General features: G+C 36.8%; 3 protein-coding genes and 1 pseudogene across 8 annotated transcripts; 1 reads left to right on the plus strand and 3 right to left on the minus strand.

Annotated features, from left to right (window-relative positions):
• Positions 1–12,514: 12,514 nt before the first annotated feature.
• Positions 12,515–13,029, minus strand: LOC118705412 (60S ribosomal protein L23a-like). Its single transcript, XM_036414180.2, has one exon. It carries the CDS (start codon positions 13,027–13,029, stop codon positions 12,553–12,555), a length of 477 nt encoding a protein of 158 aa, XP_036270073.1. The 3' UTR covers positions 12,515–12,552.
• Positions 13,030–23,298: 10,269 nt separating this feature from the next.
• On the plus strand, positions 23,299–476,772 carry LAMA2 (laminin subunit alpha 2). Of its 6 annotated transcripts, none has more exons than XM_036413664.2 (66): positions 23,299–23,528; positions 127,700–127,870; positions 134,526–134,638; positions 152,900–153,142; positions 189,065–189,244; positions 192,052–192,141; positions 194,340–194,457; positions 198,490–198,668; positions 200,108–200,207; positions 204,502–204,662; positions 212,921–213,061; positions 215,401–215,571; positions 260,440–260,538; positions 262,023–262,234; positions 271,629–271,740; positions 277,017–277,070; positions 277,264–277,377; positions 282,441–282,568; positions 290,874–290,960; positions 296,746–296,957; positions 301,116–301,222; positions 307,781–307,961; positions 310,857–310,993; positions 315,975–316,211; positions 318,749–318,892; positions 319,559–319,738; positions 319,847–320,035; positions 320,117–320,250; positions 323,526–323,643; positions 329,797–329,931; positions 336,953–337,077; positions 342,643–342,729; positions 346,354–346,547; positions 356,187–356,329; positions 359,582–359,680; positions 368,656–368,767; positions 372,291–372,453; positions 374,007–374,217; positions 382,418–382,534; positions 383,261–383,424; positions 384,683–384,821; positions 395,611–395,713; positions 405,822–405,938; positions 407,188–407,370; positions 409,194–409,199; positions 411,891–412,045; positions 418,812–418,955; positions 419,894–420,027; positions 422,197–422,356; positions 426,267–426,391; positions 431,342–431,504; positions 432,177–432,321; positions 440,212–440,350; positions 442,009–442,020; positions 444,732–444,852; positions 446,877–447,044; positions 451,730–451,878; positions 457,012–457,188; positions 457,489–457,657; positions 465,134–465,246; positions 465,559–465,748; positions 468,044–468,199; positions 469,531–469,684; positions 470,558–470,688; positions 474,489–474,711; positions 476,399–476,772. In XM_036413664.2, exons 1-66 carry the CDS (start codon positions 23,423–23,425, stop codon positions 476,551–476,553), a joined length of 9,399 nt encoding a protein of 3,132 aa, XP_036269557.1. In that variant the 5' UTR covers positions 23,299–23,422; the 3' UTR covers positions 476,554–476,772. The 6 variants fall into 6 exon arrangements, with proteins under 6 accessions (XP_036269557.1, XP_045429258.1, XP_036269558.1 ...); XM_045573302.1 differs by having other exon boundaries at positions 346,354–346,409; XM_036413665.2 differs by lacking the exon at positions 442,009–442,020.
• Positions 49,109–50,086, minus strand: LOC118705214 (annotated as a pseudogene).
• Positions 145,181–145,968, minus strand: LOC118705215 (enhancer of rudimentary homolog). The gene has a single exon (XM_036413670.2). It carries the CDS (start codon positions 145,879–145,881, stop codon positions 145,567–145,569), a length of 315 nt encoding a protein of 104 aa, XP_036269563.1. The 5' UTR covers positions 145,882–145,968; the 3' UTR covers positions 145,181–145,566.
• Positions 476,773–508,104: the final 31,332 nt, after the last annotated feature.

The following is a 508,104-nucleotide window of genomic DNA, read 5'->3' on the forward strand; positions in this document are numbered from 1 at the left end:
TTGACCAAATTATTGAGGTTCTATACCTCAACTTCTTTGGCTATAAAATGAGGAATAATAAAAGTATCAGCCCGCAAAAAATATTATGAAGAATACATTAAACTGAATTGCTAATTAGCAACCAATTAAAATCTTAACATTATTATTGTTATCAGTAGTAGCACATATAGCTCATATTATAGACATTTAAAGTAAATAATGACAATATTGAGGTTTGTATAATTTAATATTATGAATCACAATATAATATACAACATTCTTACACTTTTGAATATGGCATGCTTATATAATTCAGTGTATGATATTCCTAAGAATAATAGTAAATTAGATATTTTAAAGAATTATAATTTCTTTTTAAATAATTGGTCTCTTAAAATAATTTATTATTGATAACTTTTGATAAATAAGTTTTTAATATTAAGCAGTCCATTTCTTTTTTTAAAAATATATTTTATTGTTTTTGTACAGAGAGGAAGGGAGAGAGATAGAGAGCTAGAACACATAGATGAGAGAGAGTCATTGATCAGCTGCCTCTTGCACCCCCCCCACTGGGGATATGCCCTCAACCAAGGTACATGCCCTTGACCGGAATCGAACCCGGGTCCCTTCAGTCCCGAAGCCGACGCTCTATCCATTGAGCCAAACTGGTTTCAGCAGCAGTCCATTTCTTTATTGCAACACATAATATCTTAGTAGTTTGGGTGAGATTTTGGAGAAATAATATCCCTAAACATTTGGAGTTGTGTCTAGTAAAATTCTAAGATATTCTAACTTTTCCATCTGTTTTATCTTTCATTAGTGAAGCAGGTGGTATATTTAATCTCCAAGGTAAAGCAAAAGTCATGTGGTTTTCGACAACTCTGATATAAGTTTAAAATATAGTATTATCATTTCCATTTATGGAAATATTTCAAAAATTAAAGATTAAATAATTAGAGTAAATATATATGTATATAATAAAATAGCCATATATATATATATATATATATATATATATCTATAATAGAGTATATATAGATAAATATAATAAAATAGCCTTAACCCTCTGCCATTTTTATGAGATATATATATATCTCATAAAAATGGCAGAGGGTTAAGGCTATTTTAACCTAATACCATATTTTAAAATTAGAAGCTTCAGAGAAAGAAATGTCTAGAGATCAGAACTCCATATCTATAGCGAATATGCCTTGGCTTGTCTACTACACTATACTATATTTTTTTTATGTTGCAGATAACAAAAACAATCTGAGTGAAAGTGGCCTAACCTTTAAAGAGGACTTATTGGATTTCATAAATATATAAATATGGAAGCATGCTTAGTTCATTTTGATTCAGCAGCTTAATCATCTTTAAAAACCCAAATTTTCATTGTTCCTTCCATGGTCAAGATCATTTTAGAGATTTTTCTCATACTGTCCAAACAGCAGCAGCAATTCCAGTCTTGGTAACCACATATCATCCAGAATTAAGAACGTTTCTTTCTCAGAGTTCTAAGCAATAGTCTTAAAATTTACTTATTGAAAATCAATTTCTGGTTGGATAAGCAAAGGTCATATCCATGTGCACAATCACACATAGAAATGTGCCCAGAGGCTTGGGTCAACTGGATGCTATTCTCTCAAACTTAACTTTCCCCAAAGACATAGGCTGCAAGGTGAGATTATAGATACCCAAACTGAAATTAAAGTAATACCACTGAAAGGAAGAAGCAGCCAGTAGGTGCTGACTGGGTGACCAACAAATCCTCTGCAGGCACTTTTATCAAAGTCAGCAAAAGAATCTCAAAAATCCTGGAAACTAGTCCTGGGGAGTTTGTAAAAATAACTATACAACCTAAATTACAAATACAAATAAATAACAGCGCACCTAAAAACCATATATCCAGATATTACAGTAATTGCTGGACTTTTTCCTCAAATAAAACCTCTATTCCCAAAGGTTTTATCTCTTTTCCTCTACAGATTTTATTGAAGTTTATGGATCTGAAATCCAAGAGTTATAAACGACTATGGCTTTGTATATTGCATAACGTGTCCCAAACAAAAAACATTATTCATTATAAAAAATGGACATTTGTTTTAAAAACATACCTCTTCCTAACTTAGCTCTTTTAAAATTTCATGTTATTATTTATTTATTTATATATTTATTTTTATTGAATTTATGGGGGTGACATTGGTCAATAAAATTGGTAATTTATCTCTTAATAGCATCTTATCTTATGGTTTCATCTTGTTTATTTCAGACACCTTCTTACCTGGAAGAATAAAAAATAGTGCATTTTTAGACCTCATTAAATGCTGAGAGATTTAAGAATGCTAGAGTACAGTATATATAACAGTTGTAGATGGTTTTATCTCTCTCATTTCTGTGATTCTAGCAATAACCACACTTTGTTATTGCAAAGAAACTTCTAGAACTGACAACTGTGTCTGAAGAGAGAAAGAAGAATTAATGTTTCTCTTCTATCTGTTGGTTTTAGCAAATCACTGTGGGTAAGCTGAGGCCCAACTCCAGTTAGAATGAGCTTGAGAAAACTAGGCCAGTATTACAATATAAGCTCAGGATTGTTTGTGTTAAAAATTGGCAAATAGTTTAAGTTCTTTAGGGACTGAAAAGGCAATTCTATCTGCAGTTCAAATGCATAGATATAAGAATTTGTTCCAAACTACTTAAAGTCTTAGAGTCAAAATTTATCATTTTTGTATACATTTTTATTCACATGTAACAACTATACAGAATAAACATGGATTTGTATATGATTTTCTTGGAGAAAAATATTAGAAGGATCAGGAATATGGTAAACATTATGTAGCCTACAAAAGAATTCCAGAGTACCTCTGTGATGTACATATTTTTAGGCCAAACCACATTATATATATATATATATATATATATATATATATATATATATATATATGTGTGTGTGTGTGTGTGTGTGTGTGTGTGTGTGTGTGTGTCTGTGTGTGTGTATATATATATATATATATATATATATATATATATATATATATTCTACTGGACTAGGGTGGGGGCTTAATTCAATGACGGGTGACCTTGTCAGGCAAAGCAGAAAAGAATCCTCCCCTCCAGACATCAGAGTATAGCCCTGAAAAAACAATTTCCCTCAAAAGATTATGGTTCCAGTATTTCTTAAAATTCTCCGGAAGAGCATGCTCTGCCAACAACTCAATAGTCAAGGTACTGTATCCTATATGTTAAAAGAGTTACTACTTAGGCCATTCATTACTTTCTTTACATGAAGTAGAGAGGACACGGAGGTGGTTGTGTCTGGTTGCAGTGGGAATGTGGATAGGTGCAGAGAGAAATCTATGGATTCTTTTCATAAAGGTCTTTGTGAGATGAGTGGGCTTCATCAATGTCATTTCACTGATCTGGTTTAAAATGTGACACAGAGAGAGATACATTCCACTTGCTTATTTTTTATGAGCAGCACATCAAGAGGGAGACATAGTGAAGACTAAAGGCAATCGGTGTCATTTTGTACTCTACAAGTTTGTAACTTTTAAGCAACAGAAGCTACCCTTCTCCTGAAATTATATTTTCATAGAAGGCACAGACAGCAGGAGCAGTGTGAGGGGCCACATTCAGAGAGCCTAGGTAGATAGAAAAGTTCAGGCAAATGTTGAGCTAAACCAGAAAATTGTCCTTGAGCATCTATGGGATGAATAACAGGGTGTGGGGTGCTGAATGTTTTTCAGACATAAGGAATCATAACCCAGTGATAGTTGAAGTATTGCTAATAAAAAATTTCATATTCGTAAGTGTTGCAGACAATAGCTCATGTATTAGCTCTGTGATCTTAAAAAATGAAACAAACTAAAAGAAATAATCAAAAAAGATGATTAATAATTAAGAATGCTATTCCACAAATGCTTTGTCTTAAGAGCCATTTCCCTTACGGATTTTCTCTTTCTAGAATGACCTTAATTGCATTGCCTGAAAAACTCCCATTCCTACAAAGCCAAATTCACCTTGGCTGGTAGCTTTTCTAGTGAATGTTCTTGGTGTTTTGCCCACATCCCCTTGGTTTTGCTATTTATTTCTATGCCCGATGGCCTGATTTGCAAGGGTCTAATGGCAGCCCTTGGGCTTTGAACCCATTTTGTCATCCTGCTACTGAATCTACTTCACAAAAAAAAGAGTTGGGATGAAGAGATGAAGCACAGAGATACTTGGCAATTGACATCGCTCTGGCTGCGGGTCTTATTTACTAAGTATCACATTAATGCCGTGCAGTGCTGGTATGTTTTTCTGGGATAATTCTGAGGCATGTGTTTTGCTTTGTTTCATGGAGTTTATTTTTTCCCCATCTAGGGTGATATCCTAACAATGTACCCTTTAATGGCTCTTTTTCCTTCCCTTAAAAACTCCTTCATATGTTTTTCCATAGTACTTTATACATGTTCTATGATTTTGTTATAGAACATTTATTAGTTTTTGTCTGTTCTGCCACCTCTTCTGGACTCTGAGATGCTCAAATCAAGCCATATCTCATTTATCTTTGTACTTTCATGACCTTGGGCTGGATTTCACCCATGATGGCCCTTCAATAAATCCTTGGCTACTGAAACAAACAGAGATTATCTTTTGTGTCATCAAATTCCTTAGTCCCTCTTTTTAGTCTACTGGCTCCTCTAGGATCATGGAGTGTTTGACCTTGCTGCTATCTTACGTTCACTTCAGAGAATGGAATCTGGTTCCTTGTAACCCAAACTTACAGCTTTGACTTCCATTTGACACCAATTTTTTTTTTTTTTTCTGGTTTTGCTTTCCTGAAGAAAAAGAAAGGAAGAATGAAGGAGGAAGAGGGGAAGGGAGTGAGAAAGAGGAAATGAAAGAGAGACTGAAGAAACAAAAGAAGAGAGGAGGAGGAGAAATTGAAATAGAAAAGGATGAATGTTGACAATTTATGTTATATATCTGTCCTTCCTCCTTTTAATAAACTTGAAGAGGAAATCAACTACTGAGATAAAGGATCAAGAAAATGCAGGATTGAGTGAGTAGAAAAGAGTCTTGGGAAACCTGATAAGAATAGGATAGCTAGAGGATCAGTAATGAGTCAATGTATTGACATTCCTTTAATTGATGAACAATGAGAGCACTTATTTTGTTTCATGTCTCTTACTGGGCAGGAATGAGGCCATTATATCTGACAAATAATACAAATCTATTACCTTATATTTGCCTTTTTATTCTAATTATTTTTTACTAAGCTACCTTAAAAGCATATAAACAATATTATTAACCTAAAATATAAAAATACTCATAAACAGAAAAAAAATATGTGAAATAAATTATTTAAACCTTGCAAATAGGCATTTCTCCCTAACATAGCTGCTACCAATGTCAGAAATTATTTTGCTATTTTATTGTCCAGTGAAGAGAAAAGTAACCTCTGGCAATATCACTTTCTTTATTATCTTTGCCAGTGTTATCCAGAAAGCAGGATATTGAGTCATTGTCCCAAAGCAGAAAAATGCCTGCCGAGGTCTGCACAGAGGTTTACAATATATTCTGAAGTAGAATTTTATAACTGGAACCTTCTGACCCAATTTTACAATCCTGAGATTTTAAGCCTATGGCAAAAGCCTTAATCTAAAGAGTCAGGTTTTAAGTTCAGCCACAATTTTACATTCAACTAAAAATTCTTGACTTAAATATACAGAAGCTTAAATGACAAGTATTCATGATGCTTACATATGTGGCTTCCCTGGGGTTGGGATTGGATACCACATGCATGTAGCCAACACTTGATTTGGAACTATGAGATAATGATGCAATATGTGTATATATGTGAATCTGTCTGGGGTAAGACAGAGATAATTGTAGTAGCAACAATCACCTTCCAGGGGCAGCAGTAGCAGCAGTCCTGACAGTGACGTCCAGAATTGTAGCAGTGCTTCTTGTGGCTTTCATTCAGCAGTAGCAACAAAAGCCTAAGGAGTTGCAAGTTTGTTGAGTATAATTTGGCTTCTGCTCTGGTTGTGTGGTCTCTGAGTCTGGTTGGTCAGCCCCCCTTGGAATTTCTTTTAAAACATTATTTTATTTGGACTCAGCCAGTGTCAGTGTTTGTTTCTTTCAGTGAAGATCTGGGACTAATGTAAAATTAGACCAGGAATGTTTGCAACCAACAAACCTATGGGAAAACGGAGTCTGAAGAGAGCAGGTAAATACGCACATGTTGAGAAATCTGGGGTTGTTAAATGGCCTAAAGGCATAAAATTCTTGCAAAAATTAAAGGCTAGATCTTTGGTAGCCAATGGCATGCGGTACCTGAGCCATTCATTAAATTACCTCCTGAGGTCATCAACTGTACAATAACAATTCAAAGCAAGGCTATGGGGGACCAGTGGTTAGTTTCAGTGGCATAAGGAGGGCAATTCAATGAATATGAGAGGTTCTTTTCTTTTTCTAAATGCGTGGGCATCTTAAAAAATAAAAATAAAAAGAAGAATGCTTTGCTCAAATTCTAATTCTTGGTTTAAGGCACAGGCTGTAAATGAGATAGATAATATCTATGTTCACATTTTTTTAAAACTATATTTTGCTGCACAGAGCTAGGATGCTGAAAGTCTGTGCATTGCTAAATTATGTTGGGTGAATTCATTGCTTCATTGATCTTCCTAGATGAAAACTAGAGTACTTATTAGCAAATAAGTACCCATGATTGAAATTGAAATACATGACAACTTCAGAGAAGCCTGCATTTCCAGTGCTTTCTGAACCTCCTTTGCCTCCAGAAAGGTGCTGCTTGTCCCTTTGGGTGAGATTGCCCATCTTGCTTGGCCCACCTAAGAGAGTTATTTGGAGGAAGCCAATTCTAACCATGCTTTATTCCTATAGTTTCCTCATCTCCAAGCCAATAGGAAGCTAGATTACAGCATGCTTTAGGGGCACAATTACAAACTCAAACATGGTAAAGTACATGCACTCACACACACACATACACACACACACACACGAGTTCCAAGAACTTACAAATTTATATGAGTAAAAATCTGAAAAATATATGTAGGATTGTTTTTTGAGGGACTATATCCAGGGTGGCCTTTGGACAAAATCTGCTCAACTTACTGTTTATCACAAAATTTTATTGGAACACAACTCTGCTCAATAGATTACAATTATTTATGACTGCTTTATCATTACCATGACAAAGTTTAATTGTTATTGTCCCACATGCAAAGCCAAAAGTATTTACTATCAGATGTTTACAGAAGTCTACTGCCCCCAGACTAGGCCAGGGAGGAAGGACTGAAGGTTTGAATCAGTTTAAACTTACCCATTTGATTTGAGCACACCAGCAATTCCGGAGCCCAGGTGCTGTTTGAGCTGGTGAAAATGATTGGAATTTCTCATTTTTACTTTGTATTAGATTAAGTATTGTCACTACATTAATTAAGGTGCAAGAAATTCCTCAGTAAGATACGGAAGAAAAAAATGTCAGTATAGAAGTTAGACATTTTGGAGTGGATGTATACGAAGCACTGGTTTCCCTTCTTAATTTGTCACATCCTTCACTCCTTAATCGATAGAGTATTTCATTTTCAGAGGTAAAATAGGGTGGTTACCATAAAAGTATTAGGGCTATCTTGGAAATTATATGCTCATACACAGTGGTGTTTTGGTGGTGTTATTGTTGTTTTTCAGTGGCTAATTGACCATAGAATTTCTAGCATTTAAAGAGATAGATTATCCTTTAAGGCCCTACTTTATTAATACTATACACCAAAAACTATGGGTCTGAAGAACAGAGGCCTGGCTTGAACTCTAAGACCTCAGTCTCTTCCCAGGTCCTCAGCCCCTGGATTAAAGGTGGCTAGACCCCAGAAAGAAAGACTTCTCAGAAAAAGTACAAATACACAGTGTACCTTTAATCAGGATAAATGTACCATGTGAAAAGAGAAATTCCCTTGTGAATTATCAGGAATGATTGGACAGTAGCCTGAATGAGCACTGGTTTCAAGGGAGTAAGTATGATGATGAGCCCCTGGTAAGAGCTAAGACTTAAGGAGGTTAGGTGATAAATAGAATTCTCACCCATGTGAGGCTCCCATAAGGCCCAGATGAGCCCATCTGTATTCATTAGGATTATATTAATATATGCCTACCAGGGATAGAAAATCCAACTAGTGTGGTTTAAATAAGCAAGAATTCTTGTTGCATCTATGCCAAGAGGTGTGGAAGTAAGCAACTGTCAAGGAGTTCAACTGCTCTGCAGGGTCAGAGCTATGTTCTGTTTCTCTCTGCCATTCCTTCATGTTAAATGATGGTCATTACAATTCCTGTCTCTACATTCCTGTTCAAGATAGGGTCAAGGTAAAGAAAAAAGGCTAAATCTGCTGCCTATCTCTCTTTTTACAAAGCAATAACTTAAATATATATATATATATATATATATATATATATATATATATATATATAATTTTTTTTTTAAAGAGATGAAGGGTAAGGGATAGAAAGTTAGGAATATCAGTGAGAAGGAAACATCAATCAGCTGCCTCCTGCACACCCCCTAATGGGGATGTGCCTGCAACCAAGGTACATGCCCTTGACTGGAATCAAACCTGGGACACTTCAGTCTGCAGGCTGATGCTCTATCCACTGAACCAAATGGGCTAGGATACAAAACAATACTTTCATAAGAAATAACATCAAACTGACACATTCTACTAAGATATCATTGCTAGAATTTTGTCATATGTGTCCACCCTGATAATAAGAAATTATAGGAAGACAAGGCAGGTTTGTCATGATACATTCACTTGGGCTGGGCACATTGCTCTCCTGAATTAAAGTGAGAATATTAGCAAGGATGGAGTGGGGAATAATCTTTGTCAATCAATAAGGTCTGCCATATCATCTCAGGTTTATCCTACCAGATCTTGAGTGTATGATTAGAATGCATATATTACCAAATACATATGTTTAGTACTAGCAACAGATGCTATTTACTCATCTGAACCACAAATATAGGATACTATGATAAGGCCAAATGAAAGAGGGGGACGACTCCTTTCCTGGCAAGAATACCAAAAAGCTCACCACTGTGCTTCCTTTTTTAATGTTGGAGGTATAAGATGCAATGTCTATCCAATGACCTTCCAATATCCTTGGATTTTCTAGTATGTTGCAGACAAATGACCTCTAAATTTGACTCATATAGTAGGCCACTGAATTTTCATAGTTTATTTTCCCTCTTCTGGAGCTTATTTGTCATACAAGGTTTCCGATGTAGTTGTAGCTTATTTCCTTTGTGGCCTCTTTGGCATGATGCCATCAATAGAGAGGGGAACATTATGCTGTTCTGTGGAATGTCCAGATGCTCCAGATCCCCTCGAGCTATATTGTAATAGACTGTATGTGAGAGAATTACTATAGATGAGGGGCATGCTTGTAAATGTACATGCTAAGAATTAGACCAGTGTCCTTAACTAATGCTCTTTAGATCTGAAAACTGAATGAGTCTTGACACTGTGTGTGTGTAAAGACAATTCCATAAGAAAACAGATTTATTTTTAACAATTCATTTATAATTTTTTTTTGGATTTTTTAACAAATTTGAGAGAAATTAAATAAAATGAATGTTAAGTTTGATTATAAAATTTAAAATTTAATAATAGGTAAATACCTTAAAATTTAGAGCAAAATAAGTATTTGTTTTTTTCATCCAAAGCTTGATATTTTACAACAGCATCCTTATTCTACCATTTTCTAGGAATGTGAACTGGATAACTGTCTTGAATGCCTTCATCTTTAATTTCCTAAATTATATAATAGAGATAAGTGTATATACTTAGTGGTTATAAAAAATATGTGTAAGACATTTAAAAGATTTAGGAGAGTGACTGGAGGCTAGTAAGCTCACAATATAAATTTGTAATAATTGTTATTGCCTATATTGAAATCATCAATTCTATAACTACTTGTTTTACCACTGAAAATGTGAGTAAATAATTTATAAGACTACAAAAAGAAGTAATGAAGAAAAATTAGGACATCGAGAATACTTTAAAGTCAAAACACAAAAAGGGAAACAGATGGGCAATATCCAGAAAGAAAATTTTGCTCAGTATTTCCCATCTGTTACTCTTTGCCTGCACGCTTTGCAGTAATATAAAATTTCAACCAGCCAAGCAATATAATATCCAATCTCGTTTAATTTGTATCTGCACCTCATTGGCTGCTGGCAAGGGAATGGTTAGATTCAGATTTGATGATAAAACCCCACGGTCCTCGTGTTTATCCCATGAGAAGCAAAGTTGTACAAAAGATTAAAATTAGTGGGAAGCAATTATTCTCATTAATAAATTCCAGACATATTTGGCAGTGTTTCTCCTGCAACAGAAGTACAATTCAAATAAAAGTGGTAGAGACGGTTTTTAATAGTGTTTCAGTTGAAAGCATTGAGCTCTTTGTAGTAGGCCATAATCTTCTTTGCCTAAGAAAGTGTTAAGATTAGTGTTTCCATTTAAAAATGACATAGTTTTCTAAAAACACCATCATTCTTCATTCTCATAATTCAAAATATGCTTGTTCACAGTAAAAAGAAATAGAAGCTTCTTTGATTCAGAATCAGAGAATAATGCATTTTTCTCCTAGTGGGAAAAAGTGAGTATTATTTTGTTTTCTTTTAATAAATGGTCATTCACATAAATCCAGATCAGATATCAAATGGTTGTTTTTAAAAAAAGGCAAGTTTCTATATTTAGTATGCAATTACCAGTTTTTAAGAAAGAAAAAAAATGGTAAGGGATTCAGTCTAGAGATTACTATTGTAAATGTGATGATCATTTTTCTGTTTTAGTCAATTCAAACACTTAGTAATAATTATTAAAAAGTGTTTTCTTTCTTACATTGTTTTTTTTAGACTTACTTTAATATGGAGGAGGAAAGTAGACCAGAGGCTTTTTTTTCTCCTTTCTTTTGGGATTCCCGATTATTTGTAAGGATAGGTATTCCCTGATGCAATCAGCAGCAACTTCAATCTCTCAAAACCATGGTCTGCAAACGAGCCACATGCGGCTCTTTGGCCCTTTAAGTGTGGCCCTTCCACAAAATACCACGGCCTGGGCAAGTCTATTTTGAAGAAGTGGTATTAGAAGAAGTTTTAAGTTTAAAAAATTTGGCTCTCAAAAGAAATTTCAGTCAAAACCGGTTTGGCTCAGTGGATAGAGCGTCGGCCTGTAGACTGAAGGGTCCCAGGTTCGATCCTGGTCAAGGGCATGTACCTTGGTTGCAGACATGTCCCCAGTGGGAGATGTGCAGGAGGCAGCTTCCAACTGATGATTCTCTCTCATCGATGTTTCTAACTCTATCCCTCTCTCTTCCTATCTGAAAAAATCAATTATATATATATATATGAAATTTCAATTGTTGTACTGTTGTGGTAATATTTGGCTCTGTTGACTAAAGAGTTTGCCAACCACTGAGACTCAAGATATTATTACACAATGTTTATATCTTACCTACATTATGTATCATTGGAAGAACCAGGCCTGCGAGTGCTCCACATTGGGCTGCCAGTTGCGAGTGTTCCCCTCCACATCCCACATGGTTCATGGTTTGGGCTCTGGAGGAGGCCGCACACAAATGAAAGACACTACACAAGAAAATATTAATTTGGGAATTGGAGACCAGGCAGAAGCCCAAGAGAGGACTAAGCCTTACTCTGTCCTTGCCATGCCTTTTATTTAGGTCTGGGGTACACCCATAGCCCTTTGGCAGGCAATTCCAATAATAGCTCAATGATAAGCCATCAGCAAGGATTTACATAAGACTAAAAGGTGGAAGTTGCTTCAGTTCCCTTTGTCTCAACTAAACAATGGGTGTATGGCTCTGACCTTTACCGGCGCCTCAAGGTTGACCAGCTTTCCAGACTCCTTGTCCACCTCTTTCTGCAAGTGAAGAAAATGGGCAGCTTCCAACACAGGCCCACAGTATCGAATTCTCTGGAATATCGTTAGTCCTTATGACAGAGTGGGGGGGAAAGCAAGGTGAAGCACACAGAATGACAAATATCAAATATTGCATTTCTTGTTTTACTGGCTAAAGTAACTCACGGGGCAACCCTCCATTCAATACAGTGGGGAGGTAATTCGCCCACTGGTAGGGCCTGCATCTGAAATGTGCTAGGAGTGAAGATTTTTAGTTAAGTTGTTTGTTTCTCTAGTGTGGGAACAGGGAGGAAATATCAAATAAGTAAAAAAGTTAAAGTTGAGGCTTTTCCTGCGTACTACTGCTAGCCATCCCCCAAATTAGTCCAGTTAGAGTGTTCTGAGATGTGTGTTCTGATAAGAACAGGGTGTTTGAATTATGTAAGGGCATTTTGCTCACTAACTGCAAATTAAGAGAGTCTGTCGAATCATTTTTCATCACTATCTCTTTTGATGTAAGGGCTCCTTCAGTTGAAAATTTCCATAGTACTACACTAGTTACATAATGAATCTACAAATACTTGGTCATTCTTCTTTTTTTTTTTCAGTGTAAAATTTTTATATTTAGAATTAGGCAGCTGGACTCCGTTTAGATAATTCCAATTTTGTTGGCAACATCCAAAGCATCATAGTCAGGAGCCAGTCGAACATATGCCTTCTTCTCGCCATCAGGCCTGATCAGGGTGTTGACCTTGGCCACATCCATGTCACAGGGCTTCTTCACAGCCTGTTTGATCTGGTGCTTGTTGGCCTTGACATCCACAATGAACACAAGTGTATTATTGTCTTCTATCTTCTTCATGGCCGACTCGGTAGTCAGGGGGAACTTGATGATGGCATAGTGGTCAAGCTTGTTTCTCCTGGGTGCACTCTTCTGAGGATATTTAGGCTGCCTCCGGAGCCTTAGTGTCTTTGGCCGTCGGAAGGTGGGTGACATGCGGATCTTCTTTTTTTTGTGGCTGTGGACGCCTTTCAGCACTGCTTTCTTTGCCTTCAAAGCCTTTCCTTTGGCTTCAGCTTTGGGAGGGGCAGGGGCTTCCTTCTTCGTTTTCGGTGCCATCTTCATCCTTGGTCATTCTTTATATATTCCCTTTTATAATTTTTGCCTTTGTGTAGATCACGGCAACATTTTGATCTATAAATTATGATATGATATATGATATGAAGAAAATAGATTGGTGGAATATTTGGATTCTATAGAACACTATTTGGCACGTAATATAAATTTCAACCCTGGTTTTCTCCTTCAGAAGAGTGCTGATTGGGGAAGATTCTATATCCTTAAAACTCTAACTCAAGGTTAATGATGCATTTTATGTTTCATATAAGGGCTTTAAGTTTATCTACTGTAGAAATTATGTAAAATAATCTGAAAGGAACAAATTTTCTTTAAAGGGGTAGAAACTGTCTTATCGTATGCTTTATAATTTATATTAATAACTGCAAGTTAATTGTTCTTTGAAATTTTGTTATCTCTTCTGTGGTAGACTGACCCTGAAGGCTTTTAAATATCCAGTTTTTTGTCTTCTTGTCTTCTTAGTGTAAGAAGGAGGGGTGGGCCTCCTCCTTTCTCTTATCTTCTTGTTCCCATATGAGGGACATGGTAACACTCCTGCCTCTCTCTCTCTCCTCCCTGGGAGGAGGAGTGAATTATCTGGGTGATAATTTGTGGAGGATGAATTGGAGGTGATAATTTGGAGGTGTATGAAGCTAAGGCTTTTTTCTATTTTAGTTATTTGCCTGTTGCTCGGGTTCTCCATCCCCCATAAGTAATTTAATTGGGTGGGCTCTGTGAGGATGCTTCCACTTGTAGTTCCTCCAAGTTGACTGTAAGTAGGGGGATAAATATTTAACTTTGGGGTTGGGAACTAAGAGATTCCCATGGATACACCAGTATGTAGTAACTAGAGGCCCAAGGCCCAAAATTCCTGCAAGAATAGGCCTTCCTTCCCCTGTTGCCAGCTTCTCTCTGGAACCTGGGGCCCAGGCTTCCTGTGCAGCCCCAGCTTCATCCAGAAGGCCATCCAGAAGGACATCTGAAAGGATGTCCAGTCTAATTAGCATATTGCACTTTTATTATTATAGTTAGGTGATATTCTCCAACAATACTATCAGACAAGCCAGTCTTCATTTAATGTTGTTGATAGGTTCTGGAAACAAGATGCAACAAATCAAATTTTACAGGATAAGTGCATAAACAAAGTTAAGTTTCTATGGCATCTCATCAATGTTATAATGAAATGACGTTGGACAAAATGACGTTATTTGAGGACCTGCCGTGTCTCCTCTACCTGACTTCTTTGTCTATCTTTAAATGATTCTGAACAGAGACAAGGAAAATAATGCTCTTCTTCCAACGTTAGCCATATCTCTCTCTCACCCTCCCACCCCAACACACCCCATGCTCACTGCCACTGGTTAATCACCCTTCACTACCGTGTTATTCTATCCTACTTTTCTGTTTTCCTCATCAGATTGAGAAAATGATCTGACCCCAACCTGTCTCTTACCACGTTGCCTAGTTCTTCCTCTTTCTGTCACTGTCTTCAAGTATGCATTGGCCTCAGTTTATACACTCCCCACATCTGTGCACATGCTCTGCTTTCTAACCAGAGAAGTGGCTTGCTCTGTCCTGTAGGCCTGAAGCCAGCTGGGTTATGGCTTTGACAGCTGCTTCTGCTTAAGATTGGAGTTTCCACTGTATCTGCTGCTCCTGACCCCTCTTTAATGTTTGGGTGCAACCTCCCTCTTGCCTCCTGGTTTGAGGTTCCATGTTACCACCGACCTTCAAGATATGGGCACAGCTCTCTATTTTACTAAGCACCTGCACATGTGTACCTTGGAAGTGTGAGGGGCTAGTTCCTAAATGGCAAACATTGACTAAAAGGGATGGGAATGAAGGGGTAAGTTCTTTTTCTTTTTTCTTTTTTCTTTTTCTTCCTTTTGGAGGCAGAGTAGCTTCGTGTGATCTCTCTGAAACTGTCTTGCATGATTTTTGACAACAAGCTGTGTCCAGCTCGAAAACACTCTGCCCCTGCTTTACTCCATTTTCCCAGTGTTCCTGTTTCCCTGGGATTGGACTTCCCAATAAAATGTTAGCAAAAACATGTGTTCTTCAGAGTCTGTTTTTTTAGAGACACAGGGATAAGACAGATCTCACTTTAATTCTTATTTTAAATCTTTATTGTTGAAAGTTTTACCTATGTCCCTTTCCCCCCATTGACATCTTCTAGCCCACCAAGCACACCCCACCCCAAGCCTTCACCACCCTATTGTCTGTGTCCATGGGTTATGCATATATGCATGCAAGTTCTTTGGTTGATCTCTTCCCTTCCATCTTCCCTCTCCAATCAAATCTCACTTTATATGTCACATTTTCACAGAGGGTTACCCTAGGCGCCCACTTCCAGCCCCAACCCTATATCTCTTGGGCACTGCATTTATTATTGCATCTATTATCTAACATATAATTTATTATTCATTATGGTTATTATTTTTGTCTTTTATCCTTCCCCATTATAAAAGTTTGAAACCTATAGAGAAACAGATCTTTGCTCGTTTTGTTGATAGCTGTATCTTCAGCTCTCAGAACAATGCTGAGCACATAGTAGGCCCTCAATAAATATCAGCCTAAAAAATGAAAGACTGAGTGTTTGTACAAATTTATGGTGAAATGAGGATATTAGTTTGTATACTTCCACTTGTTTCTAGGCTAGCTATGTCTTCTTCTTATTTCTTTTAGGCCTATTCCTCAATAGTGAAATCTATTTTCTTGACTCTAGTTTGTTCATGAGATGATTGATATGCATGCCTTCAAAAGAACTAGAAATAACCAGCTAAACATCTCCCATGGCTATTACCTCAACATATCTAACTCAGACCTGGCGGTCATCCTGTATTTCCTATCTCAGTTATTAATACTGCCAGACTGCCAGTTGATCTAACCTGAAACTTTAGAATAATCCTTAAATCCCCATATCCGGTTGGTTAGCAAGTCTCATTAATTCACTCTCTCAAGGATCTCCAAAATATTTTCTCTCCTCTGTATGACCCTGCATTCATGGGAGTCCTGTGCTCTGTCATATCTCAGCTTAAGTGTCACCTCCTCAGACAGAGTTTCCTGACACCCTATTTATAGAGCCTTCACCTTGCAATTACTGTTATATCACCTTGTTCGTCCCCTTCATAAGTGTTATAACCATTTCTAATGACTCACTTAACATTTTATTACTTTATTATTTGTTTCTCCACTGGAATGTAAGTGCTATGAAGCAAGACTTTGTCTACTTTGTTTTTTTATAGTAGCCACAGTGTCTAGTTTCTAGCTCATAGTAGGCACTCTGTCATGAGCTGAATGAATAAATGACACAATACTCTTTTACTAGGTTCATTTGATTCTACTTTCCTTACTCATCTTTTCCAGTCAACCCTTTATAGTGATAGTATTGTTATAAAAAACAGAGAACTGACTATATTACTGCTCATTGTAAAAATTTTCAGTGTCTTAAGTATATAATTACATCAATTCCCTCAACAACAACAAAAAATTGTAGAACTAATTTCAATACACTTTAAATGAGTTTTTGAGTAGAATTGAATGTATAATATTAGGTCAAAAATCTTAAATTTTATATTTGGTCTTAAATTCTGCATGGATAAAACAATTCTCTTTAGAGATAGAGTTTAAAAAACCCATAATTTTTCTACATTATTTTTATTATTCATAGATTATTTTAATTCCCTTTTCCCATATAAATTTTATATTTTTACTTTCAATATTTCTTTTGTTTTATTTTACATTCTAATCTTTAATTTTTACACATTTTAAAATATTAACAGTTAAAAATTACCTTTTTCTAGATAGAGTTATAGAAATTTCACTTAAAATAATTATATTTTGTGATTAGCCTGTGGGGTTGATATCTCATGTCATTTACTCTTCCAAAGATTCTATGTTTTTGTATGAAAGTACTCAGGAACTTACATTTTAATATATTTTTCTCACTAAATAAAAAGTAATTTAAAAATGACACATAATTGACTTTAAAATTATGTATTGACCATGTAAGTCATTTTTTAACAGATTTTTATAATATATGTATTATATAATACATTGGAAGTTTTTTTTTTTAAACTAGTACATTTTTATAAAGTTTAATAATATAATGTAATTATTTTCTCATAAGGTAAAATATAAAACAATGCTTCAAAGTTTTTGCTCTTTTTGCAATAAGCCAGTTTTTTAAATTACATACATTTTTTATATAAAGACAGGCACTCTTTTTTGGGGGATTTTCTACCTTTGTAAATAAAATTTTTAATTTTCTAGTCTTTAATAATATTTTTAAATAAAAATTTACATGTTTATTGCCAAACTAAAATTTTGTGATTAATTATTTACAGAATGTATTTTAGTAAATATGTCTCTTTTTTATTAAGTAGTGCTATGACATTATCATTATTAAAAATGTCAATAATAACTTAATCTGACATAATTTTATAGGTTTGTAAGAACTATTAATTGGATTAACAAAAATTATTATTCCTGTTCTTGATCTCATATTTCCTGAAAGTACCAACTTGTGAGGACTTATTAAAATATAAAATATAATTGGAAAATTATTTTAAACACTGTAATCCATTTCAAAGGTGACATTATTAATGTGAAGAATAATGGAATATTTTAAGCCCATGATTCTCAAAACTGCTCTAGCTTATTACAGCTCTTAAATCATTAAGATAAATTATCACCATATCTGTATCTAGTGTTTTTTATTATTACTTAAAGTGTATAATTTTGAAACTTTTACTCCAAGCCATGAAGAACTAATTGGCACTGGTTTTTTTTATGTAAACTATTAGAACACTGCAAAAACATATAAAAATGCTGTTTTAAGATATTGGATAATAGTACAAGTTTGTTTAAAAAAATCTAAAACATTAGATTAGTCCAGAGATTTATCCAACTTTCTGCCTGGAGACAGCTTATAAACTCAGTGCAAGGGGAAAAATCCCAAGCAGAATATAGCAGTTCTTATTAGCTGCAGAGGTGGAGATGGGTTTGGGAGGCAACTTAAATTTATGCAGGATGATATGGGAGGAGGGTAGTTATGATGGACAAAGCTCCAGGAATCTATGTGGGGGTCCCCATGAAGCTTTATGAAACCATGTCAAAATAAATATATAAATAAAGGAAATTGAAGTTGAATGAAAGGACTGGGAGATATGTCATTTCCAACCAGCTGCAGTGAAAAGATATTATTATTATTATTATTATTATTATTCTATTGATACAATCCTGGAGGAGTCATTAATTATGTAAGTCATCCTTAATAGGAGAATTAAACTAGACCCAGAGTAAAAGCTACTCTAGTTATACACTAACAGAGTTTAAACTAACATTGAAAGGATCATGCTAATCCAAAAAACATGATCATCATTCTTGAAAGGAGGATAACAGATAACTCAACACATAAAATTTATAATATTTAATACTCAGTAAATAATTGCTAGATACATAAAGGAGTAGAAAAATGTGACCACTATTCAGAATAAAATGTCAATAGAAACAGACCCAGAGATGACAAAATGTTTGAATAATCAGGTAAGAACTTCAAAACATTTAACTATTGTAAAAGAGTTATGGATAAAGTTGAATATGAGAAGGGAAAAGGACACCATAAAAATTAAAAGTAATAGAATTTCTAGACTAAGAAAATGAAGTATAAAAAATTTACTGAATGGGCTTGAAGTCAGATTAGACAGTACAGAAGGAAAGATATATACGCATAGTGGTACACACTAAATGTTTATGCTGCTCACCCCACCCCCCAAATTCATATGTTAAAGGTCCACCTCCAGGTACCCTAAGGCAATGGTACTTAGAGGTGGGACCTTTGGGAGGTGCTTCGGGCAAAGCCCTCATGAATGGGATCAGTGCCCATACAAAAGTGACCTTGGAGGGCTCGTGCCTTTCCATCGTGCAAGGGCACAGTGAGAGAAAGGCAATCTGTGCTTGAGGAAGTGAATTCCCAGTGGCCATTGAATCTGCCAGTACCTGAATTTAGCCTCCAGAACTGTGATAAGTAAGTTTTCATTGTTTACCTGTACATGAATTCGTGCATCAGTGGGGTCCCTTGGCTTGGCTTGCGGGATCAAGTGGAAACTGACTCTCCAACATTCCCTGAGGGGTCCTGGATTGCCAGAGGGCACAGCCCAGGCTGAAGAACTCCATTGGAGCTGGGAAAGGACACAGGAGGTTGGCTAGCCAGGGAGGGACTGTGAGAGGGCTCCAGGGCATGTCCAGCCCATCCTGATCAGCCTGATCCCAGCAGCAAGCTAACCTACCAATTGGAGTGTGCGCCCTGGTGGTCAGTGCATGCCACAGCAAGCAGTTGAGTGGCCTTAGCATATCATTAGCATATTATTTGATTGGTTGAACTGATGATTGGACAACCAGATACTTAGCATATTAGGCTTTTATTAAATAGGACTAGAAGCCTGGTACATGAAATTTGTGCACGGGGGTGGGGGGGGGGGTGTCCCTCAGCCCAGCCTGCACCCTCTGGGATCCTCTCATATCCCTCTCACAATCCAGGCTTACCTGCCTGGCTTCCTGATTGCCCTAACCACTTCTGCCTACCAGCCTGATCACCCCCTAACCACTCCCCTGCCAGCCTGATTGATGCTTAACTGCTCCCCTGCCAGCCTGGTCACTCCTAACTGCCCTCCCCTGCAGGCCTGGTCACCCCCAATTGCTCTCTCCTGCAGGCCTGGGTCCCTCCCAACTGCCCTTCCCTGCAAGCCTGGTTGCCCCCAACTTCCCTCCTCTGCCAGCCTGATCATCCCTAACTGCCCTCCCCTGCAGGTTTGATTACCCCCAAACTGCCTTCCCTTGCAGGCCTGGTCACTCCCAAATGCCCTCCCCTCCTGGCCATCTTGTGGTGGACATCTTGTGTCCACATGGGGGCAGCCATTTTTGACCACATGGGGGCAGCCATCTTGTGTGTTGGAGTGATGGTCAATATTCATATTACTCTTATTAAATAGGATTAGCCATCTAGTTTATGGTAATTTGTTGTAGCAGCCCAAATGAACTAATAAACATACATATATCAATGAAAACTAAATAGACTAAAGCACAGAGAGAAATTTAAAAAATGAACAGAATAAGAACTGATCATAGCCCTGTACATGGAGGAGAGACTAGAGAAAAAATCAGACAACTCTGTTTTGGTAGATGGCAGATTTAATAAGCAAGGACACTTATCTAACAGGCTTGTCATGTGTGGCCACAGGACAAGTAAATCTCTGTACCTGCCCATACAGAGAATCTTAAGTTTATATCAATGCCTTCACTGGGCTCTGTCACAAATACTGTGCAGATGATTTCAACAACACACTGTTCTCTCAAGGCTGTGTCCCGGAAGTAGCTTCTAGTCCAGGAAGGACTAGAGAGAGCGTGGGGAGGGGTCTGGCTCACAGGTCAACCTGCCATGAGGTCCTCTCCATGACCTCCTCCAACAGCTGTTGAGGAACTGAGGACTGAAACCCCAAACTGAGAATATGCACTGTATAATATTCTTTATAATAGGTATATTTAAATTCCAACTTACAACAAATAAAACAAATAGAAAAATGAGCAAAATATCTGAGCACATAGTTAGTTCACAAACCAAGTAATAGACATGCCCAATAAGCCTATGAAAACATTTTCAGCATCTTTGGACAAATGCAAATTACAATACCAGTGAGATACCATTATGCGAGTTGCTAAAATTAAATCATGTTCAGTGTTGGTAAAAATGTGAAGCATCTGGAATTCTCATATTACTGAGGGAATTTAAAATGATAGCCACATTGAAAAACAGTTCCTGATAATTATATGTCCACCAAATAACCCCATATCATTCTTAGGAACTAAGGGCTATACATATATGTCCACACACACTGTATTCAAATACTCATAGTAGCTTTATTCTTAATAGCTCAAAACTGGAACAATACAAATGTACTTCACTAGGTAAATGTATAAACAAATTGTGATATATCCACACTATTCAGCAGTGAAAAGGATTAAGCTACTGATATAAAGCAACAACTTGGCTATACCTTCAAAGCATTGAGCTGGAGTGAAAGAAACCAGGCACAAAAATGATTATTTTATTATTCCACTTATATGAAATGTATGAATATCTAAAATCTATAGTGACAGAAATCAGAACAGTAGTTGCCTGTTTTAAGGAGCGGAGTTTGAGGGAATTACTACAAAGAAACTTTGGAAGAATGATAGAAATAGATTATTATGATTTTTTTTTTTATTGATTTCAGAAAGGGAGAGGGAGATAGAAATAGAAACATCAATGATAAAAGAGAATCAAGCCGCATCCTGCACGTCCCCTACTGGGGATTGAGCCTGCAACCCGGCATGTAACCTTGACCAGAATTGAACCTGGGACCTTTCATTCTGAAGCCAAGGCTCTATCCACTGAGCCAAACGGGCTAGTGATAGATTATCTATTAATTGGGGATAGTTATCAAATGGAAGTTTACATTTTTTAAACTCATCAAATGGGTGCATTTGTTTTGTGTCTATTGTGCCTCCATTAGGTTTATCTGAAAAATAAATATAGCTTTGATAATACTTATTCTGTATCTTACTTTTGGTTAAATAATTTTGTGATTTTCCCCTGTGTTGAACCTGATAAGTAGAGTTGACAGTAGAGATTATAGTCTTAGTCTTGAGTCCTGGGCCAGATTTTGTTTGGCAATTTCCACAATAAAGGAGGAAAATGATTATAAATTTTCCTAGTACTAGCATTAACAGAAGTAAGGAACATAAATACTATTGCGGTATATTTAATCACTTCAGCAGCATCTTGCCAGTGGTTCTCAATCAATCTCATAATGAATTTCCTTTCAATAAAATAAAGGCGGCATTTTAGATAATTACCGAACTTCAATATAATATTTTAAAAAATCAATATGATGTATTCAGTATAAATAAAAAAGGAAATAAATCACCTATACAAAACAATTTGTATTTCAATATGTAAATACTTGTGCAACATGACCTTAGTAGGTGAAATGAAATAGAAGCCCAAACCTATTCCCAGAGTCACCGTTAATGTGACAGATGGGGTATTAATTGTGTCCTGGAGACAATGCCATGGACAGAGTTGTTATTAGTGATGTGATTTTCTGAAATGATAAACAAAACTAGGTAATGTTAAAAAACAAGTACTAGTGTATTATTTCCTCAATGTATATAGTAGGTGCATCCTAGAAAGTAAAATCCATGCAAAAATCTTTACGTGCAAAATAGACTTAAATTATGCTTGATGAAATATAATGCATGTTTTAGTGTTTGTTTGTTTGTTGTTGTTGTTGTTTTTAATAAATGAATGCTCAAGGACCCATTCAGAAGTCTCTACAGGACAATTTGTGGTGTGGAATTGTCCTACCCATTGTGACACAACTAGCACTCTGCCCTCACAGCACACTAATGCCAGTGGTCCTGTCAATCACAGAATAAAATGAAAAGACAGCCTGCCTGCAAGTCTCATAAAAACCCAGTAAGGCACATTTTCAAACCCTCTGTGAATCACAGGCACAACAAACAAATGACCACACATCTAGGAAGGAGTGTCAGCTGCTCCTGGAGTGACAAAACATATTTGCAAAAATTACATTGACTAAAGGGAAGAAATCGGGCTTGGAAGAGATAAATTTTTTAGTCTGAAAGGAAACACGTGCAAAGATCCCTTTATTTTCTTTAAATAACTGGAGATTGAGCTGAACGCCTTAATCTTAACCTGTACGTTGGCCATGAGAACTGCAGTGGAGCCAGGGACTCTGTTTTGTCCCCCCTTTGCTGCTCGGCCAGCATTCTGCGAAGCAGTAGTCCCCTGGCCTGATTTGCAGGGAACCAGGGACTACCTGGGGCCCTCAGGTAAGAGGCCATCTGCTCTTTGTCACCTGGACACAGAGCGCCTGCCAGGCGTTTCCCAGGAGCCACATCCACCAGGCCTCGGTCAAGTTCCCAGCTGTGCAGACTTTGCACAAAGCACGCCTTGCATGCGCAGAGATTGCACAGATCACGAAGTTCTTCCACATCAATGCCTTTCTTTACCCTAGAAGTTCAGCCAGCAGAGCCGGAAAGGAAGGATTCCCTTCTCAGTGGGCCAGACCACAGCATAGGAAAGACCTTTGCACCGGGGACCCTTTAAGTGCCTGCGCCGGCCCCTCTGCGGGGCGAGGGCGCGCGGGGGGGGGGGGGGGGAGTGCGGGGGGAGGGGGGGGAGTGTCCTCCCCCCTCTCCGCGCGGGGCTGGGCCCGGCCAGTGGGGCTGTCTCCTCCTCCCCAGCAGCTGCAGCGCCCTGGGCTCACACGCCGGGCAGGGGACCGAGCAGCAGGGACTCCTCCGGCTCCCAGAAGTGGATCCGCTCGGGGCCACCGCGATGCCAGGAGCCGCCGGGGTCCTGCTGGCCCTGCTGCTCAGCGGGGGCCTCGGGGGCGGCCAGGCGCAGCGGCGGCAGCGGCTGCCACAGGCGCACCAGCAAAAAGGTACAGTCGAGGCACGGGCTGGGGGTTCCATCCTTTGTGGGGCCGGGCCAAAGGCTCCTCACGGGTCCCAGAAAGTTGCTGGCCTGGGACCGCTTTCTCCCTCTGCCACGGGGAGCGCGCTTTGGGGCGAGAGGGGCCAAGTTTGGAGCAAGTTCACTCTGCGCGCCCGCCCGGAGTTGGGGAGAGGGGTTTGCCTGCCTCCCCTGCCAGAAAAAGGACGTGCTTTTCATTGTTCCTTCCTTTCGGAGAGACCTTGCCAGCACTGGACATCCTGCAAATTGAATCCCAAAATCTCCCCAAGAGGCAAACTTTTCACCAATTGACAAAAGTTTCTTCAAATCAGACTCCTTCCCTGCAGAGAAACGTTTCTCAAGCAGTGAGTGGCTCATCCTGGAACTTGGTGGAAGGCAGCTGATATAAATATATACAAAGTCCCTTTAAATATATAGTATATTTAAAGGGACTTTGTATCTATTTGAGCAGGGCTTGTAAAGTAGTGAAGTGTATGGATTTTTTTTCTTTCTTGGCAATGGCCCCTCCAGCCTCATATTTTCTTTACCCACACCCTATCTCAGGTAATTTATTATGTAGTGGGATTTCCTTTTGCTTAAAATGCAGGGGAGACTCCTGTGTCGCCCTGTTTTAATTAAGACCACAATGGCCAGACTTATGCTTCAGGGGACTTTGGAAAACAGTTGTATTTTAATGCAACTCAAGCTATTCTCTTCAGAGAGCCTTAATGTTTATATGCATATCATTTCTGAAACTCTGGGGAGGCTTTGAAGAGTTACTTTATGATCATGAATTTTAAAAGAAGCTCAGAATGCAGTATTTTAAAAGACAATTTACAGTACATTCTTTCAGCAAACATTTCTGTAAGTTGGAAACTATGTATCAAAGTAAAATAATTAAGAAAAAATTAAGGTTTGGTCTCAGATATCAAAGTATTTATCCAGATGCACAAAAGCTGGAGGTTAGCAGCTTTTGAAAATGTTGATGAGGCTGAACCTACCAAATGTTTGTAATGTCCTGTTTCCTCTTTGAGTTAACTGTAAGTTAACTGTAAGACATAAAGATATGTCTAATAGTTCTGATAGTTTTTCCTCTGATAATATAATGGTATTTCTAGCAGTGCTACTTTATTTAAAAAGGAATAAAAAATACCCTATGCCTCTTGCTACAATAATAACTCCTTGATTAAAATGCCGAGAATAAAAATGACCTAAGTTCACTATATGATTTTTTTTCTTCTTCTATTTTTGCATTTCCTTCTCTGAGAGGTAAAATGAGGTCAGTGTGGCTTAATTAATAGAATGCATAAGACAATGCTTTTGAGAATATCTCTGACAACGATTTATAAACATGTGACTTTTCAGTATTATCTGCTCAGTTATATGATATATTTTAATAACACACAATACTTAAGACTGTTAGGCATCTGGGCGTGAAGAGAGGCCAGAAGTACCATTCCTTCTGTTTCCTACAAAGGGGCAGAAGCTCAAAGCATGCAGAACAGGGACCAAGTGGGTTCATGAGGATTGTCCCTCTCCCCTTTCTCTCTTATTTTCCACCACCCTCTGACCCCCTCTCACCTCTCCTCTCCCCCTTCCCCATCCCTAGAAAACTTGGACACTATATACCTAAGAGATTCTATGCAAAATAACTATAGCACTGAGAGTACTAAGGGACTGTTATATTCTTCATTCTAGAATATATTGTGTATTTCATAGCTCATATATAGTATTTACAGGATTCATTCAAGGATAAATGCTTAAAATCTACTAATATTAAAATATGTAAAATTTGTTTCATACTATCATAAATTTGTATAATGCTTCATGATGTAAAAATGCCTTACATACATGAGCTTATTTAACCTTCAGCTGTAGTTATTCCTACTGAACAAACCTGAGTCTTGGAGGAGCTGTGACTTAAGTTGATGCAATTGACAATAGCCTAATTTTTAACAACGGAAATAATTTAGTTTTGTGTATGCTATGCTAACATTCTCTGTTTATGGTACCAAGATTTCTTTCCATTTATTTTTTGAGGCCTGTGTTCTTTCCAATGTTATAGGCTAAATCAAGCTCCCAGTAAAAGTCATTGGCTGAGTTCAACACAAGTATTTTCTTGGTTATCTGACCTTTCTGGCCAAGTGCTAATTATTTAGAATGAGTTCCTGTTTCCTCTTTTAGTACAGTGCCAATTTATTAAGAATGTTAACATAAAGTAATAATTTTTAAATGTTGCATTGAGTTAGAACCTTAACCAGATATTTTATTTGTTTTTTAAATCTTGTGTAGTTTCTATAGTATGCAGAATTGAAGTCTGAATAATGCTGATTCAGAAAGAAGGATATTCAAAAAAAACCCTTTAACTAGTTTTAAGATTGACAAAATAGGAGAATGTTAGTTAAAATGGTTTTGGAATTCAATAAGGCCATACATATAATCATTCCCTGACATGCTTGTGAATAGTATGTGGAAATGGAATGTGATGGTAGGTAAATCACAACTGATTACAAGTAGCTACCAAGGGATATTGCAGAGTGGATCAAGGTTAATCTGGGAAGATGTCTTTAGAAGTGTGAGAGAGTTTTCTTTATGTTCGTTTGATTCGGTAATGGCTTGATAGAAAGCATAAAATCCAAGATTATCAGAACTGCATGTGGTCCAAAATTGATTTGGGTAGCTAAGCTGGTAAAAACAGATTCAGGAACTTCAAAGGACTCTGTAGCATAGACCATGAACTGGACATACTGAAGTTGCTTTTATTATTTGTATCTAGATGTTAAATAATTTCATATACCCTATTCTGGAAATTCGTTTTTTATTTTATTTTATATAAATATATTAGGGGCTCAGTGCACAAATTCATGCACCTTAAAAGGAACTGTGGGCTATGAGGCTGTGGTGGGCACAGAGGCAGTTCTCAGCCCATCCTCCATGCCCCCACTGGCAGCCCTGCTCCGGCCACTACCGCTCCCATGTGCTGATGGCACAGAGTGATTGGGGCCTACACCACCAGCAGAGGTTGCTACCTTGGTCACCACTCAGGAGCAGGGGGAGGTGGAGAGCCCCTCAGGGCTGATTGGGCTAATGTCAGACACCAGCAGTGGGTGCAAGTGAAGGCTTTGGTGCTGGCAGTGGGTACAAGCACCAAGCGGGATCACAGTGAGCAGGAGCAAAAATTTTTTAGTAACTACCAGAGGCTTGCCCCAAGGACAGTGACCAGGGCCTTGCCTTGGTCTGGCACCCCCGCTCACCTGCTTCAGCATCCCTCCACAGCCAACGCCTGCCATGTTCCACACATGCCCCCTGGTGGTCAGCGCATGTCATAGCAACCAGTTGTTCCATTGTCTGATTAGTCCACTGTTTGGCCTATTTGCATATTAGGGTTTTATATATAAAGATAGGAATGACACAAAAACAGGAATAGCAAAGACAAATCTGAATTGCAGTAAGTTAAAAATGAATAGATAGTGTGACTTGGGGAAATCTGAACTGACTTACTTTTATTAAAACTCATAGAAGCAGAAGGGTCTGGTTGTTAAAACACAAGTGCTTCATTGACAAATGGATGTAAATTCAGAGGAGGTGGAGTACACTTAGTTAGCGATCTGAAAATATTGTTAGAGGAGGGCTATTCCAAGAAGAGTCTGTAAGTTTAGAGAAAGACTTAGGAAATCATAACAGATATTCTCAGGGTTTTGTGATGATTGTTGTATGGAAAAGAGGCTAAATGCCTTTCCTAAAGCCTGAACTTAAGTAGAAGTATTTGGCTATGAGGAATGTCTAGATTCAATAAAATGGGAGAAAACATGCTCCCTCTCCCCATCCTGAGCTGCGTTGAATTGGAGCACCTGGCTTATGGAAGTGTCCATACAGTGAGTAGAGATACAGGGGTGATTTGGTCTGAAATGCCTCCACAGAGAAGTTAGAACTCATCAAGTCTCTAATCTTTTTCCAAGTCCAATATTCTAGGATAGCATTCTATTATTTTTTGGAGTTCTAACTTGCATTTAAACTTTTGAATTCTTAAAAATGTCAAGAAAATATTAAATGTATATAAGTGTGTTTTTAGATGCCTTTTGGGATTTAAAATAAAGACATATTTGAGACAATCTTCACATAATTTTGGCACACATGTTTAAAATGTAATGTGGAATTTCCACTTTGCCATCAATTGCAGTTCTAAAACATCCTGTGCTATAAAATGTGAAAACACTTTATAAATTACCTGAGAACATTTCAGGGATTTACTATGGCTGTAAACCTGAAATGAATTTTTGGGGGTGTCTTCTTTTGCTTCATGTGTAACTTGTTGGTTTGTTCACTACACACTGATCTAATAGTTTAGTAAAAATTCTTCATAACATATAAATGTATGGCTGAGAATAAAAATTTCAACATTGATTAAAATGTTATAGGTGTAGTAGAACTTTTTAAATGACATATTTTATATATAATATTTATTCTTACACATCATTGTATACAAATTGCTGCTATATCTCATTTCTAGAACTTTTCTCTGCTAGGATTTCATGCAAAGTAATGAACTCAAAAGTTGTTAGGGATTATGTACATGTTCTACCAATTATTCTATAATTCACTTCAGTTGCTGAAGCTCCTAAAATATGGAATAATTGTCACCTACACTAATAACTATAATGTTTACCTCCTTTATATGTAATTATATAAAAACTCAAATAGGTATCCCAAGAGTTATTCCTAGGTATCCACACTAATAAAAGAAAAATGTGAAAATTGACCATGCCTCCACAATGCCCACCAGCCAATCAGGAGTGAGTATGCAAATTAACCCAATAAAGATGGTGGGTTAATTTGCATTTGCAGGTGCTGAGCTGCCAGCAGGGTGGGATGCCTGCTATGATAGGGGAGGATTGGGGTTGGAGGGAGCTGGTGCTCAGGCTGGAGTGGAGAAGACTGAAGGCTCCAACCAGAGCAAAGACAAGGCAGCGGCCAGAGTGAAGGCTTGGGTCCTGGGTGCCAAAGGAAAACCTGTGCCAGCAGCCAGGGGAAGGAAGGCCTGTTGCACGAGGCTTTGTGCAATGGGCTCTGGTTGTGGTATAAGAGGGCATGAGTCTATATTTTATAGGAGGGATTTAGTTAAATAGGGAGAATTTCTGAAGTAATAAGGATTTGTAATTCTTATAACTTTCAATTATATTGCAAAGGTATGACTCAAAAAAGTTTACTTTTTGCTAGATTTTACTTTATAGTATTTCCTCAGTCTCTATTTATATAAAGCAGATAATTGTCAGTTTTTTATTCATACATTTATTAAATACTGATTATTCATTGACAATGACTAATGTGCTAGACATTTCTACTTGGACCTCAAAGACTAAATCATTGTGCTTTATTTCAATTCAAATAGATTTGGCAATGAACCATAAGAAAAAATTCACTTGAACTTTATATAATATCTCACATCTCCTTTCATAATCTGCTTTACAGTTATGGGGCCACAATTTAGACCACAATGGAAGAGGAAGAATTGGGACCCAGTGGGCACCAGAATAGAGAAAATTAACTTTAACCCAGCCTATACATACATGGCATGATCAATGGGATGACTAGCTGTCTAAATTACAAGGTCCAAAGGATGTATGGACTGTAAGGTTATTTCTAGTCAACATAACTCTCCAGTGGGATTGTACTATGTGGGCACAGCATGGCTGGAAGAATTTCCAAGCAGGGTAATAATAATAATAATAATTATTATTATTCTAAAGAATGGCAACCCCAGGTCATCTGTCTGGTTTGCAATAGGTCCTTATTTAGCAACTGGAGACTGAAAAAAAAAAATGAGAAAGAAAGTGTTGTCAATGGCCAAATTATTTAGCTTGTAAAACAAGATTGAGATTTAGGATTTGTTTTCCAATCACAACTTTAAACTGGGAAGTTAAGCAGGAACTTAGGTAGAAGCCCAGTTGTAGTGAATGAGAAGATAATGGAGAGGTTAGAGAAAGGCAGAACTCAATTGGTTCTCAAGACTAATTCCAGGCTCAGTATATACTAGGCAGACAGAAAGGATGCTAATTCTGGGCTGAACCACTTAGTAAGACTCAGTTCAAAGGTCAGAATTCATGCAGGAAATTGATGGGGTTGGGCCTATGTGTATTGAAATGTGGTTAATGAATGATTGTGTTCAATGAGTAAAACAGAACAAAGAAGTCCCTGCTCTTGTGGAGTTTACATTCTAGTTAAGGAGACAAAAAATACGATGGATCTATAATGAATCAGTAATGTAACGAATACCTATATTCCATATAATGTACTTATATGGAATATAGACCATGAGATTCCTGGATAATCAAGAATAGCAGGAATGAAGAGTCAGGAGTTCTAAGAGTGGAGGGAGGTTGGCTGCTATTTTCAATAGCGTGATAAAAGTTGACCTCATTGAGAAGGTCACATTTGAGCAAACACTTGAAGGTGATGGGGGAGTGATTCACACAGATAGCAGGTGGAAGATAAGTACTCTCACATGGAGAACAGGCTGATACAGGTCTAAGGCTGACACATAGTGAGAAGGTCAGAGAAATAAAGGAGAACGGGAAGAGCTGGGTCATTGAAAAGATTTTGCCTTTCAGTATGAGGGAGATGGGTGGTATTGGAGAGTGTTGAGCAGAGTTAATGAATGAATAAAACACTACTTAATATTTATTTTTTTTCAAGCAGACTCTAATCCATTGGACTATACCAATAGATCAAATGTAGGGTTATTTTAGATTTATCTCCTGGCCCAAACCTCTCATTCATAGACCATATTTCAGTAATTGCATTCCAGAATATTCTACCTCAACTGTCTTATCATTGGAAAGCTCAGTTGCATCTTTGTAAAACCTTTCTTTTCTTTCTTTCTTTCTTTAAACTTTACTTTTGGTATCTCAATTATATTCCACAAATAAAAGATCACCAATACCTGAAAACAACTCAGGGCACTGCTACATATCCTTTTATATTTCCTCATTGTTCTTAGGAAAATGCCATAGGTTTCTTTGAGAAATTTAAAAAAATGTGCATATTAAAAAAATAAACTATTCATAATTCCATATGAATAGTTCATTTCATTATCAAAGCTAAAGTTTAAATACTGTTCATTTTAAATACTGTGTTGAAAATGACACAATGATGTATTAATCTGATTACTTCTTTTATGAAATAAACTTTGAAAGGTTACCTATTTTAAAAAAATATATATTTTATTGATTTTTTACAGAGAGGAAAGGAGAGGGTTAGAGAGTTAGAAACATTGATGAGAGATAATCATCGATCAGCTGCCTCCTACCCCCCCCCCCCCCACTGAGCATGTGCCCGCAACCCAGGTACATGCCCTTGACTGGAATCGAACCCAGGACCTTTCAGTCCACAGGCTGACCCTCTATCCACTGAGCCAAACTGGTTTCAGCAAAAGGTTACCTATTTTTACAATCAGAACTTAATCTGTGCTCTGTTTCAATTTTTATAACTTCTTTAAAGATAACTGTAAGTCTTTCAGTAACCTTTGGAGTAAGGTAATGCAATTTTGGCCTGACTAAATTCTATTATTTAAAAAGTAATTTTAGGTGAAGAAGATTGCAGTGCCTCTCTCTCTCTCTCTCTCTCTCTCTCTCTCTCTCTCTCTCTCTCTCTCTCTCTCTCTCTCTCTCTCTCTTTCTCCTGGCATATAGAGTGTGCACACTAAATAGTGAATGATAGAATGACAGAAGGAGGAGAGCTAACTTTTAGGAAAATGCATATACTTTTAAGTGTTGAAAAGTATGGACAAAGTTAAGAGCATGATGCTATCCAACTCAGGCAGTTAAAATCTCTACTCACCTACCAAAAAAAGAAAGCCAAAGATAGAATTAGCCAGGACATGAAGAAAAGGTATAAGATCTTGGAATGCTAAAACATGATGTTCCCACTGAATGTTTCAGTATAAGTGATGTTTCCAGGAGACCACCAGCTGTCATAGAAATAAATATATCATACTGTATTTCCCCGAAAATAAGACATCCTCCGAAAATAAGATCTACTTACAGGTTTCCTTCTGAGTGAAATATAAGGCATCCCCCAAAAATAAGGCCCCTCTAGGCTAAACATGAGAGATTTGGTCCACTGATTCTGAAAGAAATGGAGACACAAGAAATTCACCAGGAAATTCAGGAATTGGATTGTTATGATAATGTTCCAGAAGATGATGACATGATTGTCATTGAATAAATGAGTAAATTCTTGATACTGTAGGATTCACAGTTTGTCTGGTTTGTGTTGACAACTACCGTACTACCGTCCCATATACAGGTAATAAATTTCCTTTATTTTCATTTAACAATAAATGTGTACCGTATTCTTCTTCATGGAAAAATAAGACATTCCCTGAAAATAAGACCTAGCGCATCTTTGGGAGCAAAAATTAATATAAGACGCTGTCTTATTTTCAGGGAAACAGGGTAGAAGCTAATATTCAAGACTCCCCACCAGTTTTCTTCCTCCTGCTCCATACAATTCAGGCTTATAATGTGGAAAGGATTCCCACATTATTAACTAATACAACTTTCAAATAGAGCAGAGTCTATAAACTAAATGTGTAAATTTAAATTATTATATAACAGTTATCTTGATTTCCATGGAGAGAGAAAATCAAGTCCTATCTGATAGTCTAAATTACAGCCTCTTTTTTTTCACCATGCTGCTATCATATGTTTTACATTTGTGTAACATCTGGCATTCTAGGAAGTTTTATTGCCTTTACCACCATTTCCATTCCTCTATGCAAAGTTTGTTTATTTATTTATTTATTTATTTATTTATTTTTCATGAAGCACTACAGGATACTCCTGCTTTTGGAGTAATGGGTATCCCCTGAGTGGCTTAGCCTGATAAAAATAGGAAGTGATAAAATAGAATCCTGGGTTGTCTAAACCCAGACATGTATTCTAGTTTTACATAAATTATCGCAAATATGGAAAGTAGCAATTTTTATTTAGAAAAGGAAAGCTAATATGAAAATCACAGTATTATAACAATATGTAGGGATGGTAGGGTTATAGTTGAAATTAGAACTGTAGGTTATGTAACATGGTTTTTTATTTAGTAAAAAAAAAAAATAATAATAATAATAATAAATGATGATTTCTCATGTTTTCCAGAGGGAAACATCCATTTATTTTTTAGTATGTTTCAGTTAATTCTTGCTTCTTTCTCCACTTAATTGAAGTGTATAATTAATTTTCTATTCTACTCATAATTAAGACTAGACACAACTTAGAATTTGCATGTGTGTTTTATATTAATAGCACAGCTATTTTCTTTTTTTCCTTTTTTTTCTTTTTAAATGTATTTTATTGCTTTTTTTACAGAGAGGAGGAGAGAGGGATAGAGAGTCAGAAACATCGATGAGAGAGAATCATCGATTAGCTGTCTCTTGCACACCCCGTACTGGGGATGTGCCCGCAACCACGGTACATGCCCTTGACCAGAATCGAACCTGGGACCCTTCGGTCCACAGGCCGACGCTCTATCTATTGAGCCAAACTGGTTTCGGCTAGCACATCTATTTTCAATCTTTTAGATTTTATATGCTTTTATCTATTAGGGACTAAAAATTTAATTTATTATAATACAGTAATTCAAGTATTGCTGTTAAAATCTAGTGTTATTTTGAATACTCCGTTTAAAGAATCTGGGAGACTTACAATGAAATTCTCATTTCACCAAGATTTCTTTCTAATAAGACATTCACCATTACTGGAATTATATTTTGCGCATTCCATTCCATTGATGTAATTTCAAACTTCCATTATACTTCACTATAAATGGAATTTCATTTTATCCAACTCCATTCAAAGTGGTTTACAGTACTGTTGACATTTACAGATCTTAGTGTCTTGGCATACTCTGCATTATAATGCATTATGTGTGCCTTTAATTCTATTCTAGAGAAAGTACTATTGATTTACATAGTTGTGCAGAAGAGTTTTGTTAAACTCCATTGCTTGATTTCATGGTGGCTTTTCCCCCTCTCTGATATCATTTGAAAATATGTCTCAATGCATTTTGTCCAATAGTTATTGGATAAAAATGAGAGAAAACTTATGGATTATAAATATGTTTTTGTGAGTTTTCTCTAACTCTTTATAAAGCCTATGTGGATCTTAAGTGGTAATTGTAGCTTTCTCTTACAACTGTCTTTTATTCTGTTTTTATTGTGAAGCTCTTGTAGAAAATTACTTTAAATAGTGCTTAGGACACCTTTCTCTTTATAATAGTGAAATTAATGGGACTACATCAAACTGAAAAACTTCGGCACAACAAAAGAAACCATCAACAAAATGAAAGGGGAACCCACTATCAAGGAGAACATATTTGGCAATGATACATCTGATAAGGGGTTAATTTCTAAAATATATAAAGAACTTAAACAACTCAATACCAGGAAGTAAAACAATCCAATTCAAACATGGGCAAAGGACCTGAATAGACACTTCTTCAGAGAGGACATGCAGATAGATAGATAGCCTATGGCATATGAAAAAGCGCTCAATGTCATTCATCATCGATATAAATTAAAATCACAATGAGATATCACCTCATACCTTCCAGAAAGTCTACTGTCAATAAGTTAACAAGTGCTGGCAAGGATGTGGAGAAAAGGGATCCCTGATGCATTGTTGGTGGGAATGCAGATTGGTGCAGCCACTGTGAAAAACAGGGTGGAGTTTCCTCAAAATATTTAAAATGAAACTGCCTTTTTGACTTAGCAATCCCACTTCTGGAAATATATCCTAAGAATACTGAAACACCAATTAGAAAGAATGTATCCACCCATATGTTCATAGCAGCATTATTTACAATAGCCAAAATCTTGGGAGACAGCCCAAGTGCCCATCAGTAGATGACTGGATAAAATAGATTGGTACATTTATATAGTGGAATACTACATGGCCATAAAAAAGAAGGTGCTCTTACCTTTTGGGACAGCCTGGATGGACCTAGTGATTATTATGCTAAGTGAAACAAGCCAGTCAGAGAAAGACATATACCGTATGATGTCACTTACATGGGGAATCTAATGTACAAAATAAACTGACAAACAGAATAGAAAAAGAAGCCTGGCTACATGGAATAGACTGACAACTGTTAGAGGGAAAGCATGTTGGGGACTGAATGAAAGAAGGTGAAGAGATTAACAAAAGAATATGTATGCATAAAGCCCATATACACAGACAACTGTGTGGTGGTGGCCAGAGGGATGGGGGCTTGGGGACATCTGTAATAGTGCCAACAATAAAAATAAAGTCAAGCCGAAACCGGTTCGGCTCAATGGATAGAGCGTCGGCTTGGGGACTGAAGGGTCCCGGGTTCAGTTCCGGTCAAGTGCATGTACCTTGGTTGCGGGCATATCCCCAGTAGGGGGTGTGCAAGAGGCAGCTGATCGATGACTCTCCCTCATCGATGTTTCTAACTCTCTATCTTTCTCCCTTCCTCTCTGTACAAAATCAATAAAATATATTTAAAAAAAAATAAAGTCAAAAAAAGAAAAAAGAAAGAAATGCCCTTTGCAGCAGTTTTAATAAGCATTTTTAATTCAACAATAAAGTTTTGTGGACCTAATTTTTTGTTTGTTTCTCTACCCCAAGATAAGAGTATCTGGAGGCTAGATTTCCTGCTAAGTTCCTTAGCATTATTGCCAGGTCAGAACCCAGGCATATTAACATGAAACATGTTGTTCAGCATCTGGAAAGCAGAATACAATGAGCATTGTTAATTTAGTTGAAGAAAAAGACAGCTGTGTAAGATTAGTTTTCTTGTGTGTGTGTGTGGGAGTTAACAGAATAATGTCTCTTTCCAAAGATGTGTTTTGTTTTTTTTTTGCTTATATGCAAATTTTAATTAATGAAGGAATTCATCAGCTAAATGAAACAATAAATTGTTTTATTGTTTAGATAGAAATTGGTTGACAAGTTGTCTTCTGAGTAATGATATAAAGTTCTAGAAACTAGATAACTTCCAAAATCTCTCTAGGCCAGGAATTTTCAACCTGCATGCTGTGACTCACTGGTGTGGCAAAGAATTTACAAAGCGTGCAATATCTAACTATTTAATTTAATCAGGGGCACTGACCTCTTTTCCCTTAGATTTTACAGGAAAAAAAACAAAAAACAAAACAAAAAAACAAAAACAAAACAAAACAGCCAACACAATAGCAGTCTGGTGTGAACGAATCAAAATTCAACCCTGTTATTGTCAGATTGGCAAAATATAGCATATAATTTTTTGTTGTGTCACAAAATTTTAGCAATCTATTTGTTTGTGCCATGAGGCAAAAGAAGCTTGAAAATCACTGTTCTAGACTATGCACTATATTCTGGGTCATAGTTTCCTGTAGAACAACTCTTATTTTCAAAATCAACCTTTATGGTAACCATTATTTCGAGCCCTGGCTGAACTGATGTCTTACAACTAAACTGCCATGGTTCTTCAATATGTATTTCTATCATTCTCTAGGTTACCCACGTTTATGTAGATGTGTGTAATAAGATTCCTTTGGAAAACATAGAGTATGTACATTGAATTTAAACCTCTTATTTTTATTTAGCAATTATTTAGCTTTAACTGATTTTGTGTTCTTTTGCAAAAGGGGTACCAAGTCTATGTGAGACATTTATTCATTTTGTTTCTACTTTTCCTGAGACCTCTGAGGACTGATACTATCATGGCTGCCATTCTATAGCTGAGGAAGTGAAGCTCCTCCTGGACTGTAAGATATTTACAGCATGCCATATAGGCAACATTTCTTTTTTTAAACAATTTTTTGAATTATAACTTCCATACAATAAAGTTAACATATAAGTATACATCTAGATGACATTTAACAAACATATGTACCCCTGTAAGTTCCACCACAATCAAGTAAAAAAACCCCAAACATTTCCACTTTACCCGAGAGTCCCCCACCCCCCTTGTTCTTTGCAGTCTCTTTTCATGCCCCACCCCTGATCTGATTAGTTTCATCTGTTCTAGAATTTCCTTTATACGAGTCACCAACTATGTACTTTTGAATTTCTGCCCTTTTATGCTCAGCCTAATGTTTTTAGAAACCATCCTTGTTTTTGTGTTTATCTATGTTTTGCTCCTTTTAATTGTCAGGAGTTTCCAACCTATGACTGTATCTCAGTTTTTAATTTAACACCTGTTGATGACATTCAGACAGTACCCAGTTTTTAGCTATTATGAATAAATTTGCCATATTGCCATATAAAAGTCATGTACAAGTCTTTCTATGGAATGTTTTCATTTCTCATATTTACCCAGGTGTAGAATTCGTGGATTGTATGGAAAATACTCTCCATGTAATAGTATAATAAATGGGGGAAATTGTTTTCCAAAGTGGTTTTTTCATTTTATTTGCCCAAAACAAAGGTATCATATGATCTTAATCTAGTGATTTCTTCTAGCAACATAATTTTTTGACAAGCTAACTTTTGGGATAAACAGTAATGACATAATTGGTCATTTTCTCTCTCTAATCCTTCTTTTTTCTGTGTCTCTCTTTTAGAGAAGTAAAAAATTAATAATAAAAGCTTGTTTTATATGGGATGATTTTTAAAATATATTTTTTAATGATTTCAGAGAGGAAGAGAGAAGGAGAGAGAGAGACAGAAATATCAATGATGAGAGAGAATCATTGATAGGCTAAGAAGCTTTCTGGCCAATTTTCTATTAAAATTTTACATATACATACAAAACAGAAGAAATAGACTGTTCAACTTTTAGAGCAGAGTTTTAGTCATTTTTTAGAGAATTGTTCTGTTGTAGTACTAACATCATGGCTTAATAAAGCAACCATAATAATAATGGGAAAAGAAAAGACTCAATTTATTCATCAGACAAGAATGTGTTGAATACATACTATGAGTAAGAAAGGGTTTTCTATACTGTATTTACAAAAAAAAACATGACATTTTTTTTTTTGTCTGAGCAAGAATTGAATAAATGTAGAATAAAGTAATGCATATATAAAATGAAATCAATGTAGGCAGTCTGTATGTGGAAAGAGAGTTTTACTCTGTACAGGCTTCTTGTTATAACTTTTCATATTGGAGAAACATCTACATGAACTTAAGTCATATCTGTACTTTAGTTGTTTGGCAACACTAATAATTTTGTTTTACTTATTATTAACTAGATGTATTTAATGCAAAATTTTAAAATTTCTTTTAAAATTCTGTACTTGTGGCTTGTTGCAACATAGTAACTAAAACTACTATGCTTCTACATCTGGAATCTGATTTGCAGGCATTGTCTACAGGATATTTTATAACTACAGTAATAAAGCAATCAGAGTTAAGCTCTCAGAGCAGATTAGATGTGCTTATTAGCAATAAAATATAGTTAAAATATGCCAGGCATACACATATTTTTAGGTAATGGAATTGCTTCCGCACATAGTCAATCCAAATTAAATGAGTTTTTAATTGAGGTTTATGTGCAAGAAAAAAGAAAATTTATCTGTTATGTACACTATATATGCTTTTAATATCATAGCTGTCTTAAGAGATCTTCTGATAGTGAGTGTGAGTATCATTAAATGCAGCTGTTCTCTTCTGCTGTGGGTACAAATATATGGCAAAATTAGACCAACATTAGGAAAATCAGAAAGGGATTGTGGGCAAGTGGCAGAGAAAAACAGTACAAGAGGAAAGCTAACTTCCTCAGCCTTTCTTTTCTCAAGGCTGTTAACCAAGATAGTTTCTAGCCCTAATAGTGACGGAAACATGGGAAGGGATTTTATTTCTATTTTAAAAATAGCTTGATATGGCTCAAGGTTTCCTTTGTTGTTTAGCTGTCACGACTCCCCAAAGCCACATGTTTTAGGATGTTATGTTAATTTGATACTTTAAACCAAGGCTTGTGCTCTGTGGCTTTCTGGTGTACCTAGGGAGACAAACGCTGCTTAAATAGCATTTAGGTACATTTAATTTTGCTCTTTAGAGAATACATGTTTATTACAGAAGGGAATGTTGAAAATAGGAAACAAAATGTGAAATAAGAGAAGGAAGGGGAGGGGATAACAGGGGAGGGGAAACATGGATTGATTGCCTCCTTAATACACCACAATGGGAGATGGATCCTGCAATCTAGGAATGTGCCTTGACTGGGAATTGAACCCTCAACCTTTTAGTGTATGGGATGGTCCTCCAACCAAGGGAGCCATCCATCCAGGGCAACCTATATTTACCTTTATCAAAAGACTTTATAAACATTCTGCCTAGATGAATGAATAAGACAGAAAAGATGATGGAAAAAACATTTGCTTTCCTTTCAAAAAAACCACACACACACACACACACACACACACACACACACACACACACAATTCTTTATGCAAACATACCTACCTACACACTCACATATTTCCCCCCTTTGGATGGCTAATCTGTTTTTTAGATTAGTCTGTGGTTGCGTTGTGGAAGTGCAGGGTTAAGAGCTAAGGAAGGAATTCCACCCAGAGCATTTCTAGTTTCCTCAGTATTGTGTGGAATGGCATGAGAGATCTCTTCTAATTGTGTAGGATAAATACAGCCCACTGAACTGCTTAACAGGAGTTTACCACAAGCCAGTGATAATGTCAAAGACATCGGAACATTTTCTTCTATATTTGAATAATGATAAACACCTTCGCACTCTGTGAGAACTACTGAAGTGTGCTTCTCTGCAGGTAAGCTTGGCAGTATCTTACAGAACTCCACTCAGAGCATCTCTTAAACAGTGTGAAACACATTGTCTGACAAGAATTGCATCGCAATTTGGAATGATGTGTATGCAAGTGGATAGCCTGCCAGTTATTTGTAGTGTAAAAAATAGACCTCTGAGGCCACAATAGAAAACCTTCATCTTTATTTGGATATTTGCAGTGAAAACCATAATTGTTCCTTGTGGGAAAGTAAAGTAAATTCAATCATTTGGCCATAGTCCATCAAATATGTATGGTGAGAGACATCTTGCTTACTCTTTATTTCTAAAATAAGATGTATAATGCAATATCTCACCATTATTAAATATAATTTTCATCGAAATTGAAATACTTGATTGCATGTGTATCTAATGCTTAATTAAGTCCTTTTTTTTGGCTATTGTTATTTATTATCTAATGATTGTGCTATTATTATTTGCTGCTACTTTGTCACCATCAATCACCCTTGGTAATGATAGTTTTTCTTGTCATGGAAAATGGCAGTAATGGGTTCATGGTCCTAGCTGGTGAGCAAAATAGCCAGGTAACCAAAGAGCCTATTTGGCTAAATGGGGATATGAAAATGGTGGCCAAACATGTCAAAGTCCTTGGCAAATTTTTGAAAGACTCCAATTCTGTCGATTCATGTTCTCAGTGAGTCTGTAGGCACTCTAGAATAAGTGCTGTAATCGGAGCGAACACTAGGTATAGGTACCGATTTTAGCAATTGAGCAATTGGTATTTGAATCACTGAGTTTCTGATATGTGAATACTCACTGGTTATATGACTCCATTTGAATTGGAGTATGCAATGCTCTTTAATTTTATTTTTTGAGTTACACTTTTTATTGACTGTGTTAAAAGAGGTTTAGTCAAAAGAACAAAGCCCTTGTCATCATCAGATTCCTCTTTCTTTGCTTCTGCTTTCTTCTCAGCTGGCGCAGCAGCGGTGAAGGGGGCAGGACCTCCTGCAGGGGCCACACCAGCTGCTGGGGCAAGAGCACCAGCCTCGCCTCTGTATTGTAGATGAGGTTCCCAATACTGACACTGGCCAGAGCCTTTGCAAAAAGGCCTGGCTAGAAAGGGCCAATACTTACCCCAGCTGCTGTCTTATCCTCTGTCATGGTCACTGCATCTTCATGCAGGATAAGGGCCCAGTAGATGCAGGCAACCTCCTAGACCAAGGCCATGGTGTGGGCAAGTGCTAGGCAAGCACTGCTGCTGCTGGAGCCCTGCTAGTTGCTAGGTGAAGTGAGGGCTTGACCCCCAAGCATCCTTAGCTTCTTTGGAAGGACCGAGCACCTTAGGGACATCTAGGGAAAGGGGTGAGCATGCAATGCTCTTATAATTGTGCTTGGCAAATGCTGAAACCTGAAAAACCTCAACACTCTGGTAATCTTTCCATAAAGAAACTAGCCGTTCAAGTCTATCTTCCCTTGTGAATTATTTTTCTTTTATCCAACAATTGCTTTTAAAGTTAGAGTCTGGATGCATACAACTTTAACATCCTTCGCAAGAAGGGTGGGGTTTCTCAAAAGTGTGGACCTAGAGAAGTCTAGGAGGCATCAACTTAGAGAAGCTGTTGTGTTCTGTCAACAGTGGCTTTGATGTCAGCCCGTGACTTCGAGAGGTTATCCATAGCCTTTCCACGCAACTTTTTTTGTTGTTGTGGTTTGTTTTTGTTTTTGTTTTTTTATCTGAGCAGTCCTGGAAAGTTGGACACCCATTGGTCTTCAAACTGGATTTTTTTCTCTGTTTTAATAGGAACGACATAGATAAGTTATGATGCGAATGGTAAGGTAGGATCTGATAAGGTGGAGTTTGGGGGAGGTAGAACCTCTAAAACAGTTTTAAGAGAAAGAGTTTTGACTATTCCCTTCCCAGAATTATCTTTACATTTATGTTTATTATCCCCCTTCTTTATTTCAAACCACCTATTCTTGTTTTTTCCTTTCCTCAATCTCTTTGGTTGCACTTTTTAAATTTATCCTATCTCATGATTTCTACTCTATCTCAGTGCCTTTCCTTGTTTCTCCTCTTCCACAAATAGAATATGAAATTGAAGCCCTCCCCCTTTAAAAAAGCTTGATAATAGAAGCAGTATATGCTAATTACTTTCTCATTACAATTAAAAACTACATGGAAGCAAAATCAAAGTGAAAAGTTATATCATTTAACAGCAGATGTTGACTGAGCATCTTGGAGAATTGTAATTACATATAGAACAATTTATATTACCTTATTTTTCTTAGCTACTGAAGAGTTTGGTCTATGCTCCCAATTTTAAAAAGCCATTTTTTAAAATTTTACTTACTACTTTATCCCTTTTTCCATGCCACATAGGAGAAATTTTATTTGCTTTATGTATGGACTGTTAACCTCAGTAGAGAAAGAGGTTTCCCTGACCTCCTTTAGAATTTATGTGTTAAAATATTTAGTTATAAAGGTAAGAACTCAGTATTACTTATTCTAAAGGGAATTTTCAACCCACCACAACTTCTTTATTGATTGTATATGTTGAGTGTTATTTAATTTTCGTACAGCTATTTTCTTTTACTTTATCTCTCTATATCTGTTTTCCTTTATTTTTATCTCAATATTCTTCAATTTTCCCCTTTATTCATTTTTCTCTTAACTTTATTTTTATAGGTGTGGGTCAACTTGGAGTGATAGAAATGTTAGTTTTGTCATTTTCTGCTGAGTGAAGGTTTGCAAGAAGTAAACGTAATTATTTTCCCCAACTTGATGTTGTTTGCTAAAAAAACAAACAAACACTGGTATTTATTGTTGTAAAATTTCTAAATTTTCAACTCAATTTAGTAAGGTAGAAATCCTGGACTTGGTGTTAGACATATTGGAAACATACACTCAAAAATCTAAGTAAACTTGCTTGAGTAAATGTACACACATTTGCTGCAGTAATAGTTTCATTTATCTGAAAATTTAATAAATTAAAAAAAATCATGAAAATCTACATAATGCTGAATTATCTAAAGAAAGGTTGGAATTGATAAAAAGAAATTAAAGAATGTTGGAAGTTAGAATTTACACATTTATTGTCTTCTACTTTTCTTCAAACTCTTCTTCTCCAATAAATATTTAGAAAAGCACTCTCAGCCCAGTGTCCAACTAGAAACCAACAGTCATCCTAGTCTATATTTTATTTATTTTCTTTGTTCCTCCCAACATTCCCTTTTGTAAGAGGCGTAATATTCCAGTGTTATGAATTCTTCCAGGGACCCTCTCACCTCTGCCAATTCTTCTGTCATCAGTGGTCCAGGGGCTGGTCTAGTCTAGGAGTTGGTGATGGTGGATTGTGGAGGAACTAATTCAGTGACAAGCACATTCCATTTTCTTTCAAATACCCCGATGGATTCTTAACTGAATTCTGACCTTCTGGTTTCAGAAACCATAGATTTCAGATCTTTATTTGTTGTTCTCTTCCTCCCCTGCCTCCACTCTCTGATTCCTTACAATAAAAGGATACCCTCCTAGTCTAAGATTCAACCAGTACTGGTCACATGAGAAAAACATAACTCATAAATATTTCAAATTATTAATTTGTCTATCACACACTAAAGTCTAGTTAATCCTATTTCATGCAAACCTATTAGTGGAACCTTTTGAAATGGTTTGTAGGTTAAAAATGTTGAGCATCAGCAATTTCATATAGTTCAGCCTAATATTACTTCATCAATTTTCTTACAGATTCACAATTATCACAGTGATTCAGGCCACCATTGTCTCACATGTAAGAGTCATCACAGTCTTAATGGATCTTCCTGCTTTCCACTCCACCATTTGATTATTTGTTTATTATACTTCAGCTGCTAGAGCAAGCTCATTAAATGCAATAGTATTGAGCCACTCTTCTCTATAAAATTTGTAATGATCTTAGTATTTGTGGTTTAAAAGTAATGTGGCCACAGTTACTCTCTTATAGCCATGGTTTATACCTGCTGCCCCCACCTAATTATTAAAAGTGCCCCTTTTTATTCTCATAAGTGGCCTGGCTGGTAGATGAATTTTATTTATAAGGTACTTCCTGACCTGGCCTTTGTATTTCTCTCTGGCCTCATCTCTCACATTTTAAATTGCAATCTGAGCTCTAGCTATTCTGAACTCCCTTGGATTTATGGAACATGTCATGCATTCTCTCAGTTTTGAGCTTGGCCCCATGATGGTGTCACTGCCTGCAACACCCTCTGTTAACCTGAGTTTCTGCCAATTTGTCATGATGGCACTATGTACTTCCTGCAAGAAATACTTTCTGATCACCAGACCAGCTTGGATCTCCCTGTTTCTGTGCTCATGTTTGTTCTGTATTTCCCCAATCAAATCCTCTTCCAGCTGAACATGTTTGTATAGATGTCCTATGCTTTCTTTTAGAACATCAGTTCTGGTAAGACAGGACTTAGTTTACTCACTACCAATGCTTATTAATAAGCATTTACTACCTCATTGGTGTTACTAAAAATATACATATGTATTAAATGAATTTGTGAGACAAAATTAATTTTAGTGTGATGTGGTACTTTGACATCTTCTCCTGACTTTTTATACTGCAAGAGGAAAGTTAAGAGAGTATAAAGCACTATAATGAGGGAGAAAAAGGGGCCAGAGAAGAACAAATGGGGAAAACATGAAGAGGCTTTGAACTGACAGTTTGGGTGGACACCTACATTCCGTTTCTATCATCTGATTCTGTCCGCACTGCTGCTCCCACTTATCCTACCAGGCGCACTTAGAAAGCCCGAAAACCATTATATTTTGCCTGCAGTGTGCAAACTTATTAGAGTATTTTACATAGTAACATAATTTTCAGTAAGTGCAGAAAGTAATTATCTTTGAATTTGAGCAAGTATTAGACTAAGATAATCTCTCCATTTTAAAGTTGGCAACAGTTATATTAAATAAGAACAAAATAATTTCTGAAATGGTGTCCCAAAGAAAGGGCTATTTCAATCCAATTTATAGCATTTACTTCCAGAAAGTGAAAAATGAAAAGCTGTTTGCAAGCTATCGTTGTGGGTTGAATTGTGTCCTCCAAAAAGATATGTTGAAATCCTAACCTCAGTATCAATGAATGCAATTTTGGAAACTAGTGGCCTGGTGCACAAATTTGTCCACATTAAAAGGAAATTAATTGTAAGAAATATTTTAATATCACTGTTCGCCCTTTCTCTATAATATAAGTGTCAACCAAATTCATGATCGACAATAACGGATCAAAACACACATGTGCAATTGGCGCCAGCGAGAGGTTTATATGTATTACACATGCATGAGTCAACTTAGCCTTTTATAGATACAGAATAAACTTGCTTAATTAGATCTGCTTTCTGATTCCTGCCCAGTGAAGCACCCCAACTTCTCTTTCAGGTAATTGTTAGCAACATAGCGGTAAATATTAACATGAAGCAGGTCATTATTGTAGGTCACTCAGGGAGAACAAAGGGTAAAATATTTAACTGCAGTAGTGTTTGACTATATTCTGTGCAATAAGAAAACCTGAAGTCATTTCCAAGGTCCACCATTTCTTACTTTTTTTTCAGTCTTCTTTTCTAAGCTTTCTACATTTCAGTTTTCTGGTTAACAAAAAGAAAACAGGATTCCACCGAGTCTCCTATCTACCCACTCCAGAACTTCTGCTAGGATCAAATGAGCTGAGGCACAGGGAAACGCTTCACAGACAACTGGTTAAAGTGTGAAATGTTTCCACCTGGCTATAAAGCAAGTTGTGTTCCTGGGCTGAAGAAACTGCAGGAAGGCTAGTCGTCGCTAGGGAGAGGAAGCTGGGCATTGCTACATGATGTCATTACTGGGCACCCACAGCCACTGCTTCTGGGCTAGGCTGTGGGCTGCATTTTGTACCATGGGGTCTTGGCAGCATCAGCTGCGATTTAGTGAGGTGTAGCTCCTGGGTGGTGATGGGGCCTATGTCCCACTGAGGGAAAGCCGAGTGTTGCTTTGTGGGAGCCTGGTCTGTGGTGCTGTGTCTCTGTAAATGTCCAGTGTGTGTCATGGCAGCTCCTGCATTGAACATCTGCCCCTGGTGGTCAGTGTGCATCATAGCAACTGGTCGGACGATCGGACGGTCGGACACTTAGCATATTAGCTATATATATATATATATATATATATATATATATATATATATATATGGATTCGGTCTTTGCAGATATAATTAAGTTAAAATGAGATCATACTGTGTTGGAGTGTGTCTTAACTCAGAACCATTGGTATCTTTATAAGAAAAGGATAGAGACAGAATCAAGGAGAAGGCAATAAAAAAATGGAGGTAGAAATTGGAGCGATGTCTCTACAAGTGAAGCAATGTCAAACATTGCTTTCTACCATCAGCCGATCTTTCCTCACAGTGCCTAGAAGAAACAACTCTTCTGAGACCCTGATTTTGAACTAGCCTCCAATATATGAAATGATGCAGCAGCTATAAAAAACACACACAATTTGTCAGTTTCTCAAAACATTAAAAGTAGAATTATTATATCATCAGCAATTCTTATTCTGGGAGAATACCCCAAAGAATTGAAATCAGAGTCTGGAAGAGGTACTTGTACACTCATGTTCATAGTAGCATTATTCAGAGAAGATAAAAGGTGGAAGCAACCCAAATGCCTACATATGGATGAAAGGATAAACAAAATGTGGTATATACAGAAAATGGGATTTTATTTGGCTGTACAAAAGGATAGTCTGACACATGCAACAACATGGACGGATCATTGTGTTAAATGAAATAAGCCAGTCAGGAAAGACAGATACTGTGTGATACCTGAAGTTAAATTTGCAGAGATAGAAAATAGAATGGTGGTTGCCCAGGGCAGGGGCAGTTATTGTTCACTGTGTTCAGAGTTTCAGATTTTTAGTTGAAAGAGTTCTGGGGATGAATGGTGGTCATAGTTTAATAGCAATGTGACTGTGTTTCATACTGTTCAAAGTGGTTAAGATGGTACAATTTAAACATAACATCCTCACTTCTACTATTCTACCCAGAGTAAGTCTCTTTTCTTATATGTTTACATAAACACACATTTTCATATGGCAGATCAACAAATGGTTTATTTTTTGATGCGTTTTTCATATAAATACTATCTGACTGTGCATCTTATTCTGCATGTGCAACCGTGTTAGTTATGAGAGTTGGAGGCAGAAAACATCCTGGGCTCCAACAGAAGTGGCCTTTCATTCCCTTCTCTGCCTCATTCTTTTTAGTCTTGATTCCTTTGCACTGAGACTTTCCATCAATCCTTCACTAATGAGCCATTCTTGAGGAGTTTGTAATTGTCCAGCAGATCTAGGATTTCTACCGACCCCTCATCCACTTCCATGTAGCTTCTAAAATTCCCTGTTCTACTCTGTCTGGATATGAGTGCAGTGTTGGACTTCAAAGGTAAAGTCACAGCTTTCCACACACAGCTCTTCAAAGTGTATTAGCTTTGAGTCTGTTTGGAATGTCTTTAAAAATCCTTTTTTTGTGGTGGTGGGAATGTGGGGTTCGGGGTGTAAAAATATTAACTCCTCTAGGTCCCCAATCTTTAGATATGAGAAGTTTATAGTTTTTAGAATCAGCATATATTGTATCCCAAATTTATAATCCCCAGAGGTTGCTCAGATACTTCTGTGATACTTCAATAATATGATTTGTTCTCAATATTTAGGGTGAAACAATGATGAAGAATTGGAAAGAAAAGTTTTGAAACTCAAATGCTTTAATAGGCTTCCAAACTACTGACAGCTTAAATCTTGTTTCAACATAGAAAGATCTAAATTAACAATGTGATATTTTATATCTAAATAGTGTTTTATAGTGGTATTGTGTCTTGATTAGTAATTATTATAGGCCATAGTTAGAATATTTACACTCCTTTTTTAAAAATGGTAATTGTTTCAAGCTTATAATTCTATTGAAACCTATATAATTTTATTGACCAATGCCACCCCAATAAATTCAATAAAAATTTAAAAAGTAAATGAATAACTGAAGAGGAAAAAATGTTAAACCTCAACAGGACCTGATATTTGTGATGATAGATGTCCTTATAATGTAAAGTGATGTGGTCCTTTCTGTGCTCACTCCCTCCTTTTGTTCAAATAAAATCTTGTCAAATGCTTTGGGGGTAGGGGGAGTGGTAATTATTTTCTGAGATAATTCACAGAATCTGACCTATTTTCTAAGCCCCTTTCTTTGTCTGAAGCAGATAAGACTACTTTACCAATTAGAACTATTTAGTATCATAGTAAAGCTCAGAGCTGATAAAATGGTTTAGTATTCAACAGATGTAATGTTGTAGTATTATTGGTAAGACTGTGAGACATATCCCCATACACTTAAGCTCCGCTAACAAAGAGGAAATGGAGCATTAAGTGTGTATATGCTGAATCTGATTAAGGCTGACATCCAGTTTGAATACATTCATTCTCTAAGGTGCAGTTTTGGGTATAAGCCATCAACCAAGCACAAAACGGTAAGGTTGAAAGCAGTGGGACTCAAAGACGTGGTGGGTTTTAAGGGACTGAGAACATTCTGTAGCTATTGAAATGAGATTCATAGCTGATAATTTGTCTTTAACTTCTAAAATGACTAAAGCATTCCCTGGTTAACACACCAGTCTCCCTCCTTTCTCCTCACTCTAGCTTTCAAACTCTTCTCTTGGTAAGTCACATACAGGGTGGGGCAAAGGTAGGTTTACAGTTGTGGGTACACAAAACATGGGGTTTACCATTAATGTGTTATTATTTAGTAAATATTGTATTTTTTTATATGAACAACTGTGGCCCTGCTTTTACCCAACCCTGCATTCAATTGTTACCAGTTTTTTTCTCCAACCTACACACACACAATATGCACACAAATGATAATGTCATAAAATATCTTCAAACAATACTTAGACTTATTGCATTCAGTGCATTTTTGTATTTCTATTCTATATTCTTAATTTTCAATACTAGTTTTTTGATTTTCTAAGTTGATTTCAGTATCTATTTTCAGACTGTAATACTTTGAAAAATCCTCTCCAGAGGATCTTACTTTTACATATTTAACTGCATTTTGAGAATAATTGAAAGTGTGTTGACTAGAGCCAAGCCTGACAAGATCAATGATTTTCTTGTTTCATTGCTGTTTCCTTATGGTGGTACCCAGTAGCTATTCAATAAATAATGTAGAACGAAAGCATGAATCTATTTATAACATCCTGTTCTTCAAGTGACTTTGAGTTTTATAAGGGTTGTAATTCCTTTGTCATTAGCAGAGTCTCTGATACGCATTACACAACTTAAATATATGAATAAGCAAGGAATTAAATGCATGAATATTTTTGAGGGAGGCAGAAAGAAGATTTCAATATTGAAGAAGTCCACCCAGAGATGAGGAAGCAGGGGAGTACTATATTTACACATCCAAAGTGTAGCTTATAATCAAGAGCAGAGAGGAGCAGAAAGATCAGCAAGAAGGAAATGATATAACGGTTTCAGTCAGAGACTTGAATACCCATTCCTCCATTACCTTATTAACTAATGCCTACTCTTCAGGAGACAATTACCATAAGCATTGTCTTCTAGAAACAAGTGTTTCTCCTGTGCAGACTGAGTGGTCCTTCCTGGTTTTCCCTGAACACTCTGAACACTCTAATCTGTTCTCTTCACAGCAATCAGAGATGTTTGTCACTCTCTACTTTAGAGTTTATAGTGATCTACCTTTGTTTCTATAATAAAGACCAAACAAGTCTCCATCATTCTTGTCCATTGTAGGTTTTGCCACTATAGTTCAAGTTATCTTTTGTCTATACTGATTCTTCTTTTTTTCTTAATATGTTTATTGTCTCTGAAAAATCATAGAAAATTGTGATTTGGTTATTAGCTCTCAGCAGCCCATTCCTGAGCTCTGAGGAAGCTTCTTCTGAGCTACCTGATCTTTCTTCTGGGCAAGAGACATTTTGGGACGGTCCTACCTCTTCTTTTTAACTTCTTTCTTAGGCTTCTTTTCATAGACTGGATTCTCTCATATAGCAGTATGAGCTTTCTTATCCATCTCCTCCATCATGTCTGGAGTTACTTTGTTCTTTATATATTGAGAGAACTGTTTCTTGTAAGCATCTTCATCTTCTTCCATTAGATAACGCATATAAATCTGCAACATTCTGACCCATGATGTGCTTCCGATGTACTTCCGCATTGAATTCCTTGCTTTCTGAATCCTAACCAGGGAATCGTTTGGTACTGTGAGGGATAGATAGGCCTCCATCCACAGCTCCCTTCAGGGCCCCAAAAACTTTATTTCCAGTAGTAGTTCTGGCAAGCCCTGCATCCAAATAGCAGGTGAAGGCACCAGGTTGACCATCGATGCTTTCCACGTTGTATTCATCTCCAGTCACCTCCACCTGGCCTTCATAGATCTTATCCAAGCCAAACCTATTGAGAAGCCTGCGGGCTAGCAGCAGGCCAGTACAATATGCTGCAGCATAATTTGTCAGGCCAACCTTCACACCATACTTTGGGAGTTCATGAGCATAAGCTGCACAAACTATCATATCTCCTATACGGGCGTAAGTGATCTGACAGATGATATCTCTGTTGGTTACGCGAACTATCATCCTGTATTTAGGTGTGTTGTACTTATTTTTATCCTGGATTACCAAGCGTTTCCGGGCATAGTAATCAGTTTTACCCTCTCGCCATCTCCTGAATTTCACTTGGTATTGCTTGAAGTAGGCCTTGTTCTTGACGACTTTCACAAACCCCATCCTGCGGAGGAGAGCCCCACGGCTGCGCCTTGCCACAGACCTCTATACTGATTCTTTTTGATTTCTTGAATGTGTTCTCTTCGCTCCACTGCGTTAAAAAGCCCTTATCTCTGATCCTTTTTTATTACTTTATAAGATCATTCCCATCTAGCCTACACTAATAGTGGATTATAATTGTTGAATTTTTGAACAAGTTGATTAGTATTCCCTCTTTCTCTATTCTAAGCACCACAAGGGAAATGTATTTCTGTTTTCCTTATATTCCCTCTCTCTCTCTCTCTCTCTCTCTCTCTCTCTCTCTCTCTCTCTCTCTCTCTCTCTGTCATGCTTAGCACATTATTTGGCACTGGTTGACATCCAAAAATATTTGTTGTAATGAATGAACTTTGAGTGTGGGAATACATGGATAATGCAGTCAAGAATGAATAAAGAATGAATAATGAATAAACAAAAATGTGGTTAATATTTTGTTTACTTCCATGGCTAAAACTAAGTGTTATATCATAAAATATGACATGAAAGCCAAGGAACCAAAAGGCATTTCTTATAATGCAGAATGTTATTTTTAATACTAATTAGAGATACTTAGTATTTACAGGGGTACAGAACCATATATTGTATTAAGGAAGAAGCCAAGAGAAATGACATAGAATAAGCATGAGATTTTTAAAATAAATATCCTGAGCAGAAGGTTTTCTTTGGTCAGTGTTGAAAATTAAGGCTTACTAGGGTAGAGCACGTGAATGGAAAGCCTTCAGAATCAGGAAGGACAATTTAGACAAAATTGATTTATCTCAAACTTTCAACAAATACTAACTTAATATCTACTAATTACGAGCCATATAATATTAGGTGCTAGGGAAATTAAGGTACAATGAGGAGGGAGAGATTTATTATGATCTATTGAAAAGTAAAGAACGTAATGCTGAAACCAGTTTGGCTCAGTGGATAGAGCATAAGACTGCAGACTGAAAGGTCCTAGGTTTGATTCCGGTCAAGGGCATGTACCTTGGTTGCGGGCACATCCCCGGTAGGGGGTGTGCATGAGGCACCTGGTCGATATTTCTCTCTCATCGATGTTTCTAGCTCTCTATCCCTCTCCCTTCCTCTCTGTAAAAAATCAATAGAATATATTTAAAGAAAAAGAAAAAGAAAAGTAAAGAACATAAGCAAAGTTTGTGTTAAGAAGATTAATCTGAAAGCTTTGGAAAGATGGATCAGAAATAGGGAGGAGGTATATTGAATGAATGAATGAATCAATCAATCAATCAAAGAAATAAACCAGCTATGTTTTTTGTGACTATTCTGTGCATTCCTCATTTAATTTGATTCTCTTGACTGTGAGATTTGACTTTACATTTTACTGTTTATTTGGTTCTCTTACATTGAGTTAAAGAGATTAAAAAATATTTTTCAAAATTCAGAAATAAAAAATAACATGCTAGATAAACAAATGAGCTTAGAACTAACAAAAAACAAAGATGGTAAAAATATGTGAGAATCATGATAATGAGTTTCATTACTAATTTACACTATTGAAAGCAAACATCATCTCATGTGGTGAATGATAGTTTTATTCTCTGCTCAGTGTGCTATAATCTACTGATGATGATTTTTGAATATCCCATAGCAAAGGGTCATCACATAGCCCACATGCACCTTTGCCGCTGAGAAGTTCAGAGGTAGAAGAGGAAAGGGGACAAGGCCAGCCTCCATTCATCTGAGTCTGAAAAGAGCGTCTCTGGAGAACCCTCTGAAAATTGCAGTATGGTTAAAGTGCTCCACCACAGAAGAACAGCAAAAAACACTCTCATTGTAATAAGCCCAGAAAACAATCCCAAGATATACGATTAAAAGCAGACCAAACAACTGAAGCACAAGTAGTGTGACCTTCTCTTGACTTCTACGTTCACAGCTCTACTTATCCGAGTTCTGTTTTGAACATTAAGCACTGTTCATAGCCATAACTCTGGTGCTTATTTGCCCATCCCATCTATTATTTTCCCTTTCTATTTTTATTGAATTCTTTTAGGAGAAACTTGAAAAAATCTTTATCCACAAAGGTTTCCACTCAAGTGCTTTTAAAAATATGATTGCATGTTAAATACAGTAGCATTTAAAAGCATCTATTCTATTGTCATTCAGGTTACTGTTTATGGAAATGTCATTGAAGACTAGTGCAATCCTTTCCTTCCTGTTCAGTTTAAAATGAAAAAAAAAAAAAAAAAAGATGGCCAGCAGCCAGAAACATTGAGCAAATTATCCTTTTTATTAAATTTTCAGAACTATTAATTGACTCATTTAAATAGATGTTAAAAGTTTGCATATATGTGTCTGAACACTGTTGTCATGGAGATTAAAACTTTTTTTATACTGGGAATGGCAGATTTTTCTAGTTGATGCTTCTGGGAATAAAAAAAAAAGAGTTTCTGTAAAATTCTGTGGAATAAATCCTTTTATAGAACAAAGTTTAGTTAAGAAAGATATGTCTTAATGGGCTTATTAATAGGCAGTGTTATTTTGGGTAACAATTTTAAAATTCTATATATAGTTTTATGTACATAAATATATGTATATATGTATATATTTGCCTGTGTATGATATTGAACAATTATTAATTCTATTGGTAACTGCCTTGTCTGCAGGTAAGCCAAGTACTTACCCAAGGGTGTGGGAGCTGAGGGACCGTCCTGGTGATCTGTGGACAGGGTGCTGGCTGATTGTAGACTGGACCAGGAGTCCACCTCCACCAGTTTTCCCCAGATAAGCTCTATAGGACCCTCATTGTCAAGCCTTTATACATATTCAGATCATTTTTCCCTTAAAAAACAAAACAAAACACACTATTTTTTTTAAGTCCCATAGTTTTATTTCTGTTTGATCAGAGAATATGTCTTAAGCAATTTTTGCTTTTCTAGAAATAACTATTATTTTCTATGTGGACTTGTATATAATACATTTTTCCAAATGACCAGATAACAAGGAGAATTTCATACATTTTTTCCCTACTTCCTAGTTTATCAGAGAAAATGGCGTAAATAACATCTTTAAAAAATTACTATTCATGAATAATGTAGAAGAAAGTGGTGTGATTATATGGCAAAGGTAAAGAAGAAAAGGAGAAAAATTCCTGGTTTGTGAGAGTACCCCTCTAGGTCAAGTGAGAGGCTCTGGGTTAGAGGCACCTTGAAAGACTGAGCCACTGACATTTAGAAAGATTTACAGAGACCACTTATAAAATATATCTGATGGGAGTTTTTTGTTTTTTTTTAATATACAAACATGTATGACAAAAATCAAGATTTCAAAAGATTTTTATAGGTTAGAGTGCTACATCTGTTCTGATGTAATTTAACAGTGATAAGTAAAAGCTCTTGATTTGTTACCCCAAATCTGATAGTCTGGGAACTTATATGTGTAATCTCAAGGGTTTAGTGAGCAGGAAGTTCACTAGGTGTCAGTCTTCTGATAGGATTTCAAAGTAGCTAATGGGATCTTAATAATTTTAATAGACATGGCTGCTCAAACAGTAGTCCATGGCTCACTAGAGTCTAAATCACCAAGGGTGTTGAACATTTATTTGTGAGAGTAAATAAATTACTCAGACTAAATAAATTAATCAGAATCTGTGGATTAGGGTCTAGAAATTTGCATTTTTATAAAAATACTGACCAGTACCCCAGAGTTGGCAAACTATTGACCTAAAATAAGAAAGGTGATAGCCCTATTATAAGTTCTATTTGCAAAGTTAAATCTGGAAAAATGTGTACTTCAGGTGCCATAGTTTAGATGAATATAGGAAAGCAGGTTAATTTTTGAGGAAAAGAGTGAATGTGACATTGAAGGTTTGTGGGATAATGGCAAACATTTATCATATATTAGAGCAGGCTCAGAAAAGATATACCATTTGTCTTCAAGCACTCGAGAAAATATCAGTAAGAAAATTATTTATAAATGTGCCTTATTTACCCTAAATCTTTAATAGATTTATTTGTGCTTTTTTTCCTCTAGTGACCATCTGTTATAATCTTGAAACCTTAACATGTGAGGAAAAAATTATGTCAGTAAGGCACATTTGTTACAGTAAATTTCTCACTTCTGAAGTTTTTAATCAGCATAGCTGCCATCAGACTGACCAACCAGTTGCCTGATAATCCATCTGATCCGTGTCATACTAATCCAACAGCCAGTGGAGAACAGCTGCTGTTCTTATTTTATTCGCCTCCTTGCTTTCCTAACATCTCAGTGCCAATAACTTGGTAGGCATTGTACCAAAAGCAGTTGTTCCAACAGCTTGAATTTAAATCCCAACTAATTTCCCACAAAATAAAGATAAAGTTGAGTGTAAATTTCAATAGTGGCATATAGATGAGATATTTGGAATTGGTAATTACTTTTAAACCATGCAAATTTATTTTCTCACTTCTGAAGGCCAAATTTTAAGCGTATCATGGGTCACCAATGGTTATGCTCATTTCTGAAAATTCTGTGGATAAATCCACTTCCAAATTCATTCAGGTTGTAGAATTGTTTTATATGTTTGTAGAACTGAGGTCCAAATTCCATGCTGATTGTTGGTCAGGGGTCCTTCTCATCTGTTAGAAGCTACTGTAAACTTTGGCTCCATCTTTAAGTCACTAAGTTTGTACTAATTTATTACACAGTAATGAAAACAAAATACTTTTAAAAAAATAATACCATCAGCTAACAATCCATTTCTCAAACATTTAACTTTTTCTCTCTAGTACATATAACTTCTATTTATATGATATATGATTATTTATTTAAAAGAGATTCGGATGAAAACATAATAAAAAAGTTTGATTTTATATATATATTAAATTCTCAGGTTGAGGTTTACTTGTTGATAATTCTCTAGTAACATTTTATGAGTGTGTTTGTCATTGAATACCAAGATTAAATTATTTAAGAAGTTTGGAAGACATACTTTTTAGCCATAAAATGATGAGTCATGGAAATTAACTAATCATTTAATGGTCTGCACTTTTTATGGCTGGTTAAGTTGTTTGACATGTAGCTGGAAAAGTCAAGTGTCTTGTCACAGATAGCTTTTCAAATGATAAGCTATCGATTTCGTTTATTCATTTATTCATCAGTCATCTTATCCTGCGCTAGATGTGGGAATACAAAGATAAATAAGATCCCTGACCTACATAGAACCTTTTAGTGTAATGTTGAGGAGAGAAACATAAGTGAATGTACCAAAGTATTTTAGCTACTGTACTAGGTTTGCACATTTTTTCTTTATGCTTTTTATTTTCTGAGTCTTCACTGGTCCCCATTTTTGTGTAAGATCAAGAGTTAATTCTTTCATTAAGATTATTGTTTCTGCCTGGCCACTGTGCCTCAGTCGTTGAGCATCAATCTATGCACCAGGAGGACATGCTTCGATTCCTGGTCAGGGCTTTTTCTTGAATTACCAGCTTGATCTCCAAAGAGGCAGCTAATCAATCATTCTCTCTCATCATTGATGTTTCTATTTCTCTCTCTCTTTCTCTCTCTCTCTCTCTCTCTCTCTCTCTCTCTCTCTCTTTCTCGATTTGATTACAAGGTTAATAGGTTTTATCCTTGATGAAATTATGGATGATTTTTAAAAATAATATTTTCCTGTATATAATACTATTATAATAAAAATAAATTAAAAAAATGAATTTAAAGTGAGAAAATAATACCATGTTCTTACGCTTTTTTTTTTTTTTTTTCTTGATTATGATGGGGAGAGATTGTAAGAGACAGAGGGAGAAGTTGACCTGAGGAAGTTATAATATTATGAAAGAAAATGCTTAAATATTATTATAGTACTAGATGCCTGGTGCACGAATTCGTGCACCTGTGGGATCCCTTGGCTTGGCCTGCAGGATCAGGCCAAAACCGGGTCTCCGACATCCCTCAAGGAGTCCTGGATTATGAGAGGATGCAGACCAGGCCACCCCCACCAGTACATAATTGGGGCTGGGGAGGTACTGTAGGAGGGCTTCAGGGTGTGTCTGGCCTGTCTCACTCAGTCCTGATAGGCCGAACCCCAGCAGCAAGCTAACCTACAGGTCAGAGCATCTGCCCCTTGGTGATTAGTGTGAGTCATAGCAACTGGTAATTCCACTGTTCGGTTGATTTGCATATTAGCCTTTTGTTAAATAAGAAGATGACCTGAGCTTTCTCCACCAGTGAACTTGAGTGCAAAGAAAGGAAGTGAGGCCCTGTAGCCAGGGGAGAAGCTTTGGGATTGACACTCCAGGAGGCACATGTACAAAGCAGCTGGGGAAAGGGCATTATTGATCAGTCAAGAAAAACAATGCTCTAGGAAAGACCATCGTTTCTAAAGTAATTCATCCTGAAGGAGCCAGGAAAGGAGCATATGGGATGGAAGATGGATGAGGAGCCAGGCAGAGCAGTGCCTCCATGGAGGCTGTAGGTGGAACCTGATTATTCGAATGTTCCTCCATCTAATTGTGAGAACAAACAAGTAATCTTTTCTGTCAAAGAATAGTTTAGGCAGCTCCCCTATGGGCCACCATCTTGAAACAGCAAAGGTCAACCCCTTCCTTTGAATTAAGACCCGCGGGCCAAATCCATCCCGCCAGGCCTTGCAATGTGGCCCGCACCGCGCTGTCATCACTGTACTCCGCTGCGTTTCCATCACAATGACAGTTTATGACTGTTCAGTAAACCATTCGGCCCACGATTTAGGCTGGATTTTAGATTTTGGCCCCTTCTCTGATTGAGTTCGACACCCCTAATTATTAGCCAATTGCAAAAGACTGTGAGCCTGAGCTCCAATCAAGAGGAAGGGACAGGTCACCTGTGTCAGGATTAAAAAGCCGAGCAGAACGTCTGCTCAGTGTGCCTGTGCTCCCAGGCCATGTGCTGCACACCCTCCTGCAGGAGTACAGAAATTTGCCTTGCTGCTTGGCTCCTGAGTGTGCTTTTTGTTCTACCCCTAAATTTGGGGTCTCGCCTTATTTCTAACATAAAAATCTAGTAGCACTAGGATTATTATAAATCCTTCAGATATTTCATTCATTTAACTTCTAGTGGAAAGTTTTTAGCTTTCCAAATATTGCCCAGTACTTGGGCAAATAGTGACCTGTGGAGCCACGATTGGGATTGAGGCGGGCTCAGGAGCCACCTTACCTGGGGTTGAATCCCCATTTCCCACAGAGTAGTTCTGTGACTTCAGGCAACTTGCATAACCTGTCTGTACCCTGTCTGTAAATCGGGGTAATAACAGTGCCTACCTCATAGAGCATAGTGAGGATTATATCCACATATATATCGCATACATGTAGATTTATAGATATATACATATAAGGTGATTAGCAGAGTCCCTGGCTCCAAGCAAGCACTGAATTAAATATTAGATGTTACCATTTGGCTCACCTGGAACATTCAAATGGTATGGCACTAAAGGCATGCAAAAATAACATAAAGCCCAACTATTGAAATGATACCAGATTTGTAGGTAACTATGATGGAGGAAGGGAGTAGGAATCTAGTAGCACAGTATTTGAGATTTACCAAACTTTTTCAACAATAATGTGACTACATTTTGTTATCTGTGTGAAATTTCACTGATAGTCATTTCTATCGAGTCAATAAAAAGCATCAACTTTGGAGTCAGTCAGGTATGAGTCAGAACTATTAGTTTTTCCATCTTCCAGCCATTTGACCTTGTGCAAGTGCCTTTAACTCTCTCTGTTTTTTAAAATCTATATAATAGAGACTCTTTCCTTGTGAGGTTGTCAAGAGGATTAGACATGATAACAGGTATAAGTGCCTAGCAAGTGACTGGCACAGATAAATCCTCAATGAATGGGAGCTGTTCTTAGGAGGAAGATATTAGAGGAGATAAAGCATCATTTCCAAATAAAAATCCTGGTTAAATCTTCTGAGGAAAATCCTTTATAAGAAATCTCCTTCCAGCATGATATCTAAAATTAAAAGTATTCATTTGTAATGCATAATAAAGGAATTATTTTAAATGAGGTCACTGACATATCAAGCAAATCCACCAAGGTAGAACTTAAAGTCTGAATTACAAAGTAATTTACTGTGATTCTAGGGAGTGCTGCAAACCCCAAGGCAATGGTTGTAGGATAAATTCTACTGGTGTTCTCAATCTAGTGTCATCAAAGTTGGTTCTCCTATACAGAGGGAAAATCTTATTTCCCCAAAGTTGTTGAGATTGAATTGTAACTCAGCATGCCCCAGAAATGCTGTTTATCCATTTTGGCTTTTTCATTTAAAAAATATTTCATCCGTTTTCATTTTTAAAAATTCCTGTATTTCATAAACAACCCTAAACCACAAACCCAGTTAAAAACCATTTCAAATCCTGAAAATTTAATTTTCTGAGATGGAATAAAAACATTTCTTTAAATATATGGAAAAGTTAATGTCTTTCCCATAGTGCATTATATTATATCCGATCTTGAAAATTTACTTACTAGTAAGTAATCTAGTGCTTGTGGTTATCTGGATATTAGCTTGCAGGAGTAGAAATTAATTTCATACACTATCAATAACAAATAATGTTTAAACATCTACCATAAAGAAAGCACTGTATTAGATGCTCAAGATATAAATATTGTTGAGATATAATTTCAACCCTTTGGGATCTCAATTTATTGAGAAAAATAGGCTATTGTTGAATTTAACAAAATTATCCAGAAAGCAATTGCATCTATGTTTGTCAGATGTTTATAGATGCTGAGTTTTACAGTGCAAAATCTGAGCACACTTCTTATAGAAGTAAATGGAGCACCCTCTTGTATTAATACTCATTACTAGAGGCCCAGTGTTTTGGCCCTCACAGCCCCGGCTGGCTTCGTCCAGAAGGTTCCCCAGACAGTCGTTCGCTGTTCTGCCGTTCCTTCGATTTGCATATTACACTTATTAATATACATAATTATTAACATTGTTGTATATCTTTTATGTACTGGTCTAGACACTTATTCCTCTATGATTTAGGTAGTTTTTCTTAGTCTTCAATAGCAAGTGACAAAAATCCAAGTTTAGCCTCACTTGACTCCTCTGTTAATTTGTCCAGAGAGTGCAAAGAGACTGATAGCTATTAGATGGGAGGGGTGTTGAGGGGCTGGGTGAAAAAGGTTAAGGGATTAAGCAACAAAACAAAACAAAACACAACAAAACAAAACAAAATAGCAGTATGATGATTACCAGCGTTTTAGGAAGGTGGGAGCGGGGAAGGCAGAAGAGGGTAAGGGGGATAAATGGTGATGGAAGGAGTCTTGAGTTTGGGTGGTGAACACACAATACAATATACAAATGATGTATTGCAGACCTGAAACTTACATAATTTTATTAACCAATGTCACCCCAAAAAATTCTATAAAATTATTTTTTAAAAGACCTTACTTAGTCACCCGTGACCAGGAGCTGCAGTCCCTTAATCAGGACTCTCCCCAACTTCCTTTCATTTCCCCCCTTTGTTGTCTTTAATTTCACTTGGGCTTTGTCCACCAGGTCTCTAAAGGGGGACATTAGAAGTTATAGGGTTAGATGGTCCTCAGCGTTTTAAATCTCCTCTCCCAGAGAAAGACCTCCTCTTCCAGGATTGCCATTAATCTCCCATGGCCCTGAATGGATCATGTATCCAACTATGTGTTCCCAGGGGCCCAGACATCCTGGCCAGCTTAGGTCACATTTTTCTGAGGATTTGAGAGGAGAAGTTGCCTGATATGTATTCCACAACTGGTAGATGACAGGAGGATTGGAATCCAGGCTCCTTTCAAACAATCCCTCTGCCTTTACTTGTACTTTTCTATTGAAATTGCTTCCTGGTTGTTTCTTTAATTTGCTGTGAAAAACCTATTATCCTCACTTTTAAGTAAAAGCAATAAAACAAAAAGGCCTTGTAATATTTTTTCCCCCTCCAAAGAAACTAGCTTTTACATAGAGTGCGTTTTCTTAGTAGATATAATCTTTAAGGAAGAAAAATGGAGTTGTATAAAATAGTAGAGTATCTTGTATTACTTAATGTCTTCTACACCCTTATGAAAACAAAACAAATGAAATACACCACAAACCTGTGCCTGTAGAGTGTTTGCATACAGAATGCGTATGCATATGTTGTGTGAATGTATCAGTATATCTGTATGAGTGTGTAGTGTGTGTATGTGAGAGGCAAGGAGAGAAAAAGAGTAAAATGTTAGCTTATTGAGGCACTCTGATAATTTGGTTAATGTTTCTTTTTGACTCTTCCAGACTAATAAAAGTATACTTTTCAATGTGATGTTTAAAATCCCCCCACCCCCTGCTTTTTCTGAGGGTGATTTTAAAAGAAGCTCAATTTTTCAGATGTTTCTAGTCAAAATGACAAACCTGCAGAGTACATTTGCATAATTCTAGGTATGTTTTATTGGCTCTATCCTTTAAATCTTGAATCCCAGTTGATTTTTCTTGTTGATCTTTAAAAAGTTCAGAGACAAAATATATCCTGCAGGTCTTTTTGTCATTGTGCAAAATTTCGGGTCTCATCTCTCCACTTCAGTGGTACAGGGCTGTTAGATGGAGCTTGTTTGAAGGTAGACTTGAGTCCTGAAGTTTGTCTCCTTGACCATGGGTGATTTTCTAATTTTGAAAACATGTAGCGTACACATTTAAGAAGATGTTTATTTTGAGTATCAGTGTGTTGTCACTGTTAGTAGCAGAACACATTCTTCAAAGAAAATATATGAACTTCATAATGATGCCTTATATAATAATATTACTTTTGAATGTGGCTCTCTTTTTAGCTGTTATAAAACAGAAGAAACATCGCAGAGCATTAAAATATAATATCTATAGTCTTCATAGCATACCATTAAACAAAATGAATAGAAGAATATTTTAATTAGGATTTGTTTTTTATGCTATATTATTTCAGGAAGAAATTGCAAGCTCTGGAAAGTCTTTGTATTGTAGTGAAAAAAGATTCTGTGTGTGTGTGGGTGTGTGTATGTGTGTGTGTTTTAGTAGCTCTTTAAAAGGATTATCTGCATCAGCAGAAGAATGCTAACAATCATTGCATTTAATTTTATTTAATATTTCTTAAACACATACTGGTTGTTTTTATGAAGGGGGTTGCTGTCATTTTACTTTACTGGTTCACTGATTTAATTTTTATTTTCAGTGCTGACTTGTCATATTCGATAAATCTACAGAACAGCATAACTGTTGTGTTCAACCTTATAGCTAGATATAACAAATTTAAATTTAAAAAATTAGAAAATCACAGAAGAGCGGTTTACTTAAAAACTTTAAAAATAATCCTTTGTTTTAAGGAAAAAAGTATTCTACTATCAAACACAGGATTGCATAAGATGAGTCTCTGTGTGTTCCAACTTAATTTTCTTTATCATTCGTAGTACTTGCCACATGAATTTAAATCCAATATTAATGAGCATTCTTCAGAATATTATCATGAACTAGATAAAACTATAAGGCATAAGTATAAACAAGGAAAGTATTAAGAATAAGAACCATCTTCTCAAGGAAGTACTAAATTAAAAAATTATTTCACAATGTATTATCTATTATCTATGGGACTCTTGTTTGTATAGAACCTCTAAATTTTTATCTTTTCTCTAATATTTTTTTTTCTTTTTAGTCTGTTTCTTCCCCTGGGAGACTTTCTCAACTTTATCTTACAATTTATTATATCGCTATGATTTTATTTTTTAAAAATAATAAATATATCATTCTCTACTTATTTCATACATGCCATACATTTTTCGAGTTCTCTGAAGGTACTGAAGATTTTTTAAAGTTTTTATCTTATCTTTTTTTTATTTTCTGGGTTTCTGTGCATTTCTCTGTTTTGTTTTCTATCTTTAGTGGTACATGAAAAATGTCTGAAGAAATTTAGCTATCTAATCATATTTATCCAATACACTTTAATCATTAACTCTGTGGGTGTCAAAAAATCTTAACTTATGAGAGTATTATCCAGCTGTTCTATCATTGGGAGATTCCAAAATACCTTCTCCATAGACTGTTATCATGGACAGGTATTTTCCAATCATTTGTCTGTTCAGCCTTTCTGTTGGGAATGAAATAAGGATTAGAATAAACACAATCACACTATTCAGTAGGACACATTTTGCTTTTCTGTTTTCAATACTGCATCCTACCCTCCCCCTACATTTTGCTTCATAAGAATGGAGATTTTCTGTTTAATTTCTCTGAAGATTAAACCTCTGACTCCTTCCAGGTATTCATTGGGTAGTAGTAGAGTTAATAGCATTGGTGAGGGCATCCGGTGATCTAACTTTTCTTTAAAGACAGATATGGAGCCTCAATCCTTACTCTTGCCTTTTAAATTATTTGATGCCTCAAATTTTAGAGACTTTCTGGGGCTCAGTAGCTCACACTGTCCTTCAGGCTATAGTTTCCTCCTCCCTCTTGCAGACACATGCTCACTCAACTTTCTCTGCTCTTGGGTAATACACTCACTCTGTTTTCTCTCTTCTATGAGGTAGTTGACATTTCTGCTGTCATCTTGTGGCTAGTTAGCTAGAGATTATATATCTTTATATTACTTAACTCTAACTTTAGAAGATTCTGTAGGTTAAATAGGATTAAATGTGAATGTTTGTGGCCATCTTTAACCAAAAACCTTGATATGGGTACTTTAATGTGAAATATAAACAGAATATATTGCTTCCATTCATATTATTTTTGAGAATCTATGTTTGTAATCAGATTACATACTAATAGTGTTGATTTGTTTGTTCAACTCTATGTGCATTACATTAATACAAAGAAGTATATTGTGGATTAATAGATATTTCAATTTTATGACCATTGTGTGGAGGAGCCTTTTGAGTGATTCTTCTTCTGCACAGTTACAAGGACAATGAAAATTTAGTATAACTATGTTGAGTTTTGTTGAAAGTTAGGTAGTGCTTTTTAATCACTAAACAATAAAATTTATCTTTAGCATCTCATATAATAAAAGGCTAATATGCAAATTGACCAAACGGCAAAACAACCAGTTGCTATGATGCACACTGATCACCAGGGGGCAGATGTGAAACACAGAAACTGCCCCCTGGTAGTCAATGTGCTCCCACAAGGGGAGCACTGCTCAGCCAGAAGTCAGGCTCTCAGTTGGTGAGCACAGCAGCGGTGGGAGGACCCTCCCACCTTTACAGCAGCACTAAGGATGTCCAACTGATGACTTAGGCCCCCTCCCCCAGGGAGTGTCAGTCATACATCCCCTGAGGGGTCCTGGACTGCGAGAGGGTGCAGGCTGGGCTGAAGGACCCTCCCCCCCAATGCACAAATTTCATGAACCAGGCTTCCAGTATGTTTATAAAACCACAGGATCCTGAGTGACTTAGTCCAAGACTTCACCATTCATGTGATATGAACCTCTGGGTCCTATGTCTATAAATCTATATCATACCCAGAGTTAACTTTTAAGTTTTTATTTATTTAATTAATTTATTTAGATGATGGCAGAGGTAGAATTGATTAAAAATTAGTTCAGGTTTAATAGTTTTATTTCTCTTTACTTGAAAGCACAATCTTCAGTACTGGCAAAGAGAGTTTGTTATTAATGAAAGGTCAACAAATACCCACATTTCCCTTCTTCCTGAATAAAATTAAATGACAGGAGATTAAGCTAATTATTTTAGTGTCTTTGTTGTCTTTCAAATTGTCATTATTACTTTTTTTTGAAAAAAAAATACATGGTTGTTTTAGGAGAAGAATATTGACCCAAGAAATGGCCACTAATTGGTGGATTTCTGAAGTATGATCACAGATTACTATAGGACTAGGTCATCTTCAAAGTCCCCTTCTTCCTGTTTTCCCTCTCCTTCTGTGTGTGTTTTTGCCTTTCTTTGCTTCTTTATAACAAGACATGACTCTTGTTCTCAACTGATTCACATACTAAGAACGAAAATGTTGGTGCACATTGTTGACAAACATTCAAATAATAATACCATATGATCATATTACTACTATAGAAAAGTACATACATAATGTTGGGGAAATGTGGACTATTTTAACAGTCTTATTTTTTTACCTAGTAGACAATTAACATTTCCAGTCATGGAAATGGTATTGAAACAGTGTCTCGCATGCTAGAGATCTTGCACATTTGGCTATCTTTAGACCCTATGTTATATGAAATTCACAGAGTATTTTTCACTAAGTTCTTTGTTTGATCTCATACAATTTTAAATGAAAAGGTTACATCAAAGGAGAACTTTTATCAAAAGAACCTAAATGAAGCCTCAAAACAATCAAACACTCCACTCATTGGTTTAAATCATTAGCAAAGACATAACTGTTATCCCAGCTTATAAGCTGATTACACTCCTCCTTTTGGCCCATTCATATATGCTTATCCCATGGCCAACATTCTGCAAATTACCAATAAACACTGGCAAGGAGAGAGGTTAAAATAGGCAGGCTATTGCATTTTAACTGACAAAACATTTATTGAAATGCTATCTGTGGGAAGCCCTGGGAAATTCATCATCTGAATGTAATCCACTTGGGGGCCTTACCTTCAACATTCTTCTAAGTTAATTTAAACCAACATGTGATGCTTTGCATGTGTAGATTACGTTTTTATTTTGAACTTTAAATATGCTGGGACTTGTATGCATGCATATAAGCATAACCAATGGACACAGACACCAGGAGGTAAGAGCATAAGTGGGGCTGTGTGTGAGGGGGCAATAGGGGGATAAGGGCACATATGTACTACCTTAATCAATAAAGAAAAAAAATTGAAATAATACTGATCACCTTTCATAAATAGTGCTATTCAATGCTCTTTAAAAAAAAAAATCTGTTTCTTTGGCCGAGGGCAAGAGAAATCATTAAAAACTGGAGTGTAGAACCATTACTAATTCAAAAGATGACAAGTGAGTTGAATATTTTATATTTTTAAAGTGGAAGTGATCTCTGTTGTGACTAAAACAATCTGCATTTTATGCGATACCTGACATGGGAAAGGAATGCTTGATGAGTGGCCAGTGATGTTGAACTTGCTGTATTTTCCAACTGACTTGTTTTTCTAACGAAGGCGGCATTTTAGTGAAATTGCGTTTGTTTTTCTTCCTGATAGGTCCTAATTGAAGTTTGAAGGTTCATTACACAATGCCTGGGAATATGTTGTCAAATACAATTCGCCTCTCCCATAGTTAGCATAATTTTATAGGACAGGAGCTCCAGAGTGCTCAGCTGTCATCGTATTTGGCTCCAATTTCATTCATCATGGACAGAATTTCTAAAGTGTTTTGAATCTCTACTTTCTATGTCAGTACACTGAAGCCACTATTAAATACATTTGAATCTAAGTAGGTGAACATTGGCATTCAAACAATGTGTTATAGGATAGGTCTTATGTCTCTTTCAATTATGCTAAAAAATACAACCTTAAATATTTTACAGATGTGTTACCTGAAATCCAAAATTCATGCTACTTCATCAAAATTCATGCTACTTCATCAAACTCATCTTCATTGAAGTTTAATAAGAAAAATCAAAATCAAAACTGTTTGCTGTTATTACAAATACACACACTTCTCATTTCTAATTTTTGGAAAATCAAATATATCTTGTGTAGGTATGGGCTACTTTGTTGATATGTCTACTTCAGTGTGAGAACTGTTTTTTATTAACAGATTTTATATACTATTCAATAGCTTGGTAGTTTTCAGCTCTGTGGCAAGAACAATTTATCATAATAAACCTGTAACATAAATGTAGAGGATACACTCTTATTTCAAGGGTCTATAAGAGGAGTCCCCTCATGAACAATTTATATGAGAGGGTCATAAAATGAACGTCAGCAGTGGCACAAACAACTGCAATGAATGGTGTGTTGTTAATATCCTTTAACTGTTGAAAAAAATACTTTCAAGGATTTATTCATCTTATTCCAAATATAATATTTTTTATTAATGACCATTGGGAGGAAGGGTTTATATTTTCTAGGAGTACAGAGCTGACCATATATTAGAAAACAAAGTAAAGGAGGGCAGTGATCTTTGTTCTGAGTGAAATATTTTGTTCAGTTTGAAATTTGGATGCAATGATGGCTGAACCTGTATCATTTTTTTTTTCTTGTGAAAGATTGATAAAATGCATTACAAATTAATTTGCATTTTGGGAAACACAAATCATGTTATATTACATCTATAATAATAAAAATGTAATATGCTAATTAGACCAGACGACCTTCTGGATGAAGCCTGGGCTGGGAGGGAAGCCTGGGTCCTAGTGCCTGTCAGCAGCTAGAGGGAAGCCCAGGTCTTGGTTGCTGGAGGAAACATGTTCTGGGTGTCTGAGGGAAGCTGATGCTGACAGCCGGGAGAAGGAATGCTCGAATTTCATGCATTGGGCCTCTAGTTTAGAATAAAATTGGCCTGAGTATATGAATTAGCATTGATAGCATGGTCATCAGTTGTACTATGCTATTTATTTAATAATTTGAAATTGGTACCTCTGTGAAAGAAAATTGGGATTTATAAATTTTTATCTTACTATCATATTGTTTCTTGTTTATTTGAATCCATTAATTCTTCTTTCAGCCCAGAGGGGCTAATATTGCAAAAGCAAATGAGAAGTCATTTAAAGTGTATGAGATTTTTGAGTGTGGGTGTTTGTAAATAAACAATATCAGTGTCATTATTTATGGAACCTTAAAAATCTGTTTAAACAGTTTAAAAAGTCTGTTATAGTGAGTTACATGTATTGTATAATGTTTAAAAAAGAATCTTTGAAATGACTTCCAGTATTACTCCTTGAGATAGCAATATTTGATTGTATCCAAAGTTATCTTTTATTCTACTTTTCCCCTTTTTAAATTTAGAGGCAACAAATTAATATGAAAAGGCCTACACTTCTAGTCCCATCGTTTTTCTTTTTTGTTGAAATATAGCTAGATAGCTTGTTCTTTGGAAGATTAATATGTAAACCAGCTTTGTTTTGTTTTTATGTTTAGGACAGTCTATTGTATAAATTCTTTGTAGGATATTTATTGTCAGTAAGGAATGTTGAGTTATTTTTGACATTTAATAGTAGTAGATCAGAGATAGATTAAAAAAACAAAATGAGTTGGATTTCACACTGGGTTCAACCTGGTATCTGAAATGGAAATGCTTTGATTTGCTTTTTTGTTGAACAGTAGTCTGTGAAATTGGCCAATTTTAAAGTGTAACTGCCTTTATGTTCTGCTTTATATTCTGTGTTAGTATACCGTTAGAGGTTAGGAACTTATTTAAGAGCAATTGAATATCTGAGTTAAATCATTCTTAGGAAATACAAGTTTGCACTGTAATTTTTACCTCCTACCCTGTTTCCCCGAAAATAAGACAGTGTCTTATATTAATTTTTGCTCCCAAAGATGCACTAGGTCTTATTTTCAGGGAATGTCTTATTTTTCCATGAAGAAGAATATGGTACACATTTATTGTTAAATGAAAATAAAGGAAATTTATTACCTGTATACGGTATGGTAGTATGGTAGTTGTCAACACAAACCAGACAAACTGTGAATCCTACAGTATCAAGAATTTACTCATTTATTCAATGACAATCATGTCATCATCTTCTGGAACATTATCATAACAATCCAATTCCTGAATTTCCTGGTGAATTTCTTGTGACTCCATTTCTTTCAGAATCAGTGGACCAAATCTCTCATGTTTAGCAATAGCATTCTGAGACAGAGCCTAGGGGTGAGGGCCTTATTTTCGGGGGATGCCTTATATTTCAGTCAGAAGGAAACCTGTAAGTAGGTCTTATTTTCGGAGAATGTCGTATTTTCAGGGAAACACGATATGGACAAGTTCTTGAGGTCTCTTCTTTTGTTCTTGTCTTCACACAGGCCCTTCAATAAAAAAAAAAAAAATAAACTAAAACAATACATAAGAACAAAAACTGAAACAAAAGAAAAATAATTTGAACTCAGGGTCTTGGGCAAGGCCTCAGTGAATGTGCAAGCTCTTTGTTTTTTTTGTTTTTGTTTTGTTTTTTTTTTAAAGAAAGGCATTGTCTTTTAAGGGCACATTTAACTGAATAGATTGAAAGTCATTATTTTGATTAGTGTTTCCATTGTTATCTCAATGCCAAATCCTCATAAAAAATATCTATTCACTCACATTTTAAAGTGAGGTGAATGAAAGAAAAATAGGTCAATGTGCTGGGAAATGGGCATTTCTTTATCTAACAGTTAATTCTGTATTCCATAAGAAGAGCAAGGATCTGCTCAGAAATTAAGATACTTGTGATAATGAAAGTACAGCGCCCAGAAGAACTTCCCTTTTGTTTTTAATCTAGAATTGATGGACTGAATTTCATTGCCGATGCATTGCATAAAGCACATTTCAAGGTAAAACTCTACCTCACTGCACACTAGCGAAGGTCCAAACTTCAATGACTCACTCAAGTGTAGGTGGGAAAATGTGCTCACAAACTTTATGCAGATTATTAGAAAAACTCACTTAGGATCCTTGGGAATACAGAGCAGAACAGGATGTGCCCAGGTATCAACAGCCTCTATCCATTCTTGTTTCCGCAAGCGTTCAGGCCCAGATGCTGCACGGAGAACAAAAGAGGCATCAGGGAAGTTTCATTACCGCTATGTCTCCTGCGGCTTGTCTTACCGGCTGCTAAAAAACACATCAATGCACGCTCTCTACCTTTCCCCCAAATACAGAATAAAACACTCATAAGAAGAGAAGTATTAATGAAATCCATTTTTAAAAATATATATTTTATTAAATTTGTACAGATAGGAAGAAAGAGGGATAGAGAGTTAGAAACATCATGAGAGAGAATCATTGATCAACTGCCTCTTGCACACCTCCTACTGGGAATGTGCCCACAACCAAGATACATGCTCTTGACCATAATCAAACCTGGTACCCTTCAGTCTGCAGGGCGACGCTTTGTCTACTGAGCCAAACCGGTTTCGGCTGAAATCCATTTTAAAAGAAAACATAGAAATGTTATTAAAGGTACCAAAGAAAAACATAATATCGATTATTTTATTATGTATGTATTGAGTAAAATATCTACCTGGACACTGCTAGATTAACCTCATGGCTTTGTCTGGACACCCACTTGCTATATAGGAGGCTCTGACTCACAACCCTGACCACTCTTCATGCTTCTCTGATTCCTGTCTGATCTTGTACTAAAGAGACCACCAGAATCTGTATTGACCAATGCCTGAGGGGTGTATTTGCCAGATTTTTCAAAACTATCTGCCCAGGAGTGTAGCAGAATCCCTGCCAATCAGGGGCAAGTTTGCATGGCTCCATGGAGGGAGACCCCATTCTCTCACTAGGGAAGCATATAATTTAGTGCTCAGTGGATGATGAAAACTTGAGTCTGAGCTTTGCATCTCAGGTTATTTCTCAATTGCTCAATCTCTAAAGATTTTAAGACTTACATAGTGGAGTTTGAGTTTAAAACAGCCCCAGGTCCACTGTTGCTCCAGGATAGATCCCAGACCACATGCCTGCATTAGTTTCCTCCAGCCCAGACTGTACTCCTTAAGGATTGGCATTAAACAAATAATTCATCCTGTTTTCTTTCCCCAGATGAAACTAGGTTTATTCAACCCAATGAAAGGAAATCAATATGAGGCAACTGCTTAAGGGCTTTCTCTCCAGCCTGGCGAGCAGCTGCTGTGCTGGCTGTTGTGAGAGATCTTTACATAACCAAAATGAAGTTGCAGCAACACTGACCCAGGATATCACTGTCTGTTCTGGGGGAATATGGCTTTAGTAAACATATTGGGGTCTAAAGCATATTTATTCCTTTTTCTTCATTCATTCATTCATTCATTCATTCAACAAATACTTCTGAGCTTCTCTTATGTGCCAGTCACTGCCCTAAGCAGTGGGAAGACCAGAGTGGACAAGTCTCTGTTCTTGAGATGTCTTCATTTTAGAAGGGAGATGCATCCAGGAAAAAAAAAAAAATGAACAAGGAAAAAAATTAACAAATAATTTTACATAGCAATGAGGAGTCAGAGGAAAAGAAAACAGGTGTTATAAATGGCAAATAGCTAGCATTATTGGAATTACAAGTTACCAAGTTTAATTTTTATTAAAATGGAAATAATCATCTGAATGCTATTTTATAGTTTAACTATGTCTTTGTTTGCTTTGTTTAATAATCCATTCTTGAAAGAATGAAACTTACAGTGACTGTTATTATGCTGTTAGGTATTTTTAAACATTTCTGTTTGAATAAAATATAGTGGAGTTTGAATTTAAAACATAAAAGTAGAAACTAAAATGGGAAGATCCTTCAAATACTCTGTCACTTTTAATAGTTCTCTTCTATATTACATAACCTACTAATGTTTAGCGTCCGCAAGTTTTTTTGCAGCTGAATTTGTGTTTATCAAACCATATCACTACACTTAAGAAGATGACTTATTTGGAGGTTTGCAATTTAAATTACATAAAGTTCAACAGTTATAAAAACATTTAATTAAGAATAAATAATTCATATTTAAATCGCTCAAGCAAAATCTCTTTAAAATTCATCACTTAAGGTGAACAAGTAAACTTGCATCAGAAAATAGTGAATTAGGTTGCTGGAAATGGTATTCTGTTTTATTCTGGTAACTTGATTCTCTTAACTTGTCATGATGTTCTGTCTTAAAATGTATTGTATGATCAGTGATAAAATTATCATCACTAAGTCGATTATTCCTTATTGGGTTGTCTACAGTGGCTGTCTTTGGTGAAATGAACTAAGCCGTCATTTGGAATGACTGTGGCCTTTACCCATTAATGCTGTTAGCTAAATGTGCCTCTAGTGAGAGGTGCTAGTCTCCTTCTGTGTGTCTCTCAAAGCAGGATTCATTTGCCATAGGACTGGTTTACTGATGGCCACATGGGAACATGATAATAGACTCCCAGCTGCTCCTGGCATGTGGTATCCTCTTTTCCTGCTCTGCACCAGTCTTTCATTTGACTGCAGAAGGATTAAGTGCCCATGGCTTTCTCAATCAGAAAGAGCCCATCTTGGTTGCCCTCCTGGGCTGGGCACTGAAATGGCACAGTGTAGACTGGAGGAACAAAGACATAAGTTCTTACCAAGAGGAAGTGTTTTCAAAGCACCTGTATTTATAATTTAACACGGCACTTATACTGGTAACTTAAACCCCAATGTATTATTTTTGCAGGTGATTATTAATATTTTGTGTACTTGGTGTTGTTATAGATATAAATGAAGTAGAACAACTTCCCCCAGAAAAGTCTATAATCTTATTACAAATAGAAATAAAAAATGAATGTTTCCATAGGAAAAAAAAAATCTGCAGCAGCTGAGGTGGGAGTGCTCAGGCCTGGTGAAGAGTTCTGGGCACAGCACCAACCGAATTTCTTGCACAGGGGAAATAAATGTTGGGAGCATAGAAAGTTAGGTGTGAGAGACGAGACCAGCTTGCTGGGCGGTATTCATTAATGCAGATTTGTCAAGGCTCCTAATTGGTAATACTTTATTAACCATTAGACACTGCTCCTTTATGGGTGTTGAATCAAGGACACTTTTAAAAAACCTGGCTTTGTAAAAGATCCACCTTATTCCTTTCCTTACATATAGGACAGTATATTGATTAAAAACACTTGATATGGTGTCAGACAAATCTGACCTTAGATCCTGGCTTTGCACCTTGCTGTTTAAGTGGTTTTGTGAGTTATTATATTATTCACAACCTCAGATTCCATCTGTCATATGTGAATAATCATATCTGCCTCATGCTTGCAGTGAGTATTAAATTCAGTAATTCATGCGAAGCATTCAGCACAGTGCCTGGTGCACAGTAAATGTTCAATGAAGGGTATTTATTACTTCATTCCATATGAGGAAGACTTTTACTCTTTCAATACAGAGTATTTGGGAGAATTAGTATTTGTTGATTCTTTTTGGGGATTTATTGATGGGGCTGGGACGCAGGTGAGGGGAATGTGATGCCTTGGGCACACTTTCATTTGCTTGACCTGAGCCTGAGTACATTCTTCAATGTTGTGCCCTAGGATACCTCCTTCACCTCATCATTGCAAAGTAAGTCTTTATACTGAATTAGAAAATATGATATTGGAAAGGATGTTTATTGATACATTGACCATCAATAAAATTTATTACAATAAGATATATTAGTAACAAAATTATTTTAGTAATACCCCAAGAACACCTCTAATTCCAAGTGATTTTCATGTCTCTTGTCATGGTTTTCCAATATTCTATAAAAAGTATTAGCATCATTTTAGTTATGATATTGGTATTTCAATTTAGTTTTAATAACCTTTTAATCTTAATGTGCAAGAGTTGAAAATACATAGGAAAACAACAAATTAGAAATCTATCAACTTACTTATTAATTTAAAAGCAAGTTACTATTTGCAATGAATAAAAAAAATTTTCTAAGAATGATAATTTAACAATTGCTGTCCTAATAGATGAAGTCATTTTTATGTGGGACAATCCTAAATCAAAACCAATGTAAGAGGCTACAGATCTCTTAATAGCTTGACTCAGATGCTAACGAGCTCAGGACATTAGAGCTCATTTGAGGGAGGATTTGTGATTCTTACCACTGGCTTTGGCTCAATGACATAGCCGCACACAGAGCACCACACTGATAATAACAGACTTTAACATGCTTTATAATTTTTCTTCTGCCCATATTACATTATAATACTTGTATCAAAAGGAACAAAGAAATTATTATTATTATTATTATTATTATTTTAAAAAATATATTTTATTGATTTTCCACAGAGAGAAAGGAAGAGGGATAGAGAGCTAGAAACGTCAATGAGAGAGAAACATCGACCAGCTGCCTCCTGCACACCCTGTGCCTGCAACCAATGTACATGCCCTTGACTGGAATCGAACCTGGGACCTCCTCTCAGTCCGCAGACCGACACTACCATTGAGCCAAACCGGTTTCGGCAGAAATTATTTAAAAAATAGAAACTTGATTTGAAATATATTGTTTTGTGCCTTTTTATTATTTTCCTCAGAGCACTTTTTAAAATGACATTGATAAAATATTGAATTTACAACAGTATTTATGGCATGCTTTTAAAAATACTTCTTTAAACGATTTACTTCTCTTGCTCTATGGCTTATATTTTATTTAATTACCTTTAGGTAATATTAATTATAGGAGTTTGTCAGGTTTCTTTGTGGGCGTTTTGAGGATAAAGGAGTGAGAGAAAAAGAAGTGGTGGAGGAAGAAGAGAAACTGATTTTTTAATCAGCTGAAGGGGCTTTAGATTGCCAGAAGGCTGAAAATTAGTCACAGAGATAAGACTAATCACTTACAGAGTTAACCCTGTTGCTTTATCTGTCCCATGAATACATAACGGAGATAACACTTCAGATGGTCAGCCACCATAGGAGTGGATGGGGTTCTTGCTTTGTGGTGACCATGCTGTGACACCTTGTAGCCTGTGTCTCCTCCTATAAACAAGCCTGGGACTTTCTTTCTAGCACAAATGCAGGTGCACATCTATAATAATGAAAGCATAGTATGCAAATTGACCAAACAGCTGAACAACGGTCTGGACGATCACCTCAGGTCAGCCAAGGTGGGTGCAATGTGATTGGTTGGAGGCCCAACCATTGCTTCATGATCTCCCTGTAGAGGGAGGTCCAGGCCACTGGCCAGTGGGGTGATCAATCCAGAATAATAAAGGATGACTACCATGTGTTACCAAATAAGAGACAATCCCTATTTGTCTACCTTCTCCTCTTTGAGTGTACTCATAGGTGGCCTTTATTCTGATGATATCTGTGATGGATATCTTTTCTGGCCTGTAGCCTTTTTCTCTATGATCACCTTTGGTTAGAAAGAATGTCACACGGCTACATGAACAACATGCAGCCTCTCCTCTCAATGTTCTTCTTTTCTTTTGAAAGAGCGATTCTTAAACTGTATGAACTAAATTGTACTTATGCCGGTTACATGCTGGTTCATTAGCTTCAATGCTGCTGTCAGCCTCTGCTACTTCAGAGGAGTGGTTATATATATATATATATTTTGCATTTCACCTGAATTAGGTTTCTGTTGAAACGAGTATTTTCTGACTATGTCTTCACTTCACAAAATTAATTTATTTTCAACCTCTATCTAGTTTTACCACTGCTTTGATAAATAGTTTTATAGTAGAGGAAAGCATTTGAAACAATTTCAAGACTTTTTAAATTTTCTCTCTTTTTTTGCCTCAGAGAATATGGTTGATTTATTTTTCTCCTTAGATTGAAAATACTGCAAAACCAATGTATTACTTTAAAAAGAATCGAAAATGTATACATTCTAGCTATATTAGTACCTTCAGCTATGTTAGTTGAATTTCTTTTAAACTTGTTTTTATTAAAAACAACAACAACAACAACATTGCAAAATCATTTTTCTGAGTTTCTCTAAAAGAGAAGAGGAATATGGAGCACCAAGCCTGCAATAAAATAAGTATCCAGGGTGCCCACCTGATTTACAGACTGACTAGCTGACTCAGATATTAGCCACACAATTTTGAGATTCAAAGCAGAGCCTGAAGAGAATTACCAGTGCATATTTGTAATGAATTTTGGGAGCTTCTAGTGAATAGTTGAAAATTCAAATTTAAGTCTCCATATGCCAAGAATCCAATTATCATTTCAGCATTTTTTCCTGACCATCTATTCTATGCCTTAGGCACAGACACTGGACAAATACAGACCTGTGCTGTCCTTAAAGACACTTGCAGTCTATGAGGAAACAGACTTTAATCAAATAATCAAATCACCAAGCTAACTTAAGTCTAATTCATCATGAGGGTAGGTAAGGCACGGGCTTCTTGGTAGTGTGTCATCAAGGAACACAATTTTTGGAACAGAGCAGTCAAGAGACACTTCTCTGAGACACTGACACTTGGAAGGTTGAGTAGGAGCTAGGCTGGTAAACTGAGGTGGGGCAGAGAGTTGGGGAAAGTGTTTAGAGAGAGAGATCCACATAAACATAGTCCTTCTCCTGGAGAAAGCATTGGCCCTCAGAGCCCGTGTCATTGTGAGCACAAAGGCGAGGGAAGAAAGTTGGCATTGAGGAATGGGCCAGATCATGCAAGGCTTTAAAGGTTATATGAAGGACTTGGTGCATTATAGAAATGAAATAATAGTGACTATTTACTTCAGGAGTTGAAAAACTTATTTTGTAAAGGACCAGAGAGTAAACATATTGTTGCAGCTCTTCAACCCTATGTTGTAAGGAAGAAGCAGCCAGAGATAACATGCATGTGAGTGGGTGTGGCGGTTTCAATAAAACTTTATTTATAGAGACAAGTCAAGGGCAGTCTCTTGCATCAATCCTAAAGTTTCTGCCTTATTTCCAAATTTCTCCACATGAACTAGTATAAGAATATTTGGGGACTCTAAAAGTGCATAGTCAGCAAGCAAAAATTGGGTTAAGAAAAAAGTTGGATCCTTTGATTTTTTTTTCCTTTTGAAGTCATGTCACAAGAAAAGCAGCAGGCTGGTTCATCTGCCAAGAGAAAGAGCATATAAGACAAAATGAAATGCCAGGAACTGGGTTACTGAAGGAAATGGGAGCTAAGAAAATGTTAAAAAGGTTTCTTATAAAGCAAGGATCACCTGGGAGGTGAACTTGTTCAAAGCATGCATTAACTTGCCTCTTGCAGAACAAACTATTACATGGTTGTGCTACAGCCCGCCTGATAAAGCACCTGTGGTCTCTGTAGACAAGAGATTCTATATTGGAAAAGTATTGAGCCCAGTGCTCATGCTGCAGAGGATGATGTACTGTCATAAAAGTGTTCGGATGGAATCTGGAAAAGCTAAAGGGACTTTTAAAAGTGGATTAGGCTGCACTTTATGATCATAGCATTAACTTATTTGAGTAATTTAAATTTTTTTATGCTGAAGTGACCTGTTTGTCAAAATCACGCAGTGTATTGGAAGTATTTGGGGATTATAACACTGGACACAATTTGAAGAAGACATTCAAGATGGGCTAGGAGGTTATGCTGTAATAGTGAGCAATCCCAAATACCAGGAGTTGTAAACAACCAACACTTTTTTCACTCACAAGTGGTCATCAGTCAGCAGGGGCTCTATGAATTGTAGGCACTGGTGGAGCAGTCATCACAAGGTTGGTGGTGGCCATCTGAGAAGGAAAGAGATAGCTTTGAAGCAATTAATTGCTTGGCCTGAGAATGACATATATTCATTTTCTCACAAAGCATTAGCCAGAACTAGTCATAGGCAATGGCCTCCATTCACCCATAGAGGGCCAGGATATCCAGCCTCACCAGCCATGTGCTCAGAAAGTAGAAATCTGGGGATACTTGGCAAACAGGCAGTTTTATATTTGCATGTATAATTGTTTTATTAATGCTTACTAGTACTTCGTCAATTTGATGGGGAGAAACATAGAGCATGAACTGTGATTGTTTTGGTTCAGCTTTCTCCACTCAGTGCCCAAAACATTGCCTGGCTCCATGAGAGACTCAAATAAGTATTTGTTAAGCGGATGAAGCTTTCTAATTTAGCTCTCTGACGATAGGCCCTGCAATATAGTGTGCACTTTCTTGTGATCAAGATCTTTAGGAATGTGAGTTCTATATAATATTACTTTTAAAAATATATAGTTTATTGATTTTTTACAGAGAGGAAGAGAGAGGGATAGAGAGTTAGGAACTTCGATGATAGAGAGACATCGATCAGCTGCCTCTTGCATACCCCTCACTGGTGATGTGCCCGCAACCAAGGTACATGCCCTTGACTGGAATCAAACCCGGGACCCTTCAGTCCACAGGCCAACGCTCTATTCACTGAGCCAAACCAGTTTCGGCTATAATATTACTTTTGAAGTTATGTAAAATCACTAGTGACAATTACAACCCCCCAAATTTCTCTTTGAAACAGATACAGTTCAGAAGGAGCTGAGGCTAATTTTTTTGTTTTGTTTGTTTAATGGCCACCTTTTCCCCACTGTAACGGGAGAGAGTGTTGAGGAGCTACACACTTGACTTGGTGATACCCTGTTGGTTCATGCTGTCAGAAACAGCCTCCCACAAACCTGGTGGCTTCATACGATGAGGAGTTATCTCTCTCACATTACTTGCCCAGCATGGATTGGTATGGAGACAGAAAAAGGACCCTGCTCTAAACAGCCACATTAGGGCTGGACCTAAAGGGTGCTTTGGAAAAATTGCCGGTCACATTGACTGTGGTATAGACACCTAGAGGCCCCCCTGTATCCTTTCGTGCTTTGGCCTGGATGACATATGCCAGTGCTACTTAAAGGTCATTGGCCAGCACCCATCACACAGCCTCATTTAGTAAAAGGTATATGAGTGATAGGAAGAGCAGATGGGATGTTTGGAGGGCACCGCTTTTCCTATCGCACAGATAATCTGAACCGAGATCATTGAAAGGCCTAAATATTTCTATATAGATAATGTAGGAGTGCCTCTTTGCAACGGTGGGTGTTTCCTGAATATGGATTTTACTAGAAAGCAAAGAATGTTGAGACCATGTGGGATAGCTCAGTCATGGTTTGAAAAATCTACCAATGTAACTGAGATGATGATAAAATAGTAGGAAAGAGTATCAGAGAAGAGACATATTGGAATTTTAGCCTCTAGATCCAATAACTTCAGGCTGTTTCTGCTTTTATAGTGCAACACAGTGAAAGGTTTATCTACTATTACAATAGGAGAAACATTTCATGAATTGATGTCAAATGCCATTTCTGGTATCAAATATTAGAACAGTGCAAGAGAAAAATGGTCATTTCACCTTTTCTACACTGATATTGTACACACTCTAATTTGATGTATATTTAAAAAATTTTTACTGGTTGTCCTGTAATACTTTACACAAATGAATACCCTGGTGACCATAAGCCATCAGGGTCTAGATTTTCATATAAATTGTCTTAGCACAGTGGTCGGCAAACTGCAGCTCGTGAGTCACATGCGGCTCGTGAGCCAGGGTTTGCTGCTCTGTTGACTAATGAGTTTGCCAACCACTGACCTAGACTCTTGATTCCAATAATTACAGGCTGTTGTTGTTGTTCCTTGTGATTAAGCTCCTATGCAGAATGTCTAGGCTCAGTTTTTGTAGGGTATGCATGTTAACACTCACAGGAAGCAAGAGGTTCTCTTTAAAAGTTAATTTTTCAAGGGGCATTTCTCACTGGGTCATATTAGGTGAAGTTTAGGAAAGTTGTGTTCATTGAACTGTCCAGATGCCTATTAAAGGAATCTCACATTTATAAATAAATAGACTTAATTTTCCATGGTGCCAGAGATAATGAGACCTTTACATAAAAATATTTCTACTAGCTGAAATATCATGCATAATTGTTATTCTAATATTTCATCCCACAAATACTTAGAAAACTGTGTGTCTGTTTTAAAAAAGTTGGAATAGATATTTTAATTTTTTTCTTGCTCCCTGAGAACTACTTTCAACAACTGCAAAATAGATTTGATTTTGATGAGTGTATCTAAAGATATTTTTGGACCAATACTAATAAAATGAAAACATATTTGGAATATCAATCATTTCACAAATGTAGGCTTTTCAAATGTAATTTAAACTTAAGTCAGTGTAAAAAACAGTGTTCAGAAAGTTTTAGTACTTATCTCTCCAGTTACATTGAGATTGTCACTGGCTCCGAACTGCTTATTCTTTCCCATTTTTTTCTATTTTTTTTTCTAATTATGTAGATGGCTAAGACAGAAGCCCAGAGTCATCTTTTCATGTTTTCTGTTCCTCACAATCACATGTAATGAGTCCTGTAGTTTTCAGTCCTCAAATACTTCCTGATTCTTTTTTCTCTGTTTTATTGTTTCTCCCCTAATTCAAGCCATCATCTCTTTTCTACTAGCCTACTGCAAGATCAAGGCACTTGGTCTCCCTGCAGTGTTCATTCTATAATTCACACCTGGTAATATTTGCCTAATTGCAAGTCTCATGGCTTCTCATCACCCAGGATAAAGTTCAAACTCCTAAGAATTGTATATACTTCTTTTCAGGATCTTACTCTTGCCCATCTTTCTAGGTTCATCTCTCCCTAGTCTAACCTCTGAACCTAAGACATTAAACGTGACTTCTAGTTCCTGGAAAATAGCATGATGTCTCTTGCTGGCTTGCTTTGTAAAGACTATTCTTAATGTGTTCAACACAGAAACACAACCCTCAGCCCCCAGTTCACTGTCCTCTACTCATTTTTAATTACCAGTGACTCCAGTGGTCAATTAGCCAACCTCTCTGCTCTCACCGCAGTCTATTCCTCTAACATAGCACTAGTCATACATTATCAGAATTGTTGCTTTACTTACTTGTTCTATTCAAGGCATTTCTCCTTGAGAATAGTAACTGTTACTCATTTTATTTTACTGAGAATAACTTTAAAATACGGGAGGGGGGGGGAGATAAATACCCAAATTCCTCTCTTAGCATAACTTTCAATGTGTCATGTTTTATCTTTCTTACTATTAACTTCTATTAACTTTATCTCTATCCTAAGTCCTACTCTTCTGACTCTTTTATAGGAAACTGCCATCATGGGTTTGTTATCATGTTCCTTTCCATTAAAAATGCTTTTGTATACATATTATGTATCTATAACCAATATTGTTTATGTTGTATATCTATATTTTTTCCAGTTTCTAAAATAGTTTTATACCCTCCGTAAGGTACTATACATTTTATGTCAATATCTATATATATAAAAGCCTAAGAGACTGTCTGATTGGTAGCTATGATGCACACTGACCACCAGGGGACAGACGCTCAACACAGGAGTTGCTGAGCTGTGGTAACTTGGCAATTGTAGTTCTAGGGTGAAGCACCTGGAATCTGAGAGGAGGGAGCTCAATTCTGAACTGTCCTCTTGCAATCTGGGACTCCTTGGGGGGGATATTGAAGAACCGGTTTCAGCCAAATCTTTGTAGGCCAGGTCAAGGGCACAAATCTGTGCACCGGGCCTCCAATGTATAGATAAAAAGAACATAATATTGAGTGAATATGTCAAGAGGTAGAATATTATATGAACTTTAATTTTTGTCAATTTTATGAGTAAAAATGGTAAGTTGTTGCCTTTATTTACCTTTTTTTTTAAAAAAAATAATAGTGCTATAGAACTTCTGGAGGGGAGGAAAGAAGGGGATGAATTTTCTGTAAATTCATCCCACCCTTGCCCCCCTCCAGAGAATGAAAGAGTGAATGCCCAAAGGCTTGAGGAAATGGAGTATATTCTTTTTTAAAAAATATATTTTATTGATTTTGTATAGAGGGAAAGGGAGAGGGATAGAGAGTTAGAAACATTGATGAGAGAGAGTCATTAATCAGCTGCCTCTTGCACACCCCCTACTGGGGATATGCCCGCAACCAAGGTACATGCCCTTGACCGGAATTGAACCCGGGACCTTTCAGTCCCCAAGCCGACACTCTATCCACTGAGCCAAACTGGTTTTGGTGAAAATGGAGTATATTCTAAGATTCATGGCATGCAGTGTGATTAGTACCCATTTTATTGTGAAAGAGTGGTAGAAGCATAGGATGGAGAGGAAAATGGAAGAACACAAAGCTAAGAAGCTTGGATGTTATCCTCTGGTGATGGAAACTTATTGATGGGCTCTAACTAGGAAGCAATTGCTTCAGAGCTGAGTTTTAAAGAATCAGCTTGTGAAGGATGCTGAGGAGGTCAGGGCAGTAGAGAGGAGAAGATTTGAGAAGGGAAATGATTCAGAAAAATACTATAGTAGCCAGACAAAAATAGTAATGGTTGGAAATGAGCAGGGAGGGTGGAGATGAAAAGTGGCTGCATTTGCCATTTATTTGGGAAATTGAATTTCAATGATTTGGACTGGATCAAGGACAGAGTTAGGTATTTTATCCACATAATGTAAATGTTAATGATGACATTTATTTAATATATACTGCTGATATTAGTTATTTTTCCTTCATTAGACTGAAAATTAAAGCTAACTGATCTAATTAAACATTGTTTTCTGTTAGCCGTTGTATAACCAGTGCTAACGCCTAAAAAGTGTATAATGAATAAATACAATAGACACCTTTATATGACTGCCTGCATTTGGTGCAGTGTGGTCATTCTTGCAAATCCCACCCTAACCCTTTTTATCTTTCAGTCATTCTCATTTTCCCATGCCCCAGATATGATTTAACCACCTTAGCTTTTTGTTTCCTGCCGTGATACTGCAGTTCAGAACTATTAACAAATTCTCCTCTTTAGTTTGATGTGATGTTTTCCTGCTTATCAGTGACTGATGTTCTTGCTGTGCTGTAGTCACTTATGTATAACCGAGTTGATTAATGCCTCTTCATTCATGGTAGATTTTTGAAAACTTAACTCTCCTTGAGGGCCCATTCAGATGTATTTAAACATGAAGATCATTAGAGACAGGTATCCTGAAGTGAACTCTCCTTATCTCTAAATCTCTCATTGTCACTGTTCAAAACTATGTCCTGTCTAACTTTCTGGACACCTCCAAAGCAAACAAAAGGCTGTGATTTACAAATTCTGCAGGATTGAATTATAGATGACTCATGCTAAAAGGCATTTTCCATCATAGCTGGTTTGGCTCAGTGGATAGAGTGTCAGCCTGCAGACTGAATGGTCCTGGGTTTGATTTCAGTATGGGGCATGCAAGAGGCAGCCAATCAGTGATTCTCATCATTGATATTTCTATCTCTCTCCCTCTCCCTTTCTCTCTGAAATCAATAACAGTTTAAAAAAATTTTTTGAAAGGCATTTTTCTATGGAAGAAACAATATTTCTTTGTAGAGATGATAATTTTAAAATATATATTTCTATTGATTTTTAAAGAGAGAAACATCATTGTGAGAGTGGAACATTGATTGGCTTCCTCCTGCACACCCCCTACCAGGGACTGAGCCCATAATCTAGGCATGCGCCCTGACTGGGAATCAAACCAGGAACCTCTGGTGCATAGGATGATGCCAACCAACTGAGCCTCACCAGCCAGAGCAGTAGAGATGAGAATTTAAAGGCAGTTTTTTTGCAATGGGAAAGGAAGATAGTGCTCATGAATCTTACTGGTTTTCATCTGAATTGCACTATAACTTGGTCTTGGTTAGTCACTTTGGATGGTTACAGACACATGGTTTAGTTAAATTTTATTACATGTCTAGTTTTTCTGAGGGAGTATACCTGCAGCCATGTTTGTATTCCAAATCAACATAAGTTGCCTGTACACACCTTGGGAATCACTTGACTGCATTGAATCAGGATAGAAAGTAAAATAAAGATTCATGAATATTTTAGTTTGCTAGAACTCTCAGTTTCTTACCCTTCTGTGTAGATCTGCAAATTAATTAATCGGTAAGTGTGCAATGTATGACTTTATTATGTATTCAAAGACTGTATTGCTTTTTATTCCTTCGATATAAATTGTAATATAGTTTCTTATAAGAAGAGCTAATAATAATAATAAAAAAAACCCCTCTTGCACATAGCCTGCTCATTCTTTTTAGATTGATGTCTATGATGTGCGTAGTCCTGAATGAGGAATGGGTTTCTATGAAGCAAAGTGGGTCAGAGGGTTGCTGCGCAGATTGAAGAGAAACTGGTAGCTTCCTGGGCTCTTTGGAAGGACACTGTTTAACATACAGATAGGTCAGGATTTATGGTGCTGCTGCCATCCTGTAAATTACCACCACGTAATTTCAAACGATTCAATGCTTTTGGCAAAACTCCGGTCTTTTGATATTGCGGCTAGAGGAGGCATTTTATTGGAAAGAGAGGCAAAAAAAGAGACACAACATTGGATGGTGTTTTTGAAGGTGTGGACTTTCCTTCCACTAGAAGTTTGTACTCCTTTAAGGTCTAGCAATGTCAAACAAAATGGGAAAAACAAATTCAGGTTAGAGTCCACTTATGATTAATCCTCCAGTATTTAAAAAAATTATTATGGAAAATTTCAAACTTATATAAAACAGACTATAGTATAAAGAACCCATCGAGTACACATTAGTTTCTTCAATAATTTCTAACCATTGCCTAGTTTTTTCACCTGTAGTCCTACTGACTCCTTTCTTTCCTCATTAGATTCTTTTGAACCAAATCTAAGGTATCATATCAAATAATCTGTAATATGCAAGTATACATCTCTAAAAAAAATAATTCTTATTAAATAGATAACCTCTAAATCAGTATACATTAGAAAATGAACAAAATTATTTCATATCACCAAATACTCAGTAATGATCTAATATTTTCTTTTTACTTATTAGCTTGTATACTTACATAAATAAAAGCTTTCCATCATTAACTGTTATTTACCCCCAGGCACAATTCACACAGGAAAGCAGAATAAATATTTGTTATTCTGCCTTTATTTCCCAGGTTTTTGAACAAAATGAAGTGGTTCACTGGTATCTTTTAATGATACTCGATTTATTTTGGTATCTTTTTGAACTCATGGATATTTAGCATATTTGATATGCTTCATTTCATTGCAGTTATTATTCTTTTCATTGCTCAAATTCTCCCATCTTTGTCTGATGGGAGTGCCTGCAACTTAGTTTCTTAGTCTTTTTGACTCATTGTTCCTTCATATTGTCTGTGTTTTCTGGTATATAAAGATGTTGCAGAATTTGCCTTGCATTTATCCTACCTTAGTTTTAGAAACAGTCATTTCACTGAGTAACTCTGGTTCCTTGGAGTGGAAAGTGAGGGGAAACCACCTCTCAGCCTGCAGTGCTACTCACTGTTAATAGGGGATGTTTCTTACTGGCTAATCATATTAGGATTAAAATTATTTGGGTATCTAGTCATCAGCCTATATCCAATGATGAATTCTGGTACCACTTCTAAAGGATAAACATTCATGTGTGAACAATAATTATTATAATAGTTGATATATTGCATTCAAGCCAATATGCCTAGCACTTTACCTGCATTAATAATTACATAATTATAATGATAGAAAAAACTATGACATAAGCATTTTTACATGCTCTTTATCAGATAAGTAAACTAAGGTAAGAAAGGCTTAGTAACTGCCCAGGATTATATAGCTACCATGGTTAAGTGAATATTTGGAATGGGCAGTCTGCAAGCATGTGTGTGTGCGTGTGTGCTTGAGTGTTTGGGTTGGAGTCAAAACAAGTTCAGTGCTTTATAGATAGTTTGAACTATCTATTCTCATATGCCCAGGTTTCCCTTGCTATCCTATATAATTGCTGGTAGCACCAACTTTCATTTGAGGAAGTCACCCTGCTTGTGGGTAAAAGAAAGCTATAACCTGTAGGCAATTAATGAAGTGATTTAATGTTATTGGTGTTCAGTGTTTAATGGGAACATCTTCTTTTCTCAATTAAAGAATGATCATTGAAAACAACACTCTCCTGGTGTGTGGTCTGCCAAATTCTTTATGGTAGCGAGGGACTGCGCTAGCCTGTAGTTGTGGTAAATACCTCCTAGAGCTTCAGTATGTGGTGGGGCTCAGTCTGGGGCTGCTCTGATTCCCTGCATTTTAACCATCCGTATGTTTGCAGGGCCAGAAGAGTGCCTGGCACTAACTGGTCACTTATTATTTTCCAGATGAGGGAATACCCCCTGATTGGTCTATTGCCACTGTGGCGGAGTAAATAAAATTAGCTTAACTAGAGGACTCACCTGAGTTGAGTACTCAGCTAAACATTTGTGTTCATATTATTTTACCCTTTTCTTTTTGAGAAAAATATCACAGACTTGAACTGGGAACTTCTTTTTCAAATCATATCAGTGTTTTCTTGTGTGTGTGTGTGTGTGTTTTGAGTGAAATCAGGGACCCTGGGTAAATGGTCTATGGACCTAAGTCATATCTTGGTTTTATTTTATTTATTTATTTTTGATTTATGCACATGCTGCTGAGCATTTAATCTGATAATCAGCACCTGAGATCTTCGTCCAGATAGCACACCATGGGGGCACAAATTTTAAGAGTTGATAAGGCCAGTACAAATTTACTGGGGAGGGAATGCCCTCTTGACATTAACAAAATAGGCATGCTAATGTCAAAACAACACAAAGGCTATGAATATGGGCAAGTAGCATTTTACTTTTTCTAGCCAGAGTTTTTCAGTGAAAATAAAACATATTAGGTAAAAAAAAAAAATACTTGTGGACAAATGTTCCAAGGGAGTTTTAGTTATTAAAACCTGCTGAGCCTGTAAAAGACGAAGGTATTAGAATAACATGAAGCACAAATGCTACTGTGCATGAGGAAGGTTCAGCGGGCAGGGAGCCCAATCCTGGGTAAGCATTTCCTAGACAATTCAATGGTCTACTTATTGGGATTCATAAATTCTTAGAATTTAGACTAAATTAGGAATATTTTTTCTTTAATTCTTTGATATAACAGGACTGAAAAAAAGTTTTGTTCTTTACATATATTTTCTGTGCTCAGAGTTTCATCTGAGATGGACCAAATAAATTAAAGCTGAAGCATTTGATTTAGAAAACTTGGGTATTTCTTCAGGCTAAGATTTTTCATTTAAACAAGTCTATTAGATTCAATTCAAATTAATAGGATACGGAATAAAAGTGAAATTATCTTCTCTCAGACAATTAAAGAAAGGAGGACAAAATTATTTTATAAAGTAATACATTGAGTTCCTAGAACAGCAAAAGATTATTTGTCCTCATTAAAATGCATGATAAAGAATGGCTCTGGTTGAGGTATGTGGATGTAAGTTGCTTAAAAATGATTATCTACAAGATGTTTTGATTATGTTTGAGTTCAGCGATATTTAGTTGAATAGACTTATTGATACTTTAGTTAAAAATTATTAAAAGTGACTGAAAAGAGAGTTACATTTTTCAAAGTTCTAACAATTGAATTGTAGTAAAGAATATGCAGGTGAAACATTTGCTCTTATGTTTTAAAAATTATGGCCTGGCCAGGTGTTTCAGTTGGTTAGAGCATCATCCCATACAATGAAAGGTTGTGGTTCAATCCTTGGGTGGGGCACATATGAGATGCAACCAACTGATGTTTCTCTCTTGTATTGATGTTTCTCTCTCTCTCTAAAAATCAATAAAAACATATCTTCAGGTGAGGCTTAAATTTTTTAAAAAATTATAATGGTCAAATCTATATATATAAAAGCCTAACATGCAAATAGACTGAACAGTAGAACAACCGAACAACCAAACAACCAAGCAACCAGTTGCTATGAATGTGCTGACCATCTGGGGTGTGTGTGGAACATGGCAGGCATTAACAGGAGGCGTTGGCAGCAAGTGTCCAACTTGGCAGGATGGTGGAACAGGTGAGTCGGTGCGCCAGACCAAGGCAGTGTGCCAGTCTGGGTTTATAAAACATTAATTTACAAAATAGCATTGGAATAGCCTGTGTAAGCATCAGGCTTTGAATTTGTGATGAAATTCTTGATGTACATTTTCTACTGGAAATCAAGACACTTTCCTCTTGTGCCTCAGGTGCTCTATCTACATCTCTGCCTGCAGAGCTGCCGTAGTGATGAGAGAGAACGCATAGAAAGGGCCTGGCACATAGTAAGTGCTCATAAACTGTAATTTACTATTTTCCATTTCATCAGGCTTCATTGACATTTATAAAACCCATTTTTCTAGATAATTTGCTGAATAGAACTAAGGTTAGCTATAAACATATGTTATTTTAAAACGCTTACTATTTATTAGGGCCGCTGTTAAGACAGAGCAAACATAAAGCTCCAGAACCAGTTAGGATAGCTCTCATAGCTTTGTTCAGGAGGAATCTTTATCAGGCTTTGGCTTCCGCAGCATGAAACATGTGGTTAGCTTTTTCAGTTAGTCAGGATCCTGGCCTGCGCTATTTCAAAAAAATATTATTATTTTCTTTATTTCCTATTCATTCTCTGAAGGAAGCAATTGTTTTAATTATTGATTATTTATGGGGGCCGTTTTATTCCAACTCATAGAAATAAAACAAAAATAAATGGGATGCGTGTGAAACATCTCATTATTGTGTATCTAACAAAGAACACATACATCTTCAAACATGAATATGCATTTAGAGAGAGCCTGGCTTGCTAGCCAAGATCCTAATAAGTTGTTCTGTGCTTCAACGTCCTATTAGAATAGATTCCACAAATGGAAGCTCTGAGCCCACAGTGAGAGGTAGCAGCACTCTATAGCGTTTTGTGCCTGGGGTGAGGTGGACTTTTTTCTGGGAAGGTGATTAAATATTCATCAGTTTCCCTTAAGCCAAGTACATGGTGAAAGACTAGTTTGTATTTTTGTTTTGTTTTGTTTTCAAGGAGGCCACTTTGACTCTTCCCTTGCCTTAATCAGATAATTCATTGTTTGTTGAAAAGCTTTCATCTGAAATAACTTTTCATTGTGCTATGCTTATTGACTAAAACAGATGAGCTAAAAATATTATTTTTAATCAACTTCAAGTCAGTACACACGTCAGTTCATACTTCATACAGTAGTGTATATTTCCCTATATGCATAAAGGTGGTATTTTAATCATTAGGTGACCCTATATTTAAAGGTTGAAAGAACTACTCTACAGAGCTAAGGATGCAGGTATTAAATGTTTTCATTATTATAAATGGGATAATTTCATTGTTATTTTTTTATTGTTGGATAGAAGATTGTGATGCAATCAATTTAAACAAATATAAATATAGAGATGATCTTTTGCATTGAATTTTGATTCAAAGAGTGCATTCTTGGGATTTGGAGTATTGCACAATCTGTTCCGTTCAAGGGGAAAATCACCTTCTTGTGATTTTGTTTATTTATTTTTTTTCCCCTGTGAGAAAGATGTCCTGTTGGGAAACTTATTTCATTCTCCTAGATTTGCTTCTTTCTATTATTTCCCCCTGACGATGATGACTGATTTACGAATAGAAATTTGTACAATCTCTCACAGTCCTTTTCCCTTCTATGCTGATCTCAGAACTGCTCTGTGGTCATGAAATCTGAAACACTATTGCTGTTTTTTGGTACAGCTAGTTTCCCAAAATGTAAATGGTTGAAAGTACTACAATCTATTATGGAAGCAAAAACATCTTTATAATTGCTTTACAATTTTTTGAAAGTAAAATGCAGTTATGTTTGTAACTGCGAAAAACTCATTTTTGAATTACTTACAATAAATTGAAGAAGATAAAGCAATCTGCCTCTCACTAAACAGTGAAGTAAAAGGAATGATTTTTAAAGAACTAGTCCTGTTTTGTTAGGAAAGAAGACCATGATAGTTGCTCCTTTAAGAAACTTTTTAGGTGAAACTTATGGTTGGCTATTAAATCAATTTGAGGACAAAACGAAATTATATAGAATTATGTATTTAATTAAATGATGAGATATTTGGGGACACTGGCCATTTGAGTTAAATTTTCAGGGGTATTTCCTATGTACACCTGATGTCTCTACATGTGATAAATTTCCAATGAATTAGAAATCCAGTAGCAGTCTTGTTTGAGTATTAACTTAGGAGATATAATCGTAGCTTAGTAATTTTCTTTTATGTCTATCTTATTTTAAATCAGAGCACAGAATTGCCTCTGGTTTTATGGCCAGAGCATATTTATTCATTCATTCATTCATTCATTCATTCATTCATATTAAACTCTTGTTATATTATATCATACAAGAGGCCTGGTGCATAAATTCGTGAATGGATTTTGTTTTGTTTTCAAGGAGGCCACTTTGACTCTTCCCCTTGTCGAACTCCTAGGTGAGGGGATAATTTGCATATTAGCCTTTTATTATATAGGATAGTATAAGACAATGGATATGAGCCACAATTTAAAATTATAATATAATCATAGAGCCTTGGCATTCATAGATTTAGTATTTACAGTTAAACCTTTTTTGGTTTCAGACATTTATGAGAACTCATAGGTGTGTGATACAGTTTGAAATTTGTAAGGACAGAAACTTGGACTCTGATTCTAGTTGTAAGCAGCCAGTAAGTGAGCCCAGCTGACTACCCAGTACCAGCATCCTAATGTGGTGGTCTATTAATTGGTGCTTTATATTAACTTTTATGAAGTGCTAAAACTTTATTTTATAGCAGGAACTGGTGCCTAAAATGAATTTCAACTGTGAATCCTTTAGGGTTTTTAATGTATTTGGAGATGTTTAGTCTCAAGATATATCCCTTGAGAATGTCATTGTTTTACTGAAGTTAAAGACATTTCTTATTTCGTGGTCAGATTACTTTAGTAGTTAAGATGTAGTCTCCCATGAAATGAGAACTGTTGCAAATTAGAATAGTTTGTAATTAACATAGCAATAAAATAATTGTCATTTTTGGTAAAAAAAAAAATATATATATATATATTTTTTCAATTCAGGTCACTGAGTATGGGACCAGAAATCAGAATTTAAAAATTACACACATACACACACACACACACACACACACACCATGTTTTCACTTTTAAATTTAAATACATGTCTATATTCTATAGCAGAGGTGGGGACACATAAGGCCTACAAAATCATTTGATCTGGCCCTACAAAGGCATTAAGAGTGAGTTAATTAAATGTTTGACCAAATGTAGCAGGCTAATTCTTAAGTTGAGAAAGTTGTATGGCCTGAGAATGATATTATAAATATCCAAATGGCCCTTGGCATGAAAAAGGTTCTCCACCCCTGCTCTGTAGTATCTAATGTTCACTGTATAGTGGGGAGGGAGGAATGAATAGTTGGATTCTTAATTAGTTAGGTGTCAAGCTAGGAGGAGACCAACTGGATATTCACTTTGTGCAATGACATTTCCCTGTCCCACATAGTTTTGTCCTTTTGATTTGCACTTCTTATTGGTGGTTTTGTTGTAGATACTTTATGTATGTCATCTCATTGAATTAATCTACTGGTTTGAAGATGAAACGATAAAGTTGGGACAATGTCAGTGTAGGGTCCAATTCTCAGTTATGTACAGGGTTATTAAAATTAAGAATGAAAAATTTATTTATGATAGCTAAATCTTTTGTTTTGAGTAAAAATATTTAGAGTATCCTATGACAGATACATCACTGGTGCTATTTAATTTCTCTACGTGTCAGTAAAACTATCCCTGAGATATATTGCAAAATATTTCTGTGGATGAAGTCACTTAACCCTAACAGTGAGTGCTATATATTGGATTTATTTTAAATGACAACAACTACAATTCTATGTCCATACAATTTTAAATGACAACAACTACAATATATATTGATCATGCCCAAAACATTCTGAGTGGAAAACTGAAAAGAAAAAAAAGGAGCACTCTCTTTTTTCATATGAAAACATTACTAACCACAGAATTACTAATCTAAGAATTTAGATATAGCCTGGCTGGTGTGGCTCAGTGGTTGAGTATCGACCTATGAACTGGAGGTTTTGCAGTTTGATTCCTGGTCAGGGCACAAGTGGGCTCCATCCCCAGTGTGAGGGGTGCAGGAGGCAGCTGATTGATGATTCTCTCTCATCATTGATGTTTCTATCTCCCTCTCCATCTCCCTTCCTCTCTGAAATCAATAAAAAGTATTTTTTAAAAAGAGTTTAGATATAATGTAGATAGGTACTGACTTAACAAGGAATGAGCAGTTACTTCCTGCAAATTTTAGTAACAGTATCTTGACAGTGATTCCTGGTGCCTCTGTGTTGCTAGGCAACTCAAAAGGGGATGGAAAATTTACACTCAATTTTACTTATATGTTAGATTTTATACATATTATATTGAGAATGTCTTCCACACATTGTTACAGTCTAGTTGTACATTCCTATTCTGTCTTTTGTGTGAGCTTCTCAGGATATATGAAAGACTCCGTCTGCATCCTTGCTTCTTTTTTTTCCTGAAAATTAATATAGCCCTAAGATATGTATTATTATGGTTGACTGTTGTAGGTACATGAAAGAAAATATGTAGCCTTTTTGACACAGAAAGAATGATTGTTTTAAAAAATATATAAGCTCTCTGAGTATGAGTGTGTGTGAGAGTGAGCGAGCAGAAGAGAAAACATTGTAATGCTTATATATTATTTAAAACACTCGTTCTTTCTGCATCAAAAAAGACTGCATACTGTGTGTGTGTGTGTGTGTGTGTGTGTGTGTGTGTGTGTGTGTGAGAGAGAGAGAGAGAGAGAGAGAGAGAGAGAGAGAGAGAGAGAGAGAGAGAGACTTTCTAAAAGAAAAAATCTGAAAAAATGGAATAGTCTTTTAGTACTACTTGGTTCTTCTCATTTAATTACTATAATTAACAGATACAGAAGAAAAATTAATTGGATACTTAAATCCAGTGAGATATTAAAGGTCCAAACTGTGGATATTTGAATTAAAGACTAATCAACTTGGGCTTTGAACAATACCCTCTGATATTAAAAAAAGATCAGTAGCATAATTTCAAGTGGGAGTTTTATAATTGAGAACCAGAGAGTTGTTTTTTTTTAAATCAAATTTTAAGAGTTAATGTTATGTCAGTGCCACAAACCAGAAAATTAGATATGTATAACAAAGGAGCTTTGGTGAATGATGTGTGATGTATTGTTATGACTGAGATTGCTTGAAAATTTAAATCAAAAGGATGGATGAGAAGTCTTTGTGAATTATGACACACCTGTAATTTTGCAATAAGGGCAGGTGGATAGGTACCGGGTTAAGAAAAGTTTTGGTGAGTTCAAGAAGTAGATAGTGTGTCTAGGGTAAAGTAAGGGAAGAATAATATAAGTCAAGGGTGGAACTGTAGACTCAGTCTGACTATTCAAGAATATATACTGGTTATATACATTCCATTTCCTAATGAAAAGTGAGGGAAAGGAACCTCTTTTGCCAGTGTTTTCCTGATGGAGGAATACGTCAGAAATATTAAAAACCTGCTTTCTCCATTCTGGGCTCCCATTTTTCCCTAAGAGCTGCAACACATTACACATCCCCAAATTGCCTTTCTGAAATGTGGGACCACAAGTGCATTGTCCGTAAAATGGTCTGTGCTAATTAATTTGTCTTTGGTACAGTTGATTCATCATCACATGATGGAGATCCTGCAACCTGGTATGGTAGGTGGGCTTTGCTGGCTTCTTAGCAGCAGCACTGACATGTAGTGTCAGATTTTTATGGGTTTTTAAACCCAATGAAACACATCCTCGAGAAACTTCCTTCCCTATTTTACTAGCTGTACAACTTGAAAGAAAAGAACCAATGCACACAACACAGGATAGTTCAGGACTGAAATCATGGGAGATGGCGACAACATGTTTATTTTGCCCTTGCACATGGTGCCATTAACTGCACAGTGGGAGCCTGAGGCTGCCTTGGAGGCTGGTATTAATTTTCGTGCCAAGCCTGCGGAAGCCCTGCATGCATTCATGGATGTAAGTGGTGCTGTCCGTCTTTTTTATCACAAGTTTATTCCTTTGGGATATAAGGTAATGTAAGACTGCTGAGCTTAAAAAAAAAAAAAATTCAGAGTTAGTGACTATAAGTGATGTTCATTTCCTTGCAGTACTGACAAATTAAGAGTACAAAGTCACACAAGAGACAGGAGTCCTATCACTGTTGGTAAATTTACATATGACATTTAATTCAAGCAGAACACTGGGAGAGTAGAAATAGCATTAATCCCATTAGGCCAATGAGAAACTAAAAGATTTGCTGGCATTTGATTCCAAGCCTACCAGAATCCAAAAATGTATTGATTAATACTTTATAGAGTCTCCTATCAAAAAAGTTTTACTCTTTACTAAACCTAGATACAAAAAATAAGTAAAATCTTTCCCAAATAAAGGAATGTTGACAAAAATTTGTGTTTAAGAACGTTTTATTCTTGCACTTTTTACCTCTTTATTTCTGAAATGGTGATATAGTCAGGATCTGTATATTGCCAAGAACTTGGGTAAGAACAGAGATTAGTTTTTGGATAGAATCCCTTGTAGGAATTTTCCAGATGATTCACGTAGACTCAACTTAATCTGGAAAACATTTTTGGGACCACAAATACACACTGTTCCCAGGATAGAGTGCTTACTGCAGTGCAGTCCATGATCTCTCTCTTGGCATGCATAATCTACATCTAAAGACCTAGAGAGAAATGGCTGATTGTAGCACTTCCGATATAAAACACTTTCCTACAAGAGAACATCCTCATTCATATTAAACATACTTGTGTCTCTTCCAAATACAATTGAGAAAGACATTATACCATTGGGATCTCACCAGGTGATAGTGCGAAATGATCCTCTCCCTTGGGTGTCTTTGGAGACTGTAGATGTTAACTCTTTAGTAACCCAATTATTTAATGAAAAAAAGTCTATAAAATGCTTGAGCCACTTTGTAGATCATAGTTAACTATCTTCCTACTCAGACCATAATCTCTCAAGGAAGTATTAGGTATTTTCTTTTTGCTTTCAAGAACTTTGGAATTATGGCTCAGATTCTTTAAAAATTGAATGATTAGCTTTTTTAAAAAAACACCTCAAAATATAGACAAATATTCCACATTTTCCTGTAATTAGGATAGTTTTTTTTTAAAGTCACAATGTGCTTAATCCTTAAATCCAGAAAGAAAGTAAACATTAGAATGAGTCCAGGAAAAAATATATTTTTTAAAAACAGAAAGTCTTTTATTAAATACTTGACCTTTTGCAACATCTCAAATGTCCATTTTCAAAAAGATAGAAGTAGTTCAAAAGCAAAGATGTGAAAGTAGATTCAGGGCCAGAAGACAAAAATGGTTTAAATCGCCTGGATAGATGTTCATAGCTTGCAATTGAGCACTACTTAACAGCTAAACCCTTGAATATGATATCTCAGGCACAGAGTGAGTTCTGTAGATATTCGATGTGATTCTTATTGCCTACCAGCTGAGTTCTGATTTCAGAAGATGACCTTCCCTGTAAGTTTTATATGTAACTCATACAATGCATGGCTCAGGAGAACAATTATCATGACAGGGAGTGTGCTTTCTTGATTATACAGTGGGGTCCTGTTCCCACTCTGTTTTTGAAGGATATTAAAGGTAAGGTTAAAACTGCTCCAGTTCTGCTTTACTGATTATAACATGAAGGAGACAAAATTGATTCTGACTTCTGGCTGGGTGTTCCAGTGTTATTCAGCAGCACCTGTTGGCCAGCAGCTGCTAGGGATTATGGCAGATTTCTTTGTCAGGAACAGTGTGGCAACAATAATAAATCACATTTAAAGTAGTTACTGAATGGGATTTATGAAAAAGACTTAAAAGTATTTTTCTAGTCAAAATGTTCATTCTAAGCGGTGAATCGGAATGAACCTGCATGTACCTTGGGACCAACTTAAATTTTCTGAGTCTGAGTAATGATCATATCTGCACTGAAGCTGGGATAATTTTCTCCCAGAAATACAGCCACATTGAAAGCCTCCCTTTTCAGGTCTGAAAAGATAGGGAGGATGCAATATGCTCTGGCTTTTGGTCCAGTTGAAATGGAGGATACTGCTCTGATCATTAGAATTTCATATGGCAAATGCTCACATACATGGTGGATTTGAGGCAATAAATTTTCACTAATCTAAAAAATATCCTCCAGAGAGAAGTGATTTAAAAACTCCTATGATCTATTTAAATTCAATGTCTCATTCTCCTACTTTGAACAGGGGGAAAAAATGACTCTCAGGTCATAATGTTGGATGGACTTCTCACTTCCTAATATATGACATTTCACATTAAGGACAATTAGTGAGAAATATTCATGGATGAGTAGGGAAGAGAGAAATGTAGTACTTTATAATTTTTCACAGCAATACATATTTTATATAATACATAATTCCTGGTTCTCTAGATATGTGTTTTCTCCCAGGTAAAAGATAAAAAATTCAGAAGGTGTTTTGGGGGTTCTGTCAGGGAGGTGAATGGTATAGATCTAAAGCAAGGATAATGTGACTTTTTATTCAATCTTTTTACTTTCTATACCTATATCTTTACTTGTGCATACATATACATTTCTATCCATATAAATTGAAGTTTTCATATTCCAATTTTGTTCATAAGAAAAGCAGATTTATTCTTTTTAAATTAAATTTATTGTGTTGACATTGGATAATAAAGTTACATGGGTTTCAATATATAATACATCATTAGTATATTGCATTTTGTATTCACCACCCAAAGTCTAATACCTTTCCTTCACCATATATTTGACCTTTTTCTATCTCCTTCCCATCCAGCTTTTCCCCTGGTAACCACCATACTGTTGTCTGTGTCTATGAGTTTTTATTTGTTTGCATTGTCATTTGTTGCTTCCAGTTTTATATCACACATATGAGTAAAATCATACGGTTCTTAACTTTTTCCATCTGACTTATTTTGCTTAGCATGACATTCTCAAGATCAATCCATGTTGTAGCAAATGACAGTATCCCATCTTCTCTTTTGGCTGAGTAGTATTCCATTATATATCTGTACCTCATCTTCATCCAACCGTCTATCAGAGGACACTTCAGTTGTTTTCATGTTTTGGCTACCATGAATAATTCTGCAATGAACACAGGGATACATCTATTTTTGTGAATAAATATTTTCCAAACTTTTCAAATAGATACCCAGAAGAAGGATTGCTTCTGAACAGATACTTCTCCCAAGAAGACATACAAATGACCAACAGATATACGGAAAGGTGGTCAACTTCCTTAGCTATTGGGGAAATACAAATCAAAACTACAATGAGATACTGCCTCACACCTGTTAGAATAGCTGTTTTCAGCAAGACAGGTATAACGAATGTTAGAGAGGTTGTGGAGAAAAAGGAGCCCTCCTTTACTGCTGGTGGGAATGTAGACTGGCACAGCCAGTAAGGAAAACAGTATCAAGGCTCCTTCAAAAATTAAAAATAGACTTACCATGCGATGCAGATTTATTCTAAATCCTTTTTATGTGGAGAGTAGCCCACCTTGCTTTGTAAATCCACTCATTCTTCTTCTTACCACCCTCCTTCTCTTTCATATTATTCTTTACCTGTGGAGCCTCTGGCTATGAAGGCATACAGGACCATTTTCTGAAGAGTAACTGACATTAACCACATACGTTATTTGGGTAGCAAGCTTGGCATCACCTGCCATTTTTAACACAAAGTCTCTACTCTTCTGGTAATGGGGATAAGGAATGCCACACAAGCTCCTCATGGAGAAAGATCTGGTGGTTCTACTTGGAAACCTTGAGCTCATCCTTCTCCCCTTTATAAAATTACTGTGACTTGTCCTTTATGTCTTTTCAAGCATTCATATAATGAGGGGCTCCTCCTCTTGGCTAGGGGTTGCTTCTACTCTGTGCTAGGGGAGGAGGGCTTGTCCATCACTGAGTCTTCAGTTATCAGCAATAGTGTTCTGAGCCAAGAAAATACCCTTACAGAGATTACTCCCGAATCTCCTATTCTGAGAGCACCTGTTTCCCCCAGAGCTGTTTACTTCACGACTTTAGGGGTCAACAGGAAAGCTTTTCAACAAATCTCGTTTCTTTTTGAAACTATTTTCGGTAGTTTTGTACCTGTGCCCTGTGATTCACGTTAAGTGGTAAAAGGGCGAGGATAATGGATAGGTAGAATTCTAAATGCTGTAAGGTTCTTTTGTCATCCAAATGTTTTCATACATTTTGTCTGCTAATATACAAAAATTGTAAAAACAAATATAAGCTTAACATTGATACATAAAATTTGTTAAAAAGGGCAAAGGCACTGGGCTCCTCTAATGTTGCTTATATTCTACACCCTTTTGCTCCTTCTTACCCAGGATTCAATTGTAAACTCTCAGCATTAATTTTAGCCATTTCATGCAATTTCATACTATACCTGTCTTTCTGTAAAACAAAGATAATATTGTAGTTCAAAACTCAAACATCCATAACCCTTAGGGAATTTTTAAAAAATTATTTCTCAGAAGGAACATTTAAAATTTCTTTAGCTAGTTTTTGCACTTTACCTGCATTCTTAAACATAGAATATAGATAATAAATCTACCTATTATTATAACTCATCACCATTGTATAAGTATAATTATAGTTGTTATTTGAATACAATGAAATATAGTTTAATGCTAATTTATTTAGAACACCTCAAACTCCTAATTTGTTTCTTCAATTTGGAATTAAAATTATTAAAAATGTAATTATTTATGAAATAAAAAGTATTGTCATAGATAAAATGCACACTTACTTTTAATGTTAAGAAGACTTTTTGTTTATTTTCAGAATACTTTCTTTTTTTAATATCTATGTTTTTTTTATTTCAGAGAGGAAGGGAGAGGGAGAGAGAGAGATAAAAAATCAATGATGAGAGAGAATAATTTTTCAGCTGCCTCTTGCACACCCCACACTGGGGATCAAGCCTGCAACCTGGGTATGTGACCTCCTGGTTCATGGTTGATGCTCAACCACTGAGCCAGGCCAGCAAAACCAGAATACTTACTTTTTTTGACTATTCATTGGAAATACCAGTTATCATTTTTACATGTCTCTCAAAATTATTGTAGTTTTATAGTTAATGGGTTTTGTCCTAGGCAGTGGTCAGCAAACTCATTAATCAAAAGAACCAAACATCAACAGTACAACGATTGAAACTTCTTTTGAGAGCCAAATTTTTTAAACTTAAGCTTCTTCTAATGACACTTCTTCAAAATAGACTCACTCAGGCCATGGTATTTTGTGGAAGAGCCACACTCAAGGGGCCAAAGAGCTGCATGTGGCTCGTGAGCCGCAGTTTGCCAATCACAGCCCTAGAGGAAATAAACTATTGAAAATAATACTTGTTCACTGGAGAACAAGGATATGCTGTATTATTGTTTTGGTTTATCAAAGTAATGCTTCATAAAGAATAAATGACTGTGCCTTAGCTGGCTTGGCTCAATACTGGCCTGTGGACTGAAAGGTCCCACATTTGATTCTGGTCAAGGGCACATGCCCAGCTTGTGGGCTCAATCCCCAGGAGATGGCCAATCAATGATTCTCTCTTATCATTGATGTTTCTATCTCTCTCTCCTTCCTTCTTTGAAATCAATAAAAATATTTTTTTAAAAAGAAAGAATAAATAAATGCTCCATTGACAAAGTTTGCCATGAATTTTAGCTTATTAAGTGAATTAAAAGACAATGAAAAGAAACTCATTGTCAAACCAGTGTGCAGCCCTCTTTAATTATGGTTTTGCCTAATGAATATAGATTTTGGAGTCTGTATTTAGAATCAGGAGTCTGTATTTAGAATCAGTGACACATACATCTTTGATAAATGATAAAATGTAAAATATTTACCTTAAATAGGAAAATTCACTTAATATAATAGTATTCACAGCATTTTACAATGAGAAGCATTAAACTTTTAAAATATAGAATATGAAATATACCCTCTTTATAATGAGTTTTGTTGACCATATTCTTGCAAGCTCAAATATTAGGGAATGCAATACCCTAACACTCTAGAATTTAAAAGCTGTTCTATTTTTTACTGTCCAAATGACTTTTGATGGAAGGTATTGCTTTGAATAAATATAGTATTCATCATTGTTCCTAATCAAAGGATTTCTTTATATGTAGTCTGCACAAGAAATTGGTAATGATGCATAAAAATACAGCTTTTTAACTAGCAAAGTTGTTTATGCCTTTTGAGTTTGCTTATTTTTGCAGTTCTGTGCATTTTTAAATCACCATTTGTACTTTGTATTCTGCAGTAGAAATTTGGATTGGAGACAATGGAAACTTTGATGTACGGTGCATGTGCTTGTATTCAACTGAGAAAAACCACCACTTTTGTGTGTATTTCAGTTGGCAGGAGGTTTTCTTTTACTTTGCTTAGAAGAATCAGGTACTGTCATCTGTGTGGCATACAATATTTAACAGAAAATTTTCCTTTTACCTTTTGTGGCTTAAATGCTGAATGCCACAGAATCCTGCTTAGCTGAAGAACAATTTAAGGTTTCACTTGTGGACAATAATAACAATAAAATCAAATACAATTTTAAATGATTATGCTTGATAGATTAAGAACCATTATCAGGCTACCAAACAGAGCCAAAAAATTCTCTGTGATTAAAATTAGACATAAAAATACTTAAAACCAGGTATGTTTTATTTATTTTTATTTATTTATTTTTTAAATCCTCACCCGAGGACATTTTTTCCATTGATTTTTTAGAAAGAGTGAAAGGGAGAGGAAGAGACAGAGAAAAATATTGATCTGAGAGAAATACATTGATTGGTTGCCTCCTACATAAGCCCCAAACAGGGCCCGGGCCAGGGAGGAGCCTGAAATGGAGTTATTTATTGCCTTTGATCAGGTATGTTTTATAAACCACTTTGGAAAGCTCTTTGGTTTACTCTAAGATGCTGCAATTTAACTTGTAATCATATACCCAAGAGAAATGAGGACACTTGTGCACCATTCACTTACCTCAGAATTCTCAGAGCAGTACTATTAATACTATTGATATTAGGATGGATAAATACTTTATAGTATAGTCATGTAAGGAATACTATCTATAATAAGAAAAGGATAATATGCTAATTAGACTGGGGCCAAGGCAGCCACCATGGCAGTGGGGGCCGAGCCCCTTGCATGAATTTCATGTATCCAGCCTCTAGTAAAGCAATAAAAATGAACAAAATATGGCAACACCTGACAACAGAGTGAATCCTCAAACATAATGTTGAACAAAAGAAAATAGACATAAAAGAATACATGTACATGATTCTATTTATATAACATTCAAAAATAGATGCAACTCAACTGTCATATTAGATATGAGAACAGTAGTTTTGGGGGGATAGTTGGAAAATGAATTGAGAAGGAGGTTTCTTAAATATGGGAAATATTCTCTTAATTTGGATAATGATTATATGGGTTTTTATTTATAACAATACATCGATAATCTATAATAATCATAGTAGATAAAATCCCTGGGTCATAATGACCAATAACGACTTAGGCTTGAACAACCAGAAGTCAGTCCTGACTACTTCTACTGTAGGCACAGTACCCCAGCACTGACTGCTGAGGGGGCTGTAAATTAGGGCTAAAGAGAGGCCTGAAGAGAGAAGCAGGGACTAATCCATTGCCTCTATGGCAACTTTTGATCAGCTCTTGCCTCTCTTTCTCTCCCAGTCTGGCCAGCAGCCACAGCTCCATTTCTCTTCAGGCCTCCACTGGGGTTGCTGATCAGCCCCACCTTTCTGATCAGGCCCTGTTGATAGGCCCAGAGTTGCTGACTGGCATAGGAACTGACCACTCAGAACCAAATCTGGGTCAACTGTGAGGAGCCAATGATTGCCTAGGAAGTGAAGCTTTTAACACTGACTGGTATAGAAAACTACCAGTCAGAACCAAATAGGCCGGCAGAGAAGGGCAGTTGGGGGCTAGATCAAACCAGCAAGGGAGTGCAGTTGGGGGTGAGATCAGGCCAGCATGAGAGGGCAGTTAGGGGTGGTCAGGCAGGCAGGCAGGCAGGCAGGTAAGCAGTTAGGAGCCAGCAGTCCCAGATTGTGAGAGGGATGTCTGACTGCCAGTTTAGGCCTGATCCCACTTAAACTGGCAGTCAGACATCCCCCAAGGGGTCCCTGATTGGATAGGGTGCAGTCTGGGCTGAGGGAAACCCCTCCTAGTATCAATAAAAGCATAATATACTAATGAGGCCGAACATCCTTCTAGACGACCTTCCAGACAAAGCCGGGTCTGTGAGAGCTGAGCCCCTTGAATGAATTTCTTGCATCGGTCCTTTAGTATTATGATAACACATTAAGATTTTTATTTATGATTATACATGGAAATTTTACAAATATAATAAGTTTATTCATTTTTCTATGCATGTATTATGTACACACAGTACATGGCATCTATAATGTATAATATATTGGTTTATAGCATATATCATTTAAAAAAGTATTTTTAAATGAAGAAGAAAAACATTCTGGAAATAAAAAATACTCCATTTCCTCTTCCCTAAGAGATAAATGACTCAATTATGTAGAAGCTGAGTGTGTAGTATGTAAAGCATATGCTAAAATATATTTAGCCTTTCCTATGGATGACAAAACACAATTATGTGTAGTTACATGTTATATAGTTGCTTAAAAGATTAAAATGAAAACTGTTATCCTCCCCCAATAATCTTTGAGTATATTAACTGTAAAGTACAGTTAACATGAGTCATTATTTTAAAGATGTCAAATTTACATTTTTTATTGAATTCATAATTCACTTCAGTTTAAACATTTTATTTTGCTCCTACTCTATGTGAGTCAATATGTTTTATATAATAAGTGTTCCTATGATGGTTCCCAGTTAGAAAATTTTGTACATAATAATAGTATTGATTTCAACAAGTGCGTGCATGTATCAACCTACAGATAACTTACCTATGGCTCAAAAGAGCCATATGAAAGGTAGCAGAATTAGCAGCAGCTATACCGAGGAAAGTTAGGAGAAAGAATGCCCTGATCATCCCTTTGAATAGTTTAGGCAAGAATAGGTGTCATTATCCCAGGAGGAAACTATAACTTGTTTTTTTGTTTTGTTTTTTGTTTTGTTTTTTGTCATTTGAAGTATGTCCTGTTTTGATCACTTGTGGTTAAGGAACTAAGGAATAGGAAACAGCCAAGGGGAAGAAAGCTGGTAAACCTTCCTTGTTCCTCCACTCAGAAGTACTTCTTTAAAAAAAAAAAATATATATATATATTTTTAGCTGGGACCAGTTTGGCTCAATGGATAGAGCGTCGGCTTGGGGACTGAAGGGTCCTGGATTCGATTCCGGCCAGGGACATGTACCTTGGTTGCGGACACATCCCCAGTAGGGGGTGTGCAAGAGGCAGCTGATCGATGACTCTCTCTCATCGACGTTTCTGACTATCCCTCTCCCTTCCTCTCTGTAAAAAAATTGATTTTTTTACAGAGAGGAAGGGAGAGGGATAGTCAGAAACGTCGATGAGAGAGAAACATATATCAGCTGCCTACTGCACACCTCCCACCTGGGGATATGCCCGCAACCAAGGCACATGCCCCTGACCAGAATCGAACATGGGACCCTTCAGTCAACAGGCTGATGATCTACTCACTGAGCCAAACCGGTCAGGGCCAGAGGTACTTCTTTAAGGACTGCGGGTTTTACGAAGAGAAGAGGACTCATTTGGGATGTTCCTTACCTCTGCAGACTCCTCTAGAATGTGGCTTTACATAAGCTATGGACCAAAAGTAGTCCATAAGACATATAAGAGCTTTATAAACTTCAAGATTTTAGAAAATTTCTCCCATTGGAGAGTGCCGCCATGCTTTCAACAGCATTAGAAGGGAAATAGCATAAAAATTAATCATGCAAGTAAAATCACTCCCATAAGAAATTATTGGAGTTTTGCTATTTTCTTGTTGGTTTGCTCTGGATATTTGCTTACTTCTTTGCTTGTTTGATTTTTAATATATAAATGAAACTTTGCAAGGCAAAAAAAAAAAATCTTTCAGGATGTTTTAGATAATATACCTTTTTGAGGTTTCTATTTTCTATTACTTAAAAGGAATGTTATAAGGCTCCACGGTTTTGCTTATTCTACATTTTTGCTTATTTGTGAAACTCAAGAAGAAATTGTGTCCACTGACAATCTCTCATTGTGTATTCATCACCACTCAAAACCCTCATTTACTCTAAAATTAAGTGTTCAATGATATTCATGTTATAAAGTCATTCTCAGTTGCAAAATGTTCTTGGTGCTTATGAAATTGTACTTTAATCACTTCTAGTCAAAAGTTTAGCAAAAATAGTACTTTGACATACAGTGTCAGCATGTTCTTAGATTTTGATAAATGTGGACAAAATCAATAGATGGATACACAAGGAGAGCCCAAATGAAATCCTCATACTTCAAATGCATTTCTTAACATCACTCATAGCTCTAGACTTTCTCTTTCAATAATAAAAGAAAATAAATAACTCATGGAAGTGTAATGTACAACATGATGACTATAATCAATAATAACACTGAAAAATTGAAATTTGCTAAGAAAGTAAATCGTAAAGTTCTCAGCACAAGAAAAAAATTTTGTGTGACTTTGTATGGGACAGATGATCATTTTGTAGTGTATACAGATGTCTAATCATTATATTCTACACCTGAAACTAATATGAATCAATTACAAGTCAATTAATAAAAGGGGAGAAATCTATTTTGATAAGTAGAAAGCCCCTACCTAACTTTCTATTCAAAGAGGACTTCTCTGGTCCTAGCTGGCTTGGCTCAGTGGGTAGAGCATCAGCCTGCAGACCAAAGGGTTCTGGATTCAATTCCAGTCAAGGGTAGGTACCTTGATTGCAGGCTCCTCCCTGTTACCTTGACTGCAGGCTCCTCCCTGTTAAGGGGCCTGAAAGAGGCAGCCAATGTGTTTCTCTCACTTTAATGTTTCTCTTTGTCTTTTCTCTCTTTTCCACTCTATCTAAAAATCAATGAAAAAATATCCTTAAGTAAGGACTTAAAAAAAAAAAAAAGGATTTCTTTGCAGGAGACAGAATAATAACTTGAATAAACAAATAGAATCAGTAACTTTAAAATACAGTTGTACTCAAAGGTAATATGAGTTTTAAAGTTATTTAGTACTCCCTGTTTAGATATTTGAGAACACTATATGCATTATCAATAGACACTTCGAATTTGAATATAGCCCATAATGGGTCTCACTTCATCCATTTTCTTTTAATATGCCATCCTACTAACTCTTTCCCTTCAGCATTTCACATGCTTAATTCTTTCCTTCTTTAAAAATAAAACAAACAAAAAAGTGTATACTGTCCTCCAGTGTATCCATGCCCACACCTGCTGCCTCATGTCCATTCTCATCTCACCTGGTGACAATCTGCACTCATCTTTCATCTCTCTGTGAAGCTGTTCTCATGAAATTAGCCAGTAAGACCCTAATTTCTGAATTCAGTGAAACATTTTCTTTATTTTTCCTGAATTACTTGTGACCTTCACCATGTCTGAACACTTCTTTTTCTTTGAGAACTCTCTTCCATTGACTTCCAAGACAACACTTTTTCTAAGTGTTTTCTGCTCTCTTGGGTTTGTTCTTTCTTCTGAATAACTTTTATCTGTGCCTCTGTTAAATTTCATGTACCAAAATACTTATGAGTTCCATACTGCTTCTCTCTCTTTTGATTTCAAAGATTTTCTCTATGCATCTGCATTTTCCTGGCACTCATTCCAAGTGTATGTTGGAAATTCTAAGGTCTAGAGACCTTCAACCTGCCCTGTTTATCATTTTATTAATCTCTACCTGAGTACCAGCAAAGCAACCTGGGATCTTCATTGAGCCCTGCTTCTCTCTTACTCCCAGGTTTAAGGAGGTATTAATCTCTTTTGACTTTTAGCTTTTAAACATCTTTTAATTTTTTCCTCTTTTCTCTATTATTATTGTCAGTACTCTTCAGTCATGTCATATCTTGCCTGCAGTGCAAGAACAGCATTCTAATTCGCTATGTTGCTCCTAGTCTTGCCAACCCCACTTAGTCTACTCCTCTAAATTCTTTCCCTTTTAACATTTACCATATCAGTTATCAATTTGTATCATCACTTCTCAATTTGTATTATAATGTGTCATGATAATAATGGCATGTGCAAATGCCTTCACTTGTTTTGATTAGGCAGAAGTGTGCTTAAAGTTAGTCAAAAATAAAAAGTCAAGGGCCGGCCCAAACTGGTTTGGCTCAGTGGATAGAGCGTTGGCCTGCAGACTGAAAGGTCCAAGGTTCGATTCTGGTCAAGGGCATGTACCTTGGTTACAGGCACATCCCCAACAGGGAATGTGCAAGAGGCAGCTGATCTATGATTCTCTCTCTTTGATATTTCTAACTCTATCCCTCTTTCTCCCTCTGTAAAAAATCATTAAAATATATTTAAAAAAATAAAAATAAAATGTCAAGGGTCATAAGGAATGCTTTCTTTTAATATCAAACAATTAAAAAAATACTGCTATAGATTTTGGGGGTTCACAAAGCATAGAAACAAACCTTGCAATTATAATTATTTCCCATTATACATAGTAAATGTCCATAACGGAAAAAAATCAGTTGAGGAGTTTAATTTAATTTGAATGAATGGGAAAGGAGAGAACTGAGGTATTATAAAGTATGAAAAATTAAATGTGCATCTCTGCTATTTTTGCATAAAGTAGACCTTTCACTTCCAATTAAAAAAATAAGGAGGGGGGCCTTTTTTCCTCCCCTTACTCCTGGGTTGCTTGTTTGTATAGTAAGTAAATTTCTGAGAAAAGGGATTACTTTGCCTTTGCATTTAAAAGAACCATAATTTCACTTATATGTGGAATTTAAAACTCATAGATAACAGTATGATGGTTATCAGTAGGTAGCGGGTAAAGGGGATTAAACATTTGGGGCTGGAATATTATTTTATTTAGGGTAGTGGACACACAATGCAATGTACAGATCATGCATCATGGAAATATACAGTTGGAATCTAGATGATCCTGTTAACCAATGTCACCCCAATAAATTAAATTTTACAAAGAGTATGTTCTAATACATAGTCTACGATTTTTAAAAAATCAAAAGTTTAAATCATGAATTTTGTTTATCATTAAGAGTTTTTGTTTTTTTTAAAGAAATAGTGATCTGAGAAGTTATTATTTTCATAAAGGTGGAGGTATTGGAGATTTCATATTTTGCTTTAATATAGCTATAATTACTTTTTTCATGAATTGCTTTGTTAGTAGGTCAAGGAGAAATCATTCCTAAGAAGGGTCCATGGAGAAAAGAGACCAGAATTAAAATTAAATTGAAAAAATTTAAATCAAGGAAACCATTTTTTTTCTGCTTTCAGTATATTGTGCAAATTCATACATTTTTTAATGAGAAATAGGAAATGTCATAGCTGCTGAACTACAGCGATGTGAGTTCTGTGGTCAGGGTGGAGGCAGGGTCCAATATACCTGTGCAGCATTTGCTCAGGAAATTACGCTTAAAAGTCTGACGACATTATGGAGCCACCAGAAAATTTACAGTCATTTCGTTTTAGTGGAACAAAGTACCTGCTCTTTTTCAGCTGAGAATCCTTTTCCAACTATGCCACACTTATCAGGCAGTGCAGGTTCAGGCACAGAAATGTGTTTGCCCTGCACACACCTGCACACAAACTCACACATACAAAATGTTGCCAACTATCTATTATTTCTTTGTGTGTATCAAGTTAGCCATCAATTGCATTTGTGTTTTAGTTTGAATATTAATTTATCTTATAAAAATGCCTTTCACTTAATCTCTCTGAACACTGTTTTATCTAAAATGTGTTCATAATTTCATATTTAATATGATATGGAGTAGGATAAAAACTAGTATGAAATTAAGATTATATCAATTATGTTTCGTGCAAAGTGAAAAAGGTATTGTGACCAGATATAAAAAGTATCTATGTAAATAATACTGCAATGAACAAAGGGGTGCATATATTCTTTTGAATCAGTGTTTGGGGTTTTCTTTAGCTATGTACCCAGAAGTGAAATATCTGGGTCATAGGGCAGTTCTATTTTTAATGTTTTTGAGAAACCTCCATTCTGTTTTTCACATGGCTACACCAATTTGTATTCCCACCAATAGTGGATGAGGATTCCTGGTTCTTCACATCCTCATCAACACTTGTTGTGCATTGATTTATTGATGGATAACCATTCTGACAGGTGTGAGGTGATATCTTATTGTGGTTTTAATTTGCATTTCTCTGATGATTAGTGATGTTGAACGTCTTTTTTAAAAAATATATATATTTTATTGATTTTTTACAGAGAAGAAGGGAGAGAGCTAGAGAGCTAGAAACATCGATGAGAGAGAAACATCGACCAGCTGCCTCCTGCACACCCCCTACCGGGGATGTGCCCAGCAACCAATGTACATGCTCTTGACCGGAATCGAACCTGGGACCTTTCAGTCTGCAGACCGACGCTCTACCACTGAGCCAAAACAGTTTCGGCTGAACATCTTTTCATATGGTAGTTACAAAATAGTTATGGAGATATAAAGTACAGCATAAGAAATATGGTTAATAATCCTATATAATAAAAGGTGAATATGCAAATAGACCAAACAGTGGAACAACCGAACAACTGGTCACTATGACATGCGCTGGCCACCAGGGGGCATGTGAAGAACATGGCAGGCATTGGCAGCAGCAGGATGGTGGAGCAGGTGAGGTGGTGCATCAAGGTGGGGTGCCAGTCACTGTCATCAGGGTGAGCCTCTGGTGGTTACTGAAAATTCTCTGTTCCACCCGGCGCTCACACCTGCTGCTGGCACTGGCCCTGTTCATATCCACAGCCAACACCAGAGCCACTGCTTACACCCGCTGCCAGTGCCTGACATCATCAGCAGGTGTGAGCAGTGGCTGCTGGCCCTGATCACCCCTGAGGGCTTCTCTACCCCTCCCCCTGCTCCTGAAGGGCAATCAGGGCAGCAGTCGCCACTCACACCCCCTGATGATGCCAGCCCTGCTCACACCGCTGCTGGTGCTGGCCCCAATTGCTCTGCATCATCAGCAGGTGCAAGGGGGGCCGGCACCTTTAGTGTGTGGGAGCGGCAGCAGCAGGAGCAGGGCTGCCAGAGGACCAGGGGCAGTGGTGGGAGGGGCCAGGCAGGGGTGCAGAGGATGAGCCTAGGCCCACCCCTGTGCCTACTGTAGCCTTGTGGCCCACAGTTCCTTTCAAGGTGCACAAATTCGTGCACTGGGCCCCTAGAATTATAATAACTATGTAGAGTGCCAAATGGGTACTGCAATTATCAGGGGGATCACTATGTAAAGTGTATGATAGTCTAACCATTATGCTGTGCATGTGAAACTAATACAACAAATAATGTTGAATGTAAACTGTATTTGAAAAAATATAAATAAATAAATAAATCCAGTCCAATAAAAATATCTAGACTAATCAAATACAAACTGTATTAATTAAATTTGTAAAATATTACTTTCTCTGTTAATTTATGTAGCATTCTAATTATAATACATATATTTTACAGTTGCAAGTAGCACAGTGGAAAACATTTTTCATTAGGCAGTTGCATAAATGCCCACTAAAATTGAAACAGCAAAGATGAATGTAGAAACTACAAACTTAGGAAAAAACTTCAAGAATATAGCTGTTTACAAGCAACTAGTATACACGTGCTTTGTTAGAGGAAGGATAATGCATTGTGAATGGAGGATGCATTAACTCTTTCAGACATAAAGATTATATTTTTCAAATAACTTCATTCATATAGATGATTCACTTTGTGTACATCAGAATTCAGCTTCCAGCTGTTTTCTGATGTTGAAAAGTAAAACACGGAGGTTTAAAATGGTTCTGGGGACACAGCCGTCCCTGTCAGGGATTCTAGCAGATGCTGGTATAATTTAATATTCGTGGAAGACAGAGCAAATATAGAATAGCATCAAATTGCTTTTGCAGAGTTTTCAAGCCAGATGTCCCTTGGCATTTACATGGAAGAAGTCTACTGTGTAACAAGTTGCATAATTTTGTGTGCAAGTTCTCTGCTATGGTATGTAGTCACTGGTGTTTTGACAGCCATCTGCTCAGGCCTTACTTTCTCTACTTAGCCATAGCTAAATTGGAACATTTTTCAAAGTGTAAAAGTCCAGGTAGTTTTGAGTATAAGAGAACATAAAATTAGTACTTACTATTAAAATTTTTTAAAATAATACACATCTTTTGTTCAGTAACAATCCTGTGTTGAAACAAAATATCTTATAAGTAGCTTTCCAAATAAATAAGGTCTTTGAGAAGAGAGACCTCATCCTCTTGTTGACTGAGTTTGTTTTAATTGTGAGCAAGGTTCTAGCTAGACACTGAGGGAGTTGCAGAAATTAGTAACTCCACAGTGACTGGTCTAAGGCTGGCCTTCTTTGTATACACTAACCACTTTATAAATTTTGCTGAATGAACAATGAATATATTAGAATCCTTACATAGCAGCCTGTTTATTTGTAGAAAATTTCTGCTAACAGCTAAATAGGTTTTAATATGTTGAGATGTGCACGCACACACACACACCCATGTGTGTGTATGATATATGTATATATATGTTTATACACTGTAGGTGAATGAAAGAGTTTATTAAAACTTTTTAGCATTAACTATGCAATTACTGATGTTAGGCATTCTGGAGTTTCAAAACAACATCTACATAAAAAGAATAAAATAAATAACATTAAAATTTTTTTATATATTATATAGATTAATTGGTAAATAGTAAAGGATGGGGATTTTTTTTTTTTTTTTTACCCAGAGGATGTATTTTGAGCTGATTTAGAAGGAAACATTAAATTTAGACCAATGGAGAATAATTAAAGTAGGGAGATTAACACAATATAGATGAGGTGGGTAATGTTGCATTTGTGCATTAATTGAGTCATTTATCAAATTATTTTAATACTTCTTTTGGTCCAGCATTACATTAAAAAGATATATTATCAAACTAGCTTTCAATTTAGCTTACAGAGATAGAGACATAAACAAATATTATTATGAGTATCTAGAAATCTTAAAACCCTATAGCTATCAGTTTCATAAGCATGATTTATCAGCCTGATCCATTACTCACAGTGTCAACAAAATATATATCTCTAAAAATAACACTTCACTGGGCATATTTATTGTAGCCAAGCAATATAAAACACTCTGAAAATTTTATTTGACTCTCTTATTCAACAGGCTTGGGAGCAGTTAACGTTTAGAGTATATATAAGTCTATATGCTGAAAACATTTCATTCAATAAGTTGACCTTGAGTTTTGGATAAATTTTATAGCCTGAGGGCATCAACATGGTCCTTAAATTTAATATTTTATGTGTGTCTTAATTTAACCTCTTAGTATTATCAACTCTTTATCAGTAATTTAATATTTTGAATGAAATCATTGGCTTTTGGGATATTTTACTCTGACCAGTATTTTTTTTAGCCATAAGCCAACCTAATGGCACTCACAAAATTCAGTATCGATAAGAAAAAAAATGACCAATCTTTTACTGTCTTGTCGTGACTGAATTCACCAAATATATAGTTCACTTCCAAAATAATCCAGGATATACTATGTAGATATGATTTTAGATGACACACTGCATTGTTAAATTAACCAGTATTGCAAAAATAGGTAAAATATTATTTCAAATATTATACAAGGAGAGAACAAGTTAGAGAAATGGGCGGACACAAATCAGAAGCTTCATGTATAAAACTGAAGAGCAATTTGCTCTGGAAGCAAAAACCTTATGACACTAAAACAAGATGATGAAGAAATTACTCTGCATGCAATTGTGGAGAAAAAAATAGCTTGTGATACCCTCGTGATCTGGGAGCTCATTATACAGCAGAAATGAAGAGCTCTAACTACCATGCAATTAAAGTACTAGAGAGTATAAATAAGAGTGTATCGTGTGGTGGCTTATAAAAACTCAGAAGTGGGTAGAATTTTAGTAGAGTGATACTCTTAAAAAGGAAAACTCATTAGGAATATTTAATTAGAGAGCAGTAAAAGACCTTCTGCAACATCTTTCAAGAAAGAATGTTGAGCCCTAACTGGTTTGGCTCAGTGAATAGAGTGTCGGCCTGTGGACTGAAAGGTCTCAGGTTCAATTCCGGTCAAGGACATATACCTTGGTTGTGGGCACACCCCCAGTTTGGGTGTGCAGGCGGTACCTGACCCATGTTTCTCTCTCTCTCATTGATGTTTCTAACTCTCTATCCCTCTCTGTAAAAAATCAATAAAATATATATATATTTTTTAAAAAAGAAAGAATGTTGATTCTGGATATCATACTTATTGTAAGACTGGCATCCCAAAAGCTTATCATCCCTGGACATTATGGAAATATTCTCCTTCATCCCCACTAATACATAGCCTAGACTCCATCAAACTTGGTTGCCAAGCAGGAATGGGAACTAGGTAAGTTTCAGTGTGGACAGCTAATAACCACTCCAAGTTACGAAGAATTATATTCTCTATTTATGTCTCAAACTCATTGACTTTAATGAAGATAAAACACTTTTTGAAGATATGGAAACTGTTGTAATGAGGATACTTATAATGGTATTATTCTGGGGAACTTGAAAGAAAATTAGGAAATTTAAAGGGACTAAAGTTATTAAAGAACCTAAAAGTGGCTATGTTACTTCCTTAATGCCTACAAATGATTGGAGAAAAGAGAAATGCTTTCAAGTACACAAGTTGTGAGAAATTACATGAGTTGTGAAAAAAATACATAAAGTTGTGGGGCTGGGGGCAGAGGCGGGAGAAGACCCTTCAAAATCAAGGGAAACTTTTGAAAATGGTTTTAGTGAGAAGTAGTAACTTATTTTGTTCCCATTTTGAAAGTAGTTGCATAGTAATTTACTTTTGATCACATTTGGAAAGTGGTTTCTCAAAAATTTCTAGTTTTAAAAATCATAAGTTAACTTTTAGGAGTGGCATGGTTACTTCTTCCTCAGATTTCTAGGGCAACCAGGTATAGAGCCTTCTTGCCTTTGTCATTGCCTCAGAGCTGCTTGCTAAAACCCACTACTGGCTCTTGGCTAGAATATAGAATTTTCCCCTTTGACAGCAGTTGACTCGGCATCAGATCCTTTCTCTAAGACCTTATCTTTAATTTATCTCCCTGCCTAGATTCCAGATCTTTGTGTAGGCTTATAAGGTAAACATTCCTTATAAGGAATGTTTCTCTGGTTTCTCTGGACTTGGACCCACCCTTACCTTAGCTCACCCACTGGACTTGAACTAGGGCCAGACTTACTTTGAGTATCTCTCAATTTTTCTCCTGCTGCTTACTATCAACCCATACTTCTGATCATCTATTTACTCTCTCCAATATTCTATCATATAATTCTCTTGCACTCTTTTAAGGTCTGTTAAGACAGGGCCCCTAACTGCTGTGTTCATTCCTGTATAATTACTGCCTAGCCAAGTGCCTGGACAGTTAGAGGAATTCAATGAATATGTGTTACATATAGTCAAAGAAGAACTGGGATTGAATTTGAAAAACACAAGTTCCAGATTTAGGAAATGATCTGTCATTATTTATCTTTAATTTTTTTATCTATAAAATTTAGATAATAAATGTCTATCCCATCTGTCATAGTTTCATTGTGAGAATCAAGCTAAATGGAAATACATTTATTTGTCAGTGCTACACATTTATTATGATCAATGAATCACACTACTCAGACATTTACAATATATACCCTGTGACAAAGGCTCCTGGTTTTGGTTTTGATTTTGTTTGCTTGATACAGATCAACTAAATTAGAATAAATATATTTACTTGCAGTTTTTTTTCATTTTTTTTTAAGAAGTTGGAATTGGTGACTAAATTAATTCACAGAATCTCTGAGGTCATTTACCTTTTTTATGAATATTTACTGAGCACATATTTGAAGTCAATGACTCTAATCCACCATGAGAATAAAAAGATTAATAAATTATGACTGCTATCTTCAAGGAACTTAGAGGTTAGTGGTCATAATAGAAAGTTGGTAAGAGACTAAAACAAAATTATGAGAAAAACTCATTATGTCTGAGAGTTTTATATATTCTTGGTAAATGGAAATTATTATTAGCAACACTATCCTAAATGACTATAAAATGCTGATTTTTCACATCAAGTATTTATAAGAACAGAATATTTGTGAGTTTTTCTGCATATTTATGTGTGTGTTCAAACAGCTGCTAGAGAACAAAGTGTTTTGCTATAAACACTGTCAAATCTCACTTCAAAAAAATATTTGTCTATAAAACAAGTATTTCCATAGATATATTGAAGCTTCATAGAATGTGCTTTCAAAGCATAAAACAGAATTAGATGCTTGAGTCAGCTGTGGAGTATTCTTTTTTATGTATCTCTCATTCTAAGTCTTCACTCTGTGGATCAGGCTAAGACCTGGTACAATTTGAAAGTAATAATGGATATAAAAGTTCCTGAAGCAGCCCAGCGGTGAGGATGACTTTAACATTTTATTAGAACCATACATTTATATCTTCCAATGTTTTATTTTTTGAGGGGTCTTCTGGGAGAGAAGTGTGTATTAGGAAATCCATCCAAATACATCTAATGTTTGATTTATCAACCAAACCAACTTAATCACAGAGAGAATTCAAAGTGACTCACAACAAAACACAGAAGACATTTTTATATATTTTCCAAAACAGAAGATGAGAAACTACTCAGAGGGTAGGGATTTGGGCTTAAGAAGACAATTAACAATAGTTTTAAGAAAATATTGGTTTTAGTCATTAATGCTAATATTATCTTTGTTTCTCAAGCCACTAAAACATCAAATAAATATATCTGTGGGTTTTTTGTATGTATTTTTTTTTCATATTTTAACAAAAGGAGGTTTTCCACTTCTTCCAAACAGGCACACAATTTATGTACTGAATTCTAAAATGAATTTCTCATTGGAGAATATTTTTAAGCACCTTTATGTGGTTAGCCCTGGCAAGGCTCTGAGAGTACAGTGGAATCCAAAATTAATAGAACATCCATGGAGTTCCTATTCCAGCAAGGAACATAGACTTGGACACATGATCATTATACAAAACTAGAAGCCCAATGCATGAAATTTGTACACTTGGGTGGGAGGTTCCCTCAGCCTGGCCTGCACCCTCTCATAGTCCGGGAGCTCTCGGGGGATGTTTGCCTGCCATAGAGGCGGGAAAGGCTCCTGTCACCTACATTGTACTCACCAGCCATGAAACCAGCTTCTGGCTGAGTGGCACTCCCCCTGTGGGAGTGCACTGATCACCATGGGGCAGCTCGTGGGTTGAGCGTCTGCACCCTAGTGGTCAGTGTGCTTCATAGGGACCGGTAGTTCACCATTTGGTCGATTTGCATATTAGCCTTTTATTATATAGGATTGTGCATTGCAATCAGTGATACACAAGAAACTGAGGCATAATTAGGGATTGTGATGGGGGACTATTTAGAAAGGGTTAGGGAAGATCTGAGATGAAATATGATATAATGAAGAAACATTTGTGAAAGATGTGAAGGTAGGAAGAGAGGAGGAAAGTTAAGGAGCAGGGATTTTAGGCAATGTCCTGAGGAAGAAAAAGGAAGAACCTTGTTCTAGAAATAGTTCAATAGCAGTAGTCTTTGAATGTGATGAGAGGATATTGTCAACCAGGATAATAATTCTGAATTTTAACCCAGATGCAATTATAATCCAGTCAAAGATTTTAATAGGAGTGACCTGATCAGATTTACATCATAAGAAAACCCATGTTGTTAAAAATGGACTGAAGAAAGGCAAAGGGCAATCAGGAGTCTGTTTAGTATGCTATTGCAGAGTCCAGATGTTAAATGCTTGTAATGTGGCCCCAAGTTTTGGCTGTGGTGCTGGAGAGAAACAGATGGACAAAATTATTACAAAATAATTTTGGAGTTAGAATAGTATTTAGTGATAGACTGGCATCCGCAAAGACTCCTTGTTTTCTGTAGGGGATCCTTTGTGGGTAAAGTAGAATGTGTTGAGCCAGAAAGAACTTAGGAGTAGTTTGGGGGTGGAGTGGGGTGAGATGGGAGAATGACCGTGGTTCTGGAACCTGGAAATCATTAGCTCTGTTTTGGGTAGATTAAGTTTGAGATGCTCAAGAGACATCTAAATGGAGGTGTCAACCCAGCCTTTGGATAAGTAAGCCTGGAGCTTCTGAAAGCTATCTGGCCTGGTGATATAATTTGGGAATTGTTGCCTATGCAGATGGTATGTATTGTAAATGGTTTTAAAAGTGCAAGAGATTATCAGGGGAGGAGAATGAAATGAGAAAAGGATCTGAGATTATGCCCCAAGGAACTCTAAATCTAACTGATAAAAGCAAATGAAAAAGAGCAAGTTAATGAATATAACTTCCCTTTTCCCTTTTGTCTAGGCCTTTTAAACCAGGGGAAACACAATGTAAAGCATTGTTGTTGTTGTCCTTGTTGTTCTGTGTGTGTTTCATCATCGGAGATAAGAAAGTGTCTAGCAGTCCTTAAAGTGCAGGGGCCCCTGGGGACAGTGTCTTTTCTGCTGCCATTGCATGCACCAGAGCTTACATGGGCCCCTTCTGATATTTTTATTTGAGGGATGTAAATAGAAACTCATGCTCCTTGCATAGCAATTAGCTTAGAGATTTATTACAGGTTTATTTTCATATTTTCGATTGTGAGCAGACACGACGTTTTCAATGTATTCCTATATTACAAACAACTCTGTTGTAGAGTAATTGCCTAATTAAGACTATGATTTTATTTTCAGTGACTTAAAAAAATGTGTTTTGCATTTTCTCTCCCTTTGCCTTTTTTACTTCTCATTTTGAGTTTTCAGGCAGACCTGCCAGAGACACATCTAGCTTATAGGCTGAGTGTTGGAAGCCAGGCAGAAGAGAGCAGATATTGAACATATGTTCTGCTGATATTGATGATGTGAGGGTGGAGAAGCTTGGAAGCAGTCTATTTCTCCCCTACTGCCACCCTCTCAATGCATCTTCTGGGTATTCTGATGTTAGAGCATTTTAAATAAGGGCTCATATGGTATTGAAAACCTTTAGGATGCCTCAAAATTGTTTTATCTGTGGTACATAAAAAATTATAAAAAGCAGTTTGACTATTCTAATTTTAAATGGATAATGGATAAGAGTTCCAAGAAAATTATTATAAGGATCAAAAATGTTGCTGAAACTGGCTTGGCTCAGTGGATAAAGAGTCGGCTTGGGGACTGAAGGGACCCGGGTTCAATTCCAGTCAAGAGCATGTACTTTGGTTGTGGGTATATCCCCAGTGGGGGGTGTGCAAGAAGGCAGCTGATCGATGACTCTCTCTCATCGATGTTTCTAGCTCTCTATCTCTCTCCCTTCCTCTCTGTACAAAATCAATAAAATATATTTTAAAAAAAAGAAAAAAGAAAATGTGACTAGAGTGGTGCCCATCAGATAATAGAAATAATGGAAGTGAGAGTAGTGGGGACCTGTATTCCGGGAGTGCATCTGAAATTAGATGAATAATCTATTCAGTCTAGCAATAGAGATGATGTTTTTGCAAAACTTGTTTGTTTTTGTATTGTTTTTCAAAAGTATCTATTGTTCTTCCTATCCTTTGTGAGAGGTAGCATGGTCAACTTCAATTTAGCAAACATCGGGTGGTGAGAGTTGCTTTCAAAAAAATATTTGGAGGAATTTTGAGTACAAATGCCTACCTTTAATTCACTGCTGTAGAGATGCACTATTATGCTCTTCTGGTACCAGAAATATGGGTTATAATGGCACTTATTTTTTTTTTTTTGCACTTATTTTCTTATGTGTGTTTAAGTTTTAGGTCACTGCAAATTTATAATGTAATCCTGTTGTAATAAGATCAATGATGTCCTTTGTCAGGAATTAAATAAAATCGTACATTACTTGACTGAGCAAGTGGCTACGATGCCATTTGAGTTCACAGTGGTCCTCATAGTCCTAATTTTAGTCAGAATGTCTGCTATGTAGAATAAGTATTGACATTCTATAGGCAAACCCCGATTAAGATCCATTGAAGTATGGTTACATCTGGTTTGTTTCTGATCATAATAAAAAATACCTAAGTATTCATCTTAATCTGTTTGGAAAGAACAAAGTATTTTAAAAACTAGTTCCACAGAAGACCACTTTTTCCGATTATAAAAGAAGAAAGGAGACCAAACTACCCATAAACTTCACCCCTTCCCCCCCACCCCCAAAAAATACCCTTTTATTTTGGAACTTGAAAAGGGCAGAAAGAGGCAACAGTAGGAGACAAGTTTGAAAGGCCTATAAACAGGAGTTAGGAGCAGAATATGTGCTCTTCTTGTAGCTTTTTGTTATTATTTCTTTTTGCTTCTGAACAACTGGATCCAACATTTTTTTTTTTTCCAGCTTACAATCATTGTTGTGTCTGGACGGCTATTAGTTCAAATTGGACTGATTTTCTAGTTCTATAAAACTCTTCGTCTGCATCATGGATCAAGAGCACGGAGTGACTTCCTGCAGTGCACAGCTGGGAATGAGTCTAGGCAGCAACATTTTGTTTTGTCCCGTTTTTGTTTTATGCGGATGTGTTGTGCCTACACACCCACATAGCTCAGAATTTCAACAGACAAGTATCTCCTTTTCTTTCTTGATGTGTCTTAGACCATTTTAAATTGGCAGGTTCTCTTTTGTCTTTCAAATACTGAAGAACGTGCAAACAGCTCTGTTTGCTTGCATGATTTTTTTTTTTTTTTTTTTTTTTTTTTTTTTTTTTTTTTTTTTTTTAATGCTCCACAGACAGAGAATGCTGAAATGGAAAGTTAGAAACATTCAGACAGTTTTCTCATTCTTTTGAGAGGTGATAGCTGCTTGGCATGAACAAGCAGGAGAAATATTGTGTACCAAAACTAGGATGACAGAAGAAGAGAGAGAGAGAGAGAAATAAAAAACTGAGAGTGAGGGAGAAGTGTAGTGTATTGTGAACAATAGATATGATTTTTAAAAGTTATTAAAACCACATATACTAAAGAAAATTGTGTTATTGGCTGATGCCTTTCCCATAGCAAGTCTTCAGTATGATCTGTTATTAATTCTATGAATGAGGGTCTTTGCATGCTGGATGATAGATATTAACCAGAAACATTATTTGTGATATTATAATAAGTATATTGTGTATACCAATATATGTAGACATATATAATTATCTATGACAATGAATAAAAAATATTATAATATACTAGGCACAGACAATGAAGACAGATACTCCACAATGTTCATTTAGTTTAATATGTAAATAGATGAAAATAAGAAAATATATTTATAAATTCTTCTTGCCAGACTACATTAAAATATTTTCTTTAAATACATGAGTTAAATCATGGTCATTTTAAAAATAGTGATTTACAGTTAAAGGTAATCAAAATAAAAAGTCCAGTGAAACAAAAACTCAACTATAGGGAAACAATCACTAAAGAGGAACATAATTTTTAAAGTGACACTGTGGCCACTTCTGATCATGATCATTGTGTAGGCATTGGGTCTTCATATAAGAAGTTGTGATTGTTGCTACTACTATTGTACCTTCACATTTTACCCTCAATATGTATAAAAGAAGCAACTGTATACATATTTATTCTTTAGTCAATTATAATAATGTTGCCTTCTCAATCTTCCTCTCTTCACTGTGTAGCTCTGGGTGTGTGTGTGTGTGTGTGTGTGGCTTTGTGGATATAGTGGTATGATCTTTATATCCATTTGGCTAATTGATTCCAAGCAACAGAAATCACCAATGGAAGAAATATATTTAAAGTATATCACATAACTTTGAGAATCAGTGGAAAGATTTGAAAACCAGGCTCAGGACATGACAGACCACAAGGCCATTCCTAGGTTTCACTGTCTGAATAAGCTAGTCAGGGCTCCTTTGCAGACATTGCTGTCCCCTCTCTCTCCCACCCCAGCTGGTGCTAGTTATCTTTCACTAGCATGATCTTAGTTTCCTTATCTCCCCAATCTTGTACTTCAAGTACCCAACATTCTGAGTCTACAGCAAAGTCAGGTGTACATGCTCACCATGCAAAAGGGAGCGGAGGAGAAAGTTCTCTTTACCTCTATTTCTTTGGTTAGGAGGTAGGGTACTGAATACCCTCAGTGCTCCATACAAGGCCAATTACCCAGTGATAGAAATGGAGGCGGGATGTCTGGACTGCCAGGAAGTGGTAAAGCTCTACTACATTTTTCAAACAGTTTAGTTGGTGTGTTTTTTTTTTTGTTTTTTTTTTTTAAATAATTTCACTGATCTATAGTACCAAAACAGAGCTCTACATTTTCACTAAATTAGTTTAATGGCTTTTATGTGCCAGATTTCTTTGTAGAAAGATTACACAAATGCATGTATTTACTCTTATTCAATAAAGTTAAATTTCAGTGCTATTAGATGTTAGCTGGTATTATCTTTATACTCATTAATGTTATAGATTAGATGTATTGAAGTTTCTGTGTGATGAGAATTATAATAAAATATCAACTAAGTACTGTGTAGACACCAAGAGGGAAACAACCAATTCTGTGTAGCAAAGTCAGAGAGCTTCACAGAGCAGGAAGAATTTGAGCTGGGTCATGAAAGATGAGTCGATGACCATGTTTGGAAAAAAAAAAAAAAAAGGAAGAGAAACATTCTATAGAATGCACAAGATAATATTATGACAAAAAAAAAACACACAAACTTTCAAGCATCTGGTATGTTTGTAAAGAGTAAGATATTTACACTGAATATGTAAGACAACATGAAAGATGTTGGAATTAGATGAGTTTAGAGAGGTAGATGGAGGGCCTGATTATAAATGTTTAGATTATTGAGGAGTTTGGCTGTTATGTTATAGGCAACAGCGAGTGCACAGAGGTGTTTAAACAAGAAAGTGACATGATCAAATTTAATTTCTAAGAACATAATTTCTCTGGCAGTGGGAAAGATGAACAGAAGTGGATTCATGCAGGTAAAACTAGGTAGGATGTCTTTGCAGTAGAGGTAAATTAGAATAGGACATCCTTATATAAAAGGATAGATAGATAGATACAATAGATGATAGACGATAGATAGATAGATAGATAGATAGATAGATAGATAGATAGATAGATAATGTTAAGCTAGAGATTAAAAGTTAGGAAGCAGAAATCTTAGGATGGTGAAAAAAGACATAAAAATACCCTTTACCTTTTCTAGTTTTTGTGGAATAACAATTTTTAATGCTGGGTTATATTCACCTGTTTAGTAAGAGTTGCAGAAATTTAGGGGGTAAGGCTGGCAGTGAATCAGTTACCAATATTTTTGTTGTTGGTCTTCATGAAGCCAGACAATAGTGGACATGAGCATGTGGTGGGTGCTTTGGACTTAAAAAGAGACATTATGATTCACAAGAGGAGCTGATTTATAAGCCGCGTGTGGAAGCCAGGAGATCACTTCCCCCCTCCCAGTGATTCTAGGATCCATTGGGGAAATCTGCAGAAGTGTCACTGTGCCATTTAGGTTCCGGGGATTATTTTCTTTATTTGTAAAATTGTAGCCGTGCTTCTTTGAACTGCATTCTTTGTGCTGTCAGACAACCACCTCCGAGTTCATCACCTTGAGAATCATTGCCGAAAGCCCAAGGAACCCTGCACACAGCAGATCACTTACTCTTAGGTTAGACACGGTTCTCTCTGACTCACTTGTAGTTCTTCAAAAGACAACCCTTATGTATTAAATATGACTCTAGTCAAAGTTCTCCATTTTTACAAAAAAATGGACTGGAAAGCTGTATCAGGAAAATAGAACCGCCTGCTGATTTCTGGCCTGCTTACCCAGTGCTTTATTATGCCTCCTTCTTCTGACTGTGAATGGGATTGAAAAGATGGGCGGGGGGGTTTTGGTAGAACTTTTTCACATTTGATTTAAGAAATGTGAATTTAATATGTTATTGCTACTGATATTGGTAATTTATGAAAGCCAAAGAATGAGATAATTTACATGTATGCCCATATATATGCACATGTGTGTATATACCCATACAACAGATTTATACCTATACATATATGTGTAATATTTCTGTAGATTATTTGCCAAATTTTATTTTAAAATGTTCTGGAGTGGCTCACTGGTTGAGTGTCGACTTCTGAGCCAGGAGTTAATGGTTTGATTCCTGGTCAGGGCACATGCTCGGGTTGCTAGCTTGATCTCTAGTGTGGGGCATGCATGCGGTAGCTAATCAGTGATTCTCATCATTAATGTTTCTATCTCTCTATCCCTCTCTCTTCTCTAAAAAAAAAATATTTATAAAGTTCCTGCATAGAGAATGTTGAATCATATAATAAATGCCCATATACTTATCACCTATATTTAAAAATTAACATCTTGCCATATTTGCTTTATCAGATATATAAACATCTGTAGGAAACTACCCTTAAATCTATCTTAAACTTTGATTTATTGAAAACTTCATGCCTAAGCACCTCATCATATCATTAAGTAGAGTTCAATAATGGTTTTCCTTTTATTTTTTTATGGTAAAATTTGCCTACAATGAAATACTCAAGTCCATACTGAGTGTAGCATTTACTCATTGAGTGTAACATTCAAGTTTTAAAAATGAGTATATTTGTATTACATAAACTCCTATTGGAATATTAGCATCATCCTAGAAATTTTCTTTATGCCTCTTCTTAATCAATCTCTACCCTTAAGTAAACTATTCCCCCCCATTATATTCCCAATGGATTAGGTTTGCTTGTTCTAAAAGTTATATAAGTGAGTAATAGAATATGCATTCATTTTTGTAAAATATTATTTAGCATCACGCTTTTAGGAGTCATCTTGTTGTTGCATGTATCAGTAGTTTGATTCATTTTAGTGTTCAGTAGTGTTCCATTGTTGAATACATCATAGTTTCTGTGTCAGTTCTTCTGTTGAAGGAAACGTGGGCTATTTTCATATTTGACTTATTATGAGAGAAGTTTTTATGAACACTGTAATGCCATATACTGTTGTTTCTATTGGATAGTTACCTTAGAATGGGATTTTGGGGTCCTGAGGTAGGTCTCAGTTTAAATTTATTTAAAAATGCCTGTTTTCTAAATTGGTTATGTTAATTTGCACACCTAAGAATAAAGAAGTAGAGTTTTAGTTGCTCCACAAACTTTTAAACATTTGATGTTGTCACTCTTTTCAATATTGTACCACTTAAAGCATAAGAACCTTGTAAATTATATATAATATATATATATATATATATATATATATATATAATATATATTATATATAATCTAGCCACCCTCCTTTCTTTTGTTACAATTGCCATATGTATTCAATCAACATACATTGCTCCCGCCACCAAAACAATGTCATACATATTTTTTGTTGAACATTAATATGTATTTAGAGAACATAGAAGAAAAGCTGAATGATTTATATTCATAGTAATTTACACATCTGCTAACTCTAATTTTCTATTAATCACATGCAGTACATTTTTTGTACCTTGTATTCCTCTGCTGAGATTTCCTATTTGTCTTTTTATTATAAATATATTTTGAGTTATCCTGGATCATAGTTATAAAAGCTGCTTAAAATATTTCTGTGCTAGTTCCAAAATCTGGGTGATATTAATGTTGATCTCTAGGCACTGCCTCTCTCCTAAATATGGGTGGCATTTTATTGTTTCTTTTGTATGTATAGTATTTTTTTCTATTGCATTATGGATGTTGTGAATGATATATTGCAGAAACTTGGGATTCTGTTATGTTCTTCTGAAAAATAGTTAGCCATCTTTCATTTTTGTGTTACATCAGTTGATTAACTTATCTGAATTCCAACTCCAAACTATTGTCTTTCCTGTGGAATACATTAACCATGATCTCTGTTTTATCACCAACTTGGGTACTTGGAATCTGCCTAGGGCATATGTAGGTCTGGCTCTGGGAGGGGTTTGGGAAGAGTTTGTACAAATATTTTGAGGCTCCCTTTCTGTGGCTTTGTTTCTCACAGTATTGTTTCCTCATTTTATAGCAGCTGTGGTTGCTCTTAGTTCTGTTTTCCGGTTCTTCAAGACATGTTTCTTTAAGAAACTAAAACTGGGGGATTCTATTTGAGTTTTTAGCCACTTTGCACGGTGCAGTCTGGAGCACTTCCACTACCTTCATTCTTTTAAGCATACACATTCCTCTGGCTTATCTTCTTTGGGTTGGTCTTCAATGTCTTCAGCTATTTGGATTTTTAACAAATATATTTTGTTAATATTTTATAGCTGTTACCAGTGAGAGGTCTGGTCCAATAAAAGCTACTCTACAATTACTAAAAGTAGAACCTTCATATGCAGTTTTAAAAATGCTTCTGTCATTTGTCAGATTGTGGGGTTTTGAAAATGAAGATCATTGAAATCACAAAAACTTGTATAGATATACTACAGTATTTGAGCAAGCTTATATAGAATAAAGACATCCAAATAAAAACAATAAAAATGTGCTGAATTTCTAAAATGTTTGCTGTATTGTAGCAAAATTTTCACTTTTTACATTATGTAGACTTAGCCTTTTTGTAGATCGTCTATTTACTAAATATATACTACATATTATAGAAACAACTATATTATTATCTACATAGTGTACATATTTTATTAATCTTTAATAAAAATGTATAACATGGAAAATAAATATTATTTATGCTTTCTTTAGATTTTATTCTTTAAGCCTCAAATCTAACAGTTTATTTAGTCTAGGTACTATTCAGGAAAAAAAAAAGTCAATTATAATTGTATGGATAATGATGACTGACTTTTATGTTATTATCATTACATGACCTCAAGTTGAATTAAGAGGCTGTAAATCAATACTCTATAAAGGTTCTCGAGCTATTTGTAATTCTTTTACACTTGTAATGTTTTTATAATCTTAACCAAATAACCCAAATTGCATATGGCAATAAGTATTGCTCTGCTGCTTTTGAAAGTGAATAAATAGGCACAGCCTAATAGATCTAAAATATAATGAAAATGGGCTGCAATCGATAATATACCCTGCTGAAGATCCAATAAAAACTCAGATATTGACTAACTCTTCAAATTGGTCATTAGCACCTAATTGGGGCCCTTCCCTGACCAATACATGTTACTGATTTTTAAAAATAAACAGCAAAATAGCTGATGAAATTTCAATAAGTAACTGTTTTCTGATCACCAAGCAAGGCAATTAAATTAAGAAAAGGTTATTTTTAAATACATGATCAATAAGCATAACAGAAACAAATCAATGGAAAGACTTAGAAAAGTAAATATTGGTAATGTTTTTAGTTTATGAGTCAAGAACTCAATAAAGCAACAAATGGGTGGGGACTGAGTATTTCTTTTATGAAATATTTAAACTAATAAGTTTCACTGAGAATTAAGTTTTGGCATCTACTTCTTCATGCTTACTAAGAATAAATCTGAGTTAAAGAGCTGAGCTCAAATTTTAGTTATCAATCTAATTCATAACTTTTATGCATTTTGTTTGTCTTCTCAGCTGCCCTTTCTTCATTTGTAAAATGGGACTAATAAAACCTGCCCTGTGGGGTTACTTTCAGATTATACCATATTATTAATGAGTATGAAATAGCTTTGAATCAATGTTACTTCCATGCCTGTAATTCCTTTATAACTCTGTCACCTTGCTCACATTTTATTTATCTAATTCTGTGGGGAAACCAGGATGTCAATCAATTCTATGTTTGTGGGACATACAATATAAAATAAGGTCATTTTCACCATCCATTGATTTCCTACTTTTTGTCCCCTCCCATGATTACTCAATCTAAGAAAGTACAGGCTTGTTCAAGTCACATCAGATCCAACAGGCCTGCATTAAAGCAGGGCATAGAGGCTCTTACCCACACCTACAAAGCAGATTCCAAGGTCAGGGTCAAGGTTAGGACTAGACTAGTCAGAGTTGAGTGGGGAGACAAAGATCATAGAGCAAAACTGACAGTGTCCTGGTACAGGGTGAGAAATATTAGCTCCTGCCTGAAACAGTGTTTGTGTAAGGAAGTTTGTTTTGTTTGAAGAGGCTGAACTACTCACACTGATTCCACATGCCAGCAAGATGGGAGCTAAAGTTTTTGCCTTTTAACAATAGGATTCCCAGCGTATCTCATTCTTCTTTCTACCAATGTTTTTTTCTTTTTTACACTATATATTAAAATTTTATAAACCTAGAATAAATCCCAGCTACACAAATTACTAACAGTGACAAATAGGCAGTGAGGTGTGTGTGTGTGTGTGTGTGTGTGTGTGTGTGTGTAGATATGAGAGAGAGAGAGAGAGAGAGAGAGAGAGAGAGAGAGAGAGAGAGAGAGAGGAGAGAGAGAGAGAGAGAGAGAGAGAGAGAGAGAGAGAGAGAGAGAGAGAGAGAAACATCAATGTAAAAGGGAAACATTAATCAGTTGCTTCCCAACAGGGCATGGAATTTGCAACCTAGGTATGTGCCCTGACCAGAAATACATTTTTGGTGTAAGAGATGACACTCCAACGAACTAAGCTACCTGGCCAGGCCTATTGATATACTATTGTTTCTTTCAATTAAATTCTAAGGGTAGCCATGACCACAAAGTGGCATAGATTTACATCTATTTCATATGGTATTTGTAGAAACCATGTAGTGTAATGATTAAGAAGACAGACTCTGGAGCCAGATTGCTTGACCTTAAATCACAGCTCTGCTGCTTGCCAATTGTCATCTTGGCAAGCTGATGAACTTTTTAACAAAATAACGATGATAATAGTGTGAATCTTATATATATATGTTGTGTATAGCAAATTAATCCATGTAGATGTAGAGTATTAGAACAGTCCCTGACAGAATAGTACGGGGAACATTATGACATTAATTAATGCTGGATACTATTATTATTACTGCTATTTTTAAAAATATATATTTTTATTTATTTCAGAGAAGAAAGGAAAGGGAGAGATAGAAATATCAATGATGAGAAGAGAAAGGACATTGGTTGGCTGCCTCCTGAATGCCCCCGCTCTAGATCCAGCATGAACCCCACCATGCGCCCTGACGGATTCAATCCATGATCTCTTTATTCATAGGTTGACACTCAACCACTGAGCCATACCGGCTGGGCATTATTATTATTTTTAATATGATTATTATTCAGAAAATGCAGAAAAAAATATTTATGAGGCCAGTATTTATAATTCATTTATTTTATAAATATACTGGAGGCCTGGTGCATGAGATTCATGCACTCGATGGGGTCCCTTAGCCTGGCCTGTGCCCTCTTAAAGTCTGGGAGTCCTTGAGAGATGTCCAACTGACAGTTTAGCATAGTCAGATATCTTAAGCACTGCCACGAAGGCAGGAGGGGCTCCCGTCACTGCTGCTGCACTTGCCAGCCTTGAGCCTGGCTTCTAGCTGAGTGGTGCTCCCTCTGTGGGAGCACACTGACCATCAGGGCAGCTCCTGCATTGAGCGTCTGCCCGCTGGTAGTCAATGTGTGTCATAGTGACCGGTGGTTCTACCTTTTGGCCAATTTGCATATTACCCTTTTATTATATAGGAATGAGTGGTTACTCTGCACTTATCATGTGCTTAGTTTTGAAGATAATACAGAAAACACTTTATGAATTAAAAAACTCTAGCTTTCTCAGTAAAACATCAGGACATGAGTTTTAGTCAGGAAAGGGCTTTTTTGTCAGAAGTTGAACTGATATAGACCAACTTGGCATGTGCATAGAACAGAAACTTCCTAAAAGGTTAGCATGTTCCTCACATAACGTGGGTCAAATGATCTGTAATCGCAAATGCTCCAAGATAAGTCTTTCAGTTCAACAGTGATTTATGATGAGTGACGTTACTATTGAAAAGAAGTCTGTCAAATACAAATACTAGACATGTAGGAAGTAGAATTGACAGTAATTCACAGAAAATAAAGGGCCTAAGTGGCTTCTCATATGGCTTGAAAAGCCTCCCATCCCTGAACTGAATGGGGCTCTCAGATTGTTTCTAAGGAAGCCAAACACTTTCATTTTATCTAAAAATGACTTCTGGTGTATGATCATGGATGACGATGATTGCTTGTTTCTGGCAAGATACTGCTGTATAATGATGCTATGTAGTACAGAAGGCAGCAAAGAATGGTTTTCCAAAATCTTTAATCATTCTCTATCTTTCCCAGTTTGGATATAAAGAAGTTACAGTAACTATTTACATTAAATGATAATTGGAGCATAAAAATTGACCATGAAAAACAGACACATGGTTGTATAAAATCTTTACATATGGTTACAGTTCACTACTAGATCAGCACTTTCAACCATTTTCATCTCATGGCACACATTAACTCATTACTAAAAGTCTGCAGCACACCAAAAATATGTAATTTTTGCTGATCTGACAAAAATAATAGCCATTATTTTGATTGGTTAAAAAATAATAATAGCAATTACCTTCTCTTTTTTGCTCAATGTGGCTTTTTAAAAAATTAGGTGCCTATTCTTGTAATAAGGATATATGATGCCAAGAATTAACCAACCAGACAGAAACTTATTATGCAACATGACCAATAAGATGCAACTCTTATATAACCTATATATTTTTGGTTCTATACAGGGTATTAACATCAAATGGCAACTGTTGTGTTGTCTTTGCATATATTTATGAGTGTGTGTGTGTGTGTGTGTGTGTGTGTGTATGTATTTTACAATCTAAGGGAAAAGAGGTCATTGCCCCTAACTAAATAGTCATGCAATACATGCTTTAAAAATTCTTATGGCGCACCATGAAAATCACTATACTAGATAATAGCTTAAATGGAAGATGGATTATTCAATGAGGTTTTTGCCAATAATAACAAAAGCTTTTTTAAAGAGTGTGTTAGAGACAGTACTTTCTAATTAAGTATTAGAGGTTAATAAATTAAAAAGATTGCTTTAAATTCCATATTAAAGATGCAAAAAGAAAAAAATGTGCATTTGATAACACATGTTATTTGTATTGTACTAAAGTCAAATATTTATCATTGGTAATTTCTTTCTGATTGATTTCCTGTCTGAAAAATGTCCTATCTTAATTTTATTTTTAAAATGCAGCAAAATCATATCATATTGTTTCTGGCCCACACAGCTTCATTTGTCCATCTCTTTCAGGTTTATTTCCTGCTGTCTTGAATCTTGCTTCTAATGCTATCATCACCACGAATGCAACATGTGGAGAAAAAGTACCCGAAATGTATTGCAAATTGGTAGAGCATGTACCTGGGCAGCCTGTGAGGGACCCCCAGTGTCGAATCTGCAATCAAAACAGCAGCAATCCAAATCGTATGTATTTTAATGTTTTATTTGGCAATTGGCAGTACCTTTAATGGAGAGATTTTTTTAGGAGAAGTTTAAAAGTTGAAGGGCTTGTGGTCCCCCAAATTTCTAGAACTTCTTTTTTTCACTCTAAGCTTTTTCATAGCCTTTCTCCATCACTTGACAAACATTGGATTTCCTTATTTTAGAACCAGGAACAGTCTTTGACCAGGGTTTTCTAGCTGAAGACCTGTGGCAGGTATTAGGTTTACTACCTCCAAAATCGTATTTGAGGATGTGGTTGCTAATTTAGTCTTTAGTCATTCATTGATCACTTATGTGCCAGGTACTGTGGTGGGGATCCAAAAAGAATAAGGTGTAATCCCTGTCTTCAGCTAATGAAGAAATGGGCAAAAGTGGACTATTACTAGATAGTGTGGTAGATACAAAGGAAAGAATGAGTATAGGGCCCCGAGGGAAAGAGGAATGGTCACTATTTCAGTCTTGGTGTAAATGATGGCTTGTCAGAAAAAGTGATATTTATGCTGAGATCCAAGATTGGACTGAGCAGGTAAAAAGGAGAGAGAGGGAAGAGAAGAAGGAATGCTAGGAAGATAAATCAGAGTAAGACAGAAAACCTTACTTGCTCTAGGAATGGCCAGTAGTTAGGAATGGCTAGAACTGAGCGTGTCAGAGGGCAGAGGGTAGAGAGGAGTCTGGTACAGAGGCAGGAATCAGATAATGAAGGTGAATCAGATAAGGACAGGCACCATGCAAAGCCACCTTGGTGGCCTCTAGGAACAGCTCTGATATCTCAGACTCATTCATGTATTTATTGGGCAAGCATCTGAACACCTGCCATTAGTGATGCATTTTATTGAAACATAATGTGAAGTCAAAAATAGCCCTTGACTTTGGGGGTTTCAAGGAGAACAGAGGAGAAACGGAAAAGTAAATCAAGTGTTAAGGGAGCATCTAGGGATTCCTGGGAGAAAGTAACCCATGCACTGAAAAACTAAAGTTAGTAAGATGAAAAAGAGAAAAGTATTATAAAAGAAAAAGCAAACATGAATCTTGCAGGTATAAGACAGTATGATATAGTCAGAGAACTGTAAGTAATTTAGTTTAAAGAGTAAAGCATTTTTATGGAGAAGGGGAGAATGGTGGGATATGAAGGCTGATTTAGAAATGTGCATTGGGGAATCATTAAATATATATATTGGGGAAGATAATAAAGTGAATACTTAATGTCAATGAGGTGAGTTATAATGGGATTAAACTTCACAGTTATATTACTTTTAAATTTTCTTAGTGTTCCTTCTCTTTTTGTTTTAAGTTGTAAAACATATAAAATGAAAAATAGCTTTCTTTATAATTTACATTTTTATATCAAAAGAAAGTTGGGAGGCATTGAGCATTCTTTCTTGCAGCTGGTTTAAAGAAAGAATGCTGGTCCCCTCTCTGTTACTAACTTAGAGATGCTAAAAACAGTATATCTGGACTGTTGAGATTACAATTGCTGGTTTTATATACGAAGGAATGTTAAAAAAAAAAATAGTTAAGAAACCAAAGATGGCAACCACCAGAACCTTCCTTGCTTTTTAATGATTCTGATTCTGTTCTGTGGTGTAGACTGTCATGGGAGGGTGTGGGGTAAGAGTGATGAAACACATCCCATCTGTTTGCTATTCCTCTATAGTGCGGGGTTCTTGTTCCAGCACTAAGAAGGGTTCAGCAATCTGGAGAAAGTGCTTAGAGTAAATAGGAGTCCAAAGACAAAAGATAATTTTGAAAGGCATAGGAAGTCAGAGTAGCCTAGCTGAAGAAGCCAAGTTCTCCTTGTCTCAGGACCCTTGCTTTTTATTAACACATTTTTTTTCCTAAGGCAAGATGGAGATAATACACTTCAAAGGGTTGGGTACAGAAGCATTGTCAGATTGGGGAATAGCCTTTGGCTGTTTGGGTATTTGGCCAGTAAGAGGCAATAACATGTAGATTAAGATGCCCTGGGCTGTCTGGCAGCAAACAAACATCCCTTTTAGGTTTGAGGGAAATGCCCTCAGCCATTCCAACTGGTGATAACACTTGTGACTTAGCCCTTGTTGACTCCCCAAGTTCCATCAACCTTTTGATGAAACTTGCAATTATGACATGATGGAATTGGCTTCTGGCAGTATAGCATGGTGAGAGCAAAGGATCTAACTTGAACCACGGGAAAATATCAAAAGCAAGAAAATTGAAGAAAAAATAAAAAATAAATCAACTGATGGACTACCGTATTTTCCAGCGTATAAGACGACCCCCTAATTTTACAGTTAAAACATAGGTTTAGGCCTGTATTCGCTGTATAAGACTACCCCCCACTTCCGAGGCAACACCAGTTCTTTTTTAATAGACCGCCTCTCTGACTCTGGCCAATCTGAGCAGGCTTTTTACTAGAACACAGTGTAGCTTCGGGTACAGAAAGTGCAAAGATAGGGCTGGAGGAAAAACTGATTGGAGACTTGGTTGGAAAATGAATAAAATGCGTTCACTAAATTTAGTCCAAGAACAGCTTTTACTTCCCTCTTTAAGTTCCATATTCAGGGTCTCTTTGTTTCAGTGGAAGACATCCATAGTTAGGCAGTCTACTCCATATTTTCAAACTGGGACAAAAAAGCAAATAAACTGCTTCAGTAAAGCAGGTATAGATGAGGTATGTTTTGTATTTCCCATTTTAATTTATTTGTAGTGATTTTTAAATTTATCACAGTCTAGATTTACTTTGTGCAATTAATTGTAAATTCCTAGCTACATTACATTTTAAAATCCTGTTTTAGAAATGGACATTTAGAAAGAATACCCTACAAGAATAAAAATCTAACAATTACCTACATGACTATATTTTAGCAAAAGTCGGAGCAACAGATGATAAAATTCCACAAATGCTAGAATAAATCTGGAAGCCTCTACTTAATCACCATACAAAGGAGAGGAAATTCGAACTTTCTCCTATTAATAGAATATGCTTCCCAATTAAAAAGAAATATTGGAAAGATTTACTTTATTAACGATTTCCTCATCAAATTTTAGATGCTGTTAGCTTTGGATTGACTTGTGTAGCTATTCCTGTTAAGAATGTTATGTTTCCATCTCTTTCAAAGAAGGGAAGTATGCCAACAATTAATCAGCTTTTGCAAATAAATTATGATTAAACTTTCATAATGGGGATTATGGTTAATTATTCATTCAACCCCCAGACTTCCTTTTTTGTGTAAGTCTCATATCAATTTGACCTGAAGTGGCAGATATCAAAATTTCCAATTAGACAGCTCCTCTCACAATTACTTAAGAGCATGAATTTGATTTGGAAATGTGGTTTTGTGTGGGTGTTTTTCTATCACACATTAAACCCACAGTCTGTAGAAGATTCAAGAGGATGTTGAGGAAATGTTTGCTGTGTTATTTATTATATTTTTCTTCAGAAGAAATGCCAGTAATGATTCATTTATGAATTCTGATTCCTATGGGCCAATTACATCACTCATTCACACCACCAAGAGCATTTATTTAATATTTAGTTATGCTCTCGTATTTGTTATTATAAAGAACTGACACCTTTTCTAGCTTCAGCAGAGCAAGTTAACTAGCGTTAATTATTCAGTATATATAGCAAATATACTTTTCATTAATGAGATTGGGTGCCTCATCTCAATGGATTGCTAATGTAAAAAGACCTGATACAAAACAAAGTCCATATAGCTATTTAGTTGAATTAAATAATTTACCAATAAAAATTGTTTTTGTCCTGCCCTATAACTCATTTTAACATAAGTTACTCAAATATATAAGTCTTGGTTTTCAGTTTAACAGGTTTTAGCAGATTACATTAATAAAACTATTATGTAATAAAAGTGTTCATAATCTAAAAAAAGTGCTTATAATCTGAAAATTACATATTTATTGAATATTCAGCATTTAATATTTCTTTTGAAGATGATTTTACTATTACACTTCTATTGCAATAAGGACTTCATTTGGCTTGATTTTTATGTTAAATATAATTTGTCTCCAATTGAAATTCAGAACAGTATACATTTTGAATACATATATAATTAGTTTTATGTGTATGCATATTAATGTTAATAATATCAATAGTTGTCATGTTTCTCAGCTAACTCCCCTGTAAGTTGAGTGTTCCTATCCAAGATATTTTTATTAGTCAATGGCAAAATGAGGAAATGAAAACAAAATTCCAAATTTTCTATGAAAAAAAGGAATACCTTAAAAACTATCTTTTATTTTAGTATAATGGTTTTAAAAAATCTTTTGTTGCTTTTAGATGTCCTTTATTTTATGAAACAATAGTAATGTTATATTAAATGATAGTAAAGGAGACAAGAGGCTATCATAACCTGGAGAAATAAAGAGCTTGAACTCATCTATCTATTACTCAAATCTTTCTCTCACACATTTTTTTATTTGTTTTTTCCTGAAAATTAAGAATGTGGGAACCACTGCTATGAATGGACTTTTGTTATTCCTACCTCAGATATGGCATACAGAGTTTAGGTGCCTTGTTCATGCCAGTTCAGTACTATATGGTGGAACCAGGTGGACTGTCTCACTTCTTATTCTCCAGCTCTTCATATGTCAACCTGGGTGCTTTTTCATCATGTTGTCTTTGGAACACCTGGTGGGATTACTGTAGGCCCACCCCGAGTCCAAGTCCATGTTCCTCCTAGTGATATGGTTTGTTCGTTTTTATGAAGTCTTTCTTGAATTTACCCAAAAACACATGTGTTCTGATGTCCCAAATAGGACCTGGGAAAGGATCCAGGGTGTTTATATAAGTCATCCCTTGAGATAAATTTGAACCGTGCAGGTGTGGGACACTGAAGTAGCTGCTAGCGAAGAGACTGCTCTTACACAAGCAGTTCCAGAGTGGCAGGCTTAGGACCAACAAAGACCAGAGGCTTTAATTTAAAGTTTAAGCATATGCAAATTAATTCAATTAACTGCTGGAGAAATTACACCACATGAAATGAGAGCTTCTTCATTCATCTGGCAGGAAGAGAGAGGAACATGGAGTGGAGTAGCTTGTCAGACCCACAAAGGGACAGGCCTTTGTAATTTCTCCACAAGACGAGCATCTTTGGCTGGCAGAGGTCCATATTTAAGGCTTGTTCCTACTGCAGCAGCAGCCTAGGAGCTATCAATGATTTTGGTCAATGCACATATGTTAGTCTTAAACACGGCGAGGGGGATAAGGAGAGTCCATCACTCAGGCAAATGTTTATCTTGACACAAGTCACTCTGTATCAGTTCAAGTCCTTATGTCTGGGGTACACACACTTCAGGACAGTGGGGAATCACACTAAGTTTCAAGGTAACTTAAACATTTTAAAACCTTCTTAATATGCATTTTTAGGCATTTAAAAACATTTTTATATTTACTGTGACATCTGATCTAAAAGATTATTGTTAGGTTATTCATTAGAAACATCTCTGCAGAGAATTAGTGTTATAAAAGTTCTTGAGACTGAAACCCCAAGGCATCTTTCATTCATAAAGAACAGAAGAGCAGCAAGGAAGGTAAATCCCACTTCCTTTACGTTTCTATGGGAAAATAGGCTGACTTCTAAAGGAGAGATTGAGATGCTAAGTACCTTTAATTAAGCCCTGGAGATAGAAATAGAAACATCCCACAGTCTCCAGTCCTGCCAGTCTGACCTGTGCACAAGCTGGAGGAGAGGAACAGAACTTTTGGGAAAGAAGAGGCACAGATTTGAGACAGGACCAATGATAGAACCCAAAAGGAAGGAGGGCTGCTGTGGTGAGATGCCTGGAGCTCAGTTGGAGGAGATGAGGAATCTAAGGAGGAAGGACTGTAAGAGCAGCATGTGGGGGTAAGGGACAATGATTGTCCACAACTTTTATTCATTTCCTCTCCTCAACCTCCCTTTTATCCTCACCATAGGTCCTGTCTTCATATCGGAGTAAAGACAAGAGAAATCCATGGTTTGTTGGCAGGATGTAGTTTCATGAGCAGTCCTCTTCCTGCTTGCTCTGATTGTATGGACTTCTCCACTGAGTTAGGAATCATGGGGACGGGTGAAAGCTGGCTGGGAGGCTTGGAATATCTTTCATTATACTCTTAAATAGGAGTAGAAAGTTGGCAAGTTAAGAACCGCGTAAGATGGATTTGACAGCCTTTTATATTAAAACCAGACACACATTGGATTGCCCGAGTCTCAGTAATGAATGTGTCAGAAGGACAAATCTTCAAGTACCTTGAAGCCACTATTCAGGATTTTGTGTTCCTGTTAACAAAGTTGATGGCATACGAGAGCCACTTCAAACAGTGAAGTTTTTGTTTCTTTGAAGGATTGACACATCAATTAGATTTCAATATTATGTATTTACACTTAACTTCTGTAGTTATTATAAAATTTGTCAGTTTGAATTGATGGCCAGAGTACTGAGCAGCTTCTTATTTTATAGCCTCAGAATTTAGCCATTTCACACTACTTTGTAGAAAGTATTATGAAAACATTGATGTTAAATAAATTATGTTGAAAATATATGAATTTCATATGATGATGTTTTAACTTAGTTTTTACTTTTATTTTTTAAAGAAACAGCTATGCATTTTTCATGTGATCTTTTCTCCTCCTTTCACATGCTGCTGCTGATTCAATAGAGAGACACCCAATTACGAATGCTATTGATGGAAAGAACACTTGGTGGCAGAGTCCCAGTATTAAGAATGGAATTGAATACCATTATGTGACCATTACACTGGATTTACAACAGGTACAGTGCCTCCTCCTTTAAAAAAAAAAAAAATTCCCTCTGCTGTACTCCAAATCCCCATGACTATTTTAACTAATAATTTGTTCTTCTTAATCACTTCACCTTTTTTTCTACATTGGATGTAATACTTCTTCATCTTTGCCGTAATTATTTTCCACTTTGAAATTGTATCTTGGATTTGCTTTTAGGATCACTACTAGTTCTTTGGTGAGGAAACACTTTTTTTTTTTTTTTTTTTATCACTCTCCATTATTTTCTTGACATAATGAACAAAGTGGCCTATTCATTTAGTATGTTGTTTTAAAATTTGGGGGATTTTTTTTTTTTTCTAAAGCACAACTAAAATGAATTCATAGAAAGAGTTTAGCATTGAATTGTAAGGTTTGAGGCGCAGGAAACGAGTCAGGGACCACGAAGACATATTAAAGGAAGGTTTATTTCCCAGTAACGAGCGGGACTCATTATGAAGGTAGAGAAATCAGAATTAATGGAGGGGGGAGAGGAGAAAGCACCCAACGAGGCTGACTCCACAGACGGAGATGGAGAGCAGCAGCATGTGGAGGGGTGGGGGAGCCTTTTGAAGGGAGGAACAGGAAAGAGTTGGACCCAAAGCTGAACAGGAAGGGGTGGGCTCCAGGGCATTTCAGCATGCGCTGATTGGTGGTTCAATGTCTTGGGGATGTCTTGGTGGCAGATGCCAGTAATGTCATAACTCCGCCCACCAGTTAGCAGGAGGGAGGATCTCGCATGAATAATGAGTTAATTCTGTCCTGATTAATGAGAGTTAATGAAGAAAATATAGATCAACAACATTTTACAGGGTCAAGATGACAGCTGTGGAAGATGGTTCTTGAAATCAGGAAATAAATTAGAGAACTGTTTATTGAAAAACAGAAATAGTAATACAAAGAAAGAGATCTATTCAAAATCTGTGGGGAAAAGATCTGATAACATTTTCATATCATGCAAATTCTGTTATGGAAAGTCTGAACAGCACAGCCTGAAATAGATGGAATGTGGGCAGTTTTTCACAACTATCCAATGGCTTCCACACATAAATCACAGCTGCATTTCATTATGTAGGTGTGATATTGTGTATTCTCCCATTTTGTTCTTCCAGTGGTCAACTGTGACTGCCAAAAAAGACTAACTAAACCACTTAGTTATTGGAAATACCAGCATACAGCAAAAATATATTCAATTTCAATGAATGGCAGTATTGTTTCTTAGAGAATATTTAAATAAAAGGTGCATGGCTCTAAATACTGAGATTTAATTTGGAAGCTCCCACTATGAGTTTCAGTTTATTCTTTAACTTGCAAATGTTGATTTTATAATTTTCAAATTAAGGTAACAGGTTATAATAAAACTGTACAGACAAAAACATCATACATCCTTATTAGCCAGATTGTGTCTAAATATTGAAAGTAATATATTTCCTGTCAAAATACCTCAGTTTTGTTTATTCCTACAAATAGTTTAAAGTAGCTTTTCAGCCAAGTTTGTTGTCAGGAGGTTGTATAGATTAATCTCAAATTGGCTGAAACAATGAAGAAGCATTGGCCTTGTAATGTAGTGCAACCAAGGAAATCAGGCTCAAATACTAATGAGCAGTTTTTCTCTGCATTGGGTCATTATGATTATATTAATTTAACAAGTCAAGTTAGGAAACAAAGATAAATAATCTTCAAGATACAGAGTAAATATTTAATTTAGCCTTCTGTCTTCATACTGTTTACTATTTTTGTGCTAAAATCTTGCAATATGGCATAGATATGTCATTTTCTCCATCATACAATTTAAATAAATTTTTCCTTTTTTCTTTATCATCATCCTCACTGCCTCTTACCTTTATGAATGCATTTCAGCTGATCAGCTTTTCCATCATCAATGTTGTTATTGTTGATAATTGCCATCCCAATAGGTGTGAGGTGTTAATGGTTCAGATTTTCTTTCATGATTTTCAAATCTTCCTTGAGATAATCTGGGGTGAAACATTCTGAGAGATATATAACTTTTAGACCATATGCTATTGAAAAGAATAGCAGTGAAGAGTGCCTATATAAAATCTGAGAATCTTGAAACATGACAGCATTACATTATATGAAGTTAAATTCTGGACAGTTTTGCTCAGCTTGCTAAAATGTATCATCAACAAAAAAGCCATGATATGTAGTCAGGTAGGGAATGAACTGCTTTATTTATATAAATTATGTTTTTATAATATAAATATATGTTGAATACTAGTGTCAAGAAATTCAACAGTCATTTTTGTCTCTAGGGAGTTACTAACGACACTTTTCGAAATTTATTTTGTACTAGGTACTGGGCAAAATGTTTTACATGATTTATCATAAGGAATTTTCAACTCTCTTAGAAAGATATAACAGATGAGGACATTTTGCTTCAGAGAGATTTAGTAACCTGCTTAAAATTTGCAATTGGTAAGCAATAGAACCAAAGTCAAAACCCAGTTCTTTTTTAAAAATTTTTTTTATTTTAGAGCCTGCCCTCTGTATTCCAGATAGACATTCATGCAACTTAATTCCTTGCCTGAATGCTAGAGTACTTAAATTCTTATACAACATATACTGTATAGTGCTTCTCTGCACTATACAATATATTATATGTTGGCATATATACATGCTAATAATTGTGCTGTCACTACAATTAGAATGGATGAATATAAAAACATTAAATTAAAAACCCTACCTTGAAGTTAAAATTAGGACTAACCTCTAATATATATGAATAGGAATAATTTGAAATACTGACTTGACTATTTAAATGTCTCCTCAAAATGTCTTGGAGAGAGTTATTGCTTTATTAAATGCTAATCATCAGTCAATTTAAGTACTTTTGTTTTAATAAATCATGTAGCTTGTGGGCCTTTGATAAGAAATTTTTTTTGGACAATTACAAATGCAATTGACTAAACACCATGCTAGAAGATTTGACAAAAATTATTATTGATCCAAATTGGTCAAAAGGATTTTCAGAGTGTAAGTCCTTATTTCTTCATTTTTAGTGTGGTTAATTGATTTTGCTAAGGAAGCACATTTAACTTTTTTCTTGTAATCATAATGAAAATCCTGCCTGAATATTTACATATCAACACAACCTTTAAAGTCCTATTTACTCATAGATATTAAATAGAATTCCATTCTTTACATAAAAGAAGCATTTCTGAAGACATAGAAAATAAGTATATTTTTTAAACACTAAAATTGTGTCTTTTAAATAGCATTGCCAAATATAGATTCATAATGAAGGTTAGGGTGTTAAAGAACTTGTTAGAACAAATGGTTTATTGTAAACTTGTTTATTCCATGTTAAATATCTGCAGTTTTTAAAAGTTTTTATATCTTAGTCAAATATATATAAAAATAGTGAGAAATTTGATAAAATAAGATTTTATATTTGAAGTAAAATTAGCACTACTGATTGGATTAAAAGTCATAATTTCACATTTTGCTATTTATATTATGTATTTATTTTAAATTTTAATTTTTTAATTCTTTACTATTTTCCCACTTAAATGTAGAAATATATAAGAGCTCTTGGTAATTTCTTTACAAATTTTATTACTTTTCCAGCATCTATGTGGATACTGGTGACTGGCAAATAATAGGTGCCCAATAAATAGCTATTGAATAAATGGGCACGTTGGCTGAATCTTCTTGTCTCTGATCATTCTTCTTGCTGCTATTTTAGCATTACTTTATCATATTATCTCCCTTCTCTATAATATGATTATATAAATGATTTCTTGCTCAGCATAGTATTGATATAAATGGCTAATCCAACCCTTAAACTTAAATCAACTTTTTAGTAATATTAGTTTTTTAAACATCCAATAAAATTAAGATGGAATGTGTGGCTTCTCCATTAGGAGCCAACTTCCAAGTTTCCAAAAGGATTCAGTTTCACTGAAAAGCACCTTTATCTATTGATAACATAATGTGGAGATTCTGTTTTAGCAATACATGAATTACATGTTGACACAAAATTACATTTTATTAAAAATCTTATTGTAAAACTGACCACCAAGGAGTTTTAAAGTAAAGTTTATTCCCCAGTAATGAGCGGGACTCATTACGGAGGTAGAGAAATCAGAATTGAAGGAGTTGGGAGGGGGGATGGACACAGCTGGGCTGCCACCTGGACATGAAGGATCAGCAGCACGTGGCAGGTCTGGGGGTCCTTTTAAGGGGAGGAACAGGAGAGGGCGGGACCCAGGGCAGAACAGGAAGGGGTGGGCTCCAGAACACTTTGGCCCTCCCTGATTGATGGCTTGGAGATGTCTCCGTGATGGATGCCAGTAATGTCATAACTCCGCCCACCAGTTGGGAGGAGGGAGAACCTTATACTTATTATTTATCTCTTTAAAATCATTGCATTCTACTATTTCCAGTATGATTTTAAATGAGTACTTTTAAATTTTATTCTTGAAACATTTAGTTTGTCCATTGGTACTTTCTTTTTTTTCTATTTTTTAATATTTTTTTATTGATTTTTCACAGAGAGGAAGGGAGAGAGATAGAGAGCTAGAAACATCGATGAGAGAGAAACATTGACCATTTGCCTCTTGCACACCCCATACTGGAGATGTGCCCGCAACCCAGGTACATGCCCTTGACCGTAATCGAACCTAGGACCTTTCAGTCCGCAGACAGATGCTCTACCACTGAACCAAACTGGTCTCGGCAATTGGTACTTTCTTATTGGTTGTTCTTGCCATATACATCTTGACATTTTTACTTGGGTTAAGTAGCAAAAACTACCGTATTTATGGATTTTTTGTGAACTCACTTTTTGATATAGACTCTACTTTATCTTATAAAAGTTCACAGCATTAACATTTGGGTTTATTGCAGTTCTCTTCAGCATACACACACAAATACACATGCATTTTAAATTGTACTCTAAACAAAGTTTTATGTTTTTTTTAACTTTATGTTTGGAATCATCACAACTTTATTATGGAAGTGTATTATTATTTTATTGTCCAGATGGAAAAATGAGGTCAGAAAGGATATGAAACTTTCTAAAGTGGCAGAGGCCATTAAATATTGCACACTGCATTTGTCCCTCAACCAACATACTTGCACATTTAATGGAACATTGCAAATCTTATGGCTTGAAATAAAAGTCCTGATGATTTACCTCCCCCAAAAAGGAACTTCTCAGCAATAGCACCACTCTTAATCCAGTTGTCAGACAAAACAATGTAAAGAAACAAAAACCTTGGGAGTTATCCTTGATTATTTTGTTCCTGCATGCCCCTTATCCAAGTCCTGCAAACTGAACCTACAAAATATATCCTGAATCTGACACTATTACCTGCATCATCACCACCACTTAATCTAAGACACCATTATCTCTCACCAGGCTACAGAAGAGCCCCTGGCTAGTCTCTCTGTATCTTATCCCTCTTTATGGCCTTCTCACCAAACAGCAGCCATAGCAATCTTTTAAATACATATATTGGATCTCACACCATCTCTGCCCCAAATGCTCCAATAGCTTCCTACCATGCACAGATGAAATCCATACTCCTTGCTACATCCTGTATAGTCTGCATAGCCTGGCCCTTGTGTGTTCCCCCAACAGTGTAGCTGCTACTCTTTTATTCTAGACATTGACCTTCTTGGGATGAACCGAGTTTATTCTTGCATCGGGCTGTTTACACTTACTATTCCCACTACCTTAAATGCTCCTTCCTAAGATTTTCCCAATATCATTCCTCATGGAACTAGTAAGTGAGGTATCTTCTCACATGTCACCTCAGAAATTCCTTTCTTAGTCACCATCTATTTTAGAAACTTCTACCTAAAATTGCACTATTTATTCATTTACCTAGTTTGTTGCAATGGGAGACCTGGAAAGCATTTAACAACTGGCTCTCCAGAGGGTAAAACAAAACAAAACACCCTGATTTGTACTGTTACCCAGTTTTCATGGTGTAAATATTCCCACAAGGGCTGATTTTTAAGTTACCAACATGATGTCATTCAAAATGGGATTGGAAAGAGATGCACTCAGTTGGTTTTTTGAAAGCCATTGCAAGCTGGTTCCAGCACACCATTGGTGTATTGCCTATTTTTCTAAATATAATCCCCATGAGAGAGCCACTTTCTTATCTTCACTGTTGTATTTCATGACTTAGTTTAAAAACTGGCAAAATAAATAATGCATTGCACAATCATATTTGTAGAATAAATGAATCAGTGAACCAACCGATGTATTACTCAGTGGTACTTAAATATTCTGCAGAAGTGTAGACTATTAGAATCTGTATTAGGAATGACGAAAAACACAAAGGTAAGAGTAGTACTAGTAAAACAAATTTGACCGGAGGTATAACTATCCTTCCCATCCTTCTTAATCCTGGAGCTGCCTCAGTTCCTGTTTAAATATTCCCCTTCAAACTGTCCTAAAAAGATTATTAAGCATGTGAACATTCTTCATACTTCAATAATTTCTTGCATGCTCAGGCTGCAAAAGTTGATCTGAAGTTAGTCTAGTGTGCTGTGTACTTTAAACATTTGATGCATGTCTAAATTATTAATGTCAAGAATATCTACAATTTAAATTATTACCTTTTATGGTTTGTATTATAATAATAAAGTTTATGACCTAGACAAAAAAAGGACTACATCAAGAATTTGAAAAGTCATACCACAATTCTGCATTTCCATCTGTGATGGTACTTGCTAGTATATTATGCTGAACAGGCAAAAACTCGAGTGTCTTATCCATACAAAATATAGGTTCAATGCTTTCAGCAAGTGACTATACTTACATTCTGTTTATGGTCACTATTTGTGATACCATTCTATACTGATTGCAGATAGAAAGCCTGGGATAAGAAAAAGTTGAACCTGCATCTTTTCTACTTTTTATAATGCTTTGCCAGTAGCTGCAGTTCTCTAACAACAATCCACAGTTTCTTTGTTTATATATTTATTTTTAATACTCACCCAAGAATATATTTTTATTGATTTTAGACAGACAGAGTGTGTAGGGGGAGAGAGAGAGAGAGAGAGAGAGAGGTGAGAAACTCAATTTGTTGCCTCCCATATGCGCCCCACTGGAGATCAAACCAGCAACCCACAAGATTTATTTATTTTTATTCAGAGAAAACCAATTAGTCCTACAAGGAGAACTTTGGAAAGTGCAGGAGCAGTCAGACCCACTAACAGCGCACTTGTTTGTGAAGGCCACACAGAGGAGACAGAGACACTAAAGTGTCCTATGTGTATTGCAGATCCTTCTGAAGTTTCCAAAATCTAGATCTTGGCACCTCATAAATTATTTGACTTAATAACACCACCAAAATTATATTATGACTTGGTGGGTTTCTAGCAAAAATAACCAGGATAAATCTAGGCAGACTACCAAGAGGGTAGAATTTGCAGGGTGGTTATTGTAAGAAGTTGATCACATCTCCTCCTAAAATAGTAGCTTTTCAAAATAGTCATCATAACTATTTGGCACTCAGTCCTTAGGAAGTGTTTATATAATTATATGAGTGTTGTCTACTATTCTTATTTTTAAATTGTAGCCAGAATGACATCAGATTCTGAAACTTTCTCATTGTTCATTTTATTTATACTCCTCACACTTCACTGGCAAGTGAGGGCACCTCTTTAAAATTTAGGTGTAAAGGCCAGCTTGACAAACCTTGGCACAATGCTCTCATTTGCAAATTTTCATTTCAGAGGGAGAATATGTGATTTAGACATATTTAGGATTGTTAGCTAAGTAGAATTTCCCCTCTGTTTATGATGAGGCATGTGTCATCTGTACTTATTAATGTTGTATGTTTAGGTAGGTTCACCCTCTAGGTACTTGTAGAACACCTCACGGAGATAGATTGACTCGGTAAAAGAAGCCATAAAAATAAGTCTACAGGGGCTAAGCTGGCTACAGATAATTGTGGATGTCACTTATTCACAGGGTTGCCAGGAGTTGGAACCAACTCTTTGGTGCACAGAACATGCATAGAAATTACCTTGAGGTTTCTTAAGTCATTTCTGAGTTGGCATTCTATTTTTTATCACCTATCAAATTAAATTTTTAAAAAAATTAGTTGGGAATCCATTATGTGCTAAGACATTAAAAGGTGTTTATAGAATTATTCTGTAGTTTCTACTGCTAGCAACTTATAACTAATTTGATGGTAAAACAGGCAGAATTGCTTCTTTACAAAGCAAAATTAAATTGTCATAAGAGATGTCCAGTTGTTTGTTTGCAATGTAAAATGGTATATAAGAATGTGACTAGGTTAGAAATTAAGATGTGTGAAATTCTAATATATAAAAACCCTGGGTTCATCATATCCTCAACGATTGGGAGGCTCAACCAACCAGAAGTCAGTCCTGATGTCAGCACTGGGTGCCATGGCGACCCAGCACTGACTGCTACTGCTGCAGGCACAGTGACCCAGCACTGACTGCTGAGAGGGCTGTGAACCTTATTGGACTAAAATTTAGGTGTGGTTATGGATGTAGTCCCTCTGTAGGCTATAGAATTCATTTCCTTGATTTTTCTAGCCCTTTCTTCCATCTTCAAAGCCAGAAATGTACTTCTCATGTTCCATCACTCTGACATTCTCTTTTGCTTCCCTCTTCTACGTTTAAGGATGTTTCTATTTACATTGGCATCACCCAGCATTATCTTCCTATCTCAAGGTCTTTAAATCATATCTGCAGTCCCCTTTGCCATAAAAGGTAACATATTCACAGGTTCCAAGGATTAAGATCTGATCTTAATTTTAGAGGGACCATTATTCTTTCTGCCACATCTACCCTCTGTCATTTCAACTTTCTAATCAGTTCCTACTTATGTCATAATTTTTGTTAGCAGAAATAAACCTCTAAATGCTGAACTGCCTGGTTAAAACTAGGCACTAAATAAAATGTTTATTTCCGTATGGAAAAGAATATCAGGAAATGAAACATTGAACACATCTTTGTTAGGGAAACTTGAGTTGTGAAGGACCAGAGCCAGCCTTGGGGAGGAATTCAGATAGTGCTATCTTCTGAATACTCCTGCTGTTTTCACACCTTCCTCTGCCACTGTTTACTTTCCATTTTAGGCAAAAGCTGTATTAAGAAAACATATTTTAGTTTAAAAAAAAATCCCTGAATTATAAATAAATACAATTTTTCAAAGGTAGTTAAAGTTTCAGAAAAGGGGGAGCAGCATAGTCAGAGACTTCAAAGAAGATGGAGATGGATGTAGAACATGAATTTTTCAACCATGTTTCTTGTAACTCTGAAAGCAATTAAGGGTGGTGTGTGGGCTACAAGGGTGGTAAAGTAATAGACAATAGTGGGTACAAACTATTTTTAAGAATGTCCCTGGAGAAGGACAAGAAAGTGGGGCAAAATATAAACATGGAAATAGCTGATGCTATTTCATTTGTAGTAGCTGAAACTGAATAAACGTTAAGTGACTCATCTGTTGAAAGAATTCATGAACCAAGATCACAAAGTTTCATTCTGTCTTTGATTTGCTGTTCTGCACTGTTAACATTATATGTCTGACTCTTCCCGTCACCACAAATCTTTGCTATTATTCCCCAAAAGCTTTGAACTAGAGTGATTCATTCATGTCTGCAATGTCATAAATTGGAGGATGCGCAGATTCTTACCCTGGTAACTATAGAAGCACAAAAACAAAGGCAATGCCAGGTATTTCTCCAGGGTGAATACATTTCACAAGGCAAGCTTTAAACTGTCACATTTCTGATTGTCTGTGATTCACACCAATATTGTGCTCTGTGATGGCTTCATTGAAAGGACTGTCATGTTCTATAGGGGACTCAGCCTACCTGCTCTTTTACCAGTGTCTGGTGTGAAAGCCATGCTGTGCCAATGGCTTGTTCACAGAAGACGGGCCAATCTTTTGAACCGTAGATTGTTTCAAATGGGAGAGAAATAGGTGAGGCGAGAATAGATGTCAAGGGCAATGCTAAAGAGATGGAAAAGGCTTGTCTGAGTTTTACCTGCAGCGAACATTGTTAAAAATGATAGCTGTGTAATGAAGCATGGAGGACTAAGTGCATTAATAAGCTCAGGGAGGACTTTATTCATACCAATTTGGATTCGATTCTCTTGTATTACTAGTTTTCTTAAGACTGGACTAAAATTTTGATACCTTCTGGGCCAGCAATGCCCTTAAGATTTTATAGTTAATTTGAAAGAATTATTGAGACCTATTTTCTTCAGCTCAAAATGCAGTGTGGCCACAGTATTAAGCAGAGTAAACCATTTATCAAGATAGTAAAGAAAAGGCATTCAATGTTTTTAAGAGCAAGCACTAAATTACCAGTAGTGGTAAAATCATTATGTCAAAGAGATTTATTTATTTATTTAAATGAGATGTATTAATGATCTTTTTATTCTGATTATGAAAATTTCACAACATACATATGTTATAGAGAGTGCCATATATTCAGATGTACCCAATGTCCACCTGTATGAATTAACTCATGAACCTTCTTTTTTTTTTTTTTTTTTTTTTTTTTTTTTTTTTTTTTTAACTAAAGAACATTTATTTGTTTTTCACTAAGACTTTATCTTAGCACATAATTAAACTGTGTCACTACCCCCACCCCAACTTGAAGGGTTAGTACAGTGAATGTTATAAAGCAGATATGAAGGATTGGAGTCAACATTAACTGACAAAGAAAAACTTCCTTCTAGATCATCATAACAATAAGTAAAAAAAGAGAGAAAGGGGGTGTGTGATGGGAGTTCAGATTGAACAAGATTCTCACATATCATCTAACACATTCAATCCTGGCCAGAGTGTACCAAAATGGAAACAGGATTACTATAATACAAAACTTCACTACAGATTGCTGTACACACCTGTGTTCCAAGCCCACCCCCAACCCCCAAATGCTGCCAACACAACTATTTCCCGGCCTGTTGGGCCTGTCGACGAAGAAGCACGTAGATCTTCTCTTTAATCCAATCTTTGTTATAAGGCTGGTATGTCTGGGTATCAGCTCGGTAAACAAGACAGCTGAGGTCCGCCAGATCATCAATAAAATCAAACAACTGGCTGATATCATATGTGATAGAGGGGCTGTTGGGATTCATTCTCTTCAGATGTTCTTCATACATTTTACAAACACCTTCCATGCACTCATTCACTGATTCATAATCAGCATAAGTTCTGCCTTCTGGTCTCTTGGTAGGCTGTACCAGCAAAATGGTGTGAGACATCGCGCCAAACTCTTTCGCTGCAGCCGCCGCCGCCGCCACACAGCCACACACGAGCTGAACCACAACGCCGCCAACAGCCCCATGAACCTTCTTGTATCAATTCTATACTTATTCACACCTCCAGATAATTTGCAAACAAATTCTATTTATACCTCTTTCTCTTTAAATATTTCAGTATGTATCTCTGAAGGATATGACTCTTCTGTAAACAAAATTATTGTCACAACTAAAACTTAACATTATAACTACTACTTCTTTAGTACCCAGAAAATATTCAAATTCATCCCATTCACTTCTAAATTGTTTCATAGTTTTCCAAATATTTTAATGGTTGATTGAATCAGGATGCTCCTGAAGTCATTTAGTGCATTTATTTGATATAGTTCTTAAACCACTCTTAATATATAATCTCATTACTTATTACTTTCTTGCAATTTGTTTTTTTTTGAAGAAACCTGGTTGGTTGTCCAATAGAGCTATTCATATTCTGAATTTTATATCCCTGTGGCGTATCCTTTACTACTGTATTTTGTGTAAATGATAGTTTCATTTAAGAGACTTGCTCTGATTTGGCACAACTGCTTTATAAATTATCCTGTGTGATTCCATTACCCTGCAGAAAATGTCCAGATGTCTCTCTTTTGGAGATGTTGGTGGCCATAGGACCGTCATTTGAGAGGTCCCATTCATTGTAAACAGTGGCATGCTATAGAACCGCAACTTTCTCCATTTTTTTTTTTAATTTAATAATAGAACCCTCTGCTCATTTCCCTTCCATCTCAGATTTCCTTGGCTATTCTTGCTTATTAATTCTTCCAAATCAACTTTATAATAAACTTGTCCAGCTCTAGGGGGGGAAAAACTAATATTTTTTAATGGAAAATGAAATTGCTTTATATCTATATATTAACTTAGAAGAGCTGAAAATTAATGATATTTTTCAGAAATAGAAGTTGAGATTGTTTTTTTTTTGTTATAGAGTAAGGTAGAGAAATCCTTCAAATACTTTCCCATGAGTAGTTAGTCAATAATTGAAACACTTAAAAATATAATTTCACCAAATAATTGAACATTTTATCTTTCAAGCATTATATCATTAGTTATCCAGTTAGATTACAGTTTCTTAGAAATTCTGGAGTGGTAGAGTAATTTATTTTCAAATGTATAAACTTCACATGAGTTTAATGTGAGCATAAAAAATCTTTTTTAATTGAGGGCAGAATGTTTTTGTTTCTCTGGCAACATGGGAATCATTTACCCTGAGGTGAAATATCTCATTTGCTTACCTGCAACTTATTAAGTTCATACTCAGCAACTGTAGGGGTGAGGAATAAATGGACCACATGTTATACCTGGGTGACAAATACAGATCATTTCAGTATATGAAATGATTGCATATGGACTTATCTGGAAGAAACTGTGTTTCTTGATTCCTCGTTACATTATTCTATGTTTTTCGAAGCAAGTGTAAATTTACAAAGGGCCATGAAACTCTCCCAGAAAGTAATAATTGGATCTATTTCCAGGTTATTTTTTAAAATTTAGATTCTCATTTAAACACTTGTTATTTTGGAGCTAGTTGTAAAGTTAGCTTCCAAAACAGTATTATTAAACTCTGTACAATGATCTCTTCAAAGAATTTTTAATATTATAATGACCTATTTAGAATTCTAATGAGCCATGTAAGATATAATGAACCCTTGCTCAGAAATGTTTGCTGGGAGGAAGAGCTTGCCTACATTCAGCCCACTGCTCAGCCCTGCTTCTGGTCAGACCTGCTGCTGTGAGGTCCTACTGGACTTCCCCCCAGGCAGTGGCTACTTTGAGTACTTATTAGGCCATGACCACTGCTCTTCCTCATTAGCCAACTCCCATGGACCTTCCAGAAAAAATGCTGAACTCTCCTCATCCTCTTCTCTTTGTTAGTGGCTTCTTCTTTATTTCTTTATTCTCTTTTTCAAAGTCTCAGGTAAAAGAACAGATAATATGAGTTACATCCATCAACTCAAACACAGAGGTTTACACACATTTCTGTAAAGCTCCCCTGAATATTCCAATGGATAGAGTGGGCTTGAAAATTAGCATTTCTAGGATCCTTTCTGGTTCTGATATTGTATAACTCTCTTTACTTTTCCAAAGCCAATTTACCCCTATGGATAAATATGAGAATTTGATAATGCACTTTTAGAACTAGGAATACAGATGAGTTTTCAATGTATATTAGAGATGGCATGACAGCACATGAAAATGTTAAAATTCATATTATGGATAAGAACAGGTGTTAGAATATTGCCAACCCTCTCAAAATGAAGCAGTTTTGTTATGTGGACTTGATATAGGAAATTCACAGCAGCCAACCATGTGGGGAGGAGGTAGAGCTCAACAGTAGGCAGAAGCAGAATTGGATGGCCACATAGGCTTTGAGAGATTAGGATAGAAGAAATAGAAGAGAGAATTCATGTCTTATGTGAAGGATGAAGTGCCATTTTCCATATAGAGTGGCCTTCATTAATATTCTCATGGGTTTTTGGTGGTTTTTTTTTTTTTTTTTTTTTTTTTGGAGATCAGCCTATAGGAAAGAGATTCCATAGCTTTGTTACATCATTAAGGAATCTTATTTTGGCCTGGCTCTCTTAACTGCATGCTAGTGACACTCAAAAAGCCTCAGTAAAATCTCTAAGTCACAATCTATTTTGGTAACATTTTTCTAGATCTGCAATTCTTCTAAAAACTAAGAAATTAGGATAAAGTGGGTTCCTTAGAGTCCCAGCAGACTCTAGATCTAACAATACGTGTGATAGAAATTGGTTCTGGGTATGGGAACCAACTGGTTATAGGTGAGCCAAGATATTCCGCCTTTGGGCACTAGACAGGCCAAAACCTCTAGGATACTCAATGCTATGAGGTCTCCTCTCTTTACTCCAGCACTGTGCCAATATATCACACTGTGCCATGATGTAAAAAACATTAGGAAGCATCACTGGTCATTGTATGTAACTTGTTACTTTGGGACTCAAGGATTCTTTAGAAAGACTCTGTTCTTCAATTCCACCCTAAAAGAGATTAAGTTGTTAATGTGCTGCTTAAGTATAGCAGGAACATCTAATTCAGTTCTGTATCAGTGAACTAATTACATATTTTGTTAGGTGACATACAAATGGATTATGAAAGAGAAAATTCACTTGTTTATGTATAAAATGTCAAACTTATTTCAAAAAGTTATCTTGGATTTTTTTCTTCATGCATCAGGTTTGTAAAAAGTACCTTCCAACAGAGAAATATTTGGGAATTATAGGTTGATATTTAAGGTCCATCAAACCTAGATGTTACATTTTTGTACTTTTCATTATGAGGTGTTTTTTTTTTTTTCTTTTCTTTTCTTGTTGCACCCCATACTGATTAGGGTTTTACTCATCTGGAAATATGACTACATAACTACTGATTTTGAAGAGTTTTTATGCTGAAAACAGAAGACATAGTTAATAAAAGTAGCATAGGTACCTAAAGAGAATTATTCTACTATGGTCATTAAAATTGGAACACTTAGAAAATCTCTGTTGAAATTTTCACAGCCATTCTCTGATGTCTTCAAAGAATACTTCTATTCATTGTGATTTCAATAATGCTGTCTGCCACATTTTTAACAGTTTATTCAAAGTAATACATGCCAATTAGTTTAATTAATTTTGCATGGAGTGTGAAAGAATCCATAGAAAATAAATGAAAGAAGGATATTGTTTTGAAAAGGGCCTCTTCTAATCTCTTGGGCAGTGGTTGCTTTTTCATGTCACTTAATGCTGACCATTATTTTGAATTACAGAAGGAGTCTGTGGGGTTTCTAGTATGACTTTATTTCATGGAGTTTATCTATTATTCCGGAGCCTACACAGAAATTCCTAAGTCATATATATATCCACATTCTAATTCAAGAGAATTTGGCCTCTTATACTGGCTTGCTGACCTGCTTTTTAAACAAAATTCTGTAGCCTCAGTGTATCTTTATTTCTCTTATTGCATACATATGACCTCTAATTACTCTTTGTTATATTTTTTATTTATTTTTCTATAAGGAAAGATACTAATATGAAATATTTATGTTGACTCTATTTTTCCATAGAGCATGCAGTGTTTTGTATTCATTATCTTAATATCTCTTCCAGGGTTTTGGCTTTGAAAAAGATACATTTGGATAAAATAAAGGATAAAAGGTTTAAGTAATTTTTTCAGTTCACAGAGGCATAATAGGACAAACACTATATATGTCATATTTCTTATAAGTGATAAAACAGGCTAGTGCTGACTGGGATTGAAGCTCAGACAAATAGGCGTGTACACACACACACACACACACACACACACAGTGTTATGCTAATAGAAGTAAAAAGGAAGCCTATTATAATGATTTTTATTATTCAATTAAATCTAATAAATATTGAATACCCACTGTGTCAAACAAATTATAATAAGGATTGTAGCATCTATGCCCTTTAGAAGCCCTTTTGTTATTTGTATTCTTTATCATTTTAGTAATGTTGTCACAAATACTGCCAGAAATTAGGGTCAGAGTGTTATACTTATAATAGAGACATCTCTCTGTGTTTCAGATTAATCAATAGGCATGCTCTTCAGTATATTTCTTTATAAAGAAATGTCATGTGAATGAGTTGTTGAATATGGAGTGTCTAAAATATTTCTTTATGGATAACACCTTAAAAATGTAGAAACAGAAAATATTTTGGATAATGATTGATGAAGCATTTTCCATATTTGTCCTATTATCTTTTTTTCTGATATTTATTTGTTTTTATTTTTTCTTCATTTTTAAAGTAATGTTATTAAGAGCTAAGAGGTTTATTTTTAATAAATAAATACAGCAGGATATTGGATGAAGAATAAAAGCTCCTTTCCTTCTCTCTTTGACTCCTTATTTTCAAACCCCATAGGTAACAACTTTAATATATCAGGTATATTTTTCCCCAAAATTTTAAGTTTATTTAAGTACTTATATGCACAAATATAGGTGTGTGTGTCTATCTGTAATTACATTTATCTGTTAATATGCAAATTGACCCAACGGTGGAACAACTGGTTGCTATGACATACACTGATCACCAGGGAGCAGATGCTTAATGCCAGAAGTTCCAAGTCAGTCTCACAGCTGGTGAGAGCAGCAGTGGTGGTGGGAGCATCACAGCAGAGCTAAGGTTGTCTGATTGACAGTTTAGGCCCATAGAGAGCGAACCCTAAACTGTCAGTTGTACATCTCCCAAGGGCTCCTGGATTGCGAGAGGACACAGGCCAAGCTGAGGGATCCTCTCCTCCCGAGTGCATGAATTTTGTCAACTGGGCCTCTAGTATAATATTTAATAAAGCAGAACAGATTTAGCTGGTTTGGTTCAGTGGATAGAACATAAGCCTGCAGACTGTAGGGTCCCAGGTTTCATTCCAGTCAAGGGCATATGCCCAGGTGGGCTTGATCACCAGTGGGGGATGTGTGCAAGAGTCAGCTAATCAATGATTTTCTCTGTCATCATTGATGTTTCTATCTCTCTCCCTCTCCCTTCCTTTCTGAAATTAAAAAAAAAATACACACACACACACACACACACACACACACACACACACACATATATATATATATATATATATATATATATATATATATTTAAAACAGAACAAAATACAGACCAATCAGAAGAGATATCTTGGCTAATTTTTACTATGCTGAGGTTAATCAGCTGGTCTCAGGGGACAGGAATTATTTGGGAGGCTTGGGCTGCAGCAATTCACCAGCAAATTCAGAAATATTTCAGTATGTTTATCACTGTTTTTGTTTTTATTTTTTGTTTTTTGTTTTTACAACTGTGTCTAGAAAGGAAGCAAATACCAGCCTCCTTTCAGTCATTTGATGGCTGGTGTTCTTTTCTTCACTATACATAAGTGTTCCCACCTTCTGGTAAAAATCTCAGACCATTTCAAAAGGCCTGCATCACTATTGCCCCTCTGAACCAACCTTTCATGTTTTTAAATTCAGTCCCTTAGACTTTACCATAAAGACTGTTTATGTATTCATTGAGGTCTCATGTCAAAACTGAAGCAGATCAAGTTTATTTCTAGAACATTTCTTGCAGGATTTTCTCTGCAGCCCAGCAGAACCTTTAATCACATTAGCGGTTGTACCTTTCCAATGACCTCAGTCGCTTAAAGCTTAGAGCTGTTAAGCTTTCCATATCTCAGAACATAAACATATATTTTTGCTTTATTAATAGTATATTTTTCGTATGTCTCATTATTATTTTATCAACCCATGGATGATGGGACTGTAAATTAAATTAGTTTGTATGTATCTTTCTACCCAAAACATTGCACATAAATGTGACTCAATGTTTGCACATGATTCTTTTAGACTTTGGGACTGCATTGGTGAATGCACACATATGCACTCTCACAAAACATCCAAGGCATTTTTTTTTTTTTTTACATCTCCAAATTTGATTGTCACTCTGACGCCCCTTTATTTTTATACATTTACCTCTGAGTTGGTTTTACTGCCCCACACTAACTCCATCTAAAGAGTACTTTTAGAGGATTAGGTAATATAAATAAGCATATCTTTTAAAACATCAAGCACTATCATTCACACGTGGAATTCTAACTCATACTTTATACTCAGTAACACAGCAAGATGAGTAAATTGGTTTGTAATGAATGCTTTAGGTGATCATGATTATAATGGAGCTTTAACAATCGGGTGACATGATGCCAATGAGTTGTGAGAAAGCTAAAATCCAAGCTTCATTCATTTCTTTTAAATGCATGGCTGTCAAAATGAAACATCCCATCTTTGCAAGAAGGTATTAAATATGAACAGGTAACAGTAATATCATTTCACAGAACATAAAGAGTTATGGAATAAAATCTGAAATAAAATCCACTGTAGCATCAAGCCTCCTATTTGATTTATAAAATGTGAGAATACTTTGGAATTCAGTTACACACTGTTGTCACCCTTCCCCAGGTGTTCCAGATTGCGTATGTGATTGTGAAAGCAGCTAACTCGCCTCGGCCAGGAAACTGGATCTTGGAACGCTCACTTGATGATATTGAATACAAGCCCTGGCAGTATCATGCAGTGACGGATACAGAGTGCCTGACCCTCTATAATATTTACCCCCGCACTGGACCGCCATCATACTCCAAAGACGACGAGGTCATCTGCACCTCATTTTATTCCAAGATACACCCCTTAGAAAATGGAGAGGTAAGATGAGAAAACTCACCATACCTATATTTCAGATGGCCAAACAGGCTTGTCAGGAAGACTTGAGTATATCAGTAATTAATGTCAAGGGTATTTTAAAATAGGATTTCATAGAAGTACATTAAATGAGTTATTAAATAAAAAGGAAAAACCCAGGGTGATTAGAATTTTAACTACCTTCATCTAGTATATACCTCCCATCTCCAATAAAGATCAGAGAGGAGGAAATGGGTTTAAGTTGGGAAGTCAATGATTAATTTTACATATAAAAAGACTTTTCTGACAATGAGAATTGCTAATGATTAAAGAAGGATTGAGACCTTAAAAGAAGTCTTAGTTCTGTTTATGCTCTGGTCTGAAGATGGGGACAAAAGAGGTGAATTTGGAAAGAAGTAAAATTCACACAAAGGACCTAAAAGAAGAAAATTATTTTATGGTTTTTTGTTTTGTTTTGTTTTGTTTTGTTTTGTTTTGTTTTTGCTGTCACCACATAGGGCTACAGTGCGTTTCTTTTCTTTGGTCAAACTTTGCTTATCATATCCTATGTAATAAAAGGCTAATATGAAAATCAACCAAACTGTGGAATGACTGGTCACTATGATGTGCACTGACCTCCAGGGGACAGACACTTAGCATAGGAGCTGCTCCCTGGTGATCAGTGTGCTCCCACAGGTAGAATGCCTCTCAGCCAGAAGCCAGGCTCTGCAGCAGCAGTGGCGGAAGCTTCTCTTGCCTCCATAGCAGTACTAAGGATCTTTGCCTGTAGGCTCCTCTGTGGGGAGCAGGTCTAAGCTGTCAGTCAGACATGCTCTGAGGGCTCCTGGACTGCAAGAGGGTGCAGGCCAGGCTGAGGAGACCCCCCCACCCCAAGTGCACAAATTTTGTGCACCAGGCCTCTATTATTTAATATATGCTGAATTTGAAAGCATTCTTCTTCTTGGTGGCATCTTTTATCCTGTGATTAAGATTCTAGATTTATTCATTGGATTTAAGCCAGAGATTCAAACCATGGCATTACCTGTGTGATTTGAGCCATCTCTGTGCCTCATTTTGTCTCCTATAAATTAGGAATGGGATTATAGTTCTTACTTTATATGATTGTCAAAAGGTTGAATGGATTATATTTAACACATTAGAGTAGTGCTGGCATATACAGTAAGTGCTCTGTAAGCATTAATTATTTTTGTTATTACTGAAATAATAACTATTGTGTAGTTACTATTATTGTTATTGTTATTATTTTTATCTTCCTCTCAAATACCCAAACCTTAGCTAAGTGAATTGGACTCATTATATTTCCCTAATTTATCTCTCTGGCCTGGCTGCTTTTGTTCTACCTGCTATGTACATCTCTGTTGAAATTCATGTCTGGTATTCTCCCCTCAGTAAGCCATATACCCAAAGCTAGTATCATTTTTACATTCACATTATCAGAAAACCCATATTCATATTCTCAGCCAATGTTATTGTTATTGGAGAATTAAACTCCCCGTCACTCTCTGGCTTGGTACCTTCTCTGCCCTCCACCCCACATCGCCTGTAGGGATCATTAAATGCTCATTGTGTAGATATGCCAGAAGGTGTTTTGAGGCAGTACCCTAGCCCCTAGATAACTAGGTTCAACTTCTTCCAGGAAAGGTTACTCCTGCAGTCTAGCATCCGGGGCTTGCACTCAAAGGAAAAAGAGATGGTGACACAGAGCTATGATCAAGTCTCAGTGTCCGCCTGTCAAAGGAGGGGGAACGGTGGCAATGCAGGGATGATAGCATGGCCACTGTGCTGTCATCCAGCCTGTGTACAGAGGAGGCTTTGAGCTGAAGTCTTCAAGGAAGACGTTCATTTTCTATCATTACTGGCAAGAGAGGGCTCAGCAGGGACTCTGCCTTGCCTTGCTCTTAGAGGATGATTCTAAGATCCCAAATAGGAATTACAGGGTGTGAAGCCACAGACTGCAGGGGGCCTCCATCACTTTGGTGGAACAGATACATCCCAACCTTTATTTGGCTATGCCCCACTTAACCATCTCTAAAATCCTGATGTCCCTCCCCACCCCCCCCAACCCAGTGACATATCATTCTTATTATTCAAAAAGTGAACTCCTATTCACATGGAGGAAGCCTAAAGACCATTAACTTGGTCTAAACAAGCTTCCAAAGAACATGGCATCCATGAAAGAGAAAAATAAAAGAACAAAAGAACAGTTGAAGTACTGAAGAAGAAATCACTAAGAAATTGTTTAAAAAAAATATGAAGTGATATGAAAAAGTAGCAAATAAAGTTTCAAAATATATAATAGAGAACCGAAATGCATAAATATGTGACAATGTGCATTTATATACTGCTTACGAGGCCCCTATAACCATAAGAAATACAAAATATTCACTGTTAGTAACTCATTCTCAAATTTCCCCTCTTAAAAAATCACATTGCCCCCTGTGGGGTGTGTGCCCCATGTTGGAAACCACTGAGCTACATAGACATCCCTCTCTAGCTGTTCTGCAGGGAGCCAACTCCATCTGGGCTTCCATCAGCCCAATTGCTGCCTCCACAGAAAGCAGTTGCCCTGAGAACTGCTGACAAGAACTGCCACTTGGGGGCACCACTGAGAACTATGCTTACAATAGGCGTTCCTCCCAAACTGACTTAGAAATCACTAGGGGCCTTTGAGAGATAGCTATTCCTGGGAACAGGGCTTTTAATTTAGTAGAATTGGGAAAGGCTCGGGAAGCCAAATGAATGATTTTAATATACTTTGATTTTTTACAGAGAGGAAAGGAGAGGGATAGAGAGAAACATCAATAGGAGAGAAAAATCAATAAGCTGCCTCTAGAACACCTCCCACTAGGGATGTGCCTGCAACCAAGGTACATGCTCTTGACCGGAATCAAACCGTTCAGTCAGCAGGCCAATGCTCTATCCACCAAGCCAAACCAGTTAGTTTTAAATGTATGTTTTAAACAATTACTGCTGGGGATTTTCATGTCTCTCCTTTCAGCTTATTGTTCAGATATTTTCAGCCTTCCCAAACTTTGGAGAGGACCAGGTCATCAGTTATTAAGAGAAAGAGTATCACTCATTCTAACTACTTCCAACTGAAAAAAGAGACTAGCATTTTTCTGTCAAGAAACACGATTGGCTTTGGCGAACTGAATATCTGAGTGGGCTTAGTTGAATAAATAAATGTTGTGCTTTAACTACAATAGGTTATCAATGGTATGAAGAAGTGGCTTTAATAATGTTAACAAGGATGGGATGTATTAGTGGCACTGTTTTAAGGGTCCTGGAGTTAAAATTGTAATAAATGTTTTGTTTTTCTGTTATATGAGATTCTCCCCTTTCTGTGACTGGGATTATTACATTTAATTTCTTTGGCTTATCACTAGACTGCTAAACTAAGCATTCATGATTGCCATAGTGATTTTTGCTGCAGAGAGACCTTTAAGTTATTTACATATGATTTCCTTTCCTTCTTCCCACAATCCCTCACATTCTATTTGACTGCCTCTCAAATGGAACCTAGAGATTCACTTTGATTCTGCTTCTGAAACATGGCAGGCTTATATCAAATTCCCTGGAGAACCCATCATTAATTCTTGAAGACACCCTTTTTTCTCTAAATTTTACATAGAGCTTTGATATTATTTTGATTTCCTATGTGACAGGATTTTATAGAGAGAGACAGGATTTTTTTTTTTTTCTTCCTCTTTTTATCACCTGGCATTATGGAGAATCTTAGAATTGAAAATACTGGAGCATGGAGAAATAAACCCAACACTGAATTAATAAATGTTCCTGAGATCCTTCTTTGATGTGATATTGTTAAGGGCATAGCGTGATCTCCTGTGTGAGTATATGTGGAAATGTGGGGATGGCAATGAGGAACCAGCATTTCTCCATTACCTGTGGAGTTGATCCTCTGCAGAGAAGCAGCAGGATAGCACTAATTTGTATCCATTTTGAAAAGAGAGTGAGGGAAATAATTATTTGGGGTTTCAGGCATTCTTTCTCTGAAAATAATTCTTGCATTGACCAACCTGGGGCCAGTGAATACCAGGAACAACAACATGAAGTGCCTCATTACAAGGAAGTTCACCTGGCATCCTCCAGAAAACAGAATGCTTAACTCCAGTTGAAATACACAGAGCACTTGATGTATTGATATTTTGGAGTCACACACACACACACACACATTCATTTAAACTCTTTGTATTTGAAAATGCCCCTTTATAATAAAATAAAGATAAAGTTAAGAGGATTTCTGTTGACCAGTTTATAGATTCCCTTCAACAATATTGTGTCTCCAAAGTATCAATAAATCCTTGTGAAATTAATGCAACATTGCTGAAAAAATCATGCAGGCCACAGAAACCAAAGGAGAAAGGAATCTTAAGGAGATGGCATTAGTATGTAAGACCTGTTAACTTTGTGTTGTAGAATAAGATCTACCTAAATGTACTAAACTGGAACACAGGATAAGCTTCTGTAGAGCTGGGTATGGAGCACGAAGTTGTTCTAGAAGGCCAGAGGCACAGCTTGCTGTCTTGTAGGGTGTTCAATCAAATATAGCTCTGCCACTGATTATCCATGGGACATGGACAACAAGTAAACTATCTATTTTACTTTCCCCATATGGCAATAAAGATCCAATTAGGTCACTCATGGCAATGCATCCTTATGAGCAATATATATGATAGTAAATTCTCTGGTTCAATAGCTAGCATAAGCTAAGTCCACCCTTATTGCAGGATGATTGAGGCGGCTTTGCCTGAATTGAGATTTGGGGCACATGAAGTGGCAAAGCCATGTCATGGTGTTTTGTGGGGTCAACAACCCTAGGGAAGGTTAGGGTGACTAGACAGGACTGAAGGAATAAGTAAAGCAAAAAACAATGAGCTTGCTGATGTTTAAAAGGCCAAAGGAACAGATGAAAGTTATGGGTTAACCCGGGGCCAGGAAGGTAATAGTAACCAAAACTAACATTTATTGCACACCTGTTTTATGGCAGGCACTGCCAAAGAGTTTACAAGTATAAATTCATATTTAAAAATACTTGTCTCATTTTACAGTTGAGGGAAAGAAGTCAAATAACTTGTCCAGAGTTCCACAAGCAGTAATTTTTGGAGCTGTTGTTTAAATCCAGCATGTCCTCTGAATACCAGAAAGGAACAAGGACACAACTTTCTGCTATGTCTGGGGTTTTCTGGAAAATCAGCTGGGCAACCCAACTCACCTTGTTTGTGACTTTTAAAATCAAGTCTGAAATCCTGAGCAAACATCCCATGCTGGAATAGCAGGTCATGCAAGATTTAAAGTTGTTTTGTCATTTCCCCTCACCCCCCACATTACCAGAGTAGGGACACAGCCTTTCAGTGAAGATGCAAATCTTATGAAAATGAAGAGGATTAGTGGGTTAAGTATTGTGATTGTTATAGATAACATTGGCGATAACCCTACTGTGTACTATTTGTCTCATCAATGGCAAGTCACATTCCTACATTCTTTTATTTTATCATTACCAAAGTTTTGGAGCCGCTTGAAGCCGAAACATTTATCATTTTACAGACTGAGGTTATATAACTTGCCTGTGGCCACATAATAAGAGATGTTCAAAATAAACCTCTAGTCCAGGTCCAATTCAGATCTTCTAATGGCAAATCTTATCATCATTTCACTTCATAAGCTGAATCCCATAGGTCCAATCCTACATCTTCTAGATGTGTATTTACCACTGCTCTCAAGGGCTGCTTGACACTGTGTGGATAATTAAGTGCTACCCAACATCTCTACTGTGGAAATCCTGAGGGTGTCAGTTAATCAATCTCACACAGGAAAGATAATGTCCCAGTGTCTTTATTGCAGAAGTATACTCGAAAATACAACAAAGGATCTTGCAGCTATCAAAATAAGCTTCTGATCTTTAGGGAAACTCTTAGAACACTAGAACTATCATCAAAAGTCCTTGAGACAAGTAACCCTGGAGTAGAATGGTTATGATTATACTTTACAAGCAAACTTAAAAACATATCAGGAGCTGCTTTGATTGGTTCCCTGCTATGAAATGAAAACTGGGGGAAAATCTACTATAAAGTATTCTAGCCTGAGGCTGTGTACTAATATGCACTGTGACAGACCAACTGCAGCCAAATATTTTCATTGGCAATATGAAGATGAATGACTTTGCTGGGTTCTGCTACCTGGGAACCATGTAAGACATACAATTTAAATTCTAATTGTGTGTAGTAAAAATCTTATGATACTCATTCTGCAAAGCAGAATGGCAACCCTGGCAAGATTACAAGTTGGAAAATTGCATTCCCCTTGTGTAAATTTGTTCTTAAGCTTTGTTCAGTAATAAGAATTATTTATTTTCTTATTCAACAGATAAGTGCCTTCTAAAACTAAACCTACGATTAGGTTGAGCTATATGAAATTGCCAATATTTGACAATTTTTAGTCAATAAAAATGCAGTTTCCTATGGCTTAAATTAATATATGCCAAGGCATGAATAGAAATATTTGCTGGAATTTAAACTGTTCTAAACCTAACCTCAGCCCTAACTGGTTTGGCTCAGTGGATAGAGTTTTAGCCTGCAGACTCAAAGGTCCCAGGTTCTATTCTGATCAAGGGCATGTACCTTGGTTGCAGGCACATACCCAGTAGGAAGTGTGCAGGAGGCAGCTGATTGATGTTTCTGTCTTTCATCGATGTTTCTAACTCTCTACCCTTCTCCCTTTCTCTTTGTAAAAAAAACAAAACAAAAGTCAATTAAATATATTAAAAAAAAAAAATAAACCTAACCTCACATGTACACATTATTTTAGCAAAACCATTAAAGGGAAATCAAGTCTCTTCACTGAAACAACAATCCCAATATATAAAGAGCCAGGGTCTGTAATATCCAAAATGACCGAATGGACAACTGAATGCCAGGCTGAATGCACAGCAGGCTCGGCTGGGCAGGGACCGGTGAGTGGGCTGAACTGCTGACCTCTCGGTTCCTCCTGTGTTGAGGGTACCCAGCACTGACTGTGGCCGCCAAGGCAGGTGCAATGTGGTGGTGGGCGGGGCCTCCCTCTGTGGGGCGATCAATAGTGAGGCTCCCAGATTGCGAGAGGGTGCAGGCTGGGCTAAAGGACACCCCCCCACCAGGTGAGTGCACAAATTCCATGCACCAGGGCCTCTGGTTATAAGTATAATAATTTATATTAGTCATTTTGTGAAGGTCTTGCTTTACTGTGTTAGTGATATTCACAAGCTAGAAAAGAGCATTTGACTGCATTTGTTTTTAATTTTCAGTGATGGAGAGAATATCAAATAGTCTTTTCATATGAATAATCAGGCATTACACCAATGTGGAAGCTGCAGGTATATTGGTTACTAGTCATAAGCCTGGTAACTGTGTTGCTCTACACGAACACATTCCAGTACCCTTATAAATGCAGCATAGTCACTGGTGGATGTTAACTGGATCAGAAGTGAAACCTGCTGTCTTCATGAAGGCATTTCAAGTAATTTTAAACCTGGCAGCCACTTTCAGCAGCTATCCACTACTCTTTTAATTACCTTATTGAAAGGCTATTGGTGAACATCCTTAAAGATTATGTTAAGGAAGGAGGAAAAAAACTTCTTTGATGCTTTTTTAAGAAAAAAAAATATTATAAGCCCACCTAGGGTGGCTAAGTGGTTGAGTGTTAAACTATGAACTAGGAAGTATGGTTTGATTCCCAGTCAGGACACATGCCTGGGTTGATCCCCAGTGTGGGACATGCAGGAGGAAGCCAATCATGATTCTCTCTCATCACTGATGTTTCTATCTCTCTCTCCTTCCCTTCCTCTCTCAAATCAATACAAATAGAAAGAAAAAAAAATAGAAAAATATAAGAATGATTTCATGTTGTTTTCTTATCTCTACATTTGTCCTTTTTATCATCAGATGAAAAATACTGGGCTCTTTTTTTTACAAATTTTTATGTTGCAACCATTTGTCTTATAACAAGATAAACGTTTGTGTTGAATTAGAACAACTCCCATATTAATCACTACTAAGCAAATACATTGCCCCAAAGACAGGACATCAGAAATACGGCCCAGATATAGTCTTAGTTCATTAACCAATGATTTGATATTATGAATACATTTTATGGGTTTATATTCTATATGGCCATTGAGTAGTCCTCAACATTAGCTGTATTTTTCCATGAACAAATATTGAAAGACATTATATTTTGGGGGGATACGAGATTAAATAAATCAGGGAAGATATCTTGGAGTCTTGGACACGATGATAAAGACATGCCTAGCATAGAAAAGGAGAGGGGGGGGGTAGGTGGGAGACACATAGTAGTGACCTTTTTTGGGAACTGCATCATTGCCACACAGAAAATCAATGCGGGAGGGAGTGATGGGAGATAGGGTGCCTTCACAGAAATTGCTTTGACTCACCATGATTACTTCAGCTACTGCATAGCTGAGTAAATTGAGTAGGGAGGCTGTTTTTATTGAGTTATAAAACAGTTTTAGGATGATAAAATTGAATTTTAAGCTTACACCTAGGAAAAAAATTCCAAGCACCAACCTGGCAGAAACATGTCACAGAAACAAATTTTAGAGGAGAATGCTTATCCTGTACAATAATTATGATTAAGGGCTGCTTAAAATAGAATAATAGGGCTGTTTATCAGAGTAAGGCATGGAAACATTTCCTTTTGGGTTCCTTTTGCTTTAATTTAGTATAATATTTATTGTTTTGTAATTTTTTTTTTCTCCAACAAGAGTCACTTAACACAGAGTTCACTCTTTAGCATGATGGAACTGTTACCACAGTTGCAATGTTTTAGCCCCTTATTTTTTTCCTAGTGATTTTATTAGTCTTCCCATTGAGAGGTGAACAGTGGAGAGAAAAGCCAAAGGCAAAGCAGCCTGTTTTGTCAGCACTTCTGCTGTGTTGTCCAGGTGCTATGACTTAGTCTGAACTCTGCTAGTTAGCCCCATTAAGCATCCCGCTGCTTGCTAACAAAGCTAAACTATTTACAGGGACTAAGTTCAATGTAGGCAAACAAGCAGACAAACAAGCACACCTCTCTGAGTGCAGAAAGTATTTGAACTTGTACAGAAAATTGTGATGTTCTCAGGAAGCCAAATTATTAGGACAGTAGCAATATGTCCTAATTTGGAGGAACCGGTGTCTTGGCAACATAATGTGTTTACACCTATCTTCTTACCCAAAGAACCACTCAACATTAGCCAAGGCTCCCCAGTGTCTCAGAGGCGCCCCAGGGAAGGGAGTTTAAGGTGTGAGTCATGCTCAGCCCAGCCTTAATTAATGTCCCGAATTAGGGCTGAGAGAAGAGATGGTTCAGGGCATTTTATTCCTCTCCCTGGAAAAGCAGCACAGTTGGTGTCTAACTTTCCTTTCTGCAAATAGCACAGGTAATTTTTACCAAAAGAGGAAACAAAGGGAGAATGTGAAGAGCTGATGTCATTGTTTCTGATGACATTAAAATTTGTTTTGAAATATTAAACAGTATCTCCAGGTGTGTTAGTGTCTCTCTCTTTAGCTCTCTCTCTCTTAGCATAAGGTCAATTCAAGAGATATTAAAAGATATAAAATAATTAAGTCAAGAGCGATCCGTAAAATATATGCCCAATGGAGCAATGTTTTTATATTCTGGCCTGGAATGAGGATTTGGGGTTATTTTGAAAAAATAACGTCACCATGACACTCTGTCCAGAACTCACAGCTGCAGAAAGAGAAGTAAACAAGTGATCCTGTTAGAAGACTGCAAGGTTAAAGTACAACCAAAGACTCAAACCTTAATGAGATTTTTGCTAGTTTCCAGTGATATGATTATAGCTCATACAATTCCCTGAAGGAAAACTACAAAAGGATGTTTCTAGAGATAGGAATACAAATACCTTTTGCTTGTTTGTTTGCTTGTAAGTCAGAAAACAAGAATTAAGATTAGGTAAGATATGTTTTTTATATTTGCTTTTAAAATCATCTATATATTTTATATGCAGTCATTTAATATGAAATCTTTACCCACAGTCTTTTCATAGAATATTACATAGTTCAAAGATGCTGCTGTTTCCTGGGCATTGATAAAGGCTATTGAATTCCATGAGTCATGGTTTTTGCATTCCCCCACTCCTCATTTTACATCACACAGACATATGTGTAAGGACTTCCATGCCAACAGCCAAATCATATCACTCTTTCCTGAGACTTAGCAAGTTTGACCATCCTAATCAATGAACCAGCTAGCTTTCAAATTTGTGACAGGAAGGTCGCACCTTAGAGTTTGCTAGTGTTTGCATGTGTCATTCAGTTGTGTGCTAGAATTATACCAACCTTCCAGGAAAATCAAGGACAAAAAGGTAATCAATTATTTTGAGTGCAAATTTAAACATTCATGTAAGAATATTATTAGGCAAAATATATTTGTATGACAATAATCATTATTTTGGATATCTCACCTTTTGGGGTACCTAAGAGATTCCTACATTTTCAATCCAAAAGTAACACATAAGCAGAATGTTCTATGGGCCCCAGAATATTATCCTTCAGACAGTGCATTAGTCACTCAAGTCAGGAAACACTTAATTTTGCAATCCTATGCCATTAAAAAGAGAGGATTTTCTAAAAAGTTGAGACATCACCAGTCTCTGGTAACTTAGCACAAAACCAAATTGGTGTTTCCACTTGGAATTCTCTTTTGAAATTATTTTCCAGTTTGGTTTTCTTTTGCCTCTGGCATTCTGGGTGATCATTTTGTAGCATATGGATAATTTTATGTTAACATCTGGAATTGAGATTTTTAAAAATTTGCCTGATGCATATAGAATACTTCTGTAAGACTTGTATTTTTCCCAGCTGCTGTTTATTCATTTCAAAGAGACATGGTTAAGTGAGTGTAACAACCTCTAAAATTCCTAAGGAAACACAAAGCATGTTTAATACAAAGTCCCGTCAGTCTGTTTTCTCTCCTACATGCTTTTCCCACGGCAGTAGTTGAATCTGTCTGGAAGGAAGAGCTTTGAATGGTAACAGGTGGTGTGGCTGAGCACATGGGCCTTTGAAATCAGGCTTGGTTTGGAACCTTGGTCTGGCAATCAATAGCTCTGTAACCTTGGCCACCTCTTTGAAGTCCAGCTTTCTTATTTCATACTGGAGAGGTCTAAATACATCTCCCAGCGCTGATCATATTAAATGAGATGATTTATGTAAAATAGTTGGCTTAAGGTGGGAACTCAATACATGTCAACTGCTATCATTTATTTCAGTGTATTCAGAATGCAACTAAGAATTTCTCTTCCTGACATCATTGTATGCAATTAGCAGTATGGTGATTTGCACAGTTTTTTAGAGCTTGTCCTATGAGTGGAAGGGAAGGAAGGAATCAAGCTGGCTAAAGACATTATACAGAAAACCAGAAAATACTTCCATTCTGAGCTTCTATAGTACAGCCATGGCAGTGTACTTGCAAAATAATTTGAATTTTTTAAATTTACTTTTTAGAATTATATTTTTATTTATTTCAGAAGGGAAGGAAGAGGGAGAGACAGAAACATCAATGATGAGAGAAAATCATTGATCAGCTGCCTCCTGCATACTTCTTACTGTGGATTGAAGCCACAACCAGGGCATGTGCCCTGACTGGGAATTGAACCGTGACCTCCTGGCTCATAGGTCAACGCTTGACTACTGAGTCCCACCAGCTAGACATAACTTGAACTTTTAAGCAATGCTTAAGAATTAACACACTAAGTTAATATCTTTAAGTCCTAGCTATTGTGTTGGCAAAGATAACAGTCCTACATTTTTTATTGTGAATGAAAAGTTATTCATAATGTTTTGGGATTTCTTGGAATCCATTGATTTACCGTATTTTTCGGACCATAAGACGCACATTTTCCCCCCCAGAAGTGGGGGGGAAAAGTCCCTGCGTTTTATGGTCCAAATATAGCCTACACATATACTTAAAAAAAAAAGTTTTTTTACTTGCCCGTCTCTGTGTGGTCTCTGTGTGCTTGCCCAGCTCTAAAATGGTTCTAAATGCTGCTGTTTACTTTACAGGGTTGATTACATGTGTTTCTGACTGTGATATTGGGTTTTAATGAACATAAAATATTTTAGGACACTATTTGTTTCAGAATCTTTTTTTCTTCATTTCCCTTCTCTAAAAACTGGTGCGTCTTATGGTCCGGAGCGTCTTATGGTCCAAAAAATACGGTATGTTGTTTACTTATTCACCAGTCTTGACTCTAAATGATTTTTGTTCATCCTCACTCCAAAATTATTCACCTTAAAGGATGAAATTTTACAATATTGAGTTAGAGGAATACTAACGGTTTAGAAAACAGCTCTAATTATTTCAAAACTCTCTTGCATGTTGTTGGGATAAGTGTAAAACTAAGGCAATTAATGTAAAGGGTTTTTCATGTATTCATGTTTTTGATATCTTTGTTAAAAAAATTAGAGCTTCATTTTATATTCACCAATTAAAAGGTATTTTTCAAAGGAACATGAGTTAACAGAGTTTCAGAGGAATGATTTTAAGTACATGGATTTTGCACATTGATTCTGAAAACCCAATAATTTTCTTAAATATTCGTTATTGAGCACTTGATACCGTAACAAAATTGAGGGTTTGAAGCTTGTCTAGTTTTTTTTTTCTTTCCCCTATACTCAGCAGGATTTATGATCAATAATACTAGATGAGTGAATGAATGAAGAGATGATAAAATGAATGAATTTATTACCATTTTTTATTAAAGAGATATCCTTTCTTATACCTTCAATTATTTCTAAGAAAATTGTCAAATGCAGTACATAAAAATTATATTAAATTGACAAAACATGAAAATTCAACTGAACAAAAAAAAAAGAAGAAAGAAAGAAATGAGCACATTTACTGCTCATCTGGAATGAGTTAGTTATTTTAGTTGAACTCTTAATTTATTTAAAAAATTTTCAGACAATTGGGGCAAAAAAGGAAAATTTTAAATTATATAGTTTCCTGTCTGACAAAAAAAGCTTCCAAATTTTTAAGACAAACATTTTCTTGGCAATGAATTCTCAGAGAAAAATTTAATGCAGTCCTTATGTAAAGACTTCAGATAGTAAAAAGTATAAGATTTTCAAGCTTAACTAGTACAGAGGACAATATCACTTGTTTATTTCTATCACATAAGAAAGCTAAGGTTATAAACTTCAAATTCTTACTCAATAATAATATATGTGTCTTTGGGAAACTAAAATGATTCAGTCTTATAATTTTGTGACAATCTACTTAACCAGGAAGGAGCCCTGGGGATGGATGTGTGGTGTGCATTGATGTTACTTGATGCTACTCTCAAATGTCAAAGGCACAGGCAAATTCTTTTGTTTGAATTACTTGGGGCGCACTTAAACATTAATATTTTGTTGTTGTTGGGTAGTCATCTGTGTGATCAACATAGAATATGTACTACTAACCAAATAGAGAGCTAGCCTGCCACACTAAAGTGTATTATCAAATGACTTGTGATTAGAACCAATATATTTTTTTCCCAACTTACAATTTGAGTTATAACTAACATTTATTGATATCTTGCAATGAGCTACGATAGATGTCATTCTAAGTGCTTTGCATTTGTTAACTCATCAAACTTTCACAATAATCTCATGCAGTGGATACTATTCTTGTTCTTATTTACAGATGAGGAAACTTCTGGGCAATATTAGCTCAAAGTGATACAGCTAGTGATTGAAACAGTCAGTTTGAATCCAGGTTGATGTAGTAGCCTATGTGCTTAGCACATCATGAACTTACCCTCAAGCTCCTCATGAATTTGTATTAACATGTGGCTTTACAGATTAAATATTTAAAACACTTTCATATAATATAGAGGGACTATTGATATGAAGAGTGTTGAAGAGAACAATAACTAAAATTTGCTAGCCTTAACCTTGAAAGAACATCAATGTGACTTCCTGCCAAGTATCTGATTATGAAGAGAATTGCATTGTGATAGCAGGCTAAAAGGAAGAAAGTAAAAAAATGTATACTGAAGTAATCCAATGAATGGATTAACCTATTTCAGGGCATCAGGTTAGAAAACAGTGCTCATCTTATAGACCTGGTCTAATGGAATGCGCACTGGATTTGAACTAAGAATAAAAAACAGAGTTTTATACCCAGCCCTACCACTCATAGTCTCTGTAATCTCCTAGTGTTTCATTTTCATGGGATCTTTAATGAGTCATCTTAGAAGCTCTATTTTCTTAATAAATTGGTTAAGGTTTCTGTTTTTTCTACCTTCCAGGTTTATTGGGAGACCAAATAAAATACCATATGTGCTATGGATTCTAAAGCAATCTACAAATATACCTTATCCACACATACTTACCATAGGGAAAAGACATATGTCCAATTAATGCACAAATTATACCAACCTATTTGGATGCATTCCAAAAAATCACAATGACATTTAAATATACAAAAATCCATTCTGTTTCTTTTTCTCAATCCTTAAGAATCTCTATGTAAGAGCGATAACATGGATACAGAAAAGTAAGGTCGAAAATTGAGTTTTAAATGTTTGGGATTTCTGAGCACAATTAGTAAAAAAAACAAAAAAACAAAAAAAAAACCTATAGTGTAACCATTTGTAAAATCTTTGAAATTTATCATTAAAAAGAAAAGTCAAGTCCAAGTGAAATAAAACAGATACGTTTTGCTTTGTGGAACACTGACATGCAGAAAAATTGGCATGATTGGACTAATACATTTCTGGATTTACAGTATATAATGAGGATGATTCTGACTTAAAAATGTATAATTATTTTGCAACTAAAAATACTATGGGATTTCAGATTCAAAACTCAAGAAAAGTGAAATAGTTTTACAATGTTTACTTAAATATACTGTGATTATTATGCCATAAAGTATCTGGATTTTATTTTATTTTTTATTTTTATTTTTTAAATATATTTTATTGATTTTGTACAGAGAGGAAGGGAGAGAGATAGAGTTAGAAACATCGATGAGAGAGAGTCATCGATCAGTTGCCTCTTGCACACCCCCTACTGGGGATATGCCCGCAACCAAGGTACATGCCCTTGACCGGAATCGAACCCGGGTCCCTTCAGTCCCCAAGCCGACGCTCTATCCATTGAGCTAAACCGGTCCCGGCTAGTATCTGGATTTTAAATATATAACCTTTATGTCCTTGAGAAGTCAAGACATTTCTTTCACAGATAACTTCCTTTTTGTCAACAGAACTATTTTGTTTAAAGGCCCATTTATCCTCCATTAAGTGATCTTTCTAAAGCTTTTCAGCATGTCTCTTCCAATTGCATTAAAATATATTTAAGGAAATTAGTATCCTCAAGAGTTGGCATGGTCTTTTGCTATTGCATTTGCTATGATTTCGTGTGAATGCAAAATACACAAGAAAATCTAGAAGTGAGCACTCTAGATAATTCCAAATGCACCTAATGTCTTCTCATGCGGCTCCCTTATTGCCTTTAATAAAAAATAGCTTCTGAATGACAAGGGTATTTTAAGACACATGAATCACTATGCCCCTTCAGCTGGATTTCTCAAGGAGACTTTTCAAATGCAGAAATGATTAAAAGTATCTGAAGTGAAACTGCAGACTGTGTGGTGTGGTCATAGTGGGTGGGAATGCCTGTTAGTCTAGAGGTCCCTGCTGCATGCAAGACAGACACTGCCTTCTCCATTGTCCCTCATCTATGGTGGGCCTGGAATGGATTTTCAGAAATTATTACCTACGGAGCACTTATAAAAGCTAATGAATTATCTTCTTCACTGTGTTTCTTAACATTTTTTTTTTTTGGAAGTCTGTCTACTAGGCTGTAAATTGGGAGATTTACCAATTTAATTAAAAAAAAAAACTTTATTTGAAGACCTTAGAGTCTTCTGCAATTGCACTTCCAATTTTTATTTCAAACCCTGTTGATGCTATTGTTTACCATGTAATTTTACTTAACTTGAGTATTTTAATTTAGCACAAGTCAGCTCTGTCAATTAACAACTTTTCATTCTAGTTATATCTTTCATATATTTTTAGTGGTGTGTCTGCTATTCCAAAGATCTCCTTGAATATTATACACATTAGAACTGGCAGAGCCTCTTGACACCTCGAGTAAAAGCTGGAAGCTCTGGAAGGAGGTGCTAATAAATAACCTCAAATCCGGAAATTGTATGTTTTGAAAAACAAAATCATCCTGTAAGTGGAGCTAGACTAAACTTCCTAATACCATTATTAATCAGTTTTAAAAAGATATATTCTGAAAGCTATGGGAAAGGCTGCTGTAGCTCAAATAAACTATTAGGCAGCAGCAAATTGTAAACAATATATTTTGAAAGTATAATTAAAATTATCCAGAGTCAATTTTCTAAAGCATTGAACTATTAAATATTTTTGAGTTAGCTAAAATCTCAAATTGCCCCTGAGGTAATCACTTCAGTTGAAATAAAGGTATCTTATCTGCTGCTTCACATGAAAAAAAAAATCGGCTTGAGAAAAAAATTAAATTTCTATTTTATAATTTTTATTAAAAAAATTATGGTTAGCCAAAATTATTTGCAAAAAGACCACTAACTGTTTCAGGCTTTCCTTAAGACTTATAATAAACAGAACATACAGGTCCCTAACTCTATTAATCTTCCTTTGAGTATGTATCTAAATGCCCTATGAAAAATTTAAAATTCTATGTAAATCTTTCAACATGTTATGGATGGTAGTGGAATCCTTTGGTTACCAAGAGGAAAAGAATGTCCTGAGGGTCCCACAGGAGGATGGGTTTCGTTAAAAGGTTTATTGACTGTGTAAAATTAAGAGGGTTCCCCTCAAAGGTCCCATTTCTGTCCATCTTGCCATGGAAGAAGTCCATTCTCGTCTTCAGTAGCACCAGAATTAAGGCCACTGCCAGAGTTTCTGCTTCCTATTGAAGCACAGTCCAGTCCAACATCTGGCTAGCTTAGCTTGTGTTCCCAGCTGCTGTCCATGTGTGTGGGGTCCACATGGCCATGGGCTATGTGGCTGCTTAAGGCCATGTGGCTATTGGGGGGTGCAGGTCACAAGAGCAAGAGGGAACAAGAGTGAATAAGAGCCAGAAAGCTTATTTGCTGGGGTTTTACTAAACAGGAGCTTAAACAATTAACTTTTTAGGATTCTGCACACTTCTGAAGGGGTCCACCCCCTAGCCAATACAGTGCTCCCCAGACTAGACTGCCAGTCAAGCCCCTTCCCTGCCCCATCTTGATTTCCATTGTGCTTGTGTCTATCACCCCCCTACAATCTGGTACCAAATGGGAGAAAGGAGGCGTGTTAATCCTTTTGGAGGGAGAACACTGTGTGAAGCTGTAGCTTCCTGGTGAAGCTTCCCAGGTGACCATGCTTACATTGTCTGACTCCTTTTTGCTCCCTTTCTTTTTATTAATATTAACTAACTAGTTATGATGATAACAATATCAATTGATGATTTATAACTGGTTAACAGAATATTTTTCTAGCCACGCTGATGCAATCAACATTTATAATGTTTTTGGGGAAAAATCATATATCAGAAGTCTTGCCAATAAAATAGTCCATATTGAGAAAAATAATGAAGCAACCACCACACCATTCATATGACATTCCTCTCCACTTTAATGGGCCAGAAGTCAAGAAATATATATTTTTTTATGTCAAACTAAAGTGCTGTCTTACATGATGACAAACATCTGGGTGAAACTGAAAAGTATAGTGTGTTATCAATGTTGATTATTATCTGGATATTTAATGTTATCAAAAGGATAAATCATAATTGGCTTTTCAATTTATCGAACCATCTGTTCATTGAAACACAAACACAATCAATTTCACAGGCTCGAAGAACATGTGATGATCCATAGTTGTTCTGCTTATCAAAGTTAAAGACAAACAAAATCTATTAACATAATCCCTTCAATGATGTGTAAAGATAAGGTATATAATTTATAATTACGTATGAGAATTTACACTAAAATTATAATGTGTTGAAATTTATTTAACTTGTGTCTTAATGATACTAACGATGGAAAACAACAGCAGTCAGAATTATAAATAATATTTAAGATTCAAGCATATTCTTTTACACAGTTTTTAAAAATATGTCCTTTTTTATAAGTGACATTGACATGGTGAATGATTGTCTTCAGTGGATAAAAGGATTTAACTTTATAATGAGTGAAAAGATTCTTAAAGTAATTTATCTTTGGCTTCCAGTTCCCCTCTCAAATATTTAATATGTCCCAATATCACCTTGTAGTTGATTCTTAAGGAATACTGAAGCTTAAAGGAGACTTGGATAAAGTGGGTGTGCATGTTCTTCTACCTGTACCTGCCTCTGTTTCCAGCATGAATTTTTCTATTTATATTCTGATCTTTAATTTTCATGACTTCTTTTTCCCCAAAACATTTTTTTAAAATAGCCTTCCTTCTACCACTTAAGAACATTTCAGGAAAAATGAAAAAACACAAATAATATTAAAAAGGTGGAAGAAAAAACAATATTGTTCTCTCTACTCAGAGTACCCCAGAATAATTACTATGAAAAGGCACACCCATGTGGATGTGTAAACTGTGGAATGCTTGTTTTAAAATTGCTCATTAGTTGACATGCTTATTTGAAGACAAGATTGTGGGTGGTATACTAGTATGTGTATTCTGTACAGATTGTAAAAATTTATGATGATGATGTTTATGCCATTAGAGAATGTTTTCCTTTCTCTTTATCAGTACCATCATGTTTTTAAATATACCACTGGAAGAAAATAGAAATATAAATGTGAGGGAAGAGATTCCTGTAAAAATAAGGTAGTGAGTTAAAATTAAGAATAATTTAAATTTTATTTTAAAATATAACATAGGAGACCCAATAAAGGGATTTTAGAGAAGCAGGGATATAGATATGGCCATTAAGAAAAAGGATTATTTTAGCTAAAGTGCACTCCTGGAGGACAGGAAGGTCATGAGATAGACCAGTGAAAGTGCTTGCTTATGATAGGGAAGAAAGGGTCAGGAACAGAAAACAAGGCATATTATCAGGAATGAAGTTAAAGAAGGGGCTGAATATTGATCAGATTTTCAGAAAAACATACAAACAAACCACAGTCCATATTAATGCTAGGCATAGGCCTTAAAGTTTTTAAAACCAACTTTCTAAGGATGTACCCCTGTCAGTGTGTATAACGGTGGGTTTTGGAGCATGGCTATTGTGGTCTCTAGCCCTGGGTGAAATGATTGGGTTAAAAATGTCTGTACATCATCTTTAAATGTAGGTAATAAGCCCTTGGGGATGTATATAACTAGGATTTCAGAAACTCTTGTCTTTCTCAAAAGACTGCTATACCTAGTTATCTACTAGGGAACTTATTGAGTTTGTCTTTAATTAGCAACATATCAGACTGAAGGAGGCAGAAGAGAGCAGATGCTGATAGTGATAGGACATGAAAGGGCCCAGAGGAAAACTACAGGGGAAGCTAAGATGAGAGAGAAAAGGTGATTTTAGAAATTAGGGAGATTGGAAACATTGCTTTCTGGCCAGTAAATACTCACTGGACTTACAGTGTACCCCCCCCCCCCACCCCCACCCCCACAAGAAAACAAGTTCACGGCTATTATAAAAGCATAGATACTAGTAATCACCACATATGCTTTTAAAAATATTTTATAGGTGTTATTAGTATAAACTGTTTCGGAATAGACATTATTGTTAGCATCTTATTTTTAAAATAAATACCCTGAGAGGGAAGAAGAAATGAAACAGTTTTATTGCCGTTTCTCATTGGAATCAGTTTAAAATGAAAACAAACCAACCAAAAAAACTCTTAAGCCCAACAGCAACGTTCATAGCAATTTTCCTAATTTAACTCCTTTTCTTTTTGCTAAGGAGGAACAGTTGTATTTTTGTCATTAATGAAAAAGGGAACGGTGCCTAAACAGCCCATTATAAATTCTTCTGGGAAAGCGTATTACAAATAATTGAAAACAAACCTGATTCTGTGAACTTGGCAGCAAATGTATAACAGCAAGCAATTTAGCCCTGGCCCCTGGATGACTGATTAAATGTTTTCTTTCCTTTACCTTTCATTCACGCTGTGTTTGTCAAGAGGAAAGGGAAAGGGGAATGTGGGGAAACAAAATCCACTTTGGACAAGTAACTTACGATAATGATCAATGACTTCCAATCCGCTGCTTATTTATTTTCCCCAAGTTTTCATGTTTCTAAATATTTGTTATGTGCATGGGTGCCTGCAGAAAGTGAGGCCTTGAATCTCAGCATGTCCTTCACCCCCCAACCCCCCTCCAGCTAATCAACAACACAAGCTGTATCTGAGCTTCTTTGAGGGCACGGCCCTGCAGCTTCCTGTGGTCAGTTACTAGTGTGAGTCCAGCAAAGGAGCAAGAACACTGTGTACTCAGTAAATCGACAGATATCATCTTCTCTGGTGTGGGAGGAGAGGTCCCTTGGTGCACTCTGATTCTTTGAAGCAACTGGAGATCGGCTGGTGCCGTACAGATGTCAGGGGTGTGTAGAGCTAACATCCTACAAACCTAATAAATAAATGATTATGATCCAACTCTGTACTGAAGAATGCAGGACGCTGAGCTTAGAACACTATTCACATGGCTCACATTTGCTATTGTCACATAAAGCATGTGAAATTAACCCTGAACTTCAAGGAACTACTTCCTTGAAACCTTGATATGTTTAATGTTATTTAGCTATCAGTGTACATCAAGTGAGATATGCTTGCAAGCCTGGTGACTCAAAAGAAAAAAAATATATAAGTATGAAGTTAGATTTATAGCAAACCCCATCCCACATCACATTCTTTTTTTAAATTAAATTAATTGGGGTGACATTATTTAATAAAATTATACAGGGTTTAAGTGTACAAATCTATAATACAAACTACTGTCCAGATGTCAGTTCTACAGCATCCTCTTCCTGCAGCCCTGTGTTGGCATTTGGTCACTTACTTTGTCCTTAGTCCCAAAGACTGTCATAAAAGGGAATATAGATCATCCCCAGAGCAACAGCCCCAACACAGAGCTGGAGGGCTCTTGAGTTAGGAACTCCTCTGATCTTTGCATTTCTTAATTGCCTTCTGAAAATGAACATGGATTAGAAGGTAAAACCCAAGCACAGGTCCTTCTTTCCTGATGCACAGTCTCCCACTGATGCTTAACCTTCAAAATATTTTCAGAATCATCTTCCCATTGTGGATGGGAACTTTGTCACTGCTACTTCTGTCTTCCAAGGCTGTCCAGGTTGGCAATAGGTAACTATTGTATAGGCTGCAGCACATCTTGCTCAGCAGATTAACACACAACCACTTGTAATACTTTTCTTGCTCTCTCAAGAGTAACAATAACAACAGCGAACCCAGTATTTTTTCCAGTGTGCTAGGCATTATTCTATGCAGTTCATGTGAATTATTTCTTTTAGTCCAGCAAATGGCATGATAAAATAAGTATTATTATTAGTAGTCTTTTACAGAGGAAACTGAGGCAAGGAGAGATGAAGTAAATTGCTAAATTCACACAAACAGTAAGAGGCAGAATTTGAACCCAGGTAGCCTGTCTCTAACATGTATGATCTTAAACTGTAATTAACAAGTACACACCTACATGCACATAATTATATAAAGCATCAGGCACAGAATTAGCCAAAATTAGAAAAGCATATGTGTATGAACATCTTTGCAGTCTTACATACAAACCCATTGCTACTCAGACTTATGAACCCACTGAAATGAAAATTCCTCAGTTATGGAAATATAAAATTTTGCTCTCTAAAAAACCCACATTTTTTATTTATTGATTTATTTTTTGTACAATTAAAAAAATTAAGTTCAGACAGGTAAGATCTATAGTTTGCTTTTACAAAACTATAGAGGTTATATTTACAGTAATGGAACACATGATTTCACTTAAAAGCATAGAAACTTGATCAACCTTAGATGTACTATTCCATTCTAAAGATTAAATGAAATAGAGCAGGATAGATAAGAATGAAAAAAACATTAGAGGTGACTGGAGAATAAGTAACAGTATCAAAGGAAACACTAAAAAATTATAACATAAAAGAAAAAAGAGAGAGAAAGGTGGCAAAAGAAGGGAAAGTGCAGAGAATGAGGGTGACTGTCCCGACCCGCGGGACAACAACGGGGGCACGCAGGAACCACCTAAGAGAATGAAACAAACAAGGAACGCGAAAGAATGAAGGCAAGACAAGGTTCTGATCAAGCCTCAGTTTTATTCTCTGAAATGGCTGTATTTATACAGCAGAGACAAAGGGGGGCAGGGCCGCCCATGCAGAGGGGTCCCTGGCAGTGTCCATGGGGGAGGATCAGGAAGGGGAAGTTGCAAAGATGTTAACATTCCAAGGTGCAACATTCCAAGGCTGGGCTATCTAGGGGGGAGGATCAGGAAGGGAAAGAGGCAGGAAGACAGGAGATGCTAAGCCCCAGGTTAATCTTATCTTCTGGCCAAGCCCTCAGGGCACCGCTTAACTTCTGCTAGAAGGAACTTAATTCTATTTCCTTAAGACTGAGTTGCTTGCCTCAACTCTGCTGGCTCCCAACAGGTGACCTTATATTGGTGAGAGTAGGGAGTCAGTAGATACCTGCCAAAAGGTAGGGTTGTGTGGGTAGTCAGCCTGGGCACTCTAGTTTGCAAGCACATGTGGTAGGGATATTAGAAATGCAGGTAGCCCAGGATCATGCTCAATCACGAGGACCTTGTGTCTAAGAATTAGTATGTCTTCATAATTTAAAATTTCGGACATCTTGTTTTAAGTTGAACTTTTGTTAAAATTAAATTAGTTTAGCTTGCCAATGGCCATCCCAAAATGTTATTCTACGTAAATGAGGGGGAAATCAAGATAATGTATTTATCCAGATTTTTATTATATACTTACAACACTTTCACATACACACAAACAGAGAGAGACTTTTTCTCTGAGGAAACTTTGAGTCAGAGAATGAGAATGAGAGACTGATTTGTTCCAATCTAATGACACAGGATCTGGCACTGTATTTAGACTTCATATTCCAAGATTTTATTTTAATTTTAAACAAGTGTTCCCACACAGGGACTAAAAACAAAACAGGAAAATGTTGCTTAAGTTTTCCTTTGTGCTGTTGTCATGTCTTTCAAGTGTACTGATTGTTCTGTCCTACCAATGTAGGTCAGTTACTTTTATTCTTATTTGAGGCTGAGAAAGAGCATTTAGTTTTACAGATATTTATTTTTGGTATTAACGTATTATTTCCCTTTCTCCCTATAATTTGAGGTTTTAGTATTTCCTTTAAAACTTGAATTTTAGAAAGAGAAAGAAAGAGAGAGAGATTTATTGTTCCACTTATTTATGCATTCTTTGGTTGAATCTTGTATGTGCCCTGATCAGAGATTGAACGTACACCCTTAGCATATAGGGGCAATGCTCTAACCAACTGAGTTACCCAACCAGGGCATAGCATTTTCTTTTTAGTAGAATTTTCCATAAGCATTCATTTTTGCACACCAGTCAATGATTTTAACTTACTAAAGTAATTACGTATTAAACCTATCATAACCAATTATGAATATTATGATGTTACTAAGACTTTAGGGATTGTTGGTTCTTTTCATGTTAATTGATGCTTTAGCCTTTTTGGACATGTTCCAATTCTGGTTTTGATCAATGTAGAGCTTTGATTCTATTTATATGGAAGATCTCTGCTAATATGGATCAATGCCAGGGAGCGTTAATCAGGTCTGGGACTCTCTCTTGGCTTAGGGCCACTAAGTGGCCCTCTGTGCTATAATATAGCTCACACCTGTTCTCAGGGAGCCTCGTCACCATCTGATCTGGTGCTTGGTCCTGTGTGGTGACGTTCAGGCATGTTAAGCAGTTTACCCAAGGAAGTCTAGAATGGATAAAACTAGTAGGATAAGTACTACCCAAATTCATGAATAAAATCCAAGAACCGGGGAAATCAAACCATACAAATAATTCTAGAGGAGCAAGAGCAGGATAATGAAGAAAAACTAAAGTTAAACTACTAGGGTTAGTTACAGACAAGGTTGGAATAGAAGAAAGGCAAAAAAGAGAATGAAGGGAGGCTGCATGGATAAGGTTCTCTCACTAGTGCTGAGCTTCATGATGCAAGAAATCTTCAAGCAGTGCCTAAATGACCCACTGTTACTCATTCACACATTTAGCTTACTGAAACCCTCTTCTATGAGGCAGTGTGGTGGTACTGAGCTCAGCCAATGCAGTAAGACTCAACTTGGAACATATCCTAGCTATATGAACTTAGCCATATTTGTTAAAATTTTTTATGTATATCACTTTTTTAAAAGGAGATAATAATAACCTATGGGATTGTTGTAAGCATGAAATGAGTTAATGCTGAATGATTTATCTGTTTATTTTAAAAATATTTTTATTGATTTCTGAGAGGAAGGGAGAGGGAGAGAGAGACAGAAATATCAATGATGAGAGGGAATCATTGATCGGCTGCCTCCTGCACGCCCTACACTGGGAATTGAGCCTGCAACCCTGGTATAAGCCCTGACCAGAAGTTTAGTCGTGACCTTCTGTTTCAAAGGTCAATGTTCAGCCACATCAACTGGCATTGCTAAATAATTTAGGACACAGAGATCACATGAAAGAGTATCCAATAAAAACATAGTAATAACCACTATTAATTTTACATGCCAGGTCCTATGTATTGCACAAAAATTTCTGAAATAGCTATGACGTTGGAATAGATGACTAATGATTCTGTTCTCTTAGTCTGTGTCTGGTTGAGTCACACCCAAAACAAAATTTGGAACAGTGGAAATGTGTGAGGGGAGTAAGAAAATCTGGTGATTTCCCCTCGTGATCTATTCTGAAGCTATTTCTCTTAAAGTATTTCCTGCTGTGAATTTCAGATGATGTTTATATCCCTATAGTGTCTTAGGTGACAGCACAAAGATTTAGAAATGACATCTGCATTTGATAAAATTTACATGAGAAGCTCCCAAAAGAGATTGAGAAAACCTATTTGACAACACTTCTTTTATCCCTGCAAATATATACTTTACCTGGAGAAAGAAAAACACAAGTGATAAATGAAACATTTTCAACTTGGAGTACTTTTTAAAATTATCATTTGAAAATAACTTTAAATTTTAAAATAGATTTAAAATGAGCTCCCGTGTGTCTAGGTCCTTTTAGAGAAAAGAAAAGGGGGAGGGGTGATATTTGTATTTAGAAATGATTTTATCTTTTTTGAAATATCAGGGACTTGAAATATCAGTTATCATTGTTCCTTTTATACATCATGACCATTGGGAATGATACAAGATCTTCTGTTCAATTATGATGGATTATAAGTCACCCATCTGGGCATGTTCTCTATGAAACTAACCTAGGCTCAAGGGGCTTAGAAATAAATGCTTTGCTGATGGCTTTGACTTGTATGAAGCAAGAAGATCACCAGAGCTTTTTGAAAAGAAAAACCGTACCAAGCTTGAGGTGTTGAGAAAATCAAAGCCCCTAAAGCTCTATGACTTCACTTCTATTTTTGATCTTTTAAAAAAACTTAGCCTTTCTATGTGTTAATTTCATAAATGTTTCAAAGCATATTTCATGAAATCTGCTGTTGGTACAAAAATAAATAACTGCGATATAAAATGAAACAGAGAGAGGGAAAAGGATGCTCTTATTTGATCAAGAGAGAAGCTTCACAAATCTTTGAAATAGTATTTTAAGTATTTCTACTTTGAGAAAAGAAAAATAAAAACAAAAAGACAAATAGTCTTCGAAGAGAACTGATTTTCTTATTACACTGCAATTTATTAATGACTTGTTTTGACAGTGAATAATATGTTTAAATATTATATAGAAGGAAAAATTTTCAGGAATGACAAAGGCAGGAATTATAATTCTAAAAAGCAAGAAAAACAATCTAAGTTTCAGGGACAATGGGATCATGTGGGTGTCAAAAGTGAAATATCCAATAAAAACACAGTAATAACCACTTTATAGGAGTGTCAAGTACCTGTTAAGACAAGCTCAGGGTAGAGTTGTCAATGATATAGTCCTATTTGTTAAGTAGTTCATTAGGTTGACATTTTCTGTATTATTGGAATAAGGAACTTAAGGTCACTCAGAGTCTTTGATATTTTATTAATTAAAATACTACTTATTAAGCAGATCAGTAATCATTATCCATGGAGGAGAAGTTAATTTAGTTGGGTTTGTACACTTCTAATGAGAGTGCAATATTTATTAAGGACTTTCCAAATGAATTCAGTGCATTCTGCATAAAAAGAATGTATTTCCAGATTTGGTAAGTAGGAATACTGAGGCACCTGAAAGAATGTATCCATTTATACAAGAGTATTGCATTATTTTTTATCTTCAGAAATGACTCTACTAATGTATGAAATACTTTTTTGTTTATTCTTCCAAATATTGGGACTACCAAGATCTCCATAACATGACCCTTTAAGTACTTGAATTATTACAGCTGTAGTGAGATTTAGTTAATTATTCTATATAATAAAAGACTAATATGCAAATTGTTCCCTCAGAAGTTTGACCAGGAGACTGGACGTTTAATTGCTTGCTAGGATGTGTGCTGACAACCAGGGGTTGGTGAAGAACATGGAAGGCGACTAGCAGCAGGGAGCTGAGGGACTGAGGAAAGGAGGAGATGGCCTTGATCTCTGGCCAGGCCAAGGGACCCTACCTATGCACAAATTTCATGCACCAAGCCTCTGGTGGTAAATAAAATTCATGCCAAAGTTCTTGTGTGCATCCAATCAATAGAATTAGAAATATAGGTAAAATATATTTTAAAATATACAAAGCCCTTTTTTGAATGATATATAAAAATTGAGAATATTGATTGGGGAAAATAGTTAATTTGCCAGAAGATCTATCACAGCCTATAATATTTGGACACTGATATTGATTTATTCATTCAGCTAGTAATTATTAAGAATTTACTATGTACTCTTCACTTTATTGAGCATTAAAATATATTATATATAAGGCAAAGTTTCTGTTCTCATCGAACTTACAGTCTAGTAGCAGACACATGCAAGTAAATAGGCTATGATAATAGAGGAGCTCAGAGAATTCATAGGAAGAACTTCTGAACAGGACATGGATGTATACATGGAAGGAAAGAATTGACATCTCAGCTGAGGACTAAACGCTGTATAAAGTGCAAACAGTGCAGACACAGAAAAGATTCTTGACAATGAAGCCCCGAGGTATGATAAACCATGACACAAAAAAAGAGAAAGTGAGCCGTGGATGGTTTGGCTCAGTGGATAGAGTCAGACTGTGGACTAAAGGGTCCCAGGTTTGATTCTGGTCAAGGGCACATGTCTGGGTTGTGGGCTTGATCCCCAGTTGGGGGCATACAGGAGGCAGCCAATCAATGATTCTCTCTCATCATTGATAATTCTACCTCTCACTCCCTCTCCCTTCCTCTCTGAAATCAATAAAAATATATTTTAAAAAAGAGGAAGTGAAAATGATTCAGTCACTTGGAATATAGTAGACATCCAATAAATATTTTTGATTGAATGGGTGACTGATTAAATACCGTATTTTTCGGACCATAAGACGCACTTTTTCCCCCCCAGATGTGGGGGGGGAAAGTCCCTGCGTCTTATGGTCCAAATACAGCCTACACATATACTTTAAAAAAAAAGTTTTTTTACTTGCCCGGCTCTGTGTGGTCTCTGTGTGCTTGCCCGGCTCTAAAATGGTTCTAAATGCTGCTGTTTACTTTACAGGGTTGATTACATGTGTTTATGACTGTGATGTTGGGTTTTAATGCACATAAAATATTTTAGGACACTATTTGTTTCAGAATCTTTTTTTCTTCATTTCCCTTCTCTAAAAACTGGTGCGTCTTATGGTCCGAAAAATACGGTAAATGAATGGATGAAAATATTCAAGTATGAAGAGGCAGACCAGAGATAAAGCTTTCTATGCATGTGTTTTAAGCCTTCCGAATACTTCATTTTCTGGATGTGCAAAGGAGCAGTATTTGAATTAATGAAAATAATCATAAAAATGAAAGCTGTTAATTTGGAGAAAATAAAATAGGAGGTGTAGGAAAATGCAAAGAAAACTTTAATAAATTATGCCTGATATCACTGAAAATAATGGACTGGAAAAATATTGATTCTGTAATACCTAATTTCCTCATTATGGCTATAAAATTGATTGGTTAGGGAAATATCTAGTCTGAAATGTTTACATATTTAACCTGTATTTTAAATGACATATAACTTTTATTATTTATCTAGTGTATTTTTATTGCTCATGCATTAATATTTAGATATGCATGTATTTTTATATTTGTAATACTTTTTAAATTTCCATTGATTTGAAAAATTTTAAAAATTGCAGTGGAACTTTTCTGATGAGGTAAGGAAGCTTATTTTCCAATAACTATTCTGTTACATATAATAAAACTAATGATTGTCCATAAAGATGATAAATTTTGGGGAAATTTTTTCTTCTAGTAGCAAGATATTCTGTTAATTAGCCTTATTGGTAGTTATTGTGTGTACATAGAATTTAAGAAATTTACTCTATAATTTTAATAAGCTTATTTTTTATGTACTCATGCAAATAGTAGCACATCTAATTTATAGATTGGACAATGAAATAGCCAGAATATGATTTGCACAAAGATGGAGCTAACCATGGATAAGGTTCACTTTGGTCTGCTTAACAAAATTAATTTGAGTAGTTCTTAAGTTCAAATAAAATGTCTTATAACTGAGAGAACACATTTATGTGTTCTTCTCAGCTGAAAGTAGCCTGTCAAAATGAACATTGGTGTAATAGAGAATAAAGTTAACTAATGTTTAACTAATATTAACACGCATAGTAGACTTGGATATAAGGAAGTCATGGATCCAAGCTGTTAACTTCCTAATTTTCTTTAAATCAACTTAACTCAAAATTCTTGGATAGAAAATGATATGAAGGATTACTAACTCGAATTTCATTTTGTGGAAATAACATACTCAAAGATTTGCTCATATAATTACAGAAAAAAATTTGATTAACTCTATGAAATAGCTTTTTTAAGTACAAAGCTAGTTGAATTTGCTAAATAATTTGAAATAAATGATAATGTGAGCATTACAAATCTGGGAGGGAAACATTATGGTCAAGGGATCCCAAGTTCAAAACTTCTGAGGGAAATGAGGCAAGAGAAAAGTGCCAAAGGAGGACTGCATTTGGATATCAAGAAAACAAAAAACAAGACTGCAGAAGAAATATGCAACTTTAGGCAATGAAGATATCAAAATTGTTAAAGATTTTGCTTAACTTGACTTGGACATCCATTTAAATGGATGCTGTAGACAAGAGATAGAGAGATGACAGAGAATCAGAAGGGTAGCAGTGAAAGAACTAGGAAAGATCACCAAGAGCAAAAATGTGTCATTGGAGATCATCCATATTCTTGTATTCCCAATTCTTTTTTTTTTCTCAATATTTTTTATTGTTTTTTTTTACAGAGAGGAAGGGAGAGAGATAGAGAGCTAGAAACGTCGATGAGAGAGAAACATCGACCAGTTGCCTCTTGCACACCCCCTACCGGGGATGTGCCCGCAACCAATGTACATGCCCTTGACCGGAATCGAACCTGGGACCTTTCAGTCCACAGACCGACGCTCTACCACTGAGCCAAACCGGTTTCGGCCCCCAATTCTTAAGTATAGATGAAACATTTGGACATTGAAGCAGGGAAGAAAATATTCTTCTGAAATATGATGTTGGAGCTCTAAGGATACCCTGGATTACCAGGAAGATGAATAAATATGTCCTCAAGAAAAGTGAACCTAAAACTTTGCTAGAGGCCAAAATGACAAAACTAACAGTTCCCTGCTTGGGCATATCATGAGAAGGCAGGATTCTTTGGAAACGACAAGAATTCTGGGGTAAATTGAAGGCAGCAGGAAAAGAGGAAGACAATATATGAGATGAATCGAGTCTGTAAAAGCAGCCATAGGCCTGGGTCTACATTGTGGACCTCACTTATTCATAAGGCCACCAGGAGTCAAAGCAAACCCAATGGCATGTAACACACACTTGAGTTGGAATGGACTTCTTTTGCTATGGTTCACACTATTTTCATAAAGTTGCTAGCCATCTTTTAACACTCTTCCATATAATATATTCATGAAGAATCTCTTTGCAGAAATTAATAAAGATCATCTGGCAAGCAGAAATAAAAGAACATAGACCAACTTGCAGCATGAATGAAAGTTGGCTTTTTTTGGGGGGGTGTCTAATATTTTAATTCTTTAATAATTGTGATTTTTATTTTAAGGAACACTGAAACTAAATTGATGGAAACATTTACTAATTTTTAAAAATCTGCTATATTACAAGTAGGCCATAGGGAGTTAGGTGTGATAGCATGAAGACCTGTTCTGATCCCAATGTAGTGCCCAGGCAAAGGATGATAAAAGCTTGGGCTAAGATGGTTTTAGAGAAGTGTTTAGATGCTGGATATATTTTGAAGGTAAAGCCAATAAGATTTTTAGACATTTCAGATATAGGAATAAAGAAAACAAAAACAGTCAAGATGACTTAAAGTTGTTGGTCTGAGTAGCTAAAATAATGAAATTATTTAGTGAAATTGGGAAGACTGTTGGGATGAAGAACAGGAACTCAACTTGAGATATAAATTTGAAATACCTATTAGATAGGCAAATAAATGTGGGCAAGAAGACAGTTGGATTCTACATTCTGACCTTCAGAGGAGAGATCTGGCCTGGAGACATAGATGTGGAAAACATAAGTAAAGATAGTATTTAAAGCTGTGAGTATTAATGATATCCCTAAGTGAGCAAGTATAAATCGAACAGAAGAAAAGACCAAAGAAGAACAACATAACACTCCAAAATTAGAGTTAGAGAGGACAAAGGGTGTTAAGTAGTGAAGGAAATAGCCAGTGAGGTAGGAGGAAAACAAGCACAATGTGGAGTCCTGGAAGTAGATGGAGTGTTCAGTTTTTTCAGATGCTTTTAGTAGGTCAGTTATGGTGAGGACTAAACAGTCATAATTTGAGGGTTACTATTGGTGATATACTGTATAGACAGTGACAGCCTTTGCCTGGTGTTAGAAACACGATAACAAATTGTTGTGCTGTCCCTTTTCCTAAGATTCATACAACTTACCCCCTTTCTCCAAATATATGATATTTTCCCTTTTCACACAGTAAAATAAAATTTATTTGGCTAATTTTTCAAAGTTACTCTCCAATTAACATGCAAATTGACTGTCACTACAACACACAAAGATGGCCGCCTCCATGTGGTCAAAGATGGCTGCCCCCATGTAGACACAAGATGGCCACCACAAGATGGCCTGCAGGGGAGGGCAGTTGTGGACAATTGGGCCAGCAGGGAAGTGCAGTTAGGGGTGACTGGGTTGGCAGAGGAGGGCAGTTGGGGGAGATCAGGCCTGCAGGGGAGGATAGTTGGGGGTGACCAGGCTGGCAAGGGAGGGCAGGTAGGGGTGACCAGGCCAGAAGGGGAGGGCAGTTTGGGGTGACCAGGCCTGTAGAGGAAGACAATTTACGTGTGACCAGACTAGCGGGAGAGGGCAGTTAGGGGTGATAAGGCTGGCAGGGGAGGGCAATTAGGGCAACTGAGCTAGCAGGGGAGCAATTAGATATCAATCAGGCTGGCAGGGGAGTGGTTAGGGGTGATCAGGCTGGCAGGCAGAAGTGGTTAACTGCAGGCAGGCAAACAGTTGGGAGCCAACAGTCCTGGATTGTGAGAGCAGTCAGACATCCCTCGAGGGGACCCAGATTGGAGAGGGTGCAGGCTGGGCTGAGAGACACCCCCACTACCCCTTACATGAATTTCATGCACTGGACCTCTATTAATATCATATTAACCATGATTATATTTAAGAGACTCCCACAAATCTCAATTACTCATTTACATATACACCTATATATTATTTGGCTGCACCTACATATGTGGATTTTATTGTTTTATCTCCTGGAGACACCTTACTTATAAGTTGTTTTACATTCTTAATTGGCAAATTTAGAGATTAAAAATTCAAATGGGATTTTAAAATGCTCTAAGGGAGCACACCACACATACATTGTCACCTCCATTTGTTTCCACTGCTCAATTCAAAATTTCTAAAACTTATTAATGATTTCTAAGCAGCCTACATTCTCCCATCTATGCACCCACTCAAGAAATTTGTATAGTGGAGCAGGGTATTAGGAGTATAGCTGTTTTAGAAATCTAAAGCAGTTGTATTAATATAATTAGAAAAACATCATAAGGGACAATTATTCATACTAGAAATCATTGGAAAGGACTGAACATAAACTGTGCACCTATGGATGAGGACAATGCGGGGTGGGGAGAGGGCAGAGGGTGGGGTGGGAACCTGGTGGAGGGGAGCAATGGAGGGGGGCAGAAATGAAGAACATTTGTAATAATATGAACAATAAAGATTTATTAAAGAAATCTGATTATTTGCTGCATAAACCATTTTAAAATTGTATTCTGATTATAGAAGTAAAACTGCTAGAGAGTCACAAATGATTCTCCATCTGCAGTTGGAAAATTATATATATATATATATAGTATGATTACTAATAAAAATGGAATTATTTGGATGAATAGAGGGAAATATTGATTTGGTCATTTGGTCATAAACAAGGTATTTTCCTCTTTATTTTTCTGGGAGACTAATTTCAAAGAAGAGTGTAATTTAAAATTCTACAAGACCGTTTGTTAATCAGGATGATATTTTCAGTTGGAATGAATTCCTTTGACAGAATGAACATACACCCACCAACATGCCTGTAATAGAAATCATTGCAGAAGATTCTAGACTGCCACGGGCTTCCCGCAGCCTCACAGCAAGGCAGTGGCGGTCTTGAGGACTGACACTTTTCATCTCTTTTTGAAGATAGACACCCTCCAGTTGTCACCCCATAGGAAACCGGGAAGTATGCTAAGCTATCCAGAGGACTGGGAATTACACAGCGTCATGTCAGTGGAAATATCCTAGCCAATATTTATGATTTATTTTGAAGGGGAGTGAAAAAAAGAAAAGAAAAGAAAAAAAAGAAAGTGATGGAAAGAAGCTGCTCACAACATGGCCAAACAGCTGGCTGGTTTTATAATCCAGAAACAGCTTGGGACGAACTCTACTCACAAGCTCTCTTGGCAGAGTAGCTTGATGAAAATACCAAAGCTGTGAGAAGTGTTCTTTTGCTGAATCCTTTATGTGGCTATCATATGGTTTATTAACCTAAATGAGAACATGTATAGCCATTCATTTTAAATTTCCTGTGTGTTTCAAAGAGGAACTTACTGATTTTATGTACAACCACAAATAATGGTTCGCCATAGAATAAACACCAAATAAACCTTAATAATTTTCAGAAACTTGAATCCTAGACATGCAGTGATTTCCTCCTCTCTTTCAAATAGCATTTTTAGGATCACTCAAGGGAGAGCTTGATGAGAGAGAAATTAAGCATGAATTCAAGGGCACTGGTGATTTTTTGGATGCCAAAATCAATCTCCAGGGGGAACTAATTTTAATTGCTTCATGTATCTTTTTATTCATCCTTTTAACATTTAATTGATACCTTCTTAAGTAATAGAGACTACTTAAACGCATTTCTGGTTTACCCGCGAGGTGCCAGATCTGTGGAATATACAAGATCCACTTTACTCCTTTAGATTTTTTTTTTACCTTGACATTAGAAAGTACCCAGCATTTTCAGATTCAGTATATTTAGCAGACCTTGAATTCTATCATCTTCAAATGTGGTAAATGAATTTATTCTTTATTATGTATCCAAGGTAGACTCAATTAGCTGGGACATTTCATATCTTTATCATGAGGCATTTTGAGCTTATGATTTGTGACATCAGAATTAGTTTCTCCTCTCAGAGTTTGCTATAATTATTTCTCTAGTGACTCAGTAGTTTATTGGCAGTCAGTTTGTAAATGCTCTCGGAGATTATCTAAATGCAGGATGTTCAGAATGGAAACACATACCATTGTCTCTCGTCAAAAAATGTAATTAACACACATGATATATGATCTTGCAAAAGTAGGTGAAAATTCCAGTGGTGACCTCAAGTCAGTTTTCCAGTACATGCATGGACTGTTGTGTTACTGGACAGCTTCCGGCCAAGCACAAGAATCCTTTCTTCTTACATTCCTGTGTCTTTAGCCTCCTGTGCATGCATGCACAGGCTTGAGGGTCGGGTGGGAGTGAGGGGGTGATTCAGTCCAAAACCTACCACAGACTAATTAATTTTATTTAACAACTTTGATTTGATGTAATTTATTGCATAGGCCCTAATGCATTTACGAAGTACAAAAAGTGAAAGTACTTTTTCCTATCAGTATATTCAGTTGCCTCATTCTTTTTTATGGTGTACTAATTCATTATGTAGATATTTATTTAACCAGTTGCACATTGATGGATATTAGATTAAAAATTGTATGCATTTGTAATTTTTAAAAAATATATATTTTTGTTGATTTCAGAGAGGAAGGGAGAGGGAGAGAGAAATTGAACATTAGTGATCAGAGAGAATCATTGATTAGCAATCATTGGTTGGCTGCAATCATTGATTGGCTGCAATCACTGATTGCATGCCCCAGACTGGGGATTGAACCGGCAACCCGAGCATATGTCCTGACTGGGAATCGAACCATGATCTCTTGGTTCATAAGTCCGCACTCAACCACTGAGCTTCAATGGCTGAGCTGCATTTGTTGAACTCACTTTCATAGGGGTTATGCCATTTTGCACTCACACTTGTAAGTATATGAAAATGCTTATACCTCTTCAGTCTTGCCATCAGGGAATGTTATCAATATTTTGGGGTTTTGACCACCTGAAGAAAATGGAAAAAGTTTATTATTGTAGATTTAATGAACAGCTCTCTTTTAAATAATTGGTGAGATTGACTATTTTATAAAAAATTTAACAACCATTTTTATTTTCCTTGAATAGTTCCCTTGTATCTTTTGTCTGCTTTTTGTGTTATGTTGTTGGTCTTTTTCTTATTGGTTTATAGTTCTTTAGGTATGAGGGGTAAAAAAATCATTTATCTGTAATAGGTGTTCTTTTTATCTTATCAAACTGGTTTATTTCTCATTAAAATGTTTTGCTATTGTGAAATGCTTGTGAGAGCATATGGGATTCATGCACCTTTGAAGGATAGTTTCTTTGCAATTTCTCTATTTTGATTTTATTAGATTTCATTTCTTTTAGTGTCAATTGTGCTAAATTATTTTCCTAACAAATCTACCATTCCAACCAAGTTTTCATGTACTTTCATAGTCTCGGTTATACCTCTGATCTTATCGATCTAGTTGCTAAAAAAAAAAAAACAACTGACAACAAATGAACAACTGATTGAAATCTCTTACCGTGGTTGCAGATTTGTCTAGTTTTCCTTGCAGTGTATCATTTTTTGTTATTGTTGTTTCCCACTGTGTACTAGATTCTTAAATAATTTCAGACACAATAATTTTCAGATAAAAATTAGTGATTTAAACATTTATGTAACCCCTAAGAAGGTCAAGTAGATGCAATGCCTTAGAATAGAGGATTATGGGTAATTACAATATATAGAGAACACCTAAAATGTAAACAAACATATTGCATATACATGTGTTAAAAAGTCCATAAAGTCCCCCAATTATTTTATTTCACTAAACATGAAGCTGTCTAATTATTGATAATTAAGAGTAGAGAGCTTATCTTGATTTTCCAAAAGAAAAAAAAGACACATACAAATATTTAGTATTTGGTGAGTTTAATCCTTAAATTTTTTCTCACATGGTGCAGATTCACATCTCTTTGATCAACGGGAGACCAAGTGCAGATGACCCCTCTCCTGAACTGCTGGAATTCACCTCTGCCCGCTATATTCGCCTGCGGTTTCAGAGGATCCGCACCTTGAATGCGGATTTGATGATGTTTGCTCACAAAGACCCAAGGGAAATTGACCCCATTGTCACACGAAGGGTAAGTTATGATGTATCATATTGTAGGCTGTGAATGATATTGCACCCTTCTTTTTAATCTTCTGATAAATAATTTTAAAATATATCTTTCCATGATTTATAACAGTGGTTATCAAAGACTTTAAAATTTGGTAGACCTTTTATTCAAATCTAAGCTCAGCTACTTGTTAGATGTATAACACTTATCAAAGTTTTGACATTTCTTAACTTTGATCCTCTCTTTTGCAAAATGAAGATCATAATGCCTAGTTTGTATCCTGATTTTTGAGAATTAAGTTTTGTTATTTTGGGTGATCAGCACTATTATATTGGCTTTGGAGAGTTACTGTAGGAAATTGAAACATTTTTGGCTGCAATCAATAGTAAGAAATACATTTTATAACATGACAAGTATACACACACACACACACACACACACACACACACACAGAGCAATTAATCATACACCTTAACGTGCACAGAAGCAGCTGTTGATACTGTGAAAATGCAGGTTCTGATTCAGGAGGTCTAGGGCTGAGCTGAGAAACTGCATTTCTATCAAGTTCCCAGTAATGTCAATGCTGCTGGTCTGTGTGCCATTTTGTCCAATTAAATAATTTAATTTTATGCTTTATTAACAAATCAAAAGCCATAGTTTTAAAACGTACTACTTACTGTAGGGAAAAACTGATTTTATATCTTTTATTTTCCTTCCTGATAGAATATCAGAAAAAAAATGCTTATAGCATTCTTTCAACAAATCTTTAAAAACAGGAGCTAATAAACTAGAATTTATGTGTATGACATAGATGGTCAGTGGAGATTGCTATGAGCCATAACTGTGCTTCTTTCTATCTATCCCCCACCACTTGCACTGGATTGTGTCACCTCCCTTACACACTGTTACATAACCAACTTTATTATCAAGAGGGGCAATTCAACTTTAAATCCATAAAACAAATCCATGCTAAAAGAATATCTCCTATGTGTCCAGAAGCAGAGGTAAAATGAGCATTTAGGAGAAACTAAGATTGTGGAACAAAACTCTTGGTTCTAAGATGATCTTCCTAAGGTCAGATTATTGTCAACAATTGCTGAACATTGGGCTGACTATGGAAGGGCAACACTTTTCATGGTTCATGAATATCCCTCATAGATTTCCTCTTCTCATTACTTAATTTACCCTTCCCAAATCTCTCCATCATAAAATCACTTTTAAAGTTTTGTTATCCCCATACAACACATGTTTCTTGTATTAGTGCCCCGTATTTTCTAAACCTAAAATAATTTTACCATATACTACACATCAGCCTATTGTAAATTATTTTATGCAGAAGTAATGATTATTTTATGGTGATGTTAGATTCTTGTTTTAAAAAAATCCCTTTTAGTTTTAATTTCAGCATGACTTAAAAATATATTCTGGGAAAGACTAAATAATCTTGAAGGAGAATTTAATCTTTCTTGACAGTATATCTATCAGATGGGGTTGGGGAATCAATGGCAATAAATGCGTTTCTTTTATCTTCTTTTCAGAAGGCAAAATAAAGGTTGGGGTGCCCATCTATTATTTAAAATTCATTGGACATGAGCCTTTAAAATCGTGCAATAAAGTTCAACATTTATATGTTTTTTGAAAGTAATGTTAAGTAAACACTACATGTAAATTTAAATGTATAAAACAGGGACATTGAATTTCAGCTCCTTTCAATTACTCAAAAGTGAAGCATTACATATTTATATTTAAAACAGACTTCCCAATTTAAAAGCATCTACAAAAACTACAGTATCAGCTTGGCAAGCAAATATCCCTATATGTGTCTATATTATTATGTGATGAGGTTAGTGAAAAGCAGACTTTTAATCTAAATTTTCTAGCAAGTTTCATAAGTTTGAAGTTCAGGTATATCAAGTGAGGTGATACAACAAAAATATTATAAGAGATACTATCTATAAACAACAAAAGCAAACATTGAAAAAGAAAAAATAGTAGATGAAAAGGGAACTTTGTCATCAGGGAATTCAGATTTTTGTTTACCTACTTACTTTCTCTAAATCTGTTTTTATAATGGGAATGATTAGAATAATACAATACAATTATATGTCACTGCGACAGTTATTTGGATTGCACATGACAATGTGAAGTACTGTCAATTATACAATATTTTATATATATATATATTAATTAAAATATAAAACATAATTCAGTTCTATAGTTATAAATAGTCTTTGAAAAGCGAGGTAGATTCGGGTACGTAGCCCTATCCTAACTTCAGAGAGAGAAATGATTGTGGGGGCTGGTTAACATCCTCATGAAAAGAGGCCGCTGTTCTGCCCATCTACTTTGCTCCTCACATTGTTAGCTCAGTTCTGCAGTTAGTCCCATTTCACTTCCTTCTGTGTGTGTGTAAGAAATGTATTGTTAGGAGCACATTCCCCTAAATTTGCTGATTCTTTTCAAATTCACCAAACAAAACATTCTCCATATGGTTCATGGATATTGAGGTTTCTCTAATGACAATAAAGGAGGTTTTCTTGCAAGAAACTAAAACACTTAATGAAGAGTTATAACAACTTGCCCTCCACAACAGATGCTTCAGCTTGGCCTTTGTATTGTCTGTGGGAAAGACATTTCTAGCATGCCCACCCAACATAAATCAGAGGCGCTCTTTCTCTGGACTATTGTTAGCCCTTGGTTGTCCTGGAGAAACACAGTGTGCTTCACTCTAAGGACAAAAGCAGAAAGTACAGTTTTTAATTGAAGGTTCCCTTTGTTACTCTCACCTTGCAGTCTTCTTGACAGGATGTCTCTCTGATTGCTTTTTGCAGTATTACTACTCGGTCAAGGATATTTCGGTTGGAGGGATGTGCATCTGCTACGGTCATGCCCGGGCTTGTCCACTTGATCCAGTGACAAATGTATGTATATTTATAGGATGCTGAGGCAAAATGAAGCTCTGAACTGAGAATGTTTCACAAGAGGCTTTGCTGAGAGGGACCCTGGGAGCGGGTGTCAGGTCTCGGCTTAAAAGGTGTAACAGGAAGCTGTGCCATGGTGAAATAGAGCTGGTGGTTAGGATGATAGACTTTGAAACCAGCCATCACTGTATCATAAACCAAATTAGTTTTTCCCCCTTCCGTTCCCCCAAAAAGGGGATGGGGGTTCCAAACAGGTCTTTCTATTTTTTTAAAATATTTTTATTGATTTTGTACAGAGAGGAAGGGAGAGAGATAGAGAGTTAGAAACATCGATGAGAGAGAGTCATCAATCAGCTGCCTCCTGCACACCCCCCACTGGGGATATGCCCGCAACCAAGGTACATGCCCTTGACCGGAATCAAACCCGGGACCCTTTAGTCCCCAAGCTGACGCTCTATCCATTGAGCCAAACCGGTCTTGGCAGGTCTTTCTATTTTGAAACCTCTTTAGCTATGACAGTCTACTTTGGAGAATGCCTGCCATCAATCAACCAGGCCATTTCTTTCAAAAATTTTCATCAAAAAAGTTAATGCAAACAAATGAAAAATGTCCATGGAAGTGAATATAAATGGCATGGAACTGGAGACTGAGGTGGGGCAGGGGCAAAAAGGAGTGGGGTGGAAGAGGGTATTCAAGAGAAAATTGAAATTGCTAGGCCAGAAAATGTTGCCATGCTTTTGGGTCAAATTTTTCATTAATGACAATGTATTAAGTGAATATAAACTAAAAGGAAGATGAATGAGCATCTTCTTCTCAATCATAACCAAACTGGTGAAATACAAAATCATCTATTGTATAGCATACGGAAGAAATATATTGAATGGTAAGATTGGTGAACATAGCTAGCTAAGCATAGATTTTTTTTTTCTTCTCCTACTAAGATTGTAATACAAATAGCATTTCTCTAAAAGCCAGTTTTCTGACCAATGCATCATAATGTTACCTCCTGGGGGAGGTTCAAATGCCCTGATACATTTATCTGGACATGTTAGAGGTGCGGCCTTTAGTAGGGTGTGTGTCTATCAGGTGTCATGATGACCAGTGTTTCCCACGCTTTGGGAGCCCACAAGGCAGCCTTGGAGGGTCAACTCCATGCAATGAATGAAGACTACTCAATAAACTAACAAACTAAAAAATAGAAATAGACTCATAGATACAGAGAACAGACTGACAGCTGTCATAGGAGATAGGGGTTGGAATGCTGATTGAAAAAGGTGAAGGAATTAAGCAAAGAAAACAACCCCATAGACACAACAGTATAGTGATTACTGAGGGAAAGGGGGGTGGGGGAGGTAGAAGATGGTAAAGGAGGGGGTAAATGGTGATAGAAGGAGACTTGATGGATAAATGGTGATGGAAAGTGATGGAAGGGGTGGTGAACACAATATAATATATAGATGGTTGTATAATTGTACACCTGAAGCCTGTCACCAAAATTAATTCACTTTTTAAAATATATTTTTATTGATTTCAGAGAGGAATCAAGAGGGAGAGATAGAAACATCAATGATGAGAGAGAACCATTGATTGACTGCCTCCTGCACACCCCTTATTGGGGAACGAGCCAGCAACCTGGGCTTGTGCCCTTGGCCAGAATCAAACCCGGGACCCTTCAATCCGCAGGCTGATACTCTATCCACTGAGCAGAACGGACTAGGGCAATTCAATAATTTTTTTTTTTTAAAGACTACTCACAACATATAGACAGGACTGAGTGTGTGCATGTGCATGTGCATGCTGGGACATTTGATTTCTATTATAATTATGCCTTTCAGTGCATAGGGAGCAACTCTCTCCTTGTGTCCATACTCCCAAATGTTAACAATCCTCTGAGAGAAGCCTTAAATTCAAAGAAGAAGGGATCTTAGTCTTAGGCCCAAGATTGCCCCCACTGGGGCCTCTACTCTCTTCCAAGCTGAAGCCCAGTGATCCCAGAACTAACCTGGACCTCCAGAATCTGGTGCCCATCAAATACCTGCTTCCAAGACGTGCACCTCTTCCTTCCCAGGCTGACAGGACTGTTGTGTTTTGTCCATAGTCTGGGAGTTTTCTCTTCTCCTCACTCTACCTTGCAGGACAACTCTTTCATTTGTGGTTCCAAAAGCAGCTGAAAGCATGTTTCCCCCCTTTTTGACTAGAAATCCCGCTGTGAATGCGAGCACAACACGTGTGGTGACAGCTGTGACAAGTGCTGTCCAGGATTCCATCAGAAGCCTTGGCGCGCCGGGACTTTTCTGACCAAAAGCGAATGTGAAGGTATGTTCCCGAGAAGCCAACAGCATGTGGAACTAACTCTTCCTTGTCTGGGACATGGGTCATATAAACATGTGGCGATTTTAGGGAAGCACTGTTTCCAGTTTCTATGTTTTATCCAAGGCAATAACTGGTCATCTGTTTTACCCTGCTATTTCGTTTCTCAGCTTTTTTGTTGTTTTATTTTATTGGCAAATATTTAAGAAACACTGATGGATTTATCACTATGTGAGGATTATGATAAATATATAAAAGCATAGTATACATCTATTGTCATTAGCCATGGTAGGTCTTTAAAACCATTGAGTCAAACTTTAATCACAAAATATTCCCAAGCATAAAATACTCCCCCTCCCCCCTGTTTAAGATTCTGTATATGCTATCCATCCATATCTGGAGTCCCTTCATTTTTCTGCACTCACTTTTTTTTTGCTTTTTGATCTGTAGTTCTTCCTGATGTGTCTGATATCCTTTCATGCAGTTATAATTACACCAGAGGTCCAGTGCACGAATTCATGCACTGGTTGGGGTCCCTCAGCCTGGCCAGTGGTCGAGGCCTAAGGGAGGGAAGGGGGACTGGCTGGCATAGGAAAGGGGCTGTGGGCAGTTGGGAGGGGCCAATCGGGCCCACTTCGGGCCAGTTAGCAGCCACAGTGGGCGTTATAGTGACTGGTCGTTCCATCTATTATAGAAACCCTTTACCACTCTCCACTTGTGTGTATGTGTTTAGACAGGAAACAAAAAGGTTAGGTCAAACTTGTTAGCAACAGGGATGGGCAAAGCAACGTGAAAAGAGTTTTCCACTTGCTACTGGACATATTTTTAAAAATAGTGCAATTACAAAACACTTTTATCTTCCTTTATGGGACAAATAAGAAGTTGTATTTCTAAATAGAAAAATAAATGTACTTTTTAAAACCTAATTTTAAGATAGGGGTCTTAACCATAAAACCTTATATAAATCAAACTTTGGGCAATGTATTGCATTCCTAAAAGCTTATATGAAAATGTTTTTTTCCAAGTTGCATTGTGTTCCAGTTGCCTTAATATTTAGAAAAATCCTTTCATGGCATGACAAATCCTTCTATAAGAAGAATAATCACCTTTTAATTCATTTGAATTCAATTTAGACTTTCATCAGTCTAGTTTATTTAAGGCATGATAAATCTCTATAGAACAAAGAATATTTATTTCATTGCTGGGCCTGTGCTAAAGGGCAGTTTCAGGTTTGTGTCTTGGGCATTCTGTGAAATAGCAAACGGCTGATGGCAGAACAAACATGGCTCTTTGGAAGTAGGTGCTATGTACATATGTTCTCTGCGCTGTGCAGGCATGGCCTTTAAACAGCAGCCAGTACTGCAGGAAGAGGGCCCGCTCTGCATGAGCTGTGAAAATGACCGCTGCTCCAGCCTTATGTATTACACATTAGTTCATGGTTATACCGGTAAACACTCTCAGTAGCACCAATGCCAGTTAGTGTGAGAATAAATTTGCATTACTCTCTATTTCCCTCTACTAATACTGATAGCAGAAATCTTGGCTGTTTCTTGCAGTATGTTTTTTACAAGATTTTTAAAGAATTGTGCATTATTCTAAAGAGATAAAACTTTTTAATGCCTGCTGATGTGTGTTTATTACTGCATGTTTTCTAGAATAAACTTTGAAAACTCTCCATCAATATAACAAAAAATGCTATATTCTAAATCAAAACTCAACAGCCTAAGAAAGCATTGGCAACAAACGCAACTATATTAAGATATCTTGCCTAGTTATAATAAAATGTCACTATACCTGTTAAAAATGAGAAAAAATGGAAAAAGACATTTCTCAGGAAAATGACTTACAACCATATAAAAAGATCATCACACTTACTCATAATTAAGGAAGTACCAATTATAACAATAAAAACGTTAATTTTTCAAAATGTTCATTCTTTCTTTCACTCAACAAATGGTTGAATGCTTAATATATCCAGAAACTGAATTAAAATATTTGTTAATATGCAGTGTTGGTAAGGTTTATGGGAAAAGAGTTCTATCATATCTATTGGATGGAGAATAATTTGACACAGCATTTTAGAAGAATTTTTCAAGCTCATTAAAATTTTGATGTCCTTTGACTAGAATTTAGGAATCTAGACTATAGATATACTCATAAAGCTGTACATGGCAGATGATCATAATCCTTGCCATTAGTATACAATTGCTCACTCTACTTCACCTCAGGCAGCATGTAACCATAAGAGATAAGTACTGCAATGATACCAGGGCTTGAATTTTCTGCTCAAAGTTACTCAGCTGGCATGTGAGGCAGCCTGATACTATGAGAACACTACTCCTACTCCCACCTCCGAGTCCTCCTAGTGTGTACCAGCATTATTTATAAAGGCAAAATTTGGAGACAATTAACTGCCCATTAGAAGTGGCCTCATTAGTTGTGACCTGACTGCCTTTTAATAAATAACATTAGAGGAATCATATGTTAATAGAGAAAGAGCTATGATATTTACTGTTGGTAAAATGAAATTATTTAGAGCAGTATTTAAACATCTCCTCTAGTGGAAAAACAAGATTGAGCGTGGGCATACACACACACACACACACACACACACACACACACACACTTATACATGTGGAAATCAATGTAAGGATACCTATGAAACTAAACATCTGAGGAAGGACATTCAATCTACTTGTGTCTTATACCCCTACCCGGCAAACTGTGTCTCGTGAGCCACATGCTGCTCTTTGGCCCCTTGAGGGTGGCTCTTACACAAAATACCACAGCCTGGGTGAGTCTATTTTAAAGAAGTGGCGTTAGAAGAAGTTTAAGTTTAAAAAATTTGGCTCTCAAAAAAATTTCAATCGTTGTACTATTGTATTATACTATTGATATTTGGCTCTGTTGACTAATGAGTTTGCCTACCACCGAATGGAAACTGACCCTTACTGAAATTAAGAAGTTCCCTACAGCCGGGACCGGTTTGGCCCAATGGATTGAGCATCGGCTTGGGAACTGAAGGGCCCCGGGTTCGATTCCAGTCAAGGGCATGTACCTTGGTTGTGGGCATACCCCCAGTAGGGGGTGTGCAAGAGGCAACTGATCGATGACTCTCTCTCTCATTGATGTGTCTAACTCTCTATCTCTCTTCCTTCCTCTCTGTACAAAAATCAATAAAATATATTAAAAAAAAAAAAAAAAAGAAGTTCCCTACATCATATGACTGCTAACTATTGGAGAGGTCACCCAAACCCCAGTCTGGTGAAAATAGCTTGATTTCAGCCACTATGCAAACCTCTCCTTTTGCCCTGATTGTTTGGCAGAACTCTCTATCTCTCTCATCGGATGGAACTTGAGGGGAATGCAGCAGAGGTTGGCTCTGCAGATCCTGGAGCCTGGTTTCCCAGTAGTTGTCAGTACTGATCTGGTTTCGTTTTACAAATTATTTCACTTCTCTGTGTCTCAGGTTACTAATATGTGCAAAAAGGTCAAAGTACCAGACTCATAAGCTATTTGAAAATTAAAATCAGTGGTAATAAATATAAAACACTTAAAAGAAAACATGTCATTTAGAGAAATGTTAAGTTTTAATTATTAATAGTAGTAAAGGAAAAGAACTATATTCTAAACATCTGTTTTTACCCAGAGGATGTAACGTAGAGATTATAGTAATTATTCATTATAGATTCACTGGATCTTAATCATCCAATGTCACAGTTCAATACATTTATTTTTACCACAATAGGAAATTGTATGTTTAATCATATAAAATTTTGGTTTTGTGATATCAAATCAGTCAAATATTGGCATTTCATATGACTCAGTTTAATTTATATGTTTTGATAATTTTAATCTCCATTAAAAAGTGTGAATTTACTAATATAACCAATAAATCCAAGTAATTTTAGATACTTTTATATTGATAATATGCATAATAAATATATTTTCTCATACAGTATAAATATATAATAGAAATTATATTTAATTATCTCTGAAACTGGAAAACAACATCTATGAAATTTTTTCTTAATGCAGCATGCAATTGTCACGGGAAGGCCGAAGAATGCTATTATGATGAAAATGTTGCCAGAAGAAATCTGAGTTTAAATATACATGGAAAATACATTGGAGGTGGTGTGTGCATCAATTGTACTCAAAACACTGCTGGTATAAACTGTGAGACATGTATTGATGGTTTCTTCAGAACGAAAGGGGTAAAGTATGCCTTTTCTTTCACAAAGTGTTGTTTTTTTCATGCAGAGTTGTACTATATAGAAAAGTAATTTTGATAACTTAAAATTCTTAAAGATGACCAAAACATTTCATAATGGAAACATACAAATATTTGAAGATAAAATATAAGGCAATTCTATCTCTTCAGAAAGTTCCATTGTGCCATATTTCAGTCAATTTTACCCCTAGACAAACTCTAATTTTTATTCTTATTTTTAGAACACAAATTAATTTTGCCTCTTAATGAATGTCATAAAAATAAAATTACAAAGTAGATACATGTGTGTGTCCGCCTTCTTTTATGCAACATAGCATTTTAAGATTTATTCATGCTATGGGCACAACTAATCATTTTTTTAAAAATTGCTGGATAGTGTTCATTTGCATAAATGTACAATAATTTTTAATCCATCCTCCTGTTGGTGAATATTTGGGTCATTTCCAGTTTTAGGTTAGCTCCTATAATACAATTTTATATGCATTTTTGTGATCATGCTTTTTTTTTTTTTTAACCCTGTGTAAATAGCTAGAAAAATAATGCTTTTTTTCACACAATAGGTATGTTTTACTTTATAAGAAACTGCCAAAATTTTGACAAATTAGTGATAACATTGTACATGTTCACCAAAAATGTATGGAGGTTCCAGGTCTTCCATATCATCCCTATATTTGGTGCTGTCTTTTAAAATTGGATCTTTCAGTGGAAGTGGGTGTAGTGGATGGGGCATGTAGATGTTAGCAATCACTGAGCAATCCCAACAATGCTTGGTCCCAGAGCAGATCTTCTATTGTGAGTTCATAGTCAATCTCACTACAGATTTAATTTCCATCGTGTTTATTGGCTAATCCTATATCTTCTCTTGTAAAGTGTCTGCTTACATCAAGATGGGGGGAAATCACTAATTTTGAAATCTATTGTAATTTAAAAAATAAAACAACTAGGAAGATTTTATTAAGGAACATATATGGAGAATATTAAGCAAACATTACTTTTGGTTGTGATCATGATACTGTGGTTATAAATGAGAGATGCATACTGAAATGTGGAGGGATTAAAATACACTTTACTTGGGATATTCTTTAATAATGACAGCAAAGGATAAGACCTGATGAAACTTACACAGCAAAATCTTGGTAACTTGTTGAATAATTAATCTTGATAATTTTTAAACCTAAGTAATAAGCATATGAGTTTATTGTACTGTCTTCTTTCTTTTGTTTATCCACTTAGAAAAGATGAATTTTAGAAATTATAAACATATTGAAGGTAATATATCATAATCTTCCCTATATAGTTTATTACTATATATTATAATAGTTAACTTGGAAGATTTTATTAAGGAACATATAAAATGTGTTGAATTTAAAACTATTGGTATTTTATTACACTTGATTAAAAGTATTTTAATATTTTTGTTAGGTATCACCAAATAATGTAAGACCTTGCCAGCCATGCCATTGTGATCCAATTGGTTCTTTAAGTGAAGTCTGTGTCAAGGATGAAAAACATGCTCCACGAGGTAAGAGTCATTGTACAGAGTTGTTGTTCAGATGAAAGAACAACTAAAAGACAAATATAATTTTATGAGAATATTTTACAGTAAATTTCACTCATGTAATAAATTTATTCTTATATCTCTCAAATTTCCCTCCAAGAAGCAGTTTTTTATTTATCTCAATAATTAATTTTATGTTTCATTATAATGCTTTAAAAGCAAGAGTTGAATAATTTGTTTTGCATTACATATACCTATGCATCTTTTGTTAATCAAAAGTCAGTGGTATAGGTCACTTTTTATGCCATCATTTATTGGACTGTTTTGTAGCTTCTTTCATTTTTATCATGAAATGACAGCATCCATTGAAGGATATATATGCTATAATGAGGAAAGATTAGGAGAGATAAGATGGAAAATAAGATGTGTACATAAAAGTGTTCATAAAAAGTATTCGTCCTGATTTTATGAAGGGAAAGAGGCTGACACCAATTTAACCCAAATACTTTCTTTGAGGATTGAAGTTCATGATGAACTCCAAACATTAAGGAATCAAGTGCTATAATAACTCCTCACTGTAAACAGTTGAGGAGCCACTGGAGAGGTTAAGTAGAAAATTCATAGAATATATCTGAAGCAGTTTCTTTATATTTTTAATTCTTCTCTTCTTTGAAGGATTAAGATAGATTATGGCTATAATATAGGATTTTCCTACAAAAACTTTCAAGTTAAAGGACTGGTAATGTTTCATTGGCACAGTTTAGCTTATCTGCTTTCCTCAAAAAACTGTAGGATTATCAAATTAAGCCATATAGTTTTAAATGCTAAATGATTAAAAATATGATTATTTTAACATTCAAATAATGAATTATTAAGGTCATTTTATAGTCTCTTATCTTTTTATAGTCACAACTAACTCACATTATTTTCAGTAATATCATAACTTTCTCCCTGATTTTAAAATGTGTATTATTGTTTAAAAGTTTATAAAAAAAATAAAAAAGTAGAAAAATAAGTATGTAATGCAGTGGTAATTCAGCCCAAATGTTGCTATTAACTATTTTTTTGTTAACTTTGCATAATGAGATTTCCCTGATATGTATTAAAACTTTCTATGAAATTTAGTTTGAGGACCTGAACAATACACCTTTATGAGTGTACAATACATTATGTACCCATTCAACTTTCTGTAGACACTAGAGGCCCCATGCACAAAATTGTGCGGGTAGGGTCCCTAGGGCCTAGCCTCCTGTGATCAGGGCCAGTCCTCAGGCCGAATGCCACCTCCGCCACCAGGCTGTTAGGCCATTGGGATTGCCAGCTAATCCCAGGCTGCTCGGGGGCTCAGGCCTGTTGGAAAGTGGGTGTTGGCAACTTCACTTCCATGGCATGCGCCGGGCTAGCCGCTGATGGAATGCATGGCCCACTCGGGTCTGATCATGTGGGCCACTGCTGCTGGAGCTTGAGGTGCTGACGGAACCGTGGGGCGCACTCGTGACCTATCCACCCAGCATATATGGCCGCGAGTGGGCAGCACATTCCATCAGCGGCTGACCCAGTGCATGTGCATGGAAATGAAGTCACCAGCACCCACTTTCCCACAAACCTGAGCCCCTGAGCAGCCAGGAATGTGCTGGTGATCCCCATGGCCTGACAGCCATCCTGGTCCTCCTGCCACCACCCTGATTCCCCCATTCACCATCACTGATATGTCAGAGTCTGCAGACTGGTCAACTGTTCAGCCTGCTAGCCAGTCCAGAGTCCCACCCCATCCCACTCGTGGGGTGGGGTGGGGTGGGGTGGGGTGGGGTGGGGCAGGGACCAAGAGATGCTCAATGCACTTTATGGTGACATGTCATTTGGTCATCACAGTCGTCATGGACACTGGCTTTTTATATATGTAGATTAAGACTGTTACTAATTTTTATTTATTATAACCAATGCTTTAATAAAGATCTTTGCATAAATCATGTTTTATTATTATAAAAACTATACATAATATGCTACAAATTTAACAATTTGTAAAGGAATAAAATAAGTATCAGCAGTGCCCTCTTCCACCTATTCATTTCAAATCTCATTTCCAAATTTAACCACATTGAGCCTTTTCTCTTAGTAAGTTCTTTTGGAAGAATTTATCTTCCAAACAATATCTACCTAATATTCCTAACAATATTTTTACTCACTGTTAAATATTGCCTATTGACTCTTCATCTTTAAAGAAAAAGAAGTGTCATCCATACCACATCTTTTATTCACATATTTTTATTCTGTATTTGTTTTATGGAGTCTTTATTATATTAAATAAAAAGCTTAAATCTCTTTCATGATCTAGTAAATTTAGACACCATCTCTTGAGATTATAACATGCAAGCTAAGAGAAAAACCCTCCCTACACTCTCCACTGATATTTCTAATTCATGTGGCAATACCTGTCAATTTCATTTGTATGTTTTCAAGCTTGCACAGTTATAATTGGTTCTAGACCAATAGTTTTTTCTTTTAATTTAAAAATGGAAATACAATAATAGAAAATTATATTATAATTATGCACGTTATTCAGTATAGACCTTTAAACACGTTAAATATATTTTATCTTCTGAATCTCTTAGAAGCACTGTGTTATCTATATGAATATGAATCTGCAGTTTGATTTTTCTGCTCCGATTCATTGGGCCCTTGTTTTCTTTTGTGTTTCATAGTATGTTGTGTGTGTATACTATTATGCATATTTTCTAATTTACCCATTTAGGAGCTTTGAATTTATATGAAGTTCTTTGCTATGACTTTACAACCTGAGTAGAAACCTAGAATTTGTCTTTTGATTCGTAAAACCATACTCCACATTCTAGCTTATCAGAATCAGTCAACTCCAGGAAAGATACTGACATAAGGGCTGGAATGTTATTCTTTTGTAGTTTCTAGTCTCTACCAGGGGTTTCTTTATTTCATATTAGCACAGCCCTTTCTTGCTTTCCACTTATCTATCACATCTATCTATCTATTATCTATCTATCTATCTATCTATCTATCTATCTATCTATCTATCATCTATCATCTATCTATCTATCTATGTATCATCTCTCTATCTTTAATTTTTTTACTGATTGTCAAGTGTTCTGAACAAAGGAGGGGGTCTTTAGACATCTAATTCATAGTATTTCCAGCAACAAAGTTTAAGCTAGAAATTTGTTATTATATGGAGTACTTCTACACATAATCTCAATGTCTGAAGACTTTAACATGAGATGCAAATGCTAATTTTTTGGAATGACTTTACATCCTATATTGAAATAATCAGACTTCTTTTCCATTTGACCTATGAGTGTGGTAAGTTAAAATAAATGTATTAATATTAAACATATTTATAATAAAATCATCTTGGTCACCACTGAATGTTTTTTAATGTACTTCAGGATTTAGTTTGGTTCACTTCAGTGTTGTATTTAAGATTCTCTCATCTGAATTTGATTGATAAAATGGTGTGGTTCTGACACGTGTCAGCTTTGTAAATTTAAACTGCTCTCACCTCACTTTCCTGCTCTATTTTTTATCCCTCAAATACTCATTCCTATGGATTCATGTAATCTTTTCTCAGTTGTACGATATATTGTACTTATGTTGTTACTGTTACTTTTTTTAAGTAGCAAAATTTTATAGTGAAGGTACTTTTCCATCTTGTGTTTGTTTGAAGGGTCATGAGTCAACAAGTATACATATTAATAGGTTACATATTCTTAATCTAGTGTCATCGGTCAGAGTTATGGAAATTCATCCATGATCATTGCAGTGGTTTTTCTGTAGCCTTGATTTTGGTGGATTCCATGAGATTTTATCTTCTAAAAAATTCTTAAATATTAAAAAAATACTTAGGAAATGCTATGTGTGCATCATAGCCAGCTTCTAATTAAACCTTATGTTCTTTGGTTTTTTTAACTGTTCTTTTTGGATGTACATCATGAATTTTATTTGTGTGTGAAAATAGACTTGCAAATGCTACTATAATTAAAAATGGAGGAGCTAAATTATATATTTCTCTTAAAAAATTGACATGTGACCCGGCCAGCATGGCTCAATAGTTGAGCATCAACACCTATGAACCAGGAGCTCATGGTTCAATTCCAGGTCAAGACGTATGCCTGGATTGTGGGCTCCATCGCCAATGTGGGGTGTGCAAGGAGGCAGCTGATCAATGATTCTCTCTGATCATTGATGTTTCTATCTCTTTCTCTCCTTTCCTCTCTGAAATCAATCAAATATACTATACTTTTTAGAAATTTTAAGAAAAAAAATTGATATGTGGTTCACCTTTTCTTAGGTCTGGAACCTGGGTCCTGTCATTGCAAAGCTGGCTTTGGAGGGGAGCGATGTGATCGGTGTCTCAGGGGCTACACTGGCTTCCCAGACTGCAAACCCTGTAACTGCAGCGGTGAAGGAAGTACAAATGAGGACCCCTGTGTTGGACCCTGTAACTGCAAGGTACATTGTTTATTCCAGTAACATCCCACTGTCAAAACAGAAGGTCATGTTCCTTGGCTTCTCTGATATGTCTGCTAGCATTAAGCAAGTGTTACAAGTTCCGCAGTACATATCCACTACCTATTCTGTATGTGGCAGCCTTATAAGTGTCTTTAGATACCTGGTTCACTGCAGCAAGACACCTGCCATTTGTCTAAAAATCCATAGATACACAGAAGACAACTCACCTTAAGAATCAGTGTCATTTTATAGCAATAAAACTGGTTGCCAATCACCATTCTAGTGTAATTTCAAATGATATAGCACTAAAAGTAGCAACCCTTTAAAACTACAGCGCACTCAGAAATCTACTCTAGCTTTGTCTCTAAGTCTGAAAATAGTGCCGTCTAGGGTTTCATTTTGGATTTTTAATCTTCTGAAGTTTGATCCCAGATAGTCCGGAAAATACCATCTTTAAACTCTTTCGTTTAATTACTAAAAATGTTAGAAGCCCTAGTGGAATTGATTAAAGGCTCAATATTTCCTCCCAAGAGTACTTTCAGAAATGCAACTTTATTTGCTGTACATGCTCAGCTAATGGTTCATCATGTTAACACCAGAGGGTGAATTACACTTGCAGTTCATACACATAGAGGAAACTTAGGGACATGGACGAGTCTTAAATGACAAAACTGATTTCCCTTAGCTATAGTAATCAGTACCAAATGTTTGATTCAGACAGTGTTAGCTAAATTAGCTGAGAGAATGAAAACGTAGCATGCCATCTTGATGTAGAATTTTTTTCCTTTTATTGTTCTACATTTTTCTTTGTTCTCAATCATTATTAATATATTTCCTTTATTAATCAGTCGACTTATCTAACCAGTATGTATGATATGATTATATGTGTGTGTGTGTGTGTACCACTATTAACCATAACACAATAAATAAATATTAGTTTTAATGTTAAGTGTATATTCTTGGGACAAAAAATCTAAAATATTAAGCTAAATATTATAATAGTTACATAGTAGGTATATGCTATATACCAGGGGTGATTTAGGTACTTACCTTGGACAGTAAACAAGCAGATGTCCACAATTCATGTTAAGGAATTATCATATATTGCAACATAATACATTTTTAGATCCAGTACATTTCATTCAAATATTACCTGATATGTAAAAATTGCTCTAGTAGAACCAGACTGCAGCTGTCTGTAGGTGATGGCTTGTTAAAGACATATACCCTCTTCATCCTCTCTGTCTTTTGGAGGAATCTTATAGGCTCCTAGTAAATCTTCTCTAGTATTTACCAAAATATACCCTGTGTGTGCTTTATTCTTTTTCCAAAACTCCATGAAAATCTTGAACCTTTATCATTTGCTCAAATAAAGGACAGGCCAAGTTGAGTGTAAAAAGGAAGATAAGCTTAGGGAATCAAAATGGAAAAACAAAAAAGAAAGAAATGTTTTTAAACACTTGCCATTTATATATACAGTGGAGATGCCTGGAATTGGCAAGTAAAGAGTAACATGAGTGAGGGAGGCAGGCCTCATTTGGCTCATTTGGCTCATTCTCTTGGGTAACTGCAGTGAGAAAGGTTAGAGCAAGAGGGCTGCAGCCATTAGCAGAGCAACGAGGGAAAGCTGCTGAGCTCCTGCCTGTGCTCTGCCTGCCTCCGTATTGCACGGAGAGTGATTACAACCCTAATAGGAAAAATGCCTCCTACAAAGACACTTGAAGCTACACAGATAATTAAAGCACAAAGACAAATAGCAATTAAAAAATCATAAAAGAGAAGGAAAACGAGGTAATTATGATTATTTACATGTTTACATGTGTATACAAACATTAACCATAACATAAAAAATGGTTGCCCTTCAACTATATGACATTTTAAATTAGCTCATGTAAACTATTTTTTAGAATAAAAGCTTGCAGAACAAAACAGATTTTATTAAATATCTACATAATTTTAATAACCATAATTTGTACACATACAGCAAAAGAATTATATCACAATATTTTGTGCATCTAATATGCTATAATTAAATGGCTATAGCCCCTTATTAACAGGAAAAATAAATATCCAAATGTTCAACAAAATACTCATATAATTAAAATACTGAAAAGACATTAAAGTAGAGTACAATGTGGTAGCTCATTCTGTTTTACAAAAACATGACTTGGCATAGGTGTCGAATGATTTTATCAAACAACATGGGTCAAAAGCTACTTAATAAGCAAAACTTTATTGAGAAGCTAAGATACTGGAGATTTAAATTGAAATAAAATAATATCCATATAAGTGTTTATCTCCAAAAATATTAAAATAAATAACTGGATTGACAAAAGTTGCCCATTTTAAATGCTGAGAAAGAGAATATATTCACCATTTTGTTTAAAGCTTAAACAACTTTTAAAAAATGTATTAAGTTATAGGTTAATACAATTGACTCTTGAATAATACAGGGGCTAGGGGCATTGAACCCCTCATGGTTGAAAATTTATGTCTAATTTTGAGTTCCCCAATATTAACTACAGTTATCCCTTGGTATCTGTAATATATTGGTTTCAGAAACCCAGCTAATACCAAAATCTGCAGACTCAGTACAAAGAAGTGATAAAATAACAGATAAAGGAGAGAGAAATCTCTTAATGAGTAAAGTAGCATTTGGTCTGGAAGCTACAAACTCTCACTATCATTATTAGATTTTTAAGATCAATTATTTTTACATTTGTGCTTTACAATGTGAGTTGGATGGTGACAAGTTATAAAATATGATATTTGCCCTTGAAAACCTTATAATATAAGTGACAAAAAGTGATGTGAAAATGATCATCTTACTGTATATATTTACTTATTTATGTTAGTAGATGACCTCTGTTAGGCATTCTTACATCTGGAAAATTACAATTGGAGAGAATAATGCTGCAGCAGCCTGTTTTATTCCTTTCATGCAACCCTTGGGATACATCTTTTTCTTTCAACCTTATGGCCTTTGTTTTATTTTTCCTTGAGAGGAAAGGGGGACTGTGGTGATGAATTTGGTGTTAGATAACAAAGAATGTACCCAATGACTTCCTTCTGCCTTGTATTATTCTTATTTACCTATACTTGCACTTCCTTCTGTGCAATCCTCTTGAGGACATTTTCATATTCTCTCTGGCATCTCCTATAATGCCTTGTATTAGTAGCTCAGCTGTGATTTGATGAATGAATAATAATAGAGAATAAAAAAACTGTGAAAAATAATGGAAAAAACATTTACTAATAATTTGACATTGATACCAAAGGAAATTGCTCTAAGAACCTACCCATAAAGCAGAAGGTTCACCCTTGCAAATTTAAATTCTTGTATCAAGATGATTTTCCAAGAGTGAATCATGAACACAGTATGGGGATGTTTCATGGATGACAGTTGTTGATGAGTTACAGAGAAGTTTTGAAAAAGCAAGTATCCACCTGGGTATCCATAAAAAGAATTGATACGGGAGCTGCCAAAGCCATTAGCAAACTAAGTGGGAAACCTTTGTTTCTCTGAATGTGCAATTAAAATCCTGACTGCTGTGCTTGTGTACTTGAATTGTGCCACTCTAAAACATCTCAAATATATCAAATTGTAATGTTGTCTAGTAATCACTGTTTTAAAATTACTCTTTATGTGATACCTTAATCAATAAAGAAATTAAAATACTCAAAAAATAAATAAAATAAAAAATAAAATAAAAATAAAACTACTTTTTTTCAGATACATTTTGGAAACACAATCCTAAAATAAGAAATTGCTTTGATATATATTCTCTCTAGGGAGGTTGGAAAATGAAATAGGAAGCAGAACCTGATATCAGTAATTAATTCTATAAATGTTGAGACATGTCCAAAAGCAGAGATTGAATGGGCTAAGCAGATTTTCACTTTCCTACCAGCATCAAAAGGCACTTTAACTAGGGCATAAAGACAGATATGTAAGTAGGTACTACATCCACCATATTTGCTATTTAGTTTTGGCTTAATATTTGTCTGTGGTAGAGCCTGAGGAAAAAAAAAGAAAAAAAGACCAAGCTCAAAAAAGACTCAATCGAATGAGTTTCTCAATCTGCTTAGGTGCTGCCACTCACTAAAGAAAAAATATGGTACAGACTCAGGACTGAAAAAGTAGGAGTCTAGAGACTTAATGTTGTGACTTTTAGCTGACATGCTTTGCAATTGTATGTGAGGTTATGAAGTCTATAACAAATCTTATGAGTTGATGATTATTTGTGAAGAGGCGTGCAGTGAATGGGGTATAGGAAGGTAGAATAGGATTAGTTTGAGGATTTTTCACAGGATCTAAAATATTTTGGCTCAAAGGTTGTCATAATAAACAAAGCAAAACTACCACTTGTCTAACTTGTATGTATAGCTATGCACAGGCATTCTGTTATCTTTACCATGGTGTGTTTGGGTTCCCCAAGACCACACTAGTTTTCAGTGATTCACAGAACTTTGAAAAGCTGTTATCTTCATGGTTTTGCTTTATTAAGTGTAAGGATACAGATTAGAATCAACAAAGGCAAATGGTGTGTAGGGAAGAGTACAGGAGAGGCCAAGTGCAAACTTCATTTATCCTTTCCTGGTAGAATACTGGTAGTACCAATAGTGCTTAATTCTCCCAGCGGCAATGTGTGGTTACATGTGAAGTGTTGCCAACCAAGGAAACCCACCCAAGTCTGGTGTCTAGAGTTTGGGGTGTGTGTGTGTGTGTGTGTGTTTTCCGGGGGGAGGTTAGTCATATAGATATGGAGCACTCTTATGATTGACTTTAACTATTCAGTCTCCAAACCCCCCCGAGGTCAAACTTATACGATGTGGCCAAGACCTCAGGCAATCATCATAAATCACATTGTTTGCATAAAATATCTGCTATGACCCCCTGGACCCAGGTATAAAAAGATACTCTTTTCAGGCAGTATAGTCTAGGTTACCTTCCAGGAAATGGACAAGGAACAGTCTTTCAGTTTGGATTGTGAGAGTTTGAGCAGTTCAGCCTGCTGTATTAACCCTTTTCTGCACCATGTGGTAATGAAGATTTCCTTGTTCCAGTGTCCTACATTTCATGGACATTTTAACTACTGCCATCAACTTAAGTATCTCAAGTATAGTTCTGTTTATCTCCTGCTGAATAATCTTTAATGATTTACCAATTGCTAAGAGGAAAAAAGCCAAATCTCTTAGGGTAACCTTAATGGTTCACTATGTGAGGTCAGAGACCCTGGAACCGAAGTACCAAGTGAAGTTTCTATTAAATATTTTCTAGGAAATTTAATACATGTGTTATGAAAAAAATGAATGAATCTTCTATTGTATTATTTGCATTATTTCTTGTTCCCAATATCTTTGCTAGCATGGCTCTTTCATTCTATCTCTTGCTACAGATTGTATTCGTTAACCATGTTTTAAGGTTTTGTCATAAAGCCTTCTCAAGCTTTCCTAGCAGGCATTAGTCACTTCTCCTCCATTCTTCCCTAATTTAATTTATTTCTGAGATGCACTTATGGCCCACCTTGCATTACCGTTGATTATGAGTGTACTTTTTTACCTAACTCTAGATGCTGGCTTTTAAATACAGAGACCTTGTCCCATCATTCTTTATAGTTCCTAGAATTCCTACCCTAATGTGTTACTTCAATCCATTAGATGCAATTGAATGTTGCAATTATTTAATCATAATTTTTTCAAGCTCATATTGCTAGGCTAAAATGAGGCTAAGGAAAATGGAGCTACTGTCCAAAAATGTCTTGTTGTTGAACTCAGTCTGAATTTCAGAAAAGATGGCTTTAAAGCTTTCAAATTAGAGTAAATGAAAGGTACATTAGACCAAAAACACAAGAACACAGTGTGCAAAACAGCTGTACTGTGTCCTCAATGGGCTAAGCTAAATTAGAACTATAAATATGTTTCATCTTTCCTGTCTGTGTACTCTTCTGAAGATGCTTTCAACTTCAGGGCTTTGGGGATTTACTTGTCACCACAGGTCTGAAATTAGTTTGATTATTTTTGCTGACACGTATTATCTCAAAATATCTGAAGTCTACCTAATAAGGAAGAACTAGCAAGAATTTCAATGACAATAAATGAATCTGTGCACATATCAGGATGCCAAAGTTTGACATGTAAAACAGGTCTGGAGACACCCTTTGTTTAGGCTCCAGCAGTGTAGAGGTGGTTGAGGTTATAAGTGGATCATAGAAATTAAAGAGTCCAAAAGTTAATTTCAAATAAATTATTCTCTCGGATATAAGGAGAACCTCTTTATTTGCTTATTTTTGTATATTTATCTCTCTTTTCATGTTATTCTTGCCTCTTTTATTTTTTGTCTTATGTTATAGACTTTATCATCCCTATCTTCTGCCCAATATTGGTTTATCATCAAATATTTTTATTAAACATCCACTATGTGCATAACATATTACTATGCATAAAAAACACAACCACTAAAAGATTAATTTAAACTTAATAAACACTTATAAGCTGTTGTTCAGTATTCTACCAGGAGCACTGCCATTTCCTGGTACTCAGAGATAAATAAGGTTTCTACCTTTGGATAGATTAGTGTATACTAGAGGCCCAGTGCATGAAATCTGTGTATTCAGGGGGGAATCCCTCAACCCAGCCTGTGCCCTCACACAGCCCAGGAGCCCTCAGGGGATGTCTGACTGCCAGCTGCAGGCCTAAACCAGCAGTTGGACATCTTTAGCACTGCCACAGAGGCAAGAGAGGGTCCTGTCACTGCTGCTGTACTCACCAGCTGTGAGCCCAGCTTCGGACTGAGTGGTGCTCTCCTTTGGGATTTGGCTGAAACCTGCTCTCTGAAATCCCCGGAGCAGGCCCAGATTGCGAGGGGATGCAGGCCAGGCCAAGGGATCCACCGGTGCATGCTCGGGGCCCGGGAGAAACGTGGGAGGTTGGCCAGCCAGAGAGGAACCATCGGAGGGCTTCAGGGTATGTCCAGCCCATCTCACTCAGTTCCAATCGGCTGGACCTCAGCAGCAAGCTAACCTACTTGTTGTAGTGTCTGCCCCCTGGTGGTTAGTGCACATCATAGCAACCGGTTGACAGGTCAACTGTCTGCCAACTATCATAGCAGCCTTAGCATATCATTAGCATAGTATGCTTTGATTGGTTGAACGGCTGACCAGTGGACCACACACTTAGCATATTAGGCTTTTATTATATATTATAGGATAGCTGGAGAGTGTGATCTGAGAAGAAATAGCTATGCTTTTCCTGTGGTTCTAATAGAGCTGTCTATAAAGGACTAGGAAAACAGTTGAGTGAGAAGTTCTCTAAGGAAAAGGAAAGTTTCTGAATTGAGGTAATAAGGGAATTCAACGAAGAGGAAAATGTGGAACAAATGCATGTATAAGGGATATTAAGAATCTGTTTCTTGGAAAGCAAGGAACTTTCATTTAGAAGTTATTAATCAAGTTTAACCACTCTTTAAATTGAAAGATTGCATCATTCCCAGTTTTTCATCTCCTAGATTTCCCTAGGCTGAGTTCACACTATAGGCCCACCTATACACAGATAACTTCTCAGTATACTGGGACTAGGATTAGTGAAACCATTTGGGAGAGCAGTCACCAAATGAGAATTATTTTCCCCCAAATATCACCATATGATTAAGTGACTATCTACCATTGTATTAAAGAAAACACTGTGAAAATTAAGTAGGGAAAACTTTCCTCCTTTTCTATTTTGTCTCACCAGGGTAATACTCTGACTATTTGCCTGAATTTCTCTACCTGTCTTGTTCTTATGTTTCTTTAAATATATGTACTTCTAGTATATAATGTGAAAAGCATTTTATCACCTGTAAAATATCAATGTTGTGTTATACGTCCATGTATTATTTTAATGCCTTTAATTTTGTCACATATCATGTGTTCTAAGACAAAGTAGTTCAACAATGGGACAATAAAGAACCAAATAAATTTTAGTTAGTTTAATTGCTGTATTTATCATAGTATTTACTGCACGCTCATGACATTCAGGAAGATAAAATTGTAACTTTTACTACAGCAGATTAGTGTCCAAAATTCTCTCCCATCTGTGCAGTAGAAAGGATATAGTTTACTAAGGAGCTTTCAAGCAGATTTAAAAAAATATCATTATATTTTAAAGGTTTTTGAGTGATAAAATGAAGAATATACAGCTTATATTTTTCTTAAAGAGAGAGACAGTTCTTAAGCTTAAAGGGCACCTCTGTTTCTAACACACCTTTCTATTTATAGGAAAATGTTGAAGGAGGAGACTGCAGCCGCTGCAAATCTGGCTTCTTCAATTTGCAAGAGAAAAATAAAAAAGGATGTGATGAGTGCTTCTGTTCAGGGGTTTCCGACAGATGTCAAAGTTCCTACTGGACCTACGGCAATGTAAGCAGAAGCCTTTTCATTCTGTATGCTGTTCCACGGGCCTTCTTGATATTGTTGTTGTTCTTTTTGTATGAAATTATTATTTTTTTCTTACTGCAAGCTTCTACTTAAAGTTATTATACAGAAGTGATGTGATTTTCTTTCAATGCTATTTGCATTTTTTATCAAATCCTTTAAAGTTTTTTTTTTTTTGTGTGTGTGTGTGATAGTGTATAGATGCGAACTTCTTAGAATAAAGAAACACTAGCCTTTCCAGTGTCCATGATTAATATCTGAAGCAGTAATGAAATTAATGCTGTTCTAACCCAAGGGAACATGATTCAACAGAGAAAGCATCCGATTGGAAAATGAAAAATTATATTGTTCATTCACCAATATTTTTGATAAGTTATATGTTGCTTTATTACTTCTTTATAAAATGCATATTACCCACCAACCTTTTTTATGCTGCATGGCCCTTTCATTGTTAAAAGGAGGCCACTAAATTTGAACAATACATTTATTCTTAGTCAATTTTTAAAAACGTTAAATTATTGCCTCTGTAGTAGTCACTGGAATTTTCTTCCTCTACTATAAATGTAAACATGTTTGCCATCCTTCCTTCAGTGCCTCCCTTACTCCCCACTGCCTTTTACACTCTGATTTGTTTCTTTATAGAAGAGGTATGAAAGGAAAATCAGGGCCTTCATGGATTTCAAATAGCCTGAAACAGGCTAGAGATAGAGAGGCCAAGAGGGGAATGAAAAACTATGCCAGTCATCCAGGGCTGGGTATGCTAAAGAGGTTGGGATCTTATACTTAGAGAGTCATGAAGGATTTTAGCAGAAGCGTGATGAGAGTTGTGTTTTACCAACATCACTATTTCAATAAACTATCTTCTTTCCTTTCAACTTTAATCAGCTAACTAATCCTCAATATAACTTGTTTATTTTTCTCTGCCTATATTGCTTTTAAGTCAAGTCTGAAATATCACGAGCAGTTTCTGATTATTCTCTCATGTCTAAAATTGGACCTATACATACTTTATCAAATGCATTGCCTCTGGAGCTGAATACATAGAATCAACAGCAAATGGAAATCTAGTCTAACTTCCTCCTTTTGATTCTAGTACCCTTGCCCCCCACTTCTTAACAGCTCCATTAACATATCAAAATTCAATAGTTAGCAGGGTAGGTTCTCAGCCTGGGTCTTCAGAAACCAGGTCTAGGGATATTTTCAGTTCAGTGAGTTATCTAGGGAGAACTTCCTCTGAATCTCTCTGAGCTGTCATAGAATTTCTGGAGGGTTGTGTTGGAAAGGGAAGAAAATAAAATAATATATATCTTATTGTCTAGCTACTCAGTAAGTTTTTACCTGGTCTCTCTCTCTCTTTTGACCGGCGCAGTCCCAGCAATCCCCAGCTCTGGGAGATACAGAATCAAATGACTTCTACATAAAGAAATTAAAAAATATATTTCATCTGCAATAACCATTACCATTCTGCTATTTATCACCCCCAATACCAAGCTGCTCACACAGGTCTAGTGCGCCCCTGGTAGCTGTAAACCTCAGTAGCCAGTGTTTTATCCTAACCTGACAGTTTAAATTACAATTTCAACTGTATGCCCACCCCTGCCTGGAGTATAAAGTTGGAAAAGCAAATAAATCATCTTGGGTTCCCTAAGCCCTGGGTTCTTGAAGTACTTCAGACGCCCTGGGAAGGAGTAGGTACAATATTCTGAGCTGTGGCCATAGCAACAGGCTAAGCTGGTGGATTAAAATGTTTTTAAGTCTCAGTGTTGAACTTTAAATAAATAGGAAGAGAGGAAACACTGAATGAAAAACCCTCTTTCAAACACTTGCAATTTTTATTCTTCTTCAGCTTCACAAACGTGAAGGCAACAACTTTTAAAATAATTTATTCCATAAACAATAGGAAACTACTAGTAGAGTGAAAAATATAAAATTCAAAGTCAGATTAGTTGATGTTAATATGACATTATAACCATTGTATAATTTTGAATGAATTTCTATTTTTAAGAAAAGTATTTGGAATCATGATTTTTTTAAAAAAGCTTTGAGCCAATGAAAACAGATTTTCATGTAATAAGTATCATCCAAACTCCTAGAAACATAAAGAAAAAAAATAGGAATCTATGAGTACATATGATAAGTTTAGTGATATTGAAAACTCTCATATTTTTGTAAACTTGTGTAATTTCTGGGTTTTTTTTGTTGTTGTTTTCTTTTTTATTTCCAAATACGTACATGGACTTTAAGACTTAAGGAATAAAAAAGAGAACAGAAATGAGTGGATTTTATTCTCCCTACGTAATGATGGTTGTGTGCTTTTGTTTAAGATAAAAGACATGAGTGGCTGGTATCTGACCGACATCTCTGGCCATGTTCGTGTGGCTCCCCAGCAGGACCTGCAGCCACCTCATCATATCAGCATCAGCAGCGGGGAGGCCCGCCGCGCCCTGGCCCAGGACTGCTTCTGGAGCGCACCAGCTCCGTATCTAGGAAACAAGGTAAGTCCATATGCTGCTTGCTTCTCGCCACTTTGCTTTAACAGATCAATAAAGGAATGGGCTTTATTTAGTATTTGTTTGAAGAAAGATAAGCGTATCAAACATATGATGTATCAGATTGCCTGAAACAACTACGGTAAATCAGATTGAATTTGACATTTTCCCTTGTTCCATGGGCCATGGCATACCCGGTTTACAACTTCACTTAGCTGACCTCCTATATATATTGAGTATATATATATATATATATATATAGATATATATATATATACTCAATATATATATTCAGCAAATAAATTAATGAAGGTTTGAAATATGTTTGCAAAACAAAATTGTAGACATTGGAAGAAACCGTGTTGGATTTACTTGAAATAGATGTTTTTTCATGAGTTGTCTATGGTGGAATACTTACTGAAGTTTTCCTCATCTGTTTCTACTTCATTTCAAAACTGACATTCAAGAGAGCTCCTTTTTCTATCTGGTATGAATGTTAATTGGAAATGAAATTTATTACATAACTAATGTAATGCTTGCCACGAAGCTTATGTAAACAGCATATTTCCCGGAGCTCAGACAGAGTGCTGAACTATAAGAAGTGCCAGATTGAAAGCACATGTGTGCTTTAAAGCCCACTCACACACGAAGACAAACATACACAGATAAACAAATCTAGGAGCCTCAGAAGGGCGCCACTGTTTTTTGTGTTTTGTTTTTTCCTCCCAGATGTGGATGAACGCCAGCTAGACAGGTGCCTTGGTTTTTATCATTTTATTTTGCACAAAAATTTGTTGCCAATAAATTTTAGTATACTGATTCCACATGTGAATACTTGCTGGTTCTGTGAAAGTTAATACCTTGTCATCTGATATTAAAATTAACCTGACCAGATCTCTTAGCAAATTGATGCTACTTAAGCCTAGTTTTTCCCTATAAGAACATAGTGTCACTTTTGAAGGCATCTTCGCTGGTTCAACAAGTAAAAAATATATTTATAGTTAGTGGTTCTCTCACTACGGCATGTGAGTATTGGGATAGAAAAATTTAATAGCAGTTTAGATGTTCCTTTGTGAATGGGAATTAGTGGTTTTCACAGATTAAAGAAATTTTAACTCATGGCCAATTTTCTTATTTTTAACAGGCTTCAAAATGCTACTATGAAAATTGTATAAATGACTCAAGTGTTTTCAGTGAATATGTATTTTAAAAGAGACAGTATATGTTGCACAAAATTATACAGCTGCAATAAAAATCTAATTAAACATTTATTTACAAGGCCCATTACAAAAGAAGTCATTCTATCCCATTCTACTTAGGAACCTCCTATGTTCCCAATAAGAATAGAATAGCACATGAAATGTGAATGCCTACAGCTTAAATTTGCCAAAAATAAACTGTCAGGTGTTTTGTTGTGTTTTCTTTTCTTTCTTTTTCTTTTTTCTATCTTCCTGCTTTGAGGAGTTTAGAAAAGAGCTTTGGGTCAATATTGGATGGGTTTCAGAGGGCTTATTTTTCTTGCTATAGTGAAGTTTATTTTAGGGTGGCTTATAATAGAATACTCTTTACCATATTTTTGATAATTTCTTCCTTGGTCATATGCTTTTTCTTTCTCTTGGCTGAAAATCAAACTGACAGAAGGAAAGCAAGCAAATAGGATATTAAATAGCATCAGAGCAAAGAATTTGGACATCCTGTTCATAGCTGTTGGTTCCCAAAGATAATTTTCCTTATCCTGGCTGAACTGTTGCTTATAACCACCCACAATGAAACTCTTCATGCTCCCCCACAGACCATTTTCACATAAAAAAGCTGCACTCGCCTGTGCTTCGATTTCCATTCAATGAACAAAATAATGGCAACAGGGTGTGCAAATTGTATGAATATGGAAGGCATTTTTTAAATGTAATGTGGAAGCCCTCGGTGGTTTCCTGTCAGATATCTCAGTATGAATGAAACAATTTGCCTTAATAACTGAACCATATAAATTTTTGATACTACCAATAATACTGCAAGCTCTCACAAATTACCACAGTACATCTTAACTGTCATGTCAGATCACGTAAATTATAGTCGTGATGACATGCTTAGCTTGGCTGATTTAATAATATCTTGCTAAGGAAATGGAAAATTGTAGGGACTTGTTTGTAAATTCAATAAAGCCCCTTTTCTAAATAGTTGAGGCTAAATTCTTTACCAGTAATTGCTGTTCGAATCAGAGCCTTTGCCAGAATCTGACAGAAATAGTCTATCAAGGAGCTTGTGCATCTGCTTAGATGCTGAAATTCATTTGCATCCATGACCAAGAGGCTGTGGGTACATAATTCCTCCTCCGCCTTCTTAGTGTTAATTCCTAAGTCGGAAAAATATTTATGAGATGCTATTAGCATTTCCTAAATATTTATATAACCAGTTTTCAAACATTTTTTTTTAAGTCAGTCCCTGGTCATAAGGTTCCTTATGACAGAAAGGGGCCATATTGTGCTGTGCATGTTCTATTGTATTGAAAATGCCACAAGCCATCCTTCCTTTTTAAAGGAACCTAACCAAAAATAATAAACCTCTCTGACATGGGATACACTTTGCTAGCACAGAGGTCTGTCTTATTGTAATAAAACTTAAGAACAGTAGGCAGTTTATCAAAAGAACATTTTTTTTTTTTTTGGTCCTAAGAAACATTTTTATTGACTGCAGTTATCTTTGGAGTAATGAGGATTCCCTAAGTGAATATGTGTGTGCGTGGATAATAGATGAGACCTAGCAAAACTTACCAAAGTTTTATAGTACTCCTTTAAAAACTTTACATGATCTTAGCTATGAGTTAATTCCCAGTGGCAATCTTGAAACAATGTGTGTTTTCTTCTCTGTGAATGAATCTTTAGCAACATTGGCGCAATCAAGGGCTGATTTTCTCCCCTCATCCTAGATAGTCGAAGCGAAAAGAGTCAGGTACCCACAGGGCTGTACTGGGCTTCCTTTTCAAAATGCTTGGCAAATGACAGTGCTTGACTTTAGCGCATTGGTTTAAGCATGGAACTAGGCTGGGATGGAAGGAGCTGGAGGACAGTCCTGCTGGTTTGCTACAGGCTTCCGCTATTCAGACACAGTTTGGTACTTCGAAGTTGGGATAATTTACTGCTTTAGTAAACCAAGTGCAATTGAAACATTACAATAATCGCTTAGGTTACCCTAGTGGTCTGAAATAGTGCAGCTTCCAGAAGCAATTCTCAGCCCGGCTGTAAAACTCCCAGAGAATCTGGCACGGCCTGTCTGCTGTTCCTGCCTCACCATTGAGGTTGGAAATGCTGTCTCTGGGCATCATTAAATTCATCCTGTGTGATTTGTTCTTTATGAAACAATGCTTGTTTCCCAAAAACGTTGGGTTGTCTTCTCTTGTTTCCAGTGTAAAGAAGCGTTTAAAGTATGCCATGTGGTTGCCAAGTGTACCTATACCCTAGCTTAAAATGCACATTAGGAGTCTGCTCACAAAACAGCATCTGGCTCCTGAAAGTAATCCTTGTTGCGCTTGCTTGACTTTCCGTTCTACGTCTCAGATCTCAAATGAAAGCTGTGGATTTGAAGGAGACTGATGTTCGAGGTTTTATGGGACAACGTAGTTCTTATCACATAAAAGGAGCATAAACATACTTTGTGATTGGTGCTACTTACTTAACAACAACAAAAATGGTTTGAATAATGTTGCTCAGGAAGGATTCTTGAGATGGGATTTTTGTGGAAGCCGGAAGACGATTTCAATCTTGGCTTAATAAAAATAAATAAATAAATAAACAGCTGGCCCCGCCAATGTGGCTCCGTGGTTGAGTGTGGACCCATGAACCAGGATGTCCAGGTTCGATTCCTGGTCAGGACACATACCCGGGTGGCGGCTCTGTCCCCAGTAGGGGGCATGCAGAAGGCAGCTGGTTGATAATTCTCATCATTAATGTTCTGTCTCTCATCTTTCATCTCTCTCACATCTCTCCCTCTCCCACCCTCTCTGAAATAAATAAAAATATATTTTAAAAATAAATAAATAATTCACTAGAAAGCATGATCCACTCTCCTTTAAGCAGCAGAATTTGTACTTATGACTTCTTTCTTTCACATTCCTCAAAATAATACAAAAGTAGAAGTCAAAACCTCTCTTTCATCTTTAACTTCTGCCAGTTTAAGACTTGGATTAATTAAAGTGTCATGTCTGCAGAGAATGGCATGAAAGTAAATGGCCATAAAAGTAAATAGAAAAAATAAACTAAATGAATTTCTATTCTGTGAATCAGATCTCATCAAGAATGATTTGGTAATGGAGTAAAACAACAAAAAAAAGATCTGTCATCTACAACAATCCAAATGATTTGTTTAGAGTAAATGAGAAAATATACTTATTAAAAATAAACAAAATACCCAAAAACTCATTTATTGACAGTAGTTTTGAACTGCATGTCAGAGCAAATCCTGTTACTATTTAATTAATTACAACAAAATCCAGCACCCCAAAATGTAAAAAGCATCACTTTGGGCTTCAAAAAAAAAAGTTACAAGGCATGTAAACAAGCAGGGGCATGAGAACCATAGCCAGGAAAATAAATTAACCAATTAAAACAGATAAGAAACTCAGCCAAAGTACATCAAAATCAAATTATTTAAAAGAAAGGAATTAAAAAAGAAAGAAAACAAGTAGTGGTAGAGATAAAGAGAAAACCCTAAAAGCATCAGAGAAAAAAGAGACATAATGTGTACTGAATAAGAAAGAAGATTCTTGTCAAACATGATGCAAGCCCAAATACAGTACAGAGATATTTTAAAATATGTTTAAGGTGGGGAAAAAGAAAACAGCAACACCCAGAAAAATACTATCAGTCTAGAATTCTTTACTAGGCCAAAATGTCTTTGAAAAATGAAGGCAAAACAAAGAGTTTTTACTTTAGAGAAATAAATACTGAGATACTTTTTCATCAGCACATCTACACTAGAAGAAATGTAGAAAGCTTTTTCGGTTAAGGGGATAAGGTACTAGGTAAAAATTTGTTCCTAAAAAAGAGAAACAAAAAGAAATTAAGAGAATAAAAAATGCTAAATAAAAATGTTTTCTCTACTGATAGCCACCTAACACAGGACTTCAGACTGTCACATCTTTGGGTCTAGGATTTAACACAGTAGTTATTGAATGAGTAACAAAACAGCCAAGCTTCAAATAGCATGCAAGGTTCTTTGTATTAATTTTTCTTTGAAATTGTAAAAAGGAAGACTATGCCATAAAAAGAGGATTAAAAGCTCTTCCTTCTATAACCTCTATTCCTTACCTCAAAACTGAAGAAAGTGAAACCAGCACTAACGTAAAGTCTTAATGTAAAACTTTTTTTCTGTATTCTTTTTAGTAACAGTTTATAGTCATGTTCCATGTGCAGATCACCTTAGGGAACCCATGTATTGCTGGTTCTCGTGCGCTAGCCCAAGTCCTTGTTGAGACAAATCCCCAATATCCAGGCCTCTGTCTCTTGCAATAGGTCAGAATCAGTACCTATCGTAGCCAGAGCATTCTTTGTGTGCTGGTGTTGGTTTGTTTGTTTTAAGTTGTTAATAGTGGGAAAAGAACGAGGTGGTAGGGAAGAATGGGACACAGGTAGGGATGGGGATATAGGGCCTGAAGACAGACAAAAGACAGCCAGCTATAGCCAAGAAGCCTAGCACACACCGTTCCCTCACAGCCCTCAGAGGAGACCAGTCCTTGGACACCTTGATCATGGACTAGCAAACTAATACATTATCTCCTTTAGAATTGATTGAATGCCATTGTTTATGCAAGGGGAGGCCCTGGTCATTTATTTTTGCTGTTTTGGTCCTTATGTCTTTTACAGATCTGATTTAAATGCTGGATTGCTAGCTTAATGGTTTTGTGATCTTGGACACATTCCATAATTTTGTTGAGTGTTACTTTCCTTATCAGCAAAATGAGAATTCTAGCATTCCCCCCAGAATGTTTAGAATTCTCCAAATGCCCTTAGCACACAGACGCTGTTCAATAAATGCCTATTGTGTTGTGAATTTCTCTAGTTGTGTGCTGTGATAATTTATATTGTAGATAGTCTCATGTCATTAAAAGATATTTATCAAAGAACACATTGGCCCCTGCCTATTTTTATTGCTATCTGACAGAGCAACTGGACAATCAGAGAGTTAATTTTAGCAAGTAACTAGAGTAAATGACTCAAATAGTAGCTTTGCAGAAACGTAAAAAAAAATAAATCAGTTAGCCAGTTTTTGAGAAACCTGCAGAGTGTTTTGCACTTTATCTTGCATCTGCTTCATGTCTTTCCAAGCAAATGATGTGATAAGTATTTCACTATTCCTGCTTCACTGAAGACCTGGTGTCTAAAGGAATTTGAGATTTCTGCCCTTCAGTTATTCATTAGAGAAGTCAACTTCATAAGCATAATAAACATAAGCAATACCCTGCAGCTATCATGTAGCAAGTTAAAAATGAGGTCATGAAGGTGGAGACCAACCTAATATGACTGGTGTCCTTATAAAAAGTGAAAGTTTGGAGACAATGTTAGGAAGAATGCCGTGTTTTCATGAAGAAGGCCGTCTACAAGCCAAGGAGAGACTAAAGCAAATCCTTTTCTCACAGCCCTCCGAAGGAACCACCACTGCCAAAACTTCGGTTTCACACTTGTAGCCTCTAGAACCGTGGGACAATGAAATTCTGTTGCTTATGACATTCAGTTTGTGGTACTTTGTTTTGGCAGCCCTAGAAAACAAATATAAATAATAAACTATCAATTCTTTTTAAAATCCCATATGTCTAGTTGTTGTTATAATCAATAGCAAATGAAAGGCTAATCTCTCTAGTACCTAAAGAGGTTATTGAAATTGATGAGATAAAGGCCAACTGTCCAACAGAAAAATGGACAACACTTATGAATCAGCCCTTCACAGAAAGGCTCTTTAAAAAAATACAATGGTTCTTCAATATATGAAATTATGTTCGATCTGTTTCTTAATATGATAACACTGAGAAATCATTTGTAATCTATCTTAGGAAAGTCAACAAAATGGATAGCATCCCATTACTAAGACTTTAAAAAGACAAAGATGCTTACATGTTAATAGTGGGGATATACTTTGATACAATCCAAGAAAATCAATTTAGAAATCAAAGTTACAAATACACATCTGATTACATATTTCTCTTCTGGGAAATAAATAAATATGGTACAAATAAATATGTAAAATGCAAAGTTATTCATTCATAAATGTTTGTAATAGCTGCAAAAATGTCTATCATTGAGAGACTGAGTTTGAGGTATATACATGCAATCTAACTCTATAAAACTATAAATCAATAAGAAACATTCTTGGTATACAAATATGGAATGATCCAAGGTATATGATTAACTAAACCTAGAAGCATCTGTGTAAAAGATAGTGAAGAAAAATAACATAAATTTGTAGTTAATAGGTTATTTAGCTATTTAGAGTAACAGCTAACATTTGAATTGTGAGTTTGCTTCAGAGACTATCTACTAGTTCTCTCAAGAATGGAATATTATCAACTTTGTAGAATAAGATATTTTAACTAGAACAGTCTTTATTTTAATTTTAATATATTATAAGCTATTACAAACTTTCATTTTCTAGACTTCATTGTAAAAATCATTGCTTCATGTGATGTAATTGAGTAATTATGTGATTACTCAATAATTAGTAAGTGCTCCAATCTTACAAGCTAAAAATTGGTTGGCATGCATAACTTATCACAAGGATACAAATAATACTCTTCCCTGATAGTTTCACGAAGTTTTAATTTTGTCAACAGATCCTGTTGGGGAAGCATAAAGTTTAAATGTTTATTCCTGAGGTCTTCTCATCACTTTCAACAGTAGCATTTGAGTCAAAGCAAATGGTCTCTCACCTTATTTTTTTCTGAAACCCTCCTTCTATTACCTGGATCTAATATCTGACATTTGCCACATGGAAGAAGGAGCTATGTGATAAGGCCTCAATCAAAAATGTGATGAATTATTAAACAGATAGTTTGTTGGATGATTGAAAATTACCTGCAAAAGAGTGCTTATCTCCTTGAGGCATGTCAAAAGCTAATGGAATTGAGCCAATTAGACTGACTGTCTCTTCAATGAGTTGTGACCTCTCGATGGTAATAGCTTATTATGAAGATAAATGAACCCATCTCTCCAACTGAAGCCTAAGTACACACTTCAGCAGTTTCCTTGAATCATGAGGCCATTACCTCTCAACTCCGGATCGACAGCAGTGACAGCCATGAGAGCAGAGAGCATGCATGACTAGACACAGATGATTGTTTTACTCAGATGAATATATTTACAGCTATTTCCAAAGAAGCAAGACCTCCTCATGCATTGTGTGCTCAAACCCAAAATACTCACCATGTGACATCTCACTCCTTCCTGGCTACATAAATCTGAGATAACTCCGCCCCCCCCTTCCCCTTGCCTCCAGACTGTGAATTTGTCATTCTTGTTGGTCTCCTGATTAAAATTTAAGAATAAAAAATATTTTCTTACATTGAATTTGTAATATATAAACAAGTGCATCTTTTAATGAATTAATTTAATCCTGTTAAATTCCAGAGGATTGGGGGAGACACTCAGAGACTTCCTTTTATTTATAGAGAACTTTTGTAAAGATTATTGTTTTAAGAATCACACAAGTGCTTTAGTTTTTTATTTTTTTGTCTAAAGGAAATGTCAAAATTATTTATCTAAGTACTTACTGAAGTTTGATATCAACTTTCTTATTCTGCTATAGTGGTACAATTTGAGGAAAATTAGAGGATAAAGAGTTACTTATTATATTTACAATAAAATATAATCTTTTATTTCCTCATAAGTACTAGACAGATGTCAGCTACCAAATATATTCTGGAAATAGCCTATTGACCAAGTAAAACTAAGTTTATGAAGTTACTTCAGTAAGAAGAACACCAGCCACCTTGATGGAGTCTTAGTAGTGTCTTGGAAAGTCAAGACAGGGGAAGCTACTCATGGGTTTTAGGGGCAAGGCTGGGTGATTTTAATGCAGATATTGCATTGCAAGCAATTGGGCTGAACTTATGAATACCATAGCCTTGTATATGTCTCAAGAATAAAGCAAAAGTTTTGGATCGGTTATTGAAGAACAAGCAACTAGTCTATATATAAGCTAGTTTACACAGATCACAGTCCAAGAACCAGCTTTGCTCAAACTACATTTTTAAAATTGTTAAAAATAGGGGTTGAAATCTATGTGTGCTCCCAGCATTGTTTAACACTGAAACAGGGAATTGTGTTGACTTATTTCTCATAGACAATAGCTATGTGATTATAGTATGGTAACTTAGTTTTCCCGTGTCACTGTTTCCTCATGTGTAATGCAGAGATAATACTGAAAGGAATTTTAGAGATAAAATAGCAGGTTGTGGGAGTCTTGGGAATAAAGAGTCCATGGGGGAGGAATGCATAGGTGAGGGCTTGGAGCCTCCAGAAGGTATGCATTCGCAAAGAATAGCAAGGTTTCACAGGATAAGGGGCGAGGAAAGCAAACTTTCACAGAGGATAGAGAAACATGGACAGATGGCAGAAAGAGGGAAACAGATTTTCACAGGAGATAGAGGAATGTTACAAGATAAGAGGGAGAGAGAAAGGAAGGCACCATGTGGGTTTGGACTTTGAAGCTGATATTCTGCAAAAGAGTGACCAATCAGAAAAAAGCACAGGGTCATAAAATGGGGAAGGGGACCAATTGGAAGGGAGCATGAAGACACAAAGAACTACAGCATTTATAAACCTTAAAAAAGGGGGCTTAGTGGGTTACCCCCTTGGGAACCCTCTCCCTATGTGGGAGTCTGTATTTGCTTCCAATAAATTTACACCCTTTTACGAACACATCCTTTTAGTCCTCAAATTTTATCCTTCAAACTTGGTGAGGCAAGAATGTGCAAGGGGGAGATCTGCTCCCTGCTCCCCATGCTTCAATACTAATACCCACTTCACAGAGTTATCATGGGGATTAATTGAATTCATAGATATACAGTATTCAAGACAGCCCCTGATACATAATAATTAGTTATCATTACTAATTCCAACTGGATCTAATTTGAGGTCAGGCATTATCCCATTGAAATTTTAGAAAGGTTCCCCATACACAAGAATAAAAGAAGGAAGAGAGGGAGGAAGGAAGGAAGAAGAAAAGAAAATCAATAAATAGATCAACAAAGAGAAAAGGATAAGAAGAATCTGCTCCTATCTATTAAGTTTTTACAGTATTTTGACTTAGAAAGTAACTATCAATAGGACCCTCTCTCTTTTAGTCTAAGGTAGAGGTGTCGAACTCAATCAGAGAAGGGGCCAAAATCTAAAATCCAGCCTAAATCGCAGGCCGAATGGTTTACTGAACAGTCATAAACTGTCATTGTGATGGAAACGCAGCGGAGTGCAGTGATGACTGCGCGGTGCGGGCCACATTGCAAGGCCTGGCGGGACGGATTTGGCCCGCGGGCCTTGTGTTTGACACATGTGGTCTAAGGTGTGTCTGGTCAGGGTGTAAGTGCCTTTTCTCTAGTGTTCACCTGAGGCTGGGTGTGAAGTAATCAGCCTTTGTGTTCTAGAAGTAAGTTCTTTATAATGAAATGGAACCGGAAATAACCCACAAGCAAAAAGCTTTGCAGGCAGTTAAAGCTCCTTAAGGCCACTTGCTTCCTCAAACTTTTAACTCATTATCGCAGGGGGAAATGAATAGGGCATATTTTTCTTACATCCAGTAGTTTTAAATTAAGTGGAGATGACGTTGTATAAAAGTCAAAATGCTTTATTTTGCTTTTGTTTTTTCCCCCAAAAACAATTGTAGCAATAAAATTTGATTGTTATCATATAATACTAAGTTTGCACTTTGTTAAAAACTATTTTGAAACTTTACACAGGAGACAATAGGACAATTTAATGTATCTCATTATCTAGCAGTTATTTAGATGATGGTGGTAGAATCCGTGTTTGAAAAGAAATAATTGACTGTTCTGCCAGAAAGACACATGAACTTTGGGTCTGGTGAAAGACATTTAGGATAATATAAACTATGCTTGGAATGAACCCCATGACAGCTTGATCCCATAAGACTTAGTAAGGCTGAAGATGGATTCAATGTTCCTGACTCATGTAGTGCAGTATTTTTATTAATATTTAAAGGGTACAAGCTATGGTAAAGGGTTCAGCAGAACCATTAAACTAACCCCTTCTTTTAAAATCTACTTCTAGCTACAATAGTCTTTTAAAATCTACTTCTAGCTACAATAGTCTCATTTAGAGTCACCTGGTGACTTTATTGAAAATAGAGATTACTGACTCCTATTTGGGACTCACTTAGTAAGAAATCTGGAGGAAATATGTGGAAATCTACACTTTTAACAACCTCCCCCAGTGATTTTTTTTTTTACCCATATAATTCTGAGGGCCACTTTTTTACTCTTACTTTTTTAAAGTAACTTGATGATTGAGTATCTGTAGATGATTCCCAGAAGTTAAGCTTCTCAACGCAAAAAATATATATATTTCTGCAGCATTTCTTAGCCTGAACTCAGAATTTCACTTTCTTATTTTTTTTATAATTTTAAAAAATATATTTTATTGATTTTGTACAGAGAGGAAGGGAGAGAGATAGCAAGTTAGAAACATTGATGAGAGAGACATCGATCAGTTGCCTGCACAGCCCCTACTGGAGATGTGCCCGCAATCAAGGTACATGCCCTTAACTGGAATTGAACCCGGGACCCTTCAGTCCCCAAGCTGACGCTCTATCCACTGAGCCAAACCAGTTTCGGCAGAATTTGACTTTCTTAATAGTTTAGCCTGTACCAAGGAACCCTAGAATAACCCTTTCTTAGCCACTACAAAATACATAAGTCCAAATCTACCCGTTCATCTCCTGGCAACAGAAACACAAAGCACACAAATAATACACATTTATATAGGAAGGAAATGAATCTTAGAAAGTTGCCCTTTTAAAAATAAGAGATCTAACATGCACTGTCATTCATATCTGGAGTAAGGACTCTTGGCAGGACCTGCGTATTACATGGGGGTTTGGGCCAGTTTCAGATTGTAGAAGAGGTTCCAGCTCTTCCTGAATATGTGTCAGCGGTTTTGCCATTTGGGCTCTGCTGCCCTTGATTTAAGTGTAAGTCCAGCCAAGACCCTTAACTTCACTGGGCCTCAATTCTTCATGGGAGAAGATTGCAAACAAAATCTTAATTAGAACATGCAAAAACAAGAAAAGTGGTACATGTGGGTGACAAGGGCCAGTGTGCTTACAGTGGGAGAAGGCCTGAAAGAGAACCAGTGGCTTTCGGGGCTGGTTCTTGTTAGGCTGGGAGTTCTTGTCTGCATTATCTCCCCACAGCCTCATTTGTGGTAGGGTTTGGGAAAAAAAAAAAAAAAAAATCTGGTATGAAAACAGATCACATGATTTTAAAGTTCTCCTGCAAATGGCAATCTTATGATTTTAACACAAAATACCATCAGCTGACAACTAAGGATGAAATGATAACATGGCAAAAGTATGGCAAAGTGACTGCTTGCCTCTTGAGAAAAAAATGTTTCTATTGTCTGTAGTTGATGCTACATCAGCCCAGCCATAGAAAGTGAGGATGTGTCAGAGCAAAGGAAATAAAATGCATTCAATCACTGAGCAGTTGGTGTTCAGCCAACATTATTCCTTACCTAGCTTTCATGAAAAGCCATCTAACTTTCTTTTACCTCCCACCTCCCCAACCAATACTACTTCATTCCATACCTGATGGAGGAATATCTTTATAAAGCTCAGCTTTGATTTCCTCAGTCCCCAGTTTGAAATCCCACTGTCTTGATGCAGTGAAATCTCCGAGGAACAGCCATAAGTATGTCTCCCATATATTCCTATCTCACAGTTGCCCTTTTCCTAAGTGACTTCTATTCAACCTCCAAAATGATGTTGACTTGATACTTGAAAACGTGTTGGCTTGAAACTTTCTGATTACCCCATCTCCCAGAACAAGCAGAGTTAGGCCTCCCCTGTGCTCTTCCCCTGAGACTTGGCCAGCCTCCTGAAACAGTGCTCCCTGGTCTGGGATTTCCCGAATGCAACGGGTTCTGTTCAACTTTGTACCTCTAAGGCCTAGCACTCTTCTGGACAACATGAGAGCTTAATAATTTTCTTTTGAGTGAATAGATGGATGCTCTGTGTGAATAATAATTATCTCTGTTTTTATAGAAGATGAACAAGAGGCATTATAGGTAGAATTCTCCTTAAAAAAAATAAAAATAAAAAAAGAACCATTAGAGCAATTGCTTGGTTGGGATTTCTTCAGAAGTGCCTGTTTGTATTTTCTAAATATTAAAATAAAATAATTCTAGGAGCATTTAAGGCCACATCTATTCAGAGTGAGGCAGACAGACTAAATAGTTTGCCAAATTCTTTTCCAGCCCTCAAATTTTATAAGCCTGAGCAGCATTGTTTGGGTAAAAGTCTTGTTCTTTGTGAATTTGGAGGAAGCTAAGATGTTTTGGATATTTACATAGAAACAAAGAATTTCAGAACTGGAGCAGCATTCTATTAAGTGGTTTTCACACTGTGTTCTGTGTGGTCCTCCTGTGCTAGCACAGGAAGTGGGATGGAGCAGATAGAGAGCCCCTTTCCCTCTTAAAACCAGTGTCTTTATCTGTTTTGCATGTTGAGAGTACTGGCAATGGAATGTAGAAACAGACCATGAAAGATTAAGTCACTTAAACAAAGATATACGGCTTCTCCAGAGACCAGGCTAACGTTAGATTTATGACGCCCTGATCTGTGCTGCACATCTCTTCCCATTTTTTCTGTGCAAGACATTCAAAAAAGAGTAGGCTATTTACTTTACGGTCAAGGTAAGTTAAAATCGTGTCACTTGTTTTCAAACATCAATGTACAGTTCATGCCATCAAATTAAAGAAGTTTGTTGACTACATTTAATTTGCTTTTACTTAGGAAGCAGCTGCCTTTCAAGATAATAAAACAAACAGATACAATACTATTTAGGCAGCTGTGGCTTTTAATTTAAATGTTTGACTTAGTGCTGTTTAGTCTGCTGGATGGCAAAATGTTCTCTGCGAAAGAAGTGTATTTATTTTAAAGCATTTCTGGTGATTATTGTGATGTCCTAGGTTTGGCTGTCTTTCTGTCACTAAATCCCCTGGGCAGACATGACAATTTAAAATTATAGTGACAAAGATGGGTTGGGCCATTTTCTGCTTTACCATCTCCATAATTTTGCCTTTTGCATAATGTCATGTACTTAGACTCATACAATATGTAGCCTTTTCAGCCCTAGCTGGTTTGGCTCAGTGGATAGAGCACCAGCCTGCAGACCGAAGGATCCCTTGTAAAACTCATCATGTAAAGACTGAATAAGGCTCTGAGGGGTTACTCAGGTCAGATATTTTTATTCCAAATGAATTACTAAAGGGTTATGTATAATACATTAATTGTAAATATAATCCAACACTAAAACTTCTGATTCAGACTGTCTCCTTATATCTAGAAGGCTCTTTCTTTTCTCGCTCCCTTCCTCCTTCCCTCCCTCCTTCTTAGCTTCGTTCTTTCCTCCCCCTCCCTCCCTCACTCCCTTCCTCCTCCCTCCCTCCCTCCCTCCCTCCCTCCCTCCCTCCCTTCCTCCCTCCCTTCCTTCCTTCCTTCCTGATAAGAAGTAATTAGATACTGCTTTGCCACTCCATGTCATAGTCATGCCTTTCTGGAGAATGCTAGGATGCCCAACACATATATATTTCCCATGGCTGTGTGTTATAATATAAAAAATGATGTCATCAAATAGACCTGATTATGATTTTAAACCTATAACACTTACTAGCTGTGAAATCTTAGAGAAATTCTTTCACCTCATATTTTTAGTCCCTTTAACTCCGAAATAGAGTCTGAAAATGCTACTTCATAAAATTATCATGATGATTTTACTTAATAAAACATAAAACATCTGGTTTGTAATGGGAACTGTATAATTATTTATAGCCTTGTTTTTTTATATTAAAAAAACTAACTTCATTCAATATCCGAAATTATATGATAGATTCCATTTGTTAACTGAATACTGGTGTTTTATCACTTTTTCCCGTTGGTTTTTAAAAACAACCTATAGAAAAAAATAGAATCAGTGACTACAGACAAATTTCTGCCTTCTCTTAGAGTATGAACCACAACAATAATGGTCGATTATGCCCTATTGTCTGGAGCAAAACTTCGCTCAATATATGATAGAAACCAGAAATCAAACTTTGTTTTATAAGTAATGGATAATCACAAAGCAACTAAGAAACAAAGTCCCAGGTTATATAACTACAGTCACCAGTAGCTCTCTATCACAGAGTAAACACCATTGCAGAGACGGAAACTTTATGTTTACACTAGAGGCCTGCTGCATGAAATTTGTGCACTGCGGGGAAGGCCCTCAGCATAGCCTGCACCCTCTCTCAGGACCCCTCAGGGGATGTCTGCCTGCTGACTTAGACATCCCTCTTACAGTCCAGGTCCCCTCGCTCCTTATTGCCCACCTTAGAGCCTCTCCCGCCACTGCCCCTTTGCTCGCCAGCCATGAGCCCAGCTTCTGGCTGAATGGCACTCCTTCTGTGGGAGCACACTGGCCACCAGGGGGCAACTCCTGTGTTGAGCATCTGTTCCCTGGTGGTCAATGTGCTTCATAGCAATTATTCATTCCTCCAGTCATACTGCACTTGAGTCCATTTACATATTAGGGTTTTATTATATAGAATTTGTGAAAACTGTTCTCCTTTGTTTTCATGTCAGTTGAGGAGAAAATGATATCCTTGAGGGTATAGAATGCTATTCATACATTAGGGCTGCCTAGAGCATATTCTGGAACATTGTATAAATGTTAAGTAATCCCTATAGTTAAAATGATGTTCCTTGTAATGAGCATAAAGACACATGCTTATCTGAATAGCTTTGAACTAGTTTTGCAATAAGTAGATTTTCAGTTTTCAAGAATATGTTATGAATAATTCTATTGTACAAGTAGGTATTAACTAATGGTTAAAATACAAAGGGCATTTTCTTGGGATTATGTAATGATCTACATGACAACTAGAGTTATTTATTATGACAAATATTAGCTAGTATTGAATCATTGAGGGATATATGAGATCCACATTCATTCTTAATAAAAATTATTTTATTTTATTAATACAGTGAATATTAAATTAATAACACTAATAAAATAACATTAATATAAAGTACAATATTTAATATTCTATTTGTGATGCATGATTTTTGTTGCACAATTAGAAAATACTTTAATGTTGTTACGAATATTTTGAAGAGGTGGTAATTATCAGAAACAAATATTATTCCCAAACACATAATAAGGCCTTTGTTTTAAAATTAGATTTTGAATCTGGAAAGTAAGCAATATAATTATGTTCTTAAAATACAGAGAGTGTGATTTGAATACAAAATATCTATTTTGCATAGGGAATACAGTCAATAGTAACATCACAACTTTGTATTATGATGATGATTACTAGATATATCAGAGTGATTACTTCATAAGGTATATACTAGTAAATGTCAATTAATATACTCTATTACCTGAAAGTCATATAATATTGCATATCAACTATCCTTTAATAAAGAAGACCTGGGAGGGGGTTGTGGGGTGGAATATGTCAATGTGAAAACAAATAAAGCGACATCTGTAATATTTTCAACAATAGAGATAAATTACAGATATATATATATATATATATCTGTAATTTATCTACTGATATATATATATATCTGTAATTTATTATATATATATATATATATATATATATATATATATATATATATATAAATCTTAAACCCATAAATTACTTCTCTTCATATGCAATATCCAACATCTGGTTTTTATAATTACCGTATTTTTCGGACCATAAGACGCACTTTTTTTCCCCCCCAGAAGTGGGGGGAAAAAGTCCCTGCGTCTTATGGTCCAAATATAGCCTACACATATACTTTAAAAAAAAAGTTTTTTTACTTGCCCGGCTCTGTGTGGTCTCTGTGTGCTTGCCCGGCTCTAAAATCCTTCTAAATGCTGCTGTTTACTTTACAGGGTTGATTACATGTGTTTATGACTGTGATGTTGGGTTTTAATGCACATAAAATATTTTAGGACACTATTGGTTTCAGAATCTTTTTTTCTTCATTTCCCTTCTCTAAAAACTGGTGCGTCTTATGGTCCGGAGCGTCTTATGGTCCGAAAAATACGGTAGTTTATGTTTGTGAGGATTCTAATTATGTTAATTTGCGAATGCACATGACTAGCAAATAATTTAGTAAATCTTAGAAATCTTATTGGCAATTAGCTATTCTCCATGGGGTTGAATTTAGTCTTTCATTTAAATGAGAGTATGAGTGTCAATGAACTACCTTAAATAAGACCACCATAGTAATATGGAGAGCTATCCATTACTACACCCTAAGAATCTTTCCCCTGTAAATGTTCCCATAATGCTTTCCATGACAATCATCTGTCCCCATGTTGTTAGTAAATTCAAACCTTCCTTTTTTAAAATTATTGTTTCCTTCCATGGACCAAAATTGTTAAAAGATCTAATTGAGCTGAAACCAATTTGGTTCAGTAGATAGAACTTTGGTCTGTGGACTGAGAGGTCCCAGATTCGATTTTGGTCAAGGGCATGTACCTTGGTTGAGGGCACATCCCCAGTAGGACGTGTGCAGGCGGCAGCTGATTGATGTTTCTCTATCATAGATGTTTCTAACTCTCTATCCCTCTCTCTTCCTCTCTGTAAAAAATCAATAATATATTGATATATATATATATATTTTTAAAAAGATCTAATTGGCCGAGACCGGTTTGGCTCAATGGATAGAGCGTCGGCTTGGGGACTGGAGGGTCCCGGGTTCGATTCCGGTCAAGGGCATATACCTTGGTTGCGGGCATATCCCCAGTGGGGGGTGTGCAGGAGGCAGCTGATCGATGACTCTCATCGATGTTTCTAACTCGCTATCTCTCTCCCTTCCTCTCTGTACAAAATCAATAAAATATATTAAAAAAAAAAGATCTAATTGATATCCTTTTAAATATCTTTCATAGAGAAAAATGAATACAAATTTAAACAAATGTTAGAGTTTCTGAGAAACTTCAGATGTGATCTATTCTATACTGTCACTTATGGACAAAGATAGCTTCTGGTTTATGGGCTGAAGAAGTAGTTCTGAAGTTCAGATACAAAGGGATCTTGCGAAGTTTCGCAACATGTTTGTCAAAGTCCCTTAAGAAAAATAAAGTTGGGCCAGGAGCCAGGTGTTTGTGTTTCAGAAGTCTCCATGTAAACCTAGCAGAGTCAAAAAGTATCTTTCTTTTTTTTGTTCTTAGGACTACATGAAGGAAGAGACTTTTGTTATATGTAGGCCAACCAGCTCCATCTCAAAGCCAAAAGTTCTTGGCTCACATCCCCAGCACTCATCAGATTTGATTGTTTTTGTTTTCTTCCCTTCAAATATCAGAAACACTGAATTTTCATTGCCACGAGGTCATGACACCTTTTAATGAAAGTGCAAAACCTTGATAATGAATCAAGGCTTAAAGCACTGAAATGTAATGTGTGAACTAGATTAAGACAGAAAATATCCCCAAATTTAGTACTGCAGATGACATTAAAAACAGCTTTGCATGTTTTTAAGTTTGAATTTACTAACAATGTGGGGACAGATGATTGTCATGGAAAGCATTGTGGGAACATTTGCAGGGGGAAGATTCTTAGGGTATAGTAATGGATAGCTCTCCATATTACTATGGTGATCTTATTTAAGGTAGTTCATTGACACTCATACTCTCATTTAAATGAAAGGCTAAATTCAACCCCATGGAGAATAGCTAAAAACCACAAATGGCATGACAATTGACTCAATGTATCTAAACCACAAGTATACTCTATAAAAGCTGTAATATGACAGTCCAATGGAAATGTCTTATTTTATTGTGAAATTATTCATTTGTGCACAGTGTTTTTCCTCCTCACGACTTTAAACTTTGTTATGGGAGGAAGAGGATTTTATTCATCTTGTGCTGAGCCCCCTTCCATGCTGCCTTAAACTTAAGCTGTTCGACCAAATTTAGTGCATCCAATTGAATTGTATAAATCTGGGTTTTAAATGTTTGATATACATTCAACATACTGGTGCAAATTATAAAGCCTTTTAAAAAAACTGGATAGAGCATATTTAGTGATTAAAATTCTTGAGGGTTGGGTAATAATCAGATATGAACTTCCTTTATAACATAAAACATCAATAGGCTCTAAGTTAAATGAATTATTTTCTCATTTTTGGTAACATTTATTAAATGCCTGTTATAATTTGGTACTTTTTGAGAATTGCTTATAATGAAAAGATCTTGGCCATTATAAAATTGTCATCTAGTTTTGGTAAAATAAATGAATTATATTGTATAAGTAAAATAAATGAGAGAGAAAGATAATATTTTCACTTGCAGATACTTAAATTTTTATATATATCTAACACTGTAATCATTTTTGTTAAATATGTCAGGTATTTATATGTAAGGTCTCAAACACATATAACTTAACAGTGCTAGTGATAAAAATATCGTAGATATTTGCCAATTATTCCATTAAGAATTTCTAGTAAATTGCTAGTTTGCATGACTTTGAGTTCAAACTAATAATTTTCTAAATCATGAATGTCAAAAACAGCACTTTAAGTCTATAGTCTTCAAGAACCCAGGAAGTATGCGCTCTCTAGAAGTGTCTGTAGGAGGAACACTAGAACTTCTGTATACATTTTATTTAATCTAAAAGATAAGAAAGAATAAAGTGGGAACCAGGCGTAAGATGTTCTAAGGGAAAAATTAGCATTTGCAAAGTGGCTGGATTTATAACATCACTTGTTCATAAATTGATGAAAAGTACATTAATTTTGCTTAGCCAAATTGATTTACAAGTGACATCACAGTTCTTTTCAAGCAATGAAGACTCACCAAATAATCGCATGAATTTAATATATCCCTTTAAAGAACTACAGTGAAGATGGAATTAACAATGCATGTATAAGCAAAGAACAAGAAAACACTAATGCTTAACATTTCTCTGTGTAAGAGCTTCTCCCCAGCCACAAAACAAAGTGCAGGTAATGACAACATCAAACCTGAAATAAAATGGGCCAATGAGTGAGAAATTAATTGTCTTGCAAAAGCAACTTTTATTACACAGAAACAATTTTGAAAGCAATTGCTCAAAAAGTTTCTATCATTTTGCGGCTCAAATTAATGTTAGTCTATCAACCAAAAGTACTCTTTCCTGTATTTTGGAAGTAGAAAACAGAATTATTAACCTACTTACACAGACACAAACCCCAAGCCAATCACCATACAAAAAAAAATATGCCAAGGAATAAAATGTTTAATAGTTTGAAATTATACTTTACTGGACACAAAATATATTTTACGAATGATTTAAGAATTGTCTTATTCCTCAAATACATTAATAACAACATTAACTGAACTACATTTAGTATCCATATGTATACCTGGAATGTCTTAGGTATTCTCATGTATACCTGGCACAGTGCTATTTGTTTTATTTACATTATTCAGTTTGGTCTTTACATAGTGCTCTGACGTACATATTATTATGCCAATCATATAGAAAACCATATAAAAACATATTTATTACTTGGAGAATGAAGGAATGTTTTGCAGTATTACAGTACAGTTGTTTACTTTCCATCCCTATGTGTTGACATTGAAGAGTTTCAGGGCTGCTACGGAAGCACTATAGCATCCACCTTCCTTCTCTATCCCCCCAGACATAGACACTTTTCTAGTATTCCTTTGTCCTTGAGTTCCTCAAACTACCCATGAACTTTCTTCTCCTTCACTTTTACATTTATGATGAAAACAGAGAGCTTGGACTTTTTTTTTTTTTTTAACAAAACAGCAAGCCAGTGGAACATATGCTCTCCAAAATATTGGTTGGTACATTTTATGCATAAAATGATTCAACCACTTAAAAAAACTTTTTCAGCTCCTGAAGTAGCATGCCATTAGATGTTAGTGACATCTCCTTATACACAAATAGATGGCCTCTACCTCTATGTAGTTACCATTGCTATATCGACACAATATAGATGGAATTCTAAACTTTATTGGAAAAAATGATATAGAAATAAAAGTTGTCACTAAGGTCCTCTTGATTGAAACTGCATTATGCGATGTTCTTTCTTCTCACTCACTAACCTGAAAAATATGGCTGTCTATTTAAAGAAGGCATTTTCTTGTTTGGCAGAATATTATCACCATTCAGCATATGTACAGGATGGTCCTAATTTGTGTCTATATGTGCTAGGCTTAGAAAAGTCACTTTAAGTTTTCCTTAATTTATTTTGGAGCTTAACTATTACTTTTGACATGATTTACATTCTAAGGAAATCTCAGCTTCTTCCTATTGAAACTCAGCAGAATGTCATTGGCTAGAGAGAGAACCTATATGCTCTTATTATAGCTATGTCTACTAGGCCTACAGTTCTGTTAGAAACCTGTCAGCATATGGAATGTAAGCCTTCCTTTTCTGGATGTGATGATTTAATCTGCTAATTTCTGTCACTCTCTGAAAACTGCAGCCATCCTGATTTTAGAAAAAAAAAAATCTATATATGCAACTCATTTTACATTCTCTATACCTCCTCTCTCCAAAAATGTTCTATTTTTTATTATTTAAAATTATTATCATAGCAATTGATTCCAAATTAGAATTCTGGGTCTGTTTGAAGAGCTGGTAGCTGGTGACCCCTGAGGAATTTATTTATATTGATTGACATATGTGATAACTCCTTTAAATATGTCCATGTTCTAACCCCCAGACCCTGTTAATATGTTAGCATACATGGCAAAAAGGAGGACAGGCAAGCAAGGGAGATGTTTTTGCCAAAAATGTGAGACAAATTGTGACACAGGGTGGAGAAAAGGCTATTTTATCTTCATCTGACCAAGAGCAGGTTTGAAATCTGAGGGGTGAGGGCAGCTTTGCATGAAGTTTTATTTCCCACTATGAACACCAGCAGCCAATGAACGATGAAATGTCTAGATGAGGGACCAGAACAGATTTGCTTTGGAAATGTAAATCGGCTTAAGAATGATCCTTATTGGATACTGATGTCAGTGGGACTTCATTTCTATCCATAGATTTGTGAGGGCTGGGATTATGTGTTTTGTGTATTGTTTTGTTTTGGTAAAAAGGCTATATTTATTATTATAAAGGCCGGAAGTAATCAATGTCCAAATATTCAGCCATTTAAAATAAAATATGCATAATGCCACACATATACTAGTAAACATGAAAATTCCCCCAAATGAATAATTTATCATAACAATTCTACCCATCTAGCTGTTTTTTATTATGTAGAAGACCCTAGTTTTGCTGACTTTTTTTTTTTTTTTCCTTTGGTGTTTTTCTCTTAGAAGAACACAGTCAGGATGTTCAAAGTATAACAAAAATGAAAGGTAAATTGAAAAAAAAATGTAATGATGCAATTTCTTCTCCATTCACATGTTATATTAGAGCTATTTTATAACAAGAAATCCATTAACATTAATATGTTTTAAATTGAATAAGTAAATTTTATTAAAGCAAGATGTTTATTTGGGGGATAAATTTATGAACAGTTACAAAATCAAATAGCATTTTTTAAATTAAGACATTTTGATGTAAGTCAATATTAATATGCTCATTCTTAATTGTATATGTTCTTTTATGCTAGTTCTAAAATTCAATTACATGGAATGTGTTTTAAATATCCGATGTTATACCACCTCAGTTATATAAGAGGAAGCATAAAATGAATCATCGATTGTGTGTCTTTACGAAACTACTCTGAGTGGCCAGATTATGATCTCTGAACCCATAATAACCTGGCCACACAGTGTGTGTGTATATATATATATATATATATATATATATAAATTTATTTATTTATTTTTTAGAGGCCCGGTGCATGAATTCGTGCATGGGTGGGGTCAGGCCAGCCTAGCCAGGGGGAGGGTACATGGGCAGTTGGCCAGCCTGCCTGCTGGTCAAACTCCTGGTCTAAGGAACAGTTTGTATATTAGCCTTTCATTGTATGGGATAGACAATGAATGGCCAGATTATGATGTGTTCATAATTCATAATAATCTGGCCACTCAGTGTATATAGAAAAGAAAAAGATGTCTATGAATTCAACTGAGTTCATCTCAGTAGCCTACTACAAATTGTGGCCTGTGTAATTAAGTGAATGAAATGCAGTAGATTAAGTTATTATTATAGTTGCTTTTAGACAAATATATGGTTTCAAAGAGCTGGAAGTAAAATCTTAAAACTCTGAAGTGTTAAAAAGGTAATTTCATAATCGAACCTTCATAAGAACTTATTGAGTTATCTGAGCATGTTGTATAATTGAATGCTCATGTTAGCATGAATGACAAGCAAGGAAATTCCAGGAACTGGGAAGCCTAGAACCACCTGAACTAGAACAAAATAAACATTAAGTATTTAGATGTATAGAGTTTGTAGAAAAAAAGAATGGGATCTTCCCAATTTTTATACTACTAGGGTAGGGTACCCAGTGGTTTGGATTAAAAAATATATATATTTTTTACTTAATATATATATTAAGAGGAAGGGAGAGTGATAGAGAGTTAGAAACACTGATGAGAAAGAAACATTGATCAGCTGCCTCCTGTACACATCCTACTGGGGATATCCTACTGGGGATGTGCCCGCAACCAAGATACATATCCTTGACTGGAATCAAACCTGGGACCTTTCAGTCCACAGGCCAATGCTCTAGCCACTGAGCCAAACTGGTTAGGGCTATTTTTTTTTTTTTTTTTTGGGGGGGGGGTTTGAGTCTTTTATCAAGTCATGGTAAGGAGCCAATGAGCTTTCACAAGATTCAAAGACCCTTTGGTGCTCTTTCTGAGCATGGTCAGCACCTCCACAAAAGAATAAGCTTTGTTTTACCCTACCTTTCCCATCTATTCACAAAGCTAGCTACAAGCTTTTCTTTCTCTCTATATATAAAAAAAGATATTTGTATTTGTGTAAATTATACCAAAAGGAGAAATATGTTATTCTCTTTGGTATATCTTTATATTTACATTTGTTTTGCATAAAGGCAAGCTTAACACCAAGTCATATATTAAAATATGCTTATTGAATTACCTACTAATAACTAAAATTACATCAGAATTATATTTGGTTCAAAAAAATGGTCAAATTTTCTTGAATGTCAGGTGTATAAAATAAGATATTAGAGAAAGTTAACAAAATGATGAATGTTCTTGCCTGATGATTATGATACACATTAACATTTCTTCAGTTCTCATTAGTTAAATATAGTGTAGCTCTAAAAATGTCTATTATGGCATTAATTTGTTGAAAATGTATTATGCAAATTACCTAGCATAAAGAACACTTTTCCTGGATTTTCTTTTTACTCTTATTTTTGAACTTTCAATGTATTTTAAAATACACGATTTGAGGGATCCAAGATGGCTGCACCCAGGTGAACACCTAGCCGCAGCCGCACACAACAATTTCAATAAAAAACAACTAAAATATAAAAAGGACATTGCCCAGAACTACAGGAAGGTTGACTGACTGGAAATTGTACAGCGAGAAGCAAGGAGAAAACCAGAAGGAGGCACGGAGGAGCTGGAAAAGCCCGAGGTACGGAGACACGGCCCCCGGAGAACACGGAGCCAGAGAGGAGGGGGAGGCGGAGTGCCTGGCGGGCGTTCCCTAGCGGAAAGGAGATAAAACTACGACTGTGCTGGGCCCCTGACTGCTCTGAACTCCAGTTCTAGGCCAGACCCCGGGGACTCAGGCTCAGCCATAGGGAGCCGGGCTGTAAGGTGGAACCCCGGGGAAGTGGCCAAAGGAGGTCCCGGCAGCGAGCACACTGCGCGCAGAGAAGGGACGGTCGGCTGTGCCGCGGGATTGCCCTGACGGGAAGGAGACTGGGGCTCCAGACTGCTCTGAACGCCACCTCCAACTCCACTTCCAACTGAACTGAACCCCAATACCGGGCTCATTGTGTGAGAGCATAGACTGTTTGGCAGCAGGCGAAAATCGAGGGCACCTTTCTCTCAGAGGCGCCAGCAGCGAGCACTGAAGGACCCACATAGGGCGGGGCTGACGGAAGCCAAAGCTGCAGGCTCCATCCTGAAACCCCGTCCCATCTGTAACTGCGAAATGCGACAACAAAATAGATCACAAACGAAAGAAATGGAGGACAAAAAGCGACTGGATATTGAGTTCAAATCTACGCTTATAAGGTTTTTCAAGAATTTCCTAGAAAAGATGGATAAGACCTATGAGGATATGAAAAGAGATCAACTAGAATTAATAAGGAGTCATCAAGAAATGATAAGGGATCAACAAGAAATAAAGAATACATTGTCTGAAATAAAAAATATTTTACAGAGTCCTAAAAACAGAAGGGAAGATCGCAAGAATCAAGTCAAAGATTTGGAACATAAAGAACCAGAAGACACTCCTCCACAGAAGCTAGAAGGCAAGAGAATCCAGAAAATTGAAGATAATGTAAGAAACCTCTGGGACAACTTCAAGCGAACCAACATCAGAATTATGGGGGTCCCAGAAGATGAGAGAGAGCAAGATATCAAAAACATACTGAAAGAAATAGTGACAGAAAACTTCCCCCACCTGGTGAAAGAATTAGACTTATAAGTCCAGGAAGTGCACAGAACTCCAAACAAAAGGAATCCAAAGAGGACCACACCAAGACACATCATACTTAAAATTCCAAGAGCAAAAGACAAAGAGAGAATATTAAAAGAAGCAAGAGCAAAGAAGGTAGTTACCTATAAAGGAGTACCTATACGATTGTCAGCTGACTTCTCAACAGAAACCATGCAGGCCAGAAGGGAATGGCAAGAAATATTCAAAGTGATGAATAGTAAGAACCTACAGCCAAAGATAATCTATCCAGCAAAGCTATCACTCAGAATCGAAGGTCAGATAAAGAGCTTCACTAATAAAAAAAAGCTAAAGGAGTTCATCAACACCAAACCAGAATTATATGAATTGCTGAAGGGGGTTCTTTCAGAAGAGAAAGTAAACAAAGATAAAAATTATGAACAACAAATACGTAACTATCAACAAGTGAATCTAAAAACCAAGGGAATTAAAAAAAAATCTGATGAACAATAGTAACTGTTGAATATAATAGAATCAGAGGTATAGAAGGGGAGTGAACTGACGATTCTTGGGGAAAAGGGGAGAAGGGGGTGTGGGAAGAGACTGAACATAAACTGTGCACCTATGGATGAGGACAATGGGTAGTGCGGAAAGGGCAGAGGGTGGGGTGGGAACCTGGTGGAGGAGAGCAATGGTGGGGGGGAAAAAAGGAACATTTGTAATAATATGAACAATAAAAACTTATATATTAAAAAAAAGTGTTGCAACATTGTACATTTCCCTATTATTTTAGTTTCCTTATTTACAACTTAATAAAAACCTTTGATAGTTATTCTTAAAAAAAATAAATAAAATAAAATACACGATTTGATAACTTTTTTAAATAGTGAAATTCCTTGCTTATTTTATGTTTTTTAATTTATTTAATTTTTAATTTATTATATTAAATTACATGATTAAACTGGGAGGCAAACTTTTCTTATTAGTATATTTTCTTAAAATTAGTTGCTAATTAGAAATGCTCCAAATTCTGCCTGATAGCTATGAAATGATTCATACCACTAGTTCTCCCCAGCCTGTATTTATTATAATTAAAACCTATGCCAATTTATCATGAATTTCTTCTTGTGTTTGAGGAATACTCATTGCATATTCCATGCTACTTTTGTGTCTGTGCAAGCAAATAGTTACAGTAATGGTAGACTTTAATATATGAAGCAATCTTTGAAAGGTAAGAAAAGATAATGTAAACATCTACCAAATAAATCTTATTGAAGATCTAAACATAAAAAATACATTAAGTGGCCAGATTAGTATGATCTCTGAATGCATAATAATCTGGTTGTGTGTGTGTGTGTGTGTGTGTGTGTGTGTGTGTGTGTGTATATATATATATATATATATATGTATATTTAGAAGCCCCGTGCATGAATTCATGCATGGATGGGGTCTGGCCAGCCTGGCCAGGGGGAGGGGACATGGGCTATTGACTGGCCTGCCTGATGGTCGAACTCCTGGTCAAAGGTACAATTTGTATATTAGCCTTTTGTTATATAGGATATACACTGAGTGGCCAGATTATTATGTGTTCAGAGATCATAATATTCTGGCCACTCAGTGTAATACTTAAAAATCCTGTTTATAGTGATAAGCAGGACCTATCCCAACACAATATTTAAAAAATTAGTCTCACAGCAAACAACACAAATACACTCATGTATATACACATATCATATATAAATTCTAATACCAGAAAATGTTTAGTTTTTGTTCTCTGACCATGTCATAGTCAAGTGTAAATTTTAAATAATAAATAAATAAACCACTTAAAAACTTAAGAGCATGCTATATAATAACTGTTATGGCAAAGGGAAATTAAAGTTACAACTATAGTATATAAAATCAAAGTATCATAAAGCAGAACTCTGAGATGAGGCAACAGTAGTATTCAGGTGTAAATCTAAAGTCCTAAATGTTTTCTTATAAATGAGAAGAGGAGGAAAAAGTAATCAAATAGTTAACTCAAGAATCTAGAAAAAAGTATGACACATAATAGTTATCACATAATTTATGACCCCTTCTCTCCAGTCCCCTGGAAAGCAATTTTTAAATTCTCTTTATATCTTTCACATCGATCCATTTTTAAAACATGGATTATATGTTCAATAAATATTTAGTAATGAATGAATCAATAAAAATTTAAAATGTAATTGTCCAGAGAAAGCAATAGCGCAAAGACACTTTATTGTGTTCTCATAAAAAATAATATGTGAAAAGATGAAACAATGGTATTTTCAAATAAAGATCTTTTAAGGTAAGAAAAGTAAATCTATAAAACAACATAGCTTTTGACAGGTAGTTGCTAAACTGATCAACTTAGCTGGTGTACTGAGCTCATATGGGAGAAAACAAAGATCAAAGAATTTTTCACTTATCTTTGTTAAGTTACAAAGCATTCAAAATTAGTAGTAAAACAACGTTCAATACACCAACAAATTTTTCAAATAAGGAATTGGGATAAGGTATTTCAGGGATGGGTATTCATTGCTTTGTGATATCTTGGGTTTCAGCAGGCATATTTGAATTGTTGTGGGTGAATTGAAAGTCTGGGGTCTGGAATGCTGTAACTCAGAGGCTGGACTCACCTGAGACAGACATCCAGGTACTCCCTGAACGACTAATATATTTAGGTTGGGTTTCCTCAAAGCACGGTGACCACAGGGTAAGGAGACTTGCTTCATGGAAGCTCAGAACTTCAATAGAATATGTACCCAGGAAACAAGGCAAAAAGTTCAATGGCTATTTTATGACCTTCCCTCAGGAGTCTCACACAATTTGCATTGGTCAAAGCACTCATAAACTCACCCAGATTCTAAAGAGGGGACAAAGACCCAGTGACACTCAATGGGATTTTAAGCCATCGTATATCCTATTTTAAAATGATTAGGACATAATAAAGTAAAATATGTTTCCCTAAGCAAATGGTCAGTTGTAGAGATGTAGGACTGAACACCAGGTCTCAGGATCTCTGCCATTGTTTGCAATTTGGCATTGGGCAGATAGTATATATTCTCTGGCCCCATGTTTTCTTTTCTTTTTTAAAAATATATTTTATTAAGATTTTTACAGAGAGGAAGGGAGAGGGACAGAGATTTAGAAACACTGATCAGCTGCCTCCTGCACACCCCCTATTGGGGATGTGCCCACAATCAAGGTACATGCCCTTGACCAGAATTGAACCTGGGACCTTTCAGTCCACAAGCCAACACTCTATCCACTGAGCCAAACCAGTTTCAGCTGGCCCCATGTTTTCTTAATGATAATATAAGTGCTTTGGGGCTAAAAAAAATGTCTATAGTTCTTTGATAGGTGAGGGAATAAATGAAATATTTAAGGTTTTCAGTCAACTTCATTCATGATAACTTTGAGAAATATTGCTGTAGACTCTAAAATGATGGGAGGTTGTTCATATTATCAAACTTCTTATTAACCATTAAAAAAGGACTATTAAAGATCAGGTGGTGGTACATGTAAGCTTTCCTTATTATCTAGTTTTAGTGAATTTTTAAGAAATATCTAATATTCTTAAATTAAATCCATCACTTCCCAAGAATTACATTACTGAAATAAATGGTTTGGTTCAGAAGAGAAATAAAGGTCAATATTTTTATTTCTTAGTGTTCAGGTATAGACTAACTTCAAGATTTTATATATTATATGTTTACTATATATATATATATATATATATATATATATATATATATATATATATATATATAATATTTATTGGAGTTGGGTCTTCTCTACCCCACTGGATTAAATTAACTTTTCATAAGCATGGTTTTCACATTTTCTGGGACCCTTAGGAATTTGCTGTTCTTTCTTTTGTATGCCTTTTGTTAGTACCTGTAGCCAACAGACCACCTGTAACAGGTATGTCCCATGCTATTAGATACCCAGGTAAGGAAAGTTGCATCCATCTTCTTTGTGACTCATGTGGATAGACATTCTTCCTTCCCTTCGGGTGGGAGGAGCTGTTAAATGCACTGGAAACCCTAGGACGTTTTTCTGATGCCATTTACAAAGTATAAGAGGTACTGCTTGTTGAGTTGGAAATATTTTATATTAGTCATTAATAGTGGGAGATAGACTGTATTTCAACTGTTGTCACAGCTCCCATGCATTTCCACATACCGGCATCTGAATGGTAGCTCAGTGAGAAAGGCTGACAAGGAGCTTTGAAAATTAGTGAAACATAAAAGCTTTTGACTGTGATCTTGAGATGCAATTTTGTATTTCTGATGTTAAATTACTTGCCTTCTCTTAAGGAAAGAAACAGCTGGTCTGGGTGGGAGAGATGTTTAGTTATGTTTGAGAAGAAAAAAAAACAAAACAAAAGCAAAATCTTAAAACTTTAAAGAAGTAGTATATAAAAGTACATATTACAAAATTCAATACAAGATGTTAAAGTTTATAGAATGCATGAAAGCTTCCCCTCCCCAAGAAGTATACGGTTGCTGGGCTGATGTGAAAATGCATGAGGAAAGCAAGTCTTGCCAGAAGGTCACGGTTCAATACCCAGTCATGGCACATGCCCGGGTGTGGGCTCAATCCCCTGTATGGTGCACGCAGGAGGCAGCCGATCAATGGTTCTCTCTCATCATTGATGTTTTTCTCTCTCCCTCTCCCTATCTCTCTGAAGTCAATAAAAATATTTTTTTAAAGAAAATAAGTCTCCAAAGCTACACAAATATTGCTCCCTTGTGATAGAGTGAGAATGTGTGTGTGTTTCATGTGGTGATTGATAGGACGCTTTTATGTACCACTTTGAACTCTTAGCAGGAACTTTGGAGTTTCCTGAGGGTCAGTCCGCCTTTGTATGGCAGAAACTCTGTTTTCTTAGAAAATAGTAAAGAATACTGTTTGTACTCCTTTTCTTATGAAAGGGTGCCTGTGGTTTGGGGAATTGGGGAACTTAGTAGAAAAATAAAATACTCTTATAGTTTATAAAAAATGTTCAGTTTTATTTTGAAACTTTATAGTTTTTGTTGTGTTTTGTTTTTACTTCTGGTTTTGTGTGTTTTTGTTTTGTTTTGTGTTCTTTTTTTGAGCTAGGGAGGCTGTATTCTGACCTACTTCTAATATGTAGTTGATGAAATTTATAGATTCTGGTGAGGCTATTTTAGTCTAAGATTTACCTAATAAAGATAAAATAAATGAAGCAAAGACATATCTAAAACAAGGTGTGCAAGAGGCAGCTGATCGATGATTCTCTCTCGTCAATGTTTCTAACTCTCTATCCCTCTCTCTTCCTCTCTGTAAAAAAATCAATAAAATATATATTTTAAAAAAAGAGAGAGAGAGAAACATTTGTAAAATCACAAGTCTAGTATGAGCAGGGTTGGCTAATTCCCTTTTCTTTGTATTTTCTCTGCATCACTCTTCCAGAAACTCCCCTCTCTCTTTATTTATATATAAAGTGGGGGCCTGGTGCTTGAATTTGTGCACCAGTGAGGTCCCTCGTTCTGGCCTGCAGCATTGGGTCAAAACCAGATCTTCAATATCCCCTGAGGGGTCCCAGATTGTGAGAGGGCACAGGCCAGGCCAAGGGACCCCACTAGTGCACGATCAAGGCCAGGGAAGGACTCTGGAGGTTGGCCAGCTGGGGAGGGGCCAGGGAGAGCTCCAGGGTGTGTCCAGCCATCTCGCTCAGTCCCAATTGGCCAGATCCCAGCAATAAGTTAACCTACTGGTTGGAATGTCTTCCCCCTGCTGGTCAGTAAACGTCACAGAAGTGGTTGAGTGGCCTTAGCATATCATTAACATATTATGCTTTGATTGGTTGAACAGATGACTGGACACTTAGCAAATTAGGTTTTTGTTATATAGGATTAGAGGCCCAATGAACAAAATTCATGCATGGGTACTCTCCCTAGGCCTGGCCAGCAATTAGGGCTGATCTGCAGGGTGATTGAGGGGCTCCCACTCACACCCACTTTGGCTGTCCTGGGGCCTATGGGCTGGGGCAGCTCCTGCATTGAACTTCTGTCCCCTGGTGGTCAGTGCACATTATAGTGACCTGTTGTTCTACCAGTCGTTCTGCTGTTTGGTCGATTTGCATATTAGGCTTTTATTTTATAGGATGCCCCTTCCTCAAAGTGCTTCACTTTCATCTATTGGAAAACTGTAACATGTTAGAGTAAGAAAACGACAGCCGTGTGTGAGAAAAGTTACCAATACACAAATCTACTATATCTAAGACTTATAAGAACTCCCCAAGATTATACATTATGTTAGATGGCTATCCTAGTTTTACTTACTAGCTCTCTCTAAATATATTTTTAAAGCATTCTTTTTTCTGATTGCTTCCCAGGGTCAGTTTTTCAGCACTTAAATCACAAATATTGGCCACTGCATGTATAAGTCTGATCATACCGCAGGAGTTCCCAGTGGTCTGCTTCATGAAGTACACTTTAGGACTGACTGCTTATCCCTTCAGTTATTTAATGTGTTTCTTCCTGAAGAATGGAAATAGCAGCAAGCAGGGCCGAGCCCAGAGCTCAGAGCCTCCTCCTCCAGCCCTGCATCTCCATGAAGTGCCACTGGCTGGCCATCCCCAGCCAGGCCAGCACTTTGTTCAGCACCTGGGGGTTAATCTCTCTGGGTTTGAATTGCATCTCCCTGAACTGCAGGTGACATCACAACCTAGAGAGGAAGAAAAACCTCAATTTCTTCATCTGTACAATATAGTAATACATAATAATAAATCTGTATTACACATTTCTAAGTTATATAAAATGATGCATAAAAGTTCTATTGAAGGTCTCAAGTTTCATGCAAATGTTATGGCTCAAGGCTTGGATCCCCTTAATTTTTGAGACCTATTATATTTTTTCTATTATCTACATCTTACTTTAAAAAGTGGTAAATATTTTTGTTTTCAAACTTTAAAAATCCAGAATATAGTGACTTGTTGCAATGATATGGTAGTCAGAGAACCTTGCTCTGGGTGGTTGCAAATTTTTGGAGATTGTTTTATACAATGGAAACAATAACAAGTCTAATGATAGCAGCTAACCTTTATTTTACATTTATAAAGTGTCAAACACTATTCTAGATTATTCCATTGAATTCTCACAAGAACCCTATGCAGTATTTACTGCTGTATTATCTCCATTGAAGTCTTGAGAAAAAAAAAAATCAGTAATTTACTCTATTTGTAGCTAATAAGGGCAGAGCTATTTCTTCCTAGGAATCTAGCTCTAGAAATTATATATTTTTTTCCCACTTTGCCAATTTGTTTCTCTAAATTTGTCTGTACATATAGTTTTTTTCTTAATGACTGTGTTGTTCTGTCCTAAATGCTTTATCTCTGACATCACAGACCAGAGAGCAGGTGTGTGTAAAGCTAATTACTATTCTGGTACTCTGCAATAGACATTGCAAAGATTTACCCTAATATTTAATTAATATACTATTACTAAATTAACTGCAAAGTTTAGCATTATGGAATTGAAGTTGCCCAGTGATATCTGATCTAGTCCATCCTCCCAGCAGGTGTAGAACTTCCTTCTTCATCAACTCAGATAGACCTCTAGTCATATATGTTCAGGGATATAGGGCATCTATGACATAGTTCATTCCATTATCAACATCCATATATATAAAAGCCTAAGTGACTTGAACGACTAAATGATGGGTCAACCAGTTGCTATGACACGCACTGACCACTAGGGGGCAGACACTCAACTCAGGAGCTGCCCCCTGGTGGTCAGTGTGCTCTCATAGTGGGAGCGCTGCTCAGCTAACCAATGGGCACCAGACGTGGGGCTCAGGCTGGCAAGCACAGCTGTGGGGGTGGGAGCCTTTTCCACCTCTGTGGCAGAACTGCCAAGTGGTGGCAATCGCAGTGGGGAGGGATGAGTGGGAGTGGTGTGGTGTGGGCTCCTCTCTGGCTGCCTGCTGCATCCTACTCTACCACATTATTCGGGGGATGTCAGACTGCTGGTTTCGGCCTGATCCCTGTAGGGCCTGAAGGTTAATTTCTCTGGGTTTTAACTGCATCTTCCTGCAGTTCATTGGGCTGAAATCGTCAGTCTGACATCCCCTGAGGGGTCCCAGATTGTGAGAGGGTGCAGGCCAGTCCAAGGGACCCCACTGGTGCAAGAATCCATGCATCAAACCTCTAGTTCATAGATCTTATGATCCTTATACAGGATCAAAAGAAATCGCCCCTCCTACTTCCATATACATATACATATACATATACATATACATACACACACACACACACACACACACACACACACACACATATATATATATGTGTGTGTGTGTGTGTGTGTATATATATATATATATATATATATATATATATATATATATATGTTCTATTGGTTGCAGGCACATCCCCAGTAGGGGGTGTGCAAGAGGCAGCTGGATGTTTCTAGCTCTCTATCTCTCTCCCTTCCTCTCTGTAAAAAATCAATAAAATATATATGTATTTTTTAAAAATTGGCTCTCAAATAGAATATATATATATATATATATATATATGTTCTATTTTTGTGCTACAAACAGAGCAAGTTTTCTTCCTATTCTATATGACTAGAGGCCCAGTGCATGAATTTGTTCACTGTGGGGTCCTTCGGCCTGGTCAGCAATTGGGGCCAGTCACAGCCAGCCAGCTGAGAGGAGGCTGTGGGAGGTTGGCTGGCTGCAGGAGGTTGGCTGTGGGAGCGCACTGACCATCAGGGTGCAACTCCTGCATTGAACGTCTGACCCCTGGTGGTGCATGTCTTAGTGACCAGTTGATCAGTTGTTCAGCCGACTTTCATTCTATCGACTGTTTGTAATGGTCTCTTAGGCTTTTATATTTATACATAGGCTTTCAGACGTTTGAAGGAAGCAGTCATGTTTTCCCTAAGTCTTCTCTTTTTAAAGTTAAATATTTTCAGGATATTTCCAAACCTCTTGCTCAGCTCTTACAGCCATCAACAATCTGGTCATATCTCTATGGATGAACTCTATTTTGTCAACTACTCTCTTAAATGGTAGTGTCATGCTCTGATTGTAGCGGGACCATTGTTTTCTTTCATCTGTGTGCTAGGTGTCTTCTTAATATAGAGAGTATGTCATTTGCCAATAGAACATATTTAAAAGGAACTTATGTCATAAAATATGTATTAGTGGTGCTGGAATTAATACTATTATTTTAGCACAGTAGTTGGCAAACTCATTAGTCAACAGAGCCAAATATCAACAGTACAACAATTGAAATTTCTTTTGAGAGCCAATTTTTAAAAAATATATATATTTTATTGATTTTTTACAGAGAGGAAGGGAGAGAGATAGAGAGCTAGAAACATCCAGCTGCCTCTTGAACACCCCCTACTGGGGATGTGCCTGCAACCAATGTACATGCCCTTGACCGGAATTGAACCTGGGACCTTTCAGTCCGCAGACCCATGCTCTACTACTGAGCCAAACTGGTTTCGGCGAGAGCCAAATTTCTTAAACTTAAACTTCTTCTAACGCCATTTCTTCAAAATAGACTCGCCCAGGCCGTGGTATTTTGTGGAAGAGCACACTCAAGGGGGCAAAGAGCAGCATGTGGCTCACGAGCCGCAGTTTGCCAAACACTGTTCTGGCATATAGAAACTGGCGAAAAGTAATGACATATAGTTTCTTTATGTGTACACATGTCTAAATGCCTTAGAAATTGAGTTTATCTTTTAATTGCAGATCTACATTCTTAAATGCTAAAGGTTTCTTAATTTCAAACTAACACATTTGTGATTTGCCAGTCAGCAGTACAGTAATTTCCTATAGTAAATTTAAATAACCGAAAAGATCAACTAGACATTCTTCCTTTAGGCTGTTTTTAAGGTAAGAATAGAGAAAGCCAATCAAGACTCATTTTAATAAAACAACAAAGTATTTCATGGGGGTGGGACAAATTTGCCCCAGGTTTTTATGCCCTCTCCATCTATAATTCATTGAAATAATATGTAGTGTTGCATTTGATTAACGCTCAGCAGATATTTATGCAACATATACTGTTTGTAAGATGCTTGTGCAAAGTACCTCAGGGAAGCATTAAAACACGAATAAGATGTGAATTTTGCTACCACTGTGATCTCTTCCAGAAACTCTTAAGTCTTTAAACTGCATGTAGAATTTTGAAATAAATATCCTTATGATTGGTTTTGTGTGAAGCATGCATGGTATTTTTTAAGTTTGCAAATGATCCTTATTAAAACCATATAACTTAACACATTTATTGAATACTAGAGGCCTGATGCATGAAATTCATGCAAGAGTAGGCCTTTGCAGCCCCGGTTTTGTCTGGAATGTCTGGTCATTCCGCTGTTTGATCATTCAGTCCATTTGTATTATATATTATGCTTTTATTATTATAAATAGCCTATTAGTTAGGTACTAGGTGAGGAATTTTATGTGTATTTTTTCATTTCATCCTCAGTGCAATTCAGCTAATTTTAGTGAAAATTAACTTAGACTCTGAGAAACATAAACCATTTAAAGGCAGAAACACAGTCGAAATTCAGGTCTCGAAAGTCTTCAGGTATGAGCTTGATCTTTTGTGGGTTTTATATGTGATTCCTTTATTAATAGACATGTCAGAAAACAAACACAACTTTTTATCTGTTCCTTATGAAAAAAATAATTGGCCTGTTAATTCTCTTCTGGGGTGAGATTTAGTTTTTATTGTACATTTGGGAATTTTTTTCTTCTGACATGTACAACCAGCTTCCACTGCTATAATAAGGAATCACCTGAAGAGTTCATGAATGAGAGGAGAGAGGAAAAGGAATAGTGGCAGGACCATTTAGCATCAAATCAAAATAGTATTCCAAGATTAGTGTTCTGGCCACTGCTTTTGTGGAAAATAGTTGGCTGCTATTTCAAAATAATCTTTATTTAAATAATGAAACCTGAAATTAACTGACTCATTTAAACATACAGCTCTTCCAGTCATATTCAGTGTCCTTAAAGGTATAAACATTGAGAATTGCCTCCGGGCAAGAAGAGAACTCTGCTTTCTACACTCCTTTTCATACATTTTTTGCAATAAGAGAAGGAAAGGCTATACACTAGCTGCATTCTATCCCAAGTAATGAATATCTCTCTAAGGCAAAATAATTAAGCAGTAAGAGAAAGATTAAAATTCTCATTAAAATAGAAAATAACAATGCTGGTATCTCTTTTTACAGTGTCCTTATAAATTTCCCACGAGAATAATGTATTTTGTTTTTATTCATTTGTCGTTAATGGGAAAATAGTTAAATCTGTTTCTCTTTAACTTACTGGAACTTGGATTAAAATGTGTTCTGTTATTTTAATCATCAATATGACATATCATGAGCATGCAGTTTTCTTTTATTTTTGGCAGAGAACTTAAAAAAATTTAAGCTCTGGTCAATAAGAAACATGTATATATAAAATCATAATTTATGATTTTATTAGATCATTGTTTAATTAAGTATACATGTGTTATTTGTGCTGAATATTTGCACATAAATCAACACAACTCTCAGCAAAAGTAGTAATGGAATGCTCTATCTAAACATAAGTTAGTAAACAGAAAAGAAACAGCTGTTGCAAAGACCCTGTTTTTGAGCCTGAGCTTGATAACAAATAGCAGTTCTGAGAATTTGGCTGCTGCCATTTACTCACATCTGTTGAGATTGTACTGTGTTTATGTTGTGTTTTTTTAAAAATATATTTTTTAATTGATTTCAGAGAGAGCAAGGGAGAGGGAGGGAGAAATAGAATCAATGATGAGAGAGAATCATTGATCAGCTGCTTCCTGTACGCCCCCTTCTGAGGATTGAGCCCGCAACCAGCCATGTGCTGTGACCAGGAATTGAAACGTGACCCTCCTGGTTCATAGGTCAACACTCAACTACTGAGCCACTTTGGCTGAGTGCAACTGTACTATTTCAACTCAAAACTTGATCATACAAGTCACAGAGTAGCACACAGTTCTTTAAGTCAGAAGACCTACAACAAAACACTAACTACTAATTTATTGTATGGGATGTTGTACTTTTAAGCACTTTATCCTCTTCTTTTTTAGCAAATCTATTCATGGGGTGTTTATATACTTAAGTGACCCAAAAGGATCTAAGTGTTTGTAAAAAAATACATGAAATACTAAAAAAATAATTATTTTGTTATATCTTAAAATTTGATCTGTCTAGCTAGCTCTGGACCACTTATTCCTGAGAAGTTCTCATTATCTGATTTTCTGTTGCAACATTCTTATCTGATCAAACCCTTGTAATTCCATTTGCTTTGAACCATAACTGACTATAAGGAGAGTGTAATTGGAGATAGAAACTTATGTTGAAGTTTTTGGTTGGTGTGATTCAAGAGAATAAATAATTGATTTAAACAAAAACGTATATAGGTAACTCATGTTGACTTCTCAATTCCCTTAGATATGTCTCTCACAATGACTTTTGTTTTCATTCTGCCAAACAAAATATTGTAAAGGATATCTCTTGGCACTTCCAGTAAGAATTATTGTGTATAAATATTGGCTAGAGGGTCAGTTGTGAGGATTTGAAAAGTCATGGTGAAAGTTAGGAACAATAAATAAGGTTGAGAAATTTCATATGCAGGAGGGCCAGGCTGCAAGACACTGAATGGTCAGTTAGTGTTACACTGAAAGACTGGCTGCCACAAAGCTCTGGCCTTGGCCCTGTCACATTCATACTTTTCATCACTACTTTGGATACTTATGAAATTCAGATGATAATAATGCCAAAGAATGCAATATAATCATGTCAGATTAGAAATGGCCAAATCTAAAAGGGAAAAAATCCTGAAGATAGCCCTTTCCTTAACTTATTTCTAATAGTTGCATGTATGAAAAGGACATCGTTGTTATTGCAAAGTAAATACTGTCAAAACTCTACTTAGAATCCTAAAAAGAAAGAAAAGGAGGAGGAGGAAGAGGTAGAGGAAGAAGAAGAAGAAATAGAAGGGGGAAAAGGTGAGTAAAAGGAAGGAAAGAAAACAGGAAAAGCAGGCAGAGAAGGAAGGAAAAAAGAAAGGGAGAAATGAAGGCAGGCAAACAGTTGCATTCTTCAAAAATTTCTTTATATCTCTGTACTATATAAAAGAATCTCTCACCTTCCAAATCAACATTCTAGAATGCATTGTCTGTTTGACACATACAACTCCCAGTCCATTTTCTATGCATTAAAAGTGATAGAACTTTAAGACCTCTCATGTAAATTCTGCCTATTCACTAATTTAGCATCACCTTGCATCTGTTCTGTTCAAATAGTTAGGAACAATAAATAAGCTTTGAAAGAAGAGAAACGTGCTCTTATTTCAGTGTTCTAAATGTACAGAAAAGCATGGCCTGAAATGGAATGCTGTTTGTGATGCTAAATTGAAATTGACAGATATTTTCCCCTGAAATATTTACTCTGGTAAGCAAATGCAAATATTAGGTTTTAGTGCAGTAAGAGTGATGATGTCCTGACATCAGAGAACCAAATATTCCAGGCTTTTTTTTTTTTTTTTTTATAAAAAGATTTCCCCCCAGATGTATTGTCCTCCATAGATCACTCATCCTTTTCCCTTCAATTCATGATTTTTGAGAATGGCAGGGGGGAAAAGAGAGAGGCTAGAGCACAAGTAACCTAATTCTAAGTACTTTTATAAAGCTTGGTTTTATGAATTACCTTTTGTCTTTTCCAATCATGAGGGAAAACTTTTCTGCCTCATTGAATCTTTAATGCAATATGCCACATGCACACTACATTACTACATGTGACATTAGGTGATATATTGCAGAGTAACTATAATATTACGTGCAAACAAGCTGTTTCTTTCCCCTGAAGGTAGAATTAAACAGGTACTCATGGGAAACAGCTACTTGTATTGCTCTTTTCTTAATGGAGTAAATTGAGGATCAGAATAGTGAATGGCTGAGCTCTGAACCATCTCCAGGAATGAATGGGTGCTGCTACTTTCCCTGCAGTGTCTTCTCAATTTGATATATGAATCCCTCTGAAAAGAATTTTGCTTGATGTAAGGAGAAACGTAAAAGGCTGCGTCCTTGGGGACTCATTAGAATGAACTATTCTCATTTAATGCACTTTCTCTTTGTATTGAAAAGGAACACAACTTCCATCTCTAGTAAATATAGTCTAATCTATTCAGTAAATGGAAGGATTGCCTTAAAGGGACCTGGAATTTCACTTACTTTTACTTGGGGAGAACCATATTTCTCTAGCCAATAGAATGATGGTAGTTTAGTTTCAAAAGAGCAGAAGAAAATGAAATGTTCTATTTGCTGTACATGCATTGCTCTGTAAAATCACAGTAATCAACATTGTCCCCAAAAGGGAGGAATTTGAAAGTCTCAGTGATAATATTAATAAACAGAGTCTACAAAGTCCCAAATTGTGGCAAATTAAAGTTATGTGTACTGCACATACACTAATGTCATGTGCTATATTGTTAGACTTCTTCAGTGTTAATGGCTAAGTTGGTTTATACAGAGCTCTACCTACCGTATTTTTCGGACCATAAGACGCTCCGGACCATAAGACTTACCAGTTTTTAGAGAAGGGAAATGAAGAAAAAAAGATTCTGAAACAAATAGTGTCCTAAAATATTTTATGTGCATTAAAACCCAACATCACAGTCATAAACACATGTAATCAACCCTGTAAAGTAAACAGCAGCATTTAGAAGGATTTTAGAGCCGGGCAAGCACACAGAGACCACACAGAACCGGGCAAGTAAAAAAACTTTTTTTTTAAAGTATATGTGTAGGCTATATTTGGACCATAAGACGCAGGGACTTTTTCCCCCCACTTCTGGGGAAAAAAGTGTGTCTTATGGTCCGAAAAATACGGTATATGTAGCTCTCTTGTCTGTTATGGTTACCACTGACTTCTTGGTAGACTTTGGGAATATTACTAGAAAACCTATTTTTCCCCCCTCAATTTCTGACCAGTGGGACATCAGCTGGGCAACAAATAGCATTTAAATAGTCAAAACGCTAGCCCTAGCTGGTTTAGTTCAGTGGATAGAGCACCAGCCTGCGGATTGAAGGGTCTCAATTTTGATTCTGGTCAAGGGCACATGCCTGTGTTGCCAACTTGATCCCAGGTGGGGAGGGGGGGCATGCAGGAGGTAGTCGATCAATAATTATCTCTCATTATTGATGTCCTATCTCTCTCTCTCTTTCCTTTCTCTTTGAAAAAAAAATATATTGAATAACTGGAATGCTATGGGAATGATAGTTTATTATCATTCCATAAACAAAAACAGCTCAACATTTTGAGAACATTCTTAAAAGGAATATAGCATTATCTAATGTTAAAATTAGGAACAAATTTGACTAGTAGTTTGTATGGTGTCTCACAGATATAGAGTTCTGCTGTATTTCTTTTGAACATTTATAGTATCCAACAGTGCCTTTGTGAACAAGAGGCTGCATAGATCATAGAGGGTATTTAAACTGCACAGGAAGTTGAATTGTATTATAGATCCCAGACTTCTGGAGGTTCTTCATCAGGGAAGTATAAAAACAGAAGTAATAATAATAAAACATTCCCCAACAAGAAGACTGAAGTCAGAGAATTGAGTCCAAAGCTTGATGGGGCATAGTAAATGTGATGTGGCAAAGGAAATAGCAAGTTCAATAAGAAGCATTTCAAGAGAATAGGATTGAGAAAGTAATCTGATATAAATAACAAAGTGAAGATAATATTGTATTGCACCTATGGTTTCCAATTTGAAATAGAGAAATAACGCAATTGGCTTGATCAGATCATGGAAGTTGGGGAAAATAATCAAGTTTGTTTCCTAGGAAGATCCAAATAATGAGATTAGCTTTGAGTACGCTGAGTGTTTGAGACATTATTGAACAATCACTCAATATAGAACTGTTGAAGGCAGAATTGTATCTATCCATAAATTTATATGTTGAAGTACTAACCCCCAGAATCTCAGAATGTGACAGCATTTGGAGAAGGGTTCTTTAAAGAGGTAATTAAATTAAAATGAGGTAATTAGGAGAGTCCTAATTCAACATTCTGGTGTCCTTATAAGAAGGGGAAATTAGAGCACAGACAAATTCATAGGAAGAGCATTTGAGGACACGGGGTCAATACGGCCATTTCTATGCCAATGTGAGAGGCCTCAAAAGAAACTTACCTGCTGATACCTTGATCTCTGATTTCTATTACTTAAGCCACCAGTCTCTGGTACTTGTTATAGAAGAATAAGCAAACTAATATAGGGACACAGCAAAAGATGGAACACATAGATTGAGGAACAAGGGGTAGTCATAGTTTAATCGATGAGAGGAATGGAAAAGTCAATAAGAAAAGATAACTAAAAGGAAGCAGGAGTCTTGGAAACATCTGTACAATGAATATAGAAAAGAAAGAAAAATGTATTTATAAATGAAATAGTGGTATAATCAGGGTGAGGAAGGAATCTCTGGAGAGTTTAATGCAGTAGAAAACAAAGGAGCTAGGAATCTTAAGAACATGTCACATAAAGATTAAGAATAAAACTGAACAAGAGGCCCATTAGTGGTTGCTAGATAGAGTTAATAAATTACCTTTCAATGAGTATTTTAATGGAGTAATAGGGGTGAAAGACAGGTTGCAGTAGATAAAATAAGAAAAGGTGAATGGGTAGGAATGAAGAAAATGAGTGTAATATCCCATGTCACAGAGTTTGACAGTGAAACTAATACATAAGCACAGGTAATACCTAGAGCGGGAAGCAAGGACATGGAGGCCAGCAAAGGTGGCATTTGGGAGATGGAGTCAGAGATCTTTGGAAAGAAGAGGCAGAGGATTCTTTATCCAGAGCTATAAGAAGGGATAGTAGACACTCTGAATATTCCCAAAGTTGTTTATCTTCCCCTCCTCAACCCCAAAAATCACTATCCCCCAGAAAAGAGGTATTATAACTGACTGTTACAAAGGACCTCTTACAGTGGGATGTATTCACTGGGGAAGTCAGATTAGCTGGAAACAACAGCAAACATATGCTTGCTTTTATTGCTTATGATGAAGTTATGGAGTTAAAGGGAAAATAGATGCAAAGGAATTTAACAGAGAGTAAGTGATTATTTCTAGGAATACAACCTCTAAATTGCAGGATGATATCTTAAGCAATTATTTTTTAAATTACTTAATTAAATATTTGACTAAGTAGTTATATAAAGATTAACATAAATATTTGCCTCTAGGGTGAGTAAAAAAAGATAATGATTCTAATTTAGGAATGCATACTTGTGGCTTGAGAAGAAAAAAAGTCTGGGAATAGTATGCATCTTTCAAAAAATTGTCTTTCACATAATTTAGGAAAAAGAAGAATGAATTCAATCATGAAAATTGTTAGATGATACAAAAACTGCTTCCAATAATGCCAAAGTATGAGTATCAAAGATGAACAAAGGAGTTGGGGGGATTGCTTTATGAAATATGAGTGAAAAAGCAATTTTTAATTCTTATATACTATTATTATTCTAAGTCCTCAGGATACTAGATTGAATTAGTCTTACCCTTAGTTCATGCTTTATATTATTATTGATCCACATGATAGGAAAGCAAGATCATTTCTAAGGACAGGAATCAACATTGGAGCCTGAGTGACAGAGTCAATGCAAATGCTATAGTCCCTTTAAAAAAAATTCCACTGCAGCATTGTAAATGAAGATATTCATAAAACAAAGCTGATGATTTGTATTCTGCTGTTTCCTCCACGCTGTCAAGCAGAGAGACCCAGCGTTGCAGCCTTGGCTCTCTGTGGCCTCCCAGGGCAGAGCCTGATCACAAAGCCCTTCCCGAGATGCACTGGATGGAGGAGGAGGAACCTGGTTCCTCTCAAAGTGGTTCCGCGGGGAGTCACACAGAGCTCACAGTGGCTGATTAAAGCAAGGGTTTTAAATTGAAGCTCTGCAATGTCTTCTAAGAGCTCATTACATGGAGCTCTGTAAGGAACTAAAATTCAGAAAACTTTTATTCCCCAGCGCCGCTGAGAAATAGCCTTCCTCTAATGCCTCCTCACATATAAAACAATAAATATCTGCCTGGACTGGCGCACTTGGCATTATTGTGAGTAATGAGGGGTGAATCTATGTAAAAGGCTTTTGGTTCTATTAAGAGAAGCATCCACAATACCTCATAGCATGCTTGTTCAAAATCAGCCAGACATGTTCTCCATGCGAGGAGTCTAGAAAGGCAGCAGAAAAAGGGACACTATACATTTCAAAGAGGACTTTAGAATTTTCTAAATTGATAAAATACCTAATAGGAGCTAGGAATTGAGTTTGGGAAGGATATTGGGATATAAATCTATAATGTTGAAAACTTTTGAGCTTCCAATGTTACTATCAATGTTAAGAGATATAAACCCCAAGCATACACTGTATGAGGCTTAGCAGGCATATTGGAAGAAAATAAGTTTGTTTGATGAAAAGGGATAACATTCATTCAAACTAAGCATATTTGATATTATGCAGGAAAATGTATTTTCTTTGGGAGTTTTGAAGAAATTTTATCATAATATAAAATTTGATGCTACTTTTTTATTTTTCTTTGATCAGCAGAATTCCTCATCTTAGCGTATAGTCTATGTAAAGTGCCTGTCAAATGGAGTGATGTCTTTGTTGAAAGCATTTAGACCCACAGAGAGTGAGTGACCCTCTGGGATGGCTAGACATCTCCCCATTTTGACAAAGATTCTTTTCTGTTTGGAAATTATAAAGCTCAAGCTATAGACTTGGAAACTGACAGGAGAGGCTGTGTTTGGTTTCTTGGAACCTAACGTATTTTTGCAAGCCTGTGATACTGGGGAAAATAATACCTGAATTGATATTTGTGTCAGGCTCGTCCTTGATTGCTAAGGTTCGTATAAAGGTTACTTCTAAAGAAATGTCTGTCATTCTTACTCTGTACTCTTGGGATTTCTGCTTCTTCCAAATCCTGCCCTCTAAAACAATGAAATTATTTTAAAATGATAAGCAAAATATGATATAACAGCCCATCTCCTGTCCTGTAATGATTATATATCTCCTCTCTTATAGCTCACAGCAGCTGGAGGACAATTGACATTTACCGTATCATATGACCTTGAAGAAGAAGAAGATACAGCACTTGTACTCCAGTTTATGATTATCTTAGAGGTAGAGTATGGAAAGATTCATTCACATTCAATTGTTTTATGCTTTTAGTAGAGGCCCGATGCTTGAAATTCGTGCAAGGGGCTCTGCTGTGGTGGCCACCTCCGCCCCCTCTGCTGCAGCTTTGTCCGGAAGGATGTCCCAAAAAATGTCCCATCTAATTAGCATATTATGCTTTTATTATTATAGATTTAATTTGAGGTTATTCCTTACTTGATTGCTTTAACATCAATTTATATAGTACGATAGAAAAATGTTATGTCTTGGACATTTGTTTCTATGTCAGCCTTATGTTTCATTCTGAGACATATCTAGAAGACTAACCATATTCATTGGGTTCTAGGGATAAAGCAGACCTTTAGACCTGGCTTGCAATTTGAATTAAAAACATAATGGCCATGTTCCCAAGGGAATAAGTATGATGAATGTGTTTGGGCAAATGTTGATGTACATGGTTGTGTATTTTCCATCTCCCCTTGCTTCCAAGTAGAATCTGTTCTACTTTTTTGTTTGTATGAGGCAGAAGCAAATGAAAAAACTTGTTTATTTAGGTGTTGGTAAATAATTTTTACTTCAAAATTCCCATTTTAGGTAAGAAATATATGGGAAAAGCTGCTTTCAGAGTTTGAAGGGCCATGGGCAATTCTAAAATGTTGGAATCTTGAAGGCTTTGTCCTGCCCTTTCTCATACCCCTCCCTCCAATACTCACAAATAGTCAAAGGCACACACTTGCATGCACAGTTGTGATTCTGAATGGGTCAAGGTTGATTTAGCCCTGGGCTCTGTTTTTCTTATCGTGTGAGTGTGTGTGTGTGTGTGTGTGTGTGTGTGTGTGTGTGAAACTAGAAGTATACCTTGGAATACATTTGAGATAAAAGGTTTCTATAAATCTAAAATGGTGAGAAATCATATGTCATTAATATGAATGAACTTAGATAAGAAGGGTAATCTAAATGTCATAGCTCAGTCATTATAGTTACTATTATTTTGATGCCATGATTTTATTGTGAATATGAGAATGCAGAGTTTTTCTTATTTGTTTTTTTCAATGTAGAAAAGTCCTTAAGAAAATAGCTTTGAAATTTTCTTCCCTATTTTTATATACAACCCACATTCACCATAAAAATAATATATTTGAAATATCCAATTCTTGTGCACTAGTATAAACGCAAAGGATTTGAATCACATACATGTGTGAGTGTCCAGGTGTTTATTGTTTTAGTTATTTGGGGGTGGGGGCGGAGCACGGTCATGCATAACCAAGAAGCTTATACATTGCAATGCATCTGGTTTGGGCTATTATTGAAATTGCCTTCTCTGCTTTTCATATATACCAGAGATATACTGAATGACAGGGAAAGCCAACCTGAAATTAAAAACCTACTGAGGATAATCCACAAAGTGGAGAAATCAAATACAGACGCTTTGTACCCTTTTATGCTCACTTTTCCGTTTTACTCTTTAATACTTTCCTTTTTCCCTTTAGGGCAAAGACTTGAGAATCAGCAGAGCCCGAGATAAGGTGGAACTGCGACCATCTGAAGACTATATTTATGTACTGCCACTCAAAGAAGACTCATTTACCATACATGGCACAGATTCTCCAGTCAGTAGAAAAGAGTTTATGACAGTGCTTGTGGATTTAAAGCGGATCCTCATACAAATCACAGACAGCCTTGGGGTGGATGCCATCTACAGGTAAACTCAAGAACTGCACCTCCCAGTGTTTGCACATTTTCTTTGGGGCATGCATGCCCCTTAGAAGAGTGCCTTTGAAGATGTCCAAGGTTCCTTGTCTTCAATTAGTAGATAGTAATGGAGCACTGGTGTTCTAAAAAGTGTTTCTATTAAAGCTGAAAATTTAAATACCTAGAGTAAATCTGTCTTAGCCCTTCATTAGTATTGGTGATTCGTTGGCAATTCTGCCAGAACATGTGATAAAAATGATCCCTAGACGGAGAAGTGCTATACTGGAAACTAAAGTCTCTTTCAGGACTCAGATAGGGGGACACCAAATAGATGTAATTTCAGGATACCCATATTCAGAATCTAGTTTGTAAAGTATTTTCTTCTATTAATTAACTAGTTTCTGACTTAATAGTATATAGTTCATTTGTTTGTTTGTTTGTTTATTGTTAATCCTCATTCAAGGATATATTTTCCCATTGATTTTTAGAGAGAAGGGAAGGGAGGGAAGAGGGGGAGAAAGAGAGAGAGAGAGAAACATTAATAACTGGGACCAGGGATCAAACCCACAACCCAGGTACATGCCCTTGACTGAAATCAATCCAAGACCCTTTGTTTTGGAGGCCAATGCTGTAACCACCTAGCAACACCGGCCAGGGCAGTATCTATAATAATAAAAGCATAATATGCTAATTAGGTAGCCAGGTCCTGGATGCCTGCTGGGGGCCAGAGGTAAGCCTGGGTCCTGTGTGCCAGAGGGAATCCGGTGTTGGCAGCAGGGGGAAGGCCTTCTCTTGTACAAATTTTGTCTATTGGGTCTCTAGTATAGTTTATAATAAGAAATATAAGCACCTTCATTTAAATGGCCCCAAGTTTCTTTATAAAACACTATAAGACTATAAAGTTTGCATGGTACGAAGAAAAGAGGAAGAGCTTTGGAGCCAACCAGAATAGGAATTCAATAAATTTGATTGCTGATTATATATGTGACCTTTGACAAGTGATTGGTCCTTGTGGAAACTTGATTTCTTCAAGTATGAAGTGGAGATAATGGTGCCCACCTTTCAGGGTCATTGTGAAAATTACGTGATGATTATGTAAAGTGCTCATTACCTAGAACACTTTCAAAAGTTAGTTCCTTTTTTGTTCTCCATTTATTTTCCTTAAAGAGAGACCTCCCTGATGCAAACCAAATGTGCCCATGTCTGACTTACTGTAGGCTGCTTTGTTTTTTGTTTGTGAAAAATGACATCTGCCTGACAAAATGTAAACTTCACCTGTGTTTGAATGAGCTCTGTTCTTTCTCCTCTTCTATTTTAATAGCAAACAACAAGCTATCACGGCAACTACCTTTTTAAATCAGACTAAGTTAAATTATCAAATTGGACCCCAAAGTGACAACTTGGCATACCCATCATCAAAGCAATGTCTCCAATACTATTTAATTGACAAGAGGATTTTTTTTTCTGATGCTCCCCCAGCTCTGTCATTTGTGTGTGCTGCCTAGTTTGTCTTTCAACTAAGTGTAATCATCATTACCACCTCCCAAAGGAGGGATCTGCGGATTCATAAACAGAATCACTGCCAAACAATGTACCTCTTTTGCAGAGGCAATTCTGCTAGGAGCTGGGTTAAAATGCCATGAAGATGAGAAGCTGCACTCAGGAATTAATTATGTTTTTCCCCATTTAGTAAAACGAGTTTGTTGTAATGTTTAAACAGTATAAAGAGACGAGTCCTCTGGCTTTCAGAATGAATGATAACCAATTTGACAAAAACTGACTAGGGGGCTTATTTATTTTTGTCAGCACTGCTTCTCAGACTAATTAATCCAAAGGCATTTCCCCCTGATTTATGTCAGATGATTTCAGTGTCTGTCCATCTTAAAATCATCAATTTCATGTGAAGTCTTTTGAAGTGTCCCCAAACCCAAGCGACATGTTCACAGAGCGTGGCCATGTGAACTGACACAGAAGCCAATCCAAGTAGGTGGCAGCTTTCTGGTTCAAAAAGTAAAAGCCAATGTCAGGTTTGAAACTCCTACCCATGTCAGGTGAGCTGAAAGTCAACAATGAATTCCCGAGTCAGTGAACTTGTTATATTTTATTAATCTCTGACCTACTCGTGGATTGATTCGTATTTGTGAAACATTACTTGAATTGATTTCAACTTGTCTTGCACAGTAGGCTTCCGACTTGGTATACAGTTTGTATGCAAGCACAAGTAAATTGAAATGATCTCAACAAAAATTCGTGTTTAAAGTTATTTAAGGAGGACTTAATTCTCTGGTAGTTCTCTCAACAAATGGGTTTCGATCATTTCAAGTATGTGGTTACAACAGTCCTCCCTTGTCTGGATACATTTCAAGATCTACCATGGATGCCTGAAACCACAGACAGTACCAAACCTTATATATGCAGTACTATGTTTTTCCTATACATACACACCGATGACAAGGTTTCATTTATAAATTGGACCCAGTAAGAAATGAACAAGAATGATTCATAATAATAGAACAATTATAATAATAGAACAATTATAAAATGCTGTAACAAGAGTTATGTGAAGGAAGTACCTCTCTTTTCCCAGTAATTTTTGTATTTTTTTAATTCAAAACTATTCCTTCTATCTGTGTAACCATCCCTTACTTGCAGTACATGGCTTGGTGTCCCTTGGTGTCCTTGCAGAACATGGCTTGGTGTCCCTTGTCTTCATGAGATTCATTGCTTTCTGGCACAACACATTGCCCCTAGGCAAGAACTTTCACCTTTTCACTTAAAGGAAGCGCTTTGCAGCTTCTCTTTGGCACACCTGAACTGCCAGTTTCAGTCCTCTTGTGCTTTGGGACTGTTCAGGAAAAGGAAGGCTACTTGAACACAAGCACTGCCATCCTCTGCAGTCAGTCCGATACCCACAGCAGCTATTCTGTGACGACAGGGTGGATAGTATACGTGTGCAGCCTGGATAGACTGGACAAAGGAATGATTTATGAGGACAGAGCTAGTGGGTCTGAGATTTCACCATGCCACTCAGGTCAGTGTGCAATTTATTATAAAACTTATGAATTGTTAATTTCTGGAACTGTTCACTTAATATTTCGGACTGTGATTGACTTCCGGTGATTGAACCTTGGAAACTGAAACCAAGAAAAGAGAAACTGCAGAAAAGAGAGAGAGCTGTGGGTGGCGTTGGTAGTGAAAGGCAAATTGGGTGCAGGTCAAGATTTTGACTTTTATTCTCAACCCAGCTATTTCATAGTTTTAGCCATAAATGTACCTTTGACTTCTTTGGATTTCAGTCCCCTCCTCTGTGAAATAAGGAGGAGGACCCACCTGAAAAGATCACCATAAAAATGGAGTTAGAGGGTCACAAAAGGAGAGCTAATGGCCAATCAGCCCACAAATCTGAAGCATTTTTATCTGACCTGCATTATTCCAAAGAATAGCATTTTTCCCAAACACTGTTAAGACTTGGAGATATCTAGAATAAAGCACATACTGATATTTCTAAAATTGTGACAGTTTTGCTGTCATTTTTTTTTCAGGATTCTGAGAGGCCCATACAATAAAATTATTCCATTTCTTTCTCATTGTCCTCTTTCATAAGATGAAGATAAAACTAGAAAAATTTTCATCCTTATTTCAAGAATGTAAGAGAAATAAACTTAACCTAAAAAGCTTATTTTACTCTTTTAATTTCTCTAAACCTTAGCTTTTCAGTAGTTTCCTTGATATTTAACTCAAGCAGGAAGCCCATACAGCTTTTCATTAGCACCTATTCAGTGTAGAACTTAACAAAAAAATATATATTATTTCTTTCACTTTAGAATAGACATGAATACCATTCATCAAATTTTCAATCTCCTTTTGGAATATTTTATTTCCCTAATCTTTGAGGGTAGATGTGATCATGTGACTGGGTTTGCCCAATAAAGTGTGATCTGAAATGATGTATTACCTCCTATACCTCCACCCCCAAACAAAGCATTGAATTGCCAGTCAAAGACTCTCTGTATCATATTGATCTAGTAGAAGATGAAAAGAACCTGAAATCTTGATAGCACATAAAGGTCAGCTACCTTGAACAGTCATCAGCTGTGGAGGATTTTACAAGAGTCAACTTTTGCTTTCTGTGAATCCACTGAGAATTTGAGCACAACTAGGCCATCATAACCTTTTTGGGATGCTCCCATGAATTTTTATTGCTTCAAAGAAAATGCAGAATCTTTTCAGGGAAAGATGTTTTCACATGACTTTTAGAGTAAATTTGGGGGAGTTTTTAGTATCAGAAATACCACTCAGAATTTATATAATAAATAATCTAGAAAATCCTTATAAACAGGAGTCTTGGTGATTATAGAAATAGTATCAGTAGTATCTTTTAATTTTGAAATTAATGATACAGGTGACTATCTATATAATTTGAAGAAATTATACTGATAAGGACTCTGGGACTTAAACAATTTATGCAATTGCCAGTAACAGGCTCAGCCAGGATTTAAACCCACATGTGGTTCCTCCCCATAATCTTTGGCTGCCTCTCAAATCTGTTCTGTAAATATTAGATTCATTCCGTCTGCCAACATTTACTGAGCACCTTCCCTGTGTATTTTTCTAAGTCTCAGTTCCCTCTTCTGTAAAATAGCAGAAACAATATTTAACTTTCAAGATTGAAGGCTAAGTGAGAAAATGATGTATCCAAAACACCTGACAAGTTACTTAGCATATGTTGAGAGGCAATGCAAGTGACAAGATGGTCATTGCTTTTGGAGTCACACTTGGGTTTGAATTTGTGCTGTACCATTGGCTAACTGTATTATATGGACAAGGCACTTGACCTCTCTGAGGATTTTTACTTGTAAATGTGGACAAAGACATGATTACTACTTTGGGTTCATTGATTCTTAAGTGAGATGTCCATCAAATCCCCATTATAATGAATAGAAGATAGCAGACACTCAGTACATAATGATTATTATGATATGGTAATTCTAGGCTAAGCAAAGAGGATTCAGATATGGATAAATGATCACTGAATTCAAATAAAGCAAAGTCCAGTATGAAAGTCAGACAATAATATAACAGTGTAATAGAAGTTTGCACAGTACCCACTGGTAGAACTAAAGAAGGAAGAGATGAATTCTGATATTAATATTTAATATATTTTAATGTCTTTATTGATTTTAAAGAGAGAGGAAGGGAGAGGGGTGGAGAGAGATAGAAATATTGATGCAAGAGAAATATCAATTGGCTGTCTCCTGCATGCCCTCCACTGGGATCAAGCCCTGACCGAGAATTGAACCAGTGACTTCTTGGTGCATGGGTCAATGCTCAACCACTGAGCCACACCAGCTGAGCACCATTTAATGTATTTTTGATGAATGGCTGCATCAGTATAAAATTATGTCTGTCATTTACCTTAATTGATATGGAATTGAAAATATTTGGGGAAAAATGTTTTGCTCTTTCTTAGTTGGCCTACTCAGACATTGACTGGGCCACTGAATGATTTTGTTCCCATCTTACAAAAAGAATGAAAATGATCAGGCTCCTCAAATTTAGTACCTTGTGGAACTTCTTCAAGACAGAGGTTAAAAGGAGTTATGAGTCATCATCTTGTTTTAACAAAACAAAATAGAACAAAGCACCTGAAAAGCAAAAAATAAAAAAGTTATATATGATTGCTATCCTAACATCACGTTTATTTAAATAGAATTAAATAGAATTCAATATAAGAAAAAGTGGAGAAAGGATTCAGGGTCTGAGACCTGTAAACAGGGACAGTTCAGCTTATATAATTATGCATTTTCTCTTCCTCCAAGTCATAATAACAGTGAAAAAAAAAAAAGCCAGCTAAAACATTTGACTTAGTTGGAAAATCTTCGATAAGTTCATGCACCTCCAAATATCAGTACTTTATTATTGCCAGTGTTATGTATTTAAATGAATGCAGCCTGGTTTTAAGAAAGAAAATGACCATATTGGAGAAGAGGGAAAAATAAACCCCAAACTGCAGCCTTCTTCATGAGTAACACTTAAAACTGTTAAACACATTAAAATCCCATTTAACAAATAGCAGAACCTAATGAACATTGGGAATGCTCAGTGAATACCAATGTGGAGTATTGCTGGGAAAGATGTTTGCGTGATAAAATTTCTAATAGCTCCAATGGTTCCATAGATTAAGGAGAGAAACATCTGTTGTTCAAAGACAAATGAAATTTGACAGTTCACTGAAAATATTTTTTGTTTTCTTTTGTTATATTTTAAATGTTCTTAAAGTACACAATTACTCTTTTTTTTTTACTTTTTAACTTTCTAATACTTTCATTACATTTTAATTATCGATTTTATATTGGAAATCCTGGGAGTATATCCATATACAATTGACCAGTCTGCTATTTAGTAAATTGTTACAGTCTTTCATATGTCAATTAACTAGTATAGTAATCCTGAAATCATCTCCTTGTGAAATTGAAGTGATCAGAAATATGTTATAGGACAGTCTATTAATTGCTGGCACCTAGGTGCCACCGTACTTTCAGATGAGTTCCAGCCTTTGACCTCAAGTCTTGATTCTGTGATGTTTCAATTTATTTTCTTTGTTAATCAAACAAATAATGTGTCTTAAACTTATCTGATTTTATTCATCTGAAATGTGGATACTAAGCTTTAGTGTATCATTTGTTATAGAGTATGCTACTAATTATTAGTAATATAACTAAATTCCACTCATCTATTCACAGTATGTATGTGTGTGTGTGTGTGCATGTGTGTTTGTGTTTAGTTTAATATCCATCCATTCATTCATACATGTATCCATGTATTCCCCATTTATCTATTGTTCTCTCTATCCATCCATCCAACAAAAGTGCACTGAGCATATATTGAGCTGATCACGCCAGGCACGTAGTTTAAATGACAAGGTCTCTGTTCTCAAGGGATAGTTCATATGCTCATGTCAACATAAGCAGAATTATCCTTAGTTTAGTAACTCTTACAAAGCTTATGTTGTATTAAGAAAAAATGCTAGATACAGAAATTCCACTCCTACATGTATTCCCAAAAGAATTAAACACAGGTACTTATAAATTACATGTACATGAATGTTTATATTGGTACTATGTTCAATAGATAGAAAATGTAGATAGCCAAACATCCATTGACAGGTGAATAGGTAATAAAAATGTGGTATATTCATAAAATACAGTATTACTCAGCCATAAAAAAGAATGCAGTACTGATACACACTAAGACATGGATGAACCTTGAAAATATTATGCTAACACAGAGAAACCAAACACAAAAGGTAATATATTGTATGATTTGATTTGCATGAAATATCCAGAATAGGTAAATCCATAAAGGCAGAAAGCAGATTTTCACCTACTAGGGGTTGGGAGAAGAATGACATAGAAAATGATTATTTAGTAGGTGGATTATTTTTTGTCTAATAAAAATGTTTGGAATTAGATGTGGAGGTTGTACAACATTGTGAATCTAGTAAATAACATTTTAAAGTGGTTAGTTTTATGTTATGTGAATTTCACCTCAGTTTAAAAAAAAGGATTTCCAATGACACTTAAAAAAAAAAAGACCATTTAGAGGTTTTCTAAAATTCTCTATGTACAACAGTGATTTTTAATGCTTACCGCTGCCAGGTTGTCTAAGCTCTACCCCCAGAGAAGAAAGCATTTAAGAAAGAGTGTTGGATGAGTTCATCTGTAGCCAAAGATAATCTGCTTGTCTGTAGAGGATGCCAGCTAACAATTTTAGCATCTGGCTTCCCTGTCCAAATGCCTATTTTCTGGGATTTAAACTTGATTTTCCTTTTCTACTTCCTGATCATGTATGGATTATGCATATTTCAAGGCACTATCAAAGGACTAAGATTGGTAAATGGAGATAAAAACAATAAAGATTTAGAAACTTGTTGCTGAAAAATTTACAGCTTTGTGAAAGGTTGTCACTTTTAAAGAAACACTTACTTTCCTAAAACTGGCAAGCTTTTTGTTAATTATGAATTGACATTCAATTAAAATCTACCACCAGTCTTGAGAAAAGAAGTACAAATGCCTGCCATAGCAAGAGTCAATGGCATTCTTCTTATGCTTAAAGGATGCCATATTATGTGATATGGAGGTCTATCAATCATTGTAAAAATCAGTATTATCATTATGTATCAATAGCAGCCATTTAATAGTGCTCTTAAGTTTGAAATTTATTTAATTTGTTAAAATGATGAAAAGCTAGTTTGAGGGATACGAATAGTATTTCTTATACTACTCATTCAGTCATTTCTATTCTATTTCTACAGTTAATGAAAATATAAAATGCCTACTAATTAATAATCAACTACATGTTTTATATTATATCAAGAACTTTCTATTTATTACTTAACTTAATCTTTTAATCAAGCTCATGATTTATGGACTCATATTATCCATTACATAGATGACAACATCGAAACAGAGAGATTAAGAACTGGTAAATGTCAGAGACTATATATATATATATATATATATATATATATATATATATGTGTGTGTGTGTGTGTGTGTGTGTGTGTGTGTGTGTGTGTGTATTGTATACAACTTATGTAACGGCAGATTTTCAATTTAGCCAAACTAGCTGTGACCCAAAATAATACGTGACATCAAATCACTCTGTTAAAATCACCAGACTATAAAGGATTATCAATATAATAAAACCCATAGACACAGAAAACAATGATTTCCATTTAGGCCCAAAACAAATTAACTAATTCACTGAACTTTGAGAATACTAGACTTTTACCTACCAATGTACAGATTTATTTTTGAGAAAAATAAATCAAGATTATTTCTTTTCCCCTTTTTCTTCTTCTATATTTTCCAATTCAATGGCTCATACTGAATATATATATTTTTTTACTTTTTCCTCCATTTTTAAATCATGTGTACCATGTTCTTTCTCTAATTTATTCCTATTGCCTCCTGATTTTCTAGTTTAAATGTTAACTTAAATCAATTATATTAATGTTTTCTGTTTTAAAAACCTTTTCAAATATGTGATCTTCAACTCTCTCTAAACAAAGAAACAAAAAATAAAATAAAAAATGGACTAAATCAAAACACAGCCAAAAAAAACCCCCAAAAAAAACAAAAACAAGAAATGAGCAAGAATGCTCTCATAACTTTTCAGCATGTCATGGTGGTAGTGGTTGTGCACACTATTAACTGAGCAGACTTTACCTAATACAATGAATGACTAGAGCTTCAAGTTACGGATATTCTTTAACCTTCTTTCTAAAGGCAGATAATTTGCTTATATTATATTTGCCTCACTGTTACGGTACTATTCCTTCAGCTATATAATGTGTAGGAGCTTGTTTACCTATTTACCATCTCTTTTTCCATCTGTCCCAGGTTGAGCTCTGTTGGCCTTGACTCTGCTGTTCCCTATCCTACCGATGGAGGCTTTGCGTCAGCTGTGGAAGTCTGTCAGTGTCCAGCAGGGTACACTGGATCCTCTTGTGAAGTAAGTTTGCAAAAATATATCTTCAGTGCATTCTAAGTCCCTTTATCATTTCTTTCAATAAATTGTTCTAAAAAGAGTCTAGTCTTTTTATGTCAAAGATTGCAGAATCAAATGAAAGTATAATATATTGCTTAAAGAAGAAATCTGACTGTCTGCCAAAAAGTCATGGCTTTCAACTAGAATGCAACTCACATAATGTCTTCTTGAAATTGTTTCTTCATTTTTTAAATCTTTTTGTGCCTTACTGTTTCTCTACTGTACTCCTAAGAATACAGCAAAATTGCAATCATCTAAAGGACACCATCTTTAAAATGTGAAGAACATAATATAGGGAAGAAATTACTCACAGGTCTTTGATTTGTTTAGTAGCTAAAGTTTGAGGTTTTTATTGTTGTCTCAATATTCTAGATTCACAAGAATATTAATGTTTCTTACTTAATACCAGTATGTCATTTTAAGGTAATAATTTTTAGTTACTTCTATGTATTTTATTTAGGTAGTTTGAAAATTGATTTTATTTAAAACCTGGTCAAAAACTGCAAACACCAATTCCCTGACAGAGAGCATGGCTTGCAGATAAATAGGAGCTTAAGTTCTTTAAAAACGAAGCCCTTAAGGAATCATTTGAGTGTACCAAGATGTTCCACTTCAGCACACTACCCATTATGCCATTTATAGAAATACTCTAGGCACGGCCTGCCTTGTCAGTTCTCTTGTGCTCTGAAATAATGTGCGCTTCAAGAGGATACACAGGCTTTAGATTCATATTTGTGGCAAAATGTGTTTTCTTTAACTGGGCTCCTATTTACCTACCTAGAATGAAACAAAATATAATTCATGGAAGTACTCCCTTTTCTAAAATTCATGTCAAGAGAGAAAAACAATACTTGAATTGAATTAACTCTATCAATGCAAATTTGACTTTGCATGTAAAAGACTTGCTTGTATTTGATGAAACATATTCTTTTGTTAAGAGCCTAGCAGTTTTTTATTTCAAACCAGAAAGCTCTCTTTGAACCTTAAAGTTTCTATTTCAATTGGAATAATAAATTCCTTGATCCTATTCTTGCTTTAGTACTTATTCCCACATTAGTAATTCTCAGAACCCTTCATCATCCTTTATACAAGTGCCAAATGCCTATGGAATATAAAATTGTCTGAATATTAGACTTGTTTAATTGGCTATACTTTTCATTTCTTATTTACTCTCTTCTAAAAAAAAATATTGAGAATCTTTGGTAAATTATGCATTAGATGCTGAGAGGATTATCAAGAAGATTACATCAGAATCCCTATCCTTCAAGACCTAACAATCTGTTTAGGGAGAAAGAAAAAATACTTATGAAAAATTGGATCACAGCACTATATAATTAAGAGACCAGTAAGTGGTGCAGAACATAAGTGTAATAATCATTCAAAGAGGTGAGCAATTCCAGTGGAGAGAGATGTCACCAAAAGTATCCTGAAGTGAAAAAAACCTCAAAATTGCATGTTAAATAATGATAACTATTAGGTAGGAAAAGAGAAGTATGCAAGTATCAGAACAAAGAAGAGGAGGGAAAATAAAAGCTACCTGTGCCTCTCACACAATAATTGTTCAATAAACAAAGTTATTTTTGAAGTCTACAAAATAATAATTTTATTGAATCAGAAGATGATAAATCCTGGAGCTTGAGAGTTTCTTGCATATTTCATCTCTCTAATAGCATCTTCCTATCCCTAGATTCACTACTATTTATTCCTATTATTTTCTGACTTTATTTGCTTTTTTTTTTTTTTTTTTTTTTTTTTTACTGAGTTCATAAGGCCAGACACTCTAGTTTCGTTAACACTAATATCCACATATCCACATACCCCTTAAGAACTTAATTAATTCTAGGTTGATAAAAAAAAAAAATTAAGTGACTCCATTATAAAATGACCCTCATTTATTTCACTTGGGGTCACAATGTTTTTTCAGAATAACTTTTTCTCATTTCTACTTGAGTTATATGTTCCTCTACAGTTTGTTTTTCAAATATTTTCTGTTTTCTAAAGTATCATCATAATTTATTTCACTTGACAGGTGGGCCAGGTGAGAAAGTGAAAGCAAAGTGGGATACTGAATAAAAAGAAGCATTTGGACTCAGTTTCCTCTTGTGTAGAATGGAACTATTAACCCCCTCATTAGAAGTGTTCATATATGGGAGTGGGGGTGGGAATTGGTAAGGTATGTACACATATAATACCTTAATTTAAAAATGAGAAAAAAATAAAATAAATTCAACACACACAAAAAAAACAGAGACAAAAAAAAAGAAGTGTTCATAATTTCATTTAGCTAACACATATTAGTGACCATGCATTTTGAGACAATCAAGGTCCTAGACATGGATGATACTGTGATGAGAAATACAAATATGGTCCCTGTCCTCCATGGCATTACATTTAGGGGAAGGCTAAATAACATGCCAGAAAACAGATTTAAACACAAGTGATAAATTCCATGAAGAAAATAAACATGTGCCTCTCAGAAGTACTGAGAACGGGTGTCAGAAGATTTAGATGGAAGGGATTACTTTATAAATGGCTCTCAGGAAAGGCTTTCTGAGATGGAAACATCTATGTAAAAGGAACTGATGAAAAAGTGGAATAGAGCATCTGAAAGGATGCAAGTATGGCTGGAGCTGAGCAAGCAAGGGGAGAGAGTGGCACAGATGTGATTGGAGCAGCCAGGCCATTCAGAGCTTTGCATACATGGGACTTGATTATAAGTGCAATGGAAAATCAATGGAAGGCTTTATTTAGGCTGAGTGGTACCATGATCTGAGTTATGTTTTTTGAAAAAGTTTCTATAACTACAGTATGAAAACATAATATAGAGGGCAAAATAATTGATATGCTTTTGTGGCAGAAAAGAAAGTTATAGTAATAGTTTGTGTTGGTATAATGGCAGGCAAGGTAGAAAGAAGAATTTATTTTATGTATATATTGATAGCAGAACCAGTAGGACTTACTGATACACTACATGCCAAAGGAAAGTTAAAAGAAGTTTAAGAATGAGTCAGATTATTAGCTTGGAGAATTGGATGTAATGCCATTTACTGAGCTAGAAGGTAGCTGAAATAAGCAGCCCATTCTACTAGAAATACTAGGTTTGAGAAGCCTGTGCAGTACAGATTTCAACGTAAAGTTGGAATATGTAGCTCTTGAACTTTGCATATCTGTCTGCTCTAAAGATATGCATTTGGAAGCCTCGTCAATGGTGGGACTGCATACAATTGGCTAGGAGAGAGTGTGATAAAAATGAGAAAAGTGACTCACTCCCCAGGAACTTCTGACAAGAAGTGGAGTGGAGACAGAAGAGACAGCAAAGGAAAAGCAGAAACTTGGGGACTAGGATGTCATGAGAGTTACAAGAAGAGGGTGTTGAGGGAGAAAGGAATCGACTAAACCAATGTTGACGAGAGGTCAGATAAAATGTAATTGGAGACTTGTCCCTAGGATTTGGCTACCTGAAATTTGGTGACACAGACAAGAGCAGTTTTCAATGAGTGGTGGCAGCACAAGATGGATTAGAATGGGAGGGGCTGGGAGAGGAAGCAGCATGAAAGGGAAGTGAGGAAGAAAAAAATTTAGAAGAGTTTTACTGAAAAAAAGTGGCAGGCCAGTAACTGGAAAGCTATTGTATAGGAAGGAACTAATTTTGTCATTTTTTGCTATTTCTGTTAAGTTTTGATGAGGATACTTGATCATTTTTTGATTTGATAATAGCGATCAGATAGAAAAGAAAGCTGTTACTGATGCAGCACAGAAGGAATATTGGGAAGACGATATTGAACTTTGCATATCTGTCCGGCCTAAATGTAGATAGATAATGGGATACAGATCGCCAGTGGGACGATATTCCTTTGGGAGGATGAGAGATCCTGCATGCCCTGCCCCACTGTTTTGGAGGGGGATATGGCCAATGGCAATTTACACCTGTGCTTTTGGACTTAGTAGTGGAAAGATGGCTTCCATTGGCTTCCAGTGCCTCTGTGGCTAATGCAATGAAATCACTGGCTAAGGGAGAGGTGAGGAGTTTGGAAGTTTAAGAGGTTTGGGTATGAGTATAAAATAAAGCTTATAAATAATAATTCCATGATTATTTGTCCTAAACATACTAGATCAGTTCTCTCTCTGATATCAACACCCTTAGTTTCTACCCCTTTCTGAATATGTAGCTTCCCAGTTTTTAGAATTATATATCACAAAAGAAAATCTCTTCTACAATGAATCTATAGGGTCGCAAAAATTTAACAGAGAGAAATTATTAGAAGGGACAAAAAATTGACACCTTCTTTTTTGTACTGCCCCGATTAAGAGGAAGGTTGCTTTTGCTTTTCTTTCAGATGTGAAGTATTGGCACATCATTTTTTTTATGTATTTATTATCAGTGTTCAAATTTAAGAGTCCTCAGCTCCTCCGGCAGAAGGAACATTTCTAACAATACAGTTCTATATACTTTATTACTTCAGTGATTTCTCTCTTGTTTTCATTTCAACTGGGGGAAAAAGATCTTTTCATGAAATATTATGTTGTAGTTAACCATCCAGAAATAAAGTAAATCACCCACAGAATGCAGTTATAATTTGAGGGAGATCATAAGCTCCTGAGGACAGCCATGTTGCCCCCTATTTTATATTCCACCCAGTTTGTATAACCCCCATAGGAGGGAAACTTAGTTAAGGGAGATGGTGGTCTTAGAGCTGGCATGGACACACAGATATTCTAAGACCCAAATATCCTTTTTTTAAATCAGAATTCTGGCTTTATCTGATAAAGTGTTTCATACTTAAAAAATAATGATTATAAAGTTTTAGTAGGATACTACCATAAAACAAAACATGAAGGGAGTGTATAATAAATAAATCATAGACTTTTCGTATAAAATTTAGAAAGGATAATAGGATGAAGGAAATGGGGAATGAAATATATGATCTATGTAGGTGGAGAAATTAGCAGTGTATGTAATCAAATGTAAGAGTGGGTTGCCTTCCAAATTATTGCGAAGATTTTCTGAAAGGAACCTAGTTAAGGGTAGTTAGTATGTGGGAAAGGTAGTGCATTCCAGCGAATCAACATTCCTTGGGTTGACATGAGTTGCCAAGGTAGGCTAAGGTTCTTTTAAGAATCCTTTTATGTTGGCTGCTTTTATTTCCAGTACTTTTCCTTCTTTTTTTTTGTCTGTGCTTTTTACTTCAAGACTGTCACATTTCAATTCTTTATATCTCTGCTTTATTTTGCTATTTCAGAAGAGACTCCAAGCTAATGCTTCCTCTAATCTCATACCTGCCAATAATGCTAAGGTCAGTACGAAGCTCCAATGTCAGGAGGAATAGCTCTGTAGCAATGTTTCAATAACTCAGCAAAGCTTTGACAAGCACATTTGTTGAGTTTGCTGCCTAAATATTTTTCTTTACCCATGAAAGACCAAAATTAAAAAAATAAATAAAAATAAAAAATTCCTGAGACTGACTTGAAACATTATCTTTGTTTTAGTCTTGTTGGCCTAGGCACAGACGAGTAAATGGCACCGTTTTTGGTGGCATCTGTGAACCTTGCCAATGCTTTGGTCATGCGGATTCCTGTGATGACATCACTGCAGAATGCCTGGTAAGTGCTTTCTTCTTTGTGGATGCTGACTGACAAGGCTGGAATCAGCTCCACAGGCCCTGCACTTCAATCAATACCTTTGTGACCTAAAGCACTTGAGTCAAGAAGTGATTTGACAGAGATCTTTATATTGAACAGGGTTGGATGTTGAGAATGCTCTTTCATATGTGCTCTCCCTGAAAAACAGGTATTAGGAAGTGTTTCTTCCTATTCAGCGAAAACTTGAATTAGGATCAGGTACATCAAAATAAAATACAACTAATGACTGAGGTACACTTCCGTCATGAAAATGCATGGTTTTAATCCCCTCCATAAATCTACCAAACATAGACCGTACTTCTCCAACAGGAAATGATTTGTATCCCCATGGCATGGAAAGTAAATGATAACCTATGCAATAGCTGCAATTTGTTTGTTTGTTTTGACATTGAAGATGAGAGCATACTGCATGCATGTTTTATTTTTAAATTGCAGCATTTAACTAAATACAAGGCATCACATGTAGATTAAAATAATAAGTATATGCAATACATATTCATCAGAGCTGTTTACTCTTACAATTAAGTCTACACATTTAACAAGAAGAACTGCTCTACAGAGAGTGAAGTACTTTCTATCCTTCTAAGAAGGCTTTGGATTAAAGAATTGCACTGAATAGACCATTCTGATCAACTCTAGGGCATGTTAGTTTTATATTGTCTGACATGGCACGAAGCTTGAAACAACACTTCTCATTTCATTAGTCTCACAGAAACACAATTTGAAACCATGCCAGTGTAGGAGGATACCATACTCTCATTTCCCTGTAGAATTTCAGGCAGACTCGGTTTTCTGTATTTCCTAATGTTCTTTCTCTTACTCATTTCGTCCCTTTTTCTTCTACTTACAAGCATCTGGGAAAAATCCAAAATGAAAATTCAGGGTTTTTGTTTCTATGTAACTTGGCATTTAGAAGTATTGATGCTCTTTCTGTTTTCTTATATTAGATTGTTTAATTGCATTGCAGTATAAAACATGATAGTCTTAATTTGTAGAGCAGTAGGTTTTTAAAATGGCATTTCTATGAATAGAAAGACTAAGTGATTTTGATTCTAATTATACCACAAGACTTTTAAAATGTACCTGGGGGGAAATATTGTTACCTTTAAATACCTTCACTAACTTGCAATAGGAAATTTCAGCTAAAAACGAATACTGATTTGCTTTCTTTAAACCTAGAAAGACAAAAATAAAAATATCGTATTACCAGGCTTGGAATGTTCCCAATAGTAATATTTCATGTTGAATTCATTAGGATTAAATCAGATCATTCTGTTGGCCCATTTGGTTTTGTGATATTTCCAAGGATGGAAGTCTTTTTTTCTTAAGAATAAAATAGTTTCATTCAACATATTTTTAAAAGGAGGAAAGGGGGGAGCAAAGGTTATTTGAGGCTTTCTACTAATGAAATGTTTCCCGGACAGAGAGATGGGAGCCCACCTTCAAAAACAGAGGGAACCTTAGGGAAACGGTAGAGATTCTGATAGAATCTGGTGTTTTTTGGGTTTTCTGTTGTAGCTAATAAATAGGTAATTGTTAGGTATTTTCTGGCAGCTTTCATCTTTATCTAAAACAGTATTGATAGCGAAGTGCTGACACCCCATTTTGAGCACATTGATTCTAATATGATCCACAGAGAGAAAAATATTTGAATGTTGCATATCAAGGATATTCTTACTATTCAGCTGATCAGCACTTTAGCTTCTTTTATAAATTAGTATTTACTAGTGGTCTGGTGCATGAAATTTGTGCATGGGGGTGGTTCCCTCGGCCCAGACTGCACCTTCTCCAATTGGATTGGCCTAAACTTGCAGTCAGACATCCCTCTCACAATCTGGGACTGCTGGCTCCTAACCACTCACCTGCCTGCTTGCCTGATCACCCTTAACTGCCTCTGCCTGCTTGCCTTATGGTCCCTAACTGCTTCTTCCTACCTCCCTAATTGCCCCTTACCCCTTTGCCTGCCTGCCCAGTCTCCCCTAATGTCTTTGCCTGCCTGCCTGCCTGCCTGAATACCCCTAACTGCTTCTGACTGCCTGTCTGATAGCCCCAAACTGCCCTCCCCTGCTGACCTGATCTCACCCCCAACTGCCTTAAAACCCCTCCTCAGCCCCCACCTTAGGCTCTGCCTTTGCAGTTCACCCAGATTTGGTTCTGATTGGTTGGTTTCTATGCCAGTCAAAGTCTTTGAGCCTGATCAGAGAGGTGGGGCTAATCAGCAGCTCCCGTGGAGGCCTGGAGAGAAAGAGAGGTGTGCTGCTGGCCAGATCCTAAGAGAAATAGAGAGGCAAGGGCTGATCAATAGCTGCCATGGAGGCTACTGATCAGACCCTGCTTCTCTCTCCAGGCCTCTCTCTGTGCCTGATCTGCAGCCCCCTCAGAAGTCAGTGCTGGGTCGCTACACCCGCAGCAGCAGCAGTCAGTGCTGGGTCGCCACAGCAACACAGCATTGACTTCAGGACTGACTTCTGTGTTCCATTGAGCCTTAGGTCATTATGGTCACTACCCTTTATATATATATATATATATATATATATATATATATATACACACACACACACACACACACACACATATACATACAGATGTTTTCCCCTAGCATCAAAAAAGATGTTATGAAATTTACAGATAAACTATTTTTTAGTTACCTTGGCTTTGAGATCTGATTAGAAATTAACTAAAATATATTTTGATATTAGTTCAAAATCTAGACCTCTGTTATTGTGTGGACTTATATGAAAAAGTCATTTTAACTCAAAGTCCTTTTGAAATGACCCAGGAAACATTCAGAGCCACATGAGAAGATTGTGTACTCTCTCCTTCTCATTGTTCTTGTGCTATGTGATGTGAACAGACATTAGGAAACCACTTGTGTAGCAGGACATTTGTAAAAATAACCAGAGTAAAGTCATCAGGAGCAAACCTTTTTATCTTTTACAACGTGATTTCCAGTATGTTGTTATCTAAGGCAATTTTATAGTTACAATTGCAAAGACACTTGGGTTTTAAGATTGATTTTATTATTTCCATGAAATGAAATATGACATTAGGAAATATAAGAAGCTGCTACATATTATTTCTCTTTTAAATCAGTAGTTAAACAAACAGGGTATCTGTGTTGTACAGGTTTTCAGTGAAGTTTTGGAAATACCATTTTCAACAAGGTTAAGACAATCAGTTTCACCATTTTATTTTTTAAAACCTCTAAGTCTTTGAAGAGATCATTTTGATCATGTCATTATGATAATAGGAAAAGATCATTGCAAAAACATACATTTTTTTTTCAGTAATAGACAATGTGAGCTAAACCTGGAAACTGAAAGGAACTAATACAGAGATGAAATCAAAGAAGAAAGCCTTTCTTCAAACTGAATCATGGTTTGCACATTCCATCCAAATATGCTTATTTAGACAACTGTTGATAGTGAAGTTAACCTCTATGCTATCTTTGAAAGAGGGTTACTAAATAAATTCGAGACAGAATTTAAAATACCTTAAAGAAAAACCTACTTTCTAGTCTAACCAGATACTAAAGAATTACCTCTTCACCTGTGGTTGTGAAACTGTGATGGGATTTCGAAGTTTGAAAACTCCATAAATCCTGGGCTTTAGCTTCCTCATTTTGCAGAATGAAAGTGAGAGGTTCAGAGAGTTAAATGATTGGATTTTCATTTAATATCTTCTGCTCGATAAAGAATCTGTTTCTCTCCCTGGGGAACATAACAAGCTGTGTTCAAAAGTGTGTATTTCTGTGTGTTTTTATTAAATCCACTCCTTAAACATAATTAAAATTGAGCATTTTTGAAATATATACTTAAAAATATACTGAAGTAAATAATAATTCAGGATTTTCATTAAATTAAGGTGGCTATCCCAATGGTCATTTTACTTTAGTTTAAAATGAATTTATATTTTAGCTATTTCCTATTTGGTTATTGGTCATAACAATAATTTTTTTACACCCCTAAGCTGTGAGGAACTCTTTTCAACATGAGAAAAAATTATAATCATAAATGTTTATAAAATTAAAAATGTATTTTAGACATAATGAATCCATACTATATGATATTTAATAAGCATTAGATATGTTTTATTGTACTATAGGAGACCAAAGAACTAAGTTATGTGTGCATGATGCCAAAACATGATACAAACTTATCAAATTTTGCTATCGAAAGTTTTGTAGCTAATCCCACTGCTTGATTAACTCGATTATTTACCTTTAAGCCAGTCTTGATGAGTTTTGTTAGTGCAGCCTGAATTGATAAATGTATTTTAGTTAACATGAAGAAATAAAGATATAAATTATTATTTTTCTTATTTTTAAAAAGAACTTGGGTTTAATAACTGCTAGTTGACAGAAAAATGCTGTTTTAGTTTTTAAAAAATTGTCTTAGGGAAATTGTTATGTGCCTTGTGGTTTCAATATGTATGGGAATATATTTAACTTTTTTTTCAATATTCTCATTGTTTAATTTGCGTCAAACAAGCTCCTCACAGATGTAATACATTAATGCATTGTGCAATTCATCAGAGCCCACTGAGGTCCAAGTTAATCTCTGAACTAACAGGGTTATAGTCCCAGAGGATTTGTTTGATTAGCCACAGTTCTCATTAAATCAGCAGTTTTAAGCTGAACAATTGAATTTGTACCTAGAATCGGCTACAGTTCTCATTGAACATATATTTTATTCAGTCTCTATGACTATACATACTTACATGTGCATGAACAAGCACATGTATTTCCTCAAGAAAAAATGCATTCTAAAGAAAGAAGGACATAATATTTGCATTATGGCAAAAAACTATAATTAATTTCAGTCATCTTTTCATAAGTTGCATATGCTGAAACTAGCATGTATTAAATTAACTTCTAATGCTATTTCCCAGCTGTAAAATTGACCATTTAATGTGGAAAATTATTATTCTTGGCAGGGAACAGACTAATGACTCTGCAGACCTATTTTTGGTAACATGTTGCTTGAGACCAAAATAATAAACTTTGATGTGCATTTCTTTCTCAGAACTGTAGAGATCACACAGGTGGCCCATTTTGCAATAAATGTCTTCCTGGTTTCTATGGCGATCCTACCAAAGGAACTGCTGAAGATTGTCAGCCCTGTGCCTGTCCACTCAACATCCCATCAAATAAGTGAGTAACAAACTTACCTCTCTAAAGAGTTGGGCATCCAGTTCTGTAAGTGCATTTTTATATGGAATGTACCCTCTCTCTTGTCACACATAAACAGTAAATATATGCATAAGTTTCTCGGGAATGTAATATGTTTAAAATATAAAATATTTAAAGTTATCATTATTTATTCTGCAGAATTTTGAATACTTTAGCTATAGTTTAGTTGATTTAGTACATAAAGATAGAAGTCAAATAGAATTTCAAAACTAACTCCAATGAACAGATATATTTTATACAAATGCCCACATGCACATATATACACACACAGAGTTTTTGTGAGAGTTTCATCAATTAAAATACACAAAGCACCTAAAACAGTCGTTGGACATGGTGAGCCAAAATAAGGGCTTACTATTATCAAGTAATTTGCTCAGTCATAAAACACTAAAGTACCAGACCTGGGCCCTGGACATTGTAACTCAGTTAGTTGGAGCATCATCTTGTACACTGGAAGGTCATAAGGTAGATTCCTGGGCCGGGCATATGCCAAGCTTCTGGGTTCTGGGTTCAGTACTCCAGGGTACATTCAGGATGTAAGAGAGATACAGCCAATTGATGAATCCCTCTCTAAAAAATAAATTTAAAATGTTTTAAAATAAAATATTAGAGTTGGAATTTTAAGTCCATGTGTTTTCCTTCCTCTACAGCCTACATTGCAGACTTCTTTAACAAATACAATGTATTCAAGTGATAACATTAAAAGTATTAAATGGGAAATTGAGTTAATGTATATTAGTGATCAAATCATTTCCAAAGTTTAGGGTATGAGCCTGAGTGGGCACAAAACTGAGGAACCTGTAGCAACAAAGGGTGTCATAGAAGAGGAAGAAGGCAAAAGGGAAAGCTACTGCTAAATAATGAATATAGGAGAACAAATTAAATCCTTTCACAATTAATGGTTAGAGGCCTATGTTGACTGTAGTTTGACACGAACCTTGCTCTCTGGCATATTTGTGAATGGTTATATCATGCAATAGAAAACCTATTCATTCACTATGGCTGAATGAATTCTGCAGAACCATCTAATATAGGCAAAATCCCTTGTTCAACACTACATTTCACTAAAGAAAGCAGAGAGATTACTTTTCTCCACTGATTTGTGTTGCACTTCTTCTCAGCCAGAAGTCATAGGAACTAGCACAGCTGTCAATCCAGCAGAGCTGGCCATTTATAGCACATAGAATCTTAGCATAATACATTTTTAGAATTACATAACTAATTGAAAATGTAGAGTTTATGGATTAATCCTCAAGTCTGACCAACATGACTACAAATGCAGAGGTGCCATTAGGGAAAGAACTTTGTGCAATTGTTGGCATTCATAGCTCATCCTTCTCTGTTTACCATGCTTCTACCTTAAAATGGGCTCTAAGTGTTTCTGAAAGGAAAAAGAAAGTCAGCAAGCATTAGAACACCATTCATCAGTGTCAAAGGGATTGAAGTACCAGCACCGAATGAATGTATTTCCTCAAGTCTGTGTATTTCAATTTTGTATGATTATACAGATTAAAAAAAAATCAATAGTAGCAATATCAGTTATATCAAGTATTTAAAGAACCTTCATTTTTCAACGTAGTTACATGTACATACTTTTACCCTTATAAGTAGAATCGGTAATAGAGTAGTAACCTATTTTAAATTCCAGCTTTAAATGTGGTATTTTTGGGAGACAGTGATAATTCACTTATTTATAAAATCCTGCAAGTTTGTATCCAGTGTTCTAAAGTTTTAAATTTAGAACAACTTGGAAAATTAACATAGTTTACTGCATAGTTGTAATGGAAAAAAAAGTTTATTTTAATCGAATAACCTAAGTTTTCTTTTAAAATCATTAAATAATGGGACACAGTACCTTAGAGGAAGTCTCCTTTTAAAATAGTCATTACTGCTATTTTAAACTCTGAAGACTAAATTGAACATAATATTTTGAATATGGATATATTTATATAAATATTATTGTATGCTATATCAAGAAGAAAAAGAAATCAGCTAGAGATTGCTGCAACCTTCATCTACAAGTTAAAGCTCTGTGATAGTTTTACCTTGGAGACTTATCTATTTAATCTCTGATCATAAATCTTATGGATTACAAGCGTTTTGGATCTAAATTTCTTACATAACATTGCTAAATAAAACAGATGTGTAGGGAGATAGAGATAAGTATTGGTATACTTATTTTGATATGTAAATACAGAAAAGCATGTAATATTCAAATTATATATCCTATTTAATAAAACCCTAATATGCAAATCGACCAAATGGTTGCTATGATGTGCACTGACTACCCGGAGGCAGATGCTCAACACAGAAGCTGCCCCTGGATGATCAGTACGCTTCCATGGGAGGGTGCTACTCAGCCAGAAGTCAGGTCCAGGACTGTGAGAGAGCACAGACCAAGCTGAGGGAATCCACACCCTCTAGTGCACTAATGTAATGCACCAGGCCTCTAGTATATATATATATAAATTTCACCAACTATTTACAGTGTCTGCTCTTTACTTAGCCTCATCTTGGTGATGTATATATTATAGCTATGGATTGTAGCTAGATCATGAAATTTATCTCTAGATAAGCAAATCAAATTATAAATATATCAAATGTTTTATATTAATTAATTTCTGATATCACATAGCTTAGAGATGAAATATTTTATGAAAATAACATATGATTGTTTTCCCTTGAATATCCCAGATGTGTTTGAGTAGTTATTATAATCATAGATTTTCATCAATTAAATAATAAAATTAGAGACATTCTTGGCACAAAACTGGACAGAAGGCAGATACTCAATACATTCTACCTACTAATATTATGAATATGTACTTCTTTGAGTGCATCAGGAATGTTAAAATTTATCTTCCTGAAAAAATGGACCACTTCTAGAGCTGACTCTTGGATTCACCCTAGGGCCACATTGAATTATTGTTAAAATTAATAGTTCTAATGTAAAATATTATTTTCTAATATTATCCTGAGACAAAAGGTAAATTTAAGTAAACATTCAACAACATTCTTTAGAAATTTTAGACTGTGTTAGATAGAGTACTTTCCTATAACAAGTTTTATGTCCATATGGGTGATTATGATCTATCAGATTAATTCCACAAACCAGAATGGAAAACTGGACTCCTGAGAAATTAAATGACCTGATCATGATCATACAGCTTGCTTGTGGCAGAACCAATATTAGAACCCATATATTCACATCCCTGTTCTTCTTCCAGTGGGGCTATAGAAATAGAAACAATTTCAGAGACATTGACAAGAAGCAAAGAAAAATAGTTAATAGAACTCAAGGTTAGACAAACTGTAAATGTTCATTGTAAAAATGACCCTGGGGTTTGGCAACCATGATGCTAACTCAAATGTAAGGACTAGGGCAGTTTTTTTAATTTTTTTTTTTTTCATAGAAAACAGTTTATTTTTTATTTTATTTATTTTTAATTTTATTTTTTAATTTTTATTTTTTTATTAAGTTATTATCTGTGTACATATTTTAACATTGCCCTCCCCCTCCCATAAATACCTTCCCTCCCCAGAGTTTTGTGTCCATTGGTTGTACTTATATGCATGTATACAAGTCCTTCAGTTGATCTCTTAGATATAGTAATGCTTATCATATGGTACAAGGACTTCTCCACCTTTTCCAACCTATCTTGCAATGAGGTTGTGGCTATATCACTAGTTCTGGCAAATGGGTTAGTGCAGTTAAAAATTGTCCATGCTCTTTCTTCTCTCATGAGAGTCCATCTTGTGGCAGCGTGGCACAGTGGTAAAATGACCAATGTTTGATATCTGAATGAATCTGTGGAACAGAGTTCCCTACTAATAAGTATTAGCTATGTATCATGAACTTGAAATAAGCCTTTCTTGTGCTAAACTAGTAAAATATTGGAGTTTATTTGTAGTAACCATGGATATCTATTCCTACAGTGATTAGCTAAAAGTTGATCTGTGTGCCTTCCTCATTTCTCAGAAAGTGCAAGTTTAATTATGTAACGGGTGACTAAGTATCTTAGAATTTAAACAAATTTATCTACTTTGGCAAAACATTTTAAAGTATTAAATTACAGCTATGTTTACTGTGCCACTGTGAGAGTTTCTTTCCTACATTTTTAGCATAAAAGGCTTTATTTAGTAGATCATATTACCTCATTTTGCAGAATGAGAAACCCAGGTTTAGAGAAATATAATATCCAAAGACAGAAAATAACCCAATTCTAATTACAAAACCGAATTACAGACATTAATTCAAATTTCATAGTATTTGAAGATAATTAATGAAACATGTGTTTGCTTAATGGTTTCCCTAAGAATATATAAAACAGAGATCACTGAACTGAAAGAAGAAAACACGTATGAAGAAACGTCAAAAATTCATGTTGCCCAAACCAAAATCATGGCACAAATGAGTCTTCCCTTCAATTTTCTTCTTTTCCTTTCAGGCCTCTGTTCCTTCTCATCCCCTTGTAGCTTCTAATCCCTTTTGGTTTCTCTTGCTCTACCCAAGTGTTCCAGGTTACAATTAGTTAAAAAGAATTCTTCTTCCTTATTGAATCTACAAACACAGAACATGCCCTGATTGTCTAACCCCAATGATGGAAATGTTAAGCCAGTGACCAAGGGAATGTTAGTCCCAAAAGATAATTTGTTCCCTCTTGCAATAGGTGTGAGATAGCTTAAAGCCATATGTTGACCTGCCATTACCAAGTGAACATAATCTTACAAAATGAATTTTCTTACAAAATTTGATTTAATTTTATTTTTCAGGATTTTTTGTCCTTAACTTTATTGATTTATTTTATCTTTTTAAAAATATTTTTTTATTGATTTCAGAGAGGAAGGGAAAGGGGGAAAGAAACAGAAATATCAATGATGAGAGAGAATCATTGGTCACCTGCTTCCTGCACACCCCCTCCTGGGAATCAAGCCTGTAAGCCAGGCAATTCATTTTATCTTAATGTACATCTGTTGGTAGGTAGAATTAAATTATTTTGGAGCAAATTCATACATAACATGTGCATGCACGCGCACACACACACACACACACACACATATTTATCATTATAAATATAAAATTCTATGTTCAGCCATTAATAAAAATGATTTCCATGTGCATATCTTTACTATGCAGTCCAAAATTAGCTTCTCTTCCTCTACTTATTTGTGGAAATGCTTGCTCTTTTTGGGTTCTGTGGCACGTAGTACCCTGATTCCCCGAAAATAAGACAGTGTCTTATATTATTTTTTGCTCCCAAGGATGCGCTAGGTCTTATTTTCAGGGGATGTCTTATTTTTCCATGAAGAATACGGTACACATTTATTGTTAAATGAAAATAAAGGAAATTTATTACCTGTATACGGTATGGTAGTGTGGTAGTTGTCAACACAAACCAGACAAACTGTGAATCCTACAGTATCAAGAATTTACTCATTTATTCAATGATAATCATGTCATCATCTTCTGGAACATCATCATAACAATCCAATTCCTGAATTTCCTGGTGAATTTCTTGTGACTCCATTTCTTTCAGAATCAGTGGGCCAAATCTCTCATGTTTAGCCTGGGGGGGGCTTATTTTTTGGGGGGGTTCTTTATATTTCACTCATTAGGAAACTTGTAAGTAGGTCTTATTTTCGGAGGATGTCTTATTTTCGGGGAAACATGGTAGATACTTCAGGAAGCCGAGCATTCCCTCTGCCGGTGTAGAACTGGCCAACTAGAGTCAAATGACATAATCTTGGAAGCACTTGAAGTAAACAATGACCTTACAGTTCAGTTCCCTTGTTCTGTCACAGAACAGTTAGCTTCATATTTTGGCCAAACTCAAATCAGTTTGTTGCATTTGTCAATCCAAATTCTAGAGACATTTTTTGTTTTCCATGTTTGTTTTTCATTCTCATCGTACTTTTGGTATTGAATTCTATTTTATTCATAGCTATATATTCAATTATAGTGATCAGGGAGTGAGCCCTCAGTTTATATTGATTAAAGAACATTGAAGCACAAAAGCAGTTATATTTTATGAGGATATTTTGTTTAAATGTATCCTGTCAGGTATTTATATGATTAAAAGTTTACACATACTTTTTTTATAAGAAGGTTTAATGCTGGTTGGATAAAGAAGACAGCATAAGATTAAAATTCAGAAGTCCTGGGTCCCAGGCTAAATTCTCCTAGTTATAACCTTGGGTAAGAAAAAGTATGTTTGCCTGAAGCAGCTCATAAAATTTGAGGCAAATGCAATAAAATTATTTGCAAAAACCACTCTGAAAATGGAAAGAGCTAATGAAATCTTATGTATTATTGTCATTGCTTAAATTTTTCCTGGGAAATAAAAGTACTGACTTTTGTCAGTGACAGCATTTTGCTTTGTTTCTGTCAGCTTTAAGCAATGCATGAATATATTAGAAATTTGAAATCTATTTTATACATGGTTTTAAAGTGTCAGAAGCCTTGTCAAGCACCTTTAACATTACTTATGGTAAAAAGATTTAGGGTTTTTAAAAATAATTGGTGCGTTTTTCCTTCAATCACTATAGTCCCACATGGATGGGAAACGTTTTCCAGAGATGAGGAGATAGTTATAGAATGCCAATCTTGAAAGAAGGCATGCACACATTTTTTAAATTTGTCAAAATCCAGTCCTTCCGTTTATGTGTAAAAACAATAGCAAATCATGGAGTGAGGAAGGGAAATCCTGTTTCTTTTCGCTTTTACATGTGCCTCTTCTCTTCAGTGCAACCATACTCCTGCCAATAAACTCACCCACAGTGAGGGTCAAAGGTGGCAAGCCACAGGTTGCTTCTGAAAGATGTTTCTCCTCTCACAGAGCTCAGGCTGGGTGTGTCTTGGTCCTGCTGTTAATGGTAGCCACCATAACCCCTTAACGTGGAATATTTTAACTAGATAATATTTGTAAACTCAAGATATCAGAGACCAAGCTCCCCACCCTCACCCCACTGATATCTCAACGGATTCATTTAGATTTTCCACTGAGTGGAAATGTTTAAAATGATAAAACTACTTGGTTCTGATAGCTTGCTACTATAAAAAACTTAGGATTATTAAATCTTGAGGGCTACTATAAGTTAACCCAGAATATTATTCATAATAGTACTGGTGATCCGATCTGCACAAGTGAAGAAAGTATTCCAAAGTCATGCAAGTGTCAGGAGTGGAATGAGCCGGGCCTTGCAATGTTTAATTTGTTGTTCTCTCTCTAATTCAGTTGGCCATCAAGAAAGCCTCTACTGAATTATCCTGTCATATATAATAGAAAATAAATCTATTTAGGGAAGACAGAATGGGAGAAAGATTAATTGGGGGCATTTCCTTTTATAATGGTAGAGCAGCAGAATTTACAGAATGTGAAATGGTTGATGGCTCTTCAGAGAGCCATCTGTCAATTTGAGGGTAAGAGTTCATGCATGAGAGGTGCCTCTCACAAGGCAAAGAAATGTGGCAAGAGTTGAACGCATTGTTGAAGGCTAAAGCTAACAAGCAATTAGCTACTTGGCTGGTTTTAGACTCAACTCTGTTCCTTCAGACCCACATGGGAAACACATGCAACAGGAGAGGTAAACTTTGGGACATGCCAGAAGATGAGAAATGGAAATGTTATTTTAGTTCCTTTGTTTTTATTATTGCACACTTGATCTCTTGTGAAAGCTTTTCGGAGGCTTCCTTCTGTGTTAAGTACTTATGGGCAGCAGCCTGCACACATGCATGCACACATTTACACACACAGGCATGCACAAAGGCATGCACACATGTTCATGCACACACCTTTGGTAGCAGTACTGAAAGTAGGAACCCCATTCCCACCACCACTTCCACTACCATGTACTGAACTTTCAAAAAACCTCTAACATTTTTCTGGGTGGCTTCAGTTTCAGAAGGCTTTGGCTGGAGAGAAAGAACGCAAGGCTGTATTGTGCCAGGCCTGGGAATCCCTAGAAAGAAGCAGTCCAGTCCCACTAGTTACTGGTGATCACGGGCCCAGAACAGTCCAAAGTCAGTTAATAACATGTCACCGGGATATTGCTCTCTATTGGGCTATCTTCACGTCTGCAGAAATAGCATTGCTATTTCATCCTCGATTGGCCAGACCCTAATCTCTCTGTCTGTGAGACGAGAATGACCGGCCCGCATCCTGTTGTCACAGCAGTACAGGAGGAAGAGAAATGAAAAGATACCACTAATGACTTTGTATCTGTGCTTCTCCCTTGTCCCTGTTGTTTCCCAACAACATCAATGTAGCTTCAGCCCGACGTGCCACTTGGACCGAAGCCTTGGATTGATCTGTGATGAATGCCCTGTCGGGTATGCAGGACCACGCTGCGAGAGGTAAGCGCGAGCACCACTGTCTTTCAAAATGATTTCTACCCGGGGAGCCATAAAACCACAGGCATTATCATCCCGGGCATTGTCCGCCGCCGCACGCAGTGCAATGAAAGGACGTTTCTCACCACACTTGTCCAACAGATACATTATATTTTTATAGTTTATTTATTCTCTAGAAATGTCTCTGTAATTCCCTGCTCAGAGGATGTGTGATTAATGTTTTAATCTTAAAAGGTAAGCATCCACCTACAATCTTTGGAGAAAGTATTGCTCAAGTGGAAAGTCTAAGATTTGTCTTACTGTCTACATGGCCACCATTTCTTTTTGGCTTTCTAATTAGTTGTGTTCTTTTTGTCCTTAAATTGTGGCTTAACTCTGTAGTTCATCATTTAGCAAGTAGTTCAGAATTTACCTTAAATATAATTTGAAAACAGAAATAAAATATAATTTGTTATCATGATTGATATCCTCCTCTGAGTACTTCGGAGCCGGCATTTGATTCCTGTTGATTTCACTAGGCTGCTGTGCCGTGGAGCCATAGATATCATTGTATGGAATTTGTGTAATTATTTTCCCTCCTGAAGTCTTTCTGAAGAAAAGGTTCTTCTGGATTTCAGTTTCAGTATGAAAATGGTACAGAATTCTCCCTTGATACCATTGACAAACACAACAACACCTCTCTGGTTTTAGCACTGAAAATAGTCCCCTTTGCTGTCATCCCAGGGAGCAGAGGTAGGATGGGAGGCAGAGGACATGACCTGCTTTCCCCATCATCACAGAAGCTAACACCACAGAGGGCTGTCTCCGCCTGTCTTCTCCTGTCCTCCTGCCAGCCATCACCCCTATTGCAAGCAGGGCGCATAGATGGAGCAAGGGCCATTCTCCCAGAGAGCATTCAGCTGGCAGCTAGCAGTCCATGGGCAAAGTGCCAATGACAGTTCCTAACAGCAACAAGTACTATTTGTGACTATGGCAGCGTCTGTAAATTAGTAATGGAATAACAGAACTGAAGTAAGAAGGATTTGTTCGCCATCGAGAAGTGGAAGGTCTTTAATTGGGTTTAAAATAAGAGGACATGTGTAGATCACTTATGATAATAGCAGAACATACCATTTCTAAGACAATGAAGAAAACTCATGGAAAGGAGGATAGCAAAACAAGATATGCCAAAATAGTATCAATAATTGCATGTCTGTTACATGCAGAACTCTAGTTTTAGGAAACTAGCATGTGGCCAAAGCACCCATACTCTAAGATAGCACTGCTTTGCTCTTGCTGGTTTGATTCATGGTAGAGCATCAGTCTGAGGCCCAAGACTTGTGGGTTCAATTCCCAGTCATGGGCATGTACCTCAGTTGCATGTTCCATCCCTGATCCCCATCAGGGGCTCCTGCATGAGGTAACCAATCAATCAATGTGTCTCTCTCATGTTGATGTCTCTCTCTTCCAAGGCTCCTCCCTCCCTCCCTCCTTTCCTCCTTCCTTCCTTCCCTCCCTTCCTCCCTCCCTCCCTCTTTCTCTAAAACTCAATGTAAAAAAATATTCTTAGATAAAGATTAATATGTATATCACTTCTTTCTTCTGGGGAATATTTTAAACAAATAAGAGAGTCAGGGATGATGTATTTATCATGGCACTTTGCTAAGATTCTAGTCTTTTATCATCTGGGCAAGAGAAGAAAAATTGAAAAGCAAGGCAAAAAGGGATGGATGTTGGAGCATCAAGAGAAATTAATGAGATACACAGACCCTTTAAACCTGGCCCCTCCCTACCTGACCAAATTTTAATAACTCCTCACTAAGTGAAGAGAGAGGTCAAATTTAAGATTAATTTCACACTTGCTACTAAGAATGCAGAAGTTATTTGAATCTAATTGCTTCATATTTTGAAAATTCACGGATAATTTATCCACATGATTTATATTCAATGTCAAAAAAGTTCTTTTTTTTGTTTTTTAAAATCTTAACTCCCAAATTCCAGTTAGCTGTTCTCTGCTTCAGAAATGCCTGAGTCTGAATCAAGGCTAACTGTCATCTGATCACCATGTTGGTGAGATTCTACTTGTGTTTCAGTCTGCGTGAGCCCCTGAGTCCTGGATGCCCTTGAGAAAGAGTTGCAGAAATAAAAAAAGAGGGACACTTATACTTACTTAGTAGTACTATTAGCAAAACTATGGCTCCATGTGAGGTTTCAAAGGGCTGCATATGTGGTTTCACAGTCTGTATATTGCATAAAAGGACTTAACCAATGGACAGATTAGGGGATCAAATCCAATGTGCTTCCTTCTGGCTGTGCCTATTATTTCCTCCCTTTTTTGCATATGCCCATAGAAAACCATTTTTTTTCTAATTTGTAGAAAGGTACCATATAAACGGTAAACTACAGACATATTGCACAGCCATTTATATTCCAGCCACCCTCCTCTGTGCTTTTGCCAATTCTGTTCCCTCTGCCTATTCAACTCTTAAAATTCAGCTCTATCTTCCTGAAAGTGTCCTTAATTAATCGTAATATGAGTTAGTTGGTCTTTTCTATGCTTGCAAAACAGTATTTGCTTAGCTCTAGACATTCAGTGCTACAGTTTTAAGTATGTCTTTCTTCTTCATGGACTGCAGTACAAAGACTGTGTCTTATTTGTATTAGTATTATGTAATAGTGCACAGAAGATATTTGAGGAAGATCAGGAGTGGGGGGGGGTGCAAGAGCTTGTCTAATTTGATTAGGGAGATTTAAGAATTCTTTTCAGTTCATATTTAATGGAAACATATGCTGCAATTTTAGCCAAAAGTTGTTGAAGAAATGATGGCGTAGAGTGGGATAACAATCTCACTAATGCTACTTTCTTTTTCTTACTGTTATCTCTATCCACCTCTGCCAGTCTTATCGCTATCTCTATCTCTATCTCTGTCTCTGTCTCTATCACCTCATCTCTATCTCTTTCTCTAATCTTAATCTCCATCTCCATCTCTGTCTCTATTCTATCTCATGTTTCTATCTTGGCCTCTCTTCCTCTATATTGCTTCTAAGTCATTACATAACTGCATGTGTTACCTGGAGTATCATTTATATTTAAAGTGTCTCTTTCTAAAATACTGCAACTTTATTTGAAAAAAAGTTAGCAAATATGGAATAAAACTGTGACTTTGTTATGTCAAGGTGTTCTTCTCTAGCAAGAAATTCAATAAGCTCTTTGTTTTGTTTTGTTTTTTTAAATCCTCATACTGTCTTGCATATGAAAATGAGAGGACTTCAGATTTTTAATTACAAGTAATGTTGGTAGCGTGAAATTCCAAGAATAAGAATGGGAAAATTCTTATGATCTACACCAATTTTTATTAAATGAGTCCTAGTTGATCAGACTATATAGCACTGTTATTATTAAGAAAAGCTATATGGTTAACAGTATTGTTTTCACTGACCCTAGAATCACTTCTATTGAAACAGTTTTATAAGTCTCTAAGAATATTATTCTATATATAGGAACCCATATACATATTCATTAGTAATAAAACTTGAATGCACAACTTTCAATAAAGTGACATATGGATTATCTATCATGCATAATTAATTAGTAAGTATATGTTCTATAATAAAAAATAAAAGTTTGAGACTTCTTCAGTTACTCTAATTTTCTCATGGACTGAGGTGTGTTTTTTGTATGTTTGTTTGTTTGTTTGTTTGTGTGCGTGTGTTTATTGTGGGAGAATTGTAGACTTATTAATTGGTATCTGTTGTTGAGAAAAATTTCCAGATCTTGTTATAGAACACCATCTCTCCTGAGGGCAGTAAGTCATTTTGAGGAAAGTGAGCCGAAAATAATGGGTTTTTGTTGACTGTGATAATGATCATTGTATATTGTTATTCTAGAGAAGCAAAGTCACTCTCTTAATAGTAAACTAAATGAGATACATTTGGGTGTGCTCATAAGCTCTGAATATCAAGTAAGGCAAGAAGAATTGGGTTAAAATTCAAAAAGATTTTCCTATTATGTTTGTCCAATACCACCCTGAAGGGATTGTGGGGGAATGTTATGCACTGAAACATTAGTTCACATTTTACAAAAAGCAATTAATAAGCAATTGTCTAATTATGTTTATATCTGTGGGTGGCAATGTTTTTCCAATCAATATTTATACATAATTATATAAAATTATTTATCAAATATTTTATAAATATAATTTTTAAAATTAACATAATTAATATAATTTTAAAAATTATGATAAAAGGTTAATTCTGCAAGACTTATTGCATCAATATATGTTCTAGAAAACTTGGACTGAATTAATGACTTTGCACCATAATTGTGATATTATTAAGTATCCTCCTATGATGTACTGGATTTAAACCATTTCTTCTTCTACTGGTAGAGAGCATTTCTCTACACAGTGACTTACACATCTGTGGTTAGATGAGCATAATAGTAATGTACTATAGAAATTATATTCTCCCACATGGTTTTTGTTCCCCTTCAATTTTGAACTTGTTGAAAAAGTCATTTTATGTTGCTAATACAGTGCAGATAACAGAGCTGCCCGACTGTAATATTTTAAATACACTGGTTTGCTTCTCTTTTGGCAAGTGTGGCTTAATAGGAAGCAAGAGCAAATGTAAGAGAAGACAGAGCAGAATATAAATAGGTGCTTCCTATAAAGATGTATTTGTGCATCTGTAGCATGAAGTAGCATTTTTAAATATAATATAGGGGAAGAGGATAATTTTATACTATAATTTTTTAAAATCTCTGCCATGCCTCATAAATAAATAAACTTGTTTTTCCAATAATATATAAAATAGTGATTAGTCCTTTTTATTTATTTTTAAATATATTTTATTGATTTTTCACAGAAAGGAAGAGAGAGGGAAAGAGAGTTAGAAACATCGATGAGAGAGAATCATCAATCAGCTGCCTCCTGCACACCCCCCACTGGGAATGTGCCCACAACCAAGGTACATGCCCTTGATCGGAATCGAACCTGGGACCTTTCATTCCGCAGGCCGATGCTCTATCCACTGAGCCAAACCGGTTTTGGCCTATTAGTCCTTTTTTAAAAAACAAAAACTAAAACAAACAAACAAACAAAAAACTAGAGTTTGCTAATACGAGTTATGGCACAGTTAGGCATCATCTTTCAGCATGTTAACATAGTACTAAGTATAAGCACATGCACTTCTCAGTAAAGACTCTTTAATGAAAATCTGCCTTTGTTTGGGTATGCAAACACATACAAACCTATTGTTAATGTAGAGATAACTATAGCTTCCACCCAAATAATAAAGAGATCCTTTTGAGTTATAATTTTCTATTTAATACATTTTGGAATTCTCACTACTGAATTTCCTTGTGAGCCTGTTTTCTTATAAAAAGCTCTTGCTGAACAAACACCAAAAAACATGAACCTTACACATTTGTACAGAAAATAACCAATTGGAGTAGATAGATATACAGTGTTGTACTACAAAGGCTTTCCAACATGGATGTGGATTCCTCTAACATGCCAGGAGCAGATTTCTTATCATGCTTTGGTCTCGTCTTCAGTGCCAGTAACAAGATTTCTTTTTTTTTTTCTTGCTGAAATCTAATTACTAGTGGGGCTGGCAGGATTTCATCTTGTATCTACACTACAGTTGTGGAAAAACACTTTTAATCATCTTGCATTTGAGAAAAGGAACACTTAGAAAGAAAATGTGTCCTGAGAGAGGGATAGTTTGGAAAATATGTAGTAAGTATTACGCGGATGGGTTTCACTAATTCCTCCCAAGTACTCACTGGTGAATTCTTTTGCCTTAGGTGTGCAGAAGGCTATTTTGGACAACCTTCTGTAGCTGGAGGATCATGTCAGCCATGCCAATGCAATGACAACCTTGACTTCTCCATCCCTGGCAGCTGTGACAGCTTGTCTGGCGCCTGTCTGATATGTAAGCCAGGTACAACAGGCCGGTACTGTGAGCTCTGTGCTGATGGATATTTTGGAGACGCAGTTGATGCAAGGAACTGTCAGCGTAAGTTTGAACTATTGATGCCCCTGACAGAATTGATGCATTTCACCTCAGAGTAGCTGATGAGTTCTTGAGTGAGATTGCAGAGTAGGAAATTATGTGTAATACATCTATGATAGACGCACAACCTATACACAGAGTCTGCCGATCCTAAAATATTTTCCTACTAGTAGAGTAAATCACTGGAAAATTAATGCATTGTTCAAGTGCCATTGTTTTTTCAAATGATGCACATATTTCTGTTTACATGTGGGACAAATATTTTAAAATAATGTATGCCCATAGCAGAAAAGAAAATGTTGAAAAATAGGTTGGACCTACTTAACCTTTATTGATTTATCTCAGATCTAATTATTTTCTTGAAATCAATGTGTCTTCCCACATTATTAAATTAGTATCTCAGTAGGTGTGAATCTGTATTCCTTTCATATGAGAACTTTACGTTCTTGCATTTCATCATAGTTGGAAGATTCTGCCAATATTTTTGCACACTGTCATTTGTAATTGTTAAATGAGTAACCTTCTTCTTAGGTCTATTCATAGAGTGCTATCCGTTATCTTTCCACAAAAGTAGCTATTGTAGGGCCTCATCCATAATGGTCAGTATATCCCTCCCTCATCTTTCCCTTCTTATTTCTGTTATAGTGTTGCAGAGAAGTTGCCCATGCTTTATATTAGTACTAATATAAATGCAAGGGAGATCTTGTGGAGAGTTAAATGGAATGTTAGTCCATATTAGCCCTTGAGTGGTTTGCACTGCCAACCTCAGCTTCATCTGTTGTCACAATTCTCAAGCAGAACAAATATCAGCCCAACAATTTAATTCTGCCAGTTGCATTATGTAACAAGAGACTCTTCCAATAATTCAGTGGTTCCTGGGAGCTGCAAAAATATAGAAACCACTGGAAATCTAATATGTTAGTGTCTATGCTATAAACACCCATTTCAATAAGAGTGGTGTCTTCTCCTCATAGATTTGTAAGATGAGTGTCAGTTTTTGTCACTTGAAAATGGCAATTTGTTGAATCAAAACCAAATCTCTCTGGGACAATGACATCTATTAGTTTCATCTGTCAATTAATAATTTTTAAAGCAGATTTTTCCAACAGCTCTGGAGGGCTTTTAAACACTGTGGGTTTATGGCATCTTTGAAAAATAATCAGGAGCTTTTAAGAAATGTGTGCATTCAAGCACATCACCTATGACCTGCACTTTCTAGCTGTGTGATCTTGGACAAGACATTTCACCTCACTGAGACTCAGTGTCATCATTTACATAAAGGGTCACCATTTTCTGTGGGGACGAAAGGATCTACCCCACAGGAAGTATCCAGTGAGCTTGGGATCTGGCACACTCATAAATGGTAGCTCCTTTCGTAGAAGTGCTGTGGTGGTCGTGAGTTCTCTGAGTTCTGTGGGTGTTCATTTTATGGCTGTATAAATCTTTTAATGACCTTTTTTTAAAACTATTTTCCAATAAACCCCTCCAAAAATTTTGGGAGATTCCTTCATTCATTTTATGGTGGTAAATCGATGGTCAATTGCATCAAATCTTAAGAACACATACAAGAATAAGGTATGAAAACGTTTGTGAACCATCACCAATTTTTATATTACTTGCCATAAGCAATAGACATGATTAGGATTTTTAATGCTTCTTGGCATGTCATTAAGAATAAAACTATAATAAACTAATTTATTATCTATTTTGAAGCTAATTTTTCACAGATGCAATAGCTTTTCTCTGCATAGGTGATAAACCCTAAAGAGAATAAAATTCACGATAAACAATGATTTACTTGCCTCTAAATTTCTTCATGGAAAGTACACTACTCCAAAAAATATATTTTGCTTATCAAATTTATCTATAGTGTTTGTGCCATACATTTCTTTTAAAATGCCACTTAATTTCTTTTACACTGCTTTTGTTATTTTTAAGTTGACAACAATTGTCATTAATTAAGAATGACATTAAGGTCATACATTTCATTTAAAAATGCCACTTAAAAATTCTACATTTCTTACATTACTTTCAGAATGACTTTAATTTATTGTAAATTTAATCTTCTCCTCCCCCTCTAAGAAAAAGTGGATTCTAAATTATTAATTATTTAAGATTTTGAAAACATTTCTTACAATATACATAAGAAACATACATAAAAATATTTAAAAGGTCTATACAGTAATTCTAGTGTTCAAATGAAATGAATAAAGAAAATATTTTTTCAGCCTTCCCTCATACCCCAAATATAGACTGTCCTTGGACCATGTCCCAAGGAAAGTGACTGGCTACAGATGGGGCTGGGCCCTCAACATCAACACCCACTCAATTGCAATCAAGTTGGCAGACACTGAAGGCCAAACTACTGGAAGAAAAATCAAACAGTTTTTAGAAAAGCAATAAAACTAAGTGGAATCTGGAGCCAGATGAACAGAATAATGACATATGCTGATGGAGTAGCTATTTATAATGTATTTATAAGCTGTGCTCAGGTCAAGGTATCCAGAAACATGAAATATTGTGTAAAACTTTACAAAACCATTTATGAATAATCTAAATTCCCATATCATCTTCCCCTTATATATATATATATATATTTTATTTTGAAATCAATGAAATTGTATATACCATTGAAAATATACTCATAGAGTTCAGAGTGAGCCAGTAATTAGGGTTGCATTTGTAAAAAGACCACTTATTTTTTTAAACTGATATATGGGTCAGGATGATATCAGACAACTTCATAACACAGAAAAGACAAATAATTACTTAAGCCAAATATATTTTCTATCTTCAGAGATAGTAATTTGTAAAGTAAAAGTTCTTCCTGAAAAATGTAATGCTATATTCTTAGTATACTTGAAACAATGCTTTTATGTTACATACTTTCTAATCTTAAAGGTATGTATGTGTGTCAGTATATATATTTCATATATATATATATATATATATATATATAAAATTTCCCCTCAAACTCATGTTTTGAGCTTAACCAAAAACAAGCACTTACCGTATTTTTCGGACCATAATACGCACTATACGCACTTTTTCCCCCCCAGAAGTGGAGGGGAAAAGTCCCTGCGTCTTATGGTCCAAATATAGCCTACACATATACTTTTTTTAAAAAAAAGTTTTTTTACTTGCCCGGCTCTGTGTGGTCTCTGTGTGCTTGCCCGGCTCTAAAATGGTTCTAAATGCTGCTGTTTACTTTACAGGGTTGATTACATGTGTTTATGACTGTGATGTTGGGTTTTAATGCACATAAAATATTTTAGGACACTATTGGTTTCAGAATCTTTTTTTCTTCATTTCCCTTCTCTAAAAACTGGTGCGTCTTATGGTCCGGAGCGTCTTATGGTCCGAAAAATACGGTAGTAAATAATTATTAAATTTTATAAAAGTAATGTTGCTCGATTAATAATGGCATTAATATTATACCAGGGGTGCTATTAATTTTGATAATTTCTCAAAAATATTTTAGTTCAATAGTTAATATGCATTACTTAAGATGGGGATTATAATATTTTAAATGTTACGCCAATGTGTCTATAAAGAAGTGAAAGAGCTGAAGAAGTGATGGAAATACTATTCACCTGGAGTCTGGGGACTGAGGTTCTGGACTCAGCTATATCACCTACCAACCATGGCCTTGTATGAGTTATGGCTTCTTTGAATTTCAATGTCTTTATTCTCAACATTCGAATAATCATGATGATATTAATATTTCAGTAGCATATCGATGTGCCAGGTACTGTGCTAAAGCTTTTTGCAACTTAATCATACAGTTTGTAGAGTTGTAAGGATCAAATGACATAAAGCTTGGTAGGTCACCTAGCACAGAGGTGGAGAACCTTTTTTCTGCCAAGGACCATATGGATATTTATAATGTAATTCATGGACCATACAAATTTATCACCTTAAATATTAGCCTGCTCTATTTGGTAACATTTAATTAACTCATCCCTAATGCCTTGGCATGGCCAGACCAAATGATTCTGTGGGCCTCACACAACCCCCCACCCCTGATCTAGCAAGTCAGAAAACATTCTCTTCTAAAAAGTTAGTTGTCAGTAGTACTACCTTGGGGATATTATTATTCAATAAGCCTATTAAGACTATTACAAAGTGTTTCCCAATGACTGATCTCTCTTTTTTTTACAGCTTGTCTCTGTAATGCCAATGGCTCCTTCTCTGAGGTTTGCCACACTCAGACAGGACAGTGTGAATGCAGACCCAATGTGCAGGGCCGGCGGTGTGATGAATGTAAGGTAAGGAGTATGAGCTTACTTTCTCCCTGAAAAGTGTCATTAGCTTTCGATGATGCACATTTTAGTATATTAAAAGAAAGGTTCAGGATTATCTAATTCGACATGTGAAATTACTGGGATCACTGAAATGGTTTCTCAAGATAGGACAAAATTTGCTGACAAAATTTGACCTTCAACCTGTTATTTCCTTGGTTTTGTGTAATATTTACTACACTTCAGATGTTTCTGAATCAGATAACAGAAATTTACTCTCCAGTCTACGGAGACAGAAATATCTTTCCTTTGCCTTTACCTTGTTGGCAGAATGAAATGTATCATACCGTTTGCTTTTAGCAAACTCCTTGTTGCAGTTCCATCATTTAGATGTCAGTTCCAATGAGCACTTTACTTAAATGTTTTCAGTAGAGAAACTCATCGAGGTAGTTTTTGGATATACCCTTTGGCTAAAGTGAAACATTCATAAAAATCTCTTGCTCTCAGTTCTGAACCCATTGCGCGCCCCCCCCCCCCCCCCTTCAATAGGGAAAGACCTTGAGATCCCTCTGTGAGAGCAGGTAGGTTTGCACCACCTCTCACATAAATATATATTTTTGGTGCTAACAGTGGTTAAATAGGAGCAAGCACTTCTCAGAGGTCATCAAACTGACCTTTCTGTAGGAAGCTTGAAAATGTCACCTGCTTCTGTCTCCTGAATAATATTGTATGCTCTCACTTTTGTTTGTTTTTCTTTTTCTCTTGGCCTTTAAAGTCCAATATGTGGTGGGACCCCAAGAAACGATTCTGTGTGTTATGTGACTGCAACCCCGTTGGCTCCCTGTCAGCACAGTGTGATCTGACAGGAAAATGTGTCTGTAAATCAGGCTTCGTAGGGAAGCAGTGCAGCCTGGGCAGGCAGGTGCACCGACAGAAGGAGCCTCCACGAAGAACGCCACCGGTGCTGGGGACTCCTCAGAGATGGGGTCCCAGTAGCTCCAGAGGCTGCCCTCGGGGGGCCTACTGGCCCGCGACTCGGGTAATCCCAGCGGTGCTGCATGGCTCTGGAGTGGCATGTTGTTTCTGTGTTCCGTGTGCTGCGGCTGACAATCCCTGATGCCATTTTACAAAAATAAATAAATAAATAAAAAATGGTTGCTAAGTGTGCAAGTTGCAAATGCAAAAACTGGACATTGAGGCCTTGTCTTTTGAAAACAGCTATCCATGTTTCCAAAGATATATTCAAGATCATAGGTTAATAACGTTTTGATTAACCATGGATGTGTAGAAAACAGAGAAAAATATAAGTGTGGGAACCTTAAATCTTAGAAGTGGAAAGGTTCTCGGGTATCCTTTGGAGCAAACTCATTTCTTTGAAGGAATAAATAAAGGGAAATCTAGCAAAGAAAGTAAGTTGCCCAAGAAAATTGAGCTCATCGACCTGCCAATTTCAGCATAATGAATGATTTGATTACATGTCCACATCGTAATTTTGCTCTAGGTTACAACAAACACAAGAAACACATTGTACATGCACATCATACACAAAGTACGGAAGCGTATTCTCTGTTACAAAAGGTGGGACCCCTTCTCATAAGGCAAAACAAAACAAATGTTGGGGGAAGGAAGGAGGGGAAGCTAGGCCCACAGCCAGTCTGCAGAGTAGCAGGGGACGATGAGGCTTGCCAGTGTAGAATCGGAGCCTGTGGGAGAGCTGAGGGCAGGGGAATGTGAGAATGTACTACAAAGTAAGGAAGTGGAGGGATGGCTCCTATTGACATTTTAAGAAAACTAGTTCTCCTTTCAGACTGCCTCAGATCAAATCTCAGCTTCACCACTTCCTAGCAATAAAACAGTTCCTTAAATCTTCCATAACTCAGCTTCTTCATCTCTAGTAGGACCCACTTCAGGGTTTGCATCTGTTAGGGTTTTCCAAGAGGCAAGCGCCAAGAGACTTACTACTGCAACAAAACAAAACAAAACTAAACAAAACAAAACAAAACAAAACAAAACAAAACAAAAAAACGCCCATGAAGGATGACAGGGGAGGGAGTGTAGTGTGCAGGGAGCCTTCTGCTGCAGTGCAGGCCTGACTGTGAAAAAGGAGAGAGGGAAGGAAAAATAGGAAGAAAAGCCTCCATTCAGTGCATTCTGCCCAAATCCCAAGTTCTTGGCCAAGCCAATGGGGAATGCTGAAGCAAAATTTGCTCCTTAGGGGGAATACTGGTTTGCACAGAAAGGTCATCAGTTATTGACTAGAAGAAGCGATACCTGCGGTGAGCTCCTCCTGGGGAGGCTGCAGGCTGTTCCTCAGCGACACTCCTCATGGCAGGCTCTCTTGCAGGAAGCTCTGTTGAGACACCCCCATGCCTTTTTCAGGGCAGTCATGAGAACAGTGCATAAAGGACGGACACATACGGAGAATTCTTTGTACATGTTAGGTATTGTTAATATTGTTATGAAAATGAAGAAATCTTTAAAAGAGGTCATGTTTTGCCAAAACCGGTTTGGCTCAGTAGATAGAGCATCTGCCTGCAGAATGAAAGGTCCCGGGTTTGATTCCGGTCAAGGGCATGTACCTTGGTTGCGGGCACATTCCCCAGTAGGGGGTGTGCAAGAGGCAGCTGATCTATGATTCTCTCTCATTGATGTTTCTAACTCTCTATCCTTTTCCCTTCCTCTCTGTGACAAATCAATAAAATATATATTAAAATAAATAAATAAATAAATAAATAAATAAATAAATAAAAGAGATCATGTTTTTAAATTTTTTTTATTTAAATGCATGCACTATGTCAAAGAAAGAAGCACTAACTCAGTGGTTGGTAAACTCATTAGTCAACAGAGCCAAGTATCAGCAGTACAATGATTGAAATGTTTTTTGAGAGCCAAATTTTTAAACTTAAGCTATATAGATAGGAACGTTGTTATTAACTTAGAGTACTCCTTCAACCGCACTATACATGCCCTCCCGCATGTGGTATTTTGTGGAAGAGCCACACTCAAGGGGCCAAAGAGCCACATGTGGCTCACGAGCCGCTGTTTGTCAACCACTGAATTAACTGATCAAAATGTCTCCAGTATATAAAATGAGCAGAAATTCAATCCTCGTTCATGTCCTTTTCCTACAAATTTCACAGCACAGCTGTATGGAGCGGTGTCTGTTCTCTGTGGCAGTATGCCAGAGTTAGGAGCACCAACTCTGAGGGCCGCTGGCTAATTGGAATCCTGACTGCTCCATTGGTGAGCTGATGACCTTGGGCAAATTACTTGACTTTGCTCTGCCTTAGTGTCACTACCCTGTAAAAAGGTGATAATATTCATCTCACAAGATTATCTTGAAGATGAAATGAATTGCTATTTATAGAGGACTTTAGAACAGTGCTTGGCATATTGTAAGCACAATATATAAGTTCTAGCTGTTATTATTATCCTAAGTAAGAATAATTTATGGGAGCGCAACAAACTTCCCAGTGAAACTGACACTCTCTCCCACATTGTTTTGCCTCATTAATTTCCATTACTGACTAGAGATGTTTGCTCCTTAAGTTTGTTTACATCAGGGGTTTTCCTTAGTCTCTGAAATATATTTTTGAACAGCAAACTTGTTAAAATTGTGTTACTGAAAGTTGGCAGTATTTATTTTGGTATAACTTAGCCTTTAAAATTGCATAATTTAAACACTAGAAAAATATGGTAGAGGCATGTCTTCTTGTAAATTTCTTTACATGATCAACTTTGGAAATTTTAAGTGATAACTATTATTTGTAAGCTAATTTAATATTTTATTATTTTTTGATTATATACATGTGTATACATGTATATGTGTGTGTGTGTGTGTGTGTGTGTATGTATATGTACACTGAGTAGCCAGATTATTATGATCTCTGAACACATAATACTCTGGCCAATCTGTGTGTGTGTGTGTGTGTATATATATATATATATATATATATATATATATATAAAATATCAATATATATTATATCAATATATATTATATCAATATATATTATATCAATATATATATATATATTTGAGGCCTAGTGCTTGAATTCATGCATGAGTGGGGTCTGGCCAGCCTGGCCAGGGAGAGAGGACATGGGCGATTGGCCAGCCTGCCTGCTGGTCGAGGGGACAATTTGCATATTAGCCTTTTATTATATAGGCTATACACTGAGTGGCCAGATTATTATGCATTCAAAGATCATAATAATCTGGCCACTCAGTGTATATGTAAATATGCTAAGTAAAGAAATATTTGGAAAATAAAGATGAATATAAAGTACTATCTTTACAATTCAGATTTCTAAGTGAAGAATATTTAGAAAATAAAAACAAATGCAACCGAAACCAGTTTGGCTCAGTGATAGAGTGTCGGTCTGCGGACTGAAAGGTCCCGGGTTCGATTCCGGTCAAGGGCATGTACCTTGGTTGCGGACACATCCCCGGTAGGGGGAGTGCAAGAGGCAGCTGGTCGATGTTACTCTCTCATCGACTTTTCTAGCTCTTTATCTCTCTCCCTTCCTCTCTGTAAAAAATCAATAAAATATATATATTTTTTAAATGCAAATATAATTTAGATATTTTTAAAAACTATTTTGCTATATTATGTTTTAGTCTTTTTTATATGTATACCTTTCCATTTGTGTATATCTGAGTGGTAGGTATATGATTTGAGGTATGTAAGTAGAATCACAGTGTATATATAATTTTGTATTCTGCTTTTTGAAATTTTACTTAATGTTATATACTAAGCATATTCATGTCATTAAAATGCTTCAAAACAGGATTTTAATGACTGCATATCACTTTTTAGCATGAATGTATCATAATTTAATTTATTCAAATTTTCTCTAACATTGAACATGAATGTTTCTACAGTTAATCACTATGATAAATAATATTGCAATGGGCATGCTTGTACTTTAACCATTTTCCCAATTTCTAAGTATTTCTCTAGGCCAGGTATTTATTATAGAATCTTATAACGAAGTATTTTTATGAATAAAAACATTATATGTTTTAACTTTTTTCTATAATTGAATTTAATTTCAATATCATGTGTTGTCATTTTTAGAACTGTTACACACTTTCTTCTTTAATTATGTAGTGAAGTTTGAATTAGAACAAGAAATAAAAATAAAGTCAGCAGTGAATATAAATAAAATTATTTTTCAAACTCATTCAATTTATTTTATATTTTAAATATAAACCTATTCTTAGCTACAATCATTTTGAAAGAATAATTTTAGTGTGATCTTATTTTCTAGGACTTATTTTTAATACTGTTAACGATAATGGCAAAAATATTTAATGCAGCTTACATTTCTCTTTGAGTGGCTCACTTTAAGTAGCAAGATTTATTTTTACCAAGAAGTAACTATTAAGTCTAATTTTCCACAATGGGAATTATTTTTACAAAGAAGTAATGACTGAGACTAATTTTTTAGGTTAAAATATCATAATAATTTGACATATTTTATATTTAAAAAGACAACCCTGACATACTTTAAATAAGATATGTGCTTCTCATTTTTCTAGTGGGTGTAATTTTTAATCCATCAGCATTTTCTTATAGTCACTCTAGATCTGTTGGCGTGCATTTCAAAAAAGTCAGCCAAAGCTAGCAATGAAAACTTAACCATAAAAACTTTCTTGTTATAAATAGATTAGGGATGTGCATATAGATAAATCTCAGAGTATAAAAGTTTTTCTTCATTTATCTAATCTTTGATGTCTGTTTTTATAAATCAGCTAGAGGCCCTGTGCATGAAATTCGTCCATGGGAAGGGTCCCTAGGCCTGGCTGGTGATCAGGGCTGATTGGGGCCTTCCAGTTGCTGGTGGGGGCCTTCCTTCATTCCACACTGTCCCCTGGTGGTCAGCACACATCAGAATGAGCGATCAAACTCCCCGTCTCCTGGTCAACCTCCTGAGGGGACACTTTGCATATTAGCCTTTTATATATATATATATAGATTTTTATTGTTAAGATGAAACCCAAGAACTAGATGTTTGTCAAACCAATTATTTGTCAGTGTAGGCAAAACCTGTAAATTATAATGTGAGCCCTATAGTGGTGATTAGAAGTATTTATGGATATATGAAATATGTTAGATAAAATATTTGAGGAGATCATATATTTTAATTTTAGGCTGTGGGTAACAATATTGAAAGCATTATCAAGTAGAAGGAGTTCATAAGATCTGAAAGTAATCAGTTCAGATTATTAGGATTAAAGCAAATAAAATTTTTAATTAAAACAAAAATACCAACCATAGCTTATTTCCACAGTGCTGTTAGAATCTTGGGAAGAACAGGGAACAGCTAGTGAAAATATGTCAAACTGGATAATAATGCCCTAATTCTGCCTTTATCTGGATGAAATTTCAAAGTAATTTAACTTCTATCTTTGGATATTACAAAAGGTTTCTATTAAATTGAATGACAACTCAGTTGTCTTAACATCAGTGAAGAAACCTTAGGCTCTTTTTTCCTGCCTGATCTTTTAGTGCTGTGCATCTTGTTCTATAGTGAATGAGTTGATTTAAATTTAACATTTCTCTTTCCTTTCCTATGCCAGCCCGAAACCTTTGGCCTAGGATCGTCAAGAGGATGTGTTCCCTGCAACTGTAACTCCTTTGGGTCCAAATCATTCGACTGTGAAGAGAGTGGCCAATGTTGGTGCCAGCCTGGAGTGGCAGGGAAGAAATGTGACCACTGTGCCCATGGCTATTTCAACTTCCAAGAAGGAGGATGCACAGGTCTGTTCCTTAAGACTCAGCAGGGCACATTCATTCTCTGGTTCTTGTTGCTGTAACAGTCTGTTCCACAGGGTTTCCAGAAATTAAAGGACAACAAATAAGTGATATAAAATATTTAACCTAATAAGAAACATCTGTTTATTTTAAATAAATTGTCAAAATAAATACAATGCAATTTGAAACTTTGCCTTATGCAAAACTGTGCTTGCAAGTACTCGCTATAAATCTATCAGCAGATCCCAATTCCATTGTGTCTTTCTCTCCCCAACTGTGACCTCCATTCAGCCAGTCACTCAAAGGCTACTGCAGGTCGAAATCAAATGTTCAATTTTCCTGGTGCCAACATTATCTTAGTTTAAATTTTACCCCCAAGCTAATACAGCTCAACTTTTCCTTTTCCTGTTGCAAAATTGGTACAAGGATTAGGGGAGTCAATATATTTTTCTGCTACAAAAAAATATGTTTGCTTTTACTTTCAGGTGCCTTAAAAACTGTGATATTCTGAGAAAGAAATGGATTGGCTCTAGATATTTGTTAATTCATGGGAAAGTGCAGGTGGGGGTTTCTGACCATGACTTCCTCAAGCAGTATTCTCATATATCCAGCCACAGCCTTCTGACAATCATGAGATAGAAAATAGGAAAAAGCACAAAATAATTGAAAGTAAAGACTTAATCTTAGCATTGATTTATGTGTCACTAATTTGGAATTGACCCTTACTCCAGCCTATTAACCTTTGCTTATGAAACTCACTGATTCAATATTGACGATACTCCCATATTCTCAGCATAATATTAAATACAGGGTAAAATTTTAAGACGTTATTATGAACTGCTGTAGTGAATTTATGTAAGAAGTGCCAGGAATGATAAAGGAAATTATTTTAAAAACCACTACCTTTTAGATATTCTCAAACACCTTTGATATGCAGTTGTGATAGTAAGTTAAGCCATTATTACTTATTTTAAATGTTGTTATTGTAGACCCTCTAAGAGTCTAGTCTACATGTGATCTCTAAGTCAATATCTGTATACACTAAAATACTAAAGATGCATTTTAAAATATACTCTGTTATTTAAATCTCACTATTTTTACTTAATAGGAGTTCATGAAATGGCACTATATATTCAAATATATCCACTACCAGAAATTATAAATGAGAGCAAGAATATTTTTTTAAATTCTGAAATAGTGATAACATTTTAGAACTCCAGACTTAGTAACATTTAACACAGAAAAACAGAAAAGAGAACAAGCACAAAACAGGCAGGAAAGCATTATATTTGAGAGCATGATTTGCTCCAAAGAGCTTAGATTTGCTTATTGGCTGCACAAGTAACAAGTTATGTGACTTAACCGAATGACGTGGTTTCCCTGTCCATTTACAAAATTCATCTATTAAATAAAGAAAATAATAGTATATACCTTGCTGGGTTTTTGTAAGAATTAGTTGAGTTAATGGTTATACAATATTTAGAGGAATTCCTGGCACATAAAGTTCTATGTACTTGTTTATTATTATTGTTATGAATGGTATTTCTTTATTAATATCATTAGTGTGGTAAACATTCTCTTTTAACAAGGAAAAGGTAGTTAATTACTCAAGTTTTCCTATTCAGTCAGTGTTTTTATTCCTTTGAAGAACTGCTTAGAGAATTTCTATTTGCAGGTAATTATTTGAACCATCCCAAGACACTTTTTAGTATATTAATTTAAACACAGAATGCACTATTTTTCTTCTTAATCAATGGTATATATAAACTAAATTCTTTGGCTGAAAATTAGCAGCAACATTAATAACAACAAAAACAATTGCTAACATTTATTTAGTGTTTTCCCTATGCCAAGTATTGTGCTAAACATTTTTCACAGCTGGTATGAAATGCTGTGAGCAATGATAATTATGATCCTTTAAAATGTGAGCTTAATCAAATATCCCAAATGTATTTTGTTTAAAAGATTTAATCATCATATAACCAATTAAAAGGTTTCTTATAATATTGGTCCTCTATTTTAATTCAAGTATTTGTTTTTTCTTCTCTTGCTTTCTCCTCTTTAATATGGGACACTGAACCAAAGTATTATCAGTACCTAGGTAAACTATAGGTAATAAAATGCATACAGTCCTTGTCTTGGATGGCTTTGAAAATATCAAATATTATTTTTGCATTCTTTGAGATAGTGTATGGGTAGGGTTGAATTTGTACTCTTCTTATATTACAGCATGGAAAATTCAAAATCTATTGAAAAGAAATAAGGCAGTTGGTAAATAAAGCTCAAAAGCATTTATATATATTTTAAATATTTGCAAAACTGAAATGTCCTGATATATATTAGTATATACTAAATTTAAAAAGCCTATTAAGCTTACAGATTTTAACTACAAATCAGAGTATTCAACAGGAAGGAATTGTTAATCTATACAGTGTAGAAAATTAATTATGAATTTAATTATAGAAATGAAATTCGTACCTTTATAATGTGTAGAGATAAGGTAACAGAGTTAACATGGAATCTGATACACCAATTCTTTCTTTCCTTAAAGCTTATTTGAAAAGTTTAAAATGCTTTACCTTTTGAAATTATTAAGTGAATTATGACATATATGTATTGAACAACTGTACTATGAAGAATATGTGAAGTATATTGTTTTATGATATTAAAAAATGAGTTAAGGTTTTACTTTTAAGAATCCTTAACCATAGTATAGAATTACTCCCCAAAATTATGAAGAATATGTGAAGTACACTGTACTACGATATTAAAAAATGAGTTTAGTTTTTACTTTTAAGAATCCTTAACCATAATATAGAAAATAAAACAACATAAATCACAATATAAAATCAACATGTAGTATCAAATGTTTACTTTTTGTTTCTCCTTTCAACTGTGAAGCTTGTGACTGCTCTCATCTGGGTAATAATTGTGATCCAAAGACTGGCCGATGCATTTGCCCTCCCAATACCATTGGAGATCAGTGCTCTCAATGTGCCCCTAACACCTGGGGCCACAGCATTGTCTCTGGTTGTAAGGTGAGTGAATTGATTTATTTCATCTAAAAATGTTTTTTTAAAAAGAATTGTCTCTGTTGGTAGAACTATATAGTTGGGCATTTTAAAATCCAATATTATATTGCAAAACAATGTGGAACTATCATTATGAAGTGATTGCAGCTATTGAGCAGTGTCTAACATTTTAGTTGTGGGAAAGATAAGGAAGTAAGTATACATTTTTGCAGCCTCATCCATGATACTTACCATAAAGGGGAGGGGGAGCAGGGGCAGAGAGAACAACAAAAAAAATCTATAATAAAATAGAAACAGCTAGAGCCTAATACACACAATGAAATATATCTACAAAGTACAAGGAAATTGGAACTAATTGGAGGAATTTGCCAAAAATCTTTATGAATTATCCTCAAATTATGACTTAAGTTTCAGTTTCCAGAAAATAATTCAGGAGTGTGAGGACCTGATGTGGCGGGGGCTAGACATGGCGGGGATCTCCCTTTTCCACGTCCCGCACAGAAAGAGAGATGAACAAACGAGTTCTAAGTGGAGGCGGCCAGGGATTGAGAAGTAATAGAAATAGGAGAGAAGACACAGATAGATTTTAAGCTGGGAGCTGGGTAGGCTGTCATTCTCTCTGATGGAGAGGCAGGAAGACAATGATGACAAGGACAATGAAGACCCCTCCCAGCGCATTTATTTTATACCCCCAATACCAGGAAGTTATCACCAACTTACTATTTGTATTCTTAAGTAGGCCCTAGCATGCCTAGATTTACATATCTCGACCCACCCCTGCCAACCCCTGGGCTTGATATAAAGGAAAATTCCCCGGCGGCCCTCTACACAGAAAAGTCATATTATCAATCTTTAGCTTAGAAAAATCCTCAGTTTTTTCCATGGATGGACCTTAGAAAGTTTCATGATCAAACTCACATTGAGAGACATATATCCAGCATCAGGGTGGAAGGAACTATCCAGTTCGTAGATTCATGGAGCTAAATATTTGTAAACAAAACAAAAATTCCTCCAGAGTTTCAAAATTTTAGATGACTATGAACAATGCTGCAAAATTCTATGACGGACTTTTTGCATTTTCCACTTTGAATCCATGCATCTGCCCCATCCCTAGACTCATGAATAAGCCATATGAAACTCATGAGGGTTCCATTCCAGCCACAAAATCCAATGATGTGTCCAAACTCTAATGAAATTCCTGAAATTGAAGCGGATACCTAATGTTCAGGATATAAGTCAGGATAAAATATAGACTATGTTAATTTTTTTAAAAGTAGTTGTAGGGCCAAAACCAATTTGGCTCAGTGGATAGAACATCGGCCTGCAGATGGAGGAATCCCAGGTTCAATTCCAGTCAAGGGCACAAGCCCAGGTTGTGGGCTTGATCCCCAGTGTGGGCCATGCAGGAGGCAGCCAATAGATGATTCTCTCATATCATTGATGTTTCTATCTCTCTCTCCTTCTCCCTTCCTCTCTGAAAACAATAAAAACATATTTTAAATAAATAAATAAATGTAGTTGTAAGTTTGATAACATTATATAGTGATTATTAAATAAACATTATGTGCTTTGAAGTGTTTTTGATTACTTGGAACCATTATTAAAAATATAAATTTCTGAATACATATCTCATGATGAGCAATTACAAAAAAAAAAATTCATAGAGCCCTCACAAATATTTATGAGCATGTGTTCTATTTTAAATACTTGGATGACTATACTCCAAATCTGTAGTGATTTGAGATTTATAGCTTTCCTTTCTTTGCAGCATGGGTAATTTCTCAGTGCTGAGGTGTGAGCACACACATCATTTGAGCTTTTATCAGAGTAGAATACAAAGCCTGCCATCTCTTGCTAGCAGGGAAGTCATGCATAAATCCTCTGCTGCCAAAGAAACATTACATCTAATTATGATTTAAGTTTGATATCGGTTATAGTGCTACATAAACATATGGTTAATGGTCTCGTTTGTCTTTACTATGACTTCCTGGATATACTTTCTGATTCAGAAAGGTCCCAATATCTGTTTGTACTGCCAATTGGCCTTTAAGAATTATGTTAATATTGGGTAGCACTTTATATTTTAGTCAGATGATAAGAATGTCTCATCAGACATTTTTAAAATGCACTGCATGATTATAGTTTCCATTCATATTGTAATTTTCCATTTCTGATTGTAGCCCATTTTGTTTGAGTCAATGAAAAAATATTTACGTGAATAAACCAATCATCCTTATTTTGAAATCTCATTCTACCCTTGATGTTCTATCAGGATGAGTTATTTAGAGTGATGACAGCGGGTTATGCTGTGCCTTAGAAATTATATCCATGTTTGTAATAGAATATTACAGTTGGTGTTTAAAATAACTTTTAGTAATAACTCCTATGCAGCCCTTTTTACTGGATAGCAATGAAGACATAAAGAAATACTTAATCTTAAAGATACCCAAAATAAGGCCTGGCAATTATGTTAACATCAGAATCTGGGAAAATATTTCACAGAACACTTGGACAGGAAAGAGATGACAGATTGGAAGCTGGTGATTGTACCTCACATTCTAGAAAGAGTAGTCCCATAAGTAAACTGCTGTTGGCAGGAGCAGAAGGGGGAATATCCCCAGGAGTGGTGGATATGAGAATTAAGCTGAGCAATGAACGTGTGAGAAATACAAAGTAAGATCCAGCCAGAATTAGATCTGGAAATTTGGCAAGTTGCTAGGCATATGAGTCTGCCACAGAGCTATACGTCTGAGAATAATAGTACAGTACCAAAAAGAACCAGGTGACTGACTAGGAGTAAACACTGTGTGGTGACAAACTGAGATACAGAAAGAAGTTTGATACTCACTTGGATCCTAAGTAAGGACCTACTTAGGAGACAGAAAGCATACCAGTTATTTAAGCAGGAAAAGTAGGCTATAAAGACGTGTTAACTTTATAAAGGCAGTTTAAAAAAAAAGTTACTGGAAAAGAATAAAAGATAGATATAAGGGATACCTAAGTATCAGATACAAAAGAGCAGCTATTATTTCCAGGCTTATGGAGGGTGGACCACAGAGGAATCAAGGGCTAGGAGAGACCACACACTTCCCTCTCCCCAATCCCAGCAAGACTGAGGTTCAGAAATGTTTAAAGAGGGCGTGGCTACCACAGAAACACGCAACCTTCCTGTGGTACGACAACCAATGACAACAAAACTGTCAACACAGTTTGCGGGCAGATGCAAGTCTATGGAAGCTGCCCACCATTGTTGAGGGCCACGGGCCTGCTGGAGCTACTTAGAAACAGCCTGTCATGGTCAGAACTCTATGCAAATCAAAGCAACTCAGATAGCTGCCTATTGGAGATAGAGGTTTTGAGGGCACAGCTGGAATCCGTCTGAACTTCTGGGCTCTCATGCTATGCAATAAAAGAATGATAATGATGACAGTAATGAAGACAGAACCCAGGACTCAAGTGCCTTCCCACCACTGTGGTTTTATTGAGTCTCTCCAGTGCCCTTGGTTGATGAAACTTAACATTCCGCAACCAGTCTGTGGAAAAACATGTACAGGTTCTAACTACAGTATCCCAAATGGGGCGGGGGAGAGTGAATTTAAAGCTCAGAGACAGTAGATTGATTATTGGCACAGCTGGTCTCTGAAAATGATTTATTTATTCCAAGATCCTAAATGACATTTTAGAAATATGCTTGGCACTTTTTAGTACAAAGAGATATGAGCTTTGTAAATCAAAAGCCACAAGATTTAAAAGAATATAAGAAAGAAAAAGACACATGGATGAGCAGAAGTCAAAGAAGAGATAAAATGAAGAAATTATATTGGAGCCTAACTGGCATGGCTCTGGTTGAATGTCGACCCATGAACCAGGGGTTCATGGTTCAATTCCCGGTCAGGTTTCTCTCTCATCATTGATGTTTCTATCTCTTCGTCTCCCTTCCTCTCTGAACTAAATAAAAATATATTTTTTAAATATAAATTATTGGAAAGCGCTAAGCATGCAATAAATTGTGTAACTAAAATAAACACTGGTGGCATATACATACTATTGAATTTTCACTGTGTAAACTGAGAGGTATAAAATAGAGTACAAGTTTGAGATGCATGAAGGTGTTATAGAGTTGATTGATAGGCATAAGTGGTGTATTTTAAGAATTATAAGTGATCCTAAAGAACAAAGCTGATAAATTAGAACAGAAGTAAAATTTAAAAACAAATTTGAAGAAATAGCACAAAATCAAAAAATAATTTTTTTATTAAACTAAAGTAACTCACCATGTTCTGGCAAATTAATTAAAACAAACTCACACTTTAAAAAAAAAATCTAGCAAGATTTTGAATGGCATAAATAAAGAGAAAGTCATATTTACATATGAATGAATGAAAAAAGTTACCAACAAAGCATCTTAAATCAGGCTTGTCTGGAAAACAAAATGCCAAACACATGACCCTCGTTACCACTTTCTAAATCCTCCCTGACTTCCCCACATCCAGCTTGGTGCTCCTTATATGTCTGCATAGCATTCTGCATCTCCCCTATTCTACAATGTTATTCCATTGTGTTCTATTTATATGTTTACTCGTCTCCCTCCATTAAACTATATGTCTCTGTACAACTTAAATGCTATAAAAACTCGATGATAAAGCAAAATGACTTTGTCTAAAGTCCGTCTTTGAAACAAAAAGGGTTTGAAGAAGACCCATACTTAATTCCTCCTTGCCACAAAAAGGCAGAGAAAGTGCATTTTCATTCTTACTCAGTAGCATTATAGTTTCTGGACACTCATATATTTTAGTAAACACAGGAAGCAATTTTAGTGTTATGTTCACTGATGTTTCCCAAGTGACTAAACTAGAACAGTTCAAAAGCATATAATAGACATATGATTAATATGTGTTTAATGGGAGCATAGAAACATTAGAATTAAAATTTTAAGGTATTTCCCAGGAAATGGTGTTAATGGTTGCTGTTTTTATCTGCTCTGTAGGCGTGTAACTGTAGCACGGTGGGATCCTCGGATTTCCAATGCAATATAAACACGGGCCAGTGCAACTGTCATCGAAAGTTCTCTGGTGCAAAATGTACAGAGTGCAGACTAGGTTACTGGAACTATCCCCACTGTGACCCCTGTGACTGCTTCCGGCCTGGGACTGATGATGCAACCTGTGATTTCATGACCAAAAAATGTGCCTGTGTGGATCAGACTGGGCAGTGTACTTGTAAGGTAAGCACTGCCAAAATACATTAAGGAGAACTGGCCTCAAGTTTATTTTCATAGCACAGTAGATTTAACTTTAGTCAGTGTTCATTATTCCTGCTCCATTGAGCTAAACAAACAGAAAAACCAAAACTCATTGATAAACACAATGTTTTTGTTTATGTATGTTCATTGGCATATAGATAAACACGTTTTTTTAAGAACTTATATTTAAGGCTTACTCTTTTTCTAGTTGGAAGATGGGACATATTTTCAATAGTAAACTATTCTGTACATGTTCACTTTGCTTAAATAAGAATAATCTGGAGGAGAGAGAAATACACTCTCTAAAGCATTATCAGAGAAAAATCATAGCTAAATAATAAGGCTTATAAAAAGCCATTAATCCCCAAATTAATCTGCAACCACTGTACACTGAAAAATATATTTACTGCTGTGAGATTTCATAAAATTTCATCACATATAAACACTGATATTACAAACACTGACAATGTGGAAATTTCAGCCCTCATTAATATTGTTAAATGGTCCAAAAAACAGCCAATTAAAAAGGATGAGAGAGATTTTATTTCCCTCTTAGATATATCTGAAAAATCAATTTCAGGATAAATGCTAAGACTGGGTCATAGATATCTTTCCAAGAAAAAGTCATTACAGAGAGGACAGAGAAACAAGAGGTTGAAATCCAGGGAGTAAGTGTTAAAATAATCTTGAGAATTTAAGAAAACAGCAGCCTCTGCCATTGAGGGCCCTGAACAAAACCCAAAGTACAATGCTGCCTTATCCTATCTAATAAGGAGGGAATATGCTAATTGACTATCATACCCTCAAAGATGGTGGCACCCACAACCACAAGATGGTGGTGCCCAGTCCCCTCAGCCCTGCTGGGGTGGCAGGCGCACGGCACAGCCGGGTCCGCCCCCAGGCAGGTCTGGCCACTCCGTGTACCTGCCTCCAGAGTCCCCAAGTCCCCTCAGCACCCCAGCCACCCAGGGCCAGCCCAAGGGACGACCAAACAACTGAATAAGCAGGCTGCATGAGGTGACCAGGCCAGCAAAGGGATTAATGAGGGACAACCAAATGACTGAACAGCAGGCTGCATGGAGCGACCAAGCCAGCAGAGAGGCAGTAAGAGGCAACCAGGCCAGCGGGAGGGGGCGGGGAGCAGTTGGGGGCAACCAGGCTGGCGGGGGGGGGGGGGGGGGTGGGGGGGAGGGAGGAGGGCAGTTGGGGACAATTAGTCTGGCAGGGGAGGGTGATGAGGGGTGATTAGGCCAGTGGATGGGGGGGCAGTTGGGGGCAACCAGGCCAGCAGAGGGGGGCAGTTAGGGACAACCAGGTTGGCAGGGGGGCAGTTAGGGGTGCTCAGACCAGAAGGGGGGGCACAATTAGGAGCGACCACGTCAACAGGGAGGGGCCAGTTGGGGGCGATCTGAACTGCAGCGGGGGATGTTAGGGGCAACCAGGCAGGCAGGCAGGTGAATGATTAGGAGTCAGCGGTCCAGGATTGTGAAAGGGATGTCCCAGATTGGAGAGGGTACAGGCTTGGCTGAGAGGACACTCTCCCATGCCCTCCTGTGCATGAATTTTATTCACTGGGTCTCTAGTTACATATAATAGTGACTACATATTTTATTTAATATACATTATATAAGAATGTATGCATTTCATAATAATCATTATATAAATCTACATTTTAACATCCTGTTTTGCATCTATTTTTTGGATCATACCCCTGGGAATGCACAGGGATGACCTTTAATTATTATCAGCTGAACTCAAGGCATAGGCAGAGCCATGCCCTGGGAACAAGTTTCACCAAAATGTGGGAGACTCTTATCAGTACTGATTTCTTATCTTTATCCTTATGCTTGGAATGAGGAACAAATAGGACCTTGACTTAACCAGGTCTTGATATGCTAAATCCCAAGAATGAGGGAATGAATAGGACCTGAGCACACCCAACACTTCTTCGACCTTAAATCCCCTCCCCTTTGGAAATAAATAAATGCGCTGTGTTATCTGTGGTGGATGGTTGACTGTCTCTCCATCAGAGTGACAGCACCCCACCTGGATCCCAGCTTGAATCTATTTCTGTGTTTTGGTCTCTTTCTTTTTTCTTTAATTTCTTAATTCCCAGCTCCTCCACTCAGGAACCTGTCTCGGAAAACAGAGAAACAGCCCCCACACACCACTGTTTAGAAATTGATGTTTTATTTTGCTATTGAAATTCTCTTGACTCTTTCTTTCATATTGTTAACAGCAGGATAGTAGAAAATGTGCTGCTTAGATTTAAAAAAAAAAAACACAATAGGTAATATCCTTGATTATGTACTTATGTATAAATTAAGCATTTTTAGACCCATGATTTCATCCCTTCATGAAACTATCTACATATACCATTTGAGCTGTGAATCTAATGCTTGGTGATCTTTTTTGTTTGTTTAATTTTTTAAAAGTGTGCCCCTGTTATTCATTCTCAAGTTTAATACTCTCATAAACTTCACCATTAAAAACACTGAGGAGCTCTCATCTTCCGTCAGGTGAACGTGGAAGGTGTCCACTGTGACAGGTGCCAGCCCAGTACATTCGGACTTGATGCCAAAAACCCACTTGGCTGCAGCAGCTGCTATTGCTTTGGAGCCACTACTCAGTGCTCTGAAGCGAAAGGCCTGATCTATACGTGGGTGAGTAAGGACCTGCTGAGCCATGAAATGCTTAATGTTAGCCCTGCTGCCGTCTTTTAGCCAGCCACTGAGGGCGAGGAGGAAATGGCAAAACATTAAAGCAACCTTTTCCCTTGTACACATACAGAAATGCTTAAGGGGCCATGTGCCATTAGAGGGTTGATGTAAATGCCTTTTTTAATATTCCTTAAAAATAGTTGGTTTATCATTGATACAGAAATAGATGCCAAGTGAGAAAGGGAAACATTGTAAGGGAAACATGTTTGGGATGGGAAGAAGCTACATTCTAAAGAGTGAGGGCACCAGAGCATGAACTTGATCTGTGCTGTGCCATACCAATGAACACCAGCTTGCACATGTATTCCAACCAGACTTAGACAATCATAGATTTTTAGCATGGAAGCATGTATGTTTTTTCATACACATCCTTTTTTACCTTTCCTACCTTTCTGTGTAAAAGGCTCCAATTTTCACACACATGGTTTTCCCTGTGCAAACAAGTCAGAAAGATGTATTTTCTTGCCCTACTTGCTCACTAGGCACTAGTTTGATTTCTTGTGAAGACAGCTTATCAACACGAGATGTCCATGCAGTCTGTAACTTGGTTTTAAAGGAGTGCCCTGAAGACTTGTGCTCAGCCTCCTGCTGTGGTCTGACCCCTTGCAGGTGTTTCTGAAGCCTGAGGAGACCATTCTGCCCCTGGTGGATGAGGCACTGCAGCACACAACTACCAAAGGCATCGCTTTTCAGAATCCAGAGATTGTCGCCTACATGGATCTGGTGAGACAAGATCTCCATTTGGAGCCTTTTTACTGGAAACTGCCAGAACAATTTGAAGGAAGGAAGGTAAGGACAAGAACTTGGAAGTCACACGAGCACAAAGTAAAACATGTTTTTGGAATCACTCCATTTGGAGATTTATCTAACGCATCGTTCCTCGTTTTATTTTGTCAGCTGATGGCCTATGGTGGAAAACTCAGGTATGCCATCTATTTTGAGGCTCGAGAAGAGACAGGTGTCTCCACATATAAGCCTCAAGTTATCATCCGAGGTGGGACTCCATCGCATGCTAGAATTATCATCAGGCATATGGCCGCTCCTCTAATTGGCCAACTGACGAGGCATGAGATTGAGATGACAGAGGTAAGGGTATTAGTTGTTTGGAGCAAGGATGTCGGTGGTTTTACAATCAGTTTCATCAGTGGTTTGTTTTCTTGTTAACAGAGAGAATGGAAATATTATGGTGATGATCCTCGAGTCAGTAGAACTGTGACCCGTAAAGACTTCATGGATGTACTATATGACATTCACTATATTCTTATCAAGGCTACCTTTGGAAATGTGATGAGACAAAGCAGGTAAACTATACTAGAAAGTACCCAAGTTCTTATTCTAGAGTCTATAGGGAAGATAAGACATCAAACAAGAAAGATTTAAAAGCATTTGTTTTTGGAATGTGGTGATAGAAGACAAAGTTTAAAAAGGCTTTTAGGTCACCTGGTGGAAGTTACTGCTATTCCCCAAAAAGAGGAAAATAGATTGAAAAGCATGTTTAAGGGGGAAAATGTTGAATTGACCTTTGACACATTGTTTTAAATGCCAGTCAGAAATTCAAGAAATGTCCTTTAGGGTAGAGATAATTAACTGTTGTGCTATAAATAGGCTGCATGATTGCTGAGAAAATAACCTCGTTAAACCCCAGGCAGAGACTAGTTGGTCTTAACTCCTTGACCCCTGAGCATCCTCATCTCACCACAGTGTACCATATGATATTGTCATTTACCCTGTGCATCATGATGTGAAAAAACTGGAAATCACTCTGAATAGAACAGCAAGAATAAATGATGGAAGCCAAAGGATGGGAATACTCTAAGGGGCTATAATGTTCTCCTATGATCCAAAAAGGTCAATGACAATGAGGTTTGCTGATAATAACACTTAGGATCATACTGGTGACATTCTTTACACCAGTGTTAGTGAGATTTTAAGTCTCAAAGTTTTGAGGAATAAATGAAACACATTGAACATAATATAGTGAATGTAGACTAATGTTTTCCATAAACATAATTGTAAAAGGGAGGCATGAAATGATATCAACGTTCAAGGGTGGTTGTTTACTTTGAAAGAGAAGAAGCATGTTCATAGACCATGGGAAGAGAAATTAAAGGGAGGAATATGTTTAAAAATTATGTAATAAAGAGCAGACAACTGATGGAGACTCTATGAGATTTCAACATCATGAGCACACACAATCATGCTCCTTGCTCCTTGGGGCAAGTCATCCAATAAGGAAAAAGAAGAACCACCCAGAGGTAATTAGGTTTCATACTATGGAGGCAGAAAGTTGAGTTGGCTTCATATACAAATTTTCAGGTCTCTGGCACTTCATTTCCTCTCTTATGCCCTGTGAGAATATGGAATCAATAGATATTTGAAAATAGTTTTGTATATCGATAATAAATCTGTAGACCAGTCCAGGGAAATAAAACAAAACAAATCAAAACAAAACAAAAAAAAATTATGAAACCTCTCAATGACAAATCAACGAATATAAAAATACCATTATTTCAAATATTTACACTGAACTAACCATATAACCCTAAAATCATTTTCTTTCATACACCTGGAAGACGGCAAATAACTGTGTGGAGTGTGTAAACATATTATTTTGCAAATTGTGCTGGGCTGCAGTAAAAGAGGTTGGTAGTACAGGGAACGTTTGTTAGTGGAAATGATAGAAACAATGTTGTCATGCATTTTTCATTTTAGTTCCCTTGCCTTTCTTCCACAGATTCCATCTTCCTATACTGTGAGGTTGCCTTTTTTCCTCCTAAGTCTTTTCCCCTTATCACCTTCTTCCACATCCCTCACAATACTATCCTCTGGCTTAGGAGATCATTTTTGAAACTTTAGGCTAAACAAAAGACTTCGCTTTTCTTCTGGGCTCAATCAAAACTAGAGTCATCATCTAGCAACAGTAAGGACAAATAAACCTGTGGAGCAGCACTTGTTGTCGTAAGACAGTGGAATTGTGACAAAGTTCAAAAACGTGCTTGAATCTTCCCCCAAAGCAGTTTAAGACATAGCCCTGCAGCTTTATTCGGTTACAGACTTAAGTAGTCTCAGAAGTGGAGCACTTGAGTTATTTATACATGTGGTTTTGAGATCCAGATTTTGTACATACTGTCAAGGCTGTTTTTCCCCTCTTTGCTTTTGTCTTTTCTTACATTTGTTTGAAGGACATAACAGCTTTGCTTTTCAGTATTCATTTGGATAAAAGCTTGAGTTTGGCCAAATCCATAATTCAGAGAAAGCACTTGCTCTCTCATCTCCTGAGAAGGAAAAAAAACAAAAAACAAGAAAAAAAACAATGTAGAAATATCTGTTGTTGACACCATTCAAGTTCCACTTGGCTTTTAAATACTCACCATCCTTTTGTGTTGAAGCATGTGCAAGAGAAGGAAAGACTGTTCTAGTAAATCCATAGTCATAAAACACCATGAGGTTTCCAATGGGGATGGCATGTACACAAACAAGTTGTCTTTTCCTCCCGCAGGGAATCCAGACGCCCATAAAGGTGGAGCCTTTCTCCTAGGAGGGGAGTGGTTTGTTTACGGGTCACAGCTGCTATGTGTCCTGTAAGGAGGGGAGAGGGAAATCAGAAGGTTAACTGAACGTGTGTTGCACAAAGGCTGTCTGATCTTCCAAATGCAGGTTACAATGCCAGGGAAGTCAAAATGTGCATGCATAATTTAGTGTCAATAAAACGCACCTATGCCTGTTGTAAAGTTTATGACTCAAACTCTTTAAACTATCAAAGGTGCCTTTTGTGCAAGCAAAACTATTCATTGTCTCATTTAGACGTCTATTTGCAGAACACTTCGTGTTATCACTTAGTCGTGAAATAGTCTGACTTTATGAACTGCAGATATTTTAATGCATAATTTCAAATTAATAAAAAGGGCACCAGTGTTTTTCACTGTGAATCCTTTTTTTTTTTTTTTCAATTATAAGGACCTTTCCACCAATAGGGAGCAGAAAGTTATTTGAAAGACTCATTTAATAAAGCTAACAAAATACTAATGTGAAAATATTTTATCATCAGAAAAAAATGTCAATATTATTCTATTATGCTGAATCATTGTTTTCTAAAGTTTAAGAAAAGCTATTCAGAGACTCAAGAGGAAGAAATCACAGCCAGTTGTAAAATTAAAAGCAATTTCGCTAGTGACTATGGGAGATATTCTAACAGGGAATGACCATGGGTTGTCTGTCTGAAAGAATGTAAATGTCTAATTAATTGGCCATGCCTATCTGAAGCCACTCACATTTTAAAAAGTGGAGGGGGAAATCTTTATAATAACTTCTCAACAGGACATCAGACAACTAATTTATGAAATTCCTTGTGATTTATGTGAATGTTTTGCTAATATGCAATCTCAACCTTTGAGGAAGCATAGATACAGGAATAAGGTGTGGCACATAAGTTTCTAAAATGTAGGCAGCTTCAAAACAAGACCATGAGCTTAAGGTTATTGGAAAAACGTGAGAGGACACTTCTCGTAGGGTTGACTGTTTGCTAGGTGACCTTAACTTGCTGTCTGGTAATATGGCATCTGCTTGCTGTGTCCAGGATTTCTGAAATCTCAATGGAGGTAGCTGAACAAGGAACTGTAACAAGACATAATCCTCTGGCTCACTTAATCGAAAGATGTGATTGTCCTCCGGGCTATTCTGGTTTGTCCTGTGAGGTAAGCTGGTTCTTACTTACCTGTTTAAGCCCAACTCTCTCTTTTTTTAAATGAATTTTTATTGATTTTAGAGAGGAAAGAAGTGGGGGAGAGAATCATTGGTCAGCTGTCTCCTGCACACCCCCCACTGGGGATCAAACATGCAAGTTTGGCATGTGCCCTAACTAAGAATCAAACCGTGATCTCCTGGTTTATAGGTTAATGATCAACCACAGAGCAATGCCTGCTAGGCAAGCCCAACTCCCTTAACTACTCACCAAGCTACCTCTGCTGCAATCAGTTTTACTTTTATGCATACTCTTACCCTATTTTATTTGATTTTCCACTCACAGTGTGAGACACAGTAAAAAGATGATGCTGTTGTTTCCTATTAGTAGGGATCACATGGAAGGGAAATATTTTATAAAAATGGAAAGATCTGTAGAAATATGGAGCAGTCAAGAAGTAATGATTTCATAAGGCCCATTTATTACACCTGGTTTACTTTTGTGGCAGTTCTTCTGAACAGTTAGAGATGCTAAAACTGCATGAGGTGAATATTGTTATTAATGGAGTAAGTAGTTACAGATCCATGTATTAATTTATTTATAAATCACTAGAGACCTGGTGCACAAAATTTGTGTATGGGGGGATCCCTCAGCCTGGCCTACAATGACGCAGATGTTCCATGCCCACTGCCCAGAAGCCCTGCATGGCCGGGGTGGAACACTGGTTGCTCACACTGCCCACTCTCAGCGGCCACCCCCCTGGGACTGGGTGGCTCCTGCACAGCTGAGAGGACTTCTTGTGGCTATGGGCACTGCCATCTTTGTGATGAAGTGACAGTCAATTTGCATATTCCCTCTTTATTAGATAGGATTGTATGCTTCTTTTGTAAATAAGATTTGAGAAGTTTTACATTAAGTATGGTACATGAAGCATATGATGCCACCAAGTCAAAACTGATGTGTAACTTAAAAACAGCCCTAGCCGCTTTGGCTCAGTGGATAAGAGCATCCACCTGCGGACTGAAGGGTCTCAGGTTCGATTCTGGCCCAGGGCACATGCCTAAGTTGCAGGCTTGATCCCTAGTAGGGGACATGCAGGAGGAAAGCAATCAATGATTATCTTTCATCATTGATGTTTCTATCTATCCCTTTCCCTTCCTCTCTAAAATCAATATAAATATATTTTAAAACAATGATGAGTATAAATCTCTCATGGGGTAATGAAAAGAAATGCAGGTTGGTTTTGCTAAATCCTATTTCTGCATCTCAGTTTGTTTACCTATACAGTCATCATGAGGATTTATTTAAATGAAAACATATGTGTTAAAAACCCCATTGTAAACTGAAGTGTCATTTTACTTAGTAACCATTATTTAAACTCCAGGTTTTTCAGAGGGCAATTTCCTAAGAATAACTTCAAATTCCTTTTGAAACATCCTTGGAATAATATTATAGCTCTGCTTGTGACTGCTCTAAAGGGCGGTATTTGTTTGAATGTGTTCATTTGGTCTAATAACATCAAATAACCCATCTCATTCTTAAATTGAATCTTCTACATCCACAGTAATGGATACACAACCCACCTAAATACACATAGTGTATATATAAAAATGACAGTGAGTATAGCACATATAAAAATGCTATCTTTTTAAATATCACATGATCTCACTCATTTGTGGAATATAAGGAACAACATAAACTGATGAACAAAAATAGAACCAGAGTCATAGAAGCACCAAACAAACTACCCAACCTGTGAAGGAAGAAAGGTGATCAGGGGGTAAAAGGTCAACCAAAGGACTTGTATGCATGCATATGAACATAACCTATGGACACAGTCAGTAGGGGGGTGAGAGCATGTGCTAGGGGCTTGGAGGCTGCCAGGAAGAGGTCAATTGGGGAAAATATAGACTTATGTAATATTTTAAATAATTAAAAAAATTTTAATATGCTATCTTTCCAATGAGCATGAAAGATTTAAAAGTAGAAGACAGAAAGAGCTTATCTTTTTCTTATCCTAAGGAATGTTTGGCTAAACTGTTGACTACTATTGTAGATTTAATTGCTAAAGGCCTTAGTTTTTATGTAAAAATTATATATAAATTATATAAAAAATTAGAGATTGGTTTTTGAATTTCTAAAATGTGCCCTGATTCTGCAATATTATTTTGGTGTAGATGATATTCAGTAAGTAGTCAAGATAGACCTTTAACTATCTTGAAGAGAAAGTTACTACAGCTATATATTTTTCTGCATTTATATAAAATAATACTACTGTTCACTTATTAAATAAAAATGTTAGTGGAACAGTAAATTAGTTTAATGTTATCTACTTTCTATTCCATGTTTGTAATGTTAAAAACTCTCCTTGTTGTGATCAGTAGGCTTTTAGATAGTATATTCTAAAACATGCTTTCCCATTAATCTTAGTAATTTTCTATCTTTATATGAAAATATAAGTTAGCACAAATGAAGCAAGTGAGAAATGAAGAAAATCAAGAAAAACTAGGACCACACACAAACTACCACCTGTACTTGTGGCTTCACCTATTTCTCATAAATTTCACTTACGCTCCTATTTACAAACAATAATTACAGTATTATAATACCTTAGTGGAGAGATTATGGGGATAAAGACCTATCTCTTATAATAAGGTACCTGAGGTGTTCTCCACAAGCCATTGCCTCTAATCCATTATATATCTTATTTATAATTCATCATGATTCTAAAGTGTAATTACCCAGGCATAAAATCCAATCATCAAAGCAAGAGCTAAGGACATTTTTGAAATAATGCATCCCATTCCGGTAACATATGCTTTGGGTCACAAATACACAAAGCAATTCCTTTACCACATTTTCACCAAATGTATGGTATTCTAAAAAGTCTGCAATTACAAGCTATTCATTTCATGTTTTACCCAAGATATGGTGAAAATAAACAAAATTAAGTGTTAGTTACCACTGAAAATACAGCTTGTTGGGAAGACACGTAGCCTTTGCCCGGACAGGATAAGAAAACTGCCCATGATCCCACAGCTAGAAAACAGCAAAACTGCATTTAAATCTATGCATGTCTGTTTCAAAGTACCAAAATATGCTTACATCCACTATTATGCTGAACAGCATCCTTATGTTCCAGGAGAGGAAACTGAGGCCCAGACTATTCAAGACCCTCCCAAAACCTTATGTAGTAAGTGGTGAGCAGGAATTAAGCTCAGGATTGCCTGATTGCAAAACCCATGTATAGATGCAAGGTAGTGTTTTTATTGTCAACAATACAAATATCTATTTTTATTGTTAAACTCTGAGCACATAATGGGGTGTTGAGATCTCTGCACCTGGAATATATTGGCTCATTACTTTCTTTGTCTCCCGTTCCCTTCTGACTATCCCCCACATTTTTGTGTAAATTTGAGTCTAATATTTTGATGAGATACTATATTACCCAATATTGTATTGACCAATGAATAATTTCATCACAAGGAAACTTTGAGTTTGAGTTAGTGAAACAAAGGGATAAGATTAGAACAGTGTTTATTTGGTTTTTTAAAATTTCTTTATTATGTTCTAGAAAGGTATTAGATAATACTTTAGGAAGCAGCTATTAGCTTTCCTCTCTTTTTCTAAACTTAAATATAATCATTCTCATGAATTTGCCCCAGTTCGCTGAGAAGAAAGACATCTGCTATTGAAAAACACACTTAAGCTTTGTTAATGAAAAAAATAAATAAATACAAAGAGGACCCAGGAAAGGAGGGGATTAAAGAGAAATAAATGTCCCATTTCTTTTAAAAAAGTGTGTTTTAAAGTTTCTCACTTGCATCACGGAAGTCTCTTTCTCTTTGCTAACTCTTAGAACTTTAATAAGGACACAAAAGTAATCTTACTGGTTAGAACTAAAAGAAACTTCAGAAATCATTTGGATTCATCCACCTGCTTACTTACGGAAGGATAAAACTGTGTCTCAGTGACACCAAGAGACTTGTCTGTATCCTTCAGATCAGACTAACTCCTCTAGCCAAGGCTTCCATAGTCACAGGGTCTGCATGCCATTTAAAGACATGCATTTCCAGCCAAGAAGAAGGAACATGTGGGCAAGTGTCAGTCCTGTGCTTATTAGATCCTCCATAGTTTTGAAGTAAACCCTGGCTCTGCTCTCCACCAGTTGAATGTAAATCTCTGTGGTGGAGCCACACCAGTACTGAATGCTCCTCAGATGATCTGTGTGCAGCCAGGGTTGAGAACCCGGCTTGGACTCTCACTAGGGGTGCTTTTCTACTTAGTCCTACTACCTTTCCAGGAAAAACTGGGAGTGTATTACAGTAAACTTCACCTGTGGCACTCACTTCCAAATCTCAGTCTCTCAGATTGAATATCATATGATTCTTCAATTTAAGTGTCATTTCTTAACTTTGTTCTTTTTCTTAGACTTGCTTTAAACTTTTGCTTGAGACATAAAATAGAGCTAGAAACTCTTACTATGTACGATTTTTACACACACACACACACACACACACATACACAGTGCACATACTCCACACAAATATACCAAAAAATAACAATAATTATATAGGTAGCCAAGGATAAATTTCATATAAAGGAAATCCAATTTTACTCTACAGTCAGCATGCTAAAGAATTGGAACAATCCACACTGTGTAATATTTTTAAATACACTTTGGATTGTTTCTTCAGTTTCTTTGTTATGCTCAAAAGAATTCCTAGGTCATATTTTCTAGACCTTATTTGGTAAAAAAAATGGAAAAATCAACCATGATTTTTAATAATATGAATAAACTTATTAAAATAGAATAATACATCCACCATGGAACAAGTAAGACTCAAAATATTTTGAATACTATTCCCGATTTTATCAGCTGGCATTATTAAATTTCATTAGACTTTCTTATAGGCTATGATAAAAGCAGGTACTCTTAATTGAGGTACTTTCACATTATCTGAATCAAAATAAATGAGAGTGCTGACTATTGATCATTTACTCTTTGTAAGGCACTTTGCCTCTTCCACTAGGAAGGATTTAGTCCAGAACCAAAAGGATGTAGAGGTATGATGAAGTTCTTTTTAAAAAAATATATTTTATTGATTTTTTACAGAGAGGAAGGGAGAGAGATAGAGAGCTAGAAACGTCGATGAGAGAGAAATATCGACCAGCTGCCTCTTGCACACCCCCTACTGGGGATGTGCCCACAACCCAGGTACATGCCCTTGACCGGAATAGAACCTGGGACCTTTCAGTCCGCAGATCGATGCTCTACCGCTGAGCCAAACTGATTTCGGCTGATGAAGTTCTTAATCCACTAGAATTTCCCCTGCTGATTAAGCAGTCACTTTTCTTTTAACGATGGGAACAAGATATCCTGTGAAAAATCCTACAGAGCCACAGTGACAAAGCAGTCCTTTGTAATCTTCAGTGGTATCTAAAAAACTAACTCCTGACTCTTACTCATAAATCAGTGTCTGATAAAAGCAGCAGCTTTACATATAGAGAGGACTGAGCCCAGAACATAAAGACTGTTCTTATGCTCAGAGAATGAGAGCTGTGGGCTTCTCTCAGGTTTTTATTGGGGGGGGGGGGGGGGATAGACTAGGGAAAAATAAATTTTATTAGCAGCCTAATAGTCCCAAGACATGTAGAGCTTTTATTACTCTGAATTTCTTACTTTTATAATCTTTCAATTATACTGATATAAATAATGCAACCCTGATACTATTTTATTTATTTGATTTTTTTTTTCTGAGACTTGTTTGACTCTTGCTAGTCATCCATCCAACACAATAGGAGCAGATTTTAGATTGTAAAGGACACTGGAATTCTCTCTTTACTTCATATGACAATTTTATTTAAAATCAAACCTCTTTCTCTAGAAAAAGATGACTATTTGAAGCATTTTCAGGCTGAGTGGTATATGGAAATGACAGCTTTCTGTTACAAAATTCTGATGACATGGATGCTGCCTGTACACAGGGACCAGGCAGAAATACACTTTAGGAATCAAAAGTGGCACTTGTGTTTGTACGTGATGTTGCCTTTTAAAGCAGGTGGTGGGGGAAGAAGTCCCTCTTTGGAATGACACTGAGAACCCAAGTGTTATTAAAGCAAGATTTCTCAGGTGGCTGCTCTAATTGGCTTCTTTTTCTTTCAGACATGCATGCCAGGATTTTATCGACTGCGTTCTGGGCCGGGTGGCCACCCCACTGGGCCAACCCTGGGCACCTGTGTTCCATGTCAGTGTAACGGACACAGCAGCCTCTGCGACCCTGAGACCTCCATATGCCAGGTATTCCCCCCGAGCCTTTCTAAACACGGTTCATGTGTTCATTTCTCTTTACACATGCTCAGATACCATGTACTGAGGCCCGCTAAATGGCAGGGTGTGTGTGTGTGTGTGTGTGTGTGTGTGTGTGTGTGTGTGTGTGTAACAAAACATGAAGCAAAAGTGGCATTTATCACATTACACATCTTTTTAATAATTAAGAAAAGACAATTGGGAAAACCACTACTCACATCAAGAAACAGAATAGTAACAGCATCTTAGTATAACACCCAATGAAACAACATTTTTTATGTAAAAAAATCACAAGGGTTTTTCTGATTATAAACAAAAATAAGCCTTTTATAAGAAATTTGAAAATTATAAAGAGGAATTAAGAAAAAAATTAAAGTCACCCAGAATTCATCTTAAGATAAACACTTTATATTTAGGTTATTTCCTACCAATGTTATGCATGTGTTTGTAGATAAGATTTATATAAAACATAGATGCAATTTTATGTTCTGATTTTAAAATATAGATATTATGAGCATATTATGTTGCTCAAAGGTACTCCAAAATCTTTACAATCTTTGATAGGTTATTCTATAATTTCACTATTTACCTTAGAATTCAAGCTGCTCTTATTAGCTAGTTGGTTGGTTAGTTAGTTAGTTTAGTCTTTTCCTACTAACAGCCTACTCCACCACCACTGTACTGCCTTGGAAAAATCAGGACTATTAAGAAATTCAGCATCTAGAGTCCCCCTGACTCTCAACCCCTATACAGCTCTGTATATCTCCTTTGCTGAACCCATTTCCCACCTCTCTTCATCTTCTGAACTCCTTCCATCAAGCCTGGTTGGACTCTTGCACACACATCAGCAAAATTCTCTGCATAACCTGCCTTTTCTTAGTGTTGTCTTCTCTTTCTTTGCCTGTAACACACTTTTCCCTTGCAGTGCTTTCAAGAGGGAGCCATTGCATTCTCTCACACTCCCTCATTCCCCTAAGCCTGATGGTGGGGCCGTTGTATCTGCTCCTCATTGCCATTTTTGTGTCATCATCCTTTTCTTCTCCATAACAACACCCATTATAATGTCAAATTCATCAGAGAGTGTGATACACCAGACATTAAATTCAGCAAAAATGTTGGCGGCTACCATGCGTCCAACTCTATGTATGTTCCAGCACCAATGAAGGCTTCTGTAGTTAGATTTTTCTCAGATATTCAGTTTATGGGGAAGATAGGATTATTCTTTCTTTCTTTTTTAAATATATTTTTATTGATTTCAGAGAGGAAAGGGGAAGGAGAGAGAAATATAAACATCAGTTATGAGAGTGAATCATCCATTGGCTGCCTCCTGCACAGCCCACACTAGGGGTTGAACCCACAGCACAGGTATGTGCCCTGGCTGGGAATTGAACCATGACCTCCAGGTTCATGAGTCGATGCTCAAACACTGAGCCATGCCAGTCAAAAAGATTATTTTTTCTCTCATAGTTTATGAACTGATACTGAGAAAAACTAAATAATTTGCTCATCTCATAAGCCAATAAGGGTCAGATCTGTGATTCAAACTGGTGCATTTAAATAGTCATGACTGAATGTTTCATGATATCCTCAAAAAGGCTAATAGCAAGAACCAGATGGTAAACAGTTAATATGTTTGATGGGTGTAGAAGTTGTTGATTTGACAGGGTAATTTCTAGAGATGACCCCAGTAATGAAGCATAGGCTTTGTGTTTGACCCTATCATATTCAAAATCTGTATTGGTGATTTGGATGAGCTCTATCAAACATTCAGATTACATAAAGCTGAAAGTGTTATCTAGAATCAAAATGTGGTCAAGAATCAAAAAGAGGATGATGGCAGAACTACAAAACAAGTTTTGAACTGTGGCAGGTTTGTGTGTCTATTCATTCTTGAGGCATTTGTTAATCAGTATTTCCAATTCATAGTCATTATGATAGGTGGGAGGAAAATAAGGATGAGGAAGGGATTCTTGGACCTTGCCCTCAAGGAGATTATATCTGGAATTTAAAGAAAAAACAAACAACAACACAGGAAATGACACATAATAGCAATTGCTGTGAAATAAAAGTTTTTACTTGACTTATATTGTAGATTCATTTCTAGAAATCCAGATCAAGGATAAAGTACATTCATTATATTGTATTTGCAAATCACAGGTAGAGACTAATAGTCTCTATTTTAAGAGAAATCCTGAGTAACCAGGATTGTTAAATGTTTAGCTTAAAAAGAGATATTTATTGTAGCTTGAAAAAAGATTTAGAGAATAATAGTATCATTTAGCTATTTAACATGTTAAGCGCTAGGCCTGTTTTGTCTTCCTTTCCATTTCAGTCACCCGTGACTGACATGGTGCTTAACGTGTTAAGGACATTTCCTGGAAAATGGAAATTCGATTTAATCTGCATGGCTTTAGACATTAGAATTTGGATCACTGACTGAAAATTAGACTGAAACTAACTTTTATTCATCATAAGGGAAATTTTATAGCTTATAGTTATATGAGATGAAAAGGGCTGCCTTATAAGAATTCATGTATTTAATAATATATCAAGGAAAGTGTGAAGGTAACTCTAAAAGGAAAGCAGGTTAGGTTAGGTAACTTCTAACATTAGGTCTAACATATTATATCATTAATATTTATCTCATTTGATTTAGTAGAAGGAATATATATTTTCAATTTTCCCATGTGCAAAAAACACAAATATTATATTTTAATCTTTTATTGAAAAAAATACTAGCACATATCACTCTTGAGAATATAATTGAACTATTCACTACATACCTAAAACAGAAATTTTTTCTAAAGATTAATTTCTGTACAAGAGAAATATTACCAGAAATATTATGTCTACTATTTCAAAACAGCCAGGAAAATCATATAAAAGATGTATGTCAAAAAGTTTCAAAAAGAGCATCATGATTTATGTGCTGTGTTTGTGGACCCAACCAGAACATTTGATTCAGTTAACCAAGTTTAGTATGTCAGCAACCCTTTAAAAGATTGAATGTCGAGAGAAGGTCAAAATATTTGTTAACTATGTAAAGAAATTATAGGGTAGTAATAAGAGGAGAAAACCATATTTTTTAATCTATATTTCTAGTAATGGTTATCATTACCTTTGAGTGTTTTTACTATTAATGTTCCATTAGTTTACACAAAGTATTTATGCAGTGAGATTTTTTTTACAGAAGCAAAATTTTGATAATTATTGTTCAAGATCCCATGTACTTTTGGGCACATGTCCATTTCTATAATTGTAAAATATGTGCTTAAAACACTCACTTATTCATCCTTTGACACTTCGATGAAAGATTTGAGACTGTAATTCATAGATAATTATTTTGTCTAAGAATCATTATTTTTCACTACGCTACTGTTAAATATGGAATGACTGTTTTATTGCTAAAATATAATGGTTCCTTTGGATGGCTGAATAAAAGAGGATTATGGTACTTAAATCAATATGAAAATACAAATCATCTTGCCCTGCTAGCCACCTTTTCTGTTCAAGTCATTAGAGTTGGAACTTAGCTTTTTTCATCTTAAGAAGCCTGACCAGTTTAATCTATACTTCCTAGAAAGTACATTCATTCATTCATTCAGTCAGTCAGTCAAAGTAGTCATTGGATACCCACCATGTTTCAATATGAAAAAATCCCAGAGGTGAAGAGAGCATTACGTAATTTGAGAATCTTGTACAGTCACATATGGCTTTGGCATAGTGGGCAAAGGTTACAGTTGCTAGATGTAAGCCTAGAGGGGTAAGTAGGGACTGGATTATGCTCTTTCTTGCCATGCTAAAGAGCTTGTCATTCTTCCTAAGGTCAGTGGGGAACTAGTATAGGCTTTCAGGCAAGAAAGTGGCACGGTTTAATATGTTCTTTAGTATTATCGCTCTGATCTTAGTGTGAGGGAATTACTGGGTGAGAAACATTGAAGGCAGGATCTTTAGCTAAGAGGCTGATATAAAAAGATAAAAGGTGATGGTTGCCAGATATAAATAATAGCAGCAAGGAAATAAAACACACACACACACACACACACACACACACACACACACACAATACTAGATCATAGAATCATGGAATATGTTGATAAAGTATAATCCTGGGGTGAGGAAGGCCTCTAGTTTGCTGGCCTGGGTAATTAAGAGGGTGAGAGTGACCTCAAATAAAATTGGAAATTCAGAAATAAATATTTGCAGGTTTTAAAGAAATGAGCATAGTATTTGTCATTTCAAATTCAAGGTGCTCTTATGTTATGCAATACGAGCTATCCAAAAAGCAAATGGAAATGTGAGTCTGGAAATCATTAGAGATATCTGTGCTGAATATATAAAATTTATAGTTTTGGGTGCATAGATGATAGCTGAGGTTGTAGTAATGGATGAAATCACCAGGGTAGAATGTAAAGGAAAGGAAGAGATGAGAGCCAAAGTTTGAATCAAGGACACCAATCTTAGTAAACAGAATGAGAAGCAAGAGTTCATGAAGGAGGATAAGTAAAGAGAAGCCATAGAAGTAGGAGAAAAGTCATTAAATTTACTATTAAGAAACCATAGGAAGAGATATTTTGATGAAAGGGTGGCCAGAAATATCAGCTGCCACAGAAAGTTTATATATCATAACTGACCATTGTCATTAAATTTTAATTTAGCAACAAAGATTTTATGCATGAGCCTGGATATGTGTTATTGCTGAAATCAGAAGCCTATTTAAAGGATGAATGGGAGATGAGGAAGTAGAGACCTGGAATGTAAACAATGCTTTTTAAATGCTGTTGTTTTTTCAGATAGGAAAACCTTGACCAACCTCAAATGTCAATAGAAAGAAGCCAGTACCCCTAACCTGTTTGGTTCAGGGAATAGAGCCTTGACCTGCAGACTCATGGGTCCCAGGTTCTGGTCAAGGGCATATACCTTGGTTGCTGGCACATACCCAGTAGGGGGTGTGCAGGAGGCAGCTGATTGATGTTTCTCTCTCATCGATGTTTCTCTCTGTCCCTCTCCCTTCCTCTCTGTAAAAAATAGATAAAATATATTTAAAAGGAAGAAAGAAAGAAAGAAAGAAAGAAAGAAAGAAAGAAAGAAAGAAAGAAAGAAAGAAAGAAAGAAAAGAAAGAAAGCAAGCCACCAAAAGAGGAGACAATGCAGATGCTGAAGAAAATGGGAGGCAGGAAGGCAAGGAAATCAAAGTTTAGGAAGAGAGTAGCTTTAGACAGACGACAAAATACCATTCCTTATACATAGAAATAAATATTAAAGCGATGGAAAGTAATGCAGGCAAGATGGTGAGTCATTTGGTTGTGAGGAAGTATCTGAATGAGGACTTTTTCTTTGAAAATAGGAGCTGTCCTCTGCTGAGGGTGAAATAGAGAATTGGAATATTTGAGATTTATATCTCACTATACAGAAAAACTTGATTTTACATTAAGATATAAAGTGTATCTGTAAGTGATACAATATATTTTCAAATGATCACTAAGAATATAAAAGAAAACTCCAAAGGTCTAAGATTCATTGAGGTAATGTCAAGGTTTCTCCCTTGGGGAATAAAGTAAACTCTCAAAAAGAGTCAATAGAAGTTCTAAAAACTAATTTTAATTCCATTGTAATTTCTGTAGAAAAAGTTATTTGACTTACTGTTTGCCATGAATAACCACACCTACCATACTGAATATCATCTATCTACTAGAAAACACATGAAAAATATATATGTGCTGCTTGGTTGACTGAATGAAGCAAAGAGCTCAGCATATGGATGTGGTTTATATTTAATAGAGCCCAGAGGTGTCTCTGTGGCTCCAGCTGAGTTGATCAAATCAGCTCATTATACATCTATTTTTTAAATGACTTTTTTTCTCCCAATTTTTTATATTGTTTATGTCATCCTTTTGACCACTCCAAACCCTGACATAAAATCAAGCTAAAATCCAATTCAAAATTCCTCTGTTTTCTCCTGTTTCTCAACTTCCGAAGTCAAATGTCACATTTCCACTAAATAGCAGTCCATATTGCATTCTCTATGTGCAATCTAAAGAACAAATTAAAGGAACAAACAAAATAGAAACAAAGACAGACTGAGGGTTGCCAGTGAGAAGGGGTTTGGGTGACTGGGTGAAAAGGTTGAAGGGATTAAAAATACCAATATAGTCATAGGGATGTAAAGTACAGTCAAGAATAGTGTAATAACTGTGTATCATGCTAGGTGGGTAGGATGGTATTTTACCTTTTTCCCTCACTTGATTCCTCTCACTACTTGTCTCAGTGCCTGGCATGTAGCTCTTCTTCAGTCTTTATTGCATATATAAATCCTATGTGTTAAATACAGTTCTACTCCATGAGAGTTTTTATTTCAAAACCATTTACACACTATTCTGAAACTATTCTAATTCCTTATGTAAATGTCTTAAAGCACATTACCCTGTGCCTCTTCTGATGCAAGCATGAAAAGAAAATATTGACCTGAGATTCCTAGGTTCAGATTGGGTCCTCTCTTTCTCTAAGGAACCATTAACATATGGCAAGAATTACACGATCAACATTCTTTAGGTGGTAACTAAACTGACCTTTTTTTTTTTTTCCTATTGTTGTCTCTTAAAAAATGTATGCTTGATGGGCATGCACCAAGTCCCAGGATTATCACTTTTTCAGCGCTTTGTCAAGAAGAAATATCAATGGCCAAATGATATAATAAATTTTAGAAATTTCTGAAGTTTATTCCTGACAGAGTAAGAGAAAAAAAATTAGACCTAGATTCACATAGGAAAAGGAGAACAGAAGCTCTTGTCAGTAGAGTTATAACAGCCCAGTATTAGTTTCTCAAAGGAAAGAGTTTTAAGTATATGTATGCATGTCAAGAATTGAGTTTTCTGTCAATGGTGTGTGTGTGTGTGTGTGTGTGTGTGTGTGTGTTCATAAGAACACGTGACTTATAGGCACAGAGCTTTGTAATAAATTCCATTAGAACTCTCATTACATTAAAAACAAATCCCTCCCTTTACCTTTACAGGACTGTCAACATCACACTGCTGGTGACTTCTGTGAGCGATGTGCTCTCGGGTACTATGGAATTGTCAAGGGATTGCCAAATGACTGTCAGCAATGTGCTTGCCCTCTGATTTCTCCCAGCAACAAGTAAGATGGAAAACTACTGCCATGTTTCCCAGTCAGTAACCCCATCTGTGTAGCACATGGGCTTTCAGATTTGGCTATATTTCTCCTGTAGACAAAAATCTCAATTTAAGATAGAAATTCATTTAATAGTATTAAAAATAAGACAAAGGTAAGCACATAATACCTTTTGGTTCATTTTTCCCCCCTTTAAAACCTTGTCCCAAGTAAATAATATTTATTAATTAAAATATAAATGTTAACGTAGGACTTTGAAATAAATGATATATGTACAAATGTACATAATTTTATATATTTTTATAAAGGTTTAATGTTTGTATTTAACTCTGCCATAAAGCTATGAAGGATTATTTGGTATGTGTATATCACATTTTTGGCTCTTTCTCTTCATTTAATTCATGTCTGGTAAAGAATTATCAATAAAATAATTTAAGCCCTACCCGGTTTGGCTCAGTGGATAGAGCAGTGGCCTGCAGACTCAAGGGTTCCAGGTTCGATTCTGGTCAAGGGCATGTACTTTGGTTGCAGGCACATACCTAGTAGGGACTGTGCAGGAGGCAGCAGATTGTTTCTCTCTCATTGCTGTTTCTAACTATCCCTCTCCCTTCCTCTGTAAAAAATCAATTAAAATATATATTTAAAAGAGAAAGTAATTTAAAAATGGTCCAATTAAAGCAAGGTGACTTAGTGCTATGCTCCAAAATAAGTCAGTATCTCCCAGAAAAACAGCCCCCTTCTGTTAAAATTGTCCAAGTTTGATACCATGGAAACACAGCCATGAGGGGAAGCAAAATCTGGAATATTTTATTTCAGTGCTGTCTGAACATTCTGCATTGGTTTGTATATTGTGGTTTGTTTTTTTTAAAGCTTAAGTATTTTCATTTACATTTTTGCTAAAGATATCTACACTTTCTGCTAAGTGATTTATAGACTTTAGTCTCTACATAGTAGGGCAGTGTTTCTTTAAAGAATTTGCTGTTGAAAAGAAGTAGGACAGTTTGTTCAGATACAGAATCTTTATCTTGAATTTATAAGAACTGCAAAGAGCTCAGATGAAGAGATCATTCTACCATTGATGACTTAGTGGATTTTTTTTGTTTCTGTCTCTGTGTTTTCATATTTGGCTTTATATACATTCTAAAAACTTCATTTAAATTTTCTCCCTTTATTTTGCAATCTCCTATTGATTGTTTAACAGAATCATGGATATTTATAGGGAGTCCAATGTAAATGTTTAGGGAATTTGGATATTGATGAAGATAATAATGTGATTTATTATTTCATCTAAGCATTAAGTGGTGGATTGTTTTTATTTTTTTAGGGTTTTTTATTGTGGGGTTTTTTTTGGGGGGGGGGAGTGCTTCTTACAAAAGGGCAGCAATAACATGCAGAGACTTCTGTAAAAATGACTTGTTTTTTCTTAAAGTAAAAGAATGGGTGGGATCCAAAGAATCAAAAGCAGTCCATGAGACAACTCAGGAGCATCTCCAAGTTATTTTCAGGAAACAGTAACAAAATTCAAGCTAAATTTTTCAATCAAGGAATTCTAACAATTTAGCTTGTCTTGTGAATTACCAACCCAACCCTACCAATGACTCCACTACAAGAAACATCTTAGAGCACAGTTTTGAATCACATCTGTCTACCTGCAAAATACAGGGATGGAATAAGGCACATACCCACAAAAACACAATAATTTTATTTTATTTTTTCCTAATCTCCCTTGGGTGATCAAATTTCAAAATAAGAGAATGTTATTTATTCTAGAGTTTATTAGAATGTAAACCAATTGGCCCAGCCACTATGAGCAGTGGTTCCTTGTCAACCTATGAATCAAGGGGTCATGGTTTGTTTCCAGTCAGGGCACATGCCCTCATTGTGGGCTCAGTTCCCAGCAGAAGGTGTGCAGGAAGCAGCTAATCAATGGTTCTCTCTCATCACTGATATCTGTATCTCTCTCCCCTTCTCCCTTCTAGTCTGAAATCACCAAAAACATATTTTTTGAAAATGTGAACCATTTGGATTAGAAAATTTCAATAATAAATTGATAATTTACTGTTGGACGAGCTATAACAAAAGCTGTAGGACATATAAAAAAGAAGAGTGGAAAGGGTCACAAAATGTGTCTTAAGAGAAGTCAACTTAAATGTAAAGAGAATTCAAAGTCACAAAATACCACACTTTATTTTGGAGGTTTCAAAACACAGTAAAAGAAATAGTAGTGCCAAAACTGGTTTGGCTCAGTGGATAGAGCGTTGGCTTGTGAACTGAAGGGTCCCGGGTTTTTTTTCCAGTCAAGGGCATGTACCTTAGTTGCGGGCACATCCCCAGTAGGAGATGTGCAAGAGGCAGCTGGTCAATGATTCTCTATCAATGTTTCTAACTCTCTATGCCTCTCCCTCTCTTTAAAAAAATCAATAAAATATATTTAAAAAAAAAGAAATAGTAGTATTCATAATAGATCCTAAAAAAGTGGATTGAAGAACTTTTATTGGTGGAGATTGTAGGAAATTATATAAGCAAAGGCTTAGAGGACAGAAAATACAAGGCATGTTTAAGAACTAGTAAGTAAAAATTTGGACCATGATTTTCAAATAGAATTTCATAATTGTAGATGAAAATGAATTGGAAAATGAGGATATATGGGAGATATCCTTGAATACCAGTTTAAGAAATCATTGTTTAATTTTCTATGTAAGGAAGAAACACCACAAGTTTTTATTATTAATAAAAGTTTGTTATGATGAGAGCCACACTTACGATAGAGTTGAATATAATGTGAATTGAAACAGGCAAAGAAGAAAAGTGATGAGACCAATTAAAAAGCTATTGCATTAGTTAGGCAAAAGATAATTAGAACCTAAAGGTAGATAATAGTAACAAGAATGGAGACAGGTGGGTAAATGTGAGAAAATTGTTGAGTGCAGTTCTAATTAAATATGAGGGGTGAGAGCCGGGTAGGTCAGAGTGGAAGCCAGGGGTATATAGAAAGGTTGACCCCCTATGGTGGTGCTATTAACTGAAATAGGGAAACCAACAGAGAGCTGCTACAGAAGAAAGACAATTTATATTTCAAATACTGTAGGTTAAAATTGATATGAAGGGTCCGTCTAAATGGAAATATGCAAACAGCTGCAGTAAATGGAAATCTGAAAGTGTGAAGGGCACATGAAGGAAGGCATATGTTAATAAATGAATCAAAGTCAGATAAGATTTCCTGAGTTATTATTATCCAAGTTGAGCACATGGGAAGGAGTAAACTTAAGACTATCTACATTAGGGAAGCCAGAAGCAAAGGAAGAGCCAAGACAGGCTGTCAGGCAGACAAGGGAAGTAAGGTCACTGCCATGGGCACCACAGAGAGAAGAGAGTGGTAAAGGAGCATCCGATTCTGGTTGCAAGCGAGACCTAGTACATATGCTGGTGATTAACTGAGGCTCATTGTTGGATTTTGACATAAAAAAGAAAGAGTCCCACCTTGATTGCTTAGCAGAATTTTAATTAATAAATAGGAGTTGGCAGTTTATATAGCATAGAATTTTTAAAAAGTGTTTTTTTTCCTTATATATGATTTTTATAATTTTCACATGTTTTTATTGATTTTTAGATAGATAAGAAGGGAGAGGGATAGAGAGAGAGGAACATCAATGATGAGAGAGAATCAACCTCCTGCATACCCCTTGCTGGGAATTAAGGCCCCAACCAGGGCATGTGCCCTGACCAGGAATCAAATCTTGACCTCTTGGTTTCTAGATCAATGCTCAACCACTGAATCACACCAGCTGGGCTGATTTGTATGATTTATGAATACATTTTTTTACTCAATGGGCCTTGTAAGAATCAAAATACCAAATCAAAGGGCTAGTTTGGTGGCTTCCAAAGTTTATTGGTCACAGCCACAGTAAGAAATACATTTTTTTACATTATAACCTACTATCCAGAAGTTTGCATAGTAGATATCTGTCTATCTACTTATCTCATACCTGTCTCTTTTTTAAAAATATATTTTATTGATTTTGTACAAAGAGGAAGGGAGAGAGATAGAGAGCTAGAAACGTCGATGAGAGAGAAACATCGACCAGCTGCCTCTTGCACATCCCCTACTGGGGATGTGCCCACAACCACTGTACATGCCCTTGACCAGAATCGAACCTGGGGCCTTTCAGTCTGCAGACCAATGCTCTACCACTGAGCCAAACCGGTATCGGCTCATACCTGTCTCTTTTTTTATGATGACAAAAAATAATAATAATAAAATAAACTTTTTGGATAACGAGTTTGTGAATAGAAGATTGATTTATTTAAAAATTTTGCAAGGTTAGAGTTCATTACTCATTCATACACTATTGACTTAATGCATTACAAGATAAGTAAAATAAAACCCTAAAAGTAATAGAAGTTGTGACCCTCACCTATACACTTTATTGCTTATTTCACCATCCACTGGGTTAGCAGACCAATGAAAAGAAAAATAAGGTGTTTGCAGCATTACCATCTTGCAACAAATATCTTTGTTTTGTTTTTTTATTTCAAAGATTCTAGTACCCCATGCAGTGGCACCATGTGGAAATGCAGCACTCTTTACCTTTAAAAGAAGTTGATAACACCCCCCAAATTACATGTTAATACAGCTTAGTTTTCATGTCTTGTCAAGTGTGTAGGATAAGATGCCAACAGTCCGGGAGCAAGCCTGACTGGCTGTGGTCCACCAGTGTTGTAATAAAAACAGAGCAGGTTAAATAAGATCTACTTAGTAGTAAAACTTATAAAACTGTCAGAAAAATCTTATCCACTTCATGCAATTTAGTGTGAGAAAAGCTTTCCTTCTTTTCTCACACTAAATTGCATTACTTGATGTTTCAAGTAAAATGGAGTTTGAAATTTCTATGTAAATTAGAAAATGCATTCTTTTATTTTAAGTAAAACATTTATTCATACTTCATATGTTGAAGTGCCAGTGGCAATTTGAGCTGAGTTTTCAGAAAAAGTTTAATACAGCCTTTATTACCTGAAAGTATTCAATAATACTTATTCTGTCAGACAAACATTTTTTTTTCTTTTGATTCATGAAAAGTGGACACTTTTGCTAAATGTTTCATATTTTATAATTGTCATATAATTATTAAAATTTTAACGTAGTCACTCTGATGAATTGTTAATTCATTAAAAACCAAACATATTTATTTGTTGATTATTATTGGTACTGTTTAGTTGTGATATTTTACCCTTGTATAAGAACTTAAAATTATAAATAGGCATTTATCATCACCAAAAATAAGTTCCAAGCATCTAGATCAGGCGTGAGGAACCTTTTTTCTGCCAACAGTTATTTGGATAGTTATAACATCATTTGTGGGCTGTTCAAAATTATCAACTTAAAAATTAGCCTGTTCTAATTGGTCAAACATTTAATTAACTGCTTTGGCAGAGCCAGGCCAAATGATTTCTAGGGCTTTGTGCATCCTGCGGGACTGATGTTCCCCACCTCTGATCTAGATCATGGAGAGAATTACTTAAATTTGTAAAATAAATCGGTGAAAGTGTTTTTTACATGTTTCTCTGACTCAGTTTCAGCCCTTCTTGTGTGATGGAAGGCCTGGATGATTACCGCTGCACAGCGTGTCCACGTGGATATGAAGGCCAGTACTGTGAACGGTACGAACAGTCATGCTGCGTAGAGAGTAATGATGCGTAGAGACAATATAATGAAGGATCATAATAGAAAAGTATTCATTACTTTCATCGCTTTATTATTTTCATATTCACTGGTGGTTTATATGCTTTCAAAATTATTTTTCTATCTTTAGAGTTTATCCTAAGAAACAAATTATTTCACAATTTTCTAATCTGTTTTAGTCTATAAATATATATACATACTAACATATACATGCATATATACCATTGTGTGTGTGTGTGTGTGTGAAGAGAAAGAGGTGGGGGGAGCTTTATAAGAACAAATAAATCAATTTCCAAAAGCTTATAAGTAGTTAATATAATAACAAAAAGCTGGCCACACATAATTCTCATTTTAGTTCCATAGAAGATATTGAATAGCCCTAATTACATACACATCACTGTTCTGAACACTATGGCACTACATCAGCAAGTATATACATAATTCAGAATATAAATGGTACCAAGTATTCTTAATTAGAACAGCTCAAACAATAAAGTGTTGGTTATTCAGTTCTCATTTTCAACAGGCAAACAGTATTTAATAAATGCTTCCTCTCACCAAGTTTTTTTACAAAATCTGATAATAAATGTATGCCATTATTAAATTAATTCTAACTATAATATAAATGGTAAATTAAGAAGCACAATTTCAGACTGACTGTCTAGTAAGTTTGTCATTAATATCTCCTGGAACCATAAAATCTGTATCCTGGGTATTCAAGTGTATCACTGCCATTTTTAGTATATTTTAGGCATTATCTCTAAATAACAAATAGTAACTAATATTAACTATTAACATAATGTACACATAATTTTTGCATAATCGATAACAGTATAAAATTATATGAAGACCCATGGACATAGCCTAGCTCCTCTAGTTTATTTGGGTTCCATTTTCTTACCTATCATAGCCAAATAGATGATGTTCTACCTACTTTAAATTAACATTGTGAAGATCAAGCATACCGAGGGTACTGCTGATGCCTTCCTAAGCCCTACATAGAAGCTGCTTCTCCCATGGGAGGGGCTACAAGGCCTGAGAATTGACCCCACTCTCCTCCAGCAGTTCAAAGTCTTTGACTAACTAGTATGAGTTAGTTTAGCTTCTTTGACCCTGATTTTAACAAAATGTGAGATGTTATTTATGCTACAGAGCAAATATAAACAGATATTAATGTTATCATTACTCATTTAAGATTCTTCTTTTAATATTACTAGCAATGGTTGTATTAATAACAGACATAAGTAGGTAACTAAATAATTAAATTTGTTTTATAAATTCCAATGCAGTTCCTATATGTTTGCAAAACGTATTTGCAAATAATTCTATGTGGTAACTCTAAACACAGTATTTGCATATATATATAAAATAGTGCATTTACAATTTCCATGTCCACAGAAATTGGCAGCAATTAAATAGCTTAAGGCAACACAAAATTAAAAAAGATTTCCATTTGTTTTGGAGACATACACATCACCTGAATAGATATGTACTTTAACATCCACCAGTGTGCTTTGGTATTCATGCTTAGTCTAATATTCATTTCATGCCCTTGTAAACTCCAGCAGGATGATGACTGAAAGCATCCCTGCACACCCAGGAAATTATCTGCAGTAATTTATGAAAAGAAATGTTTGATAGCATAGCTACATTTATAAATTGAAGTTACCACTAACTGCGGAAGCATGTATATAGAAAAGACCGGAGGGTACACTGTAATGTCAATTATTGTCTTCAGGCAGAGTGATTATAGAAAATTTATTTCTTAATATCCATTAATAAATAGGAGTTGGCAGTTTATATAGCATATAGAGGAGCAGGGTCATACACTATCAAATGTGAAAGGCTTGAATTGTTTTTGCAGTTATCCAATGTTGTTACAGCTTTACATTTATCATCTCTAACATAAATGGTCAGGTTCTATTTCCCTGAAAAATTGCTTTTATCCGGCTAAATTAAACCAAAGGTCCTGGTTAATTTTTTACTATAACCTTCCAAATACATTTTTCCACTTCTGAGAGATCCTTAAATTATTTAAATCACATTATGACCTGCCCAAACTCATCAGCTTCGGTCTAGAACTGCTTACACGTCTTGAGGGTCTGCAGGAGTGTAGAAAACGCTACCATGCTCTTTCTTAGTTACTCGTATAATAAACTCTTTGAGCATTTAATCAATCTGAACCAGCATAGAATTCTTTCACCTAAATTTGTTAGGAAACAATTTAAGTGGATTTATATAAATGACACTTTTATTGATCATATAGTGGAAATAAAATAACAATTTTTATAATAATATATAAAAGCCTAATGTTACAGGTAATTTTCTTCTTGCTTTGCCTTTTCTAATCAGGCCAGGATAAATTAATTTTCACTATCAGCCATGCAAATTTTTACAATACCAGGTCACTGAAAATGGTCCAAAATTATTTGATCAGTGTTAGTAACTAATGGCTTCAACATCCTATTATCTCTCAACTTCCTCCCATACGTGCCTTTTGAACAAAAATTCTGATTGTTGATTAATTTTAGACTATATATAATTTATTGTCTAATCTGGAATACTGGAAGGAGAGACAGGAACTATAATTAAACCAGGAAACAGGTAATCTGGGATCATTCTGGGTAAACCAGAGCATATGGTCTTGCCAGGATCTTGTAAAGTTGCTACTTCTGGTAATATAACCGAGGGAGCATCATTAACTGAACGAATGTATGGATGAGTGGAAGAGTCATTGAGTGGATTGCCTTTTGGGTTTATCCAGTTGGGTTTTCCTTGTAATTTCTCAGGTAGATGTTATGTATTTTATTTATACAACATTAGCCCACTTCCATGGACACACAGTGAATAGTTCATCTTGAGAAAGGAAAGAGCAATAGAATTAAATAAAAGACCTAATTTATTGTCACTTAACTTGCTTCTTGTCACTCAATAAAATTTCATGGTTTTGGCACCAGTGGAGGGCTTCTTATCCCCTCTTCAGGGTAGAAATCAAGAGAGGAGGTTAAATAGTTTCAAAAGGGAAGAGATTTGCTAAAACCTGGGTGACAGGTGAAAGGCAGAGGGCAGGAGCTTGAAGCACCAAGGCAGCACACACTCAGAGTATGGCTGCCCTAAGGGCTGCTGAGGTCTGGCTTACAGAGTGCTGGGTTTCTTCGCGCAAGTGCAGAGTAGATCTCTCCTTTCTCCAGATTCCCGCCATTGGCTGGCAGTGACTGGCTCAGGCACAAACACATTGATTTGAGGAGTACCTGATGGGAAACCTTCATCTTTACACTAATAGATTAGTTTTACTTAGTAGATTATTATTATAAAATAATTTGTACCAATTATTTTCATTATTGTTATATCTTAAATTCTATCAACCAAAAAAAAAAATCTTTTTGGAGTTATTTTCTCTCTCTTCCTACATGATTTTGATTGTTGTCTCTTGACGGCCAAAGCTTAAATATTTATTACCTGGCTCTTTATAGGAAAAGTTTGCTGACCCCTGACCTATTGACTCTTGCTATCAGTTTTCTTTCATTTAAAACAACACACACAGCAGCAATTTAGAGACATGAAATCATTAATTCCCTTTGCTTGTCGCTGTTTCAATCCAGGTGTGCCCCTGGCTATACTGGCAGCCCAAGTAGCCCCGGAGGCTCCTGCCAAGAATGTGAGTGTGACCCCCACGGCTCAGTGCCTGTCCCCTGTGATCCGGTCACAGGGCTCTGCACGTGCCGACCTGGAGCCACGGGGCCGAAGTGTGATGGCTGTGAGCACTGGCATGCACGAGAGGGCACGGAGTGCATTTGTACGTATACTAACGTAGCTCTGAGTCCTGGGGGCCCCGGTTCCACTTCTGTCTAATTTCCAGCGAGAGACTTCTTTTTGCAAAGGTTGGGCTTCGTTCTTTCTGACACTGTCTATAAGCCTTCTGCTGTTTGCCTGCTATTTTTTTTTGTCTCCATCCTGCTGAGCCAAGACCAGCTGAGAAAATCCTCAGCATGCTTTAGTCAGTGCTTTGAAGACCTACAACAACATTTCTGGAGGCAGATTTTATTTTTATTGTGTTCACCTCAGAGGTGGCATTGTCTTTGTGACAGATTAAAGGCCTGAATATATTAAATTTTTTAGAATCTTCCTGTTTGTGTAATTGGCTGGACAAACACTGGTTAGCCTTGAATTACAATGGACTTTTTCTTTCCTCGCTTTCATAGAAACCCATGGGCTTACTGCTTCATAACTTTCTCTTGCACTGCAGAACCTGGAAGCATTGGCAGTGAACTTGAGTATTTTTATTCTCATGTACAATAAATGAAGAGCAGTTGGCTTGCTCTTTCTCTTTTTTTTTTTTCCACCTGCTTCTGGATTTAGTAATGCTATATTGAAAGTACAACAAATATCAATAGTTATATAATTATTGGATCTTATACAAATTCTAATCTAAAATAGGTCACATAAATTTAGAGGACTGTTATGTTATGGCATTCTTTTCCTTGAAGGAATTTACATTAGCGGTCTTGATTCTTTCTAACAAAGAGAAATATAAAATATTTCAGTACCTACCTATTTTAATGTATTAATGCATGCTAATATTTCTGGTTTTAACATATTATGTGTGTTTAACTCTTAATGGCATCTTAATTAGAATTTCTATGCTCTAGTTTTGTAACCACTACTTTAAAAACTAAGGATGGCTTTAAAAACATGCACACAAAAAAAGGCTGGGTGTGTTTGGGAATATAGATTTTAAAATTATCTTTCTATGTATTTCAAACATCTTTAATGAAAATGCATTAAAAATAAAATAAACGTTAAGTTTTTTGGGAGAGAGATTGAATGTAATAGACATTTACATTATTATATTCAGCTCATGGTATATACATATTCACTTTTCTCAAATATAATTGCATACTTTAATGATAATTTAAGTGGACTTCCAACATAATCCAGCTTGTTTTAATATTGTTTCCAAGTTAACGTAACATAGATGTATTTAATTAGATAATTGATAGATATTCCTAATGTGAACACTAAAGTCTTTTAATTTTAAATCATCAATTTTATTAATTTTCCAGAAGTAACTTAAAAGAATCACATTCAATGTGAAGCACAAAAAAATTACGTAACATTAAAAATCTGTGAGCAATAAAATGATGGGATTATTTTCTGGACATTTCTTTTTGAGGGAGTCGTCATTCTGCCCATCAATAACAATGACTCTAAGTTCTTATTCTGATGATGATCAGTATTTTATATATTGTACATTTAGATAAATCTACAGTAAAAACAAAAACAAAAAAACTCAACTCATTTCCCCCCCTGTCACATCTGTGGATTTTAAATCTACCCAGTGAACCATAGAAAAATAACAAAGTGCCAACCTTCCAATTATGAAGTTATCCCAGCCTGATAATGTTCATTTGCACTATTTTTGTCCCATAGGGAAATGTATTTCCAACTGCTGTACATGACACTCAGATCTGTTGCTATGTCCAGAAATTTTTAATATTCTTTTAGAGGTTTTTTTTTTAAATATCTAGATACCTTTTCTAAAGTCTTTACAAGTATTTTACAAATAAATACATATGTCTCTTTATTTATAAAATACTTATAAAAATATTATCACTTTATAAATGATGTATAGATTTTTTTCTTATTCTGCACTTAGTGATTTCCATTTACTATGTTATCTTTACCCCTGCATTAGCTTCACTATAGGAAATGCTACATAGAGTATCTTCAGATATTTTTTTCTCGTTTTATAAAATTTCTCCTATTGTGGAAAAATATGCCATGATTCTAATATGTTGATCTTTCCCAGATCTCAGGTATGGTTCTAGTTTTGAAATGAAATAATAAAACAAGACACAGTGAGGACATAACTGATTTATCCTCAGTTCTCTTTGTAATACTTTTTAATATATTTCTCTATCCATTAGCTGGATGAGAGCAAGACACCAAAGAATGGATTCACCTGGCACATTTTACCTGCAGGGCCTGTTTTACAGCATGTGACTATAGACTCTATAGTAGAGAGGAATTTTTCTAAGGTCCGTGGGAGGGAGAGGATGGAGGTAGCCTGGTTCAGGCAAGAAAATATCTTTGTGATAAAAGAAATGTCTTCTGAGAGAAACCAGTTCTGAGCATAGAGCCCATATTACCTCAATGAAGAATAAAGATAAAATGGACTAAAAATGAAAAATTTAAATATATATAATGTCAATATGATAATTATGACAGAGCCTTATCCATCAGATATTGTTAAGTGAAGTCCTACCTTCTATGCAGGTGAAAAGATATAATAGCTGGTTCTCACATTCCCTTCAATGCCTTTCATTGTTTTCTAAAAGGAATAATTTGAAACAGCTCTCTACAGTGTGAACTTCTACGCATGTAGGTGATATCTGAATAGATATTATTCAACTTCCAGAATCAGGACTTCTTCCTAGTAAGCTAGGTTAATGTAAATCGAATCTCCTCTTTCAACTCTAATTCATAATTTACATATAATTTTCTAAAATGAGAACAACCGCCTTCCTCTCTGAAATTGGAAAATGAGCAAGCTATTATTTACTTAATACTAAAGTTTGATATTGTGAAACACAAAACTTGTCTTTGTTCATGTCCTATTTTCTGCAGACTAATAATTAACACAGGACTCACAAGATGTTTAAAATGGGTTGTGAGTGGCATAGTAAAATGCATTGCTCTCTTAGAGAGCAGAAATTAAAATTAGTAGCTGTTGGCAAGATGTTATCCCATAAAGAGTGCCTAAAATAGCATTTTATAAATACCAAATTGAAGCTTCCTATTTTATTCATTGTAAGTGAAATATTAGGAAAATATCAGCTTTATTATGTATAATCATCTCAAATATACTATTTAAGATGTTGTTTTGCTTTCCAATGTTGCAAAAACAATCATGATGTGTTTTTTACCTGAAATCTAAGGTAAACCTAGCTAAATGTGGTAATGCACCTGTAAAAGCTCTGTTAAAGAGCCCTAGCCAGTTTGGCCTGCAGACTGAAGAGTCCTGGATTCAGTCCTGGTCAAGGGCATGTACCTTGGTTGCATGTTCCTGGCCCTATTTGGAGCCATGTGGGAGGCAGCCAATTGATGTGAGAATGTGTCTCTCTCACATTGGTTTTTCTTATTGTCAACTTCCTTAGCATAGGTCTAGGCTAACAATGTTGTTGAAGAGCAAATACTCTGAGTCTAGATGATTTTCCTGGCTATTAGCTATTAGACTCAGTGGTTTGTCTAACACATTGAGAAAGCTGTTCTATCAATGGACTTAAGGAGTTGTGTGATTGAATTGTCATATAGAGGAGGCTGATCACAAGTTCCTTTATTTTCAGTCAGACTTTATTTTAAGAGTAAACTCCATTTTTTAACATATATATTTAAATATATTTTTATTAATTTCAGAGAGGGAAAGGAAGAGAGAGATAAAAACAGCAATGATGAAAGAGAATCATTGATCAGCTGCCTTCTGCATGCCCCACCCTGGGAATGGAGACCACAACAGGGGCATATGCCCTGACCAGGAATCGAACTGTGATCTCCTAGTTCATAGGTCAAATACTGAGCCAAGCCTGCCAGGCAAGAGTAAACTTCATTAGATTATAATTTTTACTCTGCTAGATGCAAGAAATTTATTGACTTCATAGAACAATAGAATTACATGATTTTACAGTCAGAAGCAAATTTTCTATTTTTTTGAACACTTAAACCCTTACTGGAACCATATTGAACTTATTTTTCATATGTATTTATGTACAGAATGTTATTTAACATAGATATTAAATAATGTTTATATAAAATTAAACCACACAAATTTATATTATATATATATATCATAACTTGGTACATGAACAAATTCATCAGCCTCACCTAAAGCTTACAAAATACATTCTCTCTATTCAAAGAAATAACAGTTTAAAACCAATTTTTTTTCATCTTAAAAGCGTTTATTTATATCTAATAATAAGCTCTAAATTCATGCTAATCTAAAAGTTTCTTTTGGAAAGTGAAAATATAGAAATATAAATCGTATTCAAAGAACTATCAATGGCCTTAATATGGAAGAGTTAAACGAAAATATGAATATTAACACAAATTTTATCTTTTGTTGGAAATGTATGTTTACTTATCCCTTCTTGATTAGAGCAGACAATTTATGTATCTTTGGCTAAAATTGGTTAATAGGTTTGGCCTTTTCAAAAGTACTCAGTGCATCATTTCAGCTTCTTTGGATTGAATGCAGCATGTGAATTTTTTGTGACAGTAAGCCAGTACTTATTATGCATGGGGGACTCTAGTGTAGTATTTTGTACTAATTGCTAACAGAAAGATGGGTAATATCAGCAGCATGATTTTCCCCTTACATATGCCCAGCTATAACAGTCTGAATTTAGTACTGCATTTGTTCATATTAGATACAAATTTATCCTGACATTTTTATAGGCAAAGTCTCAGAAACATTTAGTCATGTAAAATATAATCATAGTCTTGAAATATTTGCTTTTGCTCCCATGCATTTTAGGAAGGATCTCACTTTATAAATCTAATTTCTATTGCACAGGAGGAGAATGGTTTAAAGATGTTTGTTTGGGGGAGGGGGGCTTAAGGGGTCCTGATTATTAAATAAGTGTTAATTTACATTGAACAATTATTGCACCCTTATGAAAACATACTCGTTTACATAATTTGAATATTCCATGTCTCTATACACTCTTCAAATCTCCCCTATCATAGTGAATTAAATGTGGTTTTCATTTGCATCTCATTTCCAGTGTTTGTTGCCAGACATTTCAGACTTTTTGAGGGCAAATAAAAGTAGCTTGTGGTGTAAGTAAAATATTTTGTGTCAGAACAAAATAGCAAGTCATTATGTAAAGGGCACATTTCTCCATGTGTTTATCTTATAACTGCACTAGACTTATCCAGAAGCTTTGAAAAAATCCCCATGGCTGTCGTGTTCATAAGTCTTTCTGACCCCTTTGGACAGATGTTAGAATATGACTTGGAGCATATATAAAACTTACCCTTCACTGATGGAAATGTGCTTGCACTTTGGGCCCCAAAAAGCCAAGTGCAGAGACCATAAGACATGGGATAATAATAGACCTTTGGACACAGAGACATAAAATGGAATATATGAGTCCTTGAAAGAGCAATTAAATACATTTTCATTTCACAGCTGAAGATGAGAAACCAAAACAGATGGGCAGGGGGTAGAATCAATGAGAGAAAAATTACCATTCATTATGCCTCTTGGCATTCTCCTTCACCAATTTACTCGATAGTATATTACAGTAAATCAGATCTAGTTCTGCATTATGGTCCCTGAATTCTTTTTGTATGAAATAAAAACTGAGAAAACTTTTTCCTGGAAAATTTTGGAACCATCAGTAAGGAGCCTCTAGCCATACATTATCAATGAGCTGATGCAATTCCTTCTTGGAAATAGGTAGACTATAAATTATGATAAATTGGAAATTGAACTAGCAAAAAATTTCTGAAGAACACAGGGCCCTAAGAAAGCATGGTCAGATATTATAGTAGCAAGTATCTTTCAAGATCTTAAAATTGAAAAAAGAGCATTTGCTTACTTACGTCCTGGGAATATCTGCCCAAAATACATCTTCACTAGAACTTAACTGGGGCTTTTAAAACAGTGATGAACTTGGACTCAGTGGGAAAGGATATTTCATATTCTTCATAACTTGTAATATAATTAGGATTTGTAACTAATACTTCTTTTTTGTTTCTGTTCTGAATTTACACTCTAGACTAGGGGTGTCGAACTCAATCAGAGAAGGGGCCAAAATCTAAAATCCAGCCTAAATCACGGGCTGAATGGTTTACTGAACAGTCATAAACTGTCATTGTGATGGAAACGCAGCGGAGTGCAGTGATGACAGCGCAGTGCGGGCCACATTGCAAGGCCTGGCGGGACGGATTTGGCCCGCGGGCCTTGTGTTTGACACATGTGCTCTAGACCATACATGCAAAATTTGGGAAGGGGTATCAATTCTCTACACTGCCACTTCAAAATACAATAGCCAAAAATAACACTGTATATCTCCTCAGATTCTATAGTTGGCAATTTGATTGGGCTCCATTGGGTAGTTCTTTTGTTGTCATGCCTGAGGAGTCCCAGATGGGAGTCCCAGATGGCCTCCTTCACTTGATGGGGCCTCAGCTGGAGTGGTTTGGCCTGCCTTTCTCAAGATCAAGTTGCCTCTCTTCCCCAAGGAGGCTAATCTGGGATTGTTGACAAGGCAGTAGGGAGCCAAGAATGTAGAAATAGAAAGTGCAAAACCCCTTGAAGCTGAGGCTCTGCAGTCACACTCTGTGAGTCAGAGTGAGTCATAGAGCCAACCCAGATTCAAGGTAGCAAATAGACTCTACCTCATAGTCTGAGGTGGAGGCGCAGCAAAGAAATGGCAATTTTTTCTGCTCCCCAGAAATGAGCATCGTCTTTATCTGTTCAGTAACCCTTCTTTGTTGTTTCTTTCTTGATAATCTTTCATATCTCTTTGCTTCTCCTCCATCCCTCCATTCCAATAACTCTTCTGGGTCATAACTGGATGACCTCATGAAGATATTTTAACAGTCACCTCACTGACAGCAGTCAGTCTCTGCCTTTTAATCTCTAACCATGTTTTTATCCTATTCTCCTGTTACTTACACACCTGTTTTCTATCATTGATCATTATGTCCTCACTTTCAGACATTTCCTATTTGGCCTCTCTCCTTCCTACTCTCCTCCCTCTCTCAATTCTTTTCTTCTAACTCCCTGGTGGTATTCCCCAAAATATTGTCTGGGGAATTATATTAGTAAAGAACTTTCACAATGATATTAGTAAAGAACTATTAATATTTATTAATTGTTTACTATATGGAAGACCATTTCCTAGATGCTATGATCAAAGATAATGAAGGTCCCTCCTCTAGTGAGGGAGAAACAATAAATAAAGTAGTAAGATGGCCGCCACACACATGAGTGTTAAGGTAACAAGACAAAGGGAATGCTGTAGGATTGGTGTGGACAGTAATCGCAGAGTCATTACAGCCTTCCCCTCTGAGGAAGTAACCCCTGAGCACTTGACCTAAATATCCAAGAGCCACATAGGGGAAGACAGAGGGAGAAGTGTTATAGGTAGAGGAGGCAGCAGGCAAGATAATGTCTTCCAAGTCCTTGCTCCCTCTAGGATTGAGTGAACACCCCTAAAGTTTGTTGCCTGGTCCAGTGGTTCTAAACATTGGCAGCATGATAGAATCATCTGGAATCTTTTAAAAATACAGATGCCTGGGCCTTACCACCGACCCATCAAATCAGATTCTCCGAAGGTGAGAAGGGGATTTACCTATTTTATTAATCCTCATACCATTCTAATGTGCAGCCCAACTTGAGAACCCCTGACCTACAGCAATGCTTTTCAAACATCAGCATGGACAGGTCACAAAGGACTATTTCTAAAATGCAGATTCTGATTCACCAGACCTGGGGTGGGTCCAAGGTGATCCATTTGTAACAAGCTCCCTGGTGATGCCAATACTGCTGACCGGGTTGCTCCTCCAAATGTGGTGCATGGATCGGAAGGTTCAGTGTTCACCTGCAAGCTTGTTAGAAAAGCACATTCTCCCTCAGAGAATCAGAAACCAGGTGATTCATTCACCTGGAATAAGAAACCCTGAGGTGTGGTCTAGCCTTCTGTGAATTAAGAAGATCTTCCAGATGATGCTGAGACCCACTCCAGTTTGAGAACCAGCCTGTGTCCTGGTATTTAGGCAAAGTCAGCTCGGTGCCTAATTGTGCTCCAGGTTGTGTTTGTGTAATTGTTTCATGTAGACAGGTCTGTTGAGGCTTCTCAAGCACTTGCATTGACCTGAGCGTGTGAAGCCACAGTGCTCTTCCTTTCACTCACTTCCCGCGCGGAGCAAACTCTCTGTCATTCTGGTTAGAAGAGGAAGAGGTGCAGCCCTCACTCCAGACTTCAGCTGCTGCCTCCAATGCCCCTTGCTTGCAAGGCCTCAGGAGCTTGCAAAGTCCCTGCAGGTGATGCTCCACAGATGCAGGTGTCACCTACAAGGGTGTCATTTATTGAAAGCCCTGCTGGGGCAGTTTAATCCCCAAGAAGGGGGAACTCACCTTTAACTGCTGTACTATCAAAAAAAAAAAAAAAAAATCACCCTCTGAGCTGCTTCTCTTTGTTTACAAGCTTCCGTTAATGGTTTTCTCTCCATTAGGCAGCTCAGGGGAGTGCTGTTTAGAGAACTAATTGAATTTTGACAGTTTTGGGCATGATCCAAAGCTGCTCCAAATATCCATATTATCTACTATGTATTTTTCTCTCATCTAACATGTGTGTAGTTTTGATACTTCTATCTGTAGAATTTGTTAGAAATTATGATTCTTTACATGAATATAGAATATGTATATGGCAGGTAAAGAGTAAAATAAAATTTTTGAACTATGTTAAAACTGAATATGTATATTTTTAAATCTTCCAGAAAAATCAATATATTTTAATTTTAGAAATTATACTATTTTTAATAGGTTAATTTGATAATGAAGAAACAATCCATTTTTGTTCTCCACCAACTCTACCACTAGGCCCGTTCCACAACCACCAAATATGAATAGTCCTCCTTTCTAATCATTGAAAACATTATGAGCAGAACATTAGCACTTTTGGTACTTATAAAAATATTTTGTTCTGTTCCTTTGCAATTCTTTATCTACCAAATTTCTATTTTGATGATTATTAGGTTAATCATCAAAGTAGAAATTTGTGGGACTGCAGCTGATCATGCATGGGTGGTAATGTGCTGAGAAAAGGTTGGCAAAAAAAATAAAAAAAGTAAATAAGTAAAGTATCATTATGAAGGGGGAATGGAAATTATAAAAAGAAAAATTCTTTCATTTGCATTTAAAGAAATCTTCTTAATACTGTATATGTAAAGCTAGCAATTTATACAGTTTTTGGATATGTAGTACATGAAGCATGTGGAGACCCAATTGCTATAGATACTCCACAGTGAAGTCTAATGTAGCGTCTCATACATTCGCAAGCATTTTTATTTCCTAATTACAGATTTTCTCTAGATTGTTCTTGTGGAAGTTTCTGGGGCATTATAATGCTATATTTCAAATCTTACTTCTCCTTTAATGCTCCTGCAATACACTTGTTCTCCTCACAATCCATTTGGTTCCTCAGTTTCTATCAGGTTCTGGGCGGCCGTTATGTTTGCTCATTTGTTGTTCTTTTTATCCTTTTCCAAAAGTTATTCATTCGAAAGTGTTAATTGTCTGAGATGAGTAGCATCATCTTTCACAGAATTATACTTGGGCCATAAAATATTTCAGGGCTGAAATCTTGGAACATCTGCCTGTGATACTTTGCAGTAAACAGTCTTCATTGCTTCCTTTCTGCAGTTTGTGGAGATGAGTGCACGGGCCTTCTTCTCGGTGACTTGGCTCGTCTGGAGCAGATGGCCATGGGCATTAACCTCACAGGCCCACTGCCTGCTCCATATAAGATGCTGTACAATCTGGAAAATAGGACTCAGGAACTAAAGGTAGGTTGAGGTGGGAACAGCAAGGGCCAGGAAAAGATGACAGAAGTTTCAATATAATTGCTAAATGTAGAATGTTATGGACATTCAGAAGCTCTCTTAACCAGTGTTTTTCAAACCTGAGAACTAAAATATACAAATTACTATTAAGGAAAAGAGGTGCATGTTCCCCCAGTGTTTGGCTTAAATTACTTTTATGATGTTACTTAAATATGTGCAAACATAAAATCCAGTATGAATGCCTTATACTTATAACTCCATAAATCAAAACACACTAATACTTACAAAAGCCTCAAAAGCCAATAAAATTCAAATTAAAAGCATTAATATAAAATAACAGGTAAGTTTTACTAAAAGCAAGTTGCTGCTGGCATCAAGATCATGTGGACTGCTTCCACATGGGCACACACAATGCAATAATCACAGCTCCCTCTCACCTTTCCACAATTTGAATTGGAGAGCCCCTTGCACGGGGTCCTAACATGGCACTTGGCATCACTTGACAAGTAAGAATGATTTATGTGCTCAGTCTGCCCTATGATTGACCATGCATGCAAATGGAGGTACTGAGGTCACGTGGTCCTTCACCTCTCAGGTGCCCAGTAAGGTTCCAGAAATCCTTACATTTCAGTTCCATATCAAAATGAAAACATAAGATTAAAACGTTGTGCTAGAGAACAGGTAGACCTTTTAAAGTACTTCACTAAAAACTAACTTGAAAAACACTATTCTAAAACATCATTAAAACATTCACTATTTAATGGAATAGGAGAAATAAAATGTTTAGGAAATTGGGGTTCATCTGATGAAAAAAGATGAATGAAAGGGGTCTACGTATACAAGTTTGGTCAATTATTAGATATTTCTTGAGAAATTCTACAGCGCACTTGGTTCCCTGGGGGTTTCATGACTCCTATAATGTAGTCATTACTCTCAAGAAGCTTAGAGTCTATGGTTTAAACAAATAATTAAATAATACAATGAAACAATTAGCAAAAGTACATAATTAACATGTGCTTAATAAAAATTTAACATAAAATAGAGTATAAAGATTGGCAAAATGGGTAAGATTTATAGTAACCAGGGAAGGCATTATTGAGTGTGTAGTTTATGTTGGAAAATGAAGCATTGACTTAATTTTAATAGGCAGAGGAATATTGGTGAGGACTGGAGAGAAAAATCTAAGATTAATTTAGTAGGCACTGACTGGCAGAGTATCTTTTAGGGAATGTGTGTGTGTATGTTTTTTTAACTTAGATCATGGTCTTTAAAGTAAATGTTATTCCTGCTTTCCAGAAGAAAGCAATAACAATGATAGCAAGAATAACTAACATTTATTGGCAAATATCTCTGTGGTAGGCAATTGACCCACCTTGCTGGTCATATTATGCATAAATCTTAAAGAAACTCCAAGAAGTAGGAAAGAAGTACTAGATCATCTACACTTTTTTTCAGGTAGGGAAACAGACACAGAGAAGTTACATGTGAGACGCAAGGTCACATGGCCAGTAGGCATAGAGCTTGGGTTTGAATAGAGGCTATATTACTTTAGTGCCTGTGAGAAGGAAGCCACCTTTGCAAATCTCAGAGAGAGATAATAATTCACGTGGGGGAATTCATTCCACCATAGGTGAGGTCGCCCTGACCCCAGGCCCATACAAACTCTTTCCACCTAATTTAAGAGAGCCACATAAGCAGAGACAGGCATGAATTAGCTAAGCCTGTCAGACAGACATCAGAAGTCAGGCCTACTAATAAAAATTAGCGCTTAAGATTTGAGTGGGGCAGGCTGACATAAAGGGCAACCTTGAAAGCCAGGCAGAGGGATCTGAGTTTACCTTGGTGGCCCAGTATTCAGGAAATGGGAAGAGTTTTAATAGAGAAGATGCTCACCAGTTATTTTTCTTATACATGGAGTGAATACAAAGAACATTAAACTAGAAAAGCAAATACATAATTTAAAATAATAATAATACTTAAGAAATAGATGAAGTACTAAAGGGCCCTATGAAAGGCCTTAATTTGCAGCCATGATCTAAGCCAGGGGACTTGGTTAGCTACTTCCTTAAGGCTGGGTGTTGGTCAAAATGACCTTGATTTTCCTTAAATTCCAGTCTTTCTTGATTCTGTGTTTGAGTTCTTCTTCCTAATTCATTTATTATCTGCATACTTGGGATCCCATTTTAATATTTTTAAACATTAAGCAAGTTATTTACCCTCTTTGTTTGGTTCCTTGAACTGTGTTAATGCTCCCTGATTCCAGCCAGAGACTACCGGAAACACACATTTTATGGTCCAAAACTGGGTTTACTAATTCTTTGCAACAAGGGATACTGCACACCATAGGGAATTTTTGGTATCTCAGTAAGAAGGCATTAAAAATAACTTAGTATTATTTAATTATTAGTAGTATTAGGGTTTGTGCCAGGCAATGTGGGGCAGGTTCAAGGAAGTAGGACTTTGTGCTGAATTGGGTGCTATTAGGAAGTGGGATTAATCCCATAATTGAGTATTCTAATGAATCACTATCTAAAAGAAGGGAAGAACAAAGGGAGGCTAAAGCTCCAATTAGGAAGGAGGCAGTGGTCACTCACATCAGGCAGAAAGTGGGATTTGGATATTTCTGTGGTCTGTAAGAGACCATGGTTTTGTCTGTGCTTAGACAAGATTATGGAGTGGTCTTATTTTGTTTCATTCATCACTGTCACAGAATGCCCTGTCTCACGTTAGCATCCTGTGAGATTGATTATGTTCAATGGGAGAGAAAATGGCCTTGTTGTGAGAGCCAGGCCAGCTCCTACCAACCCTCAGGTCAGGCCAGTTAGCCAGTGCCTGGCCAGTTTCCTTGGTCAAGGACTCGCGTCCCCTTTTCACCCTGAAGTGGAATCTTGGTAAATTGAAATGTGAGCTTTAAAAATTCAGCCTTCATCTTGACTCGCCCCTTTACTGGCTATATGACCTGTGTAAGTTTTTAACTCTCTTCAAACCACAGTTTCCTCCTACACAAAATGAAATAACACTTACATCATAGAACTGGCATAAGCATTATGAGGAGGGAAAAAAGCCTGAAGTACTTATAGTCATTTCTCAGTATACATGCTCAATTGAAATAGTTTTTTTTCTCTCTTTGCTTAGAAGGTGAGAAGGCTAAGTTTTTGTACATAAAGGGCAATGTTCTGTTAAATGCTCAAGCTCATAATCACTGCAAAAGCATTTACTATAATAAAATGTGTAAATGAATGAAATCTTTTTCAGCACTTGCTCTCACCTCAGAGGGCGCCAGAGAGGCTCATTCAGTTGGCAGAGGGCAATGTGAATACACTGGTGACAGAAATGAATGAGCTTCTGACCAGGGTAAGTTGGCAAAATTCTAAATCTTCTTAAAACAGATAGATCATGTCAATTAAGGAAAATTACTTCAAATTTTTGAAATGCAAATCTTGTTCTGAATTCCCATTTTGGTGCATGAAATATATGTATTTTTGAATTGTTACTTTTGCCTCAAATAAAACCTGAGAAAACCACTCTGTCTTGTTTGGCTCAGTGGATAGAGCATATGCCTGCGGACTCAGGGGTCCCCAGTTCGATTCTAGTCGGGGGCATGTGCCTTGGTTGCGGGTGCATGCCCAGTGAGGAGTGTGTAGGAGGCGACTGATTGATGTTTCTCTCTCATCGATGTTTCTGGTTCCCTATTCCTCTCCCTTCCTCTCTGTAAAATATCAGTAAGATATATCATTAAAAAAAAAAATTCCTGAGATCCTAGTAGCACACAAAAAGTTGGGATAGTTGTGAAGTATCAAGAGCAATAGCTAAAAATACCAGAATGGCAGTATTATTTTGAAAACTCTATCTAGTATATTCCATGGTGAAGATTTTTTTTTTTTTATCAATTCTGAAATTCAAAAGCACTGTCTTTGCCTCTGTAAGGAAAAAAGAGAAACAAATGAAAATACTTGTAGCCTCTTTGATCTCCTCATGGGATTTTTGCATTTGTATAGAAATGCAGTCTGTATCAGTATTCCCACACAAAAGGAAAATCTTCTTTATTGTGAAAATTCAAGGCATTTAAGACACCTTTTAGAATCAGAATGTCAAGTCCATGTTGCTTTTATCAGGCTCAAAACTGCAAGAGGGCTAAGGTTCTCTTTTGCTGGAAGAGAATGAGTAAAACAACATAAAGTTCGCCATCTTGTGGCCAGAAAAATGCATGAACAGGAAAACTGGCCTGTAATTGAGGGATTCAGTTTTATTACCTACGAATGTTAAATAACAAAGGATATTGGTACAAGAAGGTTCTTACAAATTAATTAGTCCTTTTTTTTTTTTTTTTTTTAAAGAAGACATACTTCAGGCCATACCAGGAAGTGAATTATTAATGGCCATGCATACAGTTCTCTAAACCCAGGTGTTATAGGTGGAAGTGGTGTCCTCTTCCCCACTGGTGCTAAGGGTGGGGTCCTTACAATCCTCTATAATAATAAAAGCTTAATATGCTAACTAGACTGGACTTCCTTCCGGACCAAGCCTGGCGGGTGGGGGCCGAGACCACGGAGGCTGGGGGCCGAAACCCTTGCAGAATTTTGTGCATCGGGGGCCCTTAGTATTTCTAGAAAGAGGGTTTTCCAAGACTTGCATGGGAGGATGAGCGATTTTTATTAACATGGAATTACATCTCTGGGTTCCCAAAGTCCCATTTCCCTTAACCCAGTCCCAAAAGATGTACAACTGGGGATCCAGCAGAGCCAGGAGCAGAGCCAGCATTCAAAGTTTCCTATCCATGGTGGAGTTGGGTTCAGGTCAGCATCAGGCTAGTTGCAGTCCATTAGTCCATTGTGTGGGGTCCACATGTCCCTGAGCCATGTGGGTGAATGCTGTGGAGCCAAGCGAATGTGCCCCCTACAACAAGAAAGCCAGGGGCCAAGAGGGCAAGAGAGTAAGAGCTTCTGTGTTCAGGGGATTAAATACCTCAAATCTTCTTATGCTTGCAGTGGCCATGCCTGCTCTGGCCAATGATCTATGCCCTGGTGTGACTAACAGACAAGTACCTCTCCTGTTCACCCAGACTTTACTGTGCACGTGTTTATTCTCCTCTCTGTCCAGTCCCTTCCCCCAGCCATCTATGGGGAGTGTTAAACCTGTCAAAGCTGTTATTCCTGTCAAAGCTGCATAAATAGAATGCCTACGATATTTGGTCTTCTCTTTCCTTCTCTCCAGTTATTCATAAGAAGGTTAGTTGCAATAGTATCATTTCACAATGGAATGACCTAAGTAGGCCCAGTACCCAGCTTCCTACTAGCCCAGTACTGTTTCCACCTCACATGATGCTGATTTAGAAAAATTTCCACAGAGACATCAAATGGGCTTCTAAACAAAAAAAAATCTTCTAAACAAAAAAATGCTAAACCATGACCCTGATGTCACAAATAGCATACAGAATGCTTTTTTCATCATCTCATACCAGCAATGTGGAATGTACAAATACAAAATAGAGTTTCTTGCCAAACGTAGTTAGACATTAATTAGGGTGATGAGTATATTTATCTCATATTAATTGAATATTTAATGATTTTGTATTTGCTATGTGAGCACAACTAAATAAGAAATTGTAAACAGGTCATCAGCAGAGTAAACTCAATTCAACAAGCACATGCAGAGCCAAGCTAGGTGTTGGCAGATGAAAGATACAAATGAGGCTCAGCCTCTTTCTTCGAGGAGCTTGCATTGTTGCACGTGTATGTTGTGTACAAAAGCATTTAGATGTGTGGAACAACTGCAAGTACATAAACAATAAGACTTGAAATAAAATAAAAAGATGTACCTGAAAAATACATACATATGAAATAAATCTTGATAAAGGTAATTAGGGAAAATCCCATGGAACAGGTGGCATTTTATTCATTCATTGAATGAATATTTATTGGGAGTCTACCATGTTCTAGACACTAAGACAGTATGACAGATGCTGAGGATAGAGGTATAAGCAAAACTGACACCTCATTGTCCTCATTGAGCTGATTCACTCTAATTATCTCAGCGGAGAGACACAAGAAACATTTCACTAGGAAGAATCAGATCTTCATTATGTCTTAGCCTTCATCCTTCCATCTTTCCAACAGACTCTCCCATTCTACTTTTTTTTTTTAAAAAAAAAATAGACATTATATTTTAAAGAAGTTTAAAATTCAAAGCAAAATTGATTGTAAAATACCAAGAGTTCCCATAAACCCTCGACCCCTATACAAACTTAGCCTCCTTCTTACTAACATCCCTCACCAGAGTCACACAGTTGTTATAACTGATGAACCTATATTGACAAATCATTATCAACTCAAAGTCCATAGTTTACTTTGCTTCCTAGTTTTTTGTGTGTGTTTTTTGTTGTTTGTTCCTTTTTGCAGCAATGAATAATATTTTCCATTGTCTGACTGTACCACAGTTTATTTACCTATATACCTATTGAAAGATATCTTGGTTGTTCCCTAGTTTGTATATTTAAGTTTATTTTCATGATCTCTTGACAGATATCTTTCTGCCCCCTCAGACCATTAGCTTCTAGTGGACAGGAAGTGTATCTTTTCTCACCACAGTATCACCAATACTATTCACTTAATAGGTATTCAGTTAATATTTGTTAAATTAAGTAATTAACTAATTTGAGTAACTTAAATAATAGCATTCAGACAGAGAAACCCAAAGTAAGTACTAAAATGTACTAAAATCAAGAATATATTTACAATTCTATTGAATTGGATTTTTTTCTTTAATAAACATCTCTTGAATATTTATTTTACAAAAGGAGAATGTTATTTATATGTTAGACTGATTATGTAAACTATCAAAGTTTAGCTTTATTTACTTTGTCTTTTACTCCGTATGTACAATTTAAAAGCAAATTTAAATGAAGATTGAACATTTCCAAAATGATTAAGTTAGTTTTTAAATGATTTAAGTATCAATGACATTATATGTTTACAGTCCTTGTTTTATAGTTTTAAAAGGTTTAAGTTGCCAAGAACCTGTTTTATAGTGCCTGCTATTATATTGAGAGAGAGAGAAAGATAGAGAGAGATAGAGGGGAGGGGGGGAGGGAGGATATACAATAAATTATACTTGTTTGATTTGGAACTTTCAAAATTGACACCTGCAATATTTAGGGGGAAATTCCACATGGAACTGACTTATCATTTCACAAGGGCAGTTGGTTGCCCCTTGTCTTTTTCCTCGTATGTCTATCCTAGCAGCATGCCTGAGGAGTACTTCACAACATACACAGAATTGGTTGTTTTTGAAGATGACCCTTGAGAATATCATATAAATTATTAAATCTAAAATTTAATTTTAGCTGGAAATCCACATAAGCCTGTACATGCAAAAATGGATGGCATCTAAGCAATGTTTTCCATTCAGTAGTTAGATTTTTTCCCCATTCGATTCTAGTTGTAACATAAAGAAGGCAGAAAAGGAGAGACGCTAGTAATATCCAACCAAGAAAATGATGTGCAGATTTCAAGAGGCACAGTGAGAACTGCTCAAGCTAAAAACAGAAAGTAACAGCTACATTGTTCAGAAGTAAATGAATATGTGCCTAATGGTAATGCATGCTGCCTAGAGAGAAATACTCCAGAAAAAAAAGAAAAGAAAAGAAAAACATACCTATTTGAGTAAGCTTGAATGTAAAGAAGAAAAGGTAATCAAAAGTAAGACAGATATGTACAAAGTACTACACAAGGCTTCATTTACAACGGAACACTAGAAAGATTATAGGACAGAGGTAAGAGGATGTGAAAATAAGAAAATCAAAGATAAAGAATGAAAGGAAGATTGTACAGCATATTAAGATAAATGATAAGACATTTGTCAAAAACTCAAAGGACAAGATAATAGTGAATAAGAGGAAAGATGATTAAGGGATGGAGATGGTAATTTAATAAAACACAAGAAGAGCCAAAGTGTACCAGACAGATAGCTCCTATCGTGTACTATTTAACATTCATCTGTAACATTATCAATGGCCTTTCCTGGGTGAAGCTGACTTTTGTGGATTGCACATTTTCACAGTGCTCCCACTATCTATCACCACTCCCCATTTGTCAGTGCATTTGTCACAGGCTTTCTTTATGGAGTCTCTCATGGGTGGTTTTGACAAGGGTGACTCTTCAACTAAATTACTGTGTAATGAGACATGACACTTAAAATATATATCTACATACTGTTCTGATATGGATTTTTAAATACGACAATTTACTTAAACCTAAAGCTTTAGGCGCATAAAGTTGTGCATACATTAGAGCAATAGTCTCTCTTCCCACGTAGAATGTTCCACTTTTTCTGTATTTTCCTAGTATTCCTGGATACAGACAGCATATTTAGGGGGGAAATTCTGTCAGAAAATGTGTGTTTTGTCTTCCATTCCCTGTGTATTAAGTTTAGAAAAGTCACTTAACTGCTCATATCTTTATTTTCACCAGTATAAAATGAGGGATCATGCCTTCTTCTATGTATCCTTAAAGGCGGGACAAGTAAATGAGACACTTGGGAGTACTGTAAGCCCATCTGAATACACATATCCGTCTATATATAGCTGAGCCTGACTGGATCACCCATCTTTTAGAGTGTTAATACCATAAGTCAATGCTTTTGGTACAGGAACCTCATAACCCCCTCTCCCGCGCCTCGAGGACATCCAAAAGAGGCAGCTCTTCTTGCCGATGCAGAGGGAAGGTTGCCTTCTTTCTCGGTTAGCACTGTGCTGGCCCTGATCAGTTCTGCCCACCCCTAACCCCTGCCCCCATCCTCACCCACCAGCAGGGTCCTCGGTGTGTAATCACAGGCTAGTTTTGAATTGCCATGAAGCCAATGACTAGAATGCAGTGTGTTGGAAACGGAAGGCTCTCCAGCCTGGCTGTCCTCCTGAGCACTAAGCTTCAGCCCTTTAGCAACAGCTTTTTTGGAGGCTCTGAAAAACGCCCAGAACACTGCCCAGCCATCCACATTCACTGGCAAGCATAGCACCAGGCATATGGCCAGTTTGAATGGTATTGAGAAGGCATATGGAGAGAGATTTTATTTTCCATCAACAGGCTTTAGAACATGAGAGGGATAGTTGATTTGATTTTCATTATATCGGCCAAGCACACAACAACATTGACCTTCTATACTTTGCCAGATGCTATGCCTGGCACTCCGAGGAACAAAGAGAGATAAGACATAGCCCAGGTCCCCAAGGATGAAGATTAGATAGATATGAAAAAACACCTAACAAAGTAATTACTCAAAATAGTCATGAATGGCGGTAATGATCATTGTCTTTGAATATCTAAGAAAGAGGAGTGTGGGCAAAATAGGGATGGCTTCACAGAGCAGGTGATGTTGGAACTAAATCTCAAAGGCTGGATTGATTTTGGATAATTGGAGAAGAGTTAAGGAGCCAGAGTATGAACAAAAGCTTTTTATAGGAATGTTCATAGAAAGGTAGGCAATAAGGATGGTAATAAGGTTGGCAAGATTAGTTAAGAAAGTATTGTTTAGTCAATATATTTAACAACATTCACTCAGTATTTGTTATAAGGTAGGCCATACCAGGAGCTGGATATAAGTGATGAGCAGAACAGACCAAGTTCTTGCCCTCTTAAAGCTTACTGTGTAGTCAGGGAGGTAGCCAATAAACAGGTAAGCCAACACATTATAAGTAATTACAGTGCAGGTGCTATGAAGGAAATGTTTTGTTGTAGGAAGTACAGAAATAGAGATAGGTGCCCTGGAAATGGCCACACCAAGAAAAGAAACTTATTAAACTGAACACTAATGGACGGCAGGGATCCAGTCACTGGAAGTGTAGAGGAAAAGCTCCTTCGGGGCAAAGACAACAGGATACACCAAAGCCCTAGGAAGGGAAGAGTTTGTCACATTTCATATACTACAAGGAAGCAAGGAAATTGATTACGTAGGGTCTTATTCATGACTCTTTTAACTTGTTTCTGAGCATGTGCCATGTGGAATTATTATCTTAATATCGGAGTTTATTAATGATGATGCTTACACCTTACCATGTAAACTAATTAGGTAAGTAGAAGTCAAGGCAATGAATACCATCTTGATTATCTAGAATTTAAAAGGGTCAGTGTATTGATACACATGTATTTTTAAAAAATTCGATGCTTTGAACGATTAAGAATTGTTAAACTCAAATGTACAAATATTTATGTAAATTATGATATTTTGGTAATATAGGTAAGTACATCTGATAAAGAAAAATTAAAGTTCAAATTACATTTTTTCTATAGTAAGAGATCCTAGTGTTATACATTTTATCTATAGTAAGAGATCCTAGTGTTGTCGATGTATTAATTCTTACGAGATATTATAAGATGACCATAATGTAGATCAACTCCCATATTATAGAGTTCTATGACATGTGAAAATAGGAGTGATATCATAAAGTACAGCCAAGTCCAGACTAGAGAAACATCTAAAGCAGTTCAGAAGACCAACATCTTACGTTGTTGGCCTTCGTAATTCAAAAACAACATTTAAAAAATTATACCTGTGTATGTATGTGTGGTATGGGTATGCAAGAAGTTTTTTGACCCATCTGTGCCTTGAATCTAAAAGCTAAAATAATTTCATTATTGTGTTAGGAGTTAATCCAGAGCATTCTAATACATGGACCAACACTCTCCAAATCATTGGATATATACACTGTAAACCATAAAGAGGAATTTCCAAAGCTCCTACTGGATTCCTATCCTTGGTTAAAAAGATGATAATAGTTGGGCTTTATATGCTACCATTTTTTGCAAAACTTTTTTTTTAATTTTACTAAAGTTTACTTTATCTGTGCATTGTGTGTGTGTGGGGGGGGGGAGTTGTTTGTTTTTATTAATCCTCACCTGAGGATATTTTTCCATTGATTTTTAGAAAGTGGAAGGGAGGGAGAGAGAGAAAAAAAAAATTGATGTCAGAGAGACACATTGATTGGTTGCCTCCTACACATGACCCAACCAGGGCTGGGTCCTGTAATCCAGTCTGTAACCGAGGTACGTGAGCTTGACAGGAATTGAACCCAAGATCTCTCAGTCCTCCAGCCAATGTTGTATCACTGAGCCAAACCAACTAGGGCCATTTTTGCAAAACTTTAAGAACTTTCATAAATTAAATCTCTTACTGCCCCTGGGAAATCACAAAATGCAAACACTTTCTCTAGCATCTCTAACCATGTTCTGTCCTGGCCAGACATTTAGTTCTATTTAAAATCCACTTTAATGTTTTTTTAAAATGTAGATTCTTTGAGCACCTAGAGTGCAAGCATTCTGGTACAAGATTTTAGAGCATGAATATAACTCTGCCAACTTGTACCTTATTCAAATTATTTTGAGGCAATTTGTGATTCTTTGCTTCATTAACTATAGCTGGATTATTCCAATCTCTTTATTTAAAAAGAAGTCATATTTATTAGCATGTGCATACATATAAAAAATGAACTATAAACCTATTTTAAGTTGCTCTAAATCTTATAGTATCTTTTAAGAAACTTTTAATGTAGCAGGGGCCATTTTTATTTGACTAAACATGGTATATCTTAACTATGAACACATGAAATTCATCCCATTGTGTCTAAATGGTATCTTCAAGTGTGAATAAGGTGAAACTGTATACGGATTCTCCTTGGGAGGTAAGGCTGTTCTGGGGTTCTGTTTTATTTTGTTGATGGTAATGTTTGGTTCTGTGATTAATACCCATCTTTTTTGGTGATGACGTATGGGAAAAGTTAACATTCGCTTTACTGTAATGTTTTACTGGCATCTTTAGAGTGTTATAAAATAAGCATTTACTACTTTGTAGCTAAGCATTTCCACCACTTTGTTTCTTTAATTAACGTATTGATTTAAACCAAATCTATAAGATCAAGCTGATTGAGACAGACTGCCTGAGCCTCCGTTATTGCTACACTCCACAATTTTTCAGTAAATAAAATATGGACAAAACTGAAACATATAGAGACTGAAGAATTCATTAAAGACTTCTGGCAACAATATCTTAAAAATATTTCAAAAATAATTGTGCTTTATCGCTTCTTCTGTGCCATTGCCTGTAACGAGGGTTCCAAAAAGACCAAATACAGCTCTCTGATTCCCATTTAATGGAAGAAGTAATAAAGTTTAATTGTATATTTGAGCACAGGGCATAGCTTCCAGTACATCTGATCAATAATTCATTGATTGCCTTTGGCTCAACGTAATATCTGAAAGAAGATGTAGCCAGAGGCAGTTTATCTAACAGTAGCTTCATCATCTCTATTAATTATGCCTTTCCCGAATTTGGATCATTAGGCTACCAAAGTGACAGCAGATGGTGAGCAAACTGGACAGGATGCTGAGAGGAGCAACACAAGAGCGAACTCCTTGGGAGATTTCATTAAGGGACTTGTCCGGGATGCAGAAGGTATGACAACGGCCACAATTTAATCATGATTTCTCCCAACAGAAGAACAGAAGGAGGGATTATACAGGACTGGACTTCCTCTAGCAATCGATGTCACTTCTAAGTTGGAGAGTTGGATTTTTAAAAATATGTTGGTCAAGTTTCTCAAGGGCGTTATCTGCTGAGTGTTAAAGTAGTGACAACAGCGTGTCAATTTGTCTTGATGAGTGCAGATAGAAGTAAATTGAAGGTACTCCTTTAATAATGCTTCACATGTTAAGGAGTGGCTATGATGATTAAATAACTAATGGGCAAATTATGCTTTGCGGTTGTTTGTATTCAAATCTAGTTAATAGATGTTTAATTTTTTAAGCTAATTTTGTCAATCTGCTTGGAACATTAAAGCAGCACTCTAATTTCTCAGAATGCCTTTAAAAACACTTGGTGTGGTTTTAATGAACATCTGTTGCTGGGAATTTGGAGGCGCTGCCTTCCCCGGAGCTACAGCGCACTGAGCCCGCAGTTCTCTCTCTAGGAGTCAGTTCTTGGCATCTGCCAATCTGATGGAGAACCAAAGTGGAAGCCACCTTTGGGCAAAAGCCCAGATTGAAAAACTCTTAAAGAAAACAGCTAATAAAAATTAAAATTAAAAAGCCCACTAGTCCTGAAATACCTAATTAATATATAATAAACATACCCTTATGTTTAGATAGTAGAAAGGGGTTTGGATCATTTTTGTGGTTTTGCTTTTTAAAATGGAAACATTTTGATTGCTCTACACTCCTCTGCATTTTAGGTAGTTTGCTTTGTAAGGCAGCCAAAGAAGACAGCCCATGAGATAAACCTGCAAGGCAGGTCCTGACAGGTCATACTTAGGGATCATTGGCCCACAAGAGACAGAAACTCCCAAAGATTCCCCACTGCTAGAAGCAACAGCATTTTAATCTGGTTGTGGCTGTTCCAATGGGGCCCCTTTATCTAATTCTAATGAAGTGCCGTATGGGATAGCCGTGAGCCTGTACCTGGGGAATATGTGAACACTGCTCTCTTCGTCCAGCAGTACGAATATAAATGGTTACAAACATCATAACCATAGTCCTTCCTAAAAGAACTTTGGTAAAATTAATCCAACTGTTAACATTTCATGAAAACTTAAATTTGAATATCCTAGAGTTAAATAAACCCCCAACTGGGGTGTATATATGTACTTGGTAATTTAGGGGGTTTTGTTAAAAAGAAAAGGAAACTTATCAAAAGCTGTAAGTGGGTAATACAACATGTCCACACCCTTTTTTTCTCTTAAGCTGATAATAATTGGAATAATCATCAGTACTTTTAGGGTTTTTTAGTGGCAGCCAATGTCTGTGGGAGACGTGAATGCTTCAGCCTGGCCTTATCTTTTTCTGTTTCATTTTTAGGTGGAATACCTTACTCATCCTATCTTCCACCATAAGTCATGGCTTCTTCACAGTAACCAATCTCTATTAATCTAGAACATTCCTATCTCAGTATAATTTTTAAAGTGTGCTAAGCTATGACTTCTGATTAGATCATGAATTCACTGTATTTTATTCCACACGCTATTAGAATTAATGAGTGAACATATGTAAACCCATTAGTGTTATGTCCTGACATATAATGGAACTTAATACATGCTAGACACCTCTATTTTCTGTTTCTCAGATCACAGTAGTATTTGCCATTTGTGATAAATTTACCCATCAGAGAATACTTTCTTTTCACACATTCATTATGAAAAGTAGCTTTGCTTCTCCTGAGGAATTATTTTATTTGTATAATGCATATACTGTGTAACTCTTAAGTACCTCATTTCTGTCCTCTGCTATGTCTTGGCTACTAAGATGCTTAGCACTAGATTTAGGATCCTCTGCATTAAATATCCTGGTATGCTTTTTTGATCCATTATAGGAGCATCCAAATCTACTATTATTTTTCAAGGTATAAGTGTGAACCAGTTAACCAAGATAGAGCTACCCTCACCACCTTCTAGAAATATAGCACCTAAGCAATAATGTCTACCAGAGGGTTAGGAATGGCCACATTTGTTTTTTAAAACACCGGATTCAAATTGCTCTGCCAATTAAACTGTGGCTAGTAAGGAATGAGGGGCTGACCACAGCAACTTTCTAACTAAAGACATGTATCATGAAAAAAGAATTAGGAAGTTACCTTTTGGAAAAGGTCGATCGGATCAGAGGTAGAAACTCAATCCCTTCTACTTGCCCAGTGATTGTCAAACTCTCTAGCATGCATCCAATGCTCCTGGAAGACTTGGGGAAACATTGACTGCTGGTCTCCAGCCCTGGAATTGTTGACTCAGTAGGCCTGTGGTGGGGCCTGCATTTCTAATAAGTTTCTAGGTGATGCTGATGCTGCTCATTTGGGGACCACATTTCAGAGCCATTGTACCTACCCTCCTTGTGACACTCACCACAGCGGGTCTACTTGGTCTGCTGAGGTGCACCTGTTTCAAGAGCTCTGCCTATATTATCCTTGGAATAGCTCTTACCAGTGCCAATCAGAAGAGTTTTTCTAGGAACAGAAATGAATTTCAGGACTCTTTATATCTTAAAGAAGTCTTAGGATACAGCCCTGAACGGTAGAAAATGCCTCTTGGCCAACCCAGAGCCCTCATTCTAGGGATTTTCATAGGTAATATAATAGAAGTAAGAGTCTGATGGACAAAGGAATTTAAAAAAAAATTTCAACTTGTTAATGTTCCATAGAATGCACTTCAGGGAAAGTTGGTCTAAAACTTATGGTAGAACTGCAAGAAAAGTTTCAATTCACCAGTTTTTCAAATTTTTATTTGACATAGAATTCGTTTTTCAAGTGAAATTTCCCCCAGAATACCAACCTATAAAAGAAAGTCTTGGCAGAACAGACATCATTTGTAATACCTGAAGCACATGGAGAATCCTAAATTTCCAAAGAGCACAATTTGAAATCCCATTTAATGCATAATAAACACAGACTCTTACGATGGGTGTTCTTGCTGGAAGGTATCTTGGAGCCATAATCTTTAACACTTGTCCCTAGACCAGGGCTCCTTTCCTCGCCCTTTAAAATCATGAACACAGCTGTGTTAAAGGACAAAGGCAGTTTTGTGTTCAGGTAGCTCATCACCGATAGTATTTCTGTACTCAGTATTTTAAAATAGACTGAATATGGTTGTGTCTTACCAGCTATGTAGACCTTTTGTTTTCAGCTTCCAAGTGTTATGCTACATGTCTCATTTTTTTACCCTTTATTCTGAAAAGAATTTGAGCCACTTCTTTTTCTCCCATGTATTTCTTTTGAGGTAAAAACAAAATACTGCTTTAATTACCTGCTCCCAAAAGAAGCATATTATGGAGAAAAGCATCACATTCCCCTGTTTGTTAAGGGTTGCTGTGTTAACTGCCTCAGTTTCCCAGCAGGAACCAATGGCAGACCACATTTCATTCGGAGCAGATGTTGAGTGGCATTTTTGCAAGTGGCAGTTTTGTTTACTAATTAGCAAAATTTGTTTTACCCTCTATAGCTGTAAATGAAAAAGCTAAAGAAGTAAATGAAACTCTAGGAGTTCAAGACAAGGCTTTTGAGAGAAATTTGCCCCGGCTTCAGAAAGAGATTGATCAGATGATGAGAGAATTGAGGAGGAAAAATCTAGATGCACAGAAAGAAGTTGCTGAAGATGAGTTGGTGTGAGTAAATTGTCTATTATGTCTTCATTTCATAAACTGAGCTTTCCAAATTGTTTACCATTTTATAAATTTTTTACCACATATATGATACTTTGCGTGGTTTTAGTTTTTATTTACTTATAATTTATTTTGCTCTAAAATGGCTTGAAGCCGGGACCAGTTTGGCTCAGTGGATAGAGCGTTGGCCTGTGGACTGAAGGGTCCCAGGTTCGATTCCGGTCAAGGGCATGTACCTTGGTTGCGGGCACATCCCCAGTGGGGGGTGTGCAAGAGGCAGCTGGTCGATGTTTCTCTCTCATCGACATTTCTAACTCTCTGTCCCTCTCAATTCCTCTCTGTGTAAAATCAATAAGATATATTTTTAAAAATAAATAAATAAATAAATAAATAAATAAATAAATAAAATGGCTTGAAAATATGTTTTAGCCTATACATAAATAATCAAGTAATTGGTCACTTCTGTTGCTATCCCTTCTATAGTTAGGCATATGGGCTTGCTTTATTAATTGCTTTTGTTTGGAACTTTTAAACTATCCATAGTTGTTTTTTTATTTTGATGAAATAATCTTTGAATAAATAAAGGTCTGAAGTTTACAGGCCATCCTATAGGTTTTGTCATCTCACGGAATGCTAAATAAGAGTCATTAAGTAATAAATACTTGATACTTTGAAATCAGGGTTGGGAACTTGAGGTTGGAAATAATAGTATTAGTGATTATATTGATGCTAATTAACTCATATGACCACACACTAAATTAAAAAAAAATACATTTTTACATTCATAGCTAATGTCAAAGTGATGGGATTAGTAATACATAAATAATGAATACTAAACTAACAACATCTGAGAACTTGTTAAAAATCAAATGATCAAATTTCATCCCGAAACTACCGAATCAGAAACTTTGGGGATAGAACCCAGCAATGTTTTGACAAACACTTCAGGGAACTGTGATGCCTTTTAGTTTTGGAAATACTGTTTTTCAAGGACTTAGCTTTTCTTAAGGGCTGATAGTTGCCACTTTAGGAAAATTATAGTGTTAAACCCAGTAGACTCCCCAGGTTACTTAGAAGAAAAAAAAAAGTAGATAAAAATCATGACTTCATACTTTATACCTAGAGTTCTATTCACAGTTTCTAACCAAACATAACAGTACTAGTATATTCATACCTTATATTCAAAGTAACAGAGGAAATCCTCATTATGTTGAATCAGGTAGTGTTTATTTTTTTGTATGTGAAATAAATTACAAAACTTATTTTATCAAATTATGAGAAGGAGATTCTTTTCAATTGAAATTTTGTTACTAACAAATCACAAATGTGTGAGGATTTTGGAGTTTAATTTTAAATGTAAATGGTCATGTCACTTGTCAGGTATCAATTTTCAGTTTGGTTGAGCATATAGTCAGTCTTCTTTAAATATTGTCTTACTAGAGGCCTGGTGCATAAAATTCATTCATGGGAGGGGATGTGATGTAATGTAATAGAATCTAATACCCATAAACCCTGAGGATATGGCAAGGCTCATTGTGTGGGGGTGGTGCTTGCAGAGCTGCAGAAGGCCTGCTGAAGAAGGTGCAGAAGGTGTTTGGAGAGCCCCGGGGGAAGAACGAAGAAATGGAAAAGGATCTCGGGGCAAAATTGAAAGACCACAAAAACAAGCTTGATGATGCTTGGGATCTGTTGAGAGAAGCCACGGATAAAACCAAAGAAGCTAATCGCTTATCTGCAGCAAACCAGCAAAACATGACTGCTCTGGAGGTGAGTCTGAGGGCTCTTTCATCTGTCTGTGGGGCCATAGGGTAGGGTGGAGATGACCATGGCTGGCCAAGTTGATGTGTATTTATAGAGATTAGCAATGATAACTCTGAAAGGAGCAGAACAGAGAATGATGATCTTTCTTCTTTTTAAATCATCAATCACTGTCCATAAAATGTAGATAATTTAAATAATTTAAGATTTTAAAAAATAGTGTAATACAGTGGAAGGGGCTCTTCACTAGTCTTAATGCGAACCGTGCCACCAACTAGAAGTACAGGCATGGGCAAGTCAATTACAGTCTCTAAGCACCAGTGCCCCAACACTACAGCAAGTCTCAGGTACCTCCAAGGACTAATAGCACGATTTTATAATCTACCCAACCTAAGCCAAACACCATTTTTTAGATATCTGAGTGCCATAAATCACAGAAGTGCAAGTATTTTCTCATAGAATTTGGATGCGTGGAACAGCTCACTAAGAGACCAGAGCTTTGGGAGATTTTGAGTCCCTTTATTTTTCCAATGTGTTCTATGAATCAATCAATCTCTCTCTCTCTCTCTCTCTCTCTCTCTCTCTCTCTCTCTCTCTCTCTCTCTCTCTCTCTCTCTCTTTCTCTCTCTCTCTTTCTCTCTCTCTGACAACCAATTCCAACATGTAATAATTACAAGAGTTCCATCTAAAGGTTAATAGGACTTGAGCGGCTCAACAAGGGTGAGCCACATATGTAATTTACCTGTTGGAAACGGCTAACCGGCACTTCCCCCAAACCTGAATTGGATTGTTAACTGCCAGGCAGCTCAGGGCATTTTATTGCCTCCTGTCTATTAGTTTTGGAAATACTGTTTTTCAAGGACTTAGCCTTTCTTAAGGGCTATAGGCTATTCCCGAAACTGACAATCCCTATAAACCCTTTGATACCTTACCCTTTGAAGTGTATATTTCCACCTTGGGACAGGTTGTGTTGAATAAGGCACGGGTCCTCGGTCAAGGGATAGACTTCAGTTCCCTTCAGCTGAAGCTCCTCTGACCTCCAATGTCTTTCAAAACTATCTTTTGTCTTTGGATTCTTTAATCATCTACACACAATCCCTTTCTCCAGAATGCTGAACCCTTTGTAAGGCTGGGAAAAGAACCCGGCAATATGGTGCCCTAACGAGGAACACCACTGTTATGGTGCCCGAACAGGAGATACCAACATTTATGACGCCCTAACGAGGGACACCAACACTCTCTCATCTCTATCTCATCCTCTGGCAAATTGGTCACTTTTCCCAGGAGTAAATTTAGTACATAGAATGCCACAAACCTGTATCTGTGTGTGTTTTTTAATCAACAACAGCTATTTTCTCCCCAGAAACAAACTTAACCTTTTCTGTTTTCAAAACACTTGATCCCTTGCAGATATGAAAAGACTGACCACAATCTTATCATACAATCTCACCTTCAACTATAACTAAACATACCCTGGCATATATGTGGAATGCTAATTGAAAAAAACTAATCTGGATTTTTTTTTTTAAATCTACTCATTTCTGTCCATTCTACTTTAGATTAAGCAGAGGACAAATTAAATTTTTAAAGGTTTTTTCTCCCCAATCTATCTCCTGGGACTTAACCTTGTCATTTTGATAGAAGATTGAAGAGGCTCACTTTTCCTTAACTGATGTATCTAATCTGAACCAATTTGGAGTCTACTGAAGTGCTGGCAGTATTAAAGAAAAAGCACCATCTTGTGAGGCAGGATGCTAGACTATCTTCATGTCAGAGGCCCCAGCATGATTCATGCCACTCCGTCAAACATCAGTGGTGCGACTAACCCAGAGGTGCTCCCCTTCATTTTATGGCACCAGTTTAAGAAATTAAAATTACCTCTGTGGAAAGTATAATAAGCATCTAGAAAGTATTTCAGGAAGAGTTATAGTGGCACAGTAAATGGTGCTTTTAGCTATTCCTTCCTTTTAGTCATGTTTAAAACTAGGAGCCATAATTTTTGTTTCTGCCCTTTCCCCCTGCACCCCGAGATGCCTGGAGCTTATATAGTCAGTTCTGTAGTTATAAGTGGTCCTTTTCATATTTTCATTTTGTATGCCATGCTTAGGTAAAGGCTTGTTCAAGACATACTAGAGTAATTAGAAAAATTGATGCAATAAACATGGGAAGGCACAATTTATTTAAGGCTGTTTGCCGAGGCTGATTAGAGGAGATTTCCAAGGTTGGTGCTAGGCTGACTAGAAAGGAGTGACCGGAGAGTTTGTGAAACAGGCCAGTTCTGTGGACTCTCATTCAGACTGAGTTGGCTGGTCTCGGATGTGGCCCAGGGTCCATATTCCATAATTTTCCCTGGGTTAATTAGATGTGCACACAGGTGTGAGAACAACCTACACATTGTATCCATTTGATGGAATAATGAGCTGATTTTTTAAAATAAATATCTTTACTGCTAAGAAGGTAAAATACTCTTAAGACCCAGCTCAAATGTGTGTGTTTTTGTTTGTTTGTTTGTTTTTAAAAAGGTAAGCGTGTAATTTTTATTATTGAAGACATTTATCAAGCTCCTGCTAAATTCAGGAGATGTCCTGAATACAGAAATCATTAATGCTAAGTACTGGGCCTCATTGTATAGTCCTTGGAATGGCAGCATTGGCATCAGTTAGAACCTTGTTCAAAGTGCAGCATTTCAAGCCCCACTCAAAACTATCAACAGAAACTGTGAGTAGGGCCCAGGAACTGGTGTCTTAAAATTTTTCCAGTTATTCAGATGCAGTCTTCAGTTTAAGAACCATTGATATTTAGAATAAAAACCATTTTTGATGACTTTAGATGACTCTATACACTAGAGTAATTATAGAAGCAAGCAAAGGAAGGACATCTCCATCACACTGGGCTAGGGTGGGCTTCACAGAGGACCTAACATATGTGTTAAGTCCTAAGGGTAGGCACTAGCTAGTCAAAATAGAAGGCAAAGAACATTCCAGAAATAGGGGAATATAATACTAAGGCATGGGGGAAAGGGGAAGATAAAACATTTTGGAAAAATTCAGTGGTTTGATAGGGTTGGAATGAAAACTTATGTGAACCAATGAGAGGCTAGAAAGCCAGAAAAGATAAGCCAGACCTTGATTTGGAAGAGAATTTCATTCTAAGACTAAGCCAAGGAGTTTTGTTTTTGTCCTAAAAGTTAGTGGTACATTGAAATAGTGGAGTCATGGACTAAAATTACAGTTCTGGGATTTGTGACTGGTTCATGTAAACTAGAGAATCGGTTTTGTATTGAAAAACAGTGTGGTATAAGGCTGGGAAAATGGACCAGGATAGTCTTTAAAGTCTGTCAGACATCTACCATGTGATGGTGCTGTTGGTAACCAGGGTGACTGAGGTTTCACAGAAATGACTCCTGGCCTCAGAAAATGTACAGTCTCCTAAAAATTCAGGCATTTTAACCTTTCACTACTATGATTAATAGAGGCTGGAAGAATCACATAAATGATGTCATCATAGCGGAAATAGAGAGAAGTTGATATAGAGCAACTTGGTTTCAAACACAGGGCTCTGAAAGTGTAAGATGTCTTAGGAAATGTCAGAGAGAGCAGTATAGCTCTGTTATATGCTGCAAAGAAGTCTGTAGGAGATGATGGTTCTGGAAACAGTATTTGGAAGCAGATCATAGAAGGCTTTGAATACAGCCTTCTAGAAGACAACTAGGGTAGAAGGGCATTTCCAGCAATGGAGAGAAGGCAGAGGGACTTTGTGCCAATGGGCAAAGAGAAGGTGAGCAATTCAATTAAACAAAGGAGCATGTCCTTATAACCTTATAAAAGGAAGGATTGCAAAGAAAATAAATAGTGACTTGCTAGATAAAGGATTGACTGAAAGACAACTTTTGCTGGCTTTTAAACCAACCCAAACATGCATCATCCCTCTCTCTCACACACACAACACATACAAAAGGTGTTTAATTTACTGAGCTCTGGAATGAATTCAGATCTAATTACGTAGAAGTTAAAAGTAGAACTATAATCAACTTTAGTATTCACACAGAATCACTCAGTTATCCCTACGGCATACTTTTGGGGGATAATTCTGTATACAGGGGCCTCCTTTCTGTTCCTCAACCACTCGAATCTTTCTACAATATTCTCTATTCATTCCTTCTATTTATTTACTTTTATGTCACTCATCATTGCTTAAAAATATACATTTATTCTCTCATTTATTTTCTCCCCTTTCCAGATAAGCCATGAGGATTGCATCTTCTAATCTACTCTATTGCCTTGGCCCACAACAGTGTCTGCCATAATTTTTTTTTTCCCAATGAATAAATAAAGTCCCATGAAACAAACACACAAAAAAGTCATATGTTGGCATGGCTGGTGTTGCTCAGTGTTAGAGTGTTGGCCTGCACACACAAGTATTGTGGGTTCAATTCCCACAAAGGCACGTACCTGGGTTGCAAGTTCATTCCCTGGCCCCAGTCAGGGCATGTGAGAGGCAACCAATTGATGTGTCTTTCATATCAATGTTACTCTTTTTCTTTCCCTCCCCCCCTCCTCCTCCTCCTCTTCTCCTCCTACTCTTCCTCTACTTCTTCCTCCTCCTCCTCTTCCTCCTCCTTCTCTCTCTCTCTCTCCTCTCTCTCCTCTCTCTCTCTCTCTCTCTTTCTCTCTCACTTTCTCTCCCTTCCATTATCTCTAAAAAAATAAATGAAAAAGTATCTTCAGGTGAGACTTAACAATGAAACAAATAAATACACAAAAATTATTAAAAAGTCATATGTATACTTTTATTAATATTTAAATCCTCCAAATATGCATTTTTTTCCTTAGCTTAAAACTAGATTCTATCAGTGTCTAATCTGAAAGTTAGCCACCTCTGAAATCTCCTGACTTTCTAGCTCATTACTTCTGCTTTAGTATTCGATATGATAAAGAACACATTCTGATCTTGCATAACAGTTGGTTCCCTAAAGTGACTCAAATGGAGCTTTTACAAAGATTCTAACTCACTGCTTAATTGAACCAAAATGTGTGCAGCTCTTCCTAATGCACATGTAGAAATATTCTCCCTCCCACTGGCGCAGCATGGTCAAGTGCCTTGATTCATTAATAGAAACAAGCCATGTTGGAAAAAAGTCCTGAATGTCTGTACATGGTATAACTTTAAATCAGTGCATGCAAAAGCTAAGGATTATAGTTATGTAAAAAAAATGTCAGACTCTTGGAAGATAAAATATGACTGACTTGTTATCAGGAGCATCAGGATTACTCCTATATTTATTGTCCCCAAAGAGGGAATGACATATCAAAACTTCCCTCTGTTTTAGCCAGTGATGAGCCAAGTGTCACCGTTCAAGTTTCAGGAATGGATCCTAATTTCATTTATTCATTCAAGTATATTTGTTGAGGAAACTCTTCTAAGTATTGGAAATACAATGATATATAAGACTGTTTTTATGGAGTTTCTATTCTAGTGAGGAAGATAGTCACTAAAATCAATAAGTGAGTAGTATATAAAATGACCATAAACTCTGGAGCATGGGCTAATGTAATTAATAAGTGATTGTTTATTGACATTACATGATGCATGCAATATGTTATCCTCCATCAGCTACCTTCAGTTCAGCAGGCTGTGATTTTCACTAGTACCTATATATGAATATTGTGATGAATTGGTGTTATGCTGATTTTCATTAAAAATCTGCACAATTAAGATGGTTTAATTTATTAAAAAATAAAATTATATTATCTACCTTTAGTTGGTTTGTGGTCATCCACTAGAATATAACTCAGATAAATGGGTGCTAAGAAGAACAAAATAAGATAATATAATAATAGTCAAGCCGAAACCAGTTTGGCTCAGTGAATAAAGCCTCAGACTGCGGACTGAAAGGTCCCGGGTTTGAATCCGGTCAAGGGCATGTACCTTGGTTGCGGGCACATCCCCAGTGGGGGTGTGCAAGAGGCAGCTGATTGATGTTTCTCTTGCATCGGTGTTTCTAACTCTCTATCCCTCTCTCTTTCTCTCTGTAAAAAAAAATCAATAAATATTGATATATATTTAATAAAATCATAGTCAACAATTACATCATGTTTACTATATTCCAGGCTGTATTCTAAGCTAGTTCTCAAATTTTACAGTGTATATCACCTGGAGTTCTTATTAAATGCAAATTTTGAGTTGTTAGTTCCCAAAAGGCATTGAGATTGTACATTTCTAACATGCTTCTGCATGATGCTAATGCTTTCAATGGGCCACATTTAGAGTAGCCAGGAACAACACATTTCACATGAGGCTAAGTAACTTGCCTAGGTTTCATACCTTGCAACAGTGGGCAGGGCTTGGATCCCAGCCAAAGCAGGCTGTAGCCTGAATAACTGTCCACTAGTATATAGAAAATAATTGAGATAAAGATGAGTGTTATTTTAGGCAGGTGATCAGGGAAGTGACCATCAGCAGAAAATGAAGGAAGAAGCAAGACAAAGAACTGGGCAAGGGCACAAGGTTAAGAGAACTGCAAGTGTAAAGGCTCTGAGGCAGGAACAAGGTGTATGTACTTGGTGACACACCAAAGTGGTTGGTGAAAAAGCAGGGAAAGAAGGGTTTGAAATTAGTACTTTCCCAGTGCAAATAAGAAATGCCATTTCTACAATTAGAGAGTCAGTGCTTTCACAGCTCAAGACGCAAGCTGTATCATTATATAGTCCAAGGTTGGATCTTTACTGCATTGTACTAACTGTGTGGCCTTGGGAAAGTCACATAACTTGTTCAATTTTCTATTCTTTTTTTCCCCCTTTACTTTTTATTATTAAATTTATTGGGATGACATTGGTTAATAAAATATTGGTTTCAAGTGTAAAATCCTATGACACAACATATGTAAAATGCATTGTGTTTATCACCCAAAGTTGAGTGTTCTTCCATCACCATATATTTGACCCCCATTACCATTTACTACTCCCTCACTTCCCTTTCTCTCTGGTAAACACCATATTTTTATCTCTGTTTAATTTTTTGTTGTTGTTTTTTTCTTATTTATTCCTATTTTTTTAAAGGTGATAAACACAGTATCTATAGAGTTAGTGTAGAATTAAGTAAGAAAGGCTTATAAACTACCTGACACATTACTAAGGTCAAAATGAATATATAAAGTAACATTATTGTTAATGTAAAAGAACATAAATGGCAGAGGCTTAAAATTTTAATTGATGCAGTTAAATCCTCAGGTAAAAAGGCGATTAGAAGAATACAAAGGAGTCAGAAAGAAAAGAAAAGAAAAGGAAAACAGGCTGAGTTATGCTCCAAATAAAGAAATAGTACTATTTCTCTCTCAATGATTTTACTCTTCTAAGTTCCGAATGAGTTTTATGTAGTATTGAGACAAGCTATTAGTTTCAAAGAAAATTTAGTCTGCTCTCTTCTTATGAGAGTTTTCATTAAGTTTATTCTTCCATGTGATAGTTTCTCTTTTTTAAAAAAAAAGTACTTCTAAACTTCCTTAAAAATTCAATTTATTTTTATTTTTTACAGACCTCCCATAGAATAAATCTGCTTATGTATATGCTCACAAAATACTCATTGCACATAGATTCTGGAATTCAACATCTAGTTTCAATGTAATTCATTGTGCTACCACATGTTCAATAATACATATTTAGCACTTACATTTTAGTTTAAAAATGATGTTCAGCCCAGTCAGCATGGTTCAGTGGTTGAGCATCAACCTGTGAACCAGGAAGTCACTCACTATTCAATTTCCAGTCAGGGCACATGCTGGGTTGCAAGATCAGTCCCCAGTGAGAGGTGTGCAGGAGGCAGCCAATTGATGATTCTCTTTCATCATTGGTGTTTCTATCTCTCTCCCTCTCCCTTTTTTTCTGAAACCAATAAAAAATATATTTTAAAAAATGAATGTTCATCTTGCTTAAAAAATAGTTTTTAATTCTTCAGCTACTATCACATAACTTTTTTTCTCTCCAGTGACTTTCTCACAATGCAATGAAGAAAGTACCTTACAGGCATTTCAATAAAACAACTCTTGGAAGATTGGCTAAGTAGTTCGTATTACTCTCAACCAGCCTCACTGTCAACATGGCATACCTTATTTGCAACGCCTTTGTTCAGACAGCTCAGGGAGTCGGGAATATGGGGCTGGATAGGGTTTTATCTAAAAGCATGTTGATGGTATGTTCATGCTGTCTTACAGGAAACGAAAGAGGCTATTGAAAGTGGAAAACGACAGACTGAGAACATTTTAAAAGAAGGCAATGACATACTTGATGAAGCCAGTCGTCTTGCAGATGAAATCAACTCAGTCATAGACGTGAGTATTTGATTAAACCCAAAATAAAAAGAAAGATGGAAATGGCATAGGCTTTCACAGATGGGAATCAATGAGAAGTCTCCGTAATATAAGCAAATGCTAACGTTTTCTTCTTGTGGGTGTAAAATTGTTTTTGCATTTTTCTATTGTGTCTGTGCCCCCACTTATTGGCAACAATTAGAACTTCAAAATTTTCTCCCAATAAATACAATAGTAATGTCTGTGTGAGGGTAATCATCCACTCCCACCAGCCTGAATTTTCTTTCACACTGAAGAAGGATGTTGCTTGTTGTTAGGATGACACTTACAATCTTCAATATTCATATAAAGTTAGTTAAAAGAGAAATTTAAATCTACAAACAGACTTTTAACATACCATCTAATGCAGTGGACACTGTGATATATGGTGATATAAACATAAATGAGGATCATTTATGCCTTTATACCTGTGAAGTAACATTTTTTTTAAAGACACTTTGGTTCTTCTTGGTGTAATTGGCTTCCTATATTTCCTAATCTCTTTCATTAAATAACAGCTTTTGTTCTCCATTTTCTTTTTGCTATGTAAGTAAATTTGATATTTCATAAAAAACTAAGGATGCATAATTATATCTCAGAGAGTAATTAGTAAATGAGTAAAGACTTGGATTCACTTATTTAAAACATAACAGTATGTTAAAGACATTCAAACTAAATTACCACCCATGTCTTTTCTCTATATAACAGTATGTTAAAGACATTCAAACTAAATTACCACCCATGTCTGAAGAGCTGGCAGATAAAATAGATGACCTCTCCCGAGAAATGAGAGACAGGAAGCTTGCCGAGAAGGTGTACCAGGCTGAGAACCATGCAGCTCAGTTGAATGCCTCATCAGCTGTCCTTGATGGGTATGTCATCTGTTGTTGGAAATGTCTATGTAACTTGACACTTGCCCAAAGTTTTGACTAACAAAAAACGGTAGACAGTTGCTTTCAAATTTTGATTTCTGTAATTATGAACTGTAGGAGCTACATGGCCTATCTGTGGAAGAGCCTAATTAGATGAGCTCTCTACTGGAGCGGCATCAAAAGTCCAAGTTAAAAGCAGATTCAAATATGGCCTGGTAGGGAGTGAGCATAGCCCCAGGCTACACTTAGAAAAAGCGGGGTTTTGTTCTTTATTGGAGAGCACAGCGGTTGCCTTATTAGCATTTTAATAATAACGTATAAATACACATTCTGCTTTAAATTTCAGTTTTATATTTTTAATGGAATCCAAACTATACATTGTTAAAAAGGTGGCTTTTGAAAATGTGACCCAACATAAAGACTTAAGTCTTTTTTTCTTTTCAGACTCCAGGGAGACACTAATTCTTATAAGGGTCAAAGGAGGGAGGGGCAAATGGTGAGGTGTGTTTGACTTATGGACAACCTTCTAGGTAAAACTGGGATGCTTCCCTATAATTACATAGGTGCTGTAGCCCCAAGAATCATTTTCCCAAATGTATCTGTATTTAATATATGACATGTGCAAAATTCTGTTCCAATATGTAATGCTCATTGATACAAAGGAAAATGTAAATGTTTGAAGACCCAGGGCATGGTGCATGCACAGTTCATTTTATAACAAACTTTTGCCAATTTAGCATGAAGGGCAGTAGATGGAACAGTAAGCTAGAAATCTGTGGATGCTGGCTCCAAATCCTTAATTGGCAAGGACTTGGAGCCCACATGTTGGACATGTGACCTGAAACAAGTTATTTAACTTTCTGAAATTCATTTATTTCCACCTGGAAATATACCTACCCCAGAGAGATTCTGTGCAATTCATTCCAGGACTATGGTACAAGCGCTCTGAAATGTGCAGCATGCTTCACAAATGATGAAAGCATCATCTCACTGCACATGCTTGCCTGGTGCACATGGTTATAGGAGCTGTGGGGGGTGCTATGGGTATTTAACAATATGTTCATACTATATCATAGCTGAATTATTTAGGAAGATGAGTTTAAATTGAAAACTATACCATACTACAGTAATAGATAGCCCACTATGCCTGGAATTATCATGATTGTATCGGCCATGGTTATTTGGAAGCCATATGTTTTGTAAGTAGGATGTTCTTCATTTGACTATCAAATGCTTTTTTATTGGGTAATCCCAACAGAATCCTTGATGAGGCTAAAAACATCTCCTTCAATGCCACCGCAGCCTTCAAAGCTTACAGCAATATTAAGGACTATATTGATGAAGCTGACAAAATTGCTCAAGAAGCCAAAGGCCTTGCACATGAAGCTACAAAACTGGTAAGAAACAAATAGATGATTTATGCACTGACACTGGAGGTCCAAGTGTTTGAATAAGTACTTACATTTCTCTCAAGGCGATCTGGAAAATCCTAGAAAAATGGAATCTTTGTTTTAAATTATTTTCAAAAGCTCCTTTTACATTTTACTCAAAACAAACTCTCAGCATACTGTAATCATAGCAGAACTCTTTTGCCACCCACCACTTACTACTGATAAAGGTTTTGAAATTACCACAGGTGTCAAGGAGGTCTGTGCCACCAAGTCACAAAAGAAAAACGGTCAAACATAAGAGGTTGAGCAGCACTACTATCACTATTATTCCAAATGTCATCAGCAAGAAGGTGCTTTGAAAATTAACACATTGCTGATAGTTGCACACGAGTTGGTTATATGGGAAGTTTGATGACAAAGTGCATTTGTTGTAAAACACATCACATCATATGGTTCTAAACTATTTACACTGTTTTTTTCCATTGAAACCTTTGCCTTCAAAGCAACCCTTTTCTGCTGTTATTGTTCAAAATAAACTTGGGTCTTCAAGTATATTTAACACATTATCTGTGTATCTTCAGGCAAATCTTTATCTTTGACATGGAGTGACATTTTGTAAGCATGTTATGTGGTAAGCAGTAGAACTACTATTTTAGGCTTTTAAAAAAGTGTTTCCTAGGAAGGATATGATGAGTTTAAATATGCAGGACCATTATTTACTCTTTGGTTTCACATAAAATCTCTTCAGTACAGCAAAATTTCAGAAAAAATAACTCAATTCAACATCTAGCTGCAAATTAATCATAAATAATTGGTGTTAAAGAATCAGATCAGCTTTGGGTTGTTTTGTTTGTTTGTTTGTTTGTTTGCTTTGATATTGGGTACAAATGCTTTCTTGGATCTCAGGGATTATAGAGATATTCACCACAACCTTAGAGGGTTTATTTTGTGGTCATATCTATCAGCAATTATTCTGGTTTGGTTTTCACTGGAATGAGTTCCACTAATGCCATTATATTGTTAATTTTTTTTACTCAAAATAGTGATACAATTATTGCAGAAACTTTTTTATGCTTAGTCATCCTCTTAAAATGAACCCATCTCCTCATAGATAATTTTCTACTTTAAAAAAGACTAATTTCTAAGGTCAGAATTTTCATTTGATCTATGTTTTACTGAATAACCATTTACAGCATCAAACACAGTGCCTGGCAAATTACAGGTACTCATGAATGGATTAAAAAAATGAACGAGTGAATGTCATTCTAATTGATGTTTTTCATGCCTTTTATAATCTCTTGTACCAATAAAAATCTCAATCTTGCTATTATGATTGCATTAGCCTTATACACTTCTATCATTTTATGTTATAGAGCTGTTTAATTTCACCCAAATTTCATACTATCACTGTACACTTAGGAGACTCTCAATTTTATGCTTCCGTGAAATATGTGCATTTCCTCAGCATTGTGTTTATATATGATAGGCTAGCCTACCTCAAACATAGAGCTAGGATGAGTTGTAACACATGGCAACGCATCCCCTTGTTACCAGGATTCCTTCTCTCTTTCAATAAACCATAAAAAAATAATCAAATTTCTGAAAAATTCCAAAGTGCTAAAGAGAATCACTGGGTTATTAAAGCGCTCACAGCAAGCACAAAGACTGATCTGTCCCATAAAGTGATGTTTTCCGTTGAAAAAGGTTGGGGGCACATGATATCAGGTTGCCAGTTGCTCTGCGCAAGAGTGAAGGAGTGAGGGACATTCAGTGAATTATCCATTTTTATTCCCATGAATGCCTGCCACCCTCTTCCTTACCCGCTGTTTCTGAGACCTGGCCTTCTTCAGGTTCTCTGTGCCTTCTCCCTGGCTTATGCCCACTGAACAATGTGCGGCTACAGTAAGTGCAAAGACGGAGGGGAGTAAGTGTGTGAAGACTCATGTCAGGTGGTTAGGGGAGGTGTCCATCCTGCTGAAGTCACACATTTTCTTTTCTCTTCTCTTTACTCCATCGGAGTTTAGTTTCCCACTGAACTTCCCTGCACAGCAACTCTGTTTTATTTAGTCTGTTGATGCTGTTTTCTGAAAACAGTCCTTTTGCTCAAAATGCAAATTTTAAATTAAATAATCCATATTTATGAGGCGTCTTCTGTTTTTTTCTTGTATATTTTACTTTCTGGTGAAAAGGTTATGTTCAAGGCCTCCACTGACTCATGTAGTTATTGAATGAGTGTGGTGAGCAGTGCTCAGGCCATCTCTTTTCAATGGGAACCTTTGGGTCAGACCTGAATTCACTGTCATACATCTTCCTCTGGAAAAGATGCTGAGAATCTCTGCTTGCTCCCTTCTCATGCAATCTTTCCCAGGCCGGCTGCCACCCTTTCACTGCGTGGTGACTGTGGAGCTTCGTTTTATTTCTACTTCCATTTCTGTAAAAAGTGCTTAACTTAAAGACAGATCTTCTAATTCCCAAATTCTGACCTGCTATCTTCTTCATTCAATTCAGAAAAGAATGCCTATAAAATTTAATGTCACAATGGACCTCCACCGGACAGACACATGACCCCCTGAGCATTTCCCTCTCACTATTTCACACACTAGTCCACACCATTCATAGAGGTAACACATGGTATATAGCAGCTGATCACTAAATTGGATAACCCCTGCCATCTCCAAATACTGATGCTGGGATTTAGTATGGCAGCATGCTCTATATTTTTAGAACTGGTCAGAAATTTGAACAAAGAACATTTCAAAGGAAAAAGAAAATTATTTTCTCTAGTTAGTTTGAGATAATACCTATACATTTGTTTGACTATAGATGTCAATTAGGATTCTTTTTTCAATTGATAAGAATTAAGTTCTAGTGGTATGCTGGAATTTCTGAAATAAAACTTGAGAGAGAAAATAGCAGGTCAGAATTTGGGAATTAGAAGCTCTGTCTTCAAATTAAGTACATTTTATAGTCTATTTTGATCCCTTTCTTGGCTTAATTCCTAAAATATAGTCTCACAAACTTAGAACTTAACTTTTTAATCTAACTTTATCTTCAATCTTCAATTACCTCAGATGATATCTTTCTCTTATCATTGACACAGTTAGGATGCTAATAAAAGATGCTAATGAACTACTTATTGATAACTATGAGATACTGTTCATACCCACATTTTCAATTTCTCTTTAGAATTTTTACCCACATAGTTAATGTACTTGATGTATAAGTAGCATTATGAAACCCAATCCATAGGACAATCAGAGATGAATAGAATATTAAGCTACTGTCAACCTGTGATAATCATTTATGTTTGTTATTTGTCATGCTATTAAAAATGCTTTCCAACTTTTACCTGCATAACTCATTTTTATAGGAAATGTTACTTTCCTTTCTATTACTATTCTCTCCTTTAATTTTATTAATACCATTCCTAATCATTGCTTTTCCTTATTAGTCTTTGAGTCCTTATAGTAGCAAGATTCTTTTGACACCACTACTATTAGTTAGCAAATCATATAGTTAAACAATGTAAATCTTGCAAAAGTGTCATTAAACATTAAGGCATTTCTTATGCATGTTCGACTAGAAATATGGTAATGTACTCTCTCAGCCTGTCTTATTTAATATTTGCTTTATGTAATTGGATGAACCAAAATACATAAAGAATACTTGCAAGGTCATTTTTGAGTTTTTATTTCCTACATAAAAAACTGGGCAAATATTAGCAGAGTACATATTGCATTCAAAAGGCCCAATAAAATATAGTCAGTCAAATTGTAAACGTGTATACCTTCCATTTCAGTCTGTCATCCACTACTTAGAAGTCATCCACACTGTAAATTTGATTTTTATTAATATTTATAAACATTGGAATTTACATTTTATACCAGTGTAGTACTAATGGAAAAAGTGATATAAAGTCATAATTGATATAACTGAATTTTCTAAGAAAACTAGTGAGCATTTTTTTCACAGCAATTCAGCAACTTAACTACAACTGAGTATTTCACATGATGGTTAAAATGAAAAAGTCAGTGAGGCTCTAAGTAACCCCCCAAAAATATTGAATCTGTGTGTTCATGAAGCCATCCTAACTTTAGTAATTTCTTTGTACAGGATACATTCATTTGAATCAATTTTTAAAAATCTTTTGGAAACAGAGAAGCAAACTTCTATTTATGATCCAGCATTTGGCATATCTAAAAATTCAGTGCAACAACTATTAAAAATCAAAGTTTGTATCATTACTCAGAACTCATAAACTCTTTGAGATGCTGCTATAATGCAACATAAGTTTTGAACTAATATTATTCACGGCATCAGTGCTCTCAGGCTTGCTGTTAGGTTTTCCACCTGTGGTGGGAAAAGTAGGAGATAAAATTGCCATGTTGAGTTTGATTCTACACATTAACTGGAAAGAAAACCTGAGGATGTTCTCTAACTCAGTAGATACTTCTCTGTTGCCTTGACTCACAATAAAAAATTCTTAGAAATCCTGCCCCCAATAGCTTATCTCTTCCCAGCCTCTTGGCCACAAGCTGGTGGTCCCCATGTGTGCTGGAGCAATGGCTGTCACACAGCAGTGGGTGAAACCTATTCTCACTTAGTGACATATTTTTAAACCCTCTTTTGATTGTCTTTCTTGGTGTTCTCATCCAGCTGAGTATTTAGTCCCTGATTCTAAATTTTTATGGTTTTGAGGATTTCCTGTTCTATCCCTAAGTCTCCTTTGTGTGCGAATTGGCTTCCAATCTTCCAGAGACTCATCTACGGTAATTCTTCCTCCATGTTAGGACTCATTGTGCAAGGCCAACACTAATATAGCCTTTCAGCAGATTTCAGACCAAGGCCAACACTTTTTTTTTTTTTTAATGATAGTAAATTGGGGTAATTTTTTTATTTTACCAAAGTGTGTTAATATAATCAGATGAAGACAGATGCTTCAAATAACCTGCCTTAAATTATATTTTTAATACAACTAAAGGGTTTATAATAAAAAACTGGCTTGTTTCTTTACTCATTTTTAATCACTATTTTATTTTACTATCCTGTAGTACTTTTAAAACATAGGTTATAGTAAAATACATTTAAAATCAATATATAGTGATTTTTATATTTTAAATTGTGTGACCTTTCTTAACCATTACAAAAGCAGTTCATGTCTATTACAGGAAAATAGGAAATACAGACAGTAGATGGAGAAAATAGAAAATGTGAATAATCCCACTAATCACAAATAAACATTTTATAATGTTTTTTATCTGTCCATATTTTTCTCATGCAAAGGGTAATAATTATATAACTGTTTTATAGCTTAATCTATCAATTAATTTGACATTTTTATATTCTCAAAGCATTCTTAAAATGCACATAATCTAGATTCTACCATTTCTTCTGAGAATTTATTTTATTATAGCAAAAAAGTTATCTCTGACTTCATCAACACTCTAACGTACCAAATGTAAATTTATTTGATGTATATTATACATAAACATATTGCAGCTAATGGCCAGACCTTACATATACCCAGGCACATTTTGAACAGTTTTATTAAAAATATTTTAAATTTAAGATCATATAAGTGATATATTACCTCATCATATTATCCCTTTTGGAAATGTTTAAGACTTATTCTGTAAAATAAATTATTTGATAATAGTATAGGTCATAAACCGAGCTGTTGAATTTTCTTTATAAAGAAGAAACAAAAACAGAAATATTCTGGCCATGCCAAGGCACATGTGTGAGGCAACCAGTTTCTCTCTCTCTCTCTCTCTCTCTCTCTCTCTCTCTCTCTCTCTCTGGAATCAATTAAAACATAAACATGTTTTTAAAAAAAGGAACATTCCACATTTCTCCTTAGGGCCAACTCTTTCAATGAATTTAGAAAATTTAGCTCTAATAGATTATTTGAGGAACAATTTAAAAATAATAAAATATAATATAGAAAGTAATATAAACAATAACTTTTCAAATTACTTATTTAAATAATAAATCACTGGGGTGCAGGTTTATCAACCTGATAAACCTAACTTCAGGTCTCTTCTTCAGATCTTATTATGCCCCTGATGGAGCTCCCTCTGACAGCAAAACACTTAGATGTTTTCATGCTCCATATGGCAGTAATCATTCTCTTTATAAAGGATTTTTTGTTTATCTATTCATTCCACTATAACACCATTAGGAGAGGCAGAGTCTTTGTATCTCTGAGTAATTAGCACTCGCTCTAGTGCTTGAGGCAGCTATACACTTTTATTGGGTAAATTAATCAGTTCATTCATCTGTTAATCAATGACATGATGATTTGACAGGAGTTACTATAAATATTTAACAAACAGTAGAAAGAGTAAAACTAAGATATATCAAAAGCCAGTTGTGTGTCGAGCTCTCTGTTAAATCTTTATAGACATGTTTTTCTGTATATTTTCTTTTCTAATGATCTTACATTAGCTCACATTTTTTTATAAATTATTATTAACTAATAACATACAACAACCTACATATAATCATATTCTATTATGTGTGGCATAATGAAAGTACATATATATATATATATATATATATATATATATATAGTGTGTGTATATATATATATATATAGTGTATATATTGCATATGTACACTCAGAGAGAACTTACGAGATACAATCTCTAAAAAAAGAAATAGTGCCATGCAACTCTAAACCTCATTTATATTTTACATACACTACAGACACAGCTCAGAAACTCAGATGTGATGCTTATGAATATGTATGAAGCATAATTAGCTTGGAAAATGCTGCTTCATCACCTCTTCTGATATTGTTGATGTGCTTCAGTGCCTTACTAAGCATTGTTGGAAAAGGAGCTCTCCAAATTCCAGTGAGCTGAAACTGTTCTGTTCATCTATCACGTTAGTGTTCTCCATTCTGTGATCATATGAAAGGCTTGTCTTTTAAACCTGGATTGATGGCTGTATGCCATCAGCTCTTTAATGTTTTGAAGTGCTTCTTAAAACATTGAAACCTGTCTTATTCCTCCAGGTCTCTTTCATATGTCCACTGCCCTTGCCTGAGGTTACAACTCTCTTTTTCTGTCCTATACCAGTGATTTTCAATATTTTTTATCTCATGTCACACATAAACTACTGGCACACCAAACACTATATTTTTTGCCAATATGACAAAAAATTAAGTATGATTAATTTACACCAGGTGGCTGTTGTTGTGTCCACTATTGTCATTTTTCTGTTTGACAATCTAAATTGGTCAGTGACCCTGATGAAATAGTTGGGTGTTGCGTGTTTTAAAAATTCTTACAGGACACTAGGGTCCCATAGCACATTGGTTGAAAATCGCTGGCCTATACTATGAAAATAGCCAACTGATCTATCCTTTTCCGCTCACACAGCTGCACAATTCATCATCCTGGAATATAATAACTTTGTTGGTACACACCTACTCAGAAACTTTCACTGGCTCAACATTGCTTATTGTCCAGTTTCCTCAGTCTGACATTTAAACTGTTTTGATATTGACTTTAATCTACCTAATAGCCTAAACCAGTAATCGGCAAACTCATTAGTCAACACAGCCAAATATCAACAGTACAATGACTGAAATTTCTTTGGAGAGCCAAATTTTTTAAACTTGAACTTCTCCTAACACCACTTCTTCAAAATAGACTTGCCCAGGCCGTGGTATTTTGTGGAAGAGCCACACTCAAGGGGCCAAAGAGTCGCATGTGGCTCTTGAGCTGCAGTTTGCCAACCATGGCCTAAGCTCTACTATATCTTGCCCTTTAAAAACTCCACAATCCTTTGCAACTGAAATACTTGTCTTCCATCCACTCATCAAAATTCCCTGCCTTCCTATCTTTTCTGACCTTGTTGCTACTGTCCCTTATATCTGAGCAAAGAGTGATTAAATAATGATCCAGGAAAAAAACACTGGCTTCCTGAAAAAACAAGAAAAGACAAGAAGCCTGGATGCAAAAAGGCAGGCGATGTTCATAAATGCTATTGTAGAAGATAGGAACTTAGCAGCAGGAATGTCTGGCAGCAGATGGGCTTCAGTCAGAGCTCAGCCATGTTGTTGGATGAGGGGTCAAAGGTCCAGTGGAAGATCAATAAATTGATAATCATCCCATCAGACTAATCAGAAAAAAATTAGGAAAATCAGCAATATCTAGTATCAGGAATAAAAGGTGTGAGATCACCACAGCTTCTGTACAGTAAAGGTTAATGAGGATATTATAAACAATTTGATGCCAAATATTCAACAATTTGAATAAAATGGACAAATTCTTTGAAAAGCACAAACTATCAAACTCACTTAGAAATAAATAACTCAAATAGCCCTGTATTCCTTAGAGAATTTAATTTGTATTTAAAAACCTTCACACACACACACACACACACACACACACACATTCAGATCCAACTTACTTCACTATTAAATTCCAATAAACATTTTTAAAAAGAAATAATTTCCTCAGAGAATTGAAGAGGAGAAAATGTCTCACCTCATTCTGTGAGGCTAGTTACTCTGATACAAACCAGACAAAAATGTTACCAAAAAAATGAAATTTATAGACCAATATTCCAAATGGACGTAGATACAAAAATGCTTGACAATGTTAGATCAAATCCAACTACTTACTAGCTACAAACTAAGGGATTTTTTTGTGTGCAAATTACTTACCTGATAAAGGATTTGTATCAGGTCATGCATAAAGATCTTTCAAAACTCAATAAGAACAAGTAACCCAATAAAAATTTGGACAAAAGATTTAGACAATTCACCAAAGAAAAATGATATATAAGGACATGGAAATATGCTCCACATTACTAGTATTAACAACAAAAAAGAATTGATGGAAATGTTCTTTACCTTGATTGTGGTGATGGTTCCATGTTATGTCAAAATTTATCAAATTTTAAATACGTAAAGTTTGTTTATGCATCAATAATTTTTTTTAAATGTAAAAAAAAAAATAAGAGAGAAAATAATTTCCACAGTTCAGAATTTAGCCTCTTTCTAGATTGTCTGGTTCTTTTCCCTCTCTTCTCTCTTACCTCCTTGTGTTAATTTTCTAAAGCACAGCAAATCAACTCTCTCTCCTTTTCCCCTATGTCTCAATTTGCACAACTAAGATTAGCTTTAAATTTTTGGATGTTAAATGCTTGCTAGGTTATGTTTCTGTAGAAAGGCATTTATACCTCATATCTGTAAGGAAAGATTTCTCTCTCTCTCTGGTTGATTTAGTATTATGAATGACCCACCTGACCTTGATGACTCAGGATCATCATGTCAACATTAGTTATTTTACTATTGTATAATAGTATTGGCGTCTACTGAAACCTACTCCATCCCTATCAAATTGACTTCAAATCCTGAGCTTCAAAAACCCTTCTCTCTACTTAGTTTTCTCTCTCCTCAGTGTCAGACAGATAATCAGCTGTCAGTCCTACTGCTTTCAAGCACCAGTAGGGGAATCTTCATCCCACTTTTTTTCTAACCTGCTTTGATTCAGGAAATTTGTAAATAAGGAAGTAAGAATGGCATGTAAATTTGAAACAAATATAGAACCTGAATGGGTAATTGAGGCTTAGTTTTTTAAGTAAGGTACACTGGATGTGTGCCATTTACATTGACACTCTTTTTCTCCCCAAGATAAATGACAAGTGATGTTATTATTTCTAATTCCCAAGGTATATACACACAATGTCACTTTTTATTTATGTAGATATTTCCCATATGTTCATTTGTAAATATCATAGCATTATATAATCAAGCTGTTCTGTAAACAATAGATTATTTAGATGAAAGCTGTTGGTATAACACCTTAAAATAAATTTTATTACAATAGTATAATGTGTAATCTTTCCGAGTTTAATGCTCAAATAATGTGATTGATAAAGAAAAGGTTATTAAGTTGTTGCAATTGTCTTTGAAGAATGCTATGTCTGAGATAGCCTGCATTCAGATTTATAACCTCAGCAGTAAGTGTTTAGCTCTTCCTGCACCTTGCAACACTTCTCCAATTTAAAATTTAACAAGATCTTATTTTACTTATCTCTTGGTATAAGGCATTATGCAATGATTGCTGAGGAGCAAACACTATTGAAATGGATAACTAGACATTCAAGTTAAACAACTCCTTCCCATATCATTCTATTATCTTTGTGTCACCTCTTTAACCCAAGCCTTAATAAATACCCCTTTCCCAGGAGATGATGTGGTTCAGAGATTGTCATTTGGAAGACTTTGTTTTGTAGTAGTGCTTTGAGATGCATTTATAAAAAGAGCAGTATTCTTCCTCATTTCAACAACTAAGGGAAAGGAAATACCCCCCCACCCCACCCCACCCACCCCTCACTCCAAATATGCTAAGGAATAAAGTCAGTGGATGTGCTTAGATGTTTATTTGCTTACCTGTTCTACAGCCCTTGATGATGCTGACCAGATATGTCCTTGCAACATTGCCAGTCTCCTGCTTTCAACTACTTCCCTCTTCGCTTCCATAACATTATAGTATCCAGGTTTCTCTCTGTTCTCTCTGGAGCCTCAGTCACCTCCTAGCTCCACTTTCCATACTTGTCCCTTAAGTTTTGGGAACCCAAGGGTTCTCTTCTAGGCCTTCCCTTTGCCTACTGGTCGACTGACTTTAATCACCAATGTGTGCTGTTAACTTATCATTCTGAATCTATAGCCCAGAATGCTTTCCTAAAAGTAAACTCTGTACAACGGCAACCTGCTAAATACCACTACCCCATAATTCTCTGGTTTTTATTGTGACTCCTCTTTTTTTGTCTCTAGGCAACAGGTCCTGAGGGTTCATTAAAGGAAGGTGCCAAAGGCTCTCTTCAGAAAAGCTTTGGGATTCTTAATGAAGCCAAGAAATTAGCAAATGATGTAAAAGGTGAGTGACCCTTTTTTATTCTTATTTTCAGGTCAACTATAGTTGCAATTGGTAAAACATTTTGTCACGTGATTGGAAAAGTGCAATAGTTTCAGCATGTTTTTTATAATTATTTTATTGCTTGGGTTTAATGTAAGTAATCTTTCTTACCAGTTTTATAATATTCAGTCTTTACTTTCATTTTGCATTGAGTAATATTTCATCATTTTTAAACCTAATTTTTATAGTATCTTTTCACCAAATCTAAAGTTCAGAAACTTTTAAATAAATGTATGATAAAATGTTAACCACACAAAACTCCATTTTCTTCTGCCTTCAGAGGGATAATAACAAAGGAATGAATCAGGAAGATAGCACAAATGTTCTTGTGAAACTGTCAAGTTTGTTAGTAGGTTAGATTTCTGAAAAACTTGTACACCTTTTAAATATATTTTGTGTATTTATTTCTAATTCAAGGATCAAAATGAATAAAATATCTATGCTGATGTAGTATGGGTTTTCCATTTAAAATATGTTATTCAATTTAGCTGCTCTCTAATTAAGCTATTATATTTATTATTTCCTTCAAATATCTCTTGTTTCTCATTTGAATTGCCTTCTCTTTCTTTCTCCAGTCTCAGTTTGCTATTTCCTGGCTTGTATTCAGATTCCCAACCTTCCTAAAATATCCATGCTCCTTCCAAAACATGCTACCACTTCAAGCCTTCTTTTCTTATAGCATTTACCCTTCCCTCTGGGATGCCCCATCATCCCTCTTTCTTTTCATCTCACTCTACCAGACCAGACACCCCATGTGAATCGCATGCCTCTTATGAGTGCATGCCTTTCTCATAGACTTTTCAAACCACTGTAGCCATGGGCTTCAATTTCATCTTTTTGAGGACAAACACAATATTTGTTTTCTAACTTTGTATATCTAGTGAATAATATTGCAATTACTGCTCAAATCATAAAATAAACATTTTTTAATAATTCTTTACCAACCTTAGAAAGAGAAGATGCTTTATAATCCTATATAATAAAAGGCCAGCAACTGTAATGGCATAATGACTGGAACAACTGATTGATCAGTCACTATGAGGTGCATTGACCACCTCTTAGGCCCTCCCCTTGGCCTACGGGCTCCTATTGCTCCGGATGGTGAATGGGGAACCACGGGGAACCAGAGAGGGCTGGGAACTGGCAAGCTGGTGGAATGGCCTCTTGGTCCCTCCCCTGGCCTCCAGGCTCTGATCATCTGTCCGACAAATGGAGTACCAGGCTGGATGATGTCAGCGGGGTGGAACTGGGAACTGGTGGATGGGCAGAAGAAGGCCCTGATGACAGGCTAGGCCTAGGGACCCTACCCATGTGTCATGCTTTCAACTAATAATCTGTCATCTCCAATAAAAGTTGCTATGGAATGACACATTTTATCTCCTATATAGATGGTACTTTGATAGTAAAGTGCTTTGGACTGTGTATCATGGTTGAAATAAGACTCCATATATACATAATTCTAGTCAGGAGATTGCCCTTATAACTAAAAGATTCAAGACCTGTTTTCTATTGGACAAACTAAATTGATCTCATTAATTTGGGGTCACTATTTGCTATCCAATACCCTCACTGGAGTTGGAACTAGGGTGAGGTGAGCAAGGTGAGTGATGTGAGCACAGAGTCAGATCCTGTTTTTATTTCAAATTTTAATGTTTTGTTCATTATGGATATTTTTATTAATTTTTATTTTTAAAATATTGTATTAATATAGTTATATCTTGATTATAGAATTTTTTGTGCTCCTTTACATTTCATATCTGAGGTTAATGCCTCAGTTACCTCAACCTCCTCCCAGCCCTTGCCTCTACTTCCCCATAAACTGGTATTATAAAAATTAAAAAAGAAATTCAATTTTAGGGATTTTTTTCCTGGGAAAAAAAAATCTAAGGGTAGGCATTGCAGAATAGGTAAGGAGAAATGTTCATTAGTTTAAATGTCTATTTTTGTACTTCAGGTAGTACATTATTTAAAGTAATGAAATCCACAAACTACTCAAGTAATAATTCCCCCAGAAACCCAAGCCAGGGCTCTGACGAAGATGGGAATGTTTTCTTGCTACATTATGACATTCCTCTGATTTGTGGCCAATTACACAAGTTATAAAATGGCTGTTAATCAGGGAAATGCCATATATTACCACCAGGAACTGCTGAAATAGGCCCTACAGAGCAAAACTCTTGACAGCAGCTATTAAAATAGAGATTTAGTCATTTCTCTCTCTATGGTGCCTGGAGTTAGAAGGAATAAAAATTGTGAGGGCAGTATAGCCTCCATATTTCTAATGTGTTACTTGGTTCAATTCAGTAAAATCCAGTGAGTCTGTGAGCTTCAGTCATGAATGACTTAGTGCTGCTCTCTGCCATTTTTATGCTGTCCTTGCCTTGAGGGAATCTGGACTTGCCAGGAGCAATTTGTTTGACTCTTTAGCTTTTGAATATACATTTGTTAAAAGCAAGTTTGCCCTTGTGCACATTTCAGATTTGAAGCCAGCCTACATTGCACTGACTGAATGTCTATTGAAAACAGTAATAGTTTTGTTGATGGATATGAGGCTTGGTTCAAATTAATGATTGAAAGAGTTCAAAGATAAATTAATACCGTTAGGTGAATTAATAATAATTTTTGGATTGACAAGAGACTTTTATTAATAAAGTAGCCAGTTGAAATTCTCATGCAGTGTGTACAGGGCAAGAAATGAAGTTGAGGATGGTATATTACAAGTCTGAGAATACTACAATTTTACAATTACATATCTTATTGCTTGTAAATAACTTTTCAATTTTATTTACTTCTCAGTTTATCCCTAATTTTTGTCTTTGCCAAAATTAAGTTAAATTATTTAGTTACTTAGGAGCAGATAACATGTCTCTGAAATGGAAGATAATCACATGAAATAAAACTATCAATTCCCAAGCCCAAGAATATTGAATCAGTGGATTGCATGGCATGTGGTGCTGTTCAACATAGAATAGTGCCAAAAGTATTCTAAACATTAATTTCTATCCAGCTAGTCAGTACTTTCCGATTATACTGTGTCTTCCAAACACTTAGTCATTTAGTCAGACAATTATATCAGAAAGGTTATACTGTCATGAACATACGTAATAAAGTAGGCCTGGCCCATGTGGCTTAGTGATTGAGCACCAGCCCAGGAACCAAGAGGCCACTGGTTTAATTCCTGGTCAGCACACACATCTGGGTTACAGGCTCAGTCCCCAGTAGGGGATGTTTCTCTTTCATTGATGTTTCTTTCTTTTTTTTTTTTTTTAATATATTTTATTGATTTTGTACAGAGAGGAAAGGAGAGAGATAGAGCGTTAGAAACATCGATGAGAGAGAGTCATCGATCAGCTGCCTCTTGCACACCCCCTACTGGGGATATGCCTGCAACCAAGGTACATGCCCTTGACCGGAATCGAACCCAGGACCCTTCAGTCCCCAAGCCGATGCTCTATCCATTGAGCCAAACCGGTCTCGGCTCATTGATGTTTCTATCTCTCTGTCTTTCTCCTTTCCTCCTCTAAGAAACAATAAAAATGTAGATTTAAAAATGAATACAATACACCTTCAATTACTAACCTGTTAAGTTTCTGTTATTATTTTAGATTAGAAAGAGATTAAACAGAAATATAGGAACATAAAAATCCAGTGATGTTAAACCAAAATATGATACAGTGGTTAAATTTTGTCCAAAACATTTTCTTACTATTAAAGGTACCTCCTTTTAAATTCACATCTGCCAGAATCAGCCTTTCCATAGTAAGGATGTGAAAGACAAACATAACTGCCCCATTGATTAAAAAACAAAACTAAATAATTTTGAGCCATATGGTTGAAATCAAGCCTGGATCCTCGAGCTTACCATAGTCTGGGTACACAGCAATCTTCTCCTGTAGAAATTGATTATTCCTGATACAGAGAGACATTCACGTTTGGAGGGTGAATAGAGAAAATCAAGGAAATAAAAACACTTTGGTCTCTTTTTAGTAGTGAAAATGAAAGGTGGCAAAATAATGGCCAACAGGGGAACTATTGGAACCAAAGGGTAATGGTCTTGCTTAAAGGTGTGCAAATTCAATTTCTTTACGAGTGCCTTGCCGGCCAAAACCAAGCAGGCCTGCAGGCCCACCGTCAGGCTGCAGGGCTTGGAACTACATGCAGCTTCGATGTCTGGTCATTTGGGTTTGTCATTCCACGGGCTGAAGAGAGGACTCCCCTCTCTCCTAATAACTTGAGTCTTGGAAGATCCTGCCACCAGACAAGTGCCCCTTCCTCCTCTCCTCGGGCTTCCTACTAGGACCCTCCAGTGTGGGGAAGAGCATATTCAGCAGCAGCTAAATAGCTATCAGAGGGCCTATCAGGCTCCGTGCCCATGTGGAATAAGATGCAATTTGGCACTTTTGGGTCAGAGCAGGGTTTCTCAGTAACATGCCTCTGAATAAACACAGGTTCCATCAACAGAGGTCCCCATGCATGGTCAGGGGAAAAAGAGGCAGTCAAAGATAGGACACATCCCAAACTCGTGACAGTGACTGGTGAAAGGGAAGCATGGGAATAACATTATGAGAGAGGGCTAGAAGTACAAAATAATGGAAATATTGGGGTAGCAACCTCAGGAAACCTATTGTCAGGAGTCCAGGCACAGGGATGCCAGCTTTACTGCTTGCACAGCTGCTCTTGCTTCTGCTCAGGCCTCCGGAGCCTGTGCTGGGCCTTAGGGTTGACATAAAGAGCAGGCTCTTTAGACATGTCAGTATTAAGATGACAAAGGACTATAGAAGTAGATGAAAAATTATAGTAAAGTGACTTGAGGGAAATTGTACCTCTTTATGTCCTTAAAATATCCAAAGATAAAAAGATAATGTAATGGAACATAATAAAATTAATACGTTATAAAGAGTAATCATAGTATATAATTAATAAAATTGGCTGTCTCCAGTATATAAAAAATTATATAAGTCAAAGGAATAGTAACATTTGGAATAAATTGCATGTATTTAAGTGGAGCCAATGCTTTAGCCCAGATTCATCTGGCTCCAACGTTTATTCTTTTAACCACTACTGAACAATAAAGACGGATTTCTGCCATAGTCCAGAAGGTGACACATTAACCTTCATAGCCCTAACAAATGTTTGATAAATGAATGAATAAGTAGATGAATACCTGAGACTAGAAGGACTCACTCACTACCAGGAAGGTCAAAATCAAGGTTTCTATATGACCTTATTGAGATTGGTCCCTTGCCTATTCCAGACTGTTTGCATCAGAACTACAAATACTATCACAGCAGAGTTTAACCTATTTTCTAATTCAGAAAGAGCCTCTAGAATAAAAGATGAAGCACATTTGTAGGAAACAGGAGTTATGTGGATTAATTAAATTTTGTTTTACAATGCATTCCTAAAGACAGGATATCTCTTCAATTTTTGATGAAGGAGCAAATAAGAAGTGATAATGAGTGGTAGTTCATAATAAGACAAATGTCATGGGAATGAAAAAATTCATTGCAAAATGTTATCTAGATGGCAATTTGAACAGGTGATTATATTTAACTAGAAGCTTTCAAAATTAATAGCAGGTCTATAACTTTCACCCTTGTAAATGAAGCATTCTTTCAAAGTATTTATTTATGCCCTGCTCATATTAAGAAAAAAATAAAATTTGCATTTGAGGAACTTGGCTAGATGATTTTAATAGTCAAATAAATTATTTTCATTAAATCTGAAAATGTCATTCTTGTATTTAGTTGAAAATGAGGGCTATATGCATATGTTTAGAGAATATAAAAGGGAAATAAACAAAATTAACTCTGGTTCTTCTTAAATGAAGAAGACAGTGGATTATAAATAACATTGTTGAGAACTGGCAAACATACCAGAGCAATTATCAAATCAATGTAAATTATCGAACCAATATAAGTTATTTTGTTTCTGTTTACTATCAATAACTGCCTGTGATAAATCCAATACTTTCTCAAACATCAGTCACCTGAAGGAAGGTGTTATTTTCTTCTTGTGCAGGTAAAAAGTAAGGGAGAGAAGGCAGTTGAATGCACCTTTGCCAAGTCTGCAACCTATAATGATTTCATGGCACACACTGCCTTTTCTAAAGGCTAGAATTTTGGAAAAGAAGACATTATTAGGGACCAAAGAACTTACTTATAACAGCTTTATTTTGAAAAATATATGGCGTAGTTCAATGTTACTAGTTCTAATTTAACTAAACTCTAATTCAGATTTAGCACAGTGTCAGAAACATGGAAAACATGAGTGAATACATATTATAAATGGAAGCAACTTCCAACTCTATCTAGTGAATTGCATTCTAAATATGTTTATCTAGTGCCATGTCAGAGATCCTGCAACAAAGGGAAATGATATTGTCAAGCATGTCCACTGTCTACCCTTGCTGCCCTGTTTTCCCCTCACTTGATGGGCTTTGTCTTTGTCAAACCCAGTGCTGCATGTTGGTCTTCCAATGTGTGAGGGCAGGATGAGAAAGGAAGAAGTGAGTGTATGTATTCTCTGAGGTTTGGTGGTGTGATACCTGCAGCGAAGATAAAGAGAATAATATGGCTACAGCTAATGGGCATGAGAGCTGAGGAAATAATGAGAAGAAACCCCACAAAATGTCAATGGATTATAAATCAGATCCTTTTCTTGTTCTCTATAAATGCAAGTAAAGCATTGAGTTAGATTCTCTTTCAACTCTCAGTAATTCTGTTTCTTTGGCTATGTTACAATCCAAACTGGACCTCATGCAGTTTTCCTTACATCTTGGTTATAGCTACACTCTACCTCATCTATCTTTTCATTTAAGCCAAACTGAGTGATTACTTTTTAGGTTTTCATTTCTATAGTTTTATTAGTTTTCCTTTTTAAAATCTGCAGTTCTCTATATACAACTTATACTCACCTATTTCTATTGAAAAAAAACTATTAAAGTGTTTAGACATGGCTTGATAAACTAGAAATTACTTTGAAAAATATGATCAGAATGTAAGAAAGGATAGATTAAGAAAGAATCAAAGTTAAATAGCTAAAACATAGAAATCAGGCAGTTCAAAATATTCACATTTTTACTTTTTAAAAACAATATATTGTTGTTGATTTTAGAAAGGAAGGGAGGGGGAGGGAAAGAGATAGAAACATCAATGATGAGAGAGAATCATTGATCAGCTGCCTCCTGCACACCCCACATTGGGGATTGAGCCCACAATCTGAGTATGTGCCCTGACCAGGAATTAAACCATGACCTCCTGGTTCATAGGTAGATGCTTAACCACTAAGCCATGCCAGCGAAGCTTACATTTTGGCTTTTTAGTACAGAAAACAAAGGATCAAAATTACAGTTTTGGTACTTGAAGGGCAGCAGTAACATTGTTCTTCAGACCAGTCTTTCTTCTGAATAATTGGCATGATGACTCCGCCAGTATTGGCTATCAGTATGCATAAAATGGTATAAACCAAGTAATGCCCTTTATTTATTTACTAGAGGCCCTGTGCACAAAAACCGTGCATGGGTGATGGTGGGGGGGGGGGGGTTAGATGAGGGGGAGCAGTCCCCTCAGCCCAGCCTGCACCCTCTCAAATCTGGGACCCCTAAGGGGATGTCCAACTGCTGGTTAGGCCCAATCCCTGGCAGTCAAACATCCCTCTCACAATCCAGGACCACTAGCTCCTAACTGCTCACCTGCCTGCCTGTTGTTCACCCCCAAATGCTCCCCTCTGCCTCTGCTGGCCTGGTCGCCCCTTACTGTCCCCTGCCTGCCTGGTCACCCCATGCAGCCTGCTGTTATTCATTTGGTCATCCCCTCATTAACCCCTCTACCAGCCTTGTTGCCCCACACAGCCTGCTGTTTGATCATTACTGTTACTGTGATTGTGACCCAGACAATTTGCATATTCCTCTATTATTAGTATAGATTTTTAATATTTTTCTTTATTGACTAAGGTATTACATATGCATCTTTATCCCCCCATTAATCCCCACACACCTCCCCACTCATGCCCTCACCCCCTGGTGTCTGTGTCCATTGGTATTAATTTTTTTTACTCTACACAAATATCTTTCCTGCCAGAATATTTTGAATGCTTCATTATTTTTTTTAAATCCAATACAATCAAAAAGCTAAGGAATGAAATTTGTATCATTCCATTTCCTTAATTGACAAAGACTTTTCAAGTGAATATCAAAAGAGCAGTCCTTTAACTATTTTCTATAAATTCATATATATATCACAGTTATTAGACTGGCTTAATTTCTGAAAGTATACTTGTAATAACCTATCCAAAGATTTCATTTCAGTACAATGAAAATAACAGGTGTTTAAAAAGATGAATTGTGATTAACATAGGAGAAAATCAAAGTATATTTGGAAGAACTACCATTAAAAATAATATCTGAGTGACTGAAATAGACATACTGATATTTTTAGAGCCATGCTTTGCTGGAATGTTTTATGCTTTGTTTTTCAGTGAGGTCAGGTCTTTGGCTGAGAGCTGAAAAGTTGATGCATTACACAATATCATGTGCCTGTATTACTCTAGGATAACAGTGGTTTAATCTGTCTGTCTGCAAAACTCTTATATGAAATGAAGCAGATCATTAATTAAGGTCTTCAGAATTCTTTCACACCCAGAACACTGATGGTTAAGAGTCCTCTATCTTCCTTTCCCTTCCCTGTTCTTCCCAGATGAAAACCAATAAATGAAGATTGTACTCAGGGTGCCAGAGGCATGCTCAGCCCCTCTAAGAACTCAAGAAAATTTAGCCAGCACATTCAAGTATAAAATAAAAGGTTTTAGTACACTGCCCTTCACACCACCATTAACTCCCTACTTGTTCAGTTCCTAGTTCCTATCTGTTATAAGTCAGGCTCTCTGATACATTCTTCCCTACCCAGCCTGTCTTGCTTCTTTTCATATTAAGGACTTAAGATTCTTTCTTTCTTTCATCTAAGCACCTACTCATCTGATTTTTTCTAAAGATTGCAATATATACCATTGCATGGATATGCCATATTGATATAAAAAATCCACTAATATTGAGCTTATTTGCTATTATAAATAAAGATCTTAGGAATATCCTGGAAGATATACATTGATATACTTTCACAAGTATATTTGTAGGGTAAATTTCTGGCAGTAGAATTGCTGAGCCAAATACATTTCTATTTAAAATTCTCATAAACTATTAAATTGCTCTTCCAAAAAATGGCATCGATTTGCACTTCTACCAACACTTTTGTGAATACTTGGTATTATCAGACATTTAACCTTGACCAACCTGATAGATGAGAAATGATGTCTCACTGTTCTTTCACTTTACAGTTCTTTAGTTTTGATAATGTTGAGTGCTTTGTTTTAATTTGGCAGTTGGTTATTCTTATTTATTTTATTATGAACTATGATTTCTATATTTTGCTCATTATATTTAAAAATGTGGAACATTTTGCACATAGGCATTGCTAATCCTCTCTGAATCATTCCAATTGGCTTATTCCAAGGCAATTTGTAAAATAGGATTTTTTTTCTATTAAAAAATATGACAGTTTTACAGAATTTCACAAGAAGATGTTTCTCCATTCTTTTGATTTATATTGGTTTCAAATAAATACTAATAAATGATGTGTACTGAAATTGGGATATTCTGCTTAATCATCCTATCTATTTGAGAGTTTTTAGAAGCTAATCCAATGTTCCATTTTGGCAATATTTTTTTAAGTAACATTAATGGAAGTGATGTCGAGAGGACATTATTACAGATAGAGTAAAAGTTTGACTTTTTCAAGTTTTTCTCTATAAAAAATTATCAAATTGAGTCAGCTGCCAAAAAGAAGACATAATTGTTGAACATGTTGAAGTATCAAATGGTCATATAAACACATTTTATATTATGCTCTGAAATAAATATATTTATGGATAGATACCAATAAAGTAAATTAATTAAATCAACTGTCTTTTTATAAACTTTGTATTACAATAACCTGAAATTGTAGGTCCAGATATAAACTCAGATGATTAAAATTGTTTTATCCTTGCTTTTTGTTTTGCTCTCTGTTCACAGAAAATGATGACGATTTAAATGGCTTGCAAACCAGATTAGAAAATGCCGATGTTAGAAATGGAGATCTCCGGAGAACTCTGAATGACACTTTGGCAAAGTTATCAGCAATTCCAAATGGTAAGCTTTTAAGACGCTTCAAATTGATGCAGTTGTTCTGAACTCTTAAAAACATTCTATTTTTTACACTTTTTCCAATATTACACTCCTGTTATAATACCCGCCAGGGCCCTCTATGCTGTCTCCAAGGGTAAGAGCTCCTTCTTTATTGTAGCTGCACTGTATTCCATGGACTAAATGTACCATAGTTTTTTATCCCCTTATCTACTGATGGGAAAGTTAGGCTGTTTCCAAATTTTAGCTATGGTAAATAATGCTCCTATAAATATAGGGGTACATATATTCTTTTTGATTGGTGTTTCAGGATCCTTAGGATATATTCCTAGAAGTGAGATCACTGGGTTAGGTGGAAGTTCCATTTTTAATTTTTTGAGGAAACTCCATGCTGTTTTGTACAGTAGCTGTACCAGACTGCATTCCCACTAGTATTATTATACCCATTTTACAGATGACAGGTTGAGATGTAGGATACTGGCGGTCACTGTTAAAAGTGACATACTTGAAATTTGAACCCCACAGTTTAACTTCAGAGCTTGTGGTCTTAAAGTACTACTAAATATACACTAGTAAGTGTCTAAGTTTGCAGTATATTTTTATACAAATAGGATCAAGAAAACAAATGAATATATTTATACAGTGCTATTTATACAGTGCAGAAAATACTAAAAATAATTATTTTTACTTTTGTAACATGAAAAACATCTGAAGTAACACTCTAGATTCTCATATCACCTCTTTGGTAGTAAGGATGTACATAGAAAATATCTATGGGTGAAAACAAATGTAAAAACCATGAACACATAGTCTTATATGTCTGAAAAAATATGTGATCCACCTATACACTTAAACAAAAATACATTGATCCCCCCTCCCCTTCCCTTTGAATGTGCAGATTAAATTTTAAGCCTACTTTTTATGAAGCTTTAAGACAGGTGGATAAGTTTTTTTTTTTCCTCTTTAATATGTTTAACAGCAAGCCACAATATACCCTTTTACAGTAAACATTTGAAATAAGCACTTTGCTCCCCTAAGAACCAATCAAGTATTCATAGCAAATTCAAGGTCCCTGAGAAAATTTCATTGGGCCAAAATTTTATTTTGCTACAACTGAATGAGACAAAAAGTCAGCCTTCCTCTTCCTCTGTGTGTTCCCGAGGTCTGCCCGCGGAGACCTCGCTTTGACAAGCACGGACTAAACCCCTAACTCCAGACCCTTTGTTTTGTTTCTCAAATGCTCTTCTGCTGACAGACACAGCTGCTAAACTGCAAGCCGTTAAGAACAAGGCGAAACAAGCCAACGACACAGCCAAAGATGTGCTGGCCCAGATCAAAGATATCCACCAGGACCTGGATGGCCTGAAAAAAAGTTACAATCAACTAGCAGACAGCGTAGCCAAAACAAATGCTGTGGTAAAAGATCCTTCAAAAAACAGTAAGATCCCCCTTTTTCATTTCGATTACTATGTCATTTGATTATGTCATTTATTTCTTCACACTGAAAGAGTACTGTCGGAGAAGACCCTCATGGTGATGGAGTCTGGCTTTCTCTCTCCAAAGACTGGGCTCAGGAGCTGAGTGTTCTGCAGCTCAGAGCTAGAATCCAAGCATCCTCACTTTACATCAGTGCTTCTTCCCTCCCAAGTGTATCCAATCGAAAGGAAATTAGGAAATCCCAAAGTCTGCATGGTATTTGGCATAGGGATTCCAAATACTTTTTAATCCACTGTAACTGAAAATGCATTTGAGGAAAGTAATATCCTCAAAGCTGGTGAGGTTCCATGGAGCACAGAGGTCAAGGAGCATTTTACAATAGCAGGAATGTGACATTAAAATGGCATCACCCTGAGATACTTTCACATTCAAAAATATGCGTGTTTTATTATTCAGATTTTTTCAGTTATTTTACATTTTCAGGAAATTAAAGCACTTACCTAATTTACAAGAATATGTCTTCACATCTTTTGTATATTGCATCAAATTATGGTTAGTTAATAGGGATTTACTGAGAAATGTGGAGGAGCTTAATATACCAGTAATGGTAATTTAACTGATTAAGTATAGTCAATAAACATTAGGAGATATATATATATATATATATATATATATATATATATATATATATAATAATTTTCTTTCCATTCTGTAAAGTGATAAAACATCATCATCATATGTGATACTTGATTTTTTTTGGACTTGTTACCCTCAAGAGAGTATCCCTCTTTATATACCAACATTTGCATTGGTATAAAAATATTTGTAGAGTACAATTACAAAAACCCTGTTATTGGCATCATATACTATGTAAGTCAGAGCCTGCTTTTTCACACCACAGCCTTGACTCAGTGCTAATGATGCTGTGAAATAGTAGGTACTTCAGGCATGACTCCTTCATGAGCAAAGAAGGGTGCAAACATATAATATGAACTTCAGAGCGAGGGAAAAGGATCTATTCCTCACCATTTCTTCAAGAAAGGAAATAAATGAGATACACTGGTTTTGTTCATGTATTCTTATGTAAGCCCATGTAGAGCTCCTCCCTGGACTTCAAGTCTCCACCTGAATTAACGGTTCAGATGCCTCCTAAGTCACATTTAAAAAAAATGAATGAACTTAAGTTTTAAAGTAAATAGAATTCTCTCTTTTACTTATTTTATAATTTAAGATGTCATTTCATCCAATTTCATATTGATTCTCAGATGATAGCAGCCTTTTCATATTTATCTCTAATTTTTTCATATATTTTAATTGATATTTTACAGAGAGGAAGAGAGAGGGATAGAGAGTTAGAAACATCAATGAGAAAGAATCATAGATCAGCTGCCTCTTACACACCCCCTACTGGGGATGTGCCTGCAACCAAGGTACATGCCCTTGACTGGAATCAAACCTGGGACCTTTTAGTCCACAGGCTGACGCTCTGTTCACTGAGTCAAATAGGTTTCAGCTATCTCTAATTTTTTATCCTATCCTCTATCAAGATAATTATCTGTAACATTAATTCAAATGGGCCTGTTTTCTTTTAGAACATTATAATAAAATTTCTCTTAACATGAATAGTGGCCTCTAAGTGATATGTTTTTGTGTACTTTTACTTGATAACACTAGTTTGACTTAAAATGGGGTGCATTTGTAATTAGTACCTGTTGTGAAAAGTAACCTTTTGTGATAGCTATTGGTTTATAATATGGATAAAAAATATTTCCTCGTGAATTTTCTAATTCTTTTTGTTTTACTTCCATATGAAATCACCTGCAGAAATCAGTATGTATATGTTTACTTATTTATCATTTAATAACTTTTATGTTTAACTGCCTATTGCAAAAATCTTCAGCTTTGCATGTTACCATGTTTATACATTGTATAGCTGTTCTTTCCAGTGTCACAGTATTCATGTGAAATATGTAAAGGGAACCTTTCCAAAAAGTTAGTATGTGAATGCATTTGATGTACTTCTAGAGAAGTTTATTTAGAGAAGCACATAATAAAATAAAATGAAATCTTAACAACTAAGCAACCATAAGAATATAAAAATACTCTCCTTAAAGATCCTATGGTTTAAATCTAAAACCAAAAATAAAACTGCAGAATACAAAATAATAATAATAATAAAATCCAACATATCAAAACCTGAGAAGGCTTTCCTCAGTGGAAAAATGAGTGCAATTTACTAAAAAAGCACTGAAACAAACAATTTAGACAATTCTATAAGTAAAACAAAATAAACTAACTGAAAGAAAGAAGATGAAAAAACATTAATGAATTAGAGGACAGAAACATAGTGTACTTGGTCAATCTGGGAGGTGGATCTTTAGGAATATAAAGGTAAAATGTTTTAGATGCATGGCAGTCTTAATTTAAAAAACAAACACACAAATAGGCAAAGTTCTCTAAGAGCCATACCTAACTAGATAAGAGAGAAAATTTAATACATATGAGGATACTTGGCAAAACTCTATGCTTATAAATTTTAAAGCTTAAAACACATTGTCATCAAAATCTATCTTTGGATCTTATTTTAAAATCTAAAGCCAAATAATTGTAGAAGAAATAAGTTTTCAAAAACTACTGCAGACTCAATACCCAGACGATTTAATTTTAAACCTTCAAGAAGATCATTTCCATTTGATTTAATCTGCTTCAGAAGATAGAGAAGAAAAAAGGGAGCGGGTTGGGGAACCTACAGACCCATTTTGAAACATTTGATAGACACTTCAAAGAGCACTAGAAGAAAATGATCCATTAGTTACCTAAACCTAAGCCTTTGCTTAACCCCTTTTTTCTTTCTTTTTCTTTTTCTTTTTAAAATATATTTTATTGATATTTCACAGAGAGGAGGAAGGGAGAGAGATAGAGAGCTAGAAACGTCGATGAGAGAGAAACATCGACCAGCTGCCTCTTGCACACCCCCTACCGGGGATGTGCCCGCAACCAATGTACATGCCCTTGACCGGAATCGAACCTGGAACCTTTCAGTCCGCAGACCGACGCTCTACCACTGAGCCAAACCAGCTTCGGCTTTTTTCTCTTTCTTATGAATTTACTCTAAAGCATTTTTCGTAAATTCTAGAATAATTCGAAGTAGTATTATAGAATTTAAGAAAGGAAAAATGGACAAATGCTTTATTAAAAATTACAAGATGAAGGGTAACTGTGCTCATGTTGAATTATCTAAAAATTTATGTAACAAGGGCTTTGATCCCAATAACCTACATCAGGAAGACAATATTCAGTTCATGATCTAGCAACTCTATTGAATAATGTTAATAAGAAACCTGTTGTTTTAAATATCACTAACAATGTAACTCATAGTTATGGCCAGGAGTTCAAAATACTTAGTTTAAACCTAGTTTAAAAACAATAATTTCCTTCCTTTTGAGCACATTTGATTAATTTCTGAGGATTTGTTCCCAGTAGTGCAATGTCAGCCAGAGAGCAGATCATTCATAGTTGAGCAGAGCATATAGCCTTGGACCTTACGCACTTTCACTTTTTCATCAAGGTCCCCATGACAGAAAACAGAACAGCACCTGCTCCATCAAATAATAAACTATACAGTTTGGATAAGACTGCCAGCATCCTTCAGATAGAATAATTGGTTTTCCATGTGTCATTTGCCCTCCTCTGAAAAGCACATGCTGGATGTCTATGGATCAGTGAAAAAAACCTTCAGTTATTTGAGGGTTATACCCCTTTTGAAATTGGCACCATCCAACCTTTTTTTTTTAACCTACAACAATTGCAGTTTAATATTGTTCAGTGTAATAGAGAGAGCAGGATAATCAACTGTTCTTCAAAATGAAAATGAACTGCAGCATGATTTAATTAAACTCTAAAATAGGCCTTTAGTCTAAGGGTTGTTCATCGTTGAAGGGTTTCCAGAAGACATTTAATAGCTTCTCTGTTTCAGATGTGCAAATAAAGAGAGTGAGAGAAAAAAAGAAAACCAATTTTTTTGTGACAAGCCTGATTTAAATACAGGTCTGGCTTGGACAGACTTAGGAGACATTTTAAAGACACTTCCATTTCCCTGATTCTATGACTGAAATCCTATTTTGTAAAGATTAGCTTTTTGGCTGAAGCTGGAATTAAACATCAAATTAAATTTATCATATTCTCAACCTTCAGTGCTAACTTTCACTTTAATCTCAAAGCCGTCATTGGCCTAATCTCAAAGCCCTCATTGGCCTCCTTCTCTTACAGCCCCTCTGGCCGTGCTTGAGTCCCAACTAAAATCTCCCCTTTTGCCCTCACAAGCTGCTTCCACAGTCATGGCCTAGCTTCCGTCATGTGAATAAGATTACATTCTTTTAATCCTTTACTTAAGCATACTGCCATTTTCATTTGGCTTTGTGTGCATGTGTGTCTATATGTGTGCGCATACGAGTTTTCGCATGTGTGCATGTATCTGTTTGTGTGTGCATGTGTCGTATGTGCTAATCTTGTTCCGTGCAGTCGCAGATGCAGATGCCACAGTGAAAAATCTGGAACAAGAGGCTGATCGACTGATTGACAAACTCAAACCCATCAAGAAACTTGAGGATAACCTGAAGAAAAACATCTCTGAGATAAAGGAACTGATAAACCAAGCCCGGAAGCAAGCCAATTCTGTAAGCTGTTTTGGTTTTCAGCATCAGTAACTGGTTGTATTGTTGGTATTATTTCCAGGAGTATCTTCCCCTGTGTGTCCTGTTGAATGATCTTTGGTTCTTTTTCTTTAACTTGAAGTTATTTTGGGGGGTGTTTAAATATTTTCTTTTGTTCTTCATAAACTTCAAGAGGTTCCTTGCGAAGGGTAATCAATTACTAATTGTTTTATAAATTGAAATTCTGACATTTTTATTCCTTAAATGGAGTAATACAAATTTCAAAAATGGAAATTTTATTTTTGTATACTAAAAAAGGGTGGATGAGAGTGACTTGGTCTTAATTAAAGCAAAGGAAAAAAAAAAAAAAACAGCCCATCAGGGGGGTTGTTGCAGGAAATAATGAACAAGGTTATAGGAAGCAATAGCAAAGAGGAACCACTGCTTTCTATATATTCTTTTGCCTGAGTATAAGTAACAGAAAAAAAACACTATTTTTATTACAATTTTTATTGTTTTTTTTATTTTTTGGAGTAAGAATTGAAAATACCTGGCTGGTCTCAAAATGTTGGTCTTTATTGACAACTAGAAGACAATTAGGATTGAAGCAGAACTTTATAGAACATAGCATCCTAATGAACAAGGACATAATTGTTAATGCCAACATGAATCTCTCTAGCCGAGTAAACTTATTTCATGCTGGTTTTAGAAATAGAAAGGAAAAAACAAGTTTTCATGTTGCCATGTTTAAATGCAAATCTTTTTAGAGACCCAAGTCTTCCACCTCAAAAATTTTGTTTTCTCAGCAACATTCAATAACCAGGAATGACCTTCGTTAATCCATCGATTTATATGTTTTGGTAGTGGCCAAGACTATAAAGCCCAGTGACAATAAATCCGTTTTTTTGCTTTAGACTTATCTAATGCCTATAAGGAAGGTCAAGTCAAGACAATCAGTTCAGTGTGTTCTTTAAAAAGGAACTCATAACTGACTGAAGAGAAACTTAGAAAATGACCAAAAAAAATATCAGTGAAGATGATGTACATAAGCTCAGAGAGAAAAAAAGTGAGTAGGATTGAGAAGATTTGAAGTTTCATCTAAGATTGAGCCAATGTAGAAAAACCATCTCCTTTGTACAAGGCTACTGGCTATGAAATACTCAAAGATGAATGAGGAATGTACCAAGTTAATACTATAACTAGAGGCCCAGTGATCAAAATTCATGTACAGAGGTTGGGAGAGTCCCTCAGCTTGGCCTGCACCATCTTGCAATCTGTGATCCCTCAGGGGATGTTTGGCAGTTGGACATTCTTCTCCAATCCAGGATCGCTAACTCCTAAGTGTGGCCTGCCTGCCTATCTGATCGCCCCTAACAACTCTGTCTGCCTGCCTGATAGCCCCTAACTGTGATCTGCCTGCCTGATCATCCCTAAACCACCTCTGTCCAACTTCCTGATCACCCCTAACCACTCTGCCTGCTGCCTGATTGCCCCTAACTGTTCACCTGCCTGCCTGATAGCCCCTAACTACTCTGCCTGCCTGATCACCCCTAACCACTCTGCCTGCCTGATCACCCCAACCACTCTGCCTGCCCGCCTGATGCCCCTAACTGCTTGCCTGCCTTCCTAATCACCTCTAACCACTCTGCCTGCCTGCCTAATCACCCCAACTACTCTGCTTGCCCGCTTGATGCCCCTAACTGCTTGCCTGACTGCCTGATGCCCTTAACTGCTTGCTTGCCTGCCTGATTGCCCTTAACCACTCTGCCTGCCTGCCTGATTGCCCCTAACAGCCTCTGCCTCACTGCCAACACTGCAGCTTTGTCCAAAAGGACATCCAGAATTACATCCAGAAAGTCATTCGGCTGTCCAGACTAATTAGTATATTACACTTTTATTATTATAGATAGAAATAAGACATGCACACAAATTACTCTCTAAGATAATGCAGATGTGCTACACTGTATGAGCAATGGAAGTGCTATAAACTTCTGAAAGGGAAAATCACCTCTAATTGAGGCCAGATTTCCTGAAGTGAAGGATTTGAGCCAGGCCTTAAAGTGGGATAGTCCTGGACATGGGAAGGGGAGGAGGGAGAAGGGAAGACAGCAGTCTGAGGAAAGGGAATTGCTTGAGTCAATGCAGAGAGAGAAGAAAGTTTTAGGATTATTTTATAAAAGATAGTCTGGTTTTCCAAGATTATTGATAAAGTGAACTTTAAACTGGAAATGTCAGTAAAGGCCAACCTTGTCAGGCCCTGAATAGTAAGATAAGCAGTTTCATTTAGCTGCAGTTGAAATAAACCTCACTGATGAGGAGAAGCTGAAAGTTCTTAATTATAAAATGTAGTATAATCAGAGCTGAGCATTTTGCATATGAACCTGAGAGTAGTTTGTGATATAGATGAGAGAAACTGGAAAGAAGGAAGCAAGTTTTGTACAAAACCCAACTGTGTCAGTGTCAGAGAAAGCAAGAGATTAACATACCACTCCTTTATTTTGCAATATTAAGTTTGAACAGGCAATAACAGTACGTGTTCTATTGTGAATCACACACTTAGCCACATATTCTGCTTAGTTATCAGGTGGTAAAATCTGAACATTTTTGCTATATCTTCATTTCAAAGAAACTTTGAAATATGCCCAGATATTTATCAGTTATGAGAACTTTCCCACATCACCACCCACCCCCTGAAGAAAAATATAAAATTCTGACATGTAATTACATAAAACCTGTCTTCAGGTACAAAATTAAAGACAGGTATAAAAGTAATTCCAGAAAAAGTGACCATTGCCTATGCCTTCTAAGGAAATTCTCAATCACCTTTGGAAATCAAAATTACAACAGAGTGCCTTACTTTCTGTAAGATGATAAGAATATGAAAGCACCCAAATTTTCTTTCAAGTGAGTTTTATGCAAATTGAAGGTGACATTTGCCTGATTTATAAACATATTTGTAATTGGGCATGAGTATGTGGATGTGGCTCTAACACATACTCAATGTGATCAAGAAATCAAAGACATTTATTTTATTTTTTTGTTTTGTTGACTTTGAAATTGAGTGCCATTGCACTCTTTTTAAATGAATGACCTAGTTGCTGGATGAAAAATGCAGTGAAAAATCCAATAGATATAATAATGGGATCTTCAATAATGTTGGACTGAGTTCATGATGATAAATTGATAAATACTGTGCTTTAGAGATACCTAATGCTTAGTGACTTTTGTTTAGAAGTCTTACTGAAGATTCATATTAGAAATAACAACAGTTGATAGAACCAAATATCTTAAGAGGATGTTTGCTTTTCAGAAATCCTTTCCCTCTTATGAGGGGTATATCCTAGATATTTCATCTAGTGAAACTTATAAATGCTGTACTTGGAACTGCCAGTTTTAAGTTAGTTAAAATAAATATCTATAATTATAAATAAAAACAGAAAATGTTTAAATGAGAAATTAGTAGCTATGGACTAGTTATCAACAGTTTGAGCTGCCTAAATTTTTCAGGTACTGTGCATATATTCAAAACCGTTAGCCAGAAAACAGAAATCCAGGGAATTTTGCATATGAATGTACAAGAGTTGACCAATAGGTTACTTTTTAAGATTAACTGCTGACATATTTGGTATAACAACATTCTCTTGTTCAGAGAACCATATGTTTTAGATATGTAAAGTGTGCTTTAAAGTAGATAAATTATAATTCCTAGTGCTATTAAATACCCTTAGCTTGAAAATGGCTGCCTTCCTAAACTTCCTTTCCAGATGGAGTTTCATCAGCTCAATTAGGTCCCGGTGCTCTGTCTCCTGCACTCTGGTTGCTCCCTTTCGAACATCCCGATCATGTAATCCCCTATCATTTCTCCCAGGTGTACCTAAGCAAGGGCAGACACTCCACCTGCTGAGACCCAAATGGACATGTATTCCCCCCACAGTCAGTCATTTCTTCTCTTAACAGTAACCAAGGAGGATTGTAATACTGTGTTTTTTCAACAGAATTCAGTTACTTACGATTAAACTAGCCATACATTTAAAAAAGCATATACTGGTATGAAATAAAGATAAGATAAACTGCACACAAAGTTACTCTTGATGACTTCCCTAGCCCCTCTGGATATGATTCCTGCTAGAAAGAGCTGGTTCTGCTCTGTTCATGAAAACCTGGCAGACCGCAATGTCTTCTCTTTGATCTTGTGATGTCAGTGACACTTACAGCCTGCCTCGGCCATGAGATCTGCCCAGTGTCAAGCTCTTCTCTGATGATAGTTTTGGTTCACTTGCTATGAATTCCTAAAAACTCACAATCTCCTATAGTTTTTCTTAAACACGAAGACATCTGAACACTCCATTTCCCCTTCCTGACCTCTACTACAGTCTCTTTCTCTTGCTTTACTTCCCTTTTATCTCCAAGCCCTTGGGTAGCTCTTTGTATAGCTGCTCCTCTCTCATGTAACCTCCCCTGACTACTTCCGAGGCACAACTGTTTTATAGCATTAACATCCAGAAGAAAAGTGATACATTTCCTGGTTCTGTTTTTTTGACAATTTACATATTTTTAAATATATTTTTATTGATTTCAGAGAGAAAGGAAGAGGAACAGAGAGAGAGAAATGTTAATGATGAGAGAGAATCATTGATCACCTGACTCCTTCATGCCCCCTACTGAGGATCAAGCCTGTGACCGGTGTGTGCCCTTGACCAGAACTGAACCCAGGTCTGAGCTAAACTGGCCAGGGCAACAAATTATATTTTGGTTCCCCAGTTCTAGCACTTTAGGTAGAAGGAAAATTCCATCATTTGTGGAACAAAGAGCTAACTTCCTGGCTGAAACCCACACAAACAGAAAGATTATCTTCTCCAGAACATAGACCAAACACTCTGGAAACCAGAGTGGACCCCAATGCTGTACCCTCAGTTAGCTGACTGGGCCCCACCCTCAGGCAAGGGCTAGGAAAGTAGGCTGAACTGGAGGCTTCCTGGATTATTCCAGCCCCAGGCCACCACACAGGGCTCCATTAGAGGGAGCACCTGTTTTTTTTTGAACACTAGGTCTCCATTTGGAAATGCAACTTGGACAGCAGATTAGGTGATGTAGCAGTATATGAACTTACAACTCAAGCACAGTCTATAGGAGTTGTAACACATCTGCCTTATCACCATAAGTTCTCAAACGTACATGAATTTACATATTTGTCACAACCCAACCCTTCCTTAACTTTCTCTTTTCAGTCCAACCAATGTTGAATCCTGCACCTCTTCAGTGTAGTCTATACCAGTGTTTCCCAACCTTCTCTCATGATGAGAATCACCTGGTGGAGTTGTTAAAACACAGATTCCTGAATCCCAACTAAGAAGTGCTAAACTAGAATTTTTGAGAACATATAGGTAAAATTGCATACCTAACTTAGTGCTTTGTATATAAAGATCTGTCTATAGAAGCACTAAGTTAGGTATGCAATTTTACCTATATGTTCTCAAAAATTCTAGTTTAGCACTTCTTAGTTGGGATTCAGGAATCTGTGTTTTAACAACTCCACCAGGTGATTCTCATCATGAGAGAAGGTTGGGAAACACTGGTCTATACCACCCTCTGAGAGGAGTCCCATTGCTGCCTACCTACACCCACAACCTTCTTAGACCCTTGAAAACACTTCCTTGTGTCACCATGATATAGAGACTGGTTTGGCATCTAGGCTATCTCTGCTGGAGTCGGCACAGCCCTTTCATGAGGGTAACAATAATGCTTGTGGGCTTTCTTCCAACTGTGAAAACTATGTGAGTAGCACAAAGTGCTAGAGGGAATGAGAAAATGGAAACTCACTGCAGGTGAGGACCCAGAGGCTTCCTGAAGGCAGGTGTGAGAATCAGCTTCCCTTGTCTCTGCCTCCTCCTCTGAACACTTTCACTAACAAAATAACAACTGCTCTCTGAGCCTAAGCATCGCTCTTGCTGTCTTGAAAGTGCCCCTTTGATGGTGCACCTGAACCAAAGGGAATTAAATCAGATAATCAACTAGTGTTACTTGCGATTGAAGAAAGGCTCCCAACATGAAAATAATTGGTGTGAACTGTGTCACTTTTATTCGCACAGGCATTCCTTTTCTAACAATTTATAGCAATTTTTAAAGGACTAGTCAAAAGAAAAAGGAGCTGTTAAGTACATTAGCAATGATAGCCACTGGAAATTATTCCTATTTCATTTCCTGGAAACTTAATAAAGAAGATATAATTTGTTCTGAAAGGTACATTCTGAGTGGAATGATTAGTATTCCTCTTGCTATTAGAACATCTAGAACAAAATCTATTTGGCTTCTTTCAACTGTAAAAACATGGGAGACTAGATAAATTCCTCTTGAAAAAATCAAAGAAAGATGGTTCCTACTTGAAGCGACACCAAAATCGGTGAAATTTGAATTGCAAAATTTCACTTAACAACCTTAATAAAGATATTACTATTAGCTTCATGGAAAACCACCTTTTGAAAATGTTCTTAAAGGAGTAAAGTCTGAAGGTAAGAATTTGTTAGTGGGCATGCTTCAAAAAATACTAGTGTGCTAACAAATCATGTGACTGTGAGCAGCTTATTGTCAAAATGCTGGTGGAAAGCTGCTCTTCTCGGCCCTCATTAATGAGTATAATAGTGTCTGCATATGGGCATGTAATGATAGCATTTGATAATAGAAAAATAACTTCAAAGAAGAGATGGTGATGATGGCTTTGCGGTTGTTTGGGAGCTCTTTAAACTTTCTGAGAGATTTAGTTTTGGTTCTTTGTACCTTATTTTTCTTGAAGATCAAAGTATCTGTGTCTTCGGGAGGTGACTGCATTCGAACATACAAGCCAGAAATCAAGAAAGGAAGCTACAATAATATCATTGTCAACGTAAAGACACCTGTTGCTGACAACCTCCTTTTTTATCTTGGAAGTGCCAAATTTGTAAGTCTAATATTCAGCATGTCTTGGCTTACCGTATATATGTTCAGTCAAAGGTTAATCCTGTAGTGCAGGAAATGTATGGAATCCAATAACATGGTCCCAAAATTATGTTATGTAGTCTTTCAGACTTGAAAATCTCAGGATCTTACCACACGAAGTTAGAAAGCAAATTAAATGAACAAAACCTTTTACAGCACTTAGGCACATGTGCTTTTATGAGTGTAAGAAGCATTTATTTTGAATTATATTTTCAGATCCAGTTATTTAAGAAAAAAGACTAATAGGAATAAAGCTCTTTTTTTTTTTTTTTTTTTTTTTTTTACTTTTCTCTAACTGAGAATTACAATGAAAATAGCAACTTGTGTACTAATTTTTGGCCAGTGAAAAATTTTCTGATTCATGTTGAGTTTCACCAGAAACTTCTAATTCCTTTCATTTTCTTTTTTAACTACTTGGCTTTGCATACATGGGGACTTTCTAAATTGAACATGACTTCCCAACAACCCACTCATTGCATAAGTCAATAATTGGAATTCAAGTGAGAAGTTTGAGGTCACCTTGAGTAGAAAATCATCATAGCTAGTCCTTCAAAAATGTCAATGCTCTTGAAGAAAACAATGAATTATGATTATTTTCCTTCACCTCTTTTACAAGTATCAGAGTAAGAAAATACTTTGTTTCAAAAGTAGTCCTAACTAGAGGATTAACACATATACCTCAGCAGTATGGACAGTTGTGTTGCTCTAAAGATACAATAATAAAATATTGTTTAACCATACATAATAATAGTTCATATTTCTTGGAAAATTTTTTCACGTGGCTTATAATTATTTCACATATACCTCCATGGCACCTATTAAGGAGAACTCTGCTGGCCTCCTCTTGTTAGGTGTTTTATATCTGAAATGTATTTTTTTGTGTGTGTTTCTCTGAACTAGATTGACTTTCTGGCCATAGAAATGCGTAAAGGCAAAGTAAGCTTCCTCTGGGATGTTGGATCTGGAGTTGGACGTGTGGAGTATCCAGATTTGACTATTGATGACTCCTATTGGTACCGTATTGAGGCATCAAGGTAATTAACTCAATAAAGATTAAAATAAATTACAGAATTTTGAAGTAGTTCCTCAGTTTATAAGAAAACTCTTTTTTTCATTTCAAGAAGGTATGTATACAAATTTGTATGCATACTTTCTTCAAATGTATGTATAGATTTGTGTATATATAGCATATATACACAAATCTATACATACATTTGAAGAAAGTATGCATACAAATTTGTATACATACCTTCTTGAAATGAATGTATAGATTTGTGTATATATGCTATATATACACAAATTTTAATATTATGTGAATATGTATACATGTGTACAATTTGGAATCTTTGCAGTGCCTATTAAGATCTGACAAACTATTGAGATATTGACCAGAGTGACCATTTATTTTGGACCCCTTACCTGGCTATCCCATAGGAGTTTTGAGTTTAAGTTGTTTTGCGTCATCCCACCACACCTGAAGAGTGTTGGAATTTGGCCTTATTCAGAACAAGCCAGAGCATAAGAGCCACCTTCAATGCCTGTCTCACCTGTGCACAATTCCTCTTCTAGTCTGCATAGCAACCTTGCCTACCAGCATAGCAGTCTCTAAACGACGGTGTGAATATATGTCAGATCCGCACTACTTAAAATGGGAAGTAACAGAAAATTGATTAATTCAATCTTTGAAGCTTTAATTCAATTAACTTCTAGCAGTGTAAAGATTCCTTAGAGAAACCAGTCTTATCCTCAATACCCCCTCAATTTCTCTTATTTTCCTAACTTTTAACTGTCTACTACACTAAAACAGCTAATAGTTAAGAGGTATTGTTAAGGGCCTAGGCCTACAGATAAAATTGATCTACAGTCTGGAGAAAGCTTAATGAGCCCAGCCAGGGTGGCTCAAGGGTTGAGCATCAACCTATGAATCAGGAGGTCATGGTTCGATTCCTGGTCAGGGCACATGCCCAGATGTGGGCTTGAACCCCAGTGTGGGGCCTGCAGGAGGCAGCCAATCAATGATTCTCTCTCATCATTGATGTTTCTGTCTCTCTCTCCTTCTCCCTTCCTCTCTAAAATCAATAAAACAATATTTTTTTTTTTAAAAAAAGAGAAAGCTTAATGAGAACCAAGATCAGTTCCTTTGCATGATTTTCAGTAGAACTGTGTGTGTGAGAGAGAGAGAGAGCCAGAGAGAGAGAGACAGAAAGAGACAGAGAGCAACAGTTATGTTTCCATATGTGATGTTGGGGGGCAGGGGATTAGGTACTTCAAAAACTTAAAAATATATTTTAATCAAGTACAGTTCTTTTATTAGAAGAGATATATTCTGTTAAAGAATAATCTTATTTGATAAAGTCATTTTATTGTTTCCAAGTGTTTCAGTTAATACTGTACCCTCAAAGATAAAAAGATTACCAAAATGAGACAGCAGGGAGAGAAATATGACACAAAAGTTTTGTTATGACAGCTTATCTCAGAGAAGCGACCATATTTTCATGTTTAACATTTTATGGAAATCAACCACTTAAAAAAAGAAATAAAATCAAATATAATAATAATAGCTTTCAAAACCATACTAATTGAATTGGAAAGCAAAGGTCTTTTATACGATTTGTATACACAATGCTGAAGACTAGATATTATACAATACACATTAAGATGGTATGCCAAACAGTAAAAGATGCCTGTTCCAGGAAGACTACTTCAGCAAATCTGGGCCCAAGCTATAATAAGGGATTTTAGGAGAAATGATGCAGTTTATGCAAAAGGGTGGGTTATTCAGGAATTAAATTAGTCCAAATGCTAAAGGAAGTACTATGAACTTGTTTAAGTAGTATGTGTTGGTAAATAGCAAACTGTTTTTTGTAAAGGCATGGGAAAAGGCTTTTTATTTAACCTATAGCAATCTCATCAGCTAATTGCTGCTATGTCACTTCATATCAATGGACACACAGAGTCACAGTCTGTTTCTGAATGGTCCTGGCTGACTCTGACAGCAAACATCTAGCAAAAATCAGACTCTGGGTTTTGATTCACAGTTTAATGAACCTGGAAATGTTGAAGCTAAATACTCAGTAATCTCTCAAATATTCCAAAACAAGTCTCTACATTGTATACCTTTTCAATCTGAAGCTTCCAGAAAGGTGATACATGATTCATTTCCTGTTTTTCCTCCCACTTCCTTTCAACACGTGCCCTGGAAGAACTGGGAGAAATGGAAGCATTTCTGTGAGGGCCCTGGATGGACCCAAAGCCAGCATTGTGCCCAGTACATACCATTCAGCATCGCCCCCAGGGTACACGATTCTAGACGTGGATGCAAATGCAATGCTCTTCGTTGGTGGCTTGACTGGGAAATTGAAGGTAATGTGTTTCTTCCCCATCCTGTTTACCTCATCTTTGTGAACAACTCCTGACATAATTACATGATAAAACTCAGCAAAAACTCAGCCACTTTTACTAAATTTGTATTTTTGAAAACAAGAATTTATGTTGATTAAGAATTGTCTTCTGCCAAAACCGGTTTGGCTCAGTGGTAGAGTGTAGGTTTGCAGACTGAAAGGTCCCAGGTTCGATTCCGGTCAAAGGCATGTACCTGAGTTGTGGGCACATCCCCAGTAGGGGGTGTGCAAGAGGCAGCTGGTCGATGTTTCTCTCTCATTGACGTTTCTAGCTCACTATATCTCTGTCTTCCTCTCTGTAAAAAATCAATAAAATATATTTTTTTTAAAAAAGAATTGTCTTCTTCCACTATTCAATACAGGAAAGACAGTAATTTAAATTTATGTATATATTTACTTAAACAGTTGTTGTTTTGCCCTAATCTGTGGCATCAATTTTTTGAATATTCTTGTTTTAGTTGCCTCAAAATCAAAGTGATTTTTAAAGGCACTTTATTTTTTAAATCAACTTGTGATTTCTTAATAGTAAGTGCTATAAGGTTCAAACTCACATCTAATTAAAAAATTTATGAATATCTTGGGAAATATCACGGGAGTCGTAAGCTTTCAAATCATGATCTAATTTTAAAAGTTTTCAAGTTGCTCTTCTCCTCATTCTTATAGAGCAATGCACTTAATATTCATAACTGCTCCGTGGCAGGTCCCTGTGCATTTGATATTGCAGAATGCCTGCATTTTAAAGAACCCGTGCTGATTAAATGGAATTAGGTGCTGGAAAACGACCTGTGGGTGAGATATAAGAGCACAACCAAATATAATGGTTAATCCCGGGCTTGACAGAATTATCCTGGGATGAGATTAGTCAGAAAATGTGAAAAGTCAGGGTTACCCCAAATTTATGAGAAATTAACTGACTGAGATTGTTTTATTTGCTTTGTGTATGAGATGTGACTCTAAAGCATTGTAACTGTTTCCACAACTGCACAGTAAAATCATTCTCATTTCTTAGAATGGCATATAAATATATATGGTACATAGTAGTATATAGTCATAGTGCCAACTTTTTCTTCTCTCCAGGAAGATAAATATAGGGATAGTGCAGAGCAGTGTGAAAGCCATGAATTTTGAAAGCCAGTCCCGATTAGATCCTCTGCTCAAACACTTACTGAAATATGACCTTTAGGAAAGTCACATCATCCTTGAGAATTCAGATGTCTCAACTAAAAAAGGGAGATAAAAATATCTACTTTGTCTGCATATTAATAATCTGTAATAATAAAAGCATAATATGATAATTACATCAGACAGCCAAACGACCTTCTGAACATCCTTCCAAACATCCTTCCAGACGACCTTCAGGACAAAAGCAAGGTCCGAGCCCCTTGCATGAATTTCATGCATCGGGCCTCTATAAATTTTATAACATTTATATAGTCCTTACTATGTGCTCAGTAATATTCTAAATCATTTATATGCATTAACTTGTTTTTCACAACAACCTCAAAAGGTAAGCAATATCCTTCTCAGAGTTAAGGAATCTAAGTAAGAGAGAAATTCAATGACATGACAAGGGTTACACATCAGTTAGTAGTAGAGCTTCGATTAAACACAGGTTTACAAGTGTCTCCACTCTCAATCACCGTGTTTCATGGCCACAGTGAGTAGTGAGATTACATGCATTCCATTTATGACAAACTAGAGGCCCAATGCATGAAATTCATGCTCAGGAGTGGAATCCCCTCAGCCCAGCCTGCACACTCTCCAATCTGGGACCCCTCGAGGGATGTTCGACTGCCTGCCAGTCTAGACTGGCAGTTGGACATCCTTCTCATAATCCTGGACCACTGGCTCCTAATCACTCACCTGCCTGCCTGCCTGCCTGGTTGCCCCTAACTGCCCTTTCTGCCAGCCTGACTGCCCCTCACTACTTCTGTGTGCCAGCCTGGTCACCCCTAATTGCTCCCCGCTACCAGCCAAGTCGCCCCAACTGCCCCCTCCCTGCCGGCCTGGTTGCTTCTGTCTCCCCCCCTTTACCCCTTCCTCCCCACTGACCTAGTCACCCCCTAACTGCCCCCTCTGCCAGCCTGGTTGCCCCCTCAAGGCCCCACCCCCGCCAGCCTGGTTACCCCATGCAGCCTGCTTGTTAAGTTGTATGATTATTCCTCACTAATCCTCCTGCCGACCTGGTCACCCCACACAGTCTGCTTGTTCAGTTGTTTTGTCGTCCCTCACTAACCCCCCTGACAGCCTGTTGCCACATACAGCCTGCTGCTCAGTCGTTTGGGCAGCTGGGTGGCTGAGAGGACTGGAGGCAGAGCAGGCCTTGGGGGCAGGCCCAGCCATGCTGTGCATCTGCCAGTTTGGCGAGGCTGAGGGGACTGAATGCCGCCATCTTGTGGCTGTGGGTGCCACCATCTTTGAGGGCATGACAGTCAATTAGTGTATTCCCTCCTTATTGGCTGGAGGCGTCACCATCTTTGTGAGGGTGTGACAGTCAATTAACACATTACCTCTTTATTATATAGGATGCCTGAGGCATGATGTTCTCACCTTAAATCACCCCTTAAATAATTTTTATGATTATCTGAGCTCACTGGAACAAAGCAACTTTCTTAGGACAATCTCACAGGACAATAAAACCTATAGAAAATCTTAATGATTTTGCCCAAGAGTCTCAAGGAAACTGCCACACCAGAATATGAACTGAAAGCTAAAAACAAGTAGCTAAATCAACATGCTGATGAAAACTCACAGCAGCAGGAAAATATAGGTTCTTTTTAGGATGCAAGAAGGCAAAGCAAAAAGCAAGTAGCATCCACAAGTAGAATAATCAACCTCTGGAAAATTAAGAGAGGCTCTGACTGATGGTGGAGAATCCCAAGGACTGTCTGACCCACAAATGCCATCATCTCTGATGAGCATTCTTTCTACTTGTCAATGCACCTTCTTCACAGCAGTAGGAAGATGTGTATATTCATGAGTTTAACCTAAAATTGTCGCTAGAAATTTTAACTATTCAGTGACCAACTTCCTACATTTGTTCTAAAACCCAAACACTCCACTTCCCCTCTGCCCCAGATTATTTAAATAAATGTGTATTCATTTGGACAAAGAGTTTCTTAAATTAGAGGCACCAGAATATAGTATTTCTGTGTAATATGACACTTTTTAAAACAAACAGGAGTTTCGATTACAGCAAGGTTTTCTAGCATGGACCCTGTCATTCCTCTTCTTTGTGACAGTGTTATGTTCCATGTGTATGACCTTCCCATGTGAGAAGGACCCAGGGTTGTCATTCCATAAATATTTATTGACCCCCCTACTGGATGCAAGACCCAGTGCTGTGTACACCGCACCAACACATTCTCTTCTCTTACAGATTTACCCTTTCCTTCATTCCCCTGCCCTGGAAACCTGCTTGGATCTAACAGGGAATGAAAAATTGGGGACAGCACTATCAAAGGGTGATTTATATGTAGTCAATATATGCCCCTTCTCATGATCTCTAGAAGAAATCTTCTTAGTGGCATGAGAGCACTAACATTCATGAAATACCTTCTCTGTGTCAGTCACTGTATGTGGTACCATAGTAAATTATTTAATTTAATTCCCCTAGTAATCCCATGTTAGAGACACAACAATAGAATTGCAAAGAAGGTAAGAGGCTCACCTCAAGTCAGAAGCCAGGAAGTTTTTATTTACCAACGGTGTTAAACTAAAAAAGAACAAAGTAACCAGAAATCAAATGTGATTAAAAGATGAATATGTGCATAACTAAGAGTATACAGGTTCTTCTGCTAATAAATCTAGAGGTACTCGAGGATTTTTAGTAAAATTCAAAATTCTAACTAACATCATATTTCTCTCTGCAGAAGGCTGATGCCGTGCGCGTGATTACGTTCACTGGCTGTATGGGAGAAACATACTTTGACGGCAAACCTATTGGGTTGTGGAATTTCCGAGAAATAGAAGGTGACTGCAAAGGGTGTACTGTCAGGTGAGTGGTGATGGTCTGGCCTGAGGGTCACAGAAGCTTCCTTTGTATTGTGCAGGATACTATTCTCATGTGGATGAAATGAAACAGGCTCAAAGTGATTTATGTGCAAAGGCGGACTTACCGTGATGCTAATGAAAGTTCAAGCCCCTTCCCTAATTTGTGCAGGCACTTTGCAAGGTCCAGGGAGGTGTTCTCGCAGCATGTTGGCATGGTTATATGTTTGTGTAAAATTTCGAAAGTCACACATTTTAACCTCAATCAATTAAGACAGTTATCTCTTTCCCCTCCAACCTCCCTTCATGTCAGGAGCTTTTTCATTTCTGTGGCTGTTGTGTAATTGTAATGTTTTGTTTTTCTTTTTTTCTTTTATTTTGTTTTTTATTGAATTTACTGGGGTGGCATTGGTTAATAAAACTACATAGGTTTCCAGTGTACAACTCAATAACATGTTATCTGTATATTGCATCATGCATTCATCATCCAAAGTCAAGTCTCCTTCTGCCACCATTTACCCCTCTATGCCTTTTTCTACATCTCCCACCCCCACTCCTTTGCCCTCTGGCAAACGTCAAACTTTTGTCTGTGTCTCTTTTTTTTCCCTTTGCTTAATCACTTCACCCTTTTTACCCAGCCCCAAACCCTCTTCCCCTCTGACAGCTGTCAGCCTGTCCTCTGTATCCATGAATCTGTTTCTATTTTGTTTGTTAATACATTTTTTTCATTAGATTCTACTTATGAGTGAAGTCATATGGTACTTGTATTTCTCTGACTGGCTTATTTCACTTAGCATAGTGCTCTCCAGGTCCATCCACACTATCAAAAAAGGTAATATTTTCTTCATTTTACAGCCAAGTACTATTCCATTATATAACTGTATCTCATTTATACAGCTTTGTTATCTACTTACCCACTGATGGACGCTTAGGCTGCTTCTGAATCTTAGCTATTGTAAATAACACTGCAATGAACATAGGAGTGCATATCGCCTTGCATATTAGTGATTCATGTTTCTTCTGATATGTGCGAAGAAGTGGAATCGCTGGGTGATAAAACAGTGCCTCTTTTAATTTTTTGAGGTTATTTCATACTGCTCCCCATAATGACTATACCATTCTGCGTTCCTACCACCACCTCACAAACACTTTCTGATGATGAGTAATCTTTTCACATGTCTCTTGGCCATCTATATGTCCCTTTTGGAGAAATGTCTATTCAGGACCCTTGTCCAGTTTTTAATTGGGTTGTTTGTTTTCTTGGTGTTAAAGTATTTTAACCCCTTATTAGATGTATTATTGGTAAGTATGTTCTCCTATTCAGTGGGTTGTCTTTTCATTTTGTTGATGGTTTCCTTTGCTGTGCAAAAGCTTTTAAGCTTAAAATAGCTTAATTTTCTTTTTGTTTCCCTTTCCCATGAAGATATAGCCAAAACAAGATTGCTAAGAGAAATACCTGAGATTTTCTTGCCAATCTTTCTTCTAGGATTTTTATGGTTTCATGCCCTATATTTAAAGTCTTCAATCCACTTTGCGCTTATTCTTGTATATGGTGTAAGACAATGGTCTAGTTTCATTATTTGGCTTGTATTGGCCCAATTTTCTCAACACCATTTTTTGAAAAGACTGTTTACCCCACTATATGGTCTTGCTTCCTTTGTCAAATTAAATTGACCTAAAGGCATGGGTTTATTCCTGGGTTTTCTGTTCTATTCTATGTCATCCAGATTGCCCAGAGTGCCCGCCAAGAGCTTTGCCAGAAAAGCAACACACAAAAGTCCCTGTTGGGTGCAGCCAACAGACCTTTCTGCAGGACTTGAGTTTGGCAGGGTAGTGTCACCAGTAGCTGGAGGTCTGGGTTAGTGCACTCCCCAGGCTGGTACTGAAAGAATAGGAGTGCTGGGCCTTAGGAAGATGGCAACTGCAACTGAGGGTGGTGTGGGATAGGGACTCAGCACAGCAACCTCAGTGTCTGACCCTCCAGATCTCTCCTTGGGGCCACACCACCCAGATCCTCTCTTTATGACTCCCACATGCCCTGAGTCAACTTCCCTCTACTGGAGCCCTGGATGAGTGTCTGAGAGCAAGATCCTGTGTATTGCCCTTTAAGAGAATACCTGGGTTTTTAGCAGCCCCGCCCTTCCCCTGCTCTTCCAGTGTCCCCCTGATTTTCAAATGCCAGATGCTATGTGGGATCCTTTTAGGGACTCTGTGTTAGGGACTTGACATAGGGTTGAGACCCCACTCTCCTTAGGAGGTTCTTTTGCAGAAGGAACTCCTCAGCCGCCGCACATAGGTGCTGGGGCCAGCCCTCTCCGCTTCTCCTGTAAAACGTTAGTTATAATATTCATGTTCAGCTGTCCTCCCGTTGGCTATTCAGGTTGATTGCTCTATAATTTAGCTATAAATCAGTTTGGCACTAGGAGGAGGAGAGTGTTGTTTCCACCTACTCTGTAGCCATCGTATAATCCTAAATTCTTTTTTCTTAAAGAGAGCTTTTCCTCAAACTAATTAAGCTTCCGGCCTCACAAAGTCTGGATTTGCTCCACTTGTGTTTCTACCAAAATAGAGAATCCTAGTGCAAGTTTTAACTCCTGCAGGATTTATCAAGTAGCACATGAGGTTTTGTAAGTATTTCAAGTGGAAACCCAGGGGCTTTAAAGATTCTGCTTAAGTGGAAAGGAGAAGAAAGGGCCAAGATGATAAGCCAGGAGAAATTGCCACAAAACACATCATCAGTTATAAGGGAGAGATTAGGATGTAGGCATTTTAAAATATTATACTTAAGCAAACAAAGCATATATACAGAATAAACATTCTTAGATAAATCTGAATTGATAATATACAATAATTAGCTAGCCGTGGAGGATTTCTGGGCATAAATAACTTAGAGCCCACTAATCAACTGAGCCTATAACAATTTTAATTATATTAAATTAAATACATGAGAGTTTAATATGTACACACAGCAGCTCTAAAATCAGTAGATGCTAAGGAGTTTGTATTTTTTTTTTTCAATTTGCCAAGGTGCACTTCACATATTTTTCTCAGCATCTCTGAAGTTTCAGAGAAAAAAATAGTCCTCCACAGAATTCCCTCTCTAATAGTTTTAACTTACAATGTCCCATTTATTCTTATCATTAAAGAATTGTCAACATGGCATTGAGGACAGTCTGAAAGCCTAACCTATTTATAGTTAAAGTGGTTTGCTCAATAACCTTCAATAAAATCTAATGTGGAATGTTGCCTATAAATTTCTTTCGATACAACAAAGACAATGAAGTCCATGTTAATATTATGCTACTCACAAATCAACACTAAGATTCTCTAAACATCTCTTTGGTAAATTTATCAGTAGGATTTTTGAAAGCCTATTTATCAACAAAACATCCAAAGCATTCAGATGTCTATTCAGCAGTGCATATCATGTATCAAGATAACATTAGTAAGTATCAATTCTGCAAAGATTTCCTTGCCTTCAGTATATAAAGTACCCTGTTTCCCCAAAAATAAGACAGTGTGTTATATTAATTTTTTCTCCCAAAGTTACGCTAGGTCTTATTTTTAAGGGATATCTTATCTTTCCATGTGCTAGGTCTTATTTTCGGAGGATGTCTTATTTTGGGGGAAACACGGTATTAGGTGAATAGTGCTTCTACATATATGGGCAGGGGTTTTTTTCCAAGTTACAGAGATTTATACTTATAACTTGCTAATAGTAAGATGAATACAGCCCAGTTCTAGCCGTCAAGAAACTTATAGCCAAGAAGAAAGGAAAAGAAAAATGCTAAAATAGTTAAAATAGGAAACATAATAAATATTTCTTATAAAGAGTACACTTTGAGTATGCTACAGTTGTCCACATGATATTAATAAGTGTAGTAATAAGATAGCAAAATATGCTTCATGGAGGAGGTGACATTTGACATGGACCTTAACATAGAATAAGAGTCCAAGAGAAGAAATGGCAGGTAGACTGTGGAGAGCATTTTAGTCCCAGGGATGAGTGAGAGCAAAGTGGGAAGGCTGGAAAGACAATGTGTTTGTAGAAAAGAGTGAGTTAAATCTGTTCTACTATATCACTTGCTTCATGAATGTGAATTCACCCATACAGAATTGGCAAATAGGAAAATGATTTTGAAAAGGGGTAGAAGTCACATAGGTTCGTACACAGTTCTTCCCAGTATATTAATGTCTGCACCACCAAGTAAAGGCAGCTGAATGCAAAGTATACTCACAAAGCTGAGGACACCAAGTTTAGGAGTAGTGGACTCACAACACAGCCTATTCAGAAAGCAGGGATCTATATTCCATTCTGTTATTGTTTTTTTCTTACAACTCTAAGTTTGTACACCCGTATCATCCAACCCCTTTCTTGTTATGTTATATATATTACAAATGGAATAATGCATTCTTAGTCCATCCAAAAACACTAGTTCACACCACTGACACACTTAAATACCAATATAATCATCCACTAAGTCACATGTGTCAAACACAAGGCCCGAGGGCCAAATCCGTCCCGCCAGGCCTTGCAATGTGGCCCGCACCGCGCTGTCATCACTGCACTCCGCTGCGTTTCCATCACAATGACAGTTTATGACTGTTCAGTAAACCATTCGGCCCGCGATTTAGGCTGGATTTTAGATTTTGGCCCCTTCTCTGATTGAGTTCGACACCCCTACACTAAGTACTTTAACAAAACATAAAGCATTTAAAACATCAGTGGCCTAGTTACTAAATACTTAATAAAGTCCAGGTAAGTGATGGTGGGTATTTGGTCCAAGATGATGGCAGTGGAGATGGGAATAGATATGGAAGTATAGAAGATAACCGTATATTTGTTATGGTTCCTGCCTTTGACAGTTTAAAATGGAATCTCAGAAGACAGTTTGACATATTGAATAATAATAAACCAAGTAGACAGTTCTGATTCATGTGAATTCTCTTTCTTTAGTCCACAGGTAGAAGATAGTGAGGGGACTATTCAGTTTGATGGAGAAGGCTATGCAATGGTCAGCCGACCCATTCGCTGGTACCCCAACATCTCCACGGTCATGTTCAAGTTCAGGACATTTTCTTCAAGTTCTCTCCTGATGTACCTTGCCACAAAAGACCTGGTAAAGCTATACACAGCTCATCTTCCATGACTGAAAATGTCTTGTTTCTTTTGCATAGTATTCAAATACAATCATTAATTATTGTTAAATCATCAATTATTGTTCAATGGAGTCTGTGATGGCTGTGTGATAGCCAAGAGTGAGTGGTGCGCTTGTTTATTTTTATTGATAACTTTAATTATAGGTATAGTTTAATTATCCTTTATTTTTAATATAACTCCGTCTATAATCCTTTAAGAGAAGCATACAGTAAATATTACCCAGTATAGAATTATGAATCAGAAAAACTTCTTCCTTAGTCTTCTAGAGACCTAAGTTGCATTTTTTTCCAGGTCAACATTTCTTAGTAAATTCTTTCAGAGAACATATATGCCTTTTAGTTTGCTTAATATGTTTTTAAAGGAACCCACTTTATACTTCTGTCATAAAAGGACATATCCCAATAATCAAATGGACAAATACCAATATAATGGACCATTTGCACCATAACATCACAGCCACAAATATCTGCAAAATGGTAACATCAATTCTATTTTCAAAATGGAATTCCATTATAGACCAATGCCATCAGTAATTTAGCCATAAGACCCTATTATCAACCCCACAAAGGAAGTGACTACCACATATTCCTCTGTGTATCTAATCACTGTCATATTTTCACTCTATTAATAGAAAGATTTCATGAGTGTAGAGCTTACTGACGGGCACATAAAAGTCAGCTACGATCTGGGTTCAGGAATGGCTTCCGTTGTCAGCAATCAAAACCATAATGATGGGAAATGGAAATCATTCACCCTATCAAGAATCCAAAAACAAGGTGAGTTTCTATAGCAAGAGCGCACTGTGAGCCTTAATCATGTTCTCCAAAGCTCTCGTGGGCCTAATCATTAGGAAGACCCTATCTGTAATTTTAGGTACTCACCAATTCTGTGAAAAATTGATACAGTCATTTCTTTGGCTTATATTATTGTGGTTTAGGTTAGACAGGACTGATTGAAGAACTAAAAGGTTCTCTGTCATTTTCTTTTGAAACTGAGAGCTTAATTTGAAAGAATAAAGCTGTCTTACGATTGTAAAATTATATCCTGCAGTAGGTTTTAAAAGGTTGTGTGATTTTCTTTTCTTCCTATATTGCCAAGATTTTGCTTTAGAATGGCCCACAGGTAGAATTTCTAGGGGATCTTAGAGCACAGCCACTGGTTCTTTGCTTTTAAAAAATGCCAACAATTTGTGTGTGAAAATAAATGATTAAGAATGATCTAATATTTTTGTGGTTCCAAGACATTTTAAAAATACATTCACAAAGTTTATTTAATTTATTCATATCAGCAGGGATTTTTCCCCCTGGTGTTAGAAGAAATGAAACATAGATTCAAACATCACAAATCATATATACCGTATTTTTCGGACCATAAGACGCACTTTTTTCCCCCCAGAAGTGGGGGGGAAAAGTCCCTGCGGCTTATGGTCCAAATATAGCCTACACATATACAAAAAAAAAGTTTTTTTACTTGCCCGGCTCTGTGTGGTCTCTGTGTGCTTGCCCAGCTCTAAAATGGTTCTAAATACTGTTTACTTTACAGGGTTGATTACATGTGTTTATGACTGTGATGTTGGGTTTTAATGCACATAAAATATTTTAGGACACTATTTGTTTCAGAATCTTTTTTTCTTCATTTCCCTTCTCTAAAAACTGGTGTGTCTTATGGTCCGGTGCGTCTTATGGTCCGAAAAATATGGTAACAAAGAGGTAATATGCAAATTGACTATCACACCCTCACAAGCAGGCTGCTTGAGGCAACCAGGCCAGCAGGGGGGTTAGTGAGAGATGACCAAACAACTGAACAGCAGGCTGCATGGGGTTACCAGGCCAGTGGGGGGAGGAGGGGAAGGAGGAGGCTGTGAGGGGCAGCAGGGGTTGGGGGCAGTTAAGGGTGATCAGGCCAGCAGAGAGGGGAAGTTGAGGGTGACCAGGTCAGTGGTGATGAGAGGTGGGGGAGAGGCAGAAAGAGGTGACTAGGCTGGAAGGGGGAGCAGTTAGGAGCGACCAGGCTATCAGGGAGGGAGCAGTTGGGGGCAATTTGTCTGGCAGTGGCAGGGCACTTAGGGGTGACCAGACCAGCAGAGGGGGCAGTTAGGGGCAACTAGGCAGGCAGATGAGCGATTAGGAGCCAGTGGTCCAGGATTGTGAGAGGGATGTCCAACTGCTAGACATCCCCTGAGGGGTCCTGGATTGAAGAGGGTACAGGCTGGACTGAGGGGACCCTCCTGCATGAATTTCATGCACTGGGCTTCTGATATATATATGTGTGTGTGTGTGTGTGTGTGTGTGTGTGTGTGTGTGTGTGTGTGTATCATAACCAAGAAAGAAATCCAAGTCTATTAGGTCTTAGTGTGGTGCTATTGTTACTTAAGTATAATTTCCCCAATTCTGTATACTATAGCATAACTAATATCTACAAATGAAACTGTGATACTTCTATTTATATAATTAGCCCTAATTATTTTTTACCATGCCAGTGTGTCATTTTATGGAAATTTAGGTTTCACATTGCATCATCCTTCATTCCTGCACTTAACAAATACCTGCCAAGCATCTCCTAAGTATATGCAGAAACTAAATGAAGTCCATGACAGGTTCTTAATTCAGAGAGCTTGTAGTCTAATGGGGTGATAGACAAGCAGATCAATGGTTAGAGCGTGATCTGCAAACTGCAGCTTGCGAGCCACATGCAGCTCTTTGGCCCCTTGAGTGTGGCTCTTCCACAAAATACCATGTGCAGGCACACATGTACAGTGCAATTGAAACTTTGTAGCTCATGCGCAGAAGTCAGTTTTTGTCTCTCAAAAGAAATTTCAATCATTGTATTTGGCTCTGTTGACTAATGAGTTTGCTGACCACTGGGTTAGAGGACAGAAAGCTAATAGCTGAGTAGAGATAGGCAGGTGAGGAATTTCAGAAGAGAGAGACATTTAAGTTCAACAGAGAGGCCAGCTTCCTGAATTGAGGAGTTTGCTAGATAAAAAGCATCTTTGACATTTCAGAGAAGTAAAAGTAGGGAGTGCCTCACAGAGCATAATATAGGATACATCATTTTCCAACTGCTTTTCTTTGAAATGTGAAGCCCTGGAGGAACTCCCCAATTTGGATAAAAACTGGTTGTGCACCAAATAAATTGGAGTACTGCTGAATATATTGCTCCATGTAAGAGAGACATAACAGGTCACATGCTAGAGGCTCTGCACAATAGTTAATATTTAACTCTGGTCCCAAAATTCTTTGATCACCAGAATCCTTCCATTCCTACATTACTAGCCTACTGAACATAGTTTAGGAAATGCTTTAATAAATATAAGTAAATACACAGGCTAACAAGATGGATGTGGACATAAAATTATCAGATGGGGCAAGAGAGATACACAGCTGGTTCATTTAAGGCCTTATGAAATAAGCTAGTGAGTTTCAAGTTTATCCTAAAAGCTATGGGGAACTACTGTTTTAATCAAGGGTATTCATATCATCACACCATCAGATTTGTGCCTTAATAGTTTCTTTAGCAGCAATTCAACCGGTAGATTTATGACAAGTTCAGCTGCTGCTACAGTCAAATGGGTGAATAATGAAGAGAATAAAACCATGAGAATGGAGAGGGAAGAATGGAGTTGAAAGATATTAAGCATTTTCAAAATTGAGGAGCTGTGTGATATACTCAATGTGAAGGCTAAGTTAAAAAAAAAAAAAAAGACTATCAAGAGTGATTCTATTTTTGTTTGTTTTGTTTAAATAAGAATATGTTCGTACCATTTACCAAGCTATTGGTTACAGGAAAAAGAACAGGTTTTCTAGGAGAGATGCTGAGTTCTCTGTTGGACATTTTGTGTTAAAGGTACTCTTACAATCTTCAGCAGTCTAGGGAAGCTCTGTAATTGGCAGGCAATTGGTTGTGTGTATCTGAGGATCAGCAGAGCTGTAGGAGAGAGATGAATCACTAGGAACCATCATCATGTTTGAAATAGTTGTAGCTGAATAGGGAAAAACCCAGCAGTCATATCTAGAATAAGATGATCCAAAACCCTGGAGCAAACAGCAATATTGAAGTGATATAGTAATGGAAGACACTACAAATGGGGCTGAAACAAAATAAACAGAGAAAGGAGAAAAAAAATGAATTTTCAGTAGATCAAACTGGAGACAGAGTGAGCAATTAGGTTCAATAATTGTCCAGGCCGGAGATGAATGATGGCTTCAAATAAGTGTTGCAGTGTGATATGACACCAGGGAAATGCAAAATAAATCCCCAATGTGATAGTACTGTACAGTTATTAAAATGCCTAAAATGAAAAAGACTGACATACCCAAGGATGTAGAGCAGCAGGAACTTTTACACACTGCTGATGAGGATGTAAAATGGTACAGCCACATTAGAAAACAGGTTGGCAAATTCTTAAAAGGCTAAAGACACACCTACCATATGAACTGGGCATTCCACTCCTAAATATTTCCCAAGACATATGAAGGCATATTGTCACATAAAGACGTGTACCAGAATGTTCAGCACTTGTATTTGTGATGCTCAAAAAATCAGAAAACAACTTAAACATCCATCAACAGGTGAATGTATATACTAATTGTTGCATGCCCACACATGGAATAATATTTAGCAATAAAATGATAAAACTTTAATATGCACATAGCATGGTTGAATATCAAAATAATCTGGCTGAAAGAAAGCATACAAGTAAGAGAGCATTCATGTAAATTTATATAGAAAATGCAAAACTAACCTATAGTTTCAGAAAGCAGATAGAGGCTACTTGTGGGTGGGGTAATATAGGGAGGAACAGGAAGGAAGGATGGCAAAGAGGCATAAAGAATCATTTGGGTGATGGATATGTTCATTCCTCTGATTGTGGTGATATGGATTTCATGGATATATATATATATATGCATATCTCAAAAATTTTTACACTTTAATATATATACCTTAAAAATAGGCAAATTATACTATGTCAATTCTACTTTGGTAAAACTGTTTTTAAAATAGGACAGATATTAGAGTTATTTAAGAGCTGAAATTAATAGGACTTTTTTGTTTTTCTTTATTGATTAAGGTATTACATAAGTGTCCTTATCACCCCATTGCCCTCCACACACCCCCACTCATGCCCTCACCCCCCTGGTGTCTATGTCCATTGGTTAGGCTTATATGCATGCATACAAGTCCTTTTGTTGATCTCTCCTCCTTACCCCTACCCTCCCCTACCTTCTCTCTGAGGTTTGATGGTCTTATAGATGCTTTTCTGTCTCTGGATCTGTTTTTGTTCATCAGTTTATGTTGTTCATTATATCCCATCAATGAGTGAGATCATATGATATTTATTTTTCTCTGACTGGCTTGTTTCGCTTAGCATGCTCTCCAGTTCCATCCATGCTGTTGCAAATGGTAAGAATTTCTTCTTTTTTACAGCAGTATAGTATTCCATTGTGTAGATGTGCCACAGTTTTTTTATCCACTCATCTGCTGATGGGCACTTAGGCTGTTTCCAAATCTTAGCTATGGTAAATTGTGCTGATGAACATGAAAGTGCATATATCCTGTCTGATTGGTGCTTCTAGTTCCTTGGAATATATTCCTAGAAGTGGGATCACTGGGTCAAATGGGAGCTCCATTTCTAGTTTTTTGAGGAAACTAGTAGGACTGTTTTGATTCATGAGGAGAAAGTCAGGATAAGTATAATTTAGAAGATTGAATGGGGGTTATAGTGTCACCAAATAAAACAAATCATTCAGATTTGGGAGTAAAAAGATCATCATTTTTATTTGGAATATGTTTTGTTTTTTGTTTTTTGTTTTTTAAGTATTGAAAAGGTATACAGATGACGATGCCTCACCTGTTGAAGGTGGATTTGTAGGCAAAAATCAAGTTTGGGTATATATTTGAGTTGTCATCATATAGCAGCAGATATAAATTTGAGGTTCCCCTAATAGTAACACCTAAGAAGTGGCCAAATGAAGGCACATTGGGAAACATGAACACTTCAGAAGTGTTTAAAAAAAAAAAATAGGTCTGGGATGGAGACTGAGAATGAAGTTGGAAATGGTAAAGAAGCAGGAGAATTTGGCATAGTGGAAGCCAAAAGAGGAAACTTCCCAGAAGGAAGGAGATGTTAACAATATCAGATACTGTGTAGATGTGGACCAAGATTAGGACAAAAGGACCCCATTGGGTTTGAATGTAGGGAGGTCACTTGGATTTTGGCAAGATCACATCCCACAGGTAGAGTAGAAATAGGAACTCAAACAAGGCGCCAGATGTGTGGGTCATTGCCCCTGTTCAGTAACCAGATTAGTTATTTTACATGAATTCCTCTCAACTAGTTGTTAAAAGTACTATCCCTTAACATTCAAATGCTTCCTTCAGTAGGCATTCCCCACCTTCTCTGAGAGACAGAGAAGGTTAATAGAACCACAGTCTACCACCAATGAAAGTTTGCCAGATCCCCCAAATGCATTGAGATGCATACAAGGTTGAGAAAGATCATTTAAATTTATACTGGACTCACAGAGGAGAAAAAAAAAATTACCAAAGAAAAAACAACTCTCTTATAACAACTCAGCATTGACTGTAAAATGCTGGTTAAGCCTTTACTCTGTGTCTAGTAGTTAATAAAACCCTTATTTCCCCGCTTACCCATAAATGATGTCTGAACTCGTCAACACTGAAATTATATGTTAATAGCTATCCTGTGCAGGAAAGAAATAGGGCAAACATTTGGTTGCAGTAACCATTTCATTGCTATCGCTCATGGAGGATAGAGGAAAGCCTTGCCTTTAAATCAGTAAAAATATGCCGTCTTATGTCTCTCCACCGGAGTTAATGCTCGGGCCAGTGAGTTTCAACTCAATTGTATTTCTGCTCCTTAATCAGTTTTTCTTAAAATGTCTTCTAAAAATGTATATATTCACTCAGGGATAAGGAGGAAAACTACCTCCAGTCACTGGCTTGCCTGAGATAGAGGCAGAATCTCATTTTCACAGACACTATTAGAATATGTTCCAGGTCTGTAGAAAGAGGCTATTTTTATGTTCCAGTCAACAGCCTCATTGGAAAACATCTTTGCAGAGTTGAATCAAAAGGAATATGTGAGGAAAAGTTTTGAAAACAATTATTTGTTTGTTTGTTTGTTTGTTTGTTTGTTTATTTTAGCCACTAGTCAGGTCAAAAACAGATGTGTGTATGAAATGTATATGTATATAAAAATAGTTAAATTTTAAAATCTTAATTTGCTAAATATTTTTAACAAGACCGTTATTTTTTTAGGGTTTGTTGTTGTTTGTATGTTTTTACAAAACTCTGCTTTGAGCATTTGAGTTCTTCCTAAGTTTTATTTTATTTTGGCCATTTTGAAAGGCAATTGTTTGGTTTTATCAAAGATATTTCTGTTTGGATGGAAGAACAACAGATACAATGGAATTTGGAGGTTGATATTTTGTTTCCCAAAGAACACTATTCTAAAGGATGAGGGGTTGAGGGAAAACAATAATGTTCCCTGGTCAAATAAATGTAGAAAATACTTCTGGCTCTGTGTCCCCGTTGGAGCATTACCTTGCTTATCAGCATGTTAAAAGAACTGGGTAGACATAAAACCAAGATATATGTTTAATTTTTCCTAATCCTGTGTTTATCACATTTATTTGAACCAGGAACATTCAAGAAACTAGCTTCCTAAAGAACAAATGTTTAGAAATGTCATTATAATTCATTTTGTTCAAATCGCCATTTTCAGACCTTTGCTAATTCAGATTGTATATCCAGGAAAAATGAGGAGGACAAACCTGTCATGTTAGTGAACTAATGTCTCAGTATGCATCCAGGAGCCAGAATGTGAAGCAGTCTGGGCCTGAGCAAACACTGTGGTGAGAAACCACATCATCCAGAAAGAGCCTTACTTGACTCTTCAGACTAAAAGGAGAAAATAAGAAAGAAGAGGTTCCCATTCACTTGCTGAACAAAGGGCCTCTCTTTTTTTCCTTTCTGAATCCTTATGCTAATCATATTCAAAATACTTCTAAGGCCTGAGAGAAAAGCAATAAGGCCTGAAGACCGTACCCCTCTCACAACACTCAGCATCCTTCATCTAAAATGTAATTTACAATGAATGTGGACCCCATTACCTTGAAAAACCAATGTTCCCATCTTTCTACATTCGTACACAACCATCCCGTCCACGTGATTTTGTGGATGAAATGAAGCTCCGGGACTTGTGTGGATACTGAAACGTACAGGAGGAGCCACAGATTCTAATTAGATGTTTAATTATTAATTATCTAACTCCTAATTAGATGTTTACCTATTATTAGTTAATTATCTTCGTTTATTTTCTAACTACTTATCTGTATTACAGAAAACTATGTCAGATGTTTATGTGATGATCATTTATCTAAACTTCTGTCTTTTCTATTGATTGATTTGCCTCCATTTGTGCTCAGGATATCATTTTCACACTCTGTGAATAGAATAGTGTATTTTATTGATGTTTTTGTTTCTGCAATTATTCAATATTTGTATAAAGTACAAATGTTTAAGAAAGTCGATGTTAATTTGAGAATCAAAGTAAATTTATCTTTCCCAAGTGACAGTGATGATATATATAGATGTGGTTGGTAAGGCTCAACTAAAAGGTTAAACTTTTCTCTCTTTTACAGCCAACATATCAATTATAGATATAGATACTAACCAGGAGGAGAACATAGCAACTTCATCTTCTGGAAACAACTTTGGTCTTGATTTGAAAGCAGATGACAAAATCTATTTTGGTGGTCTGCCAACATTGAGAAACTTGAGGTAATTTAGTGTATCTTCAGAGCTAAGGATTACTTTTTAATTAAGTAGCCGCCATGCTCACTCAAGTTCCGAAGTTTAATTACAACAGAATGTCATAGAACCTTAGCTGCAGAAAGGCCTAATCATGTTGCATGTTAGAACAACACCGGGACTTAGAAACCAAAGGATTAATTTGATATCTTAGTTAAAAGGATGGAAGGGAATCACTGTTTCCCTATGAAAAGAATTATAGAAAGTAATTAAAGGTGGAAATTACAGTTGAATGTAGATCTCGTGATTGTTCTCCTTGCATATTTCCTGGAGATAATGGCATACTGACATTGCTTAGTGTTCTGAAAATTACTCTGTTCCAGGATGCTGGGAGTGTCACCTATCTTATTGCTCAGCATTAGCATGATAATGGGTATGCGAGCTAATAATGCTAAAGCTATATTAGTTATTCTCATGCCCATGTCCAACTTTTTTTTTTTTTAATTTCACACGATTTAGATTGCAGGATGGGACGATATAATGATCTCATAATTTACTAAGTTCAAAAAATAAATACAAATAACTAAAAAAGTTAGAAAATATTTCATGTGGTACTTGGTTAATTTATTGCTTGTCATAAAAACATCTTATAAGAAATATATATTATGGAGTAATTGGTGCTTAATAAATGTTAAATGAATTTAATTAAAATGGGATAAATTAATCAACAAAAGACCTTATATTCGTAACTCATGGACACAGACAATAGGATGCTGAAGGCCTGAGGCAGTGGAGGGTGGCAGGCTGGAGGGGGTCGATGTGGGAAAAGGGGAACATATGTAATACTTCCAAAAATAAAGAATTATTTATTTTTTAAAAAGAAAAGAAAGAAAATAGGATGAATTATTGTGGTTAAAGATTAAGAGTTCACTAGCAATACATACTAGCATGTTTCTAATTGTTGTATTGCTTTGTTTAGTCTGTTTTTAATGGCTAAACAGTCCTGTTTAGGTTTTACTATTCTACAAAGACATCTTACAGTTGGAAAGATATAAGAATAACTGAATGTATGGTGGTCAATTGTTTGTTTACATATTGTACAAATGGGCAATGGAACTTCAGTCTCATTTTATGATAGCTAGCATGCAGACCAAGGCTTATGCTTTTCCCTGTATCGAAACTCACAAACAAGGCAACTGTGTAATTACCAGTCTTCCAACAGTACAACTTGATAAGCTTTGTGGTACAAATAAACTGGTTCCTCAGACATCTATATTATAAGGTTTTTGTGTCTGGTCAGAAACATCCTTGCAGAGCAAATGTATTTGAATAGTGTCATAGTTATTAGTCATTCAACAAGTGTTGGTTGAGCATCCACTATAGCATAGCAACATTTGTGCATTTTTCTACTCATAAAATTGCGTACATTAAAAATTTATATTTCAAAATATGAATTTTCTAAGAGAATAGTATGGGAAATGGTCATCTTTGGATTCTAATTATACTCTGGTCAAGGGCATAAGTCTGTTTTCTGTTCTGATAGTTTTTAAATTCCTTTCCTTTGAAGATCCCTGTGAGATGCTTTTAAGAAAGATTTAAGATTAAAGTTTATATTACTAACTGAAAATGCAATTATAAGTAAATTGTGTTCTTTTTTTTTTTTTTTTCTTCTCTTTCCTTTGACCTAGTATGAAAGCAAGGTAAACTTTACATTTATGCATGACTTCTTCAAGTGCATGGGTTGGGTAAATGTGGCTTCTTAGATAAAACCTCAGTGCAGAAGCAGAGCGACAGCTTTACTCATGGTATATTTCATGAGCAAGTAGTGCATTCTGAGATAGTTCTCATGCTGCTCTTTGCTCACAAAGACGCTACTGCTTACCCACCATCAACTGAGCTACAACTGGACTTGTTTTCACCAGCCAGGATGATGGGATTTGCTCTGCTTATTTGTTCAACCGCCGGCGCACAGCGCCCCCTGGTGCCCACAGTCAGCAGCGCACGCACAAAAGGCAGCTAGCTGGTCAGGTTTATGGGTAGTATCTAGCTCTGGGGAAGAGTCAAAGCAGTCTCTTGAGTTGACCCCAGACTCTTAGTCTCTCCAGTACCACGCTGTCTGCTGGACAATCAGCCCGTGCTCCCACATGCTTAGCACTGCCTTGTTGCTTTTTGCCAGCCTGCAAATATGCCAACGTTTACACGGCCCTTGCACCTCTTGGCAAAGCTGCTTATGTATTGCCATGTTTACTTAGAATTAGTTCTGGAGCCGGATAAAAGGAATCCCTGGAAATAGTGTTTACTAGCATTAATGGTGAGGATGTTTGTGAGCAGTCCCCTTAGCTTCTCAGGAGCATTTTAATTCCTGTTTGCAGAGAGGCGGTAGCATGAAAGCTGTTAGCAGCAGCCCCTGTCAGTGGCCAGTCAAACCCCGGAGAGAAGAAGGCTGGCTCATGCTGGCTAGAACTCAAAACTTGGCATTTCAGAGCTGAACGGTGCCGCCTTTCTGAAAAGAAGATAATGAAGCTGAACTGATTGATCCAAGAAATGTTGAGGCAAATTCTAGACTTTTAATTCCAAAAGTAAACATGTAGAAATGAAAGTGTAAAAATGAGCAATCCAAGTTGTTTTATGAAGATGCGGGAATGAGACCAGTGGAGCTGTGTGCTGAGATGGCTAAACCGCAAAGGCTGGTGTTCAGTGGAAATGCACGCTAATAAAACTCCGGAATGACACCATGTCGCTTTGTAATTTTGCCTTTGAGGCAAACAGACGAAACAGAGGCCTATGGTTACCATTAGAAGTCTGATCAACATACGTGATGGTTTATCCCCTGAGATGTTCATGATATTGAGCTTGCTAAATCAGTGCATTTTGAAATGGTTCTTTGTATAGGAGTGATTTTCTTTGTTGATAAGACCTCTGAAAACCGGTTATAATCAGTCTCCCTCCAAAGGGGAAATAAGGAAACAAATGAACATTGCCAACGAAACTAATCCATTTTCTCTCTTTATACAATAAGAACATAAGCAAGGTCCTCACCCTCCAGTTGGGCATGTTCCACATAATAAGCAACTAACTGAACAGAGGGGAAAACCTTAGGAACAAGGGGAAATGATCAAAAGAAATAAAGCAGTTCCAAAGAGAGAGAGAAACCAGAGCAAATACCTGGCATGACATATATCACCTGATCTACACTACCTGGTTCTGTTTTACTTCTCTGCCTATTTTTCCTCATGCCCATTTGTTTTTAATAAAGATTTTTTTTTTAAAAGGAAATCATAGGACCTAATATGTTTTAATGTTGAATGGATGCTTTTATAGATACATAAACTTATTCTTTTTTTATTATTATTACTGTAGACCTGCACCATGCAATATGGTGACCACTAACCACAGTGGCTATTGAACTGTAAATTAAATAGAATTAAATAATGATATTCAGTTTCTCATTCACGTAAGCTACATTTCAAGTGCTAATAACGACAGGTGGCTGGTAACTGACTGACCAATGCAGAACAGAGTGCTTCCAGCATCACAGACAGTCCTATTGGCCAGCACGGCTATAGGCTAAGTCAAGAAGTTTCATTGTTTTTTGACATACTACTAATTGTATTGAGCACTTGCTGTGCACTAGCATCTTTGTCCCTTTTTTTAAAGTAGTAAGCTAAAGGTAAACATCCAGGTGTCATCTGGGTATAGAATCCATTTTCAACTTCACTGGAAAAAAATCATAGAAGGCTTTGTGCTTTTTGTTATTGTTTCAATGTAGAAAAGAACTTTGGGATCAGTTTGCAAAACCAACTTTTAAGTGTCTTTTTTTAAGACTATGTGATCCAAAGAATGTTTCTTAATCTTTTAGCTAAAAAGCATTCAAGACAAATATAATGTTTTCTTACTCTTTAGGTACACCCCCACCACTAAAAAAAAAAATGTATCAATGAAAGATTTTTTTTTTTTTAATAAATGCTTCCAGATTTTTCTTCCTAAATTTTGAGCAATATTTTATTTAGCTTTTTTGGTTATGTGGTTTGATTATGCCACTTACACAACTGTCTGCTCTTTGGTGAAGAAAGAAATGCAGTTCATTATGCATAAGAAAAACATAAGAAGTCAGTTCATTCCTGTACCTTGTGCTATTTAAAGGCCATGGGTAAGATTACTTTTCAAAAGGAGGGGAAGACTGATTACATAAAGATTGCTTCTCAGGATGGTGTTAACATCCACTTACTCCAACCAGTAGAAAGAGGAAGCGTGGTTTGTGAAGCACACATACGCGTGTGTACACGGTTTGACAGACAAGCGCCTGCCTGTGCATCAGTTTGCTCTACTGGCTTGTGTCCTGTAGTCACAGACGCTACACTGCCCTCGCCCTAATAATGCTGCCTTTGTTTCCCATGTAACTTTTCAACAGGCCAGAAGTAAATTTGAAGAAATACTCTGGCTGCCTCAAAGACATTGAGATTTCAAGAACTCCATATAATATCCTCAGCAGCCCTGATTATGTTGGTGTTACCAAAGGATGTTTGCTGGAGGTTGGTTTGTTTTTAATTGGCTTCCTAAGTACATTCATATCAGATTTCACTTACTTGGTTTGGATGCTCTTTATAGGGACCAACCCCTTGTTAATGTGTTTTAAATTCCTACTGACCCTCGTCTTATCTGTGTGTAGATGGTAAAGCAAGATTGAATCACTTCTATAAATAACTGTAATCAACTGAGTTTAGGAGATGATATTATGCAGTCCCTAAATTGTGAGCCAATTTCCCACATATCTATACTTCAGATAATGTACTTTTAGCATTAATCTCTTTTCTGGTTCTTTCTTCATGTCCAATGCTACTTTCCCCTTTTCCTAATTTTTGTCATCTATTTTAGATTTATTTTATCTCTATGTGTTGAATACAGCTTGTCTGGAGTGTCTTAGGAGCTTACACAAAAAGCTAGTAATAATTTATGCCATCATCATTAGTGCATCGCATCTTAACTGCAGCTTGGAAGTCAAACCTCCTTTTCTTTGAAAATGGCACAGACTGGAAATAGCCAAAAGTCTTTATCTTTGACATGACTGCATGTTATCAGCCACCTTCAGTGTCTTTTCTTTGTTGCCAAAGCAGCCCAGCAGCCCCTTGATTCCACTTGACCATTCTGCCCTGATTTCCAATTGGTGCTAACCCATAGGAGAGAGAAACACAGGTCCCAGCTCAGCTCTCTTAAAATATCTACAAGCAAGAGGCCAACAGTCATTAGCAAATATTAGTAAGAATTTTATGGGAATTCTAAAAGTGATGAGCTTGTTTGCCAAAACAGTTAAATATGTCATTCTTAAAAAATTTTAATTGCCCTGATATAACACATTATTCATTCAAGCTGCTTCCTCCAATTAAAGTTATTTTAAAGCATTATGATGGGAAATGAAGAGAGAACAGGGGGAAAAAAGAGAAGAAAATAGATGCATCACAGAGCCATAAGGTTTAAAGTCTGGAACAGAATCTTCAGGGTCTTCGTTGTACATAGAGATAGGCTCCAATTTGCAATTAGCTATTGACATCCATCCTGAGAAGCTTGGGAATAAGGAGAAAGGAGATGCATACAGGATTGAATTTCTAAGAATCCATACCGGCCTCTTAAAGTCTTTCTGAGAGTTTTAATCTTCCAAAGCCTAAGTCTCATTCACATGCAGAAGATATATACATGAGGATGGGAAACTGTCAAGAAAATGAATGGCTTATATGTGTGGAAATGATGATTCTGTAAAGGCACTTTTCAGTAACTGGGAATTATTTTGCACCTAAAATATGAGGTAGAAATTGGATGTGGATAAATATTGAAAAGTCTGCACAGTAGTTTCAGCTGAACTATCCAAAACTCTATGTTTTGAAAATTGACATAGAAAATAGATTATATATTTTACAATACCTGTGTTGCTTCACTGGAACTGAAATACTGAAGGATAAATACTCTGCCTTAAAGGATTCCTTACTTTTACTCCAGCAAAATACAGGACTTTCAAGATGAGCATGTTAAGCACTCTAATTGCCCAAAGTCCTGGGCTTGCTTAAATAAGTCCTAACATATTCATAAAGGGAATTCCTCCTGCCATTAAAAATGATGATTAGCCCTGGCCAATGTGGCTCGATTGGTTGGGTGTTGTCCCATGCACCGAGAGGTTGCTGGCTTGACTCCGGTCAGGGCACATGCCCGAGTCACAGGCTCAATCCCCACTGGGGGGCGATCAATGATTGTCTCTCATTAATGATATTTCTCTCTCTCTCTCCCTTCTTCTCTGAAATCAATAAAAGCATGCTTAATAATAATAATAATCTTTTCTATTTTATATCAAAATTTCTAGAATAAAATAGGCAAGAATTTTTATTTTAACCCAAACTGCTCAGAAATTTTAAGTTAGAGCGAGATATGGGATTTCTTCAGTTGCTCTTAAGCTCTCTATGTGACTGTGGGTCTTCCTGCTTTCAAAAATGACCATAACATTGTATGTACTGAGGAGAGTGCCTGAAACAGATGGATTAATTTACATTTTCTTTCCTTTCACCCACAGAATGTTCACACGGTTAGCTTCCCCAAGCCTGGCTATGTGGAGCTGGCCCCTGTGCCCATCAATGTGGGAACTGAAATCAACCTGTCCTTCAGCACTAAGAACGAGTCTGGGATCATCCTCCTGGGAAGTGGAGGGGCACTTCGGAGAAAACGAAGGCAGACTGGACAGGTATCCTCACACCTAGTTAACAATTCGTTTTCCCTAATGCTTGTATAAAACAATTGGTTTATAAAGAGATTAGTGAGGCATCTGAGGTTTATAAATCGCACTTATATTTTTATATTTGCATCATTTCCACTATCATCTTCTTAGGACAATTATTTCTACTATTATTTTCCTATGGATCAATTCCAGGTGTAGTCATGCTTATATTTGCACCTGTGTTTCATACGGGTTTATCATATGCATATATAAAAAGGGAAAGCTTAAGATATATTCAGGTGATACTAAATCTTCTCTTGTCTCTAAGTCCAGGTCCTTATCAGATCTGTAGCTACCCATCTCGGGTCCCTTAAATTTAAATTTCTTCTGGGATTAGTTTCCTACTTTCATTAGCCAACACGATGCAGTCCATTGGAGCCTAACCTGCTTTGAATAGCCATTTCACAGAAGAAGAAACGGGAATAACCCAAAAACCTATTTTATAAAAGTTCAACCTCAGCTGTAATGGGAGAAATGCAATTTCAGACCACACTGGACTTTATACCCGCTAGATTGGTAAAACACTTAGAAATATGATAATACCAAGTATTAGCTAGATATGGATCAAAGGGAATCCTTAATCACACTGGTGGAAAGAGTAGATTGTTACAGCCACTTTGGAAAACCATGTGGCACGACCTTGTAAAGTTGAACATGTGCACTCTCTACAAGCCAGCAATTTCACTCCGAGGTCTAGCCCCACATTCTTGCACATGTGCATGGTGAGATGTGAACAAGAATGTTCGTAGAGCATTTTTTTTTTTATAATAGCACGAAAACTAGAAACAACCCAGCTGGAAAACAGATCAACTCTGGCACTTTTGTATTATGGGATAGTAATCAGTATAAAAAAAGGAATAAATTATAACTAACATAATAACATGGATGAATCCTAGAAACTAAATAGAATTTTTTTAAATGCACTATATACTGTATAACATTATTTTTAGAGATTTCTAATAGGTTGGTAATATTAACCAGCATATTGTTTATAGATATACATGTGAATTTTCAAAAATAATTTTTAAAAGCAAGGGAATAAAATCCATGGTAACAAGTTTTGGCCAGGATGTAGAGAAAAGGGAACTTTTATGTACTGTTGGTGAGAATGTAAATTGGTGCAGCCACTACAGAAAACCGTTTGGAGGCTTCTAAAAAAAATGAAAAATAGAACTACCATATGATCCAGCAATCCACTATGGATTTAAACAAAAGGAAGAAAAACACATGAAAAATAAATGCACCCCTATGTTCATTGCAGCATTATTTATAATAGCCAAGATATAAAAGCAAGCTAAGTATTCATCCATAGATGAATAGATAAAGAAGTTGTGGCATATATATATATATATATATATATATATATATATAGTTAGAAAGATATAGATATTCCTGTATATAGATAATCCTATATGTAAGATATTCCTACTTTATATATGTAGATATTCTTATTATATATATTCCTATAATATATATATTCCTATAATGTGTGTATAGATATAGATAGATATATAGATATAGATATAGATATAGATATAGATATAGATATAGATATAGATATATAGATGTGTGTGTGTGTATACATATGAAATTTTATCTTTTCCATGGATGGAACTTGAGGACATCATGTTAAGTGAAATAAGTCAGAAAGACAAATACTTTATGATCTCACACATATGCTGAATCTAAAAAAACAAAACAATGAGCTCATAGATACAGAGAACAGATTTGTGGTTGCCAGAGGCAGGGTGTGCAGGGTAGGTGAAATAGATGAGGGGGGGTCCAAAGATACCTACTTCCAGTTATAAAACAAATTAGTGCCCCAGTGCACAAAATTCATGCATGGAGGGAGGGGGATGTCCCTCAGCCTAGCCTGCACCCTCTCCAACCTGGAACCCTTTGGGGGATGTCCAACTGCCACAGCGTTCAGGCCTAAATGGACAGTCAGACATCCCTCTCACAATCCGGGACCACTGGCTCCTAACCACTCACCTGCCTGCCTGCCTGATTGCCCCTAACCACTCTGCCTGCCAGCCTACTTTGCCCAACTGCCCCCCCACCAGCCTTCTCACTCCCAACTGTCCCTCCCTCTGCTGCCCTGATCATCCCCAACTGCCCCAGCTGCCAGCCTGCTTGCCCCCAATTACCCACCCCCACCAGCTTGCTTGCCCCCAACTGGCCCCTGCCAGCCTGCTTGCCCCCAACTGCCCACCCACCGGCCTAACACCCCCAACTGCCTCTTCCCTTCTGGCCTGATCACCCATTACTGCCTCTGCCTCAGCCCTACCACCATAGCTTTGTCTGGAAGGTCTCCCAGTCTAATAGCATATTACCCTTTTATTAGTATAGATAAGCCATGTAGATGTAATGTACAACATGGTGTCTATAGTTAGTGATACTGTATCACATATTTGAAAGTTGCTAAGGAAGTGGATCTTAAAAGTTCTCATCAGCTCTAACTTGTTTGGCTCAATGGATAGAACATCAGCCTGTAGACTGTGGGCTAAAGGGTCCTGGGTTCAATTCCAGTCAAGGGCACATGCCAGAGTTTCAGGCTCGACCCCCAGGAGGGAGTGTGCAGGAAGCAGCCGATAAATGATTCTCTCTCATCATTGATGTTTTTTTCTCTCTCTTCCTTTCTCAAATCAATAAAAATATATTTTAAAAAATAATTCTCATCACACACAAAAATTCTATACCTCTATATGGCGATGGATGTTCACTGTACCTATTGCGGTGATCATTTCAAGTACAGTGTATACAAATATCGTCAATATGTTGTATACCTGAAACAAGTATAATGTTGTATGTCAGTTACTCCTCATTAAAAACAAAGAAGAGGAAGAGGAAGTGGTCTCTAAGCACAGGCCCGAGGAAAGGCCTGTGAGAACGCCATGATAGGTGGCTGTTCCTGAACCAGGAATTGGGTTCTCACACATCATGACCATGTGGTGCCTGACCTCAAACTACAGCCTCTAGAACCTTGAGAAAATACACTTCTATATTTTAAGCCAAACAATAAAAATAACAGCTTTTAAAAAGCAAGGGAATAAAATTCATGTTAGGGGTTACCTCTCCATCAGGGAAGCTGGGAAATGGGATTGGACAGAATCTCAGAGGAGGGGCAAAAGTACTGCTTTTCAATCTAAGTGGTAGATTTTCAGGTATTCGTTGAATTCTAAGTTGTGATGTGTGTCCCTTGCATTGTGAGAAATATATCAAATAGTCATAATAAAAACAGTTTTTGAAGAGTAGAGGGAGAAAAAAAGGTGTTAAGCACTAAATACATAAGAATGTAAGTGCACTCCTAAATTCTTTATCTTTTAATCCTGAAAAATAAAATTCTTTCCTCACTACTCCAAATCATAAGCTAGTTGTAATAAGAGGACCAGATAAAACATTCTGAAATAGACTTCCACTGAAGGACATTTGTCAAATATTTAAGCACCAACTGTTGGTCCACATTTCTCCTCAACAAGGACTAAATAAATGGACTTGAATCACCAGCTTCCAGGATAGTTCTTAAAAGAGAACAGGATGCTATTAAAACAACTTAAATTATTAATGACTATACTACAGAGTAGATTAGAAGTCACATGTTAATGATCCAACATTTTAGTGATAATGAATATTTAGCTGTTAAAAGCTCATTGCAAATGCTATCTGAAAGAGGAAACAAGGTTAAATATTCCTGTCTGTTGTAGAAGCAATGCTGGCTGCATTGACATACTTCATGTTTTTCCAAGCTAACAGTCTTGATACGCATAGAGTTGTCTGTGATTATGTTCTGCTAAAGGAGTTTGAGAGTAATTGAGTGAGTCGTTTGCAATGGCCCTTTGATGGATGGTGAGTGCTGATCCAATCCGCTGGCCATTTTGTGTTGGACACACAGCGTAGAGACAACGTGGTCCTCCGTGGAGACCCGTTGTGAGGTCACACCATGTCCACCGCCACAGGTGACTCGTGGAGGACCGAGTGACAGGTGTGCAGCAAGTGCCCGGCTCCACAAGAAAGGGAGCACATGTGGCCTCAGCTTTAGGGGACTGGGGCTGCATTCAAGCTCCCTGGGGTTCCTAATCTGATCTCGAAGCCATCCTGGTTGCTATAGCAACGGCAGCCAGAAGAAAGCAGGCATGTTTGTGGATGGAAAAAATTGTCTCCCTCCTTCCTACATGAGGGAGACAAGTTACATATGGATGATAGCAATCTCTTCCAGGAGCTCAGGGTACACGTTGAAGTCTAAACACTCGAAATGCCATAAGGTTGGGAGTCAGACCAGGTTTCCAGGACCCGGCTGTCCACTTGGGAACAGAAAGGAGAGGGGGTTTGGTCGGCACCCTTTGTTTCCTGGCGGGTTCTGTGAGTTAGAGACCCACAGCCCGCAGACCCGACGCGGTCTGCATCGCAAATCAGCTTTGCAGAGATTTCGACATTCGTACACCCCCTCTGCACATCACCTGGCAGGCAGACACGGTAAATGATTAAAAAGCTGTTTCCAGCTGCTTTCAGTACCGTTGCTTAAGAAAATATTGAGTCTTCACTTCTCGGATGAGATCTCAGAGCAGATGAATCTGCCCCCCTGTCAGGGAACTTCTAACGCTAAGCCAAGGTTGGGATTCCCCTTTAACCTCGGACCACCGTTTGCATTTCAGGCCTACTATGCGATCTTCCTGAACAAGGGCCGCCTGGAAGTGCATCTCTCCACGGGCGCGCGGATAATGAGGAAAATTGTTGTCAGACCGGAGCCGAGCCTGTTTCACGACGGGAGGGAACATTCCGTTCACGTGGAGAGAACCAGAGGGTAACAATCGCCCCGGGAACCTCCTGCCTTACTAACACGCACCCTCTGCAGCGCCGGCCCCGGCTGGGCCCCTGTGTGCACGGGCGTGCAATGCATTGCCCAAAACTCTCCAGTAGCTCCCTTTCTTCTCTACCTTTCCTACTCGGAAACCTCATTTTCCTGGGCCCTTAGGAGTTCCACTCTCAACATTTTTATTCTGTGCCATTCTCCTCTCCACCTTGGGAAAAAGCAAATGTATCTTCTGAAGCTGTAGATGAGACAGGTCCTCCCTCCGCACCGCCCGGCTATTCCCTTTTCGAATAAGGTATGCACACAGCGAACCGCAGCCTCCGGCAGCTGCTGTTGCATTCAGGTTCCAAAGCCGTGATGGCAGCTGCTTAGAAACCCCTCACCGATCCCGAACGTGCAGGGGCTGCAGCGCCCACTGAGCACTGCTATGTGCATGCCTCAACCCTGTCCCCCCCGGGGGTTGCGGGGTCCCTGCAGAGTGGCTTCCTGAGAGAGCAGCGTGGAGGGGGGAAGGGAAAGGCAGCTGTCCTGCTATCAGGTGTGGAGGCTGCCTCTGTGGATCCCAGGGAGCCCGTGCTTCCCACCCTGAGTCAGGGAACTGGATACACACAATAATGCTGTAAGCTGACCTCTCAGTGTTTCTGAGATCTGATTCTCAAATTATTTCTTTGGAATTTCCTCATAGTTTCTTTGTTGGGGAAGTCACCTGTGTTTTCCATCCAAATATTTATTACATGACAACTCTGAGTGGTAATTTCTGTAGTAAGACACTTAGAGACAAAGAAAACAGAAACCCGGAGATGTAAGACCTCCAAACCAGCAGTCCGTGTATTAGATTGCAGACATGGAAAGAACCGGAAATCAAATCTGAAACCTGAGAACACAGAAAATACTGTTAAAAGCGACAAAAGTATTTTGTCTGCAGCAATTCAAACAAGAGGCTATTCTATAAAGACCTACATGTTCCAATTATCCTCCTGTGTGGATAAGTATTAACAATTTCTTATCTTTGCCCAGCTTCTTTGACTCAGTGGTTGAGCATCAAGCCATGAACCACCAGGTCATGGTTAGATTCCTGATCAGGGCACAGGCCTGGGTTGCAGGCTCAATCCCTAGTAGGGGCTGTGTGGGAGCCAGCCGATCAATGATCCTCATTGACATTTCTATCTTCCCCTCTTCTTTCCTTTCTCTGAAATCAATAAAAAACATTTTTAAAGGATTTCTTATCTCCTAAGTAAATGATTCAGCTTTCCTTGGCTCACATTTTTGTTATTATATAGAGCCTTAAGTCGTGAGCTGCATTGATGCTAAGCATTCTTCCAGAGTGTCTACTGACTGAGATGTTTAGAAACCATGATTAAGACAAATGAGGGATCAATATTTAGACAGAGTAAAAACTTTTACTAATGTAATAGCCAGATATTGCAGTCATCGTCTCTGAAGAGAAATGCAGACTGAATTTCCTCACTTGGGAATGCTATATGGTACTGAGTTTGCCAGCACATGTCTTCTGCAGCAGATTTCAGGTTCTTTGCCAAACTGTAATCCTTCTCATTGACGGAAGGACTTTTTAGAGGTGTTAACTTTAAATAATTCTAATAAGCAAACACAGATTTCAGGAATATAGTTGACCCCAAATCATCCAAAATGTCTTATTTTGTAGAAAAAGGATTCTGAATTCCCAGGTGCATTGCCATGTTTCACTAAGGTGTCCTTTTAACAGGTGTTTCTTCAAGACGGGCATTTTATTATGCCAACCTCACAGCTGTTGGCCATCAATCCAACCTTTATTTGATTAAGCTGAGTGTATAGTACATCACTGAGAGCGGATCATTCAGTTAATTGGCCATATAAACAAACAGTTTTGCCATTCTCTGTTAATTAAAGGATAATGTATTGGACATATTAGTGCAGTCGCTGAACTCATTGGCATGACAAGGACATATTTGCTATCCTAACGTCTCATTCAACACTCTAAGGTCAAAAACAATCATTGCCTATCCAGTAAGCAAGTGCTACAATTAACTGATTAACCAGAGGTCCCTAATGATCCTAAGACCTCCACCTAAAAACATGTTTAATGCTTCATACCTATGCTATAGCATGTTTTGGCTCAAATATAGACAAAGGCTATGGCCTTTAATTGTTTTAAATGTGTATTAATATCCTTTCATTATGGATGAGGAAATATTAACTAACTTTCCCAAAATCACATAACTAAGCTAGGAGATATATATATATATATATATATATATATATATATATATATATATATATATAAAACTTTAATAGCTCCATCTGTGCTCACCAATTTATTCTTAACACTTTTTTCCTTTTTGTGACCTCAGATATTATTTTGGAAATATTTGTTTTCTCCCAACACTTCTCAGACCATCAATGTCAATTACCATTTCTTTTCCTAGAATCTTAGATAAGATGGTAATTTTAATATCATTTCACAAAATTATCGGACTTTCACCATATTAAGAAGTAAACTTATCAAGATTGTGCTTGGCCTTTTCTCTGGCTTCACCCACCTCTTCCCTTATTCTCTCTTCTTTTCTGTTCCTTCATCTCCAAGAATCTTTCAATCGCTGTAGTACCCAATTCCAAGATACTCCAGTGAGCTCTGATCCTTCTCCTGAGGTACACTGAAATGGCCAGTGATTCTAACTGGAAAAAAAGTTAAACCCTAAGAGTCTGAAATAGAGGCTTAGGCAAGTAGGTTTTCTCTTCTGTGAGAACATTCTTTTGACAGGTATAGGATTAGGCTAAAGACCACTGGATATTTCAGGTATTCAGGACTATGTTGGGTTTTCCAGAATAGGATCATCATTTGGACATGACAACCCAGATATTTCTATCTTACCATCTAAAATAAGTTCAATGAAAAAAAGCTTCAAATTATATTTTTCATGTAAATTATAATATTGGGGCACTTTTCTTAATACCTTCTTCTAATATATGCAATCCAATTGGTGGTGATTTAGAAAAAAACCTTAGACCAATATCCAAACAAACAAGAAATATAAGCTCCAAGAATCAACCATTGAAACTATAAGAAAATACAGCTGACCTATCATAACACACTTTGTAATATAATTTTTATTATACTGGGAGTTTTTTGCACACATAGTAGATCTTCAGTAAAGAGTTGTGGAATAGATACTTGGAAAACAAGAAACATGTCAGAATCATAATGGATATGTTAAGTCTCTCTTTACCAAAGAACAAAAATGATCTAGATTTGATGCTCATAGTGTAAATTCTAAGCAGGAGTTAGCTATATAGTCTTGTAGCAATGCTCTTATTAACTAATATCACCTCAGTGCAATCCCTTAATTTATCTTTTCCACTGCTTGAACTGTGTATTGGTATCTGGCCCACGTTCACACACTAATACTTAATTCCATTCTGTTCCTTCTGAAAACTCATGTCATTCTACATCTCCAAGCTGTGATCTAGTAAGAAATGACCACCACTATGGTCCTTGGGTCAGAACCAGACTGGAGAGTCTATGTCAGAAAGAGGAGAGCCTCTGGCTCTATGAAAATTCTAATCAATAGCAGAGATTTTCTTTCCCAGAACAATGTTCAATAGTAGCTTAAACCCCTCATGAAAACTCTTAGCAACAATGCTGTATCCTGTTGGTTAGAGGATGCTTTTAGCAGAAGAACAGACGGTATTTTGGAAAGGAGAGGAGAGGACTCCTCAGTGAGTGGTTTTCTAAATCTCATAAAACCATCAGCATTCTTAGCAATGAGGTCAAACCTCCTAAACTTTGCCAACACACTCTTTCAGAATTTTGTTTAAAAAAAAACAAAAAAAAACTCTACCATTTCCCCTTATGTTTTCTTTTAAATGAAATTCAACTTGCCTCCTCTATACCCTCCTGAAAAATGACATTTTGAGCTACAATGTAATCAATTTTCTTTCCAGTCTCTTACATTTGGATTGCCCCAATGAGGACCAATTTCGCAGTGCCATTTCAGAGCCTCTTTGCCCTGCCTCATTCTGTCTAGTTCTGTGTGTGGTTTTTACTCCTGATAAAATCAAGTGAGATGATATTTTAGAACTGGGTTTTCTATCTAGGTACCATGGTTTTCTCCCCAGAAATAAAGTATGATTTCATCAATCTGTGTATGATCCTTGGGCTAGTGGCCCACACTGATGACTAATTGCTTCATGCTGACTGGGACTGAAGTTTAAAAACTGCTTCTAGAACAAAAGAAAAGCCCTGGCCATTGTGGCTCAGTTTGTTGGGCATCATCCCATGTACCAAAAGGTCCCCAGTTTGTGGGCACATGACCGAGTTGCAGGCTTGATCCCCAGGAGGCGGTGGCTGATTATCAATATTTCTCTCTCTCTCCTTCTCCATTCCTCTCTCTCTTAAAAAAAAGAACAAAAGAGAAAATGCTTTGGTCATTTTCATGATCAGAACTCTTTGTCTCCTTCTGATTCTTTGCCCCAGGATTCAAGGATGGTGAGTAAGTAGCATGAGGTTCTCAATTAGTAGTGTGTGAGTTATCTCTTGTAAGCAAATTAGGGAAATTAATGAAACAGCCACTCGGGGGGGAAATCATTACAAGGAACAATTAGCTTGGTGTTCTTGAACTGCCTCTTCTATTCAAAAGCCAGCAGCTGCATTCTTTCTAAAATGTCCTGTAAGTGTCTGGTGTTGATTCCTGCAATCTAAGCTCTCAGGAGTACAGTTTGTCCCCTAGCAAGAAGATAACAGCTAGCACAAACCAAGAAATAGCCAAATGAAACGTGACCCCGTGCTGTGCTGAGCCCACCGAGCCTTATCAAATTAGACACTGCTACACAGAACAGAAGCTCACGTGTTGGGCTGTAGACCACTGTTGTCAATGCCACCAGAGGCTAATGTGGTAGCTACACCATTGCCTCCTTTAAGTAAACGCGCAGGGAGAGTTAACGAGGGAGGCAGAGGGATACGAGCCTGAGAAGTGGTATCATTTGTTCAATGTGGAATTCCTAATCATCAACTCTGGGCTCACTTGAAAGCTACTGGAGGGAGGGATGAGGATGAAGTGAAAGAGTTTGGTATTCAATCGCATTGGGCCTTCTGTGTTTTATACTTGTTTCTTTTAAATGTTTTACCAGCATCTTTACTGTTCAAGTTGATGAAGACAGAAGGCATATGCAAAACCTGACGGCAGACCAGCCTATTGAAGTGAAAAAGCTTTTCGTCGGTGGTGCTCCACCTGAATTTCAACCTTCTTCACTCCGAAATATTCCTCCTTTTGAAGGCTGTGTATGGAACCTTGTTATTAACTCTGTGTAAGTGAATCTCCCTGCTACAGTTGTGTGTGTGTGTGTGTGTGTGTGTGTGTGTGTGTGAGAGAGAGAGAGAGAGAGAGAGAGAGAGAGAGAGAGAGAGAGAGAGAGAGAGAGAAGAGAGAATGAGAATCACTGTTGCATCCACACTGTCCAAAACTGGGGGTGAAGAAAACAGTGAAGAGTTTCAGGTTAAATTATAAAAATTGCACAGAGGGCCAATAAAAAGGGGGTTGATGAGATTATAAGGAAACAAGACCATATAAAATAAGAAACTATTTTATTTTAATCCTGTTCCATTAGCCCCATGGACTTTGCACAGCCTGTATCCTTCAGAAATGCAGACATTGGCCGTTGTGTCCATCAGAAACCCCGAGAGGATGAAGATGGAGGTGTTCCAACTGAAACAGTCATCCAGCCAGAGCCAGTTCCCACCCCGGCCTTCCCCATCCCCACCCCCGCTGTGGCTCATGTAAGTGTTTACAGCACACTGCTTCCCAATTCTTAGTCATCTTAAGAAAGAAAGTCATTCAGAATATTTACTATTCTTTATTGCCAGAATTAGATGATGGGTAACCTGCCTATGAAAACCTATTTTCCTTAAACATTCCTTGGATTACTTTTATTTCAACATCTGTCCTTCTTTCATTCCCCTGTTTATAAAATGGCATATGTTTATTTCAACATCTGTCCTTCTTTCATTCCCCTGTTTATAAAATGGCATATGTTTTCAGACGAAAAGTGAGAAAGCATAGAAATATCTTAGGACCGATCAAGAATAAACTCCACTTATCATACCACCATTCAGAGGAAAATCTATTGACATTTTATATAATAGATCTCAATTTGTGATTCTGATTTTTAAAAATTGTCAATATAGGTTCAAAACTATCTATATAAGGGTGTGTATGTGTCCATGCATGTGCACACACACATACAGAGACACACAAAGTATTTCAGAGTATGGGAAGTGGAATATCCTTGGTTAGAGCATGGGCTCCAAAGTCTGATGGCCTGAGTTCAAATCCCAGCACTCTACCTGTTATCTGTATGAATTTTGGAAATCTATTTAGCCAGTCTATTCCTCAGTTTTCTAATCTGTACAGTAAGGGTTTATCAACACATACATCAAGGAGCTATTACGCAGGTTTAAAAAGATAGTGCTTGTTAAGTGCCTAGCATATACTAAGCACTTCATAAATGACACAATTACTATATAGCAATGATCATTATGGCTGCTTTTAAGTGCTTACTATGTGCCAGCAACTACCTAAACAAGTTCAACTCAGTAGTATATATAATTTTTATAACAAAGCTAATATATATATGTGTGTGTGTGTGTATATATGTGTGTGTGTGTGTGTGTGTGTGTGTTTAGTCACATTTTTAATTGTGTTGATAGAACTAGTTAGCCTAAGTAACTCACCCATTCACTGACATGGCCAGTAAATAGCAGGCTAAGAATTTGCTCCAGTGGGTCTGACTCCAGAGTCTGGCTCCTTATCATTGCAACACTCTATCTTTACCATTGGTTTTACTACTTCCCCATTGTAGACCACTTATATTATTTCCAGTTTTTCACTATTAGAAACTTATTCCATTGAACACTGTACAACACTCTCTCTCTCTCTCTCTCTCTCTCTCTCTCTCTCTCTCTCTCTCTCTTTCTGATTTTTTTAAATAGAATCTTTTTTTAATAGAATCTTAGGCAGTGAATTATGAGGCCAAATGATGAATATGCCTAAGTTCTCAACACATACATCTGAACTGCTTTTTCTAAAGGTTATACCAATTTACATCCTCTCCGTTTGTGTGTCAGAGAGCGGGCTCTCACTACACTCTGACAACACATGCATCATATCTGCAATGCTTCCCAATGGATGGGTTGAGCTTTAGCTGGAGTGTGGATTTTGAAAACTCCTGAATGTTTTATTCTCTTCCTTAGTTTCCATTATGGAATAGGTAGATCTATAAAGAAGCATGATCTTTCTCTCTAGAAACACTGATTAAATAAGAAAGCCAAATGATAATCTTTCAGACAAACAAGTCCTTTGCTCCAAGTATCATTTTAATCCTCTGTACAATGTGGATAGAACACCTACCTTGCCTACCATGAGGGATTACTGTAAGAATCAAATGAGATAATATATGTGGAAGCCTTTGAAAATAAACAAACAAAATTGAAACAGACTCATAGATACAGAGAACAGACTGATGTGTGCCAGAGGGGAGGGATATTGGAGGACTGGGTAAAAACTGTGAAGGGATTAAGAAGTACAATCTGATAGTTACAAAATATTCACAGGGATGTTAAGTACAACATAGAGAATATTGTCTTTAATGTTGTAAAAACTAGGTATGGTGCTAAGTGGGTACTAGAAATATCAGAAGAAATACTTTATAAAGAATCTGATTATCTAACCACTATGCTAAACTAACCTGAAACTAATACAAAATAATATTGGATGTAAACTATTTTATATATATATATATATATATATATATATATATATATATATATATATAAAGTTAACATGTAAAGTGTCCCCTTGGGAGTTCAACGGGGAGATGGGAGTTTGATCGCTCACTATGATGTATGCTGACCACCAAAGGGCATCGTGGAATGAAGAAGGGCCTTGGACCGCAGCCAGAGGCCCTGATCAACCTGATCGCTAGCCAGGCCTAGGGACCCTATCTGGGCATGAATTTCATGCACCAGGCCTCTAGTTGGAAAATAAATAAAATAAGTTAAAGGTTTGACAATTTATTTTATAACAAATCATTATGCAAAGGTGAATAAGATTTCATCATTGCTACCCAGAGAGAGGGAAAAGGAGAGAGAGGGAGAAGCCAAAAGCCAGAGATTTGAGAAAGAGACATTAACATAAATCACACAGTAAACAAATATGTGTGGAGGTCAGTCAAGATCTGTGCCGAGTGTGAGCTGCAAATAGAGCCCGCTGGCTTTCAAGATGGAACACTGGAAGCATGGCAGGAGACACATTAAACTTCAACCAAACAAAATGGCTAGTGGTACCTACAAGTGTGAAACAGGTCCGTCAAATGCAAATTTAAATATGTCACCGCACTCTTATATTTAAAAATCTTGTGATTGAAATGATATAAAATAATGATGACATACTTGTGACATTATGTAAGAGAGGAAAGCACTTTAAATCAGAGTTTATTTAAGAATTAAGACTTATGACTTAATTCCTGAAGTGAGAACTGCTTGTGTGTGAGTCTCCTGTTTGTTTTAGCACCATTGGTAGAAACTATCTCCTAGTCTCAGTTCCTTCGTTTTCTTCTTCTTTTTTAAATATATATTTTTATTGATTTCAGAGATGAGGGGAGATGGAGATAGAGATAGAGACATCAATGATGAGAGAGGATCATTGATTGGCTGCCTCCTACATGCCCCCTACTAACAGTTGAGCCTGCAACCTGGGCATGTGCCCTGACCAGGGAGTGAACTATGACCTTTTGGTTCATAGGTTGACACTCAACCACTGAGCCACACCAGTTGGGCCATTTTCTTCTTTTCACCATCACACACCTTCCACCAGCAACTTACAGCATGAGGACAGTTCCGACTACAGGGCAATTTAAGAATATCTTGAGAAGTCCCTGCCCTGTGGAATAGATTATGTCAATCCTATTATAAACACCCATCAGAGCACCATAGACCAGAAAGCATTTTACACGTATCATCTCATTGATAGTGTGGTGGAATCTTCCCTTTATACTCTCTTTTACTCATTAGTCCACTTAGTACTGAAGGGAACATTTCTACATATTGTTGCTGTGGATGTTTCTCGTGGAAGATGGCAAAGGATGAGGGTAAATAAGAGACTGGACATGTCGTATGACTGATTTTTGTCGAAATGTGGCAAACTCTCTGCAACTATATGCCTGTGTGGCCTGCATGGTTCGGTATACAACAAGCTGACTGCATTTCACTTGGTTCTTATTAGAAAATTGAACTTAGTTTAGAACAGGAGCACTAATAGAGCCATGTTAAGTAGCCATCGAGAGTTCCTGTGCTCTTAAGGGCTCTTGAGAGTTGGACGGGGGAAAGTGAGCAGAGAGGGAAAGAATAAAGCAAAGAAAGCTATTTCTCCACCAGCTTTGATGCTACAAATTTAAAAGCTAAGTACAGTCCAGGCTGAAGGATAGATAAATCAATTGGATACTGATATGTATTTAAAGGGGAAATACACATTTTCTATACTGCAGGCAGTCTATCCAGGCATTAGTGTATAAATGTTACTGCAAATGTCCAGTACTTACCAAAAGAGCTCATGTGCAGGGAACTAGCATATTTGTTTTCTCAATAAACAGCTTGAGTGGGGATTTTATATTTCAAAATGCTGAAGTCAGTGCTTCAAAGAGTCTCTTCCCCTTAGAATTCGTCTGTAAAAAACATGGTCACAAAGAAACCACAACTTCTCACATGTGGTTTTAGCCCATAGTTGTTACAGGGGTTATTGACTCATGAAAACAAAACAAAATAAAAGCAAACAACAACAAAAAAAAAACATGCTATTTTATGATCATTTGTCATTCGGTGCTTTCAAGAACAAAGATGCCAGTTGTGGAACCACCAGTCATATACTATCCTGAAGCCAAAACTCATTTCCAAATGTCAGCCCACAGCCAGCAGTTGAATGACCACTGCTTTATCCTGACCCAAAGTTGAATGAGTGGTAAAGGGAGGGTGAAGGTGTTCTCGCCCCATTGCTAATCAGCTGCACTTTCACATGGCCCACACGTGACTTCCTTCATCACCCTCTCCGCCACTGCTTTACCCACAGGACGCAGCCACATTAAGACTCCCCACCCCACTCTTGTCTGTCCACAACTTGTCACCTGTGCGACAGAGACAAACAGGAAGCAGGCAGATCCTGTCCTTTCCTAGTGTCTCTTTCCTCATGGACTCGTGGTACTTTAAAGAGTCCCCACTAGGTGGCAGGATGGTAACATGTTGAGATTGATGAGCCTCTCCTGTCAGGGAAATTTTTTTTATTATTATTATCTGTTGTTTTAACACATTTCAGAGATCAGTGTTTCCCACATAACACAGGTACAGTATCACACCCATAAAAATGATACCTTCGCTCAAGCTCACTTTGGCTTGGAGGAGAAAGCATCATTATGCAATAACTATTCTTTAAAATTATAAGACCCTCCTACCCTCTTTCTTAGCCTAGATTTCTATGGGAAACAGTGTTGAACATGTCCTTAATGACAAGGTCATTATATGGTTGTGGAAACCACAAGGCGCTTTCTGTCCCATCTCAAAATTTCCCCTTTAAAAGGTTAGAAAGAAAAAAGACCCTGGAGAGTCAGAGTGAGCAGTCCCGCCCTCTGAGGGGCCAGAGGGAAGAGGAGGATACAGCAGGCAGACCAACTGCTAGAAGCTTTCTGTTCCTAGTTTCAGATTCAGCCCAGGGAAAGTGATGCAGAGCAGACGCCAACCAGGCCCGACTTGCGCGAAAACATTACCAGATTAGAGTTTGGAAGACTGTCTTCCATGTAAGCCTTTAAATAGGTCCATATAAACCCTTTTCGATGACCCCATCTAAGTCCCGTTTTATAAAGGAAGGCAATAGAGGTTTGATTAGAGCAATATCTATACTATCCATCCCATTGCAAACTGATGACAGTAAACATCCATATGGATGTCCTTAACAAACAATGAACATAACGGCTTTAAACTCTGAGGTTCTCTAGTAGAGTGATCTGTTCGTTCCCACTATCTGCTACAGCGCTGACCGATCTGAGAACACTGTTATTAGCCTCTGCTTCCATTGCTGCTCAAGGTCCATCTTCTGCAACAGTGAAGCAGGACCCCTCCAAGAGGCATTCTTCTTCCTAAGGGTTTAGTGGTGTGTCATGGAATGCTTGCCAAACCGCCATCCTTTTCTGGTCAAAGGTTTTCCTTTGTACTGACGGAGAACTGCTTTCTGCTAACCTCAGGGCGTGTTGGTCATGCCTGTCCAGCCTACCAGCAAGCCAGGCTGTCTTGGTGCCCTGGCCACAAGGCCCTAAATATCTAAAGACAAAGGGTCTTCATGGTGAACAGCTGTGACCCATAAAATACCTAATCTTCACAATCACTGCTTTTGATCATTTAAAAAATTATATTAGAAAGTTATTTCACTTATTTGCAGTAACGAGATGAGTGACCGCAGTGGTTACAAGAACATGGAAATAATGTGCCAATGGTTTTCTTTTAGGCTGCACATTGTTGGTTCTTAATTCCTCAGCATCCATGGACTGTTTTCATCCCTCCGTTTTCAGAGCTGATGGTTTAGAGATGTGTTAGTCACCTTCTGCCCCTGATGGGCTCCCAGCAGACAGGATGCTGGGAGATTTCTCAGGAGAACTGTAGGATGATTGTGTGTGTAGCGAGGTCCTCTGTACAGAAATACTGTGAGAGGAAGAAAAATGACTCCGGTTGTACTAATAGCGTCATTGAAGGCTGAGACATTAAGCTACATTAAGCCTGGCTAGTCATTTGGGCCTGTTTTGCAGTCAGGGTAATAAGAAAGGTGCCACACCACACGTTGATTCTGGAGAGGCCATTCCACTGTGTGAATAAATAACGCTTTGCTGGCCTTCCCACTGGGTTTTTACATATCTGTGTAAATATCAGCAACAGTCTGCCCTTTGTCACTGAGCATCTCCTGGAAAGCAAGAAGGGTAATACTACTTCCACGAGGACCAATTTTATGAACACTCAACGCCTTTCCCCTGCTGGGGCAGAGTGCTCCATTTGACTGAGCCCCAGAGCACAGAGAGCCAGGCCTTTCCTCATCGAGCAAAAATGTCCTGTGTGCGGATGATAATCTCCGAGGTGCGCTGCTTGGAAAGAACACTCTGCCTCCGGAGCCTGCCTGGGGCCTTTGGAGAGCCGATGCTGAGTCAGCGCTCACGGGGGCAGTGGCCCAGCCAGAGCGATGAAGTGCAGATCTTAAAACCAGATGCACTGATGAGAGAGTGCAGGTTATTTATTTTCTCCTGGACTGCATGTTCTCAAAGACTTCCTGAGCAGCCTGTGCAACGAGCTCTTTTGTGAAAATGCAGAAGAGAAAGGAATGGTGGCTTGGTAATTTGAGGAGCTTTGATTAGCTATTGAGCTGAGGGTTACAGCAGCCAAATACGGTCCACCCTGCCAAGACTGGCTCTGTCATTTGCAGGGACCAGAGCAAAATGGAAATGAGGGCCCCTTGTTCAAAAAGTATTAAGAATGTCAAGTCAGTGACGGCAGAGCATGGAGGCCGGTGACGTGTGGGTGTCAGCCCTCTGAAGGTGGCCCTGCACCCAGCTTTCTCTCATCAGCACCCCAGGAAGTTGATCTTTGAACAGTGGCAGATGAAACGGTGTTCGGAGGGTTACATTTTTTAAAAAGTGCTGGGTTGCCTAGCAACTGCTTAAGGGCCTGAATGGGCTGACACCATCTTGAAAGTCTATATTCCTGGAAACCTTCTAGTAGACAGATAATTTTCAAGAAAATTTAACATGGTGAGAGTGAGAGATGGGGAGGGCAGACGGAACACGTGTTTGTGGACAGCTTTTCATTGTCCTTGTCCGATCTTCTAAGAATAAAACTCTTCCTGATTGAAAAGGGGATGCCAGTTTTCTCAGAAATATAAGCAGTATTTTTCTTCAGAGGGTAATGAAAACATGAATTAATCATTGAATTTTTATTTGGCAATTCAAGGGTGCAATATAAGAAAATAGATTCCCATTCAGTGAATGTTTAATAATAACTCCCTGCTATGAGGCAGGATACAGAGAGGAATGAGAGACTGTTTTTATTCTTAAAGAACTTAAAAAGATTATGTGACGACATTAAACTAAAATATAAGAAATGATTAGCAGTATTACTTTTTTTAAGAACAGAGCCCATAATCTCCTCACTTTCTCTCTTGGTATTTTACAGGGTCCTTGTGTTGCAGAATCAGAACCAGCTCTTTTGATGGGAAGCAAGCAGTTTGGGCTCTCAAAAAACAGTCACATTGCAATTGCATTTGATGACACCAAAGTTAAAAACCGGTATGTATTCTGCTGTATGAGGCAAGAAGCAATAAGTGGAAGCACTATTTGCATTTATTCAGGTTTAATCAACTGCCTTTATTAATAAATGAGGTGAGCTTGTTTGAAATTCACTGAGTACAGTAGAGAATAGAATTCTATTTGTCGATGCCTAAGGAGCCGGTTTAGGAAATCAGCAGACCTGGAAAGTCCTCAGCTTGGGAAAGGTTTAACTGTCCTGTCTGAAAACTTACTCATGTTCAGATGCCACTCTGTCTTAGAATCAGAAGGCTCTCGTTCTCCTGTGTGACTTTGCATGCCTTGATTTCACAGCCTCACCATTGAATTTGAAGTACGCACGGAGGCTGAATCGGGCTTGCTTTTCTACATGGCTCGGATCAATCATGCCGATTTTGCTACAGTCCAGCTGAGAAACGGATTTCCCTACTTCAGTTATGACTTAGGAAGCGGCGACACCAACACCATGATCCCCACCAAAATCAACGATGGCCAGTGGCATAAGGTAACGGTCCCAGGTGGTTGGCAGTGCCCTGCAAGGCGAGTACTTGCTGGCAGCCTTTGGCGTTCCCCTGTTGCCAGTTGTATTTTGCCAGTGCAGACATTGACTTGGTGCTCCTGGAATTTGGCCAAGGCTAAAAATAAAGCAAGGGCTGTACTTGACTGCCAACCTTGGAAATGTGATCCAACCTGGGTAGGTTTTATTTGACCACATACATGCCTCATCACGTGCTATGAGATCCCATCGTTTCTATACAGCTGTGCCTCCCAAACATCTGCCCACAGACCAGGGCCAGGAAGCTGAAGACATTCTTGCTGCTGGAAGCAGGAAACCTGGGCAATAAGGCACGTTAATCATAAAGCACTACGAATTCAATTAAAGGAATAATATTTATTCTGAGATTACATTTTTCTACTCTTAAGGTAGCAAAATGGCCTCTCTTTTATGAAATTGTATTTGGCAAACTTAAAAGCTGGCAATACTAAAATGAGCCTTAAGACTTACCCTCCTATTCCACCCCATACTGGTCTGTAAAAACCCAGAGTCCTGGAATCCATTGTATCATGTTTAAAGGGCTCCAAGATATCATTTCCACTGACAGTCATTTGGAACAACATTTAAAAGGTTGGCCTTACACCCAGAAACTGGTACTATTATGGGCACAGAAGGCTCATTTGCCGGCTTACCTCTTTTTGGCATGACTACAAATAGATAATATACTGCCTGGTTAAAATGAGAACTCCGAGTTTGTTTCTGCACCTGTGATAACCTATTAAGTAAAGCTTCCCTAGGTACAGCAATAAAATGTTTAATTTTTAGGGTATAATGTTATTAGATGGTGTATTTTATATGTTGACATACTTGGACTTGTTAAATGCTCATTTAACATTTTGTGTGATTAGCATATCATATTAAAAGGCAGAAAACCTTCCCGCCAGTATGGCTCAGTGGTTGAGCATCAACCTGTGAACCAGGTGGTCACGGTTCAATTCAGTCAGGGCACATGTCCAGGTTGCAGGCTCTGTTCCAAGTGTGGGGTGTGCAGGGAGAGTCGATCGATGATTCTCTCATCATTGATATTTCTAGCACCCTCTCTTTCTCCCTTCCTCTCTCAAATCAATAAAAATATTTTTTTTAAAGCCAAAGAACCTAAAACTATATAATAAAAGTGCAATGTCAGCCAATTTGTTATCTTGGAAATAAAAACGTGGAATCTTTATATTTTCTTGGGAGCTTATAACTTGCAAATATTGATGTTTATTAAGGCAGTTTTCTTGAGGTGTATTCTCATCTTTGGCAAATAGAATAATAAAATATAACACTTGAGAAAAAGACATTGTTGGACCACAATTACCCTGGGATTAAGAAAGCAAGTTTAAAATACAATAAATAGCCACATTAAGAAGGGATTTTATTTTTGAAGGTTTTTTTTTTCATTACTTCCCAAATCAGAATAAGTGTAAAAGGAAGTCCTAAATTCTTCTCATCCAGATGTAGATTCACTTTTTTAAAATATTGTTGAAAGTATTACATATATCCCCCTGTTTCCCACATTGACCCCTTCTAACCTCTCCTGCTCCCCAACCACCCTCTACCCCCCACCCACAGCTTTTCACAGGATTCCATGCATATTTTTCTTAATTCAGACTCAAGGATCTTATGCTGGAGCTGGTCTTCATACCTCTTTCTCACTCTGTCCCAGAAGATAATTCACTCCACTGCTGCAGTCTCAGCATCAGCCAACTTTCCATCTTCCTCCTGACTTTGCGCTCATCAGCTGCTGCAGAAACAGCGGTGCAGCCTGGATGTTCTGCCCTCCCATCAGTTCCATGGGAGGAGGGCCTGCTAGGCAGAGGGATGCAGCATATCTGAAATTGTGCTAGAGAGCCCAGGCTTTGCTCAATCAAACGAATGCACTTTTAAAAACAGACATGGATTTTGCAGCTCACGGAATCATGGCAGGGCTCTCAATCTGCCTGGCTCCTTGCAACATGCTTACTTGGCAGCCTCTGGAAGAGTCTTCAATCTAAAACTCACCCAGGAAGATTTTGTGCTCTTTCCCAGATGGCAGTAATGGGGAAACACACACACACACACACACACACACACACACACACACACACAGAATTTGAGATATTTTATAAAATAGCTTTAATTTCACTTCAATGATGGGCTTAGCACATCTAGGCACTCAGTTATTTTGCTTTTCCTGAGGAATACCCTTCAAGCGCTCATATCTTACCCTCTGCATATTTGAAATGTATCCATGATTGGCACTGATGGCTCCTCTTGTTGTAGATTAAGATTACTCGGGTTAAGCAAGAAGGAATTCTTTATGTAGACGATGCCTCCAACAGAACCATCAGTCCCAAGAAGGCTGACATCCTGGATGTGGTGGGAATGTTGTATGTTGGTGGGCTACCCATCAACTACACTACCCGGAGAATCGGCCCCGTAAGTGTCTAATTTGTTTCTTTGCGGCCTAAATAATCTGACTCGGTCATGGATGTATTTTTTATTATTAGGTCCCATTGGACAATGATCATTTAAAATTATACAGGAAATCATCTTTTCTGAGAAGTGATGGAAGGTCTTCCAGACATATTGGACTAGGAGAGGCAATATCACGGGACAGAGGGTGGATCCTGCAGTCAAACTCTCCTGTTTTGAATGCCTAATTTACTGTTGATTGGCTGTGTGATCTTAAGCAATTTACCTACTCTCTCACTGACATGGTTTCCTCTTTTGTAAAATTAAATAATAATAATACCAAGCAAATGAGGTTGCTGTAAAGGTTGAGTGAGGTAATGTATTTAATGTGGAGGAGTCCCAAGCACAAAGAAAGCATGGGACAACAAGGAGGATGATAGAGATAGTATTGAGGGTTTGTTTCAAAATTAGAGATTTAGCAAACATTGAGAGATGCAGTATTTAGATTACAGTTGTCCATTATGGGATTCAGAATGTAAAGTCTGAACAATTTTGTTAATCAATATTTACAACATAAAGTTTTTGTTAGAATGTGTGATCTGGTTTGCTTCAGAAAACATTCATTTAAGAAGCGGAGGAGATTTGTGTTTTTAGAGAAAACAGGACATGCAAATGTGACACATTCATTCTATGCTCAAATCAGAACACATGGTAAATTAGAGCTGACCTTCATCAAAGACCATGGTTCATCATGGCTCCTCTTATGGTTGGCCAGCATTGCCTTCCTCTCAGAGAGGTTGGATATGCTGCCCAACCCTATCAGAGAGCATCTGAAGTTAGCATGACAAGGGTGATTAAATTGCATTCCTGAAACCAGATGAAATATAATGGAGCCAAGAATAATTGATTAATTTCTATAATTCCCTAAACTTTGGGTGTTTCATGCAGGCTTCCAAGTTTTATGTGTAGGTACATTTTCTTAGGAAAGAATTCATGGCTTTTGTTAGGTTTTCATAAGGAAAACACACTGAACCAAACCTAATTATCTTTTCAAACAGAATTTCAACACTTATGGCAAAATGTATATATAGTAAGGTGGAAAATTTATTGGTAAAAATGCAGGCTAATTAGTTATGAAACCCATATGAGTCCATTGCTCTATGCAGTATTTAGAATATCAGAATGATCATATTCCGGGCTCATGCTATGAAGCTTGGGGTGAGAGTGCAGATTCAGGCAATTTGGGGGTGCTTTAAGACAAATGGCTGATGATGACATGCTTAGAACACCCCATAAATGAGTGCATTCCATGTAGAGGCAAAGCTTGATTTTGTTTCTTCTGATCTGACTCCCAGGTGACCTACAGCATCGATGGCTGCTTCAGGAACCTTCACATGGCAGAGGCCCCTGTGGACCTGGAGCGGCCAACCTCCAGCTTCCATGTTGGGACATGTTTTGCAAATGCTCAGAAAGGCACCTATTTTGATGGAACAGGTTTTGCCAAAGCAGGTGAGGTGCTTTCATTTGCTATTTGCTTCCTGATGAATATTAATTAGGAACAAATATTCATGTCTTGCTTGTGTGGAAGCATGAACATCCCTGGGATTCTAAACTAATATCCTTTATTTAATCCAGGAATAAAAGCCTATAGAAGCGATAAAAATGCCTCTTACAGATGAATGTAACTGATTCTGATAAGAACTAATAGAAAAAGTAAAGTAAAAGGCTATTTAGAACTTTATTTCATCCATTTCCCTGGCATTCAATAATGGCAAGATAAATATAATCCTGCAAGAAGGTTCATTTGTTTATACCATATAACTTATCTACTTTTAAGTGTTCCCTGTCTACCTTCATGGAGATAACATTTTTAGTTCTTTTTTTCAATTCCTTCCATGGCTCTATTACTTGATCAATGACTGACACCTTTCCCTAAGTATCTTTCATTAAGTATCTCCCTCTCTTCAATGAACATTTCCAGTGCAGATCTGAATCACTTATGGTGAAGGTACAATTTAGAAAGAATAATATGAAATGCATTCTATATAATAACCAAAAGATATGGCATTATATATATTAAGATGTAATATCCAGACCCATTGTTACCACAGTCACATACACTTGTCGTTAGGGAAAAAAAAAAAAAAAATGACTGAGCACATAATATGTAGAGGTCATCATGGGCAACAGAAGTATTGTAAATAAGATGCTGTTTCTTTCTTCAAGAATATAATATAATATAATAGTGGAAGTACAAGCTATAAGAAAGTTTGTAACTTAGTTATTTAATTGGCTAACATCTGAATTGAAATCTAATAAAACGGTTCCATTATACAGATCCCTAAACTCTAATCTACGGTTTTTTTAATCTTTATTTTACAGTTGGTGGGTTCAAAGTGGGATTGGACCTTCTTGTGGAATTTGAATTCCGCACAACTAGAACCACTGGGGTTCTCCTGGGAATCAGCAGCCAGAAAATGGATGGAATGGGTATTGAAATGATTGATGAAAAGGTAAGCGGCAGCTGTCTACATAGTTCTGATTTCTTCACGAAGCTTTGTTCTTTAAAGAGAGAAAGCTAGATTGTATATTTTCATTCTTCAGGGGCCATCTCAATCATGTGTGTTTTAACCCACTTTACTGTAGATCAATGTAAACTTTAAATGTGTTAATCCTACAGTAAGCCAATTGTGTTGACTAATAATGAGCTGAATAGTTTTAGATCTTTTGCTGAAGCTCTTATTGTTCTTATCCTCTTTGTGAACACAGTTTATGAAACTCTTGATTTTAGTGGAGAAGAAAATAGGGGTCTTTGATTGTCTAAAATCATTCTTTGCCTCTTATAGTAATAGGTGGATAGCTGGAAATTGGTGTCTCAATTTCTATTTAAAAGCATCTATATACTATTTCAGAAAAGAAAAAAGTTAAAATAAATTTATATGATATAGTTTGTCAATTTGCTTACAATGGATGGTCCAATTAAACACCTCTTTACTCCTTGGCTGCCTATTCACAGCCCCTGCAGCGGGACTATTACCATTGGCAGTGGAGTTCTTGCAATATCAGGAGGAAAAGAATTTCCTGAGACTCGAACAGGAGGATGACTGATATTTATTTGGGTGGAAAATAAACCCCTGCATTTCCAATGGTCCCTTTTCCCTCTGTTCTAACATGGAAAAACTAACCGTGTCTTCAGCAGGGTCAGAATAAAGGCCACTGCCCATAGTTTCTGCTCCACAGTCCAATACACCATCTGTGTGTGAGGTCATATGGTTGTGGAGAAAGAACGCACAAACACAAAGGCAAGTGTGGGCCATGGAACAAGAGAAAACAAGACAGTGAGAGAACCCTAGCCAGTTTTGCTCAATGGGTAGAGCGAACAAAAGTGTCCAGGATTCGATTCTGGTCAAGGGCACATATCTTGGTTTCAGGCTCCTCCCTCGTATGGGCTCTGGTTGGAGCTCATGCAGGAGGCAACCAATCTATGTGTTTCTCTCACATCGATGTTTCTCTCCTTTCTCTCCTCCACTCCCCCTAAAAATCATGTAAACATATCCTTAGGTAAGGATTAACAAACAAACAAAAAAAGATAGCAAGGTAATTCTTCGGGGGATTTTAACTTCTTCAAACTAATAAGTTAACTTTCCAAGATTTCCACTCTTCTGATGGGGTTGTGGGAGGAAGAATGTGGTGTGAAGCTATAGTTTCCTGGTGAAGCTCCCAGGTGACCATGCTTACAAGCTTCCCAGGTGACTTTGTTTCTTTCCTTTATTCATATTAACTAGCTAATTACAATGATAACAGGGCTACCTGTATGTATACACTTTGTAAGATAGGGGGCAGGTAAAAAGAGGAAGGCAAAGCAAGAAATTTCACACGTTTTCTTTCTGACTATTCAATAGGCATCATACTTCAACTCTGCTCGTATTTCCACTCATAGTACTTTTGCCTCCCAAGAAGAAACACCACATCATGACCCAAAATATGCAGTAGTTCTTTGCCTCCTCCTTGCCTCTTCTGGACCTTCAAACCATTGTCAAAGGAAATAAAGCAAAAAGATCCAGGAACATAGAGGCTAAAGGGGGAACAAATAAGCAACACTTAATAGTTTTGCCAGATTTTCAAAACACGCTTTCCCTACCTCTTGGAATAAACTTCACGTCATCACCTGCTTATAATTACAGTTACCATCAATTTGTCAGGGTATCGGGTTCCACTACCATGCCCCTGGATTCCTCACCATGCTCCCGCCACTGCAAACTCCTCCCAATACAGTTAAATCTTAACTAACATTTACACCACTGCACAGTTTACAAACTTTTCATGTATTTTCCTGTACTTTCAATCTTCTTAAAACTCCTGCTTCTTTCACCTTGTCAGAAGTGCTGCCAGATGGAGTGTTTTTAATGTTTCAGTGTGTTTCTTTTCTTCATCCGCTTCAAAAGAATTCTGTCATCTCGAATTTCAGGGACCCGTTCTGTGTTACTGAAAACAGCTTTTTCTCATTTAGGCAAGAACTACCAATCTAAGTGCTGCACTGTTAAGAATTGAACCGGCCCTCTGGTCCAAAATCTTTGGCACCTGTGCCATGAAGCCTGCCCCCAGAAAAGCAATTTATGTAACTCTCCATCCTGTGTATGAAATGGAATCCATAAAGGAAAAACACACACACATATGAATAAAACATCAAAAGCTTAAGTTGAAAAAGAACCAATAGCCTTTTAAAATGAATTTGTAAGCCAAATTAATGAATCGCTCTAAACTTGTCTTTTAAGAAAATGTTGTAAGGTTCACTAAGAATTATCACGTTTTAAAAAGATCTATAGTAGAATTTTCCCTTTTATTTGTCAGCTAGTCTCGAGTTATATTTCACATTTTCTAAAAGCAGATGTATTCCTAGCCTCACACATATTGCCTAATTCTCCCAACACTGCCCTAAAGCAAAGAACATAATTTGCGACTCCTGGTCTTTAGTTTGTGTTTCAGTTTTTGTCATTTTAAAACATATTTTTTATTTATTTTATTTTATTGCTTAAAAACAAAGAGTAGTATATGTCTCCTTTTTTCCCCCCATTGACCTTCTCCTGGTCTCTCCTACCCCCCAGTATCTTTGGTCCATTGGTTGTGCTTATATGCATGCATACAAGTTTTTTGGTTGACCTCTCACCTCCCCCATCCCAATCCTCCCCAGCCTTCCTGCTGTAGTTTGACAATTTGTTCCATGCTGCTCTGCCTCTGTATCTAGTTTTTTTTAAATATATTTTATTGATTTTTTTACAGAGAGGAAGGGAGAGAGATAGAGAGCTAGAAACGTCGATGAGAGAGAAACATCGATCAGCTGCCTCTTGCACACCCCCTAATGGGGATATGCCCGCAACCAAGGTACGTGCCCTTGCTGGAATCGAACCTGGGACCTTTCAGTCCGCAGACCGAGGCTTTATTCACTGAACCAAACCGGTTTCGGCTTGACTATTATTATATTATCAATGTTTCTAGCTCTCTATCTCTCTCCCTTCCTCTCTGTTTTTTTATAGCAGCATAATATTCCTTTGTGTACATGTACCACAGCTGACACCAATCTGATCTATTCATCTGCTGATGGGCATTTAGGCTGTTTCCAAATCTTAGCTATGGTTAATTGTGCTGCTATGAACATAGGGGTGCATATATCCTTTCTGATTGGTGTTTTTGGTTTCTTGGGATATATTTCTAGAAGTGGGATCATTGGGTCAAATAGCAGTTCCATTTTTAACTTTTTGAGAAAACTCCATACTGTTTTCCACAGTGGCTGCACCAGTCTGCCTTCCCACCAGCAGTACAGGAAGGAGGGTACCTTTTTCTCTGCATTCTCTTGAGCACTTGTCGTTTGTTGATTTGTTGATGGGGGGGAGGGGCAGAGAGGGAGAGAGAGGGAAAGAGAGAGAGAGAGAGAGAGAGAGAGAGAGGTTGAGAGAGAGAGAGAGAGAGAGAGAGAGAGAGAGGTTGAGAGAGAGAGAGAGAAACATAGATGAGAGAGTAACATCGATTGGCGCCTCCTGCACGCCCCTCACCAGGGATCAAGCCCACAACCCAGGCTTGTGCTCTGACTCGGGTTTTGAACCAATGACCTCCTGCTGCATATGTGGATGCTCAACCACGAAGCCACACCCGCTGGGCAGTTTTAGTCATTTTTGTTTTTGTTTTTTTATTTTAATGTCCTCATTATGTTAATTCCAAACTACTCAGCTGATGTCTTTCCTAGAGACCTGCCAATTTTTATCATGTGAAGCATCACATGAAACTGTCCGTGACTGTTCAATGCCCTCTTTTCTAGATTCTGTTTCACGTGGACAATGGCGCTGGCCGATTCACTGCCGTCTATGATGCCGGGGTCCCAGGGCATCTGTGCGATGGACAGTGGCATAAAGTCAGGGCCAATAAGATCAAGCATCGCATTGAGCTGGCAGTAGATGGGAACCAGGTGGAAGCCCAGAGCCCAAACCCAGCCTCTACATCAGCTGACACCAATGACCCTGTGTTTGTTGGAGGTTTCCCAGGTGAGCGTTGTCTACCCCAGTAAAAATGCCTTTGCCGTATTGTGTTCAGGGTTTTTAAAACATTTATATTTCTATAAATATGCCCAAGAATGTGTGCTTAAGTAGACTTGCTTCCCAGCTTTAGAATCTGCTCCCATAAATAACACCTTCCCTCAAATTTCCAGTGTATAAAATGAGCATAGTACTTACAGAAACCACATGAGACTGAACTTTTCATGATATCCCCCAAAGTTTCATTCGTGGGGTGATGGAGGATAGTGGAAATGAATTTGGCTTGTAAAAGATATGAGGCACTTAACAATAAGCAAGGCCAGAATTGGTGTTCTTTCTGAATTTTTCAAAATTAATATACCCGAGGAATCATAAAAGGTTATGGAACTTATTTCCTCAAGTTCTGGAATTCATTGGGTTAAATGTAGCTCATTTCCCCCTTAGGTTATTTTAGAGTTTATACTTATGTTACAGGGAAACCCAAGTAATAACAGTGCATTCGAAATCCCTCTCCAGCACATTAAAAATAGCCTGTGGGCTGCGGAGAGTTCCCTAAAGTGCCTATAAACTAGAGAGCCCAACTTGATGAGAAGTAAGCCAAGTGCCTCTTAACAAGTACAGCACTGACATAGACTCGTGGAATGTGCTGTCAGCATTCCGGCAAGAAGCTTTTGTCCCCGTTTATGGTTAACCTCCTCTGCTTAACCAAACAAGCAGCATGTATATTCAGCAGTGGTTGACTGCGGAAATACTACAGGATTCTAATGAGGACCAATTCAGAGCTCCTCTTTCCAAAGTGGCTTCTGTTTTAACAAGTAGGTTTCAACAAGTATTGTAGAAGACCTACTTCTGCTTCAATCAGGGTAAACCCTGAGATAGTATAAAGAAAATAATGTTTTTCTTCATTCACAAGCCTATGAAATGATATCCTGGTTAGCACCTAGTAGGCCTACTGAGAGACAGTTGTCTCTCCCTAATGAGAGGAAGATTTTGCACAAGTTTTTCAACCAATTTTACCTTTCGAATTTTATTTTTACAATGTAAGAATAGAATAAGTAACCACTAAAAGCCTGAATTCAGTAAAGTATCTTGATCCATGGCTTTGTTTTATTCAATAAATGTAATCATTATGTCATAACTTTAAAAGTATTTATTCTAAACCAATGATTTGTTTGATGTCTTTAAATATTTGCCTCCAAATTTTATAATCTATATATATAAAACCCTAAGTGACCATCCGACCATTTGACCATCCGATCAGTAGCTATGACATGCACTGACCACCAGGGGGCAGATGCTCTATGCAGGAGTTGCCAAGCTGTGGTGACTTGGCAGCTGTGGTTCTCCAGTGACACAGCCAGAACCAAAGAGGAGGGAGCCTGATTCCAGGATGTGTCACCTGAGAACTGCCCTCTCGAAATCCAGGACTCCTCAGGGGATATTGGAGAACTGGTTTTAGCCTGATCCTGGCTGGCCAGGCTGAGGGACCCCACCAGTGCATGAATCTGTGCATTGGGCCTCTCGTACATTACTATAAAAAGTTAATATTTCTCTACAAGTTTAACTCTTAGTAAAGCTAAGAATCACTAACTTTAAAAACCTTCCAATTTAATCTCAAACCGGCAGCTGACTTTGAAACATGCTCTTCGTATAGTGGCTGCACTTCCGAACTGAGCCCTCTTTGCTTTGTTTTCAGATGGCCTTAACCAGTTTGGCCTGACAATCAACGTTCGGTTCAGAGGTTGCATCCGATCCCTGAGGCTCACCAAAGGCACGGGCAAGCCGCTGGAAGTTAATTTTGCTAAGGCTCTGGAACTCAGGGGCGTTCAACCCGTGTCATGCCCAGCTTAATAACAAAAATATGCTGAACCCCCCCGGAGGGTTCTTCAAAACAAGTATATCAAGTAAAACAAATATATTTTACCTGTGTATGTTATGAAAACTAATTTGTGCATGTATATTGAATTATTTCTGTATTCAGATGGTGCTAATTCAGATCCAAGACTGAATTTTAATCCCAGTTCTTTCTCAAGTTCATGAATATTAAACCAATCATTTCATTCTAAATAATCGCTTGTTTAGTGTGATTTTTTAAATATGGTCTTATTGATTTTAGAGAGGAAATGAAAGGGAAAAAGAGATAGAAACATCAATGAGAGAAACATCGATTGGCTGCTTCCTGCACTCCCATTATTGGGGATCCAGCCCAGGCATGTGCCCTGATGGGGAATTGATCAAGTGACCTCTTGGTCCATGGGTCGACACTCAACCATTGTGCCACACCAGCGAGGCATTTTGTGTGATTTTTAAGGATAAAAGGCAACTAACCATAAACTGTTGAATTTGCAACATGCCCTAGAGTCATCTCAAGAAGAGCTCAGATGTAATTTGAAAAGGTGCCTTTTTTTTTCCTTTTTTTCCCCCATTAACTTCTATTAATACTTTTATCATCCTTTTCCATGTATGTCAGCTTTAGCTTTCTGTCCAGACAACTGAAAACAACAGTGGATTTGGCATGTTTTACTGGGAGGGAATCAGCTCCCATACTCCCTGTTTGTGAAAGCATTAGCAAATCATTTCTCTGATCCTGGTTCATTAAAAAAGAGTTCAACTAGCTCTATAAGTGAATACGTTTTTTAGTCTGAAGGTAAAAAATATAGATCAGATTCAGGCCAGAGAGCTTAATTACTTGATTTTCTTGTTTGAGAATGATTTATAGGCTTTGGGTAGATACGAGAACCAAGCTCCAAAATGACAATTAAGCACACATCTTATAGTATTAACTTAGAGCTTTGGGCTCTACGTTTTCAGTAAATATAACACTCTACAGTAGGTGGAAAGAGATAATCCTAAAATGAATTGTTTACTTACCAGAAAACAATAAACCAGCAATTTAAAAGGCATATATCATTGAAACATTTTTGTTGAAATATAACCTGCCAAAACCGGTTTGGCTCAGTGGATTGAGTGTCGGCCTGTGGACTGAAATGTCCCAGGTTTGATTCTGGTCAAAAGGCATGTACCTTGGTTGCAGGCAAATCCCCAGAAGGAGGTGTGCAAGAGGCAACTGATCGATGACTCTCATTGATGTTTCTGACTCTCTGTCCCTCTCTCTTCCTCTCTGTAAAAAATCAATAAAATAAAATAAAAAATTAAAGAAATATAACCTAAAAATTTTATTTTCTAATAAAATTTTTGTGCTTGGTGTTCATTTTACCCAATATTTCAATTAACTTCTAAGGCAGTGGTTGGCAAACTCATTAGTCAACAGAGCCAAATATCAACAGTACAATGATTGAAATTTCTTTTGAGAGCCAAATTTTTTAAACTTAAACTTCTTCTGACGCTGCTTCCTCAAAATAGACTCGCCCAGGCCATGGTATTTTATGGAAGAGCCACACTCAAGGGGCCAAAGAGCTGCATGTGTTTCGAGAGCCGCAGTTTGCCGACCATAGTTCTAAGAGGTTTGTGAGAAGTCTGGCCTCCAGCTTATTCGGTATCTTAAGAAGGAAACATTTAATTTGCCATCTTCCATAGAAATAGCTGTAGTCTCATAGTGCAGAACATTTAAAAGAACAACTTTGCTCACAATGGTAATTTTAGAAAGAATTTTCAGTGGGAAGGAAGGTGCTGTTTCTAATCAGGGCAATGGCTACCACACTGTTAGCATTTCATCACTGGCTGGTTGCTTGGTGTAATCTGCCCACACAGCTGTATTTTATACCAAGCAGTTCTCAACCATGGCTCCATTTTGGAATTACCTAGAAAGCTTAAAAAAAAAAAAAACAAAAAAAACTAGTGCTCAGCCCAGCACTTCTGATTCTAGGATGTAGCCTGGGCATGAAGATTTTTCAAAAGGCTTCCTAGGTAATTCTAAGGTTCCATCAGGGACAAGAACCACTGTTCTAATGAGAAAAATTATGCACTGTGCCAACAAAGAGTTATAGTCATTAGAGCATCCTACTGTTAACTTTGTCTTGGCCACGCAATATATAGAGATAGAGGTAGAGATAGAGATAGAGATAGACAGATGATAGATAGATGATAGGTAGATAGATAGATAGATAGATAGATAGATAGATAGATAAATAGATAGATGATAGATAGGTAGATAATCTAGTTAATGCTTTCTGGACAATCTTTAAATAATAAAACTCTGAAAACCAATGTGTTTTGAAAGGGAAGTTATTACTTGTGCACTGAACATTGGCATGACTTGGGCTTATTCTGGATAATGAGGGGATAAACAGGAATAAAGAGGCTAAGTTCCTAAATTATTGTAAAAGCTAACGCCTTTCTTTCCTGAATCCTGAACAGAAAGGTAAATTGAAAGCCAGGGTACTTAATTGACACTCCTATCAGAGTTAAGCCCAGCTGAAGTCAATTTGCAGGTAAGTGCCTTAGAACGGTAGAATTGGAAGGGTCATTTAGATCAATAAATACAGCGACTCTCAACCCTAGCTAAACATTAAAATCGCCTTGGGAGCTTAAAAAAAGAAAATAGAATAAAATATATCTGAATATTACTCCAGGCCTTAAAGTATAGGTAATCCCTGCGTAGGGTTCTGCCTTCAGCATTTTCTGAAAACTCCAGTCAATTCTAATGACAAAGGCTCAGAATTCCTGAACTTCTACTGCCCCCTTGCTTTAGGGGGAGAAGCTAGAAGGAGCCCAGGGAGATTTGATAGTGGGCTCAAAGTCTCAAATCAGTTATGTTTCCAAGTAGGCCCAGGAAAGTCAATCTAAATCCAAACGGAATTCATTGAATCCAGTGTTGGCTAAATTTGTCCCATACCAATCCATACTATAAAGGGAAAATTTAATGGAAGAGAAAAGTTTCTCTAGCATATTTTAATTTTCTACCTCAAAAAGGTAGATTATTTTTTATCTCAAAACAAGATGAAATGTTTCTTTCACCCAACTTTTTCCCCTCAGTAATGTCTTCATCTCCTGCCACCCCAGCAATCATGAAGAAAGCAGAATACTGCCAGCAACGGTTTGGCTCAGTGGATAGAGCGTCGGCTTGCGGGCTGAAAGGTCCCGGGTTCGATTCCGGTCAAGGGCTTGTATCTTGGTTGCAGGTGCATCCCCAGTAGGGGGTGTGCAAGAGGCAGCTGGTCGGTGATTCTCTCTCATCGACGTTTCTAAGTCTCTATCCCAATCTCTTCCTCTCTGTGAAAAAATCAATAAAATATATTTTATAAAAAAAAAAAAAAGAAGAAGAAGAAGAAGAAGAAAGCAGAATACTTTTCATTTAATTCCTAAACACCCACTCCTCCCAGGTTGTCAGCCCTCTTCTTTAAGAAGGTGCTTTGTACTTTGGGAGAAAAACATTGGCAAGGCGAGTTTTGTTGAAGTTACCATGGTGAACACCACGGATAAGGAAAATAAGAAACAGAACAGACTTTAGCCTCAAATCACCAGACTACTGCCAGGCACTTAAAACTTCAATTAGTGATTTTATAAATCATAACTACTTTCTCTTTCTCCACTTTAGCCTATTGTCCCCAAATATAGAATTCTTCTCACTTTTCTGCTTAATAACAGAAGAAAAGATGAGCTTGACAAGTTTCAAATTAACTGCCCTCTTCTCCTAACCTGATTGCCCCTATCCTCTCTGCCTTGGCCCTGCCACCATGGCTTTGTCCAGAAGGTCTCCCGGTCTAATTAGCATATTACCCTTTTATTAGTATGTGTGTGTGTGTGTATATATATATATATATATATATATTAGAGGTCCAGTGCACAAAATTCGTGCATGGAGGGGTTGTCCTGCAGCCCAGCCTGTACTCTTTCCATTCTGGGACCCCTCAGGGGATGTCTGTCAGTTTAGGCACAATCCCTGTGGAAATCCCTCTCACAATCAAGGACTGCTGGCTCCTAACCACTCATTTGCCTGCCTGCCTGATTGCCCCTAACCACTCTGCCTGTCAGCCTGATAACTCCCTAACTGCTTCCCTGCCAGCATGATCACCCCAACCACCCTCCCCTGCCAGCTCAATCGCCTCCAACTGCACTCCCCTGCTGGCCCCATCACACCCAACTGCCTTCCCCTGTGAGGCTGAGGGCACTGGGAGGCTCCAGCTGAATGGGGGGGGGGGGGCGCCTGAGGGGACTGGGGGCTGCCATCTTGTGGCTGTGGTTGCCATCATTTTGTGATGGCGGTCAATTAGCATATTCCCTCTTTATTAGGTAGGATATACCATCAGCACATTTCTGTGACCATTACCACTTATGTAAATGAATAGAAAAAAAGAAGACAATATTCACAACATACTTAAACAGAGGAAGTTGTTTTATATATGCTTGGGGATATTAGGAATAGCTACCTAGCAATTACAAATCAAAGAAATAACGTGTTACTTAACAACACTACTTATTGAACTTTTCAGTAGAATGGATTTTCTGAAGAGCTGTTTGTATATTCAGATTTAGAGAACTACTCATTTACCCTTGGATAGATCAAAGTCTGCTTTATTCAGGAAAGTTGACTCCCTGGAGCTCAGTCCTTCTGTAGGGACAAGCTTAATGATAAAAAAGGTAGTGGCAGTAGAGGTAGTGAAAAGTAATTAGATTCTGGTATGTTTTGAAGGTAGATTAATGTTTCCTAAAGTATTGCCAGTGGAGTATGAAGAGAAAAAAAAATAAGGTACTGATAACATCTAATCATCTAAAAGAATAGAGTAGCCAGTATTCTGGGATACAGGATGGAGGCGGATGAAACTTTATATGGAAGGGAAAAGCAGGAGTGTGGTTGTAGACATGTTGAATTTTAATTTGCCATTAGATGTCTAAGTGCACCGTAGTGTTGGCCATTGGATGTAGGACTCTCAGAGTTCAGGAAAGAGGTCTGAACTACAGATATAAATATGAGCGTCATCAGAAGGTTGGTGTTATTTATAGCTTCAAGGCTGAATGAGATCACTAAGGAAGTAAGCATAGATAGAGGCCTATGGACACTGTAACATTAAAAGTATTAAGAGTGCAGGTGTCAGAAAAATTATTCAGAACTTGAAAATGAACAAAAGAAATTATTGGGTGTTCTTTTGGTGCAGTACTGGGCCTGACTTTCTATTGAATGGGCTATTTTACAACTCTGCAGGCTTAAATGTATGTTGTAGACTTTTGTCTAGTAGAAATGTAAATAATTTCTGTCTAGTAGAAGAGATAGCCCCCAAAGTAACAACTTTATATCCATCAGAAATATTATCCTAATATGCATGGGAATGGGAATGGGAATGTATAGCTTCTCAAATGCTCTTTAGACCAGTTTAACATCTTATTGGTTCTCTCAATAAATTAGTTAAATAAAATCTTTGAAATGCGCTCAGATTATATTTGCCTGAGAGTCAGTATTTAACCTTTTGAAAACTAACTATACTTTAGCAGAAGAGAAAGAGAACAAGGAACCAGTTGAATTTTCCCAGCTTAATTTAAAACTAAAATCCAGGTCACACAATTTCTTCACTTATGATTGAATTTTTTCCATTTCCTAATCCTATGTTCCCATTGCTACATTTTTTATGAAGTAAATATTACTACAGGAAGTTTAAATCATGTTTAAAAGCTTAAGAAAAGAATTACAGCTTTTTACTTCACTTTTTATTGAGAATTACTCTCTCTTGATAACTCAGTCTCAGCTTTTACGAGCACACATATAAATTGTCTTACCTGCTTGGTCATGTTGGAACCAGCAACAGATTATTTGTGGCCAAATACACAATGGATGGATTTTTATGCTACTTTACAATGAACTTTTGATATTTGAACTGTCAGATAGTAATACATAATCATAAGAACACAGAGATAATTTTTAATCATTTCTTTACTTTTGAATTATATAACACCAAACAATGATTTTAAGTAAAAAAAAAAAAAAAAAAAATTAGGTCAGCCTGTTACTTAATGTTATTTTATATAATTTGTTTATATAATATTTCTAATAAAATCCATTCACTTACATATAATTGAAATAAAATTATTTATTGTTTTTTTTTTTAATCACAAAAGAAATATTTAAATAGACTTACACCAAAATGGGAGGGTGTGTTTGGACTGGCTGGCTTAAAATGCAAGCTATGCAGACTACACAGAACTCATCAGTGATGTCCCAATGGGCACTTCAGGGAGATGGCCCATCACTCCTAAAACTGAAGTATCGGCATTAGAAACAGTTGACTGCTGGTGGGGAAAGACATGTAAGACATACTGACACATGATGAACAAATATAAGTCCCATATCAAAGCTCGATAAAGAGATGCTACAAATGTTAGGTAAGCATGTGTTATTGAGATACGTATTTTGCATTAGCAAATCTATTGAGAATGTTTGAGGATTAGAACCATCAAGGATTGTACTTAAATATATAAATGAATCTTCCAAGAGGTATAGGATAAGCCAGCTAATCTCTTTCTATAAAGCAGGTGAAAATAGAGATAGAGAGGGAGGTAGGGAGAAAATAAAAAGGGAGGGAAAGAGAGAAAAAAGATTGAGAGTTAAGAATAAATATTCCTTAAGGTTTATTTTTAAAAATTTGAACTAATGAAAATGTAAGTAACAATTGTATTTGCTCTAGCATAATAAACTATTGAGGAAGGTAATCTTCCCACATCTATTTCCCTTTTCCTGGGAAGAATCCCCAACATTTTCTTTGAGACTAACCCTTTCTTTCCCACTATCCCTGCTGAGGAAATGGGTGCTGACAATTTCATCAGTAAATCCCACCCCATCCATCAGCCTACAGTAGCTGGGATGATAAGAAATCCAATCAGAACTAATTAGTTTTCTGATAGGCCCATCTGAAAAGATACGCTCCTCTCCTCTCCTGCGTTAGGCACAGTGCACATAAGGATGTGACAGCTGGGACTGTTGCATCCAATTTGCTACTAAGTGGGGAGAGCACAGATCTGCCAAGGGACCTCAGAATGGAACTGGAGGATGAAGCTGATATTACAAAGTGACATTGCAAAGCAGACTGGAGAACCCATAGCTTCTGTGAGCAAAACCCCATCTGAAGGCTGTCATAACTCCGGCCCATTCCACTACACGCACCAGCATAAGTCTTTTGTTGTTAAAGACAATACGAAAGCTTCCTCTCACTGGTAATGCTCAGTTCTAAGTGATAGATGCTCCAAGTATAGGCTCTAAAAACACAATCTCCAACCTAATCCTCTCAATAGTTCTTAGGCAGCACTCTTATCATCTCCATTTTATATGTGGGGGAAAAAAAGATATTTAACATAATTAATATGCCCAAAGTCACCCAGCCAGAAAGTCCTGGAATCATGAATGATAAATTGGAGACATTCAAATTAGGTTCAATACTTTCTGAAAGTAAAGTCTTAGATTATTATTTTCCTTATACTTATATTACTTTTAAAAAATGAAACTTGCAGGATTAAGCTAGGGTTAAAAAGTAGTTATTGAGCCAAAACAGGTTTGGCTCAGTGGATAGAGCATCATCCTGTGTACTGAAAGGTCCCAGGTTCTATTCCAGTCAAGTCTATGTACGTTGGTTGGGGGCACATCCCCAGTGGGGGATGTGCAGGAGGCAACTGCTGTTTCTCTCTCATCGATGTTCCTAGCTCTCTATCCCTCTCTCTTCCTCTCTCTAAAAAATCAATAAAATACTTTTTTTTTAAAGTGGTTATTGTGAGTGCAAGGCTGTTCTCATTGAGAAGAGAGGTAAAGGCTATCATTCTTGACCTTTTCTTCCATAAATATTTTTAAATCCTAAAATGCACAGACATTGTTGAAATGAGAAACATATATCTTATCCACTTTTTTTAATATATAAGTAAAACCATCCAGGCTGCAAAAAGGTGTATATATCAGAATAGTAGGGTTTTTGTGGAACCTATGGAAAGAACAGAAGCCTGACCTTGTACGGACATGTAATTAAGGACTGAAAGCTAGGAGGTCTCCCCAGCAACTACTCTGCCTGCATCTCTGTTTCCTACTGTATTGCTCCTTCAGTCTTCTCTCTCTCCAGATGGAATCCCCAACTATGGCTGCATGTAACTAGACAACCTCTGATTAGAAAAGTTATTTTCAAGAAACCTACAGAGATAGATTGTTGCTCTCACTCCACATTTTAAATTCCCTGGAAACAAAGCAGGATTGTCTGGGCATAAATCGAGTGTTGACCTCTTGTGATCAAATTAGCATGGCCTCAGGGAGGACCAGGGGGTGCGGATGCACCTGCACACAATGCTCCCGAGGGGCTGAGAGGAGGAGCAATCCTGGAGAAGAAGGAAACTGTCTACACAAAAGCCCAAACAGCTATTTTACTGCAGCATGGCAGGAAGACAAGACAAGACAATGTCAGTGCTAAATTCAGGGCACACAGACACTCTGGGGAGAAGAGGTTCTGAGAAGTCAGGAGAAGTTTTGAATTCCTGATGGAGGCTGATCAACAATGATTCTGTACCCAATTCCAATGTGTGGATTTTTCTCCTCACACCACAAGCAATTATTGCAGTCAGCTGGGTGTTCTACAAGTCAATGCAATTCTGATATTATCTCCCTGGAGATCATACAAGATGGCCCCCTATCCACTTCAGACACCAATCACCAAGTCCCCAGTCCATGTTGTCATCTGTGCTTCTGACTGAATGGCTATAGATCAGAGGTTTCAATGACCTCCCTCTTGGGTTTGATTAATTTGCTAGGGCAACTTGCAGAACACAGAGAAACTGTTTTGCTTCCTAGATTACTGATTTATTCTAAAAAGGCACAGAGCTTCCATGCCTTCTCCAAAGGGGCCACTCTTCCCCAATCTCCACATGTTCAACTGAGAAGCTCTCTGAAACCCATCCTTTCATGGAGGCGTCATTATATGAACATCATTGATTAAATCATTAGCCATTGGTGATTATTTCAACCACCAGTGCCTCTACCTTCCTTGGAGGTCAAGGGGTGGTTGTAGGTGGGAGGGATGGCTGGAGGAATAAAAGTTTCAATCTTGCCCTGGCTAGTTTGGCTCAGTGAATAGTGTCAGCCTGAGGACTCAAGGGTACTGGGCTCAATTCTGGTCAAGGGCATGCGCCTTGGTTGTGGGCATGTCCCCATTGGGGGGTGTGCAGGAGGCAGCTGATCTGTGTTTGTCTCTCATCGATGTTTATAACTCTCCCCTTCCTCTCTGTAAAAAAAAAAAAAAAATATATATATATATATATATATATATATATATATATATATATATATATGTGTGTGTGTGTGTGTGTGTGTGTGTGTGTGTGTGTGTGTGTGTGTGTATACCTCCTATATATATATATATATATATATATATATATATATATATATATTTTTTTTTAAGTTCCAATTTCCTAAGCACCTGGTTGGGTCTCCTGGCAGGGAGCCCCCATTCTTAGGTTACCTAAGTGCTTGCCAAAAGTTGTGATATTAACATGACAAGAGACACCTTTATCACTCTCATCACTTAGAAAATTCCAGTGGTTTCAGAGCTCTGTGCCAGTAATCAGAGGAAAGACCAACTATATATTTCTTATTAATCACAGTATCATAGACCTGAACTTAGCCATAGGGATTTGGGAAAAAGAAAGAAAGGTAACCTAAATAGAAAAATCTAAAATCTGGACTCTTACAGAAATGATCAGATGAATCAAAATATAATACTTAATAAAATATGTAACAGAAATAGGCACCAAAAATAAAAATAAAAATAAAAAAGAACTGACATGTTGCAACTAGAGCTTTTTGATGTTCTCAAAGAGATTGTAAGAATTATGTGGTGTCTCTTAGAATTCTTCAAAGAGACAGATGACAAATGAGTTTCAAAACCAAGTACTGGTTTTGAAATGAAAGTTTTATCACCACAACTAAAAAATATATATTTACTCATTGATTAAATGATAATGAGTTCTTGAAATTCTTCTTTCTCCGCTGTTTCTAAACAACCTCCTATGCCTGATAAATCAATCTAAATTGCTTTATAATTTAAAGGCTGAGTGTCTGCTCAAAATGTTTGATTTGTAGTGTTTATTGCAGTCCACATAGTGCAAATATGAAAAAAAAATCTAATTTTCTTAATGAAAGGGCTATAATTGACTCAATCTAATGTATTTCTGAACGATTAATAAAAAGTACTTTCCTCATGGCAATAAGACAGACATTAAATAAAAATATTTCTCAAGAGTGAATAATAACCTAGTAACCTCTTTCTCATTGTCTGCCAACTATTTATAAATATACTAGAGGTCCATTGCATGAAAATTTGTGCAATAGGCCTTCCTTCCCCTGCTGCCAGCACCAGTTTTTCTCCGACACCCAGGACCTAGGCCACAGAGGAGCCAAGCCTTCAGCCTTTAGGCTTGCCTCCTGCCACAGCAAAACCTTCAGTCTTCAGTCTTCAGTCTTCAGTCCTCAGTCTTCACTTGGGAGGAGCCTTCATTCTTCACTTCGTACCTGCATATACAAATTAACCCACCATTTTGTTGGATTAATTTGCATACTCACTCCTGATTGGCTGGTGGTCATCATGGAGGTACAGTCAATTTGCATCTTTCTCTTTTATTAGTGTAGATTCAAGTTGGAATATGGTCACTAAAACCACAGCCAACTCCATAGAACTAGACAAGATTGTTTTCCCACACAAATGGAATAAACCCTATAAAACTCATATACTGCCCAGGTGGCATGGCTCAGTGGCTAAGCATCAACCTATGAATGAGGAGGTCATAGTTCGATTCCTGGTCAGGGCATGTGCCTGGGTTGTGGGCTCAATTCTGAGTGTGGGACATGCAGTAAGCAGCCAATCAATAGTACTCTTATCATTGGTGTTTCTATCGCTCTCCATCTCCCTCTGTGAAATCAATAAAAATATATTTTTTAAAAACTCATACAATAAACTTGATGCTTTATAGATCAAACATTATGATTCTCATAAGTGATTTTTATATTAATATTCATTATAAAATGCCTCTTTCACCCTTTTCTCTCACTCTGTCTTTTCCCCTTTTCTCTGCTTTTCCACTATGCCACTCTCTCATTTTCAAATAACTTAATCTTGATAAATTCCAGGCTCAGATAACTAGATATGGCTATTTAAAATAAGAAAAAGAAAAGTTTGTCACTCTTCTCTAGCAAGCTGCTGAAGACTGTATATTGAATAAGACAGATGGAATCCTTTGTGAAAGAGACAGGTAAGCAGAGCAGTAAATAAAATAATATAAAACCTTGTAATAAGCGCTATATGGAAACAGACAAAAACAGCGAGAAACCAGTGGGAACCGATTTTAGAATGAGTGCTCAGGGAAAAATTTTCTGAGCAGGTGACCCTTATACTTTGGGGTGTGGTACAGCAGCTCCTAGTACCACACCCCAACAGCTTCATGACTAGCTTCAGTTTGAGAATTCCGGTGTACAATGCTCTACTCAAATGTGCTCAGATCCAAAGGCTGATGTAAGCGAAACATCATCAAGGAAAAACCTGACTCTCAACCACTGAGCTAGACATTCTAATTCTATTTACAAAACCGCAGAGTTTTTATTAGCAGCCATTTGGCAGATGTATAAATTCTGGGTTGATTTTCATATTTAATCACCTGTTATTTCTCACACATGCACACAAGTGCTCACAGTAGGGGTTCCTCCATACTGTAATTGTGATTAATTTTTTACACCTACATTTGGGGTTTCACATTTAATCTTACAACTTTCCCTCCACAATGTCCACGTTGTTTTTAGAATACATGTTCTGCCATCTGGGTGAAACAGATGGATGGATGGATGGATGGGTAAAACATCTAATAATCCTCAGTAGAACAGTGTTTTACAGTCAGCAATGCTGTCCTAACACTATTTCAAGCTCTGGATCCTGTTTCTATTATTTGCTTATCATTGCCCTACTTTCCTTCTTTTTTGGAATTTGCAGGCAGTCATCACTAGGAACCAAGGAAATTGCAACTGCAGAGGAAAGCTTACCATGAAGAAATAATAATTTATGAAGTGGTACCCGGTGGCCTGGGCCATTATAGGCTCCCCGTGAGCCTAACTCCCTTAGGGGGAAAAGCTTATACAGTGGGAGGGCTGAGTCCATGCATTTCTGATTCTGCAATCCCTCCTGGCACAGGGTGTGCAATAAGCAACTCTGCTAAGTGATCAGGTTTCATGGCACATGTAATGAGAGCGCAGCGGGACTTCGGCAAACAGCAAATATGGGAAACAACTATGGAGAAGTTAGGGATCAGACAGAGGTGGCTCCTGAGTCAGAATATTCTTCCTGTTTCAGGCTGGAGTCTAGGGAAACATAAATACAATGGTCTATTATTGTAAGACTGTCCAACAACAATGGGCTTTGGTCACTACCAGCCAGGGTATGTTGGTACCAGGCAATCTTGAAAGTAATTCAGCTGGTTATTAGTCCCTGAAATCATCCTGCCTTTCTATAAGACATAATGATAGTAATAGTAATGATAATACTTTTGAAAGTCTTACAATGAGCTTTTAAAAAATCAGCATGCTCTAATTTCTAGAAAAATAAGATAGGATAAGGGATATAGTATCAGATAACTCATCTTTCAAAAGCTTTGGGGGGTTAGCATTATCCCATTGGATACTTGAGACTATGGTTTCCATTAAATGAATTATCTCCCTCGAGATAAATTTAACAGGTGCTAAGAACTCGATTCTTTTCTTCAGTGACTTTTTCTCAAAACTTAAAGGACTCCTGTGTGTGTATTTAGACTAGAATTAGTTGTATTTCCTTGTGTATAATTGTCCTAAAGAAAAAAGACTGTAAAACTTCTAGAGCTCTCTTTTTTTTGTTTTTACCTTATTAATGTAACTTCCATGTCTCCAAACCCTCCCCTTTCCAAACTTCCTTCTCATTTTATTTATTTTTTATTCATTTAATAAAAATCTCTTACATGGCTTCTGGTGGTGTTTAATCCATACCTTCTTTTAGTAAAGTGAATATTTAGAAAGAGAAAAGAAATTATTACCGATTCAAAAATGTTGTCAAAGCCACCAACATCAGAAACTTCAGAAAAATAACATTATTATTAACTGTCTAGCAACCACAATGATCCTTTGTTTGTTTTGTTATTTTTAGCAAACAATATTTTTATTGCCTTTTTTTCTGGTAAAAAATATAAAATATCACATTAACCATGGTTTAGGTGCTAAAGATCACCATTTGTCCAGTGCTACATCCTGATTGTTTTTGAACAGCTCCCTCGGGAGTCCCAGTTTAGGTTTGAAAGTTTTGAGCCAAAGTCCTCTCTAAGCAAAGAGGAAATTGCTTCTCCGTCACTTTCAGGAGTGTGAAGGCAAAAAGATTGGGCAAATAAATCATTAGGTATAGACCAGAGAATCCCAATTCATAGGTTCTGATGGCCTCTTGCTCTCCTTTCTAAGGCTACGCATACCTGAGCTGTGAGTTACCTTCTGCACAGACATTGGAATTAGCAGGTTTCTCACCTGGTAGTGGCTACTGTAGCTGCCCTGTGTCTTGGGCATTTGAGTATGTTGAGCAGGGTGCAGAGAGGGGGATCTTTAGCTCAAAGAAAACAAACAAAACAAAAAACCCCTAGCAAACCTACCAAGTCTACCAGACAAGTAGTCTCTGACCCGAGCAGATGAAGAAGTATAGATTCTCCTTGACTAGAATCCTACAAAACAGGCTGGAGCTCAGTTTTTCTGTGTTAAGACTAAATAGCATTTCTTTTGTGCTGCTTGCTAAGAAACAGGCATGAAAAATAAATACGAAAACTATGCTGACCTGAAGAACTATTTGCCTGGTCTTCTGCAGATGTAATTTGAAGGAGCTGGTGATAAAGAAACTAGAGTTCCTTAGAGGCCTCCATGTAATTACAAAGGAAACACTTCCAGAAAACTAAAATGGCAAGTATATTTAAGGTAATTCCCTATGAATGGCCGTTGGCCGCCACCATCCATTTTATTATTGCTTTTCTAAATTGCTTTCTTGCTGTTTCCTACCAGAGCCTCCGATCAGTCTCTAGGCGTCATTGGGAAGGCTTGTTCGAGGTAATGACACCTGGCATAGAGCTGTAATTGTTTTATGTGCAGGGCACGTTGCCCTGTGCGGTGAGTCCTTTCCTTCATTAAGAGACCTTGAATCTCATAGCGGGCTTTAAGCACAGAGGAGGGCACCTTGCAGCAACTGCTTCAGTTTAAATGGAATTTCTCCAGGAAGCCAGGAGCACAGGGTCAGCCTCATTCAGCAACTGAGAGATGGTTGGGAGGTGACGAGAGCACAGTGTGAGTTCCCCGTTGATTACCTTGCATCTCCAAGTCCACCTTCCCCTCCCTGCTCTGCAATATCGGGGCTGAATTCTGCAAGCTCTCTCCTCTGCCCGCTGGCCCAGTGTCTGGCTCTGCGAGGGGAGGGCCACGGGACAGGGTCTCTGCCTGGACCGCGGTGCTCAGCTGGTTGGGCTGCTGCCCAGTGTGGTTTTTTTTTCAGCAACGCATGGCTGCCAGCAGCAAGTGACCCGTCTGTGGGTGCTTCCCAGCACTGTCTCTTCACAAGTCATCACCGCGGTGTCCATAACGGGGCGTTCACTGGGGTCAGATTCTCTGCAACCTCCTTCCCCTACGGGAAGACCACTGTCCAGCACATCCCGTAAACAGTTTCCCTGCTCACACCCCGGGGAACCCTCACAGCAGGCACTTCAACAGCTGCCTCACCCGCCCTCCCCAGCCTGCAGAGTTCTGGGCTCAGCTCCTCACCGCTGTGAGGTGGCTAACCCTGGCACTCCAGAGGGGAGGTTTCCAGAAAACCTCACATGCCCCGCCAGCTTCCACAAGCCCCTCTGCAAAGGTCTGCATCTCCGTGCTGGGAGATGTGGCCTTCTTCTGGGGACCTCCATCTCAGCACCAGGGCTGGTGGCCATTTCTGTACCTGCTAGTCTTAAACACTGAGTGGCCAGGTTATTATGATCTCTGAACGCATAATAATCTGGCCACTCAGTGTATATCCTATAGAATAAAAGGCTAATATGCAACTTGTCCCCTCCACCAGGAGTTCGACCAGCAGGCAGGCCGGCCAATCGCCCATGTCCCCTCCCTGGCCAGGCTGGACAGACCTCACCCATGCACGAATTCATACTGAATTACTGAATGGCCAGATTATTATGGGTTCAGAGATCAGAATAATTGGCCACTTGATGTATTTGTTAGCATTCTCTTGATTTGGATGGACCAATTCCTTATGATAACAATCTTCTGTTAAATGTTTATGCAAACTTTGTTCAACTTTATGTGTGTTTTCTCTCTCCTGTTGGACCCTGACTGACCATCCCTCGGTGGGAATGAAGAGAGGAAGGTCCTCAGTGGGTAAAAGAAAGAAGAGCTACTCCATCCCTGACATTTCCCTCTCACGTGACTACCTGCCTGCAACCTCCGTGGCCCCCTTGGCTGCTGTCTGCCAATGGTGCTCCCTGGCTAAAACCCATCGATGCTGGCCCCTTACAGGCTCCCGCTGCCCTCACTCCTAAGAGCTTCTCCGAACATCTGCCCATCTCAGACACATCTAAGGGGAGAGAGTAAGAAGAATCACTTTAATTTCTATTGATACATGAAATGTACCGAGGTAAAACCTGTACTTTGACCTTTAAAAACATTCACAGCTTGATATTTTGTAGCAGAGACTTAAATAGAACTTCCACCTGATCGATATTGCAAATTGCCAAGGTAGTGAAAGCCCCAGAAAATCATGCTGAGACATGGCAGAAATGTGTTCATGATATGAGGGTCAGTCAGGAATTTCTGAATTGCACTGGACAGTATCACAACCACGGTGGCCTGGCTTTGACACTATAATCCATCTCCACACGGCACACAGCAAATCAGCGCTCATTATATAATTTTTCAGTGCGTGACCAAAGTCCTGACAAATTGACTTCCCAAGATGACCATAAATAAAAGAAATGCACTATGAAACTCTAGTGTGGTCGCCTAGAGGTAAGTTAGACATTCAAGTTAGAGATTCTAAATTAATACTACAGTTATTTCTTTTATCTATTCCCTCTACTGGCCTTTACCCTCTTGACCCAAATTAGAATTATGCTCCAATTTTTAGGTAACTTTAATCTCAAGTAAGAAAGAGAGAGAAGCCAAAACCAGTTTGGCTCAGTGGATAGAGTGTCAGCCTGCGGACTAAAGGGTCCGGGTTCGATTCCAGTCAGGGGCATGTACCTTGGTTGCGGGCACATCCCCAGTTGGAGGTATGCAAGAGCTGATAGATGATTCTCTCTCATTGATGTTTCTAACTCTCTATCCCTATCTCTTCCTCTCTGTAAAAAATCAATACAATATATTAAGAGAGAGAGAGAGAGAGAGAGAGAGAGAGAGAGAGAGAGAGAGAGAATGATTCATCTGAAAAATTAAAACCTGAGCATAAAATATGAAATAGACAGTGGGCTTTCTTCCCAATAACAGAAATGCATGGCCAGATTTTGTTCCACTATCTTCTAACTTAATGGAAGTAAACGTCACTTTTCCATTATTTTCATTGTTGTTGAACCTAAAACAATGAAGTGGTTGTAGACTCCTTGGTGACTGTAAGTGCCTTGAAGTGCCGATTTAATGCTTTCAGGAATATCCTACTTTGTTTAGGTTGGGCATATTGATTGTGCTAAAGCTATGGAATTCTCCAAAAATATACACTTATGCCTGGAATATAACTCTACACATTTGGGGTGGGTGTTAGGATAGAAAGCAGATACGTAACACTAAATGTTAAGGTTCTCTGAGTTTCTAAATGTCCCATACACCACCAGCCCATTTCTCCCTTTGTTCTCTTTAATGGTTATTCCTGAGTTACATCATCACCAAACTTTCTAACATCTCTTTTTACTTGAAAGCATCTAACTAAATATACCTAGATGCTGTCATTTGGAGTATCTTGTTTCATTCCCATTTGCGTGTGCACCTCATTTTAAAAAATATTACTGCTATATTCCCACTTCCTTTGATACTTTCCACATATTGGGTTCCCAACCATCAAGAGTAGCTTTATTTGTCCTTCTCCTTTTGCTCCACAAAACCTCCCCCTTTTCTTTCATCCTCATAAAGACAAACTTCTCATCCATGGCACAAATACTAGTAATCAAGTTTGAAATTTACTCCCATGCCAGCTTGTTTATAACAATATCAGTGCCACTCATTTCCAGCACTAGTTTTTCTTCTCAGCAATCCAGGGATTATCAGATGCTGCTTTTTTATTCTCTTTGAGGTATTGACATGGTATAGACTTTAGAAAACATGAGAGAGAAGAATAACAGGAACTTTTGGACAAAAAAAAAGGGGTGGTGGTGGTAATTGGGACCATTAGCCAATCCCATTTTAGTGAGCCGGGTCACACAATTAGTCTTCTTCAATAGCCATTTCATCAGGTTTTTCAATTTTGACCAAGGCAGCTTTGGAATAATGAATAGTTATGCCCTATATGCTAACTAATCTGGGCAAGAGGCAAGCATGCAAGAACTAAGAGAGATGTTCCTACAAGAAATTTATAATAGCTTAGTTTTCTTCAGATCACATTTTATACAACCTTTCACAGCTTGTTAAATGGCTACCAGAAACCATTTCTAGCAAGCTCAGAAAATGTCATTCACCCTCCTCTTTCTTACTTTGAATGGACAATTAAAAAAAACAATAAATTTAAATATGTCTATGTAGTTTTAAAAAGTAAAAGAATTGGGGGCTCTAAGTTAGAGTTGAGTCCATCAATTTTTTTGATGACCTTGGGTAAATTGCTTTGCTGCTTTGAACCTAAATGACCTCATCTATAAATGAGAATATCATCTGTTCCTAAAAACCTATCATGAGGAATACATGAAAGCTTACATGAAAGGATTTCATAAAATATAAAATGCCAAACACATGGTAAGTGCTATCACCCAACCCCAGCCAAAGATTCGAGTGCAAGGACAGCCTTTCAGATGAGGTGGGAGGTTACAAAATGTGCCCTTGGGACTTTCACTCCTCAGACCACAAAATGTCCTTATTTCACTTCAGCATTCTCATTTTTCACTTCTTAAGGAGTAGATATCTTCAGTGACAGTGCGTGGAGATGTATGGGGCTCTGGAAAATGACCTTACTGTGCTGAAAGTATATGAAAAATACCCAAATACTGATACTTAAGTGAACTTATAGTATAGCATTTTGTTAGAGGAAACCAAAAATAAATAAATAAATAATGCAAAACTGTCTCTTTTCTCATAGAGAAAGAGTATCTCCCTCTATGTACAATAGAAATAGACAACAAATTTTCCAAGGTAAAATATTTTCTTCCTATACATGTTGCAATCTTTTGACTTTCCAGTCACCCCTTATTTGTTTAATCTTCACAAAGGAGCCTCTGCATACCCCCATCCTGCTTCCATCTCCTATGCCTCTCTTTTCTTTCATCATCTAAAATGTTATATAGATGCTACCCAATCCCAAATAAATATCTCCAGCTTGAACTTCTCTTGAAAGACAGACTTTAATATCCAGCTGCCACTCATCACCTCCAGTTGGATATCTATGTGACTCACACTTAGCATTTCCCAGATTGAACTCCTGATCTCTGCCCTAAGTCCACTTACTCACAGTGTTCTCCACTCTCCCTTTGATTACCCCGAAAATCTTGGAGTTGCATTTTTACATCCAGCCTGTCGGGAAATCTTGTTGCCCCTACCTTTCCAACTATGTCCAGAATCTGCCGAAACCAGTTTGGTTCAGTGGTAGAGCGTCGGCCTGCGGACTGAAAGGTCCCGAGTTCGATTCCAGTCAAGGGCACGTACCTTGGCTATGGGCACATCCCCTGTGGGGGGTGTGCAAGAGGCAGCTGGTCGATGATTCTCTCTCATCGACGTTTCTAACTCTCTATCCCTCTCAATTCCTCTCTGTGTAAAATCAATAAAAATATAAATAAACAAACAAACAAACAAACAAAGTATGTCCAGAATCTGACTACTTCTCACCAATCCCATAATATCTCTCACCTGGGTTATTGCAATCACTTTCTCACTGGTATCTCTTGTTCTCATCCTTGTTACCCCCACTTCCACCCTAAACTTTGAATTTATTGTCAAAATAAGAACAGAGTAAATCTTTTAAAACCTGCATCAGGCCCGGCTGGTGTTGCTCAGTGGTTGAACCGAGAGGTCACCGGCTTGATTCCTAGTCAGGGCGCATGGCATGCCCAGGTTGCAGTCTTGATCCCCAGTAGGGGGCATGCAGGAGGCAGCCTGTCAATGTTTCTCTCTCATTGATGTTTTCATCTCTTTCTCCATTTTCCTTCCTCTCTAAAAAATTCAATATACATATTAAAACCTGCATCAGTACATCCCATTTTATTCAAAGAAAAGCCTTACACGACCAGCTTCACTATCCTCTCTCTGACCTCATTATGTTATTACTCAAGTCTGGCTCACTCTGCCACAGCCACACTGATTTTTTGCTATTCTGGGAATGTAGCAGGTGCATTCCCTTCTGGTGGCCTTTGTATCAGTTTGTCTATGACTGGAGAGTGCCCTTCCCTAAGTCCATACATCTAACTACTTCCCATCGCTCATTTTCTCAAGGAGGCCCACACTAGCCACCTTATTTAAAATTGTAATCTTCCTCTTGTTTTTTTATTTTTTCTCTAAATACATACCACTTATAACACCAACATGATAGTGTTTATTTTCTGTCACCCTCTATTAGAATATAAAGACCATGAGGACAATATCCTAAGTAGAGGGCCTGGCATGCAATAGACATTTGTTGAATGAGTGTCCTCAGTATCTCAGTTACGTAAATCTTGAAAGTTGGGTTGGATGGCATTTTAGTTTCCTTTTACTACTCTGACAAATCACCATGAACTTAGTGGCATAAGACAGCACACATTTATTCTCTTGCAGTTCTGGAGGTGAGATGTCTACAATCAAAGTGCCAGCAGGGCTCTGCTTCTACTGGAGGCTTCTGGAAGAATCCAGCCCCTTCCTCCCAACCTCATGCTTCTGTGGCCACACTTTTTAATATTTACTTAAATCTCCTGTTTCTTTTTATAAAGACCTGTGTGATTCCATTAGGCCAACTCAGATAATTCAAATTATCTCCCCATCAAGATCCTTAAGTTAATACATCTGCAAAGTCCCTTTTGCTGTATAAAGTAACAATCATTGGTCCTGTGAATTAGGATTTGGGAGCCCATAACTCAGCCTACAACATGTAGAAAACAGTTTCATGGGCTGAGCATATGAAGCATGGCCTAACTATTGCTGAAGAGATGTGGATGAAACTACTATATTCGCCAATATATCAGGCACGATAAGGAATAGCCAAATAGGAGATCAAGCTTCAGTGAGATAACTTGGGAGATAGATAATATAATTTCTATTTAAATAGGCACATAGCCAGTGTGGATTGGAGGTTGAGCATCGACCTATGAACCAGAATGTCATGGTTTGATTCCCAGTCAGAGCACAGGCTCAGGTTGTAGGTTTGATCTCTGATAGAGGGCATGCAGGAGGCAGTTGATGGATGATTCTCTCTCATCACTGATATTTCTATCTATCTCTCTCTCCCTCTCCCTTCCGCTCTGAAGTCAATTATATATTTAGATAGGCATATCTGGAGATGGAAAGAAAGCCAGTAGAATTGAGTTAAAAAAGTTTTGAACAAAGAGGTAAGATATAAAGCCAAGAACTTAGTTGGAGGTGAGACATGGCAATTCTCCTAAACCATATTAAAGATGTTGGACTTGGTACTAAAGGAAATTGTAAACCACTGAAGGAACTTACACAGGAAAGTGGCTTGATCAGATTTATATTTAAAAACATATCACTATTGCAATAGGGTGAAAAAAAAATGAGAGAGCAAGAGGGTATGTGAAGCCAAAACTGGTTTGGCTCAGTGGATAGAGCGTCGTCTGCGTACTGAAAGGTCCCAGATTCTATTCTGGTCAAGGACATGTACACTGGTTGCGGGCACATCTCCAATGGGGGGTGTGCAGAAGGCAGCTGGTCGATGTATCTCTCTCATCAATGTTTCTGGCTCTCTATCCCTCTCCCTTCCTCTCTGTGAAAAATCAATTAAAATATATTAACAAACAAACAAACAAAAAAAAGAGGGTATGTGAAAAGATCCGTTGGAAAAATGATGCCATAATCTAGGTGAGTGGTCGGCAAACTGCGGTTCTTTAGCCACATGCAGCTTTTTGGCCTGTTGAGTGCGGCTCTTCCACAAAATACCTTGGCCTGGGGAATCTATTTTGAAGAAGTGACATTAGAAGAAGTTTAAGTTTAAAAAATGTGGCTCTCAAAAGAAATTTCAGTCGTTGTATTGTTGATATTTGGCTCTGTGGACTAGAGTTTGCTGACCACTGATCTAGGTGATAGTGGCTTGCTGTTCTATAGAGTCTTGCTTTTCTCTCTGTAAAACGAAGATCATATTATTAACCTCACCTGATGATTGCAATGCTTCAATGAGAATACACTTAAAGCACCGTGTTGGGCATTTAAACTGTGCTTGCTACTGACATTGTAACTCTGAATCAGACCTAGCTACCCATTCCTAACAGAAAATTACAGAGATACTGCTTAAAAGGAAATAAGGTATTGATTACATCTAACACAAGGTATTTAAAACCCAATAAACCATTAACAGAAGCACCATGGGATAAAGAGCTGGCCTCTATATCACTTAATTAGGTCAAGAAGGCATGTCTGTAAACACCTCCTGCCGAAGGAAGCCAGAGATGACTAGGAACTCTGAGAGAATTTTCAGTCCGGATTTCAACGTGTTAATGATAAAAAACATTGAAACCTGTAAAGAATTTTTGTGAGTTTATTTTAGCCAAACTTTTGACATATGCCGGGAAGCTGAACCTCAAGGGATTGAGATAATGCTCCGAAGAATGGCGGATTACATTTCTCTATTTATACACTGAAATCCAAGGAGGGACATAGGTGGGTTACATGAAATTCATTGGTGATGGAGTAAGGAGGCGGGAGAAAGCAAAGCAGTGGGAAACTCCTGGGATTGGATAAAAAGTAAAATGATGGACGTGTACTCAGGTGAGTGCAGGAACAATTAATATGATAACGAAGGAATTTGAGGCATCTGTCCTGGCGCCCACCACATTTGGTTGTGCCCCAGGGGCTCCAGAAAAAGGGAAGTTACAAGTTACCCAGACTTCTCATAAATATGTTATCTTAGAGGCAAAAAGGCAAATGGGCTCAGTAAAAGGATCTAAGTTGATCTTTGTCTGGGAAAATATCGGCCTAGAACATGACTACTCACTATAACATGTTTGTAGTTAGATGTTTAATTTTCAAAACATCTTTTGTGGTTATTTTAGGTCTCTAAGTTGGCAAGACTGCCACGCAGGCCTCCCCTGAGCTTGTCAGGTTAGCATGTGGCTCTTTTTTTTCTCACAGATGTCAGTGAAACAATGAGAAACAAAATCACCACTGGGATTTCTGGCTGCCAAAGACTAAATATTAGGAAAATGAAGAATGTGGAGGCGTCTCAGAAGGGCTTTCTTAGTGTCACCAGGCAATGACTTATCATAGTATTGTATACAGACGCCTAACATGGGTATGACAAGTGGGTTCAAGTCTTGGTACTGTCACACTAGGTTTGCCACTGGGAAAGTCATGCAAAATCTGAGTCTTAGCTTCTCTTTCTGAAAGTTGAGGTAAATATGAAAAGACCTCATACATGGGTCAGACTTTTTTTTTAATATACTTTATTGATTTTTTACAGAGAGGAAGAGAGAGGGATAGAAAGCTAGAAACATCAATGAGAGAGAACCATCGATCAGCCGCCTTTTGCATACCTCCTACTGGGGACGTGCCCGCAACCAAGGTACATGCCCTTGACAGGAATCGAACCCGAGACCCTTCAGTCCGCAGGCTGACGCTCTATCCACTGAGCCAAACCGGTTTAGGCCATGGGTCAGACTTTAATGAGAAAATGCTTACACAGTGCTAACAGGGCATGCATAGAACACAAATGGTTGTTATTGTTATTAAGAATACTATTAATTACTGTAGCTTTTTTTCTTATGTTTATCAGTCCAGTACCTTTCAGGGAATTACAAATAGTATCCTGAAAGGTAAGAGAGGCCAGAAAGAGACCAGCAAGCAAGCATCACAGAGAGTGTCAGGGTCAATAATACAAAGTCATCTTTACCAAACACAGACCATGCGCACCTATGACTCTAGCAAGGATTAAAATGTGTTAGCAAACAGCAGACCAAGAGCCAGGAAGGGAAGATGTAGGCAGGAGCCAAAAAGAGAGAATGACAGTGTCGATGTGCCAAGAGAAGCTCATCTCCTAGAGTGTCTGGCTCCCTGTCACCAGAAACTGGGCAGTAGACAAGGAAGGGGGGATGAATGAGAACACTGGCTGCTCTCTCAGGGCTGCAGCTGCCTGCTCTGGGGAAATACAGCCACATTAACCCTCCTTGAATGAAGGGTGGTGAGAAGCTGTTTGCAGGCTTCTCCAGAGGGCACTGTCAGAGTATGAAAAAGAACCACTTAAAAAGAACAAGATAGCCCTAGCAGGTTTGGATAGAGCATCGGCTTGTGGCTGAAGGGATCCAGATTCAATTCCAGGCAAGGGCACATGTCCAGGTTGTGGGCTTGATTCCCAGTAGGGGGCGTGCAGGAGGCAGATGATCAATCTTTCTCTCGCATCATTGATGCTTCTATCTCTCTTTCCCTTCCTCTCTGAAATTAATCATATTTAAAAAAAATAAATACATACAGACAAGATGGCTTTGTCAACAAGTAAAATTCAGAAGACAATCTTATTAGATATTATCAAGACTAAGAGAGCCCATGTTTCTGAGCTTTCCAACAGATTTGAATGGCCAAGGTTTGTAAGTTGTATATGGTCAAGGGGGAAAAAGGAAGATAATCTAATTTTCCAAAGCCACAGAGGCAAGTGTAAGTCAAGAATAAGAAAAGGAAGGGATGTCTACATGATGGAGCCTCCTCAGCTAGGAGGGAAATAGGGGGAGTCCCCTGGCTGACATCTTTGCTTTTGATGTCTTGTGAACTCAGGCTGAGCTGAGTGCATTAGGAAAGAGAAGTGCTTCGGTTTCATCTCAGCAAATACATTAGAGCAGGCACTTGGAATGGCTGTCATAAGATGAATTTAACAATTTTTAGAACTAAGAAGTATCAGATGTCTTTGGCAGACTAGATATGATTGATTATGTGTCACTCTCATACGAAAAAGAGTTCAGTGGCTCCCCATCGCCTACCCATTATCAGGGCTTTGCCCTGATTTTGGAAAACTTCCCCTTTCTCTGCTACATCGCCATGATGGGACAAGGAAACCCTGGGTACAACCCAACTGGGCTCAGAGACTAACAAGAGGATGATCAGTCTAAATTCTAAATGCCGGGGGAAACTATCAGACCATCTCAATTCACGTGTCTGCTTTTGGTCCAAATAGACATGGCAACTAGCACGCCACAAACATGCCTTGGGGAAGGGAAACCGTGAATTTGGAAAAGATCCCAAAGTGTGTCCAGCCTGCCATCATCCTCTCTTTCTTGCCTACTCCCTGTACTGAAGCACATTGGGCAGTTTGCCATTCCTTTCACTTCCTTCCTCTGGTTTTCCTCCTGGTACAATGCTCTTGTTCTTTTTCTTTTTTTTTTTTCAAATATATTTTTAATAGAGTCCCAGTGCACGAATTCATACACATTGAAAGGAAATTAATTAGAAGGTGACAGGTGGGGCAGGACTGGATGAGATGGGCCAGACACGCCCTGGAGCTAACCTTCCATGGTCCCTCCCTGGCCAGCTTTACGTGGGGTGGCCCTGGGGCTCAGAGGGAATCTGCAGAGTGAGTGGGGTCCCTCCAACAGGTGGGGTCCCTCGGCCTGGCCTATGGGGATCCAGCCAAAATTGGCAGTCCAATATCCCCCAAGGGGCCCTGGAGTGTGAGAGAGTACTCTGCAAAGTTGCTCTCTCTTGGCAGCTTCTGCATTGTCTGCTCCCGGGTGGTCAGTGTGCATCATAGCTACCAGCCAGTTAGTCAATCAGCTGGTTGCTTAGCCTTTTAAATATATAGATTGATTTCAGAGAGGAAGAGAGAGGGAGAGGGAGACAGTAACATCAACCATGGGAATCATGGATCATCTGCCTCCTGCACACCCACTCTGGGGATTGAGCTTGCAACCCAGGCATATGCCCTAACTGGGAATTGAATTGTGACCTCCTGGTTTATAGGTCAATGCCTAACCATTAAGCAACACTGGCCATGCATGCCCTTTTTCTATAGACCTACTTATTGGGGGGAAAACAATCAGACACAGCCTTCAAGGACTAGGTTAGGAATTGATCAGAATACACGATTAGATTCGTAGACCTTAAATCATATTTTATGGTGGTAAGCTTAAAGGACATGGATCTTAGTAAAAATTACAACATGACATCCATTGGGGATGTGTTGTTTCCTTACCTGGAACATGTATGGATGCTGGCGTACATATCACAGAGGCCTGCTACTGAGGTATTTTAATATTTTTGAACCCCAGCCATTCATTTCAAAAATCACAGCATTATCATCTTAAAGAGATCACCTGTGCTATAATGTTGACTTAGTCCCAATTGGCATATTGACTGAGCCTCGTGCACACAGTCACAGAAGGACCACCAGCCCTGAGTGGTCACTCATCTGCAGAACCACAGGGCCGACAAGGCACTGGACAGAACAGGCTTGAGCGGCCATGAAGCCCCACCTCAGCACCATCTTGTGGGGCTCCTCTTCCTTATTCAAGTGTTTCGACATCTCCCTCTTTCTCATTCCCAGAGCATTTTTGGTTTTACCTTCTGGATTAGGTCATGAACTTTATTGGCTCATTGTGAGTGGATGTGCTTTGCTGTCCGTATGAATCCTGGCACAACCACTTAACTCACCTGGTGGAGAAAGTGTCTTACTGGTAAAACGGGATAAAAATATCACCCTCTTAGATGTGGTGTGAAAATTACATGACAACATATATATACCACATAGCAGGTTGCCTGGTCCAAAGTAACTAACTACCCAATAAATCTAGTAACATCATTAAAATCTAATAAAGCTAATAACATCATTATTATTTTCTTGAGGGAATACTCTTTAGCTTAACCCCAACTCTGCCACAGCAACAGAACCCCTACTCACTCATTTTCATTGCCACAGACCTAGTTCTGTAAAAAAAAAAAAAAAGATTTAACTCATTGTTTCCAGCCTGGTCTAATCTGTGGTATGCTACCTGGGCTTCCCATTTAAACACTGTCTCTTTTAACAATTATCCAATTAATGTGTCCTTTCTCTGTGCTCCAGTTAGTTGCACCTGTTCCTGCCTCCCTCAAATCAGAATCCATTTGCTGTGAAAACATCCCCTATCACCAGCCTGTATCAATGCTATCCACAAATCTAAATCTAATTTCCTGTGGGATGCATAATACTATTGATTTTTATATCACCACAATATAAAGCCTGGTGTAGCACACAAGCATGCCCTAAACGGTTCAGAAAGACAAAGAAAGAAGGATAAGAAAGTGGAATAAATGGATAGCCTTGTTTCTCTCGGAACCTTTAACGCATGCCTATTACCGCAACATTATCTTAAGGTAGTATCAAGTAATGCATAATCATTTATTAGCAATCAAGAATGTTAATTTCTTCTTCCTCCTTAACATGAAGACAAGGATGAGTATGATGTCCTAGAATATGTTTCAAGATTCCTGGACAAAAGGTGATGCATGCATAATCTCTCAATAGTTAATTCTTTGTGTGTTCTCTGTAGAATTCTCTTTTGACAAATACAAATTGGGTGATTCCAGCAACCAAAGCTGAGGTGCTTCAAGATTCTTCCCATTGAAATGAGAGTTTTAGAGGTAATGATTAAATCCCCCCCCCCTTTTTTTTTTTTTTGTATTTGTAAGAAGACTACTGTCAGGTGATAGAAAATTTTAACTGATTAACTATTCAGAACTGGGCCACTCTCTGCAGCTCGCCTTTTGAACCCCTCAACAGGGAGGAATTCCTGTTCGCTTTGGCCCTGGAATGTGACTTAAGACAGAGATTACATGAAAGCCATCATTTTGTGCAGGTTACTGGAGGTGCAATAAGACAGAACTGAGCTCTCTCGGTGCAACGAGGGGTGAACATCAAAAGAGGGAGACAGCGAAGAGTGGGGACTGCTTTCTCTGAAGTGTCTCTGGGTGCCGCTGGTTGAGAAATCAAGACTTCAAGTATCCAGATGAAAAGCTTGCTTGTGACAAAGCCAGTGCGCATGGGCTTTGGTTGGAAATATCGCAGAAGCAGCGTTTCTCTTGGAAATATCACAGAAGCAGTGTTTCTCTCCTACAGCATGTGCTACCTGTGAAAGTGACTTCTGAAACCTGCAAAGAAGCTCTTTTTCATGGAGGACTCTTTCTATCAGAGCCAACGCAAAATTTTATTATTGTTCTTGTTCATCTTCACCCTAGGATTTTTTTTTTTTTCATGATTTTTAGAGAGAGTGGAAGGGAGGGAGATGGGGGAGGAAGGAGGAAGAGTAGGAGGAGAGAGAACAATTGGTTGTTTCCTTCCCCAGGTACTTGACCTCAATGGGAAATCAAAGCCACAACCCTTCAGTGTGCGGGCTGATGCCCTAACAGTAACAATAGCCAGGGCTCCCATGCAGTAGTTTAGGTCAGAAGTTAAAAAAAAAAAAAAAAAAAAAAAAAAAAAAAAAAAAAAAAAAAGAAAAAGCTGGATGTCAGGTCCAGATGCATAGATGTGAAGTCAATTGAAATGAAAGAAAACATTTTATTATTTTTTATATATTTTATTGATATTTTACAGAGAGGAAGAGAGAGGGATAGAGAGTTAGAAACATTGATGAGAGAGAATCATCGATCAGCTGCCTCTTGCACACCCCCTACTGGGGATGTGCCCACAACCAAGGTACATGCCCTTGACCAGAATCGAACCTGGGACCTTTCAGTCCACAGGCAGACGCTCTATCCACTGAGCCAAACCGGTTTCGGCAAAATGAAAGAAAACATTTTATTGCAATATTTATTAAATATAAGATATGAAAAATGACTGACCCAGAAACAAGACAAGATAAGAAGTGGGCCTCTGTCAGCAGGTGCCTCTAACACCAAATGCCCAGGATGCTCCCAGGAGTGGAAAAGAGATCAGAGGGGAAATGCGCTGGGTAAGAGTTTGTTTACTTCCTGAGTCTTTTGGTCTGGGATGCAGGGAGAGATCTTTGTCCCTTAGACCAGTCTGCTTACCTTAAGTAATAAATTATATTTAAAGTTGAGTTGACCTCAGTTGAAATAGAAGGAAAATGTTCTGCAATTATTTCTGTGCCCTGTACAGTACTACAGATACCCTGAGGAAGTATTGCCACCAATTTTCAGGTGGAAAAGTAATATGCTATTAGAGCCAACAACCCCGAATGAGATAGAGATAACATTAATAATTGATAATATTGATTATATTGCCACTAATAAAAAACACTGAAGTTTATTGAATACTTACTATCAGGAAAATATAGAATGGTCTCTTTATATGGATTCATTAATTCTAGTAAGCTTCTAAGGAATAAATATTCCTTTATTTCTCATTATGCAAAGTAGAAAATAAGGCACAAGTAAGCACCTTGTCTTGGGTCACATTAATTAACCCAGGAGTCTGGCACCAGTACCTATGTTACCTTCTTAAAATATTATTTAATTGCATACATTTAAAAAATGATTTAACCCAGTATTCAAGGTCCCCTATACAACCTCCTACTTCTGCTGCTGCTTACTGGTATCGTATTTATTTTCTCTTTTGTGTAGCAGCAGAACTTCTTGTAAGAGATACCCAAACTCACAGCTTTTTATATTTTTTCACCCACTCTCTCAACCCTAAAACCAGACTTTCTCACTTTACCTAAACTGCTCAGTAAGGTCAACAATGGCCTGCACATGGTCAATTCCTAGACTTTCAGGGGTCCTCAAACTTTTTAAAGTGGGGGCCAGATCACGGTCCCTCAGAGAGCTGGAGGGCCGGACTACAATATATGAACTACTAATTCCTACTGTAACACCTCGGCTGCGCTCACTGCTGCCCAAAAAACCTGGCGGGCCGGATCAGACTCCTCTGCGGGCCACCGCGGGCCGTGGTTTGAAGACGCCTGCGCGGCTCATTTGAGCTGTAATTGGAAGATGCTATTACATCACTCCCTTCTCCTGGATATCCTCTCTGCTCTTGGCTTCTGGCACATCACAACCTCTTGGTTATCTCAATGGTCCCCTCTTCTAATCTCCTTGCTGGCTCCTTCTCACCTTTTAAACCTTTTGCTGAGTAGCTCCAAGACTCAGCTCTTGGATTTCCTGGGATCTCACACAAGCTCATGGTTAAAGTTGAAGGGCCATTAACAAGCCAATGATTCCAGGCCAGACCTCTCCCCCCACTTCTGCACATATAACTGCCTACTTGACATTGTCACTTGGATGTCCAATAGGCACCTCAAACTCAACACATTCCGAATCCCTCCTTCCTCTGAATGTGGGGAGCGGCTACAGTGTTTGGACAGGTTCAAGCCTTGGATTAATGAGAGGGCACAGTCCTCTAGTGGCCATGTGCAAATCCCAGCTTGGAGGTCAGAGCCCTCTCAGCACAATGATAGCCAACAGCTGTAGCTGTAAGCATGCACCTATGGTCTGAACACGTGGCTGAGTGATATAGGCTTGATAGAGTTCAGGTGCATGTCATTGAGTAGGATTGAAAGCCAGGAGAATGTTGTAAACATCTTGACCACACCCTTACTTTGCCTTGTGGCGTCTGCTATAAAATAAAGACACAGCTTGTGGGTGGTGGTGCTGTCTTTCAGAGAAGCAGCGTCCCACTGAGACCCAGCTTTCATTCTCTTGGCTCTTTTCTAAGCCTTCCAGCCACCCCCACACAGGGTCACCCTTGGCTGTGATGGCACAGCACATCTGAATACCTGAATAACCTTCTCTTGTTAGGAACTCCAGGCTTCAAATTGCTCAAATAAAAAATCTTGTGGTTATTCTCCATTTAAAGTGCATAATCTTTCTCTCATTACAGAAAACCTGTAGGTTCTGCCTTCAAAAATATATCTAGAATCTGCCACTTCTTATCACTCCACAATGACTATTCTTACCAACTGTCCTCTATCCCCTCAAAAATGTCCTAATTTGAGTAGATTATAGCTCCACTAATAAATAGAAGGCTCTCCATGGTCTCAACCCCATCGCCACCCGTGTTACCGTAGGCCTCACCTATTACTTTTGCTGGCCCTCACTCCACCAGCAATGCTGCACCCTTGCTAATCCTGGGTAAGCCAGCTACACTCCTGCCCTTGGGCCTTTGTTCCAGTGTAACCCCTCTGCCTGGAATGCTCTTCTCCTAGTATCCATGTGGCAAATTCCTCACCTTCTTCAAGTCTTTGCTCAGTGATTAGTTGTCCATTGAGACCCTGTTTCCTAGTGCAATAAACCTGTCCTCTCTGGTTCCATTGCCTTGCTCATCTTTTTTCTGTCTCCATTGCACTTACACCCTTTCTTTTTTTTTTTTTTCCAGATGATTATATTTTTTTTTCTTTCACTTTTTTATTAAGGTATTATATGTATACATTTCTTACCAATCCCCCCCACTCCCATACATGCCCTCCCTCCCCAGACTTTTGTGTCTGCACTTAACACCCTTTCAACATACAGATAATTTTATCTGCTTATTAATGCATTTTATTTCTTATCTGTCTCCCTCCACTAGACTATAAGCTCTATCAGAGTAATTTTGTTCACTGATGTACCTCAAGGGTAGGCCATGCCTGGCACATATACACTGAGTGGCCAGATGATTATGATCTCTAAATGCATAATCATCTGGCCACTCAGTGTATATCCTATATAATAAAAGGCTAATCTGCAAATTGTCTCCTTGACCGGGAGCTCAACTAGCGGGCAGGCTGGCCAGACCCCACCCATGCACAAATTCATGCAAAGGGCCTCTAAAAATATATATAATATATATGTATATATGTGTATGTATATGTGTGTGTGTGTGTGTGTGTGTGTTTGTGTGTGTTTGTGTGTGTTTCCTCATTATGATTCTTCTGCTTGAAATAGACAATGCCAAAATGTCTAATTTTCGCCCAGAAAAATCTCTTCTTCACCTTCTCCACTCAGTAGGTTAAGGATAAAAGCAGACTAATATACGAAACATAACAATTCTGAAATGAATTATAATTTACAATTTTCAGAATTAGTGATTAAAATGAGAGATCCATGGCGTTCTTATCTAACCAGCACCGAATCTGAACAGCTTACATTTGAACTCAAGTTCACTTTCAAAGCTTCTCAGTTTAGCCTCAAAGAAAACCCTGACCAATACTGCCACCTACTGATCAGTAGGTGAGAAGTCA

Source organism: Pipistrellus kuhlii, unplaced genomic scaffold (assembly GCF_014108245.1).
Source record: "Pipistrellus kuhlii isolate mPipKuh1 unplaced genomic scaffold, mPipKuh1.p scaffold_m20_p_5, whole genome shotgun sequence".
Classification (NCBI taxonomy): domain Eukaryota; kingdom Metazoa; phylum Chordata; class Mammalia; order Chiroptera; family Vespertilionidae; genus Pipistrellus; species Pipistrellus kuhlii.

What these genes read in the sequence shown, in the direction of transcription:
- LOC118705412 (XM_036414180.2), bottom strand. Translation starts at nt 13,029, where the DNA reads ATGAAGATGGCACCGAAAACGAAGAAGGAAGCCCCTGCCCCTCCCAAA.
- LOC118705215 (XM_036413670.2), bottom strand. Translation starts at nt 145,881, where the DNA reads ATGTCTCACACCATTTTGCTGGTACAGCCTACCAAGAGACCAGAAGGC.
- LAMA2 (XM_036413664.2), top strand. Translation starts at nt 23,423, where the DNA reads ATGCCAGGAGCCGCCGGGGTCCTGCTGGCCCTGCTGCTCAGCGGGGGC. An exon ending in GGCGGTGTGATGAATGTAAG is followed by an intron (nt 301,223 to 307,780) that starts GTAAGGAGTATG and finishes TTCCTATGCCAG; the next exon opens with CCCGAAACCTTTGGCCTAGG. An exon ending in GTTGCTGAAGATGAGTTGGT is followed by an intron (nt 372,454 to 374,006) that starts GTGAGTAAATTG and finishes TGGTGCTTGCAG; the next exon opens with AGCTGCAGAAGGCCTGCTGA.